General features: G+C 38.9%; 1 protein-coding gene across 2 annotated transcripts; it reads right to left on the bottom strand.

Annotated features, from left to right (window-relative positions):
- Window positions 1-24,550: 24,550 nt before the first annotated feature.
- Window positions 24,551-274,645, bottom strand: EDIL3 (EGF like repeats and discoidin domains 3). Of its 2 annotated transcripts, XM_065663106.1 has the most exons (12): window positions 274,597-274,645; window positions 274,339-274,433; window positions 207,985-208,113; window positions 184,535-184,564; window positions 158,735-158,863; window positions 136,199-136,312; window positions 103,917-104,098; window positions 85,746-85,901; window positions 84,508-84,652; window positions 78,184-78,368; window positions 39,746-39,901; window positions 24,551-28,419 (listed from the first exon to the last, which is right to left on the bottom strand). In XM_065663106.1, the coding sequence occupies exons 1-12, from the start codon at window positions 274,626-274,628 to the stop codon at window positions 28,270-28,272; spliced, it is 1,503 nt and encodes a 500-aa protein (XP_065519178.1). In that variant the 5' UTR covers window positions 274,629-274,645; the 3' UTR covers window positions 24,551-28,269. The 2 variants fall into 2 exon arrangements, with proteins under 2 accessions (XP_065519178.1, XP_065519179.1); XM_065663107.1 differs by lacking the exon at window positions 184,535-184,564.
- Between the last annotated feature and the right edge of the window lie 237,244 nt (window positions 274,646-511,889).

Below are 511,889 nucleotides of genomic sequence, written 5' to 3'. Positions count from 1 at the left end.
TTTCCCCTTCCCCCTTCCCTTTCCCTCTCCCTCTCCCTATCCCTTTCCTGTTTTTTCCCTTTCCCTTTCTCTTTCCCTTTCCCGTTCCTGTTCTCTTTCCCTTTCTTTTTTTTTTTTTTTTTTTTTTTTTTTTCTCATTTGTAAGAATTGCTGAAGATACTCAGTGCATTCATGGTACTTCGTTCCATGGACCTCACCCACCAGTCAGATGGATCCTTTACTCCTGTCTGGAATAGGCAAATTAATTCTCTGGCTGGGGAAACCTGCATGATGAACAGAAGATTGTTAGCTATGGTCAATACCCAATGAGGAGTATGAACACAGCCATTCACACCGCTTTTTCTGAGCACCAGGACTTACTGCCTGCTGAGTAACTGCACCACTATCAATGAGCCAATATGCAGCCTTCCAGTGAGCCACATTTTATTCTTCCCGGATACCACAAACACTGCAGGATAAGGCAATGGTTGTTTTTTAAAAGTGTTTTTTGAGCCATAGCATTAATCCATTAAACTACTGCAATACAAGACTGGATATTTATCTCACTATTGCACATTGGCATACAGCAAATTCCTTAGTGGCACTGAAGGCTATTATGTCAGCCCAGGCATCTTGATCAACTTGACTTTTCATATCAGAAAACAGATTTTACAAAACCTACTTGCTAGAAAAAAATATTGCTCATCAGTAATTATGCTACTATTCTTTCAGTTTCTACCCATGATTCTGCCCTGTGTCAGTCTTCTGTTTCTTTTTGTCTTGTAATGGTCAATTATGATCCCCTTGGAGCCCTTTGGGTGCATTATTAGGACTCTGCCTCAAATGAGTATCGCTTGTGTATTTTTTGTCTAGAGTCCAACAGACCTTTAGAAAGGAATAAAGGACAGGTCATATTCTTTAGTTTCATATTGTCTGTTTTTTAAAATGTAAAATTAATGCAATATTAATGCCTGCTTAATGTACAATTCATTAATACAAATGAATTTTCATTATGCATTAATTTAATATTAATGATCACCCCAGGAAGTAGTAGCTTCTACTTCTGTGCCTGGAGGCACATAGTTGTACTTAATTCAAATGTTGCCCAAAAATTTGACTTACAGAATTTTCTGTACAACTTTTCTGAGGTGTACCTCTGTGTAAGATATACATCCTGTGAAGATTCTTAACACCCAGAACTGCTGAGGTAATTGCAGCAATGGTCCTGAAAACCACACTGGTTCACAATCAGCACCACTGGGGTTAGTCCTAAAACTGGGAAGAATGCCCAGTAATGCAAAATTATTCCTTTCTTATTTCTGTAGAAGAATGGAAGTAGGCTGTTAAAATATAGCAATTTTGTTTCTTTCTTTCTTTCCTTTATAAAAACCCTTCAGAATGCAATATTTTTATAATTTATTCTTGATATGATTGGCAGCAAAATGGAAAATACTTATGCTTTCAAGCAACCTTTTTAGTGATGCTCTCTGCTTTGTGTTATCAAGCCCTAATAATCTTTGTTAGCAACTCAAATTGCTATTGCAAATTTTACTTATCATAATTTTAAAAAGATATCTGTATTTTTATTCAATGGCCCCATAAAAGTAAAAGGGAGCTTTTTTCTCTGTATTCTGTTTTTAAGGAAAGCGAGAAGCACTCTTTCTTCCTAAGGATTTTGAGTGCTGTGCTGAGCATCTGAAAATTAAGAATATTCTCCGTGCACAAGCCGAGTAAAATCCATTGCTGTGCAGCTCACCACCAAAGACTGTGGAATTTGTCAGTCTTGAAATGCGTTTTCAGTGGACGTGTGTTGTGAATACAGCATTAGCTATTCCAGCTGCTTATATATAACTACATCTTGTGTTTCTTGTTCTAAAGAAAAGAAATGTACTCCCAGTGGAAAATAGGCTGAAGTCTGTATCCACTGGTTTAGGCCTAGGCATTTAAAATTGCATGTTATATTCCTTCAACCTAAAAAGCTTCCGCCTGAAAACTACATTCCTAGCCAAGAAGAAACTGATAATGTAGGAGCTTGGGACAGCAGGCAGATAGCAGCAGAATTATTAAGAACTTAAAATTCGTTGTTAGCAAAGATAGACTTTTTTCCTAGTGTTTTATCAGAACCCAAGTAGAGTAAGATAAATGTTTATTCCTTAACAAAATGTTCCTTAGTGAAATATTCCACAATTGATTTATTTTTCATGCATGCACACACAGACCTATATTTCATATAATCTCAGATTTCACTAGTGGTGTCTGTTAATGCTTTTTTGCCACAGTTGATGTTAGGAGTTTAGCAGGATTTAACACGATGTATTATATTTGCTGGCCATGTAAGGGGTAAAATGCCATATGAGAAGATGGTAAAACATCGAATAAAAAAATGGTTTAATGGATTGTGTCCCTGGCCACGTTCTGTGTTTTTAACAAGTCTGCAAAAGACGAAATACCTAGGAAAAATCTGAGTTCAAAAGAACATCATTTCTTAACCATGTTTGAATATGCAAGTTTATGGTTATTGTACTTGCACTAACTGCAAAACTCTGGCATGTCAAAAAGTGAAAGTGACCCACATGACTAGTCAAGAGTCTCAAAGGGAACCAGAGGAATCAGAAACATCTGTGGCCCTGTACTTTCCTCCTCGGTATATTTCACTGTTGCCCTTGTTCTTCTCTTTCTGTGTCCTTCTGCATGGACATTGTGTGTCACTATCAGCAGGTAGCACTCTGCCTGTCCTCAATGCAAATTCTTTCCTACTTTGCCCACAAGCATCTCACTGGTCGTCCAATCAGCAATTATTCTCAAAGAAACAAGGATTCTCTGTCAGCATAACAACTTGAATGACCACTGATTTTTCAAGATTTCAAGATCAGTCACAGTCCTTGAAGTTGCTTCATCCCCTGCCAGCGTTTCCATGAAGTTGTGTAGAACTGGACTTCATTAGCATTTATTATCTGTCCTACAGCCTCACATGCTGACTGAACACAATAATGGTCTCCGCACTTGAGGGACTCCAGGCTGGTATTATTAATAGTATTTTGATTATGATTTACAACTCCACACTTTGAGATTTCCCCAGGATAACAAAAACATAGCTTATCGCAATTACTGTAGGTGGAAAGAAAACAAAAGCTGAAATTCTGCAAAACTCTAAATTGTCAAGACATTGCAGCTACCTGAGCAATGGCCATGATAATATCAACAGAACACAAGTGTGTACTGAATACAGTGGTACTGGAGGAGAATGCAAACAACAAAAACGAAGTTAAAAAGAAAGATTACAATTACATTTCCTTTTATCTTTCAATTTTCTTTGCATAGGGATTGGAAGATTTTTAAAGTCATCTTTTAAATACTATTATTTTGGCTCACTTCATAATACATTTTAAAGCTTCAATCTCATAATTTTATTCCTTCTATTCTGTCATCCTATTCAAGCTATGTGGTATAAATCACAGACTAATGTGAAATGAACTAGTAAATTGGTACATAATAGGCAATTTCTTTATATCTGCTGAAGTATTTCATATGCACTGATAAATACATTATACTGAATATTTGTAAGTGGCTCTTGAAGAATGTAAATTCAGAAATCTGCACTTCTTGAAAAGTTTAAACTCTCGACATTCAGTGCTCTGTGAAGATACAGGAGTCTGGGCCCAGAATGTTTTGTGCTTTTTTGTATTTTTTTTCTGGTGACTAAGACACAGTTACCTGTAGCCACAGAAGTAATTTGAAGAAAGATACTCCAGCTAAGCACCACAGGAAATGATCTCTTTACGATGACCTTGTATCACTGCAAGTAGACAGCACTCTTCACAGCTGAATGCTCTAGCCCCAGTGATAACTAATATGAAAAGTAATAGGTTTTAAAATGCTGGCCACCTGAGCTGTGTGCCACATACAATTATTCCCTTTGGAATTTTTAAGATTTATTTGTGTGGTATCTTTCAGGATGTTTTCAGTAGAGCATTATCACATTCGTGATAAGTTCATGAGGATTTCAGGCACATCGTCGTAAGTCACTGTGATAAATTACCTCCACGGAGCCGAGGAACTCCAACTTGCATATGACAATCTAGAAAACACTTGTCACTTTCTGTTGTGTTGGTGTTTACTGCATTCAGTAAAGCGCTCTCTGGAAATGCTTAGAAAAACACATCAGTAAAATAACTATGAGAAATTCACCTTTGTTTTTATTCAGGGATATAGAAAAAAGAATCACTTGCATAATGGGGATAAAACTCAAAGAATTATAGGCATAAAATATAAGGCATATCTATTGTGACCTTTAGTTAATTTCTCCCTTGGGGCACATTTGTTGCCATCTGAACACTGCCTTGAGCCCTGGCCAGCCTAGGTATAAAACGCTAAGTCACGAAGATGCCAGTTACTTTTTCCTTTGAAAGGTTATGTAGCGCCTTACGCGCCATTCAGGAAGTCAGTTTTATGGTTGTCTCTGGTTTCTCTGATTTTGAAATCTAACGATAGCTGTTAGTGCCATGAAAACCTGCGGCGGAGAAGCAGCCCTTCACCAGAGGTGCTTATGGTACTCTGAGTCTTCTCCTCCAGCATTTTCTTCATCAAGCAAAACTTCTTTTGAGTAGTACAGCCCTACACCCCCAATTTTATTCAAGGAATCAATTTCAGATACTTGTGAGGATGAAGAGCATGAAGATCCTGCAATATAACACTTTGTGCAGTAGAAAACTGAGATCACCTAAAGTCATGACTTCTAACTGGCTATTCAGGTAATACAAATGGCCACTACACCACGATATACTTGCTGAAGACCAGACTACAATCACTGACATATTAAATGTAACTTGTGACTTATAAGGAGAGTTAGGAGGGCATCAGCGACATGTATTCCACTTGGGGGGATCATAACTAACTGTAACATTCTGAGGCTTTTAAGGTATGTGAGAAATATGGGCATTTAACACTCTCCTCTGCAATGCAACATCCCTAAGTGGCTTGTGTGTGTTAAAGCATGTGGGAGCTAATAGTCATGTGGAGCACACAGTAAAATGGACCCTAGCCTGGGTTGCAAACCAGAAGGTTTATGTGGAGCATCAGCTTTCCCTGCTGTTTTTGCACATTATTGCAAGAATAAAAGGCAAATGACATAACTATATATGCAGCTGCAGTGTAAGCAAGGCAGGGACAGAGTGTACAACTAAGGGGTTGCACTGTGAGAGAGCTACATGACATTAAAGGAAAATTGTGTCATGTATTCACTCTAAAATAAAATTACTTATTTGCACTCAACTTTTTGTTATTTTGTTGCTGGTTTTAAAATGTATAGGGACAATTTTTTTAGTCTCTAGCTGGAAGTGGAAGATTAGTCATAGGTGGAAAATGTGTGAGCAAGTGCAAGAAAATCTCTGCATTAGCAAACACAGAATTCAATAATCATAGTATCACAGAATTATAGAACTGTTTGAGTTGGAAGGGACCTTAAAGCTCATCCAGTTCCAACCCCCTGCCATGGGCGGGGACACCTTCCACTAGACCAGGTTGCTCCAAGCCCCATCCAGCCTGGCCTTGAACACTGCCAGGGATGGGGCTGCCACAGCTTCTCTGGGCACCCTGTGCCAGGGCCTTACCACCCTCACAGGGAAGAACTTCTGCCTAAGAGCTCATCTCAGTCTCCCATCTGTCAGGTTAAAGCCATTCCCCTTGTCCTGTCCCTACAGGCCCTTGTCAAAAGCCCCTCTCCAGGTTTCTTGTAGCCCCTTCAGGCACTGGCAGCTGCTCTAAGGTCTCCCCTTAAGGAGCCTTCTCTTCCCCAGGCTGAACCAGCCCAGCTCTCTCAGCCTGTCTCCAGAGCAGAGCTGCTCCAGCCCTCACAGCATCTCCATGGCCTCCTCTGGACTCTCTCCAACAGCTCCACGTCCCTCTTGTGGTGTTGCCCCAGAGCTGGATTCAGGACTGCAGAGGGGTTCTCCCCAGAGCACAGTAGAGTGGGAGAATCCCCTTCCTTGACCTGCTGCTCACGCTCTGGGGATGCAGCCCAGCACACAGGGTGGTTCTGGGCTCCAGCATGCACTGAAGCTTGGTCATGGGAAGCTTCTCCTCACTCAAAACCCCGAGGTCTTTTTCCCTCAGGGGTGCTCCATCCAGTCTGCCCCAGCCTGTGTTTTTGCTGGGGATTGCCCTGACCCAGAGGCAGGACTTTGCACTTGGTCTTGTTGAACTTCATGTGGTTCGCATGGACCCACCTCTCCAGCCTGTCCAGGTCCTTCTGGATCCCATCCTTTCCTTCCAGCATGTCAACCCTACCACACAGCTTGGTGTTGTCTGCAATAATGCAAAAAGTGTATAGTATGATTGTATGTAAAGGTTTTAGTGCATTTAGAAGCATTTCATATAATGGCTCATAAAATTTGAACTGAAAAATTAATTCAGGTCAAATGGAAAAAGCATGAAGAAAAAATTACCAGAAGATTATTAAAAAGTGCCATGATAAACAGTAATGTGTTAAGAAGTTGGAAAGTTTCTTCTGGGATATTGACAGGATTAACAGTAATTTCAGTTTCATATAATAATTGAATTAATTGCCTGAAATAAAAGTACAAACCCACATTTATTAAATTTATAAATGAACCTGAATTAACATTTGTTTTCAATTCCCCTGGCATGAACCCCACAAAATAGCAGTTTATGGTTAGATTTGTGAGTCAGAGGCGTATGCAAACATCTCCGGGTGTGTATCTTACATACTAATATATTAGGTATATCAGCTTTTCTAAGAAAAAGTACAGCTTATTCTGTCTTTCTTACTGTCCTGTTGGTGAATGATACCATGGAAGACTAATCCTCTGTCAAGAGCTAAAGCTAAGGAAGGGCGAATAGGTGACGTGTATGGCAGAAGTCAGCAGACAAGCAGGGTAATATGTTACTTTTGCAGGATGGTGAAATGGCAATGGAGAAGAGTGCAGCTGTGGAGCAATCTGCATGGATCACATCCCCAGAATACTGAATGCAGAGGTCATATGAAATCCTAAACATGCACTTGTACACACACACATTGTATTTGGGATGTTTTGGTAGCTGTGCTTTTGTCTCTGCTTTGTCTGTTGCTGGCAGAGAGAGGGCAGTGATAGATGCCATCTGTGTACTGACAGTGTACTCACTGCTGGGTATTTTGCTGGCTGTTCCTGATGTTCATCCAGGTCACTTTAGGTATTGTTTTGCTTTACAACTATAAGGAGATTATTTACAACAGTAGAATATTTTTAGTGTGACAGTTTGCTGTTAAGACCAGTGAATAGATAGGTGACTTACCAAGATGGATTAGACCCACAAACTTCTGTCATATTCGTGGTCTGTAAAATGACAGAATAACGAGGTATGTGTTCTTGCCTTTTGCATGTGTAACCTTCAGACTATTGTTTCCTACCATTTCTCGTCCTATGTCTTTGCACAACGAAGGGCATCTTCCTGCTCACAGCAGGTAGAAGTGCGGTGAGGTTTGCAAAACTGATGGCTGCTATGACATGTCTTTGTGTGATTAACTCTGAAGGGACTGTACCTAGGCAAGGTGATTATTAGAGATAGGGCAATTATTATTTGGTAGGGTAATTATTTGGTAGGTTAATTATTTGGTAGGGTAGTTATTTGCTTCTCAGCCTCATCATGGCTAAGAGACCCATACACACAAGGGACATTTTCTAATATGGTAGTTGGATGTAGTGCCATGGTTTTAATTTGCTAGGGCACAGTTTGGTTCAAAGCTGCAGCTGCTCTTGCACACCTCTTCTCTCCTCCTGCTGCTGGGAATATAGGATGTTCATCTATTGTCAAACATCTCTTAGGGCATTCCAAATTTTGCAAAACCACACACTGTGTTACATTACCAGCTTCTACACATTTGTTTTCTTTTGCTATCTTCATATAGCAAATGTTGCTGTGTTGCTGTGATAAAGAGCATTGCAAAGCCCTTCCATTGGCTTCTAGCTGATACTGTCCAAAGAAGGGAAACCATTTGCTTTAGCAGCAATTTATCAGTGGGCCTGTCTTCACACTGATTTTCCTTCTGAAGCTACTTCTGTCTGTCAGGAACATGATTTTGACAGCAATTAGCAGAGTGCCATTAGTGAAGACTATCCTCTCCTTTGTAGTATCTAAGTCTTGTCTTTGACTTTGACAATAAAGAAAAAATAAACATCTACTTCTAACAAAATTCTAATCTCGTGGGATTACATGTGAAAACGGTACACTTTGCTGGTTTGCTTCATGAGTAAAACAAGAAGCCACCACAGTTGGAAAGCGATAATTTCTGAAAGCTTTAAAATGAAATGTCCCTGTGACTGCTTCTGTTGGAAAGGAGTGATTATCCATTGCTGCAGAGTTTATAGTTTCACTCAGACTGAGACAGTTTAATCTCAGTTGGTGGGAACAGTGATGAAAAAACAACCCACCTACTGAAGCTAGCAGACGCACTGAAAGGATGACAACACATAAAATATTACAGTATATTTGGTCACATGGCTTGAAGATACAGTTTTGTTATTTCATGTTAATTAGTGTCACTTGCATGAAAGCTCATCTTTAAATGTATTGATTTACTTGGTGATTTTCTGCTTCAACAGTACCCTTAGGGACAGCTGTGAATAATAATGAAGAAGAGGTTTGAACTAGATAGATATTCAGACAGATGAATAGACAGATGATCTACACACATATATGATATATAGTTTTAACCCTACTAATTAAAGAAGGAATTACCAAAAAAAGATGGTGAATCATTTCTAGTGTTGTATGATTGACATAAAAACGTAGCCTCCCCACAATGCAGAGCAGCATTGTGCTGCTTGTGGGATCATTACCCTTTTGATTAAATGTTCACTTCTTTAATCTCAAATTTCTTAGGTTAGCAGTTTTGTTAATCTAATTTTTAATTCTGTCCTTATTGCCAGTAGTTAGAAAGGGATCTGAACACTCAGAATAATCTTATTGAAGTACAGTTATTTCTCATCATCTGAGGAGCTGTCAGTACTGTTTCTTAAATTTCTTTCACTCACATGTTCAAGTTGTAGAAAATAATCATGGCCAGCAGCCTTTTCATTTTCATGCTGCAACAGGATAATAGAGGAGCTTCAAGCCAGATCTTGTGCTGACCTGCTAGAGAAGCTACTAGTAAAGTCTGCAGCATAAAATAGTTTTAAGCAGCTGAGCAAGTGGCAAGGGAAATAGTTCACTGTCAGCAGCAGCAGGGACCTAATGCTATTTGTAGAACTGCCCTATTTCTTTGCTGCCTCTTGTTCTGCCATCCAGTACAGGAGTGTGCTGGGAGGTTTCATGCACAGGAGGAAATATACCTCCTCGTCCCCATGCTGTTCTTGTGATGCCAGCTCTGGAAATCCTCCTGCCAGGGGAGGACAGTAATGCCTTTCCTTATCCCACAAAGGAGTTATGGTCTCAGAGTGCTAGTAGTCAAGATTTTAAGGGTAACCACTTTAAATACAGTCTTTAAATGTGAATAAATGAAAACTATGTATTGACAGCAGGAGTAGTGCTCGGCATGAATTATGAACTGTATGAGTGAAGCAGTCTTCGCATTTTGATATGTAATCTATGTCAGGAAAAAAAAAAAAAGAAAAAAAAAAGAAGGGTTTTCCACAAAATAACTTACAAAAATATTTGTATCAAATTGAAGTAAATACAGTTCGTGATTGCAACTGATTTGTGCATGCAGTACCCTTTATCGTTTTACTGCTTAGGCTAAGCACACATACTGGCATTTTTGTATCTTGCCCAGCATGCAGGAAAAATACTGAGAAAACCCAGGTGCTCCTTTTGATGAGCAGCATATAAGAAGGAATATAAAGATGCAAATGAGATAAAAACTAAGGAAATGAATGGAAAGCCACATCTTTTACCCTCATATTGTAGACTTCCTGGTTATCTCTAGCATAATTTTAGTGGAAAATGCATGGATGTAAATAAATACATGTCATTACTGCTGTTCAAAATCCCACTATATTGGAATTCCAGCATTCCCCTTGTCTTTTATTTTTCTCCTCTTCCAGCTGCCTATAGTTCTAAATTACACACTTATCTCCCCTGAAAGATCTTTAAAAGCATAATATATTAATTTACAAGAAGATTATATTGACAATTGAAAGGATCTCTTGAGTTGTATCTCTCCTAGAAGTCTCTTTAGAGTTGTGCTGCACTATTTGTCTGTCAAAGAGTTAAGTAGTGCTTTGTATGCATTCTGAGCTCATTGCCTTTGAGGGCTGGAGAGTATATAGAGGAGTGAACCCTAATACTGTAAAGATTTCACGATAAGCATATTTAGCAATTATCCATAGAATTACTTAGGAAAGATCAAGTAAAAAGAACCAATTTTCCAAATCAGAAATGCAATGTCACTAAAATAAAAGCAAGCAAACAAAAACCCTGTCTTTATTCTTCCTTCTGCTACCTGCACAGATATTTTCCATCTAGTTGTTCTTGTCAAGAAAAGGAAAATATCAGAAGGTTTCCTGGCTCATATCAGCATAATATCAAAGTAAATGCAATCGAAGCCTGTTCAGGTGACCCTGTGTAAAGCTGATCCAAGTTAAGGGAATATCAAAATCAATACTTTCAAAACAGTAGAAGAAGGTCTGTTTTCACTAACCCGATGCCAGCGGCTCTGCAGTGCCACCATGGGATATTGACAGGTACACGCCAGCCCCAGCCTCCCACAACTTTCACAGTAACTCGATTACAATATCGTATTTCTTTAGAGCTGACAGAAGTTCCTGAAGCTGATATTTTAAGAGCTCCACATGTAGCTGGAAACTTGCAGCCACACAGGCAGTAGATGTATGTCAGGATCCTGCATTATGCATGAAGGTCACTTCTTTCTTCCTGTGCTGGAGAAGTCCATTGTACCTTGGCAGTGGTTTGTCACCAAGTTCAGCATGACAGTGTTGTCAGCAGCCCTACAATTTTCCTCCCAGAGTCTGCTGCTTTGAAGACTTTGCTAACCCAAGGCATGCCAAAAGGCAGGGGTGATGAATCTAGGTGTTAATATGGATATTTCTGAAGGAAGGTCTTGTAAAAAACAAATGTACTTGTTTTGCAGGGACTGACCTTGAGCTGCTCAGCTTTTATGCAACATGTTTAAAGAAGATTTATAGTCTCACCATTTGTATCTAACTGTATTTGGACAACACTGCATGTATAGACTTAAGTGAATGGAAGCTCTGCATTTAAAAACTTCTGATAATTATGAAAAGTCTGAAGGTGGAAATGAATTGTCTAAAGCAGGTAAGTTGGCCAGAATGTGCAATTAAACCTTTGCATGTTTAATACTATTAAAAAAGCCCCAAACCAGTTTAATGGGTTGTACATCAAAGGTGATGTGTCTATCATCTAAACTCCTCTCAAATTTAGAATCCAGAGATCTTTCGGACAATTGTGATATTCAATAAATGGGTATCTGTTTTGATTGTCCTTACAACTTTGCATCCTACTCACACCCTTTCCCTGATGAAGTTTGCTTTTGTACGGAATGAAAGAATATACTTCTGCCTTCTTAGAAAAGAAAAAGGGAAGAAAGAAAATGTCACAATAACATGAAATACAACTCTCCACCCTTTCTTAAAACACTCCTTTTTATGCTATGTTGCAAGGGTTTGAAATAGCTTGGTGTAAGTTTCTATTATATTAGTTAAACCACTTTTAAAACCCCACCAAATTAAAAGTCTTTTATACATTTGTGCAATGGCTTGAACGGAATGCAAGATTTTAGGAAGCAGTTGTCCATTATAGCACTTCCTGAATCAATATCATGTTAAAGGAGTCACTAAGTTATTTTATGCTTTTAGTCCCATAGTGCTTGTTCAGTCTGGCAGCTGCAGAGAAGGTCAAAGGAGGTAAAGCTGTGTTTCTTAAGATGTAGAAGTTCTGAGAAATCCTGGGTCACTCTAATTACTAGCAGTCCAAGTTAAGCATAGTGGCAGCCTGGCTTGTGCTTTGGAAAACCTGACACTACAGTGTGCTTTGTGAAAATGCTCCGCATTTTGTGTACTCGGAGGGATGACATGTGGAGGGCAGTCACCCAGGGTGCAGCTGGATTTACCTTTGAATGAAACCCCTTTGAAGTAAACCAAGTTAGTGGCCTATCATCAATAATTACACCTGCTATGTAAATTAATTGTCTGCTTAATCACATGCATCTTTCTGCAAGCCCAAGACTGCTGCACATCTGCCCTTGGCAGAGCAAAGATGCTGCCTGCCCTGTGTGAATTGAACTTTGGACTTCCTCTTGAAGTGACATTTGTATTCTCCACAAACCCAGACCAACAGATCAGTACTGTGGCTGATAAAGACTTCACTTTTGGTTATACGCACTGGTCTATGCCTGGTACTTGTCATGCCCACATAGTCTATTCAGTCTTGGTGCTGAGAACATTTTCCTAATGACCAGCCTACAGTTTTGTTAGTTTAATAAATCCCTACTTGTCAGAGAGTCCCACAGCTTTGCAAATTGTTCGGTTTATAACAGATGCATTTCTGACTCACCTCCCCCTGAGTTTATGCGTGTATTTGTGGAAGTGCAAGCGTGCGTGAAAACGTTAAGCAAATGATGCTAGACATTTTCTACATTTTGAAGGGAAATGCTTTCAGCTGCCCATGTGGGAATGCTTCAATATTTCATATAAAAAAAAAAAAAAAAAGAAAAAAGTGTATGAGAGCTGAAATAATGAAGATTGATACGTGCTGACAATTTCTGGGTTAAGCTTCTCTTCTTAGGAGGTTTGATCCTTGTGACTCCAGAACAATAAACTGTGAGAAGAAAGTAAATAGTCAAAAATAAACCCATAAAATATACACTACATTAATATCTAGGCAGAGTTTGAGTTTAGTGAAACAGGATAGCACTTGCTTATATTAAAACATATTTGAAACAAAAGGAAAAGATTTCATGTTGAAACATAGCACTTGCTTATATTAAAACATATTTGAAACAAAAGGAAAAGATTTCATGTTGAAACATAGCTTAGATACATGAGTCTTGTGAGACTTCCTTTGTGTTAAATCTGAGAAGCCAAGGACGTATAAAGCAAATAAATAGACATTAACTATTTTTTAAACTTTATGTTTGTTTTTACAGGGAATGCAAGCCCTAGTTATTTCTGTTTGTTATGTCTTGAAGGGCATTAAGGAGAACAGCCCAAACAAATTCAGATGGGAAACCACTCCCTGCAAGAACAAGATACGTCGTCTCTATGGTAACTTCCTGAAAAAGCATATCATATTGTTTTAAGCCATTATAGATATTCCAAATTCAAGCAGAAGTACAATGGGTTACCACAGCACAAGAAAAACTGGAAGTGTTCCAGGCCAGGTTGGACTAGGCTTGGAGCAGCCTGGTCTAGTGGAAGGAGTCCCTGCACATAGCAGGGAATTGGAACTGGATGAGCTTTAAGGTCCCTTCCAACCCAACCCAATCTGTGATTCTGTGATTCTATTACTACACTGAAGCAAGCTTTTGAGCTGGAGATGCCAGTTTGAATCACAGTTACCAAATAGACAAGAATATGGATCCAAGTTGCTCAGTATTCACCTGGTCATGATCATACTGGTCAGATGGAAATAAATTTAGCCAGGATTGCTCATTTTAGAGGGTAACGACATAGTTTCCACAGGATGATGAATCCATGGATCCAGCTTGCAGAAAAGAAACCCACCACATCTGTATCATCATCCCAGTATTTCAGATACTTTTTGTAAAACAAGCTCCAGTACTTGTAGGTGAAATATCCAGACTTAGACAGCTCTGAAAATGTATTCAATGAAGAATTATGATTAGAAGGGGAAATAACTTGAATTTAAAAAAGTTTTTCTCTGAGTTTCCTACCAGTAATAGTTGCAGAAGTTAAACCAATAGAAATGAAGCATGAGAAGACCTTAGCTTTTGAGAGCTTTTGATTATGTATAGGCTATTTCTTTAATTTTATTTTTTAAATAATGAGCATAATTTTGCAAACTGCATTTCACAGATATTATATAGAACAAAATACTGCCTGGATTATATACTTGAACTACAGAAAGGCCAAGGTGTTCATCATTCATTGCCTTCCTTCAGGCTGTGAGGATAAGGCATAACCTCTCTCCTGATAATAATTGTTTGCTACATTTATCACAATAATTTCCCCTCTCTCTCAAAATATGGCTACAGAAGGATGGAAGAAAAGGGATTACTTCAATAAAAGCAACTGAGTAAGACTTTTCCTCAAATGTCATTCCACAAAACTGTAAGAGCCATCCTCTGAATACACAGTGTCAGCTGTCTGCATAATATTTGAGTAGCAAATGTTAAAGTTTTAGAATTTAAAACTGCACCACTGAAAGTAAATGGAAGATCTGATTTTTATCCACATTTAGTTTTTTCATTAATGAGTTTGAATGATGCATCAGTGCTAGGCAATGTTCTCAGGAAAAGATGGTGATGGTGAATACCCCGTAATTCCACTTCCTCACTTCCCACTTACTTGTAATAAGATCAACAAACACTTTTTAAGGACCACAATATATTAAAGCACTTCACTTCATACTGATTATGCGACAGCACACGAATCCTGTGGTAGCTATTGGAACTGAACAGAAAACCGAACAGGACAAATAAACCACTGTATCAAGAGAAGAACGCAGAGCTGATGTCACTGCAGATGATGGTGGAAAAAAAGAACTTATGACTTTGAGGGACTCCTAAGTCTGGCAAAAATCCTGAGCTAAATAATATACCAGTAGACAAAGGCTGAGTATTGTTGTCTTTGATAGTGAAGTCCAGCCATAATGGACACCTACAAATGTGCAAAATATACATTTGGATATTAGAATATCCTGTGAGGGTGGTGAGGCCCTGGCACAGGTTGCCCAGAGAAGCTGTGGCTGCCCCATCCCTGGCAGTGCTTAAGGCCGGGTTGGACGGGGCTTGGGGCAACTTGATCTAGTGGAAGGTGTCCCTGCCTGTGGCAGGGGTTTGGAACTGGATGAGCTTTAAGGTCCCTTCCAATCCAAACCAGGCTGCGATTCTATGATTTGTTTACCACTTACTAATAGCTCCCTAGCTGATTAAATATAGTATTGTGATGGTTATTAACATGGTATAGGCATTTCAGTGTATTTGCAAGACCTCAAGACTGAGTCTTCTTTCTAACCCAGATAAGTCTGGGATTTTATGATGCTGCAGAATTTATGATGAATTGCACTCTTCATGCGTATACGCATATGAGAGCACGGCAGGTTCCAAGTGCACTGGAGGAATATCTCCCTTGTCTGTCTTTCCGATTTGATGGGCTGGATCACAGCTTCACTGACAGCAGAAGATTTATTTTGAAGAAAACCCTTATTTTGGGTCTCCCCCCTGTCTCTAGGGTGCTCCACTTACAGATCTTCCAGTGAGAAGGGGGAGTCAGCTACCCCCAGGGCAGATTTCCCTCTTCCTTCTGCCATGGCTGTTGGGGAGGGTTAGGATGGGGTTCATGAGGGTGTCTCCATCCTCCCTGCTGGCTGTTAAGTCAGTCACACAACAACATGTGCTTTGCTTCATGGTGTGGTGGCAATGACATGGCTATGCCATACAGCTAAGGGCACCATCAAAGCTGTAGGGTCACAGAAAGAAAACCAGCAAAGTTTCTGCTCTGTTACTGCATTCTCTGAGCACAGCTTATAGCAAGTCCTCTTTGGCTTGCAAACAAATCTGGAGTTCTACTTTGTGTCTTGTTTTCACTTTTTATGTAGTGCCTTGCTTTGAAGTATTCACAGAGAAAAACAAAACAGTGCTTTTCTAGGTAAATAAGCAAAGGAACATGGAACATATTAGTATGTACTTATTTTTTATTCTACTGAAAATTAACTCTTTGGTCTTTGTGTTCAATGTCACCTGCAAGGAAAAATTAACATCGAAATAAGAATGAATGCCATTATAAGAAGCAGTACAGCTCAGATTTCTTGTCTCATTTGCAATTATGCCTGAAGGTAACAGGATCACATAGCAGGCTGAGATCCTGCATAATCAGTTAAAAGACTTTAATGTAATATGAATATAAAAAGGTTGTGGTGAAAACATAGGGCAAAGATGCCAGTCATGCAGCTGCTTCTGCCTCTGCATATTACAGTCACGTTCAAATCTGTGCACCTAGCCATGATTAAAGTTGACCAAATGTGCTTGCACATCTGTGGTGTACTGACTGTGTTACATCTGAGGACAGCACAGATGCTTTGGAAATACATCTCAAATTCTGGCCTGCATTTTCAGGCACTGCTTTTCTTTTCCTCTTCCCTCTACCTCTAACCTTTAACTTCAGTTTAACAAAGGCTGAGGATTATTATTAATGGGTATGATCTTTCCTATTCTCAAAGTAACTAACTCCACTGCATGCAGATTCTCTCAAGATGAATACATGAATAAGCCCCTATGAAACACTGAAGATGTGTATTAAGACAACATTGACATTTAAAATAATTTTAGACAGAATTGTGTCATATGAATTAGTCTTTCAACCAGGTTGGTTACAAAATTAATATTAATGAATTTAATTAAGGGTACCTCAACTGTTCAGAGCCAGACCATGCTAAATAAGATATCTTAGAGACTGGAAGAACTGGAGAGTCATAGATGAGCTGGGGGACTGAGTTCAGATGAAGACTGACCATTTCACCCTCCAGTCCCTCTATAACGAATATTCGGTCCAATAATTTTGATAAAAAATTATAAAGCCAAATTCTATTCTGCAATTACTTTGAGCACCATTTTTGAACAGGAAGTGCTGACTCTGTGCTGTTTCTCGCAGTGATGCTCATAGTCCATAAAGCCTTGAGGTTTGAACAGCTGCATTCAGGGACCGGGCCCAATTCTCCCCCTTCTCCACCTTTATTACAGTTTCTGTGTGCTCCAGACTGGGGGGAAAAGGGCAAGCCAACACTATGGAAAGGGACAGGGACTCTGAGGTGAAGTGAGAGCTTCATGTTCGGCATGACTTTATCAACATTGCTTACCTGGCCCTAAAAGCTATGCAAGGAATCCTACTGATGAAAGCTGAATTACTGCCATGCAGCTGAGGAAGTGCAGTTGAAACCTTGCCTTTTCCACTGCTAAACTGTGAACACAAGGTTCTGTGTAAAATCCACCAGGATCAGGGTTGGTCCCATCAATACTTCTACTGTAGAGCTAGAGGGGAGGACCCTTGTTTGAGGAGAATAATGAATGAAAAAAGGGTTGTTCATAGAAGTGCCTCTCCCCAGCACAGACGAAGCTATATATTTCCTGTTTTAAAATTGTGCTGCACTGGCCAGAAGAATCAGTCCAGGATTTCTTGATATAGTAAATGAATGCTAATGCGCCTTTGCATGTTCTTCAGTCAAAACACTGCTTTGCTGTATTTCATAGAATCACAGACTGGTTTTGATGGGAAGGGACATTTAGAGCTCATCCAGTTCCAACCCCCTGCCACAGGCAGGGACACCTTCCACTAGACCAGGTTTCTCCAAGCCCTGTCCAACCTGGCCTTGAACACTGCCAGGAATGGGGCAGCCACAGCATCTCTGGGCACCCTGTGCCAGCGCCTCACCACCCTCTCAGGGAAGAACTTCTGCCTAAGAGCTAATCTCAGTCTCCTCTCTGTCAGGTTAAAGCCATTCCCCTTGTCCTGTCCCTACAGGCCCTTGTCCAAAGCCCCCTCCAGATTTCTTGTAGGAGGTGATCTGGGCTGTAAAAGTATCAGTACATTTGGTTGTCACTGTGACATTGGAATATGACCAAAAGGATTACCAATATATACAGAGGGCTCAAAATAAGTTGGAAAAAAACCCAAACCCCAAAACCCCAGCTGTGATGCATTCTTCAGCGATTTACTAACAAACTGTGCCAGTGGAGATTCCTCCCAAGACAGTGCAAGGCAATTTCACAGTCATTCATGAGAGATACCAAGTAGGAGCCCTCGTGATGCTGAGCTGTTGTCTGGCTGCCTGAAAAGAGCATGGCACCCATCAGAAAGCAGTTGACTGGGCTATTGACATCAATGGTGTCTCAAGCAGCTCTGCCATCTGGTATGATGATGGTAGACCAGTACCGTACATCTCATCATGGATTTGATCTGACTTTGGGAACATATTAGTTCATTCAGGCACTATAAATGCATTGCAGACATTAATCTGAATAAAATATAATCCATTGGAAAAGAAATTAACCACAAATGCATTTTTTTGCAGGCCACAGGAATGTCTGTGGTAAAGGCTAGGGAGAAGATTGCTAAATGTTTAAAAATATCAAAACTGTTTTAGCTGAAGTGCAGTCTTTTATACCATGAAGGGATTAACTGGGACATGTTTACTGAGCCATTCCTGTTACCCACTCTGTGTTTACAGATGTAAACTGTGCATGCCATTCAGTCAGCTCAGCAGTTGCACTGCGACTGGGCAAATTTTCCTTCCCCACATCACACCTAGCTCTGGAGCTGCTCTGGTTTGGAAGTCTGGCTTTAGACTCCCAGAAATATTTGAAGAATGTGACCGTTACAGTTAAACGTTCTCAGTGAAAAGCCATATGTGAATAGATGCTTTCATTCCCACAGCTGAACAACACTTTCTATTACAGCTCAGAAACCGGAAAGAAGTGGAAAGGTGGAGCAGCCAATGCAAGTGCTATATGTGTATATTATATAAATATTGGCTCAGATTCTTCTGGAAGCCACATTGACTCCTATCTGGAAACTGAATATCTTTGTGAACAAGAAAACCTTTTTTCTTATTCTGATCTTTGGTCAGTGATGGATTTTTAAATGAAATACTTGCAAATCACTCAGAAAGGGAAAAAATGGCTTTAAAACAAAGAAGTGCTTCTGACTTTCAAGTAATGCTGCCTGTTCACATTTGAAGGAAAGTCCATTTCTGTCTAAGCCTCAAAGCCAAGATAATTAAACAAACCAGGAACCTAAATAAAACACCCACAAACAACCACTCTCCCTGCATCCCCACTTACTTTTCTTAAATAAAAGCACATTAAATCAGCATAGTTATTATGAACAGCCAGCATAGGTTGATGAACTTAATTAATCCTTGAAATGCTAGTTCTAAAATGTTAGAGTGAAAAAATTAATAAAAAAAAAGACTAATCACACTGCTGAATATACAGGTCTTGAGCTGTGCACAGCCACACTTTGTCCCCCACACGGGCAGGGTCTTAATGGCAGCATTTGTGAGACAGCTCTCATCTTCAGTTCACAGAGCAGTGCATTTTTCAGCCTTGGGAGTCTAGACCTGGTGCTGCTCACTTATTTCCTACATCAGTAGTTCAAGAATAGGGAATCTGAAACACTAAAAGAGAAAAAGGTACTGTGCAGGTATACATGTATCCAATTTGTGTATGCTAGGGAAAGATGGGCATTTTCATGGGGCACATCCCTGCAATGAAGTGTACTCAGTGCCAAATTGAGCCTAAAGGAGAAAGTAGCACAGTGTATTTCAGTTTTGGGATTTTCGAAGTTCAGGAAAAATAGTACAGACCGGGATGTAGAGAAACCAGTAACCAGTGGTGTTCCTCAAGGGACCAGTTTAATATCTTCATCAGTGACTTGGACAATGCGATTGAGTGTGCTCTTGGCAAGTTGGCTAACACCAAGCTGTGTGGTGGGGTTGACATGCTGGAGGGAAGGGATGGGATCCAGAGAGATCTGGACAGGCTGGAGAGGTGGGACCATGCAAACATCATGGAGTTCAACAAGACCAAGTGCAAAGTGCTGCACATGGCTTGGGGCAATCCCCAGCACAAACACAGACTGGGGCAGACAGGATGGAGCTGCCCTGAGGAGAAGGAGTTGGGGATGTTGGGTGACAGAAGCTCCCTGTGACCCAGCTTCAGTGCGTGCTTAAGCCCAGAACCCCCCTGCATGTGGGCTGCATCTCCAGAGCGTGAGCAGCAGGTCGAGGGAGGGGATTCTCCCCCTCTACACAGATCTCATAATATCCCAGCTGGAGTACTGTGTCCAGATATAGGGTTCCCAGTATGAGAAAGACCTGGAGCGGCCCTGCAGAGAAGGACTTGGGGGTGTTGGTTGATGAGAAAATGAACATGAGCCAGCTTCAGTGTGCGCTCGCAGCCCAGAAAGCCAACCGTATCCTGGGCTGCATCAGAAGGAGCGTGACCAGCAGGTCGAAAGAGGTGATCCCGCCCCTCTACTCTGCTCTTGTGAGACCTCATCTGGAGTATTGTGTGCAGTTCTGGTGTCCTCAACATAAAAAGGACATGGAACTGTTGGAACAAGTCCAGAGGAGGGCCACGAGGATGATCAGGGGACTGGAGCACCTCCTGTATGAAGACAGGCTGAGGAAGCTGGGGCTGTTGAGCCTGGAGAAGAGAAGGCTGCGTGGGGACCTACTAGCAGCCTTCCAGTACCTGAAGGGGGCCTATAGGGATGCTGGGGAGGGACTCTTCTTCAGGGACTGTAGTGACAGGACAAGGGGTAATGGGTTAAAACTTAAACAGGGGAAGTGTAGATTGGATATAAGGAGGAAGTTCTTTCCTGTATGGGTGGTGAGACACTGGAATCAGTTGCCCAGGGAGGTTGTGAGTGCTCCATCCCTGGGCAGTGTTCAAGGCCAGCTTGGATGAAGCCTTGGGTGGGATGGTTTAGTGTGAGGTGTCCCTGCCCATGGCAGGGGGCTTGGAACTAGATGATCTTGAGGTCCTTTCCAACCCTAACTATGCTATGATTCTATGACCTGTTAGAGTGGATCCTCCACTTTCAGATGGCTGGAACACCTTACATGAATAAAGGCTGAAGGAGTTGGGGCTGTTCAGGCTGGAGAAGAGATGGATCCAGGAAGACCTTATTGCAGCTTTTCAATATATAGAGGGTATCTACAAGAAGGCTGGAGATGGACTGTATACAAAGGGCATGTAGTGATAGGGCAAGGGGCAATGACTAAAACAGGGTAGATTTAGATTTAACATAAAGAGGAAATCCTTTCCCCTGAGGGTGGTAAGATACAGGAACAGTTTGCCCAGAGGAGTTGTGGATGCTCCAACACTGGAATTTTCCAAGGCCAGGTTGGATGGGGTTTTGAGCAACCTGATCTAGTGGAAGGTGTTTCTGCCTATTGAATGAGGGTTGGAGTAGATGATATTTGAAGATCCTTTCCAACCTAGACTGTTTTGGGATTCTCTACGTACATAACACAAAATTGTGCCCAAAATTATACAACACCCACAACTCCTGGAAACAGAAAAAGGACCTCTGGCAGATATGATTTCCTATAAAAGAAATCCTAATTTCTTCAATTTTTTCTGCAAGAAGTGGAAGAAATTAGTGAGGGAAAGGGTAATATACTCAAACTGCCACTGGTATTACCCACACCAAAAGGTTTGCTAGAAATGGAATTAACTTTTAGGCTTACTAATCAGTCTCCTGATGCATATTGGATTTATTTGGGCAGTTCTGTAGAGAATGACAGCTAATGTGACAGCAAGGGAAACACAGTCACCCTTCGGCTTCCTCTTTGCTCTCTATTCCAGTGGGGGTTGGTCTCTACTCCCAGTGAACAAGAGATATGACAGAAGGAAATGGCCTCAAGCTGCACAAGGGGAGGTTTATAGTGGATATTAGGAACAGTTTCTTCCCCCAGAGGGTGGTCAGGCATTGGAGCAGGCTGCCCAGGGCAGTGGTGGAGTCACCATCCCTGGGAGTGTTCACACACTGTGTTAGACAAGGCCCTTTGTGATATGGTTTAATGGTGGACTTGGCAGTGCTGGGGTAAAGGTTGGACTTGATAATCTTGATGGTTTTTTCCAACCTAGATGATTCTACAATTCTATGATGTTATGGTATGTATATGTACTTAAAATATGTGCATATCATATTCACATCAGCAATGCATGCTTTAATTGCTTATTTAAAAATTCTGCATCAGTGCGTCTTCTAATGAAGCTGTGAAACTGTTATAGTAATGAGTCCCATGTAATTAAGGAATTTCTCCTAATAAAATATTATAAAGGCAACAGCATTCCAGAGAAAAATAGAACAGAAGTAAAATGTGAGGAATGAAGATTCAGAAAATCTGTTTTTTTCTGTACAATTCGATGAATAATTCTAGATCTCAAACGTGATTTATGTTTTTTATTTAAAATTGTGTTGTGCTGATGCCAAACACCAGCTAAGCCCCACACAGCTGCTAGCTCAGTGTTTCACCAGGACAGGGTACAGAATAGGAAGATCAAAAGTAAAAAGCTAGTGGGCTGAGATAAAAACAGTTTAATGAGTGAAGGAAAGAGAGAAAATAAAAACCAAACCAAAGCTATGAAGTGACGCAAAGGAAGTCAGTCACCACTTCCCAAAAGCAGACTGATACCCTTGCAGTTTCCAAGCAATGGCCCATTCCCAGGTAAATCCATCCCAGCCAGACTTAGTACTGAAGTCTGTAGTGCATTGGTCCATAGCGTCCACGTCACAGTGTCTGATACTTTCATGAGAACATGCTATATCATTTTTTAAGGGCCTGTTATCCTGCATCAGTGGATTGCATGTATATTTTATGCCCAACAGTCTATGTACTTAATTGTATTTATTGTGGTCAAGGCAATACATTTCTGTCTATGGCACCTGCTGACCTCTCTCAGCATCCCAGAAAACCAATATATTTCAAGATGTTCATTTAGTCTGCTTTTGATTTTCCAGTCTGATGCAAATGATTAGTGACCTTTCCTACCACCTTTTGAGGGCTGACATCCTTCATCTAGTCACGTGGCTATTAGAAATGTGCTTACTGACCTACCATGTGCAACCTCAAATAACCACAATACATTAACTTGTAAACCAGCAAGAAAGCAGCATTGGAAAAATTTTCACGATGAACAGACCATATTATGACTGTTCTCTCTGTTTCTTGTGCCCCACATGTATTTCACTACGTTATTTGTGCTTACCATACATCCCCATATATGTGGAGCCTCCTTCTAAACTGATATATACTATAACAAAACACAACTGGCATTGTTACTAATGTATAATGCTAAAATAAATTTTGCTGCCCCCTTAGAAAGCTAAATTGTGAGAGCAAGATATATTTCCATGTTCTCATGTTCAGATGCATTTAAATGTATATATAATTATCTATCAAGAAAATGATGCAAATTTAGAAAATAAGTGCTTCAGTAGAATTATCTTCTATTTTTCCCAATTTCATTTTATGATGCTAAGTGATCACAGGTCACTTATTTATCACTGGTCACATAGTGATCACTGAGTGAAGAGATTAGCCTCCTGTTATTTCAATCTAAGGTACAAAGGAAGTGTCATAGAAGTATCAGAGACTACTTATTTATAATGATGTAGAGTGTTGATATGCATGTTAATCCACTGAGCTCATTAGCAACATGTATGGGAGGATGGACATTGATAAATAGTTGCTATTCTGAAGAGAATTACTCATTATTTCTCTCATTGTCTTCATTAGAGTTCCTGGGTACCTATATAATGAAGAATGAGAGGAAAAATCACTTTTCATTCCTTCAGGAACAGGCCCCGTGTTTCATGAAAGAGTTGCAATTTATAATTAAAAGTCAGAAAGATTCAAGATGCATATTTTCAGAAATTAATGACCGAACCACTAGCATTCTGCCATCATTCACCAAAAGTAATCCCCTTTTTGTGCACACCATTATATTCTCATTTTTAAGACCGGTAGAGACATGTAATCAGAAAAAATTGCAACTTGAACCAAGCCAATTCTGTGACTTTTCTGTTGAAAGACAATATGCTGTTTGTGTTCACACTGTGTATTTGGCAAAGATACCCATCATCAGCGGATGCTTTTTATCTCTAAAGACAATTTTTTGTGAAAGGATGCAAGCTGAAATGGGATATGAAAGCATTATTCTGGGTCAGTAAGGAGTAAAAATCTGAAGCACCATCTCTCATAACTACATAAAAACTTTTTTAAACTCTCTTGCTTAGAGCGGGAGTCCACAGCATTTCCATGCACTACTTTAACCTCTAGGCTTCTTTGGAAATTGAAATGAGGCAATTAATGAAACTAAGAAATTTTGGGGAGTGGTCTCCACAGCAAATCAAGCAGAGGCAAGGGAGTGAGCAAGCATTGGCCCTGCTTTGGCATCTCTGCTGGAAGCCTCATAAAGGGTTTGCACTACAGCTGCTACTTATCTTCTCGGAAATTAATTCGCCTATGCAGGACTGGAGAAGAGAGGATAAAGACTGATAAACATACCAAGAAATTTGACTTAAAGGAAATGAAAGCATCGGTTTACATTTCTGGTGCTCAGACAGACAGCACCAAGATAGAAAAAAATATTTTTGGACTCATTCAAACCTTTGCTATTCTTATCTGAAAGAAGGAAGAGGACACACTGAAGGGAGCTCAGAACCTTGATACTGCCAGAAACAAACTTACCTACCACAAAGATGCCGTGAATGCATCCCTAAAAATGCCACATCATATCTCTGCTCCTCATTTGCTGCCAATGAGGCTGAGATTAGTGGTGTCTCCTTTAAGGTACTGAAATATAAGTGCTTCAAAAATTACCTTATTTTTCAAAAGTTTTATTGTTAAGTTTGAAGACTAGACAAGGTCATACTGGTTTTACATCATTCTACATGATTTAAGTATATACAAACCCAATAGAATATAACACAGCTTGAAGGGTTGCAAAGGTGTCTCAGATACTTCTGTACTTACTGACACATCAGAAGCCAGCACTGAATACTATAGATCATATTTGTTGTACAGCAAAGTTACACTCACTAGTATCCTTAGTCTTCAAACCTCACACTAATTTGTATGCAACCATTCCAAAAGAGAAAGTCAACCTCAAAACCAGAGCCAGTTTAACGTGATAAGCCCTTAACAGAACGCAGGTAAAATGACACCTTGTGCCAGTGCTTTATTTCCCAACCTATAAACATAGCACATTACAGAGCTACAGAAAGGTGAAGTTTGCCTACAAATACTTAACTGGTTCAAGGTGAAATTTAATAAGGAGAACATTTTCAGTCTTGTTCAATGCCATTGTTACAATTAGTACAGAAGTCAAGGATCATTTCAGAGTGTTTCTCTACCCCCTCCTAAAGGGACATATCCTGTCCTGCACTTATTCTGGTTTTGGGATGCCATTGCTTTCACTGGCGGAGTACAGTTGTGTTAGCTTATAACTTGTCCCAGACGTCAGTGGTGTTCACCACGACAAGAAAATAAAATTAAAGGGAAAAGGTTTTAATTGTAGACCATAACCTGATTCTCATCTGTTTTGTTAAGTTTGAAGTATTCCACAGAAATCAAGAGTTATTTCAGACTTACACTGCTGACACTGGGAGCAAACTTTGCTGCTATGGCTGCACAATGCCATTTAATGAAAGCTTCTTGGTAGCTAAGGAATAATTTCATTTAGAAAAAGCCCCACTATGTTCATTGACATTATAAGGGCATCACATGTATGATTATTCTATAAATTATCACAGAGTGGTATCACTCTGTATGGAGCTTTCTCTGCAGGTTGTGAAGACTGCTGGCAGATGAAAGTTGACACAGGATATAATGATGAAAACACTCAACACTAAATTAATACAAACTAAAATTACTATGTTAGGTATCATGACATTGCTATTTTTATATGCAGATGAATGAAAAACAATTAAATTACTAAACCAACAAATATTAATTCAAAACCAAAATTGATGTTACATGATAAAAGTCGCTCAATAACAAAGAACAAATATTTCAGAACATCAAAACAAGTTGGTAAGCTAGGGAGCCTAATTTTCTGAAATGGCCTTCCATTTTTTGGGGTACAGTTGACTAATGAAATAGCTACATGCTATTCTTCATATCTGTAATTAAATGCAGAGTTAGTTGCTCTCCCATAACAGGAAATTTTTTTTTGACCTCTTTAAATATTGTGTGTGCTCTGAAGATACAAATATTACTTTTTTTTTTTTAATTTAATTTTATTTGTTATTTTTCTTTTGTATAGCCTAAAGTGCAAAACCTGGCCAGTAAGGTGATTTAGGAATACACCTGTCCTCCATTATTAATTTCTTTTTTTTTCTCTTTACAAGTACCACGATTGACTTTCTCTTTAAAATCGCTCACTATGCTTGAAGACCACTCCATATATACATCATTAATGAATGCTGTTAACACAGTTACAGACAAGACAGTAACAGTCTAGTGGCTTTTGTTAAGCAGCACAAAGTAAAAAATAAAGAACAAACTTTGCAGTGTTGCACAGGACCTCAACATTTCTTACACATACTTTTACCTTTACATGACTCTTCTTTATAAGTCTTTAAATGTCTAAGCCTTATAAAATAAATAATTGTATAAATACAGTTTAAGGATTAAATCATTTTATAGAGGCAGGGTGTTCTGTTTCTTAAAATGTGACAGTTTAAGTGACACTATCAGAAAACCGCCACCAATATATCCCCAATTCTTGTATGTAAAATTCCTGGCTGCTATTTTAGAGTCTTTCACAGTTCAATGGATAATATATTTTGCCTGTGGTGGAGAATGTACGATTAAATGCAGTTTTTTGAAATCCAAACCATTTTGTTTCCAAAGTAAACTCTGCCCTTTGCAGACTGTGGGCCAACTAGTTGTTTACCTGGGAAGCAGTGCCCAGGTTCATACTTCAGTATTTCGGTGAGAATGGAAAAGTAACAAAATACAAGTTCAGTGACATTCACTAAAACATGCAGCTGTATATTTCTCTCTCTCTTTCTCCCTACATCAGCATGTTATGAAATCAAAAGGGTGGCAGTAATCCCAAATGCTGTTATTTCACGTAACAGATAAAGTGTCCCCTCAGTCTTTGTCCTGGCATTTTTTTGGACTTGGGTGTTACTCTACCATAGTCACAGAGCACTTCACTTAAAAGGAACTTGGAGTGCTCTGCAAAGGTTCGTAGTGTTATCTCCATCAGCAGGGGAAACTGAGACATGTGGGGAATGTCCTCCCTACTGCTCCACTTTTCCTCCTAAAACCTACTTCTTAAACTGGGGTCCATGCTGGCTAGCATAAACACATAGCCAAACACATAGCATGTATAAAGCATTTCTGTAGATGAGACATGGTAAAAATCAACCCTCTTGTGGCTCAGTGGCATATGTATTAAGAGCTGTAGCTGGGAGTGAAGGGTGACAAGTGCACAGCTTTGATGAACTCCTACGGCACCTCTTGCCTTCATGCCTAGGAGGAAGGCTGTGAGTGCCACCATAAGAACCCCCAGAGAGGGCTTCCTGGCAATAAGGGTAATAATTCCTCCTGTGTCTTTTAGCACCTGCTTCCTTCATGTTTACCTCCTCACAGAAATTGAGGAGGTTTCTGAAAAACGTAATTGGGCAAGCAGGTCTGTCTATGGTTGTGTGCTTACCCCTGGGCAAGTCAGGAAGCAGGCTCAGGATTCCTGGTGTTCTGTGTGCCTTTACCTATGTGAGTACTACAGATGAGATACCACTAGTATCCTGGTGTCTCATCTCAGCCTCCTTTAAAAAACGAATCTCAAGCAGAATTAATAAACTTTGGCAAATTCATTTACTTCATAATATACTGATAAGCAGATTATTTTTTTCCATATGCAAACAGTTCACCTCTTTCAAGGAAAAATAATATCAGTGGTGTTGCAAAACAGAAAAGATGGAGGTCATGTCTATAGCATGCAAAACAGAGACGGAACAGGGGGTTAGTTAGGAAAATCCTTTAGGTACATAGACTCTGTTCCGATGAAAGTGACAAAAGGTAGCTTGTAATATCACAGGTACTATGTTTTACAGTACCACAGAATACCTTCCAAATATATGTCATAAATACTGACAGTGTTTGATAGGCACAATTACTAGAACGCAGTCATCCCCAAGTAAACTTATTGCTAAAAGCTGCAGTATCACTTTTTGCAAGTAAGATGACAGTATGATTTATGGAGAACCCGTCAGCCCAATGTTTCTAAAGCTGCAAATGAGCTTTGTCATGCTATTTCTCTTCCCTTGTAAAAAGGATGCTGCTGTTTTTCCTTAACACGCTTCAACTAGTCAGAACAACTCAAAGGAGAACTAGAAAGATAATTCCACAGCAGAAGGGACAACACTAACATATTTCAAGGACAAAATTGGATTGGATCATTTAAAGAGCAGGCTTAGACCTCCTTGCGAAAGACAGTTAGCGGCCTACCATAAAATGAGCACTTGTTCATGAAAAACCCACTCAGCATCCTACAGGCTTTGCAGAGTTTCTTCTGCGAAGGGACTTGAGCTACACCGAGAGACGCGGAGGTCTGCCTCAGTCCTCCACTGTGCAGCCCAGCAGCTCTGACCGGAGGGTGATCCTGCCGTACCATGACCACGGGAGGATGCGGATGTGCCGGGCATAAATTGGAGGGTCGATGACGTTCTTACGGTGTGTGTCGTTGTCGAAATTTCCCTGGAACACCTGAAGGGCAAGTAGCGAGAAGATTTAAGACTGTGTGGCTTAAGGAACAAATGTGGTACACACCTGATGTTCCCAGGCACCTCTCCACACCAAATTTATCACAGAATCATTGAACAGTTTGGGTTGGAAGGGACCTTAAAGCTCATGCAGTTCCAACCTCCTGCCATGGCAGGAACACCTTCCACTAGACCAGGTTGCTCCAGGCCCCATCAACTCTGGCCTTGAACACTGTCAGGGATGGGGCAGCCAAAGCTTCCTTGGTCAGCCTGTGCCAGGGCCTCACTCTCACACTAAAGAACTTCTTCCTTATATCTAGCCTAAATCTCCCATTTTATGTTTAAAGGCGTTACCCCTTGTCCTATCACTACATCCCCTGACCATCTGGGCACACAACTGATGCTGCTAAAAGCACTTGCCTTTGCCTAGGCCTCAGGATTTCATTGCGGGCTAGGGACCTCAGAGCTAGGTATGAGTGTGGCATGCTCAGTCCTGGTACAGGTTTAGCCTTTGGCTCAAAGCTTAATCTGCTCTTCTATTAACACCCAGGGCTCCACTCTAAAAGTTACATAGAAATCATTAACATTTAAAAAAATCAAACGTCTTTTTACTTGGCATTTGCATCATGTTGAATTAATTCCAGGAGATCCTGTTATTGTTTCCAACAAAATAACATTAATAATTAAAGCGGAATTTTTTTTGTATCATTTATGAATGCAGCTTGGATGCAACTGTAGAAGGCCTTGTAAAGTTCGTGATTCTCAAGGATGCTATCTACTTCTGTCAAACAAAAGAAAGCGTATGAATTAAGGGCACCGGTTTGTAACCAAATTAAAAAAACCCTAGCACAGTATAGTGACTGTTGCGATCTTATTTCCACTAGTAGGTGTTAGCCAATAGATAACTAAGATCCTGAACTTTTGCCTGTGTTAAAACAACACCAGATTTTTCCCCACTATTTAAACTCAAAGGCCACTGCAACCCCTTTTGGCAAAATGATCAGATTACTCCCTTTGGATATTTTCAGGCTTTTACAGGAAATTTTCATTCTCTTCAAATGTCAGCTAATTCACTTCTCACTTGTAAACACTGAATTTGATGGCTTTTTGAAAATTGTGACTTTTTGGTCTCTGTGCTGCACAATTTCTTTGAATTTTGAAAGCTTCTTCAAGTGCAATTAATTTGGCATCTTGAACAAAGCATGTATCCTCCACAAGTGATGCTTTTCCACAAGTGATAAATTTTCCTTCTTGTGTGTGGCATCATGCTAACACAGAGGCTGGAGCACCGAAACACCCAGAAGATAGAGAAAATTGCAGACAGGCTGATCACAGAAACAAGTGTTATGAGCGTAAGGAAAAATGTATTTACCACAGGAAAACATGTTTGTTGCCCAAGTACAGTGTTGATTACATAAATCAGCTGGAGTTTGGGCTAAGAAGATTGTGCCTGAATTTGGGTTTCATCTGTGGTAATAAAGCATACAATAAGAGGCAGTAAACTCATTATTAAAATTACAGAGTGGCATCCCCCAAGGTACAATATGCAGTCAGGAAAGGGACATTTTCATTTGATTCCTTGCACATGCCTGCAGTATAGCTGTTGATTTTTACTTTTTTTTTATACCAAGCAAGATGATAAGCAATGCAGACCTGCAGACAACTCTTGCTGCAAAACCACTGGAAAATTCTCTTCATCCCTATTTCATTTTCCCTACTAAGATGTACTGAGATAACATTTAAATGCAGGCTTAGAATAAGAAACATTGTTTGCTAGAAGAACCATTATATAGCCCCAGTACATGTATCTGCACACAGCTACGTGAAATGGATAAAGTTATGTGATGCAAACCAAGCACCAAACACAGCTGAAGAAGGTAGGATTACGCCATTTACTTACAGCAGGAAAACAAGAATTAAATTTTATTTCTAATTCCTACATGATTTCATTAGCACTTGAAGTAAAACTCATCTCCTTCAGAGGTTAATTCAAACAAATCAGAAATCTACCTTCCCTCAAAATCCAAGATCCAGTTTTAAGAAATTAACTAAATGTGTTAGATCAGAAAAAGGGGTCTGAGGAAATAAAGTTACGAGACAGTGAGGGAAGCTGTGTCAGCACCCACAAATGTGACCTGCACAAAATTAAGCATTCTACGAGCAAATTTTGCTGTGGATCCATGGCAGGTTTCTTATGGGGAAAAAATATATTTTTTGTCACTCTTCAGTTTTGTAGCCGAAGTTGGAGTCAGAAAACTTGGAAGGAGCAGAGAGGACAAAGGATGAAAGCTGTACATCTGATTTATCACTACAAAAGAGCTATTTCTGTAGCCAAAAGTAATTTTTCTTTAATTAAATGCTGCTTCATGCCCAACCAGTCAATACTAAATGAAACACCCAAGCAATTAAAACCCCTCGAAGAGATGGTATCCTCCTACCATAAATGATCACGCCTCACACTTGTTTCTGAGGAGTTTGTTTCAGTAATCAGCACCTCTGAACACTGTTATGATTTATTAGCGTTCAAGATGATGATGTTGGAGTTCTGTGTAATTTTTCAGATGAAAAAATGCATAATGACAGTAACCCCCAAGCTGATTAGTGGTCAAGGGATAAAGAGCAGAGTGTAAGTTGTTAACATGTCAGTGCATAATGCCAGTGCATATCTTCATTTTGAGTTCTGGGTGGGTGCAGATCTGGTCCTGCCTTATCTCAAACAGCAGGTGTACGTAGTGAAGCAGCAAGATATCCACAAGCATGGAAGAACGTCCTTTGAACATAATTAAACAGACTAAGTCTCTTCATCTTGGAAGGGCAGAGATGTGGAAAATTTTAAGTAGCATGACACCAAGCTGTGTGGTCCGGTTGATACGCTGGAGGGAAGGGATGCCATCCAGAGGGACCTTGACACACTTGTGAGGTGGGCTGATGCCAACCTTAAGAAGTTCAACCATGCCAAGTGCAAGGTCCTACACCTGGGTCGGAGCAATCCCAGGCACAGCTACAGACTGGGCAAAGAAGAGATTCAGAGTGGCCCTGCAGAAAAGGACTTGGGGGTGCTGGTCGATGAGAAAATGAACATGAGCCGACAGTGTGCGCTCGCAGCCCAGAAAGCCAACCGTATCCTGGGCTGCATCAAAAGGAGTGTGACCAGCAGGTCGAAGGAGGTGATCCTGCCCCTCTACTCTGCTCTCGTGAGACCTCACTTGGAGTATTGTGTGCAGTTCTGGTGTCCTCAACATAAAAAGGACATGGAACTGTTGGAACAAGTCCAGAGGAGGGCCACGAGGATGATCAGGGGACTGGAGCACCTCCTGTATGAAGACATGCTGAGAAAGTTGGGGCTGTTCAGCCTGGAGAAGAGAAGGCTGCGTGGAGACCTCATAGCAGCCTTCCAGTATCTGAAGGGGGCCTATAGGGATGCTGGGGAGGGACTCTTGGTCAGGGACTGTAGTGACAGGACAAGGGGTAACAGGTTAAAACTTAAACAGGGGAAGTTTAAATTGGATATAAGGAGGAAATTCTTTCCTGTTAGGGTGGTGAGACACTGGAATCGGTTGCCCAGGGAGGTTGTGAGTGCTCCATCCCTGGCGGTGTTCAAGGCCAGGTTGGATGAAGCCTTGTGTGGGATGGTTTAGTGTGAGGTGTCCCTGTCCATGGCAGAGGGGTTGGAACTAGATGATCTTGAGGTCCTTTCCAACCCTAACTATTCTATGATTCTATGATTCTATGGAGAAAATCAAGAGTGAGTGGTATTGCCATGAGGGGACAAGGAATGATAGCAGGTTTGTCCTGAGCCACCTTAAAGGTCAGAGTGCCCCATGTAACACATAACTGAACTGTGGCACAGCTTCTTAGAATCACAGCCTGATTTGGATTGGAAAGGACCTTAGAGCTCATCCAGTTCCAACCCCCTGCCACAGGCAGGGGCACCTTCCGCTAGACCAGGTTGCTCCAAGCCCTGTCCAACCTGGCCTTGAGCACTGCCAGGGATGGGGCAGCCACAGCTTCTCTGGGCACCTTGTGCCAGGGCCTCACCGCCCTCACAGGGAAGAACTTCTGCCTAAGAGCTCATCTCAGTCTCTCCTCTGTCAGGTTAAAGCCATTCCCCCTTGTCCTGCCCCTACAGGCCCTTGTCCAAGACCCCTCTCCAGGTTTCTTGCAGGTATTGGAAAGCTTCTATTCCACAGACTGTAACTACTGTTAAAGAAGTGCTACAAGTAAAATCAACATGGACTATTGGAGACCCAGGTAGAAGAAAGCAAGAGCCTGGGGAACTACACTAGGGGAGAACAACAGACTTATGTATCTTTCTTCTCTAGTCATCCGCTACATGTAGCTCCACACAGTGTCTGTATCTATTTATGTATGTCTGCACTTAAAAGGCGTAACTTACTAAAACATATACCTGGCAGATTCAGCAAGTTTACACATGCACGGCTCACACACATATGTGCCACTCCTCTGTATCTTTAGGCTCTTACAGCTGCTCTTAAAAGAAAAAACAGCAGAAAAATTCATCCTGTTCTGCTTTTAAATACGATAACTTATTTTATGATCAGTTCATGCAAAAGAGAATGAAAACCTGGAAAATATGCACTGTATTCTCTGCCAAAAATATGTTTCAAAATATAAAGTTTTCTTTACAATTGTGTCCAACAAGCAATTTTTATGGCTTGCCTTCAAGCATTCACTAAGATTTTTAAATAGGACTGTTTCATGGCATATGCAGCAAATTCAAGTAACAGCAATGTAAGTTGATTTGTATTTTAAAAAGAAAACTATTGTATGTTTTACAACATAACAAGTTATGAGAAACATCTGAAGAATAGCATATTACCACTGCTGTTTGCTTTGCTCCAAACATAGAGCTGGATGGAGCACATCCACAGGACTCATTAATTGGCAGTTGCAGTAAGATTGTTTGTGGCACTGTGTCACTGGATATGCACAAAGGACAAAAATTCAAGGAGTCTGATTCTCTACAGAGGATCTTTCTGGATCTCATGTCTCACAGAAACTGTAACTACAAGAAAAATCTTCATCAGCCATAGCATTATTGGTTCCTGATATTTATGATAATAGCTGAGAGCTGAGACTTTAATAGTCAAGCTTGAGATGGTGAAGTCATTATGTTGTCTGCTGTACCTTAACATACTTTTTATTCTGAGCAGAATATTTTAAACATGCTATTTCATTAAGCAGCTAATCCTGCTTATATTAGAGCTATAACTAGAAACAGTTATTCCTGACTTCTGTTTGGAGTTTGTTTCAACGCAGAACATCTCACTGTTTTGACATATAATTTAAAGTTAATTGCAAATCTAAAAAGAAGCTGCATGAAAAATTATTTGTGACAGCCATATTCTTTTATCTTGGAAACATTTTATTTCTTTATTACTATTCACTGAAGAAGGCTTGCTTAAGCAAAGAGAGGCAATTTGCAGATTTGAACAGCCCATTTACAAGTTTTTGGCTCTTGATGGAGTAAACTTTTCACCATGAAGAGTTACAAGTGAACAAAACTAGCTAAAATACAGTGAAAGATATCTTGGTTTCTCACCAGAAATAGAGCTACTCTTTACAGGCATACTGCATCCTTTTGGAAGATGCTTTCCACTACAGAAGACCGTGGAGGTATTTTTAATGTACATACATGTGTGTGCACATATGCTTTTGGAGTGATTTAGAAAAAAGATATTCTTTCTTTTCAGTTGGAGTACATAAAGTCTCTGGGTGTGAATTTTCTACTCTTGATCTTGGTCATCTTCCTTTCTTCTTCATCAAACACTTTTCCCCTGACTGGCTGAGGACAGCAGTTGTTGGCATGTAATTGTTAGCTGTGGAAAAGAGTCCTGTGCCAGGAGAAGGACTGCCTTTTCCCTCTCCGTAATACATGAATAAGAATTTATATTACATGAACTTTATTATTTCTTCAAGTTCAGAATAGACACCTGGCACATAAATCTTTTAAACTTGTGAAACTTACTATCACGTTCTTGTTATTTTTAACTCTTGATCTGTCTACTGATGCTACTAAAATAGGATTTTACTCCACTGTACATAAATTTGTAGGTGCTTTATGATAGAGATTCAAAGCCAAGCAGAAATACAAATATTCTGAAGACCAACTTCCCTCCAGAGATGCTTCTGGAAATTCAAGCCAAAGACTGTTAATATGAACATGTTGTCTTCCTTCAGATCTTAGTGTGGTAAAAGGGGAAGGGATATATGTGCTGGACACACAACCTGGAATGAGTATATCTAGATCTTAATCTCACACAGATCATGTTAACTCTGTTGAAAGTAATAAAAGTCACTCATAATTTAAACCAGTGCAGAAAAAAAAAAAAAAAGATTAGAAACATTATTTTAAGTAATAGCATTAAGTAATAATAATTTAAATAACATTACTAAAGAAAGTTCTTTAGCTGTTCAAGGTATGTGGAGTATATGCAGGAGCTGAATCTATCAATGTAAACTAGCCACTGTAATAATTAAACACTGCACACAAAAACCATTAGCAAATCTAGCAGAAAGATTTTTACCTGACATTATCTAACTTTTCATTTTTAAGTAGGTTCCTGTCTTCTATTGCTGTGGCAATTAACTATGTACGCAAAGCATATAACTTACAACTAGCTCATAATTTTGTGCACAAATCCAGTGTCCATTTGCATACTGGACATTGTCTATCTACAATTAATTGCACTGCTGATGGCTAATAGTGACTGACAGTGCTGCAGACTGCTGGCCTTCTTTAGGCTGCTTCCAAATGTTCTCATCTTATTTTTAAAAATGTTCTCTAAAATGCCATTTGACACTGCAGCTGGCCTTGAGTTACCTACAGCAGGCCATGCAATTTATAAAACACGTGGAAACTGATTAAAAAATAAAAAACGTCAGATTTGGTTTGTATGTCCTTAGCTTTAGAGGCACAGTGAGCTACTGACCTCTAGTTGAGAGAAACAAGATAGCTATTAGCTCTGGTCCTTTTTCTAAAATATATTTTCTTCCTACTTGCCAGTCCGCAATGGAATGTATTTTGGTTCTTGACGGCAAGAGAAAAAGCTTTCTTATTTTTCAGGCAGCTCATTCAAACTATTTAAAATGAAAGAGACATTTAAAAGATACATTTCCCTCCCCTCCTCCCCTCTATTCACCTGCATTCATAGAAGTTCGGCACAGATATGAACTCAAATGATGGCTGTTAAAATAGCAGAAGCCAAACAGGAGCGGCAGGAGCCACTCTTCTTGGAACAGCTTCTCCATTTGCAATGGGGCAAAGAAGAAAACAGCACCATGTTTCGTTCTGTTTGAAACGACTGATTTGTTGGAGATGGATCAAAGATACAGGCTGCACATACTGCACTTGTGAACACAAGATACTAGTATCTTTTCCTCAGTGAAGTAACTTCACAAATGATGAAAAGGCAGAAGGGAATAGCTTCAGGAGTTCACTGAGATCAGCTGATACATTAGGACTCACCCTGTAAATTGCTGAATAGTGAGATGGAGGCATCAGAATAGAGCTTTCAGCTTACATCAAACTTTATAAAGTCACAATATTAATATGCAAATGACTATCACCAGCCTACCAGTATGTCCATATTTTCTGCATCTGAGATGCTCTTTTTATCTTTGCTTTACCAGAATGTAAAATGTCATATTTTCTTCTGACTTTAGTTATTTTTCTTTTATCCTGTCTTCCTTTTCCTTAAACTTTTTGGAATAACCTTTCTCTTAACTTATTGGATGATTGCACAAGGATTGCAGGATGAGTATAGGATGACTAAATCACCTGCAGAGGAAATAAGGAATCTATGGTATTCTATAATTTGCAGAAGAAATCAAGATGTTCAGTTAATAAATAGAATGAATGAGGGTAAATTATGAATAATTTATGCTTGCTGCTGTTAATAGTTTCTAGTGTGTGTCTTTCATCTCCCTTCTGTATCTGGGACAGAAGAAACAAAGTTTCACTTTGTTGTGAAAACATATTTTCTTCTATGGTGTTCTTGCATTTTGGGCCAAATCTTGTATCATAACTTAAGCTAAGGAAAGTGTGGATCCTGTGCAAAGCTGTTACTATCAGACAGGACCAGTGATGCTATTTTTCTTCTGCTCCCTATGGATAAGATACATTGTGGCTTTTCTTAGGCTGTTTTTATTTTTCATATATATTTTTGTCCCACTGTACAGGCCAGAGTGTAGCCAGTATTTCTGGTTCTCTACATATCCAGTGTGGACAAGTGCCACCAGAATACACTGGATCAACACACACCTAGCTGGAGCAGTGATGAAGGGTTTGGTGTCAAACTGTAAGCTTTTACTGGGTGAGTGCAATTTGTTTATTCACAGTAATAAAACGGATGATGGAAATAGATTTGCCTGTTAGAAATGAAGATGTGGCCAAGCTTTTCCCATTTTGAAAGGCAGGATCGAAGTTCAGAGTGGTCTTGAAAAAATGAGATCAATGGTGCAATTGAATAATAATGAGTAGCAAGCCAAACCTTAGGAAGTCATAACCAGTGACACAGGTAGAATATGGAGAATAATGGAGCAGGCACTACTCCGTGCTAAAGATTGCAACACTACAGCAAGTTTTGGAAACCACACTTCAGGAAGGGCTCATCCAAGAAGAACACAGAAGACTGATCTGAGGTTGAGAAAACATACACTTTGAGGAAAGACTGAAACAACAGATAATTGTGGTTTGTTTTTTTTTTTTTTCTTTTTCCAAGAAGAAATCGCTTAACATACTGAAATGATTAAGATAACACTTCTTTTTGCCTGTGAGGACAGGCAGGTGTGTTGCTGCGATGGTGATGAGCAATCTTTCCATTTTTATGATATTTAAACATAGGAGTGTAGACTTTTCATCACCACCTGTTAAATAACAATCTGATAGAGAATGGTGCAGGGTACGATCATTGTATGAGGTGAAAGACATGTGGGTGAATTAAGCTTTAGTTCTGCAAACGAACTTTTGAGCCTACTCCTAGGGTGGCAGGATGGGACCTGGGGCTTGTTCGATCTCATTTCCTGCTGAGGATACCTCAGAGGGGATGAGAAGAGAAGAGCACAGTCTCCACAAAGGTCAACAAATAATGCATCTAGATGCTGTCTTGAGATCCTTTCTAGCCCTACCTCCTATAAAGTTCTTCCAAGTTCACTGACAGACAGCTAGCATTTCTGGAATGTCAGACCCTACTGTAAGACTTTGACATTTCCAGAACTGTGTCATAGTACAGTTTGGACTAATGTTTGTTTATCAAAGGCTGAGATCTAGCATTGCATTAAGTATCTAATTTATTTTGTATAAATTTAAATTCACAAATTGTTACGTCTTATTTCCAGCTAAGTGTATTTGATCACATTCTACTTTTAACTGCTCTTGATTTGTTAAAGAATCATAATAATATGCATCTATTTTATTCTTAGGGATTTTAATTAATATGGCATGTAAGGTGTTTTAATAAGACAATGATTAAGAGTTTTCCATTGTTTCTCATATAATATGTATATAGCAATTAACAATCCAGCTGATGATGAAAGTGAGAAGAATTTAATCCCCTTGGCAAATGTTATAAACAAGTGTAGACTGTTTACAACATTTGCCATTGCCATTTATAAGACTGCTGTTAAGTCAGAGTGCATTTTCTTTTAGATCTGCTTGTGACTGCTACTGTGTTCCTCACCAAAGACTTGAACGCATGTTCTCTATTTTAGTAACTTGAATGAAACATATTGCTAATACAAGTTTGGCTGGGAGAAAATATTCATTTCACAGCTGATCTTTTGCTTCTGTTTTTAAATGCGAGGGACTTACAATAGGATGTGTGCAAAGCACTGAAGTGACTATCTGTCATTTATATTGAATGCATTTATGGTACATCTACAAAAGGTGAGTTGTTTCCAATTTTTATGTGACAACCAATTATACAAGACACATCCATAATCACTGGTTTCAGGACCTTCTCAGTTGGATGGCTAAAGCAACGGATTTTGTTTTCCCTATCTAAAGTACTTTAGAGTTTGGTGGGGAAAAAGAGCAAGATAAAACCCCAGTAAACTGCCATTTGGCCTTTAAGACTGGGACTTTACAGTAGCATGTTTGGATAACAATCTTACAAACATAACACTTCTATGCAGACACACACATCCAGCTATGTACATATTTAATCCAGTAATTTAGAACACTTTCCCCTAAAAATAATAGGTGTACATTTGATCAATCACTTAAAATCATCAAAATTTAAGAGATACAGCTGCCTAACCCTTCATCAATAGATCTACCTGTACTCACACAACACAGATCAATACATATCAAAAGCTTTCTTATTACCTAGAAAAAAAAAAAAACAAAACTGACTTATATGGAGGGTATGAAATTTTACTGAAGAATTTTTGTTTACTTTAAGAAAAATAAGGGCAAGTGGGAACATTCAACACCCTGTTGAAAACACCGTGTTTGAGACATGCAGCATCAGACATATCAGCCATCTGTTATTTTTATTAATGTATCTTTTGTTTCAATCAGACAAAATCCCACTAAGACATTTAATAAATAATTCACATTTTGTCAGATTGCTTAATGTTTCCCTTAAGCAATGCATATGCTGTAATCTCTTTCTTATGATATTATGAATTCAGGTGTATAAAAGTGTAATACAGTTTAAAGGAAAGGTATAATATCCTAAATGACAAGGGAAAAGTTAAATGCTTGCAGGTAAATCAAATCTATACTTTCTCTATGCCTCTCATTAAACATTTGCAAAGAATGTTGAGAAACTTTTTATGTTTTGTGTTCATTTAACAGTGTAATAAAACATTAATCTTTCCACTGGGTATTTGAAACCCAATGATTGATTTCCACTTAAAAATGAAGCCAAAGTGGCTAGGTAATGATGTATCCTAACGATGTGCTTTGCAGAAAACTATAGAAAATAATGCATACTTATCAAAATATACCCAGGGACATAGTTTTTGAATATACAAATAAACTGCTATTTATATACCTTCTCTTCTAGAGTTAAAGGAAGAAGCAATTCCAATAAATGGAGAACTGTAAAGTTTTTTGTCCCATATTTAATAGTGTTAAATCAGGTGCACTGCATTGATAGGTATGATATTACTACACTGTGAATGTCATTGTGTTATACGACTTTTCTTCACTCACCTTGACTTTTATCTGTGCGATTCCACACATATGGAACCCTATGAAGCAGGCAGCATGAAATAATCTATAGTCTTACAGCACTGGCATTGCTACAGATGTAGACCTCTGTAGTAATACAACTGAAATATCAATCTTCTATTTGTTTTACCTTATCCTTCTTTTGTTTATCATCTTGGTACACGATCCAGTGCTCCCCGTCATTACTGTAAGCAAGCTTGTAGGATCCCACAAATTGGACATGACCAAAATCTTTAGCTCCTTGGGTAATTATGCCAGTGATTTTTGTAGGGGCAAGCAGGTCAACCTGAACAGAACAAGACAGAAATAAACCAGAAGAATGTAATTAGTTTCAGTTTCAGTTTCAGTTTGCAGTCTGACCTCACATCACACCAGAGCAAAATGGTGCAGGATGTCACACATTTTTTGAAGCCCCTTAGTTCATTGTGAAAGCGGACCCAACCCAAAAGGTGACTTTGTACTGTTTTGGAATCATTCCCTTCTGCAAGCTCTAAGACAACTTACATTACTTTTCTGTTTGTTACTAACGGTTTATACCACCTAATGGCACAACAGGGATAACCTTGTACCATTATTTATGGTATGAGGTGAGGGTGTGAGGTGCCATACACTACCCCAACAAAACAGCAGTCTCCAGTGCAGATAATCTGCAGCCAAAAAGTGTTCCCATGTGCTCTTAATAATCAGAATACAGTATGTCAGAGGCTGCTTCTCCAAGCACTTCTCTATTTCCTTTGCAATAACAGAGCCTGTGCTTTACCAAGTCATTCAAAACATCTGCTATCACACTTCTTTTCCTGCTGAACTTTTCTTCTCTCTTCAAGCCTTTATTTCTTTTTCTACCTCTAAAGCCCCAACTTTTACATTTCTTGATTTTCTTTTCTTTTTTTATTTGTATAATCTTAGCATAAGACTTTTAAAAAAGCAAGGCAGGAATCTTAAAGCCTAACAAAATCTGAGCTTTCAAGTGGCTTTCACGTGGGTCACCACATCTGAGATCAGTTCTTTTGAACCAGAACATGACACTGAATATAAAAGATTGGGGCCAAATGCCTTGGATTAAAATCATCAAGGAACAGAATACAATAATAGAATTAAATTGACCTAATAATGTATTTCTAGAGGAAGAATAGAGGAGCTGAATTCCCTATTAAAATTCACATTTTGTTGAAATGTGAAGGTAAAATTGAGGTTTCATTCTGTGCTCTTGTGCTCTCCAGCAATGTGCCAAGCCACTGAAAAAAAAAAAAAAAGGAAGACAAAAAGGTAGATTTACTTCAAACAATAAATGGCTGTGAAGCAGTAGATATTTTTAATATTGTCTGTTAAATGAGACGAGATACTAATAGTAAAAATATTACAATAAAATGATGGGAGTGCTGAACTCCATGAGAAGATCAGTGATGATTTTATGGCAAGAAATTCAAAGGAGAAGGTGAAGAAATAAAGAATCTCTCGCTTATCAAATGCTGAAGATCCAGTGCTGCAATTCTGGGAAACTGATGCCACCTGAGCAAACTAGATTTTGACTGAAATATTGGTCAAGACAGAAGAACAGATGTGATACAAAGCATAAAAAGTTAGTCATGGGAAGAGAATGAAAAATAAGCAAGTCTAAGAAGTCAGCTGGTCCAAGACAGTGCCTTAGAAAGACAGACACTACAGTTTGGATTGTATAAAAAAGAAAACAGAAAATTGTAAGCGTACATTTATAAGAAGAGGGAAAATGAATCCTTAGTGCAATCAGACAAGTAATACAGAGAGCCCTGCCCCAACATTTGAAGACAGATAGCAAATAATGAGCAGCAAATCCCTTTAAGAAAAGGATTTAATACTTCTTAATAAAGCTTTAATACTGAGACACTGTGACAGTAAGTGGAAGATGTCATTGGTTCTATCATAATGAACTGATTTATTGCCATCTGATAGCAGCAGTGTTGCTACGAGAAGCACCCCGGAGTGTGAGGGAAGTATTCTTGGGAGGTGAAACTATTTTTGTTTTCAGTTTTGGTCAATGGAGAGAGACTGTGGGACTCAATCAACGATTACTCAGCACAGTGGTCTGATTTGGATGCTCTCATGGGCTGCTTGAAGGGACTTCTTTCTCCTCTAAGGAGTGCAAGGGGACTTTCTTCCATAGCCTAAGTGGGCCTCTGGGAAATAAACGCTGCTGATCAGTGTAAGTCTTTCTTTCATGAATTAATAAACACGAGGTCTCCTGACCTTGCTTCCAAACATTTTGGAGTATAAATGAATAGTCTATTTTTCAAAAAGTCTGATCTGGTAAGGAATCACTAATTGGTCCACACTTTCATGCAGCATTTGAACTAAACATTTCAGAGTCAACTTCAGATTCTCTTTATAAATAATTTTGACATTAGCATTTTACAGGGTAACCTCTTTTTTAGCAGAGAACGCTTCTTATATTCAAAGTCAATGTCTCTCCTGTTAACTTGAAAAAATGCCTCCAAAAATCAGTCATTTATTTTTAAAATGTTGCAAGTAATCTAAAAGGATTTCACAAATATTTTACATGACCATGACACTCAAAAGTATCCCTCATTGAAATTCAGAACAGGGAGAAAAAGAATCTCATTAAGATTCAGAGGATTTCAAAGGTAGAAATCACAATGAATCTTTACTATCACACAGATCCAATGTTAATAAATATGTCCTAGTACCATGTTTATTTTATATTTATCCTATAAGCACCTGTTTTGTGCTTATAGGACATATCCAGTGGTCTTATACTCTTGTTCAGAAAAATGATGTGGGAAGCTGAAAGGTAATTTGGCATATGTTCAGTCTTTTTCTGAAAGATTCACATAGCACTATGTAGAAGATGGGTATGTGTTTGTGTGCATTATATTAAAAAAAAAAAGGAAAAAAGAAATAATGAGTAGACAGATTCTGTTCTAGGTCATATTGTCTAAGAAACAATATGTATTGCTGGAAATGAAGAAAAAGAGTAAAAAGGTACAGCACCAGCATCTCCCTCTCATACTTTAGTATCTTATTTACTTTATTCATAAGCTGATGAGAAGCCTTCAGGCCATAAGAACTGCTTAATTTAGCAATATAGAGCTTTCCTTCTGTCACTTTATTACCTTTAACAAAGGGTTAACACCCTTGCCTTTCATTCTTCCTACTGAAAGTACTTAAGAACATAAAGATGAAAAGAATTTACACCAATTTCTAGGCAAAACATCTGCATTAAAATGGCTGAAAAGAAACTCGTAACTTCCCATCAGAACGCAGAACACATTTATTCAGTTAATAGAGACTGCAAGTAACAGCCAATCAAACAAATTACCAGGGAGAGAAGTTGAATTAACATGCAACCACTACGTACTCTTCAAAGCTGAATGTGATTAACAGGATCAGAATGTGACTTTGGCTTTTTCAGTGCGGCAGAATTTAAAACAAGGTAGAGACAATTAGCCTGCAACTGATAGGATCATTAGCTGGTTACAAGAAGAACCATAGTTTACAGTTTAATGTACATTTCTACAAGCAGCTGATCAAAAAGCAGTTTAACATCTTGTGTCTGAAAGAACTCTCTCAGGCTATAGCTACTCCCTTTTCCCACCTTGCTTCAGATGCTAAAGACAATTCAGTGTGATTTGGAGGAGAATTAATTTAAGAAAAAGCACAAGGATAAACCCACGTGAGTATGAAATATTTTTAATGAACCACTTCATGGGTGTGCAGCATGAACTTATGTGTCAGTATGCAGTTGAATGCGGAGTGAGTAGGTCTTCCTGATCAGCAGAAAAGTCACATGCATGCTCTGCCCCTGCTCTGAACAGTGGAGGGCTAATAAACCTCAGCTCTCAAGATCTGACTATGCAGATATGGCCACCACGACTATTAATATAGCCACCAGAACTCCTTGAGAACTGCTATGTACAGAGATCTTCTATCTAGCAACATTCATTTATCCCAAGAACAGGAACCTAGGCATGAGACACTTCTAGACATTTGGGTTAGGTGCCCATAAACCAGTTTGGATCTGCAAGCAGTACAATTGCATTTGCATTCATTGTGCATGAGCACTGCCATACTGCTTCTGGACTCGTGGCAATGCATTGCCTACCACAGCCTACTGACTTGGTCATCGTTTAACCCCAGCCAGCAACTAAGGACCATGCATCTGCTCACTCACATATCCCCACACCTTCTGGGATGAGGAGGACAATTGGTAAAGGTAAAACCCATGGCTGGAGATAAGAACAGTTAATAGAAATTAAATATAATAACAACAACAACAGCAACAACAAAACAACAACTACAATGACGAAGATGAAAATGGAAACAGCAAAAAGAGAGAGATGATTAAACCCCAAGAAAGACAAGTGATGCCCAATACCATTGCTCATCACCCACTGACTGATACCCAGCCTGCCCCCAGCAGTTATCGGTCCCCTCTGGGTAGCTCCCTACAGTTTATATATCGAGCATGATGTGCTGTGGTATGGAATACCCCTTTGGCTAGTTCCAATGAGCTGTCCTGTCTCTGCTCCCTCCTGTCTTCTTGAGCCTCTCTTCAACTGCAAAACATGAGAGACTGAACAGCCCTTGATCAGGGTAAGCATTACTGACCAACAACTAAAACATCTCTGTGTTATCAGCATTATTCTCAGACAAAAGCCAAAACACAGCACTGTATCAGCTGAAAGCAGGACACTTACACCAGAAAGCTCAGTAAAAGCGGAGTAGATATGCCATGAAATATCAACCATAACTTTGCAAATATCCCTTTCCCACTCCTTTTCCCTTTTCTACATGCTTGGTGGAAACAAATTAAGTTCCAGGCATTTCCTGGGACTATTAGAGAGTTGGGACAGTACATGAATGAAAAGCCACGAGTGGATAGGACTTGGGAGAGGAAATGGGCAGCTTTCATAGGATCACATGTGGAAGCTGAGTGACCACACAGCTCAAGCAGTCTCTCTTGGAACAGAAACACACATTGCGACTCTGGCATACAAGAAGATAAGCCTCAAAAAGGCACAAATTTCAGAATTCTCCAGCCTCTCAGACATGAACAGGAGATGGATATGGATGTTCATACATGGCAACCAGCTTTGGGTGGCCTTGCTTGATGATGACACCCAGAGATCCTCTATAACCTCAACCATTCTGTGATCCTCTGATACACAGCAAAACCCAGCCACACTGCATTGGAGACTGAGAAGGCAATAAGAGGTGGCAGAGTGTGTTTGTACTGACATGCAGCACAGTGCAATGGGCACAGATCTATAAAGCAAAGCAGCTGATATGGAAACAGGATTTCTACACAGAGGGTGCTGCAGGGTCTTCAATTCCAGCTAGTCTGGACAAACTTTTGAAGTACGTCTTTTGGCTTTATTTCATCTGAAAGGAATCTATTTCATGCTCTGTGAGGATACACCATTCATGTTGATACCAAAACATGAAAAGTGAAGTCTACAAATAACTACACTGTTTCAGTTAAAGGAATAAAAAGAACCCTGAGAATCCAGGGAGCACCAGATCCTATTTCACAAGTGTCGTGGTTTAAACCCTGTTGGCAAGTCAGCCACACAGTCTACTTCTCCCCCACCCCCACCTTTCTTCCCTCCCCACCCCCCACCCTCCTGAAGAGATGGGGAGGAGAATCGAAAGAATGTAACTCCCATGGGTTGAGATAAGAACAGCCCAGTAACTAAGGTATCACACAAACCACTACTGCTACCACCAATGATAATAAGAGAAATAGCAAGGGAAGAGAATACAATACCACCCCCAGAAACGAGCCCATCCGAGCAGTGAACTAGCCATTCCGGGTAACTCTCAGTTACATCCTGGGCATGACTTGCTGTGGTATGGTCAGCTCTTTGGTCAGTTTGGGTCAGGTGTCCTGTCTCTGCTTCTTCCCGGCTTCCCCTCCTCCCTGGCAGAGCATGAGGCTCAGAAAGTCCTTGGCCAGACTAAAATACTTATGTTATCAGCTCTGTTCCCAGGCCGAAAGTGAAAACACAATGCTGCACTAGCTACTAAGAAGGAGAAAAATGACTGCTACTGCTGAACCCAGGACACATGGTCTCCATCTGATACTTCACCAAGGTGCAGATCTGCCTATCACATGTGCTGGTCTTGCAAGGAGGTCTCAGACATTTTGAGATGCTTAAGGTAATGTTAGAGACTCAAGGTAATGTTAGAGACCCATAGTAATGTTAGAGACTCATGGTTGGGCACCTGTATCCCATTAGACAGTCTAATGAACTTAAGTTGTCCTGGGCAGGTTGTTTACTCTTCACTTAAGACCTCATGTCTCCCCTGATTTTCCCAGGTTAAACTGACACACTCAGCTGCTCTCTGCACCCAAGCCTAAGCAAAGGAGAGTCAGGCTTGCTCTGTCTGCAGCATAAAGGCAGAATTGCACCTCTCCTTATCTTACTGCATGAGATGTAGGTGCTTTGCATTCTTCTCCATGGCCAAACACTGGGTATAGATAGAAGGAGAATTGGTGATGGTACAGCACACTTGCCACAGATGTGCAACATGTAGATGTTTCTAACAACTTTTCAGCAGCATTTTTGTTTGTGAACTATGAAGCTTAGCACTTCAGGCTGTTTTCAAAAGGCTCCTACTTAAAAAGCCCAATCAAACCAACAAACAACCCAAATTATAATCTATCATGCCTAATTGCATCTAAAAGCTTTGAAAAAAACCACCCAACCAAGCAACTATTACACTCTTGGTAGAAAAATACAGTTACCACTATGGCATCATACATAGCAGACTGATTTTAGTATAAATATACACTATTAGGGCAAATACTTTTTAATAAAACCTGAAAAAATTACAGTGAGAAAGTCAGTTATGAGACAAAAGGAAATGCTCTAGAAGAAGCCATAATAATTTAATAGGAAAAAGCATTTTGGTGCATTTTTTTTCAATATTCCACTATATAGGACTTCCATAACTTCTAAATAAAATAATAAAAAATAACAAAACGTAACATAACGTAATGTAATGTAACAAAATGTGCTTATATTTAGTTTGGTCTGTTTAGCTAGTGTATGTTGAAAACTAAATTTCTCAAGAACCCAGACAGAGACGGATTTTTTCAGGTGAGATAAGATTGGAGTGCCATTCTCTTCATCTTTAAAAGTCTGGCTTTGACCTTCAACATAATCATCCTTCAACAAGAATGTCCGAGAGCAACTTTTCATCAGGGACTGTGGTCATAGGAAAAGCGGTAATGGATTCCAGCTTAAAAAGGGGAGACTTAGGTTAAATCTTAGGAAGAAATTCTCTGTGAGGGTGGTGAGGTGCTGACACAGGTTGCCCAGAGAAGCTATGGCTGCCCCATCCCTGGCAGTGCTCAAGGCGAGGTTGGACAGGGCTTGGAGCAGCCTGGTCTAGTGGAAGGTGTTCCTGCCCGTGGCAGGGGGTTGGAACTTGATGAGGTCCCTTCTAACTCAAACCATTCTATGATTCTGATTCTACAATTATTTTAACAGTGTGCCTTGGTATTTTTAATGTCTGTAGTCATCTATGCTAAGATGAACAAAACTCTTACTTTCTCATTTAATTTTATTTACCTCTTCTTAAAGAGCACATTCCCTCTGAAACACTTTATGACTACAGAAACTACATGAAAGAAACAAGTTAGAAAGTGTACCATATACTGTAACATGTCCTTAGTGCAATTTAAGAGTGAGAAACTAGGGTGTAAGGTCTGTCGCTTGAAATCTCCACAGACCATCAAAAATACATCTTAGGCCATTATTCTGAAAGCTTTGAAGTGAAACTCAGAGGCAAGCTGACAGGTCACTTGATTTCCATGAGCAACTCCTTATATAGCAGATACTTTGTAAACAGTCCAGACTGTGTGAATCCTTTAGTAATGAATTAATATACTTAGCAATCACTATTATATAGATATTACAGGGAAAGTAGAAAAAAGCACCTGAATGACTACAGAATGTTTTTCAGCATTTTAGTAGAAATTTCAGATAAAACAGATGTATATGATCAACTGTATAGCCGTTTTAAGAGCAGTATCTGTTTCTTCCAAAGAAACTTTTTACAACCACTCTTTACTAAACTATGACTAATCTTATTTTATTGATATCTCAAACATAAAATGGAGAAAAATTAAAAAAGAAAAGTGAAAAAGCAAGTTTTAGCCTCAGGACCAGGATTTTCCAAAGTACCAAAGGGAGTTGCTACTCATTTCCTATGGGAACTCAAAGCAGTTGATGTTCTGTGGTTATATCGGCACACTAGTAAACTCTGTCTACAGCACACACGACAAGATAGTACTGTTTTCATACTGATCCTGCAAAATGGAATGGTATCTGTGGGTGTTGCTAACTTCCACAACTTATCACAGACTGTTCAAGTCCACATGGGAAATGGCAGTAGTTGGTATGTCCAGGTCTGAGCATAGTCTGATGTATTTCAAAATGATAGCATCAGTGATGATTAAATTTATGACTTTTTCCCCTAACATTGAATATTTCACGTCTGTGTACAAGAGTGTTATTACCATTAATGTGATCAGGGAATTTTCTCAGAGATAACATAGCTGATTGCACTGGTCACCAAAAGTCAAGAAATCATTAATGAAACAGCAGTAGTCTCTCTATCCACTATGGTATATTCAAAGCTTATCAGTCCTTGATGACACTAACAGACTAATTTACCAGTGATTAAGCAGGCTTAGACATTTGGTGGAGTTAAAGAAGTGTTTGAGCTGCATTAGTACACTTTTAGAGTAAATAATATCATTCTGTGTCATACGCACTAACTGGAGTTCTTGTAGGAAAGCCAAGGACAAAACAATACTTCAGCATTAAAAAAAAATAAAATAAAAATGATATGATCATGAATAGTGCATTATACAACCCACTGGCAACATATTATGCTACCTTTCTGTCAAAGTCTTCAGCAGAAAACTACTGCAAGCAGTGACTGTGCAGTACAATCTGCTGATCCTAGCACCTAGTTAAGGCTAGAAATAGATACAGAAATTGAAAAAAACCAAAAAATTTACATTCAGTTCTTTACATAATGGTACATGGCCTTAAAAGCAAAAATTGCAATAAAACTGGATGATAGTAAGGAAAAGCTTTCAGGAGTGTAATTTCTGGAATATATAAATTAGTTATTGCTGCACTAACAACAATGAAGCTGGTATCTTTTGATCAAAAGATTTTTTTTTTGACTATTCCTGAAGATAAAAATAAAACACAGAAAGAACAATTACCAAAGTAAAAAAGAAAAAAAAAATTATCGAACATTTGTATTTTTGCTTGTCTTTCCTCTAATATATGATTAAGGAACAGCTCATGCTGAGATGCTAGATGGGCATGCTCCACCCTCCTTAGATTGTGAGAACAGCAAGAAAGGAAGTCTGTTGTCTCTTCTTATTTAACTAAAACATATCTCAGTCTGTTTAGCAATTTTATCAGTAATATTTCCTGCTTGCGAGTGCTGTGGGCTCTGGCCTGCTACGTATTGTTTAGTTTTTTGTTAAAGACAAAAACTGGGAAATCAGACAAAAACAAAGACAAAAACAGGGAATCTCAGGTGCTGGAGTGGATAGCAGCAAAATACTGGCAAATGGAGACAGGAAAAAGCTTGGAATGTAAGCAGGGAAATGTGGTATATTTAACTGTAAGTTTCAGACTGACACTTGATAACCAGAAATGTGAATAGTGAGGTATTTAACATGTTACACCAGCACTTCAAAGCACTGTCAGCTTTTGTACTTAAGTGAGGAAATTCTAGGTATCTCAGGTTTCATTTGTCTTGGGTTTTCACTGCATTAAGGTTTTAAGTGGAAATCAAGGGCTGGTGATGCAATGCCTGGGAAAGCAAAATCCTTTCCTGCAAATGAATTACTGAAACTTCTGCTTGGTTTTCAGTAGGGAAGGTGATGTGACACCTTTTATGAGGACCGGTAAGTATCTGTGTAAAAATGTTGGGATCATAAATGAACTCACCTATACATGAGCAGCTCATTTTATTTTAAAAATGAAAATGAAAATGAAAAATAATGGTGGTACTATGTGAGTTCATTATTTACCTGGTCGTTTTTTCTCAAGTGATTAATATAGTTGCAAATATTTTCTGCACTACATAAAAATGTCCCAGTAATTTGAGTATATATATGGCTATATGTCAACAAGATCAACAAGTAAACTGAAGATTAGCTTGCACACTTTTCTTGCGCACTTTTCTTGCACACTTTTCTTGCACACTTATCTTGCACACTTACGCACACTGCAAAGTGACTAATAATTTATATATCTACTGAACCTATTAAAATACTACCCCAAACCTGCCTGTTAGCAAAGTTAAATCTGCCAAGATGATAAGTGTGGTTTAGGTTCAAAGTTCCTCCTTGTATTTAAAGCCTCTAAGTGCATGACTCTTATTTTCACAGGAAATGCAATGAAGACAGCATCTTTCAGCCACTCTTTTTAAGAACGACTTTGCCCATCTGTCAGCCAGGATTATTATGCATAACCTATTTCATACAGCTACGCTGCAGTAAACTAAAACTGTCAAAACTGTGCTATCAGACTTAAAAAAAAAAAAAAGGCTTTTTTTTTTGTTTGTTTTTTATTATTTTACAGGACAGGCTTTTGTTTGCAGTGATACACTGTTAATAATGAGCAGAAGTATAGAAAATTGGTGCACTACAATGTAGGAATTGGCTTTGGCTTTTTTAGCTAGAGAAGTATTTTTACAGGTTTACAGACGAAATCAGGTTTCTTTTTCCTTTAGCCTAAATGGCTTGGCACTTCTAAGGCAATAATCTCATAATGTACTGGCTTGAATACAATTAAAAGGTCTATTAATCTTCATTCTCCAGGACATGAGATAGATTATCTGTTATTAGTCAAAAGGACACCCTGGAGCACTTACTATAGAGCTTCATAAATAGACCTCTGGTCAAAATAAGACTAGGCTACTGGCAGGATACACCCAACCCTGGGACTCAGTTCTGCCTTTGATCTGACACAGACGTTATTTTCTTGGCTTTCAAAACACTGTGTAATGCTTATCACTTCTCTGCACCTACTGCGGAGTGTGAGGAAAGCACAAGGCATGACTGACTGAAAGGATTAACACTTTGCTAAAATTGTTGACCAAGCCTGGATTTGAATGGGAAAATATTTTCCTGCTCCTCCAAAGTTAAAAAACACAAGCAATTCACTTTGTACTGCCAGAAATGAAAAAAAAAAGTAAAGTCCTGAGAGACAGAAGATGAAGAACTATGCTCGTGAAATAGTTGATCAGTATCTTGGCCATTAGCTCTGCCTTGCCCAGATTCAGTTTCTGGTCTGAGTAAGGAAAAGAAGGTTCACGAGAACAGACTTCCACATTCCAGATAAAAGTAATGATTGACTTACTTTTACCATTTTTACAGTATATTCCATTCTAGAGCCTTCATGAGAAAAGTTCCTCAAAGCCTGATTATCATAGGAATTTTCAACAAGTAACTGGGATTAAATGAAGTTCTGCGCAATTTAAACTCAGATTTTAAACTGGAATTTACAGATGCAGTAGCAGTTAATTCAAACTGCAGTAGATTAAATTAAATAGCAAATAAAACTGATCTGCAATCAGTGCTTTCATATTCAAAAGTGATAAAAAATGCATTCATCTATGAAATGTGAATGATAGTTTTCATAAAATTTAAAGTTTGACCATTTCAATAGAGGTATGAAATTCTACTGAAGACTTTCAAAATTATCTATAGTTATTTCATTTGCATAAGAACAGGTATAAAAGTAAAAACAGGAACTCCAAAATGGTTTAAATTTAGTTTAATAGCAAAAAATAAAATGCTGCATTTTCACTCAGAATGTTTTCCAAATATTTTAATAAAAATGAAAAGAGAATCTCAATTGTTAAGTATTTTCAATTTTAAAATATTGGCAGCTATTCCATCCTTATACTGTTATATAATTAATCAAAGGAGTACTAAAGCTTTGGTGCACAGGCAACAAGGCAACAGGGTAAATCAATACAGACAATATATTTCCTGCACTTATGCATACTTTTCTGCTTGAAAATAAAATGACACAGGAGATGGGAGGTCATGAACATGGAGCTTGGCAGATGAAGTTATATCTATTTTGGAATTAAGTATCTGTCCTTATGTCTCAATAGCCCACATCACTTAGGAAAATGATTGACAGTGTGTGACTGGCACCTACAACTCAAATTAGTCACAAACTATTTTATTATTTTATTATTTTTCTTTGGACTTTTAAAATTAAAACATTCTTTCTTTTGCACCCTAACCCATGTGAAAACATGAAAAGCACATAATGCAGAAGGTTGTCACATAAATACATCCATCTCAGTCTGTAATGTGACACTACAAGAGGGTCTAAAATGCATTTTTATAAGGCTTAGAACACTAGGACCTAGCTGACTGAAGCTGGAAACAATTTCAAAACTGATGGCTCCCCACAAACAACACTGGACAAACACTTCCAGGGTTGTAGAAAGGCTCAGCTGAAAAAGCCCTTCTTTTGGTATCCCAAGAGGCCACCAATGGTCAGACGGTAACAAAATCTGACACCATACAAGGGTCAACCTGGATGAACTGGACCTTCTGGCAAGGGGCATGAAGATTTTTTTCTGAGCCTGCTTGGTCTTTTTTAGCCTTCTCTTTCACTCATTTCCAAATGATTCTTCATTACGTTCTACAGTACCTCCACTGAAGAAAACAACAAGCAAATCACGTGCGCATGAGTTTTATAACTTAAACACAACTTAGTGTAGGTTCTTACAGACAGTGTCTCTTAAGCCTTCTGGAAACAGAACAAACTCAACAATGGTTATTGGCTGTATCTTTGAGATGACACTCAAAAAGTCACATTGCAGACACATTAAAAGTATTAAATGACATTACCGTAATTTCCAGTATAAATAATTATACATATGTTTCAAACATGATGCTTGTTCCAAGCAGCATTCCAATACCTAAAGGGGTGTGACAAGAAATCTAGAGGGACTTTTAACAAGTGCATGTAGGGACAGGACAAGACGAAATGTCTTCAAGATTAAAGAGGGAAGATTGAGATGAGACATTAGGAAGAAATTCTTCCCTGTGAGGGTGGTGAGGCCCTGGCACAGGTGGTTCAAGGAAGCTTTGGCTGCCCCATCCCTGGCAGTGTTCAAGGCAGAGGGAACTGGATGAGCTTTAAGGTCCCTTCCAACCCAAACCAGACTGTGATTCTATGACTGTTGCTTTCTATGCTGAACACACTAAAGAATTAGATGATAACAAGTGTCATGTTCACACTGAGTAGGTTAGTAAAAACATTTGAGTTATTTTTCAATATATGAAGAGTGCCAACATTCCCTAGACTTCCCTCGGCTATAACTAACTGCAACTAACGTTTTTGAAAAAGAAGAAAACAACTCTTTTTTTTTGAACCAGAGACAGTAAAAGAGAAACATATAGCTATGGCTGGAAAAGCAAACACAGTTCTCTCAAAACCATACCTATTTTCTATAATACACAAGGCTGGATCCCAAAGAAAGTAATACCTGAAACAGAATATTTGCAAATTCTACATTAGCACATACCCATACAACCCATACCGACATCTGTTACAGCTACAAAGAGCTGTACACATACCACAGAGGTGAAGTCTGGTCTGTCATAAAACAGCAGAAAGATAGGAGATGATAAATTATTAACGAAGTCAAAACTCTAACTTAAAAGTTTTGAGCACCAAAGGAGAAGTCTGTGAAATCACAGCATTAAGAAATCGGAAAAGAACGTGTTTTCAGCCTGGGGGGATGTGCTTTCCTTGTAGGTCCAACAGACGTCTCTTGCTTTTCCTGTTTTTTACCTTGTGTTCCCAATATTCTCTTCTCAAAGACTAACCTTTTAAATGGTTCCTGCAGCCTTTGTTCTGTCAGGTGGGTATAAGCCTAATTTATTAAAACACAGTGTTTACTGTCAAAGAATTTGCATCTTTGTGGAAGGCCTGGCAAAACTGGAACTTTTCAGTCAACTTCAGGCATGTGATACATCCACTTTCATACTTCGTTGGTGAAAAATTAATTTTAAGTGTATAAATCAGAAAAATAAACTTGAAAATCTACCAATGGCATCTACCACAAAAAAATCTAGAAAAATATGTCTTTATGCAAATTAACTTCTACTAGAAAGCAAAGCATTACACTGGCTGGCAGACAGAAACAAAAGATCTTTGGACTACTGCTGCAGCAGACTGTCTGTTAAGTAGCTTTCTACTAAGAATTCACGTAAAAAATTGCTGTTATGTAGTTTACAGATTTTCTCCACTCACTCTAAGTAGATGTTTCTCATGCACTGCAGTTCCATAGAGCAGACTGTTTCCTAACAATTTGCTCCGTAGGCAGCAGAATATATACCTCTATCACGATAATGCAAATCAGCAGTAATTTGTGTAATTACTTGCAACAGAGCAACAGATTATTGTGCTTCTATCAGATGACTTAAAGAAAGAATATGATTTTCAAATTTGCTATGGTAACCAATAGCGAAAATATTAATTTTTCTCACAGAAAACTGCATTTTAAAAAAACACAGGCATTAATTGAAAGTTCGCAATTTTTAGAGCAATGGCATCTTGAGTATTTTTCCTCACTGCTGATTCCCAGCAAGTCTCAGCAGAAATATTTTGCCAAGCTGGCTAAAAAGACACCCCCAAGGTTATACCCACAGCGGATATAACGATCATGCTTTTCCCAAATGTCATGCTAAACCAACCAGATTTAAAGGCTTTGTGGAACTGGATGAGAATATTCTGCTCAGAGCAAGCACTGCACTGTATTTCAGTTGGGATTAAACAGTAGTCTTTGTGTTAGCCCCAATAACACACAAAAAAGGGCTTGATTAACCTCTTTCATGTGTACTAATGCCCTTATCTCTGTAAGCTTCAATGAAAACCTTGGCTACAGGCACTGCACACAGGTCATTAGAGATCCCAAGTTCACAAGATATTAGTGGCACAGGGAACTTGACTTTCTTATAGCACAGGGCAGAAGTCTCACCCCAGAACTAGAGCTCATCCCCAAGACTACTGAAATTAGACATTTCAGTCCTTTTAAACTGCAAAGCCACACATGAGGAAAATGATACTTTCCTGTACATACTTTTGATTTTAGAAGGACCTTGCCAAAAAGAAGGCAAAGGGGTTCACTGGTGAGGCTGTACCCCAGATACTCTGTTCAGTCTGGGCCCCTCACTACAAGAGAGACATTGAGGTGCTGGAGCGGGTCTAGAAACAGGCAATGGAGCTGGTGAAGGGCCAGATACACAAGTGTGACGGGGAAGAGCTGAGGGAACTGGGGGGTTTAGTCTGGAGAAGACTCAGGGAGGACCTTATCTACAACCGCCTGAAAGGAGGACGGAGCCAGGAGGTGGGTGTCGGCCTCTTCTCCCAAGGAACAAGTGACAGGACAAGAGGAAATAGCCTCAAGCTGTGCCACAGGAGGTTTAGATTGGATATTAGGAACAATTTCTTCCCTGAAAGGGTGGTCAGGCATTGGAACAGACTGCCCAGGGCAGTGGTGGAATCACCATCCCTGGAAGTGTTCACAAACTGTGTAGTGAAGCCCTTAGTGACATGGTTTAGTGGTGGGTTAACTGTTGGGCTCCATAATCTTAAAGGTCTTCTCCAACCTAAATGATTCTATAGACACTTAGGGGTTACACCGATTTAAAAGTACTTTGTGACTCTCCATGGTCCATACCCTATCCTGAATAACAGCAACAGGGAAGACTGGGAAAAAAAAAAAAAAAAAGGTAAAGTATCTACTATAAAAAGTACATTTTTTCTTAATACAGAGTGGGTAGTTTGTTCATTTTGCCTGTAGCACTATGGGTGAAGCAAATTATTCCTAAAATAACAACAAAATGGCAATATATTGTTGTATTTCCAGAATTACAAATGCAATCAGGTTGCATGAACCTTGATTGTATCTGCTATATTCAGATATGTATTTCTGAGGTTGAGATGATGATCCTATAATGACAGCACATTTTAAACTTTGGCTTGAAAGAGATACTTGATATATATGTCTGCAATTATGCTGGTGCACAAGAGCATAAAGGTCAGAGGCTAAGTCAGAGCAGAGCATAGATTTTGAAAGTTATCTTCTCTGCATTCTTTACTTCTATTTTTGATTACACATGCAACTGTAAAAGACAACCTTAAAGAAAAGCAGATTTATTTGGCTTGTCCAAATAATGTATGTTTGAAATGGGCAATGGCCATTTAGAAAGCAAACAAAAAAACCTCACGTGACCTCTTCCATTTTCTTGGGACTTCACATAGTCCTGAAAGGCTCATTGACAGAGATGGTAGTGAAATTATCTGCAAGCAGAAGACTGGCTGCATTTTGACTTCTCAGAAGCCAGAGTTGTTACACCAGCAGGATCTTGAAAGAGCTTTGGTTTGAAATGGTGTAAGATGGAGCCAACTCTGGACAGTAGGTGGGAGAAGCAACCTGTAGAGACTGTGTTGCTGGTGGGGGCTCAGCAGAGCATGGCAAAACATCACAGATGTGTGTGGTAGCAAAGGACGTGATTCATTCCTGACGTAACACAAATGACTCATGCAGGGCCAACTGAAAACTCTGGAAAAAATTCTTGCACAATGTTTGGAAAGATGACTTCAGTTTTTAGTATGGCAGTTCTTTAACAAGTTTGGTTGAATACATTTGGCAAGTTTTCTTTTGCATGCTGGAAGCCCTCCGTAGCCAAAATATATTCTTCCTTCATAAAAATATTCTTATATATACATATTTACATATACAAACACATATATATTCCTATATACGCTTCTGTATACATTCAAAATGTACTGCATTCTTGCTTAATGCTTTTCACATTTCCTATCTGTGAAGTTGCATTTGGTTTACACAAGCATACACCCAGACATACTCCTTAATTCAGTTTTCCATCAAAATTACGAATTATTTTTCTGCTGAGACTAACCCTTACCATAGTACTATGTTTCCCTCTGCCAAGGAGAGAGATATAGAGACTTTTATATCTACCTGTGTGTATACAGATATATGAATTTATTTACGATAAATTCAACTGTGATCAGGTGTAATGTGGAAGAAGCAGCACATTTAAAAATAAAAACATTGCTGAAAGCAAGCAGAGAAAGTTAATTTCTTGAAGTCAAAACCTGGGAGATATAATGTAGGTGAACTAATGAAAAAATGGGAATAAAATTCAGGGATTCCGTGGCTGTTGTACATGGGCCAGTTGAGGCTAAAAGCTCATACCCATAGCTTGAGGAAATTTCATTTTCATGATCGTGCCAATGACATGGATATTGGATGATATTAAGTCCCCAGTATCTTTCACCAAAGCCATGTGCAATATTAAAACCACATATTTACATTATTTTTATTTAGTCTACATTTAGTGTTTCATTCCATAGGTTCTGGATGACATAGCCGTACACTATCAGAAAACAATGCAGTTGCATTTAGAAGGTATAAATACCTGCTGGTGCTTGGTCTAAACAAAACATGAAATCACACAGGAATACTTTGGACAGGCACAAGCCTTTCTCATGTGCCAGTATTTGCCAGTGCTGGGATTGAGCCTTATAACTTCAATGTGGAAAGCACCTTTTGGAGAACATTCATGATGACAGCTACCCCTGAGGACCCATGGTAACAGCACCTGGCAGTTCAAACTGTTCTGTTAGATTTTGGTTCAACATTATTAGAAACCAACAATCACCTGTAAGTGCAGCACCATTTTCCTATTTTCTTGATTATTTTCATTTTTGGCTTGTGGAAGTCCTTTAGAGCAAATCTAAGAGCAATAGGATACACTTAGTCCTGTGCTGTCCCATTAGCTACAACCAGGAATGCCTCAGTATTCTCTGGAAGTAGGGGGTACTGACAAATTAAGAACGTGATATTCCTGTTAATGATAGCAAATATATCAGTTGGCCACATAAGGAACATTTATTTTCTCTGCAGACGTTGTCTCAGCTACATTCTCACTGATGCATGCAAACAATATTATCTAGTATACAGAATCCCAAGGGTTGGAAGGGACCTCAAAAGATCATCTAGTCCAACCCCCCTGCAAGAGCAGGGTAACCTACAGTACATCACACAGGAACTTGTCCAGGTGGGCCTTGAATATCTCCAGTGTAGGAGACTCCACAACCCCCCTGGGCAACCTGTTCCAGTGCTCTGTCACTCTTACAGTAAAGAAGTTCTTCCTGATGTTAACGTGGAACTTCCTATGCTCCAGTTTACACCCATTGCCCCTTGTCCTGTCACTGGATATACACATCTGTGCTGATTCAAATATTTTTGGAACAGTGTAGGAATCCTTCATTTATCACTGCCTTCTGCACCAGTTTACATGCACTTTGACTTCGCTGAAAATCAACAAAAATTATTTAGGTCAAAATAAGACAAAAGGTTTAATAAAATTTTACTGGACATTGAAAATGCAATTCACTTGTTGACAAGTGCATCGTTACACATAAGTCGCATCATGTGTGTCTTAAATTTACCACTATGACAGTAAGAAGTGTACTGCATCTCAAACACTGTATTTCATTTGTTCATGGTTGGACCTACTGATGTTAAAGGTCTTTTCCAATCTAAACAATTCTGTGATTCTATACTGTTCATACTTTATCAGGCTGCATACCAGAGAAGTTAGGCTTATTTCTATAAAACAGGTGAAATGAAAGAATCCTGGAGAAATATGGAACTAGCCTTTTGGAGGAGAAAGTGCTGAACTAAAATAAATGAGATGGGACTTCCCAGAATTTTTATCTACTACCTAACGCAGGGCTCTGTATTTTTATCTGCAGAAATACCTGGAAGAGCTAAGCCTTTTATAAACAGAATACCAAATTAGTATGTAGGGATATGACAAACATTTTTCTCTCTCTAAAAGCTGATAATTTTATCACTACCAAATTATACCCCCATTGTTCTGAGGGTGTCCATGCATGCAAACAAGATTCATAGCTATATACACAATCCAACTATAGCTGATGTGTTGCCAGACCATCCTAAGAACTCATTCTTTCTTCTATTGGAAACTAAAAATATCAGCATTTCAAAACTGTATGTATATAAACTATGCTCAAGTTCATCTTATTTGCAAGTTCATGCGAGGAACATGAACCTTCTGTGTTTTGCAGGCATGATCTTAAATTACTGTAGTTTTCAATGGCTCCAGAGGGGAATATGCTGCGCCTTACTCTCAATTCCCAAAAGCACACAGATTAGGCTTGCATGTCTCCTGTTCCACTGCTGCAGTCTAACAGAAAGCTGGGAGCTGTTGCAGCAGCTCTAGCACCAGTGACAGGAACAAAATAAAGGTTTAGCTCCAACAGCTGCTCAGCTAGGAGTATTCTCCTCAGACTACCTGCTTCATAATTCATTTCCAAACCAGTTTTACCAATGAAAGGTAGCAATGTAAAAACCTACTTGTCTTTGTGCATACTGCAATATGCTTAATTATGTTAAAAACTAAACTATTTTTTTCCCTACTGATGAGTAAAACCAGCAGTATGCTTCTGTCCTGGTTCAGCAGTAGCAGCCATTTTTTCTCCTTAGTAGCTGCTGCAGTGCTGCATTATTGACTTTCGGCTAGGAACAGCGCTGATAGCACCAATGGTTTTAGTCACTGCTCAAATGTTTGGTCTGACCAAGGACTTTCTGAGCCTCATGCTCTGCCAGGGAGGAGGGGAAGCCGGGAGGAAGCAGAGACAGGACACCTGACCCAAACTAGCCAAAGAGGTATTCCATACCACAGCACGTCATGCTCAGGATGTAACTGAGAGTTACCCAGAAGGGCTGGTTTACTGCTCAGTCGGGCTGGGTATTGATGGGTGTTAATTGTTTCTCTTCCCTTGTTATTTTCCCTTATCACTATTATCATTGGTGGCAGCAGTAGTGGTTTGTGTTATACCTTAGTTCATGGGCTGTTCTTATCTTAACCCCTGCGAGTTACATTCGCTCTATTCTCTTCCCCATCGCTCTGGGAGCCAGGGGGGGAGGTGGGGGGGAAGGGCGGGGTGTTTACAAGAGGGCTGTGTGGCTGACTTACAGTCTGGGCTTAAACTACGACAACTTCTTCAAGGAAAGTATTTAAAAAGTGGTATTTGCTATTTTTGACTTAATGATTACAGTGTGTTACTTGTAACATGTTCACCACCATAAAGCGCCCTGCAGATATGTGATTATTACAGCATCCACTTGCACTTTAGTACAGATTATAAATATGTTAACATAAATGTAGATTAAATACATGTATGCATATAATGTTAAGGTAATAAACTTAGATGCAGTAAAAATCAGCTATGATGTAACATGCTGCATTTGGGTTCCCTGATATCAAACAGATTGTCTCAGAGTCAAATCTTTTTCCCCAAGTTATCTGTGTTGAGGTATTGACTGCTCAGACTTCTCTAGTTCCGTAAGTTTGCTCCTCTTTTGACACATATAAGCATTAGATGCATATCAATGTTGAATATTTACAGTGTATGCAGCATGGCTGGTTTGAAATCTTGGCATCTGGCTGCTTTATGACTGTATAAATGCAAAAAGAGCGAAAACCTTGCAGACTCCTTGGCTAGATGCAGTGATAAATACCAATTAGTAATAAATGACTCTGCTGTCATCGGTGGCTTGCATACTGCTTTCAAACTACCTGCATCACACCTGCCCAAAATAATACAGCAGCTCTTCTTATTAAAATGAAGTATCTGCCCCCTGTTTTCAATCAGTAGGTGTCCGTGATCATCATGATTCATCATGGAAGGAGCCGAAAGACTTGGAACTGCTGTGGTAGAACATTGATACCACAGAACATCATATACCTATCTGGAAAAGAGATGCCCAGCAGCAAGGTGGTGGCCTCTGCATGGGGTTGCCATTCGCATGTACAGGCATAGGGAGAGGAGGATGCAGATAGCCAACACTATGGCCACTCACACAGGCTTTCACAAACACAGTTAAGAGCCTTCACTTAAATGTCAGTGTGACTGAGATGGATGAGAGGACAGGAGGCAAGAGGACAAATGGTAAAGATGTGCAAATGAAAAACTTTGTTTAATTTAAAAGGATGAAGCATCCACAAGAAAATTACAGTGGGATACTGGCAACATGGCTCGGGCTGCTGCTGTTTGAAAGCAGCCTGGTTATCTAACATGAATTCTTTTTCAAGGTAGGTAGGCCATGTGGGATTTTTCTGTAGTACGACTGACTTCTAACATGAATGGCACCTGCGTTACTTTTCATTGGTGAAATGTTTAAAAGATTCTGCCCCTTTTGTCTTGGAAGAGACATACTTACATTATGAAATCAATATGCACTTCAGGATACCCTTATCCACCTGCTAAATCCCACGATTTTGGCACGGTAGAGAGAAGTGCAAAGGGGTAGATTACAGCTATTGAGAAAAATCTCTGCATGAATTTGAGAAGAAATATAGACACCATAAGTGATAACGTTTTTCGCACCCTGTGGTGGGTAATTCTGATTTAATTTTCATTCTGGCAGTGTGACCAGAGCATGACTGCCTTGTCTCATCCAAACTAAATGTGATGCATCAGATCAATGAATGTGAACATCATGTAAGACCTTAGATCTACTTTGCAAAAACAACAGCCACCACTTCAGCCCTTGTGACGCAGCTAATAAAGAACAGCTCATCAGGTCTTGCAACATGTTCCTAATTCTCAGAGGAACCCAGCAGCAGCCACAGTCACTTGGAGATTCTGAATGGAAATTCAGATCCTGTTAACTCAATTCTCTAGCCAGAGAAAGAGACAAGCATTTTTCTTGCACAGCGGTTGTGAGCAGAATGAGGACAAGACCTCAGTCTGCAAAGCACCCCCCCCAGGTCATTCTGCATGAATCTGTATTTCTAGCCAGTAGCCTCTTCAGACTCAGGTGCCCTCAGAAAATCAGAGCTGCCTAAAATACTCTGGAGAGAACTTGGAAGTTGTTTCTTGTGAGAACTGCGAGCACATATACTGAAAAAAAATGAAAGAAAGCTCAGTCATTGCTAGATGTTATTTGTATAGTGGATTCTGACATGACATTACTGACATGACATTAAAGCAGGTGCATTTAATGATGGTTTTGATACTAAGAAAGTTATGCTGTCCTGAGTAATTGATTTTACATCACTATTTTTTTCCTCAAACCATTCTAGGATTCTATGACATACCAAATTATGTTCTTTGCCTTGATCACTTATCAGCGTGCCACAAACGTGTGAACGTTGCAGTAAATTAAGCTTTTTGTATGTAGCTTGCTATCAGCATCTTGCCTACTCTCCAATCATTTATTTAAGTAGGCAGAAAAATACTGTAATTTATAAAAATCAGTACTACTGTCAGTACCTTTAGAATTTCATTGACCATCAGCAATACTGCAAAATTCTTTTGTGGAAAACCACTTTTTGTCCCTTTACAGAATAGCTTTTTTATTCCCTTATGAAGTATAAACTCCTCTGTGCAATTTTTCTTAATAACAGAAACAATACTGTGAAGATTACTGGACACTATCACACATAGTGGTAATTAAAGAGTTTAGAAATACTGCTAATAATAATGTAAAATGTGTTCTTCTCCTGCTACTTTCCTAACTGCTTACATAGGTAAGCAATTCTATGGTGAAGGTGTTTCAGCCATACAATGTGAAATACAAATCGAAAAGGAAGACATACAGATAGAGGATTTGTAAGATATAAGTAAGCTTGTTAGCAGACACAAGGTACTTATCACTCTTTTCTAATGACTCTTTTCTAATGCAGTCCTCCTTGTCCACCTGATGGTGCCTGAGGGACCTTTTCAGTTTGGTGATATGGATGAAACCAGCAGAGCTGCTTAAACCTGTCCACGCAACCAAGTTGCCCTGATTGCTACACCCAAGATTTTCCCCCTTTCCTGAGGATTAACTTGAAATGTCATGTGTTAATTGCAGGGGACAGCATGCTAGCACAATATCATTCTTGGCATTGAAATTACTGTGTAGGAATATATTTCAGGTTATTACCCTTATAATGTTGAAATACAATTGGATAATTATATTAAAATGATTTCAAGTAAAAATACTAATTGACAAGTTGGGGTTAACTTAATATTGACTAATATTTTTGTTTTGACGAAAGGTAGTTTCCTAACCAAAGCTAGCTATAGTAACTTAATAGAGTGAATGGAGAGTTAATGGAGAGAAGAACCTCCTCCAGAGTGCCATTCATCTGAATCTCCCAGACAGGCACCTCTCCTTAAGACAGACTTGAGAGATGGAATGCCAGTGAATTGCTTAGATTTGGCTAAACAGATTTATGAAAAATGCAGATAACACCTGTGCACAGTAAGAAATAATGCTGAAATTATCTTTTAATGGGATTATAAAACAGGAAAAGTCCTACTGTAAACAGCTGCAGGATCTGATTTGGCAGAAATAAACCTTCAATTTCTATAAAATTAGAGTGGCATCCACAAATTAGTATTTTGACATTATTCTTTGTCAATCAGATAATGGATTTTCTCAATGGAGAAAACTATTTTGATTGCCAGACTACAGAAATATGTGCTCCCATGTTTGATGTGAAGCACTGAGCATTCACTTCCAGCTAAATGAAACAGGAATTTTTGAAAGCAGTTCTCCTAACAATAGAATTACATGGAAACTGGGGGAGAGATATAAATAAATAAATAAACAAATAGATAACTAGACAAATAAATAAATAAATAATTATACTGTATCAGCCTTCTTGTTCACTTTCCTTGACTGTGGTACCTTCACTTGTATGGTAAATGTCTCTGTAGAAAATTGACAGGAGAGGACAGGTTGCACTGGTGCAAACCGAGGGCTCTGCATTTGGCATCCAAAAGTAGATACAAATGGCAAAATATATACACATATGTTGGTCTAGTACATCTGCAGTCTCCATTAATTTTCAGATATGGGAATTTCTTTAGCCTCATGCTTTGTTCATTTATTTCTTCCAGTAAAAACTGGACAAATTCATGTCCAATCTCCCCTTGTAATCAAATCAATGTTACACAGCCAGAAAATCATTTGTCAAAGTTTCTCTGGACTATCATGCACTGTGTGAAACCACCTCCTAAAACCTGTCTCTCACTGTTGATGCTCTCCTTGTCACACATACTTCTGTTATCCAGGCACAACAGGTAGTATCTTATTATCCGCTTAACGGCAGTACAGAGAAGAAAAACTGGTAGAGAAAGGAAGAAATTCCTAAATCCTCAATCTGTAGAGTTTATAGGTGGTTAGTGGTACAGACTACCACTACTATAGTGAGCTCAATGCTAGCTCTTAATGTAGATATGTTTCCTTTTATTTGTATAAACCTGCCACCTGCTAATCTTAATGACCCCACTTAATTCTTACAATGTGAAAAATACTGCACATTGCAGTCCTAACCTGCTTTAGCCGTACTGTTCTCTGACTTTTTGTTATATTACATACAGAGAACTTTGCTTAAACAAAAAAAAAAACAAAAAAAAAAAAAAATTACAACCCAAGACTGAACTGTCAAATACTTGACTGTCTGTCAAATACTTGAGGCAATGGAGGAATCATTTATAGGATGGTATGGACAATGACTACTGCACTAAAAAGGAACAATTTAAGGTAGGGTTGTATGGCTAGGATTGCAGTGCACAACACTGATTACTCCCAGTCATTATCCTATGTACTGTGGCAAAAACATTTAGAAATACATATGAGCATCTACACTGACTTTACTCCATTCTGGATCAGACTTCTGATACTTATTTTTGAATCATCACAGCATCGATTCTTACATTTACATCGATGAGAGAGGATCAGCATGGTGCCACCCATATCTGAATATACACTAGCTGGCTTTTTTTTTACTTCTGCTTCAAGTAGACACTGTTTACCTTGGACATTAAACTTTCTGTGAAAAAAATAATATGAAATAATGTTACTGTAATAGGTTAATCAATGGCAGTTCCTGAGCTCTAAAAAACCTTCCAATTAGCTTTTAAAGCAATCTGGTCCTAAAGTTGGTGGGTTAAACTATAACATAACAAAATAACAGAACTGTGTGCCCTTGTTTTTATCCCCGCTATGTGATAACTAAAATAAGTGAAGTTCTGTGAAGAGTTCTATTTTTTAAATCATAGTACTGTTTCTCTTCATGAATTTCCCTTTAATCTGTGAAATAATGATACAATGCAAAATGACAGATCATCAAATTGTCTAGAAAGCTCTTCATAGAGTCTCTATTCCAGTTTTAAAGACCACATTGCCTAAATGGCTGAAGTGCAACGCTAAAATGAGATTTACGGTTCTCTGTAAAACTGAGGAACAGATTGTATTTGAATAATTAATTTTAATGTTTTCATTTATTTTTTGTGCATTAAAGTTTAACTTGCTTATATTTTTTAATGCAAGAAATAAAATCTAATTCCTACAATTCAGTTCTTATTTCAGTCAAAATGAAGTGGAAAGGCTCATGCAATGTGGGAGGACTGCAATATAAATTGCTCAGCCACAATTTCCACCTTCCAAGCTAGCTTCCATAATAGATGACAGACTTCTTTAAAGCATGGAGCTATATGTTACTCAACATGACAACATTTATTTCCAATTGCTCCATTTTTTTCCTCAGAATGTTATTATTCCATTTGAAGTTTGACTTTTCAGAGGGTCAAAAACACAGCATTGTGGTCCTTTGCTAGTCATCATCTCTTGCTCTGTTAGTGGGCACCATTATTGTTTCATTAGAGCTAAAATCAGAAAACATTTGATCACATTTTATCAGAAGAGTGCATTGCAATTACAGAATCTAAAAAAAGCTCAGTCGAAAAAAGGAGTAAGACTGCATCCTTCCCACGTGCATCTGCGGAGATATAATGTAACTCAGACATGCAAAATTCTCAGAAGACTCTTCATTCTCTTGTGTTTTATTTAAGATGTATATTTTACATGAAAAATTATCTCAGAATTTTTAAAAAACAATCTTTTTCTTGTATACATATAGCCAGATTGCCTTATCAACACAAACTTAGACATAGTAGGCTGCAGAATATAGAAAATAAAGGGAACCATGTTAAAACTCCCTGATAAAAATCCCCAAATAACTCTTAAATTCTCATAAAACAAGAGATTTAATTTTTAATATCAAAAGAATTCCTAGGACTATGAGTTATGGCTCTGAACCTTGAAAAACAAGACTTCTAAGCTCCTCTCAAATAAAAACAACTCCCCTGATGTATTTTGGAGCACAAACCAAATCTTACTGTGGTCCTGCAATTTATACAGGTGTGCTTTTGGGGAAAGTGAAAAGAATAAACAGTTTGGTGGCAAATGCTGTGAAAAAATGGTCAACCACTATTAACAAAACCAGCAGCTCTTTTAAAGCAGCTTTGAGGTTAACTTTAGAATCACAGAATATAGAATCAACTGGGTTGGAAAGACCTTTAAGATCATCAAGTCCAACCATGCCCCAGTACTGCCAGCTCCACCACTAAACCATGTCACTGAGGGCCTTGTCTGCGCAGTGTGTGAACAGTTCCAGGGACGGTGACTCCATCAGTGCCTTGGGCAGCCTGTTCCAATGCCTGACCACCCTTTTACAGTGAAGGAATTGGATTTGAGGTGTGGCCTCACCAGCGCTGAGAATTTTTGGGTAAAGTAGTCCTCCCAGTGGAGCTAGATATGCAGGGAGAAAAAAGGCGAGCTTTTTTAAGGAGCAAAATGGATATACCATTTACTAGTCGCCACGCACCTCACTACTGATGGCCAGGCTATGGCTCCCATTAGCTCATTTGGACTTGTCTCACATTCTAATGTGTGATCCAGCATTGTGATGCCCACATGCTTTGATGGAGGTTCACTCAACCGTACACATACTGGCGCACAACACATATTTATGTAAGGATGGAAACCATGGTATTTCAGAGGTGCTGTTGAACTTGGTGAAGAACCTTCAAAGGCTGAGTGTCAGTGAGAGGCGCTGAACACAATATGGCTTTCTTCTGTGGTGCTCCCAATTATGTGACTGCTATGCTCTGAGGCCCTTATTGAGTTTGGACATCTACGCTTCTTTTCAAAATCAGCTGATCACTGATTTTTATAGTCCCAACATTGCCATGTAAGTTAGCTAGTGTGTTATAATTCTCATTACCTCTTAATAAAGATGACCCATTAAGATGGGTCTAAATATTTTTAGTTCTACCATTGGAAATAATAGATCAGTGCTTTTTTTACAGAGGTGTTTTAACTTTTATTAGCTATATATAGATATAACATCTAATTGTGAAAAGATTTTTCTTCTTAATTATACAACAAAGAAAGGCTGAGTAGAAATAGAATTAATATATCTTGCGGTTAATTAAACATGAAGCTTCTAAGGAGATCACTTCAACAACACAAAGCAATTAAGACTTGGGTTACGTATAGGACATAATTATGTAGGAAGTTTTTTTTTCTTCTTTTCTTTTCTTTTCTTTTCTTTTCTTTTCTTTTCTTTTCTTTTCTTTTCTTTTCTTTTCTTTTCTTTTCTTTTCTTTCTTTTCTTTCTTTCTTTCCTTTCCTTTCCTTTCCTTTCCTTTCCTTTCCTTTCCTTTCCTTTCCTTTCCTTTCCTTTCCTTTCCTTTCCTTTCCTTTCCTTTCCTTTCTTTTCTTTCTTTTCTTTTCTTTTCTTTTCTTTTCTTTTCTTTTCTTTTCTTTTCTTTTCTTTTCTTTTCTTTTCTTTTCTTTTCTTTTCTTTTCTTTTCTTTTCTTTTCTTTCTTTTCTTTTCTTTTCTTTTTTTCTTTTTTCTTTTCTTTTTCTCTTTTCTTTTCTTTTCTTTTCTTTTCTTTTCTTTTCTTTTCTTTTCTTTTCTTTTCTTTTCTTTTCTTTTCTTTTCTTTTCTTTTCTTTTTTTTCTTTTCTTTTCTTTTCTTTTCTTTTCTTTTCTTTTCTTTTCTTTTCTTTTCTTTTCTTTTCTTTTCTTTTCTTTTCTTTTCTTTCTTTTCTTTTCTTTTCTTTTTTCTTTTCTTTTCTTTTTCTCTCTTCTCTCTCTTCTCTTCTCTTCTCTTCTCTTCTCTTCTCTTCTCTTCTCTTCTCTTCTCTTCTCTTCTCTTCTCTTCTCTTCTCTTCTCTTCTCTTCTCTTCTCTTCTCTTCTCTTCTCTTCTCTTCTCTTCTCTTCTCTTCTCTTCTCTTCTCTTCTCTTCTCCTCTTCTCTTCTCTTCTCTTCTCTTCTTCTCTTCTCTTCTTCTCTCTCTTCTTCTCTCTTCTTTCTTCTCTTTTTTCTTTTCTTTTCTTCTCTTTTCTTCTTTTCTTTTTTCTTTCTTTTCTTTTTATCTTCTCTTTTCTCTTCTTTTCCCTCCTTCCCTTTTCCCTTTTGCCTTTCCCTTTCCTGTTTCCTTTCCTTTCCTCTCCTCTCCTTTCCTCTCTCATTTTCTCTGCTACGCTTTTTCTCTTATGTCATGTTTATGACAGGGAAACTGCTCTTGAGTTACTTGCGGATCAAGCAGGATGAATGCTATTAAGCAGAGTGGAAAGATGGTCTTGCATAATACATTGCTACCTAGACACATTAGTTAACAAGGAAACAAACAAAAAAAATGTGTTCTGCTGAGACCAACAGAGTAGGATGTTATTAGGGAAAAATACATGATGGAACCATGATTAGGCTAAGATTCAGAAACAGCAAGAGATATGTCCCTGTCTACTTTAAGTGATGCTTTAACATGCTGATATAGGACTGTTAAATTTTTCCGCTTATTGTTAAGTAAGTGCCATCCTGGTTAAGCATGCTTCCCTCTCCTCTGGAGAAGGCTGCAAGGTAGTGTGTTGCCTTCTAATTTAGATTAATTTGAGGTTTCTTTGACACAACTACTTCCTTCTGTTCGCGTCTCAATTTCATTATCTACTTAGCAAAAAAAAAAACCCACAACCATTTCTCTGTTCAGTATTTGCCAAGCCAGGAACCAATCTGTTTCCATTCACTTTATGTAAGGAACAAAATATGAAAATATAACCCCCATTTTCAAGAAGGGGAAAATAGAAGACCCAGGAAATTACAGACCAGTCAGTCTCACCTCTGTTCCTGGCAAAATCTTGGAGCACGTTCTCCTGGAAGGCATGCTAAGGCACATGAAAAACAAGGTGCTTGGTGACAGCCAGCATAGCTTCACGAAGGAACCAATCTGGTGGCCTTCTATGATGGGGCTATGGAACTTATAGACAGGGGTAGAGCAGCTGATGTCATCTACCTGTACTTGTGTAAATTGCTTGACACTCTCCCACATGACATCCTTGTCTCTAAATTAGAGAGACATCAATTTGATAGGTGGACCACTCAGTGGATAAAGAACTGGCTGGGTGGCCGCACACAAAGAGTTGTGGTCAATGGCTTGATGTCTGGCTGGAGACCGGTAACGAGTGGTGTCCTCAGGGATCGGTGTCGGGACCGGTTTCGTTTAACATCTTCATCGCTGACATGGACAGTGGGATTGAGTGCACCCTCAGCAAGTTTGCTGGTGACACCAAGCTGTGTGGTTTGGTTGATACTCTGCAGGGAAGGAATGCCATCCAGAGGGACCTTGACACACTTGTGAGGTGGGCTGATGCCAACCTTATGAAGTTCAACCATGCCAAGTGCAAGGTCCTACACCTCGGTTGGAGCAATCCCAGGCACAGTTACAGGCTCAGCAAAGAAGAGATTCAGAGCAGCCCTGCAGAGAAGGACTTGGGGGTGTTGGTGAATGTGAAAATGAACATGAGCCAGCTTCAGTGTGCACTCACAGCCCAGAAAGCCAACCATATCCTGGGCTGCATCAAAAGGAGCATGACCAGCAGGTCGAAGGAGGTGATCCTGCCCCTCTACTCTGCTCTCGTGAGACCTCCCCTGGAGTATTGTGTGCAGTTCTGGTGTCCTCAACATTCTTGAGGACAAGATTCAAGGAGGAAGTTCTTTCCTGTTAGGGTGATGAGGCACTGGAATAGGTTGTCCAGGGAGGTTATGAATGCTCCACCCCTGGCAGTGTTCAGGGCCAGGTTGGACGAAGCCTTGTGTGGGATGGTTTAGTGTGAGGTTTCCCTAACCATGGCAGGGGGCTGAAATTAAATGTTCTTGAGGTCCTTTCCAACCCTAACTATTCTATGATTCTACAAATAGCAGACTTTGAACAAGCATGATCTGAAATCAACCAGAATCTCTTAATAAAGCTTCACCCCATGGTTAAAGTGGCATAAAGAGTAAAATCGCATGAATGCAAAACTGAAAGGCATATTCAGTGAAAAATAGCTTTCCTAGACCTTAGTACATTTTACTTAGAAGATCCTTACAGATACATGAAGAAAATTTGTGAGTTATGCTTAGTCAAGAAGTAATATCTATTAACAAAACCACAGGGCCAATAAAAACAGCACAGTTCAGTTAATAATGCATCAAGCTATCAGAAACCAGAGCTAGACTCAATCCCACCCTACTCTTTCACTTTCCTTCTGTACTGTCTTTGTCTCATCCGTTTCTATATCAGTTATTTTTTCCTGCTCAAAGACACTTGACCTTGTCAAGGTCACTTCATTTTGCTCCATTGTCTGTATCTTCTTTCACATCCTTTTGTCTTGTTGCAACTGAAAGCATTATGAGATGACAACTGTGTCCAGTTGTGCTTAAATTTAAAACTAATTCACAGGTAGATATGAAAACAAGAAGAGCTTTATAAGGAGTAAGTGAAAGCTATTTTGAAACACTGCCATGGAAGAAGGCATGAATAGGAAACATGTTTGCACATTTCTCTCTGGATTCCTACCCGGCCAGTTTCATGCCAATTTTGTTATTTCAAGAGAGGGCAAGGAAATGATGGCTTTCACAAATAGAGAGAGATCATTATTTCAAATCAGTGTAAAGGATAGTGAGACAAAACAGGCAGGAATTTAAATAGATGAAAAAATAACATCTTTCCATTAAAATTTAGCGTATGCCATTTTCAGAAGATGTTGCTGTCAGCATGAAGTCAGAGCAAAATTTCCACTCTAAATACACAGTAACAAAAAATACTTCAGGCTTAAATCTATGTACATCAGGATTCAGAACAACCAGGGAATTTCACCTACACCCCTGGATGTTTTAAAGTAAGATCAGAAACTGTTATTGTAATAAGAAATGGGTCATTATTCAATTTAACTTTCATGTGCAGGGGAGTGATACACAGGTCGAAACTACAAATCAGTAAGGAAACTTACAGGGCTCTCTTGGAATGCTTTAGAGACAGACATGATTCAACTGCTTATGGAAACTTCTCAAGTAATTTTTGTTACTGATAATGAATTTTTTATGTTCCGAAGATAGGCTCTGAGACACTGAGTTAACCCCTCATTTTTCACTGAAGACTCAAAAGAGAGAGTAGGGACTATAATTCACTGAACAAAGTCAGACTTCATGCAATGAAATATTTTTCTCTTAGAAAATCTTAACCATAGCCAATTTACAGTTCAAATGGACTCTTCCCTTTGTACCTTTTTATGAAGGTGTAATCATAGACATTTTTATTGGACACCCTGCAACAAAGAGCTTCTGTATTCTTGCCCACCCTTCTAATAATCTCTTTGTATTTGGCCAGAGTAAAATCAATGTTACTACCAAGGCTCCAGACTTCACTACCTAAATAATAAAATACCACCTAAACAAAGCACTGAAAAGGCAAAATAAACCAAGATTTTATGCTGTCTTATTTAATTCCAAGGTTTAAATTCATTTACTACTATGAACAATTCCATAAAATGAATTGCAGAAGAAAGCTTTGCAAAGTCAAAAGCAATTCAGGAAGGGCAATGCTGAAATGCACAACTTAGTAACATTATTAATGTGAATAATACATTTAACTTGGAATGATTTGGAGGAAAAACTGTGTTAGAGAGTGAGCTCTGGAATAGCCATTGAGTATTTGCTGGCAGGTACCTGTAACTAGGAAATCAAAATCTAACTCTTAATACCATTTCTCTAAGCTATGTGTTTGTTAGCAGTGCTCAGAAAGCATTGGGGAATGGAAAGATTGGCATTTGGTTGTTTTTTAATGAAAAAAGGGAGGGAGGGAGGCAGGGAGGGAGGGAGAAAGGGAGAGAGGAATGGAGGGAGGGGAAAAAAGAAAGAAAGAAGCTTTCTGCTCTTGTTGAGCCATCTTAAAAGCAAATACTTGCAAACTTCAACCTATGTTTTAGAAGCCAGCAAAGAAATCACAGTAAAGTGACCTGTTTAGAATTCTAGCCTAGGCAATGCAAAGTAGGTAAATTCAACAGTGTGCCATTTAGAAGTGAGCATCTCTCTTTACCTCCTTTTGCCTTTAACTAAACTCCTCAGAACTATTTGTCCATTACTACTTTATTCTACCCCTGGCTGCTTGTCACAGTGAAATTTATCTACAGTAAGCTTATGGCAAAGTATCTGAAAGGAAAGATCCATATTAACAATTTCGTCACAACCTGCCTTGTTATGTTGCTGCAGCCTGTGAACTATCAGACTGTGTGAACAGAGCAATACCCTGTGAAGCTGCTCATCAAGGTAGCCATAAGACCAAGGAGATGCCAAAGATGAGTGTCCAAATTAAGTCCTTCAAGCAAAAATTACAGCTGCCTTGCCAAGAACCACAAGAAAAGAAAAATCTTTAAGCTGGTAGCCAGACAGAAACCACCTACTTGGCTACTTTAACCAGTATTAGTATTAATGCTTGCTTGGCTAAGGACCCAATTCAAAAGATATTTAAACAATGCACACAATTTTTTCCTTATGACTTGTTTTCAACATTTAGAAAATGCTACAGTATAGCGATTTACCATCTAGTAAGCCTCTGTGGAATTCATTATAAATAAACAGGTAAATACAACAAAAAATGGGAGAAAGCAGTAAGTGCAATAATAGGCAATAAGTAAATACCACATGAGAGACAGGAAACAACATCCCTTTTTTTTTTTAGTAACAATGAATGAATGAATGAATGAAACAGCCACCAATAAAACAAGCTGACCAATATGAGATGAAAAATAATGTTCTCTTCCCATATTAAAAAGGAGATTCACCTCACATAACTTTCATCTTTCAAAAATTCATCACCTAATTTAAGCTAATCTTCTATCTCTGTGGCTAACAGGGTAAAGGCAAATCTCCAGGGTGATTCACAGCAGGAAACTTTTAAAGAATTACTTACAGTAGCATGAATTATTCCCTGATAGTACTTGTCATAATTCCATTGACTACAGAAGGCGCCTAGCAACTAATTAGAAGTAGATATTTCAAGATATCTATAAATAGCATATATAAATTTTATGTATCGAATCCATAAAATTAAAAATTTCTGTAGTTTAGTCCGTTTTTGTCAGGTTATAAAGCCAATAACTTGGTGAAATGCAAAAAAAAGGGTCTGTGTTGCCTCTCCAGGCTCATGTTAGCTGTGCTTTGCATGAGGTTGCTGGAGCTGACATAGCATTAGGCATGGTCACCCTCTATCTCCTCTTAATTCTTATTTATCTAAGTATTTAGACAATTTCAGATAGCTTGTGTTGGTGCTACAAAGCACAACATGCACCACTGTCAAGTTTCGCAAATACTGGAGAAATGTAGTACAGTCTACTATCTGTACTCCGTAAGAAAAACTGAATAGAAGCTATGTCAGGGTCAGCTTTTAAATAAAAACTCTTTAATTTGATCACTTAGGAGCTTAAACACTGCAAATAATAGCTAGAAAATGAATACAAGTAGATCCTGTGATGTCATGAGACTTTTTAAATAAAGATGTTTTTGCATATATACAACAAAAAGGGAATGATTATTTGGAACACAATTTTGCTTTTGTTTTCAAACAAAAGACTTTGTGATGTGAAAAAGATGGTCATGTATTAAACTGAAAGAATAACTGCAGTACTGAGACAATTATTTTCTAAGAGTGTTAATGAAAAATCTGTTACATTTTCTAGTACTTGAGATTAGGTTGGCAGGAAATCACCCAACTACTGGCAATCATCACATTCTAAAAATGTGTAGGTACATGTATAACAGTTGCTTTGCCAATCTTCAAACAATCTGTTGTCTTTATCAGCAATTGGGTTGTGTTCTTTTTCCCCTAATAGTGCTTAGCTGATTCCATCACATACAATCAGCATGAGAAACATTAGAAAAAGACATTGCTTGTTGCTCCACTCCACTATTTAAGAGAAGGATGACAACTCAACTGACCTCAATGGCAGGTATATAAAATAACTGTGGGTAAACTGCATCAGGTTTACCCTTCATGGACATCAATCTGCAGAAACTTCCACTAGCTTTGCAGCAAAATACAAGGTAAGCAACCAGATGAAAGTAATTTTTGCAGCGAGTACATGGTTTTAAAGTTTCAAGTGAAAGCAGAAACATAAAGCTACTGCAGTGCTGAGCCTGACTTGAAAGCAATATGGAGATATAAAGGAACGTCAGTAGGCTTCCAAGATTGGCATACTTTTTATCCAGCTGTGCTCTGTAGAGAAACAGGCCTTCAAAAAACCCAGCTTACTGCTGGTTTTATGATAAAATGCTAACAATACCCATGTACGGTTGTAAAGTTAGGACTTCTAACTTTATTGCAAAACAATTTATGCCGAAAAGATTGTTGAGGAGGAAGAAGAAAGTACCAGCTATTTGGAAACACCAAAACAAGATTCTTTAGTTCCAAGTAATATTGCAGAAGATGGTAGATTAGGGAAAAAGCATCAGAGAAAATATTTGCTGAAGCACCAAACGACAAACGGGCAAAGGCATTAGCGTAGATGCTGTTGCTGTCTTTATTTGGCTATGAGAGAGAGTGGAAAATCAATATGGTGACAGATACAGCAGTAATAGGGAAATATTTTAAAACAACAAACTTAACTAAAGTAAAGAGAGAAAAGGGAGCTTAAGCTGCTGTCCACATTTCATAATTTGTAACTGCAGAAGATTAGTAGTTGAGTGGGATGGCATTTTGAGGCAAATGTGAATTCTTTCGAATGACAGCCTTAGCTAGGAAAATGACAGAACGGTGATAATCTATTTACAAGAGCAGTCACCAAGCAGTTCCTTAACACTTCGTTTAATGTCAAATAACTGAAGAAACAGCGAGGGGGCAACTGGCTGGAATTACAGTCCTGGATTGTGCTCACAAGGAGCAGAAGCACTCCCAAACTGGCAAAACAAACTGCTCACTTGTTCAGCAAGATCCTGGGGAAAACCTGTGAACTGGTTCAAGGTAGCAAATGATGCTCACCAGCAAATAAGAGTAATGACAGAAAGGGACTGCCTTGAAGGGAAGTGAATTTTAGGCTTTTATTTCTTTTCTCAGTAATTAACTGGAAATGCTATACCTTATCTAATTTATGCAAAGTTTATACATAATTATGCGAACCAAAGGATTATTTTTTTATTTTTTATTTTCCTTTCCATCTTCCCTGAATTTGTAATTTTATTCAGATCATTTCACAGAAGTATCTTCAGAAAAAATGGAGTCCCTAAAGAAAGTAGCCAAGAGTAGACAGGGTTACTGGAACTGATTACTTGCCTTAGATTTGATACCAAACCTGAACAGCTATGTTGTTCTGTATCACAAAGATGCACAGATTTCAACTGAGATGAGTACAGAGACACTAACCAAACAGGTTAACTAAGTTAATGGAAGCTCCTGTAGTATAAATTAGGCCAGGCAACTGTGATGGCTTCTGCAGCATCATCACTAAGGAACAGCAAGAGTGCTCTTGAGCAAGCATGTGGGGGAATTCATACCCAGATTATACCTGGGCTGGAAAAGTTAATCTCATTAACTTCTCCTTCACATCACCAACATATTTTCTTCCATTTCTAATGATGGTGTTTAGTGTAAAGGAGTAGTGCTGTGTGGGGAAACTGGAGTTTGTAAGCGATTAAAGTCTAGATCACAACAGATTTTCAACAACTGCAGCACCAATAAGCTGAGTATACTTCTTGAATCCCCAAAATGCCACATAACACTTCATATTCCTGCCTCTGGAGCAAAATTATGGATGTACCACTCCAGAACTCTTTAAAACAAAGAACATATTTGTTAGTGGCTGCATTTTAAAACACACTGAAGATTCAGAATTTTCCTTTTTGAGAGAAAACCAAATAAAACAACCCCAGCTCATGACAGAGAATTTATCTCTAGGGTTCATCCAAACGTGCTGTGAACTGCCCAAAAGTATCAAGAAGTATTTATGCATGATGCAAACATCACCTCTCAGCCATCATTACCACAGCAGGCACTCTGAAATGCATGTCAGAACACAAGCTTTTAAGGAAAAGAACAGTTGATAGCAATGGCATTTGGGCGAAGATCCCCCCAAATAACCATAAGACAGAACAGACCTGTTCAAGTCATCCGCATACCACACATTACAACAATAAAGGCATCAGCAGACTTCTACCCGATATTGGCTCTCCAGTGAAAAATTTAAAATATAAGCCAAATAAGGCATGTGAACTGAAAATTCAAAAGGCATGGAAAACTAATACTGTGAAACATCGTATTGGTAGGCCAGTTACTTTAGCAAAATCTGGCAACCTATGTCTTACTTGAAGCCATTTTGGGATGCCGTGGAATTGCTATTGAGATAATTCCTTGTAATATATAATTGCTGAGAGAGAAGGGCAAACAGATAAGTTTGCTTTCACATGCTTTTTATGTTTTGTCTAAACTCTATGAAAGCAGCATGATGATAACATTGCAGTCAGTATGTTAAAAAGTCACAATGCAATAATCTGCATTTTAAGGAAAAAAACAGGGAACTAACAGCAAAGAGAACAAAAATGAATGAACAAATTTAAACAACAAGCATATCTTTCTTACAGAATTGTTACCTAGGCTTGAAGCATGTGAGCCTATCTCTACTCACAGACTGAATTCAGAGTAATCAACCTATAGCAGAACTTAAGAATCAACTTAAGTGCTGAAAACACTAGTGTTTTTAATGCCGCCTGTTTTTTTTCTTTTATTTCAAACAACAAATGTTATGATAGTCCTCTGGAGAAATATTAAATATAATGACATTCAGGAAAGGGTAAACTAGTCATATTCCTGTGAAGTTACTGAACTCACACCATAGCCATATGGCAAATGAACAAAAAGAGAAATTTTTCTTCACAGCTTTCTTTTGATCAGATACAAACAAATACGCCTGCTACTTCAAGGACTTGCAGAGACTGTGCAAGTGGACAGATGAGATTTGCAGGTTCAGGTGGGTTCAAACATAGCAAGACTTGGAACAGAATGGAAAATTTTACAATATAAGAATCAAGTCTTCAGCCCCTTGCCATCTTTTGCTAAGTGAAAATCGACTGTCACCCAGAGGAGGAATAACACCCAACAGGACATTCCTGTGGAGTGTCTTGGTATCACTGATGGGGCTAAATCATAGAATCATAGAATGGTTAAAGTTGGAAAAGACCTTAAAATAATGTAGTTTCACCCCCTCTGCCATAGGAAAGGATGTCTCACCTTAGACTAAACATTATACAACTGCCTCTTTTCTATGGGGAGAAACATTTTCATCTGCTTCTCCACCGTAAAACAGAGCAATAAAATTTTCCTCCTCTCCTTATTAACTGCTCTTTTAACAAGGTGCTTTAAAAACATGCAGCAAATCCCAGGATCTTCAGTTATTCAAAAGTTAAATAAACAAGCCAACTGCTTCTTCCATTCTGTACATGTGTAAACGTGGAGAAAAGATAGTAATGGTATTGCTAAATGGCTTAGCAACTGTAGGTAGAAAGCTAATATGTCACAATTTATATGTGAAAAGATTACAGGGGGTTAGTAGCCACATCTAGTGCTTTTGAGGCTTCCCACTGAGAACTGCACTGGAAACTGGCAGCCGACTCAAAACACTGCTATTTTCAACAGTTCAAAAAATGTAAATGTGTCAGCGACTGGTCAAATAGGCTTCGATAGTGACGATTTATTGCAATCTTTCACATTAGTGTACTACTGACTAGTATAAATCACTCCCAGACTAAAAACCCCTCTGCACAGCTTTGAAATGAATTCATGTGCTGAATCAGTCTTGCTAGCTTCAGAGAGGTATTGGAAGGTGATTTTATCAGTCTCAACTACACAAAGACAATTTCTAGGAGCCAGATTTGCTAATATGCACCAAGCAGAAGTAAATACGCTTTTCTAGGGCTTCTTGGGAGGACATAAGGGATAAAAAAAATATGAACATCTCAACAAAATAGAAAAAGTCAGCGAAATAGATCTGCAACTACTATTCATGCTCATTCACAAAGGAAAATTCATGGCTGCTGGGTTTGGTTTAACCATAAGGTTTAGTTATGGAGGTGAAAGTTTCCTTGGGCAGGGGTTTCTGCAACTGAGGTACCAAAGACATGAAGACCTGTGTGAGCTTTTACAGATTTATCTTCTATGTACGGCAGAGTAAGGATGGTTACACTCAGAAACTGAAGAATATGAATATAATCCTAAAACCAGTCAACCATTTCTATACTTGAACTGCAAAGAAGATATACATTTGGGGAAACATGTGTGAAATGTTACCTGCAACCACTGTGACTGGTCGTTGTGGCCAGAGGTCCAGGCATTAACTTTGCCTTGCTTGTCCAGCCGTGCTTTCCTGGGCTCCCAAGTGAACATGTCCATGTTGAGTGTACGGAAAACGCTGGAAGCGCTAATTTGGTAGTCCTGTATATGTCCTGATTTCATCCCCAGGGGTTCAGAGCAACCTGGAACAGCAAAATAAGATTTGTGATACTACCTACTTATCTCTGCAAGTGGTATAGGTTTTCTGTTACGGAAAAGAAAACTAGCAATTCTTGAAAAAGGCTTTAATCAAGACTATTGTTGGAGGAACCTGCAAAAAAACCAAATGAAAAATAGCTAATTCAAGGCATTTTATTTAAACACTACCTTGGGAGAATCGAAAACAAGATAGAGCATTCAACGTATTTCATCCTGGCATAAATGTATGAAGGCAAACAAACAGAAAAGATGACTTTTGTCTCTTCTTATCTTGGCTTTATTTTCCTGTCCAGCAGCTTGCTATCATTTCCCCTATTCAGTTTTATTTTTTCATGCTTTTATGCCATGTCACATCAACCATCTGTTTGCCTACTGAGGAAACATTAACTTTTCTTAAAGCCACTGCTGAAGTACAGTGTTAACAAGCACTAAGCTCTTCTATACTTTTGAATTGTTTGACATCTAGCCAAAAATTTAGAAAGCCCCAGCACCCACTGGGGGAGTGGAAGACTACAGAAAGCCAACTGTGAAGGAGGGAGAATAATAGGAAATAATTGCTTAGAGGAAATAGAGTTAATGGCTTATTTGCTTAAACCACATAGATGTCCCATATGATTGAGTTACTTTGCAGCATGTTGGGTGGGGTGGGGGGGGGGGGGGGTGGGGTGGGGGCAGGCAGGGTGGGGAATAATAAGTGGTTCTATGCTCCTCTGCTTTGCTATTGTACACTGGGAAACGAGAAGGTTTTTGACCCAGAAGAGGGAAGAAGCAAGCTGACAACAGGAAAGACACCCTTTGATAGCAGGTCTATAACAACAGTGCTGGAAGCCAAGGAAGGCAGATGAGCTGCATAGTTTTAATATTAAAAAAGATAGGAAAATAAAAGTCAAGCCAAGTGGCTGAGACAGAGGGCTGCTAAGGGGTTAGGAAAGGTGGATGTAGAGCTGGGTGGAGTAATGTTTGATTATTGAGGAAAAGGTAAAAGATGGCAGATGAGAATGTAAAAAGAAGCTGTTTTCTCATTTCCTTCCTGCCCCAGCTGTCAAAAACCTGCATATGTGCAGCTGTCCCAAAGTTTTCACTTCACAAATTCAGGGATCCTACTCAGTTTAGTAGCTGACATAACTCAGTTAAATTGCCCATAGTATTTTGACATACTCTAACTAACTGAATGAAGTGTGCTCAGGACCTAACATACCTGGTTTTGTGGAGTGCGTCATCACTGTGAATGCACAAAACCTTGACTTCATGTATCATTAAGAAGACAGAGGCTTTCTACCTGACACTCATATGCCATGCTGCAGAGCTGGTTCCTATCAGTCATTTGCTGAGCAACCTGATGTGTTTCTTAAAGCACACAGCTAAGTCATGAAGGCTTTCCTGTTGTGACCATGACCTACTCTGCTGGTGCCTCTTGACAGACTAGGAGCATTGTGTGACCATTTAAAACACCTTCAAAGTTTTCACTCTGTTTTTCACTTCATTTGAGCTAGGCATCAAAGATGGTTCCCCTTTTCATAAAAGTTCATTTCCTCCACAGTATGTTTATCAGATTTAAAGATGTGGTTTTTTTTTTTTTTTTTTTTACTTTCTTTACTATTATTAGCAAAACCTTTTTGGTCAGATTCTACTTTCTGTTTATTTCTGTAGGTTTAATGCACAGAATTAAGTAGACTTATGTATTAAAATCAAGAAGGTGAGACCAAGCTCTTTGTGGGGAGTCTGACAGCAAGAGTATGTGTATTACTAGACACTCTAGTAATGCTCTCTAGTAATGCTCTTTAATGAAGTAAATACTGCATTTAAAATTGTGTTTCATATTAAATTGAAAAATAAAAAAAAAAGTTCATTTTTGAAAAATTAATGTCTCAGAACTGATTCTCAGTGCACAAATGAAAATTGCATAGACTTGTCTGTAGAAAGAACTAGCTAGTTCAACAACAGAACAATTTTCCTGAGAGTATGAGGGAACACTTGATAGTACAAATGAGGGAGACTCATCCCTTGCTTTAGAAATGGACTTTGCTTATTATTCAATTCTGAAGTATCAATTCAGAATCACAAGGGCTGTCAGCAGCAGTGTTTCATCTGAGGAACCTGAAGCAGGTTTCTGACACAAAAACATGGGTTGTCAAAACTGATTTTCAGTGCTGGTTCAATCCATCAAAAATAATTCTATCTTTTCTGGGTATTATTATTGATTCATGAAACGACAGATGTCTCTGCCTGTGTGTCTGTGCACGCGTGCATGCATTAATGGGATTTTACACTCGCCTTCCTTCTCCACTACCTCAAAGGGAAAAGGAAGACAGTTGTTAAAGGTAACAGGAGAAAGTGAGAAGAACAATGAGAATCGAAGAGAGGAAAATGGTGGCAAAGCAATGTGTTAGTGCTGTGTCTCAGAGAGCAACAGCAGACCCAGTTGCTTCCCAGCTCCTACAGCACCCTGCTGCAATGACAGAAAGTAATGACTACTTACTTTGATAGGCGAGCTGTTACCTATACAACAAAGGATGGAAACCGCAAACTAGTACAAAACTTTGTGTCTGTAGCTAGTCATCCCTCACAAAAGTGTGTCTATAATAATGTTTCTGACTCCACAGGACATCTCCACTGCACTGTATCTTCTTTAAATTTGCTTTGTAATGTCCCTGCAAAGGGATTCAATCTCCCTTTCCATTTTTACAACCTGTTAAAGTTAGTGAGAACTGATGTGGACATACAGCTATGGTCAGTGGAGCATCTTAGGTCAAAATATTTGAGATACTTTGATATCACCATCTCTGATAAATGATATCTGGCACCTCCGCATGTTTTAACCTATCTAGGTATAGGTTTTGCAGTTACTTCTTATTTGGTCTAGCTCAATGAAACATGAACAGTGAAACAATGAGAATGAGAGTGGATTAGCCTGAAAGAATAGACACGAAGGCTATTCTTTGTTCACTCTTCTGAGAGAACAATTATTTTACTCTGCATCCTGTCCTACCACCCCTTTCAAGAAAACTCAAACCCTCAATAGAAATATTTAATACCCAAACCCACAAAAAGATCTCCATGCAAAGTTCTACATGCATCTTGTCTGGGGCCAGGATTCGTGCAGTATTGGCAAAAGCAGCATAGGTAAATTATTTGAGGGCAAAGGTGATTTTGTTTTGGCTAATACTGTGTTATTTTTCTTCTATGAAAATCAAGAGGTTTTGTGGTTTGGTTTTTTTTTTTTTCTATTAATGAGCATTGGATTTCTTTCCAGATTAGACAGTACTGAGAAGGAACAAGGTAAGGGGAATCTCGTATTAAATGCAGATGTCACTAAATCCACAACTAAGTTGTGTGTGAGTTTGTGTGAACAGTACCTAAAGGCACTGTTAGGATCGAGAAATAGTTACTTGCCAAAAAGAGGAAAATTACACGCTCAGCTGTTGATTTTCACACGGATGGTTAAGCCCTGGGGACCAGCATTCCTCTGCAAGACCTGATAAACTCAGAATACTAAGATTTGCTGAATTAGTGCACAGCCACCAATATACAGGATCATCAACAGTGTATGGCATAGACTTGCATGCAAAAAGGCAAAGCCTCCTCTGTGCAGCTGTTTCATTGTGTGAGTGAACTGCATGAGTAAGCGACTGAGTTGTGCGAACAGTTATCTGTCTTCAAATACAACAGCTTGATGTTACTAGTAATACCAGCATAATGAATAAAGGCATTCTAATAAACAGTAGCTGTGATCTGCTTCTTCCCCCACATCAATGTTTTATGAAGGGAAGGGAGTTTACAACACATATGTGCAAAACACAAATAAGGCAGGAACAGAAGTCCATGAAAATTAACGCTTAACTTACCAATGTCAAACTTCAGAAACATTGATCATGGTATTTGGTAATATCTGACCATGGGTTCTGGTAAGTAAACCTATTCATAAGCCTAGAGCAGATTATATTGAACATTTTGCTGAAGTCTATCCTAAGAAAGAATTACTTTTTAATCATCTGGTGCTGCGAGACAGTCTCCCTCCCTTCAATACTGACTTTTTTTCCTAGCACCAGGACTTGTTAGAAAAGTCAGGCCTCTCAAAGTGTTTTTCTGTCTAAGATCACCTGGAATTACAGTGAATTAGTCTGTTATGTATAATTGTACTCTTATGAAATTGTTCTGCTGAGCCTTGGCTGCCTGCAGTTCTAAGAAATGATGACCTTGAAACTGTTAGGAGACCACTGAAATGAATTCACTTCAGTAGCTTTCACAGTTCTTTGAGCAAAACAATTCCTGGTCATTCTGGCAAGGACTTACTCTAAATTGTAGTTCTAGAAATGGAAGACATAAAAAAAAATAAAATCTAATAGACTAAAGCAGCTAGACAGAGTTTTCCATTTACTCTCAAACCTATCTATATTGGAAAAGGGCTACAGTGAGATTAATGCATTAACTTTTCATTTCTGAATCTGGTTTTGATGCCACTAGAGGACTGAAAATTATTTAACTCCAGCTGCTCTGATATATAATTCGTGAACTGGATGACTATTGTTTGTACAGTAAGCAGGCAGCCACATAAAAGTCATTTTTAAATTAATTCAGTGCAGCACTCCCACTGGTAAAGGGCTGATCTCTTGAAAAAGATAAAAAATTTACATGCTCTGCTGAATTTGTAAGGGAACATGGTTCTTGCAGAGAGTGGCTAGAGGTCAGGCTTTATATCTATGAGCTATAACTTCTGCTGCTACAAACCTTAAGAGGGTTTATATTGATTCCACTTGTTCATTTACTTTTTGCCATGAGATGCTTCTGCTAGAAATCCACAAAAATCTAAACTGAAATCATGGCTGAAGTAGCATAGCAAAAAATACCTTAGTGCACTCTGAGTAGTCCTCAAGGGCAGCGGAAGAACCCTTGTCCCTCAAGGATGTCACACAGCATGTCAGCATGCTCATACCACAGACAGAAGGAATTCCATCAGCTTTGATGCCTGCTTATGCTGTGCCTCTGCTGTGCAGCACTGCACACACAGCTTTGGCTCTCAAAAACTGTTTCCAGTGCTTAGTTTAGCCTGTGCTGAGTGTAACTGCGAATTAGAGAATCTTCGTCTCCTAGTCCGCTTAGTATGGAACATTACAGATCCTGATTGCTCTCTACAACTGAAAAGAGGATGAAGCCAGAAGGTGGCTGGTCTCTTCCCCCAAGAACAAGTGACAGGACAAGACAAAAAGGCCTCAAGCTGTGCCAGGGGAGGTTTAGACTGGAGATAAGGGACAATTTCTTCCCCAAAGGGTGGTCAGGCATTGGAACAGTCTGCCGAGGGCAGTGGTGGAGTCACCATCTCTGAAAGTATTCACATACCATGTAGATGAAGCCCTCAGTGACATGGGATAATGGCTGGACTTGATGATCTTAAAGGTCTTTTCCAACCTAGTAGATTCTGATTCTATAATAGCTGTTGATACTAAAATTGCTATAAATGTCCTTTTCCAGGTTGCTGGAAAAGTGGAGGCTAATGCATGCAGAAAGATTTACTAAGCGTTATTAGGCTGCTACTATATTACCCTGCTGCACGCAGTTATTGGACTTACATCACTTAGGTAATTGCTGCTGCTTAAATAATTTGCATAAGAAGAGATAAGCAACTGGAGAAGTTGCTAGATAAGAACATCATTTCACCAAGAATGCCAGGTTGCCCCAAATGCCATCCAACCTGGCCCTGAGCACTGCTGGGGTGGGGCAGCCACAGCTTCTCTGGGCACCCTGTGCCAGGGCCTCACCACCCTCACAGGGAAGAACTTCTGCCTAAGAGCTCATCTCAGTCTCCCCTCTGTCAGGTTAAAGCCATTCCCGTTGTACTGTGCCTACATGCCTTTGTCCAAAGCTGCTCTTCAGCTTTCTTGTAGCCCCTTTAGGCACTGAGAGCTGCTCTAAGGTCTCCCCAGAGCCTTCTCTTCTTGAGGCTGAACAAGCCCAGCTCTCTCAGCCTGTCTTCGCATGTCAGGGGTTGAACTGGATGATCTTTAAGGTCCCTTCCAACCCAAACTATTTTGAGATTCTATGATTCTGTGAATAAAATGCACATGGTTTAGACCTCAGTGCTGTTGGTGGTTGACTTCTGAGGGGCAGTGGTTGCAGAACACCCACCTGACAGCTCACAGCCCAGAAGTTCCATTCTCAATGTGCAGTGCCTTCTGCACACCTGAGGATACAGCCGTATGTACTGTGACTTGATAGGAGGGGTGAAGGAGTTGGCATATGGGGTGTTGTTGTCCACATTGCCACGGAACACCTATGATAAAACAATATATACATAAAACTGGAGGTTCAGTTTATTTCCGTATCTCAGAAATACCAGGGTTGTTCTTCTGCACATTCCCCTGCAAGTTTTTTCCCAAAGAGAGGCAGCTTTATCATTCCTAGTGCCCAACATGCGAGTGTATAAGCAATACATGCTGACATCAGTTTTCATCAGCACGCGTTTGCCACGTGCTCTGAAATGGGACATCTATCTTGTCACCCCTAGAAACTGAAGCTACTAATGCAACTAAATTATGTCTTCTTTTCTAATTAGTGTATTAAATAATCCCAATTCAATTTAGCCTGCAATTATTTGCACTGATTGACATTTATTTTTTTCCCTCTGCTTCAAGAACCTGATCCAACTCCCACTGAAGCACATTGCAACCCTCCCACTGATTGCATGGGGAGCTGAATGAAACTTACAAGCATTCTTCTGCTCACTCCTCACTAACCAGATATGCCTGTAACTTTGTTTTCTTCTTTCATTAAATACCTTTTCCTACAGCATTTTAATTTTCTAATAGGGTTATTATGTTTAATGCTGCAAAGTGCCTTAGCTCTATCCTAAGTTACCCAGTAAAGGGATTTTTGCTGCTTTGTATGCACAACTCCATAAAAAAATAAGTAGTAACTGCAAACTGTAAGTACATGCTTCCCACTGAATAATACTGTTTGTGCTGTGCAGAAATCAGCACTGATGAATGAGTTCTGTGCTTCTAAGGGTTAACACTAATATATGTGTTATTTTTATATTTTATAATATTTTTATATGTAATAAAAATAAATTCAAAATGGAAGAATGAATAATTGCTGGTAAACTAATTAAAACGAAAATCAGTTAAATGTAATAAACAGGATTATCCTAGCCTTGGGATATAGTATTTATACAACCATCAATTAAAGTATAAGAAATTCTTAGCAGACAGAATGAGCAAATTTATTGTTTTTTTTTTTTTTTTAGACAAAAATAATAACAAGGCAACCTATATCACAATGTCAGGCAATTACGCTCATCTTCTAGAGATACCTCTGAAGGCAACTAAAACACATGACAATTTCACATAAAAATGCTTTAATCTTACCATATCTTCATTGGTGCCTTTTACTTTGTACATTGCCCACGACTTCCCATCATTACTGTATGCGATTTTGTAAGATTTTACATATTCTGGGCTTCCAATCCTCTTGGCACCTTGAGTTATAACTCCAGTGACTCGCATCTTCTTCTGCAGGTTTATCTGAAATAACAGTACAATGTTATCATTAACCAATTGAGGGTCACAATTCTCATTCTTGATTCCTTTGATTCCTTTATTTATTTAACAGATAGAAAAAAAATGCAGCTCTAGCACTTAAATTACTATCTTTTCACTTGCAATAATTCTTTTTATCTTTCATTCATTTCATGTACCTATGCACATAAATAAATGAAAAAAAACCCTGAACTGAAAGCCAGTACTATGCTTATGTCTCCACATGTACATGTACATGTACACACACACACACACATCTATATTACTGGTATATAGAATATTACTGGTGTATTAATGGGATATAGCATATTACTGGTATATGGGATTATTGCTCTATATTTCCTACCTAGAAAGGAAATGAAACAGTGTGATGACAATCTAAATAATGCATTAAAATACATTAGCACTTGCCTCCTTCAAATGAATCTTGCCTCTGCTCTCCACTTAGTGTCTCTGACCCACTGCAATCCCCACTATTTGGGACAGCAGTCCCAGTACAGGAATATGGGGAGTAAGAGACATATCAGATCTCTGCTGTCTAAATACTTAAATCTCTTTATCATGTTGTCTCAAGATTTTCTCTCACTTGGTAAGGTAATCTAGCCTCTATCAAGATGATCAAACTTCAGTGTTTCAATATCTTCCTGGGTACACGTGGGAAAGTGGAAGGAAGAATTTTACTGTTCTTTTGAGAGAGTCTAGCTATTTCTCTGCTACTTATCTGAAATATTTGGGCTTATGATATTTTTCCTCTTGAGGCAAAAGAAATTTCAGTATAGTTTTACCACAGTTCTGCCTGTAAGAAATTGATAAACACTCATACATCTTTAACACAACAATGGGTATTTTAGAGTTTGGGACACATTAAGAGAGGAGAAGCTGCCTATAAAAACTCAGATTTTTTTACATGCTCTTTCTCAAATATTCCAGGAAAACTAAAAAAAAAAAAAATTGCAATTGCAGTGGCGAAAATGGACTCACACCAGGAATTTACACAGGTACATATTAGAAGAAATTCAGGCCTTTTCACAGTCTTGGGAAACCTTTTCCCCCATCCCAGAGAAAAAAAAAAAAAGACACATTATACTTGCAAGATAACAGCTCCAGAGACTACTACCAGCCCCCTACCTACATTTAAAAATGTAGTTAACATAGAATAAGCAGTCAGACGTAAAGGTTTCTAGAAGTCTCTTATGCAGGTTCCACTCTCTAAAAAGAATTCAAGAATATTAATAAACAGGCAAGTAAAACAATTTTTCCTACACTGACAAAATGGTTAATAAAGAAGTGAATACCACCTCTGAAACAAATTAGAAAGCATACCCAAACACAAACCAGCCATTGATTATTTGCCTTTTGCACATACTGACTAGTTGTATCTTCACATTTCACTGTTCGGGAAAATGAAGGTATAATGCAACACCAGATAAATTTTCTTGGATCTAGTTATGTATGCACCTAATATTCTTGCAGTTTCATTCCCAAATGTTCTTTTTTTCAGATAATAACCTTAGCAAGGTTTTTTGGATCAGTTTATGTGGGTTTTTTTATGGGTTTTGTGTATATTTTTTTAATGTTTTTATGGGGGTTTTTTTGTTTGGGTTTTTTTTTTTTTTTTTACTCAGGAAGAGTAGTTTCTAATGAGAATATCAGCTTTAAGATCTGCATATTATATTCCCACACTGAGTCCTTCCCATGACCAGGCCTCCATCTCTAACGTACAACAAATCAATCACTGCACTTCAAGAAGTAAAAGAATGACAAAAGATCCACCTAAAATTAATCTCTCAATGACAGTAAAATATTTAATACACATACTGTTTAACCAGTGTTCTGTGAGTTTCAGGAGGTAAAACCCCTGCCTCTTTCCTGCTATGCACCAGCCTGCTCTATAGGCTTGTCTGGACATCTGCGCAATTTTATTTACTTCTCTGCTTTAATAGACAGAATCTTTCCATTTAGAGGCTTTCCTGATCAGTATCCATACACTGAGCTGCAAACTGAGCTTGGGCTTTAAGCACTACTGAGCCTGATGTAACACAGAAAATAGAGGACACTGTGTTTTGAAATTAGGTTCGCATACTCCGTCAATGTTTCCAGGCAAATCCTAATGAAGGGGGGAAAAACCCTGCACTTTTCAAATTCCCGCAGCTTGCTTATGTACATAATATGGCTAACATCATGCCTGCGGTAGCTCCTTTCAGTGCATATGGAAATAACTGGCACTTTATGTCTGAGTTCATTTATGTGTTTGAAAATTTTCAAGTCAGAGCTTATCAAATATCAAAATATTACGACTGTGCAATGACTATAATAAAGCAGGTGCTGAAACCTGCTTTCTTAATGTACTTTAGTAGGAATCGAAGTTCCCCATGTGAAATGTGAACTAGCTCTGTTAGCACTAAAAGCACTTTCAAAGGTATTATTCTGTGGCAATTGTAAAGAAAAACAGCTATGGAAGCTCTTCTTTGTGGATTCAGACATAGGACATAATGTTCAGAATGAATTCTAATTATATTGGTGACTGTGTTTTAAAACAAAGAGGTGAAAGTCACCAGGATAAGAACAGGAGTTTAACACATCTTTTAAATGAAGGTGAAAGCGTATTCAGTTATAAAGGAACCCTTACCATTACCTAGAATAACTAGGAAAAATCAAGGATAATAGAAAATCAATAGTATTTTGAGGGATTTACCTCTGTAATTTAAGTACTAATGCATGATAAAGAACTTGTAAGAAGAGACACTTGCATATAAATTTGAGGAAATTACTTACAGGAAAAAAAAAAAAAGTAATAACAGACCAATCAGTTCTACCAGCCTTATAATTTAAGATTATTTTGAGAGTAACAGATTCAGAACTGATGCTTAGTCACTGTCCATGGAGCTGCATTCAGCACCCAGCTCAGATAGGGCTCCTGGGTCCAGCAGCTTCCACAAGACTTAATTCACCCAACATCCATCAGGGATCTGGCTGTGAAGCAGATCCAAAGATGCCTTTGCTGTACATCTTCATGGCACAAAGCATTTTATGAAACTTAGGTAAGGTGTCCTTTAACACCTACCAGTAATGGAATCTGCCTCAGAGGTTTTGCATTTCAATGAGGAAGTTTTCTGGGGCGAGAATAAATTATGTACACTGGAGCACTCAGGTAAAACTGCATGTAAAGGAAAGCCAGTAATCTGACATCAACTGTTTTAAACACGATTTCTACAAGAAATAGATTATGTCTACAAAATATGCAGTGGATGATGCAAAGTCACCATGCTGATAGGCCAGGTTGGACAGGGCTTGGAGTAACTTGGTGTGGCAGAAAGTGTCCCTGCCCATGGCAGGGTATTGGAACCGGTTGAGCTTTAAGGTCCTTTCCAACCCAAACCAGTCCGTGCTTCTATGATGATATGACAGTGTGAACAGCTCAGCTAGCGCACAGGCATGGCAGTCAACTCAAGTTAATAGACAATGCCAGGGGATGAGGTACAATACCTCAGAGTCAGTGCTGTATACACCCTTGAAAACTGAATTCACGTACCACCAGTCACTTGGTGCCTTCTATACTATATCATATAGCCAAAATCACCTAAAAAGTAAATTGTTTGAGGCATACTTCCTCTAGTGTGATGTCTGTCCAAGAACTAGGGAATAAAATCAACCCTGTCAGTTTAAAAAGTTACCAGCAGTCTTTGAAATTTATTTTAACCTTGTTCCTTTCAACCACCACAATCATCCTGACTCCACGATTAGACGACTTCTATCATCACAAGCAAGGTCATGTCCTCTTTCAAAAGGAGGGGAAGAAGTAACCAGTATGCCATGTCTCCTGCTTTCAGCACTGATTCTGTACGAGTTATCATCTATTAAACAATTTTCACTGGTGTGCTAATGTTTTTCACTGCAATGACTCACACAAATCTGTTCTATGATGCTAAATCATTCAGATGTCTACATTGACAAAGATGTAGCCAGTCAAGATTTTACTGGAAACTGAAAAAATCCATACCAGAAATAAAAAAAAAAAAAGAAAAAGAAAACTGAGTATTTTCCCAAGAGAAAATGGCAATATGAACAAGGCAATTTTATGAGTTCCTATATATTGTACAATGCATCATTTTCAAAGACAATTCAGAACTAGTCCAGAACCATATGCATGGTGTCTTTTGCAGCTGCACTTTTAGGTGTGAGTACATGTAGGACCATAACACTGGAGGGAACTGCTTCAAACTTGTTTTCCATATGCAGTCCAAAGGGTTCAACAAAACAAACTTACCAGCATGCTTAACAGCTGCTAGAACTCCAGAAAAAGACTAAATGCACTATCAGAATATGTCAAAGTAACAGAACAGTAGGGACTAGGGACAGCATCAGCATCAAGACAGCATCAAGACAGCATCAAGAAGTTCACATTCCTCTTTAATTTGTGATCAAATATTAGTTTATTCACTACATAGAAGCTATGTACTTGACAAAACATGACAGAATCAGATGCATCTGTCTCATCTACATTATTACATTCAGGAGAGGAGGAGACAGATCAGAAGATGGAGTGACTCTGGAAGACACCATATATGATGATCCTGTCCAGAATACATAACCATATTCCCATCATTTGTTATGGCACTATTAGCAGTAACACCACTAACATTTCATACACAACAGATTTGTCTGAAACATACATTAAGAGCAAGCTTTCAGGAAGTGCTCAGATTAAAGCTTTTACGAAACATTGGGTCCTGAAGACTGTAAATTAAGTTTTACATAAGCTTTCATTCATAAACAGAAATGTAGTTTATGGAGAACTATGGTGTTTACCTGTTTCAGTTATGAGATACAACAGCACTGCTAGAAATTATTTCCCATAAATTCTAGCACAAAGTATAAATATATTTTTACTAATAGTCACTATTACTCATATAAAAATAGGGTTGAATAAGAGATCAAGGTTATACTGACGTTCAAAAATTTATTACAGCAATCCTTCCCTTCTGATTTTATATGGTTTCTAAGGACTGAAATTTGATTTTTTTTATCCCTTTTTTTTACGTCATAGCTCTAATAGATCTAGATAGAATGCACCCAGAGAAACATTTTATGATGAAAAATAGCGACACTTGCAAATGGAAATGCTTATAATAAACTCAGGAAAAGAGTAACCTGACACAGTTCCCTCAATACTGGGAAATTTAGAGAATCTGAAAACTCCCTCCCATGTTTCTTCTTCTGTCTTCAAGCACCAGACACCCTGAACACGACTGAACACTGCTGCTTCACCCTGATGTCACACAAGGAGCAGGGCAGGACTCAGCATTATTAGGTGTAGGAAGGTCGGAGCAGGTCAGTTACTATTATCTTTCCTGTTGCGAGGTGCTCATGTATCTAGCCTGTCAGTTACTTTCCTAATCAGCACTGTCAGCAAAGCTTCTCCGGATTTAGTTGAGGGCATTAATGCAGTCAGGATAGTAGCAGTGATTATGTGTTTTAACTAGCATCCAGATTACATAATGCAGTGATTTATCCATGGTAGCATTCCAGCTCTTGCTGCCATTCTGGAAGGGGATTTATTACATGGAGAAAAGCCAGTATGTTTTATCTTATAATAGTCTACGAGAACTAACATGGTCATTTGCTACATGTCACTTTACAAATAATTATTTCTGATGAGATTGTGGCATTATACCTTGCAGACAAACTAATTAAATACTCAGTTATTTCTGATTCCAAGCCTTTTTTTTTATTCTTTTTACTTACATGGATGCAGATCCATCAAAGTCTTTTCACAACTTTGGTATTAAATCCTCTGCAAACATCCTCCCAGTACTGTTGTTTCCAGAGTGCCTTGCCAGTTTAGCACACCTCATGGTTAAGAACAACTACCTCTCACGTCTTGCCTGTACTTACATCTTAGCCCCAGCCAACCATCTAAAATCTACTCATCACCTTTGTATCTTCAAGAAGATTAGGCATGCTGAATCAGAGACACAAACTGGCCCACTAACTTAATTTCCCTTTCTCTGAAAATATCAGAATATAGGTTAAACCCTACTTGCATGGAAAACATAAATGTGGGTACTGTTTGGTCCATGCAATGCTAATATGGAGGAGCATATGTTATGAATGGTACAAAAAAAGTGCTCCCTTCATGTGGCATTTGTTAAGAACTTTCAATGTATGCCTCAGAGAATTTACATAATTAGACAAACTAAAAAAACTTGCTTAGTCTGTTTCTTCTTCTTCTTAAGTCATTATTTTAGTCCCAAAGGTAGTTGCTATGATTGCCATTAACTGGATGATATGAATTATTCAAATACTGGCATGTTTAGACTGCCATCTCAAGAAGAGGCCCTTAATCAATCTCACATTGTTCAGAGGTTTGTATCCCTGTAAACTTTTAACTAATTTACAAAGTATTCCCCTGTAAACTTTTAACTACTTTACAAAGTATTGATTAAATGGGCATTATCTACCTGCAATTTAAGCTTAGCCAAGGAATGCTGCAGTTGTTCATTGCTATTATTAATTCCTTCATAGACTTTGAACTTGTGAACACTCTTCCTCTCTTAAGCATGCTAATGTCTCCCAGAAATAACTTCACTAAAATGTCTAGAACATTTCTTAAAGTATCAATGCCTAAAGAAAAATGTCAGAGAAAATATCTGTATGTATTTCTATATATAAAATAGCTACGATCAACAGCTTGTAGAGGCTAGAGGATAGGATGTTAGACTCAAGCCACAAAAACAAATATGCACTTTTCTTTTAATCCTACATGAAAATCCTCTTCTTTAGGGAAAAGAAGTAAATTTAAAAGGTACAATATTAAAATCATCATGAAAATATACTCAGGGAAAATTCTTAATGTGCCCATTGCAAATATCAGAGGTACCTCCTACTGTACCCTTTCCATTTGTTTTTTAAAGCACTTTGATAAAACTGTGATGATAAATATGACCACTCACAAGCCCTACAAGAACAACTTGGTAGAATTCCCATTGTGACTTCAGTGGGCTTTGTCTAGGTCCTATGTATTGTCTCAGATGAAGACATGTCAAGGAAGAAGGGGATGTGATAAAAAATTACAAATCTGTTGCCTGGATGAAGAAATTATCTTCATTATTTTTAAATATTAAAGCTGAATCTGTAATTAAACCCATCCATTGAAAGATGGGAGAGAAAGTAAAATCTAGAATAGTAGAGAACATGCATAAGATCAGACTTCTCTGGCACTGTGAGATCCCTACTGGAGTTTTTGCGATCATTGCACATTCTCAGCTTATTTTAACACACTGGGAAACTAAACCTAACGAGTTCCTCCACCAGAACCAACCCAGTAAGTGAGAATGATGCTAACTAATAGTAACAATCCATGCTGACAGCACTCCTTAACCACAGTTCACTACCCTGTCTTTTTATGCAGCTTAATCTACAGAAATTGTAGTTATTACTGCTGTAAAGGAAGAGGAAGATTCTAACTGAAGAGTGGTTCTACACTACATGGTTGACATGGGCTTTGCAATGGGCAGACTTCCTTTCCTATGTAATCCTGGCTACATCAGCACTGGGAGATGCTGCATATCCCACTACCAAACAAGGTCTGGATCTTTTGCAAAGAGTACATGAGGAACAACTGACACAGCAGATCTGTGCTTGCAGACTCCTGGTGCGTAACTACTCCTCATGCTATCACAGGCAGGAACTCACAAAGCAGTATTTCAATTTTCATAACACTGATCATAAAATACACATCTTTACTCTCTGTCTTCCTTGGTCAAGACAGTCCTAGTCATCATATACCTGTTTAAAACTTTCTTTTCCAGTGAGCCTGGCACCCATGGATGGCTTTATGCTGACCATACCATTCTGTTGCTTTTCCCATGTATCTGCAAATACATTGACTAGTTAATGCAGAGTCTTTTTAATTGTCAGTTTATAAAGGACCCAAGGCACATTTCCAACAGTTCCAACTGTAACTAGGACTTCTGACTGGTGATGCTGCTCATACATCAGGCAAGTGTTAGACCATCCACATGGTTACAAACTTTGTGGAAGAAAGACAAACCAAGAAACTAGGAGCATTTGAAAACAATCCTTCCCACATATTGTCATCTTTGAGAATAATCTGTTAGTTGCTGTGAGACTGGCTGTGCAGGGAGAGAGGCCAAGGTTTCGCGTGGACACAAGTGGAATAAAGAGGTAGCTCATTAATCATATGGGGGACAGATGGCTTTGCGACTGCTGAAAAGACTGTGCTATTCAAATGGTTTCTTTACTCTCAGTTGCTCTGACAGAAAAAAATGATTTGGCTCAAAGATTAATCTCTCCTGAACCTTAAGAAATTACCTGAATGTTGGTTGAATCGTGTAGGCAAATAGGGGAAATTAGAGACCACTTCTCTCCAACCCCAAAGGTTGTATTGTAACACTGAGGAGACCTTTGGGTAAAATGCAGCTGCTACTCCCAGGATGGGATGTGGTTGGCACACATGGAATCTACCCAGTGATAGCTCTCCAGGCAATCTTGCAACGTTGGCACATGCTAAGAAAAACTGACTGGAGGGTGGAGCAGAGCAAAGGCCCCATGGCCAGACTCTGTTGCACTGCCTTGCAGGAGTGGGAACCTGAAGGCACCACGTCCTGATAAACTGCACAGCAGCTGCCAAACAAGGAAACTAGATTGGTATTTGCAAAAGCAAAGCGAGACGATTTTACACACATCAGTAACAAAGTGCGTATGACTACAGTCACTCCAGCTCCACAGGCGTAGAGTTAAAAGTTGAAACCTATGTTACAATGAAAAGTCTGGACAGATCCAAGGGCCTCCTACAGTGTCAGCATGACAACACTGTGTACTTTCAATGACAATGATGTAACCTTATGGAAATTAACTGACTACTACATACATGGTGGGAGGGTTACGAGGAGTCACTAACCTGAATTATATTCCATAAATATCTGAAATTAGGAAAGGGAAAGTGCGGAAGACTCTATCGTAACTTCTGGGATCAGCCCATGGGCTGAACCAGTCTTCTCCCCCATAGGGACACCTATTGGGTAAAAACTTTATCTTATGCATACTAAATTACTAACTCACGCCAGCTGTTACTGGTGATGCAATCAGCCACCTCCCTCAGGACTTTGGGATAGATCTCATCAGGTCCCACAGACTTATATATGTTCATGCTCCTCAAATGGTCACAAATGTGATCTTCACTTACAGTGGGAGGGACTTTGCTCCTCCAGTTCCTGCATTACAGTTCACCCACTTGAGAGGTATGGGGAGAGACCCTGCCAGTGAAGACTAAGCCAAAAAAGTCTTCAAGTGCCTCAGTCTTCTTGTCTGTTGTTATCAGTTTACCAGTCTTGCACCTTGCACGCTGGGGGCGGGTGGAAGCTCACTTACTTTGGTCCTCTTCCTTGACAAACCTGTAGAAGCCCTTCTTGTTATTCTTTGCATCCATTTTCAAGTTCAGCTCCAGCTCCACATTGGCCTTCCTGATCCCATCTCTGCACAACTGGGTCATGTCCTTACACTCTTCCCAGGATATACCAGTTCCTGCTTCCACTGCTTGTGCATTTCCTTCTTGCCCTCTAGTTTGACCAGCAGGTCTTGATTTCTTACACCTGGGAACTGAAAGCTCTGTAGAAAGTGTCCCTAAAAACTGCCAGCTCTGTTTTGCTCCCTTGTCCATCACGGAGGGTTCCAAGGGCATCCTACTGACTTCTGAAAGACCTGAAAGTTGGCTTTCCTAAAATTCAGGGTCCTGACTGTACTCTTTGCTTGTCTCACCTCCCTCAAGAGTGCAAACTCCACAAGTGCATGATCACTGCAGGCCAGGCTGCCTCCAATCTTGATATCACAATCAATAAATTTCTCAGTATCTCTTCTAATTAAGACTCAATAGACAAAGTTAATAAATAAACACAAGAAGTCACCTTTCAGTGAGACAGTTATTTTAACTGTGTTTGCACTTTTATTCAAAATACTTTTTCCTCCTACAGAAAAATGACAGGCAATAAATTAGACTTAAAATGTTAAATATTGCTTGGTTTTGCAATACAGAGAGAAAAGCCCTCAAAATCTGAAGATTCTCATTGAAAGATTCAAGACTTGAACAATGCCTCTATTTTAACCACTCATAGAATAAGAAGGTTATAAGAGTGCAAGGTAAAATACACTCCCATTTTTCAGTCCAAAGAATTAATGTTCCACTGACATTAAAAGGGTTTTGAGATGACAAGGCACACATCATCATTTCTAGGGGTGGTCAAGGACTACGAATTTACTCTAGCCCTTGCTTTCTGCTGCAGTATCATGGTACTGGTGACTTCCCATATTTCAACATGAACAGTAATTTTTCTCACCAGCTGTAAAATCACAGAGAAATAAAAAGGTACAGCCAGGGACCACATGCTTGCTTCTCCACAGCTATAGCTGTACTCTCTTTTTACCCTGCAGATTGCTCTGCATTTCTCTGACCTACCTACACACATATGAACTCATCATATACGTAACTGCTCTGGGGCCATCAGCACAGAGGTAAAGGTATATACATGCCTCAGTACCACACAAACAAAAAAAAAAAAACCAACATGTAATGCATTAGGATGCAATGAAGTAACTTGAAACAGCTTTTTCTAAAAGTCAAGCCTAGCAGAAGAGTAGCTGCAAGTGAGGCTTGTTTGCTTTACTGGTTTTGAAAGTGAGTGTTTGGAATATACAATACAACTTGTTCGACTATCACACCTCAGCACAGTATCATTATCATAGAATCACAGAGTGGTTTGAATTTGAAGGGACATTAAAGTTCATCCAGTTCCAACCTGCTGCCATGGGCAGGGACACCTTCCACTAGACCAGGTTGCTACAAGCCCTGTCCAACCTTGAGCACTGTTAGGGATGGGGCAGCCACAGCTTCTCTGGGCAACCTGTGCCAGGGCCTCAACACCCTCACAGGGAAGAACTTCTGCCTAAGAGCTCATCTCAGTCTCCCCTCTGTCAGGTTAAAGCCATCCCATTGTACTGTCCCTACAGGCCCTTGTCCAAAGCCTCTCTCCAGTTTTCTTGTAGCCCCTTCAGGCACTGGGAGCTGCTCTAAGGTCTCCCTGGAGCCTTCTCTTCTTGAGGCTGAACAAGTCCAGCTTCTCTCAGATGTAATTTCCGCAGAAGAACTATGATGCACACACACCACTCCACTGCAGTTGGTGAGACACCACAAGAGTGCTGGGGCATCTGTGCATGCAACTTACTCCTGACATGAGAAACCAGACAGGCACACATTTGCCTATTTCTGTCACTAATTTCTGTTCTATTACTTTTAATATCAGGATGGCAAATGTGGAAAAAAAAAATTAACTCAAAATGGATGGTGTTACAAATGCACGAAACAGTGTGTTTAAAAGTAGTTACTTCCGTTATTCAGCCATATTACATGAAATAAAGAATCAAGGCTGGCAGACAACCTGACAGAGTGTGTTATGGATAGTGTTCATAACATCATCAAATTTCAGTTGCCATGGGGATGTTAACTCTGAACTGACTGCTTTTGTGTATCCGAACCCTCAATTAGAAGTTGTGTGATAGATGTCTGTGTGTAGGTGTTTGGATGTATAAAGAATGAACCTAGGAGGTAGAAGATGATATCAAATAGATACCTAGATATGGGACATGAAGGACTATCTGGATGATTACACTAAGAAACAGGCTCCCAGTCCTTTTGCTTTCTTGTCTATTTTCAGTACATAAATTATGTTTTTATCCTGTAAACTAAATGCATAGGTGCGGAGAGAGATCTGTAGCTAGCTGACATTAGTAGTGAGCCCACTGAAGTCAATGAACTTATGGCAGTTTTTGACTAGCTGAAGATCTCTCCTAATTCCTGCAGTTCAGAGGTCCTATGTGGGATATTTTTGAGAGAATTCAGCTGCACTTTCATTATTAGTTTCTGTTCTCCTCTGCTAAGGGCTTTCAGGTACTTACTGCCAGTCATCAATATCTCCCAGGGAAATCCTCCTTTGACATTAAGTAAACTTTTGGAGTACAGACAAAGACAAAAAAAAAAAAAAAAAAAAAAAAAAGCAGAGCTTTAATGTTTTTTTTTCAGTGTTTAGCAAATTAAGTCTTCTTATATGGCTTGAGTCACCTTACATGTTGACTCTGAGACTGTATTTCATAAGGTTCACTTGGCCATATTACACTAAGCTGAGAGCGTAAGTAATTAAGTAATTAAGTAATATTAAACATTTAATCTATGATGACAGGTATTTTTGGAAGCTGATACAACAGTACTCATGAATGAGGAAATGAACTTTGACAAAATGAATGGTTTGACAGATGGTAGTTTGCTTAGAGCTCTTACTAACAGATGTTTGAATGAATGCTCTGCAAGACCTCTGTGTATTTTGGGTTTTATCATTTTATTAGCAAATAGTTATCACCTGGTGTATACTTGCTCTTTGGAAGTTAGGAGGTAGAATCTGCTGATTTTTTCCTGTGCTTTTTTTTTTGGAGAAAAAAAACCCAGCACTACCCAACACATTATTGATTCCTGCTTGAGGGTAAGAATGATGGAACTTATGGATTTTTATTGTAAGAGCATTTTTTGTGTTTCATAGTGATTATGATTAGATTTGTGACATTTACAGATACACAATTAACCACAGTGATATAAGGGACTGCAAACACCCAGCATGTGAGGCTGAAATGCCAGAAGTGGGACTAAAACCACAGCTGGTATGGGAGACACTTGTGTAAAAAACAAACTAAGCCACAAATAAAAACATACATTCTACCCCCCCAGAAACATTATTCCAATATACTTAGATATTAAAAAATAAAAGAAAAAAAAGGAAAAAAAAAAAAACAACCAAAAAAACCCCACCCCAAAACAACAACAACAAAAACCCCAGAAAACCCCTGCATTCTCAGTAATCACTAAATAAAGTACCAACATGCCTTCTGGAATAGAAACTAGAACTGAGATATTCTCAAACAAGTATCCTCATCACTGTGCTGTACAAATCTGCTGTATTTCAACTGTATTAATGTAAACACTGTATCTAAGAACACACTGATAATCTGTTTAGTCATCAGGTAAACTTTTAGTGAATGCTTAAGGAAGACCCTCATGCTCTGTTTTCTCTGGATGAATGTTGTCATCACCCATGCAGCATGCCGAGTCTGTGCACATCCTCTAAGGCACTGGACATGCCCATTCATTTCATGGGATGCCTAATATATTGGTCCCTAATTAATCACTCTGATTCCTGCTCTGGGAACAAGCTTTATATGAACTATACTTTTGTGGCTCTAATTGTACTTAGTGGGTCGGAGCAATCCCAAGCATGAATTACAGGCTGGGTGTAGAATGGATTGACAGCAGCGCCAAACCGTTCTATCTCAAAATATGGAGCTTCATCTGAACTGAAGCTTGTAGTTTCAGAAAAGCTAGGGAACAAATGCTAGAATTAGAATGTTCTTTTCATATATTCTAAATAAGACTTCTAAATTTTCCATTTTTAAATCACATTTAACATTCACAAATTGACCCCCCAGAAAGAATAAAATACATGAAATAGACCTGGAAATGTATTAATTATTTGAAGAGGAAAAAAAAAAAAACCAAACTGAACATTTTGGATGCACTTGTATGTAATAAAAGCTAGGTGGAAAAAGCTAACTACTCAACCTGAATCAAATTTATGTCCCAGTTTTTGACTGTGCCACTAAACTGAGCAGTCCAGCTGTTTTGTAAATGAATCCCACTCCTTCTCACAATAATAAAATTAAACATTTGAATGTTTTATTTAAAAAACAATTGGTAACCATACTGATGCCTCTGGAGAAATGTTTGCTACTATTTTAATGAGTGATAGCAAAATAGCTTTTTTATTTTTCTGTTTAATAACTTACATTTCCATATAACTGTCTCCAGCAACAGTTCAGGTGCTCAGTCACAGCTCTCAGATATGCAGTAATTAGTTCATTTTCATAACATTTTCAAGATGGAATTTATACTCTTGGTGGCTGTTGATTAATGCTAACCTTGTAAAACAATTTCCATGTCCAAAAGACCGCAAAGCAGTACCAGTCTCTGGCAGGGCATTAAAACTTTTGCATCCTCAAGTAGGGATCCTCTTCACAATCCCATCTATCTTGTATTTCTGAGGTGAATATTCTTAGGACTGTCTGATACATTGATCACCCACCCTAGTCTAGCCTCTCCTGCAATGCGGTGTAGGAGACACTGAAACTCTGCTATGAACTCCTCCACTCCAGGCTTTGCAATGTAGGTAGCGTGTGTTACTGATTTGATGCAAACTAACATTTAGAAAGGTTCATCTGTTGACCCAGAACCCACTGCACTGGTATTATTTGCAAAACAAAAAGAGCATACCTACTCCAAAAGAATAAAGAAGCAAGACTATTATTTTATGGGACAATATTCACCCACCTTGCTCTCTCATCCCTTAACATAGGTCCTAAATATGCATCCTTTCTCCAAAATTACTTATACATCTCAAATGCATGACTTGGTTTAGGATTTTGTTACTGTATGCCAGTCCTTGCATTGCTAGTTATACCAAATATTTCTATCTATCTCGTGTTCTTACGCGATACGTTACAGTGTTCTCCATGACATTTCAGTTTATGGATTTTTGGCATATTTACCATGTCTGCAGTCTTTGTATCACAGGAATTGTAACTGCAGTGATATAAAAGAGGGTAATATATTATGGAAGCAAAAGGGAAACTATTCATGAATAGGGGGAAAATGAGTCAACAAATTTTAGGTTTGGGTGGTGAAACCGGGGGTGAAGAAGAAACGTAAGAGTATAGGCATGGCTGCCTAGGTTAGAAATCACTAGAGGGGAGTAACATTTAGAAGATTCTGCTCTTGCCAGCAGTTTGTGCTACTGATTCTCAGTTACTATGACTTCAGATATGGTGGAGAGATAATAGAAACATCAATCCTGCCCTTGGCCATGTCCATTCTAATCCATATTATCTTGACAAAATATGTATGAATAGAAAAAAAATACATAAGCACAAGGAAGGAGCAGAGATGAAGTGAAATCCGAATAAAGAGAAATAGCATATTTCCACCATAAATACACTGTTATATACCCATAAATGAAAAATGACAAAAGTGAAAAGAGGTTTGACAAAAAAGACCTGTTACCAGAACAAAGCAAAGGGATTATATGGAGCAACAGGCATTTTAGTTAAATCTCAGGAACAATTATGAAAAATAGAAGTGTGGGATTTTTTCTCCTGTTTGGAAACACGGAAAGTTAGTGTCACCAATAAAGTGGTAAACAGTATACACAGCTGTTATTTTTTCACAGCCAGCATGAGGACAAAGAGGTCAGCAGAACTTTAAAAGGCAGATACGACTTAATCTGACTTTAATTTGCTTCCAAAAACATGGTCACTGACCCCTTAAATCACAAGGCAATTACAAGCATTGTAGTGCCATTACTAATTACATGCTGAGTGTGTAAATTTAAAATGGCAATTTCAATTTTCAGTTCACCGGGAGAATGCAGGAAAATCAAATTGAATACTAATTAGTTCATATGTGTCAGACACCTGAAAGATTAGAGAAAAAACTCTGCACTCATTACAAGTGAGTTATAAACAAAGCACTCAAAACTTTCATTTGCCAAGATGCATATAAATAAAGAAACTAAATGACAAAGAAAATTGATACTGATGGAACAAGTCAAAAATAGCTATAGGCCTGTACGTAATTATAGTTTGTGGGACTTTGCCCATTATACACAGCTTCCTTTAGAATTTATCTCGTACTAGAAATTCTAAGAGGACAACAAGCTGCTGCTTCAGGTTGACTGCACTAAATGTTAATTTCCATCTAAAAATGGAGATTCTGGGTTTGGAACCTTCCACTTAATCTTTGCCAAACATTCACACCATTTTTCAGGACCCATCTTCTGGACCCGTGGCTTCATTACTCAGACCAACGTGGAAAAGGTCCCAGACACAGAATCTTCAAGTTAGGATCTAGGAACATGCTGGTGATATGATAAAGTAAAAACTCAGGCTAGGCTATTGTTAGAGGGAACATTTCTCCCACAAGACCAGAAGAAATGTAGCCTGAAACCTAGCACAGATCAGAGTGACTTTTTGTAACTCTACGAATGTTTCTGAACTATCCCCCTGGCCATTACAGAAGCTGTTCAAAAATAAGATATGGGATTTTTGCTTCTCCTCTTCTCTCAACAGAAACAGTTCACCCATACAAGGGTCAGGCACGGTCTGTCTCTTAGTGTGTATTTCATGCTTGAAGAACAAGACGGCTCTCTGATGTAAAGAACTACTATGCAATGCAGAAAGTGTGAGTCTGTGGAGGTCTATATCCTTGCTAAATCAAAACAGGGCTTCTGCAGAACACTAAGTGCTTTTTTCTCTACAAGTATCATCTCCTTGAAAAATGTTAGCTTTTCTGTTCCCACATTTTTTTAAGGAGAAAAGTCTTCAGAAAATTAAAAAGAAAAAAATAAAAATACTCCCAAGATCTAAATTTTTGGTTTTAAATTATTGCAAGTATTTTTTTTCATTTTTGCTGTGAACAAAAAAGAAAATAAACTCAGAAAGTTTTGAGAAAATTATAGTCCAGTTTATTTTGAAAGAAAAATTAGAAGGTAAAGGGAATGCTATGCACTTAATACAAATTAATCATATCAACTAATCAGCTTCTAGAAAGTCCTTACATACAATAGCTGTCAAAACTACAGAATAACCTGCATGGGAATGGCATTTCCTAGATTAGGTCATTAACTCCAAAAAAGAACAAACTGTTCAAACCTAGTGCCATGGGCTGAAATTTGTAGATACATTTTCTCCAACTTGCTTTCCAGGTAAGAGCAAAGGGAAAACCTCCGTGGGAGACAAGTCCAAGACAAACACATAGATTGGATATAAGGAAGAAATTCTTTACTGTTAGGGTGGCGAGGCACTGGAATGGGCTGCCCAGGAAAGCTGTGAATGCTTCATCCCTGTCAGTGTTCAAGACCAGGCTGGACAGAGCCTTGGGTTACATGGTTTAGTGTGAGGTTTCTCTACCCATGGCAGGGGGGTTGGAACTAGATGATCTTAAGGTCCTTTCCAACCCTATTCTATGATTCTATAAGTATCTAACATCACCTTCATTAACTAACATCTGAAAATGCCAAAGCTTAGTCCAATTCACATAACATGAGAAGAAAACACCATAAACTTAAATAGCTGCAACAATCACTAGATATATCATTATCTTCATTATAATAAAGGTGCAGGACTTCATATTCACGGCTTCAGGACTTTAAATGAAGTCATTTGCTAGGTGAAGAGAAATCCAGTCCTAAACAAAAGCACTGCCATTTGAATCATCCTAGCCGTAACATCCTTGAGTGGGAATGAAACAAACATATTTTCAGCCCCATGGATGAAGTTGAACTAATAGCTATTTCAACTTTAATTAAAACAGTTCTTGTTACTTACAGCATGGTGCACACAATGCTTAACCTGTGTGCCCAGAGCAGGTCTGTGGAGACAACAAACTACTCCTGTGGGCTCTGTTACAGCCAAAACCACATTATAGCACTCTAGAATAATGCCCAAGGAAAGCTGAATGTGTCAAAGTATCCCTACCAAGAGATACTGCTGCAAAATGCTACTAAGAAACTAATGAATAATGTAACATACTAATGAGTAATGTAACATATGTGGAAAGCAGCTTCCTTGAAAAGATTCTTTCTAAGTTTGCACCCAAAATTTAGAGCCACAATGGAACATATGAACATGTTTTTCAGATATAAGGATTTGTGCATTTGTGAAGTTAATATTATTACTGTTTTGCAAGTAATATAGCGCCTTTTAGTCTGGGCCTTGTTTCTGACAGTGAATAAGAATCTAGCTGTTAGTTTACCACTTGTCTTCATCAGTTTCTTAAGTGACTCTGGCAACTGAATCAAGGAGATTTTTTTCCTCCTCAGCTCCATCTGTTACCTGAATCCACGGCCATCTGTCATTTTCTGCAGCAGTCCAAGCATTCACAAGACCCTTCTTATTAAGCCGTGCATAGTATGGGTACCACTTCTGGAGTCCGAAAAGAGCCCGATGAGTGGATGATGCAGTAATTTGTTGGTTTGACACAATTCCTCCTTCTATTCCTAGTGGGCCAGAACATCCTGCAAATGGAAACAAGAAAATAAATGAATCCAACTGAAATTATCAACTCTTCTGAGTCCCAAGTGGCTGTAATTGCAAACAGCATACAAACAGACCCAAACGGTCATGTCAAATACTTTATTAGAAGAGATTTAAAAACTCAAATAGCACCTGCTTTTTTTTAGAATTAAAAAAAAAAAAAGTACAAAAATACTGCTTGTAAATAACTATTCCCATTTCAAAATTAATGAAATTGGTTAAGCTTTCAATTTCTTTAATTTTGTTCTCTCTGAAGAGTTGTGAGTTTGTGTTGTATAGATACAATGACAAAATGATCAAGTACGGAAATAACTGCTAAAAGCAAATTTAAAAGTCTGTAACCAAAGATATTCTGCTTTGTGGGTCAACTGCACTTCAGCAAATCTGAACAGAAAAGGACAGACATTTACTTACACTTCTGATTTTCTCAGAAGCATGGCAGTGCTTCACCTCAAGCAGTACCCAAGAATGAACTCTGAAGTGGTACTGCTACAAAATCCTTACCCCATGTGGGCAGTAAGTCACATATATTTAAATTCCTCATTAATACGAAGGTACAGAGAAGAAAAAGTGACCAGTGCAATTTGCTGAGGTAGGCAGATGATGCTGGAAGTCACTGACAATACAATCCTCAAGTACTGTGCATCATTGATAATGGAGACAAAAGCTAAATTGCGGTTTTAAGCTGATTATGGGTGGACAAGGACGTGGTTGTGCTCTGGAAAGATAAAACACCCACACAAGTGTGGTTCTGAACATGTTCTTTCTTAAAGGCAAAAAAAAAAAAATGGCTTACTTCCAGGATACGTGTAAATGAAATCTTGGCCCCTCTGAATTAATGACTGACTTGCACCACACAATGATTTCATCCACATTTTTAACAGTCCAGGAAGCTGGGCTAGAATATAAAGTTCTAGTGCTACTTTTCTGTGTTATTTATCAGCCAACTATAATGTCAGTGCATTCAGCACTTGACATTCAGAACCTGACTCTGTTCATGCTGCACAAAATACAACAAAATGCATCTCTCTCCTGCTGCTGTGAGAGGTGTGTAGCAGTACCAGAAGAAAACAAATTCTTTGTCACCAGCATAGGCAGGTTCAATACAGGATGTGTTCAAAAGCCCCATGTATGTTGGAAAAGTACTGCTTTTTATTGTGCTATCAAGCACTACTTAAAAAATGAAAGACCTGTTCAAATCATAGCTGTGTTTCTGATACCTTTTCAACTAATCAGAGTAAAATCCTTTTGTGTATAAACTGCTTGCAAGTCAGAGGTAAACTACTCTACTTTTTTAGGGAAATGGTGCACTTTAAAGAGTTTCTTACATTTACTAACTTAAATATCTTTGTCATTTCACAACAGAAAAAAAGGTGCACATAGGTGTGTTTATATGTATGTGTAACTCACAAACACACAGACGTACTTACAAGACTGAGTCCAGCTTACCATGAAATCAACCACCCACTTACAGCTGGTATACTGAATTAATAACGATTTAAAAATAGAAATGGGAGAAAACAGAAGAAGGCTTCCAAGAGGAGTTCAAAAAGGTGGGATGGAGGCTCGACAGATGTTTTAATACTGACATGGAACATGAACCTGTATTCTGTCTCCTCACAGCTAGGAGTATGAGGGTCAGGATTCTGCCAGCTGTGCTAGTGTTATGCAGTGACCTAACAGGAAAAACAAGTGCATGGGGACAGGGCCCCAGCACGTATCAGGGCCAGTTCTGGGTGGGGTCCAGAATAATGGTATTTGCTTTAGCAGGTAATTTTCAAAAGAAGAACATGCATTTGACATCACGATCCTTTATCTCCTATAGACATCCCAGATTTGGCAGCCTCTGTTTAAGGCCCAGAACTTTCTGTAAAATTTTGATTTGAAGGCATGCTAGTTCTCATGCCTGAGATGCATTAAACAGTATTTGAAATATGTGTGCATTCCTTACAAAAGACAGGTGAATTTTCCTTTCTAAATTGAAGGCAGTTAAATTACGAAGTAAAGCGCTTAACTCTAATTTGTCAGCTATAAATGTATACTGTCAGAAGTGTTTACCTTCATCAGCTTTACCAGGATTATTCCTGAAATCCAAAGCAAATCTCTACCTTCAGGGAACAGGTACTTCCTTGCACAAGCTTATATGAACTGCAGTTCCAGTTTTGGTTTGTCACGTTTGTCAGTTTTTCAGTGCAAATTAAACACAAGATTTACCACTCCTAAAAACAAAAACTAAGACACTAGAGATACTTTTACTTCTGCGTTCAGTTCGAACAGAACAACATGAAATGCATGTGAAATATTATATTGGATAATAATTTCTAAGCAATATTAACCTTACAACCTGATATATATATGTACACACTGCTAAGATCTGTATTTAGAGTATCATCTTTTTCACCTTCCTGAAGGGCATCAGCTCATTCTCATAAAATGGGAAACCTAAGTTAAGCAAAAGCTTGATCCTGCTCAAAACCTCTTTGAAGGTCCAAACCATGGAACTGGGAATGTAATCCTACTCTGACCATAGCAGTGCAGATGAATTGAGCAATTCACTAAGCACATCCCTGGCAGATGGGCCTTAAGGAAGCCCACCCAGGGCCATCTCTTCCAGAGACTTAATATACTTCTACATGCACCATGAGGGGTTTGGATGTTTGGTTTTTGGGTAGTTTTACTTTGAACTTGACCACCCAAAATTCAAACTTCTGTTTCACAGCCAGGTCAATCTGTATTTCACGATTCAAACTCCTCGGTCCATTTTAATAATGCTAATTACATTTCTTAAATTATCACACTATTTTGCTTTCTTTCTTATTTATTGAACACCCAGGACTTCAGCAGAAGTTTTGCTAGGACTCTGTCAGTAAGCTTCTTCGACTGTTAGGACTGCATGTTTACCCATCCTTTAGTTCTTTATTTTTAATCAGATATTATTCTACAAGAAAACCTTTCAATATCCTTTCTTTAATCATTTGAAAAGTAGTTGAAAACATTTTTGGATAGTCAAATACCACAGAGCAAATGGGCCTGTCTTAGCCATATGCTCATTAGTTCCAAATACTCCAATAGAATTGTGACTTATGTTTTCCCCTTACAAAAGCTCTAATGGGGCTATTACTCTCTGAATTCTCAAGAAATTTACTTCGCCTGAAAACTCTCAGCTGAATAACCCACCTCTGGATCCATCAAATATCTTATATCAGTAAAGTACTGGCTACAGACTAGCCTCTTCACAGGATACTCAATTTGAGACACAAGCAATACTTTCCTTCAAGTTAAAAATAACAATTATTTGTTTTAGCACTTAAGAGCTGTGATAGGCCATAGACTACTAACAATGAAGGAAAGAAGTAATTGCAGCTTTTAGAGATTGTCTTTGAAGTAAAACTGAGATACCTATTTTGCAGAACAAGTACAAGCTGCATTATATTTTGTTGTTATACATCTGCCTCTATTAAATCCACAGTCCATTTCACAAAAATCATGACAGCTTTGAAAACTGCAGTCTCCGAGGGAGTAGTAACATCACTACAGTGATGTTGTACAATTCAGTGTGGTCAATATCAGTCATGAAATAGAAAACTGTTTTTATTAATAATGCTGACACACTGGTGTATGACAATAAGCTTGATGCTAGAAACTTTAAAAAAATAACCAAACCCCAGCAATTAAAAAGCTGGTTGACAGGCTGATAATACAGATTCACAAGGAAGATTTTGTCACCTGGAGCTGTTATTTTAGTGTCATTAAATAGCAAAATAATAACTCAAGCAGTATTGGTTTTAATCCTACAGTGACAATTGTCATGTACCAAACTAATGATGCTTCTTTTGTTCTCACCAAACACAAGCCTTTGTCCACAACGCCCCATTGTCCCTGAAGACAACAGAATGTAAAGATGTAACAATAAGTACATGATTGTGAATGGATCCTGTGAAGGATGGAAAAATCAACAACACACAAAAAGTGAATGATACATTTAAAATTTTTCTGTTCTCCAAAAAATCCCCACCAACTCACATGAAGATGGCATGTTTGTAAAACTACCTTGAAGGCTTCTTTTACAATCTTAAACTTAACTAGATGTGAGAAGTTATGTACTGTTTTGCACCATAAAGCAAATTATCATTAGTTCAGATTTCACTTGTACACCAATAGTATCGGGACCAAGTAACTCCGCAGACAAAAGATCAGTTCTGTGCTTCCACCCTTGTATTTTATAACAATAATTCCCTCCTGAACAAAAATATTTGTGCAAAAGGAAACAGAAGAAGGTTTTAGTTAGCCATGTGTTTTACACTGGTATCTCTCCAGGGGTAAATTAGAATGGGGAAATATGTCACTGATTTCCCCTCTTAACAGGAGCAAGACAAACCATTTTAAGATAAAGAATTATTACAGTAGGAGATAACAAGCAGAAAGCACTGGGTAAACATGTTACTTGAGTACATTTTATTTTTACTTCTATATTTATGTCAGTCCACAAATTAAGCAAACCTCCAAATGGTTTAAAAATTGAAAATGTGAGGATTATGACTTTGCAAACAGAAGAAAAAGATCTCTTGTTACTGACGATGAAACATGCCTTGTTTTGCAGCACGAATATATAGCTTTCATTTTCTCCATTCATTTGTCTCTACCTAACATCATCCAAACAAACAGATGCAAAATTCAAGGCATGTGGAAAACAAATCTGCTTTAGACATCTGCAATCCTGTCTTTCTCCAAGCGCCTCATTTTCTGGAATGAGATTACTCTGGCTGTGCTTAGCATAGCACGGTAATTGTGCTGAACACAAAGCTGACAATGGGATTACAGATGACCTCTGATATTGCAGTAATTAATGCTGCTCTCCACCATGCAGTCTAGGCTTCAGAGCCCTCTTCATCTTGTTCCTCCTGCCACCCACACATCCTTGCCCTGTTTGTTCTGTCAAGGATAGCTCTCTTCAGGTAACAATGGATTTGTTTTTATTGGAGTTGGTTAGATGGAGACAGACAATCATTTAGCAGTCTGCTATTATAGTGCCAGTCCGCATATAATGTATGAAGCAGTGTCCTTGTAAAGCTTGTTTTTTCACAGCCATGACACAATAATGCTAAAATCCTCTCTTCTTTATACATACTCTGTAAAGTGCCTTTTACAGAGAAATGGCTGGGAGATACGGCTTCTCTTCCTACTAGAAGTGTCAGTGGACCCTATCATGGTTTTAATGCATGATTGTGCAACGGGAATTAGAGATAACTACTGATATTACAGTAATTAATGCTGATACATGCATAAACTCCCATCATGCAATATAGGCTTCAGCCTCTTTTTTATTTTTCCTGTTCCTTCACACAGAGGCATTGGCTCTCTGACTATAAGCATTTTCCCACACTGGCCTGCAATCCAAAGTGTGGGATTCACATCCCTCTGATGAACAGCCAGAGGCATTTTTTTACACTGAGCAAGTCTGTAAAAGCTTAAGACTTCCAGGAGAGTGCAGGAGCATATGAAGATGACGGCTCAGACAATGAAAGCAGATTACGTCTTTTTTTATATAGCGTCGCTTCTGAAATACAGGGATTTTATTCGGGACTAATTTGCTTAGTTCTAGTTTGACAGTTTCCCCATTATGCTCTTTGAATAGAATGGATAGGATTGTAAATTACTGACAAAAAGCACAAGGATTAACGAATGTCTGGGGAACTGCAACATACAGCACAGCTGAAGAGGGGAGCTATACAACAGGAGTACAATTAAAAGAAGGTAACAGCTTCTGATTTAGGAACTCCCTAAACTGAAAACTGATGGAAGCTGGAAGGAAAATACAATGGAAGAACCATTACTTATTGCTTGTCCCTTGTCTTATACTCATTCATTAAGCATTCATTTCAGACCACTGTCCAAGGCAGGACTATTGGACTGTCATCAAACAAGCATGGCTATTGTTATGCTCAAAACCGTCATCACCGAAGTCACTTTTTTTAGTATTGCTCCGTAAAGTGATTATTGCTCCTATGTTTGTGCTGAACTCCATCACATTAATGTTATTGTCAGCATCCCACGACATGGTCCAAATGCCTTTAATGGAACTGGCCTGGCAAAAGGACTTCCAGAATGAAGCTAAGCTGTTTGTGGATCCCTATCAGAAAAAAAACATGGCTTCAAATGATCTGGAAAAGACTCTACCCCAAGACATGTTACATCCCATTACAGCCACACCATTTCTGACAGATGTTTGCTAAATAACTTTTTTTTCTTCAAAAAAAGTTCCAGTAGTGAGCATTCAACAATCAACATTTGTTGATAGTGTTTGACTGAAGTCCCACTTGGATCTTTCTTAGTCCTTTTATTATTTCTTGTCCTTGAATATGAACAACAAAGTCCTCTTCTTAAAACAGCCTTTAGTGTATCTATGTCCTCTCCTATTCCTTTCTACCTGGGGATGACAAATAGCCACAATTTATACCAAGCACACAGCAGCACAATGTGAAGAAGCACAGCCATCCTTGACGTGGGGGTTTTTAGACTGGACTCACATCCTAAAAGCCATCTGAGTGTGTAGAACCCAGGAAAATGATCAGCTGAACCTTGACCATGACGCATCACCCATATGGCCAATTTACAGCCACAGCATAAAACTACTACCACTCCATGGTGATTTCAGGAAGAAAAAGCCTCATTGTCTAACTACCCAAACCAAAATGCTTCCTGAGTTTATACCACTATTCAAGTAACAGCATATACCAATTCACTCAGATGCATCACCTTTATATTGTTTCATTTTCAAGCAGCAATTATGAATTAAAAGAAAAATTAAGTTGCAGTAAGGAGTTAAGATTCTCTCCTTTGCTGTGCTCTCATAGAAATATATGAATCTCTATGTAAAAAAATATTTCAAGTTGGCACTGTGAAAAATAACATTTCTACCATGTTTAGGTATTGACATTAATCAGTTTTACATAACTCAAAGACACTTAAACACTATTAAAATTAAACAATGAAACTGAAATTATGGAGGAACACTAAAAAAACTTCTAATAAGAATTAACCTACATTCATGTTATAGAAGGTAAATTCATAGGAGCTTTCAAGTTGTGCTATAAAAGACTTGCTATGTGGTCATAGTTACATACTTAAGGAATAGCAGACACAGACACCACAGCCCCTATTACCGCATAATAGTAATCAATTATTATTATCTTAAGTTGCATTGACATGAAAAGATATGTAATTCTGAGTCCTATTTACCAACCCAAGATTTTCTGGTGGATGTGGACTTGAACAGCTATGTGTGGAAGAAATTTGTGTCCTTGTGGATCTATTAATTACCTCCTTTAAGCTTAACTTAGGCATGTGAAAATGAAAATTAGGAACTCACTTGCATTTAAAAATAATCTTTTTTTATCTGCTGCTGCTGAACCTTGTGAAATCTGTGCAATTCTCCTTCCTTAGGTATTGATAGAAATACTTATTCGAAGAATGGAAGAAAACTCAGCAGCTTTCTAGCTGTGTTAGGAAATTTGCTAATGAAACAGTGTTCTAAAGAAGTTCAGCCTGAACTCAGGATACCTGCAACTTTCAGAGTTCCTAGGTTTGATATTTATATTCATCTGCCTTTACTGACATGCAGGTTTGTTTTTTGGTTTGTTTTTTTGGGGGGTGTTTTTTGTTTGTTTGTTTTGTTTATGGATTACACGACATAAAAACTTTATCTATGTGGCAAAAGCATTATACTGTAGTACCCTCTCTTCCCTCTGTATTAATTCCAAAGGACTTGGGTTTTTTTTATGTCACAGGGTAATATTTGTACTAGAAAAACTAGCAATTTTAGCGTAGATTGGATGAGTGTATCTTAAAATGGTAATATTACCATTTCCAGGAGCTGTCAGCACTCAGAGGAAAAGAAAGACCAAGCTCAAGAATATTCATACCAGTGCAGCACTGGGAAGGTTCATATTCTGCTTCTCAACTGGAGTAATAAGCATATAAAGCATATACACATTCACAGTCTTGCTAATTTTAGAGGTACTGAATTAAATAGCAAATTTCACTGATTTGCTTTGTAAATTTTGGCAAACCCTAATTTGAAGGCAGCTCATGACACATGTACCTATGTGCTTAGTGACTGCTTCTTCTCAAAATCAGTTCCAAAATTCAACTTTAAAAAAAAACACAAAAAAAAAAAAAACAACAACAAAACAAACCTAAACTTTCTCTTGGAAGCAAAACCTGAAAGACAAGACATAGTTACACAGAGGGACAAACTGCATTTTCCCAGTCAATCTAAAACAGAAATTAGTGGATTAGAACATCAGCATAATTAGCATGCCTGCAAGCCAGTCTGACAATGAGAATCATAGTTTGCCAGGAGAAGAGGATGCATGCAGATGTTATCTAAATCTGACTACACAGAAACAGAAGTTCTTATGGTCTTTGAGCTATTTCCATCTTCTTTTATAACAAATCGAACTTTTCAATAACTGGAAATTCAGATATTGGCATTTAGGTCTTGTTCTGGAAGCTATCTGATGCAGGTATAACATTTTATTAATGTAAAGCAGCTTAAACATCAGGGCTCAAAGCCCTATTAAAAATATTGAATTAATTTAAAGGTCATGGACTTTAACTAGGGTGGAAAAAAATTCATAATGAAGATTCAGAAAGTTACTTTTCTCTATGTGCAGTAAAAGAAGTCTTTCATTATTATAGCAGTGAAGTAAAATTATATATTTGTGACTCCATGGTGCATCTTAAGCATCAATCTGTACCTAATCTAAACATACATTTTTTATATGTACATAATCTGTACATACATTTTTTATATGCACCTCCTTATTTTTCCTTATCAGTATCTCTTTGCATCATAAAAAAGGACATTACTCCAAAGTGTTTACATGAAGAGGTAGCTAACCAAACAAAGCAAACATAGGGATGCAATCCACATGACTCACCTTCAGCTGTCAAAAAGCTACCTATCTAGCCTGCACTAGCTGCTTAGGCTCCTTGTGTCATCTGTGGGAAGAAACAGGCAACTCCAAACCACGATTTCTATTATTCCATTATCTGTTAAGAAAGTGTGTAACACAAATGTAATCATCTTTTCTGCACCTACTGACCAAGGAACAAGTCTAGATCACTACCTTCAACTTAGTGTCTAGGTTTAAGAGACTAAAATTAAGTGAATCTGATGAGTTTTAAAAACACTGAAAAGACATTACTTTAAAAATACATGACAGTATACTTTCTTGCAAAGCCAGATTTACTAGACAGCTAGCATTCTTGGGGTTTACAGAAAAAAGTATTTTAAAAACAGATGACAAGGAAGAAATGAGCATAACAGCTAATAAACAACTTTCCAGACTTTGATTTTTTTTCTGTTGAAAAAAGTGATCAGAAAAAGGTTGAATGTGACTTTAGAATTGGAATTCTAAAGTGATATATCCACACAAAACCTCATAAGGCTATCTGCTACAGAAATACTAAGTGATTCCTCATTCTGTCTGCATGACATCTAAGGTCAGTGGTGATGAATCCCAGGGGTCAAAACAGGTGCTCTAGTGAGTTTGTGTAGCCCCATCTGTGGAGCTGACTCCATAAAAAAACATGACTGGATATAGTCCTGGGCAAAAGGCTTCAGCAGGGAGGCTGGACTAGATGACCTCCAGAGTACCCTGACAAGCTCAACCTTTCTGTGATTCTTTGCCCTGATTCCAGCCTTGCTCTCATTCCAATTAGTTCCAACCCCAGATTCTTCTCAGATCAATGCTCACAAACTGGCAAATCCTGGCATCAAACCAGCACAGATGAGCCCTTCCTGATTAGGAATAACCTGACATTGTTCTGTTGACTTTGGGGTGTTAGTGATTTACAGTGTTTGATGATTTATCCCTGAAGTACTTAACTTTATCCAGCCTTACACAGAGCACATGAAATACTACTACTACTACTACTACTACTACTACTACTACTACTACTACTACTACTACTACTACTACTACTACTACAACAAATTGTTCATTATCACTTTTTTTCTTCTTGGGAGGCTTCATAAGAAGAACATTTCATACAAATGTACTGGCAGTCACATACCCTGGCTCATTATGCGATTAGTTGTCTCTTTGGTTGGCTTCAGTACAACTGAAGTACACTGGCGATTAACACTGACAACAGTAGATATATTTCTATACACTTATTTTTTGAATGTATGGCCTCATTTTTTTTTTTTTTTTGTCAACCGCATTCTTACTGCCATCTCACTGGCTCTTGAGCTCATGACAGGCTTTCTTCCCCCACTGGCAACTATTGCTTCTTATGTCATCTTTTAAAATACCACTTTTAAATGCAAGCAAAGCCTAAGCCCTCTACAGTCCCTTTATGAGTTTTGTCAAATCCTGCCAAGAGAGATGTAATACCTGGGTTCTGGACTACTGAATACTGAAGCTCTGCCTGATCTTTTGCACCAGTTACAGGAAACACATGCTGACACTACTTTTTTTGTTTTTACAGTGCTAACTAACTATGGTTAATTTGAAGCCAGCTTATGTCATATGTACATAAATGCTTAATGATTGTTTCTTCTCAGTATCTGCCTGTTCCAAAAAACAACTTTAAAAAGAAAATAACAAACAAGAAACCCAAACCTTCTCTTGGAAGCAAAACTGGAAAGATGAGAAAATAGTTGCACTATTATCATTACTGCTATTTGCACTAGACAAACTGCATTTTCCTAGCATGTCTACAACTGAAATCATTGGGCTTACAACATCAATGTAATTAGCATGCCTGCAAGCCGGCCAGATGATGAGAATGATCATTTGCCAGGAGAAAACGATGTGTTCTTCAAGTGGCAAATCTCATTTTGCTGCCTGAAGACAGTCTTTCTGTCCTTGTGGTTTGGTGTGTTGTTCTTTTTTTTCCGTCCTTTTCAGCAGCTGTTCCTAGAAATGGCAGTATTTCTCGTTATAAGACGTACTGATTGAAATTGCTTAAAAACCGCATTTTTTAAAGTATTGGTCTACATTTTTTTTTTCTTAGGCCCATTCTTACTGCTATCTTACATGCTTTTGAGTGTCTAACTTCCCCCCCCCCCCAAAACTGGCAGCTCTTGCTTCTTAACATCATCTCTTAAAACATCACTTTTAAATATAAGCAAAGCCTAAGTCCTCTACTATAGCTGTCACACAGGGAGATCTTCACTTGAACGAATTCTAACATGTGCAAGAGCTGTGTATGGAGCACTGACTTTTTAAATTTTTTAACTCTGCAGATTTCCAATATTAATATCATCATTGACTAAAAGAGATGGTATAGATCCAGTGTTCTGATCTGAGTGATACTGAGTAACTCAGTTGTAGCAACTCATGTTAATTGTTGTTCTGAAGACTAATCCTACCAGCAAGACCAAATCAATGCTTTCATTCCCACTGAAGGAATTTAATCAGCTCTTCCACTAAGACAAGGTAATAGATCATGTGTTCCTCTTTCTAGTCCATTGCAACACAAAATGAAACAACAAAGTAGAATTTACAAGCCCCCATTTTATTTTGCACTTCAGTAGACTTGCAGAATACATAATGTCAGTGATTATTTTGGATACATAAAAGTCACAGGTTTTATAACTTCAAGCTGACTCCTAATTAACTACACAATGGAATAGAACATTTTTACCCAGCCCTGGTAAGTTTATAGAGCCATTCAGCCCTGAAATCAGAAGGCATTTATCTCTATGTTTTCTTCACAGATTTAAACCAAAACAAAATGGATTTTTTTGACCTGTTGGCACTTTAATTATTATTGCTCTGATTTCTGAAGCATGATTCCGAGTATGCTAGTAGACAACGTGGTACTGCAGCACTGAGGTGAAGCGTATGATTAATCTTGTTTCATGCTTTTACATAAAATGTTGTATGTCAAAGGCAACATCTTTACCGATTTGCATCAGTAGCGGCTAATGAGCATGCAGACACTTTCAGAGAAGCAAACTTTTCAAACGATGTTTTGTGAAGCTTCAAGTCTCTAGGAGGTGACATGAAAATGAAGTGATTAGTTATGTTTCATGAAACAGAAGACAGCTTTTCAGACAGTAATGGGAAGAACTGCTACCTATTTGCTGATACGTCAAAAGAGATTAAATGCTTTTTATATGCTGATGTAGCATTTCAGCCAATGGCAGTACATTATTCTGTTATCATACTGGTCAACGCAGATCATGTGTGTAAGCAATGGCTACCAGAAGTAACCAAATATAAAGAAATTGGACGTTATGTAATACTTTCCAAAAGAGATATTACCCATTACTGCTAAGTGACTATCTTGCACTTCCATTACCAAACCCTGTCTTCATACTTTTATAGTATGGTTGTAAAACTCACTTTGGCCTTTACATGCTCTACAAGCTCCATGATGAGAACACAAACTGAAAATAAAGTTAGGCAACTCTTAGATAGTCTGAATATTTAAAAAATTGAAGCAAAAGGATTTTAGAGTTCTTTCAGCACCTAATAATGACTACCTTTTTCCAGTGGTAATGTGATTTCATGATGTATTTTTAAGAACTGTATCTAGACAAAAAAGCTATATTTAGGGATTACAGAGGTACACCAACAGATCAGTGCTCTTCTCCCATCTACAAAAACCATCTATAGGGTGCACTGTGGGAACTACAGGAAGAGGAGTCTACTTCAACATCTTGTAAGTTGCTAAGTCTATAATTGAGATCACCAAGTACCTGGATAAAGATAACCTGTTGGGAAGACACCAACATGACTCCTGAAAATGGCAGTCCTGCCTCATCTTGCTGAGTACTTTAATGGTGACAATACAAGTAGGGATAAAGGAAATATAGTCAAAACTGCACACTCGGATTTTTCACAAAGCATTTAATAAGGGTCCATGTGAAAGGCTCTTGCCAGGCAGTAGGTAAAAGTCCCTGCTACAGAGAAGCTAATATAACTATATATGTATTAACTATATATGCAACATGCTACACAGAGAAGTCAGTCTAATTAAAGAACAGGACATAGCTTTTCAGGATGAAATGTCAGCAGTGGGATCCCCCAAGGATCATTGCTGGAGTCAGTTTTACTCATCAGTGACCTGGAGGAAAGTATGAATGGCAAAATTGTCCATTTTGAAACTACTAAGCTCTTTTGATCAAATACCATTCTAACTATCAGCAGCTCCAGAAGGACATAGAAAAACTGAATGAGTGACCAAAAAGGTGACAGATGAACCCCAATGTACACAAATGCATGCATGAATAAAAAAAATGTGCACGTACACGTAGAGTTGGGGAAGATATGAGCGGAACAAATGACAGAAACTGTCCAAGCCTATATTCTCTTCTTAAATGATGTTTGTCATTGCCACAGAGACATGATGCTTAGCCAACCAGACCACTGAACTTTCTGAACTAAATTGATGGGGTTTTATGCTCTTAAGAAATAACCAATGAAATGGTAGTGAAATTTAGCTGAGAATCCATGATGTTATTCATGTAAATAGTCTATTAAAAACAACTCCCCAGGAAAACACACTGCATACATATTAAGTATAGCAGTTCAGTTAAGAACAAACTAGACTTTAAAAAGCTAGTTTAGAACCCATCTCCTTTTAACACCATTTATAGGCTCTTTACTCAGTATTCTGTAGGAAACCTAATTATCCAGTAATTTAATATTATAAAGAAAAAAAGTTTGTTAGGGGATTACCAAGAAGAGTTGTATTTCTAAGCTGACACACTGAGAAAAAATATCCCCTTTCCTGAAATTCCTCCTCCATAAACATGGTCAGTGAAGCTATTAGCTGCGACTTTTTCATTCCAGTGCTTCATATAAGAGATGGAAGGTATTAGAGAACACCACCAGCTGACCAAAATGCAAATCTTTTAACATTTTTCCTTTGATAAATGACACATAAATATTTTAATTTATTGTGGATAAAATCTTCTCACCTTATTTACCAAATTCCTAGATATTTGAAAAAAGTAGATTGATTTAGTAACTGTCACTTTCAACTATGTAGAGACCTATTCACAAAATGTTCTAACAAAAGGCAAATGGGAAGTTGTCTGTCAGTAATAATGAATACGCACGACTGTGTTTACAAATTCATCTTGATGCATTAGACTGATAGTTGAGTAAGAGCCAGGAGACCCCACTGTGCTGATGTCTGTATTAAGAAATTCCAAATAAAGTTGCACATGACAGAATTACAGTGCAATTCTTTTGATTCAATAAAGTATCAACAGCACTAAACTATGATGTTATTTATCCATAATGACTTACGAAAAAACTTTATGTTATAAAAATTTACACATCTATTAAAATCCCCAATTACCTCTTTGTCCCATGTCCTCAGTACCAGCACAGAAAGCTCACATGACCCTGTAAACTTCTTAATGCTTATCTTGTCTAAGTCTCCCTATGTACAATTTCTTGTGACTTCAAATCCTTTTGGATTAACACAGACCATAATTTTGCAACACGGGATGCTGATCTGCTAACTTCACTGCAGTAGCATTAGCAGAGCAAGGGAACTTGTTTATCAACTTCTTGTCTTGCACAAGAGAGCTAATTCCAGCCAAACTCACAACAAGGAGGAATGTGTGCACTTAACTACAGTATCTCTTCAGCAGGCATGCATCTACAAGTGCCTAACAACATGAGTAAGAATGAACTGCAGTCTGGAAAATGGAGAAGCTTGATTTGGAGGTTTACATGTCTTTCAGGAGTCATAAAATTTACATGAATAAGACTAGTATCTACTTATAACAGAATGAAATTCCTTCCTAATATGACCAAATTTAAAATCACGTTATTCATACCCCACTGAAGCCTACTGGTGTATAGGAATTATGGATTATGACTCTCACACTGTCTTTTGAAGGTACACCACCTTCAGAAGACTTGCATGAAAATTGCATGAAAAATGCCAATTACATCAGAGACCAGAAATCTGTTTTAACTCAGGCCCTTTCTTTGGTCACAGAGCAGCAGGGTGGTATCTCTTCTTTCCCAAGAGAAAACACTCTTCTGCATTACATCTCTTACACATGGCCACTGCCGGCTGATGCAGTTTTTGCTGTTCACATAATATACAGTTTTCCTCAGCTTTTCATGTTGGCTAACTTACCCAACTCCCTACCCAGTAACCCATCTTGGTGAACTCCTTGGGGTCAACTTATTGCTCTTTGCAGCATGGCAAAGGTAACACAAATGACACTAGGCTAGATGATGACTAACAATTAGGCTTTCCAAACTGAATCAAACCCCACTTCTAAAGTCTGTTAAGGTGTCACTCACTCAAATTCACACCTGTTGGAAAAGTTAGTTAAAGGTATTGTGAAATAAAAAGGTAGAATGACCAGGAGGTAAGAAAAAGAAGAAGAGGTTTCAGTAATCACAGAAATATCCATATTCAGCTTCCTGTACAGTTGTGTTACTGCTATCCATATGAGAAAAGACATGTTTTAGAAACACTGAAGAAAGAAAGAATCTTATTTGCACACAGTGGACGTTAGGATTAAAATTTGCTTTCAGACTTGTACGAATACCAGAGAATATTCCTCTCATTAATATTTGCTTTTGTCTAACTTTGATTTAATGAATTACAACATGGTTACTTTTTATGCTGTGCCCAGGATGAAATTTTAAAATATGGATACGTAAAACTGACTTGCATAAAAATAGGAACACAGTAATTATTAAATTAGGTTTCAGCAACAGGAGCATAAATGGAACTTGATATTATTAGAATAACAATTGATACAATGTTAAAAACTACACTGAAACAGATCTTAACTGAGGACATGCAGTACTACCATCAATTGCACAGATTTGCCAGCAGAGGAAAATCATATTTATGGGTGAGCTCTATCAAACAGGTTTTGCTGGATCAGTAATCTGCATATTGCTGGGTATTAATCTGCCCATCAGTTTTAAAGGCTAGAAGTTTTGTATAATATGTTTCTGCAAATAAAATTTCCAAGTAACTGCACCAAACCAAGAGCTGGCTAAATTAAATTTAGCATTAATACCAGAAAACAATCACTGATTGGACAGGACTTTGAGCAACTTGTTCTAGTGGAAGGTGTCCTTGCCCATGGAAGAGGGTTGGAACTGGATGAGCTTTAAGGTCCCTTCCGACCCAGACCATGATAAAAAGAAAAAGGGTTTGAATTAAGAGTAATTCCATCAGCCTTTCCTGGCACCCGTGCAGGCAAGTCATTTGCCTCTGGCTGACAGGTAGTGAATGACAGTCCCATGCTGAACTCGGAAGAGGCTAGAAAGCAGGTTAGGCTGTGACGAACAACATGCTGCTTCTCCTAGCACAACGATCAGATGCTTGAGATATTCAGAATTTCTTGTAAGATCATTTAATGGAAAGCAACAAATGAGCATGGTGTTGTTCAGGGACTAAAATAGATGTAACCTACTAGTATCACTCACTGCGCCCCCCACCTATCTTACACATCACTGCACCAATGCCTGGGACATGAGTTTGCTGGACTCTCCGTTTGTCCAAAGCAGCAGGAGCTGTGGCTCTCGCCCCAGTGGGAAGTCAGTCACTTAACATACTCTTATCTCCTCCTTCTGAAAACTGCAGGTGAGAGCTGTGCTGATCCTGGAGACTTTAGTTCATTTAGGGTTCATGCTATCATGTTTTGTTCTATTCTCTCGATAGTTCATTGGATTTTCACAGCTTGGCTTGAATTCCAAGTCCAAATGAATCTCCAAAATATGAATCAACTTTCAAACCTCCAACTTTTGCAAGGTTTAACCCACACTTGACTGTAATTCTACTTTCCTGGTTTGTTAACTACTGTAAACCTTAAGTTTGTAAGGCTCTAAACATGATTCTCCTCTCACTGCTCATTTTTGTGTTCACCAAAGGGTAGCAGCAGACTAGACCAGTCTGACTCAGATGGCAAGACACCCTTCATGCTTACTCTATTTTGAAATAAATTCTGTATCTTAAACATACTAAGACCTGAAATAAAGCATTTTCCAATTGGACTAGTATGTGAAACATAAATATGGCCCTGTGACTTGGCTGTTGGGAACTTCGTTGAGCCTACTGCAGCTGTAAATTGTTCTTCTCATAGATTTATAATTATTAGATTTATAACAATTTTATTGAAGGTGTTTTTCCCTACTTTTAAGGTTTTTTTCTGGTCTTAATAATTGGTAATTTGTTTTCAGCTTGCTTCTACTGGCTTTTAATTACTTTACAGTACCAATTACTTACTTGCAAATTATTTTCCATTTCTGTAAGGTTGTAAAATAACAATGGCATTATCGACCAGACCAGGAACTTAGGAACTGTAGAGGCTACCTTCAGAACAACAGTATGCTGTAATTCTTCTTCTAAGGCTTAAAAATGCTGAAATATGGACTGTAGGCTTTGCCACACATAAAAATGCACAAAGAAGTTCTTCCAACACAGGAACAATAGATCATATTTATACGTACATTTTCTCCTCTACTTTTTCTGAATGTCTGATTCTATGTTTCTGAAAAGGTAGGGTCATATTGCTCCCTCACAAAGAGAACCGCGGCCAATGGCTCAATGTCCAGCTGGAGACGAGCGGAGTCCTTCAGGGGTTGGTGTTGGGACCAGTCCTGTTCAACATCTTTGTTGGACGCATGGACCAAACCAAGTGGGATTGAGCAAGTTTGCTGATGACACCTAGCTATGTGGTATGGTTGATGTGCTGGAGGGAAGGGATGCCATCCAGAGAGACCTGGATGCATTTGAGAGGTGGGACCATGCAAACCCCATGAAGTTCTACAAAGCAAAGTACAAGGTCCCACACCCGGGTCAGAGCAATCACAGGCACAGCTACAGGTTGGGCAGAGAAGTGATTCTGAGCAGCCCTGCAGAGAAGGAGTTGGGGGTGCTGGTCAATGAGAAAATGAACATCAGCTGACAGTGTAAGCTTGCAGCCCAGAAAGCCAACCGTATCCTGGGCTGCATCAAAAGCAGCAAGACCAGCAGGTCCAAGGAGGTGATCCTGCCCCTCTACTCTGCCCTCGTGAGATCTCACTTGGAGTATAGTGCGCAGTTCTGGTGCCCCCAACATAAAAAGGACATTGAACTGTTGGAACAAGTCCAGAGGAGGGCCACGAGGATGGTCAGGGGACTGGAGCACCTCCCGTATGAAGATAGGCTGAAAAAGTTGGGGCTGTTCAGCCTGAAGAGAAGGCTGCATGGAGACCTCATAGCGGCCTTCCAGTATCTGAGGGGGGCCTACAAGGATGCTGGAGAGAGGGACTCTTCAACACGGACTGCAGTGATAGGAGAAGGGGTAATGAGTTTAAAGTTACATGGGTTAGGGCTAGGTTAGATTTAAGGAAGAAGTTTACTGTGAGAGTGGTGAGGCACTGGCATAGGTTCCCCAAATAAGTGGTAAATGCCCATCCCTGTCAGTGTTCAAGGCCAGGCTGGACAGGGCTTTGGGTGGTGTGGAATGGTGTGAGGTGTCCCTGCCCATGGCAGGGGGGTTGGAACTAGATGATCTTAAGGTCCTTTCCAGTCATAACCATTCTATGATCAATTGCTGAGGCGAGTAGCTTGAGAGAGGATGCCTTCAACACTGGAGCGGGGGGAAGCTCTGTGTTCAGGAGCCTCAACTCAGAGCGGCGAGAGCCACCGGCGGAGCCTCATGTCCTCGACAGGACCTGCCCAGGAGCCGGCAGCTCCGCTGACGCAAGTGGGGACTCACAGTGGGGGGAACCAGGAGGGGCGGCACCAGCCCTGAGTGGGTAAAAACCTGCCCCAGGGAGTGCGAGTGACCAGGAGCGCGGCAAACAGAGCAGGTCTAGGCAGTTTGCGCAGGCAGGCGAGCGGGATGGTGAGCACCCGTTGTATGACCAGGGCCTGCTCTGGGAGCTCTGCTCTGGCTGCCCCGGCGGTGGCCAGGGTCGGCACCCAGACAGAGCCGATGAGAGGGGAGGCTGCAGTGCAGAGCTCGGAGTGTAGAGGGTGCCTGCACTGGTCTGGTGAGGGGAGGGTGCACAATGGGCAGGGCTGCGCTCGGTGCTCCCTGGTGGAGGTCTTCCTGCAGCAGGTGGCTGAGCTGAGGGATGCTATTAATAGGCTGCAAGATGTCAGGGTAGCTGAGAGGAAGCAGGGCTGCTTGCGCCAGGCTCAAACTGTGCAGGGGCCTCAAGCTTCCCCTCCAGCTCATGAAGGAAAGAAGGAGGCCACCAACCCGGGAAGCTGGGAATTAGTGACAAAAAAAAAAAAACAACAAACACCACCACAAGAAGGAGGAAAAGGACAATTAAAAGCAAGGAGCTTCCTCCTAAATCTGTTGTCCCCACACAGAACCGCTTTGCTGTCCCGCAGGAGGCTAACGAGGAAACGCACTTACACCACAAACAGCCGGATTATGCACGGGTTAAGATCTCTACTGGTGCTGCCAAGAAAAAGCAGCGGGTCGTAGTAGTAGGGGACTCTACTTTGAAAGGGACAGAAGCACTCGTCTGTCGGCCTGACCCCATCTCGAGGGAGGTGTGCTGCCTAGCAGGGGCATGGATCAGGGATGTTACAGAGAGGCTGCCTGCTCTAGTAAGTCCCACGGACTATTAGCCACTCCTAGTGATCCATGTGGGTGCTAGGGATATAGACAGTAGTAGACTGGGGACCATAAAGAAAGACTACAGAGCCCTGGGAGAAGTGGTTAGGGGCTCTGGAGCTCAGACAGTCTTTTTGTCAATTCTCCAGGACACAGGGGAGGACCTAAAAAAAGCTAGGAGGATTGGCCAGGTTAATAAATGGTTAAAAGGGTGGTGTCATAGTCAGGGGTTTGGGTGTCTTGAACATGGGACCCAAGTTTGTAGGCCAGGTCTACTGGGGACTGGTGGAGCTGGTCTGATAAAAGAAGGGGAAGAGCAGTTTTGGTAGGAGGCTTGCCAGACTGGTCAAGAAGGCTTTAAACTAGATGTGTTGAGGGAGGGGGGCATCATTCCATCCCAACACACCCAGTCAGTTGCCAACACCTATAATAAATGCTCGGAGCAATGTAGAGATATTCCATTCACTCCAGCCAATGATCTGGCTTCATTTGGAGCTCGGCTCAGATGTCTCTATACAAACGCCCGTAGCAGGGGGAACAAACAAGAGGAATTAGAGATGTGTGCACGTCTGCAGGGGTATGATATAATAGGCATCACAGAAACATGGTGGGATGGCTCCTATGACTGGAGTGTTGGAATGGAAGGTTACGGGCTCTTTAGAAAAGACAGGCCTGGCAGGTGGGGAGGGGGAGTTGCCCTTCATGTTAGGGATAGGCTGGAGAGTATGGAACTCTGTCTGGGGACAGGTGAGCAGTTTACAAGAGAGTTTGTGGGTCAGAGTTAAAGGGAAAACAGTGATGGGTGATATTACTGTGGGGATCTGTTACAGACGGCCTGATCAAGGAGAACCTGCGGACAAAGCACTCTATAGACAGATAGGAAAAGCTTCACGCTCACAAGCCCTTGCTCTCATGGGGGACTTCAACGACCCTGACATCTGTTGGTACGACAGGACTGCACGGCACAAGCAATCCAGGAGGTTCCTTGATTGTGTGGAAGACAACTTCCTTCGGCAAGTAATAGAAGAGCCGACAAGGAGAGGTGCCATGTTAAACATGTTAAACATGTTAACGTGGTTAAACATGTTAACATGTTACACGTGTAACTTTAACATGTTTAACAAGGTACCACCTTGTGCTCACCAACAGGGAAGGGCTCATTGAGAATGTGGTGCCCCAGGGCAGCCTTGGATGCAGCGATCAGGAGATGGTCGAATTTGAGATCCTCAGGACAGTTAGAAGAGTATGCAGCAAGCTCACTGCCCTAGACTTCAAAAGAGCAGACATTGGCCTCTTCAGGAGCCTGCTTAGTAAGGTTCCATGGGATATAGCCCTGGAGGGCAGGGGGGCCCAAGACTCTTGGCTGATATTCAAGGATCACCTGCTACAAGCTCAGGAGTGTTGCATCTCAACTAGAACAAAGTGTAGTAGGAGGGCCAGGAGACCTCCTTGGTTGGATAAAAAGCTGCTGAGGAAAATTCTAAATTAAAAAGAGGCTTATAAAAGGTGGAAGCAAAGACAGGCGTCCTGGGAAGAGTACAGGGATGTTGTCCAGGAAGCTAGGGACCAGGTTAGGAAAGCTAAGGCCCAGTTAGAATTAAAACTTGGCTAGGGATGTTAAGGATAACAGGAAGGGATTCTACAGGTATGTAGGAAACAAAAAACAGACTAGGGACAACATAGGCCCCCTGAGGAAGCTCTTGGGAGAACTGGCTACACAGGATTTGGAGAAGGCTGAGGTTCTGAATGACTTCTTTGCCTCGGTCTTCACTGGCAAAGGCTCTGACTGCACCACGCAGGTCTTAGAAGGCAGACGCAGGGACTGCGAGTATGAAGACCTTGGGCCCACTGTAGGAGAGGATCTGGTTCGAGACCATCTTAAAAACCTGAACGCGCACAAGTCTGTGGGACCTAAGGAAATCCATCCACGGGTCCTGAAGGAGCTGGCAAATGAAGTTCCTAAGCTACTGGCCATCATATTTGAAAAATCATGGCAGTCAGGTGAAGTTCCCGATGACTGGAAAAAGGGGAATATAACCCCCATTTTCAAGAAGGGGAAAATGGAAGACACAGGGAATTACAGACCAGTGAGTCTCACCTCTGTGCCTGGCAAAATCTTGGAGCACATTCTCCTGGAAGCCATGCTAAGGCACATGAAAAACAACAAGGTGCTTGGTGACAGCCAGCATGGCTTCACTGAGGGGAAATCCTGCCTGACCAATTTGGTGGCCTTCTATGACGGGGCAATGGAACTGATGGACAGGGATAGAGCAGTTCATATCACCTACCTGGACTTGTGCAAAGTGTTCGACACTGTCCCACAAAACATCCTTGTCCCTAAATTGGAGAGACATCAATTTGATAGGTGGACCACTCGGTGGATAAAGAACTGGCAGAATAACCACACACAAAGAGTTGTGGTCAATGGCTCAATGTCCAGCTGGAGACCAGTAATGACTGGTGTCCTACAGGGATCGGTGTTGAGAACTGTCTTGTTTAACATCTTTGTCGCTGACATGGGCAGTGGAATTGAGTGTGCCCTCAGCAAGTTTGCCGATGACACCAAGCTGTGTGGTTCGGTTGATACTCTGCAGGGAAGGAATGCCATCCAGAGGGACCTTGACATGCTTGTAAGGTGGGCTGATGCCAACCTGATGAAGTTTAACCACGACAAGTGCAAGGTCCTACACCTGGGTCTGAGCAATCCCAGGCACAGCTACAGGTTGGGCAGAGAAGAGATTCAGAGTGGCCCTGTGGAGAAGGACTTGGGGGTGCTGGTGGATGAGAAGATGAACATGAGCCAGCTTCATTGTGCGCTCGCAGCCCAGAAAGCCAAGCGTATCCTGGGCTGCATCAAAAGAAGCGTGACCAGCAGGTCGAAGGAGGTGATCCTGCCCCTCTACTCTGCTCTTGTGAGACCTCACCTGGAGTATTGTGTGCAGTTCTGGTGTCCTCAACACAAAAAGGATATGGAACTGTTGGAACAAGTCCAGAGGAGGGCCACGAGGATGGTCAGACCTGGAGCACCACCCGTATGAATACAGGCTGAGCAAGTTGGGGCTGTTCAGCCTGGAGAAGAGAAGGCTGCATGGAGATGTCATAGCAGCCTTGCAGTATCTGAAGGGGGCCTATAGGGATGCTGGGAAGGGACTCTTCATCAGGGACTGTAGCGACAGGACAAGGGGTAACGGGTTCAAACTTAAACAGGGGAAGTTTAGTTTGGATATAAGGAGGAAATTCTTTCCTGTTAGCGTGGTGAGGCACTGGAATGGGTTGCCCAGGGAAGCTGTGAATGCTCCATCCCTGGCGGAGTTCAAGTTTTGGACAGAGCCTTGCTGGCATGGTTTAGTGTGAGGTATCCCTGCCCACGGCAAGGGGGCTGGAACTAGATGATCTTAAGGTCCTTTCCAACCCTAACTATTCTATGATTCTATTCTATGATTTTATGATTCTGTGAATATAGGGTTGAGTTTATGCTCTAAGTATTGACACAACGCAAAAGCTGCTATAGCACTGTATGACTTGACTTTTAGTAAGAAGGTGATTAAATGTGTAAAATATGCCTGTTGGGTCCTAAGCACTTACCTGAATATTTTACAACGAGTTTCTGTCAGGTGTCTGAGTATAGATTGTATCCTCTACTGCCTAATCAAAGTAAGATATTGAGAAATTAATTTTCAAAGGGAGACATTGCTGTACAGTACAACTGCAGCAAGATTAAAACGTACCCAAAGGCACACGGCTCATGACTTCACTTTAACATTTAACACTGAGAGATAAGTCTCATTTTCCTACTGTGTTAAAGGCGTAACTACAATTCTGCTCTGTTTAGCCTGATTTTGCACACTTTTGATCTTACATGGGCTGTCTGGACAATGAAGGTCTGCAGCATAAGGGCCAGAGTGTGCTTTTGTTCTTTAAAGACTCAATATGAGAAATGCTAGAGTTTGATTAATATTTCTCACTAGGTCATTGAAATGCCTGGAAAACATTTCACTGTTAACTATGTGTTCTGTTATTTCTATAACTTTCTCCCTCTTTGCGCTATTAAAACAACACACTACACAGAAATGCTAACAAGACAATATTCCCAGAACAGTGTAGCCTCAGCAAACCTCAATGGTTTCAGCAAGAGATTCAAGATGGATTTGCCCAGTGCAAAAGCAGAAATTATGTTCCATCCATGGTTAGCTGAAATAATAGTAAAAAATGTATATAATGTGTCACTCTCACTATTGATATATTTAGCCTGTCTTTCAGCATTTATTTAACATCTTTAATAACGTCTGGTTTTATTCATACAGCATATTCAAAAAAGTACAAATTATTAAGACTGAATAAAATTACATGGATTAAAGTTGTATTTAACATGTAAAAGTTTTCCCTGATGCATTTTCAAAATATGTTTGTAGTATGCTTTTGTTCCAAGATATTTCTGTAATCCATGGGGGTCATAAATCAAGTGTTACCATTAACTTCACATTAAATTGATATATTGCCTTTAGGCAAAGTATTTTTTTCCATTCTTCCTTTTGATTGAGATTTAACCACACATTATTCCCTAAATCAGCAAGGACATTGTATGAATGATTTGTGATATGAATCATATGAATCTACCCTAAATAGATTAGAAACTGAAATTATTTCTCTAAGGGTAATATTTGTGTGTGTATATATATATATATATATGCACATATATATATATATATATATACACACAATATACATACACACACATACCTATAAAATCCCTTTGTTTTTTCCGTGCAAGTCTTGATCTTGTTATCTACATAATGACAAACAGGACTATGTATATTTACTGAATATTTACCCTTTGTAGCCTTGGCAAATGGTTTGAGGATTCTAGCTCTTAATTTTATGATCTTTGAAAAAAAAAACAAACCCAAGAGTTGTATAAAAATTAAAATAAGTTCTTATTTTGGCTGCCTTAAACATGAATTAAAAAACAGTTTCTACTCTCTTGATTAACATTCTGAACTGCTGTTAGGTCTTGATTTCATGGCCAGGCTCTGTTCCCTGACATTCCTTTATACCAGCCCAGTATTTGTGCAGCCATAAAGTTCACCAGATAGAAGAACTGATATGGTTCATTAATTGCCTTTTTCATTTCCTGGGTCAGATTTTGCTGAGACAATGAGGCACATGGGTAAAATGGCAGCAAGAATGAGCAGCTGCAAAAGCAGCAATACAGGTAAAGAAAAGCTGAAGCAGGGCTCCTTCAAGCAGGAACTGGGCTGGTTTATGTGTTTTCAAGGAATTGTTACTCTACAGTGTGATGAAGTGAAAAACAGGGGTAAGGGCTTTCTGTCCCAATTCACTGACAAAAACAGAAAATCTGCTGGAAAATTCCTGGAATTTGAAGGCTTCAAGGCCTATAAGAGCTTATTTATTTAATAAATTGGAAAGAGAGTAATAAGCAACCTGTCTTGATTCAGCTGAAGTTCATAATTTACAGGACTTCTAGAAACCCCTCAGGTTTAGCATGTGCCTTAACAGACTTGCCAGTACATACTGGTAACATGAATGAAAATGGAACAGAAAATCCAATATAAAGAAATGAATTATTTTTGTACCAGTGAATGTGTATCTTCCACTTTTGCACATGGCTATAAATACCCTTACCTACAGGAGTCTGTATTTCTAGAAATTATGAGTAATACTGTAGTTAATCTTTTCCCTAAGGAAAGCTGAAAACCTGAATCAACTGACTAAATACGAAAGGTTGGAAAATATCAATATCAATTTTTGACACTGTGAACTATAGAGCAATTTCAAGAACGCAGAAGAAAACTTTGTATGTTTGGCCAGTTTTTGCAAAATTTTGCTACATTTTTATGTAACATCAGTATTTCAGGTCATAAACTTGTCAGTTTTTCAAAACAACAAAGAATATGCTTGAAACCACACTTCATATTGATTATTCACAAAATTAGTCAAACTGATATTTTAAGCTGTAAAGAAAGTTCTCCTAAATCTCACTCAATGAGATCTTAACAGTAATCAGTACTTTAGGAAACTTAAGTCCATATTGATTCCTGTCAAGTGTTTAACAATGGCTCACTATAAGCTTTAAGCCACAACTTGCTGCTAACTAGAGGTGCATAAAAAATCTCATGCTTTCAAACCTAATTTCCCCAGCAGGTAACCTGGAAATGAGGTATAGTTGTAATGGGATCATGTTTACCATTTAACAACAGTCCAGTGCTTAAGAGATTCATTTTTAATGGGCACTTTTATGTGCTGAATTCACAAGAAAGACTGTTACCATGTTTATTAACTTGAGAAAATGGTTGTGTTCTGATTCCTATTCATATTTTTAAAACATAGACTTCACAGAAGACAAATTTTAGCTAGAAGTAAAGTTTTCCCATGAAAACATAGCTTTTAACTGTTTCATAACTTGTGGTGGGTTTTTTTGTTGATTTTTTTTTTCCTGGGCACTTTTTATGACCTCATCCTGTGATGTTTCTTTTGGATAGCATTTTTCTAAACCTAAGAATGAAGGCTTTCTGAACCCTGAACCCTCCTAAACCAGGGCTGGCAAGACTTGGATGTGAGGAAGACAGAGATACCCAAGACTCACTGAAGACAATGACCATCAAACAGAAGAGTTCAAACGACAAGTACCTGAAGCCAAAAAGTCATAAAATCACAAAATGGTTTGGGTTGAAAGGGACCTTAAAGCTCATCCAGTTCCAACACCCTGCCATGGGCAGTGACACCTTCCACTAGACCAAGTTGCTCCAAGCCCCATCCAACCTGGCCTTGAGCACTGCCAAGGATGGGGCAGCCACAGCTTCTCTGGGCAACCTGTGCCAGGCCCTCACCACCCTCACATGGAAGAACATCTGCCTAAGATCTCATCTCAGTCTCCCCTCTCCCAGTTTAAAGCCACTCCCCATTGTCCTGCTACTAAATGCCCTGTCAAAAGTCCCTCTCCAGCTTTTTTGTCAGCCTCTTGAAGTCCTGGAAGGCTGTTAAAAGTCGCAGCGATTGCCTTGAAAACACAATTTAAAGTGAAATACAGAAGACACCAAAAAAAGCAGTATAGTCTCTTAAAAAAAACCCAAACTGTGAGACTAGTTATTTCTCCTGTGCTAAAAATCATTAAAGTTGCAGGTGTCCTGTATTCTTGGGAACAATTTCAAAAGAAATCTCTAAAATCACAGCGCATTGGGATGCTTCACAATGACACCATCTAGCCTGGGAGTATAAGGCTGCACGTAAGCAGAAGTCTTGAAAGTCTCTTTAAGCCTAGATCCGTCAGATTGCTAGCTAACTTTTAAGTAAAAATGACACTGAAAGAAGAGGTGTTTTCATTTAAATAAAAAAATGCCACTTTGAGTTCCACAGAGAGGAAGGCAGAAGGCGACCCAAGTGCAGTACAAACACATTACAGAACTAAAGCATCAAGCACAGGAAACAAATGAAAATACTGTGAAGGTGCACTGCTTATCAGGATTTCTGACATGCTAGACAAACTAAATTGGTGCATTTGCTCTGAAAGCAGTCCTCCTACATATGGGCTTGTTGAATATACAGAAAAGGAGGTGAAGGGGCCATAGAATATGTAAAAATATTTACAGTGATTAATCCGATCTGTAGCTTTAAAGAAAGAGCGTAAGAAAATTTGCCATATGCTTTAATGGCAGCAACTCTTGGCAATCAGCAAAATACAGCTCAGAAATGCACACTGGTGAAATTATAAAGTGTCCACTGCATAGCACCATCTTCTAGATAAAGAAACAACCAAACAAATAGCCATCAAAAATTACCTGTGGGACTACTCAGAAATTACTGCAATTCACAATCCAAGTTGCTCATGGGAGATTTAACAATACAGATTTGTATTGAATAATGCAAACAGCCTGACACTGAGGTAAGTGGCTCCCTGGTGCCTGGAGGAGAATTTTGTGATCCAGAAAGTAAAAACTTCAACCCCAGGAGAATCTGTGTTGGAAGCAATACTTATTTATAGAGACTCCAGCACTAAGGAAAGCTGTAACGGGGGTAATCATCACTGATGGCTTGAATTCAGCACAGAAGCAAGAAATGGGCTCAGAGAGTGCAATAACAGAAGGAGCTGCAACTGCATCAAGGAAATGCAAGGGCCTTAAGAAAACTTGAAAGTAATATGAAAATAATACAACTTAGGGTTTGCTTTCAGAGGTTGGAAAAGGTGCTCTCTTTCCATTATGTATTTCCTAAACATCTGCTGACAAACTCTGTAAATACCAGATGCTCAGTGAAGTATCTTTTAACAGATCGATAAGCTTATTCCATAACAACTGAGCGCTTGGGCTCCAGATTGCTCTGACTTTCCTCAACCTGTTCTTTCCAGCAGTGAGAAGCAGCTGGTTTACGTATCATTTATGCCTGAACAGCTAAAGATAGCAGCAGGTAATACGAAAGAAAGAAGGTTTAATTAAAGCATTTCCAAAAGAGAACTAAGAGGTCAGGCCAGTGCTTCAAAATGAGAAGGGTATGTAAATAAAACACAAGGAAAGCCCAAAGAAGCAGAAGCATTGTTAGGATGTGAAGCACATTGGCTGGCTAAGGAAATCACCTCCGTGTCTGCTGACAATTTTACATCATGGCTGAGACCTTACAAAGCATTTCCATACCTCATCCATGCCAGCGGGACATTCAGAAGATGGTCAAGGTGGTACAAATACAGTTCCAAGCCCATTAAGCATTTTAGTGCTATTTTGGTAGTCAGTTCTAGAAGAGCCTTTCCCCTTTACTTCAGCTGCTCTAGTTATTAGCAGAGGGTTTTGGGACTAGTCAGGAGGATTTTGGGTGGGTGTCCCACGAGGCTTGCAGGACCTGGGTGTAATACAAATCACACCTGGGAAGTACTACACATGAGACAAAATTTAAGGGAATTACTTAGGATATTAACTATGGTGGAACTAAAAAGAGAGAGAAAACTTAGATGGAGCATTAAGAAAAAAAAAGGCTGACGTAAACTACTTCCATCTGGTAAGTAACACAAAAAGTCATTATTACAAAGTACAGGTATTTGGGATATACCAAACTAGATATACTGTTAGAAAATACATCCTGCAAAAGCTTAATTGGCAGAAGAACGGACTGCATGGTGTATTTTTGCCTTTTTTTTATTCCTGATCTAGAAGATTTCATATGTTCTGTGATGCGGATTAGCAATCTTTGAGTTTTGCGAGGTAATTCTGAGATAGCAATCAGTAATTTACATAATTAGCATAACAGTAATTATATGATTACTGTAAATATGTGTAAAACTAATGGTGTAATTAGAATGTGTAATTACTACTTGTAATTACATAATTAGGTTATGATGAAATAACTAAAACTCTCATGAAAATAAGAAGATACTTACAAGCCCAGCTATAGAATCTGGTATAGTGCAGAATTACGCCGGTATATAAAAAGAAAATTTATTATTTTAATGCTCACTGTGTTGAAGTTAGCTCAAAAGTAAACGACTGCTAAAAGTTTGTGAACTGTGCCATAGTACTAGAGAATTTATTGACTTTACTTAACAGGGGTAGTTCAATGATTACAGGCAGTAATCAGACACACATTATTGCCACCCATAATTATTTATTATTTAACAATTAATCTTCATATGCTTGAATTCATATGCCTGAATGAGTATAAAAACCAGAACAAAAGTATTCAAATATCCACTTCGTGTAGCATTTTCTAATTATTTAAGCAATATATTACTTTCCTCCTCCTGTCTTCAAAGCATAGGTGTCTATATTTGCATTGCTACCCAGAGCAAGTACAGAATAGAAGCTTTTTACCACTGCACTCCAGTGCCATATTGCCATGTCCCCCTCATTTGCCACACTACAGAATCCCAGACTGGTTTGGGTTTGAAGGGACCTTCAAGCTCATCCAGTTCCAACCCCTGCCATGGGCAGGGGCACCTTCCACTAGACCAGGTTACTCCAAGCCCTGTCCAACCTGCACTTGAACACTGCCAGGGATGGGGCAGCCACAGTTTCTCTGGGCAACCTGTGCCAGGGCCTCAGCACCCCCACAGGGAAGAACTAAGAGCTCATCTCAATCTCCCCTCTGTCAGGTTAAAGCCGTTCCCCTTGTCCTGTCCCTACAGGCCCTTCTCTAAGGGGCAGCTGCTCTAAGGTCTCCCTCGAGCCTTCCCTTCTTCAGGCTGAACAAGCCCAGCTATCTCCGACTGTACACACTTTGCAGCTGACAAATGGATAGTCACTGCAAAGCTAACTCATTTTTGTAAAGTTTTAAACTCACTGTCCTTGATCTCTACACCAAAACAATTTGATTGTGTTACAGAGCCTGATCACATTTATAAAAATTCCTTAACACTCAACAGAATTATCCTTTCAAATAACTTAGTGTTCTTCTCTAGTTTATGGAGCCCTGGGTCACAGCTGTCAGTATTAATCTACAGAAGCACCTCCAGAAAGACCATGTCTACATGATTGGCTTACCAGTGTAAATCTCCAAAGTCTGACCCAGAAACACAGACTGTAGGTATCATAGTTTGCAATTCAGTAATGCTTTCCTGACACAAGCAGAATTCTTTCACTATTTCAATATACTGGAAATATCTATTTTATCTTTTATATATATAGGTATGAAAAATATATGTATACATATATATGTATTTGTGTGTATGAATTTATATATATATAAAAACATATATACACACACATAAAATAAAATCCAATATAATACATAATATATGCAACTTCACACACAGAGATTATTTTCATATACAGTTGTATATATATGTCTATAAAATGGAAAGAAATATGAAGTAACATTCCATTCTGAACCAGAATGTGCAATGATTACTTTAAGTAATAGCTTTGACTACCCCATTTCTAGCTAAACAGGAAATTGGTTTTATGTGATCTATAATATGAGCAATGTTCATGACGTAGACAAAAAAACAGAAGGGATGAACTCTGAAGAAATGGATGAGAATCCTGGTAGAATTTCAAATGGCAATTTAATTGCATGTTATGAGGAAATACATCAAGTAATCCACCAGCAACTTTTACAGAATAATAGATGTTCACGTTTTACAACTTATTTCAGGCTGCCATATAGGCTGTAAAATTTCTCTAAGCAAATATTAAACTTTTACGTCTCTCTATAAATATATACACATTATGTTGGATGCTCAAATCTTTTGCTTGTTGCATACATAAATCTAGTAATTTACCGAGGCTACTTCAAAAAAATCCCATTCTGTCATTTGTAGCCATTGGTCCATATTGTTTTCTTCTGCATTCTATCCCATGCACTCACAATGTGAACACAAAAAAAGAATATTCTTCAGCTTTGCCATGGTTTCATTTATTTAGTATTTAACTTGCAACATTCTTTAACTTTTTTTTCTCCTACACATAGCAGATCTTCTTAGAACCAGAAATTCCCATTCTTGAATGTGGGAGACTCCAGTATTTCAGATACTATTACATACTATTTTGAATGTAGTATCTAATATTACAAATGCTAATACACAAATACTTTCTTTTTTCTTCTTAAGGCACAATATCATATACTGTAACATATCTTGGGACTTTTATTAGCTTTTTATATTTTTCTTACTATATTTTATTATTATATTTTATTGTTATATATTAAATAAATAGACATTCATTATATATTAAACGTATAATTATATTATAGAATTTATAAGTATTGCAGACTTTATTATTTTATTTTTATATTTTTATTATATTAGCTTCTCCCACAAGACTATTATACTTCAGCATCCTTTGTTTAAAACACACAGGGTTTCTTCTCTGATGCACTGCAAATATATCTGCCTCCAGCATCTGTTATTAAGTGCTAACGCATACCGCACTTCATACCACAGCAGTTTATTCTATTTTTGCTATTTTGGTCTTCAAGATTGCCTAGTCTTTCATAAATGAAGAACTCCTTCATTAGCAACAACTTCAGAAATCAGACCTTTGTAATGCATTTGCAAGCCACATTATTGGTAAAATCATAGCAGACTGTTCCCAGGGCAGACCCTGGATGGACTCCACTAACGAATTCTCCAAACCAGTGGTCCTACTTTCAGAGGCTAGAAGTGTATCCCCTGAAAGTTGTTTGAGAAAGTAACATCTATTTTTGCCCTGCTCTTACATTTGTTGATATCTGTGAATAATTACTTTTTAAGGCAGGATACTCGGGCAGATGAATCCCTACCCTGAATTGTTTATTGTATTTTTCTACTTTACACTATTTACTCCTTCTTGTTTGACTCTTAGATAATAATTTTGCATTCTGCAAATTTTTTCATCATATCAGATGTTTTGCATGACAGATTTGGTCTCTTAAATTTCCTCCACCTTGAATAAAATGGCTATTTTGAGCATTACGTATTTGCAGACTAGACAAGTATCTCCATAGGATACTATAGTTGTTTCTGCAAAACAAGTATTTATTTTATTAAAAAAAAATATATAAATATATATGCATATAAACATGCAGTACTTACTCTGTTGGCAGTTTCTCCCCATAAATTCACCTGGACATTCACAGGAATAGTTGGCAACGAGATCTGTACAAATTCCACCATTCTTGCAAGGTTCAGCTTCACATTCATTTATATCTGCAAAAAACACACAAGATATTGCTAGAATTAGCAAAGAGAAATTGTAAAAGCAATAACCACGTTTTTAAAGCACTAAACTACAATGCAGTTATTTAACTGACAATAGAAGCAAACATGCTCTGTAAACCGTGTGATTAAACAGAGCATTCTTTAGGAAAAAACAGCAATCTCATAAATGTAGATAGTGAACAGCATTTAAAGTTTTGATCAGGGATTTCCACAGTAGTGCCTAGAGAACATCAGGGCCACAAGTCACTATTTGGCCTTAAAGAAACAAATGCAAGTAGTTCTTACAAAGTACCCATCAAGTGATCCTTGTGATTTCAACAAATGTGGCTACTTCTTTATCAACAGATGCCAGTTAAGAATGTCTCTCAGTTCATCTTAATTCATTGAACATCTAACTGACAAGATTGTTTAACTGTCTAAAAAACTTCCTTTCTATGCAGGCAAACTGAAACTAATAGCTTGATCCTGAAGACTGCAAATTTTATTAAATTCAGAAGACAGAAAAGGTGGTTAATTTCATTTGCGTTCCCCTTTTCAGGTACTCTTATTTCAAATGCCACAAGAATAACACTCCCAAGCATTTTTCAGCATGATAACTCATAAGATCAGATTCTTTTTCTCAAATGCAATGTAGTATTTTTCAGTCATCTTAAATAGGCAGGTGAATGATAATGATATCTCCTGATTAAAATTTTCTGTTTCTGCATTTATGTTTACTCTGTATGGAGTAGAAACATAATATGGATTGTATGCATCATTCTCAAAGGGCTGCATCAATGCACACAGTTAAATATTCAAAAAATAGTAGCCCACACTAGCTTCATTAAGAACTGAAGTCCTGTTGCATTAGACGCTGTAAACAGCAAATGGAAAAGTAGTCATTAGCTTGTACTACAATTTTTCTTCACTCAGTTTTGCTTAAGTGCATATTCATTCTGGATACTGCTCCTGATAAAGCACATGTGCATAGCACAGAAGTAATTTCAAATGAGAAGACAGAGAGGAACTAATTGCATTCATGAGTAGGCAAAATGTCCTATGAATTGAAGTAATACTCCTCACTTTTCTGCTGAATCTGCTTCTGTCCCCAAAATGCCAACCTGCTTTGCGCTGTCATATACAGTTTAAAGGAAATGCTTCATAAATGTCTAAACCTGATGCAATAAGGCTGGTGCAGAAGAAGCAGAATTCAACTGCCAACAAAGCTGCTTTATTTCTGGTAGTTGAATATGTAATTTCTGTACTTTTAATTTGGATTTTCACATCTACTAGGAATCTATGTACAAAAATCAAGTGTTTTAATACACGACTTGCCTAGATGTGATTGATTTTGTGATGTCTCCAGGGAAGTCTGCACCTCCAAGACATCTCTGCAGATCTGAAGAGCTGCGTAGCTTTTAAACTACATGTGCAATGCATATGAGGTATGTTGAAAACTGGTTGATGGCTGGGCCCAGAAGAGGATGATCAGTGGTATGAAGTCTAGTGGAGGCCACTATCAGTGTATCACCGGAGCCAATACTGCTCCGACCGTGTTCAACATTCTTCAATAATGATCTGGATAGTGGAGCAGTATACATCCTCAGCAAGTTTGCTGCTGACAGAAAACTGGGAGGAGTAGCTGACATGGCAGAGGGTTGTGCTGCCACCCAGAGGGACCTCAGCAGGCTGGAGAAATGGGCTGAACAGAAACCTCATGAAGTTCAACAAGGTGAAGTGCAAAGTCCTCCTTCTGGGGAGGAACACTAGCAGGCACCCATACACTGGAGAAGGCTGCCCAGCAGAAAAGCAGCTTGGCAGACAAGGGCCTGGGGGTCCTCGAGGACAGCAAGTTGACCATGAGACAGCAATGCATCCTCATGGTGAAGAAGACCAACAATCTCCTGGGCTGCATTAGGCAGAGCATTGCCATCAGGTCGAGGGATTTTCATCCTTCCCCTCTGCTCAGCACTGGCAAGGCTGCACTGAGAGTATTGCATCCATTTCTAGGGTCTCCAGTATGAGAGAGACCAGGACATCCTGGAGACAGTTCATTAAAAGGCCACTTGGATAATTAAGAGGCTGGAGCACCTTGCCTATGAAGAAAGCCTGAGAGAGCTGGCACTGTTCAACTTAAAGAGGAGGGCTAGGAGGGAACTCAGCAATGTACATGACTACCTGATGGGATGATGCGAGAAGATGGAGTCAGGCTATGTTCAGTGGTGGCTAGTGACAGGAAAAGAAGCAGTTGGAACAAACTGAAATACGGAACGTTCTGTCGCAACATCAGACAACACTTTTTCACTGTGAGGTTTACTGTTTCTTCTTGAGCAGTGGTGTAGGTTGCCCAGGATGTCTGCTGAGTTTCCAACCTTGCAGATACTCAAATACCATTTGAGTACTGTCCTGGGCAATCAGCTCTAGGTGGCCCTGCTTGAGCAGGAGGGGATTGGACCAGATATCCTCCAGAAGTCCCTTTTACCCTCAAGCCTCCTATGATTGTGATAATCTTACCACTGATGTGAACAGAAACGCACAGATAGATCTTCAGCTAAATGTGGAAGCTGAAGATCAGTTCTCTTCAGCTGGTGATCTCTTCAGAACTGAAGAGAATTTCAGTTCTCTGAAGCAGAAAAAAATTAGATTTTTATACCGAAATTAGTTATGGTTACTGATCTTTGAGCTTCTTTTTAATCCTTCATGTCGTACTGTTTGTTGCCTATAATGAAACTGTATACTGGACAAATAAAAATTCACAGGTTTAGCTGAATTTCTGCCTATTAAAGAAAAAGAAGTAATAGCTTAGTGTACAAGAAATAAAACCTGCTCAGGGAAATGACCAAAGAACAGGCCTGCTCAATTCTAAGTTAAATTCTTTATATGTATTTATAAAATTTAACAAGATTCTTCAGCTCCTTATTTGCCTTTTTAAGCAAAGCCCATTAACCTTACATTTTCACTAGGTTATTCATTATTTTTATACAGGCTAACACATTTGTGGGGAAAAAATACCAAGGTCACTGTGATCTAAAAAGCATTAAGTGAATATACGAACTATCTCTTACTTGGTGAAATAAAGGTAGTAATTTATCCTCCTAAAAGCTTTTCTGTATAAAGCTATTTTCTCAATGTATTTTTTCTAATTTGTCATTCCTATAGAAATATGTAGGAAAAAATGCACAGGTTTCCAGAATATTTCATGTTCTCTATGCGATGATGTAGAAAACAGACCGAACCTTAAGTACCAGACACCTTTAACGCAATCCTCATATTCTGTCCCTTTGGAGCAATTATCTACGATCATTGCAGAAAAGATGTAAGTTCTTTATTATTATCTTTGTAACTTGGATCCTACAGTGATTTTTTTCCAGTAATTTGAGAACCTTTAGTCCCAGCAGTTCAAACAAACATGTCATATTTGATGAATGAGGAAATAGTAGCTAATTGTGGCATCATATTTGATACTAGAACAGATATTTAGTTGGAAAGATAATGAACTGAAATTATTTAATTGAATAATGAACAGAATTATTTACTTTATTATTCATTATTTAATTTGATTGAATGTGCAGATGTAGAATATTTAATTAAAAGTAGTTCCTTCAAATTTTATTCAAATTCCTAGACGTGCCAATTATGATACTAAACTTTACACCAGCTGGTGTGTTTCTTTCTTCTCAAGCACATATATTCCCTTTTAAACTTTGTTGTATCATCACAATTAGAAATAACTTGAAATAGAACTTTTAAATTACAGTTTCTGGAGTAGCTGCTCCTAAAGACAATAAAGAACCCTAAAGAAAAGCCCTTCGTATGTTGTCAGATACAAATTCTTCACTGACTATGCAATCAACCTACTTACGTGGGAAGAATGTGCTTTTAAAGTAAATAAACTAATACAAAGTAAAATCACTGAAGGTTACTCATGATTTTTCAGGTAAACTTATGTTTTGTGCCAGGTCAGATTTTGAAGTGTAATTCACATTAACATTATTATGCATTGCAGTGGCTAAAATGCAGGTATCTGCACTAACAGAGAATTCAGAGTTACCCACAGAGGAACCTAGTAAGACTTAGATACTAAGTGAAATTTACTTCTGAAGAGTTTGAAGTGTCAGACACCTTCTAAACAGTGTTCAGATTGGCTAAAACACCCCAAATCCATATAAAATCTCCCAAGCCCTGAAAACCCAATCCTGTCTATGTCCATGTCCCAGTATTTCTCTGCTGAAGATGGATTATTAAATGAATACTGATTCAGGAACAAGGAAACGCTGACCATTTTCCGAAAATACTAATGAATCCTTGAATACTAATAGCTTGAAAGTCTAAGACAGTTGATTAATAAAGAAAGGGTATGTGAAGGTTTCTTTTTATGCTGAAGATGATTAAATTTACATTTCCTGCCTCCTAAAATCAAAACAGAACTATAAAGCTATTAAGCACACTTTTGTTTAAAGCACAGTCATTGTGCACCCTGGAACAAAAGTATGCTGTCAGAAACTGGGCAAGTAAAAGAGAACTTTGCAATATTACATAGTGAGTTGGAGAATCCACCATGAGGGCTTTTTCCTTCTTTGTTGAATGATATCTATTTTAAAATCCTTCGTATGTAACAAACACGAATGAGAACTAGTAATGCCCTTGCAAATACAATATAATCAAATATACATAATTCTCATTTTGGACTTTACCTAAATAGAGTCACATCTGTTTTCCTGAAAAATCACCCCAGATTAAATGGATATACAAATTATTTAACTGTTTTAACAAAAACCTTAGCTTCCAGTAATTTGAGTTCTTCAGCAAGCTACTTGTTGTAAGCCTGACTTTCTGTGATGGACTCATAAGCTCAATCAGTTGCTTTTGCCAATGCAGCTTGTGTTTTGGCTGCAAATGCACACCATTATCTTGTTCCTATTCCCTGTTTACTTGTTCATTACGTAGCTCAAATTCATGGTTCCTGCCACCTGAACCCTTGTTTCTGATTCAGAACTATCTTTTGCATTACAGGCTTCCTGAAGTTCCCTCCTGCTGACAAGCACATTCTTTCCTTATCCTTTGATTTCATACACATTTTGGCTTCCTGATTACACTTGGTCTGCTCACCTCATCTCAACTCTAAGTCATGTTTTTAACCAGTCTTCTGTCTTGATGGAATAGCTGGCCTACAGGTTCAAGTGTCCATTATAGAAGACTGCTTGGCCTTTATTAGGAGCATTGATTAGACAGAATCCTGTTACGCCTTACTAATATTGCTAATGTGTTGGGTTTTTTTTCTCCCTAACAAAGTTAATTCAGTATATAGAAAACAGACAGGAGCAGAAGATCAATTGGTTATAACCTATCCATCATAGTGGGCTTCCATGAAGACCCACAGCTATACACTGGATAAAGATCAAGTTCCAGTTTTATAAACATGACACCCCTCTGCCCCCCAACTTTATTTTTATTTTTTAAGAAAACCAGAAAACTTAGGAACTTTCCTACCCAATTCTACTTCAGAATAAAAGTTGCTGATAACTAACAACATGTTCTAACACCTTTATATTTGGAAATCGGTAAGGTAAAGTGGAGAAACATGTAGCATGGAATATTTATCTTTCAGCTGGACCTTAAATCTAGGATTTTCTTGAAGTTGTTTAATAGGTTTTGATAGATTTTTAACTGCATTCTCCATATTTTTTCCCTTTATTTTATATTGATCCTGAGAGATTAAATTATATGAATAAGTACTGTAACAGTAATACCACAATGTATGATTTTGCTTGCAAAAGTTTGAAATATCCTGTTATTGTTTAAACATAAGCTTTCACATATTCACTTTCCATTATTACTTTCCTAACAAATACCATTAAAATCAGATTATGTACTCTTTTTGTTATTATAGATTTGTACTAATTTGCTCAAGTACCATATTTTTTAATGAGACATTAAATGGTAAAGCTCCACTGAAAAGAATAAAATTATACCAGTTTTATTTGGTAAAGAATCTGACTCAACAGAATCAATTGAATTTAATATGGTTATTGGAACACTGACCTACTCAGTTAAATGATAAAACTTGAAGGATTACAGCAATTAAAATTTAGAAGCACACCTCTCCTTTAAGAGTAGGAGACTGGTAAAACATTGGGTGGAAAAAAAAGAGTCATTAAACTGTTCTTTCTCATATTCCCATGTTTTAGTAAAACAAATCTAAATTGTAAATGTCTCCTAGATGAGGACAAAGTAACTTCCACTTATAACATATAAAACATATATAACATATATATAACATATATAACATATAAACTTCCACTTATAAAACATATAAAAGTTTGCAAGCACAGGTAGATCACCTTCAATTTTTGGTTAAAAAATACAAAAGAGATAAGTAACTATAGGTTAATTGTAGGTTTAAGAAAGTTTCATACCTGTTTCTGAATCAGATTTTGGCTGTAGTTAATGTGAACAAAAAATAAGCTGTAACTTCAGCTATAACTATCCCTTTATTTAACCAGGACTATGCAAATACAAGCACTAATACATTACTGGCAAAACCCTGGTGTGAAACATCTTAAAAGAACTAGAGCAAATTCCCGTGAAGTATGGGAATTTATTATATATTATTATGAAATCTCAACTGGATATATTCAATGCATGTTGAGCACAGGACAGACATCTGTTAAAATTCAGTGATTTGATTGCTTTTTTCAAAGTTAGTTTCCTGAAAACAGAAAATGCATTAGCATTTTCTGTGTTCAGAATGCTGTGCCAAATAACCTGCAGGAAACTTCAACTACAATGTCATATTGAAGTGAATCACTGTTTAGATATCCTTATTATCTGATCTTCAAAGAGAGCAGAAATCAGCTTCACAGTTCAGATGAAAAAGCACAAGCTTCTTGCTCCCCACCCTTAGAGGTTAAACGTTATATCAACCCTACTGTCATTATTCTAGATAAAGTTTTCCTTCTCTGTAAGTATTTGGTACAACACACTGTGGTAAATCTCCTCCAGAATTATCTATCACAGAGCTGCCTATTACAGTTTTTCCTTAACCATTCAGCACAAATATTTCAGATAGCATAATTTTTTTTAAGAAGAGAGTAAGCCAGGTAGAGAGTTACTAAATTTGAGTTCTGAACTCAGGAGGCATTCTAAAGGAATAAATAAAGTAAATACAAATAATGTCTAGACATAAGTCAGAATTTTTGGTTTGATTATGCAAGAATGTTTGAGATACCCTTGTAACCAGCAATATACATTAGTGTATTTAAGTAAAAGTAAATTATGATAAACCTGTTTTTGATAAACTTTTTTTATGACTAATTTCTTTTCTCACCAGTTCATTTATAATCTTTACTACATATAATTTACACCTCTGTTCACAGTAATGCTGTTATACTATCAGTGAATAAGTTGTAGCATCTATCTGTAGAATAACATTTTAAAATAGATTTGATATCTAAAGCAATTTCCTATCATTCTTCATGTTCTACAATGGCATTTCCCCAGTGCAACCCTCACTCAAACAAAAATTTCCCAATTCAATTTAAAGTTCTTGAGTCAGTTATGTATATATTCCTATATTATACTAACTATAACCAGAGTTTCAAAATGATACAGTTAACTGTAGAAGTTGTAGAAAAGAACAAAAAAAAAAAAAAAAAAACAAAAAACCAAACAAAAAAAAAAAAAGAATAGACCCAGTGAGATATTTTGCAGAGTATTATTCTTCTTTTGGCACTTTGAATTAAGGCCAGAGGAAAAAAAACCTAATCATTAGCCAATTTGTGAATTGCTAGGAACCTAGAGGGGCAACCTCTATGAGCACTTCAAAGTTTATGCAGAACACCAATATACACATCTAGTGTTTTATGTGCTGTGCACATTTTATAATCTGCAGATTTTCCAGCAAGAGAGCAAATATGATTTTTTTCTGTATTTTTACACACTAACAGTTTTTTTTCAGTGTTTTCTTTTGAAACTACTGCAAAATACAAAAGAGAATGGTGACATCACAGAACTCATGTCATAAAAATCTAGTGGGAGCTTCTAGACAGAGTATAAAGGTGCCTGTTGACTTCAAAGCACTTTGAGCGAATTCTACATAAGTTAGGGCTCTACAGGAAACTTTGCCATAGTAACAACACATCTTGTTACATTCACAGCAATATTTGCGTCTTTATTTACATAATTTTTTGAGTTTACCTTTATATCCTTATTTCTGCTTTAATAGCTCCCATAAAATAAATGAGAAAACAGACTGTCGCTCTGATCATACAATGATATTGGAGTCTGCATAGATGCCTACTTCCTTTCTTGAAAAATTTATATCTTTAGTTGTAGTCACTAAAAAGTTAGTATCATTTTCTCTGTGGACGCACACTTCTAACACTGGACTATGTCAGTATTTTCTGATCTCCTTTTTATCTGTTTAAACACGTCTAATGCTTCTTCATCTGAGGTAGTTTAACAGAATTTTGGAATGACATTCTTGGGACCTTTCTTATTAGTTTTAAAAGAGCTGGTACTTCAAAAACTTTTATATAAATTGAAGCAGATTTTTCATTTTTAAATACTTTTGATGAATACTGGGGATGAAAACCTTTGTCCCGCTGAATACACTTACAATTTAATTTTACACTGTAGAAGCATGTCTTCAGGGTAACAATTCCTTGAATTTCCAAAGAACCTTATTAAAATAATTGGCTATTTATAAAACAAGCATTTGACCAATCATTTTAACTGTAGTTGAGAAAAAAATCTAATTAAAAAGTGAATCAACATGAATCATTTTTTATTACCAACAATGCTCCCAAAATCTCAACTCCATGAGTAAACTTAAATTATTCTGAATTGGACTGTAACTGCTAACTGTAACTTTTGTTAAAGTATCTCAGGTGGGCTCATGGCAAAGAGTCCACTTATTTTCAAAGCAAGTTTGAACCCAGATCAGTAAATTAGTGTATTTCCCTTCACATATGTCAAAATAATTGTATTCTTTCAAAATACAGTTATGTATTTCAGAGCAGTGTGAGCATAGGGATGTATCATTTTCACATGAGTACAGTTATGGCATGTATTTTGAAAAATTAGACGAACAAGTCATGAAGGATATGATGATGGATGTTCTAAAATGACTAAAACCAGACAGTTATATTTGTTCACATCTGCATTTGATATACGGCATGAAGTGTATTCTTTTATGGCCAATCTATATACATCTCATTTAAGCCCTCATAAATAGTGGTCCGTGGGACTTCAGTGCACTTATGGTGCATAAGTGCACATAAATGTGCTGCACAAAGTTAATTTTTACTCTTTGCTAATACCTTTCAAATTCATACTTCTAATTGCTCATAAATATATGTATATTTTACAGGTTGTGAATGTTCTTTTTAGATTAAATCATAGAAATAATCTAGCACTGTAAATAGGAGAATGGGTTAGATCTTTGGCAGAGTTCTCAACCTTTTTATAGGAGAATGGGTTAGATCTTTGGCAGAGTTCTCAACCTTTTTTCCCCTCTTGCGGCTGTGAAGTACCACAATTTCTTACATTTAGCTTACAGAGACATGTAAAAGATTAAGAAAACGTTTATAAATCACTTAAGATAGGTGGGCAGTGAGGTGAATTGAAACCGGCTAAATAGCTGGACCCAGAAGATGGTGATCAGTGGTATGAAGTCTAGTGGTAGGCATATCACTGGTGGCATATCCCAGGCATCAATACACGGGTCAACTATATCCAATGTGTTCATTAATGACCTAGACAGGATCAGGACAGAGAACACCCTCAGCACATTTGCTGCTGACAGATAACTGGGAGGAGTAGCTGACATGGCAGAGGGTTGTGCTGCCACCCAGAGGGACCTCAGCAGGCTGGAGAAATGGGCTGAACAGAAACCTCATGAAGTTCAACAAGGTGAAGTGCAAAGTCCTCCTTCTGGGGAGGAACACTAGCAGGCACCCGTACACTGGAGAAGGCTGCCCAGCAGGAAAGTAGCTTGGCAGCCTGGGGGTCTGTAAGACAGCTATACACCCTCATGGCAAAGGAGACCAACAGCCTCCTGGGCTGCATTACGCAGAGCATTGTGCTCAGATCAAGGGAGGTGACCTTTCCCTCTACTCAGCATCTGGGAGGCAAAGAATCACAGGATGGTTGGTGTTAGAAGGGTCCTTCAAAAGTCATAGAATCATAGAATAGTTAGGGTTAGAAAGGACCTTAAGATCATTCCAACCTAAACCATTCTGTAAGATATGCATATGGCATATAAGCCACTTGTATAGTATGTACTATCTGTGGCAAATGCTTACTTACTAGCCATTTATGAATCATTTTATCATTTGGACTATGGTAATTTCCTGGTCTCCTTTGCAAAGAAGAAAAGGAAAATCACATCACCTTCCCTGTAAAAGACGCAAAATGCGTATGAAGTAATTTCCCCACATCACCGATGACTGTCTAGTACAGGAAGGGAAATACTTCTTGCAGTGACTTCTGTCCATCTGACTGACAGCTTTGTTATCTCAAATACATACACCTTGGTTGCTCTTCATGACTCACAGAGATATATATGCCCTGAAATAAAACACCTCAGAACTGGAACTTCTATTTATGGCAGCTGGCCAATGCAATGTCACTTTTGTTTGAAGATCACATCAAATACGACCTATCCAAATAAGTTTATGCATTTTCCACAACTATGTTTAACAGTTTAGGAATTGCCTTCCAGTCTATACATATTATCTGTATCATAACTTAGGGCCCTGGGTGGCACAATGCCTGTAAAAGATCCCTGTATTTGCTGAGAAATGGCAGGAGTTTCTCTCTCTGTTACAGTTCTGAAATAATGAACTCAGAAATAAATACTGTAAACTCTGAATTTTACATTCAGGCAAAGGTTCTTTTCACCTTTCACTTTTTTCCTAAATTTGGGGTTTATCTCCTGCAATATTATTCTGAAGGTCCCTTAAGTATGGCTGACAAAGAAAATGGAAAGGATGAGAAAAGAGCAGACTAATTTCTTTCTAGCAATGAAAGTACTGGTATGAAAGAGAATATTGCTTCTAAATAAACTCTATGAACTACATGAGAGTAATGACTACATGCATAAACAGCTCTGCTAGATACACAAAAGGATCACATAGAATACATTTTCAGAACCAGATGCTTTGCTGACTTGTGTAGAGGATAAAATGAAATCTGACAGTATTACAAACCCTGTCTATTATTTGCACGTGAATAGCTATTTAAATCCTCTTTTATGGTGTAATGTATACACATCCAGACTGTGCAACAATTCACTGCTAATGCTTTGTTGTAAGGGGGCAATTTCTGAATGCTATCATTTTTGCTTATTCATGGCCAAGCACAGATTCCAGCAGAAGTCCTGAGATGATAAGAACTACTGAAACTCTGCTCACCTAGGCAAAAAAGTACCGCAGTAAGGACTAATAAGCTCCTCTAGAAAGCCTTAGGTGTATGTATGCCTTTATTAACAGTAGTTACTGAAGGGGGCTTTTCACTTTCAGCATTATATCTCATCTGCTAGAAATGCAGAGCTGTCAGTTCTACCTTTATATCCCCCTGGATGCTCCTGCCTCCCTGCTTCTCAGGACCTAGCACTGGCTATGTTCAGTGACTTCATCCCACTAAAAATCCCTTCTTGTGGTTTAGTTTGTACACTTTCAGACCAGCCTGGTCTAAAAGATCATTCAGACTGAAGTCTGATGGGGATATATTCTCAGGAGAGATGGACATTTTGGCAGTATGAGGTAATCATACTAGAGGATTAAACAAAATTCAGGCCAGATCATAAGACTTCAGAAAGCCAAGTGCCTCTTATGATGTCAGATATTAGCAACTCATATAAGAAAAGGAAGATAACCAAGAGCTATTCATTGTTTTCAGTATACTTAGAGAAAAACATAGGTGAAACCAGGTAACAGCTACATTTGTAAGTAGTTATAAGAGTCTTGTCTTACCAAATTATAGTTTTAGAGTGAAATGATTAGAGCTGAGAACACAAGGTCTCTGCATGTCCCTACACATAGAATCATAGAGTCATGGAATAGTTAGGGTTGGAAACTACCTTAAGATCATCTAGTTCCAACCCCCCTGCCATAGGCAGGGACACCTCACACTAGACCATGTCACCCTAGGCTCTGTTCAACCTGGCAACTTCCCTGGGCAACCCATTCCAGTGCCTCACCACCCTAACAGGAAAGAATTTCCTCCTTATATCCAATCTAAACTTCCCCTGTCTAAGTTTGAACATGTTACCCCTTGTCCTGTCACTACAGTCCCTAATGAATAGTCCCTCCCCAGCATCCTTGGAGGCCCCGTTTAGATGATGGAAGGCTGCTATGAGGTCTCCATGCAGCCTTCTCTTCTCCAGGCTGAACAGCCCCAACTTTCTCAGCCTATCTTCATACAGGAGGTGCTCCAGTCCCCTGATCATCCTTGTGGTCCTCCTCTGGACTTGTTCCAACAGTTCCATGTCCTTTTTATATTGAGGACACCAGAACTGTACACAGTACTCCAAGTGAAGTCTCATGAGAGCAGAGTAGAGGGGCAGGATCACCTCCTTGGACCTTCTGGTCTTGCTGCTTTTGATGCAGCCCAGGATACAGTTGGCTTTCCGGGCTGCAAGCGCACAATGAAGCCGGCTCATGTTCATTTTCTCATTGACCAGCACCCCCAAGTCCTTCTCTGCAGGGCTGCTCTGAATCTCTTCGCTGCCCAACCTGTAGCTGTGCCTGGGATTGCTCCAACCCAGGTGTAGGACCTTGTACTTGTCGTGGTTGAACTTCATAAGGTTGGCATCAGACCACCTTACAAGCATGTCAAGGTCCCTCTGGATGGCATCCCTTCCCTCCAGCGTATCAACCGAACCACACAGCTTGGTGTCATCGGCAAACTTGCTGAGGGCGCGCTTAATCCCACTGCCCATGTCAGCGACAAATATGTTGAACAAGACCTGTTGTAACACCAGTCCCTGAGGGACACCACTCAGGGATGTTTTCTCTGTTCTAGGCTGGTGCGTAGATGGAATACCCAGTGTGTACACAAGGAATTTTAACTACCGGATAAATTTATTTTAGATTATTTTTCATCTCAAAGGGATCCAGTTCTTGTTCTCTGAGACTGCTGTCACATAAAGCAAAGAACAGTAAGTAGTGATGATCAAGAGATTTTCTTTAAAAATGCAATCCTGATTCAAACTAAATCTCTCATCCAGATGCCCTACAGAAATAATGGTATGTTATTTAACACATCAGAATAAATGCAAGTGAGAAGAATATCCTGCATATTTATATGTAAATGTGACAGCACTGTGAGTTTTGCTTGAGATATTTTATGAATACAAAGGGAATACATTTGTAATGCAGACCAGTATACACTATTCGACTATTATCTCATTATATTGAGCTTTAATCCAAGTACTGTCTTCTTAAGGTCTGCACATGTAAGTGATGAGTCTGATGCTATGTCTTCCTTCCCTCTCTCAGCATATTGCTTACTTACAAATAAACCCACTGATCTCGTAAGTGCATACACATGAATAAATACTAATAATTTCAAAACAGTTGCCACACTATTGAACATGGGTTTGGATCTTCCCTTTAAAATGTTCTTAGACTTCTTCAGATTGTTCACTGGCTCTGCAATATAAAAACCCTACCTGATTACTGAATTTTTTTCTTTAATTTTTAGAAAAATTGCCATGTGAACTGTTCAAGTTCCAAAGATTGAAGTCAGTCATGCAATATTCAACTTGTTCAATGAACAATGGAAATACTAATATTCTGTATAGTAATACAGAACTGCACAGCCATGTGCCAGCATGGGTTCCTAAGCCAAACACAGTATTTGAATTCTGCATCCTCGACACACCTACACACAGATGGTCGAGCACAACAGTTTTTATAGCAGCAGAACTATAAAAATTAAAAACTCCATAAAAATCTAAATTATTAAGCCCATCTTTTTTTTCTAAGAGGTGCCTCCTACACAGATCAGAATTTGCCACTGTGTGACAAATTCTAAATGATAAGTTTTGTCTCATTAAATAATGAGGTTTCATATAAAGATTTATCTTCATTATCTTCCTCTTAGAAATGTTCTGGTGTATCTGTAATGAATCTGTGAGCGCAACAAAGACTAAAGGCAGTAATTTCTTTAAAACTGTAGTGTGGCTGTGCTGACCCTAAACCATCACAATGGCTGAAATTGTCTTTTAATTTGCTGTGCCTACCCAAATGAGCATAAAAAGCAGAGAGAAGGAACAAAGAACAGATGCTTCGTTCAACTCCAGTTTTCCAGTGTTCTTCCTCTAGCTGTCCATAATTCTACAGTGGTCCATTGACTGTTCTCTTGTGTGAGATTGAGTGCACCTTCAGCAAGTTTGCAGTTTCTCCTAGCAAAACTGGCTGCTCATGGCTCTTGCATGGTATACCATTCACTGTGTAAAATAATAGGCTGGTTGGCCAGGCCCAAATAGTGGTGGGGAATGGAGTTAAACCCAGTTGGTGTCGGTACACACGTGGTTTCTCCAGGATTCAGTATTAGGTCCAGTTTTGTTTAATATCTTTATTAATGATCTGGATGTGGAGATCGAGAGCACCCTCAATTTTCAGATGAGACCAAAGTAAGCAGGAGTGTTAATATGTTTGAGGGCAGAAAGGCTTTGCAGAGGGAGCAGGACAGGCTGTATGGATGGGCTGTGGCCAATGGTATGAGGTTCAACAAGGCAAAGTGCCAGGTCCTGCATTTGGGCCGCAAAAACCCTGTGAAACTAAATGATTTAGGATTCTATGAAGCCAAGCTGAGTGGTGTAGTTGACATGCTTGAGGGAAGAGATACCATCCAGAGGGATCTTGAAAGGCTGGAAGAGTGGGCCAATGTGAATCGCATGAAGTTCACCAAGGCTAAGTGCAAAGTAATGCACCTGGATTTGGGCAATCCCCAATAACAATACAGATTGGTGCATAAATGGATTGAGAAAAGCCCTGCAGAGAAGGACTGGGATGAAAAATTGGACATGAGCCAGCAATGTGTGATGAGAGACAACAAAGCCAGCCATATCCTCTGCTACATAAAAAGAAACATAGCCAGCAGGTCAAGGAAGGAGATTCTCTCCCTCCACTCCTGTGAGACCCCACCTGGAGTACACGAACATGTTAGAGTGGATCCTCCTCCATAGTACAGATATGAGAGCAGTCAGAGGGCTGGAACACTTTTCCCATGGAAAAAGCCTGAGTTGTGGCTGTTCAGCCTGGAGAAGAGAAGGCTATTGGGAGACCTTAGAGGAGCCTTTCAATATAAAAAGGGGGCTTGTACGACCTATAGAGAGAGAGTTTTTAAAAGGGCCCATAGTGACAGGACAAGGGGCAAGGGTTTTAAACTGAAAAAGGGTAGATTTAGATTAGCTATTAATTAGAAATCTTTTACAATGAAGATGGTGAGGTGCTGACACAGGTTGCCCAGGAAAGCTGTGGCTGTCCCATCCCTGACAGTATTCAAGGCCAGGCTGGAAGGTGCTTGGAGCAGCCTGGTCTAGTGGAAGATGTCCCTGCCCATGTCCGGAGGGTTGAAGATGGATGAGATTTAAGGCCCCTTTCAGCCCAAACCATTCTATGATTCTATGATTCTACAATCCACATCATCTACCAGGTCAGAGCTGCAAGTATCAACACATTCAACAAAAATAATTCCATACTGATGCAATAATCTGGTTACACACTGCCATAAAGAGTTTCTGTTTGATGCACTTTCTTGAAGTTACATTGTGTAAGTGATAATTTGGAAACCCCTCAGTATTAAGACACTTAGCATCACAAGACTATGTCAAACTCATGTTCAAAGCTTTAAGGAAAAAGCTTACGACTGTACATAAAGATAAGGAATATTGCTCTCAATAAAAAGCATTCTTTGACAACTGGAAAAATGAAGTCATATAAAGAGATGGAAAGCAGGCTTATTCATAAAGTTCACTGTCTGTCCAACTGACAAACGTGAAGGTAAAATTTTATGGTAAGAGAAAACAGTTAGGACCAGTAACACTATTTAAAAGACCACACTATCAAGCAAGGTGAGTTTATTTTTTTCCATCACTGTTACTCAATTTAAAGTCTTTTTTCCTTTGCAGAGCTTTTTTGTGCTAAATCATTGCTACGATAGCATTGAGAGCATTCCTACAGAGTAGGCTAAGACTGAACAAAAAGAAAATGCACAGTCATCACACTTCTGGAAAGCTGCCAAAATGAGAATATTGAATTTGGGAAATGAAATACAGAACACAAAGCAGTAAGAAATGCTTATTTTCTCAACTCAAGTTCTGAAACGGAAGGGAAGAATAGCACTGAATGTCACAAAATTTCCAGTGAAGAAAACAATCCTGTACCGCTTTTCATAACAGAACTGAGCACATACTTTTCTGTAAGTATGAAAGGTAAGTATGAAACCTGCAAGAGGAGAAAACAAAAGAATAAAATGACATTGAGGTTCTAGATAATAGTTTCTGTTTGAATGCATAACCTTGAAGAAAATGAAAAATATTTATATAGTAGATTCTGCATGGAAAAATGCAGTATTAAGTGACAAAGAATGAGTGTAACAAATCAAGAGATACTTAATTTATTGCTTCTGTTCTTATCCAAGAAAGCTTTCTACTGATGTAAAGTTTGTATGATTACTGTGATACCATGTATATACTTAAAATATCCTGTTTATCTGTTTTAGCTTATCTGTTAAGTATGAGATAGATGAATCATAGTGTTCATTTCCCTGTCTGTTACAGAAGAACCTCCTGTAAGTCCTGAATATACTAATTGTTTTCTTACAATATCTATCTGTTCCAAAATTACTTTAACAGTATAATCCATGTATTCATCTACATTCTCCTTTCACAAAGCCATGTAAGACCATTTACACATTGCTTTCAAAAAAGCAGTCTAATTGTTGAACCTCTGAAAGGCAGTATTTGTGGGTTTTTTGGGTAAAAGTGTTTTCATTCATAAATGTAACATTTGCAAGACTCTTTGCTAGCAGTTTTGTATAACGTACTCAGAAATATAAACAGTTATTCTCACTTTGAGGAAATCCACTGAAAAGGCACATTACAATATTTACATTATAAAAGAGAGAATGTGTGATGTCATTGCAATGGAATAACTATTATTGAACTAAAAGAGATAATTTTTCACTCAGTATTTACTACTCATTCAAATATAAAAAGGAACTTGCATGTTGAGCAACACATCTCCATATGTTATCTTTTCAATGCAGAACATCAACAAATCTAATTTCTTTCACAATCAAACAGCAATCCATGCATTTTTTGGATAGTAATTTCTTCCCACAGTAAAATAATACTAATCCATTAGAAAGACAGTAATTAGAGGAACAGAATTTACTCTCCTACAAAAGATGTTTATAATGTCTATTGACAATTTAAGTGACTTTGATACTATAGAAACACACGTCTTCTTAAAAGCACCATCCACAGTATAGTTCAGTCAGTGTATAGGTCACAAGAAATCCACTCCTCTGTTCAATATCCCCATAAAACCTAAAAGCAGTCAGAAAGATCTATTTTCTTCCACTATGACATCTTCTGGAAGAAAAGAAGTCAGCTTAATAAAAGCCTCAGCTCAACACCCAGTTCTGGTTAAAACAGGAAAAATCAAAAAGAAGCGTCCAACAAAATGCTGCATAAAGTATATAGAAAGCACTGGTAAGGATCATCTACCAAAGAAATGGTACAGCTTTGTCTTCTGTATAGGCCACTGTCTCAGTAAGCTATTATTACAGAACAACAAAGGTTTTGAGAAGGCCACTGAGAAACTGTCTACAAGTCCTGGAAAAACTCTCATGTGAAACTGTAAAGGAAACAATTTTAAAACTGTTTGCACAGGAAAAATAAGACAGAGCATGACAAATGTACACAAAATAATAAGTGGCATACTGAAGGCCAAAAGCTGCTCTTCTTCTGGACATAGAATACACAAAGAAATAGTTAAAGATGCTGGAAGACAGCAGGTTTGAAATGGAAAAATGATTTTTTTCAGTATAAAGTATAATGAGACTATGAAACTTCATCAGGAAACTCTTACAGTCAGTAATTCAAGAAAAAAAATTCTATTGGAAGTGTCTATGAATGAAAAGAATAAACAGGACTGTATAAGCAAATGCTAACAAGAGTGAAACAAACTTGGAGAGGATATTATGTTTCCTACCTGGGATTCTAAACCCATCTCTGGCTATTACGAATGAAAGAAAATTTTTAAGTGGGGGGCAATTTATGCTTGGTGCTTTCATGGCGAAGGTGACGACCCCTTCTGAGGAGTATCCAATGTTGGCCTATTACTTGACATTTAATGTGTTTTCTCTCTGGGCTTCTAAGGCTTCGTCTTAGCTCAGTCACCTACTGCTTTAACTAAGATATTTGTTTGGATTATAAGGAAAACAATCCACTACTTCCAATAGCCCCAAAATTGTTGTCACTATTTTTCAACCTCACTTAGTACTTACTTGCATGTGTAATTTGCTATTGTACTATGTAGCTCATTACTACTTCATTACTACTACAGAACTTATTGCTAGCATAATTTGTTAAAACTATTAAATTAGACAGCTAATTTAAAGGAAAACTAACCCCCATAAAAAAAAAAAAAAAAAAAAAAAAAAAGTAATAGCCTGGGTTAGATTTAGAGCTTTAGATATTGATCCCTTAAAGAGAAACTAAGGAAAGATTCTGACTGTTTATCAGCATTGGATTAACATTTGCTATGGTGCCACTGTATGTACCCCACTACATTAAATTTGTCCACTTGGCTATGGGGATTGCTGGCTTGGAACAAACTGCATCTGTGTGAAATACAATTGGTTTTAGCCTCCAAAACAACATAGCTTCATGAGAACCACCTGTGGTGAATGGTTTCTGGAATGCTCTACTACCAAAATACAGCCAGGAATGGTTTAGCAAGAACACTCACTCATTTTAACAAACAAAATCCATGCCACAAGATGGTCTACACTTTCCTCACAAATACTTCTTCCCAGTAGCCATAAAAGTCACTAGGATTTGAATTTGTTGGTAGAGCTGAAGCTGTGTATCATGCATCATGTCAACTGGTCAGAAATGCATGACCACTGGCCTTTCCAGTTGCAGATCCACAGCTAAAAGTCACTGTCCTTACATCCATATCAAGCAGGTAAGTGAATGCCTTTTAGTACCAAGGAGTATTTAAAGAACATACTGATCTTGGGTATCACCGCAAAAATCTGCCCAGGTTTCTATGTGTGGTAGACTTTCTTTTCCAGACAACTGGTTGGATAACCCTGAAATGGGAAACTTCATTTCCTTTTTTGCCACTGGGAAATCACAATCTTTAGATTTGAAAACTAAGATCAGTTTTGCAATAAATACACAATCAGTGAAATCACTAATGATCTCAGGTATAATTTTAATATTAATTACTTACATGGGTAAAAGGTCAAGGAATATTAGAAATACTGACAGGATGTTTGCTGATGCATATGACAGAATACCAGCTCTGGGAATGTACCCTGACTGCAAAATCAATCACCTTGCTTAATTGATTCAGGAACTGAATATCAGACATGAAAGATACTCACGATAAAAACCCTTGTACAGAAGAAGTATAATACGATTTTTGGAAATCTAAGCAGTTTAGATAAAGATACGTGTCTTGCAATGAGGTAATTTTAATTTCCCTTTTTATGACGGAACTACTTTGACAGACTTTTTACTGAGTTTATAGTGAGCTCAGAATTGAATTGCTAAACTTCATGCAACAGAGGAATTTGTATCAAAGGAACTTTGAGCTGTCATATAAAAGAGTTTTATTGAGTTCACCACTGGAAGTCTCATACTTCTTCCTGAATGCAGAGACCTCATCTGCTGCTTCTCATAGCTGACATTCTTAGAGATCTTCTGAACACCCATATGTTGTATATGATTTATTATCACATCTTAGATTATTTGAAAAGGACAGAATTTCATTCTCTTCCAAAAGAGTAACTGTTCACATAAACTTTTTTTTTAAATCATTTTAGCTGTCTTCTTGGGTTCTAGTCTCCCCACAGTGAATCTGAATCACCCATGTGAAAGCTCTACTTTATTCTGAACTTGGTATAAATACACTGTGCTGATTATCAGGATCATAATCTTGCCTGCTCTTCTGGTCTTGAGACTCAAACTACTTAAAGGGCGGCAACAACTACCCTCTGCCTTCATGACTGCACCATGAACTCAGCTCCCTCTCTTGACTGAGTGCTCTAATGAAATATGACCATTAAAACAAAAGGCAGTCAGTATAACTGCTGCTGGCAGTCAGCTCCACTGGATGGCCATCCCCAGAATAAGGGCTAGATGGAAGAGAAACCAAAGGAGTGGAAAATATGCAACTTTTCCATGTCCCTAGTGGAAGAGGTAGACATAATTTAACTAGAGTAAGTTAGTGGGGCTGCCTGTGTTATCTATGTAATTGAGAGAAAGAGTATGGTCACAGTTAATGAAACTGAACATCCATATTTTAAGGTGTTTGAAGACACTTTCCAATCAGTATATAAGGGACATAACAAATGTAAGTAGTTATTTGAGCAGGACTGTGTTGGTTCCTGACACTTCAAACTATAGACAAGTATCTAAATGGAGCACTTAATTAAGGCAGATTGGATTCAGTGCTTACCCACTCTGATTTGAATAAGTGGATTTACGTTTTATGTGCAAATGGAACTGGATCCATGACTGAATTTTTAACCTTCTGAGTAACAGTTGGCTTCCAAATGCAACAATAACATGAGATCTTAAGAAACATACTGTGTGCTTTATTGCACAAAATAAAACATAAATTTGGCACGAGTTTCTCCTTAGGCAAGCACTTTTCCTAAATGGGTTTCACATAAAAAAAACCCAAATCAAACAAAAAACCAAAAACCAAACCAGCTTCTATGTAAGTGCAAATAGATAATGCAGATCATTCGCGGGTCCTTGAAAGAACTGGCAAATGAAGTTGCTAAGCCACTGGCCATCCTATTTGAAAAATCATGGCAGTCAGGTGAAGTTCCCGATGACTGGAAAAAGGGAAATATAACCCCCATTTTCAAGAAGGGGAAAATGGATGACCCAGGGAATTACAGACCAGTCAAGTCTCACCTCTGTGCCTGGCAAAATCTTGGAGCACATTCTCCTGGAAGCCATGCTAAGCCACATGAAAAACAACAAGGTGCTTGGTGACAGCCAGCATGGCTTCACTGAGGGGAAATCCTGCCTGACCAATTTGGTGGCCTTCTATGACGGGGCAATGGAACTGATGGACAGGGATAGAGCAGTTCATGTCACCTACCTGGACTTGTGCAAAGTGTTCGACACTGTCCCACAAAACATCCTTGTCCCTAAATTGGAGAGACATCAATTTGATAGGTGGACCACTCGGTGGATAAAGAACTGGCAGGATAACCGCACACAAAGAGTTGTGGTCAATGGCTCAATGTCCAGCTGGAGACCAGTAATGACTGGCGTCCCTCAGGGATCTGTGTTGGGACCGCTCCTGTTCAACATCTTTGTCACTGACATGGACAGTGGGATTGAGTGCGCCCTCAGCAAGTTTGCTGATGACACCAAGCTGTGTGGTTCAGTTGATACACTGGAGGGAAGGGATGCCATCCAGAGGGACCTTGACACACTTGTGAGGTGGGCTATTGTCAACCTTACTAAGTTCAACAATGTGAAGTGCAAGGTCCTACACCTGGGTTGGAGCAATCCCAGGCACAGCTACAGGTTGGGCAGAGAAGAGATTCAGAGCGGCCCTGCAGAAAAGGACTTGGGGGTGTTGGTCAATGAGAAAATGAACATGAGCCGGCTTCATTGCGCGCTTGCAGCCCAGAAAGCCAACCGTATCCTGGGCTGCATCAAAAGGAGCGTGACCAGCAGGTCAAAGGTGGTGATCCTGCCCCTCTACTCTGCTCTTGTGAGACCTCACCTGGAGTATTGTGTGCAGTTCTGGTGTCCTCAACATAAAAAGGACATGGAACTGTTGGAGCAAGTCCAGAGGAGGACCACAAGGATGATTGGGGGACTGGAGCATCTCCCGTATGAAGACAGGCTGAGAAAGTTGTGGCTGTTCAGCCTGGAGAAGAAAAGGCTGTGTGGAGACCTCATAGCAGCCTTGCAGTATCTGAAGGGGGCCTATAGGGATGCTGGGGAGGGACTCTTCATCAGGGACTGTAGCCATAGGACAAGGGTTAACAGGTTAAAATTTAAACAGGGGAAGTTTAAGTGAGCATTAGCTCACCTGTAAGATAAAACGCCACACATAATACAAACACCAGGTCCAGTATCAATCTTCAACACTGCAAGCAATAAAAGGCTGCTGTTTATAAATACAATGAAAGTTACTGTGTGGAACTTACTGTGCTGGCAGTGAATCCCATTAAATCCCTGTGGACATTTACAGACATATCCTATGAATGTGTCACCTCGGTATGCTTCACTAATTTCACAGATCCCACCATTATGACATGGATTAGGAAGGCAGGGTCCTGAAAAAAAGAGAAGTATATATATATATATAAAATAACAACCATAATAATTTCAGTCATTTACATACTTTCATTAAAGAAATAAAGTCCCTGATGTAGACCTCCATATTCCACCAACCTGCTAAGAAATACCATTCACTTAGTTCAGATAGCTTGTCAGCAAGGATTTTTGTGAACAAGAAAAAATATGAAGCATGTCACTACTCATTAATCATAACATTATTTTTTAATGTAAGAGAAGACAGGAGACAGAGAAGCTAAATCTTGCTCTCCTATTAAAGATAACAAGCATTCTAACTTCTATACCACTGAGGAAATACGTATTAATAAAATGTGCCTATCATGTACAGTGTGACATGTACAATATGCCTGAATAATCACTACATGTCAAGTTAGTAGTCTGAGGAGATCTTTGCTATGTCTTTGGGTGACTTTCTGAACAAAATCTTTTTTATCTGGGTCAGCAGTTAGCAGCTACTAAACTAACTATTCCATTTCCACTGAGTGCCTTTTTAGCATACTCACTTCAAGCTGACTTCAAAAAGGTCTTCTTTTTTTTTTTTTTTTTAAACTAACTATGTGCTAGGATACCTAACATTTCAGCAGGAAGATCTAATTTAATAGGTTTGAAATGACCATACATGCCTTTAAGTAGCAGCAGTTTCTGAATTGAGATCTAAAGTTTATTCATTTAGTGGCACGTATATTAAAGCCTTTTACATATTACTATTTTACTAATATTGCCTGTAACACACCTTAGTATTTTTATGATTTTTCTTTTTCAATCTCACTTTAAAGAACAGGTAATCATTGACTGGAAAACCTCATGTGCAAGTTTGTGTGTGAAAAGATTTATGAATTCAGTATAAAGTATGCTATTTGCAACCTCTGCCATGTACACAGAAAAGTATTCTTCGCTTATTGAAATCCGATGTCATAATTATTCACTCATTTAAAACTGAATAAAAAAAAAATAACCAAAACCCCACAAACAAACAAACAAACAAACATACAAACCCCAACAAAACAACAGAAAATAAGTTCTTTCCACAGCATAATTTATGGAAAATCAGCACTGGGAATTGAATTATTTAAACTTAAAATAGCTATAAGTCTAATGTTTCTGAGGGTCTGCCTATTAGTTTGTTTTCAATTACAAACCCAAGCTTTGACAGATGTTCAGAGCAACAGCATTCAGAACATCACATCAGTGAAAACTGCACTCTCTAAGAAAATATTAATTTGGAAAAGATAAAAATTAGCAGAATGACAAGGATGTCAGAACACATTCCCTAGTTATAATTGCCCGGGTGGTTATAGCAATTTGAGAAACTATCCATGTGCACATTTCTATTAAAACTTATGTCATCAGTCCATTTCAGGACACAATCCCGCAGAAGTTATGCTTCTGTACATTATTAAACATAGGATATGTCTCAATGAATGCAATATATAAAAGATGTGAATATACAGCAGCTTATTCTAAATGCAATTAGTAGTGAAAAATTAAAAAATCAGGAAGATGAAATTCAGGAGACTGGCTGCTGCTTTTTTGTCTTTCCCCATCCACATTTTGCACTACACTTTAAATGTAATGACACAGTACTTTCTTAATTCCAACAACATGTATCTCTCCTTTAACAGGCCTAGTAACATTCATGGCTTCCAAGTATCACAGCTGCTCTTTATGTTATTCCTTATCTGTAATATTTTGGGAATAAATATGTTTCAGAATTTGCACTTTTGGTCTCCCAGTGAATATAAGCTGTATTTTTTTCCAAGTCTCTATTACAGTGCTGCAGTTTGAGGAGTACCTGCAGGTAGCCTTCCTTATATGTTAATTATTTCTATGCGAGTGCATTTCTGATCTTCCAAGAACAATAAATCTTTAAATAATTAGCTTCTCATTTTGCTTGCTGCTTTCTCCGTATGGCTTGTTAAGCACATGTTCAGCATACTTTCACTGATTTTCTTTAGATTTCGTATTTTCTCAGACCAGTCCAAAGTACAAAGGCTTAAAAGGTCATCTGAGGTGCACAGTAATAAATATACCAGTGCATGCCAGTATTTCTAATTAATCTTAGTCTTCTACAATGCCTTCCTACTGAAAAAAAAACAAAAACAATACACCAACAATAGGAACACCTTTTTTGACTGATTATAGTTGGGTTTTGGAGACATACAACAGCAGCATTTAACCTAAATGTTGAGTAATTCTACTTTTTTAATTATTATTATTAATAGAAAACGGTAGATTAAAAATTATATTCAGAGCAATGAAACATCCTAAATAAATGCGCTAAAGCTACTAAACAACAACCATCTAATTTTCATTAGTTAGCATTAATTTCCTAAAAAAGGACATCAGTTAGACTATTCTGCATTCTAAAAGAATGAACGATTGAAACTTTAAAAAGCATATATTATCATGCCTTGTTTCTCCTAGCTCTCCAGAGGACCATACTCTGAGTTCACACATCTTCAGGGTATTTAAACTGCATGAACCTTCAAGCATATGATTCCTTTTTTTTTCCCTTTTTTACTGAGTCTACAGGATCCCTGATGCAAACTATGCACATTTGAGTGTCTTGAAGGATTTGGGCCCTAATCCTGCTGTCATAACATTTAAGAATAAAAAATAGTATATAAGATCTGGAACTCTTGACAGATGATGAAAGGTCCCAACTAACTTCCATAGGCATGTTTAAATAACATTGCATTGAATGCTGGATAATTAATTTCCTGACAATCTGATTAATATTCTCAATTACTCAGATCTATAAGCAGCAAGTTCAAAACCATCCTTCTTTACCAAAAAAATAAAAACCCAAACTTGTCAGCCAGTTTTCAAAAAAACAATGGTTTTCAGGGATTTGTTTTTCTAAATCAATAGCACTGTAATACTTTTGTAGGTAATCTTTAAGTGGCTTCCAACACAAAGAGAACAGTGACATTTGATCAATATTAATGAGCAGTAGAATTCAATGGCATACTTTCCAGGCATTTTTATCCATGTTCATATAAAATAATGTCAACAAGATTAATTGCGCACTCCCAGTAATAGATCTATTCCTTTTGCTGTTCTTTTGAGTCCTTCTTTGTGCAGTTACAGTTGTATTAGCCAATATAATCAGTATAGTCCAAAACATATCATTCTGTTATTCAATTGTAATCCTATGCTGGTTTTCAAAAAAAAAAAAAATATTGAAGATTAACTTAAAGCATAGCAGGTTTTAATTTTTTAAAATCCTTTCACTAAAGACCTTGGAGACTTCATAGGTGGAAGAATCAAAACAATGCACCCTCAGTAGAGTTGCAAAGGGGCTCAAAGCAGAGCCATGTTATCTGTTTACTTCTTTGGTAAGTGTAGTCAAGTAAAACTTTGTAAAAATAAAATCTTGTATAGTGAAATACTGAAGTTGTAATTAGATATTTGCAAGAAACATTAGTTTACCTATAGTAAGAAAAGCCAGGAAAGCAAAGAAAGCATCATTTCATCAATAAGAAGGTAATTTTTGACAATGATAATATATAGAAAGAGTGAATCAGTCTGTTTAGAAAAGCTGTTACTTCATTTTGTCTTGCAGGATATATCAGATCCTTTTGAAGTAATAGAAAGAAATATCCAAATACCTTTCTACATGTTTCCCCTGACAGTCTGGAGGAAATGTATATATAATTTTTTTCATACCTCACCATATTTTGAGCCTCTTTTTTTTTTTTTTCACATGGTCTCCAATTTTTAAGTAAAAAAACCTAAACAAATAAAGAAACAAATAAACAAAAAATCCTAGGAACACTGACACTTGCAAAACACATTTAAATACGTGCATGTGAAAGTCACTACCTGAAATTCTGATTGTCCTCATTTCATTTATTTGAATTTAATGCAGACTGGCTGTATCTACATGAGTGAGCTACACAAGCAAGATGCCCATGGAATGTCCTTCCTGAGAATGGTGTTGTACAGTAACTCTGGTGGTAGTACTAACTCTAGTTTTCATCAAGGCTTTTCATCTGCATCTGTTTGTATCCATACATGTGAGATATGGCACTAATTACTGTCCCCTCTAAGTGTCCAGGATGCATTAAAATTTTAAAAAACCACACACACATGCACACACACAACCCCCCCCCCCCCCAAAAGCCAACCAAAAACAAAACCACCTCCAAAACCCCCCAAAAAACCCACCCCAAACCCCCCAACCTATTTCTCAAGCCTCCACCAAACAGTGTAAGTGGGTTTTTTTCCAAATATAAAATCTGCAGCTGCTTTGTTGGGAAAGACATTAAAAAATATGAGGCCATTAAAAGCAATGTAGTTAAACATGAACTCTACATCAGTCACATCTTCCTCAAAGTCTGATTCCTCAGACTCAAAAGTTTGCTTGCTTCTCTGCTGAAAGAAGATGATCAAAAATCAAAGCCTATAATTTCATAATAAGACAGATTAAATGAGGAATATGAAAAATGTAAAGAGGGGAAAAAAGAAAAATGTACTCCACTGGACTGACACACACCAAATAATCACATTTGTAAAACATAAAATCAAAGACAGTGCAATATGAATGTTAGCACTTTTGATGGTATCTATCTCTCTATCCATCTTCTCTTCATGTAGAAATAATGCAATTTTAATGAAAAATTCTGAATTAGATATTGACCTTGAAATACATCAAGATGAAGATACTGTTAGCTACAAAGTTAATTGCTTCATTTATTTTGTGGAGTATTACTGAAGTAGGACTAATAGATAATAATACTGTGATGACACGGTAAGCTCCAAATCCCATCAAAATAAAGACTGGAGTTAACAGCAAACTAATAAGAAGTATAAAATAATTTTATATTTAATTGTAAAAGTAAAACAATCTCTAGGTGCTTGCCTTCACATCACGAGCTTTTCTAAAGTACCTCTAGGCTCTACATGAATGTCAGTCAAACACAGCATTTTTCCTCTCTGGTATGTTGGAAACTTCATCAGAGATCCCTCACACAGTTTCAACATCAGGACTTTGAAGTCCTCCCTCCACCTATGTTTTGATAATACATAATACTTTTGACACGTCCTTTGTCAAAGCAAAGTCTTCAAAATAAGCTGTGACAGAGCTCATTTAGCAAGAGCTTTTATATTTTGAAATGAATATGTGTACAAGAAGACAGTGGCACATATGACTTCTTTCAACTTTACAGGAAGAGAAGAATTAACCTCCTTGCTGCTGGAGCTAGCAGAATGTACAAGCTTCCCATGATGAAGAAGGTGAGCTTATAGTTTTCAAAGTTTGACATACAAAAATCCAAAGTAAAATATCATTCTATTTGAAAGAGACTGTCTTCCACAGAGACACACAAATGAGCATTCAAATCCAGCAGGAATGCACCTACAGGTTCTGACAGAAAGCTGGCTTATTGCACAAAAAGGGCAGGAATATGACAATAGCTTCTGAGGGTCTCTGATGTTCCTCACATTTACTACTTTGCCCATTAATTTAATATGATTGTGCAGGGCTCACCTGTCAGAGAGGCTGGTTTTGAATGCCCCTATCTGTGTCTGTGTGGGATACTTCAGAGACCATTTTAACAACCTGACAAAAACGATCCTGAATTTGCTGAGTTCTGTGGATCATTAAATCATACCAAAATGCATACTCGTGTCTTGGCCTAACTATGGGTTCAAGCACACAAGTATGACATACCCATTCCAGCAATACAGCGTAGGGAGTCAGGTCTCACTAGTACACCTACTTCGAGCTATGCACTACCTTTGTGGTTAAGGTTAAACTCAAGTATTTTGTAGATTTCACCTGTATTTAGAAGAAAACTACCATTTCCCAAGAACTCTTTTGGTGTAGTGGGGTCCAAATGAAAATTGTTCAAAGCATGCTTGTCCAATACTTAAAACTATAGCTACTTCTCAGCTGCCTGCTTTTCATTGCACTGTTTTGAGAACATCTGAAAATGCTATTACAGCATATGTGCTATTGACCTTTTGCCACAAGGGGCTGTAACAATGAAAATGGTGTCAGCTAGTCAATATATTCATTCTGCACTTAAGTATGAAGCATCTTCAGTAAAGAATGAATGCAATGTAGTTCTGCATTTGCTCTTTCTTACTCATATGTTTTTCTGCCCCTTAAAGGTCACTCTGTATTCAAAATCTGCATAAAAGATTCATAAAATTCCAGACTGGTTTGGGTTGGAAGGGACCTTAAAGCTCACTCAGTTCCAACCCCTGCCACAGGCAGGGACAGCTTCCACTAGACCAGGTTGCTTCAAGCCCCGTTCAGCCTGGCCTTGAACACTGCCAGGGATGGGGCAGTCAGAGCTTCTCTGGGCAACCTGTGCCAGGGCCTCCCCACCGTCACAGGGAATAATTTTTTCTTCACATTTTAGGGTTCAAACCCCATTACAATGGTGTATCATAATAACGCTCAAAATAAAGTATTCACTTAGTTTAACCAATACCCACAGAAGTCAAACAATGTATTTTGAACTACCTCATCCTTCAAGTCTTCCAAAGCATAAGAAGAAATTCTTACTTGCCCAGAATACTTGAACACTTGTAAAAGAGAAAAAAAAAAACAACAAACCACAATATCAGCTACAGACCAATAAATTTCATATAAATTCCTTTTTTAATTTGCCACTGCTGATAACATTTTGCTGTTAGGATACAAATTAATTTTGTAACAACAAATATTTATTATACCTCCATCTTGTTATTTATTTCAATAGTTTAAATGAAGAACAGGCACTGAAGAACATAATTCATAGTTTATGTGGAATATTGATAATATTAACCAATTGTTAAATATTATTGCAGCTAATGAGCAAAAGTAATAAAAATAATTAGGAGTTACACACACCTTCTTCTCATTAACATTCTCAAAATATCAGCTTTAAAAAAATAAATCTGTTCAGCCTGGCTCATAAGTAAATTAGTACTGTATTAGATTCTATCTAACTATATTTCATTATAAACTAATGGCACTGATCCAGACTTAATTGCATGGTGATTAAATATTTATCTTGTTTTTAATCCAACAAATGGAGCGTGCTGATGATAATGATCAAGGTGTCTCCAGCTGGACGCAGCAAAAGATAAGATTCACTCCTTGACTGCAAAATGCTTAAGGTTATTTCTGTATATTTCCTTCTAATTCTATTCCATGGATTTCTTTTACAGAAAAGAAATGTAAACTGTTTCTCCAGCCATCTCCCAACCTCTTTCTAACTAAAGAACTAGAGTATTTTCTGAGAAGGTGCTATTTAAACTTGATGACTACAGAGTGCCTTTCCTTAATAAAGTCTTAAGCTTCCCCTTACCTCAACTGTGAACGACAGATTACACTAAAATTTGAGGCATGGCCAGTGTAATAGGCAATGTAGTGATGCTATACAGGGTGAAACCTCAAAATGCTCCAGAAGCTGGAGAAACTGTTCAATATACTACAGGACATTTCCCCCAAGTTCTCTCCTATTATTGCTCCTCATACTCCTCAGCTTCCAAGCTTGAGTATTTTCTTTCCTCATTTTCAATGCTGTCACTCAGCTCTTTATATCCTTTGCCACCTACATATATGATTCTGAATGAAGCTCACAGGATATATCTGAATATAGCCCACCGGTTATCTCAAAAACCTACCATATCAAATTAATGTGAGACCTATTCTGCATCTCTGCAAGACCCTTCACAGGAGGGTTTTATATTCTCAAAGAACACCTGCTTTTTTTACAGAAAATACAGGTTCAGGGACTTTTCCTTCTCTTCCTCTAACTTTATCTCAGGCACTGGCACCATTATTTTTTTCCTATATGACAATGTTTCTGTTATTGACTTCCCCCATTCTTGCTGACCCAAGTGTGGGAACTTGCTTGCTATACCCCTTTTTTTGTGATCTACTCTGTATCATTGTTAAATCTAGGTTAATTTTCCAACTTATGCCAGAAATATTTTCCAAATCTCTTTTTTCCAGTTGATTCCAGTTCACATCAAACAGAAAAAGCTCTCTGAACACAGAGAATCTTGCATTTTGTAAAAATTTTGCTGAACAACTACAAAGACTTGGAGAATTTTGTACGTTAAAATATTCAGAGAATTATTATAGACTTGGATGTTCAAAAGATTCAGTTCAAAAGTGCAGTTCTGACAAAACTGATGTCTTCAGAGTCTATATTAAAATAAACTCTCCAAATCCATTCTTTACAGAGCTGAAACAAATCCATCTCTGTTTTGACTGCACTGGTCTGTTGCTTAAGTAGAATACACCCAGCAATAAGGAAACCATACATAATTTGGTACCTAATGTCGAATATCATTGTCAACTGGAATTGATGTGCAACAGTGCTATTTCTATCATTGCAGCTCCTGTCATCATATGTAAAGATGACAGTTTTCATTGTTTCGCTGCACTTTAAACTGAGCGATCAGAACCTCTCATCCTTATTCACTGTGCTCAACTAATAACTGGAAAATTGAAAAAAACCCTGAAAAGATTATGTGAACCTTAATTATAACAGCAAATAGATTAAAATCCAGTTAGTCTTCTTGCTGAGCATTCCAGTGGGAACTAAAAAATGCCAACAGCCTAAACTTGTGTTACTCATTTGTATGAGTCAGGTCCTAACTACTTAGTGTTGCATTAATGACATGGAAACTGCAGAAGAGAATCTCAGAGGGTGGGTATCCTTAGGACACGAAATATTATTAAAAAGTGATGAAAGAGAATAACTAAAAGTGAAATATATCTATCGACCAAAAAGGCATAAAGTTGTACAAAGCAGAAATTAAGGGAAATAACCAAGACTTAACACTCCAGTCATTTATTTCCCTTGTGATGAAGAACTGAGGAAATATAAACTTTCCTCATTGTGCTTTTCCAGCTGTCATCAAACTCTTCAGATTTCATGTACCCTATCCTAAATCCTTTTGAGTTCTAGATCCTGTCACTATTCTCCAACTCTTACTCCTTTCCTAGCTAGATCATCATTCTGTTTCTTCCTCATACCCAATTCCTGCTTCATACTGTTCTCTTGCCAGCTCAGAAAACCACAAACTGCAAACCACCCAAATTTAAAATCACAACCTGTGTTTGCAGTTATACACCCTCAGTTTTTAAGATACACAGTTGTCAATGGATATCTGCTGCCTTCGCACCAGCTACATCCACAGCACAAATACAAATTAATTGCCCTTGATTGATGTGATTAACATGGAGTTAGTTGTACATGGATGAAAATACTGACATATACTGGTGGGTAATGGTAATTAAGCAAGTACTACACAGCAATACTGGAGATCAGTCTGATAAATAATGCTTTAACTTAAAATTCCTTTTTGAATTATTATACACAATGCAGATGTTGCGTACAGTTCCTTGCACAGGTAAATTCTGCCTTCAGCACAGCCTGAAGGGCTGGGGCATAAGATGCATTACTGCTGATGCCACAACTATATTCCTTTAGGGAATGTCTTGCAGACTTCCTCTGGAGCTACATATTTTTTTTCTATTGTCTACCCTAAAGCTGTGTCATGGGTAGGTCATCAGACATATCCAACTATCCTGTGGGTTGCAAGATCCACAGATCTGTGCACTGGCATAATGTTGGCCATATTTATCTAAGTGACTTCAAAAGATGAGGGTGTGAACTAGATGTAATTAACATCCCCTCACATCAGGATAGACAACCTGAGTGCATGTCAATATTCTTTTTCCAATCTAGTTTAATTGGTAGCTTGATATGATTCCTGAAAGGGAATCTATAATATTAGTCATCTGTTGGCAGAATGGTGTCAGGCACAAAGAAGGTTGTCTGGTTGAAAAATGTGGATGCTGCAGTTAGGTTCTGAATGATAGGGAATAAGACCAATAGCATATGCTATGAAAACAAGCCCACTACTTCACTAAGGTAATGTGAACTTTCACTTAGTCTATTGCTAGCTACATGACTTAAACACTTTGAAGCAAATGATTTGAATTTATTAAGAAATTATAACATACTGCTTGTATTTTGCTACCAAAAATTTAGACAGAAACAAGACTTAATGACAAATATGCTACATGATACCTTCTGTCCCTGTCTCTACTTAAGGGAGGCTAAAGCAGAACACTAAACTGACAGGATCACAGACTGCACTTTGTTTCAAAAAATGCCCAGTATTTCTGTTCTGCAGAGAAAATTAATAGAATGGTTTTCTTGTCTAGGGCACTAGATTAAAAAAGGAAAATTGAGAAATTCCAGGTCACTATGGAAAGATTAAGAATTTGTTATTGAAATAGTGTCACTCTTTCCATTAGTCTATATTAATAAATAAGTACTGCTCTGCAGTTTTAAACGACAAAATACTATGGAAAGCTTGCAGCTAACGAAATTCATGAATAACTGTAACAAAGACTTGTAATATTGCTGCCAAGCATTAATTCGTGCTTTGCAAGTAAATGTTCAAATATGGTACTGCAGGCCAATTGAATACATAAATCCTTATGCAGACATCTTTTTTTCTTGGGTTATGGCTTCTTCATTGTAGCTAACCATTTCAAAAAAACTTCTGGAATTCCAAGTATTTTCTCAGGTTATTTGATACAATTCCAATAACTTCTGAAGTATATAAAGGTACAATTTATTTTACCCTTTTTTTTTTTTAATAGACAATTAGACATTCAAAGGAGTATGTTATTTTTAACAGAACAGTTGTCTTACAACCACAGCTCCCATGACAGCCAGTGGAAGTTGTGTCTTGAATAAGTAATAATTATGCACTTCTGGACTGGACTGTGAAAACTTCCACAATTCTACTAATTTCCAGCCACACTGATATTTTTCATCTGGCAGTTTATTACTCTACAGTACTGTGGATTTTATGTAAATTTTTTTTGCCACGATTTTGAAGTCACATAATATTTACCCATAAGGAGTACTACTGAAGTCAACAGTTTTATATAAGTGAAAAAAAAAGAGAGAGAGGAAAAAAAAAGCTGTTTCCAGAAGAATACTTTCAAATACTACAATTGTATAATTAAGAACATGCAATACAGCAGAAAATAGATGCACACTACATGTCATTCTTTAAGCTTAATAGTTCATATTCATGCTCTGAGGTAAAATAACATTTAGCTAAAAGCCTTACAGTGAGAAAAAAATAAAATACATTTTAACTGATGGTTAAATGAGTTAAACTGATGTGAGGGTTCAAAACAATATCCAATAAAAAAGAATCTACTAGATTGCTAAATCAAAAGAGAAAAGGTAGGTCTTGGTTCTTTCAAGTGGCCATCAGCTCATGGTAAGTCAATCTGTAAGAGCAACTATGAATTAGTTGACATGAATTAAGAGTTGTTATTTCAAGAAACAGTCTTAGAAGCTGCTGCATACATGCAGAAATCCTCACATTGCTGAGTAAACTCAGTTAAGCCTTTGCTTGATATTTCTATGCCCCTAAAACAATTTATGTTCCCTTTATGATAAGAACTACACTGGGCTTTCATCAGTAATGTTGCTTCAATGATACATTTTAAGGAGGGCTGCTTAGTCTCGGTCAATGTTACTGGCAGGCTGTCTGTGGCTGTTTATTGAAATATAAATGCCCAATCTTCCTTCAACATTTTTTCCCCGTTCAAGCTAGGATAGACTGAAAGATCTTTTCAACACCTCAATGATACATCTACTCAGAGAGTCCAGCTAACTGATCTCTTACTGGCAAATAGTACTGACTGAAGCCAGAGACAAGACAGTTTGGGATAGCATGGCTTTTTTATTTGTTACTAGGAAGAAGAATAGTAAACAGTATGATGCAGGAAGAAACTCATTTGGATGGAACTGGGCATCAGATCAGAAGCTGATGAGACAGATTCATAATAAGAAAGACCAGATGGATGAAAATAGCCCACCTCAGCTCTATTTTAAACCCTGCTCTTGGTCCCCCAGGGCACTTAATTCCATTAGCAGATAATTCCATCATATGTCAGTTTTAACACTTCCTGAGCTTTGATGCACTCAAGTCCACTGCAATGTAATGGTATTATGCACATTGATGATGTTGATGGATAAAATACTGCTGTTTCAGACATTAAGCACACACTTGTCTGACTGCCTGTTCATTTCTTTGATCAGCCAGTTCAATAAAATATGCTACCTGTATATACAAACCTTTTCTTGTTACAGTCTTCCTGCAACCTGTGTACCTATATAAGAAAACAATCCTCAGCATCACATCTTTCCCTGATTATAAAATGGGTCACACAGGAACCTGAATTTAACAGAATTACCATATTGTCTCAGTTCAGCCATGCTCTATGTTGCTTCACCATCTGCCAGAGAGCTTTCCTTGGCAATTCCTCCTAACTTGCTTTAGCAGCTATCCAACCTGCTTAAGCTTAGGCACATCTGTGCGTTCTTTAAATGCCTGACATAATAGGATATGAATTACTGAAAAGGTAGGACAAGAATTCTGGTTGTAAAAAGTAACACCTTTTTTTGTTCTGCAAGATGGTAATCAGAGTAGATTTTTGTTCATTTCCTTTTTAAAACAAGAGCTATGGATTAAAAAAAAAAATGTTTATTTAAGAACAAGAGATATGAAGTCATAAGAAAAGTTACTAGAACAACAGTGGTACAAGGCATATGATTGAATCTATCATCAAAGGTTTTCCTTGGCTGTTTAGCATGTCAGCCAACTTGTGAAATTAGAGATTATGCTATACAGTCATTCCAACAGTTATTAGAAAGGGATATTCCCCATTTATCCTGCTGTTAAGCATCGTAACATGGGGAGCAATAACAATAACATACAGGAAATTTTTCTTGGTTTTAATCTTAAAATATTCTTTTTTTGCTTCTCTTCCGTCTCTTGCTCATTGCTCTCAACAACCCTAGGACTGGACACTGCATGGTATGAGCTTGCAATACTTACTTACACCTTTCCATTCCTTTGCAACCTGATTAATTTTTCTATTGTTTATTTATCTATTTCTTTTATTATATTCTCAAAGTAAGGCTTTTCTGGTCCCCTTCTTCCAACATGATGCTGTAGCACTACAATCATATCAATGGTACAGGGTACTTTTCAAGATTCACATTGCTTAATTTTGCTCAGAATCTACAAATGTTGTGTTGAGGTAGTCAGCACCAAGAGTACAACTTCCACCTCAAAGATCATTAGATTTCAGGAGACCTCATTACAGCCACTCTTATTTGTTTTATATGAGTATAATTATATGCAGCCTAATCTCAGAAACTTGCATCAGTACAGTTATACATGGATGCAGCTTTTTGTAGGCTCAAAATCTTAGAAGCCCAAAACATTTAATGTGCTAAATGTGTATCCTGAAAGGGTGAGTATGAAGATTATAGACATATATTATATACACAAATTATAAATATATCATCAGCTTTATTAAAGGCAAGGTCCTAAAAACCTCAAGGAAAAATCATAAACATATGCATACTCATATGTGCATACACAGTGGGATACTGGGCTACAAAATTTCGAGATCCACTTCTGGGTCCTTCCTGTATAAACAGAAATGGCAATTTACATAAACTCAGAGTTTCTTCCTAAGTGACATTAACCATGTGCACTGTTTCTGTATTAAGTAGAGAATAACTGCTGTCTTTGCTTTAAACATGTAATTTTCTGGGATGACTTGTCTTCTACAGGTTTGTGTTTCTTTTCTTTGACTGCAAAGATCAACCTAGGCTGGACTCCTGATGCGGCAACCAGGATGAGATTACATCTGCCCATACAGTCCAAAAAGACTGCTGTTCAATAAAACTATTGTTCAGTCTTGTCAAAATGTAGTGCCAAATGCACAACTGCCACCAGTGAGACTTTCAAATTCACATCTATGCAAATGGCATCATAATGTGTACCACTCCCCTAAAACCCTGCCTTAACGAATATTATTTGGGTTAGAATGTCTATCATGGAAGGGTCTGATTCACTGTCCATGTAAATATATTTAGCATCTTTAAGAGCACGCTTACTTTATAGTCCTTAACTTCGCCATCATGCACTAGCCACTCTGCAAATAGCTCATTATTCAGTACTTCTTCAACGTCCCAAATGAATGTGTAACTAAAACCCACTTAAATTTGCACTGAACAGAAAATGAGTAAAATTTCTTCCTCTGTACTTTTATGCTTTTACAGTCAATCCAATGCTTTAAAGATGGTTATAAGACAGTTTAAAACAGAAATGAGAACAAAATAACCCTCTTTGTGAAGATATTTTTTAACAGAGTCATTTTCTTCAGGCTTGCTAAGCTGCTTCCAAATCCTCAGCTAACCACTACACCTGCTTGTTTTGCTTTCATTAGTATTTGGCGGGTTTCACCTCTTTCCAGACATCTAATAACTGTATGGGAATCTTTGATTGCTATAATTCAATTTAATTACAGTATCTCACCAAAGATGACCATTTTAGCTTTCACTACCTGTTTCCACCAACTTCCCCTTCCCACTGAGAGCACACTTGGCACTCCATGGCAAGTGAGATCACAAAGCAGAACCAAATGAACACAAACTCTATCAGGAAAATTGCATAAGGGAAGAGGCTACTTCCAGCTGCAACAGCCACCTGATGCAGACCAGCATGTATCTGTACAGTTGCTAGCACAAGCATAAAGGAAAGCATGAGTAGATTTGGAAGAAGGAATCAGAAACAAATGGCCTGAGTGAAGGAAACAACTCTTCCAGCAGCAGCCAACCCAAAGCAGGTCATCCCCACTGCAGCCTTTCCCTCTGTATGTACGTGTAGACCCACCTATTCTATGCCAATATGCAGTTCATTAATCTCATTTCTTTGCCTGTCAACTACCTTCTCCCTCAGCAATTTTTCAACTCTGTTTCATCACTTCTCAGATGAAGATCTTTCTGGTCTAATAGAAGAGGATTTTGTCATCTGTTTTCTACCACGCTTATCCTTTTGCCATACCTTCTCCTATGCCTCTGCACTACTTCTTGGAAGTACAGAGATGTCAAAGAGCAACTAGTTGACCAAGATCCTTGAAGCAACAAGAACAAGAAGCTTGTTCTTCTTCATCTTGTTTGTTCTTGCTCCATCTTCAGAGGATGAAGCAATCTAACTGGAGGAGAGGAGACTGAGATGAGCTCTTAGGCAGAAGTTCTTCCTTGTGAGGGTGGTGAGGCCTTGGCACAGGTTGCCCAGAGAACCTGTGGCTGCCCCATCCCTGGCAGTGTTCAAGGCCAGGTTGGATGGGGCTTGGAGCAACCTGGTCTAGTGGAAGTTGTCCGTGCCCATGGCATGGCGTCCTGGGCTCAGCAGTAGCCGTTTTTCTCCTTCTTAGTAGCTGGTGCAACACTGTGTTTTGACTTCCAGCCTGGGAACAGAGCTGATAACACCGATTGCTTTTAATTGTTGCTAAGTAATGTTTATTCTGGCTAAGGACTTTGTGAGTCTCATGCTCTGCCAGGGACGAGGGGAGGCCGGGAGGAAGCAGAAACAGGACACCTGACCCAAGCTAGCCAAAGGGGTATTCCATACCACAGCACGCGATGCCCAGGGAGGTAACTGGGAGTTACCCGAAAGGGCACAGGCTCTTTGTGGGGGAGGTCGAACTCGTTTGGCGGTGGTGCAATTAAACAAGCCAAACGGTTACAGCCTCTTTGGTATGGAGGACGATGGCTGAAGTACAAATATGGGGAGGCCTGTCAGATTGACTATATCACACTCCCACCAACCCACCAAGGCAAGCACCATGTACTTACTATAGTGGAAGGAACCACTGGATGGCTGGAAACATACGCTGTGCCCCACACCACTGCCCAGAACACTATCCTTGGGACACCTGACCCAAGCTAGCCAAAGGGGTAGTCCATACAACAGCACGCCATGCCCAGGGAAGGTAACTGGAGCTACCCGAAAGGGCATGGGCTCTCTTCGGAGGAGTCGAACTTGTTCGGCAGTGGTACTGTATTCTCTTCTCTTGTTATTTTCTCTTATCATTATTATTATTATTGGTGGTAGCAGTAGTGATTTGTGTTATACCTTAGTTACTAAACCGGTCTTATCTCAACCCGTGGGAGTTACATTCTCTCAATTCTCCTCCCCATACCTGGGGGGGGTGGGGAGGGGGTGCTGCGGGGGAGGAAAGCAAGAGGGAGGAAAAAAGCTGGGGGGAGTGAGTGAACAAGCTGTGTGGATCAGTTTAAACCACGACACATGGGATTGGAACTGCGTGAGTTTTAAGTTTCCTTCCAATCCAAACCATTCTGTGATTCTATAATAACCTTTGATTTGCTCACATGACCCTGTCTTAACTCCTAGTTTTGCTCATTCTATCTGTCCAAGAAAGGTCTAGCCACCTGCAAACCCTCTTAGGGAATACTGCTTCTCAGATAGAAAAGCACTTAAGTAAAGCTACCCTACAGATACAGACTTGGTACCAATACTGTGCTGATAACGATGCAGCCCAAGACAAAGGTGTTGTGTTTCCCTTCCAGAGCAACATCTCCATCTGTTCTGCTCCCTGCTCTTCTTGCTACAGAAATGCATTGGTAGTCGCATTTGTAGCTGCTATAGTTGCTATTCAGTGGTATGGACTGCTGGTTTCCCTGTAGTAGACTTCTCAACTCTGTTAAGTTAGGAGCTGCCTCTGCTAATTGAGCATGAACTAAGCCTACTTCTTTGGCTGACTCTATGGACTTTTCCATGGCAGTAATAAAAGCAACCTCTGACACTACACTGTGAAATTGCATGTCCCAGCTCCAAAGTACTGGAGCAGAAAGTTTTCTCAGTAGCGCAGCTTTGACGATCAAAAGGGGGAGCAACGCACCTCTTTTTTAGTTATCCTCTTTCGAAGAAACAGTGAAACAGTTTGAGCTGAGTTCAGTCTGAGGCAGACGCCTCGGTGGAAAACTTCTGTCTCAAAGTTCCAGTGAGAAAGTGATAAGCAGCCAAAAGAAAATGTTTGTGACATAAAGCAATAGCTAGTTTAGGGGACAGTACAGAGTCAGAGAATGGTTTTGGTTGGAAAGGACCTCAAGATCATCTAGTTCCAAGCCCCCGCCATGGGCAGGGACACCTCACACTAAACTAGGTTGCTTCAAACCCCGTTCAACCTGGCCTTGAATGTCGCCAGGGATGGAGCATTCACAACTTCCTGGGCAACCCATTCCAGTACCTCACTGGCCTCACAGTAAAGAACTTCTTCCTTGTATCTAACCTGAATCTCCCCTGTTTAAGTTTGAACCCACTGCTTATCGCACTGTATTGAACCCACTGTAGTCTTATTGCTACAGGCCCTGATAAAGAGTCCCCCTCTGCCATCACTGTAGGCCCTTGTATCTGTAGTCTGGGGTGAATTTTGCATACTGAGGGCAAAAATCACTCTCTAAAACTATGCAGACTATGGAAAAATGCACATGTATGAGTTTCCAGCACTGCAGGCTAGTCTCAACCTCCTAGCACCCTTTTTGTCTAATCCTGAAAAGAAGTGAGTGATTTTGCCAAAATTAGTTGTTTTTAGGATATATGGACAAACATTCATTAAAGGATAGGCTGAAGTTACTAATTAATTTTCACTCTCTTTAATCTTTGACCAAAGCAAGATTTCTGCTTTTAAATATGACAGCCTACTGTGAAAGCCTTCAATGCCAAATAGCATATACACGTATTTTTATTGCATAAGCCTGATTTCCATCAGAATAGCTCAATATAACCTTTATATAATGTTCTGATATGGTCTATACTTTGCTTGGAATATATGGGAAAGTAATTAACAAGTTAGCTTCAGGAACTGAAAAACAGAATATGCATTTCGAGAAGAAAATGAAAAGGAATTGTTACAGATGCATAAACCAAGTTAAGCAAGAGACGCAATCCCTGTTATAAATCCTGCGGGAATGTCAAATCCTTTCCCTTAGAATAATATGGAAAGACACTTTTCCTCTTAGAAGTATGTGAAACAGAATAGCTTTGTGTACCACAGCAAAATTCTTGTGCCCCAGAAGATAGCTGAGAGCATCCTGTCACAAAACTGCACCACTCTGGATGCTGCTGTACAGCAGGCAATAAATTGAAAACCTTGAGTCTAGACCCAGTGCAGCTTTCAGGTTCTGAGGTTGATAGAGTTGGCAGATTAAATATCTCATGAATGCTTTGGAAAGTTTCATTTCAATAAGCTAGGTAGATTTTTATTTTTTTTCCCTTTCTGATACTCATCAAAGCAGTTACAATTTCACTTTTTTCAATCTGTACAAGGCCAATAGGGCATTATTTTCAGGAAGAGATACACTTTGAGAAATCCAATTTCACATCCACAATCAGTTAAGTATTCTTAAGGCAAACATAATACAGTTAGTATATAAGGATAATTCCTATGTAAATATTAATCTCAGAAAGACAATGCAGCTGCCTGTACATGTACAGACTGTGCCGCAAGGTTGTTGCAGGGATTACTTTTTACTAATGTCTTTGAAGAAGAAATTTCTGTTGCATATTGAGTCTCTTCAACAACTAAATTTCATTAAAACAATATTAAATTCAAACTGTAAAAGGGCTTTTATTTTCATGAAAGTCTATATTTTATATAGATGGAATACGAAGACACAAATGCCAGTTACCTAAAATACTAGGCTTAAAAAAACCCCATCAGTGACAAAGGCAGGAAATGGCTTCAGTTAAGGATATCAAAGGGCACGTATTTATTATTTCTGTCAAAGTCACAGTGTAAAGGCAAGTGAACAAAGTGACACGTTATGCTGTACACTGTCTCATCAGGTCTCAGAAGAATTATTCTTTGATATCTTTAGAAATGATTCCAGACTTCTTAACGAAAGCAGATGGAGTACATCAAATCATGGGGGAAACATTTTTGAAGATCCGAAGCTTCAAAAAGCAGGACATCCAACAGAAGTTGATAGATCAATCTTTAAACAAATTTGCAACAAAGCAACTTCCTCCTAGTTCCATAACCAGACTCACACCACATGTGTAGATGGGGTAACAAACCACAGAAACAAGTCTTCAGGACAGTTGTCCAGAGATTTTCCTAGCTTGTTTCACAGGTTGCTTGAGCTTCTGGTAAAGCACTTAACTGATCGGAAACTCAAAATAAATGGATAAGCAGAAATGGCTCAAAAGTGAGTGTTTAGATGTCTATGACAGCATAAAATCATATGTATTTAACTGCAATGGAAAAAGAGATCTAGATCAGTGCTTATACAGAAGTAGCTTCCTTGCTGAAACTTTAAAGACCACTTGAAAAACTCCTTGGTTTAACTCCAGATAAAAAGCATGCAAAAAATAAGCATGCCTTGTCCTATATGAAATATGCTTATATATTATATATATAATTACAATTCATAATAATTACAATTACATAATTATTAATTAATATGAATTAATAATTAATTAATAATTATTAATTAACATTAATTAATAATTAATTAATATTAATTAATAATTAATAATAATAATTACAATTCAGTTATAATTACAATTCATTCGACTAAAGTGTTCTGAAAATGAAGGAACCCCCATGAAATATCATTTCTATACAGAAATACTCAAAGGGCATTTAATATTACAGGATAATTCATCTTCAACCTTGTGGTTATAATGATAAGAGTAAAATTTTAGTAACTTCACTTCTGAGATTACTCACAGAAGGCATTGCTAGAGAACCTAGACTCCATCTCAAAGAGCAGAGTATAGGAAATAGTATTGTTTTATCAGTTGAATAGAAAAAGAAATTCTAGTTTTGATCCTGATCACAGGTCAATTAAAAGTTTATAATGTTCATAAAACATTCAAATTGTGTTTATGACCTTCATAAAATTAATGTATTAGCTGAAGCTTATTCTACCTATTATTCTACCCATTGGCTAGGGATGTGAAAGAAAACTGGAAGGGATTCTATAGGTATACTGCAAATAAAAGACAGACTAGGGACAACGTGGGCCCTCTCCATAAGGTATCAGGAGAACTGGCTACCGTGGATTTGGAGAAGGCTGAGATTCTTAATGACTTCTTTGCCTCAGTCTTCATTGGCAGATGCTCTGAACACACCACACAAGTCTTGGAAGGCAGATGCAGCGACTGTGAAAATGAAGACCTTGAGCCCACTGCAGGAGAGGACCTGGTTTAAGACCACCTTAAGAACCTGAACGTGCACAAGTTCATGGGATCTGATGAAATCCATCCTCGGTTCCTTGAAGGAGCTGGCAAATGAAGTTGCTAAGCCACTGGCCATCATATTTGAAAAATCGTGGCGGTCAGGTGAAGTTCCCGATGACTGGAAAAAGGGAAATATAACCCCCATTTTCAAGAAGGGGAAAATGGATGACCCAGGGAATTACAGACCAGTCAAGTCTCACCTCTGTGCCTGGCAAAATCTTGGAGCACATTCTCCTGGAAGCCATGCTAAGGCACATGAAAAACAACAAAGTGCTTGGTGACAGCCAGCATGGCTTCACCTAGGGGAAATCCTGCCTGACCAATTTGGTGGCCTTCTATGAGGGGGCTATGGAACTGATGGACAGGGGCAAAGCAGTTGATGTCATCTACCTGGACTTGTGCAAAGTGTTCGACACTGTCAACACAACATCCTTGTCTCTAAATTGGAGATATCAATTTGATGGATGGACCACTCGGTGGATAAAGAACTGGCTGGGTGGCCGCACACAAAGAGTTGTGGTCAATGGCTTGATGTCCGGCTGGAGACCAGTAACGAGTGGTGTCCCTCAGGGATCAGTGTTTGGGACAGGTCTTGTTTAACATCTTCGTCGCTGACATGGACAGTGGGATTGAGTGTGCCCTCAGCAAGTTTGCCGATGACACCAAGCTGTGTGGTTCGGTTGATACACTGGAGGGAAGGGATGCCATCCAGAGGGACCTTGACACACTTGTGAGGTGGGCTGCTGCCAACCTCATGAAGTTTAACCATGCAAAGTGCAAGGTCCTACACCTGGTTCAGAGCAACCACAGGCACAGCTACAGGTTGGGCAGAGAAGAGATTCAGGGCAGCCTTGCGGAGAAGGACTTGGGGGTGTTGGTCGATGAGAAAATGAACATGAGGCAGCTTCAGTGGGTGCTTGCAGCCGAGAAAGCCAACCGTATCCTGGGCTGCATCAAAAGGAGCGTGACCAGCAGGTTGAAGGAGGTGATCCTGCCCCTCTACTCTGCTCTTGTGAGACCTCACCTGGAGTTTTGTGTGCAGTTCTGGTGTCCTCAACATAAAAAGGACATGGAACTGTTGGAACAAGTCCAGAGGAGGGCCACAAGGATGATCAGGAGCCTGGAGCACCTCCCGTATGAAGACAGGCTGAGAATGTTGGGGCTGTTCATCCTGGAGAAGAGAAGGCTGCATGGAGACCCCATAGCAGCCTTCCAGTATCTGAAGGGGGCCTCCAAGGATGCTGGGGATGGACTATTCATTAGGGACTGCAGTGATAGGACAATGGGCAACGGGTTAAAACTTAAATGGAGGAAGTTTAGATTGGATATAAGGAAGAAGTTCTTTACTGTAAGGGTGGTGAGGCACTGGAATGGGTTGCCCAGGGAAGTTGTGAATGCTCCATCCCTAGCAGTGTTCAAGGCCAGGTTGGACAGAGCCTTGAGTGACACGGTTTAGTGTGAGGTGTCCCTGCCCATGGCAGGGGGGTTGGAACTAGATGATCTTAAGGTCCTTTCCAGCCCTAACTATTCTATGATTCTACCTCATATTCTTTAATATGCATTGTTTGGAAAATTACTACATTGCCCTCCAATTAATCTTCTCATCTTTCCCACCCTGCAACTGTTACACTAAATGCAGTCTCTTATCTCAAAGTGTTTAGAATACAATCACAAGGTGCTTCTAATGATTTTGAATGCTAAGAGATGACTTTTGGTCCTTGCAGCTGAAAGTGTGTGCATACCTCCTCCCCAACACTACCAGATAAGCACTAGAAGAAGGAGGTTATTTACACTCCACTAAGATAAATGTCACAAACTGGAGGAAGCCTGCTGCTTTTTTTGGGAAAGAGCAAAATCTGGTAGCTGACAGCACTTGCTTTCTGCCTATGCAAGGCACATCCCACTGAAGTTACTGTGAAAGGCTCCATTTAACTGCATGGGGCTTTGGATGCAGTTTCTATTTATTTCTCAGTACCTCTGCATCTCTCAAATGGCATGACGGTCTTCCCACTCTGAGGAGGAAGTATCTGTTTTAAGCAGAACTCACAGCTTTCTGAATGTCAGTACAAGCTGACAGAACAGTTGCATTGAAACACTCCTGTAAGAATGCACTAACCTGCTACTCTCAAAACAACATCTGGTCACATCTTAAAGCAAAATCAATAGGAAGTATAAATTATAAAGCATCTGAAAAGACAGTGCCACTGTTAAATCTTAAAATAGAAATTGTTAGTAAAGAACAACTGTACTTTATTAAAGATTTTCCTATTGAAAGGCTAGAGCATTAGTATCTTTATAACAAAGATTATAAAAATAACTTCATTTTTACATGTATGCCCTTCATCACTAAATCCAAAACCTTTTTTATGCTCTTAATGCAACAGTCTGGTTTTGATTTCAACTCCCCCAGGAGCAAGGTAGGGCATTTTATTGTTAAAATTTGTATTGTGCTTCTGGGCTGCACTTTCACTGCACCTAATTTAAGCTCCAATCTAACAAACATGTGCTTAAACACATGCTCACAGAGACAATAGATACACTATGCTCAGACTATTCAAATACTAGCTAGGTACTTCACTGCTTCGCTGAGGAAGACACAAAATAAGCTATGTACACCTGTGTAGAAAATTACTGTTTCATTTTATGGAATTTCTAAGAAATGGTATCTGTACTTATATACAGATCATTTTGATCGCAGTCACATTTCATGCAAATGTAGGGTTAGGTTATGCTCTATTAATAAGAAGAAGATCCAAAGTTTGCTGCTTAAGGCAGGACTAGAGTTGTTTTCCCAAAGGTGGAAATTCTCATTTTAATAGCAAAAAAAAAAAAAAAAAAAAAAAAATTCTGTGCCTGAAGAAGTTTAGTCAAATTAATTCCTGCAAAAAGCTTCAGATTAATCAAAACTGCTCCCAAGAAAATAATTGTTTCAAAAGTAATTCCCAAAGAGTCTAATCATGTGAAGTATCAATGTCCCAGAACCAGATTAACTAACAGAAAGTATTACTCTTACATTAATTCACTTGCTTTTGTGGGTATTTAGTCATGTTTCCTTGTACCATAATTTCTGAGCATTTGAGATTTATCTGCACAAATATTTACAAATGTTTGTTTGGTCTCATATTCTAAATCTACCATGTACCATTTATGCCAAAGGCATTTGTTCATCTGTACAAATCAAGAAACAAAAACATTCTGGTGCTGTATGTTTTTGTACTTCTAGCTGTTGCTTTGTCTGCGTGAGAATATCTATCTGCATTGCTGTATCAGCTGAACTCCCAAATGTATATTCTTACTGCAAACAGCATCCATAACTAAGATTAAAAGGTCACTAGTTATTCCATTAAGAGTTTCCACACAGATAGTTACACTGCATAAATAATTGTGGCACATTTTCAGACACCAACACACCCTGAAACACTGAAATCCATGTCAGAAAAAGTAATGAAATGAAGTGCAGCTCATTCAACCAACCACAAATAAATAAATTACTTGAGTCTGAAATATATCTGTTCATGTATTGGGGAAAAATATTTTTTAAAAATACTGCTGTTAAAATATGTTATTGATAATAGGTGAATTCAAGGAAAGGGTGAACATTTAGGAATATTCTGTGATGTAGCAATGCTCAAAAGATTCATCATAAACTACTGGTTGCACTTTGTTGAACACAAGAATTATGCTGAGAAGTAAAGTAGTGACACTAGCGCAGTCAAAAAAAGCAGTCAGAAATTACTAAACCCAATATATTTAAATTAATAGAAGAACAAACAAACAATGTCATCTGGCACTCCAAAAGGCAAGGGCTTCTGAGGAATTGAATATAGAATCTGTAGGCTTTTGTAAAACTACTGAAATTTCAGCTGGTAACAGAAGTCTGTAGGTGAGCCCATGTGGCTGGCTTATAAATTCTACTTCCCTCCTTTTATACATTTTCAGCTAATGTATGAGCTTGGCCAGCTCACAGTTACAAGCTTTCACAAAAATGGCAATGATGTTCAAAATGCAAAGAAGAGGGCCACATCTTCATGAGGTACTCCACTGGTTGTGACAGAAATGATGGTGTTACAACGCACAACCATTGCAAGATTGTCTTGAACATTACGGCAACATATTCATATATGCCTCTAATCTCTACATAATTTGTATACTTAGACCAATTCCATAAAAGGAAAAAGGAGTGCTTTTTTTACTTTGCTATGTAAAACAAATTTCCTTTTGCAACTGACTGACATTTGTGTTGAACAGCTGCAATAGGCTTCTTTAAAGCTATTTTCCATGAAAATTTAAAGATCTCTCAAGAAATGGATAGTTGAAGACTAATGATTAATAATTACAATATATGCTCCTCATAGGTGTGTTAGTATTCTACAGTCCTTTCCCAAACTCTTCCTTTCTCTGTTTCACAGTGTTTTTTTCTCATCTCAGTCATGCTTTCTGCCTATTCTACTACTGTCTTCATGTTAAAAGCTCCCTTTTGCTTCTTTCTCTATTCAGTGACAGTCCTAGCCATTCTCTCTCCCTTACATTCTACTTTTGGCTTCATTCTCCACCCTTTCATTTATTATTCTCCACTGTACCCTAATAATTTATATTGCTTGCAAGCTGTAGGTTGGTGCTGTAAACAGTGTTCAGTCCTTCCTTGCTATCTTCCTTTCTTCATTCACTTTCCCTACTTTTTCTCCTCTCATCCTCTGGAGGTCTTTACTTCTTTTAACAAGCCACTATAAAGTGACTCTCTATTTATCTGCTGTTTTAGCTCACTAAGTTTATGTAACCCAATGCCATTTCAAATACGTTAAGCCGTTTAGTGCCATTCTTCTTTGGTACATTGTCTTCTTTTTCTTAAATACTCCCAAGCTAATGGATTGCCAATTAATTAGAAATAGTTAATCTTTGCAATAGAATAAACACTACATGTTTGTGTCTCCTGGGAAGCTCCTAAACTAATTTTTATGACTGTGTTGCTAACCATTCTCACTACTTGGCAGTCTGTCAATGGAAATAGAAGTTCACTGAGCAGATATCCATGCCATAATTTGCAGAATGTTTTCTTTGAGGAGGATGCTTCTGCACCTGCTGCCCTTCTTTTCCTTCACTGCTGTCCTGAGGCTGCACAGCCTTTATGGACACTAGTTCTGTGGGTCTTGCAGATAGTTGAGCTTCACCAGCATAAGGACAGGTAAAGAACCAGCACAAACACATTTTTCTGAGCTTCTGATTGGTTCTCTCCTAGTTTGTTGTGTGAACCTTGGTGTGTTAGCTTAATGAAACAAGAAGCAAAAAGGATGGAACATGTAGCAAAACAGATATTTTAACTAGTAGTAGATATTACTATATTTCCTACCGACTCCAAATTGAGGGAAGAAAAGACAATAGGAAGAGAAGCAGACAGAAGAGAAAAGATCCCATCACTGATATGGCTATTTAGTGTGTGTTACACACAAAATAAACCTGGTTAAAATGATCTTTAAAAAGGGTAGTTCTCAAGAAACAGTTACCATGATGCATATGTAATCATAAATTATCCATACCTGCTGAAGTTGGTTCCTCTTCAATGGAGGCTGTGCAAAAAGGTATGAGGGACAGGGTGAAGGTAGGGATAGGAAAAGAGAAGGTAAGAGAAAGGAGAGAGAGAAAAATACTGATGAAGAAATCTATACAGTCACTGTTATTTACATTCTCTTCATACACAAGCAACAAGACATCATGAAAAACTTTGTATCATTTGATAAACTTGAGTAACAGATGCTTCACCTTAGTGGAGAACTAAGCCAAAATGAGTTAGGACTTTCACTTGCATTTGTAATATTACATTCTTAACCTTCCCCTCTAATTTAACTAGCAGGATAGGGCCAATAAGACAATAACAATGATCAACAGAGGAGTTTCAGAAAACTTCCCTGCAGTCAAATTCACAGCCAGAACTATCTGTTGCAGTACTACACAGGAGCTCTTCTGAAGGTAAAGCCTTCTAAAAAATCGAATGCTGGACCCAGTTATTTGGTTAACTAATGAAGGCTGCTGTCTGATGACACAACTAAGCCAGCTGATGATTAGCAATTAAGGACAGCCATGGTGCACACCTTTTTTTTTTTTTTCCCTCTCTCCATCCTCCACCCCTTCTGTTCCCTTCAATTTCTTCACAACTTGGTGCTGGCAGTAATGAATGAATGATCCTGAAATTAAGTAGTAAAGGAGAAAATGCAGCTTGGGGGTTTGGTTTTGGGCAGGACTGGGGTGAGGGCAGTTGCCCACTGGACTTTCTATTTCAAATATTTACTGTCTGAGGAAAGCAATAAAAATCTTTATCCTAGAACCTTTCTCTTTTGGTGATAGATAACCATTAAATCACCTTTAGGTAACATCAAAAAGCACCTCTCACTGTAGACTATTACCTGTACATTCAAAAGAAAGAAACAGATGTACGCACAGTAAAACTGTATTTTAAAAGTACATCAGTGATTTAGTTCTTTTTCTCCTTCCAGTCAGTATGTTTTATATACACATGCATCATAAAAATGGTGTTCGCACAGTCTTGGAAAAGTTTTCAATGACAGAAAACGCAGCTATGAAGTGTTTCTCACTTCGATACTGTGAAAGCACTTAGAAGTCTTAGAGGACTCTCCACAAATGTGATGTAGAGACCCTCTAAAGATATTAAGCACAGGTATCCATGCTTTTATTTTTTCTCTTTTCAGGAGTCTCTTCCACCAGCTGAAACTGAAGCTGCTGTTTGATTTCTTGCAGAATCAGTTCCATACAACAACAGTCCTAACAGCCACAGCAAACACGGTAACTTCATGTTTGCATGATGGCTTCAGAGCTTGCACTTGGCATGGGTAAAGATTTCAAATATTTTCTCAAAGATCAGTGCTTGGTGAGTTGACTTCTTTGTCTTAACTATCACTCCATGTATAATGCTGGGAGAAATTAGGGAAGCAAAAGGATGGTCTTTCCTCCTTTTAGTGAAAGTTTGTCAGACAACAACTGCATTTGAGACCATGTACAGACCTTGATTAACTCAGTACAATATTCTATACGCAACTGTATGTGACAATTAACATGGACACATCAGTTATTCCTAATTGCAGAGTAGTACGGTGTCCTTTTGGGGGCTGTCAGATCCAATCAATAGAAAATAATGAATTCTGTTTGAAGTATCAGTCAGGCATCTTGTCTCTAACTAGTTTCCTGAGGCAAATAGGTAATTTTTATTTATATAACTTCATGTTCAGATAAACACTTAAGAAGGCTGGATTATGAAATGAATTATCTAAATTGGCCTAAAGAAGGTACTTAACAGGCTAAACCTCCTCTTTTGTAACTCCTCATTTAGTGTCTAGATGTGTATTATGAACCTAGATTGATCAGTTTTGAGGTGAATATACATAGAGATCACATCAAGGTTTTAGTTTACAATAACATGTTCTTTTACTGTCTAATTACCAGATTTAAGTAAAATGTGTTTGAAACAGTAGAGAATTTCAAGGGAAAATACCATCCGTTTTTAAATGTAACTAATCAGATCCATCATTAGTTCAATAACATGACAGCTAATTCCACAAAAAAGAAACTGAGTATTTAAATCTTAAGAACAGTATCAGAAGTAAACAAATGAGAAACAATCAAGCATGCTGTAGTTTCTCAAAGTACCAGTAACAGAGAGAGCTACACCAACAGAACAGAACATGAAAGTTAGTTAGAAGAGTCATTAAATTTTACAAATGGCCAAAATCTCTATTAACTGCCAAGCTCAAATGCTCCTTGCTGCTTGAGCAACAGATAATTAAAGTACTACTGACTGTACATTGAGATTGGTTTATGAAAATTGTCCAATTATACAAAGAATATTCATTCCAGGAACAGGGTTGTTTGGTTTTTTTTTCCTCACTGCAATTTGAATAATAATCTTAATTATTGGAGTGAATACCAGCATCAGCAATTTACAACTGGATCATGTCATCACTTTGATGATGGTTGTTCCAGTGGGACCACTCTGCACTTTGGTACACATCTAAATAATATAGGATAGCTGAAGCTCCGCTGAAACAAATAATTCAAGCTGAAAGACAGTTATGTCAATAATGTTAGTTTTATGTTTATCTAATTAATTTTGACTATTCAATTGCTGATTTAGGCTCTTTCAGGAATAGACTGTGCTAATTTTTTTGTATGAGTTAGAGTTAGTAAGAACTGCTTTTGTAAAATGTAAAAGACCTAGTTCTACATGTCAATACTGTATTTCTTAACCCTGGACAGAAAAATTAGAGATTCATATTAAAAATAAATATGAAAATGAAATTATAAATTTGTTTGTACTTTATGCAATTTACTTTTTTTTAAATCAAATTAACTTTATCTCATGCTATATGTGTCAGGTCTTCTTTCATCCACCATAGCTTGATAAACGATGTTTAAAAATAAAGCCTTCCCTAAGCAACTGAATACACAAAGCATACACTATTTTTGCTTTATCATAGTGGCTCAAATGCAATGTCAGCACTCTGCTTTCCACTTATTAAGCAAATGCACACCAAAAATTTCTTACACAATTTTTCTCCATCAGCAGTGATTTAAAACTTGAAGTTATTTTAAAAAGCTATTTATACAGTGACTCATCTCCATAGCAATTATCTGTAATTCACTCTTATTTCAGAGAGGTCAAGAGGATATAAACTGAAATTGCCTTTCTTAACAGAGCTAGCACAAGCTGGTGACTCACTACACTGGGTGGTGGTTTACCATCAGCCTGAGTTTCTCGCTCTGATTCCAGAGTGGTGAGACTTCCACAGAGGAGCCAGGTATTTGACAAAAAAAGCCTCAACAGCCACGAACATCCCCGAGTCCTGATGTGATAACAGTACAGCATGACCTTAAACTGTAAACTACCCTGCAGCTTTAAAGCATTTTCAAAATGTTTTTCTACCCCTTTTAATGCATCATTGACAAAATATAAGACATATGGCAGCACAAATGTTAGTTTTTATCTTCTCAGAGAATATCTGATATTCACTTGAGAAAACTTAACCATGTTTTCCTTGGAGGTGAATAATGCTGTGTGACATTAGTGGTGAAAAAAACCCCAAGACATGGGCAGTTTTGGAAACCGTATTCCAGGATACATATTGTCCAACACATATTAGCTTAAGAGAAAGAATGTAAGGCAATGCTTGGATAGCATATGAATACCTATGCCAGACCTCTGATCATTTCTGTTACAATGGTAGAAGCCTTAAAGGTCTGGGAAAAATCTGACCTTTGAAGTATAGGTAACTTGAGGGAGGCAGATTCAGTGGAACATTAGTTTTGTGTTTATATTAAGGCATGTGTTACTTTCATATTAATGTGAAAGACATTTTCCTTAACATTCAAATAAAATGTAAGACTCTTTTATACAGAATAAACTTGAATATATGTCATTATCTCTCATGAAAAAGCTATGCAAGAGCTCTATAAAATCATCCAAATGAACCACTTGCAAACAGTAGGATCCAAGAGCAGATAACATTTTTCTGAATGCAAGGTCAAAAATAAACTATATTCTGCTCAGCATCAAGTCTCAGGATCTCAGAGGACCTGCATGCTACAAAGACTGACTTCCCAAAAACGCAGCATCAGTCATTAAGAATGTGATTTTAATGCTATAGAACTTTAACTGAAAATACGTGCTTAGAAAGTCTGTCTTTTCACCTGCTACTCATTCTACAGAATTCAGTTCATTTTTCAGTAAACTGGCTCTGTCTTTGGTTCTCAGCATGGTCCTCTGCACGATATTGCCATGCCTGATGAGGCAACCCACCATCAAGAGGAGGGCTGAATCAAACCTTGTTTCCACCAAAGGCCCCCTTGCATTCAACCTTGCCCTGTCCCATTCTGTCAGGTTAAATGTGCTAAAGACACCTTCAAGCTACAGCTCAGCTGATTAATAGTGTGTCACCAACTTCTAACAATTAACCAACTCAACCGGCTGCAACAACTGGTATAAACTATTATTGTCCCTAGCTATAAAGAGGAGGAACAAACCCTAAGAAAAACAGATTGTTTTCAAGATGCATGAATCTGATGAATCTGGAAAATGCACTTTTTATGCCAGTTGGTCAAAGATATATCTCTCAGGATGAGTCAGAGATTTTTATCTTGCAGTTCTACAGTTAGGTCAGGTTGTTCTGTTAGTGTGTTTAATTTTAACTGTAGTACTGGGATACCAGCACATCCCTCACCATTTACAGGCCCCTGAGAATAGCAGAGCCTCCTTCTAGCCTCAGCTAGAGTTGTGTTTGCAGCCAGTACTGAAAAAATTATTTAAAAAAAAACATGAAAAACAAAACCAGAAGACAGACACCAGGCAACTCACTAGTGCATGTCAGAGATAACTCACTATGAACTGATAAAACTCTGCTTGGATGGCAGATGTTAAATAGAAACCAAAGAAATAGCCTGTGTCACTCCTCACAGGTTTATATCCACTTAAGAACTTAAAGCCTATAAAAAAACTCACTTTTTCTTCCTTTCATTAAGAAAAAAAAAATTCTAACCAAAAATCGGTATCAGAGCAAAATTTCAGGTATTATCAAAGTCCAGAATGGTAGCGTCTTAAAATGACAGTGTTAGAAATGCCAATAAATGTGGCTAATTAATTTAATTCATTCTCACTAGTCTTCCTTTTTTTTTTTTTTTATTCACCCTAAGTATCAGAACTGGTGATGAATGACATGTTTAAATATGAAATAAAAGATTTATTTAGGTAAAATTACACATTTTGCAAAGGACAAGATTACGTAATTACTTTTGTGGTTAGTGCCTTCACATTTACAACTCTCTAGAACAAGGCAGTCAATGGACTGCCCATCGAGCCTAGTATTTTGGCGGGATGTTCTTAAGAAAAAAAGTGTAAAAAGATTTAGTTTTAAAACAATTATTCAGTTTTTAGTCCAATGCTGTTCTTGCCAAGGTTTCAAGTGCTGCCAAACGCACAGCAGTACTTTAAGCTGTAATTCTGAAACCCAGAGTAGTCTGTCATGACTTGAAACATCACACAGTTTTACTTGCACACGCACATATGCTGCCATATGCAGTTTTGAGAAGATGTGTATGTTCCAAAAGAGCAGAGCATGTAATCAGGAAATATCCTAGCGCTTTTTTGTACCAAACCAAGTGCACTCAAACAGCTAAGTGACTAAGACCGTAGCGCTGGTTTTGAAGTTGGGCAGGAGGCTGGGTTAGGTATCCCACTGCAGATGTGTAGCCAGTACTCAATCCAGGACAAATCAAAGGTACCTGGGTGCCACATCAAGTATACCATTCCTTTGTATCGGGCTGAAAATGTGTTCCATCTCAACTCACAGATGTTGGAGTCTGACTGAGTGGGTAGTTTGACCTGCTTTTGAAGAATAGTTTGCTCAAAGCTGGGAAAATCCTGGCACTTGTTCTCTGTGCAAGGATGGAGAGAGGAAGGCTTTCTCTAAGGTACAAAAATTCAGGCTGAAACAAAGTGGGACTGAGATAAGGCTGAACAGGGTCTGAGCTTCACCAGCTTTTCTGCCAGAAATAAGAAGCTAAAATTACTACCATGCTTCTTAGCAATATCCAATAACTAACATCCAACAGAATGAGGAAAGATTCAAAAGACAACAAAACCTGCTCAAAACAGAACAGAAAACGGTAATATAATAACAAATAAAACCCAGCTCTAAATGGTCCAGTAACAGCAGATACCAACTTCAGTTAATCAATTTTCTGTAATGTTGTTGTGCATTTTCTTACCCCAGACTAACCTGTGGGGTCTCACCTTGTCTGCTGTCAGAAAATTACACCCAGATTGACCAGCCTGCCTTACTGAAATACATAGGAGGAAGTTCAATGAACGCACAGGAAAACTCAACAACTTTCAAAGCCTAAAATTTCAAATATAAATATGTATCCTGCAGGATTCCCAAATACTTTATGGGTTTTGGCAAATATTCTAATATGCCAGTTGCAAAGGTTGTTCTGCTAACCCTTGTGGGGAATGAAGCTGTATAAACCAATAAACAGGCAACGGTTTTATCACCAGATGAAAAGTCTTTAGATTGCATAAAGACAAAATGAAAAGTATTCAATAGTCACTGTTTCTTAGAAAATACTCTGCAACATTTTAAGCAAAAATGTACAGGACGAGGGGCATTCAATTCTCAGTTCAAACACCTTGTTTGGTGCCTGCAGAAGAATTTCTTTTTCTTTTTTTTTTTTTTAATCCAAGTTTACAGTACTCTTTTCAGCATGACTAAGGGCCGGCACACTGCTTTACTAAGAGAATTTTCATGCAACGCAATCTTCATCATGGAAAATTTGAGCTACAAATTGTACAATATGCCAAGAGGAGAATTCAAAGGAGCAGATGGCAGCTAAAATGAAGGATGTGGCATTAAGAGGAGTCCCATGCAGGGAGACACATTGCTTTAGTGTGGTATGCATTTTTAACAATTTTTTAGTAACTTCAGAACAGGAAATACCCCACTACAGAGCTACACAGAATGAATACAAGTACAGAAAAAAGAAGACATGAGTCTTGGTGCAAGAAAGGCAAAGCATGTATTTCTAACTTAATAAAAAGGTATTTTTATTGTCCAGGTAAATTTTGCAGACTGGAACATGGGCTTAAGGAATGGTTGACATACCAGTATTTACTTCAAACTTCTTTGACTAGGTAGAAATAAAAGAGGATCCTTTTACCTTTGTAGCTAATATTGGCTTCATATTTAACTTCAGTATAACCGGAAAAAGTATCTAAATATATCTGAATCCATTACTGTTTAATATTGAAAAACACATGTTGAAAAATACGCATGATATAAACTGTGGAAAAATGTCAATAATCTCCAGCTTCAATCAAACACTGCTCTAGAAAAAATTAATTTATCTCATGGTATCTGCAGGGGCCATATTGAACCTGGATCATTTCAAACTGAACACATCTGTTCTGACCTACAATATGAGTGACAAGGAAGCTTTACTTTAAACCTGGCACAGTTTGATCAAATTACTGTGACCTAGACTGAGCACACAAGGTTCTCTGCTGACAACTGCATTTCAAAGAACAGAAATACCAAAAGAGAAACATGCTTAAATATAAATGTAAAACCAGATGATTTTCTGTCTCTCTGACATGAACACGTCACTTTCCTACATGCAGCGAAACAAGGCACACAGAGAACTCTGGAATATGAGGTAAAACAATGCACCTGGTGAGAAACTTCTTTATTCTCAGAAATTCTACAATTTTCCCTTGTCATTGATACACTATTCTTAATTTTTCAGAAAATAATTAAAACTTAAGTAGTCAAGGCTTTTTCTCATGAGCAAGTGAAGATAATGTACATTGATTTTTCTTTTATCTTCATCAATAAAGCCACTAGAAGTCATAAGTTTATCAGCCTCTCGAAATTCACCCCTGTAAGAAGCATCTTCACAGCAGCCATCAGTTAGCATTCTGGTGCTCCTCCACACCTCTCAGTTTTCATTAATGTAGGAGTTAGGCCTATTGATTTTGAGATGTGAGGAGGTTTTTAAGATTTTGTTTTTTACATCCCAAGTACATGAATTTTCTAAAACCCACCTCAGCCCTACTTTCCCATATGCTCCTAAGGGCAGATTTACTCATTTTCTGTGCACTCTCCATCTGACTCAGAGCTCTGTATTTTCTTACAAAGGATGCTTAGCACCCTCTCCAGTGGCTGCATTTCAAAAGCAATCCCAACCAGCACCTCCTGCCATGAGAAATAAGAGCTGTTGGGCTCTGGCAAACTGTGTTGAAAATCTGTCCTTCATCCCTTTTGATATCCCCTCTTTTGTGCTGCAAACAGATGGCAAAACCTCTCCTTGCATTACACCCCTCCACTTCTACACACTCTCATCCCCATCACACGCCACAGACCATCACAAGAATGAGGATTATTATACATATAATCTGTTTTCGGCACTTGAGATGTTGCAAATGCTTTCCACTTGGTTCATGTCAGAATAACATAAGTCAATACTTTGACCCTTGCTTTTGGATTCAGTAATGCCTTGTGCTCTTTGTAAAAAAAGTGACACAAAAATGCAGAGTGCAGACTGCTGTATGGTGCTCTGAACTAGTGAGTACAAGATCTGTAATCTTAACTCTTATCTGCTGATGTGGCACTTATGTTTGGGCTGTCAAAGTGCTCACCATTCTAGATTACAGACACTGGACAACATGAAAGTTTTTTATATTTGTCTTACAGGACCAGAGATGCTGTGGAGTCTCCCTCCCTGGAGCTACCCCAAAGCCATCTTGACATGATCCTGGGCAACCAGCTCTAAGTGGCCTTGCTTGACAAGGTGGGGCTGGAGCACAGGACTTCTGGAAGTCCCTTTACAACTCAACCCTGCTGTGATTCCATGAATGACAATGCATTTAAAGAACAATTAACAGAAGGGCTTTGAAATGGGAGAGAAACAAAACGTATTTCTACAGTTACTCATTTTTTTCCTCTAAGTATTTCCCACCTTTCAATCTCTTTAAATAACGATCCAACATGTGTTTCATGACATGTCGACTGTCATACTACCATTATTAAAATACATTAGAATTAAAGGACTAATTACAGTGACAGTGATGGAAAAAATCCCTACAGCTTCCATAGTCTTCATCTCTACTGTTCAGAGTAAATACATTCAAGGGCTCTAAGTGTATGCTTCTGGGGATCTAGGAATATGACTGGCAGATACATATGTAACTCAGAGGAACTACTGAGAAAACCTTGAGTGGAATGTGATTGATTTTCATTACAGTTAAGTGCGCAAAGGAAGAAGAGATTACTAGCTTGTCTTCTCCATCATTAGTTGCTTTCTTCAGGATAGAACTTGGAGAATAATCTTCTGTTGTTTGTTGGTTTTGTGGTTTGTTTGGTTTTTTTTTTTTCATATTCCCACCTAATGAAAACCTGTTAGTATATATTAAGCAGAAGTGAAATACTTTATATCTGGGTCATCCTGAAACTTTCACACTTTTACTGCAATACCTCATCTTAATTTCAACCCTTTTAAAAGACAAAAATAAAAACTAAACAATTTTAAAACATACAGAATATTTTTTTAAATTTTCAAAATGAGATACAAATAAACACTGTTTCACAAAAGTTAATTAAATTAATTACTATATTTTCATTATTATTATTTTCCAAAGTATTTAGGTCAAGTATTTTCCATTAGTTTTTAGGTCAAATATATAGGTGCTAGTTTTTAAAGTAAAATATTCCTTCTGAATTTAACTCACATTCATGAATAATTTACATGGCCCCCATGGCATTTTCCAGTTAATATTCATACCAAAAAAAAGTTCACGTTTTAAAGATGGTCAATCTGAATGCCTATAATGCTAACAGATGCAGCTTTGATGCACTGACGATTGCTCAACTTTATACAGCATCATTAATGTCAACACAAAACATTATCTAATACCAGTACCTAATTAACAGAATAAACTTGAAATAACTTCACTTGAAATAACTTGAAATAACATAAAAGACCAAAATCAATTCCACAGTATTTTGTCAAACAAAACTCATTTTTTTTCCCTCCAACTCCTTTTTTTTCACTAGGAATTTTATTACTTAATATACTAAGAAATTTCCTTAAGAGGTCTGTTTTCTGATCAGTGAAATTTGAAATTAAACTATGTATTTTAAAGTCTATGTTAATTATTATGTACTGCATTCTATGAGAATTTTCTACATCAAAGATTATTATGACTAAATACAAGATATATTCAAGAAATAAATAAAAAAATAGTGGTCATGAAAAATTCATCCGGTGAGCAAATTATTTAGCTTCATAAATATTCCATGTTTTAACCTAAGTGAATTTTAGCCATGACTCTGCATTAAAAGGATAAAATGACACATTATATAGGTAAAAAAAAAAATAAAAATACACATATACTACAGGCTGATAGATCAAAACACCCAGTTGCTATCTCCAGTACAGTCAACATTTGAATTTCCTTCACTTATGTATCATATTATTGATTCTTTGCACCACACAAAGGTCTTTTACATGAGATCCATTTTACAAATGTGGAATAAACCAATCAAATACACATCTGTATTACCTTCCACTGGCTGTGCCTCTATTACTGTACTATCTTGCATTTTAAGAATTTTTTAAATCGCTCCATAGATCAATAAGGGACAATTCAGACCTGTACAATGCAGACAGAAATTTCATTGAAATCACTGAAGTTTTAGTCAAGTCAGAACAAAATCTAAGCTTACACCTTCAGGATAATTAATTCCTCTGTAATTAGGTCAAGCTTTCCCAGCAGAAAGTGATCATGTAAATTTTGCTACCATTTTGCCGCGACAAATGTACACCTCAATGAGTGAGGAGCTTCATAAGGTTCTGTTTTCCAAAATACATTATAGTGCAAAAATCTTCAGACTTCACTCCATGTGGCCTCACAAGCCCGGGGAAGGTCAGCAGTTTCACACGTGTGTGGTTGTGGTGGATCAAGGTGGTCAATGGTGTAACAGAGAGGGACTATTTTTTTCTTTATTTTTCACACTGGCACAAGATTCTGTGCTCCTCAAGACAATTTAAGGAGCCTTCTTTTCCTTCAGGTAGTCTGATACCTGATTTATCAGGCAACTTAAAAAGTGACAATCACTTTGCTGGGTAGAGCAACTTGGTAAAAACTAAGGAATTGCAGACTTTGTTTCCTAATAACATGAAAAAGGAAACATGCTAATGGTAAATCCATGTTATCCATAACAACTGAACAGCAAACTGAACACTGTTTTCCATACAGTTTGTTCTGCACTGCATAATAACAATGGGGATGTTGGGTTTTTTACTTTAAAGTCCAAACTGCTTTTCAAAAACACTGCTGACGGAAATCTTGCAGATTAATTATTTTTTTTTTTTACTTGATATAACTTGTTTCATTTTTTTCTATGTATTGTGTACATCTTCGAACATGATAATCCATGAATATGCCAAACCATTTGGATTACCACTGTGGCTTGGGGTTTTGTTTCCAACCTATGATACTAGTGGCACTAACTGTTTAGTTTGTTTGTGTATCAAGCTTTTCCCAGCTCTCCAAAACATGATGATGAACAAGTTTCTCCTGAGCCTTTCAAAAGAATATCCCATATATGTCCTGTGGTCTGCAGCATCTCTTTCAAGTATGAGACTGTTATCTGCAGTAAAATTACCTTTATAGGTTGCCACCAACTCGTATCATTACCATAGGTTGCTTTTTCCATTATCTATTCAGTAAGAATGTTATTGCCATAATGCCAGTTGTACTTGATGTTATGTTAACCAAGGATACATCTGGACTCACAGAGAGTCCATATTAAGGGCACACTTCCCAAAAATGTTTTGAAGATGGACAGAACAATCCAGAAGAACTTACTGTTTCTCATCCAGTTTTGTTCAAGGCACACTGTTAGATAACAGGCAGTACTAGCATTTGTTTTTAAATAACTACTGTAACTGTCCAGGATAAAAAGCAGAACCCTCATCTTATCCCTGACACTAAAATGCTGATCAGTTCCGGTGTATTTCAAAACACTACAGGGTTTCACACTTCTCATCCTTTCACTCATCAACATTATTACTGGAATATTTGTAAGAAACACTATTTCTATATTCAGCTTCATTCTGTGTGCTCATCACACTGAATTGCACAATCTTACACATTGCTTAAATGTACACACCCTCACACTCCTCCTCTTTCAAGTCAGGACCACCGCTGATACTATGCCTTGTACACCTTGCTGTATTGCAGTTGCATATAAGACAATGATTCTGCTGCATGACTGCATACCAGACTGATATCTTTCCTTGCTCCATCCCTTCTCATCAGCAATCTGTATTTACCCACTGATCAAATAATTATTTTGCTGTGTGTCATACAGTCCATTTTCTATAATCTCACCCAGTATTTTTTAATATTAGGAGTAAATATTACAGTAAATGAGACTCCTGGATATAAAGAAATAAAAAATCTTCAAAAAAACTTAGTTTGATTCTTCTTATAACACTGCTTATAACACTGCTTAAACAGATTAGGATTAAAGTATCCAGTTCTTGTGTTTACATTACAGCAAAGACTTAAAAATACCAAAGAAATATTACCAGAACAAGAAACACAGGAAATAATCAGAAATAAGAGTTAGAAAGTTCAATTACTCGGGTGATGGAAACACAGTGAAGCATCTGACTACTATTTACATATTGAGAATAAATCTGATGCTGAAGATTTAATTATATATTGTACCACAATGGCAGTCAGGTAAACAGGAAAAAAATTTACCCTGAAATATGCATAATCAAAACAATGGCATTTTCCAGCTACTGCCAGCGAAGAGACTGCCAAATACATCAGCTGGGTTTCTGTCACCTCATCAAATTCCATAATCTAAACCTCGCTCTTCTTTCTGTGTCTATCACATTTGAAAGCTTCCTGAAAAAAACAAAGCTTTAGTTTGACTCTTTGGACTTCATGCAGCAATATTTGGGAGTGATGACACACCATGATATATAGGAGGTCACACTGTCTTTCTTAATGGACTATTCTGGTCCAAACATTGAAAAATCCTCAGAAACAAAAAGCCCCAAACCTTACAGTATTGTGAATGCTCTTCAGTTCTTTGGAAAATACTCAAATCAGCTGCTAAATGCACTCTTTTAAAGTGCAGTTACACAAATCGTGTATCATGATTTTATTGTACAATCCCATAAACTGAGCACATTTTCCTACATTCCCTGAAGCACGGCACCTGTATTCTCAGCTTCTCTGTCTCCAATCTGCCCTGACAAAGGGTGTGAGGACCCTGCCCCAAGTTCTCCAATACCATCTGAACTGCCAAATAGTGTAAATGTGTAGCCCTACAGATGATATAGTTCTACAGATTACACATGCTATTTAGTAATCAGCAAAACTCAGTTTTCCTGAAGTCTCACTTGAACTGTGGAATCAGTTCCTTCCCCTTCTCTTGTGCTTCTCAGCTGCTTTGCTAGCCTGCTATGATTCCTTGATTTAATCAAGCTCCTTTCATCGCTTTGTTCTCACCAGGTAGGCTGTTGTCATTATGTGTCACTCTTGTTTTCTACTAATAACACTTTCTTTGCTGCTCTAATTCTCACCAGACAGGCCACTTTGTTTGAGTTCCATACTCTGGGTAATGACATGAAAAACATGCTGTGTTTATAAAGCTAAATTGTCTCCTGCCTATGCAAATACAGTAGTGAAGACTATAAAATAAAGGTACAAACAAACTAAACTGTTTAAGTCCTGCCTTCAAGTCCTATCTCCTTTCCCACTAAACCAGCAGATTCCAGGAGTACCTGTCCCACCAAACTAAAAGATTTCAGCGTAGAAAAGGTAGCTTTCCCCTTAGGAGGGCCAAAGGCATTTGGTAACATCACGTTTCACAGTACAATCAGCCCTATAGAGCTGAAGTAGACAAGAAAACTTTGCAAAGGAAGGGAAATGGTAGGCAACAAATAGGGCTGTGATTTAGGGATAACAAGTCAAAGAAGAACAGTGGGAGCTAAAACGGACCATTTTTGAACGCACATGGCCCCGAAAAACACAGATACGATCATGTTTGTTACAAAGCATGAAATTAGATTCAGTGGCAAAATGAATTATAAAAAATTATTACCATTTAATTAAATTCTGATTAAGCAGATTATTGCAGTTTTAATACTTATTTTTCTAAACAAGGGTCAGATATTTCTCTAAAAGTATTACTATCAACTTGATTTCAGCAAAGCCAGACAAGAACTGTGTAATTTAATTCTTTCTGTATTTAACTGTAAGATCCATGAAAGAAATGCTTAACACATCCCAATTCTAAATGGTATCAAGACTCATATCCTGCTAGTTTAATATTCACATTCCTTATGTAGGAAACTTTATCCATGGTCTTTGGAAATTCATATATTCAGTTGCAATACTTGAAACATAATTAATCTATTTTATTTTGGATTGCTCAGGTCTCTTCTTCCACCCTGCCAGAATAAGTGATGAACATACCAATATTTTGGAAATATCCACAACTTGCATTTAGATTGATATATTTAATTACTTTGTTTATTCTGCATTCATCAGGGTCTGTTGTTTCAATATAACCAAGACTGATCCCAATGACACCGCTAGTGAGGACAATGTTAATCCACTCCTTACTTTTGTTGCTGACTTAGGCTAATGTATTGCTCAGCTGAGCTTATGACTTCTGCAGATGTTTCTTATTTCATGCCAGCAAAAGCAGAAGCTGAAATTAAATATTTTCTTTTTATGACCATTATAGTTCCCTTTATAAATTATAGCCCATTCAGTAATATTTCTGAATAAATCAAATTACACTGACAATGCAGTTTTCCTATCTGCAAAAATTAATCATAGAAGACTAAATTCCAGCCTCATTAGACTGTTCATAATAAATAATATAACTCACGATTAAAAAGTTGACCTGACTAAGAGAGAGATGAAAGTAATAAGAATTTCTAACCAAGACATACCACTTTCTCTCCCTCTAAGCTAGAGTACATTTGTACTTAAACACGTTGCCATGTTTCTGTCTTCATATTATTTCAATGCCTTACTGTCCTCCATCTCACACATGGAGAAACACAGGGCTGCAAGAACTTCTCAGGACCTTTGCTCAGGTCTATCCATGTAGTTAATAATCCATACTAATGATGATAACTGTCTTTGCCACAGTAGGAATGTTATTAGTTCATACAATCTCAACAGCAGAAAGTAGTGAAAGGACTCATCTACCACAAAAACATGGGTTTTATGTGCAGAACTAAACATAAAAAGTGGTTTTTAATATCTGAAGGTGATGTGGTTTGGGTTTTATGATGCTATTTAAATAACATTAATAATTAGACAAGTATATATTCCACTGATCCCCAAAATACTGATATTTGTACTCAATGTACAAATATCAGTATTTGTTCTCACGGAGAATCTCATTTTCACCTTAATTAAATGCAACTTGTTGGTTTGTGCATAAACATCTTGGAACTGAACATTTCACCCTTCAAAAACCTCTAAGCACTGCAACAAGTGAATAAAATAAGAAATAAGCACTTTTTCATGAATGCATATATTACTGTAATGTTGGAGAAGAACTGAACATAAAAGATCTCAGTTCTCCTGTTCTGGTACATTTGTAATAATATATTACCTTTTCCTTAGGTGCACCCCTTCTTGGCACTAACCTTTCATTGCATCTCATGGCACGCTGTTTCTGGGATCAACATTAGCCTGTCTTTGTCCATCTGACATACTGTCAAAACCCAATACTTTCACCTCACCTCGGTGAAAAAACCTGGTGACGCTCACTAGCAAAACACACTCAACGGCAAACGGCATTTGGATGTTGCAACTCAGTAACTTTGCACACACTTTCTTTGGCCTCCCCAGTGCAATCACGAAGTGTCCCTCTTCTGTCATTTGTCAAGAAATGCGACAATGTGCCAAGCTGTCAGAGGACACAAGACCCGTTCAGTAGCTAACATGGTCTAATTTTGCTTACAACTTTAATCCTTATGAGTACAGCAAGAAATACAAGTATTTCACAGAATCACAGAATCTTGTAATAGTTAAGGTTGGAAAGGACCTTACGATCATCTAGTTACAAACCCCCTGCCAACACAACAGCAGCAACACCTTATACTAGACCATGTCGCCCAAAGCACTGTAACTCTGTCCAACCTGGCCTTGAACACTGCCAGGGATGGACATTTACCACTTCTTTGGCCAACCTATTTCCAGTGCCTCACCATCCTTACAGAAAAGAACTTCTTCATTACATCTAACCTGAACTGCCCCTGTTTAAGTTTAAACCCATTACCCCATGTCTTGTCACTACAGTCCCTGATGAAGAGTCCCTCTCTCCAGCATCCCTATAGCCCCCCTTCAGATACTGGAAGGCTGCTCTGAGGTCTCCACGCAGCCTTCTCTTCTCCAGGCTGAACAGCCCCAACATTCTCAGCCTGTCTTTATATGGAAGGTGCTCCAGTCCCCTGATCATCCTCATGGTCCTCCTCTGGATGTGTTCCAGCAGTTCCATGTCCTTTTTATGTTGAGGACACCAGAACTGCACACAATACTCCAAATGAGGTCTCACAAGAGCAGAGTAGAGGGGCAGGATCACCACCTTTGACCTGCTGGTCACGCTCCTTTTGATGCAGCCCAGGATACGGTTGGCTTTCTTGGCTGCAAACGCACACTGAAGCTGCCTCATGTTCATTTTCTCACCAACCAACACCCCCAAGTCCTTCTCCACAGGGCTGCTCTGAATCTCTTCTCTGCCTAACCTGTAGCTGTGCCTGTGGTTGCCCCAATCCAGGTGTAGGACCTTGCACTTGGCATGGTTAAACTTTGTATGTTGGCATCAGCCCACCTCACAAGTGTGTCAGGGTCTCTCTGCAAGGCTGCCCTTCCCTCCAGCGTATCAACCGAACCACACAGCTTGGTATTATTGGCAGACTTGCTGAGGGTGCACTCAATCCCACTGTCCATGTCAGTGACAAAGATGTTAAACAAGACCGGTCCCAACACGGATCCTCGAGGGACACCACTTGTTACTGGTCTCCAGCTGGACATTAAGCCACTGACCACAACTCTTTGTGTGCGGCCATCCAGCCAGTTCTTTATCCACCGAGTGGTCCATCCATCAAATTGATGTCTCTCCAATTTAGAGATAAGGATGTTGTGTGGGACAGTGTCGAACGCTTTGCACAAGTCCAGGTAGATGGCATCAAGTGCTCTACCCCTGTCCATCAGTTCCGTAGCCCCCTCGTAGAAGGCCACCAAATTGGTCAGGCAGGTTTCCCCTTAGTGAAGACATGCTGGCTGTCACCAAGCACCTTGTTGTCAGTTCTCCTGATAGCTTCCAGAGGGGGCACACTTTGTCCCCAGTCTTTCTTTTATTCGCTACGTACCTACAGAATCCCTTCTTGTTATCCTTAACATCCCTAGACAAGTTTAATTCTAACTGGGCCTTAACTTTCCTAACCTGGTCCCTAGCTTCCCGGACAACATCCCTGTACTCTTCCCAGGACGTCTGTCTTTGCTTCCACCTTTTATAAGCCTCTTTTTAACTTTGAATTTTCCTCAGCAGCTCCTTATTTATCCCAGGAGGTCTCCTGGCCCTCCTGCTGCACTTCCTTCTAGTTGGGATGCAAAATTCCAGACTATTCTGACCACCCCACCAGTCTGTTAGGAAGAAGGAAGGGAGTTAAGCGTAGGATATTAGAGTTTTATACATAGGTACAGATAAACAAAGAAAATTATATATGCATGTCTTGTACCCATACATTTGATAAAAACAATAAAACCTTACATACATCCATGCATATCTGAATTAGATATTTGTCAAAAGAATAGAGCAGGAGAGTGCAACTATGCATATTTGCACCAATTATGCATGAAGTGATGCAGAAGCTGAACAGTATCATAAATACTTAGGAAGCTGAAGTGTGGCTTCTCCAAATCATGTAGCTTGAGTTCTATTTTGCCCATTCTAGTTTCAGAGACAAAGTCAAGATCATGTCCAAGTAAACCCTTTGTACATGCTTTTCTAGACTTCAGAACTGCCTGGTTTACAGTGGAATCAGTCCAGTGTGTAATGCAAAATGAAGACTGTATAAACGACAGGAGAGTTTGTACCTCAAATTAGTATTCTAGTATTATAGATATAACCAGAGAGGACCAGCTGAAAATATTAATTTTAATATCTTCTTTTTTAACATAGGAAATAATAAATTGACTGTCCTAACCCATGGTAGAATGGCAATTCTCAGGCAGGTGTTCAGCTCAAGTAATACATCTGAAATATTAATTCTGCAACCGTAATTCAGCAAGGAATCTCATGCCTTAATCATTTTGATCATGAATATTATATCATAAATATGACTTAATTATTATTAATCGCTTTATAGCATCACTAAATTGAGAAACCTGTACATCTATAATACAACATGAAAAACTCCCAGCTTCATACAGGCAGCATTTCACTTAAATTCTTATAATCCATTCTGGGGCCAAATCAAAAAGAAAAATGATGCCCAACTTGTCTTCCCATTAATTAGCTGAGGTGTGAAACCGCTCCTAAGTAACACCTAGTGCTACACTGGAATGGCTGTAATTCTCCCCATGTTGTGCCAAGATCCAACAGCTGTGGGGGCAGGTAAAGATAAGCAAATGGCAGATAGTGTCTTTTTACCCCCAAGAACAATGATCCCAGATTAAGTCACCAGGTAAATGAAGGAAGAGGAGAGGAACTAGTCGGTGTCCTTCAGCCTGGTTATTAACAGCTGACCTGAGCTGGTACAGCTCAGGCATGTCCACCTAAATAGCAACAGATCCAAACAAAAAGCTGACCTTACCCTGACATGAGGTGAGGATGGTGAGACACCCTTCAGATGGCTGTTTGTGAGCCAGCCAGAGCTGGGATATAGCAGCAACATTTCAGTTCATTCATTACCCAGATTACCCCAATATCTCATTAATTTACGCCTAAGGGTTATCAAATGGAAGTGTTTCTCTGAGAACTGATAGGGCATTTTTCTTCACCTCTATTTTCACTGATAATTTTCATGGAAGTTCAATAATGAACTTCGGTATTTGAAATTCTGATTCCCATTTTATTGGATTATCTAGGATAATTCCCCTGTTTTCTTTAATCCTTGCAATACTCCTATAATTCTATGATTTTAAAGCCTGCATTTATTTAGTGGCCTAACAGGAAAAACTTTCAACCATAAACTTATTAGGAAGCACCTGCAATTACATCTATATTGAAAAAAAGCACCAATAAATAAACAAAGAGAACCTAAACCAACAATAAATCAAAACAATTAAGAGCTAAAACATATAGTTATTCCCCTTACCCAGGTAAAATTATATTCTGTTGGTGCCGAGAAAAGTACCATTAACATCTCATGTGGTGTATATCAGCACATTTATTCTGGATTAAGAGTTGTGCCCACTTCCACCAACAGTTCTCAGCTTCTAGCATGCTTAAGAACAAAGTATATTTGCTTCCAACAATGCTAGCTGTATATATTCCAGTTTAAAATCTTAACAAGTTCATTTAGTATTCTGTAACTGCACAGAGAAAATGGTAACAGAGTGGAGCAGATACATTATTCCACACTGTTTCAAACATGTCAGAGAATTTTGCATCTGGAATGGAGTGCTGAACAGCAAAAATCAGATCTTGCACCCTTAAGCAAATACCTTAACAGAGATTTTAAATAAAAAGGCAATAAACATATAAATGCATCAGATCACAAAGAGTTACAGAGTGAAAAATTTCTCAGCTATGAGTAGCAACTTTTCCCAGTTAGAAAGATTAAATTCATCCAGAGAAACATTTGGGCACATTTCTACTTTTGAGCATATTTATTACTGAAGAAAAAGGGTTTATGAACTGCAAGTCTTTACAGTATCAAAAAACACCACCCAAATTAATTATTTTAAATACAAGTAAAGCATGCAAGAGGAGAAAAACGTAATTCCAAATAATAAGGAATTTTGTTCTGCTTAATGAGCCCTCTATATAAAGTTTTGAAAAAAAATCTGGAAAATAACTTAGAGGGGAAAGAAAAAACAGTAATGTTCATCTGTCTCTGGGTTTCAATATTCACCTTTTTTTTTTTTTTCCTTTCTTTTACTCTGGAACTGCACTGCATTTAGAACTTGCATTAACCGGAATACCACCAGGTTTTCCATCTAATTGTTTTTGCTTAAGAAGTCCAAAGTCTTCTAATCTGAATTTCCTAGGATGCCAGAATCATCATCTCATAAAAGACCAATTTCCCTTTTCAGCTAAAGAATCAGCTTCCTTCTGGCATTTTTATTTTAGTAAGCTGTTTCCATACTGTTGAGTCACATCCTGCAGAAAAATCCAGGAATACATTATATTCTATAAAATGGGAACACAAACAGAAGCATTACTTTAAGAACATGTATTTCTTAAGTCTAAATTTCAAGAGAAATTAGGTTGTCTGGTCTCTTCAAAAACTTCAAACTACTCAACATTAGCCAAGAAACTAAAGGAATAATAAAGCGAGTCTGAAAAGCTACCACCCCATTTTTAGCAAAAGAGAAGAGTTACTAACTCATGAGCCTTACTAATAATTCTTAATGATTGGTACATATTAAAAGTTCAACAAGTTCTGCAACTCTTCATTTCGTAAGGATCAGAAAAGAACATACAGATCTCTGTTTTTATATTTGGCAAAGTGTCCTGGGTTCAGCAGTAGCAGTCATTTTTTCTCCTTAGTAGCTGGTGCAGTGCTATGTTTTTGACTTTTGGCCTGGGAACAGCTCTGATAACACCGATGTTTTTAGTTACTGCTCAAATGTTTACTCTGACCAAGGACTTTCTGAGCCTCATGCTCTGCCAGGGAGGAGGGGAAGCTGGGAGGAAGCAGAGACAGGACACCTGACGCGAACTAGCCAAAGTGGTATTCCATACCACAGCACGTCATGCCCAGGATGTAAACTGGGAGTTACCCAGAAGGGCTAGTTCACTGCTCAATCGGGCTGGGTATCAACAGGTGGTATTGTATTCTCTCCCATTTTTGTTTCCCTTATCATCACTGTTGGTAGCAGTAGTGATTTGCTATACCTTAGTTACTGGACTGCTCCTACCTCAACCTGTGGGAGTTATATTCTTTCAATTTCCCCCCCAGTCCCTCTGGGAGTGGTGGAGGGGAGGAAGCAGGGGAGTGAGCGAGCAGGCTGCGTGGGTCTGAGTTACTGACTGCACTTAAACTATGACACAAAGATAATGGCGTACATACAAAATTATCCAATACAAGGAACTCTCCTCAGGGTACTAACAATCTACTGTAATTTAAAAAATAAGGTATCTATGGTTTGCATGTTTTTTAAAACACAATTAAAAATAAAGGTTTTTAAAAAAAGAAAAAAAGTGGTAACAGACCTATTTTTAACACTTAGCTCTTCAAGGTTATATAGAACCAAAGAGTTCAGGACAGGGACACTGAATAACAAAGCTAACATAATGCAGAATTAGATAATAACATAATATTCAATTATAATTGTAATTAATTGTATAATATTCATGCTAAAGAACTTAGCAGCAATGTCAGCAAGTCTCACAGGCACCTGGACTACTTCAGAGGTACCAATGAATGTGATATGTGTATAAAGTTTATTCCATTTAGGGGTTGCATATAAATGTAGGATCATTCAGACCCTTCAACCATGCATAAAAATGGTAGGGAAAGGGATGGAAAACAGGATCTTGAGCCAGTGTCTTCCAGCTTCGTGGTGGCTGCACCAAGGGAACAAGCAGTTTCTTGAGCAACTCAGATGTTGAGTAATAACCAGATGCTGACATTTTACAGCCAGGAAACAAAGACAGCACAAAGACAGTTGCTGTCTGTCACATTGTTGGGCATTCTGTCACAGGATATAGTTAATTTGTCTGCAGAAAAGTTATCATCAGGGAAATAAAATTTAATCCAAAGTCCCTTAAGATTGCTTTGTGGAGACTTATCATTCACTCCCAGAACAATGGCAGCATCATCTTCAGAAAAGGAAAATGGAAAACAAACCTTAGCTTCCTGAACTAGTTCTGCTCACCTTATCTCATGACAAAGAAATATACTCAGCCCCCAAACAGTGTTTTCAGGTTATGCCAGTGTAGTCTTTATTTATTTATAAAAAAAACAAAAAGCATGCAGATCTAGGCTGTGACAGTTTCAATGAGACATCTGCAGCAGCAAGGCCGCTGGCACTGCCCCTCTGCCTGAGGTTGGTGTCCTGCAGTACAGCCAGCAGAAGCAACATGTGTGAGCACTACTCAGCTGTCACGGACTGAAGGTTGTCAGCATAAGCCAGGCTGATGAATCACAGACATGGATGTACGATATGAAATACCTGGAGGGTCATAGTTCTTTCAAGTACTTTGGCTGTCAGCAGAAGAAATGCAGACAGAGCCTTCAGATAAGAGATACTGCCACAGAACCTGCAATTTTTGTGTATTTTCCTGATTGAACAGAATAAAAGACACTGCCATCTCTTTCCTAAGTCAGTGCTTTTCTGTATCTTTTACCTTCCTATTCTAACTTCCGCAGCTCCCAAGTAAGAGATAGAAAATGTACCAATTTCAGCAGTAGCATCTATTTATTGTTTTGCTCTACCATACATACTTTTACACCTTCTTTGGGATAATGTGAGAGCTTGGTCAACTTGCAGGTCTTCTGCTTCACTGGAAACAATGGGATGGCCTGTGACACAATGAGCTCTCTATCAGCTTTTCCTTTGCACTTTGATTTTACCCTTAAGTTTTCTTAAGATAAAGGCTTGACCTGACCTAACCTTTTGAAACTACCACTCATATTTATGTTCACTCTGAGCCAAATGCACATCACAAAGCTCCACTACATTTGATTTGCACTGTATGTACTTGAATAATTGCAACCTCCAGCTGGATATTTGTTTTAAAATTCAAACAAGTGACTAATATGTGTTATTCTGGTTTCTCCTACACTGTTTCTGCAATTTCACTTGTTTAAGTAATTACTCTTTAGTCTGGACCTCAGCATACAACTATGAGAAACCAAGGTTTAAATGGTCATTGATCAGCAGAAGGATATATAGAAATATCCAATTACATTGATCTTTGAGAAATGTTTGTAATTTTAAGCACAACTATGAACTTTTCTTTTTGTGAAGTACAACACTGAACTTTCCTGCGTGACTATGTTCTGCAGATGCACTTGTCAGATACCGGTTTGACTGTTAATTATGACACAGGTATCTACGATGCAGAGATAAGTTTAAGAAACCAACAATGAACAATGCAATGACCACAGCACTACATGGAATGTTGTAGACACAGTCATGGGTTGGCCTACCACAGATTCTCAGGATACTCAGACAATTATTTCAGCATTTAAAGTTTGCACTTACCAACCTCCACAACCTTAGAGCAATTGGGGTCTGAGAAGCCTTCAGGACACTCGCATGAGTAGAAGTCATCATTCAGCCCTGACAGACAGATGCCACCATTTTTGCATGGGTTGGAGTCACATGCATCCCCTATAGAGTGAAAGAAAAAGAGCAATTCCTTTACAAAGCTCTCAAAAAGTTACACACAAGCTGTTAAGTATGGCAAATGGCTGATAACCAAGAACAAAAAGGAATGACTACTCTATGTCCTTTGGATACCTTTTGGCTAATTCCATTTTGCATTTATTTAACAGCAAACCTCTGTGCAATCCTCTTCCACTAGCCTTTTACTTCATAAAATGTGAAACTCTCAGAGGCACTGACAGCTATTTACTTGAAAAGTAAAACCTAACAAACACTAATCTTTTGCTTTCTCTCATTTGAAATCATTCAGGATATATACTTGGAAAGGTATTTCCCCACAATATGAAAAACTGAATGGTGGTTTCAGTTCAGGCTATTGACTTACCACCTAGTTTGTAAGCAGTGAACTGTGGCTGTGGTTACATCATCATGTGCTCCAGACTTAGATGCTCTTAAATCAGATCTGATCGAGATCAGCCACTGGCATGCAGCTGTATTTCTGCTGAACGTAGAGCATGGCATTCAGGCCAGCAGTGTGCTTCTGCGTTGGCTTTATGTCATTCACACAAAGACCAATTATGTGTGATCCCAGGATGAAGTTTGACAGTACAAAGTAAAGCCGCTAAAGTCTCTTGAGCAATTTTATTTTACCCAATCAACAATATTTGATCTGGAACCCTTTAGCTGGAGATGCTGTACGCTCACACAGTCCCTGAGGGAAGCTTGTAACTTGCGACCCACCAACTCCATGGCAGGGATGGAGACTGAAGGACTTGAGTAGCCGCAGTCCCTCCAGTGCTCCTTGACATTGACAGTCTCCTTCATGTTCCAAGGAAGTATATAAAAGTCTCCCATAACTCAGTTTGATCGCTGAATCAGAACAAATCAGTTAGAAACAGAGCTATGCTTCACTTCAAAACTATGCCATGAACTAGCTATGCTTCAAAACTCACTGCAGTACAGGGCAAGCATTGGCACAGTGGGTAACATCAGCCTGCCTGAACAAGCAGATTTTGCTCATTTTTCAGTTGCTCTTTGGTGACTTCACCCTACTCAGCTAATTAGCATCAAGGTGATCAATAGCAGAAGCAGGCAAGCTCTGAAAGATGCTCCATGGGGCTGCTTGATATGGTCAGAACTTGAACGTGCCTCCAACATTACCAGCGTGTACAACATGGTATTGTCACTTCCTATCTAGGATTATTCAAAGCAGCCTTCAAGAGGAGATATAAAAGAGAACCGAGTGTCTGTTCAACTCTTGCACTTCCTCAGTTTTAATGCTTTTAAAGAACCCCTCCTTATCACAGTTCTATAGATACAAAGAAATACAGGATTGTATGGTGTCCCCAGCAGAAAAACTGGAAGCAATCCTAAAGAATGCCCTAGGCTTTGGTCAGCTTCAATTTAGTATTTTTCTCTCAGCTAATTAAATACATATTTCTCTATATTTATATTTATCTCAAGCTTTACCTTATAAGATGGACCTCTGCAGTACTGGTTTTAACACTAAAAATAGTTTGCATAGTACAGGTTTGTTTTGCACAATTTTTGCATCTGCAAAACATCTGCAGGTAGGTAAATATTAAAAAATAAGTACCTTTTGTGTGTGTCATTTTTAAATTGAAAAGTTGCCAGCCTTTTGCCATATAATTGTAAAGAGTTAACAGAAATCCACTTGTTTATGTCAGACATTATAATAGATTTTTGACTACAGTTTTGGTAATGGACCTCAAATTGTTTTAAATGCCTTTCTGGTGGATAGACTTCAGATTAGTGCCTGCTGTGATAATTCCAATCTAACAATCACTTAAGAAATTTAATGGATAAAGGCACAAAACTGCCTTTATGAATTCTGTGCGTCAGCTGCAAAAAGCTCTATTTGTGGGTTAGTTTTCTGGGTTACTTTTATTTAATTTTACTCTTTAGATTTAAGCTGCTTTCACGACACAAACAATTGTCATGTCTACATACTTGGTTTAAACAGTTTGGTCTTGCAGATTGTCCAGCTGATACAGAAGTTGAGCTATTTGAAAGAGTCAATGACACAAGGTACTATCTATCTAATAACTTGACATTATCTGTCTTCCTAACTGAATCTAAGTAAGTAAAGACTTTTCATTTTCAGTGCTTGTTGCCTTTTTGGGGTAGCAAAGGATGCTTGATTTCTTACTTCACGGGTCTTAGTCATTTGACTCTAAAAGAACAACTGCTATTAACCGAATGCTCTAACAACCGCATTCCCATACTTTACATTAATTTTATAAATTACACAGCGTCTGCAGTAGGAACACTTCTTGCCCAAATCCATATGGGTATTTTTAAAATGAAAAGGGACATTTTTGCTACCTGTTTCCTGATTCAGTGTTCTTCTGATTTCAATTACATAACAGAAGAAAGAAAAAGCAAAACAAAAAGGCAAAATACGGATTTCATTCGTAAGTTTCGTATTGACTGACAAGCAGAACCATTCTCAGTTTTCCATTATGTTTTTAGAAACTGAAATCTCCTAGTATAACTAAACTGTGTGATTTTCATTTGTCTGAAAAATCATGTTGGCTTTTTCAGTCTGAATTAAAGTGACCTGACCTACAGTTTGAGACTAATAAAGCAGATGTTGTCCTCCAGCAGTAATCATTTATTTCCATGTTCAGCAAATAGCTGCACTAAGTGCTGTCTTGACCCACCCCTTTGGTCCAAATTCTACTGCCAGTCACTGGTTTATACTTTTAATTGTCATTATATGGCATCGCAGAAACAAAATTACTACAGCATACCTCTGAGGAAAATGGGATGCAACAAAAAGCAAACGAACAAGCAAAACCCCAAAACAAAAAAACAAATCAAACACAAAAAAAAAAAGCTACAAAAAGCTCTAACAAAAAAAAAAAAAAAACCCACACCAAACAACAACAGAGAAAAAAAAATAAAAAAAAAACCATCCTAGCCTGTTTCATTCATGTAATGATAAAGAGGGTTAAAGAGGGAAAATCTATACTTTGAACTTGAACAACGGTTAAAATAATACTGTAGTATGATGGCAAGTATGATGCAGTCAGAGAAATAAGCAACTGCACAGACACAAGCGAGCAACAATTCTGCTTATGACTAGATATCAGGCTGTGCAAATTTGCATACTTAAATTAGTAAAACTCACTTAAAATGTTAGAACCCTTATTTAGGGCTTAGTGTCTGTGAAACTGTACATAACAAAAAAAATCACCTTTGAATCAATAATATTTCCCTCAGTTTATATTTTGTTCCTCTCAAGAAGCCAATCACATTGAAATATTGAAGTCTTAATTTGTTACACATTCTAGTGAGTTTGATGAACAGAATCTTATTTTAAAGGCTCTGTTCCTAATGAGAAAAACTTATATGCGTGCATTTTGTCTTAACACAACTGATTAAGGGATTTGTTATCATTAAAATACTGTGCTGCTTAAGACACAACTTTTAAACACAACAGTAGTTTTAGAATTTAACCTTAGAGTCATGGTGAATGGAACAGTAAAATAAACACAGAGAAAGAACGGAAGCCTTTACAGTCACTCTTACAGAATGGTGCTCTGTGCTGCAGACTTTCAATAGTGGTAGTTTGTGATAGGCTGCATTTGTGCAACAGACTGTGCAATTTGACAAACTTCTATAAATTAAACAAACATTCTAAGAGGAACTCCATTATTTAAAAAGTACCAAAGAAGGCCTATCAATATTATAATTTTATTAAAATGTTCTGAAAGGGGTCCAGTACGAATGAAAGTGTCAAATAAAAACAGTAATTCATAGTCTTCTTTACTATGTCTGATTAACCCTGCACTTTTCATTGTGTGGCTACCCAAACATAGAAGTATGCCTCCAGACTGCATATAAAATAGGTACTATAAATACTGCTGCCTTTACTTCATTCTCAGGAAAATCTTGGACAGCAAAATCTCATTGCATCAAGCTACTGAGGTTTGGTGAAAGGATCTATGAAACAGAATCAGCGAAGGGTATGCTCACATTATGTTCCCCCAACTAGCAGAACTCATGACCCCTTTCCATTTACCTCAGATTTTGAAGTTATGTTTTATATATATATATATATCTTATTTTACATATATATATATAAAATATATATGTATATATACATACGTATTTCCTCCTTTTTTCATTAAATCATGCATGGAAGAATTAAGGTAGAAATTTAATCCACATTATCTCAATCCATACTGTATTGAGGAGCAGACAAAAGACTTACATGACTTATACCTGGATCGGAGCAATCCCAGGCACAGCTACAGGTTGGGCAGAGAAGAGATTCAGAGCAGCCCTGCAGAGAAGGACTTGGGGGTGTTGGGTCTTGCGAAAATGAACATGAGCCGGCTCCAGTGTGCGCTCACAGCCCAGAAAGCCAACCATATCCTGGGCTGCGTCAAAAGGAGCGTGACCAGCAGGTCCAAGGAGGTGATCCTGCCCTCTGCTCTCATGAGGCCTCACTGGAGTACTGTGTGCAGGTCTGGTGTCTTCAACATAAAAAAGGACATGGAACTGCTGGAACAAGTCCAGAGGAGGGCCACGAGGACGACCAGGGGCTGGAGCACCTCCTGTATGAAGACAGGCTGAGGAAGTTGGGGCTGTTCAGCCTGGGGAAGAGAAGGCTGCATGGAGACCTCGTAGCAGCCTTCCAGTATCTGAAGGGAGCCTACAGGGATGCTGGGGAGGGACCCTTCATTAGGGACTGTAGTGATAGGACAAGGGTAACGGGTTCAAACTTGAACAGGGGAAGTTTAGATTGGATATAAGGAAGAAGCTCTTTACTTTAAGGGCGGTGAGGCACTGGAATGGGTTGCCCAGGGAAGTTGTGAATGCTCCATCCCTGGTGGTGTTCAACGCCAGTTTGGACAGAGCCTTGGATGACATGGTTTAGTGGAAGGTGTCCCTGCCTATGGCATGGGGGTTGGAACTAGATGGTCTTAAGGTCCTTTCCAACCCTAACTATTCTATGATTCTATGATTAGAGAATACTACATTTGGGGGATTTTTTTATTTTTTTCTCACATCTTTATTTTCTTCGGAGCATTATTAAGTCACATAACTATTTGAGTGCATTGCTCATCATTGAAAAAGCTTGCATACTCAAAATTTAATTAGTGACCCCACATACTTTTCCAAACTCAGAAAAAAATACATAGGAAAAATCAAATAAAATGGTAAGTCTAGTAATCAATCTAGGAACAATCAGACTTTTTTTTGAGACTATGGCAGTTTTTGTTCATAGTGAATAACTCAATCAGTGAACCTGGGTCTCTCTTATTAGAAGCACTTGGAGATGAACTGTTCTGTACACCCGTCATGCTCCATGATGTACCTTCACATAACCACTTCTATGCCACATTCCTTTCCAACAAACTACTGAATGTACAACTACTTTTTCTTTCCACAAGCAGGTAATGGTGGAAAGGAGGGCAAAAACTGTAAAACCACTCTTCGTCAAACTTTATACTTCTATATAGCATACTTTTTGATCTTATGAAACCCCACAAAATGTTACGTGATTCTTGACTGAAGACTGCAGTACTTGACAGCACTTGACAGCACTTCACTTGACAGCAAAGGACAACCTGAAAACAGGAACTCAACTGCTGTGTATAAATAATGCAGCACACCATGATGGTAAGAGTTAGCCCATCAATCCTTGTCAAGAACAGGAATCCACAGTTTATGAAAACAATTTTTGTGATATGACAGCTAAAGAAGATGCACTGTGCAAACAGGAAAGTGCTATCCACAACCACGCACACACACTAATACTACTACAACTACTCTTTGTTGCAAAATCACATAAACCAGCCAGCAACCATTACAATATGCAAATCAATTCGCAGCTCACTAATTTTTGTCAGTGGAAAAAAGAAAAACAATTATTTACTCCAACATTTTTACTCTCTAACATTATAGCTCCTGGAATTGGAATACCTGCCAAAAGCTTAGGGATGGTACCCTTAATTAGGTGTGTGAGAAGTATTTCAGTTCCCACATGCAAAACCATTAGCCTGACATGAACACAATTTCCCTCAACTATCTTATAACACCTAGAATGATAACAGCTGTGATTTCTGACAGAAGTTTTACTGTAAGAAACATCTGTTGAGACAATGAAATGATGACAAAGACAGAAACACGTCACAAGATTTCAGAACTAGAAGGAAAGAAGTGGTAGAAGAAAGATGATTCAGGTGTTTGGGCACATTTTCTTCTGTAATTTAAGAATAGAGCATACTCCATGAAACAGAAGGTGTGTATGGAAAAAGCCAGCCCTTTTTATTCTTTTACATATGTACATTAAATATAAATATGAATATATTTAGTATGCTTTACATATTGATGCAGTTAAATTTACAGAAGCTAATACTGAGGTAAACATACTGATACTGCAGGAGTCCAAGGAGACACTGAGAGCCACTGAAACAAAAGGCATGACAAAATCTGCAAGTAAACAGGTGTAAAAGTATGAGTTCAAGGTGCTAGCCACACTCTATGCTGGTATGCTGAGATGGTGTTTTGTAGCTCAAGCACTTGGTTTCAACATTGACGGGAAGTGGCAGACCATCATTTCTACCTAAAGAAGCAGCTATGTTTTTATTCAATTTCCTATATTGCTACATATGGCTTATTTTTAAAGCTCTTTCTAAAGAAATATTTCCTTTCATAAGAATACAAACCGTTGCAAAGAAGAAATCCCCAACTGGTACCAAAGAATAAGCAGCCCTGAAAATAGACAGTCAATAGAAATTTGGTATGGGGATAGTAAGAATGAACTTCAGTTTGGAAAGCCCAGAAGAACATCTAAACTTCCAAGGAGGACTGAGAAAGTACTTGCTACTAGTAGCAGTTTCACGTTAAAATCAATTTTCAGAAAATGAGTTTTAATAGTTTTCTGATTTACGGAATCATCTGTAAAGTGTCAAAGTTCAAATCCATTTCTCCACAGCTGAATCACTACTGAGAAGCAGAACCATAAATCATACTGAAGACAAACCTGTGCAGAGATGCAAAAAGGGAACATGAGAACAAATGAGCTCTGCACTTCTTCCAAGAAAACTATAAGCAGTTTTTCAGATTTAATGTTGACGCAGCAAATTTGTTTTTCCTAAGGTAAAAGGACAGTTGAACAATTAACTTGTATCCCTTCTTATTTGAAAGGGACACTTAAGTTTCTAGGCACCAATAATTCATCTACATCCTTCTGTTGTTTTCTAGCCTGATTTGCCTACTATACAGGTAGAAGGTTCAGCTAACTTTTTGATTAGAACATTTATGGCAGGCTGTTTAAATGGTTTTAGAAAATGGATAAACTGATACCATCAACTCTAAATATCTGTGTATGAATTGGATGGGAAAACTTACAGGAGAACATAAATCTCACAATAATAAACTCATGATTTTATCAGAGATCTCATGAAAATAGAGCTAGCTGCTTCTTTGACTGAAAGCCTCTGGGATCAAGAGACTGCATGCTCTTAAACAAGCTGTGGCTTGCTCTTGTAGAGGACAACTGCAACACACTCATGTAAACTAGCTGTAAGCATTTCTTTAGATTTAACTCTTTCCAGTCTTGTAATCTGAGGAGATGTAGCAGCTGATTTCTGAAGACTTGAGACGGTATTACGAAAAGAAAATCAGATTATTCTAAGCAAAGAACTGATACCACTCTGGGACTGGACTAAATGTTAATCCTGGGTGAAGATGAAGTAGTGACTTAAGCTTTGGATTTAGTCTAATAGCACAATGCTGTAAAAGTGTGTCACTACTTTCAGGGTTAGAATAGAGCCCTAACGTAATGTCTGCAGAGATTAATTTCTACCATAATAAATCCCCTTCTGCCTTAAAAAGATTATAATCTCTTCCCTTTCTAACGGTCTACAGCATGAGCTACTTTATTCATTTGAATGTGAAAGAGCAGTAGGTCACTGTACTTCAGCCTCCTGTGTAACAGACTTTGTAAGCATCTGATGTTTGACAATATGAAATACAAGCAGGAACAGCAAACAGCTTAAAAAGTATACTCTTCTCTCTTTCACCAGTCACAGACAGTCCATTTCTATGCAAACTGGCTCTGTAGGGGAAAAAGATTAACTATACCTGTCATTTCAAATCTTTATTAGTAAAAAAATGGATCAAAAGTGATTAAAGGAGGAATATGGTTTATGTAATGCACTTCCAAATATTTTTATAACCTGTGGAAAATTTTTCATGCACATGCTGCCCCAAGGATTTGGGGAAAGTTGCCATCAGTTTAAGATGTTGTTTCATCAAAGGAAAAGATGATGTGCTGTCTCAAATTGATCAGCTGAAAGTACAGGTGCACCATCCCTAGCACCCAACCCCAGCTAACAGCAGGGAGCTTCCTGCATCATTGGAAAAAAGATAGCTGATAGACCCCTTTAATGAAAACATCCTAATCCGTACCAACACAACCTTCCACAGCATCTTTTCTCTCTGCATGCTCAACAAAGCTGGCAAAAAATACCTAGGCATTCCTTGCACGTACTCATTTGACTGTAGCTGTCATTCACGTCAGCTGTGTTTATACAATTATTTGCCACTTGCTAACACATGTGAATCAACTTGCATTTCTGCACCTGTTCAGATCTACAGGGTGAGAGAGGTTTATGAAAAGGGAAATAATAAGAGCTTAAATTGAGCCTTCCTGTACAAGGCACTTAGGCTAAACTTGTCTCTCCATTAAGTTGTTTTGTTCAATTAAAACTTTCAGAGAGATATCAAGTCATGACAGGAATACATTCTCATTTCCAGTGACTTGTCCTTGTTTTCAAAGGTGATCAGGAGATTTTCAGTGGTATATTCACTTGAAATTTCTCAGTAAGTAAAATATTCACATTTCTTGCTAGAAATTACTGTTTTGCATATCCCCTGACAAAACTTCACTGATTTCTCTCAAAAAGTCAGCTGGGCTCCTGCAGGCTTCTCCGCTGACTGCTAGTAGTCTCCACTTACATATATCCCTGATCATCAGATGGTCAATACATTGATGTATATTTCTCATTTGACTCAACCTACATTGAGCTTTTGATAATTAGCTCTTCCTAGATCTTTCTTCAAAATATTCATGGTTCCCAAGGCTCTGGAAATGCCTCACAGTCTTGATCAGGAAATAACTCAGACACACAGCAGCTTGTGTCTTGCCAATCCCCTGCTCTCCATGGAGAGAAAATCCATGTACATAATCAAATAAGGAGCAGAGTTCAAAGGGTAGCCTTTAAAATAAACAGTCAATTAAGTCTTTTTGACTTTATCTAGACAGGTAATATCTTCCTTCTCCTCCCTGTGGACTGAGAGCATTCAGGTACATATAATCTTACTGGTCTTGACAGTTACCTTTCCAGTTTCTACTTTCACTTCATGGAAGTAGAGCAAGATGGTTAAAAAAAAAAAAAAAAAAAAGGAATTATCACTTTTGATTACATATTCTCAATTTTCATCACCCTTTACATCTCAGTTTAACCTTCCCATTTCTCTTATGTTCTGCAGATTTTCAGATTAACAATTTTGAAGCACCAGAATATGTGTCTATGTGTACAGATAAACACACATATACATTTAGTTCTATACTTATATACTCATACCTACTTTATAACTATGGAAATGAAGAGTTTTGTTGTCCCTTTGTATGTCCTGTATTGGATATATTCACTTACTAGTTGCTAAGCAATTATTAATCTCAGCACTGTTGAACTGATCTTTTCCCATCCTAAGTAAATCCAAATTTGAAAGCTGAGCAATTAAAAAGGCATCATTAGTAGCTTTTAAAACTCTAATCACATTTCATGATATCCTCCTATATTCATCAAAATGACGTATCTTAAAACAGTATGAATTCTAAACATATTACACTTCTTTCCTCATTACTTACACTGAAAAGTATTCATCAATCACTAATTACTTCTATTTTTGGATACCCACTTCTTGAATATCGGAAGCCAGGTTGGACAGGGCTTTGAGCAACTTGGCCAGGTGGAAAGTGTCCCTTCCCGTAGCAAGGAGTTGAAACTGGATGAGCTTTAATGTCCCTTCAAATCCAACCAGCCTATGTTTCTATGATTCTATGAAATACATTATTTGGTCACATTTTTTACAAGAGGCATCAACACTAGAGAAGAAATGGGCAGCACTTAATGTCCCAAGTTATGTATCTAAAATAAGGCACATACAAAATTTACAGCTCACTTTTTCAAAATTCTGAAAAATCATGTAAGTATCAAGTGCATTCCATAAAACCCCTTAAATGTGTCCATGTATACACAAAAATATACACACATATAAAAAAAAATATGTTCACCTCCACCATACTGAAAATGAAGGAATATTTTTTACCTTCAAACAATATTCCAAAATGTAAAGCATATTTGAAGTACTCTGTGTGAAGCAGCTAGCATTGGCTATATCTGAATTAGAAAACAGCCTGGCTCAACAGATGAACAGATCAGTACTTCAAAGCATGCAGCTCTCATGTCTCTACAGGAACCCAGGACACAAGGTCTGTGGATTCTGTTTCAGCTCTGATCTCTTCCTTCTGTGTGATGTGAAGGTGCCCAGATGACCAGTCATTGGTTCAGACCCTTAAGTAACTATTAGGGTCTCCACTTCACTACAGTCTAGTCCAACAACCTTAGGAATGAATCCAGCTCACGCACATCAAAACCCCTCTGCAGGCAGAAGCAAAGTGAGTGCACGCTGTGGTGGCAATCAAGGGAATCAGTTCCAAAGCCCACTGGCACACTGGTGACCATTTTAAGTGACATGATGGCATGAAATACTCTTTCCTACATCAACATACTCCGCAATGAGCTCCTCTTCTCTATTATATCAAACCCTGCAGCTAAAGAGAATAAAGCAGAATATTCTGTAAGTTTCCACTGTTATAACTACCTCACCTTACTGCATTCATTTCATGCATTTTTTAGCCACACAGGTATTTAAATCTATCGCCACAAAAATTCTGTCACCATCAAAAAAGACATGTCACCTGAGGAGATACACCAGCATTGCTGGTTTTCTTCATTTCCCTTCTGACTTTACAGGAGGGTGATGTTACTGATCATGCTCAGAATAATAATTAGGTAATGCAGGTATGCATCTCTCCTGTGCAAGATATGAAATAATAAGAGTATTACAGCTATCAGCTACAATAAGGAAGTGACTTTATTTTGGATGATGCAGCTGGCAGTAACATGAAAGTTCTGCGGATGAATGATGTAAACTCTTCAGGTAATTTTTGCTAAGAGTCTCTGGAAAGGTGAACAGATGCCATTTTTACCTTATTTCTTTAAACTTGTTCAGAAACAGAGTAAATTCTGAAATTTCTGCACATGTAAAGACTCCTATACAGATTGTACAGCATACTTTGAAAGAGGTTTCTTCTAGCCCTAGATTCTCTCCAAATACTATATAAAATTAGATGAAACAACATACCTACCAGGCACATTTTAACCAAAGGTATCAGGCAAGAACTGAGTGTGAACCTCTAAGAGCCCTTGTTCCATGCAGCAGCTTGCAACACAAAGACATCTAAAACAAGGGCTTAGCCAAGATGGTAAATTAGATTACAGTGAAATCGTTTGATGGCCCCAGTTGCTTCACGCACATGCACGCTCTACTCACTTGTGCAGCATAGCCCTGACCTCAACCAACCACTTAGTCTCACTGCTCCGCAGCTTTCTGAAGCTTTTCTTTCACCGTGGTCATCCAAGCACTCAAAGTCATGCTGCAAGGACTCTCAGTCTAAAAGCCACTTTATTTTATGATGGTTTACAGGAATACTAAGTAAGAAAACAGGTTTTGTATGTCAAAGCCTTGTCTCAGTATGGCCCATACTGCACCAACAAACTGTATTCCTGGCAGTGGTTTTTAATTTATTTTTATTTACAGGTCTAATATGTAAACCAAACACAAGCAAAGATGGGTAGCAGTTTGAATGTGCTTGCTGTTTGTGGATTGGTATGGAGTAAGATTTTAAAATGAAGACCTGGGAATAAGTGAAAAAGGGTAATAAAACAAAAAGTTTGTCAGAGAACAGTATAAATGAATGATACAAATGCAGTGGTTGAGAAATGCAATGCTGTTAGCACACCATGTTGTAAGAGGGACCTAAACTGTTATTTTAATAATGGTACATACAAACCTTGACTATTAAGCTAAATAACTGCTCTGTTTCAGCTTCAGAACATAGACAAATGCTCCTATAAAAAACAGTTTCTTGTCTGGCATTGCAAAGCAAACAAAATACACGATCTGGAGACCTGAAGTGCACTATAATTGCTTCTACTCTCAAGGCCAAATCATTGACCTTCCCTTCAACACCCCAGATATATCCCAGGTTCAACAGCATGTCTTACGTGGGCCTAAAAATAAAGCTGGTCTCCCACTCTGGCTTAACTACTAGGAAAAATGAAAAAGTAGGGCTTGCCTAACTGGCCTGCTATTATTTTGTTGTTGTTGTTGCTGATTTGCAGCTTTCCTTTATTAACTGCATCAACATAATGTTAACATGCTTAACTATGTATAGGATATCCAAGATGTACTGTTTGAAATGCAGCTGCTGTTCTTTGGCTCTTAGCAGCATCCTGAGTCTGCATGTATAGCATATATTAGTAAAAACACAGGACCAGGCAGAGAGTAAATACAAAAGGAAGAAAAAAAAACACTGAAAAGGAGCTGAAAATACTGGATATTATGAATGTATTTAGAATGAATAATCCATAAAAACCAAATTAATGCTTTTTTTCAGCAAGCGTAGAGGCACAAAGGGAGGAAAGTGATTACAGTTTAATAGGTACAATTAAAGTCATAAACTGCTGTCACTGTATATCAGTGGCTTCTGATCTATTTCCACTTTCCCCATGCCTACCATTTGTAAACATGGGATGCCATAAAAGACTATTTTTTTACAGTAAGAATGAGGTCTTTATATGGTTTTGTATGGTGCTAGCACTACACCAATACGTGTATTATGCATACATACACATATACATATGCATATAAAGTACATAAAAGTATGAAATATGTGAAGTGTACAAAATAAAATTCCAGATCATTACCATCTACAGAAACAAATAAAGAATACAGAATAGAAAACACTCTTGGACATGAATATTTTTTCTCTCAAAGGATTTCGAGTACAGTTTCTCATGGAAAAAAAATGGAAAATTCACATGGCTCTGCAAAACCTCAGAGCCCTTCAAGTTCAAAAGATGAAAGAATGACGATTTACTTCTCAATTAAGTCTGAGATAAAGTGGGTTAAATGTACTGCATTTGAAAACGAAGCATTAGGATACAACTGTGGAAAGCTGCTCAAGCTATTGGATTGTCATAGCACTGGTAATATATTAAAAAAGTATAATTCAGACTGAAAGAACTTGTTTAAATTCTATGGGTATAGATGCTATTTCTGGGTTTTTCTGTAATCTCTGAAGGATTTTTAAACCTTCAGCATACAGAAATAGCTTTACTTGAAAGAGCTTGAGGGGCTTTAACATTTTCAAATATACAATTCACAACTGTATTAGATTTTATTGTAGTAATTATTTATGGTAATTACTGCAGTTAGACATTGAAGTGGCTGATCCTACAGATTTTTTTTTTTTTTAAGTTTAATCTGAAAATTAAAATTCTTAAAAAAAAAATCAGCACACTTTGTGTGAAACACAGCTGAGTTTCTGATACTGGTAACAAAACACTTCCTAGTTAAAATTAAAGTATTACATGTCTACAAAGCCTTCCAGTTTCAACAAATCAACAGTTGCTGACACAAAAAATGTTTTGTGGAATACTTCTGAGAAGTAAAGCTTGTCTTCTAATGAGAGCAGCTGCTCTTTCTTACATGCCATCTCTATTACATGGAATATACCTAAAAATACTCTCTTCCAATTCAATGTAAATTCTTCTGCCAGAAAATCAGCAGACAAAGCTTTGCACAAGACTTTAATTGGAGAAGTGTACACTTTGTCGGTCTGGACGCATTTTTGAACACAGGTATAGAACTCTGGGGACTTAATGCAGCTGATCCACAGTGACTGGCAAGATAAATACTGGTCCCCTACTTCTTTCTGCCCTTGCTTATTTTCAAATTAATTGTCCAATGTAGACCATTTCCTAATAACTCCAGTCCCATGCTCTGATTTACAAATGTTATTTTTTACTGTTTGCTGCTGGTATCCAGTAATTTATGCCAACTAAAAAGAACAGTAGTCATAGCACAAGCAGGTGATTAGAGAAGCCTCATTATTCACCAACAGGAGATATAAGAGTTATTGTGGGTTGACAAATAGATTGTTAATGCCCCATCTGGCAAATAAAGGGACTACTGTAAAAAAAGACCGATAAATAGAATATAGGAGTGGAGTCTGAGATCCAGCGTATTTCATCTCAAACAAAGCTATTAACTACAACCTGGAGGCTCATTAGGGAATTCCTCTCTTTTTCTCCTCTACTTGTGAGCCTCATTAAAGGAACCACCCATTATTTTGTGCCTGTTGTAGCTGTGTGATTTTTTTTTTTTTTTTTTTTCCCTACCTAGAACAGGCTTAGATTTTTGTTTGGTTTGGATTTTTTGACGGGTGGAGGGTTTTCTTTTGTTTTGTTTTTTTTTAACAGCTCTTGATCCCTACTGATCCCAAGTGACAATAATTTGAGTCTGGGGAGGGATGTCAGTCACTAGCCGTCTGCATGCCTCCGCATTACCTAGGGACACATGCCAGGGACCAGAATTGCTACAGGTTAACTGCTTCCATTTCTTTGTTTTGATCTTGACCTCAAACTAACTTTCTGAAAATATAGGTATTTTACTAAGCTGACCCAGACCACCACCTGCCACAAGGCAGTTGCATCCACAGGTAGATACCACTATGGGGCTGGGACATTCTCTCTGCTTCAAATTAGGTTTTCTCCCCACCAGCGATGAAGGCAGAGCTGCTGGTTTTGCAGATGCCTTGCAGTCAGGGCACAGGTAGCTCTCTTCCTTATTATACTGCTTGATTATAGGCAAGGAGGAGTACATAATACACAGCAGGGTTGAACAACCTGAATGATAAAAGCATTATTTGCATAACACTTGGCGCTCCTGCAGGTTTAAGGCCTAATAAATCTCCCAGGGAAGCTGAAAGCAGAACTCTCCCAAAAAGCTGGATGAGACCCCTGGTGATCAAGAACTCTATGTCAGGAGCAGTTATACAACAACTTCTAACAAGATCAGCAGAATCAGTTTAAATCCAAATGCTGTTTGCATCACTCTTGTGCTAGCCCAAGGTAACTCCATTAATTTGACGGTATTACTCCCATTTGATAGTATCAACAGAAGCAGTGTCTGAATCATTTTCTCCATTGCTTTATTATACTGTATCACCAAAACCATTTCTAAGACAATTTCTCAGGATTTTATTTCCTCATAGTACTGCTTCTATCCTTTCCTCTAATCTCCTGTCTCATTTATTAATCCAGCAATGTTTAAATCACAGCTTTATTCCTGCTATGTTTCTTATTAGTTTATCCTTTTTTAGCCCAATTTATTTTTATTTGAACTTCATTCAATTGGTAGTGTTTGCTTTTCAATTTATGTATGGTCTTTTATGATTTTCAACTTGTTATTTATCTGCTACAATTTTCTTGCTAAATAGTTTAAAACTGTTATTTTAAGAAGTGTCTAGAAACTTCTGAGCCCTTTAGTGGCGCACCAGTACTGTCTCAGTAGTATTCCTGACTGCTGTGTTAATAAGCCGAAAATTGCTGCAAACGGCTCCTGCTAGTCTTGCTTAAAAATATGCAAGATATATGTAACACAATTCAGAGAAATCAAAAAAATTATTTATCCTCCACTTGCATTTCTGTTATACAAAAAAAGCCTAAAAGGGGTCAGACATTTATTACTCTGGACAAAGGTATTTGCTGAAGTCTCCTGCTATGCTATTCAGAAATAAAGTGATTTAGGCTATGAAAGCTGCATTCAAAGTAACAAGATATTGCATACAGTTCAAGATAAGGCACTTTAAATAACAATTTCAGCATTTTGCAACCTGGTGCTTCTTTATATATCCACCCCGGTAAGCGACTGAAAGGAAGACAATGAGTATTTTCCTTGCAGCAGCTGCCGAGAAAGCCTAACAACATTGTCCAAAAAGCTTAACTATTGAAAGCTGTCTAGAAGGCATCACAATAGAAAACATCTTGAATAACTGTATATCAAAGCCAGACACTTATTTTCTTGAAATGCGCTATAAACAAATAAAGTAAGAGTGAAGTAAACTTGGTAGGTTTCAGCGACAGAATTGCAATGAAGACAACAGGTCTTTTCATATAAAACATATTAGCATGTAAATTAGAGTAAAAAACATGATCACAAAGTAGCCAAAAGAAAGTACAAACATAGAAAGCACAGCACTTAACAGTGCTCTCTGTCAATCTTCAAACCTCTGTGTTAATCTTCAAAATCACTGGTTGAAAATCACAGCTGTAAGTAATTGTTGAAAATGTTTATCTATAAAGTAGCGTGAAAAATAAGTTGTATGAACTTTTATTTCCTGGGGTACTGTACTGCTTCTATTTTTAATAGGAAAATTATCACTACATCCACAATCATCTACTTCTTCTTAAATACATCAGATACCCAGTGCTAAAGAAATAAGGTATTTTCAGGTACAAGGGTTATTGATTAGTTTTTTGTAAGAAATCTTGCCCTTGCTGCAATACAAATTTGTCTAAACAGAACAAGACACAAATCATTACAAATGGTGTCTGGAACCAACAGACATATCATTGCCTATAGCCAACAAACAGCAAAAAAACCAAAACAAGAACACAAAAAAATTACAAGGCCCACAACTCTCTCCCCATAGGTGACTCATCCAACCTGTCTGATACCAGGTCTTTAAATCCCACCATCCTCCACACTGTATCAAGCATGGTCCTCAAAGCTACACCTAGAATCAAGGAGCAGAGGCTGCTTGGAATTGTTTTATAATGATGTAATGTAGATTTTGCAGATATCAAAAATCCCCTTTCCTCTGATATCAGCATCTGAACAACCAGACTATTTCATCAGATGAACAGAGGAAATAGAGAACTTCTTATAGAATCATAGAATAGTTAGGATTATAAAGGAACTCGAGATCATCTAGTTCCAACCCCCTGCCATAGGCAGGGACATCTCCCACTGAACCATGTCACCCAAGGCTTTGTCCAAACTGGCCTTGAACACTGCCAGGGACAGAGTATTCACAACTTCCATGGGCAAACCATTCCAGTGCTTCACCGCCCTTGCAGTAAAGAACTTCTTCCTTATACCCAATCTAAACTTCCCCTGTCTAAGTTTGAACCCGTTACCCTTGTCCTATCCTACAGTCCCTAGTGAAGAGTCCCTCCCCAGCATCCCTGTAGGGCCCCTTCTCTAGGCTGCTATGAGGTCTCCACGCAGCTTTCTCTTCTCCAGGATGAACAGCCCCAACTTTCTCAGTCTGTCTTCATACGGGAGGTGCTCCAGCCCCTGGTCATCCTCGTGGCCCTCCTCTGGACTTGTTCCAATGGCTCCATGCCCTTTTTATGTTGAAGACACCAGAACTGCACACAATACTCCAGGTGAGGTCTCACAAGAGCAGAGGGGCAGGATCACCTCCTTGGACCTGCTGGTCACGTTCCTTTTGATGCAGCCCAGGATACGGTTGGCTTTCTGGGCTGCGAGCGCACACTGCCGGCTCATGCTCATTTTCTCATAGACCAACACCCCCAAGTCCTTCTCCGCAGGGCTGCTCTGAATCTTTTCTTTGCCCAACCTGTAGCTATGCCTGAGATTGCTCTGAGCCAGGTGTAGGACCTTGCACTTGTCATGTGTCCTGGGTTCAGCAGTAGCAGTCATTTTTCTCCTTCCTGGTAGCTGGTGCAGCACTGTGTTTTTGACTTTCGGCCTGGGAACAGAGCTGATAACACAAATGTTTTAGTCTGACCAAGGACTTTCTGAGCCTCATGCTCTGCCAGGGAGGAGGGAAAGCTGGGAGGAAGCAGAGACAGACACCTGACCCAAACTAGCCAAAGAGGTATTCCATACCACAGCACGTCATGCCCAGGATGTTACGCAGAAGGGCTAGTTCACTGCAGGGCTGGATGAGGTATCGGTTGGTGCTCGGTTGGGGTGGGGGTGGGGGGCAAGTTATCGGTCGGCTGGTGTTGAGGTGTTGTTTTCTCTTCCTCTTGTTATTTCCTTTATCATTATTATTATTGGTGGTAGAAGTAGTGATTTGTGTTATACCTTAGTTACTAAACCGTTCTTATCTCAACCCGTGGGGGTTGCATTCTTTTCAATTCTCCTCTCCATCCCTCCGGGAGCAGAGGGAGGGAAAGAAGGGGGGGAGTGAGTGGACGGGCTGTATGGCTGGGTTTAAACTATGACATCATGGTTCAACTTCATAAAGTTGGCATCAGCCCACCTCACAAGCGTGTCAAGGTCCCTCTGGATGGCATTCCTTCCCTCCAGCATATCAACCGAACCACACAGCTTGGTGTCATCGGCAGACTTGCTGAGGGTGCACTCAATCCCAACACCAATCCCTGAGGGACACCACTCATTACTGGTCTCCAGATGGACATTGAGCCATTGACCACAACTGTTTGCATGCGGCCATCCAGCCAGTATTTTATCCACTGAGTGGTCCACCTATCAAATTGATTTCTCTCCAATTTAGAGACAAGGATGTTGTGTGGGACAGTGTTGAATGCTTTGCACAAGTCCAGGTAGCTGCTCTACCCCTGTCCATCAGTTCTGTAGCTCCACCATAGAAGGCCACCAAATTGGTCAGGCAGGATTTCCCCTTAGTGAAGCCATGCTGGCTGTCACCAAGCACTTTGTTGTTTTTCATGTGCCTTAGCATGGCTTCCAGGAGAATGTGCTCCAAGATTTTGCCAGGCACAGAGGTGAGACTGACTGCTCTGTAATTCCCTGGGTCTTCCATTTTCCCCTTCTTGAAAATGGGGGTTATATTTCCCTTTTTCCAGTCATCAGAAACGTCACCTGACTGCCACGATTTTTCAAATATGATGGCCAGTGGCTTAGCAATTTCATTTGCCAGCTCCTTCAGGACCCACAGATGGATTTCATCATGTCCCATGGACTTGTGCACGTTCAGATTCTTAAGATGGTCTTGAATCAGATCCTCTCCTGCAGTGGGCTTAGGGTCTTCATTTTGACAGTCCCTGGGTTGTCCTCCCAAGACTTGGGTGGTGTGGTCAAAGCCTTTGCCAGTGAAGACCAAGGCACAGAAGTCATTAAGAACCTCAGACTTCTCCAAATCCAGGGTAGCCAGGTCTCCTGATAGCTTCTGGAGGGGGCCTATGTTCTCCCCAGTCTGTCTTTAATTAGCTACATACCTATAGAATCCCTTCCTGTTATCCTTGACATCCCTAGCCAAGTTTAATTCTAACTGGGCTTTAGCTTTCCTAACCTGATCTCTAGCTTCTTGGACAACATCCCTCTATTCATCCCAGGACACCTGTCCTTGCTTCCACCTTTTATAAGCCTCTTTTTTCATTTGAATTTTCCTCAGCAGCTCCTTATCCATCCATGGAGGTCTCCTGGCCCTCCTGCTGCACTTCCTTTAAGTTGGGATGCAACACTCCTGAGCTTGTAGCAGGTGATCCTTGAATATCAGCCAAGGGTCTTGGGCCCCCCTGCCCTCCAGAGCTATATCCCATGGAACGGTACTAAGCAGGTTCCTGAAGAGGCCAAAGTCTGCTCTTTTGAAGTCCAGAGCAATAAGCTTGCTGCACACTCTTCTCACTGTCCTGAGGATCTCAGATTCGATCATCTCATGATTGCTGCAACCAAGGCTGCCCTGGAGCATCACATTTCCAACCAGCCCTTCCCTGTTGGTGAGCATGAGGTCAAGCATGGCACCTCTCCTTGTGGGTTCCTCTATTACTTGAAGAAGGAAGTTATCTTCCACACAATCAAGGAACCTCCTGGATTGCTTGCACTGGGTCGTACCGTCACTCCAACAGGCATCAGGGTGGTTGAAGTCCCCCATGAGAACAAGGGTCTGTGAGCATGAGGCTGTTTCCTATCTGTCTGTAGAGTGCTTCATCCATAGAGTGCCCTTGATCAGGCTGCCTGTAACAGATCCCCACAGTAATGTCTCCCACGGCTGTCTTCCCTTTAACCCTGACCCACAAACTCTCTGTTGACTGCTCACCTGTCCCCAGACAGAGTTCCATACTCTCCAGCCTATCCCTAACATAAAATAGCAACTCCCCCTCCCCGCCTGCCAGGCCTGTCTTTTCTAAAGAGCCTGTAACCTTCCATTCCAACACTCCAGTCATAGGAGTCATCCCACCATGTTTCTGTGATGCCTATTATATCATACCCCCTTCTTGTAGGAGAAGGCTTAGCTATTCTCTCCTCCACAGCTAAAGATGCAAACAGAGGTTATCAACAGGTCTAAAGGAAAGGTCTAGTTATAAGGAGTGGGATCCCACCTCTATGTCTCTATCTTACTGGTAAAGGAAGGGACCTTAAAATGTCCATGCCAACCCGAACTATTTGACGAGCCTGTGACTCTATCTGCAATTTTTCTTGCTACTATTGTGGTGAAGGAAGAAGTGATTGATTGATTCTACATTCCTCTCCTAGCAGTGTCTTAAGCACTTTTCCCATGTTATCTAGGCTGTATGTAATTAAACATACAGATTTTAATGGGATTTACCTGTGATTTTTCTTCTCTAAAAAAATGTGACAAGTGCCTGGATGTTTTCTGTTAGCTTGCTTTTTGTTTTGTTTTGTTTTGTTTTGTTTTTTGCCTGCCCATCACTTTTACTACACAGGTCAAGTTTTCAGATAAATGCAAAATAGAAATAGAACTACCAAACACCTTTTAATGACAGACTACAGCAGAGAATCTGAGTAGGCCATTGCTTGCAACAAAGCAAGACCAAAGATTTCATTAGCCAGAAGCGAAAAAGATCACAGGACACTGTAAGAACACCTCTTACGTGTGTCTTCATTTCCTTCTGGGAAAAGTCTGAATCTTCTAAGTTAAGCTGGCAGTGGCTGAACTTGAATATGGTTCTGCAGCAGTAACTAGCAAGTACAAATGTTTAATTTTTATGTTTTCCTAAGGGGAGTAAGGGGGAAATACAATGCCTGTTAGAATGAAGAGCTAAAAGAGAGTCTACCATGTTCATCCTGAATGCCAGTGGACTTTGACATTATAGGCTGTTGCCCTGCTACAATCCAAGTAGAAAAGAGAGATCTTACCAGCTGATAAGAATTTACAGGAAATAATTTAAAAGGGGAAAAAAAGAACTAAACCAAACCAAACCAAACAAAAAACAACCCCTCCCCCCAAAAAACAACAACAACAACAGAAAAACACAAAACCACCAAAAACAAAACAAAACAAAAAAACCTCACAACAGACAATAACCTAACACACATATTATTGTAGATGGTTATTCAAAGTATGCTCAGATCCCACTCTAGGTAGACCTGGAGTTCGTCCTGTTAGAAAGAACAATTCAATGGGTTTAGATGCCTGTCCTGGGTTCAGCAGTAGCAGTCATTTTTCTCCTTCTTAGTAGCTGGTGCAGTGCTGTGGTTTTGACTTTCACCCTAGGAACAACACTGACAACACTGATGTTTTTAGCTGTTGCTCAGTAGTGTTTAGTCTGACCAAGGACTTTCTGAGTCTCCTGCTCTGCCAGGGAGAAGGGCAAGCTGGGAGGAAGCAGAGACAGGACACCTGACCCAAACCAATAAAAGAGGTATTCCATACCACAGCATGTCATGCCCAGTATATAAACTGGGGGGCAGTTACCTGGAAGGGCTAGATCACTGCTCGGCTGGCCTGGGTATCGGTTGGCGGGTAGTGAGTGGTTGTATTCTCTTCCCTTGTTCTTTCCCTTATCATTATTATTATTGGTGGCAGCAGTAGTGGGTTTGTGTTATACCTTAGTTACTGGACTGCTCTTATCTCAACCCGTGGGAGTTACAATCTTTCAATTCTCCTCCCAAACCCTAGGGGAGCAGGGGGGCATAAGGGGGGGGAGAGTGAGTGAGTGAGCTCTGTGGCTGACTGGGCTTAAACCATGACAATGCCTTAGCAGCTAGCCACAGAAAGGAAAACCATTTAGACTACCTGGAGATTGCCTGACTATACCAGGCAAGCAACTGATGCTTTTCCTCGTGATAACTGCAGATGCTAGCAGTTCTACACAGACTGCAAATCATCCTAAGTCTGCACAGCACCTTCAGAAACTGGTTAGTTTGCCCTACAGAAGTGATTCTTAAATGTTAGCTTCCTTTTCTAGATCTTCTGAATGGGAAAACTTACAATAATCTTATTAATTTCAGATTTACCTCACTTCAAATATAATCTGTTCCATGGACATCAGAGGGACTCTTCAAAGACACAGTAGTCTCTCTATGCAGAGCACCTTGCAGGCTTTGTACATTAGGTCTTGAACACCAAATTAAATGGAACATAGGGTTTCCATCTAATGTACTTCCAAATTAAACCACTTTTCACCACTAATTACTAATGACTAATTATAGTTCTTAAATTCATAATTCTTCAGAAATGTAGTAATTATCATTTTGGCATTCAGGCCGTTACGTTTCTCAACTGTTCGACACAGGAATTTACACACACGTACCCAAGCACCTACTACTTTTCTTACTTCCCTGTTTCCTATTTTATTTATTCTTTTTTAAATAAAACAAACTGGATTGTATTCTGAACTCCAGTTTACAAAACCAAAAATAATACCGAGATAACAAATTGGTAAGCAGTATTAGATTTACAGTGCTTCTTATTTTAGAGCATCTCACTCTGCTCCTGAACAGAGCTACTCAGAACATACATGCTTTCTCATCCTTCTCCCTGTGTCCTGCTCTTCTCCTTTTGTCTCAAATCCCATGAGCCCGAATGGAAACCACACAGCAGTTAGGCATTCTGTCAACAGGATGTTCCCTGAAAATCAACACCTCTCACACTCCACCTTCAATACCTCAAAGTGGATCTAGAATGATATAGTTTACATGAAGTTTAATCTTATGCAAGATTTAGGCTTGAATCAAACAAGTACAGGCCTTGCTTTCTGGCCAAACTTTTTACAACACTTGCATTTCCAAAAAAGAATTTATGTTTTGAATTTCTGGTATTTTCCCACAAAACTCTTTTGTGAAAGCATTCCAGACCGTCTTTAACTTTCAAAGCTCTAATGCCATGGTAAGTGACCTGAGCATGTATTTCATATAAGTAGGTAATAAATTATGCACAAACTGTCCTGTGAAAAAATGTCAGCAAAGCAGACTGTATACAGTGACGGTTTCTGTGTCTGCTTGGCCTTCAGAAAGTCCAGTGTATGGGTCGTGCTCAGCATGCTGCCAAGCCATCAGCAGTGAGAGGAACACGTTACAGTGAAAGAGATGTTGTCACTTCTCATTGTCAAGGTAGGAGGTAGTAGGTGTGAAATAACATTTTCTCCTTCAGGGCTTTCCTGGAATTTCATGATTAGCATATTAAAAAACTCGGAGAAGTCATAATAATTTTAGTTTCTAAGTATGAAATGCACTAAGAAGCCAATGCTTATATTTTTATTATTCACTCGTGAGACTAAAAATCCGACTAGAGTTTGTGAGACTCTCTTGAAGCTTGTTTATTAATAATGATACTCTTGTGAGACTTTCAATAGTGATACATATCATGGGATGTTAAATGGTAAGAAAATATTACCATTACTACTATATTCAAGACGCGCTGATTATTCATGGCAGACTTATGAACCCATTGTTACTTTCCACTTCATAGCCAAAGGCATTTAAAAAAATAAAAAAAAAAAAATGTTTGGGGAATACACCATTGACATGTTAGTGATTCCTTAGCTGAGTACCTACAAGCCACAGCCTGACAGAAAACACAGCCTCCTCAGAATTTTGTTTAAACTCTGTCCCAATACCTACAAAAGAGGGAGTCAGTTATCTAAACTCTGCTACTCAGATTTCTTAGGAAATAACGTCTTATTGCACAGTTACTGTTCATCATGCTGGTATTGAACAGCATGTAAACATGTGTTGGAAGTGTTCAAAGCCAAACTGGATGGGGCTTGGAGCAACCTTGTCTAGTGGAAGGTGTTCCTGCCTGTGGCAGGGGTTTGAACTAGACAAGCTTTAAGGTCCTTTCCAAACAATTCTGTGCTTCTGTGACTCTAAGTTATAAATAGGGTGTTTATTCCATTGAGAATAAATTCAAGGATAACTCCTTTTCCAACTATCTTAATTATGAAGTTCTCACTACCTTTTGGAAGAAGTCGTTCTGCGCTGCTAGACCTTACCTCATCAACTATTTCTCCTGTTCCAACTCAGTCATGCTGCCACCTCGCTTTACTTGCACTTAGTCATTCTTTTCAGTCCCTCCAAGAATCTTGCCAGCTAGGATATTAAACTATGAAAAATGTTATTTGGATAATCCCCATATATTTCTTATGTCATGAGCCAACAACATAATTTTTACTAGTAACACATCTCTTTCATCCCTAGTCCTAGCTCAAATTTTAATTCCAGTGCACAGAAATTAAAATGGAGAATAAATTCAGAAGGCAGTAGAAGGCAACATCAGATAAGCCAGACTGAGTGCCAGAAGATTTTCAGCCAGTTAATAGTTTTGCTCTTATTATCATCCTGTCCATGGCAAAAATCAGAAAGGATTATCTGGCCCATAATTAGGGATAGATCCCAAAGTGTTTGCTTCTTGCAATCTGATCATGTTGTTCTCTCTGTTCCTTTAAAAGGTCAATGAGGATTATTAGAAAAAAAATGAAAAATCAAACTACAAGCTTATCACACAGAAGCTGGTAGGGAATGGCAGCTTGTTTTGAGATCTTGTATTCACATGGCTATGAATGACTTTTAGTACATAACATAAAGCTAAATATAACATTCATTCGGGTGACGTACTTTCCTTTTTTTTAATTCAGTATTTCTCAGTGTACCACCATGCAGAGTCCTACATGAAAATTACTTGCAAAACAGTATTCCTCCATTAAATTAGATATTAAATTATCATTACTACATTTCAATTTGAGGGAAAACAAAAAATCTCACTCTACACTTGGGTTGATGTTACTAACTCAGAGTTATGATAACAAAAAAAGAAGATGGATAGAAATTTTAGTTAAAGGATCACCTTGCTGAGAACTGAATAAATGCCACGCTTGATATGTAAAGGTACATATTGTTATAGCAATTAAAAAAGGGATTATTCAATAGTGTGACAAACACAAATAAATTGCTGGGCTAATTTTCACTGGCACCCTTTGAATTACTAAAAACTCTGAATTTTACCAGAAACATTTATGAAAAACATAAAGTACTTTAATGGTATCTAAATACTTATATGGCTTCTGAGAATGTAGGAGTGTTGGCCTTGTGTCTAAGCTATTCAAATACAGTCCTCAAGGATGTAAACATCTGGCTTTGATTTAGGCTACAGGAACTTTCAAGTTTTCTCAAGACTTCAATGCTGCAAGTAGTAGCCAGTATACAAACAAATCACTGTAATGGCTCTGAAATGTAATTTACAATTAATACAGTAAGGGGTGATGACTGACATTCTGTAAGTGATTTAATCTCCAGTGAAGTCCAAAAAACATGTAAACTACAGCTGAAATAATGAACAATCAGTAATTTATGATGAAATATGATTAGTATGACTAATCATAATAATTGATAAAATTCGTAACTCTCTAGGACTGCTGTGAAAGCCTGATGTGTGAGATTAAAGTACAGCTTTAACTACATGTTTAAGTTATACAAACTACTTCATATCAGCTCCTAGTCCTTGAAATTCTACATAACACACCCAACTATGATTTATGGATAGAGGAGTAGAACTTCTTACTTAATTTTGCACATTAGCTCCTGTCAGGTTTAGGGTTTGGCTTTCGAGTTTTTTCGTTTGCTCAGTTGGTTTGGGGTCAGGTTTCTGTTGTTTCGAAAGGGGTTTTTTTTGTTTGTTTTTTTAAAGAGATAAGCAAGGATCCATAAAGAAATAATCTAACCTGTGCTAGCCACTGATGTGAATGGCAGTTCATGATACCTGCAGTGTAGGGCACATTAATGCTAATTTGCCAGATATTTTAATGTTAACCCACTACAGTTCTACCTCAAAGACGTTCTGGAGTAGAAATATTGTACTCTTTTCTTCCCAGTCCATTTTCCCAGTATACACTTCTAAGCAAGGATATCATCATACGTTTGTATTGTATTTTGTTATACACATGATATTACCACTGAAATAATTTTCATGGTTAATATAAATTTAACACCAGTTTTTGCATGAGCCTGTCTTAACTGTCCTGTTAGCCAAACATCCTAAGATAGTTCTTCTTTTACAGACCAACTGGAACATGGTACTGTTGGATGAAAAATATCATACTCAAGCTGCACCCTATGAAAATGCAATCATCAAAGAAAGAAATATGACAACTTCCAAACACCACTTTGACAAAATTGAAATACAGTATGATTCAGTTCTCTACCAGGCAAGACAATGAAAGCATGCTGTGGCTATCAACTGCTCCCCCACGTGTCCCAAATTTTATAGGTTTTATTGCTTTAATTACCTCAGTACAAGCAAGAAATGAGGTAAGCCTCTCAAGTCTGCTTTATAAAATTAAGTTTACAGCTTCTATGTGATTTGGAGAACAAAAATGATCACAAATAGAATGAAGAAACTAAAGAAAACCAAAGGTACATTGAAAGATATCAACTTTTCAAAATGAGAAGAGCACCTAATGACTTAAATCATGATGCAAAAGAATTAACGATTTTTCAAAAACTTTAAGGTGGAGAATACCATTCTATTATAATTTCTGTTTTTACCAAGAACACTGGTGATGTTGTGGATTATGTATGGACTGTACTATTCTGGTACTAATTAAACACACAAAGAAGCAGCAGTATCACAGTAGTCAGGTACAAAAGGGGGGGGGGGGGGAATCAACCCAAAGACTTAAAGGTATCAAATTTTTTTTCAGACAAAAAAAAAAAAAAAATAAAATAAATTTGCTAAGTCCCAAGAAGTGAAGCAAACAATCAGCTTCCCAAACAATATAATTTCTCGAACTGCTCATCCATCCCCATTAAGTAACAGCTTCAGGGAATTGTATACAAAATAAGTCATAGTAACAAGCAAGCAGTAAACACTCACAACAGGGAAACCTTCCTGGGTGCCTGCTTCTTAATAATTACTCTATAACAAGCCAGCAATTAATTTTTCTACATAACAATTTTTAAAATTTAAGAGGGCACACGATACATGCAGAGTGCAAATATGTTACTGAAGCTACATTAAGGAGGAAAGAAGAAAGCAGTGTATATCTGCAGAAACCACTGCTTTCTCTCTTCAGCTGAAAATATCTAAATAATTAAAGTTACAAGAAATGACCAGGAAAACCTGGGTTGGCAATTAAAAAAAAATAAAAATAGGGACGACTGAACTAAAATCAAATAATTGACAGTAATCATCCTTCTTGCAATGCTTGCACTATTGGCTGTTCTTTCTGACATACAAGCTATAGCTTGCAGCCAGCAGCTTGGGCAAATCTCTTATTTCATCCAAGCAGCCACACTGATGAGTTACTCAGGTTAGCACTTCTCATTTTGTACCAGAGACTTTGGAAGTGGCCAAATAAAAACTCAATGGAAAAGTTGGGACAATTACTAAATTGCTCACATGCTGACTTCTAAAGTGTTATTTTGATGGTCCTTAAAAGGCCCATATTTGCTTTCATGTTGAAAGTTACAATGGGTATCTTGGCATTGATTTTCTTTCTGGTATTGCAAATTTTTTCTTTCTGGGTTTATCAATTTTCCAGAAAATGCTGCCAGAGGCAATAATGTCAATTAAATTTTGTTCCTTGCATATATTCAGGAATATGCTGAATATAATTTGGAAATGTGTTTTCTTCCTCCTCCCTTTCTCTTCACTTGCAGTGACCCCTTTTCATTTACTTTTCTTGGAAGACTATGGCTGATGCAGCGGCTTTCAAAGACATCCAATATTAAAACACATCAGGCAAACTGACTTCCTATAAAACAAAACTTGACCTTCTGCAAAAAAAAACAGAACCAACTTTACAGAAAATCAAAGTAGAATCCTTCATTCAATCACTATGTTTCACAACTTACATTACACAATTAATGCACAGGCTTCTACCCAATTATAAATGCTGATTCTTATTTGAAAACATACATCTAGCTTTTAACAAAACATACAAGCACGGTGCAGAGTAGTCCAGCTGACTGAGCCAACATTTAACAGCATGCCAAACAGCAGGAGTAAAATCACTTCACACAACCTGTGTCTTCAGCAGCAAAAAGAAAAATAGCTTTTCCAAAGGAGAAAAACAAAATGTCTTTCTCAACACACATGCTATTTATGCAAACATAGTCAATCAGTAGAGAAGGAGGTAAAGGACACAACAGCAGCACAGAATGCATTCATGCCCTGCAGGATGGAAACCCAATGTCCATGCCACCACACACACACAGAACACAGATACCAACACCTCCATGAGTCCTAAGTAGTTAATCTGATGCATTTTCATGGGACAATCAGGTGCAAGACAAAAATTCTTCCAATGAAAACAAACTGTCTTCTTCACAAAATAAGAAGTCCTGTCTTCTTCACAAAATAACTGTCAGAAGAGGTCACAGGAAGATTAATGTTATTAGTAAGTTGTCATACAATAACTCAGTATTAATTCAAGCCTCAACCCTACAATCTGTCTCCTCAAATGCATATTATAAATCTCGTTAAAATTAATGAGGTTTTGATGAGCCTTCAGACTTACAGGCTGCATTTTAGGTTTGTTCACTAAACAGTTCAATTGGACGGTTTATTCTAATTTTTGCTAGCTTGCTTTGAGGTTTGCATCCTCCCCTTCTTTGCAGAACAATTTCCCTATAGTGAGTTTCAAGAACCAGTGTCTTTAAGTATGAAAGTAGCTTACTCACAAATATAAATACTGTGTATCTGGTGTTTTGGTGCAGCATTTATTTTGAAATGTTAGCTGTAAATACCGCTTCTTGGGTTATTTTTTTTTTTTAAGTCTTCCACAGACTGTCGGGAATATGCATGAAGTATGCAAGTATCTTGGAGAAAATACCTTTTGAAAAAATTACTGTACTAATACACAATTAATATTACTTCACTTTAAAGTGTCTTCTTTTAAAACAAGAAAACAAAAAATTAGCCAAACAGAAAGCAGATATATTGACATATCAAAATGATATTAACATGGTATCTCAGCATACCACAATAGTGTGGCATGCCATCCAACAAGCTCAGAGCCTTTCTTCAAAAGAAAACACTCTGATTACAAATTCACTGCAGAATCCATACAGCTACATCTATGTGACAGTGTTAATCCTTAAAAGAATGAAGAAATTTGCCTCAGCCAGGCCATCAGAACTTTGCACGTGATAAATGCAGGAGAATCCTGCATTTTTTTGGCTATTATTTTTATGCATAATTTTTGCTATTCTTGTAGGAATAGTCACCAGTTAAAAAAAAACGCGAGAGAAGTAGGTTTTTTAATTAGAAGTGTCTCATTGTGGCTTTGATACTGTCATTAAAGCACAGATTTAAGAAGTTCAAAGAAACTCTGAAAATGATTGCTGAGAATCATTGTTCTCGAATTCAGGGGAGAAGGGAGAATCACATTTACTGATGTTAATCTGAAAACTTCCATGCTTCTTTCAAGATGACATTAAATATAGTTATACAAAATGAAGAACTAATCCAAAGTTCTACATGCTGTCACAACAGCTAAAGACATTTTTAAAAGATGGACAAATATACACCCGGAGGCTCAGGATTGTGACATTAATTCAAATTTAAATATGCTCTCAGCTCAACAAGGCAGTCAAACAGCACATAGAAACCACAGACAGTGGACAGGAAAAAAGGAGCAAACTTATCATGAACGCAGGCATAGTTGCGCAGAAAAGTAATTTTTAAAAGCAATGTCCTAAACCCAGTTTCTCCAACACTGCCACTTCTTCTGAATTACATTAATACCAGATTCACCTTTATGTCACCAATTTTTTCCTCATCATCTTGTTCTAGTACAGCTAAGGACATCTTTCAAAAACTACTTACAAAATGAAGGTAAGTCAATTTTATGGTATTTCTGTCTTCAGGAGAAAAAGCAGACATTAAGGGAGCACTCCACATTCCCTTTGGGATAAAAGATTTTAGAATCACATAAAGAGGTGATCCTGCCCCTCTACTCTGCTCTTGTGAGACCTCACCTGGAGTATTGTGTGCAGTTCTGGTGTCCTCAACATAAAAAGGACATGGAACTGCTGGAACAAGTCCAGAGGAGGGCCACGAGGATGGTCAGGGGACTGGAGCACCTCCCGTATGAAGACAGGCTGAGGAAGTTGGGGCTGTTCAGCCTGGGGAAGAGAAGGCTGAGTGGAGACCTCATAGCAGCCTTCCAGTACCTGAAGGGGGCCTACAGGGATGCTGGGGAGGGACTCTTTGTCAGGGACTGTAGTGACAGGACAAGGGGTAATGGGTTAAAACTTAAACAGGGGAAGTTTAGATTGGACATAAGGAGGAAATTCTTTCCTGTTAGTGTGGTGAGGCACTGGAATGGGTTGCCCAGGGAGGTTGTGAGTGCTCCATCCCTGGCGGTGTTCAAGGCCAGGTTAGATGAAGCCTTGGGTGGGATGGTTTAGTGTGAGGTGTCCCTGCCTATGGCAGGGGGGTTGGAACTAGATGATCTTGAGGTCCTTTCCAACCCTAACTATTCTATGATTCTATGATTCTACTCTAATCATAGAATTGTTTGGGTTGGAAGGGACCTCAAAGCTCCTCCAGTTCCAACCCCCTGCCACGGGCAAGGACACCTTCTAACCCAAAACATTCTAGTATTCTATGATTCTACAGTGATGGAAATCTGTACAGAACAGTATCAATGGTTGCCTCCAGTTTTTTAAGAAACTGTAGTCTGTTTAAAGCAAAAACTTGACTGTACACTTCACTAGATTATATTTTTGCTATCTGTGCTGATCCTGTCTTCTTCCAGATCTGGTTTCCATTTTAAAAACTGCCTAGTTAAAAGTTTCAAAAGCATCACTATTCCCTAGCAGCTGTTCACATTAAACCAAGAAGAGTTTTCCACCAGACTAATGGAAGATGGAAGAACAATACTAAATGCTACTAAAATCCTATGTCTTCAGGACATAGATTCAGGACATACAAATTAGAAACACAGTTATAATTTATCAAGGCTTAGAAAATACTGGTCTCAGCGGATCTCTGTGTTTTTTAACTGTTCCTGGTAACAAACATTTAATGTGAGTCATCTGACCATGAATTAGATTTTCCTCACATGTTAGCAACTGAAAGCAAGACAGTGTTGAGGAAAATTAGAAGTTTCAAACCATAAAAATGGTCTTATTATTTGTCACTTAACTTTGACTAAATAACTCCTGAACAATCAGCACACATTTTCAGCATATGCAGTAGCTTGACTGCCTTCCAAAATAGTTCTTCCAAAACACTTAAGCCTTGAAGATAACCACTTCCAGAAACGTTGCATTTGTCATGTGGTGATCAAATCAGCATGCTCACAACTGTAACTGCCCATGGAGAACTCCCTGCTTGTCATAAACATTTTTCTTCAGATCTTGCTGTGATAGCTTAATCACTGCTTGCTCTTCAAGAATAAAAACTTACTTTGAAACACTTGGTTTTTTAAATGCTATTATCTGAATAACGACATTGTACGAAATCTCTGTATTAAAGCCATATCCTTAGTTCTGTGCCACGAAAAATTCATTAAGGACAGATGCAAATAATGTCCTAAGTAAAAATTTCTCTGAGAGCTTCTTAAACCAGTGGTTGTTGAACTTTGCAGTTGTTAACTCTGAAGACAGGAAACAGAAACAGACTTCACTTCAAAGTCAGCGGCCCCTTGCAATGCTGTCTTGTTCCCCTTCCCACTTGTATACCACATGTCTATATCCTAATGAATTCTGAAACTTCTACACAGTCGTCCACACAGTAGACATCAAACGCTGAACCATCCAAACCTGTTTGGTAAGTCTAAGTGTTCAAATACATTCTTGCTGCTATCCCCAAGAGGACTGCCTCCACCCTTCTTGCTATGACTCCTCCTGGGGGAGGATGGGGCAGAACTGCTGTTTACACATTAAAAAAAAAGCTCAGGAAGAAAAATTAAAGTGTCAAATGGTGACGATGTTTATAAGGCAACCTGATTTTAAAAGAATTAATAACCGTGGTCACTCATGTTGCTCATTAGGGTCCTGCCTGGTCACATTCCCTCACCATTGACATAATGATGACGGAAAAACTGACCTCAGCAGTGCAGGGTAAAACAAGAATATTGAGCACAGTGTAAGATCTCTCCATACCCCTGACTGAATCCTTAAACATCTAATTCACGAGAAACAGACACTAGTAAAATCCTTGGAGGGAGAAAAAAAGCTTTCATAGCTTTTTCCTCAGGTTACTTGCTTTGCCCTTGCCTGCTGGGTTTTCAGAAAGTACATTTGCGAAAGAACACTTTTCCTTCACCTTAGAGGTTATCACAAAATCTGTATTGGAAACCTTGGCTCAAGTTTCAAGACATTTACTGGGTTTTCCTATTTTCTATCTCCATTAAGGAGGTGACATTTTCCCCTACATTTTGCACTTTTACTTTCACAAGGAAAATCTATGCTCAAGTTTTTTCTTGCAGAGACTCTAAAACAGATTTTTTGGGTCATGGTAGCAGCGGCAATTCAAGAAATACTTTCGATACTTTCAGGAGCAACCTGGTCTAGTGGAAGGTGTTCCTGCCTGTGGCAGGGGATGGAACTGGATGAGCTTTAAGGTCCCTTCCCACACAAACCATGCTGTGATTCAATGATTCTAAGATAGGTGAAGTGTTAGATAAGAGTTTATATACTTCCAGCAATCATGCTATCTTTGGCTAGCTCAATCTCTCATCCACAACTGTAAAACCTCATTTTCTGGTGGACTGCTGACTTCCAGCTTCTTTACCATAACGGCATAGAGGGCGGAAAATACTTCAGTCAAATATGCAAATGAGGTAAGCAAAAAATATGTTTGTTTAGCCACAGTGAAAGCACACAGGCTGGACCTGGTTTGTGTTATAGTTGAGTGAGCTCAGTTATATTGTATTAATAGATTAGTTACTCACGAAAAAACAGTTTGAGCTGAACATCGTAAATTACAATTAAATTTCATTAATACTTTGGACTCTCAAAAGAAAAAACTGGGAAAATTTTCAAGACAGCATAAGTATCTTCAATTTGTATCCTGAAACAAAATTTTGTTTTGAAATGCAATTGTTGTGGTTTCCTTAGCAAAGCGAAAACCTCTCCAAAACCACATAGTGTATTATTTCAGCAAACAAGCACAAACATTTTTTTTGTTTTGAAGGAAGAACTCCGTTCTCTGTTTTAATCAGCAAAAGTTATTCACAAAGGTCACATCAGGAATGTGCAGTGAAAGACACTGCAGATACCACTGGTTTAGCATTTACTGGAAGCGCTGTAAGGTATATAATTGTTGACACAGGTGATTACAGGAAAAGGAGAAATGGTCTCATGGTTACAACAGTGGAATGAAACCACAGGGGTACCTCCTGTTTCACCCAGGCTGCTTGTAACTGGTTGTTACCTGTGCTGCTCATTTTGTGAGCTCCAGATGTTGTAAGCAAAACTGATGAGAACTACAATAAATGTATGATCTGTGAGCTGAATTTTTCTAAATCTTGAAACAGACACCATGACACTATGAGACAGCCAGAGTGTCCTGCCTCAGTCTCCTACTTCTGCAAAGACAATGGTATCATCTCATTTCAGAGAGTTGCCATGGAAATGTTTTCAGACACATTCAGGAAGCTTGAAAAGATATTAAAAGGACGAACACTGATGAGCCTGCAAGGAAATTAGTCATTCATTTCACGAGCCAGTTTTGAACAGAATGCAATAAATAATGCTCAACCCTGCTGTGATTACAAGGCAAACAGACTTTGAACCACAACTCTTCTCTGAGATAAACAATGAGGGTGAGGGGGAAAGCCAAACAACTTTCATACAGGTTTGGGCTATGGACTTGTATCTTCCCAGTCTGGCAACCAGAGTTGCACAGCCAGTGGTCCAAAGGTCAGTCTGAGAAGTGCTTACTGATGGAGCATTACTGCTCTGGTAGCAGGAAACAAAGTATAGTAACAGTCAAAATGGGGGAAATCAAAATGCTCAGCAGAATTACCAGCAGTTCACAGAAGGGGTTTACAAAACCAGTGAATAGTAATCATGTACCGCTATACTCATAGAGTTTCCAGCAATTTACAATTAGAGACTTCTCGAGTGAGAGAGTAGGTGCCTTCACCCAGGAAGAAAATCCCTTGTGGGGTTTTCTTCAATGAGTCTATCCATATTGCTTTTTGAAACGGAGCAAAATCTGTGTCAATGAAACATGCCAAAGTGCCACTGTTTACCAAAACACTGCATTAACAAGTACTTCCATCTGTTTGATTTAAGCTAAGTTCACCTCATCCAAGATGAGGTAGGCAGAAGAACAAGATGTGTGCCCACCACACAAATGAACCCAATCCACTCTGACGTCTTAGCACATACCTGTATTTGTTGGCAAACTTTTAAACCCTGATTAATCTTTTGAACATCTTCTATCCAGGAAGAACTTTTAGTAAATTTGATTATTTTAACCCCTGAATTGATAAAAAAAGTTCCACTTTACCTGAATAGCAAGTACGTATGCTCACATAGTTGAAAGAGAACGGAAAAAAAACCAGCTTATAACTGTAAGCTCTACACACAATTTGTATTTTATATTCTGTGTGTGGACACTGAGTTATGCCTGTCTCAGCTTCTCTGACAGTGTCCTTTTAGGCTTGAATAAGAGACTTATTTAAGGAAACTAAGTAATAGGAAACACAAAGCTTTCTTCCAGAGACAGAACAAATTAAAAGTCTCCTCAGCTTTAACATTTGACTAATATTTAGAAATCATTAAAATAATCTAAAATTCAGTATTATTGCATAGCTTACTGGGAATGAAGCACTGATCTGAGAACGCATTTCTTAAGGGAAGCAAACTGAAGTGGAGAGCAGAAACAGTCCAATGCTCAATGAATGTTAACATTCTTCAAGGTGGCATCATCTAATTAATTAAACTGATTACATTTGAGAATTTGAAAAGCCTAGAGATATATTCCTAGTCTTGAGTAGTCTTAAAATCCTCGATTATTAATCTGGTAATTGTATGAAGGCATTTGCTATTAACTTTAGCAGTTCAGAAGGAAAACAATATTTGTCTATGGCTCAAAGCTCTTCTAAATAATAAATTTCTAAACTCTATTCCCACCGCAGCCGCTGAAAGAAATTGCATTCTGTATCAGAAGGAAAATTTAAAGTTAACAGAAGGATAGTTAAAATTATTCTCAGATTTCCAAATAGCAGTTTTTCTAGTTCCCATTCCGATGGGAAATATTACTCATCACAAGACCCAGGAAGGAATTTATCCCCAGTGTGGCCATGCTTCTCTTTACTGCAGAAGAGAAAATTTGTAATGTTCTTAACTGTATTTACACCCAAGACAAAGAAGCATTATTATCATGCATTAAGCAAGCAGTATCACCTGAGTTATACAAAAGTGAGAACAGTGAACAGGAGGAAGAGGGATAAAGGTTACTGATAAGGCGGCAGCAGCAACAGCTGGATGATTGTTATAGATCCCGTCCAACTGAATCATTATTCTATTCTATTCTATTCTATTCTAGTTCACTCTGGTCTAGTCTGCTGCATCTTAAGAATAATTAATGGTTGGACTTGATGATCTTCAGGGTCTTTCAAAACCTATCTGATTCTATGTTTCTGAGATCCTGTTCTGTTCTCTTCTATTTCATTCTATTTGCTTGAACCCAGGACTCCCTGCTCCTGCTCTTTGAAAGGTTTTTTCCTTCTTGCAAAATTTGTCTATCAGTTTCCAAGGTAGAACTACTCCTAAGGAGGAGTCTCTCATTATTTTCCTGCATCAAATACATGTGGTGGAAAAGACAGTTTTATTTCCTTTTTTTTTTTTCCGCAGAGTACACTACAGGTGTGCCCTCTATTCCTATATAGTTTAGCTCTTCCTTCCACACCATTTTTCCCCCAGGGCTAAACTGCCAATAACCCTTGTAGCTATATATTTCTTCCAGGTATAGCTCTTCTTCTGGAGTTATGAAAGAAAGAAGAAAGAAATTAGACCAATTTTTATCGCAATACAGGCTCAAGCGAACTCCTCCGGGAAAGGTCCTAAGTGAAAAGGGGAACGTGAACAGAATTGATTCCATGTCTTGCACAACTTCCCTTGCCTGTATAAATATCTAGACCTCAAACCCACATCAACTCTTGGTTTTCTTCCTTCCAAGGAATAAGTAACACCTTTTTTTTGGTACGGTTGGCCAGACACACCTACACCTCACTGATTTATAGGGATTGGGTTTTGTCTGCTCTCCTTAACAAAAAGATGTATGCAATTTCATGCAAATAATTTTCAACTGTGCACCAATTAGCTGAATAGAATATTACACAACTCATAGATGGTTATCTTTTCAGTTCTGTGAAAATAACTGGCTACAGATAATTTATTTCATGTCCTGCCCCATCCCCATGCCAAAATATGCAGCCAAATTATCCATTAATCAGGTATCAGCCAGCCCACCCTATAAATATCCTGAATATCTGTAACAGTTTAAAACCCATTCTTACAATCAAAAGACATCATTAGAAAAGTTTTCATTAAACTATTTAAACAAGTATTTTAAGAACCCTTTCTGACATGCCAAATGTGATTTACAGTGGGGATACAGAAAAGAGTATGCTATGAGTTCTTGGTTAAAAAGGTGGGGGAAAGATAATTATTAATATTTAATATTTACAAAATTACATTTAAAATTATGTGGTTATTTAAATGGAAGGGGATCTGTTGAAGCCAATGAACCCCATGAAGCACCAGTCAAGGGGTATACAGGAATTCTTAATATCCAATCTTCATTCTTATTACAGTGACCAGAAGCAGATTTTCCCAGCCTGCCAGTCTTTTCAGAGCTGAATCAAAGGACTTCTGCTGACTTCAAGCCTTGGAACCGTCTCTGGAGGAGAACAATAGCAGCCACATGATTTAAATTTTAAAAATTAGTTACCTCATTAAGTACTAATTCATGTTCAGCAGGAAGGCAATTCAACACAGTGAGACAGATATGTGCTATACGTTTAGCTGAACAGCTAGCAGACTAAGTGTGCTGAATTTCAGCACGTAAAATTCCTGAGCTGAAGCTTCCAAGTTAATTGCTGTTTTGCTTTTTAATCCCAGTTTTCACTGAGGAATTACTACATAATAGGCAAGGTGAGAGAATTAAGCAACATCACCATTTCTTAGCAGTTTAATCTGCAGGGCTAAAGAAAGAAACAGTGGACCTTGCAGGTGCAAATAAAGGAAAATACATCTTCTACCACCTACCCTGTAGTTAACCAACATTAGTGCCTACATATACAACCTTATATGCCAATTAACCTTACATCAATCACTTTAGCACTTTAATCTGTGACATGAGTGAGGTTTTGCATTATAGTTCATTATTAATAAAGTCCACACAAGAAAGCCAGAAAATAAACAAAGAGCCTGCCAGAAAAAGAGTAGGGGAAAAAAAAGTATGCTCAAGCATACTCAAGCAAATGTAAGTGTAGAAGACAGAGGGTCTGTGTTCACCTAATTTTCCTGAACCTTTCCTGAAATCATGCTATACCCAAACAGCTAGAGAAAAAAACAAACAACAAACAAACAAAAAAACAAACACGTGAAAGTTTACAGCAAAGTGAAAGACCCACATCCAAATTCACTGCTGTTGTACCCCTTTTAAGGTAAACAATTTCTTTCTGCTATTTGTAAAGAGGCTGTAGGGAGCCTATAATTCCACAACAGAAAGCCTAGAATAATTTACCCCAGTGTTTCGAAGGCCCTGGCACTGGAAATAAAAAAATTCACACATAAACTGCATGCACATCAATAAAATTACCTAAAGATATATGTTCATAGGTTTCATAGGTATTATTAGACCATAGACTCTTTAGGTCCAAAATACTCTTTTTTTTTCCTATGTTAACATAATGCACTAATAAAGGAAAATATGACCTCTGTTACATCTTTATTTCAGTATCTACTGTGGAACATTCTTTAATATATAACTGTATAGCACATCTAATAAATGCCTGGTCAGTATATTCCCTACATCGTGTATACAGTTTGAGTGTATTAAACCACACAGTACATTATTTTTTGCTTACACACATTTCTGCTCCAAACTGCCAAAACCTTTCCCTTGCAATTCAAAAAGTCCTGCAAATGTATCCCTGTGGCACTCTTGAGCTCCCAGAGGCCTAGTAGCTCAAGCACCACGACCAGCAGAATTCTTTTTTGGTAAATGATGTGTGTCTCACTTCAGGATAGGCAGGTGAATAAATGCAGTGGACTCTTCCATATACAAACACAACAGCTGTGCAGAGTATTCTTTTAATTAGTAGAAACACTTTTTAACAGAAAGGATGTGACAGGACAAGTTGTCTTTCCAATGGGATGAGTAAGGTGAAGTGCAGGAATGCCACACCAAAACTAATGCAAATCAGGGATTTTAAAACACAACCTGGCACACCCGTCATTTTATGGGCTTTTTCCTGATTTTTGTTAATCCTCCCTTAGCTGATAGGAAGGTTTTTAATTTAAAGCTCTTAGAGGGAGATACTAGACCAAATACTATTTCCACATATGGTATGAAACACTATCACTACTATTGATTTAGTCTGAACTTTTAGGACCTATGAAGCAATAAAACAGATTATTTCTTTAACAGGTTATGGGAAGAAACTGAAAGCTGTGAATGTTCCCTGACATTTGAAGCTCTTCCTAAAATATCACTGAAAACAGCAAGACCACTTACAGTGTAAGCATATTAAGGATTATGTTTACAGTTAGAAGTCATTCTCTCAAGTTTTTAAACAGACCTGTACTGACAGCCATATTCCATAGGTACTTGAATTGTTTAAAGTTTGTTTGCTGCCAAAATGATCAATAGAATTAGGAGGACAAGGAACAGAAGGAATGCTATCAGAAACAGAAAAAAAGCCTTACATGAAATTTGACAAAATATTGCAAGTATGTCTGGTGGAGATATAAGGAGCAGGCACAGAATAAGTAGAAGATGAAACAAATAAGATAAATATTCCTAATGACTGATGGAGAATGCTACGCAGAAGCCAGTCTAGATAACATCTCTGCTAAAGAAGTGTCTTTTAAAAGATGAAGCTGTTGATAAAACACAATTGAATTTACCACTGCCCAAGCAGAAGGCTCCAAATGATCTAAAGAAGAACCAGTGAGCATCTGGCACATCCCCTAAGTAATTTTTCAAATCATTGTCTTTTATTGTGCTCACAACCACCTTCTACATGAATTCCTTTATTCTTTCACTTGGAAAAGAACTGTTATTGTTCTCTTTCCTCCTCCCCAACCATGACTTTTCTTCTCCAAACAACAAACCAATAGATACAGTTAAAAATAAAAGCAAGCTGAAGATTAGATATTCTATTGTATCCCAGTCTTGAACATGCCTTTGAAAACAATTCTGAAAAATCTTTTATTATGCTAATACATCTTGTATTGATAGCATTCCCTACTGAAACGTAGATCACAGTGGCATTTATGATCATGTCTGATCCGCTCTTTTTCTTTTATTCCTACCAATTCTGAAGCTTACCCCATAATTGCATAGGGCACCTAGAGGCACAGCCATATGATATCGATGTCATCTTTTCCACAGTGATTAGCACCCCTCAGTTTTGCCTCACACGCTTCACCTATCACAGGTATGCTGAAATCCATGACAACAGACATCCTCCCCATATCACCCAGATTAATGAGGGGTGTCACTTTTCTGGACCCAGACGCTATACAGTGAAATTGTAATGAATCTAAAATGCACGTGCAAGCCATCATCTTTACAACAGACCCAGAAAAACATCATTATCATAACAGGTCAACTATATCCTTGTTCTCCATATGATTTAATTGTAACTGCTACTTTTTATGCAGTGTGCTGGAGGAGTTCTATTCACCAACTCAGTGTTAGCAGGGCCTCCTGTCAGCATCATTAGCAGAGGAAATGCAAGGTGAATATGGACTTCACATGGATAATGAGCATGCTGAAAAAAGTAACTCCAGCAAAGAGCAGCACTGCTTCTGAAACATGTCATTGATTAGGTCTCTTAGTATTTACATTAGCAGTCATGCTGGTGCTACAAAGCTGGGGAATGTCATCAATACTGAGGCAGATTAGTATAGCAAAGGAATAACTGGATGAACTCAAGGAATGCAATAATACAGATGGGATGGCATTTACTAGAACAGCATGCCAGTTGTCAGTATCTAGGGATTAACAGGCCCCTCTGAGCTGTGGGCTCAAAGACCCCATCACTCATATGATCCATATTCTTCTCACTCCACGAAAAAGGCAAGTGGCATGCTAAGGATGCATTACATTAGGTATTTCTGGTAGAAAAGCAAAAAAATGAGTATCATTCTGTAGGATCTCAGTGAGCTCTCATCTCAATCATTATGTACAGTCATGGTCACTAAAAACAGCGAATTTAAGTATGCATAAATAAGCAGGGCTTATCACACATGCAGAAGTCAGACTGTTTTGATAAACCAACGGTGAGAGCATAACACATTCCTATTAATTTCAACCACTGTGCTGATGGTTTCCCTACACGTTTAAAGCATCAGTACCGACACAAGTACTCCCGTGTGTAAATTATTTGTGCATAGAAATCTGAAAATTGTAAAGGGCATCTGCATATTATTTCAATTATTACTAACAGCAGACTTAGGAAAAGCTGGATTACTGGTCAGTGCATATTTCAACCACATCAAGTGAAGGCAGGACTGTGTTTCTCTTATGTCAGAAAATGATACCTAATTTATGCCAAATACACACCTACAAAATGAGCAGGTATGTGTCAGAGCATCATTTTGCTTCACAGCTGGGAAGTTCTGACCTGGAACCAAAATTTGTATTTACTGTGGAAATTATGGTCCTGTGTTTTAAAGAACAAATACTCATGCTTGGAGCTCTATGAGCAAAAGCCCTCAAAATCTCTACTCCCAAACAGTTTTACTGATGCTGATGTTACAAAGATATTACTTAATCAGGCAACTGGTGGCAATGTAATGAGAAATGTATCCAATGCAGGTACAGAGAACATGAGATACTCAAGGTATCTACAACGCTATGTCATATTCAATCTGCACTTCCAGTGAACGACTTCATGAAATACATATATCTTTTTTACCTTCCCAATCTTCTCTAAGCCAACTGACTTTGATAAAGGGAACACATTTACATTTTTTGGCACATAAACCATTAGTTTTGGTATGGACAGCAGACCTAACCATTTGCTGTCCAGTTGCACAGGAGAGATACAGACGGGTGCTACTGAAACCTCACAAGTAAGGATTCCACAAACCTTTCAGCTTAAGGACTGATGACAAAGAAACTCAAACCAAGGCACTTTGTACTCTTCCCAAAATTCTGGCTCTCAGAATAATTTCAATCTTTCCAAACAAAATGGCATTAACACCTTCAGCATAGAAAGGACTTTAAAAAGAGCTTTTCCAAAGTTGACATAAGGCTACCATTAAATGCACTGGTCAAAATACACAGTCATTTCCATAACCTCCCTCCATACGCATACCAGGCCTCCTAATATAGATACAATTGCCCTACCAAATCAATTATTACTACCTGGACTCCTATACACAACCTATACAATTACACTTAGAAGGTTATCACTTCCAAAAATGACATCTTTAATTTCCACATCAGTTACTTAGCATTTCTAAAAAAAAATACTTCTGCTTCAGTAATTTTTAGCAGGAGTATCTAAAATTTACTTAGTGATTTCCATCATAAAGAACCAGAAATCCTACATGTTTAAAAGTGGAGAATTTTACTACTTACTTTATTCACTTCAGGTACTCCACAAGTGACTAGAGAACTGTGTGAGAAGCACACTCAGACTATTAAATTGCTCTCAGTTTTTGACATCTCAACCCTCAGATGACCAAGACTATCAATTTACTGAAAGGGCAAGAAAAAGGCAATGAGTCTCACACATTCACGAAGACACAAATAGCTGTTCCACTATGAAACTAAATAATAAAAAAATGCAAGGGGGGGGGGGGGGTCTGGTCTAAATTAAGAAACCTATTTTCAATAACATTTAGAGGTTTTTTTGCAGTAATTATAAACATGGCTGTGAACAGGAAAAAATTGTTGGTTACTCACTGGACAATTCAAACAAACAAGAAAAAGGCAATTCCACACAGATATGGATGCTGCCATTTAGATTGTTTTATATGCTGGTAAGGTTTCTAAGTACAGAATACCTAGCAAAATCCTGTAAGAATTAACAAAAGACACTTGGATGTTCAACAACATGACAAGAATCTCAGATATTACAGATGAAACAGCCTGGTGATCTTTTTATGACAGTCCCTCCTTCCTGCTGATTCACAGCTTATAAGTACTTGGCAAAGGGCAGCTTTCAAATCTCCTCCCAGGATGCTATTCCGGCTCCTTCTGTCCCAGTAAACACCCTTCGCATTTCATTACTACTCCAAGGATATGTGCATTTATGTGATGAAAAAGGAAAGGAAAAGGGACTAGGGAAAAAGGAAGAGACAAGAAAGCAGAAAATACAGAACACAAAAACCTGGCACTGGTCTGTTCCTTCTGGCACCGCCACGAGCCAGGAGTAACTGTGGGATGCATTTTGTAGATAACCCTGTGTAAGACTGTTTCCTCCACATTGCCCCACTGCTCCAGGGATGTGCAATTTGCCTTTGGCACAAGCAGGGCTGAGCACCACTGCTTCAAGAACATCACAGAGGGGTGAAACTGGTCCAGGCTCTTCACTCTGCACTCATAGCGTATACTGGGCTCTGACAAAATCAGTTTTCCTACTGAACTCCTGTAATGCATACTCTTATCCACTCTAGTGTACACATGTGCGCATGCACACCCTGATTTAAAAAAAAAAAAAATTACAACAAAATGAAGAAACCTGACTGACTCTAAAGCTTCCCTGTGTGTGCCATGACACTTCACCTCTCTAAGTGATGACATGCTCCATGCAGAGTATTTGCAGATGTGACTGATCCTACACCAGCACTGCAATCTTCCATGACATTGGCTAATTAACAGGAAAGCTGCACACATGTCAAAGAGCATGATAAATATAACTAAATGTTTGGCCAGGTATTATTGGATAATGCTATTTACACGTAGTTGAGAGACAGCAAACCATCATAGGATGGTTTGGGTTGGAAGGGACCTTAAAGTTCATCCCGCTCCAGTCCCTGCCACAGGCAGGGACACCTCCCACCAGACCAGGTTGCTCCAAGCGCCGTTCAACCTGACCTTGAGCACTGCCAGGGATGGGGCAGCCACAGCTTTTCTGGGCAACCTGTGCCATGGCCTCACCACCCTCCCAGGGAAGAACTTCTGCCTAAGAGCTCATCTCAGTCTCCCCTCTGTCAGGTTAAAGCCATTCCCCTTATCCTGTCCTGACAGGCCCTTGTCAAATGCCCTTCTCCGGGTTTCTTGTAGCCCCTTTAGGCACTGGCAGCTGCTCTAAGGTCTCCCTTAAGGAGCCTTCTCTTCTCGAGGCTGAACCAGCCCAGCTCTCTCAGCCTGTCTCTAGAGCAGAGCTGCTGCAGCCCTCACAGCACCTCTGTGGCCTCCTCTGGACTCACTCCAGCAGCTCCACATCCCTCTTGTGTCGTTACCCCAGAGCTGGAAGCAGGACTGCAGGTGGGGTCTCCCAGCAGAGGGGGAGAATCCCCTCCCTCAAACTGCTTTCTATAAATGCGTTATAAATGCTCTTTATACTTCCCAGTCTATTTTCCTGTTTTCGTCAGGCATTTTTTTTTTAAGCATATAGAAAATGCTACGCATGCAACAGGCATGAAAAACTATTCACAGGAGGTTTGTGCTGCCCAGAGCTGTGCAGGTAGATCTGAAGGCAAAAGAATCCACACCGGGTCTGAAAGTAGCAAGGACCCAGCACTGCACACTGTGTTGGTATGATGCTACTATTTGACTCCATAGCATCATGCTACACCACATGTACATGCAAGTTGATATGGGGCAGTCTCCAACCAGCTGTGACTGAACACTCCTACCATGTGTAGGTCAATCTCTTCTGTGTAGACTTTTGACAAACTCTTTCAGGAAAAAGGTTTTAACTTCAGTTTATACCCCTAGCACTTCCATGTCTACCCACGTAGCTTCAGTCATTCTAGTTCAAAGCCACGTAATTCTTCTCTTCTGTCTGCACAAGAAGCTGGGGATGGCACAATGCATCAAACTTAGTAATAGCAAGGGATGCAACAAGTATAGGAGATCCAGGAGTTTATATTCTTTAAACTTAGACCCCAAGTTACCTGTATGCAAGAATGACCTGCTAAGTACATGAACCTATAATCCCTAAATAGACCGTGGGGGACCACATGATGGTTTCTACAAATCTGTTGCTCTGCATAATGAACTGTCTAAATGGTTTACTTGTCATGAAACAGGTCTTCATCATGCCAAATGCTTTATGAGCACAAAACAAAAAAGCATTCCAGATGCAAAGATCCCAGATACTGTCTCATCCAGGGAAAGGTATTTTCATTAATTACCCTCTTCAGAATACTTAAATTCAAACATAAAATGTCCCAAAAATGCAACCACTATTTCATGAGAGTTGACTTTTATTCAGTTAAGAGTCCATTTTTATAAGCAGTCACAGTGGACAACAGAAAAGTCCTTAGTCTTCCTGAGATCTATAAAAGCTGCATAACCTTGAGGCCTGTCTGCTGCTACCTGTTAACACAGAGAAGGTATCCTTTGCATTACAGCAGAGTACTACATAAGGTCTTTTGTACAAACCTAACAAATTTTTTTATAAAGTCATTTGGTGGTGTCAGTTTTTTTTCTTAACAGATTTAGTTTCATCCTTAAACATGTTTGCAACACACAGCTGCAATTGTTTCAGGATAAAGCCAAAAAAAACCTAGCATGTGTATTTTAAGGACTGTATTTGCTCATAAAGCATGTGACTGACTCCTTCAATGAGTAAGATGGTATTATTATTGCCTGTAAGTTCTCTTTTCCCTTTGACTTCTCTATCTTTGATGATTCTGTTGTCCTTAGGCTGTTCTGCTGCAATAGTCCTACCCAAAATGGTACCAGCTGATCTAAATCCTCTTGTGGTAACACTAGTGAAAGAAAACACATTGTTCTCATTTCAGATAGCCACACCACTGCTAAACACAGAAGACTGCCAGTTAAATTAGCCACTGCTGAAGTGCAGCCAAAAATCCATCTTACATCTAAAAAACAGCAAAGGGAACACACTGAAATGTCTGGGTGTTTGTTCACAGATCTGAGAAGGAATGTATGCATTTACATTTAGGATTACATTCACTCATATTTTACTCATTTTCTTTATTACTTCATGTATTACTTTATTACTTCATGTATTACTTTATTACTTCATGTATTACTTCATTAAATATTTGAAATACCTTGATAATCATGAAGACCTTAGTGAGAGACAGTAATATTTCTGATACTAGCCACTGTATTCAGAAAATATCCAATTTTTATGGCACATGTAATATAAGTTCTCATCTTTTTTTTTTTTTTTTGCTCTGCCTTTTTTGAAAAGCAACTGTTTCGCCTTTTTTGCAAGAAAATACATACTTTATGTATTAATTTTCTTCTGAAGACAGTTACTGAATTCTGGAAATCATTTGCTTCAAGAATTTCTTCTATTGTTAATCACAGATTTTAAGCTGACTCACTATATACATCTAATTATTTTAGAATGAAAAATGCATGCAATTCTAGTGCAGAAAATTACTATTTCTGTTTAATGGAAGCCTATAACCAGTCTGATTTACTTTCTTGCTCCTAAAAACTTGAGTAGCTATGAAGTTAATGAAAGAAATGGGAAATGGCTTAAAAATAACTGTAACATAGCTGAAATCAATGGAGTATATTTTAAAACTCTCATTTTGAAGATCAGACATTTGAAATCTGTTAGTCTCGGTGCTCAAGAAACAAACCCTTCAGGTATTAATCCTGAGACCATCCTATGTCTACCAATTTGATGGTTTTACTTGGATTCACTAACCTTAGTGAGTGGGCAGGAAGAGAGGAAACACCATCAGAAATTCAAAAAGGAACAGGAGAAAGTTCCTTCTTTTGGATTCTGAAAAGGTTACATTTCTCTCTTCTTCACTGAAATACAAGTTTTCAATAATTTTAGAATTCTGATGAGCATCGTCCTGATTCTTCTCCAACTAACTCACCATAACACAGCATTGTTACCAAAGGTGGGAGAACAAGCAACAACAAAAAAGAGACAAAACAAAACTAAAGCTCTACAGAGGATAAGTGGAAAAAGGGACTTTCAGTTTGGCTTGAGAAGGATCTTGCTTTTGCACACATTCTTATAACCTCTACAGATGCCTCCTCCTCCATGGCACTAACCCCTCATTATTTCATCTCAAAGGCCATTCCAGGGGTAAAATAAGCAGATTCTCTCTTTCTCGGTGTTCCATTATTTTTAAGCATTTATACATGCAGTTTTGTTAATACTATTTAAGCATAAAACACCTAAAATATTTTGAAAGAGCTAAACGAAAGAGGATAGATCCTCATCTTCCTTGATAACATACAAGATTCTTGCAAACGGAGCATGAGTGGAAGTCAGTGTCCCATATCACATTAACTCACAGGCCTGGATTCCCTCTTGACAATTCTGACTCTGCACTTATAAAACTGATAGAGACCTATTTTTACAAAAATGCTTCTATATGGTCTCAGCTGCCAGAAAGTACTTTGCTTCTTTCATGTTCCGAAGTAGCTGTGCAGATGTTTGGCGGGGTTTTTTTTCCCCAAGGATGAGAAAAGAAGTTTTTCAAGTGTAACTGTTAAAAACAGAAAAGCAGCAAACAAGTTTTATTCACGGACACCAATGACCTCCATTTGGCCTAAGTTAGCAGACCACTGCCTCAAACTACCAAGATTTGATGCTCATCACAACTTATGCCAGAGATGTGCTTCTTCTCCTGCAGGATAAATTGGACCTAACTAATGCTACCTAACATAAAATTACATTCCTTTCTCTTGTGAACATGCTTTAGTGTTCTCTGAGTTCACGACATGGTCATCTAAAACATTCAGATATTGCCAAAGATAAATAATCTTCTAAGTCAGTTCAATTAAATAATCCACCAGACTGCTTTCTGAAGGTTGATGATACTGGTGTGATCTGCATGCAGTAACTACCCAGCCTTTCTATTCTGCATAATATAATATTTGCACTGATGGTGTTAAAAAAAAAAAACTTTTCACCTCTTTTTTCCAAATTACTTACACTCTGACGTTTATGAACTAAATCTGAAATGATCACTGAGTTGACTACATGACTTGTCCCAAGACTGTAGTCCCCTAATTATCTACATTACGTGGGAGTAATTATAGAGCATTCCAGATCCAGGCATCTGCATTTCCTGTCCTTGGAAACCTGCGCAAAGAAAACAAGCCACGGTAGCCTGGAGGGTAAAGAGCTTTCAAACCTCAGACCAGCACAGCATAATGCTTGTACAGGTGTCCTGAGTTCAGCAGTAGCAGTCATTTTTCTCCTTCTTAGTAGCTGGTGCAGCACTGTGTTTTGACTTCTGGCCTCGGAACAGAGCTGATAACACAAATGTTTTAGTCTGACCAAGGACTTTCTGAGCCTCATGCTCTGCCAGGGAGGAGGAAAAGCTGGGAGGAAGCAGAGACAGGACACCTGACCCAAGCCAGCCAAAGAGGTATTCCATACCACAGCACGTCATGCCCAGGATGTAACGGAGAGTTACCCAGAAAGGCTAGGGCACTGCAGGGTTGGACGAAGTATCAGTCGGTGCTTGGCTGGGGGGAGTGGGGCGAGTTATCAGTCGGCTGGTGTTGAGGTGTTGTATTCTCTTCCCTTGTTATTTCCTTTATCATTATTATTATTGGTGGTAGCAGTAATGATTTGTGTTATACCTTAGTTACTAACCTGTTCTTATCTCAACCTGTGGGACTTGCATTCGTTTCGATTCTCCCCTCCATCCCTCTGGGAGTACGGGGAGGGCAAGAAGGGGGGAAGTGAGAGAGCGACTGCGTGATTTATGGCTGACTTTGTTTAAGCCACGACAACAGGCACTTAGGTCTCGGAAATGTGGACATTCCCCACACCTCTCATTTCAGAGAAGATACTCTCTCCTGCATACCTTTTCCTTTTGAAGAAAAACATGAACTAGATCTTTAGACTGGAATAAATTGGGGCTTTTTTTCTCCAAGATCTTTATAACAGATTCACAGAATCATAGGATCATAGAATAGTTAGGGTCGGAAAGGACCTCAAGATCATCTGGTTCCAACCCTCCTGCCATGGGCAGGGACATCTAACACTAAAGCATGCCACACAAGGCTTTGTCCAACCTAGCCTTGAACACTGCCAGGGATGGAGCATTCACAGCTTCCCTGGGCAACCCATTCCAGTGCCTCACCACTGTAACAGGAAAGAACTTCTTCCTTATATCCAATCTAAACTTCCCCTGTTTACATTTTAAACCGTTACCCCTTGTACTGTGACTACGGTCCCTAATGAATAGTCCATCCCCAGCATCCTTGTAGGCCCCCTTCTGTAGGCTGCTATGAGATCTGCATGCAGCCTTCTCTTCTCCAGGCTAAACAGCCCCAACTTCCTCAGCCTGTCTTCATACGGGAAGTGCTCCAGGCTCCTGATCATCCTCGTGGCCCCCCTCTGGACTTGTTCCAACAGTTCCATGTTTTTTTTATGTTGAGGACACCAGAACTGCACACAATACTCCAGGTGACATCTCATGACAGCAGAGTAGAGGGGCAGGATCACCACCTTTGACCTGCTGGTCACGCTCCTTTTGATGCAGCCCAGGATATGGTTGGCTTTCTCAGCTTCAAACGCACACTGAAGCTGGCTCATGTTCATTTTCTCACCAACCAACGCCCCCAAGTCCTTCTCCACAGGGCCGCTCTGAATCTCTTCTTTGCCCAACCTGTAGCTGTGCCTGGAATTGCTCTGAACCAGGTGCAGGACCTTGCACTTGGCATGGTTAAACTTCATGAGGTTGGCATCAGCCCACCTTACAAGTGTGTCAAGGTCCTTCTGGATGGCATTCCTTCCCTCCAGCATACCAACCGAACTACACAGCTTGGTGTCATTGGCAAACTTGCTGAGGGTGCACTCAATCCCACTGTCCATGCCACCGACAAAGATGTTGAACAAGACCGGTCTCAACACCAATCCCTGAGGGACACGACTCACTACTGGTCTCCAGCCGGACACTGAGCCATTGACCACAACTCTTTGCATGCGTCCATCCAGTCAGTTCTTTATCCACTGAGTGGTTCATCTATTGAACTGATGTCTCTCCAATTTAGAGACAAGGATGTCATGTGGGACAGTGTCGAACACTTTGCACAAGTCCAGGTAGATGACATCAACTGCTCTACCCTTGTCCATCAGTTCCGTAGCCCCGTCACAGAAGGCCACCAAAATGCTCAGGCAGGATTTCCCCTTAGTGAAGCCATGCTGGCTGTCACCAAGCACCTTGCTGTTTTTCATGTGACTTAGCGTGCCTTCCATGAGAATGTGATCCAAGATTTTGCCAGGCACAGAGGTGAGACTGACTGGTCTGTAATTCCCCGGGTCTTCCATTTTCCCCTTCTTGAAAATGGGGGTTAATATTACCCTTTTTCCAGTCATCGGGAACTTCACCTGACTGCCATGATTTTTCAAATACGATGGCCAGTGGCTTAGCAACTTCATTTGCCAGCCTTCTGGACCCGTGGATGGATTTCATCAGCTCAAGCGGAGAGGTTACAACACAGATATGTTTTTCCAAACACAGCCAACGAGAATTAGCTGGACACGTTCAACAACCTGGTTTAGAAATTCTGTTATGGAAAACTTTACCTTTATTACCACTTCGTGTACCTGCACCTCATAGGCAGACAGAAGAACTCTTCCTGATGCACACCTAAATCTCTGGACAGAAAGAGAGATCCGAATAGAGAAGAAAGATCTGAGCCTCAATCTTTAACTTCTCTGGGAAGCACACTAACAACTACTCTCACCAGCTCTTCAGTGACCTTGATTTCCTGTTGGCACATGAGGGATCCTGAAATACAATAGCTTATATAGACAAAAATAATATTGCAATCCTGACCACTATTACTTTGCTTGCCACTTGATTCTAAAAGTGGTGAGAGTGAAGAGCTATGCTGTTTCATGTTCTGCCTATTTTTTCCTTAATTATACCACTAATACAGCCTTTCTTATCCACCAGCACAAATAATCATCCCAAATTTTCATCTGCTTAAGTCTGCATTAATTTGTCATCTTTCACTCATGTTTTCAAAAATGGAACAGTGACTTTTCAAATGCTATTGTGGAGATTACACATGCCTTTTGCTTTAACTAGATCATTACTGTGCTTTCAATAGCTCTGTTTCCTCACCCTTTCCTAGCATGTCCCACACATGTCACTGTTCTGTGTTTTCAGAGCTCTTTGAAAACATCTCTCTTCACAATTCAATTACTCAGTAGCAAGAAGTCCAGCTGAATCTTCCATGCGTCTGAAAATTCATCACCAAAGCACCCTGTGTTTCATTCTCTCCCACATCACCCTTTATCTTTGGAAAGATATTTTTCAGAAGTTCAACAAAAGCTGCCTTTCTTCTCTAAACCCATCCTTAAAACACTCCTTGTCACACCATATCTCTGACCTTTAGTTACACCAGGGGATCACAAGCACTACAGCCACTTTGACCATCACAGTGTCATAAGTCAGTAGACTCCATCTGTTTTCTGTTATCCTGAGGCTTTGAGGTTTGGGGATTCTTTTATGTTTTTGTATGGCTGGCTACATACAATGCCATGGTTTCAACTGATACATCCCTAGACACTGTTAAGAACAGAATTATGCAGATTTACTTAGCCATGGTCTTCAAAGACTTCCCATGAAACCTTTTGCCATGCCACTGGTCCTACTACAGTTCAATACACTTTCTTACAAAAAAGATATACTACTCACTCCAGTTATCACCCTTAGTATTTGTGATTTCATGCTGTAGCTCAGAAATTATAGGAGCAGCAATACAGTATTTGCACAACTGGACATCAAGCTCAAAAATAAAACACAGGCACCCTACTCGTGCAGCCAACTAAGTAACAGAAATCAGCAACTGTCCTGATGCATCTAAGCATCCGCACACATTATGCCACCAATGCCATATTAACATCACTATTACTATTTCAGTACCCTAGGGAAAAAGTTAAAAGTAGAATGCATGCCCTTCATTTGGGGTCTCGCAATGTGGTATATTTGGCTGCGAGAGAACACTTGCGTAAGCATTAGAGGAAAATACAGGAACCTGAACATTAACACTGCACATAATCCTCAGCTGATGACTTTTGTGACAGTTAATGTTTACATCTCACAATACATTTTCCAGAATCCACAGCACTGTGAGATTGTGCCTTTTTTACCCTCAATACTATTGAGCACTCTCAATCTGTAACGAAGGCAATCAAAGGCAATGAAAAGTTCCCAGCTTATTCAACCGACATGTCTTAATTTTTCAAGTAAAAGAAACATTTCATACCGAACTACGAGAAGCATAGCTCATGATCAATGGTCAGTAATCAAGACTGTTTAATTAACACATATATTTCTCTTCTCATGCAGATTGCCATATACTTAACTATTTTTACACACCAGTTTTACTAATCAACTAGTGCAGGGTACATTCATTTTACTGGCTAATTTGCTTGAAAATAATTTCTCAAGGCAGAACCCAATGAACTGAAGAGCCTATAGTGTTTGTGAAAAAGTATAACAGCACTTCCTACTAGTTTAAAAGATCAGCTGCTTTATTATAAAAAAATATCCAATTTCTTACATCAGCCAAGAAACATGGAGGTTTTAAATTAGATAATTATTAGAAAATGCCTGTTCTTCCCCCATAGTGTAACCACTCCGTTAACACTCACATCAGCAGAGCTGTTAAACTCTTTGCATGATCACTGAATCTTAAATCTATAAATATCATAATCTCAGCAGGAGGTTTTCATCTGAGATCTCGTGTCAAATCCAGACTGCATTTTAAAATGCAGACTTCTAACTTCATTCCAATACGCTTGAAAGCTGTGTTTTTCTGTCACAATCTGGAAATTGGACATTTGTATCACTACCATCTAAAGGAAGATGTTCAGGAAGAATCTCCGCATATTGTTACTCATTGTTTCCATTTGTATTTCATAAACAAACATAAAAGGCAGTTAATAATGGAAGTAAATCTTTGGGTTTGGGTTATTACTGCCTGCCCACAGAACTGCAAGACTATAATGTGAAAACTGCGAAATAAAACAAAAAAACCTTAACACTGAAAATCGGTTTGTTTAATATTGCTTAGCCTACTTTATTAATGACAAGCAACAATTACAAAGTAAACAAGCAAAGAAAATAAACAAAAAAAGACCAGATGTACTCTGCAGAACTGAACATTTTATTTTTGCTAGCACCTAGATAACTGAATATATATTCCTTTCCATACATTTCAGGGCATTGAAGCTGGATGAGCTTTAAGGTCCCTTCCAGCCCTAACCAGTCTGTGATTCTATGATCTTCCCAAGGAGTAAACAAGGCTGACCCAGCAGCAGTTTTCCTCTCAATCAGCTTCCATGTCTTTATGGAAGATGGGTGTAACATTTTCCTTTCTTTTACCAGTGGGAACTTCCCGTATCTCCATGACCTTCCAGAGGTTATAGATGTCTCGCCCTTCAAGGACACTGGCCAACTCACTGCACCCTGAGGTGTAGTCCATCCTGCCTATTGCCCGTATCTCCATGACCTCCCAGAGGTTATAGATGTCTCACACTTCAAGGACACTGGCCAACTCACTGCACCCTGAGGTGTAGTCCATCTTGTCCCATTGCCCATGGGTTGTCTCCAGTCAACCCCCAGCTTGATTCTTACCTAATGCTGGTTTATTTATCTCCTCGACCTGTCTCTTCCAGTGCAGAGGCCTGGCAGGACTGGCCAGGGAGAACTGCGACGATGTCAGTGTTTAGCTCCTCTGCCCTCCTGTGCTGCTGTCAGACCAAATCACCCACCTCACTCAACAGTGGCCACACATTTTCTTTGCTAAGCCTCCCTGGCAATGTCACTGTCTACAGTCTCTCTGCAACTTCCCAAACCTAAGCACCCAAAACAGAATGTCAGGTCAGCAGTCAGATGCCTCTTTTCCCTGCAAGCGACTCTCCATGAACTCTGACCTTCGTTTTTCATTGCTCAGTCACTTGATCAGTACTGAAAACCAAGACATGGATAAGAAGAATGAGTTGTGACGTTAGAAGTTACGAGTTTCCAGCTTTCCCCATCATGGAAGTTTCTGTCCACGGCTCATCTGGAGGTGGTCCTCTAGATTCCTCTCCTCCCTTGCAGGACTTCAGCTGTTGGCTTTGTGGTATCTTTGCAAGACCCTGTCAATCTCCTGTTCCTTCTCCCTGATGGCATGCAGCACAGCCTGGCAAGCAAGGCTATCACCATCCCTACCATAAGCATCGCTGCAGCCTGAGGCTGGGGCAGCAGCACGAGCCCTCAAGGTCTTTGAAGTACCAGGTTGGTCCAGCCCATGCTAGAGGCAGTCTCGTTTGGTAAATACACATAGACAAACCACGTGCTCCCAAGAGTAAATGCCCACCTACAACACCTATATTTGAAAGACAGAAGCACTGATCTCAGGGACACATAGTGCTACTGAGCTGGATTATTACAAAATGATGATTTCACCATTTAATCTTTAAAAAGTTGACGGGCATTTTACATAATTGCTGGCAAGCAACCCAGATTAAGGGCCCCAGATCAGATCATAAAAAGACTTGCACTGATAAAGGCAGAAACACACCTAACGCAGTGCTTGTTTTGCCTGAGAGACAGAAGTCCAAATCTGAAAATGTAATATAACAACCAAAAATTTCAGAGAGGTTTTAGTCCATTCTCTATTGATCTGCAAAGCAGTTCTTTCCCAAAGGTTCCCTGAAACCATAAAATCCTAAGCCATGTTTATAATAACGCACATCTGATTTGAAGATCTAATTACTCAGTTTGCACATGAAGTGACAGCTTGCAATATATACCTAATAGTTTTGGCAAAGCTGCAGATACTAATCTAGAGGAAGCTTTGGTGTAAAGTTATTCTCTTGTATTCACAAGAGGTGTCTTTGTGTTATTAAAATCAAGAGAACCTACAAAATCTACACTTCTGAAAGAGTTAAAGCTGAAGAGTAACATTAAATTTAAACATTAAATCTGGATTAAGATCTACCAGGGCCATTGGACTTTGAACCATCAGAAATCTGGAAGTCAAAGTTAATTCAACATTACAAATAAAAAAAAAAAAAAAAAAAGCGATAAAATAATAGTCTACAAAAAAGAAACAGTGGGTTAAGGTAGAATATAAATCCTAAACTAAAAAACACTTTCAAGTAACAACATGCTTGACACAGTGAAGCCTTTTGTCTGCATCTTCTGCCCTGAGTGTAGAACAGCTGCAGCTGACTCTAGTTTGTGGCCATTACAGCATGTAACACTGCTAATTTTCAGAACTATTATAAAGCTTTCAATTATCAGGAGAGTTCCAGGAAAAGAGAAAAACTCCAGGTAAAATCTTTGTGCAAAGGAAGAAAGTCGAACCCCATAAAAATCTGTAAACCTGAAGAAACAAAAAGTCCAGGTAAGCAGAAAAGAATTACACCTCCTCCCACAAAATACAATAAACAAGTAAATGAACCTCTTTTTTCCTCTTGCAGGCAACAGTACATGTAGCCTAAAGAGTCAAGATAGCTGGCGACAAACAAACTATATCACTACATAGATACAAAGGATAAACACAGTCATACATAAAGCTGGGAAAAGCTCACAGAAAATTTTCTAAAAGCCTGAGATATCTTTCTAAAAGCCTGAGACCACTCTTCAGTTTTTGGTGGATACTGCAGACCAAGAATACTATATAAAGGTCTGTTAGTACTTGTAGATACATTAGAAAAAGCCAAGTCAGCCCAGCTACCCAAGAGCTCTGACAGAATCACATGCTGACCTGTGCCTCTCCAAGAAACAACACTGTCAGTGCATCACGGACTCCATACAGACACAATTCCATCCAAGTCCTCATTTACACCAGGAAAATAAGGAATCTACTGTGCCTTAAAGATGGTCAAGACTACATACTCTCCCTTTCCACCCAGACAGCAACAGGTAATACTTGGTACAGGACTGAGGCTACTCTTTCACCAGTCACTGGGAGAGTGAGGTCCACCAGCGAGTGATGTTCACAAGCAGTCTTGAAGTTGCTCCCCAAAGCCCAAACTCCAGGCAATGCCTATGTGGCTAAAAAGCAGAGGTGATAGAGTTATTACACTGCTCAGGGAGAATATGATCCAAAAGAAGATAGTATTTTATGTTTCAAATACATCAGCTTAGAAGAAGCACCTTTCATAAAGCCAATTTCAGCAGATACACACTACAGCTTGTAATCTACTAAAACAGTAATTTTATGTCTTTTATGCTGTTCCCTTTCAAACAACAGACGTAATACATCTAAAATCCTCAGTAATTTCACTGCTGTATCGCAACAGGAAAATGGGGCAGAACAAAACTATATCCTTTCTGAAGCTGCTTTTTTTTGCAGAAAATCTGTTCTGAGACTCTATATTAAAGGCTTTTGAAAATTATTCCAAATGTTGCCAAACACATGTACTATGCTGTAAACAGACTGGGCATCTGCAATTTGAATTTTAAAAGCTTCTAACACCCTATTTTGAAACTGAAAAAGAAATTAAATTTCTTGCATATATGGTAATAAAGTGAGAACACTGAATAACATTAACTGAGAGCTCTCCTGAAACAGCAGTTCCAGATGTTTACCTGTTTCTGAGATCCCTACAACAATTTGGGTAAATATTACCAGTACACTAAACCTTCACACACACAATGAAATTTATATGCACGCAGCTGCAACACTAGCACTGCATAAGCTTGCACTACAGGAGACCTAACCTCATGGCTTTTAGCCCACAAAAGCCATCAAATCTCATTGTTTCTCTTAAAGGTAGATGCCTTTCTGTGATATGTACTGACCTTTGTTTCAGACTTAACAGATACTCTTTGTATCATCTAGAAGATACACACACTTCCAGAAGAAAAGAGGGAGAGGGGACACAAAAGCAGCTTGATGTGACACAAGAGACAAAAGATTTCTATGAAAGATGCTAGCACAAGACTTTGTGATTATCTGCCAGACTAGAACACTCACAGGGTAAAAGAGCAGCTTTCTGAATTTTCCAAAACATGAAAGAAAGAAAACTTCTTGTATTTCCTGCTACAGTTCTTTGGCTCTGAAAACAGTGCTATTCTAGAGGAAAGGGCCAGTTCAGAAAAATTATTATAATCAGAACTGACTGATCTTTACTGCACTGAAGCTGAGGTACAGTTTGGGGATATTCCTTCTTTCCTCCTCTGCCTAAAAGGAAATCTTTTTGTTGGGATATAAAATTCTGTTCAGATATTTCTGCAAGTATAATGCCATAACCACAATTCGTTACTGAAAAGAAGCCAGTGTAACCAGAGTACCTATTTTTAAGTATTTATTGCTTTCTATGGGAAATTAAAGAAAAAAAAAAATCAAAATTTGTCCATCAAATAAAACAATCAAGCAGCAGACTAATTGATCAAAATTAGTCAATCACTAGTCTCAGACCCTAGGAAAAGACAGAGCCCCCATAGGGCTGGTGTGTCAAGCTGAGCTGAAGGGACACTGACACTTTGGAAGATCACGCTGCTTCTTGATCAGGTTGTTGACTTGCTGAAAGGTGCAACTTTGTCCAACTCAATCCAGCTGCCAGATTAAGCACTCGCATGGTCACGTGAAGTCCCTGTGAAACATAACTGAAAAACTTTGTATTAACATCTTGGATAGCTTTCTATGTTCCCTCCTTGAGTAACTGAAGCATGTAGTGGTTTTACTCATTCATTTTTGCTTCATCCTTCTTCCTGCACAGCCTTCAGTTGATCTGAATGGAGGATCCAGAACCACATCTACTCAACAGCAGCTTTAAAGCAGTTTACTTGCTTAGAACTAAGCCAGGGCAGAATTTCTAACGCACACAGTTTCCCCCCAGTTCTATTGAGAGCACACAGAGAACTGCTGAGCCTCACCTGCTTTGCATGGCCGAAGAGAGATCTTTATCCATAAGAAAAATATTTGGCACAAAATAATTAAGCAAGAAAAACACTGCAATCTGTCCTCATCAAAATAACCTAGCAGGACAGTTTAGTTAATAAACACTCAATTGGCAACAGGATGGTGAAGCAGCATGCAGATATTCAGGGGTGGGAGATGGCAGAAGAAATGCAGAATTTGCTCTTCTGCTTACAGCCAGGCCACAGCAATGCAGACAGGAATGCAGTGCATACTCACAGGTCTAATTTTTGTACGTGATTTCCACGTGATATAGCTATACACAACACAGAGAAAAATGTGGCATTCCGTGCCTCAGGGTAGGTTGGGGAGAATGAGTGAGCTTGTCTTCCTGCTCAAAAAGGTTTAAATTCATGTGTTTGGCACTCTGAGATTACATACATTGAGAGACAGCAAGCGCCTGGAGGGGTAGATCCAGCAACATATCTCTTGGCAAAAAACTGCAAAAGCTGTCACCAAAAAGTCTATTCATAACTTCCCCTTGAAGGAACCGGGTGAGGACACATCTGGTGTCCAAAAGCCCCGTGTACCTTGCTCCTCCCTCCCTTTTCCCATCACCCTTCGTCGCTGGGGTTGTCTGATCCTGCCCTAAGTCATCCAAACAAGCCGAACTACCAGGAAACTAGCATAGCCTAGAAATTAAGGTTTTTATTGCTCATCACCAGTCCTGAAATTAGGGAAGAGTCAGTGACAAACAGCAACTGGGTGGGCTTGGCTGTACCATCAGATTTCACACATCAGAGTTGCTCGTTAGTAATAACAAGCTATGGAGACTCAGGAGGTGTCCTACAGACCCTTTCAATGGCCAAGGTACTCTGACCCACAGGTCAACACTACACTTCTTACTACTCTACTTCTACTCATGCTCAGCATTTTATATGTCTATTAGCATATAATTATTCAACTCCACTGAAAGAGATTGAGGCATACTAGAGTAGTAAGTGCTCTTGCTATGTGAAGCAATACAGATGTAGTCTTAATATTAAGCCAATTTATGCAGTCAACCATGCTTTACAGCGACTCTTACTCAGAATGTTGCTTTGATTTTTCTTCCCAACAGATTTCACAGAAGAAGAGATACATCTCTGAGACTACATTCCCAAATACATCTGACATTGTTTCAGTTACCTTTTTCTGTTGGTCCCAGGTTGTCCACTATGACTTTATAGTCATGGGCAGAACCACTAGACCCACCTCTGAAGAAGGATTTGTCATTAAGTGAAACCACCATAGCAAGGAACCAGAGTGCACAAGTGTGCAACAGTACAAAGATGCAGCATTTCTTCAAGAAGTTTCTAGAGGAAAACACACCCCTCAACAAGGACACCAGGTTAAAGAGGAGCCTGGTGAACAAAGAGGTTACAATAGAATGGGCTTGATCACACTCAGGAAAAGGAAAGCCATTATTAAAGAGGTTGATCTTTATCCTGAAGGACTACATATAAATGATGTATCATTCTGTACGAGGTCAGAAGGCAAGCCATAAAAAAAAAAAAAATCAGAGAAATCAGACAGAAGCATCATTAAAGTAATATATATATATATATATATAGGACGTACCATAGAAGAGAACTGCTGCCATTTTAGCTACTTCCCATGACAACAGAACATAATTTCCCCACCAACACTGTATACTATTCACAGTATTAACCTAATCTTCCCTTAAAATTGTTCAAATAAATGGATGTTCTGTGGTTTTAAAATAGTTCTGGAATAGTATCTGAAAGCAATCAGCTACTAGGTCTTCACTGTTAACCTAAAAATACCCTTGCAAGGCAATCCTGTGCAATTCCTCACGTAAGCACGGAATCTGACAAGCTACATACCAAGTAGTATTTTCACCATCTCTGTTTCAAAAGCATAAGTTGCAAAGAGTGTGTGTTAAGAAAAAAAAAAAAAAAAAATCAGTCTCAGAGCCCAGACCACTGTCTGCAAATGTAATACTCAACTAGAAAAAAACAAAAAAACTGGCAAAGAGATTAAAGCAGTATGGTCTATGGGACTGTAACAGAGAATAATCAGAGAGGAAGCCCGGATTAAAGGGGTTGGTTGTGTGCAGTGATATCCAGCAGTGATAGAGACTGTTGAACAGGGAGAGACAGGCTGAGAGATCTAAGTATTAAAAATAAATCAAATGCCTTCTATTTTCTGTTTTTCACACTCACACATTATGCATATAAGTGTTATTCAAAAGTATTTCTTATATTGTCTGTTGTAGCTTCACTGTTGTAGAAACCTAAGACATGAGTAATCAGATGGCAGAAATTACTGTTATTTACGCACTGCTGTCACAGCTCTCCATAATTATACAGGTTGACACAGCATCTTGACAATGATAGGAAAAAAAGCAGTTTCTGCAGATATTTTGTCAGCCTCCCTAGACAGAAGCATGGTAAATAAAATTACTGCAACTAAAAATTGGCAAAGCAATCATCTCTTTCAGGTTTTGTCTCTGACAGTTACTACTGTGAGAACACTCAAAGACAAAAAAAGTCCTCTGCCTACGTGGATTTATTTTGCAGTACAGGGCCACAATCTGGCTATGTACAAATGCCTTCTGTTGTTGAAAACACCTGAAAAAACTCAGGGAAAAAATTAGTTGCAAGGGTAGCAGGATGGGAAGAAGGAAAGGTGATTACGTGCAAAACACTGAAAAAGTCCTACTCTGTTTTGAAATACAAAAATTTGAAACTCTCGAGATTCAAACCCATAGTCTGAACCACTCAAAAGTCAGCTTGAATCCTGGAAGTGTTTAAAGCAAGACTGGACTGGGATTTAAGCAACATGGTCTAGCAGAAGGTGTCCTTGCCCACTGCAGGGGGTTGGAACTAGAGAATCTTTAAGGTCCCTTCCAACCCAAACCAGTCTCTGATTCTGTGATTTTATGCTGCCCATGTCCCAGCTATGCAAGATAAACACCAGAGGAGGACAGAAGAGGCTGATTACTGGTTGAATCTTTGTACGTACAGAATTGCAATGGTCGTAAAGAATTTTTGGTTGGCAAATTTCTCCAGAGCTTTAATCAAGAGTCACAACCTGATGAACACACTACATACTGGATGGGTTATACCTCTGGATCTGGTGCTATGCATCAGCTGGGACAAGAGGCAACAGTGTGCACCCACTTCAAACTTACAAGGCCCTGGCTCCCCTCCCTCTTCCCTGTGGCCTCCAAGGTCACACACATAAAACTGAAGCAGTCACAAATCTTTCCTTGGCGCATCTCTCATTACCCACAGGGAGGTGCAGACCTCCTGCTTGGGCTCTGCATAACAAAAGCAGATCCTTCTTGTGCCTGATAATCCATCTGCTGCTCCTCCCTGCTGTCATCTGTGTACTTGACTTTACTGCTTTAAGTACTGTGGCTAAAATTCTAACTCCTAAAACTGAAAATTTGATGTTCTGCTGCTATGAGTGGTATAGCCAGGATATTCCAGGATTCCCCATTTGAACAGCAGAGACGAATGAGTACCTCCTTCTCTGTTTTTTCAAACCACTGCACCAAACTCAGTGCACAAATTCAGTCACAAAATGGCTCCTTATTAGAAAGTTTTGGAGAGGGAGGGAAGTGAGAAATGCTATCGCTAGTCTCAAGAAATAATTTCAGATATTCATTGCTTTTGTTGAATATAGTGAATTTTGACTTGAAATACAGACCTCTTATCTCACGCTACCCAAATATTTAAGTATGAGACTAGAAGTGTGGCACATAAGTGAATGTAATTCCTCTGTATGCAATCTGAAGTGGATATACTCACAATGTGTGTGCATATAACCACTATACAGAGTGTAAAATTAAGTTGTTTTCATGTGTGTTTCATACGATAATGCATTCACTCACACACCACATACTGTAATTAGCTAGATTAGCTAGAGACTTTATTAGATAATCACCGTCTGCTTCATTTCTCAGCTTTCAAAACTTGAAATAGAAGAACACCCCCACTGTGATGAAAGGTAATACAGCTTGCTGATTAAAGAAAAAAAAACCCCACACAAACGAACACAGAAACCCCGCAAGTATATTCCCACAACACCAAAACTGAGACCTGCTCCAGACCTGCAATACGAATGGCACAAAAGCTGCTTTACCCCCTACACATCATACCATTACAAAATTAACCATACCTTATTGTCACTACCTACAGTGACCTGACCAGTCCTCCCTCTACCAAAAGATCTAAGTTGCCTATAAAGAAGGAAACCTAGAGCCATTATCACTTATTCCTCGGGCTGATATCACAGACTGAATTCAGGCCAATGCTGGCGTTCCCCCTGTGTTATCCCTTCCCCCCCTTTAAACTGAAAATTGTGTGTAGGTCCTCCAACATAAGACACTTTCCAAAGTTTTTGTAAGTTTGCAAATATTAAGGTTCTCATAACTCGTGTTCAGGTTTGAATTTTTACTGCTTAACATATCCTCTGGCCAAGAAAAAATAAACTCATATTTTCACCGTGAATCTGTTCTGAAAGCTGGAATTAATTAATTTTGTTTTGTTGTTCAACATGAATGCTTTCAAACTCAAGGCAGACAGGCTTTAAGTATGCTACAAAGAAGCCCAGTGACACCTGAAATATGACACCGACCACCCTTTAAGATTTCAGATATATTCCTGGGTAAGTGCCTTACATAAGTTTGCAATGTGTAAAAACCTAAAAAACTGAAAAAAACATGGTAACTCCTGTGTGACTCATAACAGATTTGAGAATAACATAGATTTATTCCTGACACTTCCAATTTCTTAAACACCACTTCTCCAAATATTTTTACTTACGCTGAAAGGATACCAGGCTGTGAGTTTGTCACCACTGCTCTATGGATATGAACTGTATAAACAGCCAATTCAAGGCATAAGAATCAACCTCTTCCTAAAAAGCAACTGTCTTTTGAAATAACTTCCGAAGTGGATCTTTTCCTCAGTTTTCAACTGGATGGTAATTGGGAAAATGTGGAAAAGGGAAAATAAGACAGTGCCCCTTTTCACTATGCTACCATTGACACTTAACCTTGTATAAAGTATATCCTTTGAAAAAAGACATAAAGGACAAAGGACAAAATCACGATGATCACAAAAAGAGGAAGATGGACACTTAAAAGAATTCAACTAATACCACCAGGACTATTAATTCCCATTATAATAATGGCTTGACATCAAATTCTGTCCTAGGCTGACCAGACACATACAGGATGCAATAGTATATCTGCTATAAGCTTTCTGGAGGCTATATAAGCAGTCATGGAAAATCAATTTGAATACAAATGTAATTTGTTAAAAGAACAGTAAAATCATTATGCAGGGTCACACTGTCAGCAGTTTGTACAGAAGCAGATACTGTCCATAAGATGCAAGGGCGTTCAGTAAAACAGAAGAATCTTGGTCTTTAAAAGTCTCTGTGATCTTTTCAGCCTTTAGGTACAGTTACACAAGAACAACGCTACAGTTTACCTCTCTTGTTTCTCAGCACTTTTACTCCTTGCAGCTCATTCCAGCTGCAGAAAGAGGCTTTATAGAAACTTCTAAGCCTCAGAGAGACTGAAGGTTCCCACTGTAATGGAGAAAAAAGCAACATCTTTGAAACAGTTCCTGGAAAGTTTTTATCTTGGGCTGACAGAACACAGTCATAAAATAACAAACTAGATTTGCCTGGTTTTGGCAATGTCAAAATCATGTTGAGGGAAACCATACATGAAAATTCAGCAACAAGCTAAGTGAAAAAGCATGGTACAGTTTAAGGATCTGCTTCACGTGAAAGGCAACTCAGATGCCTTTATTTATCAGGATTCAGAAGATCCTGTTGCAAAGACATTTAACACATGCACATGGAATATAACGATTTGCTATGCACTTACAGCACCAGTACCGTGGCCGATCAGTTTACCCATTCCATGAGGTAAATCTGGGGACTAGAACAGCCACTCATTTTAAATTCTGTCTTCATTTGATGCCAATCTTCACTGACTGTTCTGAAAGGTGTTGGCTTGTTTGTTCCTAAAAACAATGCGCAGGGGGACTCAGAAACCTGTATTACTATAGGTGAGATGCACCATATTTCTTTCATCTGAAATAACCTCTTGCAGTCTCTGTTGTCACCCTTTCAGGTACTGTCTGTTCGGAGCACCAGATTGGCTCAGGCTCAAATGTGACCAAGAGGCAACAATAACAGCAAATGGAAACCTTTGCAACTGTTTTGTGGTACATATAAAAGGAACATTCCTTATTAAAAAGACATGTGCATCTTTCTTGTAAATTGATGGGTAGAAGTCACTGCACCTTTGAATCCCAGTTTAATCATATACATGCATATAAACACATCTCTGAATATCAGTCTCCTATTACAGAGCATGAGATTGCAAATTTATCAGATCGGCTACAAGGAAGAAAATTCCAGTCTTCCACTGGGATGACATTTTCATCATCATCTCTCTCTCTCTCTCTGTCTTTCTCCTGCTGGTTCTCTCTCAAAACAAAAAAAAAAAAAAATAAACCAAACGAAAGTTGCCAATATACTGTGTATGTGTTTCAATGCAGAAAGCAAAAGAGTTTTAAGATATCATGAATAAACTGGATTTGACCTCCATCATTACTGTGCAGATCTCCGATAAAAAAGCAGTTGGCATTTTTCCTTAACAGCAGACTTCAGAAACACATCAATAATGAACTACATGACTTAACTTTCATCTGCAGTTGCAATTTTCCCCAAAAGACAGTGAAGAACTGGCCACTGCATGCATGAAGCTACCACAGGTTTTCATTATACACCATTATACAAATGGACTCATAAAGTAATATTCAACCATCAGGTTCAATGCACAAAAAGTTTTGTGCTATTCAAAACCTGCTCTCTAAAGAGTTCGATACTTATGGTGCTTAGTGTCATCATAACTTGCAGAGGATCTATTAAAAATAAACATTACAACAGTGAGCAAAATTAACCCAGTATATCAGACCTGTCAAGCAACGTTTTATTCGGTTTCAGCATAAAAAAAAAGAAAAAACAAAACAAAGACTGTCTCATTTTCTTCTGTTTCATTTTGAAAGCCAAGGACAAACCTTTAACTAACAGTTGCAGCTTAAGCAACCATGGAGCAAATGGGTGGTTTTCCCTTCCTATTTCACTTCCAGAAAATCTTAAGTTCTCTGTGCTGAAGTTAACTAAAAACATGGCAAAACTGAACTTACATGGAAAATCACCTCAAATGTGTACTGCGGCAAGCCCTACAGAAGCCCAAAGCAAAGTACTCATGACAGGACCAGACTGTGGCAGATACAGCATTTTTGCTTATAAGACTTTAGGCTTAAACGGCAAGTACAAGAACTATTGCATAAGCTATCACATGCTGGCTGCAACTGGGTGAATGTTACTAGGTTCTGAGAAGCCACCGTGCTAAATAATTTAAGAGCTAATTAAATATTCAATTTTTACTGATACAGTGGTTTCATTTTAAAGGAAAAAGCGTGAATAACTACGGGAACGGGTCTAAAAAAGCCAACAGAAATATACCGCTACTCATTATGATCCCAGTTGTTCGCTAAGCTTTGGGAAGACAGAGCCAGGACCACAAAAACGGACTCCCCCAACCCTGTTACCGCACGGAAGGGATGAGCATCCCCGCTGCAACGGGTAGGGGAAGGGGGAACGGGACACGGAGTAGCCCCCACAGGGGATTCGCGCTGTGGAGCGAGGTAGCAGCGTGGAGAGGACCCAGGTCGGTCCCTGTGCTTGGGGCTGCGCCCCCTTCCCCAGAAGGGAGCGGACGGGACGGTCGGCTGGGGGATCCCCACGGACCCCCGCCACCTTCCCCCTGTACCCCGGTCATCATCACCGTCACCACCCCACAGCGCACAGCTGCGTGCAAGGTGAGCTCCGACAACTTTTTTTAATGCGCGGAGGGGACTAAATATATATAAATATATAAATATATCCGGCACTAAATAAATCACTCTACATAATAATAAAAAGAACTCCTAAGAGCTCTAAAGTTATTTTCCTGGGGTAGGGTTGGGTTTGAATATTTCTGATTTTGTTCTGTTAGCTTGTTTTGTGTTGTTTTGACGGTCTGGGTTATTTGGGGGGGGGGGGGGGGGGTATGGGGAACGAGACACAGAGAAGGTTTGTACGGAGGTGCCCTAGTTTGAGAGACGCAGGAAAAGCGTCGGATGACAAGGACTCTGTCGCTGCTGCCGAGATGCTAAGGCCGTGCTTGCAAACTGTTTCCGCAGTTTGCTGGATCTCCGTTAGCTCAGTGCTAACAGCCTTCAGATTAAAATGAAGACCGGTGATTGTGGGTGGAGGGGTGGCAAGAAAAGAGATGTGGACAGCTCTGCGGATATTATTAAATCTTCCCAGCCGCTCATCTGGATTACATTTAAGCTCTCACAGCATTTCTTTTCCCTCTAATTAAGCGGAGTTTCAAAACAGAACATGCCTGAGGGCGGATCTTTCTTCGGCTTCTATTTGAAAGAGATAAGGGGGAGGGAGATGTTAATTAAACTACAGAAGAAAAGGCAAGCCCAGACGGAGGTACCCGGCCGACAGCAGCCTCCGCGATCCCCCCGCACACTTCAGGTCCGACTTTGCGAGAGCTCCGGCGCTGCCACGAACGCAACCCCCCGCCCCGGCCCCGCTGCCAGTCCGCTCACCTCGGGCGAGGCGCGGTGCCGCCAGGCTCCCGCAGAGAACCAGCCAGACCAGCACCGCTTCGCTCATGCTCCTCTGCTCCGCGGACGCGCCGGTTCTGCCGAAGGAAGGAAGGAAGGAAGGAAGGAAGGAAGGAAGGAAAGGAGGGATAAATGGATGGGTGAACGGAGGTGGCGGAGCCCCGGCACGGTCGGGTACGGTCGGGTCGGTCCCCGCCCTACGAGCGGCTCTGAGGCTGCCCTGCCACCCTCCGACACTACGCTCCCGCCAGGTGCCGCCGCGCCTCCAGCATGGCCCGGCCGGCCCGCCCGCTCCGTCCCGCCGTCTCCTCCTTCTCCTCCTCTCCCTCCTCCTTCACCGCCTCCTGCGCGCCCGCGTCCGCTCCGCCCGCCCCGCGCGCACCTCGCTCCGCCCCCCCAGCCGCACCTCCCCTGCTGCTGCGGCGGGAGATGCAGAGGAGCGGCGGCAGGGCAGGGGGTAAAGGAGGCGGCTCTCCCCTTCGGTTCCGCTGCCCGCTCTGCGCCCCTCCGCCGCCTCAGGATTGCACCGCCCCAGCTCCTCTTCCGCAACAAATCATGCCGCGATTGTGTCTGTAGTCCTCCTGGGTAGCAGAGCTCATCTGTCGGGGAGCGGATGCGGGCCGGTGCGGTTCACACAATTCTGCCCTCCACAAACTTTTGTCTTGGGGATGTCGCGTAAGCCCTGCACTTTGCCGTCCGCAGTTTCAAACCATAGCATCACAGAGCGGTTTGGGTTGGAAGGAACCTTAAAGTTCATCCAGCTCCAGTCCCTGTCACGGCCAGGGACACCTCCCACTAGACCAGGTTGCTCCGAGCCCCGTCCAACCTGGCCTTGAGCATTGCCCGAGATGGGGCACCCACAGCTTCTCTGGGCAACCTGTGCCAGGGCCTCACCACCCTCACCTGGGCAGAATTTCTTCCTGAGATCTCATCTAGTCTCCCCTCTGTCAGGTTAAAGCCATTCCCCCTTGTCCTGTCCCTACAGGCCCTTGTCCAAAACCCCTGTACAGCTTTCTTGTAAGTCCTCTTTAGGTATTGAAAGGCTGATTTACAATTAAACTAGTCCCTTCTGAACACCCAATAGGGAATTTCGGTGAAAAGTAAAAGGTCTGATATTCCACCTCCTTCCCCAGGCAGGACGTCATCCTGGCACTTGCTGAAAGGATCCAGGATGGACGAAGCCAGACCACCACTCATGGTATTCTCCGCCCCACCCCTTTTCTCCCCCAATTTTTCCCCCTCCTTTCCCCCCCCCCCCCCCCCCCATATATCTACTAGAGTGAAATATAAGTGCTAATTGCCCTGTGGGAGTCAAAAGGCTCTTCATGTACTTTGAATCTGTAATTTGCATCCCCTCTACATGCCCTCATTGTAAAAGAGCCCATATTAATGTTATATTAATGTTATATTAAACGGTAATGCAATTGCTCAGTGAGAAGAATGCACTTAACAGCATTAGGCTGTTGAGAAGCATTTCTGTAGATACAAACAGAATGTCCTGGCTAGTTGTATGACAACAAGGAGAGACATGAAATTAAGACTGGAAACGACCCGTTAAAGTCGTCTAATCTGTTGTCTCCTTTGGCTGGCATCTCACAATAGTTTCCTTTGTACAAGCCCTTTGTCTGCCATTAAATGCCTGTAAGTGGCAGGGTGACAGCCCTTCCCTACAGCTCTAGTTTTACATCTGCGCTTTCACTTGATGGCGTTTTTTTTCTGACATTGGAAGTATTTGAGTTTCAATACATTGCATTGTCAGGGAAGAATTAAAAAGATCAGGATCTTTTTGTTTGTTTGTTTGTTTTGCATCGCTTAAACTGTAAGATTACCAGAAATAACCACACCTTCATAAACAGAATTTTACACCCAGGATCCCAAGGCATTTTCTGCTTGCATATAGAGCACAGGCATGCATTTCACTAATCACGGAGGTTCAAGCCTCCCTGTCGGCTCTCAGAGAGCAGCAATGGGGAACTGCAAAATTGTCTAGCAGGCTGGGACAGATAAAAGAAAAAAAAAAAAACCCAACAACGCAAAAATCCCTGTCTCCACTGGCGAAGCACACACTAGCAGAGAAGGTATGTTAAAGCACAGACTTCAGTCCAGCATATCTTCCTGCACATGCACTACCTGGTAGCATTCACCACAACTTTTGCTGTCTCCACTGCTCCATGCCCTAGCATAATTCGCCTGGCAGCACCTCATGGGCTGCAGTTATGCCTTCGTTCTGCTGCACAGACATACTATGTGATTGCATCTTCTACAGCAGCTTGGGTTCTACACATCAGTCTCCATGCCAGGGATATCCCTGAAGAACTACTGTCTGGAAAGAAAATACTTTTGTTCCTCCTTGAGGGTTTGCTTTACTGTCAATACAGAGATAGTGGAAATTTAGGCAGCCTTAACAAAGCTTTTGATATTAATGCATCATTTCTCCACAACGGTGCTAATTTTGCTGCTTATCTCTGTTTTACAACCAAGAATCCAGCTGTCATAATTACAAGGCAAGCTGTACTTCAGCTGCTGTGGCAGCCCAGCATGCCTGCACCCCCAAGTGGCAGTTTTGCCTTTCTTTTTAATTCTTCTTGAGGGAATAATCCCATAATGCAGCCACTTTATTGCCCCAATTAGGATAAATCTAAAGGACCTAACTATATTTGGTACTGGGATGCCTTTTTCCACTGAGAACCTGTGACTAGCAGCTGATTAAAATGACACAGATGTAGCTTCTTCAAAGCCAGGCATTGTTTATTCAGCCAAAAGGGATGAAACAACAAAAGGTTTTTATGTTCAGTTCTTACCTAAAGTGAAATGCCTTTTGTTTTCAGATTTTGAGTAAGTTTTTACTCAACAAAATCTATCTCCCCACCTCAGAGGAATCACGCTGTTCCTGCAGCTTTCTTGCTGCCCTCTGTGCTGGGCTTCTCTGCATGTGCTGCTTTTCCCATGTGTTTCAGGAAGGACCATGCAGGAACTTCCCCTTGCCCCATGCTTTTCTTCTAGCCCAGTTGTTTAGCACAGAGCAATGAAATGTCCAGCTCCAACTGGGTGCTGTGAGAATGGCCCCAAGGTACAGACTGTCCCTCCAAAATCAAATGTAGGTTTTCTTAATATGGGTCCTCTAATATGTATAAACCAAACCTATTTACTGTGCTAGCCTGAATTTTACCCAGAACTCCCTTTGCTATTGTGCTATGGGCCGGCAGTTCTTCAGTGCTGCATCATTAGCGTTGTCATTGGGGTTGTTGAAGTTGCAATGTCACAGCATTCTCTGCTTCCAGCACCCTGACGTTCTCAGCGAAGAGGCTAACCTGGTGTCCTTCATTGTCCTTGAAAGTTCAGAAATGGTGGATTTTTGCCATTTGTCATATACACCTATTTTTAAGCCACTTGCCTCACTTGGCAGCGGGAAAAACTCATGACTCTGCTACCATTTATAAGTACTATAGGTATGTAAACATCATTTTCACATGGTAAACCCTGAGACCTAAGGCATCTTGAAAGTTCTCCTTCACTTATTTGCTTACATATCTGCAGATTCTTAATGACTTCCCAATGGTGAAGGCACTCTGCTGAAATACAAGTTAGATGGGATGGGGATGGCACAAGCCATTGAAGCTCAAGCTGATGTTCTCACCTTTTATATGAATTTGAATATCTATACACAAAATATAAATACTACTTTTTTATATCTGTACTTTTATATTTATCTGTAATGAAAAATTCTTCTCTCTGTCATGTGAATTCATGGGATGCTTCATCTTCTGGAATTTAGTAGCCCCTAAATGGCATTAAGAGCTGACAGGTATTAATCCTTACTCATCCTGTCTTCTTCCTTTTTCTGTCATCTGTTGCATGAACATAGGACACGAAGATTGCTTTTCAATTTCCAAATTGTTCCCACGCTTCACGATAATTACTGCTGAATGTATTTATCTGCAATCAAATATACAAATATTTATTTTATTTGTTTACTAATCATTCAGGGTCATGAACTTGTTTTGCATCCAATTTGTTTAAATTCTTCTGTCTAATTGATCAACATAATTTACCAGGGATTTCTGCCTAACAGGATTATCAGATAGGGACTCTGGAAATAAGCTAAGGATCTCTCTTGATTTTCTGGAATGGAAAGAGTAGACTGAGAGATCAACTTCTGCCTTTCAAAGGGAAAATGCAACCTTATCAGCTGGGCAAGAGCTATTCCGCCTCTGTAATGTCTAAATTTTTTCCTTAGTCTTCCTCCTATTAGTACTTTATTTTTCCTCCTCTTTTGTCTGCATTATTTCCTGTCCTACTTCAAATGCTCAAATTAACCCTTTAAAGTCCTTCAGTACATTAAACAGACAAAAACCCGTACAGCCATTAGACACATTGGCAGCCACATCATTTCCCACACTGCCCTTAGATAAAAAGCCATCAGCAGAGGAAACAACAACAAAATTTAATGCACAAAATGAGCACATTTTTAGCATAAGAAACAGAATAATCCTTAATGGTAAATAGTAGTGGCATAAGTCTAACACTTGTTACACAAAAGGTGAGCTGAGTAACTCTCATCAATGCTGTACTAGTAAAAGAGTAAGAGCTATCCTTACTTTTGCCAATGTTTTGCCAAATTTAGAAGTCACCTAATAAACACAAATGTAACCTGTCAATTACCCAATAACACCTTTAAGGTATCTTGGATACCAGCTTTGCTTGGGGGATTAGTTTTATCACTGGCTCCAGTCAAAGCACTGGCCAGATTTGAGTCTTCTTAAAGTGAGAGATCAGGACAAACTCAGAGCTCAGGGTATACAGGCAGAGATTATATTGCCGCCTCAATTATCATTAGGGCTTTAAAAAGCCACTCACTGCTGCACACAAGCAGTGGAACTTTCCGCAGTGTTTTCTAATAATATATACTTTGTTCACCGGGGATTTGTCATACACCATTCGCCATCACTGGCTTCTCTGATTCTGCAAGTCATCAGCATCTATTTTCCTTGTAGAAAAAACCCAAATACTACGACTGTCTATCACCACCACTGCAACACTGCCAGCATTATTCTTTTGGTTGACACTGCTTCTGAAGAAGGGAACAATTCTTTCTTTTATCTCTTCCAGAACAGAGCCCAATCCCCCACATCTTGAACATGCAAGGTTTCCAGTTAAGCCAACACAGGGTTTTGTTGCATAAAGCATAGAAGATCCTGGTTCCCTCAAATCTTTCTGGTTCAAAAGAAGTGTCATGTAATGCTGCATCACAGGAAAGGGAGAGAAGTGGCTGCAACACAGGGAAACATGCAAACTCCATTTAAAAAAAAAAAAAAAAGTACCTTTTCTTTCAGTCTTCCATACAATGGGGTTTTTGTTTTTTACTATTTATAGAAAGGAAGCATCAAAATCAGTGCTGTGATTGGTTTTGATTCCTTTTATCTTGGAGATAAGCTGTTACTGTCTGCGGAAGACAGATATTTAAGAATCCCATGCATTGTCTAAATACCTGAGTATGATTTAAAATGAAACCTTTGCCACCCATAATATGAATGTGTAATGCACATGAGAACATAAAAGAGGAGAAGGGCGCACAGGCTAAGGTGTGACAGCGACCCCTGGTATGTGGTATTCCTATGTCTTGTTCTTCATATCCTTCTATACGCCTCTGAAGTTATGGAACTAGGTGCTAATTAATTTAAGCTGAAATTACTCCCTACTCACTCGTGAAAGGAAGTTAGCAATTTAGATTTATGGGAGTGGTGAATGGTGGTTCTTTCGGGGAGTAGTAAGATGTGTAGAATCTGAGAGCTAACAAATGTGTCTGTTTGCTGCCTCCACTGGCAGTTCTTCACCAACACCATGTTGTTCCTCTACTTCTGTGTAAGGAGGTCTGAGTTAAACATTAATGTCACTCTTCTGAGTTGCTCACATTCATAGAAGCATATATGGCAGAATGGTTTGGGTTGGATGGGACCTTAAAGCTCATCCAGTTCCAATGCCCTGCCATGGACAGGGACACCTCCACTAGACAAGGTTGCTCCAAGGCGCATCCAGCCTAGTTTTGGACGCTGTCAGGCATGGGGCAGCCACAGCTTCTCTGGGAAACCTGTGCCAGGGCCTCATCACTGTCACAGGGAAGAACTTCCTAAAAATCTTATCTCAATCTCTCCTCTGTCAGGTTAAAGCCATTCCCCTTGTCCTGTCCCTACAGGCCCTTCTCAAAAGCCCCTCTCCACATTTCTTGTAACCCCTTTAGGCACTGGCAGCTGCTCTAAGGTCTCCCCTTAAGGAGCCTTCTCTTCCCCAGGCTGACCCAGCCCAGCTCTCTCAGCCTGTCTCCAGAGCAGAGCTGCTCCAGCCCTCGCAGCATCTCCATGGCCTCCTCTGGACTCTCTCCAACAGCTCCACGTCCCTCTTGTGTTGTTGCCCCAGAGCTGGGTGCAGAACTGCAGGGGTGTCTCCCCAAAGTGCAGGAGAGGGGCAGGATAACCTCTTTTGACCTGCTGGTTACACTCCTTTTGATGCAAACTAAGACACAGGTGGGTTCTGGGCTCAAGCACACACTGAAGCTGGGTCATGGGAAGCTTCTGGTCAACACAATATCAATCAACAATGTTAAGGTACTAAGCAAAAGATGCAGCCTGATAAAGTATCACTTGTGGCAATCTGCATGTAGTGGGTTTTCTGACGTGCACTAATTGGTGGCTGCTCCAGATTAGCAGTGATGCTGTGATATTGCTCAGATGAGTGCAAGTCACTTGGCTGGAGAACTATGGGGTGCCACAGCTCTTGTGGATGCTCAGCTGAGCATCTGCAATGTGTGTGACACTACTTAACCCCATGCTTTTTCACCTACACCAGTTTACGAAATACTTTTACACTTGATAGCAAGGAGAAGTCTGACTGGCATCTTGGATATTATGTTTCTGTGCCCTCAACGGCCTCATCCTGCTTCCAGCTCCGAGTATGTACTCAAAGGAAATCAGTCAGCAGAACAGAGGCTATATGATTGAATAGACCTCAGTTCCTTATGAAACCAATTTAACATGCACCTCTTCTCTGTTTTTCTTTTTCTTTTTTTTTTTCCTTTTCTTTTCTTTTCTTTTCTTTTCTTTTCTTTTCTTTTCTTTTCTTTTCTTTTCTTTTCTTTTCTTTTCTTTTCTTTTCTTTTCTTTTCTTTTCTTTTCTTTTCTTTTCTTTTCTTTTCTTTTCTTTTCTTTTCTTTTCTTTTCTTTCTTTTCTTTTCTTTTTTTCTTTTCTTTTCTTTTCTTCTTTTCTTTTCTTCTTTTCTTTTTTCTTTTTTTTCTTTTTTTCTTTTCTTTTCTTTTCTTTTCTTTTCTTTTCTTTTCTTTTCTTTTCTTTTCTTTTCTTTTCTTTTCTTTTCTTTTCTTTTCTTTTCTTTTCTTTTCTTTTCTTTTCTTTTCTTTTCTTTTCTTTTTTTTTTTCCTTTTCTTTTCTTTTCTTTTCTTTTCTTTTCTTTTCTTTTCTTTTCTTTTCTTTTCTTTTCTTTTCTTTTCTTTTCTTTTCTTTTCTTTTCTTTTCTTTTCTTTTCTTTTTTTCTTTTCTTTTCTTTCTTTTCTTTTCTTTTCTTTTCTTTTTTCTTTTCTTCTTTTCTTTTTTTCTTTTTTTTCTTTTTTTTCTTTTCTTTTCTTTTCTTTTCTTTTCTTTTCTTTTCTTTTCTTTTCTTTTCTTTTCTTTTCTTTTCTTTTCTTTTCTTTTCTTTTCTTTTCTTTTCTTTTCTTTTCTTTTCTTTTCTTTTCTTTTCTTTTCTTTTCTTTTCTTTCTTTTCTTTTCTTTTCTTTTCTTCTTTTCTTTTCTTTTCTTTTCTTTTCTTTTCTTTTCTTTTCTTTTCTTTTCTTTTCTTTTCTTTTCTTTTCTTTTCTTTTCTTTTCTTTTCTTTTCTTTTCTTTTCTTTTCTTTTCTTTTCTTTTCTTTTCTTTTCTTTTCTTTTCTTTTCTTTTCTTTTCTTTTCTTTTAAATCTACTGTGAGGGTGGTGAGGCTCTGTCACCAATTGCCCAGAGAAGCTGTGGCTGCCCTATCCCTGGCAGTGCTCAAGGCCAGGTTGGACAGGCTTTGGAGCAGCCTGGTCTAGTGGAAGGTGCCCCTGACTGTAGCAGGGGGTTGGAGCGGGATGAGCTTTAAGGTTCCTTCCAAACCAAACCATTAGATGATTCTGTTAGTAACAGTGCAAGCAGCAATGGTTAGATATAAGGAAGAAATTATTTTAAAGTTTGTCTCCACTGGTGCATGATTCTCATTTTCTCCACTTGTATTCTAGCTTCCTTGCACTAGTAAATATTGTTCTACCCTGCTTGTTTGTACTCCCTTTTCTGGCAAAGCTGAGTCATGATTGTTAATGGGAGTGTTCAATCACTATCAAACATGCATACCATTCTAAACAGCTCTTTAGAGAAAAGGGTATAACGGTTTTTTGAAATCTCAGCAAAGTTCACCTTGCCTCTCATCACTTAATATTAGGACCTTTTGCCACCCTCAGCAATTGCAGGAACATATGTGAAGTGCAGCCCAGTGGGTCAGGCTTGCAGAAGCTGGAAGGATTAATTCTCATGCAATATATATTGCAGTCTCTGAAATCTGTGTTCCCTGGTGTTACCACAGCCTGATTAAATGAAGCTGAAGCTGAATTTCTACAAACTACACAAGAGCTGTTGTAGAAGAAAGCTGATAGCACTTTTAGTACAGCTTTTTAGAGGCAAATCTGAAGTTCCTACTTTAAATTTCTAATTACAAACTTTTTAGGGTTTTTTTGGCTGTTTTGCATGTTTGCTTGTTTGTTTCTATTGGTTCACAAATGCTGAAGTGTCAATTTTACAAAGTTAAGTGTGTTCCACCAAGGTCTGCATAGAATCATAGAATAGTTAGGGCTGGAAAGGACCTCAAGATCATCTAGTTCCAACCCCCCTGCCATGGACAGGGACACCTCTCACTAAACCATCCCACACAAGGCTTCATCCAAGCTGGCCTTGAACACCGCCAGGGATGGAGCACTCACAACCTCCCTGGGCAACCAATTCCAGTGTCTCACCACCCTAACAGGAAAGAATTTCCTCCTTATATTCAAACTAAACTTCCCCTGTTTAAGTTTTAACCCGTTACCCCTTGTCCTGTCACTACAGTCCCTGACAAAGAGTCCCTCCCCAGCATCCCTGTAGGCCCCCTTCAGGTACTGGAAGGCTGCTATGAGGTCTCCACACAGCCTTCTCTTCTCCAGGCTGAACAGCCCCAAATTCCTCAGCCTGTCTTCATACGGGAGGTGCTCCAGTCCCCCGATCATCCTCGTGGCCCTCCTCTGGACTTGTTCCAACAGTTCTATGTCCTTTTTATGTTGAGGACACCAGAAATGCACACAATACTCCAGGTGAAGTCTCACAAGAGCAGAGTAGAGGGGCAGGATCACCTCCTTGGACCTGCTGGTCACGCTCCTTTTGATGCAGCCCAGGATATGGTTGGCTTTCTGGGCTGCAAGCGCACACTGAAGCTGGTTCATGTTCATTTTCTCATCAGCCAGCACCCCCAAGTCCTTCTCTACAGGGCTGCTCTGAATCTCTTCTCTGCCCAACCTGTAGCTGTGCCTGGGATTGCTCCGACCCAGGTGTAGGACCTTGCACTTGGCATGGTTAAACTCCATCAGGTTGGCATCAGCCCACCTCACAAGTGTGTCAAGGTCCCTCTGGATGGCATCCCTTCCCTCCAGCGTATCAACTGGACCACACAGCTTGGTGTCATTGGCAAACTTGCTGAGGGCGCACTCTATCCCACTGTCCATGTCAGCGACGAAGGTGTTAAACAAGACCGGTCCCAACACCGATCCCTGAGGGACACCACTCGTTACCGGTGTCCAGCCGGACATCGAGCCATTGACCACAACTCTTTGTGTGCGGCCATCCAGCCAGTTCTTTATCCACCGAGTGGTCCATCCATCAAATTGATATCTCTCCAATTTAGAGAGAAGGATGTGGTGTGGGACAGTGTCAAACGCTTTGCACAAGTCCAGGTAGATGACGTCAACTGCTTTACCCTTATCCATCAATTCTGTAGCCCCATCATAGAAGGCCACCAAAATGCTCAGATTTCCTCTAGGTGAAGACATGCTGGCTGTCACCAAGCACCTTGTTGTTTTTCATGTGCCTTAGCATGCTGTCCAGGAGAATGTGCTCCAAGATTTTACCAGGCACAGAGGTGAGACTGACTGGTCTGTAATTCCTCGGGTCTTCCATTTTCCCCTTCTTGAAAATGGGGGTTATATTTCCCTTTTTCCAGTCGTCGGGAACTTCACCTGACTGCCATGATTTTTCAAGTATGATGGCCAGTGGCTTAGCAACTTCATTCGCCAGCTCCTTCAGGACCCACGGGTGGATTCCATCAGGTCCCACGGACTTGTGTGCGTTCAGATTTTGAAGATGGTCTCGAACCAGATCCTCTCCTACAGTGGGCCCAAGGTCTTCATTCTCACAGCCCCTGCATCTGCTTTCTAAGAACTGGGTGGTGCAGTCAGAGCCTTTGCCAGTGAAGACCGAGGCGAAGAAGTCATTCAGAACCTCAGCCTTCTCCAAATCCTGTGTAGCCAGCTCTCCCAAAAGCTTCCTCAGGGAGCCTATTTTGTCCCTAGTCTGTTTTTTGTTTGCTATGTACCTGTAGAATCCCTTCCTATTATCCTTAACATCCCTGGCTAGGTTTAATTCTAACTGGGCCTTAGCCTTCCTAACCTGGTCCCTAGCTTCCCGGACAACATCCCTGTACTCTACCCAGGCCGCCTGTCCTTGCTTCCATTTTTTATAAGCCTCTTTTTTCCTTTGAATTTTCCTCAGCAGCTCCTTATCCATCCAAGGAGGTCTCCTGGCCCTCCTGCCGCACTTCTTTCTAGTTGGGATGCAGCACTCCTGAGCTTGCAGCAGGTGATCCTTGAATATCAACCAAATCCTACTGTTATTTAGATTAGCGTTCCAAGGATAACACCTTGAACGAATTTGGTAAACATGTTTATTTCAGTTACTCACAGAAGATATTTTCATCTTAGAAAGAACATGTCCTTTCCAACCCTAACCATTCTATGATTCTATGATTCTATGTTTTAACCATTCAAACTGCAAGCAGTTCTTATGGCATGTGAGGCTGCCTTTTCTTGAATATTCTATTGCAGATCATTCCAGTAAGAGTTTATTCTTTCTTCTGTTTTTGGGGGGTTTTTGTTTGGTTTTTTTTTTTTCCCTTGGTTATTTTTTTTTCCTGAGACAGAAAAAAGAGATTTGGAACATAATTTTAAAAAATATTTTGTCTTTCTTTCAGCACTTATATTGCACAGTTAGTTTTAACAGCTCATTCACACTGAATTTCAGAACCCATGGGAGGAATCATTAAAACACAATAAAGTATTTAATGGAGTTGTGCCATCTGCATTTCAGAGACTTAGCTGCAAACTGAGCCAAAGATCTTGTGATTTCAAAATAAGAGGATATTATTAGAGGCAGGAGACTTCTGACACCTGGTCTCTCATGGTGGAATGCATTTCAGATCATTGTTACATTCACTTAGTGTATTCCAATTACTGGTTTTGTGTGAAACAAGAAGACAACTAACCAAAACTTTTTCTTTCATCCTCTGATGAGCTGGCACCCTATCAGGAGACTTTGTAAACCATTCAGGTTGGAATCTGGCAGTGTAGGAGATTTTATGGATACTTCTATGTAACTGCAGTGAACTGACAATAATCATGATGTCTCAATGTATGATTTTTCCTTGTCATATGAATTTATTTTCAAGTGATCTTGGTTTTATTTTTTTTTTTCTTTTAGTTTTTTTCAATAGCTTTGTTTGGGTCTTTTTTTTTATTGATGTAAGGCATAGAGATGTGTATTAGAAATTGATATTCAGCACAACAACAAAAACACCAATATTCCGGAAAGGAAATGTGCTAGTAATTTCTGAAAGTCAATATTTTTAATGACTGGTAGGACATTTTTGTGCAAGATGGAAAAGGGCATACTCATCTAAAGAAGACAAAAGATCCTCTTTTCAGATTGTTATTGGTACAACAGAAAATTTGTCTGGCACAAGATGCTGATTTTCTTACCCATACTGAATCAGGAAACACAGGTGAATCAGGAACACATGTGGATCAGGAAACACAGCTTCTGCATCTGGCTTTCTGGTATATCAGTTAAAGTCTATTTCCTTCACCCAGGGACTCCAGTTTTCCAAAGAATACTGTGGTTCTCAAAATTATAAGCTTGAGAAATCTTCATTTTGTCCCAGTTGATTGTATCTCTATTGGCAGTCAAAACTTATTTTCCAGGCAGCTGTTGTAGAGGCTGGGGTATGAGGCTGCGCTGTATCAGAGGCCCTGGCAAGGTGCAGCAGCAGCAGCCCCTTCCCTGGAGGATTTCCAGTTTGAGATTACAGCCAAAACCACAAAGCACTGGTGAAGATCAAAGGGAATGAGCCAAAGAATAAGTAAACAAATACAGTGTTTTATGACAAAATAAGAACTATCCATGCAATTCTTTCTTTTTATATTTGTGGTATTAATTGTATCAGATATGGGTTTTAGAAAAGAAATCATTAAAAGATGACATGGGTTCTCTGAGTTATAAGCTCCTTCAGCCCTCAGACTGACATCTGTATCCTCACAGGAATCTCTTAAGGATCATGTAGGTACCAGATCACCAGCAGCGACATCTCTTTTGAGTTCAAAATCAGGACATCTCTCCCTGTAACAGGAGGTTGTTGCAGTACTACTTTACCTCACTGGTAGTCAATTCTAATAACAGTAATAGTTGTAGTAGCAGTAGTAGAAATAATAATAATAATAATAATAATAAATAATTAATTTTTATTTCTTTAATGGAAATAAAGAGAGACTCAAAACCCAAAAATATTTTTAAGTATAGGCAAGTAAAACAAGGAACAAACAACATTTATGTCATCACTGGATGGGCACAGTGGTCACATTATTCAACAGAATTTATAATGCATTATGACTACATGATTCAACTATGAATGTATATGTAGTCTGACTACTACTACATGTTAATACTATAAATAATTCTTAATAACAGGAAAATATATAAATACGCCAAATAATTGTTTTCTTTTCTCCCAAGTTTTTTATGTATGTCCCTCTGCTTACTCCTTTTAGGTAACCTGGAGTGCTACCTGAGTGGTGGTTTTGATAGAACACAAACTTTGTTTAATGTTTATGTTTGGGAATTTTGTCTCTTCAGCAAGAAGACTTTAAAGGGCAACTTTTATCCTCCATTTTTCTCAACCTGGAAAATCTTCCTGTTTAAGAGATTTCCTTACACAACAGTATGAAAGCAAGAGAATGATAAGAGATGTTTCTGTATGTATTTATTTCTAAACATAGTGCTTAAGAATTAGAATTTTCAGACAGGCAGTTTCCTTTAAAGTCTTTTGGTTCCAGATGGCTAAATAGGAAAGATTAATTATTGCTATGAAATTCAATTATAAAATATGGATGGATATAATATGGAAGCATATTATTTGTCAAGTTTTTTTTTCTATATAAGCAGTCAAATATTTTAGTATCTTGCAGATTGGGGTGGCTTTTAAAAATTTGGTATACTCATTGACCATAAGTGTAATAGTATCTAACATCTATTCAACAGCAAGGTTTTTTAGCTTTGGTAGTCAAATAGCTATATTGGAGCACTACAGTCATAGAGAACAAGAATATTAAATCTCAACCCTCCGCTTTTCATGATGGCAGAAGGAGAGCAAAAAGAAAAAAAAAAAAAAAAAAAAAAGAAGCAACTGGTAAGAGTAACCAAAGATATAAAAATAAAAATATTTTTATTATAGAATCAAAATGGTTTGAATTGGAAGGGACATTAAAGTTCATCCAGTTCCAACCTGCTGCCACAGGCAGGGACACCTTCCACTAGACCAGTTTGCTCCAAGCCCCTTCCAACCTGGCCTTCCACTAGACCAGGTTTCTCCAAGCCCCTTCCAACCTGGCCTTGAACATTGACAGGGATGGGGCAGGCACAACTCTTTGGCTTCCTGCCAAGTACTATAACACTTTCTTCCTCATATTCCTACTTTCTTACTCTTGCTTTTCTTTTCCCTTCACGCACAAACATGAACATGTGCAATGATTCAAACTTCTAACCTCAATATTCACTTTTGCTTTATTATCAATAATCTTTGCCAAGTTGATTAAAATCCAGCTTTTCAAACATATATATGCATGCAGGTAAAAATGATCCATTAATACCCATATTTTTTCTGTGCCAAAACAGCTTCTTCAGCCTAGGCCAGGCTTAAATTCACTTTTACAGTCCTCAGAATATTGTATCTGAAATGCAAAAAAAAATTATGACCTCCAAGCCTGAAGAAAAGTCACATTCTATTAGATGGACAGGGAATAGTTGTACTTCAGTGCCAAATGTTATTTATTGATTCACATATCATTCCTGCTTTTGGCAACTAAAGGCCCTAGAGATCAAAGGAGTGGCCCAACCTACCAATCCTTTAGAGATGGAGGTTTTTATCCTGTTCTGCAGATGCTGTTTTGTTACAAGAATGGAAAATACACCCTTTACACTGATGTGCAATTAACCAAGATTAATCAGAGATAATAAGTTAACTATCAGAGGTAATAAAAATTACACCTGTACTTAATCTACTATAGCCTCCCAAGCTGAACTGACACACTGCGAACTGCACAAGAAAAAATTGCCTCATCTACCTAATTCACATTATTTAGATGATCTGAATATGAAATTTCTTTCAATTCTGGAGAAAAAAAAAAAAGCTGATGATTTAGTATGTTCAGGATTGCAAGCACAGAATTTCTTTGCTAAGGTTTTAGAAAATCTGGCAAGATCACGTTTGATATGTTTGGCATGTCCCAAAACACTGGGAAGATCGGTTGCAAAATGCAGACACTTTTGTCTTTCCATGGCAGAAAGACACACACATAGGTTAGACAGCAGGTGCTCACACTGATGAGAAGATGCAGAATAATCAGCCTACAAGGGTGAGGAGGTCTTTGGTCATTAAAAAAAAAAAAAAAAAAGAGATACTAGCATGGGAAGCAGAAGAAGAATCAGAGGTTTATTTTCATTGGAGGGCCACAGAAAATAAATAGAAATATCATCAAAGACTGAGAAAATGAAAGGCAGGAGATAAACTCATTTAAAAGAGACTGAAATATGTGATGTGGGGGAGAAAATAATTAGAAGGGTGTAACACAATGGTACTGCAGTGTGTCTCCATATTGGAGGACAGAGGTTATATCATGGTTTGAGTGTCATGCAGATACTGCAGTAGATTTTGTCAAAAAAATAAAACAAATAAATGAGCCCACAACATATGTAGAAAACAAGGCTTAATTAGGTCTGTTGCTTACGGAGAAACTCTTTTTTAAAATTGCTTTTTAATACAGATGCTTTAGAAATTTTAATCTAATACATTTTGTAAATTTATTTATTAGTTGTAGAAAGGGCAAACTAATCTTTTCTCTCTGCCTTTATCTATAGTAACAAAAGACATGCATACATGAACAGATGCTAACATTAACACTTTGATCACTTGCAAAAACCACACATTTAGCCAGCAATTTTAAAGACAAAAACTATTATACATACAGTTGGTGATATCATCTCTAATAAAAATGATACTCTTGTAACAATACAGATGACCAGCATTTACTAGAATCCATAGTTAGTATTCTATCTGATCTTTAAGTGCCTTTTGTACTCAGTTTGCAGCTTGGTTTTTTGTTTTATCAAGTCTCATTTCCATTCACTTAGAAAGTTACCCATTGAGCTCACCATTTTAAGACAGTATATCTCTTTATATGTTTCCGTTTGATTCAGGGTTGCCTTTATAGAAGGCAAAAGGGGAAGCTGGAGCACAAACTACATCCTCATGAACCAAGGAACAGTTCCAATAACTTGTGTTCACTGTAGGAGTAAGATTAATTAGCAAAATCTGAAACTTCATAAATAAGAACACAAGGACATAATTCCTTAGGAATTTCACTTACATCAATCCTTATTACACAAAAAATATCAAAGAGCGGTGTGATTTTCTAGGCATTTGTAATGCTCTGTAATATTTAATGGCAGCAATCCAAGTAAACAAATCAAGACAAGAATTTACTTACCACCGTTTAGTGACTTGGAGTCATGTGGACATTCATGACTAAGATTTTGAAGAAAAATCTTTCAAAGCATACAGTATCATACACAGTAGCAATTATTCTGTTTTTTTTTTTTTTGCTGTCTGAAGAGTTTTATACCATTTTATATCTTTGATATATTTGTCAGTCTCTTCAGTATACACTGATTAGAAAATTAGTGTTGGGTTTCTTTTTTTTTCAAATATTTACAGTATCTTTAATATTTTCCCCAGTATTGAAAATTAAAAATACTTTTACAGTTGATTACAAGAAAAATATACATCTTATTACAAATAACCAAGGAAACAAAACCTCAAAAAAAGAGATGAATATTTGAGTAACAAAATGTTGAAATTCCTTCTAGGAATTTAAACACAGGCTATCATTTTTCATTCAAAAAAATAATGGAAATTAGCTGGAATAATGAGGAACAAAACCCTGATTTTACTAAGTAATATACACTAATTTAGAAACTCAGGAGATAGTTTTTTCCTGCAGTCCTGCACTAAGGTGAAGAATACCCTGATTAAAAAGTGTATATTTACTAACACCTGTGATTTGCCAGCCTTTTATATCTGCTGTTCTTTGAAAGATAGTTTGATTGACCAGTTGAATGATCTATAGTTCATTGACAGCCTCACTTTATGCCTGTATCTCATTATCTCTTAATGCTCACACAAATGATCCTAACACATGGTGTTAAAATATGTGGGCAGAGCACTCAATCAAATTAAAACCAAATACAAACAAACTTAATGTCGGAAACCATAGTTCATTTCTGCCAGGCAATGTTGAGGATGCTTATGACATACATGCAATATATTAATAGAAAGACATTATTCAACATCTGCTGTGCCTTACTTGTTTTAAAACCTTATTAGCACTTGCAAAACAATACCCATAGCTTCACATTTATTCTCCTTTATTTTGTCTGGTCAATATCTTCCCTTTTTCCATGCAGCTGTCAAAGACAGAGACTAAATTTACAGAAAAACTAGATTAAGAAAAATTGCTCAATAAAACCTAAATTATTCAGAAAGGGGAGGGAGGGGGGCACTGAGTGATAACATTGATTAACATATAAAGCTTTCAACATCAGCTGTGTTTCTACAACTCTCAGTTGTGCTGCATCCCAATATATCATCAACTCCCAATCTCTACACAAGAATTATCTGTCTTTTTAAACGCTTGGTTTGTCTTCAGCAATAATTAGAAATAAAAGATACCTCCACAACAAGTACTAAAATCCAACTGTGCTTCATCAGGAACACTTCCATATCAATTAAACCTAATCACTAATGCAAGAATTTTTATGGTCCACCTCAATGGTACTTTCTACAGATGAAGCAGCAATGGCTGCAAGTCTCTCATAGTGTAGCAAAAAAAAAAAAAAAAGGATTTTTTAAAATTACTTAACTGTAACTTTTTCCACTTCTAGTTTTTTTTCCTTTTTTTTTTAAATTTTTTGTACATAGAACCTATGGACAACCTACATTATTATCTTTAGATTTTCTCAGGTTTTTGCACAGGAATAGAGAATTCACAATGTCATCTTCTGGAGGGAATTATGGCTTGATTGTATCTCATTTGCTGTGCCTATTCTACTCATCAGTGAAGACATAAGTGATAAACACACATCATTCCTCCCAGGAGCATGAAGCATCACAAATGTTATTTGGTTTGTGTTGTAGGGTTCCCATAAAAACTCCTAAAATGATGTAATTGTTTAAAAAATATCCTTTAGCTCTTAAATGTGTGGAAAGACATCCTCAATAGGAAGAAAATAAGTAACTGGGAAGTGCCTGGAAATTATCTGAGAACTCCATCTACCCTGTAATGCCTTTCCCATGTATCTAATATTATAAATTGGAAATTGTTATACTGATATTTAATACCTGAAATGCTGAGGCATACAAGTTCCTGCATTGGAAGCTGTTGCAGAAGCAGTAATAAAGGTATTTCAGACTGCAGGATCCTTTTGCATTCCCTTGCAGGTGCTCAAATATAGCTAAAAACTTAAAACTAAGATGATAGAAAATTTTAAATAGCTTTTCTCGCAGTTCTGTCACTTAACAAAAGTGACTCTTACATGGAAATAATTTAAGTAGTGCTAATAACCATAGAATCACAGCATGGTTTGTGTTGGAAGGGACCTTAAAGCTCATCCAGTTCCAAGCCCCTTCCATGAGCAGGGACACCTTCCACTAAATGAGGTTTCTCCAAGCCCCATCCAACCTGACCTTGAGCACTGCCAGGGCTGGAGCAGCCACAGCTTCTCTGGGAAACCTGTGCTAGGGCCTCACCACCCTCCCAGGGAAGAACTTCTGCCTAAGAGCTCACCTCAATCTCCCCTCTGTCAGGTTAAAGCCATTCCCCCTTGTCCTGTCCCTACAGGCCCTTGCCCAAAGCCCCTCTCCAGCTTTCTTGTAGTCCCTTTAGGCACTGGCAGCTGCTCTAAGGTCTCCCCTTAAGGAGCCTTCTCGTCTTGAGGCTGAACCAGCCCAGCTCTCTCAGCCTGTCTCCAGAGCAGAGCTGCTGCAGCCCTCACAGCATCTCCGTGCTCTCCTCTGGACTCACTTCAACAGCTCCATGTCCCTCTTGTGCTGTTGCCCCAGAGCTGGATGCAGGGCTGCAAGGGGGGTCTCCTCGGAGTGCAGCAGAGGGGGAGAATCCCCTCCCTCAACCTGCTGCTCATGCTCTGGGGATGCTGCCCAGCACAAGGCAGGGGTGGGTTCTGGGCTCAAGAACACACTGAAGCTGGGTCATGGGGAGCTTCTTGTTAACCAGCACCCTCAAGTCCTCGTCAGGGTTGCTCCATCCCATCTGCCCCAGCCTGTGTTTTTGCTGGGGATTGCCCTGACCCAGGGGCAGGACCTTGCACATTCTTAATAATAAACTGATGTGATGTTTTGTTAGATTGCAAGACCAATTGTTTGTTGAGTGTTTTGTGGGGGTCGGATTTTTGTTTGTTTGATGGGGGTTTTTAAGGCAGATTCCCTCTTCGTAGACATTTTACAGAAGAAAAGCTCTTAGCTTGCTGGCTTAGTCTTTCCCTATTATGTTTCTAGGATAGCATCATATGATTTCTTACACTATTAACTTGATTACAAACCTGCCTTTAAGGACCATAGAGCACTTCCAAATAAAAACAAAATTGACCATCTTTAAATGCACATATTTTTTGTAACTTTTTATGTTACAAAATGTAAAAAAAAAAAACCACAGGTAAATATTGTGTCTTAAAAAAAACCAACGCTTTCTTCCAGTTTCATCTTTTTTTTCCCAGTATTGAAATATACTGTCATAGCTTTCTAGAGCTAATGCATACCTGATTCACTTGTTTTGCTTTCATCAGGCCCCTAAAGTGGGAGCGTAAGCTGTGTCAAAACACTGTCCGTGCCTAATTCTTCTGCCTCTTCCTTCTGCCTACCCCTTCCATGATGCAAATTAAGAGGCTGCTCCTTCGTCACATTTGACAGACTGTCATAGCTGGATATATAGGAGAAAGTATGCTAATGCTGCATTTCTTCCATAACTATACATACATCATCCTCTGATCCCTCAGGAGGTCCCGAAATGGCATTTGGAAGTACTCTGTATATAGTTTTTCTCTCTAGCTGCTTATCATAAGAATCTATCTCTAATACGGGTGACCTACAAGAAGGCAACCACAGTTCCAGAAGATGAGTTGGTTGAGTGCTTAGGAAATAAGCTGGAGGCTAATGTTACAAGTGCTGAGTTTCTATGTGCTGTTTCGTGGACCATCAGGCACATAATGGAATGGTCAGCACTGTCAGAGGTGTGCTAAGGTGCAGTCATGAACCACCTGTGCTACCCTATGAGTTGACAAAGCAGTAAGGCTAAAGCTATACTGCTCCTGAGCACAGAGGCAAAGATGTGCCATCCTGATATGCAGACAGTGCAGGCAGATAAGACATGTCTTACATATCTCACAGGGCTTTCTAGAAGCATCACTTAATCACATGAGGTGGGCAAGGTGGTCACCTCCACATGCTGCTTCTTGCACTGCAGTCTCTGGAGGCTGTGCTGGTGAAAATGTCCACATTACAGTGAAGTAAAGAAGTACCAATAAAGGTCAAGAAAGACCACTGTGCTGTAGCACTGTAGTAGACTGTAGACTCTCAGAAGCTACATTAAATGAAATGCAGAAGTACCTCCTAATAGGTATTTATTGCAAAAATATTAGGAGGTGTGGGGTGATGCAGAAATAGGAAAAACCTTATACATATCGTCAAATGATGAACTGAAAGTATAATTTAGCAAGCACATTAAAAGCATGTATATTTCTATTTAATGAAAACTTAAGTAACATTAATCCTCAGTTAGTGGCTTCTTCGAAATGCACTTCACATGTTAGGTTGAATTTAGGATGAAACTCATGAATCTTTTGCTACTGCTAGCACATGATATGCTACTAGTCAGGACCACACTTTGAAATATGAGGGAAGCTTATTACTAAAATGTTGGCTATGCTCCTTGAGAAACTTTTCTTTTTGCAGTAGAAAATGTTGACATATTCATGCATTAGTATCAACATCTTTCTGTCCAACTGTTTTCTCTGTATGATTAATGTATTTTCAGTTAATTTCTGAGATTCTTTGTGATGTCTTGTCAAGCAGTAGGCAGACAGCATGCTAAACACAGCTTCAGAAATGTATAAACAAATAATTAAGGATCTTGAATGCTATTGTTTGAATATTAGACAATTCTTCATTAAATACTGTTGATAATATGGTGTAAAGTATGACATCAACAAATTTTAATATTACTTTAAAAATATGTATTACCAGTAGGGAATTATTAAATGTTTTGCATAGAAAATTGGCTTAAAATATGAGTTTCTTTGTCCTTTTTTGTTGTTGACGTTGTTGTTGTTGGATAGCTCTCTTCCAAAACTGTAGAATAATAAAGATCAAAAATTTTGTACTGAACCACAAAGCAGATGCCACTGGCACTAAAATTGTTTCTGTGTCAGTTCCGAACGGTCTGTCTGAGAACACGACTCTGAGGCTTTTGCTTAGATCCTTGTAGTCATGAAAGGGAGGAAAGGGCTTCTAGTAAATATCTTTGATACTTCCGGGTTAATATTGTCTACACTAGATTTGGGCTGATAGTTCTTCATTAGGGTCACTCATTTTGAGAAGTTTTGTTGCATCTGGGAAAAATACATGAAAGTAGACAAGCAAAAGGTAAAATATTACACTCTGCTTTAAATTGGCAGACTACCCTGGGCTGTGGTTATTAAACTTTGTCATCAGTCATGAAGTCAAATAACATAGAAACACCTTATTAGTGTGGATGAGATAAGTTACTACCTACACATTTTTCTTTCAGGCATTCGTTAATTATTTTGTAATCTTCTATATGAACACAAACTATGGGTTCTCCTAGTTATCTTTTCATCCAACCTCCAGCCTTCCTTTTGAGTTTTTCATGTTAAACTTTTTTTTTTTCCCCTCTTAAAAAAAAAAAGAAGAAAAAAACAAACCAAAATTATTTCACAGAAAACGGACCTAATTTTTCTGTGGGATGGATCAGAGCTATTTGGACTTCTGCTGGTGCATTAAAAATGGGCAAACTGAAGTACAAGTATTTGAAGACAGTTTGGATATACCTGTAGTTAAGGGTACTGAAGGAGCAATCAAAATTTATCCCGTCATCTTTAGACACACACTTTGCAAAGATTCACCATGTTTTAGTATAAAAACAACGGGACACTTCAATCTCTTTGGTTTTATGTTTGGAGTTGCCCTTTCACTTTCTTATTCTCCTTTCCTTTCCCTTTTTCCTTTCCCTTCCCTTTCCCCCTTCAGTTGCGCCTTCTAACTTCACATGCTCCCATGGACCTCATAAACCACTGAAATGTAAAGGTATGAAGACCTTTCGTACAGAATTCTGTTTCACTCAATTTCTTTTCATTAGTTTCATCATGATATTTTGTCCCATTTTGTATGTTTCCTCTGGATGACAGAGAAATATATTCCTTTAAGGGAAATTAAAACTTTTAACTTGCTTTTTTTCTTATATGGGACCTATGTTCAACATTAAAGCAAAGAAAGAAAAACAGTCATTACTTTTTTACAAGGATACTGCTTGCAAAAGTGAATATATGTAAAATATTAGACTATTCACACCATAGGACAGATTGAGCCTAAGTAACTCCACAACCCCCCAAAAGTCTCAAAAACCACACATTTTCCCACCACCCAAACTGAATAAAGAGAAAAGACTAAGTTCTTTCAATAAAACAAGGAATACTGGTGTTGCAGAAGACATTAAAAGATTATGGAAGCTCTTAGTAACAATTAATTAATGCAACCTGGAAGCCATAGATAAGAAAAAAAAAAAGTTAACTTTTCTCAAACTTATCTGTAGAAAAACTTATCTGCTGAAAAACTTATCTGCTCTTTAATATCATTGAATAATTCGTTGAGAATCACACATATTTTCTAAAACCTACAGGTGAATCACTCAGGTTAGAAAACAATTCCCATGCCTCTAAAAATTCAGTGCGCTTAGACAAGGAAATAACCTGTCTCCATTTACATCAGAGTCTAATGAGGCATTATTTCTGCTGTATAAGAAAATATAGGCAGCAGCCAGTATTTATATGTGCAGGAAAAAAAGCCTTATCTCTAGCTGTTATCCTAGGAATATTGCTCAGCTATTGTTAAAGGGAATTACACTTTTGAGTAAAACTTTGAGGATCAGGCTCATTGAAGGATGCAGTCTGTATGTGAAGGGTTTGTGAAGGCTAGCTTAACACTATGAAATCACATATCAAATACTTTAAAAACTACTCTTATTCAAGCACATGAAAGATCTCTCTAATTTGAGAGATCAAAACGCAATTTGGAGTTGTTCCTAAAGTTTTGTGAAAATATGCGTTAATATTTCTAGTGCTAAACAAGTATTTTCTCCTGTTACTCTGTGGAGGAGGACTTTGGAAAACAGGCTCTTGGAGGCTGGAGTAGTCTCTATGGAGCAATTTTATATGTATTTACTGTTTAGGATGTTTTTCCTCTTCTAGGAGTTTTAGGATACTTAGCTGAGTCACTTGGACAGGTATTAAAAAAGATCTATGTTTGTATTTTCAGTGGTTCAGGATACAATATAAAACAAATTTAGTAACAAACACTATTATTACTCACTTTAGATGTTTTAGGGAGGTATCATAAGTTGGTTTTCTATTTCTTATCAAACATAGAGAAGATACGTCAGTCTGTTCCAGCTTCAATTTGCCATTTGTTTTTATTTTGCACATAACATTTTGATAATTAGAAGTAAATTATCTGAGTAGGTTCTTTTTAATAATATTAAAAAAAAAAACCTCTTTTTTTTTCCCTCTCAGATAATCATTAAAAAATATCCATGTGCTATCCTAGAGTCCTAGGCTCTTTTATATACATATGTTATATACATATATCATATTCAATGTTCAAGGCCAGTTTGGACAGAGACTTGGGTGGCATGATCTAGTGGAAGGTGTCCCTGCCCATGGCAGGGAAGCTGGAACTAGTTGATGTTAAGGTCCTTTCCAACCCAAACCATTCCATGATTCTATGATTCTATGTTTCTATGATCATATATATCCATTCAACTATATATCATACAGCTTCTGCAACAGATGTTTCCCAACATCTTGACACTCCAGGTCTTGTAGAAAGTTCAAATGTAAGGATGCTTTTCTCTAGATACATCTGTCTTGGCTTACAGTAAGTATTTTGATTCTGTGAAAAGCACAATAGTATTTGTTTTTTAAACAGTACATCCCACATACATATCCAAGCCAGAAGGAGATCACTCTAGTTCCCAAACTGAAAGCAGTACAGAAGCACTTACCACACTGCCTTGGTACGGACTGTATGTTGCAATATTTAAGCTAATAAAATAAATTGCTAAGGCACATGAAAAATAACAAGGTGCTTGGTAACAGCCAGCATGGCCTCACTAAGGGGAAATCCTGCCTGACCCATTTGGTGGCCTTCTATGATGGTGTTACAGAACTGATGGACAGGGGCAGAGCAGTTGATGTCATCTAACTGGACTTGTGCAAAGCGTTTGACACTGTCCCACACCACATCCTTCTCTCTAAATTGGAGAGATATCAATTTGATGGATGGACCACTCGGTGGATAAAGAACTGGCTGGATGGCCGCACACAAAGAGTTGTGGTCAATGGCTCGATGTCCGGCTGGACACCAGTAACGAGTGGTGTCCCTCAGGGATCGGTGTTGGGACCGGTCTTGTTTAACATCTTCGTCGCTGACATGGGAAGTGGGGTAGAGTGCGCCCTCAGCAATTTTGCCAATGACACCAAGCTGTGTGGTCCGGTTGATACGCTGGAGGGAAGGGATGCCATCCAGAGGGACCTTGACACACTTGTGAGGTGGGCTGATGCCAACCTGATGAAGTTCAACCACGACAAGTGCAAGGTCCTACACCTGGGTCAGAGCAATCCCAGGCACAGCTACAGGTTGGGCAGAGAAGAGATTCAGAGCAGCCCTGCAGAGAAGGACTTGGGGGTGCTGGTCGATGAGAAAATGAACATGAGCTGGCAGTGTGCGCTCGCAGCCCAGAAAGCCAACCATATCCTGGGCTGCATCTAAAGGAGCGTGACCGGCAGGTCAAAGGAGGTGATCCTGCCCCTCTACTCTGCTCTTGTGAGACCTCACCTGGAGTATTGTGTGCAGTTCTGGTGTCCTCAACATAAAAAGGACATGGAACTGTTGGAACAAGTCCAGAGGAGGGCCAGGAGGATGATCAGGGGACTGGAGCACCTCCCATATGAAGGTAGGCTGAGAAAGTTGGGGCTGTTCAGCCTGGAGAAGAGAAGGCTGCATGGAGACCTCATAGCAGCCTTCCAGTACCTGAAGGGGGCCTATAGGGATGCTGGGGAGGGACGCTTCTTCAGGGACTGTAGTGACAGGACAAGGGGTAACGGGTTAAAACTTAAACAGGGAAGTTTAGACTGGATATAAGGAGGAAATTCTTTCCTGTTAGCGTGGTGAGACACTGGAATGGGTTGCCCAGGGAGGTTGTGAGTGCTCCATCCCTGGCAGTGTTCAAGTCCAGGTTGTATGAAGCCTTGTGTGGGATGGTTTAGTGAGAGGTGTCCCTGTCCATGGCAGGGGGGTTGGAACTAGATGATCTTGAGGTCCTTTCCAACCCTAACTATTCTATGATTCTATTCTAAATACCATTAATTTGAGCTAATGAACACTTCAGAAGAATGCATTTGTTGAAACACAGTGACACGCTGATGTCTTCATACTGATCTTGGGATCAAATGGTATCTTTATGAAGATACTATGGTAAGGTGTAGAATTAAATAGTAAAAGCTATAATGTGAGCTTATTTGAAGCAGAAAATCCGGTATGGGTCAAATATCTTTCTTACCATCATTATGACTGCAGAAATTGAAAACCGTCCAATATCCAGTGACTGGCTTTGGAGCACAACAAGTATATTGTGTTAGGATTTATCTTCCTTTCCTTTCCCCTACTCCCATGCCTGCAGAAATAGAGGGTAACCAATAGACCTTAATTACTTTCCAAGGGAAATGTGAATTAGCCAACTGAATACATTCATAGTGTACTAAAATATCATAAAAAGAGTAATAGCTATATTCAAAGCAGAATTTTAACAAAATGCTCTCTCTTTCCTGTGTCAGAACCAGATCCAAAATCTCTAGCTCATAATGATGGATAAAAACAAAGAAAAAAATCTTGAATATCTGAGTTACAGAGTTCATGCTAGACACATGACATGATGATTATGTCTAAACATCTGAAATACCATAGACCACTTTGCTTCGTAAGCCAAGAAAAAGATGTAGTCTTTCCAATGTGTGTCTTTGGCAGCTAAATCCCACACAGCTGCTCACTTGTTGCCCCTGATTTATGAAAGTCAGGAGGAGTTGAGTACTTAATGGTCATTTGAGTTCTTCAGAATCTTCTTTGGACAGAGCAAAACAACAACTTTGTGGTTTGTTTTTTTTTATTATGTCATTATGAAATAGGTACTTGACAATTTTTTATTTAAAATATTTGTATTCCTGGTTTGGTAAGCAAGTATTCCCATATGTCTGTGCACACACAGACAGACATACACGTGTATGTGAGTGCCAGATCTTCCCCTTGCTGGCCATGTAAGCCAAATTGGAATATTTCCTTTGTGTCTATTAATGGTTTAAGTGTGTTTCCTCCTATGCTGCATATTTCAGATTGAAATATAAACTGTTACTGAACTTGCGATAAGACAATTGTGGACAATACATGCCCACAGAACTTGTACAAAGACCCACAAAGAGTGTTTGTTAACCTTTGCCTATGGGGCAAGCCACCAGACAGTTTTAAACAAGTTGATTAAGCCATTGCTACAGATGCTCCATTTTGGTATTAACAACCTCAACCACTGTTTTTTCTTAAACCTAGCTTTTTCCAGGAAAATTATGTAGAAACTGGATTTGGAACTAATTTAGCTACTGCTGTAATGAACAGTCTGTCATGTGTTTCTCAGTTAAATTTCAGTCTTGGATGTGAAAGATAGGATGTATTGATATTTCTGCAAGTATAGGTATCAGTTGTAGAGGTGTATTTGAAGTAAATTCTTTAATTTGTTGAAAAAAAATGGGTACTACTTGAAGAGCAAAGTTTGAACAAATGTTGGGTGAACCTGATTTTGACAGATCCATTCCCCTCTCTCAGTGATGTCCTGAAAAGCCTACAAGTCTGCATCACTTCTGGAAATCTTAAGCACAAGGGAAGACTTAGAGATGGATGTGGTTTAAACTCTAAGTCATCCTAAACATACACACTTGTGTTAATTCAATAATCTGAAAACAGCTGAGTTTTCAATAATTGCAAATAAACTCAAACGCACTTCTGAAACATCATATGTTTTGAAGGAAGCCTGAAATGAACTTATGCCATCAGGAATTTCTCACTTCAGTTTTTTTCCACTTTGCAGTATGCAGTGGAAAATAAATGTTATTTCAGCAACCTAAAAAGCCAGGAACATACTATTAGGGCCTACTTGTTAGGTTTTATACTTGAAGGGGTTTTCATTTTATGACATTATATTACTAGGAAAATAAAAGCATTTTTCTACTTTTTAGTGTTCTTCCTTTATGAAGTTCTTGTTTTCTTGAAGCACAGTCCACAGTAACCCCCACCACCCTCATCAATACTGGAAGTAAAAGTCACTTTTTGCTGTTAAATGAAGTTCTATAAAATATAATTTTAATAGGATCTACGTTGTCTTGGAAAGACCCCTTCTCAAGATGAAACCTGTGATTGTATAATGGCAGGACTCTGATGTGATGTCAGAAATCATGGCAGACTGTGACATTGATTCAAAATGTGGAATCAAATAAACACATTTTGTGAAAGGTAATTTTTGGTTTAGCATCAAATTTGAATGAAAGGCATTGATAAGAGATTTTCAAATGCATTATAACCCCTTGTTCAGTTTTCTTTCAACATTTTTGAAAAGAAATTATTTCTGAGGATGTCCTGCGGTTAAGGAAGACAAAAAAATTGTCTTCCTTTACAACAGCTCTGACATTAAGCATATTCGGAAAACTGAAATAAATGCTGAAACAGCTTGCTAGCTAAAGGTTACTTTTAAGAGCAAACAATATAATGGAGGGTTTGTTTCTTGATAAATGAAAAAAATTTACTCAGTTAACATAGCTGCTAATATATATGTTGATATGTCTTTAAATAAAAATATACTTCATTCGGTACAGCTTATGATCTAGAAATTGTAATCCAGTATCTCAATTCAGCTTTCAGTGATGAAAGCTGAAGGTTTTGTGCAGATGAAGATGAAGCTTTTGTGGTTTATTATATGGATCAGACTATATTTTGCTATCCTGAGGAGTCAACTGCCTTTTCTTGTTTAATAAATGAAAAATTCTGTGAGGAAGCGCTTATGCCAGTTAAAAATGTCACTAGAAAATCAAACCCTAATTAAGATTATCACTTTTTTCTTTAGGTGTGTCTACAGTATATGCTAAAGTTGTAGGAACAGGCGACTTAATGCCAAATGAGTTAAATTAAGTAACACCAGCAGCTCTGCTATGGCAATACAGTTTTGCCTACAGTGTGCATGGTAAACACATCCTCATTTATACACAGTCAGGAATCTTTATGACGGAAAATCTTTCATGCTTATTTCTTGACTGTTCTGTCTACATTTTCCCTTTTAACATTATTTTAACTTAATAATTAAAAACACTTTATGTATGGTATAATTCATAATGAGTCTGTTAACAGGATCAAATATCTTGCTCCCTATTAAATTAGCCTTACATCAGTAAATTACTTTTTTTCTTTTTTTTCTTCCCCAGTTAGTTGCATTATTTAATTATTGCAAATCAATATTTCCAACACTTTTTCTTCTAGATTATTTATAGGAACTTTAAATTTCTTTCTTGCTCTGTCTTTTCCATGTATTGCCCTCTCTGTCTTCTTTGAGATAAATTTGATCAATACTGATTGAACTCAGTGGGCTTTGGTTTAGGATTGTAAAAGCTGTTTGGCTGATAAATGTTGAATTATTCCAAACATTGGTCCTTTTACTTTTGTGAGTTGGCTCAGAAAAGTCAATATGTTTCATTCTACCTGTGGGAAAACCTTATAATGGCCTACAAAATATATAGGTTTTGGAACAGAACTCAAACTTCGAACATTGACTACTTGTGTTTTAGGACACGGAATGTGTCGCAGTGGAGCTAGCATTTGCATAATCTGTCAGTTAGAAGCAGTTACACCATAAAGGTTGGTATTGAAAACCCCACTGATTTTCAAACAAACATTCTCAACAGCAGAATGAGGTCTTGGAGGTGATGTCAAACACAGTAGAAGAGATTTAAGAGAAAAGTAAACCTAACAGTGACAGGCAGGTCTTGAAACATCCCATGCTGAGAAAAAAAGTCTCCCCTGACCTCTACAACTCTTCATATGGACTTGGACTTTGAGTTAGGAAGGCAGAAAGCTGTGGTGATTTTATCCTGACTGGCATAATTGTTCTTGTGTGTAATAATTTAACATTCGTAATTGAGATGTAGCAAGTGAAAGATAGTGAATTTATTAATAAAAGTTAGAGGACATTCTTGTCCTCAAGGATGTGACCCTTACAAAATTTTCTCCAGGGAAGAAAATAAGCCTAAAATAATCTTAAAGAAAATCTACGCTACTTGTTCAGAAAAGATAATAAATAATTAGAAACTTGCTATGTTGAGACCACTAAATTGGAATGATTTTTATCTAAGAGGAAACGTTCTGCTTCTATTCTCAGAATAGGAAAAAAAAAAAAAGTTAGGTGCAAGTTTTGCTATAATATAGGGTTTTCTATAATAATTTTTATGCAGTTGTGTGTGTGTGTGTGTGCGTGCATGCACTCACATACACGTGTATGTGTCTGTGTGTGCACACGCATATGGGAATACCTGCTTACCAAACCAGGAATACAAAATTACATGAAAAAAATGTAAGGTCACTGACAAAAAAAGGTGATAGGTCACATTATTCTTGTCAGTTTAGCAATGCTTTTAGAAATAAAATGATTTAGAACAGACAGATCATTCCTCCACACTTCACTGTCCCCAGCACATCCATAACTTAGTAAGCATGCAGCATTGGGCACTAACATCCCCCTTTTTTGCTAAGCAAAATAAATAGTCACTTGCAGAACACAGTCATCTAAATAATCTAGTCTACTTTAGGTTAGATGAGCTTTCAGATTAAGGACAAGATGAATCATTCTCTTTTTTTTCACAATCTACACTAGAGGAAATCTTCATGGCCAGCTCATTTGCTGAATTCCAGCTGATCATGAGATAGTGCTGACCTGTCAAGTGTTTCCAGATTATTAGCTGCTACATATGATGATGATGAGAGCTGAATTAAATATTAGTGCATATAGACAGAGCATAAGAAGGTTTTAAAGCTTCTGTAACCCAAGTTAATGCTCTTATTTTTACGAGGTTTGACTGATAGGCAATGTCATTTTACACACAAGACATAGAATAAGTTTATCAGCACATCTGTCAGTTCCAGTGCATGGAATTTTAAGTTAAAGCATCACCCATTCTTTTTTTGCTTTTGAATGCCATTCTTTAAAGTGGAACAGACCGAGTCAACCCCAGGATGAAGTAGAGGAACAGAGGTTTCTGTCCCACACCTGCAATCAAACCAAACATGAAAAATACATGTCAGAAAAGTTCATCAAAGCAATTTAAAACAAAGATGTAATGATGTCTCTGACACAGAAAACTCTGTCTGCTAAAAGCTGGGCAAACCTTTTGTGTGCCTGACCTGATTTTGTTTTCTTAGGCAACACAGGCTATCAGGAACAGGGTACTTGTTTAGATGTGATTAACTATTTTCATAGTTCATCCTTGGCTTTATTCTTTGTATTGGATGTGATACAGTAAGGTTATTCTTATGTTCTTATGTACCCTTTTTTCATTTCTTGTTGATACGTCAAAGCAGATCCTTGCTAATTTCCATGAATCCATTTCCAGGGCACTTATATCTATGTGACAGAGGGGTTTCTCCTCATTGGCAAAGTCCCTAAATGTTCTCTGCTGCAATATTAATCTCAGTAATGCCTGCTAAAGGCAGCTTTTTAAGGAAATGATTCAGTTTTATGTTGGTTGGTTTGTTTGTTTGTATTGGTTTTTGGTTGTTTTTTTTAGGATCTGTTTTAGCAATCACACACAAAAGGACAATTCAAAGCTCGTTATTGGCAGGGAGATTTTGTTATTCACTTTGTGGGGCTTTGATGGGATTATGCCCTGTGCAATAATCTATAAGACAAACCATGGTCCATTTCTACAGTCACTGAGAATCAAGAGAATTTATGAGTTCCCCAGAGATGTTCAGTATCTAAAAAAAAAAAAAAAACCAAAAAAACAAACCCAAAATCAAACCCAATATGTTCTCCCTTACTGTAACTTTGGTATTTACTCTCTGAATTATCAATCATTTTGGACTGAGAGGGCTCAAAAGATGTTATATACACCTTCCTTTAAAATCATTGGAAAGAATCCTTAAGCAAAACACTCACCCCTTTAACTTTATATAGCAAAACAAAGGCAAAAGCAAAAATGAAACAAGCAGACAAAAAAGGCACCACAAAACCAACTGTTCTAGAGCAGGAAAGGCAACCTGAATGTTGAAAGACTTTAAAATAGGCCCAATATATCATTACTGAATTCTTATTGGTTTTCTAATTAATCAGACAACTAAAACCTTGAAGAAAAAAAATCTAGAAAATCCTTCTTAAATTCCTTTTCTGCAGGTCTGAGATTCTTTTCCTTGTTTCTAAGATGGAATTAATGACTCCAGGATATTTCATATTTTAGGTTTCGTTGATTGTTTTAGAATATGAAACCTGAGCTTTGGAGATACTCTACTCATTGTCAGAACAGTATTTGCTAAACTTAACATCTATCAGATTTACTTGAAACTCTTCTACGTTGATATTGCTTTCTCTTGACAACTTTGCTGAGTTAAAACCATTTGGCTTTAGGACTTTTTCTGACATTTTATTTTTTCTTTTGCAGGATAGTCTTTCCATGAGAAATAGCTTATTTTAAATGAATGCACGATGACTTGGAATGAAATTGAAAATTAAGTTCTTAATGTGCTTCAGGCATGATTATCCCACCCTCAGAAATCCTCCTTCTGTTCTCCACTCACTTATATAAATATCAGAATGATGACTTTTCCTCCAGTAATTTAAAAAGAGAAAGATTTTACAAGTAGGGTATACACAGATGAGTCTCAGTCAGTAAAAATTGGTCTTGTACATCTCATTTTACCTGTAATCCTAGGGAAATCTTGCCCAGTCAAGCCCAGTCTGTTCTGCGTCATCTTTTGTTTCATGCCCCCTGCCTCTATTTCCCTTCTGCATATCTACTTCCCACCTCTTTGCTCAGCTATCCCCAAGTCTTCCCCCGAGATGACTAAGTTCTACCAGTAACCAGCAATTAATCTCACTGCAGTAACTGTCTTTATTCTAAACTGTTCTTCCACACTCCCATATTTTGCAGTACCAGGATTTTTATTTTGCTACCCTCATCCCTGTTTGACTTCCTCTGTCTCATACTGGTTGATTTAGCAGAGAGTATTGAAAGCAAGAGAGGACAGGCTCGCATATCTGGTTTCTGATGTGAGCGGCATCTGCCAAGAAGGTCCTGCTGTTATCCCACCTAGATCTTGACACAAGCACAGCACCACCACTAAATTTATTTCTGCTGTGCAAGCCTGCTGTACAGACAGTGGAGGAAGTGTGGACACATTGTCCACTCCAAATTAAGCATCAGTTGCTGCTGCTAATTTTATAACCATAGGCTGGACACAAGGGTTCAGCTCTTTTCCACTGCTTATTAAATAAGCACACACACATTATGTGTGACAGCTACAACCTTTCAGAATGGTCAGACATAAAAGTCTTTCCACACCTAGATATGTAAACCTGTTGTCCAGATCAACTCTCTTGCTATATTTCTATATTTGAATCTAAACAATGGGGTTTCTTGTGTTCTGATGAGTTGAAGAAAACCTACAAGTGGGCAAAGCCTTATTTTCTCCTTTTTTTTTTTTTTTTTAATTAAATCATAGTTACATTTGGATAAAATCTTGAAATAAAAAAAAAAAAAAACCAAAAACACTTAGCTTGACATCACAGAATCCCAGAATGGTTTGGGTTGGAAGGGACCTTAAAGCTCGTCCAGTTCCAACTGCCTTCCACGAGCAGGGACACTTCCACTAGACCAGGTTGCTCCAAGCCTCGTCCAACCTGACCTTGAGCACTGCCAGGGATGGGGCAGCCACAGCTTTTCTGGGCAACCTGTGCCAGGGCCTCACCACCCTCCCAGGAAAGAACTTCTGCCTAAGAGCTCATCTCAGTCTCCCCTCTGTCAGATTAAAGCCATTCCCCTTGTCTTGTCCCTACAGGCCCTTGTCAAAAGCTCCTCTCCGGGTTTCTTGTAGCCCCTTTAGGCACTGGCAACTGCTCTAAGGTCTCCCCTTAAGGAGCCTTCTCTTCTTGAGGCTGAACCAGCCCAGCTCTCTCAGCCTGTCTCCAGAGCAGAGCTGCTGCAGCCCTCACAGCATCTCCGTGCTCTCCTCTGGACTCACTTCAACAGCTCCATGTCCCTCTTGTGTTGTTGCTGCAGAGTTGGATTCAGGATTGCAAGGGGAGTCTTCCCAGAGTGCAGCAGAGGGGGAGAATCCCCTCCGTCAACGTGCTGCTCACTCTCTTGGGATGCAGCCCAGCACACGAGGGGTTTCTGGGCTGACAGCCCCAGATACTCTGACATGGAAAATCTCTAAGCGATTGCAGTTACATAGACTGTTCATACTATGCATTAAGCAATGCATGATAGTATTTGTTAGTGGAAAATGTGCTAATTTGACCATATGTTCATCTATTGCAACATGCCTTGATTGCACTATGTGCTAGATTTCTGTAATATGCTACTGAATAATATATATTCAGATTAAATTCTGAGTTCTGTATTTTAATGGTTTAAAAATCCAGTATATACATTCTTTCCTATGTCTGGTACAAAACTTTTAAAGCTAGTCTTTAAATTCTTCTGCAGCATAATCAAATTCTGGAAAGTAAATAAGTTTCACATGCGCTGTTATGCGAAGAATGCAAGAGAAAGTATTTTATGTTTTTAACCGTAACAAATATATCTAAATTTGCACATGAAGCTTACCATAACAAATATATGTAACTTTGCACATGAAGCTTTACATATAAACTTATATATATGTATAAAATATATTTTATATATATAAATATATATACACGAAATATATATGTGTGTGTGTGTGTGTGTAACCCCTGGTTTTAAATTAAAAGAGGGCAGATTCAGGCTGGACATGATGAATAATTTTTGTACAATGAGGGTGGTAAAACACTGGCAAGGTTGCCCAGAGAGCTGGTGCATGCTTCATCCCTGCCAGGCTGCATGTTGTTCCGGACAGCCTGATCTAGTTGAAGATGTCCTTGCTCATTGCAGAGGGACTGGATTTTAAAGGTAAACTAGCTTTTGCTAGAATTAAAAGTAAATAATATGAAATATCTTTGATTTTTCTCTTGTATTACTTCTGTTAAAATGTGATTTGGAAAGCACCCTGCTGATATGCATAAGGGTACAGGAAAGCAACAGGGCTCAAAGTGTGAGTTTGTAGTTAAGAATTTAGTACTTACATAATTATGTCTTTCTTTGTTAAATACTTCAAACTCCGCAAATATGATGATATTGTTTTGATTTTTTCTTTTGTTATTAGTGTTTAAAGCACAGAATATTCCTCTGCTACAGACAATTTATGTCCGTCTTGCCATTCTAAATAGCACTACTGAAAAGTTGTGGGTTTTTTTCCCTGCAAATATAAAAGTGTCTTGATCATATTCTTAGTGGCAGCATTTATTTCCATCATAGTTTTGCCAAGAGAAACACCTGAGGGACCCAAGTATCTCACAAAGCACAATATGAAAGATGAGGGAAGAAATTCAAGCTTAGGATGAGAAGCAAATTAAAAAAAAAACAACCAGCCCTGAGTTAAAAATCTTATACCTTTCTCTTGTTGTTCAATGCAACTTTTACAAACAAACTTTGTGGGGCCACTTTTCTTTTTTTCATTTTCTTTTCCCAACTCATGTAGCAAGATAAAGACACTTCCTGTACCCTTGAAAGCATAAGTCTTATTCACAATAATAGCTTCAGAAATGTTCTACTCTCTCAAAAGGCTTAGAAATGTTTTACTCTCATAAAAAGCCTGATAGAGGATCAGGCCCTCATTCTGTAGGCCGGTAGAACACTTTTTCTAAACTAGCTGTCTAGGAAAGAGAGGACAGACATTTATCTTCTTTCAAGTGTGAGGTGTCCTTCCAGCCAGGTAGGTGATTTGCTTTCCTAGAGCCAGAACCTCCTGAAACCAGACTTTTGATCATTCAAAATCCTTTAATGAAGGTGTACCATTCAGCAGAAAGGCAGAGAATCCTGTGGCCAAGTAGTCAAATGTGCCTTGCCCTCTATTTCTCACAAGATTATTGGAAAAACTAAATTTCTTACGTGTGCTAAAGGGGTTTGTGGCTTAGGGACACACCATCTTAATTCAGATGAACTTAATTCTGATAAGGCATGTGTGTTTTTTCTGGAGTCCATTTTGAGTATTTTACTCTGTTAAAACTCAAACTTAGGTCAAGTTGGGGACGTATAGGAAAATACTGCTTCTAGAAAACTGCAGAGCGTACTCCAATGTACTGTCTTTTTTCCTTTCTGAGAACAAAATCTGCCCTTGCCAGGTTATCTAGAAATTGTTTAAACAGTGAGGAAATAATGCTTTGTAATAGTATTATAGGTCAGTATTACAGACAATACTAAAGCATTATCTGTAATCACATTACTTTGAATGTATGTAACTAATGCTTAAATTTGTAAAAGTAGACAAACTAAGAAAAATATCACAGGTAATTAAAGGTAATGAAATGTTTGATCTATTTATTTTTTTTTTATATTATGTAGCTATATTTCTTTGAAAGCCTTTCTTTTCTCCTGATAAAATTTCCAAATGTATTACTTTATTGAGTACCAAAAGAGAGTTAAAGCTCTTGTGTGAAACATTTTTTAACTTCAAAAATTGGGTGGAGTCTGCCTTGAAGAACTTCCCAATGAGCTAGCAAATTCTGACAATGTTGTCATAGAGTATGGTGAAATATTCCCCCAAAATTAGATTTATTGTACCACTACAGCGCAGAAGTGTATCCTCTGTGTAGCAAGGTCCTTATATATGCAGGACTGTCAGAGATGCTCTCATATGTCATTTCCATCCATAATAATTGTAAGAGCTGTGCACATGACAAAAATGAAACGGTGATGCCTTTCTGCCCCAGCAATTCCTAAGATTTTGGTAAATCCGTGTGGCCCTTGGTAAGTAATTAAAGATAGAGAAGTGTGGTGAGAACAGACCAGCTTCGATGTTTTGGGGTAGCATCCTTATCCTATGTTGATAGCCCAGGAAGTGTCACAGATGCATTGCATCTTTTCACAGGACTATTTTTCCACCTCCTTTTTTTAAAGTTGCACTTGAGTCTCTGACCTCATACCTCCTTAAGAAATCCAAATCTATTCAGAAAGATCATATTACTGTCAGAACATTTTAGACTTTGTAGATTAGTTCTGTGATTTGTACTACAAAGGCAGTAGCTAATCAAATTGAGTGGCTTTCTCTCAGCACTCACACAGGGCTGCATCTAGCTGTGTAATTAGCACAAGCACAGAGCACCTCTGGGGAGCAGGTCAGAGCTGTGTGATGTGCCTGGGGGAAGGTGGCAGGACGTGACATCAGCGTTTATATGTAGCTGCATGCTGAAAAATGCAGGATTATGCTTTTCTGGACAGGGCTGAGTCAACCCAATGCTGTTGTGCTCTCTTGGAGCTTAGCATATAATGTGCAACCTTTAATATAAATTGTGTACAGTTGCAAACTGAGTCCTTTTGTTGCTATGCTGCTGCTTTAAACCCTTTTGGAAATACAGATGGTTGTTAATTTGACAACCCCTGTATCTCTGTCCTCATTAGAGATTCCGAAATGTTCTTTATCAGATGACTGATTAAGTAGCAGCACTGTGAATGTGCTACAGAGCTAAGGAAAAATGATTGGCCTGACTCAAACATTTCCTTCTTCATTTAGGTCAAGCCATTGATAAAAATTGCCATATTTCTCATTAGTTTTTATTTGTATAGATTTCTGTACTTTAAGATTCCCTGTAGATCCTCAGGCAGAGATGTTAGTCGCTTAAAAAAACCTCAGCCTTATACTACATCTAATCTGAAAAGAACCCCAAAGTATATTTGGGTGAACACTAGCACTGTAAGCCAACTCATGCTCGATGCTAAATGGGCCACTGTGCCCAATTCTGAACTTCCTGTGGTTCTGCAGCAAAATTCTAGTTTGTCTTTGATGGCAGGATACTGGAACAGTGAATTTAAGGACATAATCTGGACAGGCTCAGGGTTTCTCATTTAAATTTGTTCAATTGACCACCTCGCTACCAAGGTTTTAGGAATTTTCTTTAATTTACTATGCGGCAGTTTAATCTTGCTCACGATACCTGGCCAAGTTGTTTTTTTGCAGCTCCGCTATCAGCAGGATTGCACACCTTTCTTTGAGAGTGGTTTTGGCTCTTCAGAAGTCATACATGCCTCTTCTGTTGTTGTGAAAATTGAAAGCATTTTAGCTAATACTAAAATATAAGTAATGTAATAAACAAGCCAATTAAAAGTAATGTTAACAGGAAATTCAGTAATGGACAAAGAAAATGCCTGCCAAATTTTATCATGACATTTATTTCAATAGTAGAGCAATTCTTTTTGTTGGGTGGTTTTCTTTTTGGTTTTTGTTTTGGTTATTTTTTTCCAGAAATATGTTTCCGATAAACAGCTTGACAAATTTTAACAACGGCACAATTTTATAATAAAATCTAAGAAATATTTACTGATTTTGCAGGCTAACATAAACCACTAGATTAAAAATTAAGATTTCCACTGAATTAATGAATTTTAAATCTACCTTAAGTTTTGTGAATGTAGGAACTGCCTTTTCCCCTAAAATAATTAAAATGTACTCACAAAAGCAGTAAGTAGGACATTATGGAGGTCTGTTTAGTTATTTCCCTCAACTATTTTTGAAAGTGACATTAATGAGAATGGATGATAGTAATAAAATGTGAATTCTTACCTTAGAAAGCTTTTATCTTGTGGGAAACAGAGAAAAATAACCTAAGAAACAATGTTTTGTAAATATTCGCCAGTATGTGAACATAGAAGCTAAGTACCAGGTACAATACCAGAAGAAAAAAAACATTGCTTATATATGGCAACAGAAGACCCTACCACGTTGGGGGGAGTAGCTGTCTGCAGTGTCATCTCTTACAGCATGTGCTTAGGAGTGATTTTGAGGTTGAAAATGAAGAGAAGCTGTGGAATTCAGTCAGTTAGGCTGCTGGTCTTCACAACCCATTTAAAGCAAAGCTTGTGCCTAGCTTGGTATCTTGGTGGTTGATGCTGGGTAAGGTGAGTTTGGGGGCTTCTGTCTGTAGGTTAAGTCCTTGGTTTGATGGTAACACATTTTTGTTTTCCCCTGTCGTGCCTGCAAACGTGTGATAGCTATTATTAAGCCTCACAATTAAAGGCATTTAAAGTCATGCCAACTCACAAATATGTGGCATCCAGTACATGGTATCCAATAAATACCTTCAGCTTACTGTATTGTGACATGCTATTTACTTCATTCACAAGGATAAATTGATTTGTACACCTAATGAGTGAAATGGGGAAGAACCACTTGGGGAAAAATGGTTCTTGGTCTCTTGTAGTACGGGATTATCTGACCAATGTCAAAGCATTAAGTCTGCCTGAAAGAGCAGTGGGCCCTGGGAATGTAGGAATCTAAGCTTTTGTAGACCAGCATCTGCTTTGTACTGGGTAAGACCCTAAGCTTCTTATTTTGGCTAATGTTTTAGTGTTTAATCTGTTTTGCTAAGGAGCCCTAATATAAATGTTAATATTTTATACAGATGATACTATGATTCTTATTGGAAATAGCTGGAAAGCCCAGGAGCATGTCTGAAATGAAATCCCTGGAACTTTCTGCACAGGACAGAAGGCCACCTTGGAAGATATTTTTGACCAATATGAATTTACCCATGCACAAGTCTACGTATTGTAATGAACTATCATATTAGTTTTTTACATCAGAATTTTTGGAGGTTTTATAATCTGCGTTAATGAACATCTGCAATGAGTACAACGAACTTGATGCCTTTCCAGTGCAGAATGATGCAAAGTTCATAATCACAACATGATCCTGAAATACTCCTGACAGGTGAAAAAAATTATATGCCTAGCTAATATATTAGAGGAATGCAGCGTACCAAGAAACTTGGGAAAGAAAAACATGAGTAATTTTTACCAATTTAAAAATGCTAATTTCTTTGTTCTTGGGTTCCTGGTATGGGAGTACCAGTGGATGCTTTCATTTTAAGCACTGCATTGGGTTTGAAGGAGAAGGGAAGATTCCTTTTGCAAATTTTTTAATTTACTTTTTTATTATTAACCCTGATGCAATATACAAGTTCCAATAGTCACATTGTTTGAATCATGGTCAGTGATTGGTTTAGTAGAAATGTACAAGTCATACTCACTTTGGGAGCAAAAAGACAAAGTGTGTATGTTACTTCTAGTGAGGATATTAAAATTTACTGGGAAATATGGACAAGGAAAAAAGAAATTGGTTTCAGAATAATTAAAGTTTAAAATAAGAATAAGATAATAAGAAGATGATAAGATAATAAGAAACTTTTTATGTTACACTTGGAGTAAAAGTTGATGGGTCTGAGAATTGTTTTGATTAAAGTTCTTTTTTTTTTTTAACCTAAATACAATCCTTTGCAAAGCAATGGCACTTAAGATCTGTTATATTGAAATGCTGGAATGAAGGGAAGGTGTGATTTTTGCATTAAAAGTGATGATCTTTAAATATCTGGTTTTGCAAAGGAGGACAGAACTGGCGTGGACTGGGGTGAAAGACTTTTTCACATACTTAGAGAATAGAATAACACTACTGATTTAGTACCAGTACCACTCAGAGGAGGTTTTGTGTAGGGGTTGTATCAGCATGGTATGTTGAGAGTCTATTGCTTTTTCAGATTAAATTTTGTGTTGTGCAGTTTAACAACACTGCAGTAGGTGCAACAGATTGTTAGTTACCTTCTTCTGAGGTTTATGCTTTATTCTTTGCTAACATGTGAAGGAAGAATATTGAAAACAAATTAAAAAAATCTCACTAAATGAATGACAGTCTTCCCAATTGATTTCACTGTGGATTATGGCTCTGAAGTCTTGCAGTCTGATTGTCTGCTCTTGCATGTGCATAAAACCAGTGCAAGAATGTGGAACTGGAACCTGATGGATATGACAGTGTCCAGACAACGTGCAGTGCCTGCAGGTGTAAAGATCTGGACACAAGGAATGTACTACCATAAACCATTTCAATATTGAGAAGCAATGAGAAGAACTTGGGTAGCACTACTTTAATTTCTAAAACCTTCCAGGTTTTTTCTTTTCTTTCCTCCTTCTTCAATTTTTTTTTTTTTTTTTTTTTGGAAGTGCAGATAGCTTTAAAGTTTTGACTGAAAATAAATCATCCTGGGAAAGAATTTGACACTTTCATGATGAAATGCACACTGTTTTTCAAATAACCAAACTATCTCATTGAACATCAGAAATGTTTTCTGGCCACAGATTTCCATTTGGCTAATGACTCTTTCAACATAGAGTATAACTAAAGCTGTCACTGCAGTGACTATAGTAATACATCAATAAAGAATGTTTCCCCGGTTTTGCTAGCTCTACCGAGAGGAATGAGAAGATCAGTAGACTAATCAAGCTGCTATTCGTGGATTGAAAATTCACAAACCACCACTGGAAAAAATAAGAATGTTCCTTAAGGACACCTAGTTTCTTGTAATTCATGAAAGAAGAGTTCACTCCTAACAAATACATTTATGCAAATTTTGTGACTCTCAAGGACCACAAAGATATTAGTTTTATTTGACTGTTTAAAAATATTTAATTAACTTTGTTTCTGTAATATTTTAACTTACATTTTCCAAAACTGTGGCTTATGAATAGCAAACAAAATTAAAAGATGTATTTTTAATGAACATAATTTATGGTGTGTTCTGCATAGCAAATTGATATATATAACCATTAAAATGTACAAATACAGCTTTAATCCTGCAAGCTCCTAAGTCCCTTGAATTTATAAGCACACAGTCTTTTTTTTGCTCTCCAAATATAAGACCTTCTTATAGTTTCAAAAACTTTCCTAAATACACACACTTGTTTTGTCATATCCTGGTCCTTACTGTCATCAGGGATTTTCTTACCAGTTAAGTCCTTTTTAATTTATTTCAGTTACTGGCCCAGGGGCTCACTCCATATCATTGGCCTATTTTGTGTGTTCCCAGGAATCCATTCACAAGCTGTTAAAAAGGGATGGTGTTGGATTTAGGAGTCTGAATAAAGTAGGGCAGAGATTTCCGCTATGTTGGTAGAACAGCTGGAAATATGAAAAAGATAAATATAATAAAGGATTCACCTAATCTTACAAGCAGAAGCTGCATGCAGCTAAAAAATAGGTGAAGAATACTAGTGGTGGGCTACCTTACATGTTAATGAAAGACGGGTAATCTGAAAGTGAAATACTGACTTTTTTTTTTTTTTTTCCAAAGAAATAAAGGAAAATAATGAAAGGCTTTCTCATATTAGGAGGCAAAGGAACGGAGGCAAAGGAACAGAGTCAAACCAACAGAGTGCTTCTCTGACAAGTTCTTTGCTTCCCATACACTTTTCTGTCTCATTCTCCTGTTCTGTCTTTTTTTTTAGGATGAACACCACAATAATTTCTTTGTGATTTTGCAAACATGCACAGCTCTAACCAAAAAACCTTAGAGAACTGGGATGTATTACTGGTGCCTCTGTCTCAATGGTAAGCAATATGTTGTCTGTTATGTCTGAGGAGATACAGAAAGAGAACACGCTTCCAGTCTGTAGAGGGACCATGCTTTCCTTAATTCATAGAAGTTAGAGCACAGCTTCTGAGTTTCAGCAGGCTAAACTGGTGAAACATAAACTGGACTGCAGAAGTCTGTTCCTGTGCACAAAGATACATGCTCGGGTTTTGATTTGTGTTTTAAACAGTAAATACTTTGTTTAAAATTACTTTATTTAATGTTTAATAAGATAATATTATTATAAAAAGTGTACTTTGATGCAATGTTTTTGCTGGTAAAAAATGCTCACAGCATGGAAAGGGAAAACAGCTTGTGACTATGGGATGTGGGCTTTTCAGAAGTTAATGTGATGTCGTGGTTTAAGTTCAACTGGGAACTCAGAACCACACAGCCATTTTCTCACTCACCCCCTTTTTCCACCCCTGCTCCCATATGGATGGGGAGGAAAATCGAAAGAATGTAACTCGCATGGGTTGAGATAAGAGCAGTCCAGTAACTAAGGTATAACACAAAACCACTACTGCGACTTCCCCATCTTCCCGCATTACCCGCCAAGTATATACCGGTCCCTGAGCAAAAGCAATCCCACGAGTGGGTTTGCCTTTACCTGAAGCAGGAATAACCCAGACTGTCTTCCCCAGCAAATTCTTCATGTGCAACACAGGAACTTTATCCCCCTCTACAATATGTAAAAGTTCTGACTGGGCTGGGCCAGCCCTATTGACAGATCCTCTGGTGTTGACCAACCGGGTGGCTTTTGGTAAGTGTGTATCCCAATGCTTGAAAGTCCCACCACCCATTGCTCTCAGTGTAGTTTTTAACAGCCCATTGTACTGTCCGATTTTCCCAGTGGCTGGTGCATGGTACGGGATGTGATATACCCACTCAATGCCATGCTTTTTGGCCCAAGTGTCTATAAGGTTATTCCGGAAACGAGTCCCATTGTGTGACTCAGTTCTCTCTGGGGTGCTGTGTCGCCACAAAATCTGTTTCTCAAGGCCCGGGATAGTGCTCCAGGCAGTGGCGTGGGGCACAGCGTATGTTTCCAGCCATCCGGTGGTTGCTTCCACCATGGTAAGCACATGGCGCTTGCCTTGGTGGGTTGGTGGGAGTGTGATATAATCAATCTGCCAGGCCTCCCCATATTTGTAATTCAGCCATCATCCTCCATACCAAAGAGGCTTTAACTGCTTGGCTTGCTTAAGTGCAACACGTTTCACATTCGTGAATAACCTGGGCAATAGTGTCCATTGTTAAGTCTACCCCTCGGTCAAGGGCCCATCTCTGTGTTGCATCTCTGCCCTGATGGCCTGAAGTGTCATGGGCCCCAGGCCAAAAATAGTTCACCCTTATGTTGCCAACCTAAGTCCATCTGAGCCACTTCAATCTTAGCAGCTTTATCCACTTGTTAGTTGTTCTGGTGTTCCTCAGTGGCCTGACTCCTGGGTACATCAGCATCTACATGGCATGCTTTTACCACCAGGTTCTGCACCCGGAAAGGGATATCTTACCACAGTGCAGCAGCCCAGATGGGTTTACCTCTGTGTTGCCAGTTGCTCTGCTTCCATTGCTGCAACCACCCCCACAGGGCATTTGCCACCATCCATGAGTCAGTATAGAGATAAAGTACTGGCCACTTTTCTCATTCTGCAATGTCCAGGGCCAGATGGATGGCATTCACCTCCACAAATTGACTCGATTCGCCCTCTCCTTCAGCAGTTTCTGCAACTTGTCGTTGAGGACTCCATACAGCTGCCTTCCATCTCCGACATTTTCAAAGCTCTGGAGAGGCCCACCAGACTAGATAGTTGCCCATATTATCACACACACCCTGCCACTCATGACTGTCCAGCCTCAGGGAAAATCTCTTGGTCCTCCTATATCGTTGTCTAACCCTAGACAAGACCCAAACCCAACCCTGCTTAACTTTCAAGATCAGACGAAATGGTCATGGGTAAAACACACTCTGTATGTGTGCCAGCATGGTGATCCCCATCACACTAAGCAGACAGGTCTCAAGGGTACCCAAAGGCCATTCAAAACCTTCAGAACTCTCAAATGATAGTGTGAATAATCTGGTGAGGGAGCTGGGAGCATAAGGGTATGTCTCCTTCAAAAGGTAATGTTCCTTCCATGACCACCCGAGAAGGGAGAAAAAGATGTGTAATTGCTAAACACTTCTGTTATATACCTCCCAAAGTATAGAGGTGGTGACCACACTGGAAACACAAGCCAGACCAGTTTCGTGATTAATGAGTCTATTGTATTACAAGTCATTGCCATAAAGTACAGAGAAACAAGAACCATAGCCAAGACCCCTCAGCGATAAACACTGAAAAAACAAATACCAGCTGTAAGGAAGCCATGAAATGCTGAAGCTCTGAGATCAAGAGCAACAACTTTGAGAGCCAATAAATCAGCATTGTGACGAGTGACTATTAATCCGAAACAATGAATGCTTATCACAAATACGATTAGACACACTCCGGTAGGATCTGTTGCTATCTCAACCCTTTGTGCCCCACTCTGGGTGCCACAAAGAACTGTTGTGGTTTAAGCCCAGCCAGCAACCCAGAACCACACGGCTGCTCTCTCACTCCTCCCCTTCCTCCCCCTGCTCCCATAGGGATGGGGAGGAAAACTGAAAGAATGTAACTCCTACAGGTTGAGATAAGAGCACTCCAGTAACTAAGGTATAGCACAAAAGCATTACTGCTACCACCAATAATAATAATGATAAGGGAAATAACAAGGGAAGAGTATACAACCGCTCACCACCCGCCGACTGATACCCAGCCTGACCCGAGCAGTGATCTAGCCCTTTCGGGTAACTGCCCCCAGTTTATATCCTGGGCATGACGTGCTGTGGTATTGAATGCCTCTTTGGCTAGTTTGGGTCAGTTGTCCTGTCTCTGCTTCCTCCCAGCTTCCCCTCCTCCCTGGCAGAGCATGAGGCTCAGAAAGTCTTTTGTCAGAGTAAACATTACTTAGCAACAACTAAAACCACCAGTATTATCAGCGCTGTTCCCAGGCTGAAAGTCAAACCCACAGCACTGCACCAGCTACAAAGAAGGAGAAAAATGACTGCTACTGCTGAACCCAGGACATTTGGTCCAATGGAATACTTGAGTACTGTCATCTCCAGCATTGATCAGGTTTTGTATTCCTGTAAGTCTAATTTATTTGCAATTTGATTTCTTCATTTTGTTACACAGAGAATGCTTGCCTGCAGCTGAAAGTTCAAATAATGAATAAGAAACATAGAACCCATTACTCATTTTATTATACTTGCAAAACTCTTCAGTGTTCTTAATAAGGTTATCTATCTCACTTATTTTTGGAAAAAAATATTTTCTAAAAGGCTTCAGTAACTCATCTGCTTAACTGGGATCATACGTTGTACTTTTATAGTATACTTCTTTAAACAATGTCTACTAAAAGTTTTTGTACATATGTGTTTTATGATAATGATGTTATTTCATGTCTAGGTACTTGTTGACCTTTTTCTTGTTAAGGGAATAATGCATCCTTCACAAGTATTTGTCACAAAAATATGTCAACTCCTTACTTGATCGCACATTTTGAACAAACACATAGGACCTCATTTTTAGTGACTGAGAAAACTATGTACACTGCTTATTCTTATTTGCTATTTGACAAATTATTGCCCCCCCCCTTTACATCTTGCTTACTAGCAACATGGTTGTTGGTGATTTGCCAAAACTACTTTTAATGTATAATTAATATTAATTACTGGTCTGTTACATAAAAGTTTATGGTTTTGAAGAATATTAATGAATAATATTTTTTATATTTCTTCAACTTCAGCTCTTTTCAGAGATGATTGATACTGGGATAAAAGTAAGTTTACTCAGTTAAACAATGATTCCAGTGTTTCATTTTAAAATTACATTGGCCTGATATTAAGATTTTCCATTAGAACGTGTGATTTGCCTTCCCTTTCAATCTTCTTTAAAAAAGATCCAGCTACTATTCTGTTCTAAAAATAAATATATAATACCCTAGCACTGTTTCATATCTATTTGCTATGCTTTTTGAAATGAACTATTTTACAAGTATATTTTAAGAACCAGATCCTATGACATTTGTTCTCAGTAACACCTTATTAAATGTCCCTTATTATTACAGGAGAGTTAAACTACCTCTTGCTATGAATAAGCATGGCAAAACCTGATCCTTCATTTCTGGTACAAATAAAACCACACTACAGCTTATCAGGTCTCCCTGAAGTTAATTTGAGGTTTAGACCATAAGAAGGAGGGGAGAAAAGAAAAAAAGGAAAAAAGCACTGGGCTGAAGAGAGCTAATTTCTTTCAGACTTTCTCTCTACATGGGAGATTTGATAGCAAATACTCTAATTTAAAAGTCTGAGTAAATGCAAATGAAGGAGAAACTGGGACATCTGGGTATAAAAGTATATTATGTAGTTCCAAGAGGTCCAGTGGCACCTGTGTTGTGTTTAATCAAGTAGAACAGTAGATATTAGGCACTGGTAGACTATTTTGCTTAGCATTCTACAAGTTGTATTTAAATCTCAGTGGCCTGAATGCTAATTAATAGAACAAATTAATCTTTTTGACCCAAAGGAAATTTGCAAGCATGTTCTTTACAAGGGTATTTATGTAGGCTTTAAATAGCTCCATTGCAAAGACTGAATAAAAGACATTTGCCAGTCCCAAATCAAAAATAGGAGGAACCAGATTTTAATCAGTGAGGCTTTTTAGATTGTTAGACTAGAGCAAGGTTACTGATCAACCTAGTGTCAAAACAGCCTGACATCTGAGAGATTGTTTTCTCAGAAGGAAAAAAAAAATTTCCTCATTGAAGCTTGTAAATTCATACAGTTCTCTGCAAGTTTTCCTGTTTTTTCCAGAGGTTTTCCTAATGTGTTTTGTTAAAGGAAGACAATGAATATAAGTTTATAGTGGACGCCAAATAGGAAAGGGATGTGAATGTGAAAGAAAGGAAAATGCATTCTGGTTGTTCAGGTACAAACTCAAAAAGTGAGGGGATTGTGGGAGAGAATGAGAGTTAATGGGAAATATTCCAAAATAAATCCTTTTAGTTGCTATGCTTTGGGTTGGTGGGGCTTGTGGAGCCCCACCAGGGAGCTCCACATCACAGAGCTCTGTAGAGCAGAAAGGAAACATATTTTCACGACATAGGGCTTTGAAAAAATACTTTATCATAGAAAAAAATTTGGAACACTATATTTGAATTAAGAAATTTCTTAGAGCATAAGAAAAGATTTCCTAAATAAATGTTCACCTCCTGAATACACTAAGTTTAGATTTGAAGCCCTGCTCTCCAAAGGTACAGCCTTGCCTGCTTTGCTCTTCTAAAGTTTCACATGGTAATAATGTCAGATTTACCTTCAGTTATATTCCTTACTTTTCACAAATACATTCATGACTACTCATTGCTTCTCAGGAAGAGCTAGTCAGGTTATTTGTTGTTTGTCTGATCATTTCAGAAGTAAGAACAGAAGTCCCGAGACTTGGTCCCAAGACCAAGCAAAAAAACAGAGGTGAGTGGGTACTTCACTCAGACATGGACCAGCAAGAGACATGTGGCATAGCAAACACAAGGCAGCATATACAGTATAGAAGCAAGCTTTGTATTCAGATCTGTTGTTGTACTTTAACATTTTGTTGCCTTTACTGCTGTCAGCTTTTCTAAGTGCAGTTGGAAAGTTTACTCAAGTAATGTCATGCCTCAGCATTAGAGCTGTGCAATTGCCCAGATTTAAGTGATAAGATCACTTCTTTGACAGGTGGTCTTTTCCATTCCGGAGGATCTTTGAGCATGAAAGCTGTGTTAGACTTAATGGATGCAAACCATGGTAATAACAAAGGCAGATCCATGCAGTGGTGAATATCTTTTCTCTACCATCTATGCTCTGATCCAAGTTGACTGGTTTTGTCATCCCCTAAATATGTGGGATTCTCATCTCTGAAGGGTTATAACATGATAACTACAAGTTTTAACTTCCTTCTTGCCATTGTTACTTCTGCACAACACAGAACAGCTTTATCTCAGCACGATTTGGCACTCTGCCCTCAATCTTGCATGCAGGCATGTTGCCTAGCTTTCTTTTTTTACTTTGTTTTGGGGATCAGCAAGGAAAAAAGTTTTGCCCTTCAGCTTGGATGTCAAGAGAGACTATGGAAATTCTCACATACATGATCAAGATATTATTTTAAACAAAAAATTCTACATTTCTCACTGGAAAAGAAAAGAGGTTAAGCAAGGACACTTTACTATAAACCCTGAATCTCTGAAACCCAAAGCATGATAGTGTCTATCCTGCTAGGCAATGTTTACAGCTGGCCAGGTTTTTAAAAAATCTTGCAGTCTTTTTGGCCTGAATAGATGTGTGCTGGTGATTGTGAACATTCGTAATTGGCACATGAGAACATTGCCTGCCCTGAGATGTAACATAGAAACAGCCTGCCTGAAGAGTCTTCAAGTGCCCCTCTGACCTTATGAGTGTCTGTCTGAAAATGTCAAGGGTTTTGATTTACATCAGTAAAAATACAATCAGGAACTCAGCTCAATATGACATCTACAATATGACCAGTAAGAAAAGGGATAAGAACCAATAATCATGTAATTTTAAGTTTTTCCTACTAAACTACAATCGTATGTAATTTATTGATAACTGTTGAGAATTATTCTCTTTCTGGTGTATATAAGCAAAAGAAAAATGCAAGTGTTTTTTTTTTTTATTTTCTAAGACTGGCAGGAAAACAAGTTGGTCTGGATTCTCACCCTCCTGAGAAAACAATATCCAAAGATGGATATCAATTTATATCATGGGGGCTGGGAGGGTGGGAGTGAAGGAAATCACAGCTGGGATGCACATTGGTCGTATCTTTCTAACAACTGTGCTAGCTGCACCCTACTCTAAGCTGTATACCCATGTATACACATGCAGTCTCTTTCGCCAAAAATGTGATCCGAGTAGTGCAAAATGGTAACTGTGTCTCCCGAAACTTTAAATGGAGTACTGCACCATTAAAACACTACCACTTTCTTTCATTTAGTTTAAGAGACTACAACACACAAAATATTGTGGTTTTTTTTATTTTTATTTTGCTTCTTTTGACTGTCTCAATCAAGTAAGATTGCAGATCATATACCCCACTATTATTTAACTCCCTAGTTTCCCATGACAGTTAGGTGTCTGGCTGCAGCTCTAGCAACAAAGTCTGCTCAGGTAACATAAAAAAAATACACCACTCGGCAGCGATGGCACAAAAGCAACCATTCATGGTATGAATGCTTGTCAGCCAAGCAAGCGCTTTTACAAGGCATTTTTATCATTATTACTACCTGAATACTCTGCCATAACAGAATGCAGCAAAATAATTAAACTGAGCAGACTGCCAAAGTGCATGCTAATTAACTTTGTTTAACTTCCTCCACTATTAGGCTATAAGAGGGACATCATTTGAAATAATTAGGCATTGGAGACCTCCAGAAGTTCATCAACTCATCCATTTCCTACTGCTTTGCCCTCGCTGAACGCTTATGACCCTCAGAGACCTGCCTGAACTCTGCTACTAATACTAGGCTTTCACAAGCGTGTGTTCTGGTGCTGCATTTCTGCAAAAAGCAGGAACCTCACATTAGAGTCAAGTAATTTGCCCAGGTGAAAACAAAGGACATTGTGGTTTACAGAGCACCATCAAGATGAAAAAATCATGTAAAGCAACTGAACAGGCAAGATTCCTTCAATCCAGGAAAATAATCTGCACTTGCACATGAGAAGAATAAATAAATGGCTGTTCATTTAAAAAGAAGCATGACAAGCAACTCTTCACGCATTGAACAGTACATTTTTTTAAAATGCTGCTAATTCCTCCACACCTTGTCCTCTAGTCCCACAAAGATAATGTTGCTAATAAAGTTTATGATTTTATAAACTTTATATCTTTCTATCTTTGCTGTGAGAATGCTGTGGTTTAAAACAGATGCACTATAGCTGTGGTCATTACTCTTCCCCATAACTTTTTTATCTTACCTATTCCTGGGAAAGTTATTTTCCTTTTAAAAAGTCTTTGGATAGCACTTTTGAACCTCTTGAAAAAGGTAAAAAAAACTAAAAACCAACAGCCAGTGCAGACAGACCAGTTTGAGGAAACCAGATATGCCTTAAGTGCGCAGACAAAAAAAAACCCCAAACCAGAAAGCATTAGCCTGTCAACACTAACCAGTTCAGAATCTCCCACAGTAGGTTCCAGTGTGATTATTCTTTTTTAAACTGAAAGAGGGAAGATTTATATTGGATACTAGGAAAAACTTCTTCACTCTGAGGGTGGTGAGGCGCTGGCACAGGTTGCCCAGAGAAGCTGCGGCTGCCCCATCCCTGGTAGTGTTCAAGGCCAGGTTGGATAGGGCTTAGAGCAACCTGGTCTAGTGGAAGGTGTTCCTGCCTGTGGCAGAGGGCTGGATCTGGATGAGCTTTAAGGTCCCTTCCAACCTGAACCAGTCTGTGATTCTACGATGCCATGACTCTTTTCAAGCAACCACAATTTACTCATTAATTTGTGCGTGTGTTGCCTCAAAAAGCTTAGTGGTATCCTACTTGTTATGCATGCAGTGTAACTCTTTCCTGTACCCAAACCACCAATTTAATTGATTACTAGCTTCCCAAATCAATCATATATCTTTTAACATCTGTACAGCCACCTACTCCAAATCAACACTCTGAGCCCAGAAGAAATGTGATATATGGCCCCTCCGCTCTGAAGATGAGGAATGCCATACTTTTTTACAGTTTTGTTGTTAAACTTTGACAAAGACAGGGCTCCGGATATATATGTCATGAAGTGTGAAAGAAAACAACTGAAAAGAAAAAAGTTCCCAAGTTTGGAAGTGCAATTAGTGTAATTTTTTAAGCGATTCTTGTATATGGCCACAACCTGAAGCAGTCTTCATACCCATTCTGAATTAATTCCTCTTAGGATGAACTGGCTCCAAGCCAGGATGTTGCACCAAGGAAGCATCAATGTTCTACAGAGCTGACTGTAGAGATGTGGCTTTAATTTATGCAGCATCTGCATCTCTTATAGTTGTTGCACAACCCCTAGTCTCCTTATTGTTGGCCTTGTTTTCCCCTTCCCTATCAAGTACATACTATTCTCAAAGAAGACCTCATTCCTGTGTGCTTCTTTCCCTGATTCCACTTTCAGGGGCCATTTATTGGGTTTCCATAGCATGGCTTAGGTAATGGGAAGGCTGCAGTGGTGGCTTCTGTGAGAAGCTGCTAGAGAATAATAGAATCATAGAATAGTTAGGGGTGGAAAGGACCTCAAGATAATTTAGTTCCAACCCCCCTGGCATGGGCAAGGACACCTCACACTAAACCATCTCACCCAAGGCTTTGTCCAACCTGCCTTGAACACCACCAGGGATGGAGCATTCACAACTTCCCTAGGCAACCCATTCCAGTGCCTCACCACCCTAACAGTAAAGAACTTCCTCCTTATATCCAATCTAAACTTCCCCTGTTTAAGTTTTAACCCTTTACCCCTTGTCCTGTCACTACAGTCCCTGATGAAGAGTCCCTCCCCAGCATCCTTGTAGGCCCCCTTCAGATACTGGAAGGCTGCTATGAGGTCTCCATGCAGCCTTCTCTTCTCCAGGCTGAACAGCCCCAACTTTCTCAGCCTACCTTCATACGAGAGGTGCTCCAGTCCCCCGATCATCCTTGTGGCCCTTCTCTGGACTTGTTCCAACAGTTCCATGTCCTTTTTATGTTGAGGACACCAGAACTGCACACAATACTCCAGCTGAAGTCTCACAAGAGCAGAGTAGAGGGGCAGGATCACCTCCTTTGACCTGCTGATCACGCTCCTTTCGTTGCAGCCCAGGATACGGTTGGCTTTCTGGGCTGCGAGAGCACACTGAAGCTGGCTCATGTTCATTTTCTCATCGACCAGCACCCCCAAGTCCTTCTCCTCAGGGCTGCTCTGAATCTCTTCTCTGCCCAATCTGTAGCTGTGACTGTGGTTGCTCTGACCCAGGTGTAGGACCTTGCACTTGGCATGGTTAAACTCCATCAGGTTGGCATCAGCCCACCTCACAAGCGTGTCAAGGTCCCTCTGGATGGCATCCCTTCCCTCCAACGTATCAACCGGACCACACAGCTTGGTGTCATTGGCAAACTTGCTGAGGGTGCACTCAATCCCACTGTCCATGTCAGCGACGAAGATGTTAAACAAGACCGGTTCCAAGACCTATCCCTGAGGGACACAACTCATTAATGGTCTCCAGCTGGACATTGAGCCATTGACCACAACTCTTTGTGTGCGGCCATCCAGCCAGTTCTTTATCCACCGAGTGGTCCATCCATCAAACTGATATCTCTCCAATTTAGAGAGAAGGATATTGTGTGGGACAGTGTCAAACACTTTCCACAAGTCCAGGTAGATGGCATCAACTGCTCTGCCCCTGTCCATCAGTTCTGTAGCCCCATCATAGAAGGCCATCAAATTGGTCAGGCAGGATTTCCCCTTGGTGAAGCCATGCTGGCTGTTACCAAGCACCCTGTTGCTTTTCATGTGCCTTAGCGTGCCTTCCAGGAGAATGTGCTCCAAGATTTTGCCAGGTACAGAGGTGAGACTGACTGGTCTGTAATTCCCCGGGTCTTCCATTTTCCCCTTCTTGAAAATGGGGGTTATATTTCCTTTTTCCAGTCGTCGGGAACTTCACCTGACTGCCATGATTTTTCAAATATGATGGACAGTGGCTTAGCGACTTCATTCGCCATCTCCTTCAGGACCTGCGGATGGATTTCACCGGGTCCCATGGATTTGTGCATGTTCAGATTGTTAAGATGGTCTTGAACCAGATCCTCTCCTGCAGTGGGCTTAGGGCCTTCATTCTCACAGTCCCTGCATCTGCCTTCCAAGACTCGGGCAGTGTAGTCAGAGCCTTTGCCAGTGAAGACCGAGGCAAAGAAGTCATTCAGAACCTCAGCCTTCTCCAAATCCTGTGTAGCCAGGTCTCCCGAGAGCTTCCTCAGGGGCTTACATTGTCCCTAGTCTGTTTCTTATTTGCTACATACCTGTAGAATCCCTTCCTATTATCCTTAACATCCCTAGCCAAGTTTAATTCTAACTGGGCCTTAGCCTTCCTAACCTGGTCCCTAGCTTCCCAGGCAACATCCCTGTACTCTTCCCAGGCTGCCTGTCCTTGCTTCCACTTTTTATAAGCCTATATTTTTCATTTGAATTTTCCTCATCAGCTCCTTATCCATCCAAGGAGGTCTCCTGGTCCTCCTGCTGCACTTCCATCTAGTTGGGATGCAACACTCCTGAGCTTGTAGCAGGTGATCCTTGTATATCAACCAAGCGTTTTGGGCCCCCCTGCCTGCCAGGGCTGTAACCCATGGAACCTTACTGAGCAGGTTCCTGAAGAGGCCAAAGTCTGCTCTTTTGAAGTCCAGGGCAGTGAGCTTGATGCATGCTCTTCTCACTGTCCTGAGGATCTCAAGTTTGACCATCTCATGATCGCTGCATCCAAAGCTGCCCTGGAGTATCACATTCTCAACAAGCCCTTCCCTGTTGGTGAGCACAAGGTCAAGCATGGCACCTCTCCTTGTCGGCTCCTCTATTACTTGCAGAAGGAAGTTCTCTTCCACACAATCGAGGAACCTCCTGGACTGCTTGTGGCGGGCCATACTGTTGTTCCAACAGATATCAGGGTGGTTGAACGCCCCCATGAGAACAAGGGCTTTTGAGTGTGAGGCTTTTCCTATCTGTCTATAGAGTGCTTCATCTGCAGGTTCTCCTTGATCAGGCTGTCTGTAACAGATCCCCACAGTAATGTCTCCCATCACTGTCTTCCCTTTAACCCTGACCCACAAACTCTCTGTTGACTGCTCACCTGTCCCCAGACAGAGTTCCATACTCTCCAGCCTATCCCTAATATGAAGGACAACTCCCCCTCCCCGCCTGCCAGGCCTGACTTTTCTAAAGAGCCTGTAACCTTCCATTCCAACACTCCAGTCATAGGAGCCATCCCACCATGTTTCTGTGATGCCTATTATATCATACCCCCATAGACGTGCACACATCTCTAATTCCTCTTGTTTGTTCCCCATGCTACAGGCGTTTGTATATAGACATCTGAGCTGAGCTCCAAATGAAGCCAGATCATTGGCTGGAATGAATGTAATATCTCTACATTGCTCTGAGCATTTATTATAGGTGTTGGCAACTGACTGGGTGTGTTGGGATGGAATGATGCCCCCCTCCCTCAACACATCTAGTTTAAAGCCTCCTTGACCAGTCTGGCAAGCCTCCTATCAAAACTGCTCTTCCCCTTCTTTTATCAGACCAGCTCCACCAGTCCCCAGTAGACCTGGCCTACAAACTTGGGTCCCATGTTCAAGACACCCAAACCCCTGACTATGACAGCACCCTTTTAACCATTTATTAACCTGGCCAATCCTCCTAGCTTTTTTTAGGTCCTCCCCTGTGTCCTGGAGAATTGATGAAAAGACTATCTGAGCACCGGAGCCCCTAACCACCTCTCCCAGGACTCTGTAGTCTTTCTTTATGGTCCCCAGTCCTTCAGTCTACTACTGTCTATATCCCTAGCACCCACATGGATCATTAGGAATGAGTAATAGTCCGTGGGACTTACTAGAGCAGGCAGCCTCTCTGTATCATCCCTGATCCATGCCCCTGCTAGGCAACACACCTCCCTCGAGACGGGGTCAGGCCGACAGACGAGTACTTCTGTCCCTTTCAAAGTAAAGTCCCCTACTACTACGACCCACTGCTTTTTCTTGGCCGCGCCAGTAGAGATCTTTACCTGTGCATAATCCGGCTGTTTCTGGTGCAAGTGTGTTTCCTCGTTAGCCTCCTGTGGGACAGCAAAGCGGTTCTGCGTGGGGACAACAGATTTAGGAGGAAGCTCCTTGCTTTTAATTGTCCTCTTCCTCCTTCTTTTTTTTTTTTTTTTTTTTTTTTTGTTACTAATTCCCAACTTCCCGGGTTGGTGGCCTCCTTCTTTCCTTCATGAGCTGGAGGGGAAGCTTGAGGCCCCTGCACAGTATGGGGCTGGAGCAAGCAGCCCTGCTTCCTCTCACCTTCCCCGACATCTTGCAGGCTACTGACAGCATCCCGCAGCTCAGCCCCTGCTGCAGCAGGACCTCCACCAGGGCGCACCGAGTGCAGCCCTGCCCACGGTGCACCCTCCCCTCACCAGACCATTGCAGGCACCCTCTGCACTCCGAGCTCTGCACTGCAGTCTCCCTTGTCATCTGCTCTGTCTGGGTGCCTACGCTGGCCACGGCCGGGGCAACCAGAGCAGAGCTCCCAGAGCAGGCCCTGGTCATACAATGGATGCTCATCATCCCGTGTAAACTGCCGTGCAAACTGCCTCGACCTGCTCTGTTCACCACACTCCAGGTCACTTTCGCCCCCTGGGGCAGGTTTTTACCCAGTCAGGGCTGGTGTCGTTCCTCCTGGCTCTGCCCCCTGTGAGTCTCTGCTCGCATCAGCTCGGCCCTTTGAGCAAGTTCTGTTGAGGACTTGGGGATCCCTCAGTGGCTCTTGCAGCTCTGAGTTGAGGCTCCTGGACGCTGATATCCCCACCGTTCAGGTGTTGAAGGTGTCCTCTCTCCAGCTACTCACCTCATCAGTGTGGTACACAGAGGTGTCTCCTATGTCCAACAGAGCCAATGCAGCTGGCTTGAAGATGCTAGCCAAGGTAGAGCCCATCACTGATAGTGGCAGCACCCCTGGGAGAACACAACTGGGAGGGTGGGGTGGGTGGGAAACTGCATTATGGCAGCTGTCGCCTGAGAGTGGAGTGAGAATATGTGAGAGAAACAGCTCTGCAGACCCCAAGGTCAGTGCAGAAAGAAGGGAAGATTTGCTTCAGGCACTGGAACAGGGATTTTCCTGTAGCCCATAATGCAGACCATGGTGGAGCAGATATCCCCCTGCAACCCATGGAGGATCCCACAATGGAGCAGAGGGATCCCCGAAGGAAGCTGTGACCCTGTGGGAAGCCCTGGCTGGAGCAGGCTCCTGGCAAGACCTGTGGCCCTGTGGAAACAGGAGCCAACGCTGGAGCAGGGGAGGAGTGCGAGGAGTCCTCCCTGGGGAGGAAGGAGCAGCAGAGACATGTGATGAACTGCCCACAACCCCCATTCCCGTCCCCCTGCACTGCTGGATGGAAGGATGTGGAGAATTCAGGAGTGATGCTGAACACAAAAAGAAAGGAGGGGTAGGGGAAAGTGCTTTTAAAATTTGGCTGTATTTCTCATTATCCTACTCTGACTTCATTCATAATTAATTAAACTAAATTCCCCAAATCACAACTGTTTTGACCATGACATTAGTTGTTGAATGATCTCCCACTTTCTTTGTCTTGACCCATGAGCCTTTTGTATTATTTTCTCTCCTCTTTCTAGCTGATGAGGGGAGCGATAGCGCAGCTTTGGTACTTCCAGCCAGGGCCAACCCACCTCAGCCTTACAGGTAAATATAACCGGAGTTAAAAATTAAGAAGTTAAAAAGTAACAAACACTACTTTTTTTTGTTTGGTTGACTGGTTGTTTTGGTTTTGTGTTTAGGCAAGGAAGGAGAGTGTGAAGGAGGTTTTTTCAGTTTACAGATTTTCTTACACACTAAGAAATTTTACACCATTCATAATCTAAGGATAACATTATTATATTCTTGAAGGTGACATGGTCTAGGGTGAGGCCACCCTGCCCATGGCAGAGGGATTGGAGCTACAGGATCTTTTCCAACCCTAGCCATTCTATGGTTCTAAGATTGTATAAGGTCATGAAAAGACAATTAAGTCAGTACTTTTGAGGCAAGAAAATCTCTAGAGTCTGAAGCAGACTCTGAAGCAGACCAAGGGTTTGCTAGGACTAGTAGAAAGCCAGGCCCTGAGGCTCTGTCAATTTCAAAATCCCACCTCATGCAGAATTTCCATTTCAACCTAATTCCACCAGAGAGGGAATGTCCACTTGGGCTTCTGTACAGAACCTCAGAGTCCTCTATAGCATGGCGTCATCTCTCAGTCCCACCAGAAACATGTTTTGGGAAGTGCCTTCTCACAGTCCCCCAATGCCTCACTCACCAGTACCTGTGGAGAGGAGATGTCTGCAGCTGAGTCCCATAAAGACACTAACTGTACCAGCAGCAGCACCCTTTAACTGAGATTTAGGAAATGAGTCTGGGATAAATACTTCTTCTCATCCTGTACTTTGTACTGAGATATCTGCCTTTCTTTTAGAAGTGAAATGAAGCCTTTTCAGTCTCATCTGAGCATTGTGTTCACTTACCTTCTGGATACTTTTTTTTTTTTTTTTCCATTGATGTTGCTTTTAAGATTTTCCTATTTTAAAGACTTGAATTTTGATGGTTGATGTTGGGCACTGTGGGTGAGTCCTCTTTAAGCTCTTGTGCAGTGTGTAAGGAGGCACTGATTTTCTGCCTGGTATTATGAAGCAGTAACTTATTTTTGGTGTTTTGAATTCCCTTGTGCAGTGATTTATCTCCCTACATGTGTAAGGTGCTGGGGCACTGCCACTGGCCAGCCTCTCCAGGGCCTCCCCATATCCTGCTGGTGGCACAGAACCCTGTTTCATCCTAGCCTTGGGCAGTCAGTCCCTGCTCCAGGGATACCATGAGTATAATAATTCTCCCGCTTCCTCCTTATTACTGCAGTTCTCAGATCATTGCAGTATAACTTTTAATCTCTGAAAGAAAGTTAATCTGTTTATGACTGTAGCCCATTTGAAAAAAAAATTACCTTAAATTATGTAATTGAGTGAAGCATTGGGCCAAGAAGAAAATTGTTTTTTGGAATAAAAAATAATATTCAATTAATTGGTAAGTTCTAAGTCTGGATTTATGGGGAAAAAAAAGTCCCTTCAGTCCACTCCATGAAGCTTTTTCCATTAGGACAGGATAAATCATAAAACTAGCAACCAATTCTGAATCCTGCAATCTATTGAGATTTGGTTTCTGCAGCTGTTGTCTGACTCTGTGTTGATGAGCAAGTGCTCATTTCATCACTTTCACAGGTCTTCAGAATGACTGCGGTGAACTAAATCAGGAATTTTATTACGCATCAAAACTGTAGCACATTGATAAACAAGTATACGTTGCAAAAATGAATGTCAGCTTTGAAACGTGTAGTGCCGCGTTTTGTAGCATGTATGGGAAATCTTTCTACTAGTTGTATTACTTGATCCTGTGTATCTTACATGCCCAGTACAAAACACATTCTTGCCTATTCATTCAGCTTGTTCAGCAGTGTAAATTAAATTAATTATTCTTGCTTGTTATTCACAGAATGGATCAGTCTCTTTCACTGCTGAAGTTATTCATTTATCTTATTCCTCTCCCAACTATCATTTTCATGAATCACGTGAAGCATTCTTCCAGACACATCTGCAAACAAGTTCCTGCATTTTAAAATGTGTACTCATCAGCTAATGATGTAAAAATTAGGTGTTTATGCATGGACAGCTATCTCACAGATCATAAAATCACAGAATGGTTAGGGTTGGGAAGGACCTTCAGATCATCCAGTTCCAACACCCCTGCCACGGGCAGGGACATCTTCCACTAGACCAGGCTGCTCCAAGCCTTGTCCAACCTGGGCTTGAACATTCCCAGGGATGGGGCAGCCACAGCTTCTCTGGGCAACCTGTGCCAGCGCCTCACCACCCTCACAGGGAAGAACTTCTGCCTAAGAGCTCATCTTAACTTCACCTGTTTAAACTTAAACCCATTACCCCTTGTCCTATCACAACAGTCCCTAGTGAAGAGTCCCTCCCCAGCATCCTTGTAGGCCCCTTCAGATACTGGAAGGCTGCTATGAGGTCTCCATGCAGCCTTCTCTTCTCCAGGATGAACAGCCCCAACTTTTTCAACCTGTCTTCATGTGGGAGGTGCTCCAGTCCCCTGATCATCCTTGTGGCCTCCTCTGGACCTGTTCCAACAGCTCCATGTCCTCCTTTATGCTGAGGACATTGGAATTGCACACAACAATCCAAGTGAGGTCTCAGGAGAGCAGAGTAGAGGGGCAGGATCATCTCATTCTATTTACTGTTCACGGTCCTTTTGTTGCAGCCCAGGATACAGTTGGCTTTCTGGGCTGTGAGTGCACACTGAAACCAGCTCTTGTTTGTTTTCTCATGACCCAACATCCCCAAGTCCTTCTCCACAAGGCTGCTCTGAATCACTTCTCCTCCCAACCTGTAAGTATGCCTGGGATTGCCCCGACTCAGGTGGAGGACCCTGCACTTCACTTTGTTGAAATACATGGGGTTGGCATCAGCCCATCTCTCCAGCAGTTCTTAGTCCCTCTGGATCCCATCCCTTCCCTCCAGTGTATAGACCAAACTACACAGCTTGGTGTCATCAGCAAACATGCTGAGGGTTCATCAGTCAATGATGTTGAACAGGATCAGTATCAACACCTACCCCTGAGGGACACCACTCATTACCCTTCTCCAGTCAGACATTGAGCTGTTGACTGCAACCCTTTGCATGAGGCCAGCCAGCCAATTCTTTATCCACTGGGTGATCCATCCATCAATTGATGTCTTTCCAGTTTAGAGACAAGGATGTCATACAGGACAGTGTCAAACACTTTGCCCAAGTCCAGGTAGACAACGTCAACTGCTCTGCCCCGTCCATCGTAGCCCCCACCATGGAAGGCCACCAAATTGGTCAGGCAGGATTTCCCCTCAATGAAGCCTTGCTGGCTGTCACCAAGCACTTTGTTGTTTTTCATGTGCTTTAACATGCCTTCCAGGAGAATCTGCTCCAAGATTTTATCAGGCACAGAGGTGAGACTGACTGGTTTGTAGTTTCCTGGGTCTTCCATTTTCCCTTTCTTGAAAATGGGGGTTATAGTTCCCTTCATTCAGTTGTTGGGAACTTCACCTGACTGCCATGATTTTTCAATTACGAGGGACAGTGGCTTAAAAACATCATTCTCCAGCTCCTTCAGGACACATTGATGGATTTCATCAGGTCCCATGGACCTGTGCATGTTCAGGTTCCGAAGATTACTTTGAACATGATCTTCTCCTGCAGTGGGCCTAAGGTCTTCGTTTTCACAGTCCTTGCATGTGTTGTTCATGACTTGAGTGGCATGGCCAGAGCACTTGCCACTGAAGACTGAGGCAAAGAAATCATTAAGAAATTCAGCCCTCTCTAAATCCAGGGTAGCCAGTTCTCCCATTTCTATCTGGATAGGACCTACATTATCCCTCCTCTGTCTTTTGTTTGCTACATACCTATAGAGGCCTTTCCTGTTATCCTTGGCGAGACTCAATCCTGACTGGGCATTTTTGGGTGGCCACAGGTAAAGAGTTGTGGTCAACAGCTCAATGTCCAGGTGGAGACCAGTAATGACAGGTTTCCCTCAAGGATTTGCATTGGGACCGGTCTTGTTCAACATCTTTGTCAGTGACATGGACAGTGGGATTGAGTGCGCCCTCAGCACGTTTGCTGATGACATCAAGCTGTGTGGTTTGGTTGATACGCTGGAGAGAAGGAATGCCATCCAGAGGGACCTTGACATGCTTGTGAGCAGGTGCCAACTTGTTGGCAGATGCCAACCTTGTGGAGTTTAACCTTGCCAAGTGCAAGGTCCTACACCTGGGTCAGAGCAACCACAGGCACAGCTACAGGTTGGGCAGAGAAGAGGTTCAGAGCAGCCCTGAGGAGAAGGACTTGGGGTTGATGTTAGTCGATGTGAAAATGAAGTGTTGGTCAATGAGAAAATGAGCATGAGCCAGCAGTGTGCGCTCGCAGCCCAGAAAGCCAACAATATCCTGGGCTGCTTCAAAAGGAGCGTGACCAGCAGGTCGAAGAAGGTGATCTTGCCCCTCTGCTCTCGTGAGACCTCACTTTGAGAATTATGTGCAGTTCTGGTGTCCTCAACATAAAAAGGACATGGAACTGTTGGAACAAGTCCAGAGCAGGGCCACGAGTACGATCAGAGGACTGGAGCACCTCCTGCATGAAGGTAGGCTGAGAAAGCTGGGGCTGTTCAGCCTGGAGAAGAGAAGGCTGCGTGGGGACCTCATAGCATCCTTCCAGTACCTGAAGGGGGCCTACAAGGATGCTGGGGAGGGACTCTTCATCAGGGACTATAGTGATAGGTCAAGGGATAATGTGTTCAAACTTAAACAGGGGAAGTTTAGATTGGACATAAGGAAGAAGTTCTTTAATGTGAGTGTGGTGAGGCACTGGAATGGGTTGCCCAAAGAAATTGTGAATGATCCATCCCTGGTGGTGTTCAAGGCAGATTGGACAGAGCCTTGGGTGGCATGGTTTAGAGTGAGGTGTCCCTGTCTATGGCAGTGGGGTTGGAACTAGATGATCTTAAGGTCCTTTCCAACCCTAGCTATTCTATGATTCTATGATTCTTTTTCCTCACCAGCTCCTTGTCCATCCATGGAGGCATCCTAGCATTTTTGCCCCAAAAATGTCTTGAGTTTCCTCACTTTATTATGGGAAAGCTTGGTTTGTTATCAAAAGTTACATTCTTAAAAAATTATACCTAGATCTTGTACCATGGTTTCTTTTTTTCCTTCTATTCCTAAAATAAAGAGGTACTTAAAATACTGTTTATACTTAATTTAATGGCTTTTGTATAATAGATTTTCAAAATAATTTAATTTTCAATAATGTAACATTGTAAAATTCTAATTTATTTCTAGTTAAAAGGCAAGCCTGAAAAGAAACTTAGAGGTAAACTTTACAAATATACACCTGAACCATCAATAACTCTTCATGTATAAAGCTATTTAAGAGCTAAGAGTATGAGAGAATTCCATATTGGTGGAAAATTAAAAGACTGTATTACCGGATCTCAGTGTCACAGGTATTCTCCACACTGCAGTAGGCTGTGCAAAGTTAAATTGACTGAAACACATTAAAAAAAGATCAACACATTAAAAAAAGATCAACACATTAAAAAAAGATCAACAGGAGGCAGTTTCAGAAAAGAAGTCTTAATTTTCAGTCAGTCATTTGGAAAAATAAAGCTATTATTTATTTCATAATGTATAAAAAAAATAGACTTTTTGGAATCAATTACTGTTTTTCTTCCTTTCCTCTCCCTCATTACAGCTATGGTGGACTATGGTAGGGTAATACGAAGAAACAGGCATGGCAAGACTGAAGATGCAATAATTTAAGCTGGTGTTGCTGCTTGCTCTTTTGATGTGAAACTGTATCTTGTACTTCATAGAATCACAAAATGGTTTGGGTTGGAAGGGACCTTAAAGCTTGTCCAGTTCCAAACTCCTGCCATGGTCCGGTAGACCAGGATGATTCAAGCCCTGTCTAACTTGGCCTTGAGCACTTGAACACTGCCAGGGATGGTGCAGCCACATGCCCTTGGCTTTCTTCCATATATGCTAATGCTTCCTCATATTACTACTTTCCTACTTTTGGTTTCTTCTCCTTTCACACACAAATGTGAACATGTGTAATAATTAAAACTTTTAATTTCAATATTAACTTCCATAGTTCATGCAATTTAACTTCTGATCTGCACTGTTTTACACTTCTTTGGACAATTTTGGTAAAGGTAAAAAGAAGTACTTAACTAAAAAAAAAAAAAAGGCGCTGTTTGTTTTAATTGACCTATTCCATTTGGCTATAACTGTGATGGCATATTATAAGGACACAGTAAAAGCTCTTCAGGCCAAAAGACCTATTTTTGAAAGCAAATACATTTTATAGCATAACAATACTTAAGCATTTCAGTGGATTATAGTCTATTATAGCTGATGTGGTAAAGGATAATTGTAGTTTTGAAATTAAAAATAGAATCTCATAGACTTAGCTGAGTCCAACCATATCCTTTGTGAAACTTACGTTTTGGCAGCTTTTAGATTGTACTGGAATCTTTTTTACCTTATCAAACTAGTCAGGTATTAAAGCTATGTCAACAAAACATTGTTCTTTGGACTATTCCTTTCCAATTAGGAGAGTCTCTCATCCTTAACAAATTAATTTCTTATCTGTATTTCTTTCATGTTATCACAACTAAGTGCCAAAGCAAGGCAATAATATTTAGTGAGAAGTCATGTGAGACTGAGAGAAAAAAAAAAAAGAAATACAGCAAGTAGAGCAAGTTTTTCAGCTGCTGAGTACATAAATGTAGTTTTTCTGAAGCTGTACTGAGATGAGGTTTTTCTGAGCTGAAATATCGTAACAAGAATTTATATCAGTAGAAAGTACAACTTCCTTTGGCATTTTGTGGTCTTTCGTTCTCATTACAAAACGCTTTTCTTATTCATTCTGGATTTTTAAAAATGTTGTCTATGGAATTTGAGCTTTTTATTTCTTAAAAACCAAAACCAAAACAAACAAACAACAACAACAACAAAAAAAAAAAAAAACCAAAAAACAAACCCTGCCTTGAATTGCTGTCTAAACTACTGTTCTACTGGTTCATTAATATTTTTACAGTAATTTGAAGAAATAGAGTTTTATAAGCACCCTTAATAAAAATTGTTTGGTTAGTATAGCTCCCTAGAGATTAAAACCAAGTGCTGAATAACACAAAGTGTTCTTTAAATTTAACTCATTTCTATATAGTAATAGAACCTGGAAAATAAATTCCTCAGTTTATAATGAACTTTAAAAGAAAATTAAAGATGTACCAATGGAAAAAAGTGAGCTAACATTCACAAAAACATTGTGTAACACCCATGTTTGGAAAAGAAATTCTAAATATCATTAGTCAGTTGTTTGGATGCAAGGTTATAGTCTATGTGCATCTCCATTATAAAGTAAATGCAAATCTTTTATTAATGGTTGTGATTTGCTTTAGGAACATAAAGCCTGTAAAAGCCATAACTTCCTCCATTTTATTGATATATTTCTTACCATTTTGGGAGCTAAAGCATTTCAGGGAACATGATAGAGTGGAACTGAGGTAGAGTGAACATTGCTTTTGACTCTGAGAACTCAAAATCTAATGGGGATTAGGGCAGCAGTTTGTGTTGCTGTTCCAAAACTAACCACTGCATCAGTTTGGTAGCCCAATTTTGGAAAAAATGGGAGATGAGTAACTCAATTGTCCTCTTGGCTAACACAGGGTGTGTATATTACACTACAAAAACACGGAGAAGCTGCTATCCATTGATTCACTAGAATGCAAAATATTTTCTTGCAGAACATTTTGGCATATAAGGTTGTATTCTCCATGTGTGCTCATATACTGCGTGTACAAAGGTAAAGGTTGTTGTTTATGTCTTTCATAGGACAATTGATGGGACTAGATCACCAGCCATCTAGAATTTATTGAAAGTTGAGAGCACTTCCTTCTCTTTTCATGAAACCTAGAATGATACCAGGATGCCATTGAAAGTCATGATAAGAATAGTTAACATACTTAAATATCTCTTGATAGAAGTTACAATATCAAGTACTTAGAAATTAAAGTTACACATATGTAGGTTGGGAATAAAGTATGGTTTTTATTAACAAGAGCAAGACTAACCAAATAAGAATTTTCCAAGGTTGAGGTGAGATCTTGTAGTATTTAAAACAAGATTAGATATCTTCACAACTGAAAAAACTTCACAGCTCGTTTATAGAGTCAAAGGATTATTCTTAGAACTGTAGAATTGTTGAAGTTAGAAGGGACATCTGTGGATGTTTAGACAATCTTTCCTAGTAAAATGGTCAGCTAGAGCATGTTTTTCATAACTATTCCAGTCAGGGTTTGGATATCACCAAGAATGGAGTCTCCGTAAGCTCTACAAGTAATTATTTTAAAAATCTTTACAAGAAAAATAAATTTCTTATGTTAAGGTAGAATTTCTTACATTTAAATTTGCGCCCATTGCCTTTCATCTTAGATACAATTGACTGTCTTCTTTTCACTCACCCACAGCATTAGGTATTTAATACATTGACAGATTTGGTTATGAGATAAATCAAGTTACCAAAAACCTCCACTTCAGGCTGCTGAAAATTTAGGTCACTGTTTCTTGGGAATTTTGAAAATAATTCAATTCCAAGTCAAATGGACTGAAATCAAGCAGGAAAATAGTAAAATCCTCTTGCAAATGGAATTCTAGATTTTTAGCAATGAGTACTCCATTAAAAAATGAAGTAACTGTAATTTGATAAATACAAATCTATGTATGGGGAACAGCTAGAATTTAGGTAAAGATGATTTACATCCATGACTTGCTTTTCTGTATAAGCACTGCTTCCATTTTCTGTACATAGTAAGTAGTTCAATAATATACAGATATAGTTCAATATTTAAATAAAAAAAAAAGAGGCATTCTGTCCTACTGAATTTCAGTGGCATCATACAGAAAGGGTTGATTTATTTTGTTCCCATTGAAAAGAAATATAAGCTCCTCTGTGGATTAGAAGGAAAATAGGTTCAAAGCTACAGCAACCTGAAACAAGTTCTACAACCTCTGCAATTGTGTGACACACCAAGAGACTTTGGCTTCTTTCCTGTGCTGTCTTGATTTTGAAATCCTAGAAGGTCAGTAAAAATAGATTAAAACCCAACTGTTTTCTGTTGCAAAGTTTCCTATGGTAACACACAGTATTTCTAAGGTCTATCAAGTAAACCCGCATCTATGATACTTGTGTTGATAGATACATCTTTTTTAATTTTTTCAAATACAAATTGTTTCTTATATACAGCATAATTTAGATATACACAGTACAGACTGTTAACAAATATTCTGAAAACCGATGGTAGACACTTGAAGATACACAAGATGAGACCATTTAATTTTTAGTCATTTTATAATAAACTAAATGCATTTGAAGCTGCAGAAATTAGGAGTTGTTTATTCTTTTAAGGCTGCCATTCTAAGATGCCTGAGAACTTCTAGAGGGAAACATTTATTTTAATTTTCCTTGAAGTATCTGTTCATTTTCAAGAATTTGGCTCAATAACTGAATTTAAATTGACATGCCAGGAAACAAGACAATCAATTTTCACTAGTTTTATTTAAAGTTGTTTAGAAGCCCAAAAGAAATCAATTGCTCTGTATATGCACTTTAAATGTCAGTAAATGTGAAATGAAAGTAAATGAATTTTTTATGACATCAGAAAAGTCATCGTTTATACATTAGTTATATTAGAAAATCACCCAATTAGTCCCACTTTATGTTATAGCCTGTAAACATTTCTATTAGAAACAGTGATATTTCAAATGTCTCAAAAGGTCTCTCTGATTCATGGAATCTTTTTCTTAGACAAATTTTGAAATGTATTCTCCATTAGCAGGGATACAAAACCATAAATGCATGGGGTTTTTTTTCCATATACCTCTAGCTAATACTGAGTTATTTTATGTTTTGCAATGAGCACTTGTTGGCATCTAGCCTATGCATAATGCAATAATATTCATAATTAAAAAATAAATTAGTGAAATGCGATATTCTGAGTGAAAATGTGGAATGATGGATGTGCAATGCATGTAGATACTACTTAGAGAGAACCTTCATCGAGGTTTATTATGATTTTTTAAATACAAATTTTAAAATAGAATGAAATATCTTATTTCTTTTCCACTATTATGCATACATTTGTTTCTGTTTCTATGGCTTCCTATATAAAACTTATTAAAGCAGAGCTCTTGCTCATTTTCCTGTCTGTTTTATAAGCTACTGAACCTACAAGTAGGTTGTCCCAAAAAAATAAAATAGTGACATGTAGTTTTTAAAGTACTTACATGCATGTATGTCCCCCTTAACACTACTTCATAGAGGAGCTTCTTTGAACACACAGCTATTTTATGATTTTTTTGAGCACAAATCCTAGAACATCTATAATGATGTTTATAAGAAACCTTAAAGGTTATCTTTTGGGCTAATGAAGAATGTCAGTGGATTATCACGGACTCATAATTCAATGTCCCTTCCTCTGGTGAGGATTTAAGTCCAGGCTGAGACACTCAGGACAGGTACCAGACACCCAAACCTAGACAAATGAAAATATGAAGTTATATGAAGTTCCTGTAATCAGCTATTACCTCTGTGCTAAAATTCCTGTCTTAGAAGAGTTGCAAAGGTGAAAATACTCCGGGCCAATGAGGAAAGCAGGTGAAAACGTTGAACTGTTTTAGGCAGGACAGTTTGATAGGACAGCTGCAGTACCTTCAGCAATATTTGTGATGTGTTCTCAGCCCAATTTTTCCTTTTTTTAAAAACAAAATTCATGGACACAAGAATGTAGAGAGTATCCACTTTCAGTTTTCCAATAAGTAAAACTACTTCTCTGTTAGTATTTACTAATTTCTTGTGATACCAATGTCTATCAGCAGAAAAATGGAAGAACATTTTCATATTGCTTGCATGACCTGAATCTTTTCAAAGCCACTGATTTCTATTATATTCTTTCTCTTTATACGAGCATAGGCACATTCCTTTTACCTACATGTGTTACCATTGCATTTGTTTGTTTTTAACTAATTTTGTTTGAGTCACACACAGATTCTAAAGTAATAATCTGGAATACCTTTCTCTATTGATTCTGCTTTGATTTATCCAGATGGTAATATTAGCTTTCTGTTGAGATACAGGGTTGTGGTGCACATGGTATTTTGGAAAAGGGCACTGGCTTCCAAACTTACAAGTACTATGTGAATGAAAATACTATTTTGCTATTAGGACAAAAACTGAAGCAAAGCTGTCCTTCTGCAGATAGTAATCAAGGGAAATTAAGTAGGCCTGGTTATATGGGAGATCTGTGGATTATAATCAAAAGGTATATTAAAGCCTGTTTCAATAATCACAGTGTGTCATGGTATGTGGCTTTCTATCTTGTATTATGGTAAAACATAATCTTTTTGCTCTACGGTTCTGAAAGATTAAATGGTTAGTTTCTTTTTCACGGTGTGAGGGAAAAAGTTACCTAAAGAAAGAATGAGATTCTGCAGTGCAAACCAGCAGTGAAAGGTTAGGCTACTTTTTCCTTAATGGGCCTGAACAGGTGATGGCAGAGATGAAGCCATATACATGAGATATATCCATATATGTATAGATATTTACCTGTACACAAAGGATCAGGTTACCACCTTCCTTCTGTTCACTTAAGAGAGATGCAGAGAGATGGAAGAATGGTCCAACAGTATGATGGATCATGCCAACTTTGCAGAGCTACTGCTTTGACAGGGAAAGCATGAGGCAGGCTGATGAATCTTCTCACTTGTGCTCCACTGTGTAATTCATTCCTAATATGAGAAGAAAAACCTGAAGCAAGGCCATTCACAACGATACTCCTAGGTGTATACTGTGATGTATATCTTACTGGCTTTGTTCCTCTACCGATGCTCTCTACCCCATTGAAGTCAAGGGAGAATCACTGATATTTCTGCATGTGCATGTCATTTCATGTTCCATGTTATTTTTCTTCACTGTGCTTGTGACTGGGGTGAACAAAAGTTTGTTCATACATGCCAGGTAAAAGGAAAGATGTTCAGGTACTAGCATGGGGTTTCAAAGTCCTACCTCAGCTTCCCGCTCCTATCACAACTCATGATATTGAGCAAACTGAGCGATAATCAGGTGTTGGTGGAATTTCAGGGTAAGGGTTCAGAAGTACTGCTTCCACAGTATACAGGGGAGTTTCAAAGAAGATATAATAAAAGAAACCAGACTGCAAAATAGAACTTCCCTATGCAACCTGTAAAAGAATGCTGAGGAGAGGGATTATATCATCTCAAATTCTGGTTGTCTCCAAAGTTTGAATTATTTTTTTCAATTTGAGATAGGCAAGCTTGCAACTTTCCTAAAATGTTCTTTTATTTTAGAACGGAGAGGAAGGTCCTACCGTTTTCCCAGGCCTAGCAGAAAGATCAGCATCTTTCTACACAGGAGATGAAAGGTTAGAGAAATCCACCACCGCCTGGGTTAGATAAATCCTGCTTAATTTTTTCTGTAAAAGGTTCAAACCCCACATCTCTTGCTTCCCCTAGACATTATCCAACACATCAGATGCTACTCCATGTAAGAGTAATGGGAAATACTAAACATAAAGGATGTGATTGTGCCCCACTGTAGTTCATATCACTATGGGAAGCCTGAACAGCCTCTTCTTGGCTGCATAGCACTGAATGTGTTAGAGCTGTTGAAAAGTAGTGATCAGTGAGTGTGACAAGAAAATAAGAGAAGCCTATGTGAAAGTGACTGCTTTCTGAACTCGAATACCTAGAGAATTGCCAATAATGCAGCTTCTCTGAATTACTTATTACCAAATTTCTTTTTTAATGAATAGAATACTCTCAGAAAGTTCATTTTTTTCCACTTCATAATTCCTAATAACTGAAATTCATTTGAAGAGGTTGTGATCCCTTCCTGTAATTTAGAAGCTTTCTGAGGAAAGGGGAAGTTTCTGCAACTTACTTGATAACTTGAGATGAACAAACTAAGGGTTGTAGAGCTCCGTTACCCCCAGACTAAAAATCCTGTTGGAATGCAGGTGTTGAAAGGAGACGTCATTCAGTTCCTTGTATCCTGTCACATTCTTCCAGAGCAGTATCCAGGACTTTAGGTAAGTTCATCTGTACAGGTTCTTGAGGCATACAGAGTCTGCAGCTTTTCTTCCATCTGATCTTAATCAGGTATCAAAAAATAGGCAATCCTACTCATGCAAGACCACATGGCTACTAATGTATAACACTTTCTTTTTCAATCTTAAGGAATTGTTTTTGATGGCACGCAGCTATCAGAGTCATTCCCTTTTCAATCCCATTAAAAACATGCAAAATATTTACATTTCTTTAGCTTTAAATTGGTAATAGTTGCATAATTAAAAAAAAAGGAAAATTTATGTTTGAAAAAGGAATAAAACAAATACTCTATTTACTTACCTCTTATTCTGAAAATAAATCCATTTTCAAGTGTATAGCAAAACAGAGAAGATATGGGTAAGAAAATTTGTATTTACATGTATATTTTAAAAATCTCTATAAGGAGACCAGCAGTAATTATGAGCATTTGTAAAAAATATAAGCTTCTGTTAGTATATGAATATGGTAACCATTTAAGACTAACTCTGATGCTAATAAGGATTTCAGTGGCTTCACTGAACACCATATCATCTCTTTTTTTATATCTCATTGTATAGTGGAACGTCTGCCTAAATCAAAGCTCCTCAGTACTTCCATTGTAGCCAATGAATACCTCACACAAAATTGAAAATGGGAATATATTTTTGTTTCTTTTTGAATCAGTGTGGGAAAACCCCACATTTCAGTCAGGAAAATCCCTCATAATGATGTATTTCAAGCCTAGAGGTGACACAACCTGTCTTTGCATCATGAACTGAGAGATTAGTGAAAGATGCCAAACAGTCAATAGGCAACATAGAGCTGCTTAGAAAATTATTATAGATGGAATCTTACAGGGCAAAAAAGTCTAGCTTGTAAATTGATTTTTATTTTAATTAGTGATTAAAAAGATCTGTCTGGCTTTATAGGCCTAATAAGATTAGCTCAACCCACAGTAAAAACTTCTGTGGATTTTCCTGAAACTCACAGAATCACAGAATCACAGAATCCCAAGGGTTGGAAGGGACCTAAAAAGATCATCTAGTCCAACCCCCCTGCAAGAGCAGGGTAACCTACAGTACATCACACAGGAACTTGTCCAGGCGGGCCTTGAATATCTCCAGTGTAGGAGACTCCACAACCCCCCTGGGCAGCCTGTTCCAGTGCTCTGTCACTCTTACAGTAAAGAAGTTCTTCCTGATGTTAACGTGGAACTTCCTATGCTCCAGTTTACACCCATTGCCCCTTGTCCTATCACTGGATATCACTGAAAAAAGCCTAGCTCCATCATCCTGACACCTACCCTTCACATATTTGTAAACATTGATGAGGTCACCCCTCAGTCTCCTCTTTTGCAAGCTAAAGAGACCCAGCTCCCTCAGCCTCTCCTCATAAGGGAGATGTTCCACTCCCTTAATCATCTTTGTGGCTCTGCGCTGGACTCCTTCAAGCAATTCCCTGTCCTTCTTGAACAGAGGGGCCCAGAACTGGACGCAATATTCCAGATGCGGCCTCACCAAGGCTGAGTAGAGGGGGAGGAGAACCTCTCTTGACCTACTAACCACTCCCTTTCTAATGCACCCTAAGATGCCATTTGCCTTCTTGGCCACAAGAGCACATTGCTGGCTCATGGTCATCCTCCTATCCACCAGGACCCCCAGGTCCCTTTCCCCTTCACTACTTTCCAGCAGGTCACCCCCCAACCTGTACTGGTACATGGGGTTGTTCTTCCCCAGATGCAAGACTCTACACTTGCCCTTGTTAAATTTCATCCAGTTTCTCCCCGCCCAACTCTCCAGCCTGTCCAGGTCTCGCTGAATGGCAGCACAGTCCTCTGGTGTGTCAGCCACTCCTCCCAGTTTTGTGTCATCAGCAAACTTGCTGAGGGTGCACTCAGTTCCCTCATCCAGGTCATTGATGAAAATATTAAACAGCACCGGTCCCAGCACCGACCCCTGAGGAACTCCACTAGTCACAGACCTCCAGCTAGATTCTGCGCCATTGACCACAACTCTCTGCCTTCTTCCTTTCAACCAGTTCTCGATCCACCTCACTACTTGATCGTCAAGCCCACACTTCCTTAGCTTATCTATGAGGATGCTGTGGGAGACAGTATCAAATGCCTTACTGAAATCAAGAAAAACTACATCTACCGCTCTACCATCATCCCTCCACCTAGTCACTTCCTCATAGAAGGCTATAAGGTTGGTCATACATGACTTCCCCCTCATAAAACCATGTTGGCTGTTCTTAATGACCCCCTCATCCTTGATATGCCTAGTGATGGAGTCAAGAATAAGTTGTTCCATCATCTTTCCAGGGATGGAGTACAAAAATATAAGAATAATAAATAAGAAATCTTGCTGCTGAAGATGCTAACTGTTTTAATATCTTACTCTGCCAGGAGGGTAAACATGCCATAATAACAGAACAGGTTGTGTTTCAGTCTGTTAAAACCAACATTGACTGGAGTTGTATATCTCCAAAACTGGAGTGCTTACAACATGGCTTAGTGAAATCACAAGTAACTTCCCAGGTTAAATTCCAGTGGGTGATAAATTTAATATAGTGGTGCAAATAGTTTCAGTCATCTTTCTCACTACAAAAAGGTTTTGTTATGTTAGCATGCTGTGGATTCTGCAGTAGCAGTCATTTTTCTCCTTCTTAGTAGCTAGTGCAATGCTGTGGTTTTGACTTCCAGCTTGGGAACAGCGCTGGTAACACCGATGTTTTTAGTTGTGGCTAAGTAATGTTTACTCTGACCAAGGACTTTCTGAGTCTCATGCTCTGCCAGGGCGGAGTGGAAGCCAGGAGAAAGCAGAGACAGGATGCCTGATGCAAACTAGCCAAAGAGGTATTCCATACCACAGCACGTCATGCCCAGTATATAAACTGGGGGCAGTTACCCGGAAGGGCTAGATCACTGCTCGGTCAGGCTGTGTATCTGTTGGTGGGTGGTGAGCGGTTGTGTTCCTTCTCCTTGTTATTTCCCTTTTCATTATTATTATTGATGGTAGCAGTAGTGATTTGTGTTATACCTTAGTTACTAGACTGTTCTTATCTCAACCCATGGGAGTCATATTCTTTTGATTCTCCTCCCCATCCCTCCAGGAGCAGGGTGAGAATGGGGGGGCAAGTGAGCTGAGTGGCTGACTGGGCTTAAACCACAACATAGCATTTTTAGTAGGAAGTACTACATAAAAAGCAGTGGAGGCATCTTTCTTGAAAGCACTCATTACAATGGTACAAATTTATTCTGATATGTTTTTTTTCTCTTTCACTGAAAAAAGAATCTTTTCTATGCCATTTTAGAAAGATTTGAAATATTTAATTTGCAAAGAGAATATTCACCTAAATTTAAGTGTGATGTTCAAATCATGCCTCTAAAGGTTTATATTTATTTTTTATTCCTGACATTGACAGCTTCTTGGCTTTTTGGGGGTAATAATGCTATTCTGAAAATTTATTATTAAGAAGCAGTCACCCTTTGATCATTTGAAAGTGCAAGGGGCTTTGAAGATACTTGAAACCATTCTCTATCAGAAATACGCATATAAGTGTATACATTGCAGCCAAACACATAATGATGCACAGCCACGACCACAAAACCTGAATTTTCCTGTGTAGATTATTAGACCAAACACGTTGTTGTTGACCCGTTTCGTACTGATAAAGTAGATAAGACGTGTTGTATGTCTTTATAATTTTTCACTAGGAATTAACAAATCTGTTTTTAAAGCTAAGCAATGAATTAAAATAACAAGATTTCAAAATGCTTGGAAATAACTATTACCTTCCTTTCTAGTTTTTATTTTGATCTACTGAAAATCAGAAATTGACTGCTGCTTTATTACATCATATTAATTTATTAGATCCTGACATATACCATATTTAATTAGAATTTGTATGTAAAATTGTAATTTACTTTATTAGAGATAGTTATATATGTAAATATGCTTTTATTTGACTAATGATAATAAATTGTTAAAAATCACTATGACACACATTGATATTGGATCATATAGCTTGAAGAATTTATATGAATTTAATAGGACTTCACTTGGCTTATTCTATAGGACAATGGTGATCCTTTTTTATGTATAATATGATGTAGATTTTTAGTACTCTCACTTTAGGTGTTAGCCTAGAGGAGAAGCTGCTCTTCTGTTTTCATTTTGTTATTGTTTTTATTACCCATATACTTCTTTAATTTTTGAAGTCCCATTCTCAGTTATGAGCTAGAATTGGCTACAAGTTAATTCTTTTTTTTTTTCTTTTGACTATTTAAAGTAATTTCCTTGTATTTATTCTTAATTTTTACCTCTCCATTTCATGCCGTTTTTCTGTTTCCACTGAATGACCTAGACGTATTTCATAATTGAACCACTGTGAGATATTACTGTGTTTTCTTTTTTAAGCTTCATTTATACTGGAGCGTATTGACACATGTCAGTAACTCACATTACCCCTTGCAGGACTTGTCTTATTTTCATGCAACTGTTAACAAAAAATTCTCCAGTCAGGCTATCCAATTCCATATTGGCATATATAAGTCCCTTGCTTATAGCCGCCCACTCAATACTAAACTGAAACATTCTCTGTCCTCTGTGAAGTATGAATTTCTTATTTAGTCAATAACTTCTGGCATTCATTGTTCCTATTTCTTTTTTTAGGAGCTGTAGCGCCCATTTTAGCATAAATTCTAAGATATATAAATGAATATAATTAGCAATGTGAGCACAAGAATGAAAAATTTGGTGTTTTATGTTTCCCTTGGATTTTAGCAATGGTCTGTTACTATCCTTAAAAAGCAAACAGGGCATGCAGATGCAGCCAGTTGTTAAGTCCATTTGATGCAGAACATCTTTTGTTCTTCCCCATATAACACCGCTCTCTGCAGACCTGTAGTTTAAATGAAGAAAGTTGCAGACGTTAGGTGTTCATTTTTTGCACAGAGAGGGACTTACTAGAGATTCTTATAAAATGAGCCTATCTAGTTTCCATTATGTAACTTTAGAACACTGAGCCAGAAAACGAAATTCCTTTACATATTAACTAAAGTGAGGAAAAAAACCTGTTAGCTAGTACCTCTGTTTTTGTTGGGTTTTTTTTTGTTTTTTTTTTTTTGGTGGGGTGGGAAATAACTTGGGAAAAGTGCTATTAAAAATTGTGGCATATTAGAAATTTTTGAACGACTTCACAGAATTCTAGAGAAACTCATGCCTCATAAATTCTAGGAAAATATTCCATGGAGCTTGTCCTTAATTTTAAGTACATAGGTAACTAAAATAGGATGGTTTACTTCTTATCTAAATCTAGAGAATCTATAAATTTAAATAAGTGCAGTAAAGTCATAAGAAACAACCAAACAAAAAATTCCTGGGTTGCCTTATCAAACCAGGAAAGATATCACCAACACAAAAAGAAGCATTTGTTTCATTTTCAAGACTTCAAGAACTTCTGAAATCTTTCAGAAATAAAATGTATGCCTATAGTTTAATTCAAATTTTTAAAAATAATCAAAATTATTTACTTAGAAAACCCATTTGTATTTGTATGGACTGAAATTCTTTCTGTCAGCTCAATCTATCTGCACATTGGACTTTTGCGAACATATTGTGGAGAATAGATTGGAGATAATATGTATTTTTCTAGACCAGGTTGCTCCAAGACCTATCCACGCTGGCCTTGAAGACCTGTGCCAGTAGTGCCTCACCACACTCCCAGGGAAGAAATTCTTCCTGAGATCTCATCTCAGTCTCCCCTCTGTCAGGTTAAAGCCATTCCCCCTTGTCCTGTCCCTACAGGTCCTTGTCCAAAGCCCCTTTCCAGTTTTCCCATAGCCCTTTTAGGCACTGGCAGCTGCTCTAAGGTCTCCCCTTAAGGAGCCTTCTCTTCTTGAGGCTGAACCAGCCCAGCTCTCTCAGCCTGTCTCCAGAGCAGAGCTGCTCCAGCCCTCACAGCATCTCCATGGCCTCCTTTGTACTCACTTCAACAGCTCCATGTCCCTCTTGTGCTGTTGCCCCAGAGCTGGATGCAGGACTGCAGGGGGTCTCCCGAGAGTGCAGCAGAGGGGCAGAATCCCCTCTCTCGACCTGCTGCTTGCTCTCTGGGGATGCAGCCCAGCACATAGTGGGGCCCGGGTTCAAGCTCAGATGGCTGGGTCATGGGGGGCTTTTTGTTAACCAACATGCCCAAGCCCTTCTCAGGACAATACATACCATTGCAATGAGGAAAATAAATTATACTGAGAATAATCTAAGGCAGAAACAGCCCCTATGTGTCAAGGAGGGGACCACCTGGCCTCTCAGGTTTGAACAGGTCAGTGTGAGATGTATCCCAGCTCCCTTGCTGAGACATGAGGAGAACACAGACCTGAAGACGGAGCTGGATTGATGCTGCAGCCCTGGGAGCTGTCAGGTCCACCACACCAAGACAGCCAGAGATGTATACTGCAAGGTGATGGCTCTCAACAATCCTCTTTCACTAATCATCCCTTGACCCCTGGGGGAGCCAATAAAGAGAAACATGACACTGATGAGAGCAGGGGGTGGGGAATTAAGTAAGAGACTTAAAGGTCTAATCAACCTAATGGAGTGTGTGAAACCAGAGAAACAAGTGGGATATTTGTGTGAGGCTGGAAAACTACTTTAAAACATTTTTGCTGCTGTAGAAGGTATGAGAAAAGATAATAGCAGAGTATTAAATTATCAATTAGGTTTGAAATATGAGTAAAAGTTAAGATGATGATATATAATATACATGAACAAGTTAAATAAATGTAATAGAAACATTAATATTTTGGTTCAAAACTCTTTGAGGAAGAAATGTGAGAGAGTTTCTACTGGGGTTGTATGAGTCTGCTTCTAATTCCCAAGTTCTGATCAAATTATTTCAATAATATCAGGCAATAAATATTGAAAGGAATTATGCCATTACGAGAAATTGAAATTTCCGAGATATTTATAAACCACTTGGATAATTACTTGTTGAAATAGAGATGAATAAAAGAACTGTTAGCACAAGAATTTTCATTAGGGAAGAAATTAAGGTAGGGTTGGTAACTGAATTTACTCAAAAGAGAGCACGTTTGAAGGACATCATAATAAATTTCACATGGATTCTAACTGCTGGATATCATTTACCTTTTCTATTTAGACTTTGGCTGGAGTTTTTATAGCAAAACTGTGTAGTGGCATGAAATTGGGAAGAACTGTTCGTGCAGGAAGAATTACAAAATTATACAGGGAAGAAATGAATGCTTTTGGCAAGGCAGAAATAAAATGGGGTGACATTTAGGAAAAGACAGTAAAATGCCTATATAGTTCTTGTACTTAGAGGATAACAAGTCATTTTTTCCTATGGAATGAAGGATTATTAGGAACAAAATAAAACCTGAGAACTCTATCTGACCCCAATGTGCAAAATCCGCAAATGTGATCCTACATTTCAGGATCCCTCATATAGACAAAATAGTTAAAAAACCATAATTATACATAGAATTGCGTCTTGATAAATAGAGGAATAATATACGTGAGCTGGTTAGCTGCTGCACTGTGAGATCAGGCTCAGTGATCCAGCCAGGTGTTCTGGAACAACAGCTCATTCTTCAAGTATTTTATTTGCCCAAAGCTCCTTTGAGATCTCTGTGCCAAGTCATTGCAGTGGGCAATGGTGGCTTCAGGTATATTTTACTCAACAACAGTGACCATCATTGTTTGATGACACTGCTTGGAAGAACCTTTAAACTTTAACCATGTGACTAATTTGTTCATGACCACAACTGTCTAAATTATTTACTTTGGAGAATTTAGTCATATGAAATACAGTATATTTATCTTCCAGCTATTGTAAATATTTTGCTGCATTCTGAGTATATTTTTCAGAGAATATGATGTTTGTGAAGCATCTTCTCTTTTTAAATGACACACAGTAGGATGTCTGTGAAAAGACTAGGTTAGAGCTTAAGAACAGTTTTGCTGCATAAAGTATCTAGAAGCACAAATAATCGTCTCAAGGGATCTCTGAAAGAAAAAAATCATAAAAGCTCCAGATTTTTTGCAGGAGACAAATACTGCTTACTCAGGAGCAGGCTTTCTGCTCTAAATGTGTCATTTCTAGTACTACATTAGCTAGAAATATGGATATCTGGTTCACCCACAAGGAATGTAATACAGTGGGGTATTTTCAACTGCTAATGAGTCAGCAGCTGAAAACGTAGTAAGAAAATATAGGAAATATATTTTAATGCTGTCAAAGGATGTATTCTCTGGAAACTTCTCCAACATGAGTCCTTCTCACAGGCTGCAGTTCTTCATGACTTGCTCCAATGTGGGTCCTTTCCATTAGGTGCATTCCTTCAGGAACAGACAGTGTGGGTCTCCTGCCATGTCACAAGTCCAGCAGCAAACCTGCTCCAGTGTGGATTCATCTCTCCATGCAGTCACAGGTCCTGCCAGCAGCCTGCTCCATTCCTGGCTTCCCACAGGGTCACAGACATCCCACAGGGTCACAGACATCCCCCTTCTCTAGCATGAGGCTCCTCCCCAGGATGTAGGTGGGTCTCTGCTCCACTGTGGACCATCATGGACTGCAGAGGCACATCCTGTATGCACCATGGGCTGCAGGGAAACCTCTGCTCTGGCACTTGGAACACCTCGTCTCTCCTGCACTGCTCTGGGGGTCTGCAGGGCTGTTTCTCACATATCCTCTCACTCTTCTCTGTCTTGGAGCTGGCTGTACTGGCTCTGTCAGACATAGGGAAAGCTCCTGGAAACTTCTCACAGAAGCCACCCCTGCAGTATCCCCCTACCAAAACCTTGCCATGCAAACCCAATAGAATTTCATATACACTGCCATGAAAATCTTTATCTAGGAAATACACAGATCATCTCTGCAGCACTCCCAGTAACTTCTCTGCTCTTTGTTCGTTCATAAAGGTCACAGCAAAACTTCAAGAAGCTCAGAGCACCACTAGATTTAATGTGTCAACTGACTCGCTTCCTGATTTGGTGTGAATTTAGATTAGACTCTGGATCCTCAAGTGTGTCACAAAAAACAACGTGGTCCATCAGTCCCCTTGAATTATTAATAAATAGACTGCTTTTTATGATAATACAGTTTTTCGTTTTAAAATCTTACATTCAAAGTTTTCATTGCATTTAACAGCAAATGCACCAACTTCAATTTATGCATATTATGTTTAAAGCAAGTTGCTGGATAAACTGCTCTCATTTTATAACTATATAGTTAAAAATATAATTGGAAAAGATAGCCTTACCTTGCAAAGCATTTCTGAGCACATTACTTTTAGGTGATTGAAATCAAATGGTACATTTCTGGTGCGTAATTATTCTTGGTAACGTTATCATACAGACTGTTCTTTTCAACCATTATCATAAATTATAGTACTATAAAACAAGGATTAAAATGTGCACTGTAGCATTCTAATTATTCTCTATTAAGGATCTAAAGTGTCAAAATTCTAAATTTACATATATAATAAATTGCATGGAAAAAACACAGGTGAGGTGTGTAGGTATAGCTACAAAGAATAAGTTTGGTTTAGTTAACGAAGTTGTAATTTAGTCCTTTAAGATCTGTTTCTGCAGGGAAAACCACATACATATGTCAGATATTAGTAGATACCTGCAAAAATGTTTTTTATGTCTGTCTGTCTGAGGAATTACATATCTGAAGTCATGGTGGGCTGAAAATATCTGCTGTACAAACCCAACAGGACTTAAATGTCCATAGGTTCTTCCCTCCTCAACTCACTTGAAATTTCAGTAGTTCAGGGCTAGAAATTAGTACTTAAGTTAGCCTCAAATTCCCGCATGATGAGAGGTTGGCAGTGGTCTGAACCCCAAGATCTTCTGGCTTGAATGGTAAGTGGTGTTGGCTTAAGGCAGATGTGATAACCAACCTCAGGCATCTGAACTTCAGGCAGGTACAGACCTTGGTGGACACAGGCATGCATGTCAGTTCAAACATGCTGTGGATGCCCACTGTATCCTGGACTGTACCTGAAAGTCTAGATAGTAGGAAGTCACGTACAGTAAATAAGTAAAGTAAAAAACCCCAAAAAACTAAGGAATTTTATTGTCAAAACCATTCAGGTTTATGAAGGAGTAACTATAAATTCAGAAGTTTCACATTTTGTGCTTACCGTGAAAGTCTGGTGACTTCTGTATTTGTATAATGCTTAGGAAAACCAATGTCCAAACTCATCTGAGACATACAGGCTATATAAAAATTTCTGGGCTTGGGAACCACTAATTCTTGGTTTAGTAAACAGTCCAGTACTTTCCATACTGAAATAAACCCTAGACATGCACTGGCACCTCATACCTTTGTGAATATGGGAAAAAACAAATACCAGGGTAAACTGATGGGCAGGCTGGAGAAGAACTATGTTAAGCTCTGGCCCTGGTGCCAGTGGAAATGTCTCGGGAATCAAGAGTATGAGACATACTACAGAGTGCTCCCACATTTCTGCACAGACACAGCCTTCAGCAATTCAGCCTATTAATAACAGTAATGAACACGTCCTGGTTTCCCACCATGGGTTGGAAAGAGAGGGGAGTGAGCGAGGGGCTGTGTGGTACTTGGTTGCTGGCTGGTTTTAAACCATGACAACACAGCACATTCAATGGAATAGCAGATGTATCTCCTTGATCAAGCAGTGGGAGCAAGCAAGGCAGAGAAAATGCAAAGTATTTATATATTCATGTCATAGTTATATATACCAGTTAGCAATAAATACGTTGATTTAAATATATCTGTATGGATGTGTGTTTCTGTAGAGATATATACACGCTCACATGCATACAGCCTTAGTAGTGCTTATCACCATAGTTGGAGCCTTTCATACATCATAATGGATTTAGCCAAAAAATACCCTCAGGAAGTAGAGAATTATTATTATCATATAAAAAGAAGAAATGTAATACATTGCAGCATGAAGAATAGGAGAAAATAATGCTACAAAAAACCTGATAGAGATAACCAAACAGATTTCACAGAAGGGTTAAGATTAAAATCAGAAATCTTTAAAGTGCAGTAATTGAACATTACAAAATAGTAGATCTCTGAAGAAAATAGGAAGGGCAATTTTTGACAGTTTAGGGAGTTATTGCAGTATTTAAGATTCCGTGCACTGCTATATGTATCCCAGGATTGTCTAGTCTATATAACTCTCAGTATATTCTGTTACAAGCACATCATAAGTTTTAAGTGTTAGTAGGAAACACACAAGTAAGTATTTGTCATAATATTAAGCTTATATATTGATTCTTTCGCAGTGCAAAGACGCTTTAAATCTGGCAACTAGTAGGCTCCTATCCAGATGTTTCCATTTTGCACAACACTCCAGACACTTTTACACCCTTCCAAAACCTGGCCAATAAATCCAAATCCTTAGAAAATTAGGTTAGTTTAAACTATAAATAAAAAAACCCTAAACAATACTTATGAACTTGAGAGATTTTAAAAGTATCTCAAAATACCTTAAATGTTTCACAAATTTTTCTAGGTGTGAGCACTTCTTGGAGTATTTTATATAGGTATTTCTGTTGAACGTGACTTTTGTATGGGGCATTTCTAACCCCTGCAGCCCTTTTATAATATGATTCAAGATAATTCTGATTATACAATCTTCAGCCCAGTTGTGTGTCTACAAGAACTCATTCAAAAGAACTTTTCATGTTCTTCAATTTTCAGTTACCATCTAGTCATCTAGGGTGCTAAGTAAACCTGTAGGTTTAAACCTATATCTATACACCTTCAGAGTTCATGCATATATACTTGCAGAAGTATTTTTTTCATACTATTTAGCACACATATTTCTGAAAAGCAAGAAACTGCACAGAGATTATTTTTGTGATATTACAGTCGTAATATCAACAATGTAGTTGTCTGTTTCCTTCCCAGTAGAAAGTGGATTTTCAGTTTGCTTATTGTGACATGGCCAAAATCTGCAGTTAAATCAGCCCTAAAGTTATTTTCATAGAAGTTAACAACTTAAACATGAACTCAATTCAATCTGAACCTGTTAAATGCTGTGCCTTTTTCTCTTTTCTTCTTCATGCAACTTCGCTGTTCCATATGTTTCTGTAAATACCCTGAAAATTGCATATTTAAAAGATGCCAGATATAATGCCTTCCAGTTTCCACATTAGCCAGAGCAGTGGACATACCTCAGTGAATTTTTTGCTTCTGCACAGGTTTCCTACTTTGAGCTGGTGGATACCCAGATCCCCACCACAAAAGCTGGGAAGGTTAATGTGTGCATCTACAGTTGTCTCAGTGTTCTACTTTCAGCCACATCTAGGCCAAGTGATGGAGTGACACACTCTCAGTTGTGAGTAAAAATGACAAAATCAATACATAAAAGCTGTTGCAACATTTAATAATTTTGTGAAGCAGTGCTTTTATATCTCTGCAGACAAGCAAAGCATACCCCCACATGCATATATGTAGGTATCACTTCTGGTAGGTAATCATGGTGGTTTCTTGAAAATCGTGGCGATATCACTTGAAAATGCACCTCTATGTATATTTCCTGTGTAATTTTAGATATGGCTACTTATTAATTTGTCATACACCTTATGTTGTCCTACTCAATCAGATTTGGAAATTCAGCCTAGACAAAAACCCTGTGTGGAAAGGTTGGAGAGGGCCCAGAGAAGGGACACAAAGATGACTGAAGGGCTGGGAAGCCTGCTGTGTGAGAAAAGGCTGAGAGAGCTTTCTTTGTCCAACCTCAAGAAAAGAAGTCCCCATATTGCCACTGGCAGGAAGGTCATACAGCCTTCAGCTCAGAGGGTGTTTGCTGGAACTGAGAGCCAATGTCAGCCTTTCTGGTGGACACAGGTATTGACTGTCTCTTACCTCCAGCTGTAATCCAAACACACACCTGTGCCCAGTTCCATCCAATTTCTCATCTACAGCAGTATTTCTCAGGACTCCTTGTGACATTCTGGGAGCTGATGTACTTGGTGGCGTTGGAATGAAACTCCTTTTCTCAACAAACCAGTGTAACTATTTAGATCTAACTTGCTCTTTAAGATACTAGTATGAACAGTGCAAAGTAGCATTCATGATCATAAAATAACAATTTTGAAGATACTATTAGGTTTGAAAAGTAATTCATAAACTATTTTGGATCTACTTAGTCTACATCTATTTAGCACTAAAGCATACACTGCATTTCAACCTTATAAGTTGTCTTTAAAATCCTCATTTCAAACGTATGCTGTCTGGAATTGTTAACTGCAGATCTGCTACTGTGTGTGATACAGTTTGTATCCCAGGACTAGAGGATTATAACAGTTTAATGTAGAGATGCATGATAAATAATGAATAGTGTATGTAAAGTGTAAGCTGTTGGATAGATAATAATTCATGACATAATTCATGAGGCCTGAAGGATTTGTGAATGTTTTCATAAACAGCCCAAGGCAGACTAAAAGTACAACTACAAAGCAAGCTGTATTTCATATATTTCCAGAGTATTAAAACGTATTCTGTCAGCTCTTTCACTCCAGCCATCCCTTAATGCTCAGTGCATGCTCTGTGTGAAGAGCATATGCAGTCCTCCCTACCTTGAGGTGCCTTTGGAACCTTGTTAAATAGGACAAAGCTATTTGTAGGGATTTTGAGGGGGAGAAGGACAACACAGCATATTGCTAAGAATCTGTAGCCTGCAATGGTCCCTTCTAACAGAAACTCAAGGGAAAGGTAAGGGTCTGTATATTTATAAAGGCTGTATGAATGTCATATTTGTAGGGTGTCAGGTGTTATTGACCTCTGCCATAACCTACTGCAGAGTACCATGTGGTGGTATTTCCATCTGTTTTCCATCCTTTTTGTGGGAGATATATTGTTAGCACGTAGAGGATCTATCCTGAGTGAAAGACTGTTCATGCACCTTTTATATAAAGTGTTTTTTCATCCTAATAACCACAATTAATAGAAAAAATGTCTTATGTTTAAAATTATAATAATAACTAGCACATCACTAACATAACTGATTTTATATCCTCTTTATATGGGAGTGAAAGTAGTAAAATCCCTGCATTTTTTCATATTTGACTGATGATATAATACATTTATTAGATATCTCAGCTTTAGCACTAACATGGTTTTAAAGATACTAATACTTCATGATTTTGGTTTTCTACCTGGGGCTTCATAATAGATGAAGTTATCTCGTTCCCGGTTTCACATATGAAAGCTTTGATTTATCCACAAAACTTTAGAATGCTGAATTCTTATAGAGAATAATTTTCAACTATTAACTGACATTCAGTTGTTAAATAATAATATGCTAATATGCTGCTTGAGGTTACTAAATTTATGTAAGAATATTACTACTTTTAGGAAGTTGTAGCAAATACCAGTACGCATACAAGCAACTAATTTTTTTATGAGTATAAATTTGTCACTAAATAGCCACTGCTTTAGCCAGTAATAGTAAGTGCCATTATAGTATAGACTGTGCGGTTACTCTGGATGATATATTTAAGGTATCTGAGCCAGAGAGGCAAACTAACACAGGGAAAACACAGAACTTTACAAAATTAAATAGTAAGATTAAACTTTTCAAAATCTAAACATATGAAAGTGCAATATTTGCTAAAGTCTTAGAAGAATTTATATTATGCTTGTGGTCTGGAAAACCGGATATACCAAAAGGTGGAAGCCAGAGTTCTCCTCTTCTCTATTGATTTAGACATAACCTGATGGGGAAAAAGTACTATTGACATATTTTTAAATATCTTTCATTTGGCTGCATATACTGTGAAACTTTTCTCAAACGGCTGAGGCTTGCAGCTGATGAAATATAATGATGCTGGTCGAGTTAGCAATTAGTTGTTATTCTAAAAAAGCTTTTTATTTTCATGATATGACTTAGTCACACAGTTATCATGGACAGATATCTGCTGAGTTGGACACTCTATTCAAATATGCTTGACATTTAGCTTGTTAGCAAGTTTAGCTTGCTAAAAGTTCTCTAAGCAATTCTCTAAGCAATGATGGACAAACAGTTTGACCTCTTTAGCTGAAGCGAACAAGACAGGGACAGCAGGTTGTTGTTCAGGAGTGCACAGTTCAATTCAAGAGAGTCCATCTCATGCTGGGCCAAGCCCTCTGCACAGTTTAAGACAATATCTCATTTGCTGCTATATAAATCATCTTTGGATGGTTGGTACACCAGCCAAAACCCTTCTGAGTGTGAACTCTCCCTCTCCAAGCTTCTGAAATCCAGTCTCAGCAACAGAAGTTGAAAAGTATGGGAATCTGGGAGCCATTAAATCGGTGTTGCTGCAAAATAATTAGCTTTAAGTGGTCTTATCCTGACACTTTGTTCCACCAGTCAAGTGTAACAAATCTGTAATAACAGAGTCAACAGGGACAGATCTCCGCAGAATTTAAGTGTTTTGCTAGCTTAAACCTGATAAAGATATGCTGTAATAATTGCAGGTGAAGTATATCATCCTGCAAAGACATTTTATGCATTATCATTTTGCTTCTTTCTGCCTATTTTGGATGACCTAACTACCAATATGTAATTTGTGAAAGATCACCGATGCACTATCAAATGAAGATGTTATACGGACTATTTTCATATCAGCTGTTCAACCTTCAGACTAATATTGCTTATGAGGTGGACAAATGTAATGAAGCAAGTGCAATATTAATGGTTTGAGGGGATCCTCTGTTGGGGTTCAGCAGAGAAACCTTATATTTTGGAGAGGGACAAGAGAAGATTGAGTCTTGCTTTCATGGCATGTGATATACTGCATTTCAAAATCTCATCCTTTGTTTAAAACTAAGAATGAGTCACTTAGTTTTGTAAATCCTACCATTACTGATTTCAGCTAAGAAGGGTATTCCTTCTCGTAACCACTGAAGTCATAGTCATAAAGACAACCTTTACGTTATGAATGGAAGACGACAAGGGTTTGCTGGTATTTGCGTGAGCAAGAAGAATGTCAGAAGCAGCCACTGAAAGGCAAAAATTCCCTCATTCATCTTATTAATGTCATTAACTCTGGATCTCAATGATGCTAGCTTATCTGTTAAATACAGCTATCTCACTGATGACTACGTATATACAGAAAAAGAAAAATTACCTTACCTGATAGCATGGCATTCAGTGCTTTAAGGTAAGGAATGCCAATAAAGATCTGTACGTTTCAGTGTATATTTCATTGTATTTGTGATACATTCTGATGATCTCTTTACTTTTGGTTTTGGGATTTTTTTTTTTTTTTTTTTCACTTTACATTTGACATCCAGTGCCAGACACAGTGAGTCACAGGAATTAACTGTATGCCAAGTTCCAACTGGCATGTTTCGGCTTCTGTGGCTGCAAAACTTTTCACTTTTGCAAAAAAAGGAAGTGTTTGGACCAGAGGCTAACCTACAAAGGAGGATTCTGAACCTGAACTTGTCAATCAGTCTTTATCGACTTGGTGCATTTTTCATCTGAATGCTGAACAATATTTATTGTTTGTTCTCTTTCTTGTTTTAGTGCATGATGAGAGTGTGAACAGATCTCTTATTTGGTTTTTGGTTTTGAACACTGGTGGTTTTGATATAAGTAATTATTCCAATCTGGTATTTTTATTTATTTAACAACTTTGCTCCGTAACAATGCCTGGCAAAATGTGGATGTATACTTAAGTACTTCCTAGTCTCAGTCATTTAATTAGTGAGGTAGATTTCATGCCTTGGAAGACCTGATTGCATGTGGGATGAATGATTCTCAGAAACAGCTGATGAATCAGAAAAAGCAGCGACTTACAGTAATGTCAATTCTCACTATAGACAAAGTAATAATGATTGGAGCTGGCTCTTGTAAATTAGTCTTAAAATAAGATATGTGATTTCCTTCACCACTTTTAACACAGAATGGGGAAAAAAATTGCTCTTCTCTCTCATCCTCACTGAGCTTTGTGCCTACAGCAGGGATGCATTATAACTTATTTATCTTATAATCTAGAAAATTAATGCGAGGAAGCTGAAGAGGCTGTGACTGTACAGAAATTGCTTGTTTAGGTTGGTAAATTAGTTTTGTGATGGCTTGTTGCTCTGGACAGATTTCTTTTTCATCTGCACTGAAGATTAGACTTCACTGGAATTTTTTCACTGTCTCGTGAAATGTCACGGAACAGATGGTGCTTTTCACTGTTTTCTTGATTAGAACCCAACCTGTCAAAGTGCTTACACACATGCTTAACTTAAGCACAGCAGCACTCCCGTTTGTATTAATTTCATAATCAATACTCTGTAGATTTGCGGGTTTAAATAATCATACCAGGTACAGGTTAGGTGGAGAAGTGATTAAGAGCAGCCCCATGTAGAAGAACTTAGGGGTGTTGGTCGGCGAGAAACTGAACATGAGCTGACAGCGTGTGCTTGGGCCCAGAAACCAACCATATCCTGGGCTGCGTCAAAAGGAGCGTGACCAGCAGGTCGAAGGAGGTGATCCTGCCCCTCTACTCTGCTCTCGTGAGACCTCACCTGGAGTATTGTGTGCAGTTCTGGTGTCCTCAGCATAAAAAGAACATGGAATTGTTAGAACAAGTCCAGAGGAGGGCCATGAGGATGATCAGGGGACTGGAGCACCTCCCACATGAAGACAGGTTGAGAAAGTTGGGGCTGTTCAGCCTGGAGAAGAGAAGGCTGCGTGGAGACCTCACAGCAGCCTTCCAGTGTCTGAAGGGGGCCTACAAGGATGCTGGACAGGGACTTTTCATCAGGAACTGAAGCGAAAGGACAAGGGGTAATAGGTTCAGGCTGAAATGGGAAGTTCAGGTTAGACATAAGGAAGAAGTTTTTTCTGCAGTGGTAGTGAGGCAGTGGAACAAGCTGCCCAAAAACGTGGTGAATATTCCATCCCTGTCAGTGCTCAAGGCCAAGTTGGACAGAGTCTTGGTGACATGATCTCGCGTGAAGTGTCCCTGCCAATGGGCATTGGAACTAGATGATCTTATGGTGCTTTCCAGCCCTAACCTTTCTATGATTCTGTGATAAGTCTTACCAGCTGACATAAACAAAGCCTTAAGTACGTTGCTTAAACTGAACATTTCCTAGGTCTCCTCAGCAGGAGACATTCAGTGCTAGAAATCTCTTCCAGCTACAGGGTTTGAAGTGGAGATTCCATCATTTGTGTGTAAGCAAAGAATGAAGTATTTGTAGTTTCTTTTAAAATCATGAGGAAGAAAAAAATGCAGCCTGATGTAAAGGTCAGCATCTGAATCTCCTTTTCTGAGCTTGAAAGTTTGAAGCTGTACTTCTTACTTTTTTACAGGCTTTTTCCTTCCATCAACCTTAAGATAACTATCTCTCCCTTTAAACCTATGCTACTGAACATATCAGTTTAAGGAGGAAGAAGGAAAACACTGTAGTAAACATGACTTTCCAGGTAGGATGCTGTCCTTGTATTTTCTCCAAGCAACAATACTAGAGATTTCAGTAAATGCTTCGGAATAAAATGTCATTTCTGCAAGCAATAGGGGCTGAATGTTTAGGGATTTTTTCTATACATATAAGGTTATACCCTGATGACATCATTTGAAATGAACATTTTAGGGTATGAAGCCACAGGTCTTACTATGGACCAGTAATTTCATGATATTACATACAAAGCTGAATCTTAGCTGAAGTATGAAATCAGCTCCTAAAATCATGGACACATTTTCTAATATCTGCTTCATAAGAGCTATGAAAATAAAAGCTAACTTCACCTCAACCTAACTTTAGCTTAAATATTTGTCTCATTTTTTCCTTCAGCATAATCTCTATATTAGTTCAAGATTTAAATTATATGCTCCAACACTACCTTCTTCTTCTTTAATATTATATCTTTTTATTTCACTCTAATTGCACCGCTTGGAAAAAAAAATGTTTATGCTAAAAAAGAAAAAATCCTTTTACAGAAGAGTCACAGATCCATAGTTCATTACAAAAGAGAAGAAATGCAGTACTGAAATTTTTTTCTTCAGGACAGAAGATTTATCAGAGTATTTCTTTGCATTTGATGCCAGTTCATCCATTATAATGTATATATTATTTGTTGGATTGTTTCATTGCACAGTGAAATTAGTTGTCTCCTATCTGGTGTTAGCCAAAACATCATGAAACACTGAATGTATTCATGGCCAAGATACAATATAACAGTATTGTGTTCTGTTCCAGGTCCTTCCACATTAGTTATTTCATTGTAATCACTTCATTGTTGTTTTGTCCTTCATGTCATACTTCTTATTTGGTTTTCAATCCATTGTCTATTGTCATACATTTTGAGAACAAGCTTGTCAAGATAAGGAATATGCTTTTATCATACTTTTTCATTGCAAGTGCAAAGTGCCTAGTACATTGTCGTACAATGTACAAATGTAATGTCGTACATTGTAAAAATGAAATGTTGTACAAGGTACAAATGAAATATGAGAAACTGTTAGATGAAATAACAAAAATTATTACATGCAGGAAATTTACAAAAATGCTGTTTCAGTTGTATGCCAGTTGAATTTAATATACACCTAAAGAGGACTTATGACAGGCACTTTGAATGATATCATAGAATCTAAAAAAGCCAGAGTTTTTGACATTATTACTAAACAAATCTGACAAAAACTGGATCCTATTTTTCCTCGGAGCTGGCTCAAATATGCTCAAATTCATAGCATAAACAAAATTTTGTCTGCATCATGCAAGTGGTTTAGATGCTTCCTTCCTTTTTCATTCTGTCAAGTTTTCCTTTGCTCTCATGCTACATCCTTGAAGAATACCTGCCTGCTTTTTCCTGACTCAACTCCGTCAGGTGGCTACTATGTTCATATAGGAACTTGTTTGGGTGTTAAAATGAGTGAATAATCAGGAACGGCATTGAATGCACTGAAAAAATGCGGTTAACATAGAAAATTCTGGTAATTTCTGAGTATTTTAGGTAACATGTTAGTTACCATTTCACCTCAACAGCCAAAGTAATCTTTCCTTGCACGAAGGCTCTCGGGGGAAAAGTTAGAATTGCCTTATAGAGTCTTATGACTTAATGATAGCTTATCTGTTTTTAAGGAACACTGTGCTGTCAGATTCCTTCCCTGAAGATGCTTGTGCATGCTGAACTGGAAAGAAACACCGCTGAGGAGCAGAAGCCTATAGCTGTCTCTACCTGGGGGCTATAATACCACTCTCGCATGTATTTCACTGAATCTAACCCTTTTTTCTTGCTAAGCACTGACAGAACTACTGCATCAGAAAATTGCCATGAGGAGGTTGTACCACTGTTTATGAATAAAATGTCTATATACTGAGCAAAATTTTAAGCAGGCTAACTTAACCCTCCCATGCTATCATTTTAGTATGTCATCCTACACTTTTGCCTGAAATATATGTCGTGTAGTCAATTATAAATAAAATCTGTCTTATAAATAATGTTTTACATCTTATTGCAACCAATAAAGAACAGCACAGATTGTTTTGCTGTCTTCCAAAAATGAAATATGACACATTAACATTAAATCTTTTTTTTTTTTTTTCATTTCCCATTTTAAAAGTTTATACACAATTCTTTTCTTTTTTCTCACCCCTCATTTAAACCGGAAGAACCATTTCTGTTTCTGCTGGTGATTTATCTAGGCACATCATCATTGTACTATTGCCATCTATGCAACAATAAAACACAAATCTAAGCAATAATGACATTTCACTACCCAATATCTTGGTTATTTGATATTGACTGTACAAGTGTAACACTCCTTATGAAATGCATCTTTGGTATTTAATAGGAGTATGTGATTTCTACTTTCACTTGTAATTAATTGATAAACTAATCATAAACCGAAGGTGTAGAAAACATTATGTGCTCATAAGTTACTTCTGTGTGTAACTAGGGAAAGATGAATACGCAAAGTAGTAATAGAAAAAGTGCCATGATTTTTGATAATATTAAATGTCTGCATTTTTCTTTGAGTCACAATTACTTTGGGTATCATAGCATATATGATCACACGCATGTCAGAAATTTTTTTCCCTGAACACTTGCAAGGAAGTACTCCTTTGTGTGCTTTCTGGGATTTTTTTTCACAGAATGGTTTTATTACCATATTTTAAATAGAATATTTTTAGTAGAATGTTCTTACTGAAGTACAAGAAAACTCACAGGAAAGAAATTCTGAATTTAGAATTTCAAGAAACCAAACCAGAAGACTGGCATGTGACCAACTTTAATCTTATAATCATTGCAGGGAAAAATTCCCCTTTTTTATTGGTAACAATCATTAATTTACAGATTATATGCAGATGCAGAGACATTTTTAGAGATTGTCCTGATATAAACTTTAAATAACTAATACAATTTAAAATTGTCTTTGAAATTCAGTTTTCTTTATGGTATTTTCTTTTATACTATAAAGCATCAGTGACTTTTTTCCCCGTTAATATAGAAAAAAAAAAAGTTATATGATTTTTTTAAATCATGAAGAAACATCAAATTCACTTTAGCTCTGAAGGTTTCCACAATTTGGAACGTCCACAGCCATTATTATAGACTTTCCCAGTGTTTCTTTTTCCCCTAGATATGACACCAGTTATCACCAGTTTTTCTCTATTTCTTTTGCACATGTGCACACTGTAATGTGCTTCTGATAAAATATTTCAAAGAATTTGCACATCTTGTGGCTTTGGTTATTCATTTGTTTGATATAAAAAGCTTAAGAATGAGTTCAAAAGCTGGTCGAACAGGAAAAGCTCCCCAACAGATAGATCTGAATCAAAGGCTGTTTTTCAAAGTATATTGAACTCTTGAATTATCCATTTTCAGTTTTTTATTTTGAAATAGTCTTGTTTAGCTCAATATTACTTTATCATAACCACTTCATAGGTTTTCCTGAGATTTTCTTCTTTGGTATTATTCAGAGAGCCATTTCAGTATATTTTGCATTTTAGTACCCTTTTTTCCTAAACTGTAAATTATATCCAAGTAGAAGACAAATGTCTTGTGGGGATTTTATGTGATCATCTTATTGTGTTAGTCCTTCAAGGGAGCAATTTGAGAAGTGGCTACAGCTTCATTTATGTGCACAAATCCATATATTGACCCCTTTAAATGATTTTGTAAACTACCAGCAGTTTCTTTCTTTTTTCACTTTCTACTGCTTCCTTATGCTGCAGCAAGCTTACTTATCTTCTTAATATCCAAGGTGAAGTTAACAAGCCACACCTGTATCACTTAGCAGAAACAAATTATAAGGTCCCTACAGGGTTCACAGATACGCCAAGAGAAGTTCAATACAGACAGACTGCAAACGCTGTTTATTAGGTTCCAAACCCCATCCTCTGCTCTTTACTGCTTTGCTCTTCATGGCTGCATCAGTTGCCCCCAGGCAGGAATGAGCCTCCATATGTAGGGTGCTCTGCAATCTGAGAGCAAAACATAGCCTTTGCTCTGGAGAACTGGGAACACAAATGCAGGAAACAGGAGCATTAGTTTCAGGAAATAATAGAGGACTGAAATGTGGATGAAGCAAGATAAATTTACAGTTCAAGAAGCCTGAAACTGAGCTCCATTTGTTATGGTTCTATAAATAATTTACTAGTTTTATTTTTAAACTGGATCCAGTTTTCCACTGGACTCAATGAATAACCTGTTAATTTAGAGAGGATGGGTCAAGTCAACAGGTGACTGATTATCATTCACTACAGAGGAAACAAAGAACTGTTTCAGCTGATGGAGTGAGTCCAGAGGAGGCCATAGTGATAACTCCAAAGAATGGAAGGACTTACTATGACCTTTCAATAACTTAAGGGAGCCTACAGCAAGTCTGGAGAGGAACCTTTTACAAGGTCATGTAGGGACAGAAGAGGGTGGAATGCCTTTAACCCGACAGAGAGGAGATTGAAATAAGCTCTTAGGCAGAAGTTCTTCCCTGTGAGGGTTGTGAGGCCCTGGCACAGGTTGCCCAAAGAAGCTTGTGGCTGCTGCACCCCTGACAGTGTTCAAGTCCAGGTTGAACGGGGCTTGGAGCAACCTGGTCTAGTGGAAGGCATCCCTGCCCATGGCAGGGCACTGGAACTGGATGAGCGTTAAGATTCAGCAGATTGAAAGAGATTCAGCAGATTGAAAGAGGTGATCCTGCCCCTCTACTCTGCTCTCGTGAGACCTCACCTGGAGTATTGTGTGCAGTTCTGGTGTCCTCAACATAAAAAGGACATGGAACTGCTGGAACAAGTCCAGAGGAGGGCCACGAGGATGATCAGGGGACTGGTGCACCTCCCATATGAAGACAGGGTGAGGAAGTTGGGGCTGTTCAGCCTGGAGAAGAGAAGGCTGCATGGAGACCTCATAGCAGCCTTCCAGTACCTGAAGGGAGCCTATAGGGATGCTGGGGAGGGACTCTTCATCAGGGACTGTAGTGACAGGACAAGGGGTAATGGGTTAAAACTTAAACAGGGGAAGTTTAGATTGGATATAAGGAGGAAATTCTTTCCTGTTAGGGTGGTGAGACACTGGAATCGGTTGCCCAGGGAGGTTGTGAGTGGTCCATCCCTGGCGGTGTTCAAGGCCAGGTTGGACAGAACTTCATGTGACATGGTTTAGTATGAGGTGACCCTGCCCATGGCAGGGGGGTTGGAACTAGATGATCTCGAGGTCCTTTCCAACCCTAACTATTCTACAAGATTTAAACCAGTCTGGGATTCTATGATTCTATGATCCAGCTGGCTTTCTGTTGTCTGACTCCTGCCTTCCCCAGTGAGCCCTCTAGCCTGCAGTTTTTCTCTGGCTGTCCTGGTGCAGACTCATTTCCACTTCTGAGGAAGTGTCAGTTTTCCATAGTGAGTATGAAACTTTCACGTGAAACCTCATGCTGAGGCATGGTTGATGTGAAAGGAGAGGCACCCAAGACACTCAAGAGTGTCTCTCATATTTGTGGTACCTCTGCATATAGAAGGCTGTCTCCTAGCGTGTGTAGCTAGAACTCCCGTGGAAATATATATTTATAAAAAGAAGGACTTGCCTTCTTAGGTTTATTTAGAAGTTGATCTATGGAATATTAACTCTTTCCCAAACAGGAAAACCTTGTTAAACAGCCTAATATTTTGCTTTTCTATGAAGACCTCTTCTTACTTTCTTTTTATAATTTTTTTTTTTTTTTTGCTTTCCCACAAACAACAGCATATGGTGTATGAATGTAAGTTCTTAGTTCAATACAGAGTTAAAATGTAAGCTAAACCTTTTCATGAATCCTCACAATGCTTCTCTTATAAGAAAAAAATTCTTAGGGAGGGAAACTTTTATGTTTATACAAACAAAAACTGAAGTCTTTATGCTGCACAGGTTGGGATTTTTTCTTGTGTTTTATTATATTTCTAGAGGTTGAAGTGTATCTAAGGAAACTTAAAACTATTGTTCTTATTGCAGTCTTATGCAGTAAAAGAAACTTGAGCAAAACTGCTCTGCTGTTTTGTTTGGGTTTTTTGGAGGTTTTTTTTGGCTATAATTTATCTTTCACCGGATATTGCCCCAGGACCATTATAAGATACCATCGACCATATTCTGATAGACTAGTGTCCTGTCTCTGAGACTGGAAATAGGACATCATGATATGATCATTAGAGACATTTGGTGGATAAAGAACTGGTTTCGGTGGCTAAAGAACTGGCTTCGGTGGATAAAGAACTGGCTTCAGTGGATAAAGGACTGGCTGGACGGCCGCACACAAAGAGTTGTGGTCAATGGTTCAATGTCCAGCTGGAGACCAGTAATGAGTGGTGTCCCTCAGGGATCCGTGTTGAGACCAGTCTTGTTCAACATCTTTGTTGGTGACATGGACAGCAGGATTGAGTGTGCCCTCAGGAAGTTTGCCGATGACACCAAGCTGTGTGGTTCAGTTGATATGCTGGAGGGAAGGAATGCCATCCAGAGGGACCTTGACATGCTTGTGAGGTGGGCTGATGCCAACCTTATGAAGTTCAACAAGTGAAATACAAGGTCCTACACCCATGTCGGAGCAATCGCAGGCACAGTTAAAAGTTGGGTGGAGAACATATTCAGAGCAGCCCTGTGGAGAAGTACTTGGGGGTGTTGGTTGATGAGAAAATGAACATGAGCCAACAGTGTGCACTCACAGCCCAGAAAGCCAACCGTATCCTGGAGCGCATCAAAAGGAGTGTGACCAGCAGGTCAAAGGAGAAGATCCTGCCCCTCTATTCCTCTCTCATGAGACCTCACTTGGAGTACTGTGTGCAGTTCTGGTGTCCTCAACATAAGAAGGACATGGAACTGTTGGAACAAGTCCAGAGGAGGGCCACGAGGATGATCAGGGGACTGGAACACCTCCCACATGGAGATAGGCTGAGAAAGTTGTGGCTGTTCAGCCTGGGGAAGAGAAGGCTGCGTGGAGACCTCAAAGTAGCCTATTGGTGTATGAAGGTGGCCTCTAAGGATGTTGCGAAGTGACTCTTCATTAGGGACTGTAGTGATCAGGACAAGGGGTAACGGGTTAAATCTTAAACAGAGGAAGTTTACATTGGGTATAAGGAAGACGTTCCTTACTGTGAGGGTGGTGAGGCATTGGAATGGGTTGCTTAAAGAAGCTGTGAATGCTCCATCGCTGGTGGGTGTTCAAGGCCAGTTTGGACAGAGCCTTGGGTGGGATGGTTTAGTGTGAGGTGTTCCTGCCCATGGCAGGGGGTTGGAAATTGATGACCTTAAGGTCCTTTTCAATCCTAACTATTCTATGATTCTGTGATTTTATGACATCTTACATTATTAATTGCTCTATGTACTGTAATGAAGTTATGCTATTCTGTTCAAGTTAAACATTCCATAAGGTAGCTTTACATTGTAAAATTGTAATTTTAAATTCATTACTATTAATAAAAATAATAATTTATCCAAATCATCTTTAAAAACATCCTTTTATGGACTATACAAAGTTCTTAAGAATTAATCTTATTCCAGAAATTACCATAGTTTAATGGCAAAGTAAGTGTTTTTTTTAACAGACAAATTTCTTCCTATTAGTGATTATGCATTTCTAGACTTTAAATTTCACTGAATGAGTTGTTTTTTTGCTATGAGCAAAAATGCCTAGCTGACCTTTTGAATGCTGTTGATTATTGATAAAGTGAAAAGGTATTTTTATCTGATAACTTCAGAATCTCAAAAAATATCCAAAAAATACCTAGTTTGAATTGTAAATACAGAGCAAGTGTGAGAAGGTCTTTCTTTTATCTAATGATATTCTATAATGTTTTCTGAAACATCTGACTAGAAAGTTTTAAGAACGTATGTAAATTTTTTTTTGCATGATGGTTTGGAAAAATAATCCTGACAGACAACTAAGCTGAGGGAAGCAGATGACAACATTTTACAACTATAAATTGCAGACATTTGTTTATTTTTATTTAGCATTTCCATAGCAGACTGCATACTGATGATGTGAATTGGATGGGTACATGTTGACTAATCTGTAAACACTTTAATTGGCTTCTGAAATGTAACAGAATTGTATGCCAGGGTTTTATCCACAATCAAGTCAAGTTTTATGAACTTAATTCCTCACTATTGTTTGCTGCCAAAATAAAATTATCAAAGCCTTTGCTCGTCAACATGCCGTGAACAATTATGGGGTTGTTTATGAGGACTAGTTTGAAATCTTGTGATGAAACAGGCTCTGTTGAAAGAGCTGGTTTGCAGCATCACACTGCAAAACAGCATTTTCACAGCATTTTCTTTGGGAAAGTGTCATAGGACTGAGCTGCAATTTAGAAAATATGAATAGGCAGTAAGAGGTGCAGGTAAATGTGTGAGCACTCTATGTATGCACCTACCACATTGTACACTTCACTGACCAGCAACCTATTGATTACATTAGAAGTTTATAAGTTTATTTAATTCTTGTCATTCGAGAAGCAAATGTGAAAGTCCAGAGTCTAGGGAAATTGACAGATTATTGGAGGTTTCCTTGTTCTTTGTCTCTGCTGTACAGAATCTCACTACAGGTGCAGATGTCTTTCTTATATCGCTTTGTATGCACTTGGTATTGGGTTTCATTACATTCATTGCAAGATGAACAGCAATCTCCATTCTGAAACATACTTTAAGTTTTCTAGAGGTCAGGTTTTGTTAGTTACATCTCAGTGAGTTAGAGAAAATTTGCCCAATGTCCAATATGATTCACCTTTAAAATTTAATTTGGAGATGCAGGCTCCTGGTGCATTTGATTGTACGATCACAGGTGCAACTATTTAAGTATGATCTTTAGTTTAAAATAGTAGGTGTGCATTAACATGGCAACCTAAGACAACCAGAGTGAAACAAGTAGGGGGAAAATTTTAGGTTTACAAGATTTAGCATCTGCTTCTTTGAACATCCATCCATCCCTCCTCCAGATTGCTACTGCCATTTTGCCATATGTTCCCTTCTATTTTCTGTTTGCATACAAGGATGGATTATTTTACAGGAGACAAAATCATCCACAAAGTTTATTTTAAAGAAAATGGCTAAATAATCAAAGGAACTCTGTGATTTTATTATGAGAAAGTTAATATGAACATAAATTGAATTTTATGATTTTGTGTTAGAAGAAAATTAATCTCAAAGATGTCAAACATGATAACTATCACTAAAGATAGTTTAGAAACTTTGCAATTGGTACTTAATAGCTAAGTGATCTGAATAAACACACTGAATGTTCTTCACATACCTGTAATTTAAATTACTAATCTTTTAAATACATTTAATTCTGTGTTTTAAGTGCTTACTATGGAATATACTTTTTTTTTTTTTTTTTTTTTTAGCAGGAGAAAATATCAGAATATTACTTAAGCACAGTAAAGGATATTAGCAACATAGATACTTTTCTTAACCTTAGCTGCAAAAAAAAAAAACAAAAAAAACAAAACCCAATCCTGTAGTAATCTGTGTTTAAAGAAAAGGGTACATGCAGTATTCTATCTTTTTTTGGTATCATTTCTTATTATTTATAAGGTCCACAGGAAATTTTTTTTACCCAACATGCCACTTCTGTTTTCTGAAGTAATAGTTTTGGGGTTTATCACTTACATGGATTTAAATTTGCTGTATTTAAAAAAGCCTTTTCCTTTCCTTCTTTCCTTTCCTCTTTCCTCTTTCCTCTTTCCTCTTTCCCCTTTCCCCTTTCCCCTTTCCCCTTTCCCCTTTCCCCTTTCCCCTTTCCCCTTTCCCCTTTCCCCTTTCCCCTTTCCTTTCCTTTCCTTGCCTCGCCTCGCCTCGCCTCGCCTCGCCTCGCCTCGCCTTCCCTCGCCTCCCCTCCCCTTCCCTCCCCCCTCCCCTCTCACCTCTCCCCTCTCCCCCTTTTCCCTCTCCCCTCTTCCCCTCTCCTCTCATCCCCTCTCCTCTTCTCTCTTCATCTCACCAGATGTCCAGTGCACAGACACTGGTGGAAGTGAGTGATTTATTGTAGCATCTGACCTGCATGCCTAGTGCTGGATGTTGAGTCCCTAACTTTGGATGCTTTACCCAGCTTCTGCAGTAGTTTGTTTTTTTTTTTTACCATAGTACTGTTTTTAAGCAGAATATGAGGATATGAACATGTTCAAGGCAATATTTGTTATGGTTAGTATTGCTCTAATGAGAAATAAAGGTTTGCCATATATTATCTAGTGTTGCCATTCTAATTTTGCATTTTCTAATGACAGATTTCATTAAACATAGAGAAAGTCTGGTTGAGGTGCTTAAGAAGTTGATTTGGTTATATGTACTAGTTGGTGTTATACATTTTATATATACTTGTTCCCATAATTATGAATTTTATTTACTAATTTTCATACATATGGATATGGCTTATTATGACTAATTCAGGCAGTGCATAATAGCACTCTTTTTCCTATTTTACAGAAAATCTCAGCCTTGCAATTAACATTTGGCAGTTCAAGTTATGAACAAATGTTCTTTAACTTTTTGAAAGAGATTTAGTCTGCACAGTTACAAAAGCAGTTGTGAGCAAGGTAAATATTCATTCAGTGTCCCAGAAAGTAAAGACTACCACATTTTTTAGCCAAAGATAATGGGTGTTTGCTTAGAAGATAAACTGATTACATTGCATAAGTGATTTGGAGACTTGAAATCTGTGGAAGGTTAATGAAAGTGCTGCAGATAATCTCATCTTCCAGACATCACTGATCATTGCAGGGCTGTTTAAGTTGCATATGAATTTTAAAGTTAATGAAAATAAACAGAAACTAGGAGCAAATCAGAGAAGAATAGAAGAAGATCTTGTACATGTCAGTAGCTATGTGGATTTAGAGATGATAAATGAAGTAGGAGCAGGCTGAAGGAAATGCTAACACCTGAGGACTTCAGGAAGATTTGAATAATGATCCTCATGGTGCCCTTTGGCAATGTCCTGATAGTAACTGCTACTTGAAGGGGCAAGCTGGAGCATGGAGGCTTATAGAGCAGTCAAAACTCTCCCTTCTTCCCTGTCCTTACAATGTACTGCTGCTTCTTCTCCTGGCTGGCTATATCACTTTTATTTTAAAAAAATATATTTGTGCATGTAAGCGATGTTAGTAAGTTTTAAGAATGCTTTTATAACACGCATCTGTAAAATCATAGCTTTGTATTTCTTTGGGAATCATATGGAGACTCCAGAAGACTGAATGCAATTCCTACATTTTTTATACCATTCCTTTACACTGATTTCTGCATCTGTATTTTCTCGGAAAGCCAACCATATGCTGAGCCGTATCAAAAAGTGAATGAGAAGCAGGTCGAGGGAGGGGATTCTCTCCCTCTGCTGCACTCTGGGGAGACCCTCCCTGCAGTCCTGCATCCAGCTCTGGGGCAACAACACAAGAGGGACGTGGAACTGTTGGAGTGAGTCCAGAGGAGGTCATGGAGATGCTGTGAGGGCTGGAGCATCTCGCTCTGGAGACGGGCTGAGAGAGCTGGGCTGGTTCAGCCTCGAGAAGGCTCCTTAAGGGGAGACCTTAGAGCAGCTTCCAGTGCCTAAAGGGGCTACACGAAAGCTGGAGAGGGGCTTTTGACAGGGGCCTGTAGGGACAGAACAAGGGAGAATGGCTTTAACCTAACAGAGAGGAGACTGAGATGAGCTCTTAGGCAGAAGTTCTCCCCTGCGAGGGTGGTGAGGCCCTGGCACAAGGTGCCCAGAGAAGCCGTGGCTGCCCCATCCTTGGCAGTGTTCAAGGCCAGGTTGGAGAGGGTTTGGAGCAACCTGGTCTAGCAGAAGGTGTCCCTGCCTGTGTCAGGGGTTGGAACTGGATGAGCTTTAATGTTCCCTCTAACCCAAAACAGTCTGTGATTTTATGATTCTATGATTCCAAGACTGACAGATGATGTCCTGTTTTAGAAACAGTTCTCAGAAAAAATTAACCTGATAGTTTGAAACCATCATCATAGCGGCTTAGAAGAGGAGACAGAAGGGTGTTGATGGTAGTAAAACAGATGTAGTGGGTACACTTAATTTCATCCTTACTACCAGATTATTTTTTGCAGCAAGGCACAGAGCAGTAAGCCATTGTCTGGCACATAATCGATGAGATGTAAAATGCTCAAGTGTCTTCTCTTCTCTGCTGTTAGACGGCATCTAAGATTTTTTTAATGGAAACGTTGATAGGGTTTTCTCGAAAGTTTAATCTATTTTAATATTTATTTTCTTTTAGTGCTAACGAATATGTTCCCTCTGACACAGCCTAGATTGTTTTGTTTTATTATTATTTTTCCTTGGAAAATAACATGTAGATATTTCTACTGAAACAGAAAAAAGCCATTTAATTACTTGACATTTAAAATAATTTTAGGATATGTTCATGAAGGAACACCATAGGTCTTTAAATTCAAATTAATAAAGGCTAGTTGTGTAATAAGCTTAAAAATGTTTTAATTGGTTTTGACAATACAATTCAGAATGGGATTGCACTCTCTTATTTCTAAATATTCTCAACTATGATGAGCTTTGACGATTATGGTTTCATGGATGATTGCAAATGTTATCAGGTAAAATGACTGGAAAAAAGTGCTTATGTCCAAAACAAAGTTTGTTCTGACAGGGACAAGGAATGCTTTAGATACCGGTGTTAATTTATCACAGTTCATGATTCTTGTTATTCAGCAAGACCTCAGATCCTAAAATGAAATTTGCTTGTCAGTTTTAATCCAGTTTGTCAGGCAGCCTTTTCTTATTTCATGGCATATTTTGGTTTAGTAGGATTCCTGCTTTATTAATGTGCTGGGGGGGCATGAATAAGACGAATGGGAGAGAAAAGAATGCTTATGTTTAAACTCTGTATTGTAGTGTATGATAGATAGGCTGTTTTCCCGGACCTGACAGACATCCTGCCAAGCTAAAAATTTTAAAATAATTGTATCTCTACTACTTAAAAGATGTTTATCTCTGATTCTCCAAATTTAACTTATGACACCTTTAATTTGGAATATGGATAGTTTTCTCCTGAGTGTTTAGATATATCTCCTGTTAATCCTTTTTTTCATAAAAATGTATCTATAAATGATATCCGATTGCTCTTGTACAAAAGACCTAAAATACCTTTGGGAAAATCACAAAGCAGAATTGTAGAAACAATTGTAACACATCTTTAAGAGATAATAAAGTAAGATTTCTGTAAACGCTCGAAATGGCAGAATCAGTCAGATTCTTACTGATGTGTTTAAAAATAGCAAATTAAAGCCTTTCATGTCTTTTAATATGCATTTTTCTCTCTTATTCTTCTAGGATGACATTTGGCAGAGAAATAAAAACACTAATTAGGAGTAGGTGTGCATTTGACATGGTAGCTTTCCCACATAGTTTATGGTTAAAATCTTCATTATTATTCAAAGACCTGAGAGAAGCAAATTTACTAAAACCAGGATGATGTTTAGGCTGCAGGCTGTCACTAGAAATGTACTTGTGATCTCAGACGAGATCCTAAAATAGAAGCTAAATTGTCAATACAAAAATTTCAGATTCTCAACTCTAAAATTGCTATTAAAACCCTACAGATTGCTGTTCATTTAATCCTGGAAATAAGCAACTCATAAGATACCTTCAAGTATGACTTAGCCTTTTTTGATACCAAGAACTAACTCAGACTGGTGGTAGGTGTCAGCAAAAATACCTGGTCCAGATATATTTAGCAAAAACAACCTCTACAATGGATTTTCGAGTGTATACATTTTTGCCTTGAGCTCCTAAACACAAAAAATCTTTTGTAGTCAAGCCTTTGGCCAAAACAGAAAAACTTACTAAACCAGATACATTTAAGCACCCTAAGGTAGATAATATATCTATTCTAAAGCACAGCCCAATGAGAAAATATACAACAGAAATCTAATCTTATAAATAGGGCAAAAGGACAAACACAAATTTTAATATTTTAGAGGCTTTATTTGGGTAGAAAATCAACACATTCTCTTTTCTTCTTTTTATCTCTGCACCAAAATAGTCACAATGAACTATCTATACTTCTTACACCACCAGAAACAGCTGTGTTTAGTAGAGTTTGAATCCATGAGAAAGGTGAGTCAGATTATTCGACCTTTTTACTATACAAGGTTATTTGTTGGACAATATTTGACTTCTTAGTTCAAAAGGGACAAGTAAAAAGCATATTTAAGTTGCCTACAATTATCTTCTTCCATTGCCAATATATAATTGAAGCACCCTCTTCTCTCAAAATTGGACATCATATTCTAAGGGACTCTAAGCAAGGCTCCAGACCTCTATGGACAAGTTCCCAGGAAATAAGCATCAACCTGTCCTACTGTGCAATGCAGATACACACTATTATTCCTATAGTAAGTACTGCTTCTGAAGTCTTCTCTGAATTTTTAAAGAACTAAATGCATAGAACACTCTGGGAGACAGTTTGGATACTGAGCTGTTTCTTAATGCCATCTTTGTAATTTCATACTGCCTATTCCATAATTAAAAACAAACAAACAAACAAACAAACAAAAATAACCCAACAAAAACAACCAACCAACCAGCAAACCAAACCAATAAACAAAAAAGATACAAGAAAAATGGCACTATCAAATTGGACTGAAAGTTAAAGCCTGTATACTTTTCTGTTACCCTCCCTGAAGGCTTCATTTGGAACAGATGGGGTGTTGAGTGTTTTTGCACCTGAGATTCCTTGTCACTAGCATTAATGTGCAGGGAATTATGCATGTCATTTACTATGCATCTCATTTTCCTACGCTGTGTTCAGCTGGACCCTGTACTCTTTACCCTTCATTTTCACAAACAATAAAATCTTCTTGAACATATGTTGGGGAGAAAGGAATTAACCTGTAGAAAAAATAAACCCCTTGATCTATCAAAACAGATAATTCATCTTAAGCATTTCTGGTTCCAAGAACACCTTCCTTGAAAACTTTTTGTCCAGGGTGATTGTACTTGTCTTACTTAACCCTACACTAGGAGCACTCAGGAAAATAAATAATTTCATAAGGAACTGTGTTGCTGTTTATATTTAAACAATACCTGACTGAATCTCTCTTTCAATATCACAGAATCATACTATATCTTGAGTTCTTCTGTCAGTAAGGTTGCATCCCATTAAATGTCTCAAGTGTTGTAGGAATTGAAGCACATTGTCACTGGTAAGTCCAAAGCTTGAAATTGTCATGTGGCCAGTATGACCTCTAGGGAGGCGATTTGTTTTTTGCATTCCCTTGGAGTAACTGATGTCCTTGATAAGGATTACCAAGGAAAGGCATTTCCTGCATAACATAACAAAACCATAGATGGTAATTTCATTCCCTCCAGAGTTCATGCTCTTGTGAACTTGCTATGAAAGACCAATAACGACACCAGTAAGACAGATCCTTGCACTGCTGTTCTGCCTTTATTGCCCTAACTAAAGATTGCCAAAACTTTCTTCGTACTATTCTATTTTTCATTGAAACGTCTAATTTCAGTTTCCTTCTATTCCTTTTTACAAGTTAGAACAGTCTGAACTTGTATCATTATGTTGCACATAAAAAGGGTCGACTGCTTTCCAGACCAAATAAAAGACTTTTTAGTGCATAAACTTTTATTTATTTACTTATTTATTGCATCCAAGTCATCTGTTAGTATTACTAACTTAGGCATGATTTTTATAGAATCATAGAATAGTTAGGGTTGGAAAAGACCTTAAGATCCTCTAGTTCCACCCTCCCTGCCATGGGCAGGGACACCTCACACTAAACCATGTCACCCAAGGCTCTGTCTAACCTGGACTTGATTACCACCAGGGGTGGAGCATTCACAACTTCCCTGGGCAACCCATTCCAGTGCCTCACCACCCTTACAATAAAAAACGTTTTCCTTATATCCAATCTAATCTTCCCCTGTCTTAGTCTGAACCCGTTACCTCTTGTCTTATCACCATAATATATACATAAAATATGTATGTCTATCCTATCAGTATAATATGAAGATTTTATGCACTTTAATGCTCTTCCTATGTGTCAAAAAGTACATATGGCTTATCTACTTCCAAAACCAACCCCCACTCCCCCATTTACTTTGCGTGTAAGCATGAATACCTAAGGTTCAAATTCAGCTCAAACTTGCTCTGTCTCCTACAGATGCTTTCGCTCTAGCTCCCACTTAATTATATAGTCAGTTTATCATCTATCAATACTCCCAGGTCCTTCTCAGCTGAGCTATTCTCTAGTAGGTCAGCTCCCAAACTCTACTGGCTCTTGGGGTTCTTCCTTCCCAGATGTAGTACCCTATAATTCACTTTCAGATTTGTGTCACCTTATTCTTCCTACCAAATAGCTGATTCAAAAATGTGACTTCTTAGCTTTGCCTGATTTCTAGGTACACAATACACTGAATAATTCAGGCATTTTCAACTAAGCTCAGAGAAGTGCTTATACTACGTTGCTGTTTTGACCCTCCCATTCCTAAGGCTTTCTTTTCTAGCAAGAAGAGATGCTGAAAACAGTCTTTTCTAGTTTACTGTTCTCAGTCATCCAGTATGCTGAGGAGTACACACTTGTGGCCTGAGAAATACAGAAAACAGCTTGTTCAGTGCACATGCTGATTAATAGTTGTACCTTCACTATTGGCCATAATTTACCAGTCTGCTACTCCCAGACTTCCTGCAAAGATGATCCATAATTTCCATGTCAACATCACAAAAACTTGTGTTCCTTGGCAGTCAATCATATGACAAAATCTAATCAACAAGTGACATCATTTTATGCCTGTCTGCCAATATGTCATAGCTCAGATGTGTGCTTACCTCTAAGGGCTTAAAAGAAAAAGACTCTCCTTCTCTCTAGCACCCTTAAGTACTATCCTCTGTCCAAATCTGGTAATGCCAGACCGCCATTCTGAAGTTTTAAATTTAGCAGGGATATGTCTGAAGGTCTCAGCTTCAAGTCTGTAACAACATATGAAGACGATGAAAGAAGATCTGTGATTTTGACCAGTCATTCTCACCTCTGTGCCTGGCAAAATCTTGGAGCACATTCTCCTGGAAGGCATGCTAAGGCACATGAAAAACAACAAGGTGCTTGGTGACAGCCAGCATGGCTTCGCTAAGGGGAAATCCTGCCTGACCAATTTGGTGGCCTTCTATGATGGGACTACAGAATTGATGGACAGGGGCAGAGCAGTTGAAATCATCTACCTGGACTTGTGCAAAGCATTTGACACTGTCCTGCATGGCATCCTTGTCTCTGCATTGGAGAGACATCAATTTGATGGATGGACCACTTGGTAGATAAAGAACTGACTGGATGGCCACACAGACAGAGTTGTGGTCAATGGCTCAATGTCCGGCTGAAGACCAGTAATGGGTGGTGTCCCTCAGGGATCTGTGTTGGGACGAGTCTTGTTCAACATCTTTGTTGGTGACATGGACAGCAGGATTGAGTGTCCCCCCAGGAAGTTTGCCGATGACACCAAGCTGTGTGGTTCAGTTGATATGCTGGAGGGAAGGAATGCCATCCAGAGGGACCTTGACACGCTTGTGAGGTGGGCTGATGCCAACCTTATGAAGTTCAACAAGTGAAATGCAAAGTCCTACACCTGGGTCGGAGCAATCGCAGGCACAGTTAAAAGTTGGATGGAGAACATATTCAGAGCAGCCCTGTGGAGAAGGACTTGAGGATGTTGGTTGATGAGAAAATGAACATGAGCCGGCAGCTTCAATGTGCGCTCGCAGCCCAGAAAGCCAACCGTATCCTGGAGCACATCAAGAGGAGTGCTACCAGCAGATCAAAGGAGGAGATCCTGCCACTCTGTTCCTCTCTCATGAGGCCTCACTGGAGTACTGTGTGCAGTTCTGGTGTCCTCAGCATAAAAAGGGCATGGAACTGTTGGAACAAGTCCAGAGGAGGGCTACGAGGATGATCAGGGGACTGGAGCACCTCCTGTATGAAGACAGGCTGAGGAAGTTGGGGCTTTTCAGCCTGGAGAAGAGAAGGCTGCATGGAGACCTCAAAGCAGCCTTCCAGTACCTGACGGGTAGGGATGGTATAGGGATGCTGGGGAAGGACTCTTCGTCAGGGACTGTAGTGACAGGACAATGGGTAATGGGTTCAAACTTAGGGAAGTTTAGATTGGATATAAGGAAGAAGTTCTTTACTGTAAAGGTGGTGAGGACTGGAACGGGTTGCCCAGGGAAGTTGTGAATGCTCCATTCCTGGTGGTATTCAAGGCCAGGCTGGACAGAACTTCATGTGACATGGTTTAGTGTGAGGTGTCCCTGCCCATGGCAGGGGCTTGGAACTAGATGATCTTAAGTTCTTTTTCAACCCTAACTATTCTATGATTCTATGATAATAAAAGGACTTGTTTATGTTAAAAATGCTTTTTCTTGTAACATGTTCTAAGTAACATTTTCTTTTTGTAATATTCACTTATTAACTATTGGGTAAGGTTTTATCAAAGGGCAGCCACTGCATAAAACAAGTTTTGGTTTTGCTTGTTTTTGTTTTTGGTTTTTTTTTTTTTAGTTTTGGTTGTTTTTGTTTTTGGTTTTTTTCTGTTTCTAGGCTTGTGACTCAGCTTATGAAAACACAGGAAATATTTAGGAATGGAGAAATAAGGTTTAGTGCTTTTATATGGGTAACAAGTAATGTTTCTTTTCTGTACTTCTGAGTAGTGATATATATGTGTGGCGGGGTATACCCTTGGTTTTACAGACTTTCGAGTCCTGAACTACACTGTGGTGTCTTCACTGCCTGGTTGCAATTTTTGTTATAAAATGTTCTTTATCTGTGAAATTTTTCAATTTACTACTATAATTCTTTCAAATGTGAAAGCTCCTTGTATCAAAGAAGTCTGAAATTTATTTGTCAGAAAATAGTGTCTGAACCTGATATGTTTGCATAACATGTATTTTTAACATTGGGAAAAAAATCCAAACAGTTTTTGCCTGCACAGATCATGTGAAGCCCCTGCTTTAAACTGCACAAAAGCTGCAGATAGATATCAAAAATTAATAAATATTATGAAATTTTAAATTTGTGAAAATAACTCCATCAGTTTGGTAATAAAAGATAGATATTCTAGTTTAAATATATATTATTACATCTGTGAAAACCTATTAAATCTCTATTTTTGTTCTGTTCTTTGATTATTTCTTCATTTTTCTGGGGCAAACACTGTTGTTTAGGCTGCTTTTTCTGGTTCCCTGTTTTGCTTAACTTTGCGTTTCTAATGTGAACTTCACTGTGATATGTCAAAATCTGGGTCATTACAGTAACAGCAGGAGTCTATGCAAATCTCTGGCCCTCTACTTATGCCAAACTGGGAGTCCTGATCCAGATAAGCAGTGAATGTAAATGAAGCTCAGCCTTGGTAATAAATAACAGCTGTTCTTACTCGTACTGTAGTACAACCTGATGGCATTTGGTCGAATCTTTGTGGAGTATGAAAGTCACCTTACAATCCCTTCAATGTACTTTCAGCCCGACATCATACACAGGGATGTGGCGTAAACACCTACAAATATATAAATCCTGGCAGGTGTGTCTTTTAGCCTTTATGGTCCCCCTTGAGTTTTGGCAAGCAAAATTCATCTCTATTAGGTCTAAATCTATAATTTTTTATAAGCTAACTGTACCAAGGTGAGGACATCTACAAAGAAGTATCAATTCATTCCCAATTCTTTCCCAACCTCAGGGAATTCACTAACAGTCAAAGTTGCACAAATCCACTACATAAAATAATGAGAAATAAAACAAATCATTAAGTATGTAAAATCTTTCAGTATGCTGTGCCCTGTAAAAGAACTGCACTAACTGTATGGAAATCAATAGTCAAACTTCTCACTACCCTTCAGGTGCCCACCAGACTTTTCCTCTCCTCAGCTCTGTGATTTATGGGGAGTCACCATGTAGAAGCTACTTGAGCCTATCAGTGCAACGTTATCCCTCTCCTTCATTCTTTCATTACCAATTGTCTGGGCTTACTGAATACTAAATACACCATTCACTTTATTTAGTAAAGGACATTTTCTGCAAGATTTGCTGCTTTCCTTCATATTCAGTCTCCTGCTTCTGGCTCTATTGACAGAACATGTTAACCATGTAGCATTTCAGATTGCTGTTATCTTGCATATCTAGAAACAGACAGACATAATGAAACCCTGCAACTTAGTCAAAGTTTGCTATTAATACCTGTGGATCAGGATTTCACCTCCTGAGAAAGAAGACCCTTTTTTGTGGTAGGACACGTAGCAGCTAAATTGGAAGTTAGATTTTGAATTTAAGGTGTGTGCTTAGACTCCAAGGTTTGATAGATTTTTGTATTTTGAAATAAGGTCTTACAAAGAAATGAAATTGAAACAGAAAAATATATATTTCAAAACAATGACAGAAGACGTGGGCAAAGTGTATAAAAGCAGATTGTGGCTCTTTCTAAAATTACCTTTTTTTTTTTTATAGATACTTTCTTACAACTGTAGCATTATGTGTTTTATAACACAGGCATGGTGTAACTAATTTAAGTCAGAATTTATTTCTGTAAGCTAAGCTCAAAATTTGGTAGTTTTATGTCTCCCAGTATCTGTCTTGAAAATTATATAATGCTGTTCTTAGTCTCCAATAATGAGAAAAAATGGACCAGTTTTGTAGCCTGCTTAATCAGGCAGTTGAATGTGTATTGCGTGGCAGATAACAGGTAGTAATTAGCCATGATTAAGTTCTTTACAGAAGCTGGAGTTGAGTGATATGATATTCTATGATATAATAGGAAGTCTGCATAAACAGATAGCACTGCAGAAACATTGCAAAGTTGTAGCTTTGATGTACTACAATAGGTATATTCCCCTTTCTATTAACTACAGCATAAGAAGGTAAGATCACCCAAAGCGCCTGGCCAAGTGAGCTCTTTCGAAGAATTATATGTAATATATAAAATATCAGATTCATTAAACAGAGACAAGTTGAATATTAAATGTATTTACATTGCAACCTATAAAGGGTACAATGCCAAGTGAGAGGCTCAGGATCTGAACACCATAGTACTGTGAAATAAGGAAATAAAGAAAGTGGAGAAGAATTGTTTAATGATGCTGTAAGGGATTGTAATGACTGAGACTTCTGACATGCTCTATTTTCAGTGCCAGTTTCTCATCCCAGAAAAACTGCAGAAACGCAAGATGAAAAAAACCTGATATTCAGCCTGTGTGTGTAAGGAGTTGTGGTTTTTTTTGGTTTTGTTTTTTGGTTTTTTTTTGAGTTGAAAGACTAGCAGATACATTTAAAATTAAGAAACTGTGCCTTATACTCTTTAGAAAACACTTCCTGTAACTGTTTATTTGCCTGCTATTAAAATTACTGTTAGCAGCTAAGTTAAGTGAAAAAAAATGCACTCTTACTAATTTTCCCTGCTATCCCGCCAATCTGTTTAACATCTTAGCAGGATTAAAGCCATGTCTATCCAGTAACTGAAATCAGTACAGCTATTGAGTTAACAGCATATTTTATGAAAGGCATTAATGTAATAATAAATAGTTATTAAAGCAAATATTAAAGTGCATTTATAGTAGCCACTGTAAAATCTAATTAGCAACCAAGTTAAAGTCTTATTCAGCCAAGTGCCATGTAAACACATCATGAATGAGAAGTCGTATCTGAAACACCTCAGCTGTTACAATGAGAAGCCAAAGGTTGAAATTCACCAGGAGAAGTAGGGTGTTATCCAAATTGTGTGGTTTATGACAACCCCATGCTAGGCAGACGTCACTAATGAAACTAGTTAATTGAAGATGTTTGGGATCTGCAGTGATCTTTTGGGTAATCCTGTATAAATACATCTTTCTATCTCTTCTATAGATACGAGGTATTGTTGCACCAGTGATATCTATGAGTATATAGTGGGAGGGGGGGAGGAAAAAAGCACATATTGACTACCTGTTAGAAGTATTTTGACAAATAAAAAACAACCCTGAAATCCCCAAACACAACCGTTTTAATCTTTTCTGGTTTTGTTGCTGTTTTCGCTAAAAACTCATGAAACTCTATTGAGTTTATATCATTTTATCAGTCTGGTTTAGATATGGAAGACATTTCTCAGCCTAGATTTAGTTGCTTGCCTCAGTTATTTATTTTAAGGTGATGAGATAAGAAGGCTGTTGCTGCTCTGGTAGCCAGGAGTAACAGCTGGTATTTTCTCCTCTTGAAAGGATTGCCAAGGACAGAAATACATGGAGCACTAGTGGCGTGAAAGACTCAGAAATCTGTCTGAGCAGCTGTCACTGCGATGAACACAGTGCAAATATGCAAAACTTTACTTCGGGTTGCCAAAATCTTCAGTGGTTTTGGCACCGCTCAGCTGTAAACCTGGATGTTCTGTGGATGGTGACAGTAATAACAGTGTCAGGCACCTCTTATGCAAGCAGGAAGATGCAAGGTCTTTTATTGCATGTTTACTGAGATGCTGCCAACAGGATGGCTGTGGCAAGACAGGCATCAGTATGCTTCAGTGACTTCATATATGGATTATTCTTTAATTTAATTTAGTTTCACAGCCAAACAAATATGAAGCAACCAGTTAGCACTTTTCAGAGTAAGGTGGAAAGAATAAGACATGTCAAGGAGCAAGTATTCAGCTGCAGAAAGAAGCAAAGAATTCAGAAGAGAGATTTGGGAAAAAAGGAGGGGAAAAGCAAGAGAATCTGGGATTTGCTCAGTTATGCATTTCTGTATAAAACAAACTATTCTATATAAAACAAATATTCTATATAGGAAATGTGCAAAGAAACAAGGATTGTTATTGTTTAATTTTATGTGAGTGCAGCTTTCAAAAAAAAAAAAAATTCTTTGCAAAATCATGACATGTGAAGTTTTGCCATGATCCTTAATGGAATAATATTCCCTTAAGTGCATTGTGGGCAATTCGTTCAGTTGAGGTAATCCATTTCAGAATGGGAAGGTATTACTTCTGCCTCTTCCTCTGACTCACATACTGAAGTGGAAGGGACAATCTCCTCTGATGTTTCATAATAGTCTTCATCTTGCTGAGACTCGAGCAATCATTTTAAGGTATTGGTAATAGAGTAGCTAATGTAGTATACAGATTGTGTCCTGGATGGACCTCTCTGCTATAATACATGAGTTAAAGATAATTTTTTTCTTTTTGAAATCCATGTCATTAATCACCAACTTCAATACTCAATATTTAATATTCAGTATAAACCAATATTCAAAGTCCATTGACAAGTGGCCTATGTGAGAAAGCTTTGTACCCTTTCAATTTTGACTGCTGTGTAACAGGTTTCCTCACAGGCATACAAAAGGAAGAGAAACTTCTAAGACACATAATTTTAGAAATACAGTTGTTGGAAAAAACACAATGTGTAATTACTAGGCAACTAAACAAAACGGGACAAGAAACAAAATATAAAGCACATCCATTAAAGTAAGAATCTAGAAAAAATCTTGTTTCTTTATGTGTTTGATTATGATTAGTTAAGAATGTAAATAAGCACTACATTCTAGCCAATAATTATGCAAAATTATATCCTTTACTCCATATTATTCTGGAGACAGGAAAGAATAACGCAACCACCACCACCACCAAGAAGTGATATATACACTGCAGGAATATAAAAAAGGAATAATAAAGTGAACATGTTTTAAGAGAAACTTTCTAATGGTCTAGGGTTGGCATCTTTGTCTGGGCAATGTACAGGAACAGTAAAAACAAATAAACAAAATGTATTGATGCATAAGGAGCAGGGTGGTAAACCACCAGAAAATATAATGTAGCAGTATAAATCAGCGACTTTGCCTCATCTAGAATATCATTCTGTATATTTCAGCTCTGAAAAGACACATCAAGATAGTGTAAGCTGTCCAGAGGAAGATTATTAGAATGACTTACTACACAAAAACTCTTCTATGAAGGGAGACTTAGAAGATATAGCTGGCTTATTTTAAAGACAACATAAGGAGGGACACAATACAAGTATATTTCAGTAATTTGCATAAGAACTACAAGACAGAAGATCAAACAGAATCATAGCAGTTGTCATAACTTCATCTTCAACTTTCCATTTCAGAGAAAAAGCACCACTGAAAACAGATACAATACAAAGGTCATATTCTTCATCTTTCAAGAGAAAACTTACCATGAAGACAAACAATTTTTGATGCTTTAGCTGCAAGATACTTTTTCATAGCAAGTGTAAATATGTTTTTTTTCTTATGTGTCTGTAAAGCTTGGAGATGGGAAATGGCCCAAAAGAATAGTCACAATTGCAAAGCCACACCATCATACTACCAAACACAAGCACAAATGCAAATATGTGTCAGTGGGGATGAGGTAAAAAATTATAAATAACAGACAAGTCATATGCTTATTGGTTTTGCTTTTTCAACAAATTTTGATGTAACCTTGTGCCAGTGAGCTTTTACAATGGCAAATTTACAATTGGCAAATTTACAATGTTTGGATTTTTAAAGTTGTTCTGAAGGTACAAAAATTTAGAAGCTATTTCTGTAAAACTATTTGTGCTACTGCTTATCATTTAAATGGAAATAAAAATCTTTCCAACAGGGCTGTTTCCAGGCTTAAAGAATATGCAAAATATTCTATGAAACTTGAACAGAAGTGGTGTGCAAAATTGAAACGTACTATTATATTAATAAGATTTTTGTAAACTCATACAGAAAAGTTATTCAGTTTCATCTGATTTCTAAGATTTAGTAGTTTTGGCTTGGCTTTGCAGGAAATCTGCCTGAAATGTTCCATATTCACAGCATTTCAATAAAGTGAGCAATATATAACCCCACAGAGATCTTCCATCTCGCTCAGTAATGCACATATGATTCATTAGTGTAAAGAGAATTAAGCTCTTCTCACAGCCAGACTCCTTGTTCTCTACTTTCCATTTTTGAGAGATGTTTTTAGTTTACAAGTCACTACAATTGTTACAACAAATTGTTTTGCTGAAAACCAAGAAGAACCATTAAAAATGAATTTGTCCTCAAAAGAGAGTGGTCCGTATTACCTACTTCAAGAACATTATCTGGTTTTAAGGACATTATTTGTTTTAAGCACTTTAAAGGGCGAGAGTTTTGGTTTTGTATGTGGGAGTGTATGACTTTTTTCACATTGGTAATGATGTTACTAGATTTCAATTAAAGTTTAATTTCTAAGTCCTTGGTGTAATGAGTCTTGCATAAGCTTTCTTTATGTAAACCAGACTAGTATAAAGAAACAAAGTGTTTGCCTTTAGCTGCTTCTAAAGGATAACTTCCAGGCCATTGGCCCACCTGAAATTAAGTCTTTATCTTTCTCAAGTGCTGCTTAATGTACCATATATTCTTCTTCCCCTTCCCTGCTTCTTCTCTCAGCATATTTTAATTCTTACATGTTGTGATGTTTTACATTGGACAAAGTCTACCTCTCTTTATTCATTTTTAGAAGAGAAAAAATATGGTTGACTGCAGTACCTGTTGGCTGTTAATTACTCCCAAGAAAGTCTCATCTCTGTAAACCGGAAATGATGCCTAATGAGAATTAAGAGTTTGGAGAATTTTCTCCTAGTTTCTGAAAAATGAGAACAATAATAATTTTTTGAGCATGCTAAAGATTACTTTAAGTGGCAAAGTCACAAGTTGAGAATAAAGACAGAGATATATCTTAAGACGACCATGAAATATAGAGGGAATTAGGAGATTATTCCTACTGGAAAAAAGCAATTACGATTATTTTAAGTATGATGTCAGTAGGTACGTGATGCACACAAGTGATCAAGGACCTGTTGTCCTTGATCTCAGAGCAGATGCTGGAAAGATGTGTCTCATAGAAACACCTCATAGTCATGTATTTGGAAAAAAAATTAATGTTTTGAGTTTTAACAAATACATATTTGATAAACAGGTATGATGGAAACATCTGATAAGTGATAAATGACCATTTCTTTTTCTGAGAAAGGACACACTAGGGCGCATTTTTAAAATACTCTTAAAAATTCATTTGACCTACAAGAATGTGGGAATTCAACAGAGAATGTAAAAAAAAAGCTTGTCTGCCTTTAATTTATATAGCCTTACAATCAGTCTAAGTCATTGATTAGAGCTTTGTTGTTGGGCAAATGAAAATTAATGTTTTGTAAACTTCATAGTAGAAACTATGTAATTTCTATCCATTGCCAGAACAAAGTAAGAATCCCTGAAGCAGCAGTAAGTTGGAAAAAAAATATTTTCAAAGAAAGGAAAAATACAGGATGAAAATTCTTTCTTCTTTTTTTTTTTTTTTATTAAATGTGAAAAAATATAATGAAATGTGGGAAAGCTGATTTTATTTTATATTTTGCTTATTTTTTTGTATTTTTTTACTATACAGCTGAAGCAGAACAGCTTTGACTATGTATCAGGAAAAAGAGAGAAGTGGCCTCGTAAATCCTCCTGACATTAATTATTCAACACACGGTCAGATTTATAGCAGTCATTATCTCCTGTGCTTATAGGCTATGCAGTGTCTTATGCCTTGACGTTATTTCTGGAACCTAAAGATCAAAAATATCTTGTCTGGCTTTTTGCCTTTTTGAATTAGATTATGTAGTTTTCCACAATTAATAAAACGAATGATGAGTGAACTCTTCACTTAAATATGCTAAATAGATGGAATTATCATAAAGACATTAACTTTATCTTTTGGAAATAAAAAAAACTGTTGGAAAAGTCATGTTTTAGTGACCTAGTTAACATTCAGGTTCTTAGTGTAGTCAGTTTAACTAGAACATCATACTTTGTTGGCAAAAAAAAGAAAATAATATTACCACTTTAGCGTTCTTCCTACTTTCTGTAAGATGATTGCAGGTCATAGCTTTATTTGCACTGGTGGTGGCTTGAATTCTAATATTTTTATATTTGGCAAAAATAAAATAAAATTATGAAATAGACAAGATACAGAAATTTGAAACAAATTTCTCTTTTATCTTTCCTAGTAAAAGCCTAGGTATTTGCTGAATGAGTGATTAAGATTTTTAATTCCACACACACCTTTTGTATCTTCCTGACAAAAATGTGGTGTTCCATACAATCTTAACTGAAGAGCTGTGACATGACAGTCATATAATTTACTAAGGAGAAATGGAAGATAAGCTTATTAAATCATAAGTAGATACTGCTGAATGTTTGGAGGGATGAAACAGTCTTTCCCCTACACTGTGGGATCACTTTCAACCAAAATAATCCCAATACTACACAGATTATCCACAGTGCTGTAGAATATCTTTGATTGCTTCTTGCTACAACTGATAACAATGATTTCCAGAACCATAAGAAACAAGTTTTTCTTCTCCTTTATTTCCACCCCCCCACCCCCACAAATATGTTTTCCCCACTTATATGATACTGAGTCTTCATTTATATGGAAGTCTAACCATAGGTCTACAAGGCTGTCCTGGGTTTACCAGGAGCCGTTTTGCTCCTTCTTAGTAACTGGTGCAAGCTCTGTGTTTTGACTTCCAGCCTGGGCAGAGAGCTGATAATACCGATTGTTTTTAATTGTTGCTAAGTAACGTTTATTCTGGCCAAGGACTCTGTGAGTCTCATGCTCTGCTGGGGACGAGGGAGGCCGGGAGGAAGCAGAGACAGGACACCCTACCCAAACTAGCCAAAGAGGTATTCCATACCACAGCACGTCATGCCCGGAGGGGGAACTGGAAGTTACCCGGAAGGGGAGGCTCTCGCTCTTCGGGGGGGTCGAACTCGTTCGGCGGTGGTATCGTATTCTCTTGTTATTTTCTCTTATCAATATTATCATTTGTGGTAGCAGTAGTGATTTGTGTTATACCTTAGTTACTGGGCTGTTCTTATCTCAACCCGTGGGAGTTACATTCTCCTGATTTTCCTCCCCATCCCTCCGGGAGTGGGGAGGGTCGGGGGGGGGGTGAGTGGACAACCTGTGTGGATTGGTTTAAATTACGACAAAGGCGTATTCACCTTTTCCCATGCCCAGAAGAGAGTGAAAGCATCTAACCATTAACTAAGTGGTGACATTATTCTAGAGCATGGCACAAAGTCTTTCTAGAACACTTTCTGCGCTGAGAATTTGATGCTTAATTCTGCAGCACTTCTCTGGAATGAGCTGCTTTGCATTCTTATTCTAACAATTTTTTCACGAGCACTTTGGAAGGAAGCTTAACTGAGCCAATGATACTTTACCACTCCAGCAAAGGACTAAAGAAACTGAGCCAATGATACTTTACCACTCCAGCAAAGGACTAAAGAAAATGGAATAGCTATTTTGAGATGTGTCTTTATTAAAAATGCATGCTTTTATACTGTTACAAACATGTGCTAACACTGAATACCTTCTCATTTCTAAATGGATGAAAGCAACTTGAAACTTGTCATTAAGCTACTCTCTTTTCCCATTTGTGCAGCAACACAGAGGTCTTGATCCTTTATATGAAGTTCACCATAATTTTTGACATACCTGCTTCTTTAGCCATACACAGGAGAAAGAAAGTAGGTAAATAGTTGACAGAATTAGGCTGTGTACTTTACACTCCTCAGTCAGAACATAAAGGCTACACCAACTGAGCGCAGTTAAAACACAGTTACTTGCATTTTAAAAACAATTTTTGTAAAATATTTAAATGCTCAAGTCCGACACCAGTCAAAACTACCAACAGCAATACAATTTTGTATGAGCACTGTTTCTATGAAACTGGCATTAACCCTCAATGATGACATTGTTTGGTTTCATCAACTCTAGTGAGGCTGAAATCGGGATTCGAATAGCCCTCTAAATGTACTAACTAAACTTGATGTCTTGTTCCATTTATTTTGTCTGTAATGTTGAATGAAAAATTAAAAATTAAATTGTAAAATAATCAAAAAAGCCAACATTTATTTATTCTTTCTAATGAGCTTTTTTCTAGAAAAGAAGAAACATTTTAAACAACGCAGATTTGTAAGTCTGTTACTTTAAAAGAATGCCAAATAGTTAAATAAATGTGGATGAAACAAAAGTAATGTGGTGCTCAAAAATCAATAAACTTTGCAAAGATGTTACAGCAGGTGTACTACTGATAAGCTACAGCTTAAAGTCTTAAAAGGTCATTTGCAATTCATATGGAAACCTATATCTGTACTGCATGTACTTTAAAAGGTTGTGTGCAACAGAGCAGAAGAAGAAATTATTTCAATCTGCTAAATATTGTTCTGATACAACCTTCTGAGACAAAAATGTTAATTTAGTACCTGAGGCATTTGGAACATTCTGTTCTTGCAATTATTTGCCTATTTTACACGGTCATGTGGCAGTCTATTTAAAATACAGTAGTATTTTATGGTAGAGGAAAGTTCTATAGAAAAAGCAGGCAATTTGAATTTCTAATGAAAATGTCTACAGAGATACGTTCTACTATTCTGCTGAAAATGAGTGCACTTTAAGCAAACTAATATACTCCTCTTTTTCAAAGAGTGAATAGATGTAAGGGTCATAAACATCTAGATAATGCGGGCAAATTATTTGGACACCCTAAGCTGGAGTCACTGCAGAATTGGAGAGAAAGGCAGAAATAGAGCCTGAAGTCATTCAAGAGCTGGGCCCCTTCCCAGCATGAAACCGTCCGGCTTCCAAACTGAGGTTATTGATGAAGTAGCATCTGAGCTGTAAGCTGCCAGAAAGGCATCTTATAATAGCAGAATGGAAAACAGACTCCTTTCCACCATAAATGCTGTCTTTACTGGTATGTGAGACTGGCAGTGGTAGACAGCTTTTGTGCTGGCTCTCCACACCATAATTTATGATTAAGAAATTAAATCTTAAGTAGACAGTTAGATTTTGTTCAGCTGCTCTAGCAGTGGGCAGAACATTTGCTGTTAGAAGATGGAAACCACTAAAATGTTGCCTAAATTAAAAACAAACAAACAAACAAACAAAAAAATCCCATAACCTGACAGTTACACACTAGCAGGTTTTAAAGAATGGAGATTTGCAACCTTAGCAAAAATGAATGTCATATTTCATTTAATATGATAATGTGGTTTCATTACTTTTTAATTGAATTATACTTAGCTAATACTTGACAACTAAGACCCCCTAATTTTATAGGAAGCCATTTCACAATGCAAGAAGTCTTAAGTAATCGACTAATTGGAAGTTTTCTGAATGTCAAGCATTATGGAAATGAAACTCCTAGCATATTTAACCTGTTCTTCTAATGTAATTTTGTGAACTGTGTCCAAAGAATTCAGTAAAGCATGCTGAGTTACTGCAGTAATACAAGGTGTAAGATTTCTGCAATGAGCGTTTTTCTGCTCTTTCATCTGCCTTTAGTGTTTGTTCCATTATTCTTGAAAATAGTTTTAAAAAGCACCATTCTACACCAGTTTGAGAACTGTATATACATTTTTAGTTTATTCAGTGGAACTTCTTTATATACAAAGGAAATTAAAACTTAAAAATATGTGAGTCTGATCATGTTGCTCTTTCAGTGACGTTAATATTGCCGCCAGGATTTATTTGCCTTCCCCCCAAGTCTGAAGCAGTAAGGACTGTGTTTCTATCATTTTTCACAAGTCTGCCTTTCAGCTAAGAGCTTTCTTATTTATTTTATTCATAAATATATGCTGGTACTACACGGACTGCCCAGAGCAGATGGGTCTCCCGGGTGAAGTCAGGTATCCAGAACACTTCCTGGAGGTGCCTTTAACTTACTTTTAAGAGTTTCCTTTAGCAGAGTTTTTAATGGTACCCCTCCAGATAACTCACTTTAGTGTTGCACTACACTTTCAGTCACAGTATTTTTCTAATGTCATAAGCTCTAATTTTTTTCTCTTTCTACTTGTCTTGCTCCTGTTGAAAAGAGGTAAGAATCTGAAAGCCATTACCACATTTATCTTCAGTCTTTAGCAGGAGAAAAAATCAAATTCCTTCAGTTGTGCTTTTCAGATCACTTTTGTTGCACTCTTCAGCATCTCCTGTAACTAGTCCCCAAGTAGTCCTGCTTTCATTTGATCACTGTGGGATCAATATAGCAATTTAAAACCTCCCAGCTCCAGCATCAGTGGATATTAGAAATTTCAGCCAAGTGACTCCCAACTAGGCAGCGCCAGGGAATTTATATGCTTAAATACAATCCATTGGACAGAGTCCTACCGCCATAAGCAGATCTATGACATGTGGCAAGAGCTAGTTCCTTGTATACACTTGCACTAGCATTGTTCATGTCAGTGTTGGCATCAGGCACATCAGCCTGATGTTGAGCACATCCACCAGCACTATCTCTGCTAACCTCAAGGTAGACCTTGAGTGTTTTCATTTCACCATCAATTGCTACAAGAAAATGGTGTCATTTATTCTCTCACCAGTGAATTTCACTCTCTTACAGAGACTTGTTTTGTTTGTGGCATCCCTGCTTCCAGACAGCTTAACCCTTTCTGTAGTCAGACCCTCCTGCCATCCATGCCAGGTCTCTCTTGGTCACAAATTGCTACTGTTCTGTGGTTGCAGGTTGAATTTTCCCTCAACCAAGCAAAGAACAACTCCAAATCCACAGCATTATAGATGAGGCTTCTGTGAAATGTAAAACTGGAATATTACAGAACATGTACCATTGAACTATAAAGTTACAGACCCATTCTTTGCAGTATGTATTATTTTAGCTGCACTTTTAATCCAATTACTCATGTTCAAAAGTATACATTAATAAAGTGTGTCCTTGAGAGGTAGTTTATTAATATTATAATCACAGCTTGATTACATCAAGTAAAATTTCCTTTCTAGAGTAGGGCCCTAATGTTAAGACCCTAGCTCTTTCTTTTTAAAGGTACTTACATGAATGGACATTAAAAAAAAAAAAAAAGAAAAGTTAAGTATCCAGTTGTTTCCAGCAGTTAGGAAAGAATTTAAGAGTTTAAGTGTCATTCATTAAAAGAAAAAAAAAAAAAGAAAGAAAAAAAAGTCTGCTGCGGCTATAAAAACAGTAAATGCCTGATTATTCAGCTATAAAAGGCATCTACTGCTTCCATTGCCTTTAACTAGAGTGGAATATTCCCTGTATCTTAAAAAGTCAGACTCTAATGTGTATCCAGGACATTTTACTTCATTAAATCAGTAGGCAATCAAAGGATATGTGAAACTCAGCTTTCTCTATCCAGACTAAGCATTATATGTCTGGTTGACTGCAGTTTTGATTTACTTGACAAGATCTGACAAAACTACTAATTTTATTGCTTTTTTTACCTAATTGTCTGCAAAGCTCAGTACCTTCTCCCACCTGCTCCATCCCCCAGGATATGACCACGTTTCTCAGGAATTCTTTTCCCTGATTGCCTCTGCTCACCTCTGAACATATGTGTTAGGGAAAACTTAAATATTTATGTTTCTGTGACTCCAATCATGGTATCACAGAATCCTGGAATGGTTTCGATTGGAAAGAACCTTAAGGCTCATCCAGTTCTATCCTCTGGCCATGGGCAGGGGCACCTTCCACTAGACCAGGTTGCTCCAAGCCCTCTCCAACCTGGCCTTGAGCACTGCCAGGGATGGGGCAGCCACAGCTTCTCTGGGAGATCTGTGCCAGGGCCTCACCACCCTCACAGGGAAGAACTTCTGCTTAAGATCTCTTCTCAGTCTTCCTTCTGTCAGGTTAAAGCCATTCCCCTTGTCCTGTCCCTACAAGCCCTTTTCTAAAGCACCTTTCTAGCTTTCATGTAGCCCCTTTAGGCACTGCAGCTGCTCTAAGGTCTCCCCTTAAGGAGTCTTCTCTTCTTCAGGCTGAACCAGCCCAGCTCTCTCACCCTGTCTCCAGAGCAGAGCTGCTCCAGCCCTCACAGAATCTCTGTGGTCTCCTCTGGACTTGCTCCAACAGCTCCATGTCCCTCTTGTGTTGTTGCTCCAGAGCTGGATGCAGGACTGCAGGGGGGTCTCCCCAGACTGCAGCAGAAGGAGAGAATCCCCTCCTTTGAACTCTTTGCCATGCTAAATATGGTAATCTGTTTAGTCTCAGAAAGGACAACACAGGGAAGTTGAATTGTAAAGAAGCTGAAACTTAAATTATGCACAAGAAAAAAAAGCATGAAAACTCACTATATTTTTTACCCAGCCTTAAACAGCAATTACAAAAGGTCTGTTGAGGTTTTTTTTTGTTTGTTTGTTTTTGTTTTTGTTTTTTGTGGGTGTTTGTTTTTGTTTTTTATTTGTTTGTTTTTCTCACAGGTAATATGTACATCTAAAGTTTGTCCTCCTTTTTCTTGTGTCAATGCAATATAATATAGTAATGATATTACTTCTCCTTCTACATATTTATGGGATTAAATTTCCTTTTACAAGTGTTCTAAATTTCTTTGGTTGCAGAATATTCAACACCTAAGTTTGAAGATAACTTTTAAATTGACTTTTCATTTTACAATTAAATATAATCGGGATTGGTGTTGGGACCGGTCTTGTTTAACACCTTCATTGCTGACATGGACAGTGGGATTGAGTGCACCCTCAGCAAGTTTGCCGATGACACCAAGCTGTGTGGTCCAGTTGATACGCTGGAGGGAAGGGATGCCATCCAGAGGGACCTTGACACACTTGTGAGGTGAGCTGATGCCAACCTTATGAAGTTCAACCATGCCAAGTGCAAATTCCTACACCTGGGTCGGAGCAATCCCAGGCACAGCTACAGACTGGGCAAAGAAGAGATTCAGAGCGGCCCTGCAGAGAAGGACTTGGGGGTGCTGGTCGATGAGAAAATGAACATGAGCTGGCAGTGTGCGCTCGCAGCCCAGAAAGCCAGCCGTATCCTGGGCTGCATCAAAAGGAGCGTGACCAACAGGGCGAAGGAGGTGATCCTGCCCCTCTACTCTGCTCTCGTGAGACCTCACCTGGAGTATTGTGTGCAGTTCTGGTGTCCTCAACATAAAAAGGACATGGAACTGTTGGAACAAGTCCAGAGGAGGGCCACGAGGATGATCAGGGGACTGGAGCACCTCCCCTATGAAGACAGGCTGAGGAAGTTGGGGCTGTTCAGCCTGGAGAAGAGAAGGCTGCGTGGAGACCTAATAGCAGCCTTCCAGTACCTGAAGGGGGCCTATAGGGATGCTGGGGAGGGACTCTTCTTCAGGGACTGTAATGACAGGACAAGGGGTAATGGGTTAAAACTTAAACAGGGGAAGTTTAGATTGGATATAAGGAGGAAATTCTTTCCTGTTAGGGTGGTGAGGCACTGGAATGGGTTGCCCAGGGAGGTTGTGAGTGCTCCATCCCTGGTGGTGTTCAAGGCCAGGTTGGATGAAGCCTTGTGTGGGATGGTTTAGTGAGAGGTGTCCCTGTCCATGGCAGGGGGGTTGGAACTAGATGATCTTGAGGTCCTTTCCAACCCTAACTATTCTATGATTCTATGATTCTATAAAAATAATTATATGTATGGCATAAAGACAATACAGTCTTTAACTGTAAAATGAGAAGCTATCCAGTAAGGTAATATTTTCTGGTAGGTTTGTTTCACATGAATTTCTGGAGAAAGTCTTGAAATCGCTGCAAAAAACTCTGCTTCAGAAGAGTGACCCCTTACCAAGATTCTTCGAGGTTTAATGGACAAATATTTGGGAAGAGAAGAACATGCTTCTTCTGCCAAGAACAGAGTAAGATTTATGCTGTCCCACTGAAGTACAAAAATTTCTTTTAAATTATGATAATGTCTTGAAGAAAAATCCCCAGTGGTATGAAAAGATATTCTCATCAAATATTCTTCCTAAATTTTCACTGCCATGAAGCCAAATTTGAGTGTTGAAAACATGTTAAGATTAGACCTGAAAAGAAAACATATTGAGAGGTATATACACATTAAAAGGAGTTTAAAGTTTCTCCGCCTAAATGAAAAATTATGAAAACTAAAATCACATGGTTTGTGATGGGAGGTGTTGCATCATATTAAACACCAAAATGCTACTGCTACAACATCATGAACTTCTGGTCATTTATTTATTTTACAGTGTGAACTGGAATAATCCAATACTAGTTAACATTCGAACTTGGTGAGGGGTCACTTTATTTGACAAGGTTATCTCACCCAAAATCAGTTTTTCCTTCCAATGTTCACAGTACCCCAATCCAGCAGATTTCTTGGAGCTTTTAAATAATAAGACTTTGTAGTAAAGTTTTAAACTGCCTAATATGCTAGCACTCAGCATTTCAGAAAGCAGTTTCTATGTTAATATTTTGGAGTTATCATATCTTTCAGCTACACTGAGAAGAATAAACTACAATCTTATTCTGAATCTCATTCATTAGAAACTCATTAAGTATTACACCATTTTCTTTCAGGAGCAGTTTGGTGTGTGGCCATCCAGTTCTTCCAATGCTATAGAGCAATAGTAACAAGATCTTTTTAATCCCTTTTTTTATTTTTGTATGTGAAACTTTGACCTATGAATAACAATCAGCCAGTTCGCTAAATGGATGTAAAACCAGGATATGCATCAAGATGAATTGATTTAAACTAGTAACACAAAGTATTCTGGTGCACTGCTGTATAAAAAGAACTAGATTTACACGTGAGCTAAGGACAGACCTTTGCTGTTTGCAGGTTCTGACATGCAGAACCAATAAAGCTGATACCAGGGGTGCCTCAGACACAAATTCCACTTCCAAGGGAAGTCATTCTATTAAGACTGAGCAAAAAAAGGAGGAATGTAATGAGTGAACAGTAGAGTTCAATTTCTTTAAGTTTACATCGAAACCAGCTATTTTAAAAATTTCAATTTATGTGTTCTTTACCATTTCGTCTTTAGGTTTTGTTGTTTTGGTTATTTTATAACACTTGAAAGTAATTTCCTTCTAACTATATTGATGTTTTTTGGTTGGCAAGAACATACTTAAGCAGCACAAATTTGACTAGTAATTTCTGTGGTTAATTAGTAGATTAATATATAATCAAGTGTAAAAGTTATGCCTGAGACTACGTTACCCACATATTATTTAAAATATATGCAGGTATTCATAGTAGCTGGATACGGAGGTGACTATTTCCAAACAACATGTGAACAAGAACTATGAATTATTTGCTGATATTTCATCTAGTCGCCAAGATTTCTCAAGGATGAGTTTATTTTGTGACAAACTGCTCAGTTCCTTTCTTTCTGATCCTGACTCTAACATTAGCAGTGCAGAAGAACAACAGTCTAATGACACAAACCCCACTGATTTCACTGACTCATCTAATATTAGCAGTGCAGAAGAACAACAGTCTAATGACACAAACCCCACTGATTTCACTGTGAACCTGCAGTTAAACACAGCATCAGATTCAGATTAGTAGCAATTATGAAGATTTAATGATACTAAAGTGTTTCTGAGAAATACATTCCTCATTTTGGTCTAAAAAGAATAAGAACTAAAGAGGGTGCTCTGGTTTGACAATATAAAGTTGATAAATTAAAATAAAAAAAAAAAAAGGACCAAAAAAAGACCCCAAAAACCTGGACAATGTTGCATTCACACTACCATTACTGGTTTCTGTAACTATAAAAAGACAGTATATCATAACCTGGAAGGTGAAGGAAGAACTGATAAGCAGATTAAAACTGTTGGGTCACTCTTTCCACAGGGTAAAGAGGAATCTGAAAATGAAAGAAGAAAGATGTTTTCTTTCTATTGTGTGTATGACATTGAGTTTCACAGAAAATCAGGCAACCCAAATGTTGTTTGTGGTAAACTCCTAAGTTAATGAGAGATAAAATAAACCCCTGCATAAATGTATATACATATGGTCATGGATGGACTATTTGGATAGGCTTATTCCCTGGGGAATCTTTCTGCTCCTCAGTCTTCCTGCAAAGCAGCTGATCCTCTTCAGTTTTTTAATATTTTAATACTATGGAGAATTTAATATGATTTTATATTGTCTTTTACAGGAACTCAAATGCCATGAAACATTTGCGTTCAAAGCTATGGGAGTTCCTCCACTGTTTGCCTTTAAGAATTCCCACTCTGCAATTTCTTTGCACATTGCCTGTAGCTGTTCAATATTTACCTGTCGTACTCAGGCTAAAGTGGTGTTAAGGCTTTAAGCTGTAATGTTGTTAATTGCTGTTATCTGTTGTTAAACAGATATATTAAAAATAAGGATTAAATAAAGCTGGTAACTGATTCTGATAAGAACATTAATGCTTGTGTTTGCATAAGAATTCAGAATATGCAGTAATTATATCTTAGTTAAATGTTCAATTAATAGTATATTAATTACACCACATAGTTCTTCTGTACTGTAAAATGTGAACACTCACCTGCATTTGAAAAACACTCTCAGTATCTTAATGTTCTTCATTTCTTAACATGTCATTTTTTCCCTATCTTTGGGCACTTTTATTCCCTCTCTCAGCCAAGAGAGTTTCTTCAAAGCTTAGTAGTACTTATGGGTTCTGAACTTTGCTACCCGTTTTATTTTTTGCTTTTTCTATTTGATGCAATTATGCGGGAAAGCTACAAAATGAGAGATGATTTGATGCACCTGATGGAATAACATTTTGTTATGCAGTGTCAACTGATCAAGATATGCTTGTTTGAAAGTTTTCTTTCAGAGAAAAAAAAATAAACCTGAAATACGAATTAATTCTTATGTTTAAATACATCAGATACTCCACAGTTCCAGTGCTCAGGCTTCCCTGCTGGTCACCTAATTCACTATGCAATCTCAGCACAGCCTGTCTTTCCCGGTAAACAGGAAGAAATATCAAATGTCATTGAGAAAGATTTGTGTGACAAGGAGCAGACATATTAGCAAGCGTATTATTCATCTTTGAGCATTCCCCCACTCACGAGGTTTAAGATTTGGGTCCATGAAAGCAATGAAAAAAGATTCAAAAGAGGTTTTTATATTGACTGAATTAATTTTCTTGATGTAACACAAAATGCAATCAACTTCAATGCAGAACTTAAAAAGTTAGCTTGAAGGATTAGATCAGTTTGGTTGTGAAGTGTGCCCAGAAATCTCAGTCTGAGAAAGGATGTTGAATATCTTCGAATTATTACTGGAGCCATAAAAAGCACAAGGTTGAAATGTTTGGAAATTAGGTGTGCTCATATAATTTCCAACTCATTGGTTTCCCATCTAAAAAGGGAAAGAATGGACTGGTGAGTTCTTTGAGGATGTGAATCATGAAAACCCCTCATCTAAAGGCTGCTATCAGTTTAGCTTTCTGCAGACATGGTTTTTAAAGTCCTTTGAGGAAATCCAAAGGCAGCTGCAGTGTTGCAGGATATGCCTTCATATGGTAGGAAAAGTGCATCTAAGTAGATGAATTCCCACACAAACTGAACTTTTCTCCTTCCCTGAATGCCTGTGAAGGCTTTGGTGCTGTGATGCAGGACAATGGAGGACTCTCGAGAACATGCAGGGCATCCTTGCTAATCAGAAAAAGTGGGAAGCCAGGGAATGCTTACCCAACCACAGTGAGAAGCAGTTCTCTTGATTGTTGTCTACAAATGGTTCATCTCTTCAAGCCAGAAGAGGAAAGTCAGATGCCCCATTAGCTAAATCCTGTCATAATTCCTTTATAGCATTCTAGTACTATCTGACTCTATCCTAAACCAGCAATGCCTGTCTTGGGCCTAAATATAAAAATATCGAAAAGGATGCTGACAATACTGGCCAAAACCCTGTCCTATTTTCAATCTAATTTAATAATCTGGAAAAGTGCTGTGGTTCCAAATATCTAGTTATGTTTTCTTAAAACCTCAAAAGTAAAGTAAACATTATATTTTGTTGAGAATGTATTCTTTTAATAGAAATATTTATCTACGTGGTTTTTTCACCTACTGTAAAAGTGTGGGCTTTTTTTGTTTGGTTTTCTCTTTTTTTTTTTTTTTTCCCTACTTATACAAGCTGGTTCTGCAATAGAAATCATATTATGGATCTTCTAAAACTGCAATGAAAATCTGATAGTGAGACTCACACTTCAACTATTTTGTGTTAAACAGAAGCTAAGCTATATGATGGGGCTTGGTTTTGGGTTTTTTTAGATATGAAGTAGGTGCACATCAAGCAAAGACTATAGTTGGCATAACTTTTTCCTCCTACACAACAGACCTGAAAAATTAAATAGGTTCAGAAAGGCAAAGAAACTCTTGAAGAAATGAAGATTAAACTTACCTTTCAGACTGCCTGAATAATTTATTCTCATCTGGTCTTCTTATCTGATGTGCAGGATTACAGTTTCACATCAAAGTTGCTGACAGATAAAAGCAGGTAGATGATGAGTCATGTTCAGAGAACTGCTTCCCTGAACAAAATATTTTCAGGTACAGTTAGGCACAATATACAGAAATGACATAGAGAAATGTTACCACCATCCATACAGTCAATAATTCACCAAAACAGGATGAAAAAATTAATACCTGTGCCCTATGCATAATTTTGTTTACTACCAATGGAATAATTTCATTTTGCAGAAAGTGAAAGGCAGTAATATTTCCTCTCATCCTCCAAAGAGCCCCTAGTCACAGTTAAAGTTAATAACCAGCCTTATTTCTTCAAAAATTGTGTCCCTAGCAGGCTGACAGGGCACATTTGACATACAGAATTGGAAATTTTAGTTTTAATTCTTACCCTTTATAAACAGGAAGAATGATTTGTCTGCTTATAGTGATTATAATCAAATTCCATGATATGTTTCTGGTGAAATAGTTTCAGCTAATTGTTAATGATATGTGCTTGATGAATTATGAAGGCTTTCTAAGTCCTTTAGGTTTTCAAAAGCAAATACATGAAATCAGCAGATTCTGTTACCATGAACTAAGGGACTACTAAGGAAAGAAAAAAAAAAACCCTGCAAAAATTAATCTGCTAGGAAGAAAGACAAAAATAATAACTTCCTGCTATGTTCACCATCCATAGAGCTGTGGGATTTTGAATGGATTTATGTGAATGAACTTAAGGTTTAATTGAAGGACACTTGAGTTAAAAATCTTGGGGCTCCTACTCACGATGAAAAAAATGAATCTGAACAAAGAGGCAAATATGTCAAAATAGCAAAATTCTTCTTTTGTTTTTACAGTATAATGACATGGACCTTCATCAGCATGATTCAATCTGTTGAACAGTGCAAGGTCATACAGTATATGTATAAGCATATGCTTTTTTTCAAGCAACAGAATTTTGAGTAAGGTACAATCACACCTGTTGGAAATATGATCTGCGATGCCAAAACTACAAGCCTGAAGAACCTTGTGCTTTTATAAGTCTTAAACTTATCTGTCAGCTAGAGAAAAGGAAAACTCAGTATCAGTCACCTACTTATCAAAAGCATCCATACTTTCAATTTTGAAGAGCATATGACACAGAATATATGAACTTAAAGATTAGTCTATAGGCTAGTTATGTCATTAAGCTGTGAGAATTGCATAGAAATTTCCAGATGTCTTCAACTCACACAGGGCTGTTTTGTATCAGAATAGCTGTTTTCTCCTTTTTAACTGGCAGACCACTGCAAGTTAGATTAGAAGTACAAGCAGACCTCTGCTGAAATTAAATCAGTAGAAAATAATATTAACAACTTTGTCAAAAATCACAGTAGTTTAGACTTCTTAGAGGAATAAAAATCCACACATAATAATAGAAATCAAGCAAGGCATTAGAAATTAAAAATGATCCTTGTTAAAACAGGTGTTTTACATCACTTGTCTTTCCCTGGTGGATTTTCATTAATCATATATGGTCTTTACCAAGAAAGTTTCATGGACTCTTCAAGGTATGTTTACTATATACTTGTGACATAGTTTAAACCTTTATTATAGAATTCAGGATCTAAATATTTACCTCTTATCCTTTCTTTTTTTTGTATTTGCTATTTCTTCTCCTTTACCTACTAGAGTAACTACTAGACCCTGAAAAAGATGGGAGGTATGGCAAAAGGCTGTTTATAAACCTTAAATAAATCTACTTGAATATTGATGAATAGGTCTTACTTAATGTAGAATTTTGATCTATAAGTGTTCAAAAATAAAAGTCAAGTTTTTGTTAGGCACTTGTCCTGTCACAACAGGGGGAAATAAAAAATGATAAAGTATGAAAATAAAATGCCAAAAAAAGAGAACAAAAACAGGAAAAAAAAAAAAGAGAACAAAGAAAAAAGAACAGACTTGTAAACTACCATATAGAAAACCAAACCATTTTACAGTCCCTGCAACAGTCCCTTACAGATATTCTGTCTTTTACCTTTGTCCTTTTAGCCATGATATTTGTTTTTTGACCTGAACGATGTCCTACCTTGATGTCTACAGATAATGGAAGATTCCTGGAAATTCAGTGCTATTCATATGATGACAGTTAGCTCTTCACATTGACTCTACCCCCGATTAACTCCCAGCCCAGCTTCATGTGGAGCCACTGAGTAATCAAGATTTCCATGGCAGCTGTAACCTCTATGAAACATGATATCAGACATAGGATGCATATGTTTAGTTAACAAGGTTAAATTTACACAGGCTTCTCCAAATAGCTTCCTAGATATTCTTATATATAACAGTCATATCCCTCCTTAGTTTAGTTTGTGCCTTTAGGTCTTGTTTTTATATCCTAAGGGACTTCTCTGTGCCAGAGAGACAATAATACTCTATGACTGAGGAGGAACTGTGTCTGTGCAGAGGTGCACTCTCAAATGGAAAGGATTTTGTAATGGTGATAAATGGTATGTGAAGAAATTCTACTGAATTTAATTTCATTTATCTGACTTAATGCTGGTTTAGTTATTTCATCCTAGTTTTAGTTATTTGTTTGTAGTAATGCATAGTCATAGCAGGAGTTGAAGAATGATAGTCTTCCTTCAGGTAATGTTGTTTAAATCCTCTCTATAAAAGTAATTTTACTGGTTATAAACGTGGCGTGGCTGTGAAGGAGGACAGGCTGTGATTGACAGCTTGCATACTTACATTTTTAAATTAAGTCAAAAGAAGTAATTCACTAAAATAAGAGGAATACAGACCTTTTACTTCTCAAAACAGAAAGACGATAGTCTAGCAAATAAAAACTTCTTCACACAATCCTTTAAAAGAAACTATCCTGCTTTTCATGGAATGGAGTAGTATATATGTTCAGACTTTTTGTAGCCTATCTTTTAAATTCCAAGTGGGAATAAGGAGAATCTCCTAGACATAAGTAAGGCATCCACCTTTCTGCTCTGCTGAAAACTGGGCAAGGAGAAATGTATTCCAGGTCTAATTTCCAGAGGTGTCAATTAATGTGGCAGAACATGTGAAAAACTCCTAGATTTCTATCTAGATAATTTTAGACAAAGACATAAATGCCTATACCATGAAAAAAAACCAATTGCAGTAAATGTGAGAGTGCAGCCTACTTTATATGAGCTAAATGTCAGCATATGTAGGCACTAGTTTTACAAGGCCGACATAATAATTGTTTGGACATCAGCAACATTGGAGCCTGAGGACATGATGCTCAACTGAAGTGGTTAAGCACTGCATTGGACTGCTCAGACTACTCCATTTTCTGCACTTTCAAACCCAAGAACAATAATGGAGCAGGCTACAGAAGAGGCTTTCAACAATTCCTTCCTCTGCTAGAAACCACCTTCCTGATACCTCTCCAGGAGACTCAGCATTTACTTCGCCAGCCGTTTCAACAGCTGATCTCTAGTAGAGGCTACTCTGAGCTTCACCTTATTAACTCTTGTTATACAAGGAGTCAGCAACCCAAATTGTTTCTGAATATGTATTGTAACCATTTTCTGTGTCATAGAACCTGACACTCCTGAGACAATTCTTCCTGTTGTTGTGGTATATCCAACCTGCTGTTTAGATGCCACATTCAAGTGACTACCTGATTTCCAAATAATTTAATGTTCTACACAGTATCTTCCTTCTTAGAAGGCATTATGTCAGAAAAAAAGGTTTGCTGGCTTTTTTCAGATTTTATTCCCTATAATGTCTGTCACTGTATTTATTGCTGCTTTCAGACCAGCAGTTTTGAGTTTAGTTTAACAAGGGTAAAGCAGTACTAATTCAGTCTGCAGAAGTAAGTGCTCTCATATATTCCCATAATTCCAGACTGCAAAATTTGATAGTAAGACAAAAAAAATATAGTAGTAATTTTTATGGAAGATGCAGAAATAGAATGCTTTGTGTTACTGGTAAGAATGGCTGTTTTGTTTGCAAGGTAGTTTAATTTTAATTCATTTTATCACAGTTGTTTATACTTTAAAAAAAGAAAGAAAAGTTTTATTTAGAACATATTTTTATTTATGACTTCCTTTGCTCATAGGACAAGGAAACATTCAAACAACAAGAAAAGGCAAGAAAAGTCCAGAGAGATAGTGTGGTGCTGGATTATAATGCTTGACAATTTTTTAGCAATGAACAGGGAAAAAACCAACACCCTTCAAAAGACTTGTGAAGGGACATTTCCTATTTATGCAAATTAGGATCATGTAAGGAATGTTCAAACTAGCCAATTTGTTAAATGGAACAGATTTAAAATAGCAGGGCATTTCACACAGGCGCAGGGCATGCAGGCCTATTCCAGCTAAATGGGATCACAAACAGTAATTTGAAAATAGCTTGTCATATATTTTGCCACCCTGACGTGTACACCCATAAGCAAGGTAGTGGGTGTGTTAACCCAGTGTAACAGCTCTCAATTTTCCTGCTTAATGCAGGCTATTTTATATTTCTAGAGAAAAGAGGTCTTCATTTCCAAGCACCAGAAAAGTTGTCACACAATTTGGAAAGCTCACAGCACTTTGTAATGATGCCAATTTGGTAGAAAAAGAATAAATTGCACCATGTGTTATTTACAAAAATAATTCCAAGTACGTCTGGCTTCTTTTCTGAACCAATTTTAGCCCCTCAGGAAAATAACTGAAGTAAAATCAAAATGCCTATATAAAATTTGTCAGAGAGAAATGTTCTTCATAGATTACAAGGTTCTGACTCTTCCTCCTCCAAAAAGAGTAGCTTGCTGCAGTCATCTGCAAGCTGCAAGGGGCTCTTTTTTGAAAGATACACAGTAGGGTGCAAAGAAAACCATGCCTACTCCCTATGTCATTTGAGCTGTTTCATATGATGTGTTTTGATTATCGTGGTAAAGACGTAACACATCAAGCAAATGCCACTAACACTGAGCTTTAGACAGTCATTCTTTTTGCTTTTACTTTCTATTTGCAGAAAAACATTTTTTTTTAAATTCCACATATACCATTGAGCAGGACAAGAAATCCCTGTGTCCTCTCCTCAAATCATTAATGAGTTTCTGTATAAGTCTCCTCTTTGATTTCCACTCTCAAGATAAGCCATTCATGTGTCCTCATCCTGGAGTCAAGCCTGTGCTCTCCCACACAAGAATTGCTCAGAAGATGAGCCATTGCCGTTCATAGAATCATAGAATCACAGAATGGTTTGGGTTGGAAAGGATGTTAAAGACCATCTAGTTCCAACCTCCCTGCCATGGGCCTTATGCAGGGCCTTAACAACCTGTGAATGATGATTTCTCCCTTTTCTAATTCTTAAAATGTGCATTTTCAGGGAATGACTAAGAAGATGAATAGAAAGAATTCTAACCTAAGAGAATGGCTGAATAGAAATGGGTCACTGAAAGTATTCAAACAATAGAATTGTCAGCCCTCTTGAATTTCCGGAAGAGCCTTTTGGCAACAGCCACAACAACCCTCTTTCCTTCCCCTTCCTGTCCTGGAAATGCCACTTTGTCCTGAAATATTCCTTCCTCCTCTCCAGGGGAACCCGCTGTTGCAAATGATAGCCCCTGCCTGCACAAAGATAGGTCCAGTGTGTGAGGGTAACTGCCGCCATAACCCCTCCTGCAGTGAAATTACAGACAATCTCATATGGAGATATCAGTCCCAAGAGACAGAGACCAAAAGCTTCTGCCTGAAAACTCTATGGTACATGCAGGTCTGTGCTGTTGCTTCCTCTGAAAGAGTTGTTGTTCAGGATATCCACCTTCATCATATCAGGTTTTATAAAGCATTGCCTTGAAAAACAAGAGAATCACCACCAGAGGCAACAACCTTAAAAGTCTGCTGATGTTGCTACCAAGACATTCTCCTTCCTACATGCTTGCAGCTCTCTCATGGTAGAGATCAGTGAATGGTGTTACCCTTTTGGGTCTTCAGGGAGCATCTCTGAAATTTTTCTTTCTTGATGTAGGGATGACTAATGCCATGGAGCAAAGGTATGGTTCAGAAGAAAATGAAAAAAAAAAAGGCCAATAATACATTTGTTTTTCAGTGAGAGACAGAAAGACTTCTGAAAAGCAAGGCAGCCATAGAGGCAGAATAAGAATAGAAAGGAAGACCAGAAGCCTAGGTGGAAGATGAAAGAGCGGGAGAAGGATGCAAGAGCAATTTAAATACTCATAGAAAATGCCAGGGAGATGTACACAACACTTGACCCTTTGCATTGCATGAGAACCACTACAGGATGCCAGGGGAGCTTAGGATGAGAACCTTCTAGAGGTGCATACTGCTGGATATGCATAGCTGTCCTGTGACCAACACATCAAGCTGCAAGCAGCATCTCCACTAAGTACTTGATGAACTTCTGGAGAAAAGCTGTTGGCTGAATTCTTTCCAAAATGAACATTGCTCATGTACATTAAACACAGATCCAAAACAACCTTTAGTGACTGGAATTGATAAGATGTAAGTTTAAAGCTGCAATACTGCTCTGAAAAAAACTCAGTAGGAGAAACAGACAAATAAGACTAAGGGTATTTGATTTTTTTTTTTTTCCCAAGAAATACAGAACTTCCTTCTTTGCACCATTCATCTGGTTTTCACTACGCCTTTGGGAACAGACTTTTCTTAAAGTTATGGGGATGCATCAAGACCTTCTGCCTGACTTACATGACATCTCCTACAGACATGTCCAGCTTCATGTGACATGAATGTGTAAAGAGATGAAAAAATATATAGGAAATGAAATTTCAGACCTTCTGAATTGAGACTTGGGGAGGAGAAGGGAAAAGGAGAGAGAAAATCCATTACAAGATGAGCATATGAGAGTTTTTATTGAAGTAATTTTCTCCACTCAAATTAGAATTTTGTGGGCATCTGATGTACAGAGGATTCCTGATGTGCTTAAGCTTGTTCAGTTTTCTGTCTGCAAGTGAAGTGCATGATGAACTGTCTTGGATTACTGTGAAAAGAGATAAAACATTATGACCTCACATCTAAAGTTAGTTAGGGAAGTCTGTCATGTCAAACAGAGAGGAAGACTGAAGTTAATGAGCTGCTTTCCCTGCGATGGGTTTTGTCAAAAGAAGCTGTATTTCCACATAGCAGTACCATTGAAGAAAAACTATCACAAAATCAGTGGGAGGCTCCACAATTAATAAGCCAGAAGAGCACAGTGATGCTTAATGCGACATAACAGTTCTGAGCTGTAAACCTGTCAGCATGGTAGACGTGTCAGCGTGGGCCTTCATTTACGAAGACTCATTAACTATCTCTGGAAAATCAGGAGTTAATCAGTCTCATCATGACCTGAAATGGTGCACATGTGGAATTACTTCACTATTATGCAGTTAGGAAAGTAGTGTTTTGTTGTGGCCACACTTTGTCCTTTCAATTACTTTAATTCCATTGGTGCATTTGTCTGGTACACCAAGTTGGAACAAGACACATATAGCACTTGGCCAAATACTCAGTACAAAAGTAAGGTTTAAAGGCATCCCGAACATTAAAATGGTTTGAAGTTATAGTCAGTATGCTCCAAGCAAGCAGGGGGTAGACAAGTTTGGTTGAAAAACTGATTTTAAACAGCAAGAGTTTTATTTGCTATTTATTTTGTGTTATACGCTGATGCCAGCACCCAATTGTTTTAGAAGACCGAACAGTTATTCAGTGAATAACAGACTTCCTGAAGGAAAAAAGCATCATATTAAACCCATTAATTAAAGAGATGTTCTATTCAAGTCTAGGAATAGCAGCATTTTCATTATCCATATGTGAAATAAAGTCATATAAACAGGCTACAAGCTTGAATACTTAAGCATGCAAAACGTTGTTATTTCACCTGCAGAAAATGAAGGAATAACTTGTGTTCTCTCAGTTTCACACCTTTTACCAGTGCAATACTAGCTTGAAGTCTGAAGAGGTAAGAGTCTAAAGATGAAATTCTAAAGAGGTAATAGGTAATTCCAAAGAAGTAATTCAGGCTTTAATATTGAATTTACTTTGTTTAGAGTCATTCATAAAGGATTTTAACTCAGGTACATCTGAGAAGATGTAAGTTCTGAAAAGTTTCAGAAAATGGTTTGAATAAGGAGGGAAAGTATTGGCTCAAATCTGTGATATTTTCTGTAACCTGAACAAAGACCATAGAAATATTCTGTGTACGTATTAAATAACGTAAATAATTAAATAATGTAAAGATGTGAGCAAGATCCACCTGTGGAGACATTACATCAATAAGAGGATGAGAAAAAGTAATTTTAAAACCAGCCAAGCAAAAGACCCTTTTTAATCCTTTCATGAGGTACAGAAGAGAGTATGAAAACAAGATTATTCCCTTCCTAATCCTAGTCTTAAATTTCCCACGCTTCCTGTATCTTTAAGTATTGGCAAAGCACTGAAACAGTGATAAAATCATATTCAGGGGTTACGTATTTTATAGGTAGCTTGTGTCTTAACATTAGGAAATGTAAATTAAAGCTCAGAAAACTGAAAGCCTTTATGGTAACCTGACATATTTAAATCTTTATCTCCACCACTTTCTTTTCAGTTTAGCAAAGAGACTGGGGAAAGGCTTGCAAAAAAAGTGTGCTTTGAATATACATTTCTATTCTCCTAAAACATCTGCTACTAAAACGATAAATACTCAAATTCTGATATCAAAGAAATTTGGAGATTCATTGTGTGTGGCACAGGTAATCCAAAACTGGTTAACAGTTTGGTATTGATGCTGTGACATTTTTTTTTAGCTTGTTCTTACCTTTACCTGATTGACAAACACAAACCAACCAAACAAACTTACCTGAATCCATTCCTTTCTGAAGGTCTCCCTACAGCAAATTCTTGGCTTCGTACAAGAGGCTTGCCCTATTGACATCAATGAATCTAATAGCTCAGATCCTGAAAAAGAGATATGCATAAGACACAGTCACATATAAAATCCTCAGACTTTGTGTTCAAATAAAACACAAACTTTTGACTACTATATTCTGAAGATTAGTTTACTAATGCAATGAAAATTTGGCTTTGGGTAAATCTAGAAATACATCCAACTGGATATTTACTGAGACGAAAATCTTGAATAGGCATTAAATATTTGGCTTTTTTTCCAGTCATTGATCACACATGTTAAACTTTAACAGAAGATAAGATTTAACCCAAAACCCTGAACTATTTTAGTGAAAAGGAAATTGAGTTTGAAGTAAAGCTTTATGTACTTCCATGTTCTGCCTAAAGAGACTAAAGTTGTCAAATATTGCTTCAGAGCCCATACAGAAGTAATTGTTATTAAAAAGACTTTGAAAGTATTTAAAGCATTTTGAATTTTAAAATAAACCTAAATTTATTACATGCAGTACTTGGGAACTCATACTGGGAACAATAAATAATGGTTAATAAAGACAGTGCTATATTACTTCATTTCTTGGGTAACAGCACAATAAAATTTATAGCCGTCTTTACCTTAATAAAATACATAGATAAAAACCTTAATCCAAGACTCTCAAGGTGTAACAAATTGTTGTTCATTGTTTTGTAATGGTGACAAAGTTCCTCTCCCCCTTCTGTCAAACACCCATACTCTGTCCCTTTTCCCTTTTCCCATACAATACAAATTCTTTTGTTCTGGAGCCTCAGTAAAGAAACATGAAACTCATGTATTATGTATTTCCTGGAACTGTCTTAACAGCGTAACCATTTAAAAACCGTTTTCAGAAAATAATCCTGTAGGAATTCCAAAAATGGTGCAAATAATCATCACAATAAAACATAGAACATTTTAATTTGAAAACACCTACCTTTCTGTGAACAAAAAAAAAAAAAAAAAGAAATCCATTGCATCCTCAAATAATTTTATTACCTTCTGATTCCAAATCATACTTATAAAATATAGACATTAATTTCATAGAATCATAGAATAGGGCTGGAAAGGACCTCGAGATCATCTAGTTCCAACCACCCTGCCATGGGCAGGGACACCTCACACTAAACCATCCAACACAAGGCTTCATCCAACCTGGACTTGAGCACTGCCACGGATGGAGCACTCACAACCTCTCTGAGCAACCTATTCCAGTGTCTCACCACCCTAACAGGAAAGAATTTCCTCCTTATATCCAATCTAAACTTCTCCTGTTTTAAGTTTGAACCCGTTACCCCTTGTCCTGTCACTACAGTCCCTGACAAAGAGACCCTCCCCAGCATCCCTATAGGCCTCCTTCAGGTACTGGAAGGCTGCTATGAGGTCTCCACGCAGCTTTCTCTTCTCCAGGCTGAACAGCCCCAGCTTTCTCAGCCTATCTTCATACGGGAGGTGCTCCCGTCCCCTGATCTTCCTTGTGGCCCTTCTCTGGACTTGTTCCAACAGATCCATGTCCTTTTTATGTTGAGGACACCAGAACTGCACACAATACTCCTGGTGAGGTCTCACGAGAGCAGAGTAGAGGGGCAGGATCACCTCCTTCGACCTGCTGGTCACGCTCCTTTTGGTGAAGCCCAGGATACGGTTGGCTTTCTGGGCTGCAAGCGCACACTGCCAGCTCATGTTCATTTTCCCATCAACCAGCACCCCCAAGTCCTTCTCTGCAGGGCCGCTCTGAATCTCTTCTTTGCCCAGTCTGTAGCTGTGCCTGGGATTGCTCCGACCCAGGTGTAGGAATTTGCACTTGTCATGGTTGAACTTCATGAGGTTGACATCAGCCCACCTCACAAGTGTGTCAAGGTCCCTCTGGATGGCATCCCTTCCCTCCAGCATATCAACCAGACCACAGCTTGATGTCATTGGCAAACTTGCTGAGGGTGCACTCAATCCCACTGTCCATGTCAGCGATGAAGATGTTAAAGAAGACCGTTCTCAACACCGACCCCTGAGGGACAGCATGTGTTATTGGTCTCCAGCTGGACATTGAGCCATTGACCACAACTCTTTGCATGCAACCATCCAGCCAGTTCTTTGTCCACGGAGAAGTCCACCTATCAACTTGATGTCTCTCCAATTTAGGGGCAAGGTTCTCATGTGGGACAGTGTCAAACGCTCTGCACAAGTCCAGGTAGATGATTTCAACTGCTCTGCCCCTGTCCCTCAGTTCCGTAGCCCTGTCATAGAAGGCCACCAAATTGGTCAGGCAGGATTTCCCCTTAGTGAAGCCATGCTGGCTGTCACCAAGCACCTTGTTGTTTTTCATGTGCCTTAGCATGCTGTCCAGGAGAATGTGATCCAAGATTTTACCAGGCACAGAGGTGAGACTGACTGGTCTGTAATTCCCCGGGTCTTCCATTTTCCCCTTCTTGAAAATGGGGGTTACATTTCCCTTTTTCCAGTCGTCGGGAACTTCACCTGACTGCCATGATTTTTCCTACTTATAACCGAATCTTAAATGACAGCATTTTCCAATGAAACTATAATTGAAGTAAAAATTTCAGAATAAATGCTTTTAATTAAGTTGCTTTTGTTATTCAATGTTAATAGTAGTATAAAAATATTTTATGTTTATTGACAAAATTATTAAATAAGATACGTAACGTTTTATTAGATAACTGTAGACTTTAAGGCATACAGAGTGGCTTCTGTAAAAATAGTTCCGTATTCATTATATTTAACTATTGAATTGTGACTAGAAATTCATAAGATCAGACTAACAATCTGTATAAGTAATTCTGCTGTTCGTATGTAATACTGTGTTAAACTGCTACTGACTAATTCGTTAAGTTTATAAGGTTTACGCAGGCTGCAGTAAATTTTCCACAATAAAAAATCTGTGAGATTTTAATTTCTTTTTCCAGCTATTATTGTCAGAAACATTATGACAGCAATATTTTTTTGTTTTTAGCATTTATTATTCTAGCTTCATCCACAATGTGGTGGGGTACAGTCAGAAGAATAGACACAGGAAAAATGCTGTCTGAAAGTGGACATAAATACAATATAGATAAATTTTTCAAAAAAAATTATGTTTGCTTTGATTTAAAACTTAGTCATAGAGATACAACAAAGATAAAGAGATCAGATTTCTTAAATCTACTTTCTTTTTAGGTCTGGATTCCAGTAAAATGAAAATAACCTATTTGCTTTAGTGTAAACAACATTTTGTCCAAATAATAATGGAATGACGTAAACACATATGCTTTCCCTCCCCAGACTTTCAATTATTTTTTGCTGAATTGCTTAACTTGCTTAAAAAGACAACAATGCAAATGGTTGTGTTTACAGACCTAACATCACAATCACTGTCAAGGATAAAACCAGTTCAGAAACATGACTACCAGAAAAGAGTTTAGCCTAGGAAGCTGATGCAAAACTGAAATTCATCAGGTTTTCCGTGATATATGACCACATTTCACTGAATCTTAAGGGATGCACAGACTCTATAAGCAGAATCAACTAGGCTGGAAAAGACCTTTAAAATCAAGTCCAACCATTCCCACAGCATTGCCAAGGCCACCACTAAACCATGTCACTAAGAATCTTGTCTATACAGTTAGTGAGCACTTCCAGGGATGGTGATTTCACCACTGCCCTGGGCAGCCTGTTCCACTGATTGACCACCCTCTCACTGAAGAAGTTTTTCCTAATAACCTGACTTTGGGTGAAGAAAGAAGAAGACAGCTTTAGACCACTTGGTGTCCTTCAGGCTTTTGGTATCTTCATATTGTGAAAAGGGTAGAAAACCATGTAACACAGCCTAACCCAAGTCTAGTTTAGTTTGGCCAGAACCAGGAAATACTTTCCTTTTTCCTCATCTAATCTCCACTTTATTATCCTCTCTTTATTACCCCCACTTTATTATACCCTCTTCAAAACCTTGTTTCTGTGCACTGTGTGCAGTTCTCAACACACGAAGAAGCAAGGAGTTGTTGGAGCAAGTCCAGAGGAGGCTACGAGGATGATCAGGGGGCTGGAGCACCTCCTGTGTGAAGGCAGTCTGGGAAAGTTATAGAATCATAGAATAGTTAGGGTTGGAAAAGACCTTAAGATCATCTAGTTCCAACCCTCCTGCCATGGGCAGGGACACCTCACACTAAACCATGTCACCCAAGGCTCTGTCCAACCTGGCCTTGAATACCACCAGGAATGGAGCATTCACAACTTCCCTGGGCAACCCATTCCAGTGCTCACCACCCTTACAGTAAGTAATTTCTTCCTTATATCCAATCTAAACTTCCCCCATTTAAGTTTTAACCTGTTACCTCTTGTCCTATCAATACAGTCCCTAACGAATAGTCCCTCCCCAGCACCCCTATAGCCCATCTTCTGATACTGGAAGGCTGCTATGAGGTCTCCATAGAGCCTTCTCTTCTTCAGGCTAAACAGCCCCATCTTTCTCAGCCTGTCTTCATACGCTGGGGAAGAGAAGCTTGCTTGGAGACCTCGTCGCAGCCTTTCGGTATCTAAAGGGGGCCTACAAGGATGCTGGAGCATCCCTTCATCAGGGACTGTAGCAATAGGACAAGGGGTAATGGGCTTAAACTTAAGCAAGAGAAGTTTGGATTATCTATAAGGAAGAAGCTATTCACTGTGAGAGTGGTGAGGCCGTGGAATGGGTTGCCCACAGAAGTGGTAAATGCTCCACCCTGGCCAGGTTGGACAGGGCCTCGGGCGATGTGGTCTAGTGTGAAGTGTCCCTGCCCATGGCATGGGATTGGAACTAGATGATCTTAAGGTGCTTCCCAACCCAAAGCAGTCTGTGAGTCTATGATCTTTCTTCCTGTATAAGTATTTGAAAATCAGTTAGTTGGTGCATATTCTGGAAATATGACAACAAAGAAATGAATAGGAGACAGTCTTTTATTCCCAGACTGCTATTCCTGTTGGTTATGCAAGGCCATTATCAAGATTTCACAAATAGTGATTTGTCTTTGTCTTCAATTATTCATGCTACATTTTCATTCTCACTCTGTCCAACTTCTTCCTCAAGAAGAAATTGGACCAATCTCCTGTTTTCTGCTACCTATATTTTCCTTAATTTTACTATTCCTCTGAATACTGTTCCCCAACACCCAAATGCACATTTCCCTGCAGCATATGGAAGCATTATGGAAGGTTCAGGGGTATCCATTCACTGGTTTAATTGATCAGAAATGCAAATTATTCTGATAAAAATTCAGCACATACTTTGTTTCCTACTGATTTATTCATAGAATAAGTTGCTAGTCTTTTCCATTATATATTATTCACAGCTATTTTACATTTGTATCATCCATTCAAGTTGCTTTTTGCTTAGCATATATAACCATCGATTTACAGAATGATATGATGGCATTTTGAGATACAAGCATATGCTGAAACAGATTAGTTGGCAAAAAATCCAGAAAAAAGATCCTTTAGTGGTCCTTTAGTGCTGTTTTGCAATAGAAATAATTAAAAATCATAACTTTTTAATGAAAGTAACTGTTCCAGGGCTCTTCTAGCCATGAATGAGAAAGCACACGGTAAGAGAAGAGATTTCTGTACGGTAGAAGTGAGCAGAGTAGTATATTTATATGTTCATTTTGATAGTGAGATTCCAAATTAATATTTAGCCAAATAGGATCCTGATATTCAGATTTATTTTATTTTTCTTTTTTTTAAGCTATGTTGATTATTCACTTGCAAACAGAACTGGGAGAGATGAAGTCTAAGCTTCTCCACCCTGGTTTACCAGAAAAAGGTTACTTTAGAGTCTGTTTTTTACCAAAGTTTCTTCTGACTGAGCCAAAAGCTGCTAGAGTACTCCTATACTGATACAAAACAGCTGAGTCAATACACAATTATAAACAGTCAACAGGGCTAACAGGTAGCAAAAAATTTTGAGCCAAAAATTCTTATTTGACTTGATAATCCTAGAGGAGAGAACTGTGTGAGAGTTCTTCCATGACATTAAAATGACTTCCATGGCAATGAACTGATGAAGCTTCAAATAGGGATAAAAATGCTTGTGAATAGTAAATATATTTGTTTAAGTATTCTAGAGTACACCTATGACTGCTTAAATTTTATCAGTAGGTTTTGGAGTAGTTCTATTAGACTCTTGGCAAAAAATGTTAACCCCATGAAGGTAAATATGCTATATCCCAGTTGGTAAAACAACCCATCCCATTTTATTATTCGTTAATATATCTGACAACTTCTTTGATTCTGGTAAGCATGACTTTAATTGCTGATAATTAATAATTCTGCATACTTTGACACTTCTGGTGATGAAGAATGGACACACATTTTCTTGTGTAGAACATAAACAGGAAACAAACTTAACTGGCAAGCTCTGAAGTATAAGAAATTGGAGATAAAAATTATAGTCAAATCCAAATCAATTTATTCACAAAATTAAGAATGTAATCATTACTCATCTTTTGGCTGCTTGTGATATGATAAACACAGAACACAGATTCTTCCACCTGCATTTATTGAAAGATGTAGATCATCAGTGCTTGAAAGTTTGAAGTGAGCATACAGAATGGAAAAGTTAAAATGCCCAAATCAAAGCATTCTCTGGTTCTTTCACTCAGGAAATCATTAGAAGCCTTAGACATATTTCCACACACTTGCAAAATAAGAACATGGAGTTTGTCACTGTCAGTCACTCATTTGCTCACTCATATGTAAATTTTATTATTAATTTTATTCAGTCCCTTTAGCATGGAGTTTGAAGACCCAGTCTCTTTTCTTGGTATGATACTATGGGGTAAGATCAGGATTGGAAAAAATACAACTGCAAAGTTAGTATGAACTCATTCTTCTTGCTCTTTGAAGTTCTTAATCTTTATTCAGATTTTAAAATATGTTGATTAAATTGGCAGATTTTTCTGAGAGGAATTGAAATGTGAGGCACCCCTCTTATCTTTCCTCTCACTAGCATCACCATGGCATAAATGAAGACAACAATTTCCATTAGAAAGCCATGTATTCACGGGTAAGAATGAGGTGGAAAATCTGAATTGCTTGACTTCTGTGAGAGACTGAACTGAAATCAGAATCCACCACCCATTTTTTCAAAGATTGGCATGAGAATCTGAGGCCCACTATCTTGAAGATGGGTGAGAGGATCTGAGATAAAACTCCTCCTTCCATTATCTCAAGGACTGGTGTGAGGAACTGCTGCCCATTATCTCAGGGATTGCTTCAGGAAGAGCTGGCTGCAAGACCAGTGAAACTGGATGCACATGATCCACCAGGAATGTGCAGTACATGACATTAAGAACAGAGTACTACCCCCAACACATAATAAAATGGGGAAAAAGGCAATCCCCAGCGTGGCCACCCACCTCCGATGATGAGTGCGGATCCTGGGGAACACCCACCAATAAAGAAAACTGTGGACCATTGGAATGCCACTGGATCCACAGTGGTGACTATCTCTCTCTGCACCCTGAATTTTTGCTTTATTTCTATCAAGTTTTCCAATCTGTACATAAAAGATCAATTATGGTACTTGACATCGCTTGCATCTTACTTTCACTCTGGGGATCATGAACAAAATATTTCTGACACTGGGTTTTCCTCCAGTTGGACCCTGACAATTTCCTATGGAGCACAGGGCTATTTTTCTGGGAGGAGGGGTGAGTGTATGTTACTATTCTTATTCTCCTGGACAAGTCCTCATTACCTTACTAAATCTTCTCTGAGCAGAATCTTAAATCTTCAGATATTTGCCCAAAATTTCTCTATGTTACAAAACTCAGCAATTACTCCAGACAAATCACAGGTATGGCTAGAACTACAATATGCACTACTATCATATGTGCTGTATTTATGATCACATAGGGGGATCACGTTCAGCTTGTCTCTGATTTAATGTTAGTGCTCTGTACTGACTCACTGTAAAGTTTACAAGTGCAGTACAACTCAACGTAAAAGTAAAGATCATCTGAGCTTTGCATGTATTTCTGTCTGAAAACACTGAAAAGCCTAACACAGGCAATTGAATTCACAAGGTGCTGCAAAGCTTAAGAGACATTAAAAAGATCAAGGTGCATTGTGTTCCACTTGCTAAATTACACAATTTAAATGCTATGTTTTCTTAATCTGGGTCAAAATCCCCTCAAGACTCAAAAAGAACCTTTTCTGAACAAGAGTGAATGCAGGATTGGATGTATTTCTGCATTGAATTGAATATATGCCTGCAGTCTCAGAAGAAGAAAGAGTCAAGTTCCTGCATATTTCTGAGACATGAAGAACATTTGGGAAGCAAAGCATCTTTCTAGAACTACCTTGTTATTTGTTTCTAGTTCTAAATATGTCTTTGGTACACTTAAATGCTCTTTGCATACAAAGGTGTTACTGAAATACAATGAAATAGAGTGGTTAAAACCAGGGTTGTCTTTGCAGTGAGATCAGAGAGACTGGAAAAGAAAAATGTTTTTCAGAGCCTCATTTTTAGATGCTGAGCCTAGATGTTATTGTATATCTTTGATAAAGCTAACTTGTGAGCCCAAGAAGCACTGCTTAAATAAAGCTATAAAATCAGAATAACTTCAGTAACTGTTAAAAGCCATGAAAACTTTTACAATGCAATTTATCACTGAAATTGTCATCACAGCTGGGCATACAGTAGGAAAATGTTGGAAATGCAAGTAAAATAGAAAGGTTGCTAAGCAGTGACATCTTTAGATATATTTGAAAACATATAAATATAAATACCCAGCTATCCGAAATTGTAATGCATTAGGCTTTGAATGCAGGAAATCTGTAGATAAAGCACATTTGTCAGTGTGCAAGCAAAAAAAGCTTTATATTTACAGGGCATGTATGCCTAGTTTCATTTCCTTATTTAAACGTTTAGAGGTTTATTAAAAAGATATAGCATATATGCATTACAGGAATAATGTGAATATAGTTTATGCAGGTGTGTTCCAGCAGTAACTCAAATATGGTACCATCAAAGCCAGTCATTTAGCTAGCCATTCTGAGATGACAAAGGATGCATAAGACAGTTGTATCTTCATGTTGACATTTTGAACGTTCAGAAAGGAAAAGGAAAACAGAAGAGAACTCTTTCAGAAGCTACCACATCCTGTAATGCACACTTATAAGAGTATTCCCATACAAACAACTCAGATTTGAAGTCACCCTCAAACAAGACTGTGTTGTGAATTCTTTTGTTTTTGCAGAGTAACCGTTATAAATTCATCAGAAACCAGAGCAGGATAATTTCCACTGTCACTGTTCTGCAATAAGGCTTTGAACTTCTAGAATGACTCATATCCCAGTATTATTCTACTTTTCTTTTGCACCAGCTATGCAGGAAATAAATTGAGGCCCTTCTAATAAACTTTTTATAAACCAATTTTTACAAATATTCCGCTTAACAAAAAAAGCCTTTATAACACTGAATTACCCTGATCACCACAGTAAAAACAAACTGATTGGTGAAGATGTTATGCAGAAATCAAAGCTGAGCATCAGCAAGTTGTGCACTGCTAAAAATAAGTTGAAACAGAAATCGGATTCTTTTTACCTGCTTGATACTAACCCTTAAGATGCAGATTTTTCCTTGAAGGTCTTTATGCTGTTGTTGGGAAAACCAGCTACTGAATCCCAAATTCATAACAGGAAATTAAAAAAAAAAAAAAAAAGATGAGTAGAAACATAGTAATTTTTACCATGTTAAGCATATTGATGAAACATAAGAATTCAAAACCGTAAAAACATACAAAAACAAAAATACAAGTTCCAGTTATATGTGTGTATTATTGACAAAGCAACACAGAGTATGCATCTATTGTTCTTGTATTTCTTTGGAACTTTCTTATCCACACCACTATAGATCTGTATTAATGCTTCCAAAGGCAAAAAAAAAAAAAAAAAAAGAAGATGATGTTGCAAAACCACCTGTAAACCTGTGGGTTTAGAATACACTAATTATTAAATTAAGTCACAATTTTAGTTTCTGAACTTCTAATAACTGAGTTAGAATCTTCATTTGGAGAATGCCAGCATTTCTATAAAGAGTGTGAGGTGTCCCTGTCCATAGCAGTGGGTTAGACCTAGATGATCTTAAGGTCCTTTCCAACCCTAACTATTCTATGATTCTATGATTCTATGATTCCATGATCTCATCCTCTTTCATGCTAGCGTCATTACTAGATAAATTTAACAGACTAACCCAACACAAAAGATGAACACAGCTTTCAGTGCTCCCAGTTTTCAGTGCCATCAGTTCTCTTTCCAGGGCTCTCATTTCTCTTTCAAAACAAGGACTAAAGCTTCCTTAATGTAGTTGTGCCTGTGTAGTTGATCAGCTATAATTGTACAACAGGGACTAGAATAGTCGGTGTACCCTAGAATGTATTAAAAGAGAAATTACATGAATGCATGCTTTTATCCAAGTCAAAGTTGAATAGAAATTGCAATTTAGTGCCTGAAATGGAATGGCAGCCTGAAGGCTGTAGTAACCATCTTTGTGGATATATGCATATCTTCTGTAGTGAAAGGTTATTACCACTGAATATGTTTTCTTTAGTGTAAAAAAGCAAGAATTAAACAACATAGTAGAGAATGTGATTTTGACAAAATGACATTCATAGACAAATTTGACAATTGTACAGTGGCACTGAGAAGCAAATGGAATATCACTTTCCTAAAATTGCCTTCTTAGAGTCTCCAAAGTGAGGTAGAAATGTCTCCTCCATTTGAATGTACAGAAAATTGGGCAACACCACTAGCATGTTTAGCTGCTTTTGATAGTCTTAGTTTGACAAACTTATTAATAAAGCGATTCAAAAGCTTATGTACTTGGGAGGTGAGATTAAAGTTTAGGGCTAAGTGTAAGCATATAAAAATTGACATTTAATATTAGTTATTATGCAGATGTTTACAAGAAATGTCTGTCATGGAAGAAATGGTTTACTTACACTGATCCAGACAATTTTAGAAATATGCGACATGATTATGTTCAAACATTAAATTTTTACTCTAAGTACATTATTGTGATTTCATTTATTCAATCATTATTCCAGAAATGAGAGGAATAAGGAGAAATTGTCTGAGCAGACAGTGACCAGGTCAGGAAAGCTAAAGCCCTAATAGAATTAAATCTGGCTAGGGATGTCAAAGACAAAAAGAAAAGCGTCTATAGGTATGTCATTGATAAAAGAAAGATGGGAGAAAATGAGGGCTCTTTCCAGAAGGAAACAGGAGACCTGGTTGCCTGGGATATAGAGAAAGCTGAAGGAATCAATGGCTTTTTTTTGTCTTGGTCTTCACAGGCAAGTGCTCCAGACAAACCATGCAAGTTGCAGAAGACAAAGGCAGGGACTGGGAGAATGAAGAACTGCTCACTGTTAACAGATGATCAGATCTGAGTTTGGGATGATTTTTTAGCTTCAGTGATTGAATTCCCCAGCAACGCTACAGTCTCCTTATATAGGAGGCATCTAAATAGCCAAAAATGATACTTAACTGCCTCCCTTAAAGAAAGAGTTAAAGAGGTCCTTTTTTAAAAAAAAAAAAAAAAGAAATTATGAAATTGTGAAAGTTAAGTTAGTAGAGATGTGTTCATGTTTTCTGAATGATTTTCATTTTGATATGCATAGGAAGTTTATCATTGGGGGCAAATGATCTAACCAGAAGTAAACCATGTTATCGTACATTGGAGTCTGCCTTCTTTCCTTTTTAGAAGGTATCAAGGTTCAGAGTAAGAACACTTCTTTAGACCACTGTTACCCTGAAACTGAAAGGTGGTTGCTGCGGTTTAAGCCCAGCTGGTAACTCAGAACTACTCAGCCGCTCGTTCACGCCCCCTGTTTCTCCACCCCAGCTCCCGGAGGGATGGTGTTGGGAACTGAAACTGATGCCGGTCAATTGCTGAGCTGAGTATCTCGAGAGAGGACGCCTTTAACACCGGAGCTGGGGAGAGATCAGCGTCCAGGAGCCTCAACTCAGAGCGGCGACAGCCACCGAGGGAGCTTCAAGTCCTCGACAGGACCTGCCCAGGAGCCGCAGCAACGCGGACGCGAGCAGGGACTCACAGGGGGCGGAGCCAGGAGCAGCGGCACCAGCCCTGAGTGGGTAAAAACCTGCCCCAGGGAGCGCGAGCCACCAGGAGCCGGCAGTTCGCGCGGGATGGTGAGCACCCGTCGTATGGGCAGAGCCCGGCCTGGGAGCTCTGCTCTGCCTGCCCTGGCGGTGGCCAGCGTAGGCACCCAGACAGAGCCGATGAGAGGGGAGGCTGCAGTGCAGAGCTCGGAGTGTAGCGGGTGCCTGCGCTGGGCTGGTGAGGGGAGGGTGCCCGATGGGCAGGGCTGTGCTTGGTGCTCCATGGTGGAGGCCCTCCTGCAACAGGGGCTGAGCTGAGGGATGCTATTAGTGGGCTTCAAGATGTCAGGGTAGCTGAGAGGAAGCAGGGCTGCTTGCTCCAGCCCCATACTGTGCGGGGGCCTCAAGCTTCCCCTCCAGCTCATGAAGGAAAGAAGGAGGCCACCAACCCGGGAAGCTGGGAATTAGTGACAAAGGAAAATAACAAAAGAAGGAGGAAAAGGGCAATTAAAGGCAAGGGGCTTCCTCCTAAATCTGTTGAACCCACGCAGAACCGCTTTGCTGTCCCGCAGGAGACTAACGAGGAAACGCACTTGCACCACAAACAGCCGGATTATGCACAGGTAAAGATCTCTACTGGCGCTACAAAGAAAAAGCGGTGGGTCGTAGTAACAGGGGACTCTACTTTGAAAGGGACAGAAGCACTCGTCTGTCGGCCTGACCCCGTCTCGAGGGAGGTGTGCTGCCTACCAGGGGCACGGATCAGGGATGTTACAGAGAGGCTGCCTGCTCTAGTAAGTTCCACGGACCATTACCCGCTCCTGGTGATCCATGTGGGTGCTAGGGATATAGGTAGTAGTAGACTGGGGACCATAAAGAAAGACTACAGAGTCCTGGGAGAGGTGGTTAGGGGCTCCGGTGCTCAGATAGTCTTTTCATCAATTCTCCAGGACACAGGGGAGGACCTAAAAAAAGCTAGGAGGATTGGCCAGGTTAATAAATGGTTAAAAGGTTGGTGTCATAGTCAGGGGTTTGGGAGCTGCTCTGGTAAAGAAGGGGAAGAACAGTTTTGGTAGGAGGCTTGCCAGTCTGGTCAAGGAGGCTTTAAACTAGATGTGCTGGGGGAGGGGGGCATCATTCCATCCCAACACACCCAGTCAGTTGCCAACACCTATAATAAATGCTCGGAGCAATGTACATACATTCTGGCTGCTCCAGCCAACGAGTCAGCTTCATTTGGAGCTCGTCTCAGATGCCTCTATACAAACGCCCGTAGCATGGGGAACAAACAAGAGGAATTAGAGATGTGTGCACATCTACAGGGGTATGATATAATACCCACCATAGAAACATGGTGGGATGGCTCCTATGACTGGAGTGTTGGAATGGAGGGTTACAGGCTCTATAGAAAAGACAGGCCTGGCAGGCGGGGAGGGGGAGTTGTCCTTCGTATTAGGGATAGGCTGGAGAGTATGGAACTCTATCTGGGGACAGGTGAGCAGTTTACAGAGAGTTTGTGGGTCAGGGTTAAAGGGAAAACAGCCGTGGGAGACATTACTGTGGGGATCTGTTACAGGCCGCCTGATCAAGGAGAACCTGTGGATGAAGCACTTTACAGACAGATAGGAAAAGCCTCATACTCTCAGGCCCTTCTTCTCATGGGGAATTTCAACCACCCTGACATCTGTTGGAACGATGGCACTGCATGGCACAAGCAATCCAGGAGGTTCCTCGATTGTGTGGAAGACAACTTCCTTCTGCAAGTAATAGAGGAGCCGACAAGGAGAGGTGCCATGCTTGACCTTCTGCTCACCAGTAGGGAAGGGCTCATTGAGAATGTGGTACTCCAGGGCAGCCTTGGATGCAGCGATCATGAGATGGTCGAATTTGAGATCCTCAGGACAGTGAGAAGAGCCCTGGGCTTCAAAAGAGCAGACGTTGGCCTCTTCAGGAACCTGCTTAGTAAGGTTCCATGGGATATAGCCCTGGAGGGCAGGGGGCCCAAGACTGTTGGTTGATATTCAAGGATCACCTGCTACAAGCTCAGGAGTGCTGCATCCCAACTAGAAGGAAGTGCGGCAGAAGGGCCAGGAGACCTCCTTGGATGGATAAGGAGCTGCTGAGGAAAATTCAAAGGAAAAAAGAGTCTTATAAAAAACAGAAGCAAGGACAGGCAGCCTGGGTAGAGTACAGGGATGTTGTCCGGGAAGCTAGGGACCAGGTTAGGAAAGGCTAAGGCCCAGTTAGAATTAAACCTAGCCAGGGATGTTAAGGATAACAGGAAGGGATTCTACAGGTACGTAGCAAACAAAAAACAGACTAGGGACAACATAGGCTCCCTGAGGAAGCTTTTGGGAGAACTGGCTACGCAGGATTTGGAGAAGGCTGAGGTTCTGAATGACTTCTTCACCTCGGTCTTCACTGGCAAATGCTCTGACTGCACCACCCAGGTCTTAGAAGGTAGACGCAGGGACTGTGAGAATGAAGACCTTGGGCCCACTGTAGGAGAGGATCTGGTTCGAGACCATCTTCAAAATCTGAACGCCCACAAGTCCGTGGGACCTGATGAAATCCATCTGCGGGTCTTGAAGGAGCTGGCGAATGAAGTTGCTAAGCCACTGGCCATCATATTTGAAAAATCATGTCAGTCAGGTGAAGTTCCTAACGACTGAAAAAAGGAAAATATATCCTCCATTTTCAAGAAGGGGAAAATGGAAGACCCGGGGAATTACAGACCAGTCAGTCTCACCTCTGTGCCTGGCAAAATCTTGGAGCACATTCTCCTGGACAGCATGCTAAGGCACATGAAAAACAACAATGTGCTTGGTGACAGCCAGCATGGCTTCACTATGGGGAAATCCTGCCTGACCAATCTGGTGGCCTTCTGTGATGGGGCTACAGAACTGATGGACAAGGGTAAAGCAGTTGACGTCATCTACCTGGACTTGTGCAAAACGTTTGACACTGTCCCACACCACATCCTTCTCTGTAATTTGGAGAGACATCAATTTGATGTATGGACCACTCGGTGGATAAAGACCTGGCTGGACGGCCACACACAAAGAGTTGTGGTCAATGGCTCGATGTCCAGCTGGACACCGGTAACGAGTGGTGTCCCTCAGGGATCGGTGTTGGGACCCGTCTTATTTAACATCTTCGTCGCTGTCATGGACAGTGGGATTGAGTGCTCCCTCAGCAAGTTTGCCGATGACACCAAGCTGTGTGGTCCGGTTGATATGCTGGAGGGAAGGAATGCCATCCAGAGGGACCTTGACATGCTTGTGAGGTGGGATGGTTTAGTGTGAGGTGTCCCTGCCTATGGCAGGGGGGTTGGAACTAGATGATCTTGAGGTCCGTTCCAACCCTAACTATTCTATGATTCTATTCTATGATTCTAATGTAACTCCCATGGGTTGAGATAAGAACAGTCCAGTAACTAAGGTATAACATAAAGCCACTACTCTGGCCACCAATAATAATAATGATAAGGGAAATAACAAGGGAAGAAAAGACAATTGTTCACCACCCGCTGACTGATACCCAGCCTGACCCAAGCAGCAATCTGGGCCTTCCAGGTAACTGGCCCCAGTTTATATACTGGGCATGACTTGCTGTGTTATGGACTACCCCTTTGGCTAGTTAGAGTCAGGTGTCCTGTCTCTGTTTCTTCCCAGCTTCCCATGCCCCTCTTCAATGTCAAAGCATGAGACTGAAATGTCCTTGGTAGTTGTTGCTCAGTGATGTTTACTCCTAAAACATCGGTGTTATCAGCATTGTTCCCATGCTGCAAGTCAAAAACACAGCACTGCACCAGATACTAGAAAGGGGAAAAATGACTGCTACAGCTGAACCCAGGACAGTAGTAAAAGTGGGGGGAGAATAGGAGAGCACTTAGACTTGAGAAAACAATGGCATAATAAGTAAAAGAAGTGATGTTAGAAATTTCAATACACCGCGATTCTGTTTCACATTTATGCAAGGATGTTAATTTAAATCTTATTTGGAAACTTTGTACCTTTAATATTCTGTGCTTTTTGTAATAAAATTGCAGTAATAGAATCGTACGATGCTGCACTGCAGATATGGGAACTATTAATTAATTTTATTGTTAGATATAATTTTTTCCCTTGCTCTATATTTTGTAGATTTCTATAGTTACTTAAATCTTTCACACATGCCAAAATTTCCTATTGATTTTGCAATAGCCTCTATATTTGCAGGAGAATCAATCAAGCAAACAAATAAGTAAAGTTGTTTTGTTGTGAAGGTACAAAAACACTGCATCGAGTAGAAAGAGATTTTTACTCAGAAATATAAAATTAGCAGCCACTTCTGCAAATTTGGCCTTCCTTGTTCTTTTGTTCATGTACTGATACAAAGCAAGTGCTTTCACATAGGTCCAATCTCGTATTTTCATCCAGAGGGTTACTTTCTTCCTTACTGTGTTTGCTTAGATCTTGGCAATAGAATGAATTTCCTGTGAGCTTGCAGGAATATTTTGTCATGAAAAGTTCAATTTCAGTCATAGACTATGAATTGTTCTTGTTTTAGATTTCACTGAAGGATTCCCTTGATGGGGCAGAAAGGATCAGTTTCCAGTGCTAAACCCAACAAGTACTACGAGGCTTATTTGGAGAGTTTTAATCTCTGGTGAACAGCTGGCTGTGTCTCTGGAGGGCATTTTCATCCTTTTTTTCATCAACAGTAGTCTGCTTATCAGGTTCAATGCCAATTTCTCCACCAAAATTTGAACTCGTGATTTTAAACACATGCACACAGTTATTGCCTCAGGTTCTGGTCACGAATCTTGCTTAACCAATATATAGTTCTCCTAGGGATTCCTGTATGGTCTGTGAGGCAATAGAATACTTCAGTATTTGAAGGACAAGTTTTGAAAGATGTGATTTATGGGGTGGGGGGGAGAGAGAGAAAGAAAATGCAATATGAAATATTGTACTGTTATACTGATAAATACATGGATAAAACTAATTTATACACGGCTTTACTTGATCAAGCGAATCTATCAATGTAGATTTTAATTAATAGGAATATCTTAAGCAAGCCAAACTGGAAATGAAGGAAACCATTCTGCCATCATGAAGCTGTTTGCACTGTTCTTAGTGTGCCAGGCACATTTACCTGGCATTGGGACTGATGACAAAACCCAGACAGGGATCCTTGCTTTTGCAAATCATTGTACCTTAACCTTAGATCTAACCAGGCTGGAAATAAACAGTATTAAGAATCATAATGTCTGTGAGCAAAGAATTCCTAATGATAGGGTTTACCTTTCTCTTCACAGCAAGTTCTCATTCTTTAAATATGCATTTTTATTTTTCACTCCAGGAACATGTGTCTTTTTGGGTTTTTTTGTGGGTTTTTTTTTTGTTTGCTTTTGTTTTACTTTTTGGGTGTTTTTTTTTTTTTTGTTGGTTTTTTTTTTTTTGTTTGCTTTTTTTTGTTTGGTTGTTTTTTGTTCATTTTTTTGTTTGCTTTTAATAACTAAATGCTAGACTCTTAAGCTCTATTTGTCTGTTACACAGATGGAGTACTGTATGTCAACAGGAAATCTCTTCAGGGATTTCTGTCCTCCTTTTGTAAAGAAAGGGCAAAAATACTGGTAATCTCTCTGCTTATAAATTGTCCTGCATTTAGTCTCATTTAGTCTCCAGATTAATTAGTGACAACTTGAAATAAAAGGGCATTTATAGTGCTGTAGTGCTTTCCTGCCCAAGGCATTGTCAGTCTGTTGAGATATTCTGCAAAGAGATACTGTTTGTTTGTTTGTTTTATTTTTTTGTTTTGTTTAGTTTCATTTTGTTTTGTTTCAGTATAGAAGCTGTTGCTGAATTTCTGTTACAGAGGCATTTAGAAAAGCTCTGGATGTGTAGTTCAAGATATCTGAAGTTCCAAAGTGATTTTTTTTTTTTGCATTTATTTAAATTTCAACTCCTAGATTTTCAAATCTTATAAGAGATTTAAGACAGTGCAAGTTATAAACCAATCCAGATGTTCATTGTTTCTTTATTCAACCACCCTTAGTCAGAATTCTTTTTGCTGCTGATAGTTAACATATAAAATATCATTATCAACCTCATCTGTAATGGTAGCCTTGTGGATTCTCTGCCAGAAATAGCAGATGTTTGGGCTTTTACAAAGCTTTAACATTACAGGTCACAGACGAAGAGAAATGAAAGTAATGTATAAATCCTTATAGATTTGTGATTTGGTTGACCAATCTGAGAAACATAAAAGGCACACAATAGTGTAAAAATCCTGTAAGAATAAAGATTAAACACCTTGCTCTAGATAGTTTTCATGCAGAACAGAAAGAAAAGTGGATTTCAAAGTAGAAAAAACCTTTGTCATTCCAACTCAATATTTTCCAGAGAAACCTAGTAACTCACATGCCCTGAATGTGTTCTGGGACTTGCTTCAGCAATTTGGCTGCTTTTGTTTAAGGCACAGCCATGAAATCTTGGATCTGAGTTCTGTGAAAAAGCTGTGTGAGTAATAGCTGGGAGATGATTTTGTAACCACCCACTTCACTACCTTGTTCAACTTTGGCCTCGATTTGTTACTTGTCCAGTGGCCATGGAGACACTAGCTGACCCTTGTTCCCATTGCTGGACCAAACTCTTACTTTCTTTAACTGACTTCATTTCTTAGTTTGTCCTGGACGTGTCTAGTTGCTGTGACTTTGTCTGGTGATCTAGACTCTTGGCTGACCCCAGTTATCACTGCTAAGCCTACCCTAGTCTTCCTGCTCAGATCCTGCGGGACTATCCCCTTCTTGGTGAAGGGCTCTGTCTCTGCCCACCTCAGCCCTTACTTTGCCTTCCCCTGTGGTGGAGGCCACTCCTTCTGTGCCCTGTCTAGGACAAACTTGGTAAGTTTTTAATTTTTACTATAAAATACGGACACCATTTTTCTGTAGATAGAAATTATGAGAGGAATGGGGGAAAACTCATTACTGAGTTTCTTGCCACTTTCTGCAGAGCACTTGATACAGACTACTGATAGTGATGGACATGCTGGAAATGGACTTTGGATTTACTATGGTTTGTGTTATTTGTAACTCTTGCTCCTAGCAAAATGCCACCAAGAAGCTAGGCTGTCCAGAGCATTTTCATGATTCTTTGGCACCAGGCACAAGCATTTTTAAGAACACCACGTAAAATGATGTACCACTTCCAGGATCTTAAACGACAAAACAGAAAAACTTCTGGTCTTGGACTAGATGTTAGCCTTATCATTGATTTCCAGTATGTTCACATTCACTTTTGATGATAATATATCATATATGGCAGTGCTCAAGGCCAGGTTAGATGGGGCTTGGAGCAACCTGGTCTAGTCGAAGTTGTCCCTGCCCATGGCAGGGGGCTGGAACTAGGTGAACTTTATAGTCCCTTCCAACTCAAACCATTGTGGATTCTATGATTCTGTGTTTTTATGATATACGTATTTGAAAAAAAGGTGAACCCAAAAGACGAACACCAAAAGTCTGTGTTCACTTACCTTCCCTTCTGTAAGAAGAAGGTAGGCAGTGTCACATTTTGGCATTGACAAAAATGTAAAGGGATTCTCCTGACCTCTGCTAGAAAGCCCTTGCTTGGTTTCAGGTGAAATGCCATGCAGGCAGAAGCAAAACTGGTGAATGGAAACAGCCCAAAAAGCTGCTGTTGGATGTCTGTGTTTGCTGACTGGTACACATTGATGTTTTGAACATGAAGCAAGTCATATTCTGCTCAGTTAAGAACTATGGATGCCAGTCACTAGAACAAGGTGCTGTCAACAGCAAATGGTGACAGATGGCAAAGTTCTTATTTTGTAAATTACACCAAATATATTAAGAGTTAGATATTGAGATGAACTGGGAAAGCTTTTCAAACACCAAGTTTCATGTCATTTGTGAAGCATATCCCACTGCTTCATAGTTTGTCCATCTCATTTCAAATCCTGGTCTTGGCTTGGAGTGGCTGATGTAAGTCAATACTTGGACAGTTAGATGGCATTTGTTCAATTCAAATGACATCCATCACTCTGGCTTTTGTTTTAAAGCTCTGAGAGGTTAATTGAATGGATATGAAGAATAAGCCAGGTTAAAATTGCCTCTGCTGTAACTCAGAAGTACTTTAACTCAGAAGCCTCTCAACTTAATTTAAGACTCTTCTCTTTTGCGCATTAGACTGAATCATGTGGGAAGTTTAAAGGAGAAAATGTTAATAATAGACAACTTAATTTTTAAATTTGCACATGGTAACAAATTTCAGTACAGCAGACTATAGTGGTTTCTGTACCTGTCAGTGAGACTAAGGTTTTTCCCATCTAATATATTCATATCGCTATTTAAGGGACAGTGTGATATGATCTATGTTTTTTAAATCAGTTTGTGGGTTTGCTTATGACCTCCAAAACTGGATTTGCAGACAACTTAATGACAATTTTGGGAGGATCTACGATGACCTTCATTTTAGTTTCAACAGCAACACCTTGCAGACTTCTGGTTTAGATGCAAATTAATTAAGGGTATAGTAATTGTATTCTGTGTTCAGTAGGTAATTATGAGATAGTTTGAAACATTACTCTGAAGTATTATGAAACATTGCTCTGAAGTATTATGCTTAGGTTTGTAAAAGACAAGGTTACATTGGTAGAAATGAGCAAAGCTAAACCTATAAAGATTTTTTTCCCCCTAAACATCACAAATAAAGTCAGGTTTCTCCTAAATTGGAGCAGACGAGATAAAGACAATATAAGTAGACTGTGTAAAGTGCCTTGTCAAAGAAAAATATTGCCTTAGTTGAAAAATATGCTCAGATGATTTTAAAGTGAGCATGGTTGCACTCTTTCCCAAGACTGCTTTGTGGTTAGTGTAAGAACCTTCCTGACTGATTGCATTTCAACAGTTTTCAGTTTTAGGGAATTTCAAATTAATCTTGTTTCTGAGATGACAGGGAATATACCTTCCTGCAGTAGTTATTTTAAGGTGCAGAAGTATGTATCAATTTTTTTCTTCCCCTATTGGCACCAAGTAGATTGTGAAGAGCTTATGTGTTTCACGACTACAAAAATTTAAAATTTTGTTTATAAGGTTTCCTGTAGTTTTCATCTCTTGAATTTCTATAATAAAGAAAATCATCATAGAATCATAGAATAGTTAGGGTTGGAAAGGACCTCAAGATCATCTAGTTCCAACCCCCCTGCCATAGGCAGGGACACCTCGCAGTAAACCATCCAACACAAGGCTTCATCCAACCTGGCCTTGAACGCCGCCAGTGATGGAGCACTCAGAACCTCCCTGGGCAACCCATTCCAGTGTCTCACCACCCTAACAGGAAAGAATTTCCTCCTTATATCCAATTTAAACTTCCCCTGTTTAAGTTTGAACCTGTTACCCCTTGTCCTGTCACTACAGTCCCTGACAAAGAGTCCCTCCCCAGCATCCCTATAGGCCCCCTTCAGGTACTGGAAGGCTGCTATGAGGTCACCACGCAGCCTTCTCTTCTTCAGGCTGAACAGCCCCAACTTCCTCAGCCTGTCTTCCTATGAGAGGTGCTCCCGTCCCCTGATCATCCTCGTGGCCTCCTCTGGACTTGTTCCAACAGTTCCATGCCCTTTTTATGCTGCAGACACCAGAACTGCACACAATACTCCAGGTGAGGTCTCACAAGAGCAGAGTAGAGGGGCAGGATCACCTCCTTCGACCTGCTGGTCACACTCCTTTTGATGCAGCCCAGGATACGGTTGGCTTTCTGGGCTGCGAGCGCACACTGAAGCTGGTTCATGTTCATTTTCCCATCAACCAGCACCCCCAAGTCCTTTTCTGCAGGGCCGCTCTGAATCTCTTCTTTGCCCAGTCTGTAGCTGTGCCTGGGATTGCTCCGACCCGGGTATAGGACCTTGCACTTGTCATGGTTGAACTTCATCAGGTTGGCATCAGCCCACCTTACAAGCGTGTCAAGGTCCCTCTGGATGGCATTCCTTTCCTCCAGCATATCAACCGGACCACACAGCTTGGTGTCATCGGCAAACTTGCTGAGGGCACACTCAATCCCACTGTCCATGTCAGCGATGAAGATGTTAAATAAGAACGGTCCCAACACTGATCCCTGAGGGACACCACTCGTTACCGGTGTCCAGCCGGACATCGAGCCATTGACCACAACTCTTTGTGTGTGGCCGTCCAGCCAGTTCTTTATCCACCGAGTGGTCCATCCATCAAATTGGTATCTCTCCAATTTAGAGAGAAGGATGTGGTGTGGGACAGTGTCAAACGCTTTGCACAAGTCCAGGTAGATGACGTCAACTGCTTTACCCTTGTCCATCAATTCTGTAGCCCCATCATAGAAGGCCACCAAATTGGTCAGGCAGGATTTCCTCTTAGTGAAGCCATCATAGATATTTATTCTTTATGTTACATTTATTTTGTTTGTTTTTCACTGGAAACAAAGCCAAAGGTGCTTCTGCAAATCTATTAGTGTATAGTTTTGAAACTAACATTCAAATCAATGGTGAAATGTGTTTATATGCCTCATTGCTGTTGAGATTATTTGTAATTTTATTTGCCTGCATTTGAATTGTATGTTCTCTTCCAAATTTTCAGTCTTTGTCTCTCTGAAAACTATTGAACATACAAACGATGAATTGGCAAAGTAAGAACATGCTAATAGGAAAAATGCAGTTCCTTACCACTTTTTTTTTTTTTCTGTGGATGCTAATATTGCCATCTACCACTTTTCCATGTCTGGGTACACAAGGAATGTATATGAACCGAACAAGTGAAAATTATTTCTAATACTAGTATTTGTTGAGATATTTCATCAGCTTTGTCTGGTCTCTAATGAACATTCATTTGCATCCTGAGATCTCAAAAATCAGCAACAACAGAAATTTTTTTTTTTGCCGTGTTCAGTGGCTACCATTAAGTATACTTCATATACATTCAAATATATTACAATATTAACTGTAAATGCATACTTTTAAAGAAGAAATAGTGTTCTATTAAATATGCTTAGGAATCTCACCATTAAAATATGTAGAACTTAGAAAGCAGAATTTCTAAACTACATATTTGACTATTTTGTCATGCAGCCCCTTTATTTTATATCCAACCCCATTGTAATGAAATTAAGGCCAGAAAATAATCTCTCAACTACCTTTTGAAATCTGCTATCATTTAGAATCTATATTTGTTTATAATCTATATTTATATAGCTTATATTTTACATATTTGATATGATACATACCTATTATAATCTGTTTGTAATCTGTTTAGAATATATATTTATTTATAATCTATAATGCGAGAGCACTTCTTCCCTTGTCATAACGTGAGTGGGTACCATTGTTATTGGAATTTTGAAAAAATTTCTAGCAGTAACTGACTCAGGTTTCAGCCAGGATGGAAATGTGTTAATTACTAAAGCCAATCATCTTGCAACCTTACAAATAACAGTCCTCACTGAGGCCCTGCTTTGGTTTCAGCTGAGATGGAGTTATTTTTTATCCCTAGTAGCTGGTGCAGTGCTGTGTTTTGGCTTTAGAGAGCAATGCTGATAACACACTGATGTTTTAGATGTAGCGCTTGCCCTGATTGAGGACTGTTCAGTCTCCAATGCTCTGCCAGTGAGAAGGGGCACAAGAAGATAGGAGGGAGCAGACAAGACACCTGACCTGAACTAGTCATAGGGGAATTCCATACCACAGCAACTCACGCCCAGTATATAAACTGGTGGAATTTGGCCAGGAGGGGCTGATTGGTGATCAGATCAGGCTGAGGATTGGTCAGTGCACCACTTGTGTTTATTGTTTCTTTTTCCTTTCCCCTTTTAGTTTTATATTCTGTCCTCTTGTTATTTCCCTTATCATTATTATTATTAGTAGTAGTAGTAGTATTATATTGTACATCAGTTATCAAACTGTTCTTATCTCAACCTGTAGGATTTACATTCTTTCTATTCTCCTCCCCATCCCACCTGAAGAAAAGTGAGGAAAGAGGGGGATGAGCGACAGGCTGTGTGGTACTTAGTTACCAGCTGGATTTTAATGATGACAGGTCACTTCAGCTCTACTGGATCACAGTAGGCAGTGACCAACATCTCCCTCTGAGTGGGCACGGAGCAGTCAAACTCTCAAGTTTTCAGTAATCTGAAGACCATCAAGACCATCACCGAACGATGGAACCTGAGCTGAAGTTCTCCACTCCTCAAGATTTGACCCATTGAGAAATGCCAAGACATTAAACAGGGATATTCCACTGGTTCAAGAGAAATTTTAACAGTTATACTTTTATATGTATGTGTGTATGCATGTGTAAACTGTTCCAGCAATTGTATTAAATTGCATTGACTCACTTTATAATGCTGTTAAATGGCACTTGTAAACCTTTAAATGAATACCACTGACAAAGTGTGAGACTAAGACTAGATCCAGCCGCACCTAGGTTCTCTCAAGAGTTTAGAGAGTAAACGGGTCTATTCTGAGCCTTTGACTCAATTGAAGTGTTTCACTTGCTCTTTGTGCCTTTGGTCTCTGTGTCAGTCATGGTAAGCTTGATTTTACCTCGATTTTCCTTTGTATGCTTCAACTATGTAGTAAGTAATAGAGTGAAACTTGCCATCAAATTCTGTGAAGTTGTGGCTTTCTAAATCATATTGAAACTGCTCTTGCTAATACCTTTGATGATCATTATTTGAGTGACCCTAAACCACATATTTTGCAACATACTAAGAGTAGATGTCTGACTAACTAGCTGAAGCAAACATTTACAGAATTAGCCCAGATTCAAATGTGCAGAATCAGACTTCATTATTAGACACAGCAACCTGTTTGTTGAGACTTATAAAAATGTAAATAGAATCATGAAAGAAAATGATTTTTTATAGAATTCTAAGAAGCTCCCTTTTAAAAAAGTTAATTTTTTTATTTTCTTTTTTTACTTCATTTCAAAATTCCTGGCAGCAACATTAAATGCACAGAGAAACAATTGAAGCCCCTACATGCAGAGATTAACCTAAAGGTATTCTTAACATCTGGCACTGAAGTCTCTAAGTGCTATGTAGGAACTTAAATTAGGCAGTAGTTTTATAAAAATTTGTTTGGTTGTTTTTTTTAACTAGTAAAAATAAATTTTATTAAAAATAACTTCTCACATTCAAATTAAGGTTTCTGTTTCTACAAATTAAAGGAAAATGTGAGTTTTTATCACAATAAATGTTGGTATGAATTGTGTTAAGCCTTTTAACACTTTTTATTAGGATATAAGTATGAAGTTTTATTTTTTGTGCTCATTTTAATAACTACTGAAAATAGAATCCATATGAAGTGTTTTCTAAAAGCAAAACAACAAAAATATTTTTTTTAGAATCATAGAATAGTTAAGGTTGAAAAGGACCTTAAGATCATCTAGTTCCAACCCCTCTGTCATGGGCAGGGACACCTCACACTAGACCATCTCACCTAAGGCTCTGTCCAGCCTGACCTTGAGCACCAAAAGGGATGGAGCATTCACAACTTCCTTGAGCAACCCATTCCAGTGCCTCACCACCTCTTACAGTAAAGAACTTCCTTATATCCAATCTAAACTTCCTCCGTTTAAGATTTCATCTGTTACCCTTTGTCCTGTCATCACAGTCCCTAGCGAAGAGTCCCTCCCCAGCATCCTTATAGGCCACCTTCATACACTGGAAGGCTGCTATGAGGTCTCCACACAGCCTTCTCTTCTCCAGGCTGAACAGCCCCAACTTTCTCAGCCTGTCTTCATACGGGAGGTGCTCCAGTTCCCTGATCATCCTCGTGGCCTTCCACTGGACTTGTTCCAACAGTTCCATGTCCTTTTTATGTTGAGGGCACCAGAACTGCACACAATACTCCAGGTGAGGTCTCACAAGACCAGAGTAGAGGGGCAGGGTCACCTCCTTGGACCTGCTGGTCACGCTCCTTTAGATGCAGCCCAGGATACGGTTGGTTTTCTGGGCTACGAGCACACACTGAGGCCAGCTCATGTTAAGTTCCTCATTAACTAACACCCCCAAGTCCTTCTCCGCAGGGCTGCTCTGAATCTCTTCTCTGCCCAACCTGTAGCTGTGCCTGGGATTGCTCTGACCCAGGTGTAGGACCTTGTACTTCACATTGTTGTACTTCATAAGACTGGTATCAGCCCGCCTCACAAGCGTGTCAAGGTACCTCCACCGTACTGACCAAACCACACAGTGTGGTGTCATTGGGAAACTCGCTGAGGGCGCATTCAATCCCACTGTCCATGTCACTGACAAAGATGTTGAACAAGACTGGCCCCAATACTGATCCCTGAGGGATACAACTTGTTACTGTTTTCCAGCTGGACTTTGAGCCATTGATCACAGCTCTTTGCGTGCTGCCATCCAGCCAGTTCTTTATTCACCGAGTGCTCCACCTATCAAATTGATGTCTTTTCAATTTAGAGACACGGGTGTCGTGTGGAACAGCGTCAAACACTTTGCACAAGTCCAGGGAGCTGATGTCAACTCCTCTACCCCTGTCAATCAGTTCCATAACCCCATTACAGAGAGCCACCAAATTGGTCCAGAATGATTTCCCCTTAGTGAGTCCATATTGTTTGTCACCAAGCACCTCATTGTCCTTCATGTGTCTTAACATGCTTTCCATTTTTCTTTTTACAAAATAATATAAACTATTACAAACATTTATGTCAGCGCACAAGAAATACTCTGATATTTACTAGTACTATTAATTCTTGAAATAATGAGTCCAAAAAGAGCAGTTTCTAAATCTAATTCTGTTTCTACATAAATGTGAAATGAGAAATTAGGTATATTTTGATACATTATCTCTTTGTAGATAAAAAGGGGAAAAGACTAGATTTATCTTTTAAATTTGTTCAGAAACAAAGAACATCTATAACAAGTTGTCCTGCAAGGAAGAATTTGCAAGTAATTATTTTTATGATGATTTTACAATTTCATTGTATCTGATGATGCTGAAAGCCAAACAAAGTTTAAAAACTTTGATGTCACTTTTAAAGATAAATAAGAAATTGGAAACCTAACATGATGAAGAAAAGATATTTTACCTAGTTAACTTTATTATACTCATTAAAATTAGTGAAATTACATTAGTAGAATAAGTATTTCTAAATCATTTAGAAATATCTGTCTTTCCAGATACTACTGTATGTGTATTTTCATGCTTCTAAAACAATAGCTTGGAGCTCCAAAACAGCTTGATTAAAAAAAAAAAAAAAATCCTCCATTCACTACCCTCTAATGTATTAAGAGAGATCCTTGTTTTATTCTATTTCAAAACAGCTTGATTTTTTAAAAAAATTCCTCCATTCACTACCCTGTAATGTACCAAGAGACGTCCTTGTTTTATTCTATTTCTGTAATGGGTTGTATAAAATTTACTGTTCTTAGGTAACATTCCCATTCATTAGGTAATGTCCCAGACTGTTAAATACTCCACAATATCTGAGCAAAATTTCCAAGTAAATCAAGCTATTTCATCTTGATGATAACTTTTACCACTCTCTGTGTTATTAAAGCATGGTTCAATCTAAATTTGCATTGTTGCACTTGACCATAAATTTTGTTTTATGACCTGAGAAACGTGCCTTATTACAGTCTATATAAAACTGCTCAGATGATGGGACACAGAAAGGTAATAGGTCCCTTTTTCCTTTTCCTTTTTTTTTTAATATTCCATCAGGCCTTAAGAAAGCTTAGTTAAGAGTAAGGCATAAATAAAAGCTCTTTTGATTAATGATGTCTTTCATATTTCTTGATGCTTTAAATCATTGAATTAATAAGGAAAAGAGTGCTTGAAGCAGAAAGGGAAGTAAATACTCTGCACTAATCCCAAATGATGCTGAACAAAAATTTGGAAAAGAAACACACATGAAATGGGAATTTTTGTCTGATTTTGCATAAAAGAATGGTGGTGGGACAAAGCTGAACAGATATTTACAATATCAGGGTTGAAAATAAGCTGTTTTACATTTTCCCCAAAGTCAAAATCTCACTGCTGTTCATGATATTATTTTTCTATATGACATGACACTTCAGTTTAATGTGAAGTGTCGATTCTGGTTCCAAGTTTTTTCTTCCACTGGAAAGATTAAAGATTTCTGCTTTTGTTTTTGAATATTACTTTTAGAGTCAAGGGACTCTGTTAGTCCTATGTGTAACCTGTTTTTTACTTAATGAGAAATTCTGTCTGTCTGAAATAATGTTTTAGATCACTATAGCAACATTGATTTACACTTCTAGATTAAAAATGAAAGACTGATAATGGATGTCAACATTATACAGCATATTTATATTGATGCTTCAGCTGAGTTTCAGCACATCCTGTCAGGGTTAGATTATCAGAAGTCTGAACAGAGTTGGGCTGAAAAATAGAAAGGCTGGCCCCTTTCATTACAAACTCAATTCCTGATCATTGTCTTCTGAATATATAGAAGCTAACTCAATCTTTAGTTAACATCAGTGGTAATTCCTTATAGAGACTGGAGAACATAAAACCATAGGAGCACAACAGTTACAGGAGAGAAAGTGCTAATCTTTAAGTGGTTTCTAAATATGGCGGTTGATGGAGAGATTGGTGGTATAGGCAAAGGACACTGCAATCTGTTGAAGTAACAGAGATCTCTTGAGTCCTTCACTTAGGTAAAAAACAAAAGTCAAAATGTTTCCAGATAAATATGAAAAGTGAATTATGTGATTTCTCTTCAACTCTAAAAATGTGGGTAAATGGTAAACAGTTTCTTCTCATCTACTGCAGGAACTGAATAAATTCTGCCCTGTAGAACTTTAAAGGTTCATGATATACTGTGGTATTTCTGACTTCTCTCACTAAAATCAAAAGACCATGATGTATCAATATGCCCCTTCAAGTAGTCAGATGCACAAAATTTATTTTCTCTCTAAGACGATTCCTGAAACACCATTGCCCCTTCATGCAATTCAATGCATGATTTTACAAGACCAAGGTAAAAATATAGAAGAAAAAATATCTATTTGTTATTTAAATGAATTGCATATATATCTGTTAAAAGATAATTGGAAAAAAAAAAAAAATCACTTTACTTCTCTTCTAAAAGAACTTGCCAGAATCACAGGTGATAAATGTAGTCTTACCTTAGTCTGAAGTATTTAGAAATTTACCCTTTTCTCAAAAGGTATTGAAAAAATGCTTTCATTTTCTTACTATTTTGCAGTATAACTCAGTGAGGTACTAGAAGCTCCCTGTAGGCATACCCTTCCTTGGTGTGAGACTTCATCAAATTTCATATTAGGTCCCAGTCTTCTATTTTTAAAAAGATTATATATTTTAATAGGAGAGTGTGAGTCATAGCTAGTGTATCCAGCTTATCAGCTGAAGAATGACAGAACAGAAACCAAGCTGGAGACCTTGGTTTTAATTTCCAATTTTTCATGCAGTTTTGTTAACATTGATCAAAGCAAGGTTTCATGTTCAGCCTTCAACTGCTTGAATTCCCCAAAATACTGAAAAATTTTCTTTTAATTAGCTGTTCAATTAAAACACTTTGTTTTTCATTTTAGTTCTGTCACAGAACTAGAAAAGATAAATTAATTATAATTATAGTTGGACTACACATTTTGCAAGAAATGCTGGGGAAAAAAATGAAAGTAATTTAAAGACAATTCAATCAGAGCATTTTGTTGAAGAAAAAGTCCTAAATAACCAGAAAATTCAATGTAAATTCCAAACCTCAGGGCTCCTGCATGTGACAGAGAATCCGGAGCTCAGAGTCTTGGTCTTCATACTCCAGCAGTCCAGGCTGGGCCAGGATTTGGAAACTTAAGAGTTTCTAGTGTCTCCATATTGTCAGGGTTGTGGCATAGGACAAGAGAAATATTGAAAGTTTTCTGGTTTTCTTGATGCTGTTGGAAGTCTTTCCATCTTTACTCTAAAGATGCATAAAATAAAAGGATAAATGGTCTCAGCAAATAATTAAATGAAAATTCAAGAGATATATGGGTCAAAATGTCTTCATTGATCTACTGAATTTTATACTCGGTCTTTCTGAAATTAAAGGGTAATATAGGTATTATAAAATATTTTTTGTTAAAATATTAAAATACATTAAAGAACATACTGTCACCACATACATCTTATATACTGAGCTTTCTGTTTATCTACTCCAAAGACCAGCTAATAACTGGAAAGACTTCCTTTGGAGTATTACTCATGTTGAAAAATACATCTATAAAGTATTGAAGGAAAATTCTCATGCTTTTCCATTTCATACTTATGAATCGCTGCTTCGGAAACAGATCAGGGTTCACTCACTTTATGTTTCAAAAAGATCTATAAACATTTATTAACTGTAACAGGCTATGTGTCACTTCTGCTTTGAATACCTTATATTAAGACAAAAAAAACCAACAACCAACCAGTGTACGTTGTGCACATTTTACGATCGGCCGACTGTGTAACGGAATGTATTATTCATCAGGTTCGAAGAAGGACAAAATAAAAAACAGGAAAGGAAAACAGATTTGAAATGATGGCTGTGTTTCAACAACTACTGGAGTGCATGGAGCCCTGTCTGAGGCTTAGAGCCAACTGAGAGTTTATGGGTCATGATTAAAAGGAAGGCAGGGACTTTATAGTGCCACCCAACCAGGAAGACTAAGGATTAGGCCCTCAATAAACAGATAGGTGCAGCCTTACATTCACAAGCTCTGATCCTCATGGGGGACTTCTGTTGTGGTTTAAACCCAGCTGTAAATCAGAACCACGCAGTCTCTCTCTCGCTTTCCCCTTTCTCCCTTGTTCCAGGAGGGATGGGGAAGAGAATCGAAAGAATGTAACTCACATAGGTCGAGATAAGAGCAGTCCAGTAACTAAGGTATAACACAAACCACTACTGCTGCCACCAATAATAACAGTGATAAGGGAAATAACAAGGGCAGACAATACAACCGCTCACCATCTGCCGACCGATACCTAGCCTGGTTGAGCGGTGATCTAGCCCTTCCAGGTAACTGCCCCCAGTTCTACATCCTGGGCATGATGTGCTGTGGTATGGAATACCTCTTTGGCTAGTTTGGGTCAGGTGTCCTGTGTCTGCTTCCACCTGACTTCCCCTCCTCCCTGGCAGAGCATGAGACTTACAAAGTCCTTGGTCAGAGTAAATATTTCAGCAGTAACGAAAAACTTCGGTGTTATCAGAGCTGTTCCCAGGCTGAAAGTCAAAACATAACACTGCAGCAGCTACTAAGGAGAAAAATCACTGCTGCTGCTGAACCTGGGACACTTCAATCACCCTGATATCTGTTGCAAGGACAACACAGAGAGGCACAAGCAATCCGTCGGGTTCCTGGAATGTGTTGATAATAACTTTCTTCTCCAAGTGTTAAAAAAGCCAACGGGGGGGGGGGGGGGGGGGGGGGGGGCTATGCTGGACCTTGTTCTCACCAGCCACGAGAGGCTGATGGGAAATGTGAAGTTTGAAGGCAGCTTTGGCTGCAGTTGCCATGAGATGGTGGAGTTTGAGATCCTTAGGGCAGTGAGGAGAGCGTATAGCACATACTGCATGACATCCCTGTCTCTAAACCAGGGAAGCATGGATTTGAAGTATGGATTACTCAGTGGTTAAGGTATTGCCTGGATGGTTGCACACAAAGAGTTGTGGTCAATATCTCTATGTCTAAACGAACATCAGTGATGAATGGTGTTCCTCAAGGGTCAGTACTGGGACCAGTGCTCTTTAACATCTTTGTCGGTGACAAGGACTGCCGGATTGAGCACCCTCAGCAAGTCTGCTGATGACAACAAGCTGTGCGATGTGGTCAATGTACTGGAGGGAAGAGATGGGATCCAGAGGCACCTGGAAAGGCTGGAGAGGTGGGACTGTGTGAACATCAAGAAAGTTCAACAAGGCCAAGAGCAAGGTTCTATAGTGGGTAGGGGCAATCCTAACCACAAACACAGGCTGGATTGAGAGCAGCCCTGAGGAGAAGGACTTGAGGATGCTGACCAATAAGAAGCTCCACGACTCAGTCATGTGAGCTTGAGCCCAGAGCCCACTCCTGTGTGCTGGGCTACATCCCCAGAGTGTGAACTGCCCGTCAAGGGAGGGGATTCTTCCCCTTTACTGCACACTGGGGAGAATCCCCTGCAGTCCGGCATCCAGCTCTGAGGCAATAACAGAAGAGGGAGCTGTGGAGCTGTTGGAGCGAGTCTACGGGAGGCCGCAGGGATGCTGTGGGAGCTGGAAGAACTCCACTCTGGAGGCAGACTGAGAGAGCTGGGCTTGTTCAGCCAAGAGAAGAGAAAGCTCCTGAAGGGAAGACCTTAGAGCAGCTCCCAGTGCCTAAAGGGGCTATAATAAACCTGGAGAGGGATTTTTCACAAGGGCGTATTGAAGGGACAAGGGGTAATGTCTTTAAGAAGAAATGGGTAGATTTTGATGAGATCTTAAGCAGAAGTTTTTCCCTGTGAGAGCGGTGAGGCCCTCGTTGCTGAGAGAAGCTCTGGCTGACTCATCACTGTCAGTGCTCAAGGCCAGGTTGGGTGGGGTTTGGAGAAACCTGGACTAGTGAAAGGTGTGTAGGGGATTGGAACTGGATGAGCTTTAAGGTCCCTTCCAACACAAACCATTCTATGATACGATTCTAAATACTTCTCTGACTAACAATAAAGGTCAGAATATTATCTCCACCTCAAATTAATGTGGAAAGCCCCCAAGAATCAGAAAAGCCTCAAAATAATGTCATTAGTGTGGATGAGAACAAAGCTTTAAAATAAACAGAAGACACAGAAACTAAATTCAGAAGGCTGTGAGTTAGTACCTGGTAAACAATTGCCAAAGTAATCCTGTGTATAAAGAAACCAATCATATCATTAGCAAGTGATTTTGCTAATTTCAGGTTTCATTACATGTATATGACCTTATTTCAAAATACGGTTAAAATTATGTTCCAGCATGATTTCCAGATCAGGAATCTGTCAACAGAATAGCTGAGCATGCAGAAACACGGTATAAAATGTTTTAAGACTGTACTTATTATCCATTTCCACTTCAGAAATGTTCAAACTCTAAGAAAAATGAATCGTCTTTGCAGTCAGCCCTGTCTTACCACAGATCTTAGACAGTCTATGCATGAAGAACATGACAGAACAGATTTGGCAGAACAATATATAGCATTATGGCATTTCTTTTTATCAGCCTGAGTTCTCATTTAGCTTTTTTCCTGAGATCATAAAGCATAGCTGATGTACATAGCATCATGGGGGTTAGGAACTACTGGATCTTCAGCCCAAATCTTTTGCCCTTTTGCCAAGGGTTACTGTATAAATCCATTCCTGCCCTTGCTAGAAAGCAATCTGCAGAAGCATTCTGTAGCTTTTCAAAATTCTAATTCTTACTCTGAGATGGAGAGTTGAAGACCTAATGTAGTAAAGCAAACAACACAGTCCTTGAAAAAAATGTAAGGGGAAGGAAGAATGTGACCTATTATTGAGAAAATAGGCTCAGGTTGAAAAGTGTAATGCCATTACAGGCAGAGTTAGTTCTATTTTCATCTTTCTGCTGGGGATAGAGTGAGGGAAAATTCCTGGAAAACACACTTCTCAAAAAGACAGAAACCAGCAAACTTAAAACCAGCAAAATATCAAAGAAATATTTCAGTTTCAAGAACTGAAACATACTGATATGTGTGGAATAGGTGCAGGTTCACAAAAGAGTACCTGCTTCTACCATCCTCAGATAAAAATGTGAAAAAATGAAGATGTGAGCATCGTGCCTGCACCTGGGAAAAAAATCATATTCACGCTGTCATTCATACGTAGGGTGAATTCCTGAGTCACTTACTACTAAGAGGGTTTTTTTCCCCTTTATTATGTCCATTATACTTCCAAAAAAAGCTGTGTTCAGAAGGCAAAGAAAGAAAGCATGTAACTGAAAGAAAGTAACTCCCATTGCACCTCTACTGCTTGTTATATTGGCTGTGATACTGAAAAGATGAACAGTATGCTTTATCATAGCTCTATTAGCACATTAAATATAGGACAAGTTTTTTGTCTTGGATTTTACCTATTAAGTGTTCTTACATCAATATTTGTTTAAAAATTTCTGAATGCATTAGTTTCGCAACCAAAGTATTGTTGATATGCATGACAAAAACCTAGGTACTTCATTTAACTATTCACACACATACATACGAATTTTATTCGTATAAGAAATAACTATTCATAGTAATTTAGTGTCTTTCTCTGTGATAGTTTCAGTGATTAAATTATTCATTATATCTCTAGAAAAAGATAGTCACACCTCATGGCAAGCAGATCTATATTTATGACATGCTAAAGTAACTGAATAATTATTGAGGTTACTAATTGACTTTAATTTTTTATAGGTCTGTCAAAAAGTTATATATATGCATGCCTTATAAAAATGATTTAATTATTGGGTCACTTTCAAGGCCTTAAGGAAAACACAGTCTAGACAAAGATTGGTGATCCAACATAAAATGCTTTTGCAAGATTATGGTTCACTTTGAGCTTTAACGAGATGCTTTCTACACAGTATAACAACCAAATGAAAAGTAAAGTAACAGCATAGGTTGCTGTCACCTGTAGTAGGAGAAGACTTTATTACATTTTAGAATTATTTCAAGCTTTTATTTGCATGTTCTGTCTTACAATAAGTTGGAGCTGAGCCAAGTACATTTGTCATTGTAACTACTGTGTACCACTAATAGAACTAAATAGAACATATATCAAGTAAAATAGGGAAAATTGCTCTCAGAACTGCTTGTTTTTTTTTTTTTTTGTATGTTTGTTTTCTGTTCATGATTCCATTTCTGTTCTTGATATTTTATAAAGCCTTCAAAAGAGAAGTGAAGGATCTCTATTTGAATCAGTAATGATCTTTTGTAAAATCAGCCGATGACACAGGTAAAAGGTACATAATACTGCAGCTGTAAGCAGTCTTATCTCAACCTGTGTGTCTTGCTGCTTTCGTTACAGTAGGTACTAGGCTGAAATAAAAAAGGTCTAGATTACAATACAGTCATTCAAATAGAATAACATTTCAAGAAGTTTTTCAGCTTCCTCCAGGGGGACTATTCATACGAGACAGTGCTTATTAAACGGAGTTGTTGCCATTTAGCTCTGTTTTACTTATATTCATGCTCAAAGGTATATATCCCATAATTCCCTATTTCAGTAGAATTATTGGGATTTAGATACCATTCCAGTTGTACCTAAATACTCTTGTGAATCTGTTCCTCAGTTAGTTTAAAAGGGTCTTAAGGTTTCAGAACCTACAAACTCATATTATGCTCGGCTAAGTTCTTCTCAACTCACCTGCAAGTTCTGGAATTGTGTTTCATAGAACAATGGTAGAATAACATTACTAGCCCCAAAGTCAGCAACCATTATGCTCAAACTAATGTTCTTATTTCATTAATAGAGCAGTACTTTTCATTTAAAACAAAGGAAAGGCAGTTAAGAGTTTTCATCTTGTGCTGTAATTCATCTTTGGTGTAGAATGTCTATTGATAGATGACTTTGTTTTCAACATGAGTAACTTACCTGGCATCCAAAAATCAGAATTTTAGGTTTTGCAGGCACCAAAGCTGAGAAATTTTATTTCAGCCACATAATTTATGGTTCCAAAGCAGGACCCATGAGACTAGAAATCCTCAATTATTTCTAAAAGCATGGTTTATATAAGCATCTGCAGTTATTGCTGGCTTTAGTGCTTTTTTTCCCAAAGCTACATTTCACAAGTAAAGTTTTCAATTACCTGGTATTCTAATGCAGCATTGTATAATTATAACACTGAGGTGTGAAAGCTGAATAAAACTGCATTTGAGCCACTTGGATCTGTTATAGGAAGCGAAGAAAAATAGAAGGAACAGTTTTAATTAAAAAATATCTTAAAATGAATACAATAATGTCAGTTGATGTATGAGGTCTATCAAAATTAATGGAGAATTGAAATATGAGTTCTATTAAAAAAGAGGTGGTAAATAACAAAAATCTAGATATGTATGTGTTACTTGGTTGTTTTGTGGTTTGTTTTTTGGGGCCTTTTTGTTGTGGGCTTTTTTGGGGGGGTGGGGGGGAGGGGTGTTAATTTTACCTTCTGTTCAGTGCTAATTGAAAAATGATTTACCTTAACCAGCTTGTGTTTTTATTATATCAGATTTTCTGATGACATGTAACCATCCTCTGTAAGCAGTCATAACTTTATAACCAGAAAAAGGGTGTAAACAGTCTGTATTTAGAGTCTTGTCTAGAATGTCTGGGGCTGTGAATCTCTCCATTGAACAACAGTGCATTGAGTTCCTGTCTTGGTTTAAATAAAGCCACACAGCTTGTTCACTCACTCCTCGCCCTTTTCTCTCTCTTTCTTTCCTTCCCCTTTCTTTCCTTTCGCTTTTGACCTGAAGACAGCTAGTTGATGGGCTATAAAAGTATTACACAGCAGGCAACAGCATACAATTAAGTTCATTGGCTCTTTTCCCCTAAAATCGAATCCCCTTGAGGTATACATTGGACTTCCCCATCTTCCCACATTACTCGCCAAGGATATCCGGGTCCCTGAGCAAAAGCCATGCCACTGGTGGGTTTGCCTTTACCTGAAGCAGGAGTAGCCCAGACTGTCTTCCCCAGCAAATTCTTCATGTGCAGCACAGGAACTTTGTCCCCCTCTACAATATGTAAAAGTGCTGACTGGGCTGGGACAGCTCTGTTGGCAGATCCTCTGGTGTTGACCAACCAGGTGGCCTTTGGTGTCTATCCCAATGCTTGAAAGTTCCCCCACCCATTGCTCTCAGTGTGGTTTTTAACAGCCCATTGTACCGTTTGATTTTCCCAGACTCTGGTGCGTGGTAGGGGATATGATATACCCACTCAATGCAATGCTCTTTGGCCCAAGTGTCTATAAGGTTATTTCGGAAATGAGTCCTGTTGTCTGACTCGGTTCTCTCTGGGGTGCCATGTCACCACAAAATCTGTTTCTCAAGGCCCAGAATAGTGTTCCGGGCAGTGGTGTGGGGCACAGCGTATGTTTCCAACCATCCGGTGGTTGCTTCCACTATAGTAAGCACATGGCGCTTGCCTTGGTGGGTTGGTAGGAGTGTGATATAGTCAATCTGCTGGGCCTCCCCATATTTATACTTCTGCCATCATCCTCCATACCAAAGAGGCTTTAACCATTTGGCTTGTTTAATTGCAACACGTTTCACACTCACGAATAACCTGGGCAATAGTGTCCACTTGTTAAGTCCACCCCTTGGTCAAGGGCCCATCTCTGTGTTGCACTCTGTCCTGATGGCCTGAAGTGTCATGGGCCCACTGGGCCAAAAATAATTCACCTTTATGTTGCCAATCTAAATCCATCTGAGCCACTTCAATCTTAGCAGCTTTATCTTTTATTTTTGTTTGTTGTTCTGGTGTTCCTCAGTGGCCAGACTGTTGAGTACATTGGCATTTACATGGCGTACCTTCACCACCAGGTTCTGCACCCAGAAAGCGATATCTTGCCACAGTGCAGCAGCCCAGATAGGTTTACCTCTGCGTTGCCAGTTGCTCTCCTTCCACTGCTGCAACCACCCCCACAGGGCATTTGCCACCATCCATGAGTCAGTATAGAGATAAAGTACTGACCACTTTTCTCATTCAGCAATGCCCAAGGCCAGCTGGATGTATTCACCTCCACAAATTGACTCTATTCGCCCTCTCCTTCAGCAGTTTCTGCAACTTGTCTTTGAGGACTCCATACAGGTGCCTTCTATCTCCGATGCTTTCCCACAGTATGACAGGACCCATCAGTAAACAAGGCATACTGTTTTTCACTTTCTGACAGTTTACTATGTGGTGGGGCCTCTTCAGCACGCATCACCTCCTCCTCTGGTGACATTCCAAAATCTTTGCCCTCTGGCCAGTCTATGGTGACTTCTAGAATGCCTGGACGACTGGGATTTCCTATTCAAGCTCCTTGTGTAATTAGTGCAGCCCATTTACTCCACGTAGCATCAGTTGTATGTAGAGTAGACCTTGACTTTGAACATCCAGCCCAGCACGGGCAGCCAGGGTGCCAGGGGGAGCTGTGCTTCAGTGCCAATCACTTCCGAAGCAGCTCGAACCCCTTCATAGGTTGCCAGTATCTCTTTCTCAGCTGGGGTATAGCTGGCTTCAGATCCTATGTATCCCTGGCTCCAAAAGCTGAGGGGTTGACCTCAAGTCTCCACTAGAGTTTTCTGCCAGAGGCTCCAGGTAGGACCATTTTCCCCAGCTGCGGCGTGCAGTACATTTTTTACATCTGGCCCGGTCCGAACTGGTCCAAGGGCTACTGCATGAACTATCTCGTGTTTAATTTGCTCAAAGGCTTCTTGTTGCTCAGGGCCCCATTTAAAATCATTTTTCTTCTGGGTCACATGATAGAGAGGGTTTATAATCAAACTGTAATTTGAGATGTGCAATCTCCAGAACCCCACAGCACCCAAGAAAGCTTGTGTTTCTTTCTTATTAGTTGGCGGAGACATTGCTGTTATCCTGTTGATCACATCTGTGAGGATCTGCCTATGTCCATCTTGCCATTTTATTCCCAAAAATTGAATGTCCTGTGCAGGCCCCTTGACCTTACTCTGTTTTATGGCAGAACTGGCTTTCAGCAGGATTTGGATTATATTCCTCCCTTTCTCAAAGACTTCTTCCACTGTGTCGCCCCACGTTGGGTGCCACAAAGAACTGTTGTGGTTTAAACTAAGCCACACAACTCGTCCTCTCACTCCCCACTCCTTTTCTCCCTCTTTCCTTCCCCACCCCCACCCTCTTCCCGGAGGGATGGGGAGGAGAATCAAGAGAATGTAACTCCCACGGGTTGAGCTAATAACAGCCCAGTAACTAAGGTATAACACAAATCACTACTGCTACCACCAATTATATTAATGATAAGAGAAAATAACAAGAGAAGAGAACACAATACCACTGCTGAATGAGTTAGACCCCCCTGAAGAGAGACCGTGCCCTTCCGGGTAACTCCCAGTTACCTCCCTGGGCATGACGTGCTGTGGTATGGAATACCTCTTTGGCTAGCTTAGGTCAGGTGTCCTGTCTCTGCTTCCTCCCAGCCTCCCCTCGCCACTGGCAGAGCATGAGACTCACAAAGTCCTTGGCCAGAATAAACATTACTTAGCAACAATTAAAAACAATTGGTGTTATCAGCTCTGTTTGCAGGCTGGAAGTCAAAACACAGAGCTTGCACCAGTTACTAAGAAGCAGAAAAACTGACTGCTACCGCTAAACCCAGAACAGTGCCCAAAGACAGAAATTTAAATTTTGTTCCAACACCCATCATTTAAGCTGTGAGTTTTGTTCCTTCCTCTTTATTCACCATTACCCCTTGTTGGAGCAGGGCCCAAGATGTTCCTGGATGGTGTTTAATGGTATGGTCAGTTTCTTTTTTTGAAGCAGTTCAAGATATAGTAGCTGCATAGCAACTGTGAAATATTAAAAATGAAAGTGTGTACAATTTTGAAGTAATTAGGCCACTTTCCTGCTTCACAAAATATTATATCACACTTGCATGCAAAGTTGAGCACGTTTGGCCAGAACAGTGAAGATGCTGTAGCCCCATAGCCTTAGCTTGATGATTAATGGGTTTCCAGTGATCTAAAAAGGAATGAACCCAAGTTTCCTCAAAGAGAGGGAGGAGGGAGGGAAACGAAGAAAACGGGTGCGTACTACCAGCTGGGGGAATGCACTGGAGAGGAACTCAAATCATTATCTACCTCCTGGCAACTTCAAGGTCAAGCCCTAACTGCATGAGCTGCTCATGACTGCTGTGTCCATCAGGACTTTAGTGTCTGGGATATTTTAATGGTCAAACTGAGAACTAGAAGTTTTCTAATAATCACTGAGAAGTGGAAGAAAGAGCTTGGAAAAATCTGGATTCATGTTTAGGATCATTTGGGAATACAAATATAATCATAGAATCAAAAAATCAACTAGGTTGGAAAAGTTACCATCAAATCCAATCGTTCCCCTAGGACTGCTAAGCCCACCACTAAACCATGTCACTGGGGGCATCATATACATGGTTTGTGAAATCTTCCAGGGATGGTGGTTCCACCACTGCCCTGGGCAGCCTGTTCCAATGCCTGACCACCCTCTCAGGGAAGAAATTGTCCCTAATATCCAGTATATATACATATATGTAATATATGTATAATATAAACCTTCCCTGACAAAGCTAGAGGCTGTTACCTCTTGTCCTAGTGCTTGTTACATGGGAGATGAGACTGACCCCCAGCTCACTACAACCTCCTTTCAGGCAGTTGTTGAGAGTGATAAGATCCTCCTTTTTCTTCCCCAGAGTAAACAATGTCAGTTCCAGCAGCTGTTCCTCATGAGACTTACTCTGCAGACCCTTTATCAGCTTACTGAATAGTTTGAATGGTTTTCTAAATCTAGTTCCTCTGTTTCATAGAAGGATTGTGGCTAATAAGGGTTGTAGAGGAGTCCTTAGCTGCTGTTGTTAATCCTTGTTCTGCCACTTGTTATGACTTGAAAATCTAACGGTGGCCAGAGCTATACACCTGATCTTTAACATGCACATTGCCAGAACAAAACTTGAATCTTGTCATGCAAATTTATTGGATTTTATCCACAATTCTCAAACCATTTGCTGTTAGAATAACTGATCCAAACTGAGAATATATTCCCTGAAGGTCACTCAAGGTCTTTATTTTTTAGATGAAGAATTGCTGAGAAAAGATATTTATAGTTTGAACAGAACATAACCTGAAGACTTATGAACTAGTAAATACTACTCAGTTCAAATACAACTAAGGATGTAGCTTTTCTCCAAGTAAAGTTTCTGCATGCACGCTTTATGCATGGGTATATCATAGAATCATAGAATCATAGAATAGTTAGGGTTGGAAAGGACCTCAAGATCATCTAGTTCCTACCCCCCTGCCATGGACAGGGACACCTCTCACTAAACCATCCAACACAAGGCTTCATCCAACCTGGCCTTGAACACTGCCAGGGATGGAGCACTCACAACCTCCCTGGGCAACCCATTCCAGTGTCTCACCACCCTAACAGGAAAGAATTTCCTCCTTATATCCAATTTAAACTTCCCCTGTTTAAGTTTGAACCTGTTACCCCTTGTCCTGTCACTACAGTCCCTGACAAAGAGTCCCTCCCCAGCATCCCTATAGGCCCCCTTCAGGTACTGGAAGACTGCTATGAGGTCTCCACGCAGCCTTCTCTTCTCCAGGCTGAAAAGCCCCAACTTCCTCAGCCTGTCTTCATACGGAAGGTGCTCCAGTCCCCTGATCATTCTCGTGGTACTCCTCTAGACTTGTTCCAGCAGTTCCATGTCCTTTTTATGTTGAGGACACCAGAACTGCACACAATACTCCAGGTGAGGTCTCACAAGAGCAGAGTAGAGGGGCAGGATCACCTCCTTCGACCTGTTGGTCACGCTCCTTTTGATGCAGCCCAGGATACGGTTGGCTTTCTGGGCTGCGAGCGCACACTGCTGGCTCATGTTCATTTTCTCATCGACCAGCACCCCCAAGTTCTTCTCTGCAGGGCCGCTCTGAATCTCTTCTTTGCCCAGTCTGTAGCTGTGCCTGGGATTGCTCCGACCCAGGTGTAGGACCTTGCACTTGTCGTGGTTGAACTTCATAAGGTTGGCATCAGCCCACCTTCCAAGCGTGTCAGGGTCCCTCTGGATGGCATCCCTTCCCTCCAGCGTATCAACTGGACCACACAGCTTGGTGTCATCGGCAAACTTGCTTAGGGCGCACTCAATACCACTGTCCATGTCAGCGAAGAAGATGTTAAATAAGACGGGTCCCAACACCGATCCCTGAGGGACACCACTCGTTACCGGTGTCCAGCCGGACATCGAGCCATTTACCACAACTCTTTGTGTGTGGCCGTCCAGTCAGTTCTTTATCCACCAAGTGGTCCATACATCAAATTGATGTCTCTCCGAATTACAGAGAAGGATGTGGTGTGGGACAGTGTCAAACGTTTTGCACAAGTCCAGGTAGATGACGTCAACTGCTTTACCCTTGTCCATCAATTCTGTAGCCCCATCATAGAAGGCTACCAAATTGGTCAGGCAGGATTTCCCCATAGTGAAGCCATGCGGGCTGTCACCAAGCACCTTGTTGTTTTTCATGTGCCTTAGCATGTTGTCCAGGAGAATGTGATCCAAGATTTTACCAGGCACAGAGGTGAGACTGACTGGTCTGTAATTCCCCGGGTCTTCCATTTTCCCCTTCTTGAAAATGGGGGTTATATTTCCCTTTTTCCAGTCATTGGGAACTTCACCTAACTGCCATGATTTTTCAAATACGATGGCCAGTGGCTTAGCAACTTCATTCGCCAGCTCCTTCAGGACGCGTAGATGGATTCCATCAGGTCCCACGGACTTGTGTGCGTTCAGATTTTGAAGATGGTCTCGAACCAGATCCTCTCCTACAGTGGGCCCAAGGTCTTCATTCTCACAGCCCCTGCATCTACCTTCTAAGAAATGGGTGGTGCAGTCAGAGCCTTTGCCAGTGAAGACCGAGGTGAAGAAGTCATTCAGAACCTCAGCCTTCTCCAAATCCTGCGTAGCCAGTTCTCCTGAAAGCTTCCTCAGGGAGCCTATTTTGTCCCTAGTCTGTTTTTTGTTTGCTACGTACCTGTAGAATCCCTTCCTGTTATCCTTAACATCCCTGGCTAGGTTTAATTCTAACTGGGCCTTAGCCTTCCTAACCTGGTCCCTAGCTTACCGGACAACATCCCTGTACTCTATCCAGGCCGCCTGTCCTTGCTTCCATTTTATATAAGCCTCTTTTTTTTCCTTTGAATTTTCCTCAGCAGCTCCTTATCCATCCAAGGAGGTCTCCTGTCTCTCCTGCTGCACTTCCTTCTAGTTGGGATGCAGCACTCCTGAGCTTGTAGCAGGTGATCCTTGAATATCAACCAACAGTCTTGGGCCCCCCTGCCCTCCAGGGCTATATCCCATGGAACCTTACTAAGCAGGTTCCTGAAGAGGCCAAAGTCTGCTCTTTTGAAGTCCAGGGCAGTGAGCTTGCTACACACTCTTCTCACTCTCCTGAGGATCTCAAATTCGACCATCTCATGATCGCTGCATCCAAGGCTGCCCTGGAGTACCACATTCTCAATGAGCCCTTCCCTACTGGTGAGCACAAGGTCAAGCATGGCACCTCTCCTTGTCGGCTCCTCTATTACTTGCAGAAGGAAGTTGTCTTCCACACAATCGAGGAACCTCCTGGATTGCTTGTGCCATGCAGTGCCATCGTTCCAACAGACGTCAGTGTCGTGGTTTAAACCCAACCACAAACCTCGTCCACTCACTCCCTCCCTTTCTTGCCCTCCCCCTGCTTCTGGAGGGACGGAGAGGAGAATCGAAAAGAATGCAACTCCTACGGGTTGAGATAAGAACAGTTTAGTAACTAAGGTATAACACAAATCACTACTGCTACCACCAATAATAATAGTGCTAAAGGAAATAACAAGAGGAAAGAATACAACACCTCAACACCAGTTGACCCATAACTCGCCCCACTCCCCCCAGCCGAGCACCGACCGATACCTTCTCCAACCCTGCAGTCCCCCTACCCCTTCCGGGGTCACTCTAAGTTACATCCTGGGCATGACGTGCTGTGGTATGGAATACCTCTTTGGCTAGTTTGGGTCAGGTGTCCTGTCTCTGATTCCTCCCAGCCTCCCCTCCTCCCAGGCAGAGCATGAGGCTCAGAAAGTCCTTGGCCAGACCAAACATTCGAGCAGCAACTGAAAACATCAGCGTTATCAGCACTGTTCCAAGGCCAAAAGATCAAAACACAGCACTGTACTAGCTCCTAAGAAGGAGAAAAATGACTGCTGCTGCTCAACCCAGGACATTATCCACCCCTTATTCCATACCATTCACGTCATGCTCAGATCCCACATCTTCAATATGCCATCACTCTTACATATATATATATACATCTACATATACACAGAGAAAAAGATCATTTCTTAGTGCATGGACCTATAAAGCTGCTGAGTCCATCTGGTCCATGATGTCAGGCTCCATCTCTTGTAACAGTCTCTCAGAGCAGGAGAGGCTGTGTGCAGTGTTCACACTCATGAATAACCTGGGCAATAGTGCCCATTGCTAAGTCCACCCCTCGATCATGAGTCCATCTCTATGTTGCATCTCTGCCCTGATGGCCTGAAATGCCATGGGCCCACCAGGCTCAAAATAATTCACTGTCCCCTTCAGCAGTTTCTGCAGCTTGTTGCTGGGGACTCCATAGAGCTGCCTTCCATCTCCGATGCTTCCAAAGCACTGGAGGGGCCCAGTGGACCAGATACTCTCTCATACTGTCCCACACACAGTGCCACTCATGACTGTCCAGCCTTGGGGAAAATCTCTTGGTCCTCCCATATTGTCGTCTAACCCCAGTCAAGAAGCAAACCCGACTCTGCTTAACTTCTGAGATCAGACAAAATGGCCGTGGGTAGAACACACTCTGTGTGTGTGCCAACATGCTGATCCCCATCACAACCAGCAGGCAGGTCCCAAGGGTACCCAAAGGCCATTCAAACCCTTCAGAACTCTCCAGTGATGCTGCTGTGCTTGTCCCTGGGGCTGGTGCAGCTGCTGTGCTTGCCGGCTCTCCCACCACCAGCTTCTCTCTTCCTGGGTGCAGCTCTTCCTCCTCTGCCGTGCTGGGAAATGCTGCCTGGGCTCCTGCATCCTCCTGCGGCTCTGCGGGCGGCTGCCGGGGGACGCTCTCGGCCGCCACGAGGCTCGGCTCCTCCGCTGGGCTCGGCTCCTCCGCTGGGCTCGGCTCCTCCGCGGGGCTCGGCTCCTCGGCCGCCTCCTCCCGCTGCTCAGCAGCCGCCTTCCTCCCGGGCTCGGGCCCCGCTCCCGCCGCCGCCTGGTCCCCGGGGCCGCTCTCCCGGGCCGCTTCGGCCGCCGCCGGCTCCCGGGGCCGCTCCCCCTCGGCTCCCTGCAGCCTCACGAAGACAGAGGCGAGGACAAGGGCCAGGACGGTGAAGAGCAGCGGGACGGCCCGGTACAAGTCCACGGCCACGTCCATCTCTCCCTGCTCTTGGAGCCCACCCATATTACAAGCCATTACCATAAAGTACAGTGAAACAAAAACCTTAGCCCAAGCCCCACACTTGATAAACACGAACACAGGGAATACCGGCTCTATGTAATGTACTACATTCTGAAGCGCTGAGAGCAAGAGAAACAACTTTGAGAGCCAATAAATCAGCACTGTGACGACTATTAATCTGATCATCTCCGTCGTTATCTCAACCCTTCGTGCCCCACGTTGGGCGCCAAAAAGAACTGTCGTGGTTTAAACCCAACCACAAACCTCGTCCACTCACTCCCTCCCTTTCTTGCCCTTCCCCTGCTTCTGGAGGGACGGAGAGGAGAATCGAAAAGAATGCAACTCCTACGGGTTGAGATAAGAACAGTTTAGTAACTAAGGTATAACACAAATCACTACTGCTACCACCAATAATAATAGTGCTAAAGGAAATAACAAGAGGAAAGAATACAACACCTCAACATCAGTTGACCCATAACTCGCCCCACTCCCCCCAGCCGAGCACCGACCGATACCTTCTCCAACCCTGCAGTCCCCCTACCCCTTCCGGGGTCACTCTAAGTTACATCCTGGGCATGACGTGCTGTGGTATGGAATACCTCTTTGGCTAGTTTGGGTCAGGTGTCCTGTCTCTGATTCCTCCCAGCCTCCCCTCCTCCCAGGCAGAGCATGAGGCTCAGAAAGTCCTTGGCCAGACCAAACATTCGAGCAGCAACTGAAAACATCAGCGTTATCAGCACTGTTCCAAGGGCAAAAGATCAAAACACAGCACTGTACTAGCTCCTAAGAAGGAGAAAAATGACTGCTGCTGCTCAACCCAGGACAGTCAGGGTGGTTGAAATCCCCCATGAGAACAAGGGCCTGCGAGTGTGAGGCTTTTCCTATCTGTCTGTAGAGTGCTTCATCCACAGGTTCTCCTTGATCAGGCGGTTTTTAACAGATTCCCACAGTCATGTCTCCCACGGCTGTTTTCCCTTTAACCCTGACCCGCAAACTCTCTGTAAACTGCTCACCTGCCCCCAGACAGAGTTCCATACTCTCCGGCCTATCCCTAACATAAAGGTCAACTCCCCCTCCGCGCCTGCCAGGCCTGTCCTTTCTAAAGAGCCTGTAACCTTCCATTCCAACACTCCAGTCATAGGAGCCATCCCACCATGTTTCTGTGATGCCTATTATATCATACCCCCATAGATGTGTACACATCTCTAATTCCTCTTGTTTGTTCCCCATGCTACGGGAGTTTGTATAGCGGCATCTGAGACGAGCCCCAAATGAAGCTGACTCGTTGGCTGGAGCAGCCAGAATGTATTACATTGCTCCGAGCATTTATTATAGGTGCTGGCAACTGACTGGGTGTGTTGGGATGGAATGATGCCCCCCTCCCCCAGCACATCTAGTTTAAAGCCTCCTTGACCAGACTGGCAAGCCTCCTACCAAAACTGTTCTTCCCCTTCTTTACCAGAGCAGCTGCACCAGCCCACAAGGGACCTGGCCTACTAACTTTGGTCCCATGTTCAAGACACCCAAACCCCTGACTATGACACCACCCTTTTAACCATCTATTGACCTGGCCAATCCTCCTAGCTTTTCCTTGGTCCTCCCCTGTGTCCTGGAGAATTGACGAAAAGACTGTCTGAGCACCGGCGCCCCTAACCACCTCTCCCAGGGCTCTGTAGTCTTTCTTTATGTTCCCCAGTCTACTACTACCTATATCCCTAGCAGCCACATGGATCACCAGGAGCGGGTAATGGTCCGTGGAACTTACTAGAGCAGGCAGCCTCTCTGTAACATCCCTGATCCGTGCCCCTGGTAGGCAGCACACCTCCCTCGAGACGGGGTCAGGCCGACAGACGAGTGCTTCCGTCCCTTTCAAAGTAGAGTCCCCTGTTACTACGACCCGCCGCTTTTTCTTTGTAGCGCCAGTAGAGATCTTTACCTGTGCATAATCCGGCTGTTTGTGGTGCAAGTGCGTTTCCTCGTTAGTCTCCTGTGGGACAGCAAAGCGGTTCTGCGTGGGGACAACAGATTTAGGAGGAAGCTCCTTGCTTTTAATTGTCCTTTTCCTCCTTCTTTTGTTATTTTTCTTTGTCACCAATTCCCAGTTTCCCGGGTTGGTGGCCTCCTTCTTTCCTTCATGAGCTGGAGGGGAAGCTTGAGGCCCCCGCACAGTATGGGGCTGGAGCAAGCAGCCCTGCTTCCTCTCAGCTACCCTGACATCTTGAAGCCCGCTAATAGCATTCCGCAGCTCAACCACCTGCTGTAGGAGGGCCTCCATCAGGGAGCACCGAGCGCAGCCCTGCGCATCGGGCACCTTTCCCTCACCAGCCCAGCGCAGGCACCCACTGCACTCCGAGCTCTGCACTGCAGCCTCCCCTCTCATCGGCTCTGTCTGGGTGCCTACGCTGGCCACCGCCGGGGCAGAGCTCCCAGACCGGGCCCTGCCCATACTACGGGTGCTCACCATCCCGCTCGCCTGCCTGCGCGAACTGCCGGGCAAACTGCCTCGTCCTGCTCTGTTTGCCCGCTCTGTTCGCCACGCTCCCTGAGGCAGGTTTTTAACCACTCAGGGTTGGTGCTGCTGATCCTGGCTCCGCCCCCTGTGAGTCAGCGGCTCACGTCCGCGGAGCTGCCGGCTCCTGGGCAGGGCCTGTCGAGAACTTGAAGCTCCCTCGGTAGCTCTGGCCGCTCTGAGTTGAGGCTCCTGGACGCTGATCTCTCCTCCGCTCCGGTGTTAAAGGCATCCGGTGCATTAATAATGCATTTTTTATTTATACAAATATTGAGCACCAAAGGTCCAACAGCAGCTGCAAATATCTGAAACTCAAACTCACTGCCGACTCTGCTGCGAGGTTTTTTTGCATAAGTCTAAGAGCTCTCATTGAGTTCATCTTTAAAAGTTTTTACCTCTCGATACATCAGTTTCCTTCTGCCTTTTCTTCTGCCTAGATTTTTATACTAGTACATGTGATGTTTCATCAATGATGTTGTAAAAATGAAGGTATATCATAAAATACTATACTGAAGAGAAAGAGATGAAACGTAATGTGTTTGGAGTACTTTACTACCTTCTAAACCTAATGGCTACAAAATTTTGGATTTACTGTATTTTCTTCTTTTTTTTTTTTTTTAACAAGGAAAAAAATGGAGATAAATGTGAAAATCTAAACTCTTTGGAAATGCATTCTTAGTCTATGTTAATATCTCCTTCCACTTCCTATTTAAAGATCCTAAAAGCTGAAAACAGTACAAATAGGAATCTGCATTTTGAAGCTTTTTTTAAAAAAATTATTAATGAAAGATTGAAAATCTCTAATTGTAAGTAGAAAGATAGTTTGTTTATCACAGGATTGCTGTAAATTTCATATTTACCTCTGTTTCCAAAATAAGTTAAAAGTAACATGGACAGCCCATGTGCTTTTGCTCAGGTCATAAGCCAGACTTTGTGTCTGTAGTGTTTATTGGAATAGTGAATCACTTTGGAAGATTTAAACTTATGTATGAGGACTTGCAAGTGTAATCCCATTACTTCATGCACTCCATCCTCTAACATGGGTACAGGAAAAAATGTTTCACTGTTCTTTTGTTCCATTTTTTAACTGGACATGTGTAGAAGTGTTCCACAGACTCGTTTCAATCTCTCAAATGTGACTCTGCCTGTACTCAGGATCAGAAGGAAAATTACGTTGAATCTTACTTTTTATATGTCATGGTTTAAGCCCAGCCACTCAGCCGCTCTCTCACACCCCCAGCTTCATCCCCCTGCTCCCGGAGGAATGGGAAGGAGAACTGAAAGAATATAACTCCCATGGGTTGAGATAAGAACAGTCCAGTAACTAAGGTATAACAAAAAACCACTGCTACTACCACCGATAATAATAATGATAAGGGAAATAACAAGGGCAGAGAATACAACCACTCACCACATGCAGACCGATACCCAGGCTGACCAAAACCCAGCCCGACCGATACCTAGCCTGACCGAGGAGTGATCTAGCACTTCTGGATAACTGCCCCCAGTTTCTGTAGTGGCCATGACGTGCTATGGTATGGAATTCCCTTTGAATAGTTTGGGTCAGGTGTCCTGTCTCTGCTTCCTCCCAGCTTCCCCTCCTCCCTGGCAGAGCATGAGACTCACAAAGACCTTGCTCAGAGTAAACATTACTGAGCACCAACTAAAACCATCAGTGTTATCAGCGTTGTTCCCAGGCTGAAAGTCAAAACCACAGCGTTGCACCAGCTACTAAGAAGGAGAACAATGACTGCTACTGCTGAACCCAGGACAGTATGCACCCCTTGTTTCATACCATTCATGTCATGCTCAGATCCCACATTTTCAATATACCATCACTCTTATCTCATATATGTACACACATATATACATCCACACAGAGAGATAGAGAGAGAGAGATCATTCCTTAGTGCATGGACCAATCCCTATAAAGCTGCTGAGTCCATATGGTCCATGATGTCAGGCTCCATCTCTTGTAACGGTCTTTCAGGGCAGGAGAAGCTGTGTGCAGTGTTGGATTGTTGCCTACTGATGCTGATAGTTCCTTTATGGCAGAACTAGTCTGGTTTCATCAAAGTTCATTCTTTGCTGGGATGATGGTTGGATGCCTGTTCGAGCTCGTTGTGTAATTAGTGCAACCCACTTACTCCATGTAACATTGGTTGCATGATGTGTGAAGGAGCTCCTGCCTTTGAACATCCGGCCCAGCATGGGCAACCAGGGTGCCAGGAGAAGCTGTGCTTCAGTGCCAGTCACTTCCGAAGCAGCTCGAACCCCTTCATAGGCTGCCAGTATCTCTTTCTCAGTTGGGGTATAGCTGGCCTCAGATCCTATGTATCCCTGGCTCCAAAAGCTGAGGGTTTTACCTCAAGTCTCCCCTGGAGCTTTCTGCCAGAGGCTCCAGGTAGGACCATTTTCCCCAGCTGTGGTGTACAGTACATTTTTTACATCTGGCCTGGTCCAGACTGGTCCAAGGGCTACTGCATGAACTATCTGTCGTTTAATTTGCTCAAAGGCTTCTTGTTGCTCAGGGCCCCATTTAAAATAATTCTTTTTCCAGGTCACATGATAGAGAGGGCTTACAAACAAACCGTAATTTGAGATGTGCAATCTCCAGAACCCCACTGCACCCAAGAAAGCTTGTGTTTCTTTCTTATTAGTTGGTGGAGACATTTCTATTATCTTGTTGATCACATCTGTGGGGATCTGCCTATGTCCATCTTGCCATTTTATTCCCAAAAAATTTAATGTCCTGTGCAGGTCCTTTGACCTTACTCCGTTTTATGGCAAAACCGGCTTTCAGCAGGATTTGGATTATTTTCCTCCCTTTCTCAAAGACTTCTCCCACTGTACCACCCCACATGAGAATGCCATCAGTGTATTGCAGGTGCTTTGGAGCTTACCCCTGTTCCAGTGCAGTCTGGATCAGTCCATGGCAGATGGTAGGGCTGTGTTTCCATCCCTGGGGCAGTTGGTTCCAAGTGTACTTGACCCACCTCCAAGTAAAAGTGAACTGTGGCCTGTACTCTGCTGCCAAAGGAATTGAGAAAAATGCATTGGCAATATCAGTCATGGCATACCACTTGGCTGCCTTTGACTCCGGTTCATACTGAAGTTGGAGCGTGTTCGGTACGGCAGCACTCAATGGTGGTGCGACTTCATTCAGGCCATGATAATCTACTGTTAGTCTCCACTCAGACTTTCGCACTGCCCACATGGGGCTATTTAAAGGTGAGTGGGTCCTACTGGTCACTCCTTGACTCTCCAGTCTACGGATTAGCTTATGGATGGGAATTAGGGAGTCTCGGTGCAATATTACCGCCAGTGCACTGTTGTGGTCGTGATTGACACTTGTCATTCTTCAACCTTCAGCAACCCTGCCACAGAAGGATCCTCTGAGAGACCAGGCAAGGTGGACAGCTGCTCAATTTGCTCTGTCTCCAAAGCAGCAATACCAAAAGCCCATCAGTACCCTTTTGGGTCTTTGAAGTACCCTCTCCTGAGGTAATCTATGCCAAGGATGCATGGAGCCTCTGGACCAGTCACAATGGGGTGCTTTTGCCATTTCCCCCCAGTCAGGATGATTTCAGCCTCCAGTACAGTCAACTCTTGGGATCCTCCTGTCACTCCAGAAATAGAAATGGGTTCCACCCCTTGACAGCTTGATGGCATCAGGGTACTACACTGTGCACTGGTATCTACTAGAGCCTTATATTTCTGTGGGACTGATGTGCTGGGCCATCTGATCCACACAGTCCAGTAAATCCGATTGTCCCCTACCTCCACCTGGCTGGAGGCAGGGCCCCTCTAATAGTCATCACAACTTTGGACACTTAAGTCTTGTGGAAAGGGATTATTCATCTTTATCACAGGAGCTGGAGTAAAATCAGCTCTTCCACTTCATCTGGGAACCTGCCCACCAGAGACTGAAGCCACAGCCTTCATGGGATGATCAGCCTTAACTTTTGTTGTCCTCTTCAATTCACGCACCCATTTCTCGAAAGCTGAGGTAGGTTTTCCATCCCACTTTGTCATGTCTTCTCCGTGATCCCTCAGGTAAAACCGTAGGGTGTCCCGTGGCGTATATCTTCTATATCTTCTCTTGAGCAGTAGGATGCCTTTTGCTAATAGCTGAGACGTGTGTTGGTACACGTGAGGAGCTGGATAGATCAGATAGATTGTCCCTCAATTGTTTGAGATCATGGGACAATTTTTCCACAGCTGAAATGATGGAAGGGGTGAGATTGTCTTTGATCTCTCAGGAGTTTATGAATCATTTCATGCACTGTTAGTGGTACTATGTCATTCCAGGTTACAGTTGCCAGTGAATGGGCATATGATGATGGTGCATTCCGTTTAAATTTCCGCCACATAGGTCATGTACATTCGACTTCATCTGGATCTTTAAGTCCATCCCTGTTATTTGGCTTGATGTGATAGATCATCTCTACAATGGCTGATTCCCTCAGAGACTGGATGCCTTTGTCTAAAGTAGTCAACTTGGCCGAACGACTCATAACATCGTCCTTGTAATGGAAACCTTTCTTTCACAGCTGCCAAGAGCCGCTTCCAAAGGCTGAGGGACTTTTTCTCTCTTGCAATTGCTTTGTGAATTCTCCCTTCCCTAGCAAGTGATCCCAGCTGCTTGGCTTCCCTACCTTCTAGTTCGTGACCATCGGCCCCATTGTCCCAGCATCGGAGCAACCAGGTGATGATGTGCTCCCCTGGTTGATGGGTAAAATCTTTTTGCATACTCCGTAGCTTGGTTGAGGTCCGAGGTCGAGACATCACCTCTTCTTCTTCTTCTCTCTCTGACCCACATACTAGTAATTCCTGGCCAGATGCTGGACCGGGTGGTGAGTACATTGTTTCTTCATCTTGCTTCATCTTTCTTGCCTCTTTTTTGCTCTTCCCGTTGCGTACAGGGGCAACTGATATTGGCACAAATTGGTCCTCTGTTGTAGTTGCTGTGCTTGGAGCTGGAGTAGCTGCGCCATCTGTTGCTTTGCCATCAGATCCAGGGACATTTTTTTCCTTTTGAAGGTGCTGGATAGTGTTGAACAGGGCTCTGTAAGCATAGGCCAAGCCCCAGCACATTGCCATGATTTGTCTGTCTCTGGTATGGCCAGAATGACAACACATCTCATTTAAGTGTTTTACTAATTTTTCTGGATTTTACACTTGTTCAGTGATGAAATTCCAAAGCACTGGAGGAGCCCATTGGCCTAGATACTTGCCCATACTATCACACGCACCCTGCCGGACATGACTGTCCAGCCTTGGGGAAAATCTCCTGGTCGTCCTATATTGTCAGCTAACCCTAGGTAAGGCCTAAACCCGACTCTGCTTAACTCTTGAGAACAGATGAAATGGTATTGGATAGAACACACTCTGTATGCTTGCCAACATGGTGATCCCCATCACAATAAGCAGGCAGGTCTCAAGGGTACCTAAAGGCCATTTAGAACCTTCAGAACTCTCAAATGATGCTGTAAACTGTCTGGTGGGGAGGTTAGAAGAGTTAGGGAATGTCTCCTTCACAGGTTGACCACCCACCGAGGAGAAAAAAGATGTATTTTGTTAAACACTTCTATTATATACTTCCCAAGTTACAGAGGTTATGGCCATACTGGAAACGTAAGCCAAATCAGTTTCATGATCAATGACACTATCGTATTACAAGTCATTACCATAAAGTACAATGAAACAAGAACATCAGCTCAAGGTCCCCAGCCGATAAACAATAACACAGCAAATATTGGCTGTATGTAAGGTACGACATGCTGGAACTGTGAGATCAAGAGCAACAACTTTGAGAGCCAACAAATCAGCATTGTGAAGAGTGACTATTAATCCAAAACAACAAATGCTTATCACATATATGATTAGACACACTCCGGTCAGATCTGTTGTTATCTCAACCCTTCATGCCCCATGCTGGGCACCAAAAAGAACTGTCGTGGTTTAAGCCGAGCCACGCAGCTGATCTCTCACTCCCCCAGCTTCCTCCCCCCCGTTCCCAGAGGGATGGGGAAGAGAATTAAAAGAATGTAACTCCCATGGGTTGAGATAAGAACATTCCAGTAACTAAGGTATAACAAAAAACCACTGCTGCTACCACCAATAATAATAATGATAAGGGAAATAACAAGGGAAGAGAATACAACCACTCACCACCCTCCGACCAATGCCAAGACCAACCAAGCAGTGATCTCCCTTCCGGGTAACTGCCCCCAGTTTATATAGTGAGCATGACGTGATGTGGTATGGAATATCTCTTTGATTAGTTTGAATCAGGTGTCCTGTCTCTGCTTCCTCCTGGTTTCCCCTCCTCCTTGGGAGACCATGAGACCCAGAAAGTCCTTGGTCAGAGTGAACATTACTGAGCACCAACTAAAAAAACATTGGTGTTATCAGTATTGTTCTCAGGCTGAAAGTCAGAAACACAGCACTGCACCAGCTAGTAGGAAGGAGAAAAATGACTGCTACTGCTGAACCCAGGACACTATGACATGGAAATATGCAAATACAAATTGAAAAGAAAGTATGGCAGTTTCAGCCAAGCATTAGATGGGGGGGGAGGGGGACCAGATGCATGAAGTGTACTTCAGACTGTACCAGCCCAGTACCATCTGATATAAGCTAAATTTGAAACTGGCTAATTAATTTAAAATTACAAATTTGCTGAAGAACCTAGATTTTATAAACAGTTTAAAGGTCTTTTTCTTGGCTTGAGGTAGTAGGAGATGTGAAGAGTTTTACTTTTTTTTGTTAGAATTAAATAGTTATTTTGTGTAAAGTTCTATGGCATTGTAGAAAATAATTTAAGAACAGAGTAATCTGCATTACATGTTTGAGAAAAACAGGGCCAACCACTAGCAGGAGGGTAGTTTTTATTAGATCTGCCAAATAAAATAAAATAAAATAGAATGTACACTGCTAAATTAATAGACGTGTATAAATAATGTTACTCCCAAAAAATGTCTTTCACAGTGTAGGAAAGAAATATGAAAGAAAACTTTTTCCCACTGTGAATTTCAATTTTGCAGAAGATACATTTTCAGCAAATAAAAGTTTGACAGAAATCCCAGCCAGCTCCAATCTACAAGTAAAAGTTTAACTTGCAGGATTAACCATATGAAAGAAAAACCAACATGAGTTATGAAAACAGTTAAGTCAAGGCAAGGTCCTTTTTGTGTGTATTGAAATAATTAAAGATTCTGCACTTTAAATTATACAGTCTGATACAATCAGTTATTCTAATCTGATGGAATTACTTTTGGACTGCAGTAGTTACTGGAAGCTTTTATCATGCAATGCCACATGGCATGTTCGAAGAGCAGTATACATTAGAAAATGTGAGGCTGAAGTGTCAGCAGCTGATGGGTGATACTGGTTTGGAGGAAGCAATTTGTGAAATGGAAAGAGAAAACGCAAATATCTACAATGGGACAAATGGTGCTGCTTGACAGGCACAACATCTGATTCTCAGGAAAGAAAATATAAATACGTAGACATAAGAAGTACCTTTGAAGGAGGTGGGGTAAATGGCATAAGAATTAGCATTTGTAACACACAGTGACTGGCTGCCTCTTAAAGCTGTAGAATGACAATTTTTTACATCAAACTCATATTAATCATAAAGCATTTAATTTTTTGATGCTGTATGTTTTATATGCTGGTCAATTTTTTATTTGTAATTTAGATTTTCCAAGGAAGACCACATTTAAAATGTGAGCATAGAGCGGTTCTGAAGTAGAAGCTAACAGCTGTAAAATAAAGAAAAGATGTGGGTTTTTGACCATTTAAAAGGTGGTCCTTTTTTCTTCCTCTAGACGTTTTCCAATTCTAAATATAGTCATTGAAACAACCAAAATCAAACTCTGAACTACAAAAGAATAAAATATATTTGTACCAATGTATAACACATATAATTAATATTCAGTGGTAGTTCTTTGAGTATGGATCTTTTTATAAAGGGCTGTTTTTAAGGATATGTTGCTATTTTCAGTTCTTGAAATCTGCAGATTACTATTTCTTGCATGACTGGGCCAATACTCAAAAATATAAGCTAATGGGAACATAAGCTTTTAGATTTATATTTAATTGTGATTAATAGAAGTTATATAAATGCACAAGAGAATCAGTCTGTGAACTTTCAACGCATTGTATCTATTTAATCTTCACCGTTTTTCTCCTCCAAGTCAAAAATGTATTAAAGGCTATTTAGAGTCAGTTCCAAAGGTCTAAATATATTTCCAAAGCAAAGAAAATGCCATTTACCTTCAGAAGAATTTGAGATGCATTGTTACAGGGCTAGATCAAGCACAACATTGTCACTGGGAGCTTTCAATATCTGCCCTGCACCACACAAGTGCATGAGCACCCTTCCTAGTTTAGTGCAACTCACGGTGGGGTAAAGACCCACACCCAGTGTCGCACAGGACAATTTCAGAGAGGACAGTTCAACCTCAGACAGCACTGGGGCTGACTGCTCCCGAAGGGCTTGGGAGTCAAGAGGGTAACAGGGTCTGTATTCTTATTCTTCTTTTGTTCTTACTGTTTCTCTGTAAACATGATCAACTTGCCTCTGCCAAGGTCATTGGGAAAGACAAACCTTTGCTTTGACTCCCTATATCTAATTTTCCAGCTACAGTGTAGGTGTCTTCTCTGTATTTTTTCTGTTAATTTAAAAACTCACTAAAAATCCAAATATCTAGTTTGGTTATATTGGCAGCAAGAAAGAATAAATGTATGATGCACAGTAGTAAAATTTCTTTAAGTTTGTTAATTTTGTTTGCATTCACAATTTGTTTTTATGATCTGACATTAGATATTTTGAAAGTCTAGAACAGGATCTGAAAAATGAAAAATATCAATACGTGTTTTTGCTGCTTTTGCCCATTGAGAGATATATTTCAGATGTTTATAACATTAATGAGACAATTTCAAGATGACTACAGGAAGAAGGGATGATTTGCATTTTTATTTACTTGACAAGTTAGTCTTTGTTCTCTTCAAATAGGTTTTACATTTCAGAATATCAAGCCATAATTAAACATCTGTCTAATACAAAGATAAAATCATATAAACTAGAGCGATGTCTTCCTGAATGTGGAGAGCTAAACACCACTACCGCCAATGTACACACCAAAAAGTAAGTTTAGAGGAATAGCTTATGTTTGACATCTTGTTTATTACAACTGATTAAAACACTCTACAAAAATTCCTTGTAAAAATAAGAGGTTAGTTGAAGATGTTACTAGGGCAGCTCAAAATTTTTTTGTTATTTCTTGATCACCTTTATCAGCATTATTAAATATAAACAACTTAGTCACTGTTACTACTGATAATACAAGAAATGAAACAGATTTGGATGCCTTAAAGACCCAAGCTTAACTTTTAAAATTACATCATATTTCTTAATGACTCTGGTATTTTCTGCCAAATAATGTAAATTATTTAAATTTTTGCTTCATAATTTAAAATAAAATACTCTGCTCTGACTAGGCCTTAAATAAGAAATAAACTGTCTAAAGAATTTTGAATGGGAACCCATTATATAAATATTCATACACTGGGGTAAACTGTGAACTGTAAGGTACCATTTTAAAGTTAGTTGATTTGTAGATTAAATTAAAGGTTTTTAATGTGAAAGCAGAAAAGTGAAAGTGGCAAAAATTGTCCTTGTAAATACATTACAGTTTGTCATGTTAATTCTAAGATAACAGTAATTTGATACTTCCACAATAAAGAAATTGCATCTACTACTATTCTTTTTATTTTTTTGCTTTAAAATTACTTATGTCTTTACTTTGAAATATAAAAGAATGAGATATTTACATAATAAATCCAAACAGATACAGGCTGTTGTGGTATGTGGATATTCAGAGGCTGGCTTCATTTAGTTAGTCACCTGTAATGTAGGATTATATTTTCCCTACATCATTTTTTCCTCCATATTTACAATTTTTTTTCTTCAGGTCCTAGAACATAAGATTGAACTTTATCTTCAGTCACAGAGAGGCATCCATAATGTAAATAAAGATAATTATCCTACAAAAGATGATCATCAAATATAAATGAAGACACATTGTTAACAACTAGACAAAAAACATCTAGCTCTGTCAATGGTACACTGAAGCGTTTTAGTTCAATGTGAAGTATAGGATACATATGTTTAGCTCCATATTTTTAATTAGGTTACTTAGCCAAATGCAGCTACAATGCCAAGGATATACCAGATGTTCTGGTATATAAATTATGAAGCTTGAGTTCAAAAATTACAAAAAAATTCTCAAGATGTGCTGCATTTGGGGTTTTGGGTTGAGTTGTTTTATTTTTTTTAACAAATATGAATTTCTGACCAATATCTGCTTTTCTTATTCTGCTTTAGGTTTTCCACTCAAATAGAGGAGAAAATGTTGACTAGTTTATTTCCATTAATTTTGAAGCATTATGAGATATTCTTAATTGAAATTAGATATTTTTCAAAGAACTGTTTGTGACAAGGGGAAGGGAAGGCTTCTGAAAAATATATAAGAAAATCAATACTTTCTCCCATACACATTTTCACAGAAACTAGTAGCTCAGATGGATTATCAACTGTAAAGAAGGAAACTGAATTGCAAATTTCAGAATCTTATGACACAGTGGCCAAAAAATCTAAGCTTTTTGTAGCTGACTAATTCATAATGATTTTATTTTTGAGATGAAAACAGTCTGAAGAACATTACACTCCCTTCTACTTTTTCCCTAAGTTTAACATATGTAATGTGTGCTTCTGGGATGATTTCTCTCTATTTATAATTTGTTCCTATGACTGCAATAGAATTTCTGAATTGAGTCCAGATCAACTGGAAATTAGTCTATGTGTAAGAAGAATAAGTTTAGCCTTCAAAGTCTATGATGTAGGATGAGACTGAAAAAGAACTTACAATGGAGCCACTAACAATAACATTTCCAATAATCCGTTATGACTCAGTATTTATTTGGCCAATAGCATACAAAAAAGAACAATGTAAACACATTAATAAAAGAATTGATTTTAAAATAATAGGTGGATTTCATATCAAAGCTAAGAGTTTAAAAAAGTAAACTTAAAAAACAAGTGTCTTATTCACAATTTAAATTTAAATTCCTAATTTAAATTCAACATTCAAAATTTAAATTCCTAACTTTGGATAGAAGTTAAAGTAACTTAATTTGTCAACATTTTTTTCTAAGAGAAAGGCTATTTTTTTTTTTTTTTTAGTGGGAGCAACTACAAATCTATTAACACTTCAGAAGTACATGCGTATTGAGAACCCCCTCACACTACCTCTATGATGAGAATATATATGTTATTTTTACAACGTACCAAGTAGTCTATTTAAAGTACAACACTGAATATAATTTATGAAGACAATGTAAAAATATTACAAAGAGGATTTTGTTTTCTGAATTTTAACCTGGTTCATTCATTTTGTATCTGGGTAAAGAGAAAACCTCAATCACTATCTTTCAGACTCTGGAGATTTAGCAATGCAAGTAATGATTTCCTAGTCATTTGCTCTGAGATTTGTCCTGTTCCAGAATAGTCAGACTTTATTTTTAATGAGTGAGTAATAGATAAATTTGCTACCAGTATATTTTTGTCTGTATGATATCTAAATTCATTTGACTGATGTACTGCTGAATTTGGAGTCAGACTGTAAACAGTCCAGTTTCTGATTTATGAATTCCTTAGCTAATCCCACATTGCTTGGAAAATCAGCAGAGATAGATCAGCTAGATAACTCTGTGGCTGACACAGTAATGTGCGCTTAAGCCATTAGGACATTCATTGACGATGATGGGAGACAGTTATGCACGATCCTGTCTTGCCTGACTTGTCTTATAAACTTGAAGCTTGGCCTTCTAAAATGCTTGATAAATATGCATTACCAGTTACTCCTCACCTTCTGGGCTTTCACAGCTGTTTGCTTGTGTAGAGAAAGAACAGGAGAACTAACAGAGAGAAATCTGACAGAATCTAACAGACAGAAAGATCCTGGATATCTAGTCATAGGGAACATGGAGGACATCCTGTCATGACAGATGTAAAACTGTTCCATAGAGGTCTCTAGAAGATAAGCCCTAATTTTAAATTGCCTAGTTGCCACTAAATTCTTCATTGTTTACAGGATTCACTTATTGCTATGTGGAATACCAGTAAGCCCTCACCTTTATACACTTTCCTTATTAGATTACATAGTTGCCTCAATTTCTTTAAGTATCACCAACAAGGTATGGTAGGCCAGGACAGGCCACCAGTTTGCTATTGAGTCCCAATTATGTATTGTTTTGAGGAAGAAATATTTTGGTGTCAACTAAGTGAATGCACCCATATGTCTTAACTGCCCTTGACCTTCGGGTTCTGAAGAAGTCTTCCTTACAGGAAGGTCTTTGTTAGTTTTTGGGTTTGTTTTGGTGTTAGGTTGTTTGTTTGTTTGTTTTACTTGTTGTTTTTTTTTTTTTTTTCTCTCCGAATTGTTAGACTTCTGATTGTCATTTTGAAGAACTGGACTTTTTACCTTTTCTGAAAATTTTAAACAGGAGAAAAATGATTCTTCACTAAGATTTTTTGCTTATCACATTTGTTCTTTTTACATTTATAATGTAACAGCCTGTTTAAGGTGAATGTGCAAAAAAAAAAAAAAAAAAAAGAAAATGAGATATTTCAAACAAAACTGTTTAAAAGACCAACTAATACCAAGCCAGGGCTGGCATCCTAAGAAATGCAGCAACTGCAATGATGTATTTAAAATTGTTTTCTAGGTCTCTTGAAGTGAGGTAGATCCAACAGTTCATTTTCTAACATGCAGAAGAGGTATGTTATTTCTATTTAACATAAAATATCTGCCTACATTTTGGTCTTACTCAGATTGTACTGTAAAGGATTACTATAAAAATACAAAGATAGTGGAATTTTGCATCTAAAACAAAAAATTGTGTAAAAATATTAAACAATTATGTAAAACAAATATGTAATAGAAGCCACAAATTGTTACTACTACAGTCTGCACAGACTTTTACTAAACAAATATTCTCAAACTGTAAATTCTTCAAGTTATGACACTTAGGCACTTCTTTGCACTCTTATATATCGTCATAGACATGTTACAGTTCTGAAGCATTTCTGAACAACAATAAAAAGCAACCCTAAAAAACCCAGCTTGAAGCTCTCCTCAGTCATACAAGTACATAAGCCTTATCCTACACGTGCCCTTGAGCATCATGTTTTTCAAAATTCCAAACAGTCAATGTCTAACAGGATAACCTCTCTGCAGTTTCTCATCTACAATTGACCATTCAGTTTCACTTGGAATCCCTGTATCAAATTTCTGCAACAAGCTAAACCCCTTTCTCAATAGAAGAAAAAAATCCTTTATTGTTTTATGTAAGAAAAAAAAATCTGTTTTAAAGAGGCTGGATATACATATTCATATGGATAACTGAATCTTAGCAGTAACTTTGAAACCAAGCAACTAAAGTAGGGTTTAGAGAGGTATTATTAGATCTACATCTAACATTAGATTACATCTAACAATGTATTTTTAAATGTGAATGTGACAATTGTACATATTAACATAATTAGATATAAAACATGAAATTACTCACTTTTTCATCTCCATGTAGAGAAAGATTATTTCAGGGCACAAAGAGAGAGTAAATTTCTTGGGTGAAAAAAGAGAATACATTCTTTTTTAAAATAAATTAATATAGCTAATGAAAAACTATAATAAATTATACTTTAAAATTATGGTTAAGCCATTCTTAAAATAAAATCTTGCAGAAGAACTTAAGTTTGGTCAAAAATAAATAAAGCAGCTATATGTCATAGAATCATAGAATAGTTAGGGTTGGAAAGGACCAAGATCATCTAGCTCCAACCCCAATGCCATGGGCAGGGACACCTCACACTAAACCATCCCACCCAAGGCTTCATCCAATCTGGCCTTGAACACTGCCAGGGATGGAGCACTCAGCCTCCCTGGGCAACCTATTCCAGTGCCTCACCACTCTAACAGGAAAGAATTTCCTCCTTATATCCAATGCCATACATGTAACATAATTTACAGAGATATTTATAAGCTTGAACATTAACTTAGGTTGTTTTGTTGGGGTTTTTTTTAGAAGACATATTTTTCCCATAAAAAATGGTGTTTGCCTCTGCTGTTTGAAAACACAGCAGCGCTGCCTGAAATGGGAAAGTAATGATGGCTGGCTGCTGTCATTAGTGCACATTAGCAGAAGGTTATGACACAGGCATTGCTCAAATACAGTAACTCCATAAAGAAAAGATGTTTTCAGTTTCAAGAACTTTTCTCAAGATGTTGTTTCTGTAAAAAACTGAGGTCAGAATAGAGGAAAACTAGACTTAGCTATTTGGACTGAGAGACAACTAGCACTCTGTTGCCTAGAGTTCAGTAAATCATTCCAAATACCTTTGAGCTGGAAAAGGGGATGCAAAATTTGGAGTGAGAATAATTCCCAGTAGAGGGTGGATTTTATGTTTGTTTTGTCTTGGTTTTTTTTGGTGGTTTTTTTTTTTTTGGTGTTATTGTTTTGTTTTGGCTTGGTTGTTTTTCCCTAGGAGAATAATTGTTATGAATCTATGGGCAATTATAAATATATATGTTTTAAAATAGTTTTTATTCGATTGTACTAGCATTTCCTAGATAAATATTGTTGCAAACTTGTATCAAATCTCTGTAGGCTTTCAGACAAAACCTTCTGAAAATTATTATTGGTTTTAGGTATGTGAATTAAATAGAGTTATGATCATTTCTGATCATCTGAGTTTGTACATCTATTGCAAAAGCTTACATGGGATAGGAGATATAGATAGGTTTTGAGCTGGGTCTTCCATGTAGAAGCAAATTTTATTTGAAGCTTAAAAACAAGAACCTGGTCCACCTCAATTTGCTCATATTGTTGGACAATTTTAATACTTTTTATAACTCAAAAACATGGTGCTTTCCCATCCTTAGCTAGACACATTCAGGATTAATAGCACAAAAGATATCAGGGTCTAGATCTTCACTGTATGCCATAGTTACATGTATAAATATTGTATGTTAAACATATGCAACATACCTATTCTGGATGTTAGAAAATAAAATGAACTGCTTGATCTGGCTTATTTCAGCAGACCTAGAAAGCCGTTTTAAATACACCATTGCAGTTGCTGCATTTCTTAGGATGCCAGCTCTGGCTTAGAATTAGTTGTTTTCTTAAACAATTTTTTTGAAACATCTCACTTTTTGTGGTCTTTTTTTTTTGCATATACTTTTAGCAGACTGTTACATTATAAATATATAAAAAAAACAAATGTGATGAACAAAAAGTCTTAGTGGAAAATCATTTTTCTCACTTTTAAAATTCAGAAAAGATAAATAATCAAAAATTTCAATTCAATTTTGAAAATACCTGAAATATGTGAGAAAAATACTGTTGTGGCTCTGCAAACACTAGTGATTTATTTTCTTAGGTCAAGAAATAATACTGTAAGTGTCTAAAATAAGAAGGAATATGTTCATGCATATAAGAACACAGATAATATTTAAAAAATGTTGGGAAAAGAGGTTAATTCAGCTACAGTGTGCATGTATGACAAAGAAAGACTACTGAGCTGAAATATGATATTTTAGTCTTTATTTAACAGTAAGACCCGTAATCACAAACAGCTGGGGGGAAATGTTTTGTCAGCAGTATACGGATAGTTATAAAGGGAGTTGATTTTAGCTGACAATCTACATAGATTGTTGAAATTGCAGGTATGTACTTTGTCTCACAACTGGAAAACATGTTGGTGTTTTTGTGGATATGAATACCTTCCTTTATTTTAGCATTTTACTAAAAAATCTTACATATCATTAAGACATTTTTTCAAAATAAAATGTCAGTACAAGCACCATTTTTTATTTTTAAATTATTGAAACAAATATTACAACAGTTTTGAAATTTGAAGTCATTTCACGAAAAGGATTCACATCCAAGTTTGTCTTCTCTGCCTTAAATTTTAATCATGGTGAAGCAGAACGATACTTCACAAAAGGTTTCAGCTACTTCTTTCTGATCAATTTTAATCAATACAAAAATACCTCCTGTGATTGCTGAGATACAAGAAGAACCTGGGATGCGAAGCGTGTTCTTATTTGCTTATTTAATGAAGCAACACATCTGTGGTGCTAGATTTTAAGTGCTCCTGGTTGTCTATCTATCTCGGCTAATCTCAGCTCTTGTATGCTTATGCAGAAGCTAAGAATTGTGCCACAATGTTTCCAGATGATTTGTACCACAGTAAGAGGATGCTAACTTCATCATGGATAGAAACTGTTGGGATTTGCTTTGGATTGTACTAAAATGGAAAGATAATAACCTGTCATACTATAGAAGAAGAAATTAAGTAAAGTTAAAAGGACGCATAAAATTCCATCTGAATTCAAACTGAGTTATAGTTGCATTTGAAAATATTTAAGTTAAAAAAAAAAAATCAAAAAAATTGGCATCTCACTTTTGCAGGAAAATCTGTAGTATAAGTTATAAATAGTAACAAGAGAGGTAATTTAAAATAGATCTGTGTCTCTTATTAATTTGTAAATGAAAAGTGTCTGAATAAGAAAAGTGCAAAACGAAGTATGGTAAAAATGGATATATTCTCTCAACACATCACTGAACTAGAATAACTTAGCTTTTTTTTTTTTTTTGAGTAATTTTACTTACAGAATTTAACTACAGAATTTCTCCTCATATCTTACCTTTCACATTTGGTGGAATGCTGGATCACTGATGTTCTGAGTTACATATTTTTAACTTTTCTTCAGATCCACCTCTTCATTTTTTCCCTTGCTTCTTGGAATCCTCCCTGCTGTATGAAAAATTTCTGTAGATAAAAAATCCTCAAAATCAAAGTCCTGTTGGTACTTGATTGTCATGGGTGCCATCCATTATTTTCTGGCTAACCTTAAAAGTGTGTGGAAGATGCGGTCATGAATAGTAAATTTGTTGTTGTTGCAAACACCTACATGTGACAGTGAGGTATGACTGATAGTATGAAATCTCTGCATAAAACCATAAGCCACAAACTCTCAAGTACGATATGCAGATGAATTAATTCTATAAAATCTCAGCAGAGGGCCACAGACTATCTGAAGATATACCATTTAATCTTAACTATTCTGATTTAGGCAGGAGAGTTCTCTCTTCTGCAGTCGGGTGAGTGTCAGAACAGGTGTTTGCCACATCATTTTCTCCTAAGTTACAACATCTGAATGAAAATTAACACTGAGAAAAGGGAAAAACAAAGAATTCCAGGAAGCCTAGGTGACTCAATCTCCTAAACATATGCAAAAATAAGACTTTGCTGAACGGAAGCAACGAAGCCTGGGTTTCAAGCTATACAAAGCCACCTGACAACGTTAAATGTACTGCCTGGGGTAGGAAGCTATAAAGAATAAGTGTTAAACCCAGTGTTTTCAGCAGTAATTTTGGAGTAAATGTTTACAATATATTTTTTTCTTTTTTGTTTGTTTCTTTGCTGTTTTTTCTTTTCTTTTTTTTTTTTTTTTTTTTTTAATTTTCCAGAAAGGAAAGAATGCTACAGTTTAATCAAAGAGTATTATCTGAAGAGCTTAATGTGCTTTCCTGCTGTTAAAATATTCAAGTAGTTTTCAAAATCTGCGTAGAAGCTTCTATGCTGTTTTCTGCAGTTACAATTGTGAAATAATAAACAGATGTTTTCTGTGTTGAATCTCTGAGTACATTGTTTTAAATGTCAAAGCATGTTGTTTACATTTTCATGCCCATACAGCCAAATTAAAATGTGAATTCAAAGCCTGAGACTTAATTAAACAAATTTGATAAAGAAATTAATTTGCAAGATAATAAATTCATTAATAGAGAATAGTGAGTGTAATAAATTAACCATTTCTTCAAGGTTAATTAGAACAGGTTAATTGATTGTAAGGCTATTTACTCTGACTGCAGGGTCTCTGCTATGATTTACTTCAAAAATCCAACCACCAGCTTCATTATTACCGGTAGAAAACGTCTTTTCTGTCTTTGTTTCTGCTTTACTTCTTTGTAAACAACATCTTTTCTAATTTTTCTTAATGCCTCATCTTCAATCCCAGCAGATTCTTTATTATGATTAATTTCAACCCTCAGACAGTTTTTCTTCTTCTGCTTCTTTTTCTTAGAAGCATATTACTGATTTCTCCAAAAAGAAAAATTGACAAAATGTAATATTGTCTTTTCCCTTCAATATCCTCAGCTGCCTCCTCATGTTTTGCTTTTGTCAGGCGTTATTGCACTTCTCTTATCTTTCAACACCAGTCAAGTATTTGTCATTTATGTTTCTTTTAATATTTTCACTTACACCAACTCTTTTCTGAATCATTTTATTAGTGATTTGGATGAAGTATTAAGACATTCTAGCCTTTCTGTTTCTATGTACACAGGCAAAATAATAACTTCTTGACACTTTCCATACAGCTGCGCACCTATGGAAGTCTGACTCATAAACAGAACAGCTTTACAGTCTTCAAGATGCTTCATAAGTCTGTTTTTATATTATACACCCTCTCTTTAGCTCCATAACATTATTTGTTATTGCTGGGTAATTAACAATCCCATTTGACAATTTAATAATAAGAATATGTATTCTGTGTAATTATTTTGCTGGCTGTCCTGCATCAGATCACATTTTTAATTTTCTGAAGTGCTACAAAGTGTTGGAGTTATAAAAGCATCCACACAAGCTTGATGAGTCCTTGAGCTGAGTATTTCTCTTGTGTATTTTACTGTCGAGAAACATCCTGAACATCCATCAGTGTTTAATGAGGCAGGTTACTGAAATTCTTTTTCATAGTTGCCTCATGAATTGATTTTTAGCAGCTCTCTTAAGAAGGTTATTTTTCTCGTTAATACTGCTTCTACAGTTCAGCTGCTCTTTTTCTGATACCCATGTCTCTGCATGTTTAAGGAACATTTGTCTCTGTTTTGACCACTCTTTAGCTTTTCATACAACATGCTCATTAGCAAGATATACTCTTAGTTTATTTAAGTTTCAGTTTGATTTGCTACGCACTTATCCCTCTAAATCCCTAGGAAATGTCTTTGCTGACTATTTTCACCAATAGTCATGTCTTGAATCTTCTTTTATGAAACATAGATCTTCTGGCATAAGTGAAGAATTTTCTACAATTTTGCTACCATTCTCTGAAAATATTCTTCCATCATTATAATCTTGAAAATCCATATTCATCAAACAGCAGAAACAGCAGTGAAAAGAAAGAAAATATGTAGTTCATAGACTTACGAAGCAAGTTACTTTGACATATTTTTGTGCTGTCAATTTTAAACAAAGATTTCTGTATGATAAGTTGGTCCATATTATTTTACCTTTGATTGCCTTCACTTTATCCCTCTGAAGTTTTTTATCTGGGCTCCAAAATGTTGTTTAGACATGACGGGTAAATGTCTCTTCTGTTACATGTGGATTTACACTTGGGAAAAAATAAAAATCCATAGAAATTAATGAATCTTCAATGACAGAGTTCAATCAATTCATATGCAACTGGCATATCTGTTATCCACAGAGGTGTGTGCATAGATGTGAAGGTGTAAGCTTGTTGGTAAACACCAAACATAAGAGGAGATATTGAGATTCTGTTTCAACTACAAACCTGTTCCCAACAATATTAAATCTTTTCCCCTGAATACTCAACATAAGAATCAAAAGCTTTAAAGTTTCACTTTAAAAGTTTACTATTTTATGAAGTCATAAACTCCCTGTGAAATTTTACTATATCTCCAATTAGTTATTAAATATTGTCAGTATTCCGCTAATCACAGGAAGGAGGGTGCCATTTTTTGTAGGGTAAAGCTATTTCTTTCTTTATTGTAGTTGTGCATTATAGGTGCTGCTGTTGTTGGTTTTCTCACACAAACAGGAAACTGTGGCCACAAATGGGTGTAGCTCAGTACTGCAATCACAAATGTATTAATGAAGGACAGGTTCCCCTTCTGTAGTAATTAAGCTTTACACTTTTCTATCTTGCTTAAATGGATTCCATGCAGTTCTTTCAATTTTCCCAGTCCTCCCCATCTAAGGAAGACTTGGAGTTACCAAGAGGTAGACATTCTAGCCTGTAGCATTTACCTGTTTTTGCTCTAGAAGGAAAGAAAGTAATCCATACAGTTGCACTAAAGACCACTTCATCTCTGGAGGTAGCCATCTGTTTTTCTCACTGTGAACCCCAACCATGAAAATTAACAAACTGCACACTTCTATGAAATAGTGAGTATTTTCAAGCCTTGTAAGACATGAAATGACATTTACTGAATGATCAGGATGGCACTGCTTATGCTGCTCTCTGCCTCTGCTGCATATTTGAGCCACGAGCCACTGAAGAGCAGGATGGCTCAAATGTGGCAGCAGGAACATTATGCTTTCCTGAAAGATCTTGTAATGTATTTTTTTAACCCAATGCACTGACCTATGAATCATGGCAACTGTGACAGAAGAGAAAGTTCCAGTCTGCACCATCGGCTAAAGGCTTGTGACCTCCAGGAAAAGACAGACTATAGAGTTAACAATGGTAAAATCTTGAGTTTCCAGACATCCCTGTATTCACCAGGCCATGAGTACTCACTAGCCTGCAGGTCTGGACCGGGACCCATAAGACCCATGGCCATGCACAGGCATGAGCTCAAGACATGCATGTCTGAACAGTACCTCTGGCACAGTCTGAAGACTTGGGACTGAGCTTCAGTGATAACCCCGAGCCCATGAGCAATAAATAGGCTTACCCGCAGGCGAGGTCTACTAGTCTTGGCATAGTCTTATTGCAGGGTATCTCTAGTCCCTCCTTAAATCATAAACCTCATAAACACAATGATTATGTGTTTTTAACACTCTTGTGAAGGGAGGTTCCTCTGTGTCTTGTTCTTAGTGTGATAACTTGTTCTAGTGCAGACCTAAGCTATTTTCATTTGATAGTGTTTTTTCTCACCATCTTTTCTCCCTGCTAACTATAAAAAAGGCAACTTTTAAACATGTTTGCTTGATGAGGCAGTTTGAAATAAGAGGACTTAAAAAAACTTTCTTTTGTGCCTTGATCTTGTCCACTGTGTCATTGCAATTTGTTGCACTAACTTAAAGTAACTTTTTTAGCTGCAGAACAACTACATATTGTGCCAACATCTATAAGAAACTTTTATTTCAGTTACTTCTTAGACTTGATTGTAGAGGTCTGTCTAGCTGCTAGCAATGGCTTTGCTTCTCTTAGAAGAGAAGATTAGACTCAAAGAAACAAAATCTACATTAATGGCCCTTGTGGCTATGCCTCTGTAAATAAAAAAGATGCAACTTGGTTTTACAGGTAAGCAAAACTAGTTTTCTTATTTGAGGTACCTTGCTGCAATTGATTTGACGTAACTGGATGCAACTGCAAAAACCCTCTGTCTTAAGACAGACTGTTCATGTCAGAACCACTCTCTCTGAATAACATAGATCCTAAAATGTAAGTTTATATTGTTTTGTTTAGTTTTTCCTTTGTGAAATTTGCTTTAGTCAGAAAATATGACTCTGCCAAATTGAAAGGTTATGTGGTTTATATCTTAAGACTTCAGAAGCTCCTAGATGTTAACTCATGTCTGACGTCCAATATTCTGAGTGTTCTTGTACTGCTTATGAAATCACATGGATGCCACTTCACTATGATGATTTTTTTCTCCTATGCTTTATCGTATTTCTCATTTGTTTTATATTCACATAAACATGGCTCTTATGAATCTATCTTAAATGATTTTCAAGAAGATTTATACTGCTAATTTGTATTTCCATATCACTATTGATACAAAGTAATTTGCCAGAAGTAAACAGAAAGGGTATGTAATAGATTGTTTCTAATTATTACAGATAAAGTGTGGGGGAAAAAAAAAAAAGAAAAAAAAAGAAAATTATGAAAGAGAACAGGCAGAATTCCTTTAAACATACTTATATTTTTTCATAACACAAACCCTAATCTTCAATTAGGAAAGTTGTAGGTATGTGTAAAGGTATATACAATAATTTTCCTATTCTCTTGTCATTATTTCATCAGAAAGTTGTCCCATTATGAGCAAGTTTAGTTCTGCCTTCTCTTCTCTAAAGGATAACACGTAAGGTAAAAGCAATACAGCAGCTTTTAATATTTTATGGGTTCCTAAACCATTTTGGGTTACTTTCAAACCAAGGACTACTGCAAAATTAGGTATCACAGGTTCAGGTCCAATTTTGTGATTGTGAATGACATCCTTTGGGAGTTTGAATCTGGTTTGCATAGTAATAGAGGTAGGAAATGCACTATCTTAATGTGTTTCAAGATTATAGTTGTCTGGAGAACCAGGTTTACACTACTGGTGAACTACTCCTAGAGAAGTAGTAGTAGTAGGAAAAACTACTCCTAGAGCTCCAATAATGTCAACAAAAAAGGTGTTAACAGGCCCTTCTGAAACTGTATGATCCACAGTGAGATAAAAGTTTCAATGAAGAGAACAGAAACTTCATGCCGTCAGTGAAACCAATTGCCACCTCTTCAGAATTCCATTCAGATCTCCACTACTTTGTTTAGCTCCAGAAAACAGAGATAAAAAAAACAAAGTATTAGCTATTCCTATTAGTATTGTTTCAGATTTATGCATTTAAGTTTGATGAATGTAAAAAAGGCCTTTGAATACAGAATACTCCAGTGATCCAATTGCTTCTGAGAAGTGTGCATATTGGGTTTGCATGACGAGGTTTTAGTAGTGGGGGAGGTGCAGGGGTTGCTTCTATGAGAAGCTGCTAGAAGCTTCCCCCATGTCCGATAGAGCTAATGCAGCCAGCTACAAGATGGACCTACTTCTGGCCAAGGCCACAACCATCAGCACCACTGGTAGCACCTCTGGGATAATGTATTTATAAAAGGCTAGGAAACCCTGTGCAACAGCAGCTGAGAGAGAAGAGTGAGAACATGTGAGAAACAGCCCTGCAGACCCCCCAGGGTCAGTGCAGAAAGAGGGAGGAGGAGCAGAGGTTCCCCTGCTACCATGGTGCTATCCGTGGTAAGGCAGGAGGTACCCCTGCAGCCTCTGGAGCAGATAAACCCCTGCAGCCCATGGAGATCCATAGTGGAGCAGATATCCACCTGCAGCCCAGGGAAGACCCCATGCTAAAGAGGTACTACTGCTTTTAGATATAGAGAAAACAGAATGTATTCTTTCCTGTAAACATGCCTCTATACACATGTACATATACAGCAACACTTCAGATGTTCTACTCTGTTACCTAAAGTACTGGGGAAACTGGCTTGTAACTCCTCTTGAAGTGGAGAGACTCTTCAGAATAATAAAATACACCGACTTAGGTGCAAGGAGAAGCCTTGGTGAGAAAAGTGAATCTGTGCAAGTACTTGAATAGCAGAAATTGTAATCCTGAATAAGAACAGATGACGCTCAAGATGACTGATATGCGAGACACTTCAAACCTTTTCATGGGTTAAAACATGCACATTTCATAAAGGACTTTATGGAAGTTTCTTAGTCAAACACTTAAAAACCAACCAAAGTCCAAATTATCTAATTATTACAGGAAAGCCTCATTAATAATATAGTTAAATTTATTATAAACAGATTTCTTAGTATCTACTTCATTTTCCCTTGTGTGGTGCTCATTCTTCCAGCATTCATCTCGGCCCTGGAGTCAACAGTTTTAGCCTTTCTCAAGAAGTCTGTCATTAGAGAATTCTTGGTGAATTACCAAGGTCTTCCACCAAGAAGAGTGTGAAGTCTGTGTGTGCATGTGTGTGTGTCTACATATAGGTATGCATGTTCCCGGCTAAAGTCTGAACATGGCTCAATATTATTCCCAAATCTCAGTTATTACAAAGACCTTTCTGTTATGCATTACCTACCAGGGTTTGTCTCATGTGGTATTCCAGAGCCTAAATTAAACCAAATTAAGCAATAAAGGATTTTCTTGTAATTGAGTGACATCATAGTCCAAAGCACCTCAGCCCAAAGCAGGTCTTGAGACCCAGAACTGTCTTCTATAATGGTATACAATGTTAATGCAATCTAAACAACTTATTTGACATATTTGAATGACAGTCTCCAATGTTTCCATTGAGTGAATGATGGAATGTATTGATTCCTTTAAAGATATCAGTTTATCAGGTACTCTGCATTTAAAAAACGATGTCTTTATGATTCTATGACGTCCTATGTGAATAAGCAATAATTTATTCAAAGTTCTTCAGAATGCCAATGGGACAGAACTGAGTATTTTGCTGGGATGTTCCTTTTCTCTTTGCTCATCTTGGGAAACAGAATACAGCAGTACTTGAATTTTTATTGCATGTTTACCCTTTCATGCACTTCTCTTTCTCATAAAGTAATTAAAACGTGTGAGTAATGAAGGTTAGTTCTTGTTTGCAGTTTGTAGTTTTACTCAGCTTAACTGAGTTTCTTGTACACTTTGCATGTTACTCTGAATGCTATTGATCTAATCAAATTCAGTGTTGTCATTTAGAATGAACAGGCATTAGTAACAAATGCAATGGTTATGCATTGTGTACCATTCTCACACATTGAGATTATTTTCTTCAAGCTAACAAAATCCATGGTGTTGCATATGTGAAGCTACTTCTGTGCTACAGACAAGTAAGCCAGCTTGCTGAAAAGAAGTGCCAGAAGAAATCTGTTTTAAAGATGGACAACATGCCTTTGCCACTTCATTGCACAAGTCTCAATGAATATGATATTGAACAATATCGTTTCATTACTGGCACAGTTCCAGTCTTGGTCACCATCTTGGATGCTCCGTTGTGTCCCTACCATCATCCTCCTCAGCAAACTAGGAAGGTGCTCTAAGTGTAACTCTCGTACTCTGAAAGGGGTTCTGGCAGACCACCTTTCACCTCTCCAGCAGATAGGAGATGAGAAAACAATTATTTGAAGTGTCACTGGAGTGCTGTGAATTTGGAAATGAAGTTGTGCTGGAGTGGATGTTATGGGCTAGAGGAGATAAGCGAGAAAGAAGGAATTCATGCTGTGCTGTAGGACAAAGCTTCTCTGTAGAAAGCCCCATCTATCTGACACCTGTTCTCCAAAAGATGAATGTCAATATGATATTTAATTTTATGTGACAATTTTGTAAGTAATGACTGGCTTAAGATGTATTTTTTTAATAACTTGTAATCTAGTTGCAGTACTTTAGAACTTCAAATAGTGAGAGTGTACCTTGGAGCTATGAGTCTTCAGTTTTTGTGCCCCCGATATGGCAAAGTGAGAGTAAGTGTTCTCTTTTGTGCAAGAGTGTGGGCATAGTTCTTGGATTTCAAATTAGTGATTCATGGTAAGATCTGGCTTCAATTTTGAACTGCTGTTGTGGAAGCACTCCATAGGACCCTGTGAGTTGCTGATAATTATCGATCTAAGATATGTACTTTGAGGTTCTTTTTTCTGTATTGTTGTTGTTGTTCCGTACTGTTGAATAAGGGCTAAGTAATGTTAGACTTGGGTACCATACTTGATGGGTGCCTTAATTACTCCTCCTCCTATCCTTACAAAAAAAAAAAAAAAAAAGAAATGGTGTAGACGATGGGATAGATATTCACCTCACAATCAGTCAAGGCTTTCTGAATGCAAGAACATTTGCTGGGCCTCTTTATGTACTTCAGAAACCAGAGCACACATTTTTGGAGGATCTGAGTTAGAATACTTGTAGGTAGTACTTATGACTCTTGTATAAAATGCTTCTAACAAAATAAAACAAAGTTAAATAGTTATCCCTCCCCCCCATTTCCTCTCTCCGAATACTCAGTGATTGTATATCTCATGAGTATTTCAACTTTTTACTCTTTTAATGGCACAATTTGGAAGAGAAGCTGTATTTCTGCATTACAGAAGGACACTGGCAATATATTTCACTCAGACTGATCTAACAGACCTATTTAAAAGGATCTCTACCTGCCTGTTACACTGCTCATGAAATGTGCAATAATCATCAGGCAGGCCAATTGCAAAAGCAAGGAAGCTGATGAAATACACAAAGGTTTTTATTACGATGTTTCTTGAACATTTGTAATACCATTTCTGCTTAGTTATAAATGCCATAAACCAAAACTTGAAGGAAGTATGAAAATCAAACTAATGTGTGTTTGAAACAGTCATCTTAGGTAGCTTGGGCTTGAACCAAAGAAGTGCAGTTTTCCTAATAACCACTTGTAATATTTTTAACTGAAATTTAACTAAAAATTATCTGAAAACATATTGGTGTGAGAAATCTCACTGCTGTGTTAAGCCATATATTAGTAGCCCCAGCACATTTAATAAAGTCCTTCCATGAACTGGGAACAGAGCTGTTGCTCTGAAGATAGCTCCAAATTAGCCCTGCCAGGCTGCAATGTTGCAATATTAAGTACACTGATACTTGTCATGAAGTAAACTGAAAAAAGAAATGTTAAGCTAGAAAAAATTTATAATATTGGTACAGTGTGAGAGAACCATAAAAGCAAATCTTAGTTCCTGCTTTATTATCTTTTAAGGATTTTATAGAATGTATTGTTTTTCTTGGTACATATTTACCTCAATAGTAGCAAGCTTCTTAGGGAGTATGCTGATTTTCCAGAGTGCACTGTGGTAACTTGTTCTACACTATAAAGGGAAAAATGGAGGAAAGAATTCTGATCATCTGTAAAAATAGCTGGGATTCATCAAACCCAAATTATATGAAAGTTCAGACTTGAATCCAGTACTAAAAATAAAAATAAAAAACTAACAGAGAATTCAATGTTGAATATGTTCTTTCCTGAAATAGCCTTCACCAACTTCTAAAGCAAATATGCAATCCTTGTCATGTTTTCTGGTGGAAAGAAGAGCAGATTCAAAACAAGGTCAGAAAGTGTTGTGATAAGCAATACGTGTGCATAGAAAGAGTAATTTTCACAGTGAGATATAAAATCTGTAGAATCCTGATGATTTATTTTGACTTTTCATTTTATGGGAACTTATGTAAGTAGCTCATTTTCCTCCATAAGTTCCCTCTTAATTTGTTGCTGGAACTTTGCCAGTAAGTTCTCTCATCCCATTTTAGTATTACTTTTACTATCTCCCCTTTTACAGTGAGACGGGTGAGAGTTTATTTTTCAGCCTTCACAGAAGCAAAAATTCGGTCAAGTGTATTTTACTTCTGCCTGAAGCACTGGAGGTTCTTTGAAGCTTTTTAGGCAGTGACTTTTAGGCAATGTCCCATTCCCCTGGCTTTAGCCATCTGGACTGAGATACCCGTACAATAAATGGAGAGGTGTCAGGGTGATTCATCTGGAAGTTAGTATGCTAAATAGATGAAAAAGTGTATGCATTTCTTTCTCCAGACTATACAGGGAGTCATATCTATTAATTTCTAAAATTTTACTGAAAACGTTTTAGCCATTTCACATCTGAATATATTTTTGTGTAGAACAAAATAATGAGCAGCATGCTGAACGAACAACTACATGTTCAAGGGTCTCAAGGGTGTGTTCTAGCTGCAGAATTTATATATGATATCTATTCTGAGCTAATACTTCTGTGAGACGTGTAGCACAATTTATTAGAAAGAACGTTTACCATCCTATTGGCTATTGAATCTAAAATTTATTTTCCCGAAGATCTCATTAATACATGAGCGAAAGATCCCCAGTTCCCCAGAATTTTAATCTAGACCTTATAGCTCCATAAATAATGCAGGAAATATTTAGTTCTGGATTCTGATAACCACACTACCATAGATTAAATTTTCAAAACATTAATTTTTCATTTAAATAAATATGAACTAAAGACATCTCTTGAACGTCAGTGTCTTCACAAAAGTGAAGTTTCTTGCCTGATATTGTTTTAGGCTATTAAACAAGGATAAATCCTGTAAATATTTGAAGGTTCTTAACATATATCTTTCAAGGAACCAAACTAAATAATTGGTCTAGACACTGTGGCTCTGGGTGAATGACAAGAAATTTGCTTTCATGTATAAAGGAATTTTTTTTTCTTAATTTAAAATCATTTAAAAGTTTTCTTTATTTTCTAAAGCCATAGTACTATGACAAATGCCAGATGCTGACCCTTTTTCTTTTGATGTAGCCCATCTCTTTATAACGGTTATGTTCTGTCAGCAACTGCTGATAAAAATAGACTATACTGTGTTATAATACTCAGAAGAGGGATGCCATTAGTGTATGTGGGGGCAGGGTGAATTTGTACTTCAGTACACCAGACTTTAAATACTCTAAACTCTTTTTAATGGACTTTTTTTTTTTTCTTTGCTGGGAATGGAAGTCCAGGGTCTGTTGCCTTGGAACTTATTTTTTGACTATAAACATTGTCAGGACTCTTTATATCATGTTACTGGGTTTAAAGTTGATTCTAAAGCTAAAGGAAAGTGAAAACTTTCATTTGTGTAATTTTTGTAGATGTAGGTGTTACAGAAAACACTAATGATGAAATACTGTTTCGAACTTCAAACAAATGTGTAGCTAATGTTCTAGTGTGGCATTTTTTGCATGTAATCCCGGCTCTAAAGTGATGGCATGCAAGACTGTTCCTACTGATGTTGCACGTGGTTGCATTAATACAGATAGTGCCTGTTTTCTACTTATGACTTGCAGGTGGTGTGTTCCGTTTGCCAGCAGGGCTTGTCTAGCAACAACTGTAGCATGGTGAGAGAGTTAAGGTCTGACATTGAGTTTATTATTTATTATCTATGCAACAATCTTTAATAGAATCAAACTTTTCAACCTTTCTTTCTCACCAGTACTTTTCATTAGTATTTTTTAGCCCTCCCCTGGAAAATCCTTTAGAAACCATTTCCACTGCTGTATCGCACTTCTGCTATTGGTTAAGAAATCTGGAATCGACACAAAGAAAGAAACAGGCCTCTGGGTTCCCTTGCTCTTTCTGCTATATGGCTTGAGGAAGCTGAACTCTTTTTAAACATCATTTGGTGTTTGGCTAAACCAATAAAGTTTGGTGTATCATTAGGCATCAGAGTTAGGCTAAGATGTACGCAAGCTATAGATAGTCTTTCAGAGCTTTGTCTGTGGCAGTTGAAAACATTTTTCATCCGTCTATTATTCCATCAAGTTAATTAAATATTGTTTTTCAAGACCTGTTCACTCCTATGCTAGCTATGTATATCCACTGATGTGGAAGCTGGCTCTGCTCGTGATGAAGGTAACCTTGAAATCAGTAAATTTGAGCCTTAGAGTCAACTCTTTGAGAGCAAAGTTATTCAGGCATTACTGAGCAAACAGCTCTCCTCCAGTTCCAACTCAATTGCTTTGTGCAGCTCCCAGAAGGCAAATTCACCTGGAAGTTTTCTGGCTATAGAATAGAATCATAGAATCATAGAATAGCTAGGGTTGGAAAGGACCTCAAGATCATCTAGTTCCAACCCCCCTGCCATTGGCAGGGACACCTCGCAGTAAACCATCCAACACAAGGCTTCATCCAACCTGGCCTTGAGCACTGCCACGGATGGAGCACTCACAACCCCCCTGGACAACCCATTCCAGTGCCTCACCACCCTAACAGGAAAGAATTTCCTCCTTATATCCAATCTAAACTTCCCCTAAGTTTGAACCTGTTACCCCTTGTGCTGTCACTACAGTCCTTGACGAAGAGTCCCTTCCCAGCATCCCTATAGGCCCCCTTCAGGTACTGGAAGGCTGCTATGAGGTCTCCACGCAGCCTTCTCTTCTCCAGGCTGAACAGCCCCAACCTCCTCAACCTATCTTCATATGGGAGGTGCTCCAGTCCCCTGATCATCCTCGTGGCCCTCCTCTGGACTTGTTCCAACAGTTCCATGTCCTTTTTATGTTGAGGACACCAGAACTGCACACAATACTCCAGGTGAGGTCTCACAAGACCAGAGTAGAGGGGCAGGATCACCTCCTTGAAACTGCTGGTCACGCTGCTTTTGATGCAGCCCAGGATACGGTTGGCTTTCTGGGCTGCAAGCGCACACTGCCGGCCCATGCTCATTTTCTCATCGACCAGCACCCCCAAGTCCTTCTCTGCAGGGCTGATCTGAAGATGTCCTGACTCCTGCGTATGTGGTATAAAAGTGATCTATTCCTGTCAGGTTTAAGTGCGGGGTTTATTAAGTATAGGTTTCAACTCTATTCTATGGTAGTTTAGGGAACCAGCTTCCCACTAACTAAATTGTCAATTATTGTTTCCGAAAGCAAGTTACCCACAAAAAATCTTAGTCTCAAAGGTAACTATGAATTTGAGAAATACTAGCATATTGGCTCTAATACACTATAAAAGATGTAGTTCATAATTTTTAAGTTAATTTCATGCTTGCCTTATTTATTTTAGGTTTCTTTCATTTAGGTAATAGCAATCTTTCTGGAAAAAAAAAAAAAAAAAAAAAAAAGACCAAAAGGATCAAACAATGAAAAATGTGTCTGGATATAGTGTTACAAGTATCATGTTCCCATTGACTGATGGGAGATAAATATTTTCAGATTTTTCTGTGGTGATTACCTAAACCCAGGCTTAAAGCAGATTAGAAACTTTTATTATTCCTTCTCTTAAGTAATATTTGTGTAATTGTTAACTTGAAAAGTCAGTATTTTTCTAAATATCTTTTTTTTCTTACAGGACTGCACTTCTGTGTTTTGCATTATGTCCTGGGTTCACCAGTAGAAGCTTTTCTCCTTAGCAGCTGGTGCAAGCTCTGTGTTTTGACTTCCAGCCTGCGAACAGAGCGGATAACACCAATTGTTTTTAATTGTTGCTAAGTAATGTTTATTCTGGCCAAGGACTTTGTGAGTCTCATGCTCTGCCAGGGACGAGGGGAGGCTGGGAGGAAGCAAAGACAGGACACCTGGCCCGAGCTAGCTAAAGAGGTATTCCATACCACAGCACGTCATGCCCAGGGAGTAACTGGGAGTTACCCGGAAGGGCACGGTCTCTCTTCGGGGGGGTCGAACTCGTTCGGCGGTGGCATCGGATTCTCTTGTTATTTTCTCTTACCAATATTATCATTGGTGGTAGCAGTAGTGATTTGTGTTATACCTTAGTTACTGGGCTGTTCTTATCTCAACCCGTGGGAGTTACATTCTCTTGATTCTCCCCCCCATCCCTCCGGGAGTGGGGGGAGGGAGGGAGGTGAGTAAAAACTGTGTGGCTGACTGGGTTTAAACCATGACACATTAATTTGAGAAACTAAACATGAGGTTCAGTTTCATTAATTGAATTTTGATGTTTATAAAATGCAAAGTGTGCAGTCAGTAACCTGCTGTTGTGGAGATCTTAACACCTAAGTGGTCAGAAGTATTTTTAAAAAGTGAGGTGTTTTTCTAGCAACAAGGTTGAAAGTTTTTACATTACTGGCTCAAACACTGCAGCTTCTCAAGGTGTATGAAATGACTGCACATGTGTAATCGATTGTCTCTGCATGAATTACTAAGGCTAAATCTGTTTCCTTAGCTGAGGTAGTGTCCTGGGTTCAGCAGCAGCAGTTATTTTTCTCCTTCTTAGTAGCTGGTGCAGCACTGTGTTTTGGCTTTCGGCCTGGGAACAGAGCTGATAACACAAATGTTTTAGTCTGACCAAGGACTTTCTGAGTCTCATGCTCTGCCAGGGAGGAGGGAGAGCTGAGAGGAAACAGAGACAGGACACCTGACCCAAACTGACCAAAGAGGTATTCCATACCACAGCACATCATGCCCAGGATGTAACGGAGAGTTACCCCGGCAGGGCTTGGTTGGGTGTGGTGGGTGGGGGTAAGTTCTTGGTCGGCTGGTGTTGAGGTGTTGTATTCTTTCCTCTTGTTATTTCCTTTATCATTATTATTATTGATGGTAGCAGTAGTGATTTGTGTTATACCTTAGTTACTGGACTATTCTTATTTCAACCTGTGGGAGTTGCATTCTTTTTGATTCTCCTCTCCGTCCCTCTGGGAGTAGAGGGAAGGAAAGAAGGGGGGAAGTGAGTGGACGGGCTGTGTGGCTGGGTTTAAACTACGACAGGTAGGCTGAGACAAAGAGCTTGTACCCATTGCAGTACACAAATTCTGTCGAGGGATACTAACTATAACTTGTAATTTCACTGATGAAATGTCATTTGACTGCAGAGATTAAATTTTGAACTGTAGGAGAAAGCTTGATTTTCCACAAAGGGTAATTGTATCTGGATAGTTGTCTCAGAAATACCCTGAGTTATTCTGCAAGGGAGAATTTTGTTTTGTTTTAAGCCAGAAGGCAGCTGTAGGCTTTGCTCTTAGTCTATCCTTCCAAACATGTATGAAAGTTATGCAATAAGTAAAATGATATAGGTGCATCTTTTCTTTCTCCAGAATGAGTCTTTAGCTTGCATATAGAACCCACTACTGTTCCATTTACCTCTTTTTTTATTTTTTTTTTTTTTTCATACTCATGACAGCTCTGCTCCTCAGTTTTGGTAACTAAATCTTTTGTGACACCTAGAATTAAAGTTCTGTTGTGGTTTAAGCCCAGCCGGTAACTCAGAATCACACAGCCACTCGCTCACTTCCCCGACTTCCTTCCCCAGCTCCCAGAGGGATGGAGAGGAGAATCAAAAGAATGTAACTCCCATGTGTTGAGGTAAGAACAGTCCAGTAACTAAGATACAACACAAAACCACTACTGCTACAACCAATAACTATAAGGGAAATAAAAAGGGAAGAGAATACAACCACTCACTACCCACCAACGAATATTCAGCCCAATGCAAGCAGTGATCTCGCCCTTCCAGGTAAATTCCCCAGTTTATATACTGGGCATGAAGTGCTGTGGTATGGAATACCCCTTTGAATAGTTTGGGTCAGGTGTCCTGTCTCTTGCTTCCTCCCAGCTTCCCTTCGTCCCTGGCAGATTATGAGACTCAGAAAGTCCTTGGTCAGAGTAAACATTACCTAGCAACAACTAAAAACATCAGTGTTATCAGCGTTGTTCCCAGGCTGAAAGTCAAAACCACAGCACTGCACCAGCTACTAAGAAGGAGAAAAATGACTGCTACTGCTGAACCCAGGACAAGTTCCTTTCCTTTTCTAGCTTTCATGGGTTTTACATTTCATAGTCCTTCTTCAAAGGTCAGCAATTTTGTATTACTATGGAAATAAAGGAACAAGTTTTGGGGGTTAGATGCAAAAAATATCTTAGGTTTATAATATAGGACGTATGAAAATTTGAAATACTTTAACTGAGAATCACAATCACAAAATCTGCTGCTTATCTGGCACTTCATCATTCCTCTTAACCTGTTCATGATCAACTTGTGTTTTCTAACATTGGTCTGAAGGCCTTGCTTCAGCTCCTCAGCCTTTGGAGTGCAAGGCAGGGAAAGTAAAAGGAAATTTTAATCCTGTCTCTCTTACCCTTATGCAAAAAATGTGCTGATGAAACAATTATTTTCTCTGCCAAAACTGGGCCATTGTGCATAAAGATGTAACTTTTTTTGTTCCATATCCTATGCATATTTTTTATGACTCCAGCCAAGTATTTAAGGCCTGGCAGGTAAGAAAAGGTTTGGGAGTCTTTTATTCCTGTGACTGCATGCTTTCTCCACCAGTTTGTGGACAAAAACAAAGACTGATAACAAGGGGAGAAGAAAGCCTGATCCATGTCCACAAAATATCGTAAAATCATAGAATAGTTAGGGTTGGAAAGGACCTTAAGGTCACCTAGTTCCAACCCCCCTGCCATGGGCAGGGACACCTCATGCTAAACCATGTCACCCAAGGCTCTGTCCAACCTGGCCTTGAACACCACCAGGGATGGAGCATTCATAACTTCCCTGGGCAACCCGTTCCAGTGCCTCACCACACTTACAGTAAAGAACTTCTTCCTTATATCCAATCTACACTTCCCCTGTTTTAAGTTTTAACCCATTACCCTTTGACCTATCACTACAGTCCTTAATGAAGGATCCCTCCCCAGCATCCTTATAGGCTCCCTTCATACACTGGAAGGCTGCTAGGAGGTCTCCACACAGCCTTCTCTTCTCGAGGCTGAACAGCCCCAACTTTCTCAGCCTGTCTTTATCATTTGACTTCAGCATTTTTAACCAGTTAGCTATTTCCTCTTGGCTGCATAGTAGTCCAGGTCCATGAGAAACTTACTGATTACAGTTCAGTGAGCATACTCTTCTGAAAGTGCGCTAGGTATCTTTGACTACCCACAGGCTAACACAGGCTCTCTGCTGGATCCTTAGTTCCCTGGAAGAAGGCTCTGACAAAAAAGGCTTTAACAAAAGCAACAACAAAATTGCTAATTTTTGCCTTATTAATGGAACTGCCTGAACTCTGCTAGGCAAGATCAAGCATCTCAGTGCTTGCCCTGGGAGCTCCCCTTGCCTCCGGACTGATAGAACTGAAGCTTGAGAAAACCTGCATGTTTCATTCTTGAGCCTGGCACACTTAGATCCATCTAGTAGTCCTCTTAGTCTAGAACAGGCTAAACAAGACTTACGGAGTTATTCACCTTCTTCCTAAATTCTATTTACAAAATAATACATTATTTTCTGTTTATACCTTGCATATTATTGCATCTGCTACAAATCATGGAATATACTTTATTTTCTTTACTCTTCAGTAGTAAAGTCTTTCAAACACTGGGCTTCCTAGGCTTATATTATTTCTCAACATTTTCAGATTTCCCTGATTACATGTCTTTTCCAGAAGGTTTGTGTTTCTATGGGAACATTACAAGACTAATTTGGACTTCAGATAGTGCCACACTCCTCCAAATATTTAATGTTCAGCTATCTGAACATTTTTTTCCATCTGCACATTGAAGGCTTGGTTTCTGTGAGCTTAGACTTTCCAGTAGTTTAAACATCTGACTGCAGAAGAAACAGATGAAACATTATAAATGTGGAACTGGACTGGCTTGAGCATAGTTTAGCATTCTTGATCCTGTTTAATATTCTTATAGACACCTGTTACTGTCAGTATAGATGATACATCGTTAATTCCATTCTGAAACTCCATTAACATACATATGAGACAGTTCTATACTTGCTCAACCAATTCCAAATGTACAAAATCATTAAAAACTTTATTATTTCTCGGCAGATTGAAGACACTGTTGTGATTAAGATTTCTTTAGTGATAAAATTCCTTGTAACAGAGAGAAATTAAAACTTTTCTCTCACAAGAGTAAAACTTTAAAAATAGTAAGCTATAATACAAGGTTTCAAGAAGTAAGTAAAACCTGAGAATTTTAAAATGGAAAGCAGTCTTATCTGATTATCTTTAACATTTCTTTGATACGGCACTGATTTTTTTGAGGTCTAAAAGTTGGTGTCTGAATTGGAGTTATTTCATAATGCTGTTGAGTTTATATGTGTTTGAAAATGCATACTGTGCATACTATATGCAAATGTACACTGTAACTCTGAAACTACTGTAGAAGATCATACTGGTTTCTGCAGTGTCACGGTTTAACCTCAGCTGGCAGCTCAGAACCATGCAGCAGCTCGCTCGCTCCCCCCCTTCATTCCCCAGCTCCCGGAGAGACAGGGAGGAAAATGGAGAGAATGTAACTACCATGGGTTGAGATAAGAACAGTCCAGTAACTAAGGTATAACACAACTACTGCTACTACCAATAATAATAATGATAAGGGAAATAACAAGGGCAGAGAATACAACTGCTCACCACCCACTGACTGATACCCAGCACGACCCGAGCAACAGTCTAGCTCTTCCAGGTAACTCCCCACAGTTTATATACTGGGCATGATGTGCTGTGGTATGGAATACCCTTTGAATAGTTTGGGTCAGGTGTCCTGTCTCTGCTTCCTCCCAGCTTCCCCTCCTCCCTGGCAGAGCATGAGACTCAGAAAGTCCTTGCTCAGAGTAAACATTACTGAGCAACAACTAAAAACATCGGTGTTATCAATGTTGTTCAAAGGGTGAAAGTCAAAACCACAGCACTGCACCAGCTACTAAGAAGGAGAAAAATGACTGCTACTGCTGAACCCAGGATACATGTATGTATAGACACATATAAAAATGTAAGTTTAGATTACACACTTTACTGATGTTAGATGCCTAGCCTACTTGTGTTACTTTAACCATGTTAAAAGATTATATAAATCAATAATATAATCACATATATGGTTTCTAAATAAAGGAAAGCTGCAAATTCCATTGCAGCTTACAATGTGGCTTTCAGAAAGTATTTTAAGAGCTCTGGTCAGATAAGTTTGAGGGTTGTAATGAAAGAGTTTAATGGCAGTAAGGATACTGTGTCAAAACCAGAATATTACTGTTGCATTTTGAAAAAGATATATAAAATATTGCCACACTGGTAGTATACAGCCATTTTAGTATGCTAATTTTATTGATGTCAGCTTTACTGCACTGGATTATTAACAGAAATTATTGTCTGACGACTTAACATTCACCTTTCATTAGTTAATGGCTGATATTTCCAAACTATAACCATGTGAAAAAAGGCATGAGTTGATGTTTTTAAAATAGTTCATGAGCTCCTGGTATAGTTTTTGTGGGGGTTTTTTGATCTTGTTAATTACCAAGGCCAGAGTTTATTACCATGAATTATATCACTACCATTCATGAAACATACCTGTGCGTAATTCCATCATGGTTTCAAATAGTAGAAGACTCTTTAAAGATCAACATTCTGTTTATACATCTGACTTTCTGCTATTGGGTATACATAACTAATTAACCTTTGTATTGCATAATTTAATTTCATGGATTTAAAACAGGATGATTTGGGGTCATAGGGAATAGACAGCCCTTTCACAGTTTGGAGGATGTAATTAATGGAATTCAATAAATATATTATAATTGGTAAGTAATAGCAAGGAATCTGCCCTCTCTAAGCAAGTTGCCCACTCTTAGCACTTGAAAGATAAGACTTCTGAAAGTGTTAATTGATAATTTTGGAATAACCTGAAATCCATACTTGTAGACAACAAAATGGTGTACCAGACACAACTGAAGGGGTCTTGCGACCTCCCTCCTGTCCTTCCCCCCAGAAAAACCCAAAAGGTTTAAGCAGCACTGTATCTGCAGGTAACTATGCAGGCTTTTATTTGAATTAACCTTTTTGCATCAAAATAATTCTGCTAAGTGAGGAAGTATTGGTGTAGGTTTTGGTGCCTTTTTCATGTATTAATTTTGGAGAAGCTGTTTTGCTTCCACAGCAAAGGTGTTGAAGCAGTTCTGTGCTATAAATACAACTGGGAATGGCTTGCAGTAGGTATACTGTTGTGACTGCTTAGCTGTGTAACACCTCCTGTGTGGCTCATTAACACCTAGGGCTGCATCCATCTAGAAACACCAAGATGTTTCAAGTGAATGTTCTCCAAGAAATTTCTGACAGGATTAAAAAACTGAAAGAAAGTAAATTTAGGTACTTAAAATTCTCCTTGGAAAAAAGAGGAAGTAAGAGACTCCAGTTCTACAGAGGAAGCATCTGGCTAGAGGAAAAGGATAGTTTTCTTTGTCAGTGAAAACATTGCATGTTATGAAGACAAAAATTTGCACAAGGATGAAGATATAAAAAATACAAGATTTTTTTTTCTCCCTGTAAAGAAGAATTAGGTTCTGCTATTGTACTGTGAAACTTTCTCAGGTCCATCTGCATCTGTATATTTAGATACACTGTATTATCTCCATACAGATTTGTTAAAAAGCATTTTCTCCAAAGCCTAAATACAGAAATAATTCAGTGTTAACTTCATTATAGCTGATGATAAATCAGAAGGTTGGTGTCACCTGTTGCTTTATACAAAAGTTTCATCAGAAAAAACAGGATAAAAGTTAGGCAGCTGTTTGTTGGTTTTTTTTTTTTGTTTGTTTGTTTGTTTGTTGTTTTTTTTATTAAGCTTAATTGTGTACAACAATTAATACTTTGCTTAGATGTTTAATGCAAAGATAAGCTTTTGGTGTACTCAGATCTGCTGATAATACTTGAGTATACTCAAAGTAATTTTGAGTATATACTTACATAAGCATACTCAAATTTACTGACAAGAATACTACTGGGGATTACACAGTTTTGCAAGTTTTGGAATACATTTTTAGGTTGAAATTCGTTAAGTTGATTTCTTCCCCCCCCTATGCCCTTACTATCCTCACTCTTTAGGGAAAAAGATAATGAGTCTCAAAGTTGTAGATGAATACTTCTGACTTAGAACTCTTTAAAAGTTGTGAACAGCTACCTTGTTCCTCTTGTCACATGTGAAGACTGTAGTAGTTGAGCAGTGTACAAAGTCATTAACCAAATAAAAATCTTTCTACATTCTGGTACTATTTATGATTTTTTTTTTTCCTGATCTCTTGTATAGCTTTTCTTCATAATCCTTCCATTGTAAACTGATTCTTAGTGAATTAATTTTCAGGAAATCTGAGTGAAGGTTTCCTCTGTTGCTTTCCTTTCCACCAGCATTTTAATGTTAAATGCCAAAGAAGAAATCTCCTTACTGTAGTCAACTTAAGATGTGAAGAAACCATTAAATAGAGCTAAAGCATGAAGTGCAGCTAGAAGTAGTACTGGTGTCAATGAAGTCTGCAATGGAGCCCACAGATGACTGTGGATCAAGTGTGGATTTTTCTCTGTCATAAATCACTTGTACAACTGCAACACTGCCACGGACTTGTCACATGAGGTCTTTTAGAATAAATAATTTAAAAAAAACTTGTGTCTAAGAACACGACAATCGGTTTTCCCTTGTGATTTACTAGAACTACAAAGCCTTAAAAATGTTTCAGAAACTGTGCTGAAGATACAAAACATTTTGCTGCATTTCGCGTAGTCTTATGACCTGACAAACTTTAGGAATGAGAACATTCTTCTCTTACAAGCGGTGATGGTAGTGATTTTGTTGGGGATTTTCTTGGTTTTGTTTTTTTTTTGTAATGAATTATATGTCATTTTATGATCTTCCAAAGATGGTAAGTATTCTGTGTCTTACTGTTCTTTACAATATTATAGTGTAACTCAGTTTAAATGTGATGTTTCCCAATTAAAATATCGTGTGTGTGTGTGTGTGTGTGTGTGAATAAATTACTGCTCACAGAATTTCTATACAGAATACTTATTCAACGTCAGTTCAGAGGTGTAGTTTGTAGTTGAACCTGTACTGGAAAAAAATTTAGATTCCATTGCATTTGTAAGACTCAAATATTTTAACCCTTTTAAAATGTGTAGACACGTTATATACATGGCATGTATATAATGGAGCAACTTCAAAAGATGTTTTGATTCTGGGACTTACTGACAAGCTGAAGAGCTTGGGACGCTTGACAGAAAACTGAAAATCCGAAAGGGAAGACTGGTTATGTTACAGATAACTAAAAAAAGCTCACTTAGGTCAGCATGAATTAAGGCCTCTTGAGCACTCTGAACCAATGTAGTAAGGGCTGTTAACAAAACCACAAAATTGAAATGTTTCTAAATGGTAAATCTTCTGAATTCAACTAAAATCAACCCATGTAATCAATATCTCTATAAAAACAGGAAGGGAAGGGAATAGTGTGGGAAGCAGTAAAACTGTTGCTTCAAAGTTCTGTTCCAACTTAAAAGTACAGTGAGAATCAAGTCAATATCAACTTATCTGAGATGCTTTCCACATGATGAAATCCCACATTCCAAGAAATGCTAGAGATTATAGTATAGCAAGGGGCATGGCTCTGTTCACTGTCAATTGGGATCTCTTCAGCTATGCCATATGGGACTTTTGACTACTTGAAACTCCTGCTAAAGACCATGTGTGATAAAAAACAACCCTATCCTGGCTAAAATGAGAGAATATCAGTTGAAAGAAACCACTTTAATTTCTTTTTTAAAACAACTTGCAGTGGTGCTGCTGTGGTGTATTCATAGCCAAATTTAACACCGATTAAACAATGAAACTCACTGCCAACCTCAATAGAAAATTCTCTGTGCATACTACTTGATCCAAAGTCTCACAGCTGTCACCAGAAACAGACATGAGAGTGTGTGGATTGCCTCTGAGGAAATAAGTCAGCAGCTTATTTCACCTTAGAGATGTGATGCACATGTTGATGGAGTGATGATAGCTGCAGCCTGTGGTCAAATCTTGGGTTTTGTTGTAATCTACAGAAGTTACTCTCTCTCTATAGACAACTGTTAAATGAAATTGATAAAACAAAATGTGGGGAAGAAAGATGGATATGTGGTTATGGCCAAGAGTAGTCAAGAGATTTGTGGTCTACTAATGCTGCTTCTACAGTTTTCTCATCCTCCATAACATTTTAAAGAATTCAAGGCATGTAGGCTAAAAAGAGAAAGATTAAATATTATTTGGTTTAGGATCGACACAGGGTGATTTTAATCTGAGGAATACAGTGATACTGGTGAACTATTGACTATCATCAGGCTATATTCTAAAAATATAGATTTAAGAAAACTACAAAGTACTGAGGCTTCCATTGTCTTCCTGTGGTGGCTCTTCAGCTTTGTAAAAGTATGATAAAATCACAATGTACGAAGTGGGAAAGGACCTCAAGGATCACCTGGTTTAAACTTTCTTGGAAAAGCATGGCCTAGACTAGATGTTCAAGTAGAATTTAAGCTAAATATTCATAGTATAAAGCTAAATGCAGCATTATTTCAAAGGCTGTTCTGTAATTGTAATGCTCAAGCTTTAATTTTTGATGAAGATACAAACTTCTTCTGTAATTGAAACACAACACTGTAACTCAGTGAAGCAAATATTCTTCCCACTTTGCACATAGAAGGTTGGAAATTTAGGCACGGGAAAGAGGTCCATTTAATCTGGTGACCATGATATTAATCTAATTTCAAATTTACCTGCCAAATTCTGCTGTTGCTCTGTAATTAGGCTTAAATAAATCATAACAATTACTCTAGCTATTACTCACTATACAACTAATTTGAAGATGATATAGTATATTGCGCGTAAAATAGTTCAACACAGTTACAGGATGGTTTTAAAATTGTTGTGTTTGATTTGATGTTAGGTTTCTAGCACACCTGAGTTTTATAATTATATGTGTCTATTTACTCTGAAAGATTATGAGGGTTCCCCCACCCTTTCAGGAGAGCATCTCTGGTGACAATGAAACACAAGAACACCAGAAGCAGACCAAGATTTGAATACATGGTGGGTATATGCTGCTGTTTTCCTAATTTGTTTATAGTGTGTCGCTTAGTTTTCACATGTTTTGGATGGTTTCGTGAATCTCCTTAATTCTTAAAATGTAATTGTGAGGTGACAAAATGTTTGGAGTTGAATGTGAAAAAAGGGGAGGCACCTAAAGATATAATAATAAGCATATAGAAAATCCAACCAACCGAAAGCCTTAATGTTTGATTCCAGGAAGAAATATAGAATCATAGAATCATTTAGGTTGGAAAAAGCCTTTAAGATCATTGACCCCAACAATTAATCTAGCACCTCCAAGGGACACAAAACATGTCCGTAAGTGCCACCTCTATGTGTCTGTTAAATACCTCCAAGGATGGTGACTCTGCCACTTCCTTGGGGAGCCTGCTCCAAGGCTTGACAAACTTTTTGGTGGAGAAATTGTTCCTAATATCTAATCTAGCCCCACCCCCTTCCCCCCTGTGGTATAACTTGAGACCATTTACTCTGGTTCTTATTATCTGGAAAAGAGGCTGACACCCAGTTTTCTACAACCTCTTTTCAGGTATTTGTAGAGAGCCAGAAGGTCTCCCCTCAGCCTCTCTTTCTCCAGACTAAACAACCCTATTTCCCTCAGGTTAGTTGAGCAGAATCTTCTTTTCATAAACCCACGCCAGCTGCGCCTGATCACCTGCTTATCCTATGCATGCTACGTGATGGCACTCAGGATGATCTTCTCCATCATCTGCCAGTCAGGTCAGACTGACAGGCCTGTAGTTCTCTGTGCCCTTCTTCCATCCCTTCTTATAAATGGGCGTCACTTTTCTCAGCCTCCAGTCAACTGGAATCTCCCCGGTTACATAGGACTGCTGAGAAATGATAGAAAGTGGTTTGGAGAATACTTCTAATCAGCTCCCTCAGTACCTTAGATGGATCACATCTGGCCCCATAAACTTGTGTGTTTCTAAGTAGTCTAGCAGATAGCTAACAATTTCCCCCTGAGTTACAGAGGCTTCATTCTGCTCCTTGTCCCTGTTTTCCATTTCAAGGAGCTGAGAACCTGGAGAACAACTGGTCTTACTATTAAAGACTGAGGCAAAGAATGCATTAAATACCTTAGCCTTTTTCTTATCCTTTGTCACTACATTTCCCACTGTATCCAATAAAGGACAGAGACTTTCCTTAGCCATCCTTTTGTTGTTAATGTATTTACAGAATTAGTTTTGTTTTGTCTTGTCTTTTTTTTTTTTTCGTCTTTTACAATAGTAGTCAGGTTCAGTTCTAGTTGGGTTTTGGCCTTTCTCGTTTTTCCCTGCATAAATTCATGTAATCCTTCTGAATTGCCTGATCCTTCTTCCAAATATTATAATTTTTTATTTTTCTTTTTCCCTGAGTTTCATCCAAAGCTCTCTGTTCAGTCAGGCTGGTCTTTGCCAAATTATATCTGGGGACAGCTAGCTCTTGTGACTAAATTTCCTTCTTGAAGAATGTCATAGAATCACAGTATGATAGAGTCTGGAAAGGACCATCGGGGGTCATCTAATCAAACTTCTTTTTTCAAGCAGGGTCACCTACAGCACATTACTCAGGATTCTATTCAGACAGCTCTTGAGTATCCCCAGGAAAGGAGACTCCACAGCCTCTCTGGGCAAACTATTCCAGTGCTCAGTCACCCTCACAGTAAAGAAAATCTTCCTCGTGTTCAAGTGGAACTTCCTGTGTTTTAGTTTATGCCTCTTGCCTCTCTTCCTATCATCTGACACCACCAAGAAGAGTCTTGCCACATCCTATTGACAGCCTCCCTTCAAACACTTGCACACATTGACTGGATTCCCCTGGAGCCTTCTCTTCTCTGGGATGAACAGACCCAGCTCCTTCAGCCTTTCCTCATATAAGAGATTCTCCTGACCCTTAATTATTCTAGTAGTCTTTCAATGGACTTGCTCCAGGACCTCCATGTCCAACCTTCCTGGACTCCTTTGAGGACTGTTTCCTAAGGGACTCTGCCAACAAGGCTCCTAAATGAGCCAAAGTCTGCCCTCCAGAGCTCCAAAGTACCAGTTTTGCTAACACCTTTCCTTACTTCTCCAAGAACCAAAACTTTATCATTTCATGATCGCTGTGCTCAAGGTGGCTTTCAACTGTCACATCATGCACTAATACTTCTCTGTTTGCACATAACAGCGGTGCCTTCCCTCGTTGACTCACTCACCAACTGTGTCAGGAATTTATCTTCCACACACTCCAGGAACCTCCTAAACTATTTTCCCTCTACTGTGTTGTGTTTCCATTAGACAATCGGTTGAAGTACCCCATAACAACAAGGTCACCAGGAGGCTTCTCCCAGCTGCTTATAGAATATTTCATCTGCCATTTCATCCTGGTTGGGTGATCTATAGTTGACTCCCACCATGATACCTGTCTTGTTAGCCTTTCAGTAATTTTACCAATAAGCACTTGATCTTATTGTCAACATCATCAAACTCTATACAGTCAAAACATACAGAGTTACCCCACTGCCTCTCTTTCCCTGCCTATGCCTTCTGAAAAGTTTATAGCCACCCATTACAGCACTCCAGCTGTGAAAGTCATCCCACCATGTTTTTTTGCTTGCAACTGTACCACAGTTTTCCAGCTGCACGATGGCTTCTAGCTCCTCCTTTTTGTTGACCATTCTGCATGCACTGATGTAGATGCTCTTGAAGTGGGCTGTTGATCTCACCATTTTTTGTAGGGTGGGAGAAGCCCTAATCCTTACATTACTGTTCTTAGGCACTTCAATGGTTTCTAACATATCAATAACCCTTACATCCTTGTTGCCACATGGATTCCAACTGCCTACCAGCACTGAGATGGCAGACCAAAGGACCTCACTAACACATCATCCTTCAAACATTGACATGCTGCCTCCAGGCTTATCTTTAGTGAGCCTGCTTTTATCTCTTTCCCTCTTCAAATCTATCTTAAAAGTCTTCCAATGGGCCTTGCTAACTTTTGCACAAAGATCTTTTTCAGCCTTTGAAACAAGTGCAGTCCATTTGTCGCAAGTAGGCCTGGTGTCATTTAGACAAACCCAAGGTCAAACAAACCAAAATTCTGCAGCCGACACTAGGCTCAAAGCCAGGTATTGATCTGCTGGCTGTTTTTATTTCTTTCCAAATCATTCTTTGCAACTGGATTAGGGAGATGTGGTGTGAAGGAACATGATGTGAGAGAGAAAAATTTCTTACATAAAAATAATCAAGACAAGCTGTTACATGTTAATGAAACATGGAAATCATTCAGTGAACCCTAAAGAGAATACATTCAATACATATTTTCCTGAATGGAGGATGAGGATTATTCCTTATCTGAAACAGTTTAACTTTAAAAAACCTCCGGGATTATCTGAAATAGGAGATCAACTTCCTTCAGGTTGATATGGTATAAAGAGATCTTAACTAAAACTAAAAAAAAAAAAAAAAAAAAAGCATGGTTTTAAGGTTTTTCTCGGCATGGGGATGCACAGCAATAATACATTCTGAAACCAAACATTTTGTTGACAACCACATGCAGGCTTTCCCTGTTCTTAATTTTATTAATTAGGAACCAGTTTAAATCTATTTGTTAAAGAATTTGTTTAGAAAATTGTGACACTTTCTGTGCCTGTAATAACTACTTTTCAACAAAGAGCTGGTATCAAATTCTTGAAGTCAGCAGCTGCTGTTACCTTACATGAAAACAGAAAAATGCAATTTGCCTTACACTTTCTACCAAGGAACACTCCCTGTTTATTGGGACTTACAGAAGCTGAAAATGTCCAGTAGACAATACCACTCTTACCTTTTAGGAATGTTCAGAGATCTTTGTAAAAAATATTAACAACTTGAAAAGTGATTTTTTTTTTCCTAAAACATGATCTTAAAAAAAGTTGCATTCCAGAAACTGTGTTCAAAACCTAACAGCAGCTACTTATCTCATGCATGAACATTAAACCTGAAATCTGTGGCAAAATTACTTTTAGTTGCATTAATTCACATGCACAATGTACTTGGTGGGTTGGTGAAATACATTCTAGTTAAACACAGCACATGCACCAGCCAGCTGCCCCTTTTCTTGTCTTATACTATTTGTATGTAAGACATTGCAGTCCTTGAGTACATCATGTACTTGGAGACGAACTGTGGATCTCTTAATGCCAACTTTGCCTCTTTTACGTGTCATAGATTTAGTCAGTATGATATTTTAAAGATGTTATTGTAACATGCCATGTCTATTTCTTGCTGTTTTTTTGCAATTACTTATACAATCACTTTACAAGCTGATCAGAGGGACATGGCTCTCCAATGGCAGAGCATTCTTTTAGAGCAGGACATGGTGTGACTTTCAGCTGTCCAGAAGGCTCACCCACAGTAGAGGCTAGTGTATTGTATTATAATGTGGTTATTTCACTACAAAGCATCTTCAGTATATGTTATGTATTGAAGTGTAGAAATAGCTACGAGATTAAATTAACCAGTAAGCTGTATGAAATACATTATAGAAAATATGCTATATCTAAATGGTAAGTAATACTAACTTTCACAACTCAGAGTGAATCAAGGCTGGATCATGGTGCTGCTTCAGTTGGTGAGTAAATATGCATATTTTGTTGACAGCTTTAGACATATTTGTAACTATATATATGACGCGGTTTAAACCCAGCCACACAGCCCGTCCACTCACTCCCCCCCCTGTCTTGCCCTCCCCCTACTCCCGGAGGGATGAAGAGGAGAATCAAAAAGAATGCAGCTCCCACAGGGAGGCTGTGAGTGCTCCATCACTGGCAGTGTTCAAGGCCAGGTTGGATGAAGCCTTGTGTTGGATGGTTTAGTGAGAGGTGTCCCTGTCCATGGCAGGGAGGTTGGAACTAGATGATCTTGAGGTCCTTTCCAACCCTAACTATTCTATGATTCTATGAAGTAAGAACAGCCCGGTAACTAAGGTATAACACAAATCACTACTGCTACCACCAATAAAAATAATGATAAAGGAAATAACAAGAGGAAAGAATACAACACCTCAACACCAGCTGACCGAGAGCTCACCCCGCCCCCTCCCCACCTCCAACCGAGCACCAACCGATACCTCCTCCAACCCTGCAGTGAACTAGCCCTTCCAGGGTAACTCTCCGTTACATCCTGGGCATGAATGTGCTGTGGTATGGAATACCTCTTTGGTCAGTTTGGGTCAGGTGTCCTGTCTCTGCTTCCTCTCAGCTCTCCCTCCTCCCTGGCAGAGCATGAGGCTCAGAAAGTCCTTGGTCAGACTAAAACATTTGTGTTATCAGCTCTGTTCCCAATCTAAAAGTCAAAACACAGTGCTGCACCAGCTACTAAGAAGGAGAAATATAACTGCTACTGCTGAACCCAGGAAAATATACAAGTCTGTTTCAATGGAAATTATATGCTATAGTGCTATTTGCAAATCAGATTACATAGTTTTTTAGCATAGGATACTTAATTACAGTTTTAAAGTCTGTTAATGGTTATCAACCTAATAATTATTTTTAAGCTTCAAGGGCACTTCATATTTTTGTCTGTACTAGTACAATCCTCCTTAGACACATGTATGTGGAAGTGAAAGGTAGCTGAAAGTTTTCAGGAAAGAATATTGAGCTATCCATAAAAACAGAAGCTTTAAAATAAAATAAATTCTATTTGAGGCATAGAGTGCTGGAGCATGTAAACATCTTGAAATGCTTCCAGTGGTGTTACAGATCAGTAGTTCCACAAAATATTAGGTCTGTTCTTTGCTTTTTATAACTAAAACTGCATTTTATTTCCATATATAAAGCAAATAGCCCTTTATAGTCTACCTGCGGCTATATAGTTTAAATGTAGGCACATCCATTGCACTATGAGTTGTATGCAGGAATGCTCATTTGTGTGCAGTTTTATAAAGCAAGTCCATAATTTAAAAGAAAATTTACACATTAGTCACAGTTGTATGCAGATGTGGTTATTTTTAACTATTTTGATGGTTTGGTAGAGACCAAAGAATAATTCAGAGGAGAAAGCTTGAGGGTTCAGGGTATTTTTAATGAGAGATATGAATGGATTTCCATTTACTCTACCAACTTTTTTTCCTACAACACATCTACCCAGTAAATATGATTATATTTCTTTTACTGTTTTTATTTCAACCTAAAAAAAAGTATTAAAAATTTGCTAGAACTTACGAGTTGTGCCATCTCTTCATCCCTGGATTTTTTATTACCTATTATGAACAGTTTTCCACTTGCTTAGTGTCTTAAAAAGTCATTAGAACAGGGTTCTGTCTGACATTTGCCATGTTTGAATTGTATAAAAGTATTGTTCTGAACTAAAAATTACATTACTTTTTAATCAGTCTTAAGTGGCTATTAAAAAGGATGGTTTTAAGGATATGTGCTAGACAAAGGCTATATTATTGTTTGCTGCATAGTAAGGTGGCCACAGTAAGGTGTAAACCGAAATTAATTTTCTTTTGGAAATTTACAGATAATGCCAATGATCGGGGAATAGACGAGTAGCTCAGTTTGTATATTCAAAGAGGAAGAATATTTAACCACTGCTGAAGGAAATGACATAATGGTGAAATCAACAGATCCCCAGAAACATGAGTGGAAAATATTTCACAGGTATTGCACAAAATCTATCTCTCATCAGGTAAAATATTATAGAAAAAATAATTTTATGAATATCGTGGGGAAAACTACATAAAGAGCAGATAATCATAGCAGAAGGATGCCTATACTGAAAATATATACAATGGTTGCAGAAAACAGATTAAATTAATACTTTCTGCATATAAAATGTGGAGAAAACTCTTTAGCTCTGCCAAGATTGCGCAATTGTGGAGAGAATTCTGTTTTACAAAGGGGTACATGCAAGGATAAAATTTTGACTGAAGTGGATTCTTACACTCTAGAGGTCATCACACTGGCCATAAGAGTGTAATGAAATTATCCTGTCTTTGTAGCAGGCCAGAGGCATAGATGGGAGCAGAAGTCATCATTCAAATTAATGCATTAAAAAGTATGAACTGTGTTAAAGGCCATCATTGCACCAAAGTTCATGTGGATCAGTTAAGTTAATAAAGTGCAGTGAATCAATAATGTAATACTGTGGCAATTAAGATTAATTATAGGGAACTTTATGAGCAGGAAGACACAGAATTAAATAATTACTTGTGCTGATGTTGCATTAATTTTAGTTCATATGCATTTTTACGTTTGAAATAGACTAACATCTAGCAGAATAGTCAAATAGAAAATATATTCTTTGTTCATATTCTGGTTTTCCTTTTTCTCTGAAACACTGGAAATTTCTTGCAGAACTATGCCTATAGGCCTATGTTAAGGAATTGGGGATATAGCTTATTGTGCTTTAAATGGATCCACACAGCTTGTCCACTCATCCCCACCCCTACCCCCCACCCCCCCCGACCCTCCCCACTCCCAAAGGGATGGGGAGGAGAATCAAGAGACTATAACTCCCACGGGTTGAGATAAGAACAGCCCAGTAACTAATGTATAACACAGATCACTGCTGCTACCACCAATGATAATATTGGTAAGAGAAAATAACAAGAGAATACGATACCACCACCGAACGAGTTCGACCCCCCCCCCCCCCCCGAAGAGAGACCGTGCCCTTCCGGGTAACTCCCAGTTACCTCCCTGGGCATGATGTGCTGTGGTATGGAATACCTCTTTAGCTAGCTCGGGCCAGGTGTCCTGTCTCTGCTTCCTCCCAGCCTCCCCTCATCCCTGGCAGAGCATGAGACTCACAAAGTCCTTGGCCAGAATAAACATTACTTCGCAACAATTAAAAATAATCGGTGTTATCAGCTCTCTGCCCAGGCTGGAAGTCAAAACACAGAGCTTGCACCAGTTATTAAGAAGGAGCAAAACGGCTCCTGGTAAACCCAGGACACCTATAGTAGAATCACAGAATCACAGAATCACAGAATCACAGAATCCCAAGGGTTGGAAGGGACCTAAAAAGATCATCTAGTCCAACCCCCCTGCAAGAGCAGGGTAACCTACAGTACATCACACAGGAACTTGTCCAGGCGGGCCTTGAATATCTCCAGTGTAGGAGACTCCACAACCCCCCTGGGCAACCTGTTCCAGTGCTCTGTCACTCTTACAGTAAAGAAGTTCTTCCTGATGTTAACGTGGAACTTCCTATGTTCCAGTTTACACCCATTGCCCCTTGTCCTATCACTGGATATCACTGAAAAAAGCCTAGCTCCATCATCCTGACACCTACCCTTCACATATTTGTAAACACTGATGAGGTCACCCCTCAGTCTCCTCTTTTGCAAGCTAAAGAGACCCAGCTCCCTCAGCCTCTCCTCATAAGGGAGATGTTCCACTCCCTTAATCATCTTTGTGGCTCTGCGCTGGACTCCTTCAAGCAATTCCCTGTCCTTCTTGAACAGAGGGGCCCAGAACTGGACGCAATATTCCAGATGCGGCCTCACCAAGGCTGAGTAGAGGGGGAGGAGAACCTCTCTTGACCTACTAACCACTCCCTTTCTAATGCACCCTAAGATGCCATTTGCCTTCTTGGCCACAAGAGCACATTGCTGGCTCATGGTCATCCTCCTATCCACCAGGACCCCCAGGTCCCTTTCCCCTTCACTACTTTCCAGCAGGTCAACCCCCAACCTGTACTGGTACATGGGGTTGTTCTTCCCCAGATGCAAGACTCTACACTTGCCCTTGTTAAATTTCATCAAGTTTCTCCCCGCCCAACTCTCCAGCCTGTCCAGGTCTCGCTGAATGGCAGCACAGTCCTCTGGTGTGTCAGCCACTCCTCCCAGTTTTGTGTCATCAGCAAACTTGCTGAGGGTGCACTCAGTTCCCTCATCCAGGTCATTGATGAAAATATTAAACAGCACCGGTCCCAGCACCGACCCCTGAGGGACTCCACTAGTCACAGACCTCCAGCTAGATTCTGCGCCATTGACCACAACTCTCTGCCTTCTTCCTTTCAACCAGATCTCGATCCACCTCACTACTTGATCATCAAGCCCACACTTCCTTAGCTTATCTATGAGGATGCTGTGGGAGACAGTATCAAATGCCTTACTGAAATCAAGAAAAACTACATCTACCGCTCTACCATCATCCCTCCACCTAGTCACTTCCTCATAGAAGGCTATAAGGTTGGTCATACATGACTTCCCCCTCATAAAACCATGTTGGCTGTTCTTAATGACCCCCTCATCCTTGATATGCCTAGTGATGGAGTCAAGAATAAGTTGTTCCATCATCTTTCCAGGGATGGAGGTAAGGCTGACCGGTCTATAATTACCCGGGTCCTCCTTCTTGCCCTTCTTATAGATTGGTGTGACCTTTGCCATCCGCCAATCCTCAGGCACCTCGCCCATTTCCCATGACTTACCAAAGATGATGGAAAGTGGCCTAGCAATGACCTCCGCCAGCTCCCTCAGCACCCGTGGGTGCATTCCATCCGGACCCATCGATTTACAGATGTCCAGTTTGCATAGCTGATCCCTAACCCAATCCTCATCTACCAAAGCAAACTCCTCCTTTGTCCTGACTCCTTCTGGGGCTAAAGAAATCCGGGGCCCTCGGGGAGAGTCTGCAGGAGTAAAGACAGAGGCAAAGAAGGCATTCAGCACCTCTGCCTTCTTTATATCCTCTGTCTCCAGGGTACCCACTTCGTTCAGCAGTGGGCCTATATTGCCTCTTGTGTTAGTTTTATTTGCTATGTATTTGAAGAAGCCCTTTCTATTGTCTTTAACCCGACTAGCAAGATTGAGTTCCAAGGAGGCCTTAGCTGTCCTAATTGCCTCCCTACATCCTCTAACAACTGTCCTATATTCCTCCCAAGCGGCCAGCCCCTCCTTCCATAATCCATAGATTCTCCTTTTCCACTTGAGTTTGCCCAGCAGCTCCTTGTTTAACCACGCCGGTCTCCTAGATCCCTTACTTGATTTCCTACTCATTGGGACGCTCCGATCCTGAGCTTGGAAGAAGTGGTCCTTGAATGCTAACCAACTATCTTGAGCCCCTTTACCGCCTAGTACACTTTCCCATGAGACTTCCCTTAGCAGTTGACTGAAGAGGCCAAAGTTGGCCCTTCGGAAATCCAGAACTGTGGCTTTGCTAGGTATTCTATTCCTCCCACACAGGATCCTAAACTCCACCATCTCATGGTCACTGCAGCCAAGGCTGCCATTGACCGTCACCACTTCGACCAAACCCTCCTTGTTGGCGAGAATACTGACGATGTTATTGCTGTGAATGATAAATACTAATATCTTATGAGTCCTGCTAGCACGTTCATGGTTAAAATAATGTCTATCTGAATTGTCTATTAATCAAATCACTGGGTGATCCTTGTGAATGACAGTGATACATCAGGAGATCTTGAGGGTTCTTCTGAACTAAATAGTTATTACAGAATTTACTGAAATGGAGGACTAGGCTAGTACCTCATTTCCATGAAAAAAATGAAGAGTTCTTTCTGCACCTGGATGATCAGGACTTTTTTTTTTTTTTACTGTGCTGAGAAAATATATCTATTTTATTTTAAACATTAAGCATGTAATTTTTTTTGCTCCAAGGGGAATTTTAAGGAAAAATCGATATCAGAATAATTAGGAAAATTATCATCTGCTAACCATCATTAAATATTTTCATGATAATATCTGAGATAGCTTTAGGGTATAATTAAATCAGTCAATGTTACAAAGCAAATGTAAGAAGTAAGCAGCCCTAAGAGCATTTTTTCCAGTTGAACAGAACTGTTTTTATGATTGCATGCTTGTAAAGTTTTTTGAAGCTTTGTTGCTTTCCTGAAAAATTGCAACATTAATAATAATTTTGCTTCAGTTTATTAGCACTGTTCTTCTTCAGGGCGAAATAAAGTGAGGAATAGTGTAGGTGAACTGAAATATCCACTTATGTCTCTGACTTCCGTAGAAAGAGAATATATAAACATTTAGCATCTGACAATCTGGGGGGGGGAGTGGGTGGTTGTGATGTTGTGGAAAATATCTTGGTCCTTATCAACTTTATGTGGGAGTTTTCTGCCTACAATTATTTTCTTTTTTGTTTTGGTAGTATAGGTAGACATGAAGGTTAAGTATAAAATAGTAGTGATATTACTTGTACTAAACTATGGCTAGAAGGAAATGCTTTTAATAATGTATTTTAATGATAATTTCTTATTTAATTAAATCTTTTTCCAAGGACCTCTTGGATATTACATACATTTTCTTTATTCTGTAAAAATGGTTAATTCTAATTTCATTTTTAAAATGTCAAACATGAGAAAGTCCTATGAAGTCTACACGAATTAATAAAGTTACTCTAATTACTCTTCAAGTTACATCATATTTAAAGGGATGGATTTTGAACCATAAGTGTATACTGCATGGTATGACTCAGCAGTGTTACTGATATACTTAAAAACTGTAAATAAGAATTTAACTATTGTGTCTAATTGAATGCACTCCCATCACATGATGACAGAGGTTGTGTTAAGTCTTATTTGATCTTTAGATTGCATCTAAGAGTGAAGTCATCAAAGGACTACCAAGGTAACCTTTGTATGCTTGTAACAACATATGCTCCTCTCCCTTCAGTGAAACAATCAACAGCAACTTCAGAAAAGACAACATATACTGTATGATGTACATAACAAGTATTCTATGAAAAACTGAACTCTCCATGAGAAGTTCGGTAAAGCATGGCAGGGGAAATAGAAAAATATTGTAATTTCTTGTGAGCATATTCCTCTCCCACCCTCCATGGATAAAACTCTGCAGAGCAGTTCCTTAACATTAAAAGAAGGGGCAAGCTTAGGCAAAGTTGTTGACTTTGGAAGTAATGCCAGATATGCATTACTAGAAGACTAGGATAAGATCCCCTTTCCTGTCCTTTGAATGCATCTGAGCAATCACCCAGTCTTCAAATAAAAATCCTAAATGTCTTTGGACACCCAGTTGCTTTTCGTTGATAATCCCCCCAAAAAACATGACAATGAATTTTCAAGAAAAGTTTTAGAACAAATATTTATTTTCTTCAGAAGGCTAACAGTTTTCTGAAATTGTCCTTATAAATAATGTTTTCTTAGTCTACTTCGGGGAAAACCTAGCCACACTTTTTTGTCAGTTCTGGGAGAAGTCTTCTTTTTCTCAGATACATTGTTTCTTCCTAAATACATCACTTCATCACCATCAGTAGCAGCTTTATGAAAAGAAACTTCTGACCTGTACATGTTGTGATTTGCTAACACAAAGTAAGCAAAATTATGCTATGTGATGTGTGAACTGTTATGATAATTTTTTCATGGTAGTGTGTGCTGAATTGCAGAAAAAAAAAATCCAAGTGTTTTTCACAATTTACACTATTATCAGATTGCAAATTTATAAATACACAATTGACTAATTAGGCTTTCATGGGCATCTGTGTGCTCAACAACTGCTGTAATCACATTACATAGTTCATATTCACTTTAACAAGATTATTATTATGCTTATAATGCTTTCGCAGACTTTCTTAAACATTGGCTTGATATATTTCTCTTTTGTATGTCTATTTTCAGTTAAGAAATTTTCTTGCAGAACTGAAATTAATGTTTAGCCATGTTCTTTAGTGTATAATTTGTAAAGTATATACTTTAATGTAAAAGCAACATCAAAATTCTTGATCAACAGGTCTCAGAAAACTAATGTGTCATGGTTTAAACCCAGCCACACAACTCGTCCACTCATTCGCCCCGCCTTCTTTCCTTCCCCT

The sequence above is a fragment of the Lathamus discolor genome, chromosome Z, assembly GCF_037157495.1.
Source record: "Lathamus discolor isolate bLatDis1 chromosome Z, bLatDis1.hap1, whole genome shotgun sequence".
NCBI classification, from domain to species: Eukaryota; Metazoa; Chordata; class Aves; order Psittaciformes; family Psittacidae; genus Lathamus; species Lathamus discolor.
Note: the sequence above shows the minus strand (reverse complement) of the source record. Positions and strands in the feature narration are given on the sequence as shown.

Coding starts and splice junctions, on each gene's coding strand:
- EDIL3 (XM_065663106.1), bottom strand. CDS start 274,628: ATGCTGGAGGCGCGGCGGCACCTGGCGGGAGC. Junction 84,653..85,745: donor AAGGCACCAATGAAGATATG/GTAAGATTAAAG, acceptor GTTTTATCATAG/GTGTTCCGTGGCAATGTGGA. Junction 39,902..78,183: donor ACCAGTCACAGTGGTTGCAG/GTAACATTTCAC, acceptor TGTTCTGTTCAG/GTTGACCTGCTTGCCCCTAC.